This window comes from Mesocricetus auratus, unplaced genomic scaffold (genome assembly GCF_017639785.1).
Source record: "Mesocricetus auratus isolate SY011 unplaced genomic scaffold, BCM_Maur_2.0 Super-Scaffold_100011, whole genome shotgun sequence".
NCBI lineage: Eukaryota > Metazoa > Chordata > Mammalia > Rodentia > Cricetidae > Mesocricetus > Mesocricetus auratus.
In genome coordinates this window covers 34,117,935-34,675,559 of record NW_024429195.1, presented here as the reverse complement: position 1 = coordinate 34,675,559, position 557,625 = coordinate 34,117,935, and the positions used below count along the sequence as shown (strand labels likewise).

Here is a 557,625-nt window from a genome sequence, read left to right as displayed (position 1 = left end):
TAACATGCAAATTAGCAAAATCAGAAATGAAAAGGGAGACATCACAACGGACACTGAAGAAATCCAGAAAATTATCAGGTCATACTTTGAAAACCTGTATTCCACAAAATTCGAAAATATAAAGGAAATGGACAACTTTCTGGATAGATATCACCTGCCAAAATTAACTCAAGAACAGATAAGCAATTTAAATAGACCTATAACACCTAAGGAAATAGAAGCAGTCATCAAAAGTCTCCCAACCAAAAAAAGTCTAGGGCCAGATGGCTTCAGTGCAGAATTTTACCAGAAATTTAAAGCACAGATTATACCAATTCTCAAAGTATTCCATGCAATAGAAGCAGAAGGGTCATTACCAAACTCTTTTTTTTGAGGCTTCAATAACATTGATACCCAAACCACACAAAGACACAACTAAGAAAGAGAACTTCAGACCAATTTTCCTCATGAACATTGATGCAAAAATACTCAATAAAATACTGGCAAATCAAATCCAAGAAGATATCAGAAAACTCATCTACCATGATCAAGTAGGCTTCATTCCAGGGATGCAGGGATGGTTCAACATACGAAAATCTATCAATGTAATTTACCATATAAACAAGCAGAGAAACAAAAATCACATGATCATCTCACTAGATGCTGAAAAAGCCTTTGACAAAATCCAATACCCATTCATGATAAAGGTCTTGGAGAGATCTGGGATAACAGGAACATACCTAAACATAATAAAAGCTATATACAGCAAACCAACAGCCAACATCAAACTGAATGGAGTGAAACTCAAGGTAATTCCTCTAAAATCAGGAACAAGACAAGGCTGTCCTCTCTTCCCATACCTCTTCAATATTTTATTCAAAGTTCTAGCTAGAGCAGTAAGACAACAAAAGGAGATCATGGGGATACAAATTGGAAAGGAAGAGGTCAAACTTTCACTATTTGCAGATGATATGATCGTTTACATAAGTGATCCAAAAAGTCTACCAGGGAACTCCTACAGCTGATAAACACTTTCAACAAAGTGGCAGGATACAAGAACAACACAAGAAAAGCAGTAGCCCTACTGTATGATAAGAGGGCTGAGAAAGAAATCAGAGAAACATCACCCTTTACAATTGGCACAAATAACATAAAATACCTTGGGGTAACACTAACCAAACAAGTGAAAGACCTGTATCACAAGAACTTTGAGTCTTTAAAGAAAGAAATTAAAGAAGCCCTCTGAAAATGGAAAGATCTTCTATGCTCTTGGATAGGTAGGATCAATGTAGTAAAAATGGCAATCCTGCCAAAAGCAATCACAGATTCAATGCAATCCCCATCAAAATTCCAGCACAATTCTTCACAGACCTTGAAAGAACAATTCTTAACTTTATGTGGAAAAACAAAAAACCCAGGATAGCCCAAACAACCCTTCTCAACAAAGCAACATCTGGAGGCATCACCATTCCTGAACTTCAAGCTCTATTATAGAGCTTTAATCCTGAAAACAGCTTGGTATTGGCACAAAAATAGACAGGTAGACAAGTGGAATCAAATTGAACACTCTGAGATTAATCCAAAAACCTATGAAAGAAGCTAAAGTTATACAATGGAAAAAAGATAACTGGATATTGGCATGTAGAAGACTGCAGATAGATCCATGTCTATCGCCATGCATAAAACTTAAGTCCAAATGGATCAAAGACCTCAACATAAATCCAGCCACACTGAACCTCTTAGAAGAGAAAGTGGGAAGTACCCTGGAACTAATTGGTACAGGAGACCACTTACTGAATATAACACCAGTAGCACAAACACTGAGATTGACAATCAATAAATGGGACCTCCTGAAACTGAGTAGCTTCTGTAAGGCAAAGGACACAGTCAGCAAGACAAAAAGGCAATCGACAGATTGGGAAAAGATATTCATTAACCCCATATCTGACAGAGGGCTGATCTCCAAAATGTACAAAGAACTCAGGAAGCTACTCTCCAAAACACTAAAGGACACAATTAAAAAGTGGGCTACAGAACTAAGTAGAGAATTCTCAATAGAGGAGTCTAAAATGGCTGAGAAACATTTAAGTGATCAGTGATCAACATCCTTAGCCATTAGGGAAATGCAAATCAAAACAACCCTGAGATATCATCTTACTCCTGTCAGAATGGCTAAAATAAAAAACACCAGTGATAGCTTATTCTGGAGAGGATGTGGAGAAAGGGGAACACTCATCCATTGCTGGTGGGAGTGCAAACTTGTACAGCCACTTTGGAAATCAGTATGGAGATTTCTCAGGAAAATGGGAATCAGTCTACCACAAGACCCAGCAATTCCACTCTTAAGCATATACCCAAATGATGCCCATTCATACAACAAGCATGTCTGTTCCACTATCTTCATAGCAGCATTATTTGTAATAGCCAGATCCTGGAAGCAACCTAGATGCCCCTTAACTGATGAGTGGATAGAGAAAATGTGGTACATTTACACAATGGAGTACTATTCAGCGGAAAAAACAATGGAATATTGAAATTTGCAGGCAAATGGATGACACTAGAAGAAACCATCCTGAGTGAGGTAACCCAGTCACAAAAAGAGAAACATGGTATGTACTCACTCATATATGGATTTTAGACATGGATCACGTGAGTGTCAACCTACAATCCCAGGGCCAGTGAGTCTAGGAAACAGGGAGGTTCCCAAGAGATATGCATTATACACCAGAGAAGTAAAAAGAGGCAAGACCTCCTGAGCAGATTGGGAACATGGAGGGAGGGGAGAGAGAACGAGGGAAAAGAGATGGGGATAAGAGGAGGGTAGAACAAGACATGGGGAAGCAGGAATGTTGAGTTGGGGTAAGACTAGAGGAGACCAGGATGAGAGATACCATAATAGTTGGGTCATTATAGCTTTGAGGAGAGATCTGACACTAGTGAGATCTCCAGAGATCTACAAGGATAACACCAACTGGAAAACTAAGTAATAGCAGAGATATTAATAGCACCTACCTGATGATAAGTTTGATGACTACCCTATGGGACATCCTAGAACCTTCATCCTGTGACTGATGGAAGCAGAGACAGATACTCACAGCTAAACACTGAACTGACCCCCTGTAGCCCAGTGACAGAAATGGAGGAGTGATTAGTAAAGGGGTCAAGACCATGCTGGTGAAACCCACAAAGACAGCTGACTGGACAAGGGGGAGCTCTTGAACCATCCTACTGAAAGCAATCAGTGCAATCCCCATTAAAATTCCAACACAATTCGTTATATACCTTAAAAAAACAATACTCAACTTCACACAGAAAAATAAAAAACCTAGGAATGCTAAAACAATCCTGAATGCTAAAAGAATTGCTGCATGTCCCACCATTCCTGATTTCAAGTTGTACTACACAGCCACAGTAAGAAAAACTGCATGGTACTGGGATAAACACAGATACATTGATCAGTGCAATCAAATTGAAGACCCAGGCATAAAGCCACACACCTACAGACACCTGATTTTCCTTTATTTTATAAAGAAGCCAGAAATACATAATGGAAAAAAGAAAGCATCTCTAACAAATGGTGCTGGCATAAATGAATGTCTGCATGTAGAAGAAAGCAAATAGATCTACATTTATCACTCTGCACAAAACTCAAGTTCAAGTGGATCAAATACCACTTTACATAAAACCACATACACTGAACCTGATTGAAGAGAAAGTGAGAAATAGCTTTGAATTCACTGGCACAGGAGACAACTTTTTAAACAGAACACCAATAGTTCAGGTACTAAGATCAACCATTAATAAATGAACCTCATGAAAATTAAAAGCTCCTGTAAGGCAAAGGACACCTTCATTAGGATAAAGTCACAGCCTATAGAATGGGAAGTGATTTAAAAATTTTTTTTATTTAGGTTAGAAACAATCTTGTTTCACATGCCAATCCCAGCTCCCTCTCCCTCCCCCGCCTTCCCCACCAGGGTCCCCAGTCCCCCACCCAATTTCTACTCCGACCACCAAGGAGGGTGAGGCCCTCCATGGTGGATCTCCAGTAACTGTCATTTCATCCAGGGCAGGGCCTAGGCCCTACCCCAAGAGTCCCAGCTGAGAGAGCCTCCCATATTGTGGTATGGGCAATCAAAGTCTCTTTGTACACCAGGGGTAAATACTACCCAAGGTCCCATAGATTACCTAGGCCTCCTCACTGCCACCCACATTCAGGGGGTCTAGGTCAGTCTCATGCTTTCCACACAGCCATCAACCTGGGGTCCAAGAGCTCCCCCTTGTTCAGGTCAACTGTTTCTGTGGTTTGAACCAGTCCACTCTTAACTCCTTTGCCCATCAGTTCTCTCTTTCTGACACTGGATTCTAGTTCAGTACAGTGTTTGTCTGTGGGTATCTGCCTCTGCTTTCATCAGTCTCTGGATGAAGGTTCTGTTTCCTAGACTCTCTGGCAGTGGGATTGTATGCTGGCACTCCCCTGATTCATGTCTAAAATCCACAAATGAGTGAGTATATACCATGTTTCTCTTTTTGTGACTGGGTTACCTCACTCAGGATAGTTTCTTCTAGTGTCATCCATTTGCCTGCAAATTTCAAGATTCCATTGTTTTTTTTCCACGGAATAGTACTCCATTGTGTAAATGTACCACATTTTTTTCTATCCACTTTTCAGTTGAGGGGCATCTAGGTTACTTCCAGGTTCTGGCTATTACAAATAATGCTGCTATGAAGATAGTGGAACAGACATGCTTCCCCAAATAGCTGGCCTAAACTTTCTTCATGATCCGTGTAATTTGTGTAAGCACTTCTCCATAGATTGTATTCACTACTTCATTTATTAATGAAAGTGTTTGCTTAGAAAGACAATTATTGTACACATGTTCAAAGTAGTAAGGCATTGGAGTCAACCTGTAGGGCGAGATCTCACGTACCCTTAGCAATGACCATGCCTATTTTGGCATTGTCACAGGTACATGGGGGAGGCAGAGACAAAGGACTGGGAGGAGAGATGTTCCGGTCTCTGTTACTGGGGATTCGATTCGGGCCTCAGAAGCCACTGAGACCAACTTGGGTTGCCAGTTTCTCTTGTAAGTACCCTCCACAATAAATAGTCATCCTTACCCTTCTAAAGCGTGCCATTCATATTCCAGGAACAGTCAACCCACTGTCCATCAGCTGGTAAGCAGTCCAGTGCAGTGGAACACAGTATGCAGCATCACAAAAGAATGAAATACTGATAAATTCTACAACACAGACAAACTTCAGAAACATTATGCTAAGCAAAAGAAGCCAGTCTCAACCGTACGCACGTTGCATAGCTCCAGTTACATGACATACCCAAATAGGAAAGGTATTAGGAAGGGCTTTCTATAGACAGAACAGCTGGGGTGGTGAAGGGACTAACTATTGATATAAAGGGCAGGAGAGATTCTGTTGGTGTGAGGACAATGTTCTAACCCTGGACTATGGTGGTCCTTGCACGACACAATAACTAATAAAATGCCCATTTACATTTTAATTATTGAATTTTATAGCATTTAGATACTACCCGAATAAGGTCTTTTAAAATATTTTATGAGTTTGTGTACTTGTCTGTGTGAGTATGCCTACATGTGTGCAAGTACCCACAAAGGCCAGGAGAGGGCATCAGGCGCCCTGGAGATGATTGTGAGTCATTTGACATGAGTGCTGGCAACTGCTCTTAACCATTAAGCCAACTTTCTAGGTCCTGAAGACTGTGTTTGAAACGCCATTGTGACCGCCCACACCTGCAATCCAACACTTGGAAGGCGCAGGCACAATGGCCAGGAGTTCAAGGCTATCCTGGCTACATAGCAAGTTCTAGGCCAGTCTGAAAATAAATAAATAAAATCAAACACCACAAAATCAGTTCTTTGATAACATCCTTAGTTGCACACACAAAAAAGATTAGATTCTTCACACAGTAATTTGCTGAGAGATTAATTTCTTCCTTAGCTAGAAATTCTTACCTTGGCTAGGCATGGTGGTGTACATCTTTAGTCCTAATACACAGAAATGGGTAGATCTCTGTGAGTTCAAGGACAGCCTGGTCTGCAGTTAGTTCCAGGGCAGCCAGAACTACATAGTGAGACCCTGTTTTTAAAAATCAAGAATCGAGAGAGAGAGAGAGAGAGAGAGAGAGACAGAGACAGAGACAGAGGGAGAGACAGAGACAGAGACAGAGACAGACAGAGAGAGAGACAGAGAGAGAGAGAGAGAGACAGAGACAGAGAGCCAAGTTTAAAAAATCTGTCTCCAAGAACAAGTAATTGAAAGTTAAATGAGACATTGATATCAAGGAGCTGTGGGGCTGGAGAGATGATGGCTCAGTGGTGGAGAAGCTCTCTGCCCTTCTAGAGAACACAAGCTCATTTCTCAGCACCTAAGTCAGCTCACAACCACTTACTGCAACTCCAGGCATAGGAATTTGATGCCCTCTTCTGGCCTCCGTGGGTCATGCCCACATGCGGCTCACACACACACACACACACACACACACACACACACACACACACACACACACACACACACACACAATCTTTAAGAAAATTAAGGTGCTCTGAAAATAGCTGACAGACTCCTTCCACTCAGCAGAGAATGGGAATTATCTCACTCTGTCCTCTAGGTGGCACTAGAACCTAAACTTGAGCATTGCCCTGGCCTTCCTTGCACCGGTTTTGAATAAGATCCCTAAAGATATCTATAGGGAGATTTCAGCCAGCCTTGTCCTCTTAACTCCAGAGCTTCTCCTGAATTAACCTTACAGTCAACTCCCATCGTCATCTTCTAGCCTTCACTCAACTGCTTTTGTCAAATTCTCTGAATCTTATTGCCTAAACCGTCAAATTAAAGAGGTTTAGTTAATTATGGACAGAATAAACATAGTAAAATCACATAAAACCAATCACTGCATTGTTTAGGAATGGATACAGATATCATGGAAATAATACAGAGCAATGTATACATTCTTTTACTTAAGTGACCTAAAGGGCAGATAACAACTATTCTCTAATTCACATACATTAAAAAGTTGTATATGCGATAGATATCACAGTAAACATATAGCATTTAAGATTTGGGTTTTTTTTGCTACTTTCAACACAGATCATGAAAATTACATTTCTAAGAATATCTCTCCTTCAAGGGGGCTGGCCTGTTTAGACCACTACTGAGCTTTGGTGTCTTCCCTCTATCAATCACTGGCAAATGATTGATCAGAGCAATTGTTTTGTGTCCCAGCAAGAAGTGGTTCAGCCAAATGGGACAAGAAATGAAGACTACCCCTGACCCATTCAACCTAAGATGGCTTGCTCCATGGGCAGAGACGTTCAGCAACATAGGCCTCCTTATCTTTCTTTAGGGAATGTCCAGGGTTGGTGCGATAGTTCAGTTGACAAAGTCCTTGCTGTTCCTGAACTGAACAAGCCCCAGTACCCACATAAAATGTCAGGCATGTGGCATGTGTTTGCATTCCCAGTGCAGTGGAAACAGAGACAGGAGGATCCCGAGGTGTGTGGCTCAGTCCCCCTGTAGTATTTGACAGGTACCAAGCCAATGAGAGCTTCTGGGAACTACGCCACAAGGTGGACAGCTCCTGGGAACTACGCCTTAGGATGACCTCTCAAACAGACACATTACATAAACACACATACACAATTTTTTCCAGTAATGCCCACTCTGAATTGGGTGGAGTGCATCTAAATGTTCACCTAGGCATGCTGCAGCCATTAGTGGAAGAGTGATGTAAGCTGGGCCAGCATGCCCAGGACTATAGCCTTTTCCGGAGGCCTAGAACGAGTTTGAACTTGTGGAGGTCTGGTTCTCCTCCTGGGCACATTTGGAATGTCTTTGTAGATATTTATCTTTTTTATTCTTTTTAATGGTGTGTATGCATGTGTGTCTCTGTGTCTGTAAGTGCAGTGCCCGCTGAGGCCAAAGGCATTTGATACCCTGTAGCTGGAGCCATAGTAGCTGTGGGCCACAGACAGAGCTGGGCACTGAACACTGGCCCTCTGCAAGAGCAGCAAGTGCTCTCAACCACTGAGCTGTCTCTCTAGTCCTCACCCACTGTGTAATGTCTCACAGAGACCCAGGGCAGCCAAAACCTGACTGTATCGTTGGAGGTAACCTTGAACTTCTGATCCTCCTGCCTCCACCACCCGAGAGCTAGGATCACAGATTTGTGCTTATGGGGTACCAGGGACTGAAGCCAAGGATTTGTGCGGATGAGGCAAATACTCTGCCAACTGAATCACACAACCAGCTCCATACAGAGTTGTAGTTCTCATACCCTCAACACCTGAGTATATAAGTAGGGATGAGGGAATCCTACCAAACTATTTGTCCAATGTCTCACAAATGGACCCAATTACAGAAAACATTGGGAGGAAATGGAGCTGAAGTGTCCTCTCTTACAAAGTCAACCGTGGTACTGGCTGCTGAAGCCAGGGCCGTGTGCAGTTTACCCCCCAGCTCAACCACTGATCTGGGTCTTCAATCCTGCCAGTGAGTTTTGCTTATGAGAGAGCGCTTGCATACAGTGTGCTGACAGGAGCGTCTAATATCATGCACAGGGTTTCAGTGTGGTCTCCTCCACTCTGTCCCTCTACAAGGAAGAGGACAGAGAACTCATAGCTTGCCTTTGTGTGCTTCACTCAATGGGCTGTCAAAGAGTTGGATCTAGAAAGAGCCAAGAGTCCACAGCACAAGGTGCATGGGCCTGGCTGAGCCACCCTGAGGTCCCGCACCAGCACTTCACGGTCTACAGGGGCGGCTGGCTGCTTTTTCCAGGAGGCAAGTGTCTTGAAATGAAGACTATGAAAGCCTTTAAGTGAAGACTGCTAAACCGTATGAGAACACGGGCTGGGAATCATGCAAGTCCACTACTGGGTCCACAGAATTGCTCCGTGATGGAAGTACTTTCCTACAAGGGAAGAGCTTAAGAAACTGCTCTGTCGTCCTGGAGCCCTCTTGGCAGGGGAAACAAATCGGCTCTGAAACATACAATGCCACCGATGCTCTAAAACAGTGGTATTTAAGCAGTCTCGGAGTATCCTACGAGAAATTAATGCAAAATCAATTCAGGCCCATAATTTACATCTGCTGCCTGGCTCAGAACAGCTCTCTTCCATAACTGGAAATCTATGGGCCTAATTCTGAGCTGACTGGAAAGAGGTTTATGTCTTCCTGCATGGAGCTGAGCAATCTGTCACCAGGAGGTAAACCTGTAACCCCAGCCCGAGGATGGATACTAGTGCTTAAAAAGGAAGGCAGAAAGATGGGAAAACAGAAAGAAGAAGGGGAGAGAGGGACGGAGAGAGGGAGGGAGGGAGGGAAGGAGGGAGGGAGAGACAGAGAGAGACAGACACAGAGAGAGAACACCTAAAAGCCACACCCAAGGATTTATGCTTGTTTGCAGGTCTACTGCTAAAGCCTTCCCTCTACCCTACTCTGCAGCCCCCACCCACTGTGTTCTGAACTTAATATAGTGCATGGAAATCTTGAATTACTCCCTGGTGAAGGTCAGCAGTTCTTGTCCCTGAGCTAAAGCTTGAGCTCCCACCAAGTCACTGGACCCACAGTGACCTGGAGCGGGCCTTGCTGTTTCCCTTCAGTATTCTGAACACAGTGTAGATTTGTTTATCGTTTTGTTTTGTTTTTCTGTGGTTGTTTATTAAGATTTTAATTTTGTGTATTTTTGTGCCTGGGTTTTATGTGTGTGTGGTACCCAGGCAAGGCACATCCCCTGGAGCTAGAGTTAAAGTGAATGTGAGCCATCCATCGTGGCTAGAATGACAGGTGGCACCGGGGAGGAGGGTAAGGAGAGGGCCCTGATGCCCAGCAGGTCTGGCCTGTGCTGGGGTAGCTTCCACCCTGGAAGCAGTGGGGTGAGCAGGGAAGATGTGGGTGAAAGGACGAGCAGGCAGGGACGCTGACTTCTTTGCCTGTGGTCACAAAGGGAGGGGACATCGCCTGCTGGGGACAGCAGGAGGTTTCCATGAAGCATGCTGCTAGCATCCATGTGTCTACCCTGAAATACAAGACGTGAGTTCTGACCCTACTCGAGGCACTGTCTCCCTAAAAATGGCTTAAGATAGGGCTTCAGTAAATATGTGTGGGAGGAAAGCAGCCAGGGTATCCCTCTGTGGTTGTCGTGTAATACCAGGAAAATCTGGCTCTCCTCTTGGGGCTCAAAGTCTCATTGATAAAAGAATTTAAAATCACATGTTTCTTGTCTCCTTTTCTTTATCTGGAAAAAAAGGAGGGTGGTCTTATTTCATCGTCTCCCACCTGCCTTTCCGTGCTCGCTGTTTTGAGCCCATACTCCACTTACTACCTCCAAATATCTGATTTCCCTGTTCACTGGGAGCCTTAGTCCTTTCTAGAGGCAGGGAAATTGACGGGGTGTTCTGCAAGTGTTTCCAGTCGAGAACAGCACCGGAGCTCAGCAGATCTCAGGCCATGTGATTTGTGTTCCCTGGGGGCTATTGGCAATGAGTGTCTAGACATTTTTGGATTATGGAATCACCCAAAGAGGAAGTGTAATGACAGAAGGGAGGGGTATTGCCAAACACCTACCACGCAGAGGGCAGTGCCTGCCACAGCACATACCTGGTTTAAACCACCACTTCCCGTCTCAGCTGACGAGTAGAGCTCTGGTCTTTCTGCGAACCTATCACAGCGTTTGACTTGATGGGCCCAGAGCACCTCAAGGCTCCCTCCACCATTCCCCTACATCAAGCTGGCCTTGAAAGGTGTCTGAGTCCCAAGCTCCTTCTTTAGGGTGGGGGATTGGGGATTGGAGGGAACATTAGGTCCTTGTTTGTCATCAAATCCCCATGACACAAGCTCAACCTGGGATGGTCCTCCCTGCAGGACTGCTGCCAAGTCTGCCTTCTGCTTTCCATCTGGGGGTGATGCAGCACCAGACTTCTCTGGTTAAAGAAAAGCGCTTAATTGCTGGTTTCATTGGATGGGGATGGGGTCCCCCAGTCTGGTTTCTTTGCTGGGAACAAACCCCCAGAGAGAGACACTGGGACAATACTCTGAGCTTGTGTCCTCAGGGCCATACTCAAAGCCTCAAGACCCACAAAGACAACTAGATCAACCGGATGGAGGCGGGAGGCATGACGGTCCAGGGCAAGCTTCCCTTCCTCCCATTGGCTCTTTCTTCATTTGCATCCAGGTACCATTTCCTCCCTTCTCCTCCATGCTCTTCCAGTCAGCAGAATTCCCTAAAAACGAATCTTCCCATGTTCTTTGGGGGCTGAATGTGCTGGTGTTTGTAGAAAGCTACAGAAAGACAATGCTTAACCCAACGCTGTGTCCACACCTGGGGTCTTTGGTGTCCTCAAGGAGCTGACAGATCAGATGGTGACTCGGAGGGAACCACTTGACTGCATCAGGAAGGGTTGGTATAGGGAAGAAAACCAAATTCACCACACACTGCTCCACGGATCTCAGTATTTCCTGGTATTCATTTTTTTGTTTATTCATTGTTTTCTTTTGGAGACAGACATGGTCTGACTGGTCACATAGTCTATGTAGCTGAGACTGACTTTGGACTCCTTATGCTCCTGAGTGCTGGTCTCATAGGCAAGTGCCACCCTGCCCGCTCTATGGAGTGTTGCTGGCAAAAAACCAGGCTTGCTATGCAAGCACTCTCCCAGACAGCCACGCCACCAGCTCCATATAGTACAGTGTTAAAGCAACTGAATAGAGTAAGATTGTAGGAGTAAAAGTCCAAAAAGCAAAACAAAACCAGACAGAAAATAGAAAGAATGAACTCTCTCTGTGTTCTTTATTCGCTTGTTTGGTTGAAGGCAGTGTCTCATGTAGCCCAGGCTGTCTTGAATTCACTTGGGTAACTGATGATTGACCATGAACTTCTGATTCTCCTGACTCCAACTCCCAATGTTGGCATTATAGGTCTCTCAATCTCCTTGCCATATTTTCTATCACATAAAGGGTCTCATAAGTAGCATATATGTTTCCTAGGTCCATACTTCATATTAGGTCTATCTTTGCATACAGACAAATACTTTCTGTGGTTTTCCACATTTCTTCCTCACAACACTGTGCAGTGGTCAATGTTATCCCAATTGTAATATGACATAATAGATAGAGAATAAAAAACATAACCTAGAATAATCAAAGACTTCAAGGGAATAAATCAGTAGTATAAGGCCGAGTCAGGATCTGGTCCTGACGGTAATCTGTGAGTGGAAAGCTGTATCACAATGCTTCCCTAACACCATCCTGTGTACAGGAAATAACTGAGCCTTGTGTCCCAAGAATCTCAGACAGTTTCAGGTCAGAGAACAAGAAAACTGTCCTCTGATTCAACCCTTCCTCTTCTATTCTTGTCCCTGCCTCTTAGTTACAAAGGCAACCATAAGAGACCTGAAATATAGGGACTCCAAACTTTGCCTCAAGAACAGCAATACCATCATCTTGTAGAGCAACAGTTCTCAACCTGTGGGTCACAACCCCTTAGGGGATTAAACGACCCTTTCACAGAGGTCGCCATGACCATCGGAAAACACAGATATTTACATTACCATTCGTAATAGAAGCAAAATTACATTTATGAAGTAGCAGCAAAATAATTTTATGGTTTTGTGTCACCCCAACATGAGGGACTGTCTTAAAGGGTGGCAACATTAGGAAGGTTGAGGACTGCAGTCTTAGACATTATTGGAATCCAGCCTTTTCTTTCCCTGCTCCTTCCTCATCCTTCTGAGACAAGGTCCCTTGTAGCCCAGGATGGCCTGAAACTCACGTGTAAACTGAGTTTCCTGTCTCTTCCTCCCAAGTGCTGGGTTACAGGCATGCACCACCACATCCCATTCATTCCGTCCTGGGGGTAGAAACCAGGGCTCCCAGCACACTAGGTGAGCACCGTGAACCACGATGCCAGCTGCCTCTCCAGCCCGGGAATTCAATTTCTTCAAATATCACAGCCCGTGTTATATGACCAAGACTCCAGGTGACTTCAGAGTAGCAAAGCTTGAGAGTCACTGACCTGAGAATGTCATTGCTACATTGCCCTAAGAGTGAGGTGGGGACAGAGCAGCAGAGGAAGCAATAATTAGAACCAGTGCAGCCGAATCGGAGGGCAGTCTTCTTGTTCTGAGATGCCTGGGGCAAAGGCTCAGTTATCCACAGCACACAGAACGGCTGGAAGGGCGAGGACGACCCCTGCATCTAAGAGCTGCAAAACTGACTATTTCTTTAAAGATTTATTTACTTATTATGAATACAGCATCCTGCCTCCATGTATGTCTGCAGGCCAGAAGAGGGCGCCAGATCTCATTATGGATGTGTGTGAGCCACCATATGGTTGCTGGGAATTGAACTCAGGACCTCTGGAAGAGCAGTCGGTGCTCTTAACCTCTGAGCCATCGCTCCAGCCCCAAAACTGACTGTTTATCCCTGCTTTTCAGTGACCTGTCTTTGTCCTGCCTGCACTAGGCCAGGACCTTCCCCTCTTCTCATCCCCCACACTCCTCCAACGCCCATCACCCTCCGACAGCACATTAACTCTTTGCTCTGTTATTGTGTAGCTTCTGGAATAAAACCAAACTCCTTAGTTTGACATTCAGGAACCCTGAAAATATTGCACGCTGATTTATTATCTATCTATCTATCTATCTATCTATCTATCTATCTATCTATCTGGACAGGGTGGTTTAGAATTCCTTGTGTAGCCGAGGGTGACCTTGAACTTCTGAAGCCTCTGACTCTTGGGTGCTGCAATTACATGACTAAAATATCATGCCCAGGTGGAGCTAGGGGTTTGAAGCCTGGACTCTGCGTATGTGCTGGGCAAGCACTCTACCACCTGAGCTGCAACCCGGCCCTGAGCCTATTTCTTATTCTTCCTTTCAGCAGCTGACCCTAAATCGTGTGGTGTGCCACAGACTCGATTTTCTTACCCCACAGCAGTTTCCTCTGACTACAATTACTTCATGCCAGCCCTTCCCCATTTACAGTCTGGCTGTCACATCATCTGCTCCAGGACTCTCTTGATCCTCCTAACTACAGACTTGTCCATGGGATTTGTCTTTAATTACATGCTCGGTTGTGAACACGCTGTCTATGTCTCCCTCCTAGACAGCGGGAAGACAAATATTTGTCCTTTTCCATCGCTGCATTTTCAATGGGACTCCACACTATGACACAGCTCGGTACATCACTGGTGTGGAGGAGTGTGTGTGTGAGCATGTGGTGTATGTGTGCACATGTTTATGCGTGTGCACATGTGTGTACATGTGTGTCTGTAGAGGGCACAGGCATCTCTTCAGTTACACTTCACCTTATTCTTCAAGACAGGGTGTCTCACTGAAACTGGAGTTCGCTTATTCGGGCAGATTGACAGGCCTACAAGACGAGAGATCCCCTTGTTCCCTCCACCTCTCCAGTGTTGGAATTTCAGGCATGTATTTTTACATGGGTGCTGGGGATCTGAACTCAGATCCTCATGCTTGCAAAAAAGCATCTTACTGAGCCTTTTCTCTAACCCTAACACATAGTTGCTGAATTAATGCATACATGCATGTTGTATACAAACACACACACACACACACACACAGGAAAGAATTTCTGTCTCTTGTTTTCCTAAAAGTCCCCATCAAAATAAACAACATTGTTTTTTTATAACAAATTGCTGTCTACTCAAAGCCTCTCAGAAGGAGGCCAGTGCTGTATAGAGTTACCGGTGGCGAGAGCATCAGCAGGACCAGATAACCGTTCCGGGCATCTGCAGCCTGTTAGCAATAGGGAAGGAACTTGCAGATTGTGCTGCTAGCCTCCCTCCACGAGGAGCAGAGTGGAGAGCCGAGCCCAGCCGTCTCCGTTGCCAAGTGAACTTAAAGCAGAACAAACTCCAGGGAATGCTCACTGGAGCCTTGACAGTCTCTAGTTAAAATTACTGGCCTGGCTTGCACCCAAAGTAGGGGGAGGAGGGAGAGAGAGAGAGAGAGAGAGAGAGAGAGAGAGAGAGAGAGAGAGAGAGAGAGAGAGAGAGAGAGAGAGAGAGAGAGAGAGAGCGCGCTTCTCAGACAAAATTAGTGATGTATTTAATGAAACCCTTTCTACTCCATCTCAGCATTGTCATTTATCAGAGTGTCCTCAAACGGGCTAAAAGAGGAGCAAAAGCCATCGTCAGCCTTTAGCCATCAGACACTGAGCAGAAAGCAAAGTGGAGGCCTGAGTTTCCCCTGTTAGCAGGGAGTCAGTTGCCATGGTGAGACAGAAGCCTTCCCTAGACTTCAAGAGCAGAGTGGTTCTGATTGGTTCCCACAGGCTTGGAAACTCCAGGATTAGAGCTGGGCTGTCTCCATCCAGCCTCCTGGCTTCCAGCGCGGGCAGGCGGGGCTGTGCCTCCTCGGGGCGGGGCTGTGCCTCCTTGGCCTCCACAGTTGCCTTCCTGATAGAAATTCGGCAGTCTTCCTGGCACTTCCGTTTCCTACTGACCTCCAGTGGGGCAGAAGGAAGAATGAGGAAACAGTCTAGCAGCCCAGGCACAGATGCTGGGCCGCCTCTGCTGCCCCGAGGAGGGACTCCTTCTTTGCCAATGCCTAGGGAAGCTTCCTGTTGTCCTCATTCCTGGATTTCACATCTCTGGGCGATTCTCCTCCATTCTGGGCTTATTTTCTGCACATAAAATTCCTCCTAAGAAGCACATGTCCATCCATAGTCCATCCTAAAGCTTTTCTTTTTAAGGGTCTCATGATTGGCTTGTTTGTTTGTTTCACTACCGGTGATCGAACCTAGAGCCTTAAGCATGCTGTGCAATATTCTAACTTACCTAAATACTATCCACAAATAGTGAAAAGAACCGAGAGAATAAATGCTAATATTTATTCCTTATTCCTTCACACACATCCCTGTAAGAAAAATCTTCATTCTCTATGTTGTTTGTTTTGGTAATAAGAAAGGACAACCAAAACATAGTTTCTAAATAAGTCAAGCTCAGGAACAGATCCCTGAGGACATGAAGTTTGAAATACATCCACGAAGAACATGGACGGGTGCATCTAGGCCTTCAGGTATAAAGCATGCGGCACTATGAGAAGGTGAGTAGAGGCTCCTGGACTCGGCATGAGTCAGTCACATGTGATACCTGAGATTACAGGGTAGGAGCATCAGTGGCCTCTGCTCTGAGAACTAGGAGACCCATCACAAGACCCCACAAGCAGTCATGTACTTTCTCTGCGTTCTCCATCTCAGGAAGAGTGAGCTAGATACCTTCCTCCCGGAACTGGTCTAAAACAGCCACACCTCTCTCTGCCCTCTGCAAATGCCAGTTACGTGCACAGCGCAACACTCTCTGCTTCCTCCGTACTCCCAGCTACTTGAAAACCAGGCATGGCATTTGTCAGGTTCAAATGAAACTCAGGGAGAAAGGTTGACTGGCCCCTCCAAGTGCCTGTTACAGAGTAATCCTGGCTGGCATAACCCCCTACCCTAAACCTCTCCAACCCAAGGGCTCTGCCTCCCTTCCCCCAGCTTCTGAGGTTTCCTGCCATGAGCTCTCTTGGCTCTCATCTTTGTCGGTTCTCTTGGTCTTTGGCTCCTCTTTTTGTCTGTTTTCCCTCTCTCATCTTCCCCTCTCTTCTCTTCCTCTCTCACCCCCACAAATGATCCAGTTCAGTCTGGAGTCTTCCAGATGACCTGGCTGTACTCTCCCTCATAGCTACACTAAAATTCTTCTCCTCTGTCACACCCTGGACCAATCATGTCCTCATTTCATTCAGTGTTGAGCGCTTGCAATCCCAGAACTGAGGAGGCGGAGGATGATGCTGAGTTTGAAGTCAGTTCATGCTATGTAGAAAGAGACACTCTAAAACACACACATAACAACTCTACAGAAGCTAAGTGGTAGAGAACTTGCCTAGCACGCATGGTGCACTGGGCTTGAAATCCCCAGCGGTAAGGGAGAAAGAAGAAAAGAGAGGGAAAGAAAACAAGGGAAGTCAGAAAAAGAAGGGAAGGGACCTTCCACCATGCAGGCAGGCTATAGAAAATGCCAAACACATGCTTCGGAAAGTTTGCTTTCTTTATACTGGGACCTCTGGGATCCACAGCCCAATCAGGAAGGGGCTCGCTCCAAACCTCCTTGAGCAACAGAACAGTGAAGGGTTAGCCACACATGTTCTGAGGAAATGGCTTGCAGTTTGTGTGAAGGACAGCTAACTGCTGGGGAGCAGACTGAGAAGTGTGGGAAACAGTGACGGGAGATGGAGCATATACTCCCCCAAATTAGGGCACTTTAGACTATATGAATTATTCATAATGAAGCTGACCCACTCTAAATATAAACTCCCTTCGTAAAAAAGCTCTACGCCAAACTTTGATGCAGTGTATTAAAAAATTGATCTCTTGGGACAGGGATTGGTCGATAGCATTTTTTCAGTCCTTCGTCTAACTTCAGTGGGTGGCCAAAGTTGAAATGCATTGGCCTCGATTCTCAGTAGACACTGTTGCGTGCTGGCACTGTGCTCCCAGCTCATCTGGCAGTGTGAGATTGGACAGTGGTTCCTGTTAACCTCAGAAACCAGTTCTTCTTAAGATTCTGTAAGATGTTAAAGTAAATTTACTCTTTACTTAAACCAGCTAATCTTTTTTTAAAATTACAACTAGGACCTTGGCTCATACAGAGTGTTAACACATCTGATACTGAAACCAAAGTTCTCTTCACTGGCCTTGGTTTACCAACTTCTTCAATAATGTTTGATATTGCTGATCTATTATTACTGCTTTCCTAAGGCCTGTTCAGACATTTGGCATTTTGTTACCAATGGAAATAAACCTTCAAGTCACCAGCTACTCCCTCAGTCCCCTTCCCCTTCCTCCTTCCATGGTGTCTAATCTTCCCAACTCAAGATGATCTCACTGAATCCTGGGTTTGAGGTGGATCTATCGCTGGCCCGCATCTCCCTCTTTGACACCACCTTCTTATCAGGCATCTAGGCAGATACAGCATCTGCTATGGGACACCTCATGGTGTATTAGTCAGACTTTCCATCACTCTGACAAACACCTGAGCAAAACACCTGCAGGGAGGAAAGATTTGTTTTGGCAGAGGTTTCAGTCCATCACGGCAGGGAGGGTGTGACAAAGAAAAGTCACTGACGTCTTAGTGACCAGGTAGCAGTCAGAAAAATTCTTGTAAATCCCCCTCGAAGGAACAGTCTGAAGGCAGCCCCAAAACTGATAAACATTGCCAGGCCTCCCCAGGCTTTCCTTTTTAATCTGGGTGGAAACCTCAATGATTCTGTAACATCTACATTTCCTGTGCTCTGAAATCAGCATTGTGGGTATGAAGCTGAGATCTGTGCAGAGATCTGGGTGTGCCTGGGAGTTTAAGTCACACGTGGAGATTAGCCAGTGACTGGTGTGAGAAGATGAAAGCCAGCCCTGTTGCCTTAGGTAATTCAAACTGACTTGAGACAATGTTGACATGTGGTTTTACTCCAGAGCAATCTGTTTTGGGGGGCTTTACCTACATTTTTGCTCTTGCAAAGCTTTGTGCCTTCTTTGTCCTAAAGGAGTCGTGATTATTCAGTTACTCAGTGTCTTGATGGCAGATGTCCTTCTATATATGTGTTTCTCTTATTGATTGATGAATAAAACACAGTTTGGCCAATAGAGGTAGGAAGATAGGTGGGATTAGGAGGCAAGGAGTATTCTGGGAAAGGTAGGCAGAGAGAGACTATGAAGAGATGCCATGTAGCTGAGAAGAAGTAACAGATCTGAACCCTTCTCTGGTAAGATAAGACCATGTGGAAATACTTAGATTAATAGAAATGGGTTAATAATTAAGACAAGAGTTAGCCAATAAGAAACACTAGTCATCAGCCAACAATTTTATAATTAATATAGTGTCTCTGTGTGTTCATTTGGGACTGAAGTGGCAGGACCTGACAGAACAAGAAACTCCAGCAACAGTGTCTCCCTTCGACACCTCAACTAAAACCTTCGACTTCCCATCCCCTAAGAACCAGGACATCCAACATCTCCTGAGCAGATTGGGAACATGGAGGGAGGAGAGGGGAACCAGGAAAAAGAGAGGGGGATAAGAGGAGGGTAGAACAAGACATGGGGGAGCAGGAATGTTGAGTTGGGGTAAGAATAGAGGAGACCAGGATGAGAGATATCATAATAGTAGGAGTCATTATAGCTCTGAGGAGAGAGCTAACTGACACTAATGAGATTTCCAGAGATCTATAAGGATAACACCAACTGGTAAACTAAGTAATAGCAGAGAGACTACATTAATTGCCACTACCTGATGATAAGGTTGATGACTACCTTATGTGACATACTAGAACCTTTATCTGGTGACTGATGGAAGCAGAGACAGCTACTCACAGCTAAACACTGAACTGACCCCCTGGAACCCAGTGACAGAGATGGAGAAGTGATGAGCAAGGTGGTCAAGACCATGCTGGTGAAACCCACAACGACAGCTGACTGGACAAGGGGGAGCTCTTGAACCCCAGACTGATGGCTAAGACACCAACAGGGGACTGATCCAGACTCTATGAATGTAGTGTCAGTGAGGAGGCCTCAGAAATCTCTGGGTCCTTGGGTAGTATTTTAGTGTTCACCAAGGCATACAAATAAACTTTGGGAGCCAACTCCACATGGAGGGATGCGCTCTCAGCCTGGACACATGGGGAAGGGCCTATGCCCAAACCAGGGCATGCAGTTTGTGCATACATGAATGGAATTCAACAGAGCCACTCAGGCTGGAGGTTAGCTAAGGTCTCACACTCAGGTTAAGGATGTACACTGACTTGCTGCCGTGTGACGCTCGCCTTACTATCACGTTAAAGCAAGTATTTCTCAGCAGTTGCTAAGAAGGTAAGTGACAGAAAGAATCTGATTTGCACATTCAAATTTGTGAGAGTAATTTAAGGGATGTTCTAGGGACACATTGCCAAAGATCTAATCTCAAGGCATATGTAGTGGGATTGGAATATTTTTTATCTCCAGTATCAGTTTGTTTGTGAGTTCCTTCACCTTATATCAGCATGCAAACCTATCAGTCATTGAACTCTAGTTAATTAAAATTTGGTATCAGTGACAACTGGATCTGGTAAGATTCTTTCACCTGTATTTCAGAAAAGCTCTTAAGCCTTTGTGCCTGGAGCTTATGTCCAGCTACCAAATCCTTAATGGAAGCCATGTCACTTGTTTTCCCAAGTGCTGGATATACGCAGCGCTAACAGTTTGGAAAGCTGTGATCTATCTGGTCTGTTTGAGAAAGTTTCCTAATTGAGCACCAATCCCCATACACTGTGGCTTTGTTCTTCATTTCCTCTACATCTTTGCTTTGCTCTAAACAGCCTAAATACAGCCTAAATGCTCAATACCACGATTGCTCCATGAAAAGACAGTGCCTCTAGTGTATAGGCTAATCAGATACCCTGAAGACAGCTACCTCTCTCTCTCTCTCTCTCTCTCTCTCTCTCTCTCTCTCTCTCTCTCTCTCTCTCTCTCTCTCCCTCTTTCTCTCCCTCCCCCTCTGTGTGTGTGTGTGTGTGTGTGTGTGTGTGTGTGTGTGTGTTCTCAGGAATGTGCATATATATTACATCTAGAGGGCAACCTCAGGCGCTGGTCGACAGATACTGTCTAACTTCGTTTTTATTTCTTATTAGAATATTTTAAAAGATATATTGACTTCTTTATTTTTCATTTGTGTGCATATATTTATGCCATGTGTGCAGTGACCACAGAGGCCGGAAGGGGGCACTGGACCCTCTGAGTTGGAGTTATACATAATTGTGAAGTGCCAGACATGGGTTCTGGGACCTGAACTCTGGTTAACTGGAATAGCAAGTAGCTAACTCATTTCTGTCTTTCAGTGGCCTTATTAAGTAGATTATTAAGTAGATTAAACTGGCTGGCCAGTGGTCACCAGGGATCTGTTCTGCCTGTCTTTGTCTCCCTAGCACAAGAATTACAAGCATGTGTCTCCAGGCTCAGATTATTTTTAGGTAGATTCTGGGGTCCATCACAATCTACGTAAACAAATCTGCATGGCAAGCACCTTCCTGGCTGAGCTCCCTCCCCAGCTCATTTGAGAGCTGCATAGGGACACAGTTTAGTCTGACTAGAGTAAAGTAATATATAGATAGAGGTGTTGCTCCTCCATCTCACATGCCCCCCCCCAAGCTTCTGCTCAAAGAGGAATAGAACATGAGAAATGAGCTCTGGGTATTTACTCTTGCATTAGTTTTGTGTTTTCTGTTGCTGTGATACAGCATCATGACCAAAGCAACTTGTAAAAGGGAGACTTACTTTGGGTTTACAGTCGCAGAGGGATAAATGTCCATCACCGTGGAGGAAGGGAACAGCAGGTAGACACAATGGCTCCCATCTTGATCTGCAAACATGAAGCAGAGACAGTGACCTCACTAGGACAGTCTTTTGAAACATCAAAGCCAGGCCCCAGTGACATATTTCCTCCAGCAAGGCCACACTTCTAAAGCCTCCCCAAAGAGCCACTGACTGCTAACAAGGTATTCGGATACCCAGACTGGGACATCTCATTCAAACCACCAAAGCTCCCTCACTGACATGCACTCTTCCTGCCTGCCCAGTGCTGTAAGTCTGTTTAAAGCATGAGGCTGAACATGGTGCTGCTTAGTGTGTGTGTGTGTGTGTGTAATTTACCTTTAACAGTGAAAATACTTGGTAGTTCTGCCTTTCCCAGCATGGACCATCCTCCCATAGAAACCCTTATCAACACAGGGCAAAATCTTGAGGTATGGGGATCACATTGCAACTTTTTTCAAGAACACTGAAAAAAATCTAGTAGCTCTCAATCCATTATTAGATTTTTAAGCAGATAAAAATAAGAAGAGGACAGAAGAGTTGGTTTTCTTTTTTTTCTTTTTCTTTTGGTTTTCATGAGACAGGGTTTCTCTGTATTGTTTCAGAGGCTATTGGTCCAGCCCGGCCTCGAACTCACGGAGATCCGCCTGCCTCTGCCTCCCAAGTGCTGGAATTAAAGGCGTGCGCCACCACCGCTCAGCGAAGAGTTGGTTTTCTAAGTATTTTTATTAGTGGTGAATCTGCACATGTTAATCGTGCGTGGCCTGGAGTCTGAGATTTTAGTCACATGACACTTCTCTACCCATGACACTCTACTGTGTGGCAGTATCAAATGTCCTCTCTCAATAGTTAAGTCTGTAGCATCCTGGACAAATGTTTCCACCTCCCTTGTGCCACTGAAAGTTTTATTACAAGCAAATCGAATGACATGAGCTTGTTGTCTTTCTTTACAGAGATGTCATCATGTACTGAAAAGGAAAGTTGACTTCAGGAGCTGAGACCAGGATGACCTCAACAGCATTGTGACAGTTATGTCATGGAAGAGAGAAGCCTCTGGAAAATGAGAAGATGGGACATTTAGGTAGTGCTTAGTCACTGTTCTATTGCTGTGCATAGACACCACAACTGAGGCAGTTCTTATAAGAGAAAGTACTGAATTGGGGGATTAATTACAGTTCCAGAGACGTAGTTCCTTATTATCATGGCAGGTAGCATGGTGTTAGGCAGGTAGACATAGTGCTGGAAAAGTAGCTGAGATCTACATCTTGATCTGCAGGCTGGGGGAGGGGACTGCAGCTAGCCTACACATTGAAACCTCATAGCCAGTGACATATTTCCTCCAACAAGACACTTTCAAGTCCTTCTCAAATAGTAGCATTCCTTGATGACTAAGGATTCAGATGTATGAGTCTATGGGGGCCATTCTCAAGCAAACCATCATAGGCAGCAAGTCTAGGAGTGAATTTGCCCCCTTTGTGTTCCACAGAGGGGTGGCTACTTTATTACTGGAGGGAAATAAACTATTTCAGAATGAAGAGGCACTAAGGGGGTGGTAGCTTATGGCTATGATCCCAGCTCTCAGGCTGGGATAGAAGGATATCCACTAATTAGAGGCCAGTCTATTCTACATAACCAGTTCTGGATCAGCCAAGGGCCTGTATATAGTGAGCTCCTGCTCAAAAACCAAACAACAGTAGGACTGGAGAGGTGGCTCAGCAATTAAGAGCACTTGTTGTTCTTGCAAAGGATGGGAGCTTAATTTCCAGCCCCCATGCTGAGTGGCTCATAACTGCCTGCAACTTCAGCTTCAGGGGATTGCAACACCTTTTCTGGCCTCTGAGGGCACTAGCACATATGTGGCGCACGCGCGCGCACACACACACACACACACACACACACACACACACACATATATACTACTACTACTACTAATAATAATAATAAAACAAAATCTTGTTTTTTTTTCAAGATAGGGCTTTTCTGCGTAGCCCTGGCTGCCCTGGAACTCACTATGTAGACCAGGCTGGTCTTGAACTCAGAGATCCCATTGCCTCTGGTGACTACAATTAAAGGCATGGGCCCTTATGCCTGGTTAAAATAAATCTCAAAAAAAAAGCAAATAAAAGAAAGAATGGGATCGGGAGAAAGGAAGAAAGGAAGGGGGAGGTAGGGAGTTAGGAAATCAAGAAGGAAGGAAGGAAGGAAGGAAGGGAAGAAGGAAGAAAGGAAGGAAGGGAGGGAAGGAGGGAGGAGAGTAACTGTTAAATTATTTTTTATGTGGTCATGATTTATAGGTGGACACTTGGGGGGAAGCAGAGCCCCTTGGGATGGGCCTTAATATAGACCACGCTTATCTATTCGGTCAGTAGATCCTTCAGGACACTCATCAGCTTGGGTCATGTTTAAAGAAATAAGCTGTATCTCATATATACATACATACTTCCACCACAAGAGAAGATTCTAGCTGTCAGGGAGCCAAAGCATTTGAAAAGGAACCTTGTGAAAAAGAGGCTGTTTCCCTGCCCGTTTGTAGTTCCACCGGACCACTTTAAAGACAGAACTCTTGTGTGCACACGTGTGTCAGGGAAGTTCCTGTACCACAAAGCTGCTTTGTGCAAACAGCCTGTGTCCTGGACACTCTCTCAGCAGCTGTGTGCCCTTAGGTCACCGAGCACAAATCCCCTGCTGAGGAGGAGCCCATCGGATAGCCACACAAAATGCCCACAGCTAGACCTGAGTTCACTAAGGGCTATAAAGGGCCAAGCTTCTTGTGGGGATATGTGAATAGGGCCCTAGACTTTTAAAGATAGGCTCAAGAGAGTGGGGCTGTGATGATCACTGCATTTCCATCATGTGCCCTTCTCGCTTTCTCTTATTATTGATTCAATCTTTCTCCTGACGAGTGAGCGCATCCTTGCCCTCAGTCGGCCTCCCAGAACCAAGGAGAGAGAATTAGAAAAAAAGTCAGCAGCTTAAGCTGCATAAGATCACTTCCTATAAACAGGAGCTAGAAGAGGCTCTCTGTGACTGGAATGCAGAGCATGGCTTTAGGGGATTTATAGGAAAAAGTCTAAGGAGATTACATCATCATGCCCAGGAGGGAGGAATCTGGGAAGTAGGAAGACCTAACTCAGGGCTGCAGGGTGCTGTAACTCTCCTGCCTGAGAGCTGAGGCCCCATAGCCCTAGACTCTACACTACCAGGTAGTAGAATTAGTGGTAGTGTCACAAATGTTCTAGCGGAGGGTTGGCAAACTTAAATGACTAGAGGGGCCAGGGATGTAGCAAAAACAAGTTAAGAACATAATAATGGGTGTGGGTCTATAACAAAGCTGAAATACCATGCATTAAAAATGCCGTGGAGGGATCTGGAAAGTAGCTATTGGTAAAGTTCTTGTTTTACAAGAATGAGGACCTAAGTGCAAACTCATGGAAAAGGCAAGAAGAATATAAAGCACAAAGCAGAACAAACCCTGTCCTTCCATCTCTGGAGAAGCAGAGACAGGCGGATTCCTGGAACTAGCTGGCCAGTCAGCCTAACCTGCTTGATGAGCTGTAAAGAGGTGAGGGACTGAGCCTTGTGCTATTATTGTTTTTCTTCCCTCATACATTACATCCAGACCCCAGTTTTCCCCCACCCTCCACTCCTTCTGGTCCCTCCTCCAACTTCCCAGATCCACTCCTCCCTTTCCCTCCAAAAAAGAGCAGGCCTCACAGGGATATGAACCCAGCATGACATAACAAATTACAGTAACACTGGGCACAGCCCCTCATTTCAAGGCAAGGAAACCTAGTAGGAGGAAAGGGATTCCAAAAGCAAGCAAGAGTCAGAGACATCTCCACTCCCACTGCAGGAGTACCACAAAACCAGCAAGATGAATGACCATAACATATGCAGAGAACCTAGGTCAGTCCCATGTAGGCTCCATGGTGCTGCTTCAGTCTCTGTGGGCACCTGTGAACCCCGATTAGTTGATTCTGTGGGTCATGTTCTCATAGTGTCCTAAAACCCTCTGGCTCCTACAATCCTTTCTCTCCCTTTTCTTTGGGGTTCAACTGACTCTACTTAGTGTTTGGCTATGAGTTTCTGCATTTGTTTCCATCAGTTGCTGGATGATGCCTCTGATGACAATTGGACTAGGTACAGAACTATGAATATAGCAGAGTATCATTAGGAATCATGTCATTGACATCTTTCTTTTTTCTAGTCCTATTTGATTCTGTCCTAGGTCGGTAGACTGTCCTGCCTCTGGTTTCTGGTCATACAGGCAGTGTATTATGTGGGCTTCCTCTCATGGCGTAGGCCTCAAGTTAGACCAGGCATTGGTAGGCCACTCCTGCAAGTTTTCTGCACCACTAATTGCCCCAGCAACTCTAGCAAGCAGGACAGATTGTGGGTCAAAGGTTTTGTGTCTGGAATGATGTCTCATTCATACTGTGGGGAGTCTTGCCTGGTTACAGCTCCACATCCTCCGTTACTAGGGTCACTCTCCTAGTTTCCAGGCAGTTTCTGGTGCAATAGGTTCCTACATCCCCCAAGTGTCCCCACTTCTAGTCATCTCTCTCAGTACTCTCTCCTCCAATCCCCCTTACCTGATACCTTCTATTCTCATCCCAATAGAAATCTACTGTTTTTCCCTTCCCAGGGAGATCCATACATCCCCTTTGAACCTGCTTTGTTACTTAGCCTCTCTGGCCTATGGATTGTAGCATAATTATCCTTTACTTTAGAGATAATGTCCACTTACAAGTGAGTACATGCCATGTTTGTCTTTCTGGTTCTGGGTTACCTTATTCTGGGTGATTTTTTTTTTTAGTTGTATCCATTTGCCTGCAATTTCCATGGTGTCATTGTTTTAACAGCTGAGTAATACTTCATTGTGTAAATGTACCACATTTTCTTTATCCATTCTTTGGCTGAGGGACATACATCTAGGTTGTTTCCAGTTTCTGGATATTATGAATAGAGCTGCTCTAAGTTGAGCAAGTTTCCTTGTAGTAGGATGGACTGTCCTTTGGGTATATTCCCAGAAGTAGTATAGCTGGGTCTTGAGGTAGATCTGATACTAATTTTCTCAGAAACTGACATATTGATTTCCAGAGTGGCTGTACAAGTTTAAACTCTCGCCAGCAGTGAAGGAGTGTCCCCCTTACCCCAGATCATCCCCAGCATGAGATATTACTTGTGTTTTTGATCTTAGCCATTCTGACGGGTGTAAGATGGAATCTCAAAGTAGTTTTGCTTTGCATTTCCCTGATTGCTAAGGATGTTGAGCATTTTGTTAAGTGCTTTTCAGCCATTTGAGATTCCTGTTGAGAATTCTCTGTTTAAATGTCAACCTCATTTTTAAATGTGGTTATTTGATGTCTAATTTCTTGAGTTCTTTATGTATTTTGGATATTAGCCTTCTGTCCAATGTGGAGTTGGTGAAGATCTTTTCTCATTCTGTAGGCTGCTGTTTTGCCCGATTAGGATGTCTTTTTGCCTTACTGGAGCTTTTCAGTTTCATGAGGTCCTACTTATTGATTATTGATCTTAGTGCCTGCATGATTGGTGTTCTGTTCAAGAAGTTGTCTCCCATGCAAATGTGTTCAAGGCTATTCTTCACTTTCTCTTCTATCAGGTTCATAAACAGATATGTGCTTTATGTGAGGTCCCTAACGCACTTGAACTTGAGTTTTGTGTCGGGTGACAGATATGGTTCTATTTGCATTCTTCCACATGTTGATATCCTGTTAGACCATTTCTTTTTCCCATTGTATATTTCTGGCTTTATTATAAAAAATAATATGCCCCTAGGTGTGTGGATTTACATATTGGTCTTCAGTCAGATTCCATTGATTAACTTCTCTGTTTTTATGCCAATACCATGACGTTTTAGTTAATATAGCTCTGTAGTGTGGCTTGAATTCAGGGAAGGTGATATCTCTGGATGTTCTTTTTATTGTACAAGGTTGTCTTTAACTATGATAGGTTTTTGTTTTTCCATAAGAAGTTGAGTATTATCCTTTCAATGTCTGTAAAGAAGTGTGTTGAACTTTTGATGGGTATTGCGTTTAATCTGTAGATTGCTTTTGGTAAAATGGCAATTTCTATTATGTTAATCTTACCGATCCATGAGCATGGGAGATATTCCCATCTTCTGATATCTTCTTCAAGTTCCTTTTTCAAAGATTTGAAGTTATTGTTGTATTAATCTTTCACTTGCTTGACTAGTGAGAAGGATGTTGTTTCCTGATTTCCATGAATTTGTCGACTTTCTGTTTCTGTTGTTGAAATGCAGCTTTAATATGCGATAGTCTGATAATATACAGGGGTTTTCTAAATTTCCTTGTATTTATTGAGATTGCTTTGTGACTGAGTATGTGGCCAATTTTGGAGAAGGTTCCATGAGGTGCTGAAAAGAAGGTACATTCTTTTGAGTTTGGGTGAAATGTTCTATAGATACCTGTTAGGTCCATTTGGTTCATAATGTCATAGGTTCAGCATTTCTCTGTTTAGTTTTTGTCTGGATGACCTGTCCATTGGTGAGAGTGGAGTACTGAAGTCTCCCACTATCAATTTGTGAGGGTCAATGTGTGATTTAAGCTTTAGTAATGTTTCCTTTACAAACACGGGTACCCTTGTGTTTGCGGCATAGATGAAAAGAATTGAAAGATCATCTTGGTGAATTTTTCCTCTGGTGAGTATGAAGTATCCTTACCCATCTCTTTTTCATTAATTTTCATTTGAAGTCCATTTTGTTGGATATAAGAATAGCTACACCAGCTGCTTGTTGGGTCCATTCACTTGGAAAATCTTTTTCTAGCCCTTTATAAAAGGTGTGCTTCTTGTATGCAGCAGAAGTATGGACCCTGTTTTCACATCCATTCTGTTAGCCTGTATCTTTTTATTGGGGAATCGAGTCTTTTGATATTGAGAGATACTAATGACCAATGATTGTTAATTCATGTTATTTTGTTGTTGTTGTTAGTCTTTTGTGTTTGTGTGTGTGTGTGTGTTCACACATATGTGCATGTGTTTCTCTTCTTTTGGTTTTGCTGAGATTATTTATTTCCTGTATTTTCATGGGCATAGCTAACATTCTTAGTTGGAATTTTTCTTCTAGTACCATCTGTAGGGCTGGATTTGTAGATAGGTATTGCTTAAATTTGATTTTGTTATAGAGTATCTTGTTTTCTCCAGCTATGGTGATAGAAAGTTTTGCTTGGTTTAGTAATCTGGGCAGGCATTTGTGGTCTCTTAAAATCTGCAGTACATCTATCTTCCAGGTCCTTCTGGCTTTTAGAGTCTCCATTGAGAAGTCAGATGCAATTCTAACATATCTGCCCGCCTATGTTAGTTGGCCTCAGGTAATCCATCTGACTGAGCACTGGCTCCACTCAGTGTCTGCCCAGCCTACCCCCAATCACCTCTCCCCTCCCATCACCTTATCCTGGCCCCCTACTCCTGCAGAGGACCCTTGACTGGACCAGAGGCCAATCCAGCCATCAAAAGCCAAGCCACCAACTTGGGTGGAGACCCTCGAGTCAACCAAAGGCCACCCCAGTGGCAAGACCGGAGAGAAAACAGAAACCAAGGGGAAAAAAACCCATCCAACAAAGACAAACTCAGAAATCAGCACCTAAACCTATAATAAACCCAGAGGACAGAGGTCCTTAAAGAAGAAATGAATAGGTCCCTTAAAGCAATAAGGAAAAGACAAACAAAATATTGGAGGAAATGAATAAATACCTTAAAGAAATCCAAGAAAGCACAAATAGTTGAACGAAATGAATAAAACTGTTTAAGACCTGAAAATGGAAATAGAAGCAATAAAGATAACACAAACTGAGGGAATTCTGGAAATGGCAAATTTAGGTAAGTCAACAGGAACTACAGATACAAGTATCACCAACAGAACACAACAGATGGAAGAGAGAATCTCAGACATTGAAGATATTACAGAAGAAATAGATTCATCAGTCAAAGAAAACTCCTAACACAAAATATCCAGGAAATCTGGGACACAGTGAAAAGATCAAACCTAAGTAAATATGAATAGAAGAAGGAAGAGTGCAGGCGCACAGTTTAAATTTCCTGCTTTGCTGAGAAGTCTGTCAGACACACTGTGGCCTGTGGACTGAAGATGGATGCCCCAATATTACAGAGGAACTTCGGTTGACTGTCCAGGTAGCGAGATGTCTCTGTCAATTCTAGGAGGACTCTGGAAAGTGTAGTAAAGAGAAGGAGTTGCCATGTGATCCCTGGAAGAGAGGACTATGAGGCTGGTGAAGAGAGGACTATGAGGCTGGTGTCATCGGTAAAGTAAGAACTTACATAAATAAATATGCATATATATATTAGTAATTATGTGCTAATAATTAAGTCAGAGCTAGCCAACAAAAAAACCCATAGCAAATAGCCAACAGTTTCATGATTAATAATGCACCCTGTGTGTTCATTTGGGACTGATGCGGCTCTGGAATCAGGCTGGTGGGAAGAATGCTCATTACAGAAAAGAATCCAGCTCAAAGGCACAGAAAATATCTTTAACAAAATAATAAAATAAACTTTCCTTACCTAAAGAAGGGCATACCTATAAAGGTTCAAGGAGTTTGCAGAACACCAAATAGACTGGACCAGAAAAGAATGTCCACTAACCACATAAAAATCAAAACACCAAACATACAGAACAAGGAAAGAATATTAAAAACTGCAAAAAAAGAGGTCAAGCATTATTTAACAACAAAGACCCTCCCTGCCCCAAATAAAAGAAAACAAACAGCAAATCCAGTGTCTATTACCTAAAGAAAACAAGTAGGAAAGTATGAGCCATGGTGATGATGCCATCAGTAAGCACAGAAGATGCTAGATGTTACAGAAATGGAGTCTGAGGAAAAGAGCACGAGACAGCCCTTGCAATAGGAGAAAACTGCCAGCAATCTTTCTTTGTGTTATATATGTGAAATAATCAAAATCTGATCAAACTCTCCCAGTGGAAAATTATATTACATCATGACTAATGATAATTATTGTATTGTCATTTATTGTAGAAAATGTTGAGCTGACATATCAACAGAATAGCTGAATTCATAAAAGATATTTAATATCTAGAAAATATCTCATCTAGAAAAAATAGGAAAGGTTAGTCATATGATACCAAGGAAAAACACATACCCTACACTATCATACAGAGCATGGGAGTAAAATGTGCCAGATGTCATGGAGGGTAGACACTCAGATGTTATCCCTGTGGACCTGTGACCCCAGGTGCTGTGTTAGTTGGTGGCCAATCATAGCTGCGGTCTTCTCATAAGAGTCCAGTATCTACAGGAGATTGTCACCAGTCTCCCAGGATGTAGTGTGCTCTCAAGTGTGCTGATGTCACTCAGCTCTTTTGATCAATATGAAACTCACATTCTAAAGGTCCCTGGGGATCCCAGGCTAAGGTTGGATTTCAGCTGAGTTCACTTCTGGCTGCTGCTTCTGGGTCCTGATTCCACATTTCCTTTGGAGGCTCTGCCTTAGCAGTCTCACTGAGTCATTTACATAAGGCATCTTGAAGGGCTTCCTGAGCTAAGGAAGTTGATCCCAGGAATAATCTGGGAATCATCTTCCTTAAGGGTGATGGGATTCTTAGGTTTGTTCACATTTTGCTGACTTGAGACCTAGTGAGCAAGAAGTAGCAACACTGTAGACCTTTGCAGAGGTGTTTGCATGTCGGTGGTGTTGAGCATAATCCCAAAGACTGGAGTCCCAAAGGTTGAAATACTAAGAACCCCAGTTCCCACTGAAAAGAGATGAGAAGCCTAATCAAGGGAAGACAGCCGTGCTTTTCTGTTGCATCCAGGATATCTGCACTGTGTTAGGCAGAGTGAATTACCTGGAAACTAGGTAAATCACTCTTGGGTGTGCTGTGAAGACATTTTTCCAGGAAATCCATGTGTTGATTTGATTGGACTAAATGGAGAAGATGCACCTTCAATGTAGCAAGCCCACTCTACCACAGATTGCAAAGAATAGGCATCTGGTCTTCCTAAGCATTGGGAGACCAGCTAGCATCACATCTTCTAATTCTTGGATATTATAACTCAAGGCTCACCAACCAGCTTCTGGACTCTAGTGTTTAGACCAGAACCACCATGACTGTGACCTGAGCTTTCAACATTGACTCATCTTTACATTATGGGTGTACGTGCACTGAGGACTTTAGACATGTACTTACCCACACCTTCGCACCATCAATAACCAAAGACCCCTGGGTAGCATAATATATGGATGTCAAAGTCTTGGAATTGGCCGGTGAGACAGCTCAGTGTGTCTAGGGTGACTGCCAATAAGCCAGATGACCTGAATTTGATTCTTAGGATCCTCATGGTAGAAGGAAAGATCGATCCATACAATTTGTCTTCTAACCTCCACACACATATTCTGACATGTACATGCCTCCAAATAAATAAATGCAACAAAATGACCAATCTAGTCTTTGAAAAAATATTGAAATTCCTTTAGCAAACGAGAGATGCCTTTTTTCACATTTTGAAGAAAGATTAAAATTTCTTGAGATCTCTGCTTACTTGGCAGCTGCATGTAAAATGTAACCTCCTCTTTTTAAAGTCAGTCTTATTAAAAAACTTAGAGTTGTCCAACACAGTAATTTAGATGGTCACAGTTATTTAGGTGCACACAATTACCAACCACATTAATATGTGTTTGTTCATTTTGTGTGTGTGTATTTGTCTATGTGTCTGACTATGTATGGGTTTGTGGATGTGTGACCTTTTGTCATTACAAGGAGTCTAGAAGAAGCTCCGGATAGATCCCCTGGAGTGAGTTACAGGTGGTTGGGAGTCATTCAAGGTGGGTGCTAGGAACTCCAGTCTTCTGCAAGAGTGATACATGCTTCCAACTGCTAAGCCAACTCTCTAGCTCCTCTTGCTTTCTGACCTACTTCTTTATGATAATGGTTTGCTTGCTCACATCTACTGCCTTGGGCAGGAGAATGCTTATACTTGCAATGTGTTGCTGCTTTCCAGTTTATTGTTCAAATGCCTTGTAGGTATCTTCAACTTGCAGCCTGTGGGCCATGTATACTCAAGAATGGTTATGGATGCAGCCCAACACAAACCTGTAAGCTTAGTTTTTAAAATATGAGATGTTTTTGCAATGCTCTTTCTAATCCAGTTGCACAGTTCAGATGTGAACTTTGTAGATAACCATTATCATTCATATCTTAATGTCAAAAGGTCACACATACCTGAAAGTGTTTTATCATATCTTAAAACATTTTTCCCAATACCTCTACTTCTTTAAAATGAATGCAAATATATTTTATCAAGTTCTTAAGCGTTGTTTTTCATAATAACATTTTTAGAAATTTGATTTTGGGGAATCTTATGCCTTTTGTGATTTCAGCATTTTGGACTACAGTGAAAAATCTATGTGTCAGAGGATGGGGAAAATATCCAAGTAAAATTCAAGGCTACAATCTTGTTGAGTTTCTGGAGGTGCAGTGGTACAGGGCATGCTGAGGGATGTTGAAGCATGCAGACTTCATTATTGTTTCTGGATCATCCAACAACCAAGAGAGAGCCACTGCACCTTTGGATTTTAAAGGTAGCATGCTCTACATTCGTGTATACTGCTTCAGGTCAGTTGCATTGTGAACTAAAAGGCTTTTAGTTTTGAGTGGGGTCCAGAACAAAGGAAGGCTCTGACAGGTCAGGCTATTAGGTGAAAGTCACTGTCACTTGAGGTATAGCATCTAGCAGATCCTTGGTGTCAAATACCTGAGAACATTGTTTAGAGTCTCTGAAGTGTCCCCATAGGAGAACTGTAGCATGATATGTGAGGATAAAAGATGCTACCCTACATCTTTTTTGTTTTGTTTTGTTTTTTCAGACAGGGTTTCTCTGTGGCTTTGGAGGCTGTCCTGGAACTCACTCTGTAGACCAGGCTGGCCTCTAACTCACAGCAATCTGCCTGCCTCTGCCTCCTGAGTGCTGGAATTAAAGGTGTGCACCACCAGCGCCCGGCTACTACCCTACACATGTAACTATTCTGTTTTTTTGAGGGACAGCACTTTGCTTGCTGCTGGGCCTTAGAAGAGACTGAACACTTCACATGGAGCATAGAGTCACCATGCAACATGAGCTGCTATTCAGGAAATCGCTGCTTAATGGTCATACTAGTAGGAGTATGGAAGATAGTGGTGCTGAGTGATTTGAACTGGGGGAAGAGGAGCTGAATCAAGAGGTTTCGGAGGACAAGGTTTCTAGTATGTTGTCTAAAGATCATTATTATGATATTTTGGTGAAGAAAGTGGCTGTTTTTTGCCCTTATCTAAAGAGCTTCTGTAAGGCAAAGGACACTGTTAACAGGACAAAGCAGCAGCCTACAGAGTTGGAAAATATTTTCACCAAAGCCACATCTGACAAAGGGTTAATGTGCAAAATACATAAAGAACTCCATAAATCAGACATAAATAAACCAATTAAAAATAGGGTACAGATCTAAATGGAGAATTCTCAACAGAGGAATCTCAAATAGCTGAGAAACACTTAAAGAAATGTTCAACACCCATAGCCATTAGGGAAATGCAAAGCAAAATCTCTTTGAGATTCCATCTTACATCTCTAAAAATGGCTAAGATAAAAAACACAAGTGACAGCTCATGCTGGGGGGTGTGTGGAGCAAGGGGAATACTCCTCCATTGCTGGTGGGAGTACAAACTTGTGGGAATCAATATGTTAGTTTCTCAGGAAATTGGGAATCCATCTACCTCAAGACCCAGCTATACCATTCCAAGGCTCTACCATACTACAAGGACACTTGCTCAACTATGGTCAAGGCAGCATTACTCATAATAGTCAGAAACTGGAAACAACCTAGATGTCCCTCATTCAAAGAATGGATAAAGAAAATGTGGTACACATACACAATAGGCTATTACTCAGCCGTTAAAACAATGACATCATGAAATTTTCAGGCAAATGGAAGGAACTAGAAGACATCATCCTGAGTGAGGTAACGCAGACCCAGAAATTCAAACATGGTATGTATTCGCTCATAAGTGATTATTAGCTCTAAAGTAGAGGACCATCATGCTACAATCCACAGACCACAGAGGCGAAGTAACAAGTAACAAGGAGGGCTCAAAGGTTCTAGGAAGGGGAAATAGAATAAATTTTAAGGTTGGAGTTGAGGCAGGTGGGGATGGGAACACGAGGGATCAGGTGGGGGTGGTTGGAAGAAGAGAATACTGGGAGACATTGCTGGAATTGGGGGCACTAGGGGAACAAAGAAGAAACCTAAGCCATGGAAACTCCCTGGCATCTACGAGAGTGGCCCTAGTGAAGCCTCCTGGTAATGGATGGTATGGACCTTGAAGCGGCCAACTTCTGTTGCCACACAAGGTTTCCACTGGAACACCAACAAAGCCACAAAATCTTAGACCTACAAACTGTGCTGGGTTAAATGTGGTGCAGAACTTGTAGGAGTAGCCAACCAATAAGTGGTCTAGCTTGAGACCCATGTCATGAGAGAAAACCCACTCCTGTGGGCCAGGACTAGAGGCTGGATAGCCCAGAGATCTAGGTCCAAACAGGACTGGCAAAAAAGTCTATGAAATGATTCCTGATGATATTCTGCTGTACTCCTAGACTGGAGCCTAGTGTAACCATCATCAGGCTTCACCTACCAACTGACGGGAGCAGATGCAGAGACCCACAACTAAACATCAGGTGGAGTTTGGAGAATCCAGTGGAAGAGGGGAGGAAGGATTATAAGAGCCAGAGGAGTGAAGGACACCACAAGAAAATGGCTCATGGAATCAGTGCTCATGGGGACTCACAGAGACTGAAATGTCAATCAGAGAGCCTGTCCAGGTCTGGCCTAGGTCCTCTGCATGTATGTTATGGTTGTGTAGCTTGGTGTCTTTGTGGGATACCTATCAGTGGCAGTAGGGGGCATATCTCTGGCTTTTTAAAAAACTACTCTTGGGATTCTTTTCTTTCTGCTGCATTGTCTCAGTCAGTTATAATATGAGGGAGGTGCCTAGGTTTATTGTAACTTGTTAGGCCATATTTGGCTGATATCCCTGGGACCCCTGTTCTTTTCTGAAGGGAAACTAAAGAGGAGTGGATCTGGGGAATAGGGGAGGTGACTGAGGGAGGGGATTGGGACAAGAGGAGGGAGGGGAAACTGTGGACAGGATATAATATTTCAGAGAAGAATAAACAAACAAATAACTAAATGGGAACAAGCTACTAATATGTGTAGTAATGAGAATGAATCTTACATCTTGAATGAAAGAAGTCAGAGAAGGGTAATGAGCACGGAAAAGGTGGTGTCTGAACATCAGAGGAAAGGATGGGACCTGGGCATCAGTGGGAAGGATGGGACCTGGGCATCAGTGGAAAGGATGGGACCTAGGCATCAGTGGAAAGGGTGGGAGCTGGGCATCAGTGGAAAGGGTGGGAGCTGGACATCAGGGGAAAGGGTGGGAACTGGACATCAGGGGAAATGGTGGGAGCTGGACATGGGGCAGGGATTCCAGTTTGGACAAGTTTTTTGAGCAAGGATTGAGAGTTGACAAGTGAATGCAAATGCTAGGAATGGGAAGTGACTGAGCTGTTACCTTTGAATGAGGGGGTGTCTGTGTACATGCGCTTGAATGTGTTCATGTTCATTCATGTGCCTGTACATATGTGCACCTATGTATAGCTACAAGCATATTATGAACCTTCTTTGTTTACAAAGTGTATCAACATGTGCCAAGGATTTTATACAAAATTCTTCCCAAATTCCAATCTTCCAAGAATTTGATCTATTAAACCAGTCCCCAGACAGGTCCTGATAACATGGACTATACGACCAGGGAAGCTTACACTTTTCCTTAGACACCACAGCTTGGATGCTTACTCCATCAAACAGAGCAGGCAATTGTTGCAGAAGTTCTTTTTTTCAGTTTGCTTTATGTCCTCATTCATGTCATTTAAGAGGATGGCTGGTCTGGTTGTCTGAGCCCATGCAGTCACCTTTAGAGGCTTTTCCTCTCAGCAAGCAGACTGCAGGCAGTCCCCCTATGTGGTCAGGCTGGCCTTCAGAGGGAACTGTTGCAGAATGCCTTCTCCTAGAGAAAACGTTAGGAGTTCTTCCAGGTGCACAGACTGGAAAACAGTCTCCTAGTCTTGGTCAGTTCAGCAGAAAATCAACTTTGTTATGGTTTAGCAGGGAATATGTGAAAGACTCCTGCCTAGAATGACTAACTTTGAAGCAGCCTTTGGAAAGCTATCAGAGTTCCCAACATGATGCAGTGCATTCCAAGCCATCTTCAGACTGCTTTCTTCCTTTCTTCCAGGGCTCCAATGAAATGAAACCCTTGGTTTGGGTTGTGTGTGTGTGTGTGTGTGTGTGTGTGTGTGTGTGTTGGTAGTTTGCTTGCATGTATGTTGGATCACATGGAACTGCAGTTACACTTGAAAGCTTCCATGTGGGTGCTAGGAACTGATCCAAGGTCTTCTGGAAAAGCAGCCAGTGCTCTTAACTGCTGAGTCATCTCTCCAGACCCACACTTAGTCTGATCTTAAAAGGCTTGTAGGAAAGAAAGCAAAAAGGGGTCGGGAAGCAGGCAGGAAGGCAGAAGATACACTTAGTTGGATATAATGAGAGTAATCCACCATCAACATTGCCTACAGACTCCCTCTAGCCATAAGAAATTGTGTGGCAAGGGGGCTCTGGTCCTGGCTGTATGCACCCTCCTTTGCGGTTTGCACCCTATTTCAAATATGCTGGCATTTTAGATTGTTTCCCACCAGGAGGTCCATTGCTTGAGAATGAGTTCATACTTAGTAGCTGAGCCTGGTGACTCATATTGAACTTGGATTGGTGAGTACTGAAAGGGCTCTGTTGCTAGGGGCAGGCAAGTAGCTGTTCTCCAGAGCAGAAAGAGCGAGCTGGCCCCTGAGCAGAGTGCCCTAAGTCTGAGAATGGCCTAGTTGAATGCTCTTTGGTTTTATATTTGGAAAACTCTATAAGATTTTTATTTGTTCTAATTAATAGATACTTAACAAATATTTACTGCATTTTTTGGGGGGGAGCTTTGAGACAGGGTTTCTATGCTTAGCCTTGTCTACCCTGGAACTCGTTCTGTAGACCAGGTTGTCCTGGAACCCACAGAGATCAGCCTGCCTTTATTTCCTGAGTGCTGAGATTAAAGGCATGCATATGCCATCACTACCCAGAATATATCTTTAGCCTTTTTAAAAAAGGAAAAATTGGGGCTGGACAGGTGAGATGGCTCAGTGGTTAAGAACATTTGCTGCCCCTGCACAGGACAATAGTTGGGTTCCCAGGGTCCTGTTGGGTGAATCACAATTGACTGTAACTCTAGCCCCAGGGATCCTCTGTCTCTGCCCCCACTCCCACCCCCAATCCTGCTGCCAGGTTTACAGAAGCATGCCACAATGCCTGGCTCCCCTCCTCCCCATGCCAGGTTTACAGAAGCATGCCACAATGCCTGACTTCCTCCCAGCCCCCCAACTCCATGCTAGGTTTACTGATGCATGCCATAAGGCCTGGTTTTTTAGCTTGCATCTCGGGGATCCAGGCCAGGTCTTCATGCTTGTGCAAATGTTCCCAACTAAGCTATCTCTCTTTGCTCTGTGTTCTTCTCTTTACAGACGGCTTATTTAATACACTGTTGACTCATCAACTTTGAAATCACAACAACGTGATCCAAACTATTACCTGACATTCACATTTTCCTCATAGTACACATCACATCCTTCTTGATGGTATGGCCTCTAGACTAAGAATAGGGTATTTACAATATAAACTGAAACAAGAAAGCAGAGTCGCCTTCACCTGACCTTAGCTGGGAATATACTTACCAGGCGACTTTGTCCCCTCCTAGAATAACCAGGGAGGTACCTAAAATTAACTTGGGGCTACAATGCACATGGAGTGTGTGTTCATGAGGAGCCTCTGACCTGTGTGTACACTTGATGTCACACTCTGAGAAAGTCCCTGTTCTACTCATTCTTGCAGACTGCCAGGGAGGTGGCTAGTTGTTATGGTAACACTGTGAACTTGACTGGCTATAGATCACCTGGGAGAGACACCTCTGGGCTGTGAGTATATGGGAGGGAATTCTTAGATTGTATTAGTTACTGTAGGAAGACCCATCTGAATGTGCATGTCACCATTCCACTGGCTGAGATCCAAGACCAAATAAAGGTTGGGGGTGAGGAGTTGAGCACCAGCGTTCATTCATCTGCTTCCGGGCTTCAGACACATGCCTTAAGCTGTCTCACACTCCAGCTGCCCAGACTTCTGCAGCATGATGGGCTTTACTCTCTAGTTTTTGCTGTAGCAATGAGGACAACTAGTTAATACACTGGTCTACTGACTTTTATATTTTAGTGGCCTTTGGGGGCGATCCCTTGACCATTTTCATACTTCCTAATTTATTGACGAAATTTCTTAGTTCAAGTCTTTGTCCCTACTGAAATGTAAATCTATGTGGCATGCCTGCTTAAGATGTCATCAGCCACTCAGTGTGGATGGATGAACCTGAGAACTCTGCATGTTGGGGGGGACATGTGGGCTGTGGAGTGGAAAATTTGGACTCAAACTTCCTCTGTGAGTCCTAGCCACTTTGTCTCTATACCTCTTCAGGCATCTAACCACCTTCTACTTTTTTTCTGTCACCATAGGCTGTCACCTCTGCTGAGTCCCCACCACCAGCCACCAGCTCTAATACTCACTTCAGGCCTCTCTATGAACTAACTCTCATTCAAAATTAGAACACAGAATGGAATGCCTTCTGCTCGCCAAACCCCTGCCTTCCTGCTGTTACCCAGATAAAGGTGAGCCCCCCTAGAATCTAATCTTACTCTCCTTTGCAATTCCATTCTTTTCTCTACATCTAGTAAACACACACTCTTCTTGTTTAACACCTCTCTTGTCTTACTCATCTACTCTGTCTCTCAGGCTTTAGCTACTGACCCGTCAGCGTTGTCCCAACTCTCTACCCTCTCACTCATCCTGTATTTGGATGAAATCATTGTCCTAAACTCATGCCACTTAGGTCCAGTAAGTGGCTGGAATTTCCCATTGCACAATACTTTAAGGACCTATTTGTGCTGTTCAGGGACCTCTACAATCTCTATCAACTGACTTCCTCTTTTCTCCTGCCCCAGACTCTCCTGCCAATCATATGTTACCATGATAAAATAGAGGTCAGTTGAGTGATTTGAGAATACCAAATCAAGGCACTTATTCTAACACATACTGAGGGCTAGCTAAGTGTGTACTGCTCTTGCACAGGACCCAAATTTGATTCCCAGTGCTCATGTTGGGTGCTCACAACCACCTGGAACTCCAGCTCAGGGGATCTGTAGAGTGTAGTCTTCCCCGCCAGCTGCCTGGGCCCTGCCACAGTTGTAGTCCCCAAATAACACACAAGACACTATATTAATTATGAAGCTGTTGGCCATTTGCTTGTTTCTTACTGGCTAGCTCTGACTTAAGTATTTAACCCATAATTGTTAATCTAAGTATTTCTCTTACCAGAGAAAAGGGTCCAGACCTCTTACTCCTCTGGCGGCCTACATTGTGTCTGTCTGTGCATCTCTTTCCCAGAATCCTCCTCGACATCTAGTCCCACCTATCTTGCTTTCCTATTGGCCGACAGTGCTTTTATTCAACAACCAATAAGAGAGACAGATTTACAGAATGACATCTCCCATCAGGGATCCAATGCCATCTCTGTTCTCCTCAGTCACTGACATGCATACACATTAGGAAACATTATTAAAAAGAAGGATGAATCAGCTTATAGTGATAGGACACTTGCAATCTCTATGGTTTTGGAAGACTCTTGGCTCTCAGCTATCAATTCTTCTTCCCAATTATTTTCTTCCTCTGGCATCACATTTTCCTCTGAGAAGCATCTACGATTTCTCCAGCCTCCTTACTCATTTTTAAAAGACAGGGCCTTATGTAGCCCAGGCTGACCCCTAACTAGAATATGAAGCTGAGGATAGCCTTGAACTTCATTCTCATCTCTCTGCCTCTCAAGTGCTGGGACTATAGACATGCTCAGTCACACCTGGCCTATGGTGTGCTGGGGACTGAGCCCATCATTGTGACAGGTAAGAAGTGCTCTAACACCTGAGCTGCACCCCCAACTCTCTTCACTTGCTTTTATTTATTTCCTGATTGCTTCACAGTGCAACCACACACCTACCCTGGTCCGCACCAAATGCTTGTGCTCACTACAGATACTTTTCCTGTGCTCAAGGTATGGAGGGATGTAAGGAGAGGCTTCAGTGGGTAAAAGGCAATTGAGTTTGGATCCCCAGAAACAATGTAACAGCTGGGGATAGTGGCATGTATCTATAAGCCCAGAGCAGTAGGGTGGACACAGGTCTTGGGGACTTGCAGGTTAGCCAGGCTAGATGACATGGTAAGCTCCCATTTCAGAAGGTCCCTGTCTGAATAATAGTGGAAGACACTTCAGCTGACAATGACCTCTGGCTTCCACATGCACAGGTGAGCACACCTGAACACACATGTACACATACATGTGCACAGGTGAGCACACCTGAACACACACATACACATACATATGCACAGGTGAGCCCACCTACTCATACATGTGCATGTGCACATGCATAGGTGAGCACACCTGAACATACATGTGCACATACACAACACAGTTTTTAATGGACTACAAAGCAGTTTTTGTCTTTTTTCTCTTTTTTCTTCATTCTTTTCTCATATATTATATCCTGACTGAAGTTTCCCCTCCCTCCCCACCTTCCAGTCCCTCTCCCCACCTTCCCCTTCTCCAAGATCAACTCCTCCTTCATTTCCCTTGAGAAAAGAGAAGGCCCACCAGAGATACCAACCAAACATAGTATAACAAGTTACAATAAGACTAAGCACAACCCTCATATAAGTCTGGACTAGGCAACCCATTAGAAGGAAAAGGATGTCAAGATCAGTAAAAAAATAATCAGAGACACTTCCCACTGTTAGGTGTCCTGCAAGAACACAAAGCTACACAACCATAACATACGTGCAGAGGACCTAGATCAGACCCATGCAGGCTCACTGACTGCTGCTTCCGTCTCTGTGAGCCCCTATAATCCCGGCTTAGCAGGGATTCTGTGGGCAATGTTGCTCTGGTGTCCTTGACCCCTCTGACTCCTACAATCCTTCTTCCCCTCTTCAGAGGCATTGCTAGAACTCTACCTAAAGTTTGGCTGTGGGTCTCTACATCTGCTCCCATCAGTTTCTGCTTGAAGCCTCTCTGGTGACAAATATTCAGGGGGCTCTCTGGTTTATGAGTATAGCAGAATATCAATATCATTAGGAATCATTTCGTTGATTTTTTTTGCTGGTCATGTTTGGTTGTGAGGGTGCATGGCAGTTGGATTTGCTGAAAGAGATGGAAGCAGGAGGATTATGAGTTTGAGGCCAGCTTGAGCTACACAACAAAAATTTTAAAATAAGAAATATGTGCATGTGTTCCTCTCCTTGGCACCAATTCTACTATTTTTTTCTGTCATGCATAATAAGCACTATTTCTGCCTCACTTCATTCTCAAAGCAAACATTTCATGTACTACCACCATTTGAAGACAGAGCGATATGCATGATTCACTAGGCAAGGGGCCCTGGAGTGCATAAGAGTACAGAAAGCAAGTGGAGTGTTAGCATGCATTCACTGCTGACTTCTGACTATTGACTCAGTGTGACCAGCTCCTTCACCCTGGAGGACTTCCCTGCATTCTTGGGCCATGTGCCTTGACTAGCGAACTGAAACAAATCCCTTTCCCTTACATTGTTCTTATGAGAGTATTTTATCACAGCAACAAAAAAGAAATGAACATTGCCCAACTCATTTTACAAGGCCACAGTTACCCTGATACCCAAACTACATAAAGACCCAAAGAGAGAGAGAGAGAGAGAGAGAGAGAGAGAGAGAGAGAGAGAGAGAGAGAGAATTGGAACAAACTCCCCTTATTAACATACATGCAAAATCTCTTAATAATACTTACAAACTGAATCCAAGAACACATCAAAAAGATCACCTGCCATGATTAACTATCCCAGAGGTGCAGGGTTAGTTCAACATATGAAAAGCTAAAAATGGAAACTACCATATAAAAAAACTGAAAGACAAAAAAAAATCACGTAATCATTTCATTAGATGCAGAAAAGGCCTTTGACAAAATCCAATATCCCTTCACAATAAAAGTCATAGAGAGATTAAGGATACAAGGGACATACTTAAGTATAATAAAGGCAGTTTACAGTCAGCCCATAGCTAACGCCAAGTTAAATGGAGAAAAACTCAAAGAACTTCCAGTAAAATCAGGAACAAGACAAGGCTGTCTACACTCTGCATAACTATCCAATACTGTACTCGATATTTAGCTAGAGAAATAAGTTAACCAAAGGAGATCAAGGGAATACAAATTAGAAAGGAAGAAGTCAAAGTATCTTTATTTGAAGACATATTATATTCTATATAAGTGACCCTAAAATTCCACCAGTAAACTCCTACAGCTGATAAAAATTTTCAATAAAGTAGCTGGATACAAAATTAACTCTCAAAAAATTTGTAGCTTTCCTATAAAAAAGAAAAATGACCGTTTGTCCTGAGAAATCAGGGGAATAACACCTTTCTTTCAAAATAGTCTTAAATAATATAAAATATCTTTGTGTAACCTTAACCAAGCAAGGGAAAGACTTATATGATAAAAACTTTAGGATACTGAAGAAAGAAACTGAAAGACTTCATGCTGGTGATAAGTAGGATTAATAGAATGGGAAAAGATTTTTACCAACTACATATCCAATAGAGGGCTAATATTAAAAAAAACTAGACATCAAGAAAACAGATAACCCAATTAAAAAATGGAGTACAGTTCTAAACAGAATTCACAAAAGAGGAAACTCAAATGGCTGAGAAACACTTAAAGAAATGTTCGACACTCTTAGTCATCAGAGAAATGCACATCAAAACTGCTTTGAGACTTCATCTTACACCGGTCAAAATGGCAAAGATCGAAAACCCAAGTGACCTGTTGTGCTCATGAGGATGCAGTGGCATGGAGTAAACATTCCTCCATGACTGGTTGGAGTGCAAACTGGAACAACCACCACGGAAACCAGCGTGGCCGTTCCTCAGGAAGATGAAGTCAATCTACCTCCTGATCCAGCCAAACCACTTGGGCATATAAACAAAGGACATTTCATCCTACCATAGAGACACTTGCTCAACCATGTGCATTACTTCTCCATTCTTTGTGGAGAGCTGCGATGTGCCGCGCCTTAAAGATGGCGCCGGCTTCTGCCTACCACCCTCCCGAGCGCTCTCGGAGTAAACAACTCCATATTTGGTCAAGGCTCGGGTCCACGGCTTGCTTCCGTGTGTGTGTGTGTGTGTGTGTGTGTGTGTGTGTGTGTGTGTGTGTGTGTGTGTGTGTACCTATCTGCTATCGCCAAGTGGCGTGCTAGGGTTGCCTATGCCTAGGCCATATAAGCTGTGGGCTGGCTTACCCCAAGGGAGAAGAAGACTGTTTCAAGGTTCCTGAATAAGCCGCTTGGAGAAGAGTTCCCGAGTCGCATCTTCTTTGCTGGTCAAGGTGGTCGCAACAATTCTTAATAACCAGAAACTTGAAACAACTTAGATGTCCCTCAACAGATGAATAGAAAATGTGTTTTTTAATCACATTAAAAATGAAACCATATTTTAAAAATTAATTCATGAAATTCAATGGTAAGTGGATGGAACTAGAAAAAAACTCCTAAATATCACAGACCTAGAGTGACAACGATGAAATGTATTCATTTTTTATGTGAATATTAGTTATTAGGTCAATGATAACCAATCATTCACTGCAATCCACAGAACTAGGGAGATTAGGTATTGAGTAAGAGACTAGGGGTGGGCATATGGATTTCTCTAGGAAAGGGGAATAAAATTGATAGTTATGGATGGATGGGGGAGACTGAAATGGGAGGACCAAGTGGGGAGGGGGATGAGAGAGGAAATATGGGGAGAGACAGCTAAAATTAAGTGCCATTTGAAGGCTAGTATGGACACCCAATACAGTAGAAGTTTCCTAAAGTATATACATGTATGAAGGTAATCTAAAGAAATCATCAAATAATAGGGGGGGACAGAGCCCAAACTGGACATTTCTTGTCACAAAATGAAGCTTCTAGTACCAGGATTGGATTGCATCTAATTGAGTTGTTGACTAAAGGGGTCCCTCTGGGAATCGCCAAATAGCCCAGGCTATTTACAAGAATACAGGTTGCTCTCCACAAACTGCAAGTCCCTGTTGCTAAAGAGAACAACTTCACAACTCATTAGACATGGATAAGTCAAGCTGGTGCCTACATAGACCCTTCACCCTTACGCTCCAGCATCTTTGGTATAATACGGTACACCTAGCTACAATGGTGACCTATTTACAAGACATGCTAGTGCAATGGTGGCACAAAACTTGTGGGAGTAACCAACCAATATCTGATGTGACTTAAGGTCCATTCAACAAGATTGAACCCATAGCTGACACTGCTTCGTTGACCAAGAACCTGAGACTACACAGCCCAGAGATGTAGGGTAAAACCGAATGCTACTATTCTACTAAAAGAACATAGCAATAAAATGAACACGGATGACATTCTGCTCTACTCACAGATCTGTGTCTTGCTCAGCCGTCAGTCATCAGAGAAGGTCCTCCTACAGCAGATGGGAACAAATCAAGAGACCCACAGTCAGACAATATGCAGAGAGTGAAAGACCTGGGAATGCTCAGCCCGAAATGGGACCTTTCCCTCAAATCCCTCCCCTTAGGCTCAGGGAACCCTGTGGAAGAGGAGGTAGAAAGAGTGTAAGAGCTGGAGGGGATGGAGGACACCATGGAAACAAGCCCTTTAAGTCTACAGGATCAACTACGAACTCACAGACTGGGGCAGTGTACACCAGGCCTGCATGGGCCTGCGCAAGACAGGGTCTTAGAGCTAAAAGAAGTGGACACATGCCCAGAAACTATCTCCAGTTGATAACCACTCTCAAATGGAAAATTAGTTTTCTCCAATGGAGTCTCAGTGGGGAAACTGCTCTTAACAGCAGGCAACATGCCATAGAAAACAAACTCAAAGACATCTTTGGAGGTTCCTTGTCCTATAGGTTCTTTGCACATTTATCACAACTTCTAGTTTAGTGTCTTTGGGATTCCTGAGTGGGTGAATGAATAAATCTCTGCATCTTCATCTATTTCTTGTGCTGTTTTCCTTGTTTATTTTGTCCTACTATGATGTTTTAGTTCTTGTTTTATCTTATTTTACTGTTATTCCTTGGATAATATTTATTTTCTAGTGAGAGAGAGGTGTGTGGATCTGGGTGGGAGGGGAGTGGAGGAGGATCTGAGAGGGGGAACTGTAATCAGCATAAGTCATGTGAGAAAAAAACTATTTTCAATAAAAGGAAAAAAGAAATCCTGAAAGAATTAATAAAATAAATCTAAAACTTAGAACTAAAATAAAGTCAATTACGAAAACACAGCAAGACGAATGTGTCCTTGAAGGACACTCTTTCCTTCTTTTGGCAGGACCCAGTCTTATCTTACTGGCCGGGCCTGAGATGGGGAGAAGCATCATAATTAGGCCTGCCATTAATATTCATGTACGGACTCCACTCCCATCAACTGCCTTGATAACCTTACAATGGGGTTCAGGCAGGTCTCGTTAGTCTAAAGCTTCCAAAATGAAACTGCTTCATCAAAACGTTGAGTTTCTTGATGAGACGCCTCTGGCTTCATCACGTGTGCTCTTGTGGAGTTGAAGGCACATTTTTATTCCGTTTTAATTTCTTTTTCTTTCTATTCTCACCCTTAGGGATTTTAGATAACAGATTTTATTAGCTGGGCTTAGGGGCTTGTCGTCCCAAAAGCTTGAAAGTCTTCTTCAAAGCACAGCCAAGGCCCTTCCTCTGTGAGCATGCCAGCTCTAGACGACTAAACAGGCAGATGTGGATGATGGTTCAAGGTGAGCTGCCTGAAGAAAGCTTGTGAGCAAGTCATGCTAGACACAGGCATGGCATTCCCAGCAGCAGAACAGAAAATTCATGTTCATAGTCTGCAGATAGCTCTACAACTGTAAATACTGACCGATACATTGAACTTAACCCTTTATTTTGTTTTGTCTTGTTTACTTGCTGAGTTAGTATGCCTGAACTAGAAAGAGGCTATCATCGTATAGTCTTCATTCCACTTAGAAAGACTGTTTACACATTGTGTACCAAAAAGAATGTGCTTAATGATAAGGCATTTGTTGCTGGAATGTGGATGTTCATCTGAAGTATCTCAATCCTCAAACATGCTTATATATAAGCATCCCAAGGATGTACACGGGGAGCTGTAGATTAATAGCACAAAGGACATCACAAAACGTCTTGCTTAAGATCCCAATGAAAAGATTTACCCTGGCTATGCTCATGCATTCCTATTTCTGTCACTTACTTCATCAGAACTTGCTTTCTTGACCGACCAAAACCATGTCTGTCACAGCATTATTCCCTGATTGTAAGTTGGGAACCCTGAAAGAAGTCCCTTCACTTTGCTGAAACAGGATACAAATTCCAGCCTTGGATTACTTTTGGCTAGCTATGAGGCTCACATAGTGATCACTGGAGGCAAGCCATCTGCCTGCCTGGTGTCCTGTAGGAAATTCTTCCTGACTGGCCAGGGGTGGTGCTTCAGGCTCAGAATCTCAGCACGTGGGGTCTGACACAGGACAATTGCCGTGAGGCTACCCTGGACCACATAGGGAGGGTCAGGACAGTTAGAGGAAGGTCCTGACTCAAAAGACAAAAGTCCTGGGCTGGAGTGATGGCTCATTGGTTAAGAGCCTGCTCCAAGTTCTATTCTAAGAATAGACTCACAACCACTCACTGCAAGACTCACAACCATCGTAACTCCAGCTCCAGGGGATCTGATACCTCTGACGTCCTGAAGCACCGCACACATATGCACATAGATACACATGCACATAGACACACATGCACATGACATACATGCACATAGACATATGCACATAGACACATAATCAATAGACACATTTGAACATATCCACACAGACACAGATACTAGAATCATTAAACAATCTTTTAAATATGAACCCTTTCTGATTTAAAGAGATACATGCTACATAGTTTATCTGCATAACTTCATCACCATCAGCTTGGGAGACTTGATGTCCTCTCCCCATCTTCAGCTCGACTGGACAAGTGACCAAGGCACATCTATGAATATATCTTTGCATGCACTGAAAAGCATGGGAACATGACTGTGTAAAGTGCATTAAGGTTAAAATGTTCTCTAGAATAAGAGCTTCTGGCCCTTTGATTAATAGACGTCTTTATTAAGAAAATTCACTTGCTGTTTGGAAAGAGAGCAAGACAGAGAGAGGCAGTATCTGCCAACAGGCAGCTAGCGTGGCTGTGTGTGGTAATTAATTTTAAGTGGTTTATATTGGCAGATCAAAGGAACAACCTAAACACAGAAGATAGGATTCTAGCCCGGGTGAAACTAGAGTGGGCTGAAACCAGCCTAACAAGCCAGATAGAAAGAAATTAGAGAAAAAGACTCAGAGCAGAGGGGAGGGAGACGAGAAATCCTTAGGGCTTTTGGCTCATGTATGTAGGCCTGCCTTCCACAGGCAAATACTTGCTTTGTTCTTGGAGTTTTAAAATACACATGTTTGGAACAAAAGCATGAGTTAGTCTTCAGTAGGACTTCAATACGGTGTATAATTAAATTTAGCAACACTAATCTTTGTATTTCACTGACTTCTTGCTGTATGATTGAATTTACCGCCTCATACAATCTTCACAGCATTTCTATTCAGTGACAATAGTGGGTGTGGTTGTTATCATCATGTATTCTGCCTACCCACTGTTGTTTAATGAACCATTGAACTCCGGGCTTTGACCAATGATTTGTTATCTCGCGTGGACCTCGGTTAACTGGGCTTAGATGAGAAGTCTTTCAAAGTTTTAGTTTGGTTATGCAAAACGGCCAGAACCAGAGACATCTGGGAACTCCACCAGTACCCGGTGTCTACATGGCCGTCACTCATGTCTGCTTCTCAGCTGAGCTTGACACAGCATCTAAGCCCTGCTTTGGCAGCTTTCTTCTCCCCAGGTCTTCTTCACAGGCCATTCTGGGTTTCCTCAACTTGAATGTGAACTGCTCCCCATAGATTCCAGTTTTTGAATGTGTGGTCCCCAGATAGTGCACTATTTTGAAGGTTGTTGGGACATTTAGGATGTGGCGCCTTATTGACAGAATTGGTTACTCGAGGTAAGCTGTGGTATTTTACAGCCAGTTCCCCCCCCCTCCACCCCCCTCCCTGTGTCTGCTCTCTGTCTCCTGATCCACTAAGCTGTGAGCATACTGCCATGTCACAACTGTGAGCATTTCCTGCCATCATGCAGTCTCTACCACAATGGACTAGATCCTCAAATCATGACTCAAATTAATCCTCCTCCCCTCAACTTCCTGTCAGGCAGTTAGTCTCAGAGGTGAGAAAAGCAATCTCAGAATAGTGGGGCTTCTTACCTGCCAGCCCTCTTCCCCACAGAAAATGATCCAAGGCACCAAGGGAGAAGCTGCAGGGCCTCTTTTAAGCATACCTCAGGAGTCAGTGAGTCACCTCTCCCAATTCTTTTTTAAATTCTAAGACAAGGTTATTGGAGTATAGAAGAAAAGCATCCCAGAGCAGGTGAGCTGCAGATAGATCTCAGCAGCTACCTAGAGGAGGAAAAGCAGAAGGAAAAAACCTTGCTGTTTCATTGACCAGTGTGGAGGCCTCCATCCACAGCAGAGAGCCTCATGGCATGGCCTGGGACTTGGAGAAAGAGGAAGTAAGCCCAAGTTATCAGAGAAAGCAAACGAAGGTTCTGGTGAGCATCCGAAAGGGACAGAAAACGAGGAAGGTTGCACTGCACCTTCTGAGCCCTGACCGAGTCTTTGGGTCAGAAGTTAACTATTGGGCCAGGACCAAAGAGGAGATCTGATGCACAGATGTAGATTCTAGGAGGTGTGGCTCACTGAAGGATGCTTGCCTTAGTTAGTTTCCATTTCTGTGATGAAACACCATGACCAAAACAACACAGGGAGGAAAGGCTTACACTTCCATATCATCCTCCATCATTGAAGAAAGTCAGGACAGGAACTCAAACAGGGCAGGAACCTGGAGGCAGGAGGTGATGCAGAGGCCTAGGAGGAGGATGCTTACTGACTTGCTGAGCCTGCTTTCTTATAGAACCCAGGACCACCACCAACCCAGGATCCATAATGGGCTGAGCCCTCTGCATTGATCACTAAGAAAATGCCCTATAGCTAGATCTCATGAAGACATTTTCTCAGTAGAGGCTCCCTCCTCTCTGATGAATCCAGCTTGTATCAAGTTGACATAAAACTAGTGAGCACAATGGTCCTTTAAGACTAGTAGTGTGTGTGTGTGTGTGTGTGTGTGTGTAGAATAACAAGTAAAAATATACATTGTGTCATGTGCAGATGAGGAAATGAATGCTTTTCAAAGTCATGTGTCCAAAGTCAAACACCTCAAAGGTAGTTAAGATGACATTCAAGTTCTGTTTCCCATGTAATTCCTGTATACTATGCTTGATTTGAAGCAAAATTACATAAAATGAATCAATTTACAAAATACTACTTATTAAAGTGCCATACAAAAGTAAAGGAGGGTGCTGAATGAAAAAAGAAATAAAAAAGGAACTTGCTCTGGGATTCAGCACCAGAATGAAGAAAATAAATGAAGAAAAATAAAAGAAATAAAAAAGGAAAGGGCATGACTGCTCCTATGTATGGGGCAGGAGAAGGTTTATTGTGCATGGAAGGGAGAGCATAGCCAGTGGCAGAGACTTCCGGGAAAGTCCAGAGTGGTTGTGATCCCGAGCCAGGTTATGTGAGGAGAGGAGGGGAGGGGAACAGGGAGAGAGGAGAAAAGAGGGGACTTGGAGATCAAGAGGCCAGGAGGCCCAAAAGAGGATAGGGTAACTGACATGGCTTCATTATACAGAGAAAAGCTGTTGCAGATATGACACTGTGATTGATTTAGTAAAAAGATAGTCAGCAGCTAAGCAGGACTTTGGGGGCAGAGAGAATGTTGGGAAGAAGGGTGAAGAAGCCAGACAGATGCAGAATGTGTCAGACACACAAAATGGGATAGAGGTAAAAGCCACTTGGTAGTGTAGACCAACATAAATGCTTGTTAATTTAAGTTATAAGAGCTATTTAAGAACAAATGAGATATAGACCAAGTTTTCAGAGTTAAAAATAAGTCTCCCTGTCATGATTTGGGAGCTCGCAGGAGAAACAGAAAAAATCTACCTACAAAAAGCCTCTGGGGGAAGGGCAGCTCAGTCCCTGGCCTGGAGAAGTTTATGGTAGGGAGTGGGATATGCCAGCCAAAAGGCACTGTAACAGGTAAGGCAGGGAGAACCTGGTAGCCAGTGCCCACTTTGATATGTCACTGGGTACCTCAGCCATTTGTCCCAGGTTTGAGACCTCTAAAATCCCTGGAAAGCTGAAGTTTAGAATGAGCAACATTGTGCTCTGAGTTAGAAGTTCAGATTTGAATTCTTCTTCTGCAGCTCTGGTCAACTCATTTAATCTCTTTGAGACTCAGTTTCCTCAAAGATAAAGTGAATATTTATTGTTAACACATCTTCCTTTGAGAGTAATAATAGAGTAAAATAAGTCAAGTGAGCTTGTTCTTGTTAGTCACGGAGTATTAACCTAAATTGTGAGCTTCAGTTGAGAAGAGATCACGGACCAACAGAAGGAAGACACTTCATTCACAGGATGGCCAACACTCTTCTGTGAAGGACTAAGCAGGGCATGAGCATACAAGCAAAATCTTCAGATTCACTCCTTAATGTATTGTTTCTTGCCTTGACCTTGAAATGCTCAGTGTGGAGAGATGTGCTGGAAATACTACAGAGGGAGCTCTAGCTAACTACAGCTCTAGCTTGACTTCACTGTCAATGAACTGGAGTCAGAGTCCAGCAGTGCAGTCCTGCAGGCGGAGTTGGGTGGGGATGGAGGGCAGTGCAGTCAGGTCCTATGGGCCGAGAGCGCAGCAACTATAGATTCCAGTTCAGACCCACAAGGCTTCCTGGGGAACAGGAAGTGTGGCTTTCAGGACCGAGTGGTAAAGATGGGCAAAGAAATATCTGATCATTTTCTCCTTAGTCCCCGGCACTCTTTACAGGAAGACTATGGGTTCTAAGGTGTACACAGGAAGAGAGAAGGAACCTTTGGACTCTGCAGCGTTGAGAAAGCCAACTTGTTTTCCTGCAGGTAGTAAACATAATCTGACTCTTGATGCAATCTGTGTGCAGTACTGTTTCCTGGATCTGTTTTCAAGGATCCATTCTATTCCTTTTCCATGGAAGCATTGGTAAGTTAATATTCCCTGTGAAACACATGCAACATTTTTAGACTTTCAGAAATGTTAAATGCCAAGTTCAGTGGCTTCATATATATTCATGAAGTTATAATCATGATCACTGTCTTTATGGCATTTTATCACACACAAATGAAACCTTTGGCAGTCTCTCCCCACATCCAGAGCCCTGGCCCTCAGCAGTCACTAATTTACTTCATGTCTCCATGGATTTGCCTATTCTTGAAGTTGCATACAAACAGAATTGTGTAATAAGAGGTATTTTCCATTTTTTTCATTTAGTATGGCATTTTCAAGATTCATTCATGTTACAGGCTATGTCAGGACTCCTCTCATTTATATTGTCAAATAGCATTTTATTTTATGGATAAGTCTTGTGTTGATCCATACACCAACTCAGACATTTGCACTCCTTTCATTTTGAACTATTTCAGATAGTTTCTGTATGAACATTTGTGTAAGAGTCTTTGTGTGGTTATATGGTGTCAATTGTCTTGACTATACAGTGTGATGGTTAACTTTGACAGTCACCTTGATGTGATTTCGAATCACCTAGAAGACATGCCTCTGGGAGTGTCTGTGAAGATATTTACAGTGGCAGTTAACTGAGAGGAATATGACACTATCCCATACGCTGGGATCTCAGAACGAAGAAGAAAGTAAAAGTGAATGGAACAGTAGACTCATTTCTGCCTCCTGACTCTGAACATAATGGGACTAGCTGCTTCCCATCACATCCCCACCACGATGGACTACACTCCCAAATCAAGAACCCAAACAAACCTAACTCTAACTTGGATTTATCAGGAATTTTGACACAGTAAAAGCAACTGATATGGAAAAGTGGCCCCAAGACTGGGTTTTTGCTACCATTAACCTGTCTGTGTTGTTCTTGGGCCTTTGTAACTGTCTTGTATGAGGACTGTGGAGGGCAGAAAAGCCCTAGGATGCTGGAATCAGAGTCTGATAGTCATTCTGGTGGCAGTGTAGACGACCATAAGGCTGGGAGAAACACAGAGTGTTTGAGAGAGGAGCAACGGCTCTATCAGGAACTGGATCGGGGATATTTGTGTTATAGTCTGGCAAATAATATTGTTTTGTTTTGCCCATGCCTTGAGAACTTGAGTAAGGCTGAATTCAAGAGTTTAGAGGAGTAATTCTAGATGGGAGAACATTCAGCCTATGGTGTGGTTCACTGCTCTTACCCAGGGGCCACAGTGAGACAGAGCAGCAAGTGGGCAGAAAGATATGAGAGGTGGCCAGGTTTGCAAGGCTAGGAGCATGGCTGACTCTAAAGTTGGGCACAAAGCTGGTATACCAGCAGCCCTATCCGTGTAAGGTATTGGCCCATTAAACAGAAACCACATGTTCTTTACTGACACAATAGGAAAGGTCCTCTGAAAATGAGAGCTTATTTACTAATTACTAAAGGTGCTAATTTGTATTGTGAAAACGCAAACTTATTTGAAAGAAGATACCCTGAACTGAAAATGCTAAAGGGGTTCTCTGCTCAAGAACAGCTTCCTAGGAAGTGTTTTGTCAGTTTAGCTGCTAAGGTACACAGAAGCCACTACAGCTACTACCTTGAGAGTGTGGTAGAACGTGGGGGTATTATCCACATGGTATAGATTTTATAGGTTGCAAAACATATGTTACAGGGTCTTTAGAAAGTTCATGAAGTAACACGATGGGGAGCAGGTCAGATTCCCTACAACAAAGCTGTGGTGGTTTGAACCATAATGTCCCCCATAGGTTGATATGTTTGAATATTTGGTCCTTAACTGGTTGGAGGAGGTGCGTATCTGGTGTGAACTTTGGACTTCCAAAGGACTCTCGCCATGCCCATTGTTCTTACCCTACCTCTTAGCTATGGATCAAGATAGGAGCTGTCCACTGTTCTGCTGCCATCCCCTAGTTCCATCATCATGGATTCTAACCCCTGAAACTGCAAACCAATTAAATGCTTTCTTTTATAAGTTGCCTTAGTCAATAGTGGTATTTTGTTATGGAAATAGAAAAGAAGCTAAGATAGAAACTCCTAGGGGCCAATGCTTGAAATTATGCAATGAAATCCAAGTTACAATGAAGATCCAAGGGGGTTCAGCTTTGGTATTTAATCTACATTACAACTGGTATTTATCCCCTTCCTCTCCTGGGTGCTCCATTTTGATTCCTCTATCTCCTAAGTAAATTTTTCCCTTAAGAAGTAAAGAATATTTATTTGCACAAGGATAAGATATATGGACACATGGAAATAAATAATTGTAGGGAACCAGTCAAGCCCTGAGTGAACATGTTTTGTTGACATAGGCACATCCACGTATGTCAAGGGCCTCAATGCCTTAGACCCATGGGAAATGGCAAAGCCCAGAATCAGGGAAATGTCAAAGTCCTTCCTCTGTTCTACGTGTTAATGTTGATAGCATGTGCAGACAATATCTAGTGTAGTCTCCCCAAGATGTCTATGGCCTGCTCCCCTGCAGAGACTGCTCCTGTGACACTAGCTAAACCTGACTTTGTGTTCATACCACAAACCCCATCTCTTTGATTCAGTTATATGCAACAACCCCACCTCCCTGTTCAACTGCATATAACAAACATGCCCATCTCCCAGGGTGCTGAGGTTACTCCATCTGAGATCCCAGTCCATCCAGTTGCAGATTTCCTATGTGCCTATGAATCAGGTGTTTGTTTATTTTCTTGCCCCTTCAATCGTATCAAGTACCTGGAGCCATGATGGACATGGCAAATAATTCGCCTTTTAGGGGAGGGCAGTAAACTATAAATGTACCTTCTATTTTGTCCTAGTTTCCTTCCCAGCTGCAATGACAAAACACTTTAACAAAAAAAATCTCTAAGAGAGAAAGGGTTTATTTGAACTTACAATTCCAGGTTAGAGTCTGTCAATGCAGAGAAGTCAAGGCAACAGAGTCACTTCCACAGTCAAGAGAGAGTGAATACATGCATTCTTATGTTCAATTTACTTTTTCCATGTTTCAAACAAAGGGACTGGGTTTTCCTACACAATTAACATAATCAAAAAGTATCCTACAGACATGCCCATATGTTAATCTTGTTATGATAATGCTCTGTGGGGGACCTTGACAGCAGATCCCATGACAGGCAAGGGTGACAGAGGTGGAGGGACAAACATGCCAGGCAGACAGAGCTTAAGTGAGAACTTTTATCAGAAAGGGAAGGGGGGGCGAGAAGAGAGGTAAAGAGACAGAGAGAGGGCAGAAGAGAAGAGGGAGACAGGAACAATCTTGGCTGCCCCAAGGGAACAGCAGAAAAGAGAGCGGGAAAGAGATTGGGAAGGAGAAGAGTGGAGGAGAAGATTAAGTGGGCAGAGGTCTTTCTTTTAAAGGGGTCCTTTGCACCTGAGCTGACCAGGGTACTGCCTGAGTGCATTCTGCCAGGTGACAGGGGCAGGCCAGCATAATGCCTGAATCCTTATCTAGACAGTCCCTTATTAATACTTTTTTTCAGCGTGAGAGAGAAAGAGACAGGGAGGGAGGGAGAAGAAAGAAAGAAAGAAAGAAAGAAAGAAAGAAAGAAAGAAAGAAAGAAAGAAAGAAAGAAAGGCAGGAAGGAAGGAAGGAAGGAAGGCTGGATAGTGGTGGTGTACAATCCCAGTACTTGGTAGGTAGAGGCAGGCAGATCTCTGAGACTGAGGCCAGTCTGATCTATGCAAGAAATTCCAGGATAGCTGGGAGTTTCACAGAGAAACTCCATCTCAAAAAACAAAAAACAAAACCAAAACAAAAAACAGAGACTCTCTTCAAAGGTGAGTCCAGAATGTGTCAAGTTGATAAACTATGACATAATCATTCTTCAATTCATTCACTTGGTTGCACGTTCAAAAACAAACAAACCCATAATTTTTCTATGTGAAAAAAAGTTTACCTGAGGGCTAACTTTATATATAGATAAAATTAATACATAGGCCTTACATTATAAAACATCTATCTCCGGTTATGTATACAAAAGAACTTACAATGGTGTATAATAACATTATCCTTGGTGCAGGTTGAGAAGGTGGGTAGAGGTAGTTTACAGCACTGCCCCTTCCTAACTCGGCCTGCTTTTCTGAACAAATTTTCATTTTCGCCCTTCTATCTCTTTTCCACACATGTTTCCTTACCATGCAGGGCTTGGCTTTTTCTCTAGCATGCCCTTCTCCACACGTAATCACTCGTCTGAAAGGGGATCTAAATGACAGAGGAGATCATCAGGCGCAAGACACACCTCCATTTCAGACCATTGAGCTCTCCTCGGAGGGACCAGGGAATGCTCTTTCCTTCAGTTTCATTTCTTTGCTTTCTGTGTGTCCCCAGAGTTCCCTTTCTGCAGTGTGAGCTTGTAGCGACCTCACTGGATTCCTTGCTTTATCATTTTGGTTGAGTACCTGGTGCTCATGGGTTTCCACATGGATCTTTAAGCCAAAGCAAATGGATTTACAATGGCTTAAAGAGACTGACACTGAGGCCGGTGATCAGCCATGTTGCTCACCACCCGTGTTTTCATGGAAAGGTTATAATTTAGCTTTTCTGAGGCTCTGATTGGTCATATGTGAAGCAACAATGACCTTTTTAAGCAGAAAGAGCCTATGTTGGCTACACCTAATAAGGAGAATATGAAAACAGGCAAGCTGGGAGATGAAGCCGTCTCAAACGTTAGAACAGCAGAGTTCTAGCTTATCCCACAATGTACAAAGAAGACAAGGTAGAACACGCTGCTTCTGTTTCTCTGCAATTGGCCAGTTCTCAACACTTCCTGTTCACAGTTCAGGTGCAAATAGCGTACTGTCTCCTTTCTGTTCCTTCTCTGGAGAGCAGTTTCTTTTTTTGGTTTTACGAGACAGGGCTTCTCTGTATTGTTTTGGAGGCTGTCGTTCCAGCCTGGCTTCGAACTCACAGAGATCCACCTGCCTCTGCCTCTGTCTCCCGAGTGCTGGGAATAAAGGCATGTGCCACCACCTCCCAGCTTCTGGAGAGCAGTTTTAAAGCATAGCCCACATGTCAACATGTGAGACTAAATAGGACCTCACATTGGTGGGTCAAACCAGTCAATTGCTGAGGGTTCGATTGCATCCCCTAAAAAAGTGCATCCAAGTCCTAAACCTTGATGCCTATGAGCATGAGGTCATACTGGATAGGGCAGCTTCCAAATCCAGGTGATGGTATTTATATAAAAGGAAGAAGAGGATTAGACACATCCTAGGGAGATGGTCACATGACAGTAGGGATGGAGATGGGGACCAGAATGAGGCAGCTAGGAGTCAGTACGCTAATAGTGGCCAGCAACCACAGGAAGCCAGATACGGATCTGCTGAAACTTTGATGTCAGGCTTTAGGCCAGTAGAATGTGATAGAATAAAGTCCTGTTGTGAGCCACCATGTGTGTGGTAATTTGTTATGGCAACCCCTGAAAACTCAGAAACCTGCAAATGGCTTTATTTTTTCTCCAGGGTGTCCAGAGTTTGCTCTTAGCTCTCCCTGGGAAAATCTTCATATCTTGAGCATGCATTTTCAAGCAGTGCTTCAAAAGAATGAGATCTAGTCTTTATTGGAGCAAAGAAGGGGCAAACTAGAATAAGCAGGAGTTAAGGATAAACAAAAGAAAGGCCAGCCAAGGGGCAACCAGGTCAGTTACTATGGGCACCAGCGGGTGACAGCTGGCAGCTTGGCCAGACCCTGCTTCCAGATGAGTAGACCTAGGTGGGACTGACATTCTCAGCTGCTGCATGAGACAGGTGTCCTAAAATCAGCCTGCCTTGGACAATTGGAAAGGTCACCCAAGGTCAGGGCAAAGCCAAGGCTGCAAGTACCCATATCAGGGTCTTGAGGGCATTTGATCACTCCTTCCATCCTGCCTCCCCAGGGTTCTGCATTTGCTTTCACTTGCTGAGGGTCAGATGGAATTTCCTGAAAAGCCTGGTTCAATGTAAATTCCGAGTTTCGATCTTTAAACAGATCTTCACTTCAGCCATTAGAACTATCCCGTTTCACTCCCTCTGCCCTACCTTCTATGTCCTGTGATTGAAGCCAAATTCCCACTAGAAGGTGAGGCTCTCCCACAGCCCCTTTGAGGTGCACAGGAATATGGACATTCCACTGACAATTCAGAGTATGGGGAACAGGGCTTCTGTGGTTTGGAGCAGCCATTGCTCCTCCTTCAACCTTCGATGAGGTGGAGAAAACCAGGTACCACTTGCAGTTTTAGCTACAACTTCAACCTATGCGCAAGCTAGTAGCTGGTTCCAAAGTGTTCTTCCAGAATCATCCTTGAGGTTCCCCCTCTACATGGGACTCCAAACAAAGCCTTTAGAAGTTGAGACCATAAAGACATGGATGAAAGGGCAGGAAATGGTCAGTAGGAAGGCAAGTAGAAGACTCTGCTACACAGACTCATAAGGCGAAGAAGACTCTACTACATATTTCACCCTTCACTTGACCTCTACTGTCAGAGCGTTTGTAAGATAGGACCTCCCTACGTTCTGAAGGTATAATCCCAGTTCACATTCAGTGAATAGTTTTGAGACTCTTGGTAGGCATTTCCAAATTACTTTTATGAGGTAATACATGATCAGTGTAGGAATGTGATCAAATTGTCCCTACTTTTCAGTGTTGAGTATTGCTTTTCTGGGGTTCGTGGAGAGGGTCATTCCTTTTTTTTAAGTAATACAATGTCAGTGGGCTGTTCAACATACCCCAATTCATCTCTCCTTGAAGACTTAACAGATTTGAAGTGATTTCTCCTCCAGAGCTAGTTTTGGCCATAAGACTTGCTTTAGCAGGGAAATAGAGTCAAGAGTCAAGAAAGCCATGACTTTCTACATTCCAACTTCTCTTTCTATATGATCAAAAATAAGTCAAGATGGATTTTCTAAAGAGAAGTTTAATAGTGGACTGAAAACGGCATTGAGAATCCACCATGGAGAACTGAGCAGGGGAATGCAGAAGTCACTTTAGCATCAACATTCTTCAGTTCCCAACGCAGTGAGGACCTGTCTGTTTTTCCTGGAATTAACCTGACACTTACAGAAGTGTAAAAGCAAAAGCCTATGGTGTCCTGAGTGGTCAACAGGAGGGCACATGACAAACTCTGGCATGACTACGAAAGGTCATGCCATTTTTTTGCCTTGCTTGGATTGATTCGCTTGGAGAGGATTTTGAGGCTACACTTGGTTGTTAAATTTCATTGGTTACTTGTTGTGATCTTAAGTACTAAGAGGAGAAACTTTAGCCTCGATTGACCCTCCCCACGAAAAGCACCGGGTTCTATCTAGAATTGTAAGTTATGAATTAGACAAAGAAAATTAAAACATTGTGTTCAAAAATTGCCTCAAGTACATTTAGTGTGATTATGACAAAGTGATTTACAGAACCTTCAAAAGGCTCTCTGGAGTCTAACTCTGAAACTGTTATTTTACCACAGCTCTATTCCTAAGATGCTTCCTGTTGCCACTGTGACACTCTAGCACATGGCTTATCCGTTGTCTTTATTCACCCCGAACTACCACCGTCTCTATGTAATGTCAGAGTGGCTTATAACAGAGTAGTAAAGGTATCCCAGGTTTCCCTATTTTAAAAAAGATGGATTTTCTATTATCCAGGGACCCTGAGTGACAGTGATAACAAGAGTTCTTTGGCCGATCACACTTGGAAAAAGCCTGAGAGAGCAAGAAACCTTACACATCATTGAAACTCAAACTCAGTTGTTATCGCAGCATCACTGATACTAGCCTGACTGATGCAGTTCTGTGTATTTGTGTGCATGTGACAGCTAGGTAAAAGATTAATCAGTGTAATTTTACTTTTGGAAAACACATAAGTTAGTATCAACTGTAGTGATTCTAAAACCAAGGAAAGCACATGTCTTTATGGCCAATGGCTTTCCAATTTGAAAATAATTTCACAATTAATTTTTATAAACAAAGTGAAGTAAGGAACTTATTTGATTTGTGTGATGGTTCACTTTAATTTTCAGCTTGACACAACCTAGAATCATATGGTAAGGGAGACTCATGAGAGATTGTCGACGTTGAGTTAGCCTATGGGCATATCTGTAAGGGACTAAGTTGACTAACATGGAAAAACCCAGTCTACTGTGGGCAGTACTGTTCCTGCCTCAACTTTCTTGAGATGATGAACTGTAACTGGAATTGTAAGAAAACAAACAAAAATCAAAAAACCCTTCTCTCCTGACTTGCTATTTGCCAGGATATTATATTGCAACAACCAAAAGAAACTAAAACAACTTAAAGGAGTAAGGTAAAACATGGATTTTATGAAAGTACTACTAGAAACTCAGAAAGAAGAGTCAGCCAGCACTGAGACGTTGAACTCATTATCCATCTCCATTTCTCTCCATTGCTATCCCTTTCTTACCATCCATTTCTCTTTTGCTCTGTGGTCTCTGGCTGTTGTTGCATATGCAACACTGCACTCAGTGTGGTTTAGCCAGCACAGCCCTGTGATGTCCTTATGAAAAAAGGATTTGAGAAATGTCACAGAGGACATCTTCTGGCAACCAGCCTTGCTTCTGCCAAGGAATAGAGCGTTATGTGTTTGGATCCTATGCAAGAAGTTACTTTCATTTCAAAAGAGACTAAATTATCTTTCCCAAGGCCATAGGAGCAAAAACATCCAGGAGGTGTAGATCAGGTGGAGCCACAGTGGTAGGAAAAGAGAAGTTACACATGTAGCAAAAAAGGCGCCAGGCTGTACATCCCAGGGTTTCTGTGCAGACCAGAAATCTACCAAGGGACTCAAGGACAGCAGAGGAATGAATCAGCACTAGGCCTAGAATCTGGAGTCAGAACCCAAAGAGAACACACACAGCTTCAACAGTGCCAAGAGGGAAAGAACACTCCCTAGATAACTAAGCGTTCTCATCTTTTAAAAGGGTATCAGAAATTCCAGTGTGGAGGGAGAAGGGGCTTTTGAAGCCTCAGCCCTCGCTCAAGAGCCATCGGAAGTTGCTGGCTGCTGGGGGAGAGGCAGTGGCTTCGCTTCAGATGTAAGGCCCCTAGAAGGCTGTATTTTATCCAGATGCCCTTACACCCATGCACATACTAGGACCATGAACTGGACTGGGTTATGAGTAAAAAGTACACAGCCTTGGGAGGAGGTGGTGATGGTATGGGGGTTCTGGGGGGAGTTGGAGAGGGAAGTGTGAAGAGGATATATATGATCATCATGCATTGTATATATGTATAAAATTCTCAAAGCAAATAAAAAATCTAAAATTATGGCATGTCTCTCTCCAGAACAGCACTCTGTCAGACATATACATGCTCATATACTTCATATGAGTTCAATCATTCTCAAAAGCTGTTTTTCCATCTTGAAAATTTCCAAGTTTTAGAAATATTATGGGCATTGTCTATGGAAATCTAAAGATAATTGGACTGGTGGATTCTTCATATGAATGTTACAGTCAAAATTCTAGTCTTGCCACGTGGTGGTGGTGGTGCATGCCTTTAATCCTTGCACTTGGGAGACAGATGCAGGTGGATCGCCATGAGTTCAAGGTCGGCCTAGTCTACAAAGGAAGTTCCAAGACAGGGATATACAGAGAAATCCTGTCTCAAAAAACCAAAAATGTAAAAAAGTTATGGTCTCACAATGGGATTGCATAGCTATATACCATGCCCATATGTACGTGTCTCTGCTAAGCCATGCACTGGAGGCAAAGAGCTGCAGTTGCAGCCTGAGTGCTTTGCTCTTTGCTATGGAAGTATTTACAGAGGCCTTTATGTGACTAATGTAGAAAAATAATAAAATGTTAAAGAAACTATTAGACAATTGTAAATAGAAATAAATTTTAGATTCAAACTTCAAAATGTGACACACCCAATTTTTGCATAAGAGAATCATCATGGGAAGAATTTATGTGCCCATATTTTTAAAAGCTTTTATTTTAAAGTCATTTTTAATGAGCATGAAAGGGAATTTTTAATTTTCAAAAATCATAGCATCAATTGGGCTTTGGGTATAGCTCAATGATAGAACATTTGTCTAGTGTCCATGCAGATAGGTTTGATCCCTAGCACTGGAAAATTAAAAAAAAGAAGAAGAAGAAAACTAAAATCATGAGAGAACTTGTTTTCTGGGAGTTACATAGTCACAGAACATCTATTGGACAGCGTGAGACATACACAGGAAAAGAGACTACAGTTCTGCTCTGGAGAATATACTGAAAATCTCCAGCAGACAAGGCAAGTTCTCCTCACGTGTCTTTGTGCAATAGAACCTACACCTATGACTCCTGGGATTGACTTCTAAAAGTTGTGCCTTAACAATGATCTTTAAGATTTGTTGAGTATTATTACATGGCAAGTTACATGTCACTTTTATTTAACTTTGTTAAGTTAGGTGGGGTAGACTCTTGTATGATGGTTCTGACTTAATGCCCCTCCCCAGGGTTCATATCCTCATGTGACCTCCTTCCACACAGACTCTGGCCCTCACATTGTCATTTTGCTTGGCTAACTGAAACACTAGAAAGCATGCTACAAGCAGAGGTTGGATAAATGCTACGGCATTACATTTGCCTTCCTAAGACCACGTTGCCACCACATAAAGAACACAAGCTAAGTTGCTAGAATGAGAGGCCATCTTAGAATTTCTTGCCAAGCTCCAGGTGAATGTTGTTGAGTGACAGATACAGACAAAGCTGGTTGAAGAAATCCCAACCTGCAATACTAAAACAGTAATAAATCATCATGGTTTGAAGAAGCATGTAGCCATCTGCCAAATAATCACACAGAGACTTATTATTATAAATGCTCAACAGATAGACTAGGCTTGTTCTTAGCTAGCTCTAAACCCATTTTTATTAATCTATGTGCTGACCTATGGCTTGTTTACCTCATGTACATACTTCCCATCCTGCTCATTCTGCATCTCATGGCATCTCCTCAGACTCTATCCTTCTCCTCAACATTCTCTTAGTCTGGTTGTCTCGCTTAACCTTATCCTGCCTAGCTAAGGCCAGTTGAGTTCTTTTTTAAACCAATCACAAGGACATATACCCACACAGTGTAAAGGGATATTCCACAGCAGCACACTGTGGGATGGCTTGTAATACAGCAGCATGACATCTAAACTAAGACAAATACAATTTAAAATACAAAAATATGTTAATTGGACTCAGGTGTACTTGTGGGTTTTCTTTGGTCCACCAACCAGCTCCCAAATAAAGACACAGAGACTTATTATTAACTATGAATGCTTGGCCTTAGTGTAGGCTTGTCCCACCAGCCCTTTTGACTTAATTTAGCCTGTTTCTGTTCACCTACATTTGCTTTGGGGATTTTACCTTTCTTTCATTCTACATGTCCTACTTTCCTGCTTACTTTGTGTCTATCTGTCTGGCCCCCATGTCTCCATTTTGTCTCTTTTTCTTTCTTCCCTGAACCTAAATTCCTCCTACTTACTCTCCCTGCCTGCCAGTTCCACCTTTATCTCCTCCCTTGCTATTGGCTGTTCAGCTTTTTAGTAGACCAATCAGGTGCCTTAGGCAGGCAAGGTAAAACAACAATGCATCTTTACAAAATTAAACAAATGCAACAAATCTTTACATAGTTAAACCAATATTCCACAGGATAAACAAATGCAACACATCTTTACATAATTAAATAAATGTTCTGCAACATTCGGATATTTTAAGTACGTTGTCAAGATATTTTACTAAGATTATAGCTCCAAATATAACCTAAATCCTTTTGTTCTTTTCCCTGTAGGCTCTCTCTCTCTCTCTCTCTCTCTCTCTCTCTCTCTCTCTCTCGTTGGTTTTTACGAGGCAGGGTTTCTCTGTATTGTTTTGGAGGCTGTCGGTCCAGCCCAGCCTCGAACTCACAGAGATCCACGTGCCTCTGCCTCCCAAGTGCTGGGATTAAAGGCATGTGCCACCACTGCCTGGCCCCTGTAGGCTTTCTTATATTCCAGATCATCAGGTTTCTTGGCCCACCCGTGGCCTCAAATCAAACTCTTGAACTCTCTTCCTCTAGCTGCTACTCCCCCACCTCAGACCCTGGCATGGACACCCTTCTTATTGCATAGGCCACAAATCAGAAGTTAGCACCGACTTCTCCAGTTTACTCACATTTTCTAGCTAGTCCTCCAGTAAATGCTGCTGGCGGCCATGTCAGAATACACATCAGAATCTGACCCCTGCTGTTCACTATGTCTCCTTGGTCACCTTGGCTCCAGCTAGAGAGAATGGCTACAGTAGCATCTGGTCCCAGATGCCAGGAGAAGAGGCAAAGGGGAAGGAATGATACCAGAGAGGACAGAGGGAAGACAAAACAGCTCTTGAAGAAACCCTGCCCCAGCACCCTCTCTCATCTTCAGGAAATGAGTCTGGGTCTGTCAGAGAGGCCAGGGAACTATCTCTCCTCCTTCACAGAAACTGTACCCATCTCAACAACAGTGCAGTGTGGGTGTCTGTGTGGCACAACACCTGCAATGGACTCAGAGACCAGAAGACCCCGATTGGAGGTGACAAAGGCCTTGAGCAGGCTCAGCCACTTTCTCTGCACGTCGAAGTATTTCCTCAGGATTTTAATAGTTTCTTCCTCAGGAGAGAAGACCCGGACAGGGGGAAGGTTAATTGACTAAAGGAGGCCACGGCTTCCAATAGAGAATGTTCTTTACTAAAAAGAAAAGAAAAGCACCAGGATGTGTGAGCTCAATAAATAATTCATTGGACTGCCTATTCACAGACTAATAGGAAAATATTGGAGTAGACCTGCATGCCAATCAGTCTGCAGCTAGTTAAACAAACACCCTGCACACATCACTTGTAAAACCCAGATTCATACACTAATTGTATGGTTTACCCAAGAAAAGCATAATGTCCAGTAACTTCACTTTAGAGACTATTAAAATCTCATGTCCCTGAAAAGTTTGCCTTACGTCTTGTAGGCCAGATCCAGGGCTGAGCAGACATGTCCCCTGCCAGTGAAGTGCAGTAGTCAAACACTTAGTGTCACTTTGACTACTTTCACATTTGTATCCCTTACAGAGGAGCACAGAGAGCTGTGATTAGTTTGGGCCTCCAAGAGTCCTCCAGACTTCAGTGGGGGCACAGCCGCAGCAGCGGAGGCAGAGTGAACTTCTGCAGGTACCCCAAATTCAGCTCCAGAAACTCTCATCATCACTAAATCCTTTCTCCTTGGTTTTGTAGGATGTGAAATGCAAATGGGGCATTGACTATGACACTGTCCTAGTCTGTCTAGGAATGGTGCTAAATGACTCGTCTGCCTTTCTTTTCCCTCATGGTCCTCCCAACAGCCACCGTCCTTGGTAAGAGCTCCTGAAAGCAAGCATCCAGGAGCAAATTACCTCTCTGGATTCTGACAAACCCAAATCGGGGGCCATTCTAAGAAGGATCTTGCCTGTGCTTTTGAAGTGTATCGAGCTTGTTAAAGGGGGTGACACTGTGATTGGCTTCAGATTTAGGGGATGGCCAAACAATTCACTGAAGCACAGGCTGTGACTCCAGACCAGGTGCTAGGCCAGAAGGAAGGCACGAGTGAGCCGGACCTGAGAAGGGCCAGGAATGGGGCTCACCAGTGCTGAGGGCTGCTCTGATGGTACCTCTGTAGCAGGAAGTTAATGTGGGGAGCCTATGAAGGTTATTAAGAAACTGTTATGTCATTTTTCTAGCATCATAATCTAAAGAATTACTTGAAAATAATGCTGGAAATAGAAAAAGAGGAAAAAGTGAAAGGAAAATACAAATCTTGCTGTCCACTGGGGTTTGGGATCCTGAAGAGGTGTGCCCATATGTGGAAAGACGGTTGTCTTACAGCAGTTGAGGGTAGCTTTAGAGTCTGTCTGTGGAGTGTCTTATCCAGAGATCAGTTTCTCTCGTGGATGAACGGCTGTTGGAGTCAGAAGGGAATGTAGGGCAGCTTTGAGAGAGCAGAGGAGATCTTGCAGAAAAGGCACTGGACACACAGAAAGGCATGGGAGTCGGATGTCAGACTTACTGTTAGAAAACTGATATGAGGACCCGGATATCACTTCTAGGCAAGAGGGCACATCAAGGTGGAGCTCAAGCCAGGAATCTATAGTGGGAACTGCCTACTGCCCATCTGACTTGACCCACGAGCTGGTTGTTTGACTTAATCTACTTGCCAGAGATTTGCTTCTAAAGGCAGAGTATAAGTTGCTTACTCACTCCCTCAGGAGACATTTTATTCGGAGTTCCCATTGCCACATACTGCTTGAAGGACTAAAGATACAACACTCATCAAAAACACAGTCTTCACACCCTCATGGACAAACCTGGGTACTATGCCAGCCTCCAATACCTGTGACCCTAATGGCAGATCTGGATACCATGCCACCTCCACTATGAGTGACCCGCATGACCTTGGAACATCTCAATACTTCTTGAAGCCTTGATTTGCTCTTCCATGTACAATGCAGAGAAGATAAAATTTTTCAAAAGCTGTTTTACTAAATAAGAAGCACCAGCTAAACTCTTAGCATATTCTTGGCATGGAATAGCTGGTAAATACTACTGGTATTCTTTTCTCTTTGGCCTGAAAACTATTTCAGTGATACTTGCTTGTGGGGGTATCCGGGCACACATAGAAATTCTGTAGAATATTTCCAAAAGCATTGAAAATTCACATTTAGAGAAGTTGGCTTTTCCAGCAGAGTAATTTTCCATTTCCCACTCCATTTCTTTGCTATTTTCAAAAGTAGATAAACAATAAAAAGAAGGGCAAGGAAGGCTTAGAAAATCGGGGCTGAGAGGGGAATTCAAATGGGAGTTGTGCTATGCAGAGTATCCCATCGGTTCATCTAGATTCAAATGCGCTGTCTGGGGAGGCAGGGCATAATTTGAATGCGGCTTCAGCCAACCCTTATTCTTTCCACAAACGGGAAGGACAATAGATGACTGCTCATGCACACAAGAAGCTAAGCAGAGCCTCCTGTGCTGCAAGCTTCGGCACTTCCTTCTTTGGTACACTACTCTGTCTGACCTTTGTCCTCTTTACACATTGCTCATTGGCTGCTCCCAGGGGCAGAGGCAAATGTACTTTCTACCCCTCCCTTCTCCCACAACACTCAGCAGGAGGGCTTAAACAAAGGATTTCTTCGTAAACTGTATGTTAAGTAAGTTCATTTTGCCAAGGTAAGGCCCAGTGGCAGCGGGGAACAATCTTGATTCATTCAAAATTTGATCTTGCCATGTGCGGAGTGATAAAACTTATATGGGTAAGAAGTTCACCATTGAGTCATCGGGGAACTGTAAATCAAAACTGTTGTGTGTTACCATTCTGCCTATGTCAGAATAACTTTACCAGAAAGGCAAAAAAGATAAGGCTGATGAGGATGCAGAGAAATGAGAAGTCCTATATATTGTTGGCTGAAAAGTAAACAAGTGGACTGTTATGGAAAAAGAGAATGAAGGTTTCTCAATCAAAATTAGAATATGATTCAGTAATTCCGGTCAGTATATCAAAGAGACAGTATGCCCACAGCACTCCTCACAACAGCTGAGATATGGAGACCGTCAGATGAACGGATACAGGAGATAGGATCTGTACACACAGTGGAGTATCATTGTGAAGGATGAAATGTTGTCATCTTCAGCAATGTGGATGGCATGGGGACACGACATGCACAGAAAGCACAGCTGTGGACTGTGAGGGAGAGGAGACAGAGGGGATCAGACGAGGGTCACCAAGCTACAGTTAGAGGGGTGACGTGTTCTAGACTTCCATCCTCCAGCAGGGAGACTCTAGTCAACTGCAAAGGACTCTACGTGTTTTATGTTTTAACTCTGATTTTATGCAGAGTGTGGAGGGGGAGAGCGTTGCAAACACGCAGAGGCACTCCTGTGTCAGGGTTATGGGACAATTTTCAGGAATCAGTTTTCTCCCTTCACCAGGGGCTTCCAGGCCCTGAGATCAACCCGTTAGACTTGGTGTCAAGAGACCCATGAACTACATCATCAGCCCTCATATTTTATATAAAACTAGAAAATGGGAGTTCAAAAGTCCAAATACAGAAGCAGATGTTCAGCAGATAAGCCTGATCAGCTTGACTGGATCATTGCCTACTCTATACACAGACCATGTTATCTATGACCTTTTACTCAACAAGCATGCACAACTACCATGTCGATTGCAAGCTGAAAAATTCTGTCTTCATGCAGCTTGTTGAAACCCGAGTGAACATTACATGTTGGTTTCACATACTTCCTGTGTAAAACTTTGCAGTGAGAGGTGGAGAAGTTGGGGGTCAGCTCTCATAATCCCCACTATAAGAATGGTACCAAGTAAATCCAACTGTGGATCTATTTGGCAGAATTAATTGGGCATTTGGGGTACATAATTTCATAATCCTTGATTAGCACAAAGCTGCATATTTTTAAGTGGGACAGCTGTTCTTAAGTCATGCTATAGGTATTTACACAGTCAAGTACTGTGCCTAGTAGTTCATGGCATTTGTCAGGCCCAGATGTAATAACCTGTGTGGCTGAGGCTGGCTCAGGGATGTTCTTCGGTTCCCATCAACCTGTATTCAGCAGGATCCCATAATGTAAACAAGCTTGTTGAGGTCCCCTGCCTGTGGCAGCCCAAAGCAGTGCTTACGGAGAAGACAGGGAAGCTTGTACGCCATAGACAAGTACTCACACATGTTGCAGAATAATGGAAAGACATCTGGCAAAGATGTAAGCAATGCAAGGCTTTTAGAAGCAGATACATGGGGGTGGGGGCTAAGGAGGCAGGTATAGAAATCAGGTGAAAAAGAGGTAGGATGGGCATCCCCTGATCATGCTCTTAGAAAGATATTCAAAATTTGACTATGAGCTGCCTTGCACACATACATGTGCCTTGCCTTGTGAACACACATACATGTGCAAATGCATACACACACACACACACACACACTAGCGCATGCCATGCACATAGAAGAAAGAAATAAGGAGAAACGAGGAAAGGGAGGGAGTGAAGGATAAATGAAAAAGGAACCACACAAATTATCTACATCAATTACCACCAGAAAGGCAAGTTTCTCTGGAAAGGGCAAAGTTGAGGAAGGTGTTTTCTCAGTCACCTGGCAGCAGCGCCCTTTCTTTGGCTCGGTGAGTCAGTGTTCACTGATCATGGTGCAGCAGCAAGGGCGGTGGATTGATATGGCCTCAAGCCAATGCTGAGTACAGAGGGAAGGGAGAGCATAGAGGGTGTGGCTACATGCTCTCATGGTAGGTGCTCACAACACTGGGGTCAACATCAGTCAAAACAGTGTAATTTTTTTGAGGAGAAATCCTCTACTCAAAATTTCCTTTAATCCCCCCACTTCTGCCCTCCAACCATGGCCCCTCATCCCCACCACAAACCTTTTATAGTCAAAGTTGTGTTGTTTACTTACACACAAATCTTTTAGTTCACTAGACAGAAACTACATCATGGCTGTTCTTAACAGAACCCACGGGAGTTTTTTGGGGTTCTCTGTGTGACTGGCATTAGTTAGTCCATAGAAGAAAGATGGGTTGGGGTGTGAGACGGGAGGTGAAATGTGGAAGGGAAACTTCTTTTGAAGGTCGGGACACCACCAGTAGAGCTCAGCTTCCAAAGGCTTGCATCCTTAAACTCCTCTACCTAAACCTGTCTCCAAAGCCGGTTGCCTCCCAAGGTCCGTCTCACTATTAGGTAATAGGCAAATAGGCAACTTCTATTTCCATGAGTTGTAGAGAATCAACATAGTAAATAAGCAAAATTATCCATCACAAAGAATGTTCTACTGCCAAACACTTGTAGATGGAAATGATTCAGCCACGTCTTTCCATAATGCATAGAGAGTGGGAACTGAAGTTGGTGTGTGTGTGGGTGGGGTGTGTGTGTGTGGGTGTGTGTGTGTGAGCAGCCTCACCGGAGTTAAAGATTCTACAATGCTAAATGACTGCACTTTGTGACCAAGAGTGTTAGAATGCTGCAGACCAGAGGCAGATTATCTTGGGCCATTTTTAGTAACTTCTAAAGTCACTCACTGTCTACCCCTACGTCTGACCTAACATCCTTTTGACTATCAAAAACTTTAAAACGTATTCTTTTTCTTTTTGTTTATTCTACATGTCTTTTACACCTTGTATCTTGACCCATTCATTTCCCCATCCCTTTGCATCTGCCCTCTGCCCCTATACCCAATCCCCAAATAGAACAAAATTTAAGGGGAAAAAAGGGAAAACATTAAAAATCTCATCATGGAAGTTTCTTTGTCACAAGTGTATTCTTAAGAAACCACTAGCTTCTCCCAACCCAAAGGCTGAGAATGTCATCAGATACATCTGAGGCCTAAGACTGAGATGTCCTCAGTTTACTGTAGCCTGCAGTCTTCCTTAAGGTTTCTAATGCTGTGACAAAGCATTCTGACAAAAAGCAACTGGGGGAGGAAGGGTTTATTCTTTCACATAGTTCTAAGCCACAGCCCCTCATCAAAGGAAGCCAGGGCAGGAACTCAAGATAAGAGCCTGGAGGGAGGAGCTGGTGAGAGGCCATTAGGGAGTGTTGCTTACTGGGTTGCTCCTCATGGCTTGCTCGGCCTGCTTTCTTACTCAAGAGTGGCACTACCTTCAGTGAGCTGAACCCTCCCTATACTTGCCTACAGACCAATTTGATGGGCATTTCCTCTTCCCATAGAAGCTTGTGTCAAGCTTGTGTCAAGTTGGCAGAATACACCAAGCAGGACATCTGCCTACTTGGTACTCCCACCAAGTTCTCTTAAATAAGAGCCTTGAGACACTGGAGATGGTCAGTCACCAACAATGCACACTGTTCTTCCAGAGGACCACAGTTGATTCCCAGAACCTATACATCAGTACCTGCATCTCCATGGGGCATCTGATGCCGCTGGCCTCTAAGGACATCTGCACTTACACGCACATACCCTTTTCCCTCACCATACACACATAATTATAAATAAGATAAAATAACTTATAAATGTCTTAATTTGTGACTTCCTTTGTTCTGTCACTATAAAAATTTCATAAAACTGTTCCCACATTGAACCATAGTATTAGGGCAGCTTGAATCCATGTTTCCTGTCCATGGTTACTCACATATTTCACCAGAATAAACTGTTTTGAGGCAAGCTGTGTGTGGGGTTGACAACAACTGCCCATGCCGAGCTTATTTTAAGAGCATACCCAGCTCCAGATTTTCCCTTCCCCTATAACAGTGGACTGGGCTCACGGCACAGAAAAGGAGACAGTGGCCTGGTAAGGGCATGGGTCAGAAAGTCAAACAGGCCCAGACTGAATCCTCCTCTATCAAGTAATTCAACCTCCTGCCTTCCCAGTGTTGCACTCCAAAATGGAAACCACAAGGCTTCCCCGTGGAGGGCAAAGAGTGTAGCAATATCAGCAACAACACTGAATGCTGGAATTCCTATATTGGAGGCAGACCTCTCAAAGCAGCAGGCACTCCTCAGTGAAGGCCATTAACCCATTCATCCGGCAGTCCACTCACAGCTTTGTGCCTTTGTTCCTGCTCTGGGCCAGGTCCAGGTAGCAGCTACTCAGTCAAGGCAGGCAGACATGAGAGTCCATGATGGGAAACAAGTTTTTCCTGAAAGCCTTCCTCCGCAGGCCTCATTCTGAGTCTCCAGAGAAGCTCACACAAGGCTTCTGGTTCAGTATTCCCCAAGTACTTGGACATTCCGAGTACTGGGAGGTGGGGAAGGAGCTGACCTTCTCCAGCAGAGGGAGACTCTGGAGCCATCCCAGTCTGGTTGATTGCCTTATCACCCCGATTCTGGCTCACAGATGCAGGCATGTCCTTCCAGCCTCCCATCACCATAATTCAGTTCAATGCTGGAACACCATCCACATCCTGCCCTTTGGAACTTGTAGGGTTCTAAGGCTCTTGCCTCTGTGACCTAGGATGACTGTCCAACTGTCTAGGGATGCTTGCACTCCTTCCTGAGAGGACTGGTTCTGTTCTGGCTACCAAAATTATGCATATTTGTTTTTAAATTTAAATTTATGAAAACTAAAAGAGAAAATGTCCTGCAAACTGCCCCATCTAGAGATACTCGAGGCCAGCTGACCCTCAGCTGTCTTGTAGGTAACACACACACACATTCTTTACCCCCTTACCCCAAACAGAGTGTCATGCCATGTATACATGTGTGTACATTTTCACTTTAAATACATTATGAACATTTTCTCCATGCCATCATGCATTTCTTTTCATTCTGTTTGGGGCTCTTCCTTGCCCAGACCTACGATGAACGCAAAAAGTGGGAATCATGACTCCCACCTGACTAAGAAATGACTGAGTCTTCACCTGGATGGCCTGCACACTTCATCTTAGCCTCAAAGGCTTATGACTTCAAGCAAAGAAGGAAAAAAGAGCACTGGGTTTTAAAAAGACAGACTCTCTGTGATGCCCAGGTTCTCCCAAGCTTATACATGTATAATCTTTATAAGATCATTGACATGACAAAGGACATAACAAACCTTCGTAATGACCATCAATGATCTCCATGCACACCAGAAAGCAATATTGTGGGTTCCAGTAAGATTGTGGCCTTTTGTGGTGATATCTTGCTTGTAGAAATGAAGCCTATCTGAAGATCAGAGGATGGAGACATTAGCTAATCATAGAGGTCAGAAGGTCTGTACAGACAGACAGGAAGTGAGATGGCTGAGCAGAAACAGGAAGTGAGGTGACTGGGCAAAGACAGGAAGTGAGGTGGCTGGGCAGAGACAGGAAGTGAGGTGGCTGGGCAGAGACAGGAAGTGAGATGGCTAGGTAGAGAGAGAACGTAAACAGGAAGAAACAGGAGCTCACATTCTTTTCCCCTGGGAAGGTAATGAGGTAAAGGTGGCTTTGGTTTGCTCCTTCTTCTCTCTGATCTCTCAGCATTTCCCTCTATATCCGAGTTGGAATTTTCTTATTTAGACCAATTAAGAACTGCATTTCCAGACATTCTCCTCCCTCCTCTGTTGGCACAAGTCACTGGAGCAAGTCTTGACAGCTGCTGCTGGTGGTGGCTTGTGGGATTTGAACTGCAATCTCTTCCGAGCCTTGACACCTTTGCAGTCTATTGACCTAGATTATGGCTGTGCAGAAGACGATTAAGGAAGGCCAGTCTACTTGTTTAGCTTTCTGAGCACTCCCAAATAAGTCCCATGTGTGTTGTTTGTGGAAAATGTTTAGTGGAGATCACAACCTTGACATTCTTTCTTATGCAAAACAGCAATAGTAGGAAGGGTGTTTATCATGTACAAGGCCTAGGTTCGGTTCCCAGCACCTTCCTAAAGAGCATGATATATTTTGACACTAACTGAAGCTTTCTTTTACTGAGCAGAGTGTTTATCACTAAACACATGTTTGTTTTTCCTGATTCTATTTCATTCCCTTTCCCTCCCTGATTCTAAAATTTCTTAAAAATTTCATTATTTTAGATACTAATATTTCAAGGATTATTATTATTAGAAAATTAAAACATTTTCTAATTTCTTTGTTTAGTCTATAGGCAATTAGAAGAACAAACAATGGAAATGAAGATAAGAAAGTCAATTAGTATCACCAGAAGAAAATAGGAGTAACTGTATCTCATCTACGTCTGTGTCACACGTATCACATGCAACCATGTTGAAAATAGAGTCACATGTCACATTTTTTCACAAAATACTTTAGTGAAATGTATCGCACAAGATTTAAAATCCAAAGACTGCCTGAATATGATGTCCTAAGTAAGACACTGAACCCCTCAGTGACAAAAGGAGACGCTGTGCATGAGAATTAAGGAAGTGGGAATAAGAGCAATCTGGACACACGGCATGCAAATGTAGAGTCAAAAGAGACTAACACATTTTCTTTTTAAAAATTTTATTATTTGAGAACCATATACCAGGGCATGGAGAACTTATCAGGGCCCTGTCCTTAGGCACCAAGAGCTGTCACTAGCTCCTCAGTCAAGTAAGGCCTCATAAGGCCCCCCTCCATTCATCCATGCTGGGATTTGGACTGGCTTGACCTTGTCCAGGTCTTGCACAGGTAGCACAGCTGCTATGAGATGATGAGTGCAACAGCCATGGCCTGTCCAGAAGACCGCATTTCACACACCAGTCCCCCTCTTCTGGTTCTTACATTCTGTCTGATGGCTCCTCCATGATGCTCCCTGATCCTTGGGGTGAGGGAATTGACATAGCTTCCCCACTGAAGTCTCTAGGACATAAAAATGCAAATTAATTTGAAAGGAGAATGCTTGAAGTAGGATTGGTTCTCTGGTGCACTCTGCTTGAACTTGATCATACAGGTTTTCCTAAGCTGCATAAATTCTCAGAGGTCACTGCAATGTACCTGCATCCAAGGAGGCAAGGGTATATCTCGAGTTGACAGCAAAATTCGTTGTTCACATAGTGTCCTTCTCACAGGTATTTATGATGTAAGAGTTCTGATGCATGAAGGCTTGTATCAAGGATACAGGAAAGAATCCAGTGATGCCATACAACATATAGCAGGGCTCAGATCCCTGCATTGAGGCTCTGAGGGACCTCCTATATGGACATGTGGCAGCGTTCTGAAGCCCTGTGGGACCTTGTCAATGGAGCTATGAGTTGCAGCAGAGACTCCAGGATGCTGACCATACCAAGAATGTCTACCAATGTTACAGGCATCAGGATTAGTCAACTGTACCAAAACCCTACATGTGCTGTGCTGCTGGCACCAAGGCTACAGGGTCAGGGAACTCAAGTCTGTTAGAAGGCAGGAGATTTCACCATAAGCTGGAGATTCTGGACATAAAGCTACCAGTTTTAGTGCTGTCCCTCTTCAGTTTTGTGTTGCTTTGGTTTGGTTTGTGTTTGCTTGCCTCCCAGTCCTCCTGTTTAAATGGGAATGTTTACTCTGTGCCAGTGACTATTGGCAGTGAATTACTTTCAATGTGATGACAGTTAATGACATGGGGATTCTGAGTTTTAGACTATGTATGTCCTTCGGGTCCACGAATGCTATGTCATTGTTTGGATCTATATGTCCTCAGCAGGTTCCTTTGAACATTTGGTTCCTTGGTGTTTCTTTTTTAGGAGATTATGGAACCTTGGGACATGTGGCCTAGCTGGCAGATACAGGTCACCAGGAGTTAGCCTTTGGCACTTATAGCCCAGATCACTTCTGAGCCAGTTCACTGATTACTAAAACTGAAGAAGCTGCCTCCCTCCATCACCTTATGATTGATGGAGTTCTCCCAGCAGCCACACTGTCCAACCATGAGGGACCCCTTTGAACTGTGAGTCAAACCCTGGAGCCTCTCCCTTCTTAAGTTGTTTCTGTCCAGTGTTCCAGTCACGTGGTGAGAGAAGTGACCTGACTAACGTGGTAATAGGTTATGATGGTGAGTGTGGGGAGAGTTTTGAGAAAATTGGATAGACAAACACATTTAGTCACATAATGTTAAGTAGGCCACCACAGTTAAAACTACAGTCTTCCTTGATTTGGGATAAAAAAAAATGATGTTATATTGATGGGGAAAAAGTAATCTTCTACCTGAAGACAATAATATTCGTTACTTTAATATATATGTATATATTAAGTTTACAGTGGATAAATTGCTTCTAACTTTTTGGTCATTTAATGCTGAGTTTATTCACTTAGCCATTTTTTACTTCGGTGATTTTGATTAATATGCATTTCCATGAAGGCTGAGGCACAGCTTGTTTTTTTAGACACTTCTCAGAAACAGAATAACAAAAACTAGAAAACCGTAGGAAATTATCTTCCCCTGCAAGAAACTGACATTTCTGGAGTGCTAAGGACACCAAAACCTCATCAGAGGGTAAGAGCTTGCACGGGAGAGGGACTATTCATTGTTTCCCAAGGAGGTTCAGCTGAGGGGGCTGTGGGGGCCTGTACTGCAGCCTAGGGTTCCAGACTGAGCAGGAAGGAGCAGGAGGAAGCGAGTGGCAGCTGGCCTTCTGTCACTCTGCTCCCAACTGTGGTGGCAGTGTGACCATACACCCTGAGCTTCTGCTCCCACACTGTCCACCACAATGGGCTGAAACCCTTTAAAACCAAGAGCCCAAACAAGTCCTTCCGAGAATCTCCTCCCATCAGGGATTTCATACAGCAGTGAGAAAGGTACCCAGCACAAGATCTCTCAGGGATTAGCATTCAGTCCATTCTCTCTCTTTACCCTGCAGTTCTAGGCTCAAGAATCCAGCAGAATGCCTTCAGTGGCTACAGAAAAAGCCCCAAAGCGACCCAGTCTGCCTAACACAGAAGAATATGTGCTTCTGGCAACATAGAACACACGGCCACATTGGAGAACAGGTTGGCAGTTTTCTAACAAATTCAATTTACAATTCCCATACAACCCAACAGTAGGGAAACTGAAAATATCTCATTACATGAAAACTTCTTACACTACAGCACCATTATTCATAACATGAGGAAAGATGAAAACACCTCCAGTCTCCAGTTATTCTGAATGTGTAGACAAAGTGCAACACACCTGCCTGGCAGACTGTGATCTGGCCATTAGGAGAACGAGTCAAGGGCAGGAGACACGGCTCAGCAGGTAAGCAAGCCTGAGACCTGAAGCCATGTAAAGCCATCTGCAGCAGCCTCGTCATCTGTAATCCCGGCACTGCCACAGTGAGTGAGAGAGATGTGGGGACAGAAGAATGCCCTGCAAGTTCACATGCCAGCTAGCCTGGAGCACACGACCCAGAAGAAATGACACGAGAGATTCTGCCTTGAAAACAAGGAAGGGGAGAACTGGGTGCTGAAATTTGTTCTCTGACCTCCATACATGGTGCTGTGTGGCAGATCCAGGGGTGTGTGTGTGTGTGTGTGTGTGCGCACATGTGTGTGTGTGTGTACACACACGGGTACACATTGATGCACACCACACACACACACACACACATACACACATACTAACTAAAATACAGTAAAATTTCCAAAAGATAATAATGTACTCAGACATGGGACAAGACACAAGGACCTTGGAAATGCCATGCTATGTGAAAGAAGCCAGTCACAAAAGTCCACATACTCAATTTACAGGAAACGCCCAGACAGGTAAATCTATAGTTTTATGTATAAAGGTTCAGTGATGTGGAAAAGTCGATTAGCGGTTGCCTGAGGCTAACAGTAGGAGCAGATTTTAGGGCAAGGCATCTCTGCATCCACCATTTTGAACTTTAGCGTTTTAATCAAGTATTTTAAGTTGATTTAAATTTTCTCAGCTGTATAACTTGAGGAATAATAATAAGGCAAACCCACTGTGGCGATTAAATTGAACAATGGAAATAAGCCTGTGGACACGGAGCACATTCTTAGAAAGAGGCGGCTTTTGCTGCTGCCATGCCTGTGGTTATCACTGCAGAGAGAGAACATGGGGTGACAAGAAGGACATGGGGCACAAAGGCTCAAGTGGCAGAGAGTGGGCACAGATTCTGGCTGCAGCCACCATGCCTTTGTCTATAATTTGATTATTATAAAGCACAGAGGCCTACTTTAATTAAATTCCAGCTGTCAATATAGAAAAGTGCATGTTTGGGGAACACACAATGAAAATGGAAATCTGCACGAGCAGAGTATTAGGATGGTCTCTGAAACACCGCTGAGGGACAGCAGCAGCAGCCCAGCCTCGGAATTATGAATTACGTAGTAAAGTTTTGATGGTCGTTCTTCTCAAAAACTTCTACAGAAATTCTCATCTAGTCCACATGATAGCACCACATGGTTAAGAGCTAGTGTGGTCCTGATTTAAAAGGGAGGGCGGTGGATCTCAAAGTGGCTTAGCGGGTAATTTTGCTTGTTATGCAAGCAAGAAGGAGGACCTGTATTCAGATGCCCAGAACCCACAGAAAGCTAGACACAGTAGGGTGCACCTATAATCCCAGCATTCCATGGTGAGATGAGAAGTGGAAACAGGCTAATTCCCAGAAGCTCATGGGTCACATAGCCTATGATACACTGCAGTGAAAAACAAGAGACTTTGTCCCATATGTGGCAGAAGGCCAAGACTGACATCCCAGGTTTTCAGTCTCCACCTCCATACCATAACATATATGTGTGTGTTTTGTACTCCAAAACTGCCAACATGCACTTGCGTATACACACACAATAAAAAAATAAATAACAGCAATATAGAGGTAAAGGGTGTGGGTCAGTGGCAGAGTGCTTACCTAGCATGTGTGAAGCCTGGGTTCGATCCTCAGCACGACCAATGGTAACAACACATTTAGAAGAGTCAATTAATTTTCCAAAGTCATACACCCAGGAAATGGAATACCATAGTGGGAATTCAGGTCTAATGAAATTCAAGCAAGCAAGCAAGTGATCTACGAAAAAAAAGTGTTGCCATCCATAGGGGGAAGGTATAAAGATGGTGATTTGTCTGGAGGAACTGGGTTAAGTGTGAACAATCCCTTCAGATGTGTCACCCAAGATGAGGATCTTGCATACTTCTCAGCCTTGTTCACTTGTGTTCACTGGGCTTAGCACCCAAGGGACAGCACTAACAGATATACAAGCAGCTGCCCACCTCTACTGCATCCATGGAGGCGGAGACGGAGGCACCCAGTATGTGTGGTGAGAGTTAGAAAGAAGAAGCTGAGAAATGGATACTGGAGAATGAGATAAAGAATAAACTAGAGATAATGAGGACCAAGTATCAGCACCCAGCAGAGCCCAACAGTATGGAGAATTGACGGTTTGACTCACAAGAAAAGGAAAAGCAAAGGTTAACTTGGTTATGGAAGCCTGAGAGGTTGATAGTCTAGAAGATTCTCAACCTTTCTAACGTTCTGACCCTTTAATGCAGTTCCACATGCTGTGGTGACCCCCAGCCACAACAATATTTTCACTGCTACTTTGTAACTGTAATTTTGCCACTGTTATGAATCATAGTGTAAATGTCTGATATATGGCCCCTGTGAAAGGGTCTTTTGATCCCCAGATGGAGTTCTGCTCACAGGTTGAGAACCGCTGGTCTAGAAGGACAAAGTATCCCTTAAATGTCTTGTGTCTTACAAGAACAGGTAGTGAGTTCTGTGGAATGGGAGAAAGATGGGGGAGGAAGGTAGAAGAAAGGCAGAGAAATGACTCGCCAGCTCTGCAGTTTCACCAAAGACAATGCCGAGGGGGTGTTAGTGTAGACTTTGTGGTGGGAAAGAACACAGATTTGTGATTGGCCTTCAAAACTCAAGAACCAGAATGGAGGACGTTATGATGACTAGGTGATGAAAGTGATACAGTGTTTTAAGTTCCAAGCATGCAAGAGAATCCTGTATGATTGGAAAGAGAAAATTAACTGTTCTTTTTAACCCAGAGTCACATGTTAGTGGTGCTAGTAAGTGCATGCATGCAGGGCCATCCACAGAGGAAAGGGCAACTTTCCAGGGGCCATGTCCCAGAAGGAAACTGACTCTCACTTCCCCAGCAGGTGTCCACTGCAGGTAACGTGTCAGCGAGTGGTGTGGCTTCATGACCACCTCCTCCATTCATGTTGGGATTTTGACTGGCTTGATCTTGTGCAGACCTTGGGCACAAAACCACAGCAGCTGAGCTCTTTTATGTGTTCAACAGGAAGTTGGAAAGCAGATGTGGTGGGGTAATTATGGCAGGAGTTATACATGTTTTTGTATAAAATTCTCACAGAATGAATGCAAAATATGTATTTTTAAGAAAGGGAACAAAAAGGCCTGCCTGGTGCCGCTGGGCCTGGGCTGGCTGAAGACACCCACAGGCCTGCCCAGCACCACTCAGCTGGGGTAGGAGCCATTATGATGAGCAAATACGTGGTGGAGAAATTGGAGAAAGAGAAGCAGAGTGGTCCGTGTGCTGTGGAGAGTCAGAACTGAAGAGGCAGAAGTGGGCAAAGAAGGAGCTGATCTGAGTGGTTCATGCGGCCACGGTGATATCCCGGCCAGGGTTGCTGCTCAGGGCCATGTGTGAGTCTGTGGCCCCACTTCAGCCAGGGACTGTGTTTATGTTCATGGGTCCTGTTGCCACCAAAGTCCATGTGGGTGACCATGGTCTGGGACACCACCTGGAGATACGTAGGTGCCTGAGTGTCAAGCTGTTGCCAGGGACTTCCTGATCTGAGTGGCCTGTGCTGCCACCTGGGGCCATGGCGATGTCTGGGCCCAGGCTACTGCTGAGGACCATGACTAGTCTACAGTCTTGCTGCATCGGGGTATGTGCTGATGTCCATGGCTCATGTTATCACTGGGGGCCATGTGAACCATTTGTATTGAAATCCGAGGGCCGTGGTGGCCCTGGGATAGCTGGTCCTGCCCCTTGCTGGCTGCTGCCACAGGAGAGCTGGTCTCATCCCTCGTCATGGGCACTGGAGAGCTGAACCCAATGGTCTAGGGGGCTGAATCCAGCTGTTACCTGTAGGGTGAGGTCCTGCCTGACTAACTCAGCTGCCACCCAGGCCCACATATAGTGCTTTGTGTTGGCCCACCCCAATATCTACCCCATCTATGACCTGCTAGAACCAGTGAAGAGATCAGTCATGTGGAACCATAGCCGGAGGATCTCCATGAGTTGGGGCAACAGCAGGATATCTGAAGGAAGTTACAGTGAGGGTCCTGTATTGATGGTGTACTAGAAGCCAGAGGCCTTGAAACAGACCAACAACTCATTGCAATGAACATTTGCAAGTAAAGCTGTTTGGACAAAAGGGTATGCTGCTGACACACCACAGATCCCAATTCCACTAAAACGAATGAAGAGATGATGGAGAGGCAGGAAAGATGGAGGAGTAGAGTGTTTTTTTAATTAATTTTTTTGTTGTGGGGACCACTGCAAGGGGTGAAGGGTGGATATGGAGGGACTGGGAAATGAGTGGTATTGGAGCGCATGATGTGAAATTCCCAAGGAATCAAAAAAAAGAAGAGAAATGAAAATTAAGTGGAAATGGGAGCATGCTTCCACTTACAATATATAAATTATCCCTTGCTCTCCAGGGAGAGCTGGCCCACGAATCTCCCTATGGATAAAATCCAGAGGTGCTCAAGTCTTTCATGGAAAGTATTGTAGTATTTGCTTATAATCTGCACACAACTTCCATGTTGTGGTCTAGATTTGAAGTGTTCCCACAAGGCTCATGTCCGGCAAATCATTGAGAAATATTTGAATTTTGAAGGCTCTGAACTAAGCAATGGATGAGCCCATTGACATATTTATAATTTGATGTTATTATTGGGAGGAGGCTGAAACTAGTAAGTAGGGCCTAGTTAGGGGAATGAAGCCACCAGAGGCATGCCCTTGGGTAGAACACAGCCCTCCTGGTGTTCATTCCCTCTCCCTACTTCCTGGCTGCTATGAAATAAGCAGCCTCCACCCACTTATGCTCCTACCACATGGTGTTCTGCCCTGCCTCTGGTCCCAAGCAATGGATCCCTCTGACCTTGGATGTAAACTGAAGCAAAATAAGTTCTTCCTGTCTTAATCTGTTTCCTTAGGAGCCTTCGACACAGCAACAAGATGACTGATGATACCTACTACAGTGCGGATGTCCTACAAAGAGCTGTCATGCTGGATGGTGCTGCAGAATAATTATTTTAAAATTTGTGTGTAAACATCATAGAGGCATTTTTGCCAAATATTTTTTATCAAAGGATGGAAGCCCCAGGAAAAGAAATAGAAGTTCAACTGCAGTTTTAATTATGGAAGGAATTACCTCCACTCACAAGTCAGCTTAACGGCGACATGTGGACTTCTCCTTTGACTGTGAGTTCCAGACTATAAATACCTCAGCATACCCAGAGGCCACTTCCTGTGACCCCCACACACCAGATAGGCCATTTCATATGTTTTGGCAACTCACCAAATGAGTGATGGATAGGAAAAGCAAGTCCCCAAGTCATAGACATGAAAACTTTGTCTCCAACTAAAGTTATAATAATATCTTAGTTTATTATAAACCTAATAATCAAATCTGAAATTTCTCAAAAACTCCAAATTGCCATTTTTAAAATGATCTTAAAGAAAGGTAAATTACTTAAAAGAAAATTTTGAGGAGATATATTCATAGAAACCTAAAATCCAATTGTACATTAACAATGCATTAATAAATGAACATTCAAAACCATTTTTGTGATACCCCTCATTAAATAGAGCTTTCAAATCTAAGTTATCAACCAAAACCATTTAAAAGCTAACATACTTTTTCCAGTATGAGAAGCAAGCTGCCAAGGTTGTAGGTTGATTGTTGTGGCAATTCTCCCTTCCTTCCTCTCTCTCTCTCTCCCTCCCTCCCTCTCCCCTCTCTCTGTAGTGTATGTATGTGTGCACACATATGTAGATGTACAAGTATATATAGTGTGGGTGGAAGCCAGAGGTCAACACTGAGTATCAATCCCTCTCTCTCTCTCTCTCTTTACATATATATATATATACATATATATATATATACATACATACTTGTTTTGTTTCAATTAGGGTCTCTTAGGGAATATGGAGCTTCAGATCGGCTAGGCTGGATGGCCAATGAACTCCATGAGTCCATTCCCCACCACCCCATCCCCCACCACCGAGGTTACAGATGCAGTCCCACTGCACCTGGATTTCAGAAGGATTTATTTTTCAACATGTAGATTAGGCTGACCTCACACTCACAGAAATCGGCCCAACAAAGCCAGACATGTTTTGGGGAAGGAGGAGAATATTGGGACTCTTAACACGGATCTTCACATTGTGAAGCACACGTTAACAACTGCAGCGTAGCGCTTGCCATAGAGATATTTGCCAAAGTTTGTTATACAGTGATTGATATTAGCATTCCTGGCTGAACAGTGACAACAGTTCACACAGCTATTTCCTATGCAGTCTCTATTTTTTCATTATGTGTGTTTGAGTGTGTCCATGTGGGGTGAGCGTGCACTCCCACACAGAGTAGTTTCCCTTGGAAGCCAGAAGAGGGTATTAGATCTGGAGCTGGAGTTATTGGAAATTGTGAGCTACCTTACCTGCAACCAATCGTGGGTCCTCTGTAAGAGCAGTAAGTGCTCTTAGCCACTGAACTGTCTCTCCAGCGGCCTGTGCATTTTTATCCCACACAAAAATGCCAATATTATTAGTAAACTGTGCAAGTGGGAAGTGTGTGACAGAGTTAAATCAGTGGTTTTCGGAGTTTTTTCAGCTTAGAAGATTCTTATTTAGAAGTCACATACACAAAACCAATAAGGACCAAGGGACGGACTAGTGACAGGGTCAATAGTGTCCAAATGAAGGAAAGCATCCAGGAGCAGAGTTCAGAACCATGAATTGAGCGTCTGCTTTGATCATCATGAGCGTGACTTTCCCAAGGGACTGCTGAGGTGGCTTGCTCCTCAAGCCTAGAGACCTGGCCCTCAGAACTCACATAAAGGTGGAGGGTAAAACAGCTTCGCACAGCTGTCTTCTGACTTACACACACACACACTGCGGCAAGTGCACCCCTCACATACACATCACACACACACACACACACACACACACACACACACACACACACACACGATAACACTAAAATAAAGACTACGAGCTGTGTAAGAATATCTCGAGTTGTTTTTGAAAGAGTCAAGGCTTGCCCGTCATTCTGTTCTCCCCTAACAACCCTTCCTTGCGTTTCTTTCTCCCTCTCTTCCTTCCTTTCTCCTTTCTCCACTCTCCCTGTCCTCTCTCCCTCCTACCTATCTGTCTGTCTGTCCATCCACCCGTCTGTCTATCTATCTACCTACCTACTTTCACCCAGGTTCTTGTTATGTGACACAGACTGGTCCTAACCTTATAATCCTCCTGCCTCAGCTTCCTGCATGCTAGAATTACTAACATGCACTACTAGGTCTGTCCAGAGATTGTCATTCAGGGTCATCCAGTCTTCTGCCTGGAAGAAAGTTGTGCTCACCAAATTTTACTATGCTTACAAATAATCTGAATACAGCAAGCAAATAAAATATGGCTGGCCATTAGATAATACTAAGGATAAACCATGGTTGTTGTTTTTTAAGGAGCTAGTAAAGCAGAATTTTCTAACAATTTAATTATGAACAGAAGAAACAGTTTTACTGCCACAAATCTTGAGTACAGTGCAAGGAAAAAGGCCCCATCAAGTCAAAGATTCATTATTCTAATATATATATATACATATATATATATATATTTAAGATGGCTGGAATAATGCTTGAGAGGGAATGGGAACTAAAGAAGGCCTAACGTTCACTGACCCTGGACTGACCCAAGTGGTCAGTCAGCAGCTGCTTTGCCGAATAACCCTTAATTTAATGTTCATCAGGAAAGTGCTTGGATTTCCAGTGGTGGTGCTAATATCTCTGTAGAAGGTAGCTCTGAATAAGTCACAAAAATGTTCTCTCTGCGCTGGTTTGGTATCACATTTCCTCCTAAGTGTGCCCGTGGCAATGTGGTTTTCCTGCCCCTCCTATGTTACACTTCTAGACCACTGAGAAGTTACACAGATATGGCCCAGCTTCGTACATGCCCTGGCATTGGCTACTCTTCTCATCGCTGTGACAAAATCCCTGACAGAAGCAACTTAAAGAAGAAAGACTTTTATGTGGAGGAAGGCCTGGCCACAGGAGCTTGGGGCATCTGGTCACATTTCACCTGGTCGCATTTCACCTGCCGTCAGGAAGCAGAGAGAGATGAACGCTGTTGCTGGGCTCCTATGCTTTCTTCCTCTCCCCTTCTCCCTCTTCCTTCCCTCCCATCCCTCTCCAGGGTCAGTCTTCTCTCCTAAGTCAGACCCCTCTGGAAATGCCGGTGATGCCAAAGAGAAGCTAGATACACTTTCTACTTTTGCATGCTTGAACATTTTCAACCAAGAGTCTTGTTTTGTTTTTAAACCTTCAAGTAAGTTTCTTCCCCAATTGCAGCGGACTTAAAGCTGGGCTGTAAGTGTGGTGCTACTCATACTCCTGGGCATATTCATCAGAAAACAAAGCAACTGCCAGGCGTGGTTGAAGAGGATGGCTTGAAGGAGCTGCGCCATCTGCTTGGTACTTGCTATGGAATCCAACATTGCACACCGCAGGCAGGCACTCTGTCCACCTCTGAGCGACATCGCCAGTCTAACAACCCATTTTTTTGGCATAAGTTTAACCAGGAGATTTTGGTTTAAACAATTAGTTGTACAAAATCACAAATTTAAAATCGCAACATTTGGAAAACTCAAGACTTACTCGAAATGTATCAGCTTCAAAGCGAGTAGTCTTTTCTGCATTTACTGGCTACTTCACTAAACTCGTGATTCACTAGCTTGGTTTTTAATGAACACCACTTTTATCTAAGTGCTTATTAGAGACATTTAATATTGCAAGCATTAGACATGACACTAGTGAAACAGAGCTAAACCCATGAAATACCTTTGCAGTCAACAGTTCCACAGCAGAAAAGAAAACTAAGTACTACAATATAATCATTCCAGGGCTTGGAGAAAGAGTTCACCCATGTCAGCCTTAAAACCCGTGCATGCACCCTCTGGCCAGACTTTGATGAATTTTGAGACTTCCGTCTTCTGCCCTCTTTGGCCAATTGATCAGAATAATTCCTCTTTGTTCCCTGGCTTCATTGGCTGAAAGAGCCCACTCTGCCAAACTTCCTGGGCTCCATTTTCGGCACTACTTCCCACACTGGAGTCACAATGGCAAAACGACTCAGCTTGGCACTATGAGGAAGCCCACACATTAAGTGAAATACGGCTAGTTGTGTATCACAGTTTCCTTACGATAAAAAGCACAACACAAGTAGGGATGACTTTCAGTGTCTGGGGCATAATATGGTAATGTAAAAATAGCAGTAGATGGGGAACAATAGTGACAAATACACCCTTGCTTTTGAAGTACCCCTGCCTCCAGAGCCTCAGGCCTCAAAGCCTTTTCCTATGTGAGCTGCAGGACACTGAGCCCTATCCCATAGCATCTCTGGACCTTGATTTCCCTACATGTAAAACCCTTGGCTAGCACCAAGGCCCCTTCCAGTGTTAAAAGTCTGATTGACATTAAGTCGTATCTACTATATGACTTATGTCTAATTTAATGCCAGGATCTAGCTGGGCTCCCCTCTCCATGCCCAGATCCCGATACCCCATGGAATTGTGTCATTGCTGATATGTGAATATAGTATGAAAATGTGAAAATAATTTTCTGTGTATGGTGAAGTAGGAAAAACTTGAGTGTAAAATTAAACAGATAATGGCTCTCAAACAGGTTATGGGGTGGGGGTGGGCTTTGAGGCAACAGGAAACACAACCCTGTGAGCTTTTGATATGGTCTGAACAGATCCAGTGGTGAGAATTAATGTCTTTTCATCATTTGTCTTAGAGTATGCTCGGTCAATGGCCAGACACATGCGGAATGCTTACAATCATATGTTAGGTCCTTGGAACCCTGGGAAGGAAGCAGGCTGAAAACTTCACCACTGGGCTAGATCACAAATGAACTTAAAACTTCCTTAGAACTTAATAAGAATGAACAGTGATGATGAGATCGTAAATTTCCTAATAAATATTGAAGGATTCCAGCTGCATATTGAAATTTCTATACATATTGGTTGTTAGGAAATTCTCAGAGAATGAAAACAGAAAAAGACGTTTTGAAAGTGCTTGCCAAATTCCTAGTAAAAACAGTATTCTATATTTAGAAAACAGTGTAACACTGGTGTTTTCGATAAAGTGTTGTGTTTGTCTCTGGGTTTCACAGTGCCAGATCATTAAGAAAATTGCTCCAAACTCATTTAATAAAAAGAGATATCTTCATAGAGCACTATCTTTGCCAATGGAAAGAGCTTTATTTAAAAAAATAGCATATATGTATCTATCTACCGTCTATCTACAATCTGTTTACGTATCTATCATCTGTTTATTGTATGTCATCTATTATCTAACATATCTATCATTTTCCTATCTATAATCTACTGTTTTTATCTACCATCTACCTGAAATCTATCTATCATCTTTGAGGAAACAAGAAAGGAAATAAACAAAAATAACCAATTATATATCTCATTTTAAAATGTAGTCTCAGCAAGTGCACTTTAGGAAGTATGTTTTCTTTCCTGGGATCAGATTATCTAGTACACAGTATGCCAAACTGCAGGCTCTGAAACACTGTGAGTGCTAGCACTCGACAGAGAAGAGAAAGTGTGAGAGGTCAAAGCAATTGGAAAATAGTGCAGAATTCTCCCAGTGGCTCTTTGAGAGGCAGAAGATAGTAGTAACGCCAGAGAGGGACAGAAGCAAGCACAGAGCAAATGCTAGGACAATAAGAGACTGAGCCTTTATGTTTAAAAGGAGTGCTCGTCAGGGGATGACAAATGTCAATCAGACCTCTGGGAATAAGTTTCTGGGCACCAGCAAAAGTCAATCTCAGAAAGAAGGCTGAAGAATTGTGGATTTTATAACTTACATAGCTCTGCCACACATGTGGAAATGTGGTCTGAAAATGTGATGTGTTTGACTGATGCCTTTTGGAGAGGGGTTATCAAACTTTATGGCTTAGTCAAATCTCTCAGTCTAGGCAGGGAGAGTTAAAAACCATGTATGTTCTTAGTCTGCTAGTGTGTGAGTGTGTGTGTGTGTGTGTGTGTGTGTGTGTGTGTGTGTGTGTGTGTGTGTGTGTGTGTGTAGGCCTGAAATCAGTGTCTGGTATCTTCCTTGACTGTGGTTCTCCTTATCTTTTAAGACAGGATCTCCTAATGAATCAGGAGACCATTGGCTGGCTAGGCTTCTTGTCTCCAGCTGCCCAGAGCTGCTACTCCCGTTTGGTTTTTTGTTTGTTTGTTTGTTTTGTTTTGTTTTGCTTTGCTTTGTTTTTTCCTGGATTCTGGGAACTGAACTCTGGTCCTCATACAGCTGTGGGAGGCACTTTACCTACTGAGTCATTCTCCTTAGTCCCCACACACAGCTTTTGCTTTTTGAGAAAGAAGTTTATTATCTGCTCCGTGGCTGGTTGTGGACTTTTACGTTAATCACCATCTACTGCAGATAGACCTTCTCTGATGAGGATTGAGAATTGTAGCAAAATACAGTGTAACAATAAGTCACTAGGAGTTGGTTTAATTCTATGTCCATTTGGCAGAATATTAGTAGATGGTTTTTCCCTAAAGCCAATGACTGGAGTAGTCACAAGTTCTAGGTCTGAAAATGGATTCAGGTGTGGCTTTCATATTGTGGAGCTGTACTTCAGTCCAATCAGAAAGTAGGTCATTATCCCCATGATACTCACTGCACTGTTGCACCAGGGGCATGCCTTGCCAGGCCAGTTATCACTGTAGTACTCAGGGTTCACACCCAGCTAAGAGTGATGACTACTTTTCTTGCCGGGTAGTGTTCATGGGTCAACAACCAGTCAAGGTACAGAGAACACTTGACTGTGAAACATTCAGCCCTAACTGGGACATCTAGATCACACTGTCTTATTCAAAGGGTCACGGGTCATGATGCAAGAGGGAAGAGAAAGAGTGTAAGTGTCAGGGCTGGTGGATGACTACAAGGAGACTGTTCCGTGGACACAGCAGAGCAGTAGCACACATGAAGCCAAAGTATTTGTGACAGTGTGCGCAAGACCTGTGCAAGCTCAGGCAAAGAAAAATCCCAGCATGGAGCGTGGGTGTGGGAACAAATCTCCCGGCTAGCTGTGGTGCTATTGGTGATTGACAGCTCTTGGGAGAAGAGTCCAGTTTCTTTATGTGTCGATCTTTTTCTACATCTCTTATTTCTATTCTAAAGGAAGGCCGTGACTGCTTTGAGTCCACTCTGATAAACTAGGAATATCTCCCCACCTCAAATTCAGGGACTCATTCACACCTGTGAAGGCCTCTGACTTTTAGATGACATAATCACAGGTGGCAAGGACAGGATGTGAACAATGTGAGGACTATTGTCCTGCCTACTGTAGTAGAAAAGAATAGAATGGGTGCTCTGGAGATTTAACTAGCTAAAAACATGGTGGCATTTACAGTACACATTCTGCTTTATGTTTTTATTTTATTCTTTTATGAAACTTGCCAGGTAAACTTGGCCTGTTTTTTTCCATTAAAATAAATTACCCATAAACATTCAATTTATACTCATTTATATGGTAACATTATGCACCATCAGCATGTTATTTCTGTGTTTAAAGTTGATACTATTTATAATCTCAGGACATAACAAAAGTCTTATTGTGCTTTTTTTTCTGTCTTCTTTCTCTCTTACTATTGTATTATCATTGTCTGTAGTTTTTGTTTTTAAGGTTTGAATCAGCAATGATGAGGAGTTAAAAGGTTTGGGTTGACAAGATGGCTCAGTGGGTAAAGATCCTTGCCACCAAGCCCAATGATCCTTAGTTGAATCCCCAGGTCCCATATTGTAGAAGAGAACCAAATATTGCAGGCTGCCCTCTGACCTCTTCATGTGCAGTATGACCCACACATATATCCATATATACACATGTAATTAATTTTTTTTAATTTTCAAATTTTATTTTTTGTAGCAGGAAAGATTTGCCTGCGAATAACTAAATCAGCTAACATGTTTTAAAAAGAAGAAGAATATTATCCATAAAAGAAATTCAGACAGGTTGTTCCAGGTGGGTGAACTGAGTTGCTCTGTGATATCATGAATAAGCCTAGGGCTTTGTATCTTTGTTTGTTTTCTCAAGCTCTGTCCTGGTAGAAAAAAGACTTCTGTAGATTCAATAATTATATCTTCATACAACCCTATTAGAAGATAACGTATTAGTTCTCCTTTGGTGCCTAGCAAGTCAAATCTCTCCAAACAACACATTTTATCTCTTGAGTTTTGGTGTGTCGGGTGTTGGAGAGTAGGTTGGCTGGATGGCTACAGCTCAGGGTCTTTCTTGAGACTTGGCATGAGAATGAGCTGTGAGCACCAACACCTTAGGCCCTGACTGAGGCTGGAGGATCCTGCTCAAGACGATACATTCACAGGGCCAGCAAAGTGTCTGAGTGTCAGCAGGGTTCAGTGGTCAGTTTCCTCTAGAACAGTGTTGCTCACTGGGGGTGATCTCTGTTCATCAGGGGACACTTTACTTTTTTGATTCTCACAAGTGCATGTTTATTGGGTAGGATGAGTGATTCTGGAGACTCTGTTGCACTGTCCAGGATAGCCTCTTCCCATAATACATAATTCCAGGCCCCTAATGTCACAACTAAAGCTCAGAAACGGTTTTAGAACAAGTGATTTGAGAACAGGCTAAAAGTTGGACATAGCTTTTTTTCTAGCTTTGGAAGGCTTCTGTGGTCTGTGTTGGAAGGACTTATGGGTGTGAACACTAGGATACTGGAAGCCTGTGGTGCCCATGCCACGAGCAAGTCTAATATATCGGACAAAAGTCTGGAGATTGAACTGAAAGACAAGATGTCCAGTCGTTTGTGCTAAGAGGTCTCTTCTTTATTGTAAAAAGGGAGCAGCCTTATATACAGGCTAACAGCACAGTGGAAAAAACCCAGGTGTAAGAGATCGTGTTTTCCTCATGCTAAATGTTGATGTCAGTGGGGCAAGGCGAGGGCAGTTAAGCCAGAACTAGAAAACAGGATGCACTTGGACTGGAAAACAGGATGGACTTGTTGACTGACCAGAGACTCACAGAGACCCTGTGGGGACTGGGACCTAAAAGAAGCCGTCTTGGGTTGGTTACCATCTCAGCCTACCTACCAGGAGACCCAGAGTACTGGGAGCCATCTTGGTATGGTTACCACCACAGCAAGTTTCTCTTGAGTGCCAATCATCTTCTCCTGTCCTCCCCCCCATCGTCTCTTTTCATTTTAACTTTTTTAAAAAAAGAAAAAGGATATTTACTTATTCTTATTTTATGTATGTAGTTGTTCTACCTGCATGCATGTCTGTATACCACAAGCATGCCTGGTGTCTCCACGGTGGCTCCCTTGGAACTGGAGTTACAGATTGTTGTTAGTTGCCATGTGGATACTGGGAATCCAATCCCCAGTCCTGTGGAAGAACAGTCAGTGCTCTACAATTCTGACCAACCATTCAAACCCTTGCACTAATTTTCAAAGAAAAAATGTGCCCATAACTCCCCACAGACTTAATTTCTCATTAGTCAGTGTTCTGGAATAAGTGTATGTTTAGAACAATCACAAAGAGAGAGAGAGAATAGTCTTTCTAGGTTGAGCTTAGGCCACTATCTCTTTGGACCTGGGAAGAGCCTATACTTGTAAACACACTGAGAGTAAATTTTCAAAATCAGCTGACAAGAATGAAGGAGGGGAATGGTTTTGACTGGGCAACAGAGCTGTCTGGACTAGGGTAGCTCAGGGATAGAGTACTTATCTAGGATGTGTGATGCTCCAGGTTTCTCTGTGAGACACTGTCTTAGTTTCCTTCTGTTACTGTGATGAAACACCCTGGAAACAAGCAACACAGGGGGGAAATGGTTTGCTTTAACTCTCAGTTCCAGAGTACAGGACATCAGTATAAAGAAGCCACAGTAGTAGGGGCTTGAATCAGCTGGACATATCTCATTCATAGTTAAAAACAGATGGAAATGAATGCAACTATGTTTACTTATGTTTACCTCCCTCTCTACACTTTCAACATTCATAATTCCCTGTCACCTTTATCAGGCTGGATCTTTCTACATTTATTAAGGGAATAAAAAAAGTCCCCCACAGGCATGACTAAAGATCCAACTGATCTAGGCACCTATCATTGAGTCTCTCTCTCTCTCTCTCTCTCTCTCTCTCTCTCTCTCTCTCTCTCTCTCTCTCTCTCTCTCTCACACACACACACACACACATACACACTTACATATGTATGCATACTCACACCAGACTCTCTCTCTCTCTCTCTCTCTCTCTTTCTTTCTTTCTCTCTCTCTCACATACACATACACATGTCTTGTTGTTTTTTAATTCCTGTCTTTTGTATCACATATCTTTTTTAAAAGATTTATTTTGTTATCTTTGGTAAACATATTTTCTAATAATTTCAAGGATGACCATTTTCACAGTTAATTTCAGCTATAAACTTGACACAGCCCAGATTAAATCTGAGGGAGTCTCAACTGAGAGATAGCCTGGATCATACTGGGCTGTAGGTATATCTATAGGGTGTGTGTGTGTGTTATTGGTTGGTGTGAGAGGGCCCAGGCCACTGTGAGGGGCACCATTCCTAGGCAGTTGACCTAGGCTGTGTCAGAAAATTAAATGAACAAGCCAGAAGGAGCAAGGCAGCATTCGTCCATGGTATCTGCTTGATGCCCCTTAGCTATGGACTATTATCTGGAAATATAAAATGAAATAAATCTTTCCCAAAATTGCTTTGGTCATGGTGTTTACCACAGCAAGGAAAAGGCAAACTGCAAGAGTTAGCCCTCTGAATCCTTTTCCATCTGAAAATGGCCATCACTGTTTTGTGCTCCCAGTCAAGTGTTAATAGAATTAGGTAGAGCATTCCAGTTTAAAGCATCTCCCTTTCTGTTCTTTTGTTAGTCTCATGTAAAATAGATATGCTAGTAATATTGGCTACTTTGTTAGGCAATAGAAATGAAATATGTAAATACATGAATGCGTTCTTGGTCCATTTTGACTATTAAAATAAAATGCTCAGAGTAGGTGATTTTAGATACAACAGAAATGCATTGCTTATGTTTAGTGGTTGGAAAGTTCAAGACCAAGGCACTGGCACTTGAGTCTGTTAAAACTGCTTCCAGGAGAGGATGCCTTTGTGTCCTCAAGGGCAAAAGGGCACTGCTGTCAACCACAAGGGCTCTACTTTCATGTTCTCATCACTTGCCAAGGGCACTGCCTCTTCATACCATCACTGTTGAGCGCATTCTTCAACATTTAATACTAAGGGTTCCACAAATATTCAGACCACAGCAAGTGCTTAGGAGACTATGCATGATTTATTATATTGATAATAAAATCATTATCTTAGTCCACACAATTAGTTTAACAATTACTTGTTTAATCTACTATATTTTTATCTCAATATATTCTTTCAAATCTTTTTTATGTGTTTGTTTGTGTGTGTGTGTGTGTGTGTGTGTGTGTGTGTGTGTGTGTGAAGGGCAGATGACAACACTGGATGTATTTCTCAATCACTCTTCACCTTATTTTTTGGGACAGGGTCTCTAGCTGGTCCTGGTATTTGCTGATTCAGCTAGACTAACTGGCCAGTGAGTCTCAGGGATCCTTTTGACTCCACTTTCCCAGCCCTGGGATTACAGATATGTGCTACAGCAGGCCTTTTTCATGTGGGTACTGGGACTCAAATTCATGTTCTCAGGTTCATGCAGCAATCACTTAACCAGTTGGGCGATCTCCCTAGCACTCATAAAACACGATTAAATAATCCTCTAACTAATTTTGAAAAAATATTATGTTTTATGAATGCATACCCCGAATTATGCCTCTAAAGATTTAAAGTGCTCATTATAAGATTTTCTTGGAGTATTGTCATCTGGGGTCTTGATTCAGTTTGCGGATTGAATGCGGTGTCTTTCTTCTCTAGTAAGAGATTCCTGTGAACCACTGACTGGGCAGTTGCCCATGGATGCATATCCTTGTGTTCAGAGCTCTCATTCACTTATCTGTGGTGTCATTCTGATGGTTTGCTTTGCTGAGTGTGGTAGACGGAGAACTGTACAGGGCTTGGGAGACACGGACAGTTTGGGGGTGGGTTTCTCTGTTCCTATTTCTCCCAGTGACTGAGGACCAGCACCTGGGTACTAGCTTGCACTTGTGTCACAGGCCCTAGCACCCATGCTCAGCACAGAAGCCGAGGAAGGGGTGTGTGCTGCTGACTCTCTATCGCTATATTTCTAAACAAGCTTGTTTGTCTTTGTGGAGTGAGGGCTTTATGTGACCCAGGCTCTTCGGGGCCTCGTACTGCTTTTACATAGATTATATACATCGAATGCATCAATGAATTAATGTTGCCCCTTGGTTACTTACCACAATAATCATGCCTGCTCATGTAGCCTCAGTCTGCCCAGATCTCACCCAGACAGTTAGCTGTTCCCCAGCCACCCAGTCTTGCTGACTTAGGCCATCTAGACAATGCTCTGAATAAGTGGCCAGTTGATGTTGTTTGTTTTAGAACCTTAATGCATGCTTAAAAATATTTTTATGAGCTCATCACTTTTGAGGATCAAGAGTTCAAGGTCATCTTGAGCTGTACAGTGAGTTAGGAGCAAGCCTGGGCTACATTTGCAAGCTACACATGTTGTTTATGAATTCCATATTGTGATTTGAGTTAGTGCATAGATTTGTTATTAAACATGGAGACATAAGGAGAAGATACACCCTCCTTTGGCTTCTCTCTTTTGGAAATACCTTTAAGACACAAGAATATTTCAAATATGCAAATACACCAAGAACAATAAAATGAATGCCCGTATGTAGCTATTTCCCTGCTTCCTTGTCTCCCACCATTTCCTCTTCTTCCTTCCTCCTCACTGGCCAGTTGCCTTGAACCCTTCCTGCCTGTGCCTGTTGTAACTACATACTTACTCCATAGATAAACAGCAGACAGGTGTGCCATCCTGGCTCTTACTACAGGCTGAATGGCCTCAGCTTCTCCACTCCTTCAGATGGTGTCATAAGTAAAATGTCACCTTGGTCAAATCCTGAATGCCCATGCTACTCATTATTTTCTTTTCTCCTTCAGTTATCATCACGTATCTAAAATAATCTTAGTTGCTGGCCTCTTGTTCCATGTTTCTTGTCTGCCTTTAGGAAGCTGGGCTTTCATGCTTACCCGGGCTGTTCTGGAATAAACTCAGTCTGGAGGAAGCAATAGTCAGCCATAATGTAATGGTAGAGTCTTCGTTCATTTCCACTGTATTTATTTGAATGATTTCCTTTCTGGAAGAGCAGGTATGCCTAGTGTGGTGGGGGCAGTCATCAGAGCAGACTGCTCAGGCATGGGTTAAGCCAATAGAAAGTCTTCATTACAACCAGTGACTACAGAGTAGGATCCCAGTGCAGCCCTGAGCCTTTCTTTCTCAAAGTGATCTTACACACACGCACACACACACACCAAAAACCATGTCCTGGGCTGACATACTTCACTTAACAAGAACAGTTAGAGAGAAGCAGAACTACAGAAGCCAAAAACCAAAATTAGTCCCTTTAGAGACTTTCCCAGAACTATGGCTTTGATGGATGAGGCCTTTGTTTTAGTTTTAAGGTACTGTCTGCGTGCTGAGCCTTCCAGCCTGAATGGCTCTTCCATCATGGAGTGGGAGCCTACTAAGGTCTGGGGCCCTGTTACATGTAGACTTCTTTTCACAGTCGTGATTTATGTTTTCTTTTAAATTAGGCAAAAGGGAAAAAAACTGTTGCTAAGAGCACAGATAGTATTCAGATAGAGAGAAATCAGGGCATTCATGCTGGAACAGCTGACATTTCATATGAACCTGGCCTGAAGAACAGTTTGATGTTTCTTAATAGGGCACGCAAAGCTCCGCCTGAAGCCACCTTGGCTCTCTCCTGGTCCCAGGACGCACACCCTTCACCTGCTTCCTCCCTCTCACCTTCCCTTACAGCCTAGGTGCACTTGCTGGCCCCTTTTGGAGGCTATAGTCAGCACTCCTGCTGAAGCCGGTTCTCTGGCTTCCTCTCTGGCTCAGAAGCCGAGCTTCCTCAGAAGCAACCCCAGCACAGTGTCCCACTCTGGACCAATTCTACATCCAAAGGGGAATTTTGTGCCAGTTATTAGAGTGGGGGGGAGCGGGGAGATCGTTGTGTGATGTCTCACGTAACTCTGTACTATTTTCCATGGGAAAAAGGGTTTAGCTCCCATTTTCAAGTTTGAAGTTTTAAAAATCATCCTGTTTATGAATCTCAATACCTAATCTGAAATTATTTCCTTTTGCCTGGAGACATGTCAACCTGCTGCCTAGATGAAGGGTGAGAATAAAAAGATGACACACAAGGGGAAAACAACAGTGGTGGGGAGAGATGACTTTTATGCTGTCCCATCATAGTGGCTTAAGGTCCAGCATCCATTTCATAAGCTGAACGGCTTCATGAGGGAATTCAAAAATCAAACAGAGTCCTTTAAATATTTTGAAACATTAAAAAATACTCAGCATATAGGCTTTAGAGGCACAGCTCCTAGACCACTGCTGACATTTATATGCTGTGGGAACAGCATTCCAGCATCATGGTTTGTTCTACAGGACATTTGATTCACCACAGTGAGCCTAGGCCGAAACAAGTCAGGCCAACACCAACTGCATTATCATGTGCTCACGCGTTCATTCAGCTAACATATTCCGAAGTTTACACATCATGATTTAAGAAGTAGCAGCAGCCCAGGTGTTGGTGTACACTTGTAATCCAAGTACTTGGGAGGTGTTTGCAGGAGGATGAGTTCAAGGCCACCCTTAGCTCCACAGTGAATTAGAAGCCACCCTAAAGTATACCAGGTCCTGTCTCATAACGTAACCAACCAATAAAAAAAAGAAAACAAAACAAAAAGCAAAGTAAAACCCCAAACCTCAATGCACTTGTACTCTTGCCTTAGATGTAAAAGGCAAACCCTAGGAGCTATCGATGAAGGGAACTGGGAGAGTTCAGTATTGTTTTCTTCAAAAGTATTTTGCATGGCCAAACCAGGAGAGAGGAAGGTCTGTGGGGGCTGGGGAAGTGACTTCACATTTTTGATAACAGAAAGTTCTGTTACCACTGCAAACATCCAGCGTTTGCGTTAAAAAGCAGGTGAAGGCAAATCGCTAACATGACACCTCTAACACTCTTCCTGAGCCAAACTTTCTCCATCAATCCTGGTAGGTCACCAGGGACAAGCAGCAGAGAAGGAAAGGCTGGCTTTGGCGGCAGTGTGTCGCCCAATTAATGTTGTTCTGGGAGTCACCTGAAGCATTCCAGCTACTGCACCCAAGGAGCAAGCTTCGCTTTTCAATTCGGTCATTTCCATAGGGAATTGCGGCACGCGTAGGTTTTGGGTGTGGCGATGTCGATACGGAGCTCACATCTTCAAGCTTTCCACCTTCTGGCCAATCCACTCAGCAAAGAGAAGTACGGATGATCCGGGCCTGCCTTCCTGCAACTCGGGGACCGCGAAAGACCGCGACCCGGAGGCCACTGCCCAGCGCCAAAACCAGGCTGTGCGCTCTGCGCGTGTGAGCTTCTCCCCAACCCGCTCTGTGAGGGGAGGCGGATCCCCTTTCCTGTGCACAAGTCCTTATATGCACCGGTTGCACCGGCCCGCCTTTACTCCAGCCCCACAAATAACTAATGGGGGAGGCAGGACGCTGCTGTCTTTTCCTGCTGCCCCTCCTCACCACCCTTTTCACCATTAGAGCATCTGAACCTAGTCAAGAAACCCCAAGATGCGATCGAAGGGCCATTTTGATGCATTGCACAAATTGGATACGTTAAAAAACATAGCCTTCGGATACCTGCACAGCGAGATTCAAGATCGGCTCTTCGAATTCATCACTATTAACCCGCAAAAGCTGGGGCGGAAAGGGTGCACGCCCCTCCCCCACCCAGGCTAGTGCAGAGGGACCCGGTCAGGAAGCGCGGCCTCTCCCCAGTCGGAGACCACGCCTCCTCCCCCCCACTCCTCCCAGGAAGCGGTGATAGACAGTTCTGTGTGGTTCTCCACCCCCACCCCCCCAGCTGAGTGGAGGAGTTGATATGTCTCATTATAACAGCCAATGCAGCCGCCATCCACGCACAAGCAAAGAAGCATGTCCCATTTAAATACACCCACGCAGCCCCAGCGCCCTTAGCCGATCAGGGCGCGCAGCCCACACGCACCGCGGCTCCGGGCTTGGAGATCCGCGCAGGTCGGGGCTCCGGGATCCCGCGGATCGACACTCTCGGAAGATCGGGATTGCACTCTGGTTGGGGCCCGGGTGGGCGGGGGAGGCTGGGCCCCGGGCCTCTCTGGCGGACAGCCGCATGAAGACGCGAGCGACATAGACCAGGGTGGAATTGCCAAGGCAGACGTTTCAGGCTGGTTTTGATCCATTTCTCCCGCGAAGAGTCGACATGGCGAGCGACTCCCCAGCTCGAAGCCTGGATGAAATTGATCTCTCCGCCCTGAGGGTGAGCAGAACGCGTTTTGTTTTTTGGTTTATGTTTTTTCTCTCTCTCTTTCTTTTCAATGGTCTGGGACTGGGGGAGAGAACGTTCTCTGTCTTCCTGTCCTGATTCCGGGGCAGCAGATGGGGTTCTAGGCTGAGTCCCTACCCTACAGCAGGGGCTGTACTGCCCTTGTGCTCCTTGACTGTCCCCAAGGCTAGGCAAGGAAGCTGGTGGAGCTTATGCCAGTTTCATCTTCGATCCGTGTAAGAGAATTACATGGAAGGCGTGTGTGTGTGTGTGTGTGTGTGTGTGTGTGTGTGTGTGTGTGTGCGTGTGCGTGTGAGTGTGTGTGGGTGCGCGCGCGCGCACCCGAGCAACTCTCTCGTGCCAATGCTCGAGACCTGACTGCTCTTTGCTGCAAAAAGAATTTGCCCAAGAATAAAGGCACTGGCCCCTCAGGTTTGCCAGCTACCTGCAAGATGCCATCGTGAGTCTTAGCTGTCTCCACCAACCGACCCTGTCGCTCCACGGGGGCAGTAATTGCTGTTCCGGTAGATGGCAACTGACCCCTCCCGGGTTCTGCCTCTGGTGCGGGGGCTCAGGCTCAGCGCTTCTCTCAACGCCAGGGTGCTCTCACCTTTATCTGCGGTTTGAACTCAGCCCTGCCTATGCCTTTCTAACTCGGTGACTGTGACCTTTCAGTTTTATGGCTGAACTTCAGCAGGTGAAAGGGACGCTTTAGCAGCTTCTTCCCACCACACCGGAACTCCCTAGAGAGACTGTGTGTGTGTGTGTGTGTGTGTGTGTGTGTGTGTTTCCCGGGTCTGTTACCAGTCCTTTGTAGAACATCTTCCCTTCCCCCAACTCTGCTGCTTTGCCTTTACCTTCTCCCGAGACACCTCAGGCCAGACGTCGTTCCATTGTATTGAATAAGACTTTGGTGATCTAGAATCCATTTTGCTGTTGTTTGGAGATCACACTGCCAGAAACCCCATTGCAGCCTCGACGCTTCCCCACCCCCACCCCTAATCCCAGCACACTCCTTCGGGGAAGGGAGCCCAGCGTTCTTGCCATTTTAATTAGATGCTGCCTGCCAGGAAGGGGGTAAGGAGGGGTGGTGGCGGTGGCAGCAGCAGGGATCTGAGAAAGATTGGACACCAATCTCAGAACGACTAGTTTCTTCCTCTCCCGAACTAAAAATAAAATAAAGAGCAAATGCATATGCTGGATGCCAGGATGCCAGGAGGCTAGGTGAGAGAGACTGAAGGGATGGTGGCTTGCGTCACCGACTGTCAGTATAGGTGGAAGTTAGTGATCCTCCGGAACACATTGTTAGATTGATGCCAAGTCTCTGGGCCATTTACCTGTGTCTCGGAAGCTTTTCCTGCAGTTACCTCTTTCTTTACAGACATTTTACAAAGGTAGCTACCTGTCTGATCGAAGTGATACTTTTTCCTCAGGCTCAGAGCCTCTTTTCCGCCCACGCCTTCCCACACCTTGAATCCTTGGCCCTTTCCTTATCTTTTGGTCCAGAAAGGTGAGGATTCAGAGAGGCAGGTTGAGGACTGACTGACTGCCCTTTGAAATGGGCTGCAGGCTGCGGTGATAGCGAGGCAGGAAAAGCTCATTCATGCATGACTACAGTAGGCTCTCCGCGCCTCTGGTGCCCAAAGGCCACATCCACAACCAGTGGGCAGCTGAGTGTGGGGGTGGGGAACAGAATGGGTGTTTTGGACGATGCATGTGTGGCTCCCTCTTACCCACTGTGTTCTCTTTCGCTCCACTTCTGCCTGGGAGTTGCTGGGGGTGAGTTAATCAGGTGGACCAGTGGCCCAGACTTGGGGAAGGAGGAGTGGCTAAGAGGAAGCTGTCTGAACAATGAGCCCAGCTTGTGAGTTAGCTGAGCCAGAATCTTAGCATCATTCTCCCTGACATGATTTTTAAGTGGGTGGGGAGGGTGGCATAAGGCTCCTGTGGGTCGGATTTTCTGAGATGCCAAAAGCAAAACCTGTCCTCAGGGCTACTAGATTCTCACTCAGGGAGACCTGTGCCCTGCAATCTGTATTTGGAACAGGTATCTTTGCATGATTCCCTGGGCTTGCTCTTTGTCACCCGGGAAGCTCAATGGACCCTGTGCCTACACTGGGGTTTGCAAAGAGCCGGGACAACAGCTACTCCCGGTGCCTGGGAGCTGCTGGCTGGAAGACTTCTTCAGATGGGCAGACAGTTGTCCTCAGCAGGCCTCCGAGCTTCAGGCAGTCAGTCTTGTGGTGGGTGAGGTGTGCAGGTACGTTTGTCTCCCAGGGATCGTGGCTGGGCCACACGCATCAGAGAGGAGATGCTGGCTGGCTCCCCAGATTTGGAGATGTTGGTTCCTATGCTTTGCTTGCTAAAGCCTGCAAGTGAACACTTCCTGAGGAAAAGCCTGACCCCTGAAATGCAGGCAAGGTCAGTGAGTCAGCCTGCCAGCCCCTCCATGTTCCCATGGCTCTTTAATGTATACAATCAATGCTCTTTGTAAACCCTGGGCTTAGTGCTTTAAAAGCAGCTCCTGTCTGGAGGGGCCTTTCTCCTTCTGACTTTGGGGACTCATTGTTCTCAGTCAGTGATCCCAGACTGGGCCCGTCTAAAATTTCCCCAAATAGAAACAAAGCATAATTCAAACCAGAGCAACCGGCATCAGTCCCTATCATTTGAATCATGCGAGGTTTGGGTGTTTGGTTTGGTTTGGTGAGTGTGAAGTGAAGTGGGGTCTATCATTAGAAAACAGATCATCAGAATTCAATTTATTGAGTCTTCATCTCAGAGTTCATGGAGCTCAACTAAATCTTGGGTGTTGGGTAGGGATGATTTCATAGACAAAAACTGGAAAAGAACTGTACGACCCTGGGCCCTTCCTCTCATGTATCATTTGGGAGACTGAAGCCCAGAGAGGTGAAGTCTGTTGTCCAAGGTCACACAGCCAAAGAGGATATAAAGTAGCTGGAGAAGAGAATCTGTGGTTCCCAACTCCTAAGTCTCCCCTCTAACACATGTTTTTGGTAGCTGAAAAGGAAATCAATGAAATGTTACCGCTTGAGGGGGAAAAGCCAAGAGAAATCATTTGACCAGAGTCAAGAATTTTTTTTTTCTTCTTGAAAGTGGAAGACCTTCTAGAAACAGAGAACTTATCAATGCAAATGGCCAGAGCTATCAGGCACCTTTGGAATTTAACTTGTCTAGCCTTCTTCCAGTCTCTTCTTTGCAGGCAAATGGCAATCTAAGTCATGTAGGGCAGATGGTTGTCCTGCGTGCATAGCCTCTCTTAGTAACCCGTCTCCATCTGAACATGTCCCCAGGGGTCTGTCCAGACATGCACATTATTCAGATGCCTCTGTGCATGTGGTTTCTGGCGTCCATGAATGCTTTGTAAAATCCCTGTAGATGCAGATATTACATATGGTATTACGGACATAAGCTCTATCTACGTGGGTGTATGAAAATGTGTGTGCACGCACAGAAACTACTGCAAACAATTCCCTTGCTCAGGCCTGGGCTTGAGTCACCCCTGTATTCGAAGATGGGATTGTCCACCATGGTACTTTGTTGCCTATGAGGCGGGCTCAGCCCAGAAAGCTTTTTGAAGGTTATTGTGATTCCCAACTGAGCACATTGGTTCTTCTCAGCTTGGCCCATGGTGTCAGCTGACCCCATTCTTTCATGTTGGGGCAGGACCCTTTTCTGTTTGAACACAATTTTACACCTGCCTGCTCCTCCCCAGGCCTCTCTGGCTTAGCCATCCTCACTCCTCTTCTCCCCCCACAACCCATATGTGTGTGGGGTTTTTTGAGTATTCTGTGGACTTTCTCCTTAATAGAGAAAGGCCCGGGTTCTTAGGTGAATTGCGAGGATGAAACAGTCTCTCCTGGTGGGAGGTTTCAAAAGGGAAATGATGGGTATGTTTGAGGAGGGTTCCAGATGGTCATTCATTTAGCATTCATTAAAATGTCAGCCTATATAAGTTGGTATATGCGTGTGTCAGGTGACATTCATGTGACTGTGGAGGTCAGAGGTCAAGGTCAGGTGATATGCTCTATTTCTCTGTGCATGTTTTTTAATTAAATTTAATTTTTTTGTCAGTTTGAGTGTTTTGCCTTCATGTATGCCTGTGCACCATGTACCTGCTGGGAGCCTTAAGAGGCCAAAAGTGGATGTCAGATCCTCTGGAACTGGAGTTACGGATAGTTGTGAGTTGCCATATGGGAATAGAACCCAGGTCCTCTGTAAGAGCCCTCATCTCTCTAGGCCCTTTCTACTCTCACTAAACCTGGAGACTACTGATTGAGCAAGACTAGGTTGCCACTAAGCCCCAGGAAGCTTCCTGTTTTCACCCCACGCCCATATCAGTCACTGCCACAGACAGCCTTTTTGTGTGTGTGTGTGTGGCTGTTGGGGATCGAAACTCAGGTCCTCATCTTTCTGTGGCAAGCACTTGACCAACTGAGCCATCTCTCCAGCCCCAACCATTTCTTTCTCCACCAAAACCCAGACTTAAAATTAATTTCATTTGGAAATCTTGCATGAATCTCCTGACTGCAGTCTTCATGTGTGTGCTACAAGGGATGTGAGGTTTTCTTTTTTCCTTCTCACAGGAGGTTTGTTAAGGGCCACAGAGTCACTTGAATTTAGATGCCTCATTAGTTAAATAAATGATTGGATGAGCGAATGAATGAATGAACAAATGGGTGAGTGTATGCGTGAATGAAGGCATGAGGTGGAGTGGCCACAAGCTTCCGGTTTCCCTGTGCACATCCTATAAGTTCTGTGATTTGGGGCTTGCCAATTAATTGTCAGCAGCATGGAGATGGAATGGTGACAGTTTTTCTTCATCACCTTAGATTCTAAAATCAAAGATTTCATGGCAGAGCATTTAAATCATAAGGCATCATACAAATGTGTCATTGGGAAACCCAAGCCCACAAGCCCACCGACATTTGATCCCAGTGATTGCACCTGACAGAAAATGCGACAGGATGTCTTCTGTTTGGTTTTGCTTTTGGTGACAGGTTATTAAGATACAGCCTAGAATGGGGTGAGACCCACTCTGTAGTCTAGACTGGCCTTAACTGTGAATACTTCTGCCTTAGCCTCCTGAGTGCTGGGATTACAGGTGTGTGCCACTGTGTCTGGTTTAGAAGGCACATCTTTTGAATGTCTGTACATGCACATTGCATCCATGCCTATGGAGTCCAGAGGCTGAAAACAGGTTTCTTTCTCAACTGTTCTTCATTGAAGGTGCCTCTTTTCAGTAGTCTTGAAATAGACTAGCTCATGTAGCCTTACACACTTTTCTCAGGCCCTCAGTTGAGCTTGGCTCTAGGACAGACATCCATTCTAGAGGACAAAGGACACCCAGAAGCCTTTTATGATTACTATTTCTAGGCTAGTGTCAATCATCAGCCTTATTCATGAAAACCCTTTCTCTTTCTTGTCTTTTTCATTCTTCTGTATGGATGACCCATTATTCAAACACCTTTACTATGTCATGTCTTTTCATAGTTTATTTTTTTCAGAGGAATGGAATAGAGTGGACACTTAAAATGATACATTAATAGTCCAGTGTTTAAAACCTGGTCAGGGGTCTCTTGGGCCTTAAGGAATTCTTGACATGTTGTTATTAATTCATTACCCCAGAGCACTTAATTAAATTTGGTCTAAAACAGGATTTTCTTAAAGTTACATGGATTGAGAACAGTATTTTAAGATGGCAGGGGCACAGCCGTTTCCCTCTAGATTAGTTCGTTGTTCTTCCGAGGCTTTGAAAGGTATTTTCTTTGCAAGAACCTGGTCACCTAGTAATACAGGATGCATCAAAGGCTAGACATACATGCAGCTAAAACACCAATGAACTTTTTAAAAAAAGGTGGGATGCAGCAATAGTTAGAAGAACACCATTGAAATATGTATAAGCAGTTTTAGTATTCGTTATTAACCAGAGTAATCTTTAATACAAAGTCTAATACAAATCTTGGTTTGCTGTTTGCATAATTATCTGCTTAGGAGGTCATGGGATACTTCATTGATGAAGACATTTCAGATGCTTCTCGTTCATCAAGTATCCCCCCACCCTACCTCTTTGCCCCCTTATCTCTAAGGCTCTTTGAAAGCTTTAATTTTGAGTCTTGTTGGTTAGCCCTCCTTTTCCTTCTGCTCTAGAATGAATCCATCCCCTCCCTGTTTGACATCACACCTCTTTCTGTGAGAACAATCTTCATGGGCTGCTGTGTTGGAATCCTGGGAGCCATGCCCAGCTGAGTGCAGCCATTCTCTGTGCTTCTAACTGGAGGCTGAGAGATACTTGAATGTCACATTGCTGCTTCCATTCTGGGGGTGGGGGTCGGGTGTAGTTCTCTTAGAAGGAAATCTAAGCTAGTTTGCTAGCATTATGTTGAAAATTTCAAGAATATCTTCATATTGTTTAATTAAATGTTCTTTTGTGTGTATAAATGTGAGGCTCCTATGGGGAAAGCTAGGGGACCTGGAGGATAGTTTCTCCCATTCTGATGGGAAGTTTGTTACCTTCAGAATGAGATAATCCCCTCTCTCTTTTCCTGCTTGTCCAGGCTGAGCCTAGTTGTCTCAAGATACCCTGAATCCTGAAAACATACTCTCTTCCCCTCTAAGCACCGATATCCTTTCTGAATATCTATTATTTGAGCCTGCTTGTCTCCATTTTTCTCTGTACTTACTGTAATGACACTTCCTTGGATAACACTCATGACAAGACCCACCTCCTATGCCTCCACCCCAGCCTTCCCTGATCAGCTTCTTCATGGTAGCAATATCTGTTCTTTATAGCCCATTTTCTTTCAGGTCACTTCTTTTTATCAGGCCTTCCTTGACTTCCTAGCCTATGGACCAAAGTCTACACTTCAGCAAGGTTCTTAATGAGTTGCCATTCAGCTGAATCTACCACCACTCTCTTTCTTTTCACTGGCCAGCTTCCTACTGACACAAAGAGCAATTCTTTCACCCAATGGATACTCTTTAGGGCACACCTACCTTATTGCCCTTCTTGGTATCTACTTCTCCAATAACAAATGTACACAGGCTATGGTTTCCAAACCATTGTCCTTGTTTTCTCTCAAGTACAAGTTCTCTCTGCCACTTACAGATGTGAGCTCATACCTCTCTCCAAATACTCAGGATGTGCCTCCTTAGATTCTGTATACTAGACATTGACAAGCTTCCTGAGAGCAGAGTATATGTTGGATCTCCCTGGGGAACCTCTCCAGGGTCTTTCATACAGCAATACAAACAAACAAACACCATATGGACAAATATACATGGACAGTCCTTTTAGGGGGTCTGGTGGTGGTGCTGCCTACAGAAGATACAGAAACTCCAGAAAAGTAGTCCCTTGCTGACCACAGCACAGTCTCAGGGAACATGTATTCAGTTATGCTCTGTAAGTGGCATGACTCGGGGATGCCTTTTATGGAGGGTACACCTCCAATGGATGCCTGTTACATACAGTGCAGTTTCAGAAACTGTAATCATGAGAAATACAATACCAAGTCCTGTGTAGGAGAGTCCTTCTTTCTAGAATTTTCTTTTTGTGAAAATTGCTTCAGTTTTCTCTAAATCTAAAGGGTGGTGTGTGTGTGTGTGTGTGTGTGTGTGTGTATATGTGTGTGTGTACACGCTTGTGTGCTCATGCTCACACCAATTAGCCTTGTGATGTTTAGATGTTTTTAATTAACCTTGTGATGTTTAGAATGTCTGTTTTTGTTGAAAAATAGTAACAGGTAGGAAGGGTTATATTTCTGGGAATCCACTGGAAGATGATTTTGAATTTTTATCCTGACAGAGACAGCAATGGGTAGAAGGGGTTTGGAGATGGTGGGATGTCCGTCCTGGTTGGTTTTGTTGGCTTGACACAAACCTAGATATATATGGGAGGAGGAAATCTTTGTTGAGAAAATGCCTCCGTAAGATTGTCTCTGGTCAGAGTCTGGTAAACAGTGAGAACCCTAAGAGAAACATGCATGGTACCCCAGAAAAGGTTAATGGAATGGGACAGACTATTTGGGGGAGGGGAGAGGAAACTGGGAGAAAGAGAGGAGGTGAAGAGGAGGGGAGAGGTGGACATGGGGGAGCAGCAAGGTTGAGTCCGGGGAAGAATAGAGGAGAGCAGGATGAGAGATACCATAATAGAAGGAGCCATTATAGGTTTGAAGAGAGATCTGGCACTAGTAAGATGTCCAGAGACCTACAAGGATGACACCAACTGGCAATCTAACCAATAGTGGAGAGGCTACCTTTGATGACTTCCTTGTATGCCATCCTAGAGCTTCATCCAGTGGCTGAAGGAAGCAGAGGCAGACACCCACAGCTAACCACTGAATTGAACTGGAACCCAGTTGCAGAGAGGGAGGAATGATGAGCTAAGGGGTTAAGACTTGGTGGGTGAAACCCACAGAAACAGCTGACCTGAACAAGGGGGAGCTCATGGACCCCAGACTGATAGTTGAGAGGCCAGCATGAAACTGATCCAGACCCCTGAATGTGGGTGTTAGTGAGGAGGCCTCAGCATTCTTTGGGGGCCTCGGGAAATAGATCAACATTTATCCCTGGCATCCAGATGGACTTTGGGAGCCCATTCCACGTGGAGGGATGCTGTCTCAACTTGGACACATGTGGGAGCACCTAGACCCTGCTCAGAATGATATGACAGACTTTGGGGATCCCCCATGAAGGGCCTCACCCTCCTTGGAGAGTGGAGTGGGGATTGGGTGGGGGCATGGGGGAGGGTTGAAGGGGGCAGGGGGAGGAGAGGAGGGAGAGGGGGCTGGAATTGACATGTGAAGCAAGCTTGTTTCTAATTTAAATTAAAAAATGTTAATAAAGATTGTCTCTGGTCAAGTCTGTAGGGCATTTTCTTGATTTAAACTGATGTGAGAGGCTCCAGCTCACTGGGGGCAGTGACACACTTGGGCAGGTGGTCCTGGATGGTAAAAGAAAGCAGACTAGCAAGCCTGGGAGCAAGCCAGTGTGTAGTGTTCTTCACGGCCTTCTTCAAGCACTCACTGCCTTGGCTTCCATCAATGGATTCAGGGTGTGTATGCGAAGGAAATCCTTTTCTCCCAATGCTACTTGTGGTCATGGTCCTCCTTGTGGCAACAGAAAGGAAAGTAGGACAGACTCATGGTGTCATGTGGAACATCCTTGTGACATGGCAATGACTTGTTCCACATAGAGCAATCTCAGTGGACAAGACAAAAGCAACAGTCTTTGATGATGTAGTCTTGGAAGTAACACATAGTGATATCCTCCTATCTTGTCTGTAATTCAAATCAGCCTTGGTCAGTGAGAAAGGGCACTATGTGGAGTCATGTTGCCACCAGAGACAAGAGTCACCAAGTGATCTCCAGAAGCTGCCTACCACAAATGTTTTCTCTGATGCATTATTTCTTCAGGTTGTGAGAGCAATATGCTGCCTAAGGGGTAGGTCTTTGCTACCTGTCTCTAAAGTACCCACCCTTTGACTATTTAACCAAGGCTTTTATTGCCTTTAAAACAATTATGACTATGTAGAATTAATTATATATATACATACATACACACACACACACATATATATATATATATATGCACCCCACTGGATCTGAAGGTTTGCTTTTAAAGTGATCTTGCTGTATATATTATTTCTGCTGTTTAGAACATTGCCTGGCACATGGCACAATAAATACTCAGTAAGTAAATATTAGTCTAATTTATGAAGTTAATTATTTTATGTATGAAGGATCATATTTATCCATGTTGCTTCACATTTCCCCCAAAAATGTGTGCCAGTTTCTGATAAAAGTAGAACACAGTATAAAGCCACTGAATCACTGAACAAAGAAAAGATGAAATGAAAATCCAAGGGTGATTGTGTTTGGATATGCAACTCTTTACACATCTGCCTGTCTATCTGGTGCTTAGTGATGCGACTTACCTCTTTTGTAAGCAGGCACTAGAGCTCATAGAAAACCCATCCCTTGTAGAATGAAGCTCCAAAGGCAGAGTTGGGTCCTGTTATTCCAAGTCACTCAACTGATTTGTTAACATCCAGGCCATCTTAGAGAACCTATTTTTCCTACAGTACAAAAATGAACTTGGCAAAGTGTGGCTACAAAGATGCTGGAAAAGTTGCTTTGATACAGAAATAAGCATTCTTAATGGTTAAGTGTTCAGCCCTATGTAGCTGTGGGGTGCAGAAAAGCACAGCTGAGTTAACAGTATAGGTAAGTAACCAGTGCTGCTGGTTCACGAGCCAGGAGGCTAAGACAGAATAATTACAAGCTTGAGCCCAGTCTGGACCCATCAGAGACACCCTATCTTAAAACTAAAGAAGTTCAGGACCTGGGGGTGTGTAGCTTACTGGTCAGGGGCTTGCTCAGTGTGAGTAAGGCTCTGGACTCTGTCTCCTTCACCACATAAGGGAGAAAGAAAATCATCAGATGAGTGAATGGCTAATATTTGTATGCTAAGAGAGTCTAAATTTAAGAGCTTTAAATATGTATAGGAGCCATACCCATGTGTGAGCAGGATGGCTCAGGGATTCCAGTGTCCAAAAATGCAGACTAAATGTGAGCAAAGACTCCTGGACTGTTAAAAATTTCTTTCAAGAAGCAAAGTCTTCTCTTCATTATTAAAGCAACTCACAGTCATTACAGAAAATTTTGTAACAATTAACAAGCCACAAAAAAGGCTCCATATTGTTCTCATGATAACCACTAATATACTTTGATATGGAGATTAGTATTTTTCCTATGTATAGCTAAATAAATAGCTTTAAAAATTAAGATTGTATTTTATATATTAGCTGCAACCTGTTAAGTAAACTCAATGGTCATCAGGGCCTCGTGTTATAGACCTGTAATTTCATCTGTGTAGAAGGCCGGGGCAGCATGATTGGGAATTCAAAGTCTGCCTAAGCTGCAAAGTGAGTTCAAGGCCAGAATGAGCAGCTAGGGAAGAGACTGTGTTTAAAATAAAAGACATAAAGATGGCTGAGGATACAGTTCACTGGTAGTATGGGCAAGACACTCAATTCCTTACTTGCAAAACAAGCCAGCAAGCAAACTTCGTAATCAAGCTTTCCCCGTGCTATTTATTGATGATCGTCTCTGAGATGTTTTAGAAGACCATCTTCCTTTCTTGGGGTGGTTCAAATGAGGATGGCTCCCATAGGTTCATAGTGGCACTGTTAGTAGGCGTGGTCTCATTGGAGGAAGTGTGTCACTGGGGATAGGCTTTGGGGTTTCAAATGCTCAAGCCAGGCCCAGTGTCTCTCTTTTTTCCTGCTGTCTACCAGTTAAGATGTAGACTTCTCAACTCCTCCTGGACCACGGCTGCTTTTGTGCCTAGATGATAAACGTCTGAAACTGTAAACCAACCCAATTTAATGTTTTCCTTTGCAAGAGTTACCTGGTCATGGTGTCTCTTCACAGCAACAGAAACCCCAACTAAGACATTACTATAGGGTATTTTAAAGTTACATAGAATTGACAGGATTCTGGCATATTAGTCCTTGGAAAATAATTGGGAAGTCCCTCAAATTGTTAAATTATGGAATTATGATTTGATTCAACAATCCACTTCTAGTATATACTGAAACATATGTTCATACTGTGTATGGATCTTTAATGTAGCTCTAAGAAGAAAACTACTCTAATATATCAGTTAATGAATAAATAATAGGCAGTTTGTCATATGTGCATAGTTTTTACTGTCAGCTTGACTCAACCCAGAGTAATCAGGGAAGAGGGAACCCAGAGTAATCAGGGAAGAGGGAACTTAAATTGAGAGATTTCCCAGATCAGATCTGCGTCTAGATATTCCTGCCTTGATTGAAGATTGATATGAGAGCACTGTGGGCAGCGCCATCCCTAGACTATAGACTATAGACTATAGACTATAGACTACAGGTCTGGATTGTGTAAGAAAGCATAAGCCAATGAGTAGACCAATACAGCATTTCCCCCATTTATTCTGGTAGAGTTGCTGTCCTGGCATCCCTCAATAATGGACCATGACCTGAAACTTTCAGTCTAATAAACTACGTTTTCCCCTTTGAACATGGAATATCACAGCAACAGAGAGCAAAGTGGAACACCACACGATGGGATAGCCTTCAGTAATAAAAGAAAGTACTGACTTGTGGTATCATATGGATGAACATTAGCCTAGTGAAAGAAGCCACACCACCTGTTGTGTGACTAAATTTCTGAGAAATTCCAGACTAGGAAAATTCTTGGAGAAATAAAGTGATTTAATGATTGCTGGAGCTGATGGAGGGAGGGAGAGACTGCCAGTGGTCTCAATGGTCTCGTTTTTATTCATCTATGGAAGTATAGCACAAGTCCATGTCAAGAGACTGACTTTTACACAGTTTGAATTAAATCTCAACATCACTTTTATTAAGAAACATACACACACAAAGTAGGTAGGTAGGTATCTCTGTCTTTAACAGCTATTCCTCATGATCAGTCTTGTTTCCACAAAGCAACTAATCTTCATCTTCCATATGATTTTGAAACATATTAATTCATTTATAAAGATTTTAGTATTCATCTTAAAATCCATATCCAGAATTGTTATCATGACTAAAATATTTAATATGTAATAGACTTTTTGTCAATCTTTAATTTCCTAATCATGTTTTTAGACTAGAATTTTAATATAAAAATGTATCATAATATCTAGTTCCTATAAGTTTGAGGGTATTTCAAGCTTTTCAGCCCTTACACTGTTTCAATAAGCATCTTTATAAATAAGTTTTTCTGTGCATCTTTTTCCATAGAGTAATTTCCTGGAAGTGTAATTTAGAGTAAAAAGCAGGAAAGTTCTCAATATTGCTAAATTCCTGTCCAATTTCCTATGACATATGTGGTATCATTTGCAAAAAAATATGAAAAGCATAGAAAACCAATTAAGTTATCAAAGGAAAGTCATAGAGCTGCTAAAAGGCTGAGCATATGGCTGGCCAAGGGCCCCAAAGCCACTTCCCATTGGGACCCACATGGCTGTCATTTTATGGATGACCCTGGTCATGAGGTCAAAACTAGTTGAAGAACTTGTAACTCAGCTTCAGTGTTAGGCACAAGTTCTGTCTCTGATTATCTTAGTAGTGTTGTTCGAAACTATTTTGCAAGGATTTCTTCCTTATATTACTGTTATTTTAACGGACCAGCATCAACTTAGAATGCAAATCTAAGCACACAGTTTATGTTCTTTTAGGATTATCACCACTATCCCCAAGCAAGGAGTAAAGGGGGTGTTTACAGCAAATCTACCTTTATTTTTGGAAAATCCTCTAGCAAGTTTATTTTAGGTGATTTGTGATATGATACTCAGTTTTGTCATTTTTAGGAATTGGGGGTGCTGTGTATGGGGTCAGGAATGGGAGAATGCTGCATCTGGGGATTTGACATAAGATCACAAGTGAGCCGGAGACCATCAGAGAGCAGAGGTTGTTCTCAGGGCGTTATCTGACAGACGGTTACTAAAGGTCTTTGACTATAACATTTTTATAAGAACTTAGACATTTTGAGAGTACAGTACAGGGTTTAGATTACAGTTTAGGTGGAGAATTTGACCTAGGTAGGGCCCTGGGTTTGATCATTAGCACTTCAATGAAAAAAAAGGCTACAAAGAGAAGGCTGAGGAGACACACGCACACACACACACACACACACACATAGAGAGACAGAGAGAGACACACACACACAGAGACAGAGACAGAGAAGAGAGAGACAGAGTGAGACACACACACACACACACAGAGAGAGAGAGAGAGAGAGAGAGAGAGAGAGAGAGAGAGAGAGAGAGAGAGAGAGAGAGAGAGAGAGAGAGAGAGAGAGAGAGACCGCTTGCATTCTGGAGTATACCCAGATACTTCACCTGGTTTATAAGTAAGAAACTATTAAACCTGAAACAACTCTATGGCTGGCAGTCATGTGGGGGCCAATTGCTTTGATTTACTAGATTTTAATGGGTCAACCCTCACCTTAAAATGCCTACAAATTATGTATGCCCAAGGTAAGATGCAGAGCTTCACATGGACATGGTTTCATCATTTTTACCTCTAGGTATTTTTGAGCTGCCTGTAATCAAGTTATAGCAGGAAAGTGGGTGGAATAAGTTGTAAGCAGTAATTGCAAGCTGTATTTAAACAATAATAATAATATTTAGCATTTGTGGGGTACTTTATATCTTCAAAGTAGTCACAAACATTATCCAATTAAACACCCTCTCTGATTATAATCTGGATAGAAAATGCAGTTAAACCCAGAACAGAGCCATGAGAAACGTACACATTTGGAAGACGATGTTAATTGTACTTTAGAAACCAATGCAGTGCTAGGCAGTTAGAGAGTGGGCGGTTTTGGAATGGTAAGTTAAGCCTGATGGTGGCATCAGCACACGCCTGCACTTCATTGATGCCCTTTCTTGACCAAGCTGGTTAGAGTGATCTGCTCATGCCAAGAGGGCCTAAGATCAAGCTGCTATAGTAAGTTAAATGAAGTAGAGAAGGGCACGAAGGCATGGCTATGTCCTGTGGCTTAGTAATTTCTATCTGGGGGTAATAGAATAGATGACACAGTGAGATACACATAAAGAAATGCATCAAAGAAATGAAACATTTCTAATGTCTCCAATTTGACTGTGTTAAATGCTTCTCACTGTTTAGGCCAGGAGTTTGAGTATTGTCTCCTTATGGGTATAACTACATGTTTGTTGAATTTGATCAGAACAAGGTCCCGTGTAGATTACCCAGTAGGGAGCAAAGAACTGAGCAGTGGTGGATTCTCAGTAAATGGTACCCTATGCATTATAATTTCCTCTTACCCCTTTTTCTTGAAGTGCATGTGTGCGTGTGTTCATGCATGTGGACTTGTATGAGGGGGTATGTATACATGTATGTGGAGGGTATCTTCCCGTCTTATGTTTTGTGAAGGGTCTCTCACTGACCCTGAAGCTTACAGATTCAGCTAGGTGAGCTGATGAGTGAGTGCCACCAGGTATGCACCTGTGCCAACCTTCCTAGTTCTGGCAATGCAAATACATGTCACCAAGCCTGGCTTTTTACTGGGAATTAAATTCAGATGCTCTCTCTCACAGAGCAAGCACCTAACCGGCCAAGACATCTCCTGGCAGCGTCATTTTGATTGGTTAAGTTTATTCAAGACACAGAAAAACCCTAGCCTCTCATGGTTAAAAAGATGTAACCTTCTGGTGTCAATCTCTTCATGGAAATAAGGACTTAATTTAAAGCCTCAGTAGGTGTTGACATTTGCCTGAAAGCCAAAGAAAATTTTTTTAGAAAGAATCCTGGGCCAGCAATGTAGCTCAGTAAACAAAGGGGCTTGTGACTAAGCCGGCCTCTGGAACTCACATGGTGAAAAGAGAGAATGATTCTTGAAAGTTGCCTTCTACGTCCATGTGTACATGCTATGTGCATATACACACACTCATACATTCACACAAAATCAATCAAACATCAATGTTTTAAAAAGGAAATCAACATTTACATGTTCTTAGCCCTACTTCCATTTGCAGACTGTGAGGGTTGTTAATTGTCAACTTGACCCAACATGAGTCACCTGTGAAAGGAATCTCCATTAGGGATTGTGTGGACCAGGTGGCCTGGGCATGTCTGTGGGGGGTTATTTTGATTAAACTAACGGAAGCGGTAAGAGAATCCCCTGTGTGTAGCACCATCCTGTCGGCGGAGGATGCTGAACCATGTAAGAGAGGAGCATGGAGGAGAGCAGCAGGTGTGCACACCTTGTTCTCTGTTGCTGATTGTGGAAGCCTTATGACCAACACCCTCATGCTCTGACTTCCATGCTGTAATGGACTATAGCCAGCAATTGAGCTAAAATAAAGCCTTTCTTCCCTGAGTTACTTTCGCCAGGTTGTTTGTTTGTTTTTGTTTTTGAAACGGGTTTTGAACCAGGGCCTTACACATGCTAGTCAAGCATTTTACTACTGTGCTACATCTCCAGACCTTGTCAGGGTACTTTTCTCACAGCAGCTGGAAAAAACTAAGACAGAGCTCAAATTATTATTGCTTTCTTTGTTTGTTTTTGTTTTGACCTGGGGAACAGAATGTATTTGTGAAAGCTAAAGAATTTCCTTATTGAGAATACCCAGTGAATTTTATTGTAACAAGCCATAAACACTTCCTTCACAGACACAGAAGTGGCCCATGTTAATATCATTCCCCAGATTTTAGATAAGCAAACTGGTTATGTTGCATATCTGCTTGTTTGGAGGGAATTTGATGCCAATGATGGCTGTCAAAGCAAATGTATGTACAGCTTGACAGTGACTCTGTATATAAATTTTATTTCACACACTGCTAGGGAAGTTGCTTTTGAAAAGGCCAGTTGATGACCTCCTCTTAGAACACGTTTATAAAAGGGAAAACAGATGGTTTGACTTGAGAATAAAATCTTGCGGGCTGGTGGTGACGCACACCTTTAATCCCTGCACCTGGGAGGCAGAGGCAGGCGGATCTCTGTGAATTCGAGACCAGCCTGGTCTACAGAGTGAGTTCCAGGACAGGCTACATAGCTACAGAGAAACCCTGTCTCAAAAAAACAAAAACAAAAACAAAAACCAACCAACCAAATAAATAAAATCCTATTAGAGATGATAACGTCTTCTTCAGTACTGGCCACTTGGGGGAGAGGTCCAACTTGCTTAAATATTGGAGTATCAGGAAGTTAGTTGCTCAACTATTTTTGCCAAGAAAGACTATTAGCTGCTCTCAAAGAAGGTAGGGCATTCAGTCCTTTAAGATATCCTGACTGGAACACAGGAGGGATAGTTCTCTTCTTGTGGCAGAGACTTCACTGGGACTCGATCTGGACTTCCTGTTTCTTCTGGTACTTGGGCTCTCTGTAGAAATAGTTCATCCCATACCAACTGTGTCCAGTGTAGAGTAGATCACATTCCCAAATGGCAAAAGTAGACAATGGCCAAAGACACCACCATGGCAAACTACAATTTAGGCAGTATTTCTACTATTTCTAAAGTCTGCCTATGGGACTGGGTTTTGTAGCTCAGTTGGTAGAGTGCCTGCCTCGTGTGTACAGAGTTCTGAGTTGGATTCCCAGTACCATGTAGATCTGCTGTGTTTATGAACACCTGCTGTCCCAGCACCTGGAGGGACATGGTGGGGGAACAAGGTTATCCTCAGTTACACAGAAAGTTCAAGGTCAGCCTGGTCTACATGAGACCCTGTTTCAAAACAGAAAAAAACCCCAGAAAATCCTGCCTAATATCTGCTGTTTTTTCCTTATATCTGAGTAGCTACCTAACAGTGATGTCACAGGCCTTGTTTAAGGCAGTTATGCATTTGAAATTGCTTCAAAGCTTTTGCAGGGTTGGAGAGTGTTTTGGGTTTGGGAGCCCAGCAACTTTCCACTTGAATTCTGAAGACTCAGTGGACTATGGCACTCTGGGTGTCAGGAACCTGATGGTTCTTGTCCTAGGGCCTGGAAAGTTTATCAAAGTCAAAACCAAGCATTTTCTCTTCCCATTATGCCAGGTCTTCTTGACTATTGCTTAGATTGTTAGTTGGGGTCATCCTTGTTGATCTCTGGACATTTCCCTAGTCCAGATTTCTCTTTAAACCTATAATTGCTCCCTCTATTATGGTATCTTTTTCTTGCTCTCCTCTATTCTTCCCCTGACTCAATCTTCCTGCTCCCTCATGTCCTCCTCTCCTTCCTCTTCTCCCCTTCTCTTTCTCCAAACTCCCTCTCCCCTGCCCCCATGCTCCCAATTAGCTCAGGAGATCTTGTCCCTTTCCCCTTCTCCAGGGACCATGTATGTGTCTCTTAGGGTCCTCCTTCTTTCCTATCTTCTCTGGAGGTATGGATTGTAGACTGGTGATCCTTTTCTCTATGTCTAATGTCCATATATGAGAGTGTACATACCAAGTTTGTCTTTTGTGACTGGATTACCTCACGCAGGATGGTTTCTTCTAGTGCCATCCATTTGCCTGTAAATTTCAAGATTCCATTTTTTTCCCCTGAGTAGTGCTCCATTGTGTAAATGTACCACATTTTCTCTATCCACTCTTCAGTTGAGGGGCATCTAGGTTGCTTCCAGGTTCTGGCTATTACAAATAATGCTGCTATGAATATAGTTGAACAGACATCCTTGTTGTATGAATGTGCATCTTTTGGGCATATGCCTTAGAGTACAATTGCTGGATCTTGTGGTAGACTGATTCCCATTTTGTTTTTTACAGTAATTTCAGACCAGATGTTTGGATTTTCACTGTTCTCGCTTTAGCCATAGGATGACTGCATAAGACTAAACTAAGGAACCTAATTTACAAGTTGTAGTTGAGTAAATAAAACCCAAGACCTACAAATCTGTACCCCTGTAGCATCCACCTGCACTAACTAAGGAACTGTGAAAAGCCACAATTCTTGTTATCCATGTAGCAGATTTAGGCCTCCCAAAGGGTGGTCAATGTAGCCATGGACACATGAGATACAGTTTATCCTAAGGTAGGATGGTGTGTCCTACTATCGAGAACTCCTCACCTGCTGCCACCTCTGTCACAAATGGCACTCCACAATTTACAATTTAATTAACCCAGAAGAATTAGATCCATCACTCACAACTTTACATGAAGTTCAGTGACATTTGGTGTCTGTGTAGAGATTCTGGGAAGACAAGATGTTCAAAGCAGTTCCTTTCACTGAAGCAAAGGGAATTTCCAGTGTTGCAGGAGCAGGAGTCCCATGGGTAACACCGGAAGATGGGAAGGAGGAGCAATCACAAGGAGAAGTGGTGTGGTAGCCCTGGTAGCCCAAGGAAGCCGTTGAGGACTGTAGCAGCCACTGTGTTCCATTAGAAATGAGGGGAGAGGAGGCGCAAGGGATTTAACAGCTAGGGAAGAGTTGGACCATTGTGACTTTTCCTCCAAACTATCATAGTTTTGAACAGTACAAACAGACATGGAGCTGTATGCAAGGTATGTATGGGATATTGGAGAGGCAGGGGGAACTTGGCCCTTATCTGAGAGTAGTTAGAAGGCAAAAGATTCATCAGACTAGTAGAGACATTAGGGGCTATCTGTTCCAGGTGCTGATGGAGGGCCTGGCAGACAGATGTTCTAATCAAGGGGCTCACACCTCAGTTAGGATGAGGCTTCCATGCAGTGCTCTCTGCTCCTGGAATTGGCCACCAGTTTTACAACTCTTAAAGGAACACATGGCTGTACTCAAATTGATCTGTAGTAATTTATATAATAACAGTGCTTACATTACAATAGTAATAACTTATCTGTGGCTTCATTATATACATCACTTATATTTATGTTATTATAATATTCCACATTATAAAAGTTATGGATATTTTATACCATTTGTTATGTGACAAGCATTGGACTAACCATTTTAATCACCACTGAGTTATCTTATTGCAGGGACATTTTGTAGTGATGTACTATTCTAATTTTACAGGTATAGTAAAAGGTATTTCCAAGATGATAGACCCTGGTTTTGAACCCAGGTTGGGAAGATTCTTAAAGCCTACTAAATGCAACCATAAAATGAAATATCTGTGTTATTGTTATACTTGACTTTCAAATTACATAGTGCAGTCACTCTTTTAGTGGCAGAACTAAGGTATGCATTCCAGGGAAGTGTGTTCTTGGTTTAGAAGGGATTTTGGACTCTGGAATTTTGATTTGGAGATGAAATAAGTTGGGATTGATCCTGAAACATGAGGTCAGAATAGTTACTCCAACAAGGGAGCAGCTAGGATGTAGTCAGGCTTTACCCTGGCCAATGCAGAAGCTTGTCACTTAGACACCCTTGTATTAACATCTCAGCTGCAGTTAGTCCTCAGTCTGATCCCCTGGATAATATTGGACTCTGCTTTTTGTCTTGATCTGTTTATACTTTGTGTTACCCAATGTTCTCATTTTAGAATCATTTGACTACATAGCCATCAGCCTTTAACGATGAGATACCAAAGGGCAGGGTTAGTGTGTGTTGATATCTGTGTGTCTCATCATTTGCTCAGGACACAGTTTACTCTGGGGAACTTCTCATGCCAGCCCAGGTGGATTCTTCGTCCTGTCCAGTACTAAGTGGAGAGGGCACTGTTGGAAAGTGTTATGTGTTTTTAAGTTTTAACAGGAAGGGTGTGGTCTCATAAAACCAGACCTTGACATAGTGTGGGGGACTTCTGAGAAATAGAAGACCCTTGTCCCAGGCAGCACTGGGCATCATTCTTGGCACTGTAAACACTTCCTAGGCCTTTGGATGTCAATGAGAAGAAACAGAAAGGGTACTCTAGTGGTGAATTGGCCCACAGGCTGCTTCTGTTTCTTCTTCAGATTTCATGGTAGTTCATTAGCATAGCGTACTGTAAACCAAAGTGAGCTTCATAAGGGAAATGGGTAGATGGTTGCATGGGCCAAGATGCTGTGAGTGAGGAAGTTGTGTTCATTGGATATTCCAAGACCTTGTTTGTGCTTCAGCTTTTCTAGAACTCAGTAAGAATGAGAAGATGGCCCTGTGACCCCTCAAGGTGGAGATAGCAGCTGGCCAATTAGCTAGCCTCAAACCAGTGACTTCCTTTGTGTTATCATCAGAGCATACTGTAGGTACACAGACTTTTGTTAAAAGAACCTTGAGCAGTAGTTCTCAACCTTCCTAGTGCTGCAACTCTTTAACACCATTCCTTGTGTTGTGCTGATCCCCAACCATAGAATTATTTTGTTGCTACTTCACAACTGTAATTTTGCTACCATTATGAACTGTAATTCAATGGTCTTAGGTGACCCCCAGGTTGAGAACCACTCCTCTAAAGTATGCTTCTTAGAAGTCTGTGAAAGGGATAGACGGTGTTTCTCTAACCCAGGCCTTCACATGGAGTTCAAAGATGGGCCTGATGTGGAAGGAGATGACTCAGAGGTTCAGATACAGGCAAAGGTTAATAATGTGGTTCCAGAGGAGCACTGGCTCACTGGTGCCTCCTGGCTGCTGAGGGAGACAGACCCCTGTGAGGCTGGGATGCTCTGGGGCAGGGGAATCCCACCTTGTTCTTGGTTGTACTCACTGCACTCGCACAGAGCTGCAGAGTCAGAGCATCACAGTGACAGTTGCAGGTTTTATCTATGAAGCAGGTTTCAGGGGCTGATGTTAGAGCCCTTTCCTCGGCCTATGATGACACTTGTGTGTTTCTTTAATTTTTAGCTTCTAGGATTTGGTAGGCTTTGGAGACAGTGCACAACTTTCTGTGGTCTCCTCGGCTGTAGGAGGAGGTTGGGCTGTTTAATATCCTTCCTGGGACAGTCTGGGTGGTGGAAGCTTTTATAACAGGTCTTCAGAGTACCATTTAGTGTAGAAATCTATCATGCCTTACATGTTTTCCATCAAGTCCCCCTTGTTACGCTTCCTCCTTTTAAAATGTAGAGAGGGGTCTGTGCTTCACAGTAATCAACTGTGACTTTAATAGGCTATGGCTTCATCGGATAGAATCCTTGAAATCAAACGTATTAAATCAACTCTTCCGTTCTCAGGTATTAATGAATAGAGATTTCACTATAAACATGGGATTAATAGAATCAGCTTTTATATGCTTTGGAGCAGCAATGAAAGGAGTGGGAACTGGCATGGATGTGGCTACACTTATTTCATCATTTTAGGAGATGAGATTGCTGGCAACCTCTGTAAGTGATCCTTGCCTGATGAGTGCAGTGAAGGCTCAGGTAAGAATCAAGACAGGAAGGTTGAGGCTGCCACAGACTTCCATTGTAGTTTGTGAAGAAATGGCTCATCTTCAACCTGATGCCAGGCCTTTCAAAGCCAGGAATATAAATGACTAATGATGGCATTGGCATTGGCTCAGGTTCTCCACATGACAGCTTGCCAGTGAATTCAGAATTCAGCTAGACTTTCTCCTTCCTTCCTTCCTTCCTTCCTTCCTTCCTTCCTTCCTTCCTTCCTCCCTCCCTCCCTCCCTCCCTTCCTTCCTTCCTTCTTTCCTCTTTCTTTCTGCCTCCCTCTCTCTGTCTCTTTCTCTCTGCAATTCCAGAGTCGCCTACAGGAGAGGTGGCCATGAGATAATTTGGACTAATTTGTGAATTTGTAGCTGATCTCATTTCCTTTTTTGGGGGGAGGTTTTTTGTTGTTGTTGTTGTTGGTTTTTGTTTTTTGTTTTTTGTTTTTGAGACAGGGTTTCTCTGTATTGCTTTGGAGCCTGTCCTGGAACTTGCTCTGTAGACCAGGCTGGCCGCGAACTCACAGAGATCCTGTTGTGCCCAAATTCTGAACCCCAAAATCACCAAGAGGCCCATTTCCATGCAAAAGCAAAGAGTCTTTTATTGTAGGTGTTTAACTAAACCCATTAGTTCGGACCCTTTACCCCGTCACCATGGTGAATGGCTGGAGAAAAGACCCCAAGCAACTTGAAGGCAGGGACCTTAAAGGGCAGCATAAGGGGAGTGTCTAGGGGTATGAAACAGTCTCAGGATTGGTGTGCTTCCAAGTTTGGGTGACGTGCCCTGTGTTGATTGGTCAACTGGTTGTTATGGCCCATAGGCCCTCCCAGGACGGTTGCTATGTTCTGCACGTCACTGTTGTGCACTGTCCGTAAAGCACACTCAGAGCCGGAAAGCACAGCTCCACCACCTCGCTTTTGACTGGTTCCTTGCCACGAGGAGGGCATCTGACCTTAGTGACCAGGACAGGAGCGGCAAGGTCATGCAAGCACATGTTAACCTGTAATGGCTGCTAAAATGGGGGACTGGTCACTACAATCCACCTGCTTCTGCCTCCTGACTCATTTCCTTTAAGAGGTCTAGGTTGCAAAATGTATTAGAGGGTCCATCAAAGTGAGCCTCTCTGGATCTTCATATGGGTGTCATAGTTTACTGGCTTTATAGTCTGCAATTGGTTTTGTAAAATCTCTTTTTTTAAATACCTGTGTGATGGACCTAGTAATAGCTGTAGCCATAAGGCTACTTCAGGAATTGAAAACTTTTTGTCACAGGACAGTGCTTGAACAATGCAAGTATATAATAAATGTTCAATACATTCAATGCCAGTATTGCTCTTTTAAAAAATTTTTTTGAGAACTTTGTTCATGGATACTATATCTTTATTATTCTCCACATCAAACTCCAAATTTCATGGTCTCTTCCTTAACTATTACTTTAACATGTATGTATATACATATGTGCTCATACATACAATTTATTGAGTCTATTTAGCATTGTTTATATGTATGTGTCCAGGGCTGACTGCTTGGGATTAGCAACCTATGTAGGAGATTGTCCCAGAGGAAATGGACTCTCCCTCTTAGAGCAGCCATTAACCACCTGCAGCTCTTTGTGTGAGAGTGAGACCTGTGGAATTTCCTCTCTCCACACTGTCATGTAAACTGTAATCATTGTCCTGGTCATACAGCCAACCACAGTGTTGAGATGTCATGGGAGCACTTTCCTTGTCATGCCTAGGGGTCACTAGCTCCTTTGGCTCTAGAAATTCAGACCCCCATTCTGTGGTGTCTCCAAGGCCTTGGCTGTAGGGGTAGTGCTGCATCCTACAGGCTCTTTTACTCTATGTTTGGTCAGTTATGGATCTCCATACCAGTCTCCATCTGCTGCACAAAGAAGCTTCCTTGATGGCAGGTGAGAGCTACATTCATCAGCCTGACTAAGTCTGGAGGTTGGGGGGTCTGTGCAGGTGGGCGAAAGTCAGGAGGATTCGCCAGACGGGGGCTGGTTCACAGTCACCGCATTCCCCCCTTTTCAAAGAGATCTGTTTGTTTAGTGTGTCTGTGTGTGTACACGTGAAGCATGCCACACAGCTCACACGTGGAGTCATAGTGGAGTTGGTTCTCTCCAACCACCTGAGGCCTAGTCATGGATCTCAGGTTGTTAGGTTTGCAGGCAGTCTGCTGAATTGTCTCATCACTCCCTCATCCCTTTACTTGTTAAATGAGCTCACAATTCCCTTTTAGTGTTTACTCTTCCAACATGCTGGGGGCATGAAGGGTCCCCCACCTCCCAGGAGGGGTAAAATAGAGGAAACCATGACAGTCATAAGGATTCCATTATTCTGTTGATGAGGGTTGTAAACCTGTGTCTTAGTTTCTATTGTGATAAACACCATGGCCAAAAGAAACCTGGGGAGGGAAGGGTTATAGAACCCGGGCCACAGTCTTTTAATGAGGAAAGCCAAGGCTGCAACTCAAGGCAAGCACTTGGAGTTAGTAACTGAAGGTGAAACCATGGAGGAACAATGCTTACTGGTTTGCTCCCCAAGGCTTGCCCAGCATGCTTTGTTATATACCCTAGGACATCTCCCTAGGGGTGGAACTGCTCACAGTGAGCTGGACCCTCCCAAATCAATCACTAATCAAGAAAATGCACTACAAATTGTTTACAGGCTGTAGAGTGCAGCCTTCCTGCCAGCCTGGTTCCAGAGCCGCATCAGTCCCAAATAAGCACACAGGAGGCTATATTAATTATGAAGCTGTTGGCCATTTGCTTTTTTCTTACGGGCTAGCTCTGACTTAAGTATTTAACTCATAATTGTTAATATAAGTATTTCTCTTACTGGAGAAAAGGGTTCAGACCTCTTATTCCTATAGCGGCTACATCATGACCGCCTGTGTCTCTCTTTCCCAGAATCCTCCTCAACTCCTAGTCCCACCTATCTTGCTTCCCTACTGGCCAACAATGCTTTATTGACATATACACAGGACTTCTCCATCATCTCCTCTTTTATGTCTAAATAAAAAGAAAGGTTTTAACTTTAACATAGTCAAATTATATATAATAGAACAGTTATCAAGTAAGAACATAGTTACAATATTTTGTCCATTAACATTTAGTATGATTTAAAGAAAGTGTCATCTATCCTATCTTTGTGAGTCTCAAGTCTTATATGTAGCTTATCTTTTATCATAACTAAGGAAAACTATGATTGTAACTATCTGCCTTCAACTCCATCAAAGACCACAGAAGGATAATATATAAACACTAGGATTGACAGAGACATCTCACTACCTGGACAGTCACCCGTAATTTCTCTGTAATGTTGGGGCATTCATCTTTTTGTTCATTGACACAAGTTAGTTTTGTTTTAAGTTTAAATATCTTCTTTAGACTAAAAGGGGAATTGTAGAGGAAAACTTAGGACTGAGCCATTAGCCACGTGGCACTCTAGAGGCGCATACGGATGTGGTTACAAAATGGTGGAACCACTAACCATACCCACTTTGGGCATGACTAGAGACAGGGCAGTGAACTATGCTGCTAGCCAGGCCCACTTTTGGGTGTGGCTAGAGACCTTTACAGAGGAGGGAGTAAAAGACCAAGCAGCAGAGCCTCTCACCCTCTTTTTGGCTTCCGGTTCAGTAGCAAGAGCTTCTTCACTCATCTGGGTTGCCCGTTTTCTCTTGTAAGTAATTTCTACAATAAACAGTTACCTATACCCTCAACAAGTATGCCATTTATTGTTACATCGAAAACAGGCCAATCTGAGGGAGGCAGTTCCTCAATGGAGATTCCCAGATATGTCTAGATTTGTGACATAAGCTAAATATCTGTCTGTCTATCTATCTATCTATCTATCTATCTATCTATCTATCTATCTATCTATCTACCTACCTACCTACCTACCCACCCTCCCATCTATCATTTGTTTTTTGAGACAAGGCTTCTCTGTATAGATTTGGCTGTCCTGGAACTTGCTCTAAAGAACAGGTTAGCCTCGAACTCTTAGAGATACATCTGCATCTGCCTCCAGGTGCATCCGATAACACAAGCTATTTATTTAATCAGGAAACTGGTGGAGCCTCAGTAGATGCTGTTGAGAAAGTTTCCCTCACTTTTACACATGGACTCATGAAAAGAGACTCCCTGCTTGGATGTAGGTCATCTATAAAAGCTGCTCTGATTTGTTGCAGCTGTCTGCTAATTATCACTGGTTAAGCCCAAAGAATGGTTGAAAACCCAGCTCAGCTGCTGTGTTGGTTAGCTTTACCTTACTATGAAGAAATAGCCAAAGCTATGAATTTCTAAAGACTTTTGGTTCATGATTCCAGAGGTTTGAGTCTAAGGTTGATTGGCCCCATTGCTTTGGAACTCTACTGAAAAGCACATTATAGAAAGAGCATGTAGGAAGCAAACTGTTTACAGTGTGAGTCAGGAAGCAGAGTGGCTGAGAGATTGGGGTCTTCCTCCCTTTCAAGGGGCAAATGTCAAAAGACCTCTACACCTACCTCCCAAAGATTCTCCCAGCCCCTAATTATGCTTACAGTTTCAGAGGTTCAGTCCATTATAATCATGGTGGGGCACACAGCAGCATGCAGGCAAATGCAGCGCAGGAGAAGTAGTTGAGAGTTCTACATTGCAGGCAACAGAAACGACTTGACTCTGGGTCCTAGGCATCCTGAGCATTGGAAACCTCAAAGTCCATCAGTGACACACTTCCTCCAACAAGGCCATGCCCACTCCAACAAAGCCACATCTCCTAATAGTGTCACCAATTACATTCAAAGTACCACACCCACCAAACCCCAAGCACACAAAACGGAAGTAAAATGAGGATAGTAAATAGAACACCTGCACTGTTTTTCAGGTGCTTTTGGCCATTCGCATTAAATTGGTTATTACACAAAGTGCTTCATTTCCTGTGATATTCAGATTTCTGAGGGTTTTTTTCTCATTTAGCTGGAATTCATCTTTAGACTGATTTTTGTTTTGTGGTAACATTTTATATATATGACATGTTTTGTTGACTCATGTGTAGCTTAATGGGTTTTCTTGATTTTTTTTCCCCTGAGCAATAATTGGAGACTGCAATCATTATGTACATTACTGAACTTTCATGCGGCTCATAGGTGTGTGTCATCACCCATAAAAAGGAAATGTAGGGTTCCTTTGACAGAGTACATTGGTGTTAACTTGATTTTCTGTCTAGTTAATTATATGGATTTAAAAAGCAATATTTGAAATTACTCTTTTTGTTGTTATTGAGTACAGATACAATTTCCTTTCAGCTGTTTTGTTTAGAAATCAGCCCATTTGTGTTCCCCAAGGCCTGGGATTTGTGTCTCAGCCTTCAGTGTTCTTGTCTCTAGCTGTCTTACCTGCCTTTCTTAGTGATGAATAGCCACCTGTTGAGTCCGTCTCCCTGGACTGCACGATCCCTATGTGCTGCAGTTTTAGGTTTTTTTGTTTTGTTTTGTTTTCTTTTGTTTTTAAGTTTCTATCCTACCTTGTCTTGTTTGCTTCCCTCTCAAGGAGGCCGTCCCTTTTCCAAGACTCCTTGAGAATGCTGGGGAGAGCAGCAGTGCGGAGGTCAGAGGACGACCTGTGGGAGTTAGTCTCTCCCTGATCTCTGTGGGGTTAAGCAATAATGACTTCACTTTTGTCATGGTTGTGTGGATTGACTGAATGACATTAAAAAAAAAGACAGGAACAACAAAACTTATCTCAGAGGTGGAAATAAACTGTAATACTATGGTTACCTATGCAAGAATGAATCTTTTACTATTGTAAAAGTTAATATGTGAAAATATCAGGTTCTATGAAAAATAAACAGTGTCAAAACTATATAAACCCCCACTTTGAGGGGCACTGTTTACTTCTTGGCGTGCTATTTCATTTCTCTATTCATTAAACAAAACTACAATATTAGAAGAAGTCCTTGTATGGAACCTTAGACATTTTGTCAGTAAAATGCCAAAACTCAAGTCTAGAAAACAATTGGAAGACCAAGATGATTAATTACGACTGTGTTCTGCCAGTAGTAGGTGAGAGGGACAGGAAAGACAAGAAATACAAATTCCAACACATTTCCAGTCTGTCATTCTTTCTCCTCTTGAGATTATGTATTTATTTGGGGTTTTTGATTGACTTTTTCTTAACTACAGTAGTTAAAAGAGACAAAATGACCCAGCGAATCTGTTGTCAGCTTCTGTTGCTGTAACAAATATCTGAGTAGCTAGGCTTAAAGTGCTAGGGTTTGCCTTGATTGCCAGAGTCACAGATTTCTGCCTCTGATTTACCGGCCTTCCTTGTGATGAGACAGCACGTTCTGGCAGAGGGCATGGGAGGACCAATTCCCTCACCTGAATGACTGGCCCTGGAAGAGGAGGAGGAGGTGACTGGGGTCCCTTGAAAGGCACAGTCCCAATGGCCTCTCACCAGGCCATGCTTTTCAAAGGCTTCACCACCTTGAAGTTTAGAAGCCCAGGGCCTCTAGGAAATACTCAAGATCCAAACCCTGGCAGTGGCTATACTAAGTAAATGTGGAACTGGCCTTAACTGGAGTCTCTGGAAGCATGATGTTAAGTTCAGTCTGTCTGGGTTCTGCTTCCCATTTAAACTATTCTTCTCTTTACAGGTGATATTTTTTTAGCCACCTCCTTTCGTATTCACCATTTAAACACTGCCTGAAAACTTTACAACCATTTTTCTGATGTTGAAACCTAAAAGAAATACAAAAGAAGAATCTCTCCTAGATTAAATAGTAGTACATTATTTATGATTGATAAGAATTATTAATTTACTTAATACTTAGAAGATCTTTTTATTAGAGCAATGTTAATTTATTTTGTTGACTCCTGGTAAAAACAAGAGTGTTTTTGGTATTTAGTGTAATGACTTTTTGCTTTCAAAAACAAATGCTTGGAGATAAAATTTGCTTGGTGTTTATTGTGATGAAATTGCTGAAAATGGCATTTGCATAACCGGTTTTCCAAAGAATAGTTATGTCATAGGTTATGCAATTGGCATTGTGCACCTCGTGTGTTTGGCGAGATAAAGCTTGTACGTACGGCAGGGGTTTCTAAGTTAGTATAAGCATGGGTTAGCCTCACCTGGATGGATTCTGAAGTCCACAGTAGGTTTGGTGTGGGGGCCAAGAGCTTGCATTTTCACAGAACATCGCTGTGACTCTGGTCTCGGGCCATGGTTTTAGGATCGATGTTGTAGGACACAGGGATAAGGACAGTGAATTCTGGGGTGTGCAGGTGAGGAACGCTGCACAGCCATCTAGCTTGGGGTGTGTGTGTTGGACACTTCCTGGGAAAGGTGGGGTTTCAAGCTGGACTTTGTTCTGTGGGTAGGAGAGAAAAGAAGACCTGGAGGAGTAACAACCAGAGGGAACTGTGTGACAAGGGCGTGGAGGGGTAGCTGCAAAAGGCTTGTTGGAGGAACAGCAAGACCCTAGGAAATTGTGCTTTTCGCTGGACATTAGGAGAAGATAAGACAGGCCAGGCTGGCAGACACTGGATCTCTGAAGGGCATGTATATTCTCAGGAGTTGGGTGTTGTGGGTCAGATGGTAGTTCTATTTATAGAGTTTTTGAGGAACCTCCTGACTGGTTTCCATGCATAGCTATCATACTCTTCCTGTGAGTGTCATTTGAATAAAGCAGTTTGCTGGGAGGAACAATGGAGATGGAGCACACATAACTTAGGCCTGGTGCATTTGCCAGGAGGGCCAGAGAGGAGTGGCTTGTGGTTATGGCTGTAGAGCTGGAGCTCAGAACGTAGGTGACAACTAAATGCAGGAGCACAATAGATGACAGACTGACTGTCCTGTTGACTTGTTCACTGAGCGGGGTTCTGGACTGCTATTTCAGACAGCGATAGAGAACTCAGTGTAGAGTCCTAGGGGTGCAGCCTAGAGGCAGGCAGAGAGGGAGTTCAAAGGATAGAATGTCTAAGAGAAGAAAAGGAAAAGGAAGAAACAGAGAAAACGCAAACAAACTCTGGAAGGAAGGATTGAAGTCAGCTGATGGATTGGCTCTTATCACAAGGAGAATTTTGAGGAAGGAAATATTTCCATGGAGCTAAAGCCCTGCAGCAGAGTAGCTGGCACTGGAGGGGTGGTTAGAATGCTCTTCTTGCTCTGCAGGTTGCTGCTGAGAGGAAGGGTGGGGGTGGGCCTGCTCCTTAAGGAAGCAAAGGCTGTTGGTCACACAGCAGGTTTGCAGGAAGGCAGAGTGTCTGGTTGTAGAACGATTAAGGCATTAGCTATCATGGGCCCATTTTTATTCTGACAGTGGGCAGGGCCTTTGGTCCTGTCTGATAGGGACAGGAAGCTGTGACAGGCCAGATAAGGCTCCACCCTGCTGTCTTCTCACTCCTTCTAAGAGCTTCTCTTTGTGGTTCCTCAATGCTAAATCCTTGGGAACTGTCTTTAGTTCCATTTGTTTTATGCTCTGGTCATTAGGTCCAGCACTAAATCCTGGCGGTACCATATTTCTCTGAAAAATCGAGTAGGATCCAACTGTTTGTACTGCTATCAGCCAGCCACTGTCTTTGTTCCGAATTATTGGCCCTAGATTTCCTGCCGGTCCTTCTCCTGCAGAGTCTGGAGTGATCATAATAAGCTTAAGTTGGATCATGCAATTGATACAGTTGTATAAAATCTACCAGGGATTCCTTTTATTCACTTGTAAATGTACTTTTATCCACTGAGCCAGCACACAGGGCCTCAGTGCTGAATTCCTTACCCACTAGTAATAAAGCCTCATCAGGTCAGGTCCAACCCACGCCCCCATTCAAAAGCACATACCACCACCACCCTCATTCCTCAGGCCCTGGAGGGTGCTTCTCCAGTCTTTCTCAGAATGCTCTTCTGTAAATGTGCATGGTTTCTCAGCTCTGGAGAGTCTTTGTTAATCTCTTTTAGAGGGCCTCCCAGGGACATTTGTTGTAAGTCCTACCTCCCCAGGACATGACACCTTCAATCCTGTGCATTTAGTTTTCAGTGTTTTATTGTCTATCTCTGCCTTGTAGTCTGTAAACTCTGAGAGGATACGAATGTTCTGCTTGATTTTTTTCATTACTTTCAGTGGCTAGAGTATATCTTAGAACTTAATTCGTGTGGAGGAACATGGATACAGTAGCTAACGGAGCTTGGTCTTAGGGTGTCCCAAGAGCTGTTGCTTATCAAGCAATTACTAGATGGCATGCACTTTGATACCATACCTTAATTTAACAACTTACTATTTAACAATAATACCATATGTTAAATTGATATTTTAACTTAAATTATGATTAAACATTTTTTATACTTTCATTTTTATTATTTTTTTTAAGACCTACATATATGTGTGTGTATGTCTGTAGGCATATGTGCACAGAAATGCAGGTGTCCTTGGGGCCAGAGCTGTTGGACCCTGCTAGAACTGGAGTTTAGCGGTTGTGATCCTGTTGGCCCTGAGACTCTAATGCTGTCCTTCACAAGAGGAGCGCATTCTCTTAGCCACTCAGCCAACTCTCCAGTCCCCATGCTTATTTTTAAATGGATGGTCAGAATTATACAGGGTTCTGTATAATGGTAATACATGTAGACATTGTGTAAGGTTTAAGCCAGGTTAAACCTTTGTCCCTTCAATGCTGGTCATTTCTTTGTGGTAAGAACTTCTCAAATCCCTTCTTCTAGCTCTCTGAAATGTCCAGTACATAGCTGTTATCAATGGAGACTCTACTATGCACTGGTATCCCTCTTTAGTACCCATTGATAACATAGGACCCATTGAGGAGTGCAACAGATACCCTGGATGGCATTGGATTTCAGTTGCTTCTGTGGTATGCACTGCACACCGTTGTATAGCTAAGGAAACCCAGTACTGGAGAGGTAAGGACACCATTTAACTCGGTTCCTGGGTCTAGATCCTTTTTCCCTTGGTCTTATCTGTGGTTTGGAGTGGTCATGGTCATTTCTCCTTACCCTTGAAGACCTTGTATGTGCTTTCTATTTCTTTGATGCTTTGCTCATTGTCTTCATTCTTCAGTGAGTGAATCTTCCAGGTAGAACATAGCCAACATCTGGATTCTACTCTTTACTGATTGCCCTTCAGTGACCTTTGCCTGTCCCCACTTCAGCTTCCTGTACTTGTGGCTAGGCTTCAGATGTCTGTGGTTCTGTCAGGAAACAGCAAACACTTGATAGTACCAGGGTGTGGTGAGAGGGCTTAATGGGCAGGAGCCAGGAGATGGGGAAGTAGAGGCAGGGGGACAGAGGGTGCCAGGGGAGGCATGGGAGAGTTTGGAAAAGACAGAACTCATAATTGTTTTTAAATCTGCAAAAAATTATCAGTGGACTGCTAAAGGGTAACTACCTGGCATAGGTAATATGGTATCTGAATTTGTGTTTGTTGTAGTTTGCAGAAGTGTAAGTATGCATACTTCTCTTCAAAAGCACCTAAAGAGACACTAAAGACTTGGCATGTGAGTAGATGTGAACTACTGTTGCTGTTTATATTACCAGCATGCATTTAGTTGAGAGTTATTAATATACATACCAGGCTTTTGGTACTTGTCTGGTTAATAATTTTTACTTACTTATTTTTATGTGCATTGATGTTGTGCCTGGATGTATGTCTGTGGGAGGGCACCAGATCCTCTGGAGGTGGAGTTACAGACAGTCATGAGCTACCATGTGGGTGCTGGGAATTGAACCTGGTCTGGAAGAGCATCCAGTGCTCTTAACTGCTGAGTCACCTCTCCAGTCCCCTTTCGAGGTTATTCAAAGTATAGTTTTTGAAACTGGCTTATGTATATTAAAAATAAGCATTAGTTTCATTGTTTCCTCAAAAACACACAAATTAATCATGTATTAATTGAGGGTACACTCAAATTTATCCTACCAGCTTATGTGAATTGATGAGTTTGATTTTAAAGAACTTGAGTAACTGTAGTCATTTTCTCTACTTAGTACTGTGTGCCCAGACTTTTATAGCTATGCAATAAAAATATCATTCACATGTTGACACAGTGTCATACATTGGCTCATTTACACATTGGCTAAGGCATCTGTAACTGTTGCCATGGAAGCTTGCGATAACAAGGCAGGTTCAACCTGGGCTTAGATGGCAGTTGGAATCACATGTTTTTATTGGAGTGGATTCGGGATGGGCTAGGCAGATGGACTACTTGGTCCAGAGTTCTCATTTGTGCAGATGAAGATGCCAAGGTGACAGAGGTTTCAACTGTTAAAGCCGGTGGCTTATAAAGTGCTAGTGTGTGGAGAACAGTTCTTTTCATTCCAGGCCAGAATTAGCCCACCCTAGAGATGTACTTTCTCCAGCAAGGCTCCCAATCAGTGTCACTAATTGGGGCCCATGTGTTTGAATAGATGAGCCCACGGAGACGTTTCTTATTCAAACACAATAAAGATTTACAATTTATTTGTGTGTGTGTGTGTGTGCGTGCATGTGTGTGCATGCATGTGTGTACATGTGTGCGTGTGCGTGGTCTGAGGACTACTTAAGAGTTCTTTCCTTTCACTTTTTCTGTCTCAGGCACTGAACTCAGATCATCAGCTTTGAAGGCAAGCTACCTTGCTAGCCCACTCTGCTGTTCTTAGTTTTGCTGGATTATGAGCTAACTTAGGGTACCATGTTATACACATGTGTACTGATGCACCTAGGAGTCTTAATAGATATACTATTTGATGTTTGCACTAGTCCTCAAAGTAAGTTTATTTTTTAGTTTCTGAAAACAGTCTTTAAAAATACATGCCCACCAAAAGCCATTTGAGAAAGTATAGTTTAGAAAACTGAATGAGTAAGTGAAGTTAAAACTGGTCACTTAATTCATTCTTTGAATACTCAACTTAGCTTTTTATTTATAGACTGGTTTAGTGATTCCCAGTAGTAAATGGCCACTTGTAAATGGCGATGCATTTGTGTGCTTGTGTATAATGTGCAGATAAGGAATTTTATGTTGCTTGTATACCTTACACTACTTTATTAGTCTACGTTGTCTTCCAAAGAACATCTCCAGAATACACTGAATTCTGTGTTCTCTAGGACTTCTAAAAAGAATTCATCCAATGGCTTCACACTCTCGCCGTCTTTCCAGAATATTCCATAGTTGGTTCAAACTATATTCTACCTTTTTTCCTCCTGCTCTGAATTCAGTGTTGCAGTTCAGCACAAGGCCCAGAAAAGTCTTTCCCCCAAACTTCCTTCTGTTAATTGGGAGAGCTGGATTTTCTAGATCAGTGTCCCTCCTTTTTTCTAGCAATCCAGGCTAGGTGTGAGGTTAGCATCTCCATGTGTCATTACTGAGCTGCGGTAGGGACACAGGAGGTGGGATGAATGGGTTTCAACAACAGAAGGCTTTCCAACAGCTGAAAATCGCAGTGTCCTACTGCAGACGCCAAAGGGGACAGTGCACACCCGAGGTCACTGCTGGCACCCCCTCCACGTGGTGAGAGAAATGGCTCCGGAGAGAGGGCGTGCTTCCCAGCTGTTCACAGTCTCCCAGGCAACCCAGTCTCACAGTGATGCATGTACCAGGGTTCTATTGTTGCAGCCTCAAGCACTGTACTATGTTTCCTGAGGTGAGATGTGCTCACTCATGTGGGTAAACAGACATGTGTTGGCAGGGTTTACACCATGTTTCGAACCTCAACCATTTTCCTTTCTTCTTTTCTTTTTCATTTTCCTAGTTTTCAATGAGAACTGGAACTGGCAATGTATAGGTGTCCTGGTCAATTTTTATTGTGAACTTGACTCAGTCTAAAGCTACCTGGGAGGGGGGAACCTCAACTGAGGAATTCCTCAGATAAGACTGGCCTGAACCTATGTGTGTGACAGATTGTCTTGACTGATGATTGAGGTGTGACTGCTCAGTCCACTGTGGGTGGGTCGATCCCTAGGCAGGTGGGTCTAGGCTGAATAAAACAGCGAGCTGAGCATGAGCCAGGATGTGAGCCAGCAAGCAGTATCCCTCCAGAATTTCTACTTGAGTGCCTTCCTTGAGTTTCTTCAGTGACAGACTGTGACCTGGAAGTGTAAGCCAAGTAAATCTCTCTTCTCTAAGTTGTTTTCAGTCATAATGTTAACCATAGTGATATAAATCAAAGGAGACCAGCATACGGCACCCAACTAGTATATGTGCATTGTTGTCCTCAGTTCTGGAGGCTCTGCCTTGTGTTACTGGCTAGTTTGTGTGGTTGCTCCACAGAATGCTGACATCTCACTCGAGGCTCAGAGTTCTCGCTCTGGGTTTGGGAGTGGAAATTGGCCTCAGACATAACTGGGATAGCCATGTCCTGTTCTGTATGTTGTATGTTTTTATGTTTGACTGCTTCCTTCACCTGCCCAGCAGTCATACCAATTGTTTCCATGGTTATCAGCTCAGTCAAGGTGGAAGAAAATCTGAAATGAGTTTAGGCCAGAAACCTGGAGTGGGGTATTTGGATGCTTCTCTTCCCCCTGTGTGTTCCCTGAGAGCCAGAGATAAATGGATGGATCTCACCAATACTTACCAAATGCTGGTTCAGGTGAAGGCATTCATGAAAGGGTTGGGGTGATGCTCTGATCAGTCAGTGAGTAGTGAAGACTTTCTCTTGGCACAAGCCCAGTCATCAGAGTCTTCCCTACTGCTTGGAAGTCAGCCGTAGCCATCCACTGGAAGCAGATATCTAAAATCGCTACTGGTTTTTCACTAACAAGTCTTTCCTTGGGTTACAACAAAATTCATGGTGCAGTCAACATTCTGGAAAGTGACCCTGAATCTGATGGAAAGTGACAAATCAGTGTTCCCAAGTGTGCACTAATGGCTGGTATCAGGTTTACACTGTGTCTCTCTGTCAATCTATCTATCTGTGTGTGCATGCTTCTGTGTACACATGCCCCATTATATGAGTGAGGTAAGCATTCAGAAGTTGGTTTTATCCTTCTACCATGTAAGTGTCAGAGACTGAGCTCATGTTAGGACTTACCCACTTGGGTGATATAATTTATTAGCTCTTTAGTCTTTTCACAGAGATGTTTAACTATCATCAAGTCAACTTTGTAATGTTTTCATCACACCCCCAAACCACAGACCCAGTAGCAGTGGGATCAGTGTCAGTATAGGGAGAGACACCAGAGAGCTTGCCCTCTCTCTGCCACAGGAGTGCATGGCAGTAGGTGACTGCCTACCTCCTAGAAAGAAAGCTGTCATTAGGCTCTGGCTGTGTCAATCTTGATCTGCACTTGTCCTCCAGACGGTGTGGCAATCAAGTCTGTTACATAAGCTGCCCTTTCTGTAGTATTTGCTGTGGCAGCTAACTAGTGCATGCCCTATATCCTTTGCATGATGAGATAATAGACAATTATTGCGGATATACCATGTATTGTTTATCTGCTTAACAGTGGATGGATTTTTGGTTATATCCCCCTTCCATTTCTTTCCCTTCCTCAAACCCTTAAGCAACCACTAATATATTTTTAAAAGATTTTAATTTTAAATATGTGTATATTTGTGTTTGTGAGGGAGTTTGTGCACTTGGGTACAGGAGTCTGAGGAGGCCAGAAGAGGGCATTAGATCCATTGGTGCTAAAGTGACCAGTAGTTATGAATAGGTGCTGGAAACTGAATAAAAGTTTTCTGTAAGAGCAATACTTGCCCTTAATCATCTCTCCAGCACTATGAATCCACTTTTTTTATATGTATAGATTTTCCCGTTCTGGACACTTGGTACTAATAAAGTCATCTAATATGTGACATAGGACTGGCTTCTTTCATTTATCTTGCTTATCAGGTTTATCTGCATGGTAGTGCTTGACAGAACTTCCTTTTTATGGCTAGTATGTCACTGTATGGAGATGTTTGTTTATATCTCCATCAGCTTCTGGACACTGGGCTGTTTCTGCTCTTTGGTCATTATTAATAACTTTTCTAAGAACATCTGTGTACAACTTTTCACACAGACAATATTTGGGGGAGTATCTAAGAAAGAAATTGTCTATTTTGTGGTTTGGGTCATGTTTTAGTCTCTTAAGTGTTTTGTTGGTTTTATTTTTTTTCTAATTTTTGCCTTGATTTTCAGTGCTCCTTGAACAAGCTAAACACACATGCTTTATCACTGACCAAGCACCCGCCCTGAATCTTCAAGTCTTTGTGAACCCTCTTACAAGTTGTCAGAGTACCCAAACACATCAAGGTGGCAAATTAGTCTAACTGCTTTGTTTCACAAGTGAGGAAACCTGATGTCCTTCCCACATTGTTCTTCTGTGGTGTGGCTGGGCAAGGATCAGAAGTGTGATCTTGTTTTTTCCCAGGTTGTGCCTTGGGAGCCTTTCTTGGGGGCAGTTCTTAGAGGCTTGCTCAGTTGCTGAGGTTAAAGCTACTTACTATATTGTTTGCTGCTGGCTGAATCTACTTGGATTGACAATGCAAAACTAGGTCAGAGTGTTTCTTTAAGGAATGCCTTGGGAAAAACTTGCCTTTCAAAGCACTCAGGTTGTGGGAAGGTGGCAGGCTGAGGCCCCACTCCATGGTGTTCTTGGACATTGTCACAGGGGTGCTTGTACACGGTGAGAGGCAATCTTTACTACAATGAGGTAGATCAGAATGAGTCGGATGATACCAGCATTTGGAGAGGTCAAGATTTGCAGACAAAAATGGAAACAAAGTAGAAGCTGAAAAGTGGAAAGAAATTATGATGTTACCATAAGATGATGCCTTTGACAATACTGCAAGCAACTGAATCATTGTTCAAATAAATAGCTGTAGGAACTCTCTTTAAAGAGGGTGGGAAGACAGGACAGAGAAAGCTGCTGTAGATCGTGGTGTCAGCGTCATCCGCCAAGCAATGTGGTGACACAAGGCCTGTCAGCAGAGACGGATGAGAGCATTTAGAAGCTCTCACTAAAAGTCGTCCATGCCATCTCAGCTCGAAGTAAGGCGGCATGCCCATTCACCCCATCACTTACTGAAGTTTTATGTGTGGAAAGAATGCCTTGACTTCCCTACTTCTATTTCTTCAGAAATATTTTTGTTTTATTTGTGACGAGTAATTTATTTTTAAGAATTTCATGAAATGCTTTTCTGAGGAAGTTGTAAAATCTCAAATATATTAATTAGTTCTTCATTACACTTCGTAGCAGAGGTATTTAGGGTCACTTAAAAACTCAAGGACTTACTAATTCTGTGTCTACACTAGAATAATTTAAAAAACTCAACAGCCACTTATTAGTTATGTACCCTGTGTGAGCCATTGTTAGTCAGCCCCATAGGGGAAGATCAACCAAGTGTCATTCTTACTATCAAGGTATTAATAATTTAGTGGCTGAGGTAACTTTTAATAAGAACTTCATGAAATGTTATTTTGGAGGATAACTATAACATAAGTCACAAAAGGCGAGTTAGGGAGCACAGTTTCCATGATCATCTCATTACAAAGCATTTATAGATCCCATCTTTTCCAGTTAACATTAAAGATAACCAGTGGAAGCTAAGTCCTGTTGTTCAGAATCCAGATCTTACTGTGACATATACACATGACAAGAGGACATTATAGACACAGTGATGTATAGCAACCACAGCTACTGGTGGATTATGATCAAATGCATGCTGCCTAGACAGCTAGTGATATCCAACTCCCTGTCTCTTAATGTTATGGTTCCCTGTCTTCTGTGCGATCTAATCTCTAGTCCAGTAACTTTTTTTTAATCTAGAAGGATCCTCTGACCTTTTTGTTTTTCCTAACATTGACTTTTAACATTCAAGGAACCTTGGGTGGCTGCCTTGTAAAGTATCCTACAATGTAGAGGCAGGATCTTTTCTTCATGGCTATGCTGAGGCTGAAAATGTTTAGCACGCATGCTTCATGGCTGGCGGTAGCTAGTGTCAGATGGTCCTACTTCATGTTACTTCTGTCCTACACACAGAAGCCTGAGAACCAATGTGGACTTCCTTCCCATTCCCTTTCCTCATTCTCTCCTCCTTCTCCCCTCCTCTTCTATCCCTTCTTTTTTATTTTTCTTTCTTTTTTATCCCTTCATATCACCTCCATCTCTCTTTTCCTTTCCCCACTGAGTCTCATATAGTTTTTAAACCACAATGTAGTGGGAGCTAGGCACAGGCTCCCAATTCTCCTGCCTCTGCCCTCAGTGCTGGGATTACAGGGACCACTGTGATAACCTAGACAATTTATCTGCTCATTTTCCATTCACCCTGGGGTTCACATCTGCTAGAATTGCCTTAGCCAATAGCCAATGAGTAGCCATTTGGTTGAGAATGCTTGCCATTACTTAACAGTAAAAAAAAATCTCTCTAACTGAATGGTATTTGTAGCAGTGACTGATGTAGCCTATTGTCTAAATTGAACACAAGGGTGTTTTGGCCTCAGGACTCTTCCTACCTTTCTTCCTGCCTTCCTTCCTTCCTTCTTTCTTTCTTTCCATTTATTTAGTTGCTTGGAATCTAACCTCAAACCTTGCTTGTGCCTAGGCTATCACCTAACACTGAAGTATATTCTCAGCCTATTTTATTGTCTAAAAAATTTTACTCTATTTATTTGTGTGTGTGTGTGTGTGTGTGTGTGTGTGTGTGTGTGTGTGTGTGTGTGTGTGTGTAGACACATGGAGGTCAGAAGACAACTTGCAGGAATATTTTCTTTGCTTCTACTCTCTGGGGCCTGGGGATTGGTTTAGGCTGTCAAACTTGGTGGCAAGCACCTTTAGCTGCTCAGCCATCTTGCCTATCCCATTTTTTTTATCCTTCTAATTTTGTGTTAAAATCCTTTCAAGTGGATTTTAACAGGAAAAGTTATAAAATGTTTTTCTTCCTCAAAATATTTTTCAAGACCTTCCTTGTGTTAGCCACAGCTCCTGGGGCTGGTGAAATAGTGGTGAAAAGTAGGAAGCCTGGTCTTCGAGAAGCTTCCATCCTGTATTTGGTGAGATTAGACAGTGGGGGCACCCGGAGGAAGCAGTAGGGGAAGTGGTGCCATGTGCGCTGGCGTGTTACTGGAATGAATGGTTGACATGCCCTCTGGATGGGGGTGATACTGGGCAAAGTTACGCTTGCGATCCTGAACAAGTCAAAACTGGGAGCAGACTCATGAACAGTTGCTAAGATGGGAATGACTCTATGTCTAAGGAAGAAACAAACAGCTAGCCGGGCATCTGTAGGCAGGCAGGAAAGGAGATGGAAGGCAGCATTCAAAGATAGTTTGTGCCTGCTTTGGTGACTGGGTGCCAGGAGTCTGGATTGTGTGTTCTCATTGTACTTTAGGAAATCAACAGCTAAAGACCTGGAAAATGATGAGCGTGAAATGAGCTTCTGTTCATCTGCACTTGGTACGAAGGTGCTCTGATGCCACAAGGGGTCTGCTCAGTGTCTCTGAGACAGTAATGAAGGTGTTTTAGCTAAATGTAAACTAGCAATGGCATCCACTCCTCCAGCTGGACATCTCTTTGTAAAGATGTACAAATACTTTACAATGCCCTGGGCCTGTAAGGGGAGTATTGACATAAGAGTTAAGATGTCTGTACCAGCTTCTTGGTATTTGGGAAAGCTCTGGAACTCTCCAGCCTGAGAATCCCCACATAGCACACTAACAGTGTGGGTAGTGAGTGTCTGATAGGGAGGCTGGAGAGATGGACTGCGTGGCAGACATGAACACACTGCATGAATGTAAGGTGCTCCAGGAGCCCAAGGGTTTATTACCATTTACATCTTTATTATAGTTTTGCTAAATAGCGAGGAATGCTACTGGTCTTTCATTTGAAAACGAGGAACAGTTACATAAAAGTAAAATATTTTGGGCAGGAGCAATGGCTCGGAGGTTAAGAGCACTGGTTGCTCTTCCAGAGGCCTGGGGTTCAATTCCCAGCCTCCCACATGGCAGCTCACAACTGCCTGTAACTCCAATCCCAGAGGATCTAACACCCTCACACAGATTTACATCCAAGCAAAACACAAACACATGAAATAGAAATAAATATACAATTTTAAAAAATCAAAATATTTCTTCAATAACACTAATGTACTTTAAGGACGACTCAGCAATTTCCCAAACCAGTGTGTGAACCAGAGCAAAGGTCACTTTCTATTTTCCTTCAAGGCTCATGGATGTCAGCTGAGGGAGACTCCTTCTGGGGAGTCCCATGCCTTTAGGTGCTGGATTAATACACTAGAAGTTCTTTGTGTATCTCAGAGAAGTGAAAATCTATCAGGCAATCGACAGAGACTTATTTAGTCTCTAACAAGTGCAGATGGACAGATGGACGGTTAAGTAGCTTATATGCCCAGTGCTGTGTGGATAGGGGAATGGGAAAGCTGTTTATGGGTAATAAGTGTAGTGTATGCTACTTTATACACTGCTGTGACAAAACACCCCTCAAAAACAACCTAAGGGACATAGGGTTTATCCTGGCTCGAAGCCTAAGAAGGGGGACAGGCCATCATGGTGAGATCGGCACTGTTAGAAACTTGAGGTATCTGGTCACAACATATCTGCAATCAAGAGCAGAGGGGGGAGGGAGAGAGAGGAAGAGAGAGGAAGGAGGAGGAGGACAGATGGAGGGAGATCCCTCCATGTTTGCATTCTGTCTAGGACCCCAGCCATGCATGGTGCCACCCACATTCAGAGTGGATCTTCCCTGCCCAGCTAAGTCTTTCTGCAAACAACCTGGTAGAAACATCCAGATGTGTTTCCCGGGGATTTCAAATCCTTCCAAGCCAACAATGTGTGTTAACTATCACATGTAGCTAATACCACACTTAGCGCTTAGCTATGCCAGGCAGGAACCCTCTTCTTGCCATACAAGGTAACTTCAGTTATTAGCTCACTTTATGGAGGTGGGAGTTATGTTTAAAAGATTAAGTCACTTCTCAAGGCCTTCCACCTAGAATAGGCAGCACTGGGATTTGACACCAGATCTTTCTATCAGCCTGTTGTCTTTCAAGTTGTTGCAGTACACTGAGGAAAGATTTTTCCTCCCTAAGGAGAATGATCAAACTAAGGACAGAAGCAAGGCAAAGGAGAAAGGCAGATGTGTGAGGATGTAGCAAGAAGAACTGTGGGCAGAGTGGCCCACAGGAGCGTCTTAATAGGTGAGCTCGCTTAACGGGGCCTTAAAAGGCTTTGTAGCTCTTGGCAATAGGGGCTGGGTAGAGTGATGGTGCATCTGTCACCTCAGCTCTGGGACACGGAGACAGGGGCATCCCAGGAGCTTGCTGACCTGCCAGTCTAGCCAAAACTGGTGATCTCAGTGAGAGACCCGTCTCAAAAAGTGAGATGGAGAGCAGTAAAGGAAGACGCCCATCATCAACTTCCGGCTTTCTGGTGCGTCAGACACGTGCTGATGAGAGCTCCTGCACACACACATGCACTCACACATCAACAAACCTACGGACATTTTCTGATATCATCACCTGCTTATGTGTGTTTAGTTAGGAAGTAAAATTGATTGTTTGACTCACAGAGACTATAGGAACTCTCTCAGAATTAGCCCAGCCCATGTTTTCACAGGGCAGTCAAGGCTGTGGCAGGGAAATGCTCTCTAAGTTGCCTTTCCTGTGGTGCAGGAATGGAATACTCATGTTCTCGATGCTTCTGAGTCTTCCCCTCTTTCTCCTCCCCCTCCTCTTCCTTCTTCTTATTTTGGTTTTCCAAAATATTTGACCTCTATAACAAAAGTATCTTCCAATTATTTAAAACTTACTATGTTCTGAGAGGTCTTGTGACAAGGAACCAGTGTCACACAGCTAGCACAGTGATTGCTGGAGTTGAATTACACGACTCCATCTAATCACAAGAGCTGTGGTCATTTTATACTTTGCAGGTAATTAAGAAGAGAACCCTTTGTGCCCAGCCTAGCCTGTGGCTTCTAAGTGCTCTGGGCAGACTGGCTCTGTTCTCAGTTGTGAAATGGAGATAGTGATATTTTCACAGTGCCCAGCCAATATACTAGGAAAGTTCAAATAATAGAGTTTTGTGATTTGTAAAAAAGAGATTTATGTGTACCCATCTACATAGGTGTATGCCACCTGTACGGGGCTGTACAAGGAGGCCAAAAGAAGCCCATCAGATCCCTTGAAGCTGGAGTTATAGGTGATTGTGACGTGGTCAGCATGAGTGAATTTGAGTCCTCTGAAAAAGCAGCCAGTACATGTTTTTAACCACTGAACCACCTCTCCAGCCTCCTTTTTGTAATTTTTAAAAATATCATTGTTTGCTGTCACCAAGTCCTTCTGTTGGCATTATATGCTGGTCTTAAGTTATGAGAAAAAGAATGTCTTTGAAAATTTTATTTCAGTTGGTGCATATTAATTTAAAGACTCTAATTAGCTCTGTATTTATTCCCTGGGATTTTCTTAACCCAGTTTCCACACTGGTGCTGTTCACTGCACTCACTGCATCATCAGCACTGATCTCAAGCAGCTGCTCTGGGTGGAGCTCATATACCTAAAGGTGGTGAATCAGTGTCCCTGTTCATGCCTGGACCTCAAAAGGAGACAGCACTCTGCTCAAAGGACATCACTGAACAGATTTAAGTCCGATAGTTGGGGTGCTAAAGGAGTCTCTCAGCAGATTTGATGTACCCTGTTATAAAACCAGATGCCCAAGATCAAAACCCCCTGTTCTTAATAGTAGTTATCAAGAAGGGGACAAGAAAAGATTCCGGGAAAGCTAATGGTCACTGGAAACCGGAAGGTCCTCACCTGTTCTTTGTGAATTCTTCCAAGGCCCAGAGAGTCAGAGATATTCACTGATGGGGATGCACTTCTGTGTAATTGCTAAGTTGGCCTTTCTGGGATCAATTCCCTCCTTGCCTGGCTTTAATGAGCAGTCTTATATGCAGATATATTCTATGGTACTAGTAGCATTGATTTCTGGTGCTAATTTAAAAATAACCCAAAGTTATCCTGCTCCTCTAAATGAGTATTCACAATGAGAATTCGAATGCAACTTTGCATCATCGCTTGTGCTCTGGAAAATCTGTCTGTGGTGCTGTGTATCTTCCCCCTTCACCTGGAGACCCACCTGAGAGGATGAGCTATGCAATCTTTCAGGGATCTGAATTTGAAATTAAATCTATTTCGCCTCTGTGAGAATACTAATGGCATTACACATTTACACAGAAGGAATTCTTAAACACGTGTAATCAATATGTAAGTCTGATTACTGTCAGTCAAGTTGTGCCATTTACTTCACTTTTCCTAATGACATTGCTGTCTTAGAAGTTGGTAGGGAAATGAAAACCTTGAAGTAAGTAACTAGCACAGGTGAGCAGTGCCTCTGTCTTCCACATTAATTTCTTCTTGTCCCTGGGGAGTGGGTGTTTACATGTGCACAGATCTTGCCCACAGGGGATCTCTCTGCCTTGGCTTAGTGATGGATATCAGGCCAGGCTATCCCAGTATTTAATACTGGCTGTGCAGTCAAGTCTTCCACTGGGAAGTAGGCCTGTGCCTTTTTGCCTGGTCAATGACCTCTTAGACATTTAATAAACTTCTGTAGTGAGTCTTTAGCAGCTTTGTGGCAATGACTTTAAGAGGTTGGAACTGTCACTCTATGCTCTGGGAGAAGTCAGCTGCCCTGTAAGTAGTGTGACTACATTGAGAACACCATACTGCAAAGAAGCCCAAGAGATTCACTTGGAAAGGGTGTGAAGAGAGATGCCAACCAGGCTTCTCAGGGAGGGGTTGACATGCAACTGGAAAAGCTTTCAAATAATTAAGTTTTGTAGTGTGGTTTATTTTCCAGCATCTTAAAACTCAGAAGATACCTGACTACCCACAACTGGGTATTTCTATTTCTGCAGTCAGGTGCTAGGATTTCTTGAGTCTGGTTTTATCAGGATATATATAGCTACTTTTCATCTGAATTCCAATTTCCTTAATTTTTTTGTCTTGTGTTTTTAAGAGATTTCTAGTTCTCTGGTATGCTCTCCATGTAAAGCTACTGTTAAATATGTAATAGGGAACACTGGGTTAGTTATGTAGGAAGAATTCATATTCGTAAGTTGATAAAAAGGAGAAGAACATGAAGGTGGGCAAGGAGTTAGAGATGAGCTAATCAAGGACACTCAGCTTGGTGGCTGGGTCTCCTGCTGGACAGCATGTGCCTTGTGTTTAGCGTCCTTGAAGCTGCTGGTAGCTCTTCCTGCTATGTCAGAAACCAAGGCGCCACAGAGCTTGCCAAGTTGACACACGTGCACTATAAAAGGATCTGCATCCTCAGAAGACCCTAGCTTCATTATACTATCATTTGCATTGTGATTTTTAAATCTCCTGCAGATTTTTCAAAGGGATTATGGGAAGAAGAACCCTAAAAGGAAAATCTTATCTTCCTTGATTTTGATTTAATGAGTACTTTGATTTTTCACTTCATGAGAATAAAACGATTTATTTGTTTATTCTATACATAAACAATCCTCTGTTTTATCTCCAAATAGAATGGGAAAAAACCCTAGTGTGGTATTTTAGCTCTCTAGCTAGACGTTTCCTCCCTTTCTTTAATGACAGAACTTAACACAGGCATGGAACATAAACACAGTATGAACAATACTGTGTTCACTCCATCATCTTCTGCAGGTGTTGATACCACCCAAATGGGGTTTTTGGAAAGTATATCTTATTATAATTCTCTTTTTACTGTGCTATAGGATTTTCTTTTATCTTTGCCCATTTATGGACATTATGATGTCAGCATGTGTGCTTCAGAGTGGGTGAGCCATCTTCTGCACGTTATGAAAACTGAGTCAGAGCTGAGACTCTGAAAGACATTGGTGGTAGGTAGGAAGCAGCAACGAGGTCCCTGAGCTCTTCCTTCTGGACCACTAAGTGATGTTTCTTTACTTTAGTGAGCCTGGTGGATGGAATTAAGCTTCCAGCTCTTGGGTTCTCATGTGTGTTTCAGAGTGCAAGGTGCTGATGTGCCACTGGGTCAAAATTGGGCTTAAAAATACTTGTCATGCTAAAAATCATCTAGCCTGTCTCTGAAAAATAGAGACAAGCGATCCTTTGTCTTCTGATTTTCAGAGGGTGCATCTGCCTGTCTTCTTTGTCAATTTAGGAACAGACAGGACCACCAGGCCTTTAATCCCAGGCAGGTGGATTTCTGTGAGTTCAAGGTCAACCTGGTCTACAGAGCGAGATCCAGGATAGAATCCAAAGCTGTCTCTAAAAACAAAACAACAATACAACACAAAACAAAAGTGCAGGGAGGGAAGTAAAAGGAGAGGAGAGACTCCCAAATTTTAGGGAGTGATGTGATCCCAGCATGGTAGATGACATCTGTCTTCATGTCCTGATACACTTAAAATTAAACAAATGCACTCTCTGTTTTACAGTGAAAGAATTATAAACTTGACGCTAGTAACTGGAAAGTTGGTATGAGGATTTGCATCACTGAGTCTCATCTAGATGGATGCTTACTCTTTATGACATCCATGCCAACATTGCCCTTCTCCCTTGTGTTGCCTCCCCAGAGTCTCAGGAGCAGGAGTTTTTCTGAGATGGTCCCTCATTGCCCTCGATTCCTGGGCTGCTTGGCCAATGAACTCCAGGGACTGACTGTCTTTACTTTCTCATCACTGAGATTACAAAAGTGTGCTACCATGCCTGGCTTCCTTCTGTGGGTTTGAGGGATCAAACTCAGGTCCTCATGCTGGCAAGTCAAACACTTTATCAACTGATCTATCTCCCTGGCCCCTCAGGCTGTTCTCAAGTTCTCACTGGCCCTCTCTCTGGTTGCTTTTCACTAGTTTCTGCCTGCCACCTTTCTGTTCTTTCATTAAACTAGTGTTGTTGTTATCTACATAAATTTTTATCTTAATGCTTCTCAGCAAGGTGTCACTTTCTCTGCAGATTAAATTTAGTTGAACAAAACTGTGGGCTGAAATTTTAGAGGAAAACGTGTCAACCCCTTCCTATGTTCTCCATGGTGTTTTCCTGCTCCAGGGAGTACAGTAGAGTCAGATTTTCCCTTTCCACTTTGAAGCTAGTTTAACAAAATGGACCTGCTTTATCTGGATTGTTGTTTGACACAGGGCTGAGCCTCTGTGCTATTTCTGTTGACATCTTTTTACAAAACTGGTATTTAATTCTTTGTGCGTTCACTTCTTCTAGACTTTTCAAGATATACATTAATAAACTCAATGACATCCAAATAAAACATGTGAAAGTCACATCTGATAATAATGACACATTGTTACTAGATTATAACACTGGCAATTGATTGCATGCCCACCACTTGAGAAATCTAAATCCTGGTTAAGTTTTTTCTTTCTTTTTGAGACAGAATCTCACTATGTAGGCCTGGCTGGCTTAGAACTTGCAGTGTAGAGCAGGCTGGTCAATTTCTGAGCTTACAAACATATGATGCCACCCCTGGCAATACTGGTGACTCTGATGGAGGGCTGACTGGCTGTTGGGTCTTAAATATGTTACACAGTTACTCTTACAAACAACAGTTTTCTATAGGGGCACTGGGTTTAATATTACAGAACTAAAGAGAATACTTCATTGTTTATCTGAATCATCTCACCTACCAAATTTTCTCATTATTTATCTTATGATTACTCCATTGAGCATTTACTCCATTGAGTTAGACTGCCACCACTCAGGTTCTCCACTCTTACTCATGGGTGACCGTAGAGAACACATCACTCGCCCTTTCCTCTGCTTACACTCAACTTTGGGGCTGGGGAGAATGATGGTGCTTTTCTGGAATCGCTACTGAGAGCATCAGATCAGCCAGTCTGTATGAAGCACTCTCCCAGCTCCACTGCTGTTCAGATCCTACTGTGTTGAGGTGAGGGCCATTGTACCTGACCCACTGATTGAAAACTTGAGGCTGGGTTTCAAATTTATAATTATTATATTAGAGATTTTAATTGAACTGAAGTGCTATGGGCTTGGCATAGATGAGCTGCCATCTACAGTAAATATCCTAGTTGAGTGGAGAAATTGCCCAACTGGCAGCCAAAATGCTCCAATTTCTACTCCAAGTTCTGTCAATTATGAGGTTGGGGAAAAAATCACTTAACTGCTGTGGGCTTTAAACTCCTCTCTGTGGAAAAGGGGAAAATCATATTTGCCTTGCCAAGCTTGCAGGACTCTTAAGAGAATTAGTTAGCATAATCAATGAGAGAATGAATATATTCATATATATTTAAGAGCAGTTTTGTTATTCAAACGCACACTCGGCAGTTGTAAAGGAGGCTTCACTGAAGGCTGCCAGGGATTCAAGAATTCTCAGATTTTCTTTAGCTCTTAGTTTTTGTTTTTGTTTTGTTTTCCACTAAAAAATATAAGGTGCAATTTAGCAGTCAAACATTTGTAAGGTCAGCTCTGGCTCTTCTGCTAAAGGTGTTACAGAGCTTGGTTAAATGCCTTAGATGTTGTCATGGAGAAGTAAGTGGACAACTGCTGGTTTTTATTCTTATCTGTTCCTCACAGTGATCCTTAGGCTTCTGCCAAGGAGGGGAAGGGGACATTGTTGAGAGCCAAGGTGAAGGGGAGTCATGTTGGCATTTGATGGAGTGGGGTTAGGAACCCTGAAGTCTTTCTGGTACACAGTATGAGTTCTCAGGGACCCCTGTGAGAAGGGACTTGTGTGTGATTCCCATGGATGTACACACATCACACTGCAGGTGCCCACCCACCGAGAAGCTTTATGTCACATGTCCACCAACTGAAAACACTTCCCCACCTCTCTCCTGGGCATCCGTTTCACTTCCTGAGCTGAGGCATGTTCCGTGACCTCTGTGCCTTCATCCTCTGTGGACGTGTGTGATACAGACAGCGAGGGGGCAGGTCAACAGCTGTCGCTGGGAGAAGAACAGGAGTAGCTGTCAGCCCAGCATGGCTATGGGGAATGACACTTTCTGATTAGTTGTAAGACTAGCTGCTCGCTCTTTTTGAATGGGCAACATATTCCTGTGGTTTAAAAACCAAAGCATCAAGATGTGCAACTTTAAGAAGCCTCACTTCCCACTTGCTCTAATGGATCACCCTCCTTCCCTGCTCCTGTACGTGTCATTTGCTAGTGTCTTTGGCTTCCTAGTGCCAATGGCTCTGCTGCACTCCCTGCTCACCCCTTTCTGACATGGAAGCACTTGTCTGTTGGTTTGCTAATGGGTGTTCTTCCAACCTACACCCTGGTGTGGATTTCTCATTTCCAAATCCCATTTTGTCCTTCATTTGCTCACCTGTTTTCACAGGATTTCTCCTCCAGTAGCCCTCGGAGAATGGGTGGAAATATTCTAGACACTGTGTAACTCCTGTGTGCTCATGATGTTTCGTTACTCTTATAGAGAACTTAAGATTGCAAGTTAGACTTTACTGGTAGTGCAGAGGTAATCACTAGAGGTAATGATGAGCTAATAAATTTATCTAGCAGTTTAAGTTTCTGAATTTAGTTCCTTCCCTAAATGGGAACGTGGATGTATTTGTCCTGGTCATATTTCAAAAAACGGTTCTACCCATGATGGAATGCAGAGGATGGTTTGTCCATACAAAAATAAAATGCTGAAATTTGGAGAGCTGTTCTTCAATTTGGGTCTCTTGTCTTTTCTATCAAGGGTGCCTCTTGAAAACGGATACAAGTTAGCCAGGATGAAGTCTTACTGGAAGATGATAGTTGAGACATTATTATTCATGGTGTCACTCAGGAAGGAAAGAGTTCTTGAGCCCTCAATATCTGCTGCCAGTGAGTCAGGCCACCAGCTTCCTCTTCCTTTTTACTTTCATTGCCCTTGCTAGGTGGTTCACAGCCACCCTGCAGAGCCACTGTTACCTTTGAGAAAGGGATCCGTGGGAATGTCCCTTTATGTCCACCAAGCACTGAACACATGCATTTCCCTCCTTTATGTTCCTCCCTCCCTCCCCCCCACTGTGTGTGTGTGTGTGAGAGAGAGAGAGAGCATTGCTTTCTACTCAATTAAAAATGTGCTGACATATTTGTCATAAAATAGTACCAGTTATCTCTAATTCTTTTCATAAGAGTACCCAGTCACTGGCTAGTCAGATGTAGTAAGTGGGGTATAGATATGCATATTTGTTAGCGTCTTCTATTTAAGGGGTTTAGCACCCCATAAAGCTTGTGAACTGTTAACTCTGTTAACATGTTGACTTTCACAGCTCCCTAAGACAAGGAAAACAGGTTTGATAAATTGAATTGGTTCTAGAAATAAATGGAAGAAGTGGTGACAATGACAATGTTACCTCACATTCATGGAGTTCACTTTTGAGCCAGATGCTGGGCTATGTTTAAATGCATGATCCAGTTCTCCCATAGGCCCCGTGTGGTTGCCCTGATTTGTTTCCTTGCTCTGCAAGTGCCTCAAGCTCCCATTTATAGATTCATCTGCTTCTTATTTGCCCTCTGCCTGCTAAGCGCTGCTAGGGAGGACTCATCCCAGGTTGCACCTGTGCGCTAGGCAACGTGCTGTTGCAAGCCCTCATTCTGGTCTGCACCAGAAGCTGTTCCATGTCTCGTGACTTCCGGAGCCTGCTGCTCCTGCTTTCTCCCCTTCCTAGACCCTTTAGTCCTCCACCCTCACTCTGTTCTTCTGATTGGTCGTTCCTTTTAAAGAGTCTTGTGTTCCTCTGTGTGTGTGTGTGTGTGTGTGTGTGTGTGTGTGTGTGTGTGTGTGTGTGTAGGTAGGTTAAAGAACAGCCTCAAGTGTCAGTCTTTGTGTTTGCCTGTTAGAGACAGTGTCTCTTGTTCAGCCCTGTGTGTGCTAATCCCAGGGAGTCTCCCTTTTTTTCTCTATCCCTTTTCCCTTCAGGGTCATGGGAATTCAAGACTGGTTCCCTACTGCACCAGACTGTTCTGCATGTTCTGGGGATCTGAATTAGGTTGTCAGGCTTTCAAGGCAAATGTTTTACCCACCTAAGCATCTACACAGCCCCTAAATGGTAATTCTTAACTGTCACCAGGCATGTGGGCCACCTGGGAACTTTTAGAAATTCCCCAGTCTAGTTTGTGTCCCTGAAGAAGAGGCTTCACAGGCCTGCTAGGGACCAGGAGATTCCCACAAGTTGCCAGCTAAACAACCACTGGTCAGTCTCCAAAGTGGGACTGCCTCCAGGTTGGTCCCTGGCCTTGTAGCCCCTCTTGGCTTCTTTTCTGTAAGACTACACCAATCTGCCACTTTTCCTGAAATTTTGCTGTCCTCCCTCCCCTCTGTGCCCCCCTCTGCAGCTCAGACGTGAGTTGGGGGTTATTTCCCCTCACTTAGTAAGGACCTTCCACCAGAAAACCCCTTGAAGAAGAGTTTACAACGCTCAACTCATCATCCTGGTGTGGTCTTTCCTACATGTCCCTCCTCGGAGCCATCATCAAGCACATTTAGAGGTTGCTCTAGAACCCAGATGTAGATGAATACTGTAGAGAGAAAAGGCCTCTGGCAGGAATCTGAATCCAGCCTTTTCTATGAGTAAAACCAGAAAACCAGCAGACATTTGGCATGATTCGTCTAGAAGCTCCATTGATCAACTTTTAAAACACAATAACACAGATTTAGGTTTTCTTCTTAAGTGAAGAGGTGACCTTGAGTCTGCAAAGCCTCTTAGAAGCTGCTAAGGGTCCAGGAAGATCCTGCTGTGAAGGAGGGGGCAACTGTCTGCACCCCTTAGCAGGGCAGCTCAGGGGCTGTGAACCCCACTTCTTTTGAGGTTCATTTTTTCCCACCCATACTGCCAGAGCTCCTCCCGTCTCTCAGTACTAAGTAAAGCATTGAGAGAGAATACTGGAAGAGAATGGAGAGTAAAATAAATTTTCTTATCACCAGCATTGCACTGCTCATGTTTTGACACCACTAAGCTGGTAATCTCTGTCGTGCTCTGGTATTCCTGCAAGCAGTCATGTGCATGTTTTTACCAGTGAAATCTGGGTCAAACTGTGTATAGAAATGCCTGTTCTGTGTTTGTTTTGTTTTGGTAATAGTCTTTACTATGTTGCGATGAACACGTTTTTATTTTTAATGGCTGTCTGGCATTCTATCATGGAGGCATTCATAATTTATTTAACAAATCCCCGATTGTTGAGCATTTAGACGCTTTCCAATTTGTGTGCTTATAAATAAATAATACTACATTTAATAACCTTGAACATAATTGCGTGTGCTTTGCTGATTATTTCTTTAGGACATATTTTTAGATGCCGAATGTTGCTGGGTTTCAGGGCAAGACAAGCATTTGTGATTAACTGCATCCTAGTAAACCATGTGGGGGTGGGGAGAAAGAGAGAGAGAGAGAGAGAGAGAGAGAGAGAGAGAGAGAGAGAGAGAGAGAGAGAGAGAGAGAGAGAGAGAGAGAGAGAGAGAGAGAGAGAGAGAGAGAGAGAGAAGAGTAGGAGGGAGAAAGGGGGGAGGAGGGGAGAGAGAAATAATAAGTGTGAGACCTCTGGATAAGGACTAAAATTTTTTCCATTCACCGCTCATTTTCACCTAAGAAATTTTTATGAGATACCGGGCATATAGATATATAAAAATATAGATATATAAAATGGACACACAAACCAAACATTAGTAATCGTAAAATTGTACTGTTTACTGAAAGGAAGCACATTTGTACTCTGATGAGTGACATGTCAAGAGCACTCCTCTGGGTGCACTTGGGTTTGGATGTCCAAGCTCTGCTGTACCAGATGCTGCATCTGTGTAGTCTGTGACCCTCAGTCCTAGGCCTTGAGGCCTCAGCCTCTGGTGGGTTCCCCCGCTTACCTCACATGCCAAGGCTCACATAACAACTGACTTGTGTGTTGGTATAAGGATAATGACAGCTGTTGGGGAGTTGGACAGAGCCCCAATTGTGAAGTGCTATGTGGGACAGACAAGAAGTGTTTGCGTTGCTTTGGCAGCTGTTTAGGGACAGCTGTTTCATCTGTGACCGAGTAGCTCTAGGGAGATAGAGGGTGCATGTCCTCATGGTGGTGATGAACACAGTAAGCTGCTGTCGACTTCTGCTAGCCTAACAATAGACATTATGTGTTCTCCTCCCATCCACCCCTGGACTAGCACTTGGATGCTATTAGCTCTGTGTGCCTATCCACTGCACCCTTCCCTGAAGAAAATATTGCAGTATTGGAATTAGGCAGTGGAAGCTTACAGTTTCCAAGTTGGCCTCGCGTTGGCAAAAGGTGACAGTCTAAGGAGGAATGATTTGAAAAGTGCTAATAGTAAAACATTACCTATTTTGGTGCATCTAAAAGTACTCACTGTTGGCTGTGACTGGTGTGAAAAGAGTCAGCAAATGGGAAAATTGTGTTCTGGCCACGGTAAATGAAAACTTCTCACACCACAGTCTGCTGTGTTCTCTTTCTCCAGTGCTCGCTGGTCATTCACATCACTGGCATCTAAAGCAGTGGGATTGAAAATGAGTAAAATGAGCAGGCTGATTCCCTGCTTGTTTTGTTTTCTGTGTTTGTTTTGCTAACAGTTGTGAATCTGGACAGAACTATTAATCCATAGAAAAGAAATCATCAGATTCTTATGTTAGCGTAGAAGTTCTTTCATCTGCAAACTTTAAATGCTAGTGTCTGGGAATTATACACACTTCATATATAATTATGTTTTCTTTTAAATATAAACACATCAGAGTTATATTTCTGTATTTCAACTATAAATGTAGATTTCTTTGTAATTGGCCATTTTTCAGCTTATTTTTCTGTCTCACTTGCGATCAGAACATGTAGTTCTTAGGAGCTGTCAGGATATTTTCATTTTAATCACTACAGGGAATTCTGAAACCCTGTTTTCCAGAACCTTCACCATAGTCTGCAGATCAATGGTCTAATCTGAGTTAGACACCCAGACATTCCATAGTAACATTCAGATGCAGTTCTGTATCCGGTATCTTCCCACCCGCCCCCACCCCCACCCCGACCCCGACCCCTATTCTACACAGCTAACATGGACTCATTGGCAGGTCACCTTACTCCGCCCATCAATCGGTTCATGATGAACAGAAGAGGTGTGCATTGATCCATAAAGAATATGGTAGTACTCAGTGGGAAAATCAGAGGCAAGTGCCCTTTGCAGGTTGAATGGGAGGGCCCCATGACTGACACACAGAGCTATGGTGATTGTATGACTGGATGGATTTTGCAGGGGTCACATTTCAGAGGCTCCAGGGAACCTGTCACTCCTGTCTCTCCTTTTCTCCTTCTTCTCCACTGTCTTTTGGTGTTAGAATACTCTTGAAAATTCAGACATTTGGTAGGGAGTAGATGTCTTATAATTTTTATGAACATAAGGGAAATGATAGTTTTGATAAAATTGACCATATTTAATGAAAATATCAACACATTTCTGTAGATTTTCACTCTTGGTCTATTATTATATTTGACTTTTAGTGGTTTTTGTCAGCTAAATAATTGCCCACAAACACAATGAACCAAGTCTACAAGAAAAATTCTTTAGAAATGTCATCAAAGAGAATGGCCAGGAATGAGGAAGGCCTGGTTTTATAAAGTTCACCTCTCATCTCCAACAGCAGGAATTCTGAAAGCTGTTGCCTGCCCATATGTTGATGTGTAACTACTTAGAGCCTGATGAAGATTTTCTGCAGGCATTGAGGGTCTGCACTTGCCCGAGTACAGTACTTTGGCAGCCTAAACTGTTTGATACTTTTGTCTTTCAGGAGTAGTAATCTAGTAATTCTAGCCCCACAAATGGTTACACAGTTAGCACAGGACTGAGTGATCTGCTTTTGGCAAGTCTGTGTGCAAGAGAAATGAAATAAAAGCTTATATACACAAAGCTTTGTATACAAATGTTCATAGATCATTGTTCTTGAAAGACAAGATCAAATCGACCCAAACGCCCATCAGTTGAAGAACAACAGATAAAACAAAGTTTGATAACTATAAACAGATAGTTTTGCCATAAAATGTATATTTTATATTCACTGCATGAATGAACTCGGAAAACATCATGATAAATGAAAGAAGCCAATTGCAAACGTTTATATTGTATGACTGCATTTACACCCAGTGTTATGAACAGTAAATGTGTAAAGACGGTAGTTCAGTGGTTGCTTGCCGCTGGAGAGAAGAGTGTTAGGGATATAGAATGACAGCTGAAGGGTATGCTGGGGTTCTTAAAAATTGCTTATGATGGCCATGCATGCTAAAATCCACTGGATTGTTTACTTCAACTGAATGATTGTGTGGTTTGTGAACTGCATCTCAAGTAAGCCATTTCTAAAATAAAGCAAGTGATAAAATTGAAAAACCTAAAACTCAAGCTATTTGCTTAGGACGTAAGGCTGAGACACACCAGGGAAGGAAATCTAAATGACTTCATAGCAGTAAGGTACTGTTGCTAAGATAGGTTAGGTATATGTTCTTGTGTCCAATTTGCTACTATTTTTATTTAAATAATACACATACATCACAATTATGTGATGCATTTCACAAGTAAAAAAGATAGAAAATCATGGAAAATTGCATTTTGAGATATAACTAAAACAATCGTTCTGTCTGACCGGTGTTCCTCATCTACACCATCTCCATCTGCTGTACTTTTTGAATGCTGTGTGCATCTCCAGTGTCCTAGTCAAGGAAACAAGTCATGAGATGCGCCCTCTGTCTGAAGAAGCTGTTAGCAATTGTGTAGTAATCACGACTGTGTGTTTGGGATGTTACAAGAGTTTATACTGTGCCATTCTTCATCCTATAATGACTCATAGATGGGGTTCATGACCTCTGTTTGACAAAAGTCAGAACTAGGTCTTGAAGAAATGAAGTACTGAGAAGAAAAGAGGCAGTGGCAGATCTTAGCTAAACCTTGTCTGTCAAATGCCCAAGTCCTTGCTTTCCTCTGTGACGGCCTGTTAGGGTGTGTAATGCTTGTGTTTGGGGAGCTGAAACCCACCCCACTTTGACAAACTTTGTAAAAATAGCATGTCCCTCTCTCAGTTGAGAACCACAAACTTTTTTCATCAGACAAAGTGACTTTGTCAAACTTTGCCTTGCTGATTTCGTAATGCAGGGATGGTTTACTTTCTAGGTCTGAAAGTATATGGCATGTGTGTTTGCATATTTTATTTAGAGTTTTAGACATGTCATGTCAATGTGAAGATCTGTTTCCAAAAAGGAAGAGTCACTGCAGAAGGCAGTTACTAAACCAGAGGAACACAACACTGGGTGGTTACTACTGTCACAGACTGCAGAGTGGAGAGAATTCTGAGGCTATCAGTCTTGATCTCTTCTTTTTTTCCCCTAGAGAATGACACTTGATCTGGAGTAAGCAAAGTCTATCTGGCTGCTGATGACTACTATATGCCTAGGATCTTATGAACCTGGAAGAGGATGTGATGATATTCACTCATCCCTCTTTCCAGTACTTATGCCTTCATCTCCAGCTTCTTGAGACACAGTGTCTGTCTCTGCCTTTGTTTCAGACACAGGCAAGGTACAAACTTTGCCTTGAGATCCTGGGGTATGTGTGTGTGTGCGTACTTGGGTGTGCTCACACACATGAGAGTATGTGTTTGTGCACATGCATGGGTGGGGACAGGGTAATACCACTGTAGTAAAGTATAGCAGACTAAAGACCCCCAAAGAAGATGCTTCTTTCAACTCTGGGAGAAGAGATTTCAGAGAGTTGGTACTTGAGGTGACTTGCAGAAGTGAGCTGAATTGAGAGGAATTTGAATGCTGGGGAAAATAATCAAACTTCACAGAGGTGAGGCTGACAGTGTACATCTGGGGCAGGTTGGGAAGAATCTACCACTCTTTCTGGGCATTTTCTCACAGGGCTGGATGGGGGAGCATCACCGGACCAGATTTGCTCTGGAGACATGGCTCTGATAGTTAGCGACTTCTGAGGATGCCTTGAAGAGTTTGAGAGAGATGATGGCTTTGTTTGGTCCCAAAGTCCTAAAGCCACTCCTCTGTGACATGGACAGTTGATTCTGACTATATATTTTTTAACTAAAGGTTGGAAACTACTATCTTAATTTTCAGACGAATCCCAATTTAAGAAATGTAAAAAGATGAGAAAAATATGCACTTTTAGGATTGGCGTAAATTCTTAGTAAATAACTATTTGCCAGAAGACAGAATCTATCTGGGATGTTCCATTTTGAGTGTCACATTGACACACTCTAGAATCACCAGGAAGAGAGTTTCATTGAGGAATTATCTAAGGATGCCTGTGCGGCATTATCCTGACTACATTAATCAACTTGAGAAGGTCTCCTGTTGAATGTGACTCCACTCTCTGTGTTTAGGTCCTGGATTGCTTAGCTAGGTATGCATTAATTCTCTTTTTTCACTTGACTTGCTGCTTCAAGTTCTTGCTGCCTTAGCTTCCCCCAATGATGAACCAATTGTGTGCTAAATAAAGCTTTTATCCCCGAGTTGATTTTATCATGGTATTTTGTCACAATTGGAAAGGACACCATCTTTTCTGTCTGTATTCAGGGCATATCTGGAATGAAACAATTACCTGAGAAATTAACCCTGCACTTGACCTCTGAGCCATCACCTCCCTTAGCTAGGCACAGTTTGAGAGATGGTTGATTCCCTTGAGCCCTTGTCTTTTTGTAGGGGTGACAGTCATCCCTTATAGGAAAAAATTGGGGAAAACAGATTTGAGAAATGAGTGAGTGTAGTACTCCCTTTGTGGGAGAACAACATTATTTCACTTCTGTTTCCAGCTTAGCCATTGAAGCTGTGTTGTGGGACCCACTGACCCCAATGGGACCATCATATGGTTCAAGAAATGGGGTGTAAAAATCAGTGAGAAATGCTTGAAAGAAATCCCAGGGACAACTTAGAGGTCAGCCTGGGAGATGTCACTGAAGGAGGATGGTGTGTATAAATGTGGCAATAATTTGCTATGCCTGCTCTCTCGAGCCCTGGCTGGGTGTTTCCTGGATCTGGGTCTGCCCGATCTGTTCTTCCCAATATTAACTCAGTGGGATTCTGGTCAGGAATGTGTAAAGACAAGCGCATGTGGGTCTGCCTTGACCTCTGGATTACAGTTTGCTTCTAAGGCTGCTTGGCTTCAGTTCGCACCATTTGCAGGGCTGTTAAATAGGCAGAAGACAGCAAGCTGTCTGCCAAACGGACATGCATTCTTGGCATTCTCCATGTGTTTGTACTTGTGCAACCCAAGAAGAGTTTAGGAGAGCTAGGAGAGAGTGGTGGAAGGAGGAGGTGGTGGGAAATACTGTCTCCCTTAGTATAACCAAGTGGTGGTTCTTAGAGATGTGGCTTATGAGCATGCTACACCATGTGGAAGGGGGAAGGCCGGCTGCTTCTATTGGAAAGTATGACAGAAAGATTATGGAACCTCTTTCTATATGGAACAAGTTGGGTGATTCTGAAGCTCATTTATTTAGGCTCTGAAAATGAAGTTGAAAATAAATCCACCATAGATACCTAAAGGAAAAGAACAGTCTTAATGGCACACATATATAGGGGAGTTCACAAAGAATTATTATTTAAGAAAGAAGTTAGAATTTGGAGATTATATACAACCATAGCAAAAAATGATCAATCATAGAGACATAACGAGGGAAAGGATAAGCCTTGGGACTATCAGGGGAAGTGCATTGTGGGAAGATAAAGATATGAGGGAAAGACAAGGGCCATTTCACTAAGGCTTATTTATGCAGATGTAGGTCCTGCCACTTGCAGTGAGAGGTAGCTCTCTTTCTTGGTAAGGGTAGCTACCATGGTAAAGAGAAATTCATTCCATTTTTAAACAGATATGGAGAGGATATAGTTTCTCCTACATCTGTCATTTCCCTATTGCCTTCTGTTCAAAACAATCCTTATGCCAAACTACCACGTTTCGCAGTGGCAAATTTTGATTTGCTTTAATGCAAATACTCCTCCCTCTAGTTTATGCACACTCTCTCCCCACCCCCGCCCCACCCCCACCCTGCAAGACAGATAAAAATAATTTCGTTCCCAAGGCCTAACTGTCTACATAAAGACAGTCACCCCAGCTGTGATCTGTGCTTTGTTCATGGCAAATGCTTTCTCTGGAGGGATGTTTCCAGAGTCCAGAGGGAGGCTGTTAAACTTACTCTCAGGCTGCCCTGTCTTAGGGAAGTAATGGCTCAGTTTGTTTCTTTCTTACCAAGTGGAGGCGAATGCACCAGCTCTCCAGTTCTTGTTGAGGGTCTGGGGAAGGGTCAATGAAATTATATTAGAGTTCTCTGTGATGATCAATGCTTGGACTTTGTTCCCTAAAACAATAAACGCACAGGCAGGATATCAAATTTCAGTAAGTTCACACATACCAGATCACAAAGCATAAGAAATATGAGATTGGCTATAACTGTGGTCTTAGAGCAAACTAAGTCTGGACAACATTGACAACATGAAAGATAGGTGGTAAGATTAACATAGTACTTTCAGTCGTGCAGGAAGGCAGGGTGATGGGCTTGGCTTCTGACAGTGTGATAGCTACATGTGCCAAGAGTTGGGGCCATCACGGTCACCCAGCCTAGCTCCCTCTCTCTGGAAGCCTCTGCCTAGTCCAGCATGGTAGTTTGTTGGCAGCTTCTGCCAGCCTAACTGATACATTTAGTTTTATTAATTGAGTGGCTGTGTGAGAGACCCTATAAAATAGTGCCTCCTCTGAGGAGTTTGTAAACAGTAATTGCCCTGTCCACTGGGAGTGAAGGTGAGGACGGAAAGCCTAAGAAAGAAATCAATGGCAGTTACTGCAACAAAGGCATCGGATGAGGCAGCAATCTTGCACTGTTATTACTTATTATCTACTTTCGGTCTTATTTGCTTCAAAGATGGTGTGGCAGTTATTAACCCTGAATGGGTCTGGCAAGAACATATTCAGTTAGGTGACATGTTAACAGATCAGTGGAGTTCTGAGAGTCATCTCTCAGCCTCTTACCTAGGGCTGGCCAGTCAGACAGTTCAGCTTCTCTTTAGCCATCAGTGCCAGAACACCAGATGTGCTGACAAAGGTGCGTGGAAGCCTCAATACTCTTCGGGTCAGGGCCTTGCTCATGCTCAGCTCCTGGGAAACCATACATGGTATACTTGTGTCATGTTGTAGCATGTGGGATTAAGACTTTGTATTAGTTATGTGCCTGTGACATAATGCCTGACCAAAGCAGCTAAGGAAGGAAGAGTTTGTCTTGGCTTACAAGAACCTCGTGTTAGGGAAGTCTTGGTGGTAAGAGACCAGGCAACTGGTCACATTGTATCCACAACTAGGGAAGAGAGCAAGGAGCATTCACTTTATTTTCAGCTCTTTATTCAGTTCAGGATTCCAGCCCATGAGATAGTGTCATTCACAATTACAGTGGCCTCACTTCAAGTAGTGCCATCTTGATGCTCCTTGACAAGTATGTCCAGACAGTACTGTAATCTAGGTATGTCCAGTGGCTTATCTCCCATAGCTCCATATCTTGTCACATTAACAATCAGTGTTAGCCATCACATGGTTCTTGGGGTTGGATTCAGCGTCTCAGTATCTGCTAGCTTCCAAGTGGATATGATAGATTGAGAGAAGTGAGGGTTGTATCTCAGGAGATGCTGCTGGGTGTCTTTTGTTAAAGTCTAATACTGAATGACTTGTGACCCACTGCTTTGCTAGGTGAAAGCCACATTACCATCTGACTGGCAAATGCTGGTCAATCCCTTAAGTACTCTTCCGTGGGGCCCATCTGCAGCCACTCCTCAATTGTCACTTAGAGTTGGCAACTAAAGGACATTATCCTCCCCAGACAAGGCCTCAAACGGGTTACTCTGTGTTCCATTAACAGATTCATTGGTCCCCTAATGATGAGCTTAATGGCAGTGCCACATCTGTCCATTAAGAACGTGTACCTGGAGGCTCGTAGAAGTTCTCATAACAGTCCCTCTTCAAAGGTCTTCCCAGTGTTCACTATTGGGAACCAGGTTGTGACTTTTCATTCCCCTAGTCCCCAGTGTGTGGCACGCAGCTGACATATAGCATACATTTAAAAAATATTTGGGGAATGATTAATACCCTATTGAAATATCATTTATGAATGGTGTCATAGGGAGATACTCTTTCCTTTCTCCCCCTTCCTCTTCCTCTCCCTCCCCCCTCTTCCCCCTCTCTGTATATTGTGTTGCCCATGGACACCAGAGATCAGTGTCAGATATATTTCTCTAGCCCTGCTCTCCACTGTAGTTTTTAAGACAGTGTCTCTCCATGAACCTGAACCTCTCTGTTCCTGGCTAGACTAGCTGGCCAATCAGCTTCTGAGATCCCACTATTCCATCCCATCACTGGAGTTCCTGGCATCACCCCCATGCCTGGCTTCTTTGGGTGCTAGGGACCCAAACTCAGATCCTCTTGCTTGCACAGCAAGTACCTTCTCCACTGAGCCCTCTCCCTGGCCCCCGAAAGGAACTTTTCTTAAACTAATTCCCTAGTCTTTAGGTTGTAAGTATTAACAAGTGTCAGAGGAGAGAGCATCTTGGACTCCATTACAGAAGCCACCATTTTTATTACTGCTTGAGCAGAGGGAAGATGCTGTGTTTTGATGCCCTACTATATTGTGTTGGATCCTGTTTTTCTTAAGTTAAAGGTTGGCTAAAGTTTGACTTAGGTCACTTGTTCATTATGCCTGGGCTTTTGTTTTGTGTGCAGGTAAATGCTAATGTCAGTTTAGTAGAGTTGCAATCAGAATCACAGAGAATTTGTTTAAGTGTTTTAACAGACAGCTAATATGCAAAGATGCTAAATCCCTGAAGAATGGGCTTTGCTATGGCAGAGTCACATGTTTTACACACTTATGTAAAACACTGAGAAGCCTGAGATCACAGTATGATCCAGAGCTGTAGCTACTCTAGGTAGTGCACTCAGAGGAGAGAGCTTAAACACGTGATTTCAGCGTATGGCAGGAGCTGTCATTTCTAGAACAAACACTCTGTGAACACAGAGGAGGAACTAAACTCTCCTGAGGAGACGGAAGTGGGTTTTAGGAAGGACTTAAGTGAAAGTGATTAATGAAGAGCTGTTTGTGTGTGTGTGTGTGTGTGTGTGTGTGTGTGTGTGTGTCTGTCTGTCTCTGTGTGTGTGTGTCTGTCTGTGTGTGTATGGTATGGTTTGAATGTTAGCATCTGCATATGTGTGGAGGCCATAGGTTGACATTGGGTGTCCTCCCTTTATTTCCTGAAGCAGGGTCTCTCACTGAGCTCAGAGCTCATCATCATCAGTTCACCTAACCAGTTTGCCATGAGGCTCACGTGTCTCCATCTTCAGAGGGCTGGGATTATCGGAAGACATTTAAATCTACTTGGCTTTTTTACAATAATAAAATAAAAACGGCAATTGCAATGAAAACTCTACCAAGTGTTGAATTTTCCCTTTCCAGTAGAGCTGTCTGGCTTATATCACAGAATTCAAGCCACCAAGCACTCTGTATCAGCAGAACCATCTCCCCAGTCTCTTTCTACCGTTTTATACCTAATTCTAAAAATGTAAGCTCATACATTCCAAGGTGCCTTAGTTACTTCTGAGTACCGACCCTTTGTGGGACAAGAAGAGTCCTAGTTAACAGTATACCTCCGTGGGAAGGTCTGATTATTGCAAAAGCTGGGCTTCAAGAGCACAGGTTTCTAGAAAGACAAGACCTCTTCTTAAGACAAGCAGGCCAGGGTCATCTGTTAGAAAGAATTAACCTGGCCTGCCGGCCAGGAGAGTGAGTTCCTACCAGGACCTCGGTATGAAGGCTGTACCACCTCTGGCTCAAAATGTATGAAGTCAGCTTGGTTATTTTATATCATTTTATGGGATGCTTAAACTAAAAGGGAAAGCTCACTGGACTAAGTAGTTTATTCTCCAGAACCTTTGGGAAGACCTACCTCCTCCCACCTTCCTCACCATAACTCTGATTTTACAGTTATTGCTTCAGCTCTGCTGGAGCCCAGGTTTGGAGTCACTGAGTTGTTTCTGTGCTTTCCCCTGCTGAGGACCTGGCATTACCAATCACCAATGGACTGCCCAGACAGGAAACATAAGGGTTACCTGGCTAGGACTGGTAGAAACTGGCTTTACTCTAAAGGAAAGTTTAAACCCTGAGTAGAAGCTTTATTTCCCTTGTCTTTGTCAGCTGCATAAATCTCACATATTTCTAACATTATCTTCAGCTTTCTAACAATATCTCCAGCTGTATACCCTCTAATTTCTCATCTCAAAAAAACGAAACAAAGTGAAAAGCCCACACTTTGTGTAGTGCCTGACAAGGACACATGGTGGAGACTCTTGAAAATAACTGCCCATTGAAAATCAGGCCCAATGTGGAAGGCTGGGAGCCAACATGGTTCTGGGAAATGTGGCTTGGCCATTGCTCATTTTGGGTACATATCAGTGTCAAGCCCTGGTATCTCAACATAGAAGATATTTGACCATAAGCATTTTGATGTATGGCATGGCTAAGTACCAAGTGGAACTTGATAAAGGTAAGAATTCCTTCAGTGAATGTAAGATAGCTAGCCAATGAATTTGTAGTAAGCCTTGATAATTAGCTGTGAATCCAAACTATTCCTAGGGCAGGGTATGGTTGTTTTAATCCTTGGATTGCTTCTGATGGTTTCTTTATTTTTTCTTATGAATTGAAGCTGCCTTCTTAATGAGTAAATTATTTTTCAAACATTTTAATTATAAAATATATACTGAAAAGTACACAAAACAAATGTGTTCCAATTGTTTTGGTAGCACCAGTGCGTCCAAGTCTTTTTCTAGGGATCAAAGAATGCTATTACCTGCCTCAGAAAACAACTTCACTAAGCCAGGGAATGAGGAGGAGCAGGAGACATTTTATATTGGTGAAAAGCAAGGCTTAGGAGAAATTTTTAGATGTCTCATTCCCAGAACTGGAGAGATAGTTTAGTGGTTAAGAGAGTCTGTGGCACAAGCTTGAGGACCAGAGTTCAGGTCCCAATGACCTCTTGGAAAAAGTTGTATGTGGTCCCAGGCTCCTCTGGGACCCTAGCATTGAGGGCCTAGAGACAAGAGGCCATCTATGGACTTTCTAGTTGTCAGTCTAGCAAATAAAGTCAACTACAAGTTCAGTGAGAGACCCTGCCTCAAAGGACTAAGGCGGAGGGTGAGAGGAGAAGGAGACAGCAGTGCCTTCCTCATATGCACAGATGCAACCATCCCAGACACAAGCAAACTGCACGCATGCACGCATGCACGCATGCATACGCAGAGTTTTATTCTCTTGATCTAGACAATACCTGAGAAACACTAAAAGGCTGAGTCTTCTAATGGAGGTTTGGAGAAGCAACTAAGTGCTGAACACTTTCTTTTTTTCAGTGCTGAAGAATGACACCCTAGGAGCCTTCAGCAGACAAGTGCCTCACCACTGAACCACCCCCTGGGCACTTAGAACATTGTTTGAGTAGAGTTGTTAGAATTATTAAGTCATTAGATAAAATAAAAACAGATGTTCCCTTGTTTCCTTAAAAATAGTATTACTTTACTTTTTCTTTTCTTTTCTTTTTTTGGTTTTTTGAGACAGGGTTTTTCTGTGATTCTAGAGGCTGCCCTGGAACTAGCTCTTGTAGACCAGGCTGGTCTTGAACTCACAGAGATCCGCTTGCCACTATGGGGCAAAATGAACAGGGGCAAAAATAAGGAACATTTGCTGAACTCTAAAGTGAAAATACAAATGGTACCAAGGCTGAATGTGTCTGCTAAAACAGCCCTGTTGGGGAAGCTGGAAATCCAAGACCCTAGAGACACTCGTGTGTTGACTGAGAGGTGTCCCTCAGAAGCCTGAAATTCATTAACATCTTTGCATTTGAGTTTTAAGATGGATACAAACTTTCCCATGTTTAATATATTTGAAAACTAGCTACACACGAAAGTCCCTGTGGGAAACACACCTTCCTGGGACATGCCCTGCCTGTTCTGTCATGGAGCTATATCTCTCAGAGGAAGGAAGGCACACACATATCTTCTATGGGCATCTTTTGACCAACAGAAAACATAAACCTATCTTTCCTGTTGATCTGAGTCAATTATTGACCTGATCAACATTTTTTCAATGCTTCTATGCCCTGGCACTGTGTCACTATCGTAATTTCACGAGTCATTTATCACTTATTTCTCTTTCTTTGTGTTGTGTATGGCATATATGTGTGGTATGTTTACACGTATGTGGGTGTGTGTGACTAGACACAGGCTAGAGGAGGACATCAGCTGTCCTGGTCTACCACTAGCCACTTTATTCCTTTGAGATAGGGTCTTCCATGGAATTTGGAGCTAGGCTGGTGGCCAGCAACCTCTAATGGGCCCCTAGTCTCTTTCCTCCATAGTCCTGGGGTTACAGGTGTGCATGGCCACAGCAGGCATGCCACATGGGTATTAGGGAGTAAGCTCAGGTCCTCTCATCTTTCTCAGCAGATGCTCTTACTCACTGACCTGTGTCTCCAGCTTCAGTGAGCATCATTAAGACTCTAGGATGATGCTGACTTCTGATTTGGTGGGAGCAGGGGCATAATAAAGTAGGAAGGCATCAAATTATCTCACTGTTCTACATTAATGTATTTGTTCGCTGTGGCTGGGAGGAATGTGGCTTTGATTCTTTGATCAAAGAATAGATTTGATTCCTCACATCATGTGGGTCTTCCATTTTGTCATGGAAATGTGTGGTCAGCATCCAGACCATTTTCCTCAAGAAAGAATTATGGCATCGCATTTTCCCATAATCTATATAAGTGGATGGTTCCCTCATCTTCTAAGAGATATGATTCTGGGCTTCACTTATTTTCCACATAACTGAAACCTGCAATTAACACTGATTTTGTCAAAATAATACCACTGAGGGCAAGTTCACTTCTCACTTACCCAAATTCTGCTTGTGTTTCAGAGTCTAGGCAGATGCCTCCTTTCCCTTCAGCCCTCATTGACTGTGTCTCCATCAGTCTGATCTCTCCTGGCCACCTGCTCGGAGTGCAAATCCCAGTTACCACCCCTGCTACTAACTATATTTAAAAATATATTAAACATGGAAATGTTGGTATTAACTTAAACAATAAAACAGAGATGTTAGTAAATTTGCTTAGATCAGGGCTCCTGAGAAACCGCTGTTAGCAGTCATTCAACCACGTTCCTTTGTGTCCGGCTGCCCGGAGATTCCACGGATCTCACTTTAGTCTGGGTGCTGGGAGGCCCTAGGTACTGTGAACTGCTTTTCCTTTGGGACTGGCACTGGCATCACTTTGCAGTGCCCTTCCTCAGCGTTTGCCAATCAACAGACACCTCGGCTTTGTTGTTACCATGTCAACGCGGGGCCAGCTGCTCCATTAAAAACTCTCTGCATTCCTCCATTAAAAGCCCTTCCCAGTTTCACTTACTTGCTTGCTTACTCGCTTGTTAGTGTGTTGTATATGTCTCAGGGCTTCCATTGCTGAGAAACACCACGACCAAAAGCAACTTGGAGAGGAAAGGCTTTGTTTGTCTTACACGTCCAGGTAACAGTCCATCACCGAGGGAAGATAGGGGCGGGAACTCCAGCAGCAGTAACCTGGGGCGGGGACTGATGTAGAGGCCATGGAGGAGTGGCAACTGGCTCGATTGGTGTGGCTTGCACAGCCTGCTTTCTTATACAACCCTGGGCCACCTCCCTGAGGGTGGCACCAAAGGACTGGGCCCTCACACATCAATCACTAATTAAGAAAACATCCCCTGGGTTTTGCCCATAGATCCATCTCGGGTGGAGGGCACTTTCTCAGTTGAGTTTTCCTTTTCCCACATGACTCTTGCATCAAGTTGGTGTAAAACAAGCCAGCATGGAATACGTGCACGTTTGTGTGTAGGTGCATATCTGTGTGTGGTGGTGTGTTCATACGTGTGGGGGGGGTGTGTGGGTCAGAGATCAACCTTGAACGTCATTTCTCAGAACCCTCAGCCTCATTTTCTGGAAAGGGTCTGTCACAGGTCTTGAGGCTTGCTTGCTGATTAGTCTAGGGTGACTGGCCATCACGATGAGATCCTTCTTCCTCAGCATCCCCAGTATCACCATGAACCCTGTGCCACCATGTCTGGTGTGCTGGAGCCCTGGACTGGTGGTCCAGGTTGTATATGAAAGCAGGCAGAGCAAGCCATGGGAGCAAAGCAGTAAGCAGCACTCCTCCATGGCTTCTGCTTCAGTTCCAACTTCTAGGTCTGGGGCTTGAGTTCCTGCCTTAACCTCCCTTCATGAGGTGGCAATGGAGGTGTGTAAACCAAACAAGCCTTCTCCTCCTGAAGCTTCCTGGTCATGGTGTTTATCGCAGCAATTGAAAGCAAACTAAGACAGATGGGATCAATCTGGGTAAGAGGGGGGAAAAACAAGAATAAAAATAATTCACAAACTGGCAGGACATCCCTACCGAGGTTGTGGCTGATGCTGAAGAGATATGCTGGGGATTCAAACAAAGCTCTGAGGTTGGACATGGAGTAGTCGAGAGGAGCCACTGCGGGGCTTAGGAAAGGGTCTGTGATAGCACACTGCAAGTGTGCAGGAAATTAGCCCATTTCAGCTCAGTGCTATCTAAGAGAGATCCATTGCTCGTGGCACAGCGTTGACATTCCCATAGGATTCTCTAGCCTGGGTATGGACCACTGGACAGTCAACCCTTACTGTCAATTTTCAGAGACCATCTTAAAGACTCTTTGCCCGTAGCAATAAAAGATATCCTCCTTGCCTTCTCCCTTTTTAAAAATTTCAAGGCTAAGAAAAGGCTGGTTTTTTTTTTCTGCAGGCCAGTGAGAAACATTTTTAAAGGAAGCCTTGTTTCTTTAGTAGCACTTTGCAAGGGGAAAGTGGAATACAGTCAAAATGCAATCCTGGCTTGAATGGAGTCTCGTTTTTTCTTTGTGCAAAATAATCTAGTTGGTTTGCCACAAGTGGTGAGGAGGCTATTCTTAGCTGCTAGGTTACCTTGACAGTGACTTCAAAAGCATCTTTGGAGTTCAAGTGCCTTCCAATGGGCTGTCAGAAGACTTGTAGTTCTCCTGTTTTCAGTTGGGTACAGAGACTGCAAGTCCCAGCATGCTATACTTTAGGTTCTATTGAATATGGTCAGTCACGTAAAAGCAGGTATGGTCTTTTGAGTTTTTATAACTCTCTTAGTAAGAATGAGCCACCAGAATTTGGGTGTTGTTAGCCAGTGTAATAAGGGTTTTCCAAGACCATCTTCACATTCTGTCAGTTGGAGACAGTAGGGGCATCTGAATCTCAAGGTTGTTTTCTTGTTCTGTTCTAATAGTCTGGCATATTATCTATCTTCATTATTAATTGGTTATTGCATGTAGTCTTAGGTTTTTTTTTGTTTTGTGCTTTGTTGAGCAATGTTCCTCGTGGGATTGATGCAGAGGTGAAATAACAACTTTTATGAAGTGCCATGTATGACTTCTAGGGCATACAAATATTTAGTGAATAACTAGTTTGTCTCAAATACTGTTTTGAAATTTACAAAGCACTATACATCATAACTATTACTTTTATAATTTTAGATATTTCCGTCAGTGCGAATGACCTAACTTTTTCTAAGGTAACAAATAATCTTAGCGATTTTCTCCAGATGAGGTTTAGTGTTTGACCATGCCATATACTGAGTGTGGGTCAGCATAGGATACTGCACATCACTGCCCCAAGGACACAGACTGACGGAAGCTTCAAATACACACACATGTCCATAGTTACCACAATAGCTCAAATTGGCACTCAGACATTCCAAGTGCTCATCACTTCCTTTTACAGTTCACTGGCAGAGTAAGACATGTGTCCATATCCAGCTTCAAGAAATATTGGGAGGGACTAGATAGATGGCTAATAGCTCACACTGCTCTTGAAAAAAACCAGAGTTCAGTACCCAGAACCCATCTCTGGTGACTCTCTCACAACTGCCTGAAGCTCTAGTTCCAGAGAGCCTGATGCCTCTGACCTCTGAGGTCACTTTTACTCCTGTGTTGAGACCCCCACACAGGTACACACATGCACACACACACACACACACACAATTTAAAAATAAAACATCTTAAAAGCCCAGGAAATGCCATTTTCCAATACAGAGAAGGAGGAGATATGACATATTTGTACTGCTGTAATGACCTCCACTTCTACTAAGAGACAAAAAGGCTGGTGTGTAAGAGGAGGGTAAATAAGCATGGCTGTCACATAGACGTAAATTTAAAATCTAAGTAACACACTTCAAAGCAGATTAGAACATATCTGCACCAGATAGAAAATCAGACTCTTTTTGAGTTTAGGAAGATATTTTCTCTCTCTCTTTTAATGAAGTTTAGACGTAGGCAAGCCAGTATGGCATGGAGGTTCCATGGTCATCTGAATCTCAAGGTTGTTTTCTTGTTCTGTTCTAATAGTCTGGCATATTATCTATCTTCATTATTAATTCACTTCAGAATCAGAAATGGCTACAGGATCCCAGGTAAAACATCTGTATTTCAGGCATCTGGAAAGGGGAAGGCAGGACACAAAAGCTTATCTCCAGCTGATTCAGTCTCCTCCAAGCAGTCCTCTAGAATGTCCCATGGCAAATATGCTGACCTGCCTGGGGGTGTGGGGCTAATATGGTCAGCCTGATAGGATCTAGAATCATCAGGAGACACACCTGTGTGAAGGGGTTTCTAGATCAGGTTAACTGAGCTGGGATGAACCACCCTAACTGTGGATATCACCAGCCCTTGCCCCTGGGGTTCTTGATGAAAAACAAAGGAGGGGCCAGTAAGTCCCAGGGATCCTCCTGTCCTCATCTCCTCAGACTAGGATACAGGACATGCTGTTGGGCTCCACTGTTGTGTGTGTGTGTGTGTGTGTGTGTGTGTGTGTGTGTGTGTGTGTTTAATGTGAGTACTTCAGCTCTGAATTCATGTACTTGCATTTATATAGTAAGCATTTTACCGACTGAGCGGTCTCTTCTGCTGCTCAAACTTATCTGACAGTGGAAATCTAATATTTATAGAAACTTATCGTGACACAAGGAAATTCAGCCATAGCTTTTGATTTTTCTAAATTTGTTTTTAGGTGCTCTTCGGATAGCAAAAATGCTTCCTATTCCAATATGTCTTGCAAGACCAACAAACCAACAAACCACAGCCCCTCTCCCCACACCATGCTAGCTTAGTCACAAGCGCAAAAGCTTTGGGTTCCTGGGACCATATACAAATGAAGCCCTATAATCAGCCAGCTTTCTGTCTGAGTTGATAACCAGCCATCTGTACCATTAATGGTGACTTCAAGTGATGGACTGGGATTGGCTTGTATCTTCATATGCCAGATGACAGGCCCTGCCCCTGGTATCTGTTGACATACTCTCAGCTGTTCCTACATGGCCCTGGGCCATCCCAATCCTCCCAGGATGCGAGAGAATCAGAGAAGACCCAAGCAATCAGTATTTGCCTTCTTGAGGACCCCAGAGAGAAAGCCTGAATCATTGGCCTTATCTCTGTGTCCAGTGTGCCCATCTTTGTCTTTACCTGTGGGTCCCTTCTGCTGTCAGGAGGGGTCAGGGTTGAAAGGCAGTCAGGGTGGCTTTTATGCTTACAAGAGTCAGAGTAGAGCATGTCTCTCCTTCCGGCTTCTACCAGTCACTAGCTGTGCGGTGACTTGGGATGTGGGAAGGGCTGCTGAAAAGACTTTCAAGCAAATATTCATGTAATTGGTTTGCTATAAGCAGGTGGTAAATGAGCAGCTTTGGGGGGAATGGTCCAGCTAAGGCCCTCCTTTCCGAAGTAGAGGCTTGGATGCTTTCCTAATCTTCCTTACTTAATTATTTAGGCAATCAGTTCTTGTCTTCAAGTCCATCTGGTGCAGCTGCTATCTTCCTCCTTCATCTCAGCATCTCTGCAAAGGCAGAATGCCAAAGTCTTTGTGAGTCTGGTTCCCATCATTTGGACCTTGTGTTGCCGGAAATACAGGAACGTTCCCCTGTCCCGACAGGTCTAGAGGAATCAGATGTTTGTGTATCTCTGTAAACCTTGACATGCACTTCCCCCAAAAGTTTGCCAGTCATCTCCGAAGGAGCCTGCTGATGGGAGAGACTGAAGCAAGCGCCTCTGTGTGCAGGTCAGGAGCTCTGGGAGAGCTGAAGACCCTTCTTGTCCAAAATTTGTGGAACACTCAGGATTTTTTTTCTTGCCCTGCTTTCTGGAATCAGCCTGCTGCTTTTAGACTCTAAATGTGTTAGAAACAGCCTCTTCATTCAAATCTTGAGTGGGCTTATATCCAGTATTCCATGTTACTAGTGTGTGGATATGGCAGGGGGCACTTCAGTGTGTTTATATGGCAGGGGGACCTTCAGGCAAAGGAGCATGAGAAGACTAGCTAGTGAGCCTCAGCTGTGGCCAAAAGCTTAGGATAACCAGGTTCATGCTGCAGGGATGTCTCAGTGGGGAAGGGCACTTACTGCTCTTGCAGAGGACATTGGATGGCTCAGCCACCTGTCACTCTGATTCCAGGGACTCTGCCATTCTCCTTTAGCCTCCTTGAGCACCTGTGCACGTGTGGTACGTATACACACATTCAGGCACACACATACATATACACACATTCAGGCACACACATACATATACACACATTCAGGCACACAATACATAGACACACATTCAGGCGCACAATACATAGACACACATTCAGGCACACACATACATATACACACATTCAGGCACACAATACATAGACACACATTCAGGCACACAATACATAGACACACATTCAGGCACACAATACGTAGACACACATTCAGGCACACACATAATTACACAAAATAACAAATACATCTTTCAAAAATAAAATAATAATTGTACATGAAAACCTGAAGAGATACTCAAATGTGCATTATAAATCTTTCATTGGTCATTTTCTTCTTAGTTTTGTGTTCTTACCTGCATATAAGCTCAATTCCCAATGGAAGCCAGTGAACAAAAGCAGCTTTTAAAGATTTTTTTGTTTTCATCAGTATGGAAAGCATATGGAATGAAACTAGATGATGGGTATGACTACATAAATTCTGTGAACAGTGAAAAATACATTTTGAAAATAATAATTAATCCCACCAAATGAATTATCTCAATATAAAAATTAATTATGAGCTCATGTTTTATGAGCTCTGTGCATAAATTAACTTTATTTTTCAAATCAAGCAAGTAGAATTTACAGCTGCCTTATACATTCCTAATCACCCTTGGAGCCTTGTCTTTCAGGCCCGTTTGGATGGTAGAGAGCAAGCCCTTTAGTCTATCAAAGGCCTCCATTGAACAGAAGAAAAAGGGCAGAAAACTGAATACTTGAGGTTATGACTCAATTCTAACCAGCAACACCTTGGACAGGTCACTCTTGGTTGCATGAGTGTATATGAGTCCTCACTGAGGACTTCCAGTGTTCTTCAGTAAAACCCCAAGAGAGGTCTTACTGATCTGTGTCAGAAGTTGCTGTAGATGACACAGGTAAGATGTGGGGTCCTCATTCCCCTAGTAGCCATTGACTGTTTATAATACATGATCTAGATACCCAGAATTCTCAATTGTATAAAACAAATGGAAGCTATTCAATTTTGAGTCAAGGACTTTTAGTGCACATTTTTGAGAACTTAAAACATATCAGATCTTGCTGGAATGCCTTCTATTATGGATATCCTTATAGCTGAGGAAATGGAGACCCAGAGGGATTAAAAGCATGATCAAAGTTCCCCAGCCCCTCGGCAGTAAAGCTGAGGTCAGAATCCAGCTTTTCAGCTGCAGAGTCTGTGGTCTTAACTGCTCAATACTGCTGCTTCTCACGCCCACTGATTGGCTGATTCAAAGCAGTTAGGATTCATCTCACAGAATAGTCAAGTGTGTGTGGGTGTGTGACTGCTTCACGGGGAATCTGAGTTAATTGGTTCCTCCCTCCAGAGTCCTGTCACCCATGGGAGGCAGGAACAGAACTGCCATAGTAGAACCAATTTTGTGTGTCCCCAGCCACTTGGCAGGTGTGAGTGGTTTTTCTTGAGGTCACAGCCCCTTCTCTGACTGTACTGTGAAACTATAAGGTCCTCATTATCCTCATAACCCCACATTAATTTTATTAGGGGCCATTTGTAAAGAAGTAGCTATTATTTAAAATCTTGGATTCCAAAATATTTGGATTTGAATGCTAGACCCAGTACTGACTATGTTATTATTGGCTTGGGGCAACTTTTAATAAACTCAGCACCAAGCCTGACATAGGTCTTGTTTATCAAGCACTGCCATGCATTGTGGTAAATGCTTCATACATGTTGTTTTACATGCTCAGCATACTACTCCAGGGGAAGTGCTTTTACCCTTATTTTTTTAAACACCTACTTCACACTTTTGACTGCTATCTCTATAATTTACTTTAAATTTGGACAAGTCATTTTATTCCTGGAAACTGCGAACATGGCTAGAAGACTAGTCCAGGCCATTGGGGGTGGGGGGCAAGAGCAGCAGAGGAAGAGAAGAGAGAGGGAGCCAAGGACCAAGAGGGAGAGAACAAAGAGAGCTTGACAGCGAAGTCTGAGTTACACAGAAGCTGGGAAAGGGAAGCAAAACCTAGCCTCTGGGCTGGAGGGCTTTAGGGGAGGGGGGTTGAGAAATGCCAGGCGGAGCCATAGGCACTGAGTGAGACTTGTCCTAGGTTCTTTGGGGCCAGATATTCCAGCTTTTTGTTGATGAGAAGGAATGACGTTATCTCTTCTGTAACTACTTCCTGCCGAATGTGCAAGTTAGGGGTCCCAGGAAGGCTGGAATGCTGGTCCAAACTGTGAAGGAAGAGAGGGGGGCAGGCTGTGGGGCATCTGTTCTGCTAATTGCCCAGGTTCCAAGGCTATCCATTTAGAAGCAGACTGGGATTCAGAGGCTCAGACTGGTGGGAAATTCTCTCATAAGCATGTAGGCCTGGTGAGTGTGGGGCAGTTGTAGTTTTCAGCTGATTGGAAACACGTTGGGACAGATGCAGACTAGGGACTGAAGGAAAAGATAAGGAGTTTAGGGGAAACATTTTTTTTCCGAGACAGGGTTTCTCTGTGTAGCTTTGGAGCCTGTCCTGGCATTCGTTCTGTAGACCGGGCTGTCCTCGAACTCACAGAGATCCTCCTGCCTCTGCCTCCTGAGTGCTGGGATTAAAGGTGTGTGCTACCAGCACTTGGCCCAAGGAACAATTTTCATATTGGGTGTATACTTGAAACTTCCAGACTTATGGTCCTGGTAGTTGGGGGGTGGGGACCCCACCCCCAACGGTGGGCACTAGGGGGAAAGCTTGGGCTGTTGATTGACAGGAGTACTTATTTCTTATTTGGAGTCCATTTGACTTATGACAGATGAATCCAAATCTTACAACTCCCTGAAGCTTACAAGAACTTTTTTAAGTTTACAGAAAGATAAAAATTTTAGATATATTAGTATTACCAGTGTTTGTAACCTGTACTGAAACCCACAATGTACAAAAAGAAGTAAACTCAAGCTTTTGCATCATAGCAACGTCTTGGGGACCCACAGAATGATTCTGGGTTAAAAGCATGGGCATGCTTTCCAAAGGGTTGGATGGGTAGGTTGAACAGAATGGTTTACAACACAATGATCAGCACTTCTAAGACTATACTTATGAGACATCTGAAGGAAATTGAAAACTTTGAGCTTGTGACTAGGTAATAGTAACAGTGCTTTACTGAGGCTAGATTAACAGTTATGAGGATTCAGGTGGGAAAATGTATGGAAAGCATATAGTATAAGGACAGATGGAAACCTGGAGTTGCCTGACTCAAAACTTCCCAGAGAATTCTGTCTAACACAAGACTCTGGTGTGTTCACTTGCAGGAAACAGCCTTGCAGAGAAGGTAGGCTAGCTAGTATCGCCCCATTTTAAGGATGGTGACACCAGAATGTGAGAAGCTAAACAACATTAGCAAGGTGTAGATCTAGATTTGAATGCAGTTTGGGGCCAAATCTGTGAAATGTCTGCATAGTTTAATTTGTCCCCTGTAAAGAGGATCAAGTAAGATAAAGCAAATTCTTTGTTTTCATATATGTGTACATGCACACAAAGCAAGCAAACAAAGCAAACAAACAAATAGACAAACAAAAACCTAGGGTTCAAACCCGGAGCCTTTTGCATGCTAGGCAAGGTCTTCGAATGAGTTGTGTCACCAACCCCTATTTTATACATTATTCTTCTTGGATTTTCTGCTTCCAATGTGTGGCTTGGGCCAACATGAAATGCAGATTAAGTTTCTGGCCTACATTTCAGATATCCTAGATGATGTCTTGGTACAGCTTTTCCTTTGCTCCACTTGTCATTGTGGTTTAATGGCAGAATGCAGTTTTTACACATTTCCCTTTTCCTCTATCAACTGGAAACAACATAGGCAAGGGACTTCTACTCTGAACAATGTATAGCACAGCAGGTGGCTGTGGATGATGCCCGTGGATATCAGAGGTTAAGTAGACTCTATTGTATAAGGCATGACCTTTGACTCCTCTGTCACCCCACTCTCTGAATTGGAAAGGGACAGGAAGTAAGAACTTGCCTTGGAAGGACCTGGCCCCACTGTGAGCACAGCAGGGACCAGGATCTAAAGGTGCCAAGTCAGCAGGACACTCCCACATGCACTACTTGCTTTGGAAGGGTGGTATGGGAAAAGCCTGAGACTCCAGACAAATGCGGAGTGCGCCCCTGTTCCTGTTGCTTCATTTTGTTTTGCTTTTGTAAGCTTACGCTTGTCAGTTAGGGCTGAAACCCAACAAAACAGCTGCTAAGTATGGCTCTAAGAGAAATAACATTCTGGTCTTTTTTCAGGCCAGTAAGTGTAGAGTAAGCACAGTTGCCTGGCAGATGTCAGTGGGCAATCCGGGGGTAGACGTGTTCTGAGAGCTGGATCAACCACTCGAGTTCTTTTGGGGTCTATTTGCCCTGACAAAGGACTAGGGCTCCAAGTAAGAGAGTCTGCTTCAGCGTCTCATGCTGTGTCTAAAAGTAGGCTTTTACTGAAGGGGTGCCCATCCTGTTGATATCACCTTGTGGTCTATGAGTATACTGGGGCATGTTCATAGACACCCAGGGATTCATGTGGTCCTCAATTCACAGGTTGGACATCCTGAAGGAGTTGGACCCTTGCTCATGGTCCCTTCTGTTCCTTCTCCCATCTTCATTGTCAAAAATTGGGATGATAAAGAAAAGGATTTACCATACAAAGGAAGCAGTATCCTCAATAGAGACCTAACTGTTCTACCCCTTGAGATGTTACTTTGTATTCCAATAAATCTAGCATCATTCAAGGGACCTGGAAGAATGGAAGTCTAACCCAGAGACTGGGAATACTAATTCCTAGATCTTAAGTCTCTTCAGTCAGCTGTAGGTCAGGCCCTACATGTCACCAGCTGATGGGAGAGTGAGTTTACCCCGTGACCAGGGAGCTCGGAAGCCTCACATTTGCAAAGACATTCCTTTGTCCATAAGTCTCTAACCTGTTCGCTAAGCCGGTGGTGATGGTATCGATTGAAAAGCAATAAGATTCCTTTGCCTCGATTTTCCAGTTTCCTGTGCTTTTAAAGTTACAAATTTATAGAAGACTGACCGGATTTTCCCGTGGCATATTCCTTCTTTATTAACTGAATTTATTTTGAAGTGTAGAAAAGATGAAAGAATGGAAGACGATGCATATTTATTGAAGCATGATTCCATATCAGATCTGGGCTGGTCTAAAAACTGCCATAACCCTCACAGAGACCTTGGAGGAAGGGAATTAAGTCCTCCTTTTAGAATGGCAAGATTAAGGCTCAGAGAAGCTCTGAATCCTGCTAAGCCAGAGAGATGTTAGTACTCAATTAGGGCCTGAAAAATCTGGTTTGTGGCTGTGCCTCAGTTTCCTTACCTGAAGACAATAAAAGGTAGCACTAGCACTAGAAGTTCAAGCCTGGTGGCAAAGGTGTGTGGTGTAAACCTAGTATCAAGAGGCTGCAAGCTCAGGGCTTGCCTGCAGTACAGATCAAGTTCAAGCCTGGACCTCTTAGACTTAAGAAGTAGGGCCTGGGGATGTTGGTAGAGTACTTGCTAACACACACTAAATCTGGGTTCCATCTCTAGCTCTTTGCAAACTGTGAATGATGGAATATGTCTGTGTTGGAAGGTGGAGTCAGAGGATCAGAAGTTCAAGGCCATCTTTGACTACATACTAAGTTTGATGTTAGCCTCAAGTACATGTGACGAAGCCTAAAACAATAAAAATCAAGTATATGTGATAAAGCCTTAAAAAAAGACAACATCAAAATAAAAGATAAAACAAAGACTGAAGTTATAACCCGATAGAGCATTTGCCTAGCACATATATGGCCCTAGATTCAACTCCCAGTACCACAAAACAAAAATATAAAAGCACCACCCACTTGACAGAGTTGTGATAATTAAATATGCTATTTGTAGAAGATGCTGAGAATAGTCTCCAGCACTTAAGTGCTCATGAAATGTTAGCTGTTACTTCAGTTTCTTATAACAACAAGTCATCTAACTAGTTATCAACACTTGCTGGAAACTAACATTTTTCTCCCAGGGACCAGCCTGCCTTTTGATGCACAGTGAGATTTTATTATGAAATAATGCAAAGTACTCTAGCTTCATTCTCTTCTCTGCCTTTCAATAAAGGTTAAGGTCTGAATATAGGTATATGTAGGCAACAGGGATTCCCCACTCTGCAAATGTCAGTGATTTGCTCTTTTCTCCAGAGTGTATAACCTTCTTCCACGCTGCCTATCCTGGCTTTAAGACAGCTAAGCAAACAGGAAAGGGAGAATTAAGCCAGCTTTTGTCTTTCTGCTAGTTTGTCTCTGTAACATGATTATTAGGAACAGCATTCCCTCCTTGTGGCCTTGCACACAGCAGTGTCCTGACAGCCCCACACACCTGTGGGCGTCAAGGTTGTCCTTAAAGCTGGGGATACTATGGGGATTTTTACATGTGACAGCTTTGTGTGTTTGAGACTGGCGTAGCGCGGCTGGGAGGTGATGATGGCAGTGACTGTGACAGCTTGTTTAGATAGAAAACAAATGATGCAGTTGCTAGACCTTTGGCTGTACATCCCGATCGTTTCACATTTTTATTTCATTTTTTCCCCCAGCCTCTAATACACAAGTGATAGAGGATTGGGTGTGGAACACCTCGCTCACTCAGTAGCTACAGCTAGGGGATGGATGCAAGTGCCAGGGCATATTTAGGGAAATGTTACAGTGCTTCTCGGCGATAGTCCATTTGTAACTCATCAGAGGGGTGACACGTGGCAGGGCAGCAGCTCTGAGGGCACGTGGTCCCACCAAGGTCTGCACGAGCAGCAGAAGCAAGAGGAGCCAGAGCATCATGAAAAGTCTCATAGCAGAGGCACCATGGGCTTCCAGGGACAGGCTTGGTTGCTAGGGACTGGTGGAAGGGATGCCTGGAGCAAATAGGCATTGCTGTACCAGGGAGCAGAAACCAGCGTGTTGTGCAGGTGGTGAGGCTCCAGTTGGTAACAGCTGAGAATGACAAAACACGGGGCTGGTGGCAAAGGCTGTTCCTGGGAATGACAGGACTTTGGCTTCAGTTTGAACCTCCGTGGCTGTGCCATTTGTTTTAGAAGGATGAGCACAGTAAACCGGCTGAAAAGAGACAAGAACTGTCTGAAAGGGAAGTCCCCGAAAGAGATGGGACCTATTGAATGAATTGGGGGGATAAAGCAGACATTTGGAGCTAAGACTGTTAGCGTTTGGTGATCGAAATGAGGAGTTAGGGAGACGGCCCAAGGTGGAGCCTTGTCATGGTGGGCAGGAGGAGCATAATCTATGAGAGGGCTGAATGGTGCAATGGAAGCTGGGTATTTCCACTGACACTGGTGTGCAGCAGCGTAAAATGCTCCCAGGGGAAGGGCAAGATGAGACTGAGGAGAGACTACGATGTACAAGGATTGAACGTGTGCAAGGTAAAAACTAGATGCTAACCCCATTCACGCTGTGCCATAGGGACTTGACTAGCAATGATGTGTGCATGCTCAAACTGCCTGCTCTTTTAGCACTTGGAAAATGGGGAGAAAGATTTCCTGGGGTCGGAGGGAACTATACTTCTGTTGCACTGTTGGTCAAATCTGTCCATCACTGTGTGAACATGTGGTTCCAAGACACTCTGATAAATTGGCCCTGTGGATATAAATACAAGATTCTGAGTCTTTTTTTTTTTTTTTGACTAAGTGAGATTCTTCTCACTGTGGTTGCCTCTTCCAGGCCAATCAATAAGAGATTTCTTAGTTCCTTTGTTCTTTGCGTCTGAGTCTTTTGAATGTGTCCAGAAGGCTTTTCTCTCCTGCAGTCATTGGAACGCTGTATGGAGCCTCCTTGGCATTGATTGGCTGGGTCACATGTCCATCAGTGGGTGAGTCAGGTTGAGAGCGGGACCTCTGAAATCAGTACGCACATATCACTCAGTCTTCTGAGTGCTGGCATTGTAATAGCCAGTTACCATGCCTGTACTCCTCCTAGTCTCAGTCTCAGTCTCAGTCTCAGTCTCAGTCTCAGTCTCAGTCTCAGTCTCAGTCTCAGTCTCAGTCTCTCTCTCTCTCTCTCTCTCTCTCTCTCTCTCTCTCTCTCTCTCTCTCTCTCTATCTCTCTCTATCTCTCTCTTTCTCTCTCTGTCTCTCTCTCTCTCTTTCTCTCTCTCCCTCCCTCCCTTTGGTTTCTTCTTTTTCTAGTTGAGATATTTCAAGCACATGAAGACCTCCTTTCCAAACATGTTGCAGAAACATCACTGAACAAACAAACTACTGGGAAACACAGCTTAGAAACAAACAACAGCTGCTACCATTTATGGCCGGTCTCCCCTCCCTTCCTTCTTTTCTTTCTAATCTTGTTTGCAATGAAACCTGCTGTTCTAAACGGCTTAGGAGTTAGCAAACCAAAATTTCCTCTTAAGGGCTCCCAAGTGGCCTCGACAGTTCCTTAATTATGGGTGGTGGCTCAGCACTGGTGTCCCTAACAGTTTCCCCACCTTGGTTCCGTACTTCTATGGACCAGCTGGGCATGACTGGAATTTCTGGCATTTTCTGTTGTTTGCTTGTTTACCATTATTGATTCTGTAAGAGTAGTAGAGTAAGTAGTTAATGCTTATTCCAGACTTTCTCAGTGACCAGAAGAGTCCCATTTCTGATTTTGTTGTATATGTATATGGAGTGCATGTATGTTTGCATGTGTGTGGGTACATATGACATATATGTATGCGGAAGTCAGAGGTTGACATTGGCTGTTTAACAATTACTCTTGTTAAAATTCCTTCCCTGGGGTCTATGTAAAAAAAAAAAAAAGTCTACCCTTCCTCCCAAGACACCAGAGATGAACCAAGCAATGATTCTGTGCAAAGTTCACTGGGAAACCAATGAATTTATTGTGCTTCCTTACTGAGCCGAGGTGAGGGGTTAATTACAGGGGTGTGGTCACTCCTTTGCAAACAGGCTGCACCTGGAGAACCTTACCTACCAGGGATGCAGGCCTTCCCACAGGTCACACACATGGAGTCAGTGTTCTATATTTCCCAACCTCTATATGTTCTAGCTCCCCCCACCCCCCCCATGCCCCTGCCCCAGGCCTCCTGCATCCTGGCAGGGGCTATGGATCAGGGATTTCAAACTAGAATCTTGTGCCCTAATTTGAGCATTCATTCAGGGTGTGGGTTGTAAACTGTTGGCCAGCCTAGCTGGGATTATCCTTTGCAGTTCCATGGTTTAACTGCCCCAACATGGCAGTTGCTTGGCTCATAGGGCAGTCACTTGCTGCTTTGTGTGAAAGCAGAGCTCACCCCTTCAGCTATCATAGCTAGCCAGCTTTCTCCAGGGATTTCCACTCTGCCCCCCTGGTGTTAGGATTATAGAATGGTTACAGTACCACCCTGGCATTTTTCATGGGTGCTAGAGATCCAACTGTAGTCTTCACAACTGCGTGGAGAACCCTTTAACTTCCACACACCATCTCCCTAGCTTGCCAGGTGGAGTCTAACGTAGACTAATTTTCAAGACCTCTAACTTATTTGCCGCCTTCCTCAGGAATATCAGAGTGGTGGCTCCGAGGTAACCCTCCTTCCACTTCATAACTCTGAGGTGTCACATGCAGGATAAAAGTGGTTATGTAGATTAGGGACATGGCTCCTCAGTTCACAAAATACTTTGTCAGGTCCAAAAGTGGCTATCTGCGGTGCCTATTAGCATAGCTACCAAATCGCGTGCTGGCCTCAGGGCTTTCTCAGTATTACATCTACCCATGATTCTCTTCTCACCCTGCCCGACCCTGAACGTCCTAGTTTATGGGCCTCCCTTTGCCCAGCTTCTCATTCCTATATAACTCTGCCGTTTTGGCCGTGCGCCCTCTTGGATTTTTTTTGTCTTCTTCTCTTGGTGCTCTCTCTCTTGCCACTCCTTGCACTCCGCCCCCATGACCGAGTCCATTCTGCTGGCTGTATTTAGTCCACTACTTTTTCTCCCTGCTCTGGACTCCTCCTGATGCCCCTGACTGTACTCTCCCTCATACCTACAATAACATCTTTCCCCTCAGCCACACCTTGGAGCTGTTGCTCTCAGTTTCTACTCTTGCTTAGCACAGCCAGAGTCCTGGGCTCTAACCCAGCATCGCATAAACTAGGCATGGTGATATAGACCTGTGATCTCAGCACTTGCAGGATCAGGGTTAGAGGTCATTCTTTACAGGGGTACCCAGTGAGTTAGAGGCCCGCCTTTGCTATGAGATCTTGTCAAAACCCCAAAGTGATTACTGCTAGGTATTAGTAGGTTGTCGATTTCCTATGGGATCACAGCAGGTAAAAGTCACCTACACTTTACAGGCTCAGGCACTAGCCTGTGCCTCCAAGCCCTCCTGCGGTCAAGTTAAAGCTGCATTTGGTCTGGGTGTGTCTGAATCTAAGGCTCGGGCTGGTCCCCTCCTCCCTGCCACCCACCTGCCATAGGATGCACCAGGTGCTCTTTTGTGTGGCCACTGGAGGTAGGCTTCACCTTCAGGTGGTTTTTGTTTTCAATCTCTTTTAGTTAAATTAAGTGACTAACACTTAAAAATCAGATCACACCTTAAAGAAAAAGTCTGTGTCTTCCTGAGAAATCATTAGACTTGGCTGTTTTGTGCTCTTATGCTGACAGAGCAGTAATTAGTTGTGCTAAGTATCTCTTTCTCCCTTCCCTGCATGTCCCTGCCTAGCCGAGGAATGATTTCTTCAGTCTGGCTGCTTTACTTGTCTGGCCTCTGTGAATGGTTATACAAGGGACTGTTCATTTATTTAAAAATTTACATTTTAATAATTATGTTCATGTTTTTAGTGTGCGTGCATGCGTGCCTGTGTGTGTGTGTGTGTGTGTGTGTGTGTGTGTGTGTGTGTTCAGAGGATAGCTTGCTGGAGGTTGGCTCTTTTTTCTTCTACCAAGTGGTTCCTGGGGGTCCTCACATCCACAGGCTTTCTGGTCTTTATCACCTGAGACATTTTTCTGATCTCAGTTTATTTCTTCTAAGAAGCAATTTCTTTGGGTTAGAAGTTATGGGGGTAAAAGCTAACTTCTGCCTCAGACTTGGATTTTACAAACTTTTGTGGATTTTTATTAATCATTTTTGTTTCTACTTCTTGGGATTGTAGCTCATCAGTAACAGCATTGGCTGACACTTTGAAGGTTGGTAGAAACCTGTTTGCTGTCATAAACTTCCATAACCTTTCTCTTATGTTGAACTCCAAATCCCATATTTACTTTGTGAATACTGTAAAAGCATGTTTTGCAGGGGCAGCATTACAGAGATGAGAGGTGAAAGCGGGTAGCTTTCTAGATTCCCATTTTTTCTTGGAGACTGTTGAATCCCGTAAGGAAGGTTGCTCACACTTGAGGGACATGCTGTATCGGGTTGCTATGACAAACACTATGACCCCAAGCAACTTGGGGAGGAAAGGATTTATTTGGCTTACATGTCCTGATCACTGTCTACCATTGAAGGAAATCAAGGCAGGAACTCATCCAAGAGCAGAGACATGGGAAAAAGAACAGGAACAATGGAGAAATGTTGCTTACTGGCTTGCACTCTATGGCTCGCTCAGCCTGGACCCTCCTATGTCAATTATGAGTCAAGAAAATACCCTGCAGACTTGTCTGTAGGCCGATCTGATGGAGTCATTTTCTCAACTGAGGTTTCTTCTTTCCAGATCATTTTTGTTTATGTACCTACAAAACAATAAACTAGCCAGCATACCTTGATACCTAATAAGTAGCTCAGACATTTAAAGAGAAATAGTCTGAAAAAAAGAAAAACAGAACTTCCTCTAGGTGATCCATGCCTTTCACGTTACCTCATCATTGCTGCAAGAGTACCTTGATTCCCCAGTGAGAAAAATGTTAATTCTTGTTTATTGTATGTATGTGGGTATACACACACATGTGGGTATAGGTGCGGCATGCATGGACACATGTGCACACGTGGAGGCCAGAGGTTGATGCCAGGTATCTCCCCCAGTTCCTCTCCATTTTATGTTTTGAGCCAGGGTTTCCTTTTTCTCACTGAATCTGGAGCTCACTGATTTGCTAGACTGGCTGGGCAGCAAGTCCCCAGAACACTCCTGTCTCCCATCTCTCAGTACTGGGATTTGAGACATGTTCTGCCACGCCCAGCTCTTTCAAGTGGGTCCTGATGATGGAACTCAGGTCCTCTTGCATGCATAGTGTAGTGAGTCTTTCTCTGACTCCCCATCCAGCTCCCAAATAACCACACGGAAACCTATTATTAATTATGAAAGCTTGTCTGATAGCTTAGGCTTGTTTCTAACTCCCCCTTAAAGTTAAAATAATCCATATCTGTTAGTCAATGTGCTGCCCCAAGGTTCATTTACCTATCTACAGACTGCATCCTGGTTTCCTGCTTTCTCCTTGTCTCCTCCTGTCTCCCCCTTCTTCCCAGTATGCTCTGTGCCTGGAAATCCTGCTTAGCTATTGGCCAGTCGGCTTCATATTAAACCAATCAGAGTGATACTTTTTCACAGTGTATAAAAATATTATTCCACGACAGCATGACAAGGGCACTACGGACTGAGTCATGTCCATAGACACCCTTTTTATTGTTTTAATGGAAAACAATTTCCTTTTGTCTGATTTAAATTCATCACAAAAGTGTGAAATAAAAACAAAGTGAATTTGACTAATTTCATAGCTGTGATTTAATTAAATTAAAAAAATGATACTATTCAGTAGTTACATCTAGAATATGCCCTCCCATCCAATTCAAGTGATTTAATTGCTTATTTTGAGTAAATATGTGCTTTTGATGATGACAGGGCCTGGGATGGTTTTTAAATTTTGATTGTTGGTTTTTCTTCAGGACCCTGCGGGAATCTTTGAGTTGGTGGAACTTGTCGGAAATGGGACATATGGTCAAGTGTATAAGGTAAGAATGTTAAGCTTGAGTATGGCTTGCGTGTGGCATTGGTTTCTAGTGCCAGATAGCAATGCTGTCCATACTTGTTTCTAAATGCCTCATCACAACAGGCATCACGTGAAACTATACACCAGTTCATTGACTCCTCTCCATCCTTTTGGATGTAGCTATGGTTGTACTGACTACATGGGGGTTCTGTGGCTTGAGTGTTCCCACGCGGTGTATAGCACAGTGTTTATATCAGAAGCAAGCATCAGATGGTGCTTACTGAAACTCCTAAGTGGTTAGATTCCTTCATTTTGAGCACTGCCAAGCTGCTTTTGGAGCAAAGGACACCGTTCACTGTTGAAACCCAAGATATTAGACTACCGCAGCTGCAGAAGTGGGTTTGTTACTTGCCCAGGGCACAGGTCAAATGAGTTCCCTCACAGTGTTAAGAGAAAGCTCACTAGCTCACAAGCAGAGACCTAGGGACCACAATGAGCTCCACAAGTTAGGAAGTAGTGAAATGGCTAGCTTGAATTTGGATTGGACTTCCTGCTCTTTTATTACAAATCTATCCAAAAATGTTTAAAAGGAGTCTTTTCCCCTAATAAATTATCTATTTTTAAAAAGAAGATACAAGCTGATTTCTCTTTTGATAATTGAAAAGAAAAATGATGAACTGTCTTAGGAATAGAATTTGGGGGCTTTCCGTAAATGAGCTGTTAGGAATCCTTCAAACACAAGCCAATGTGTCCTCTGGATTATTTCCAAGAAGCAGACATCATTATCCTAAGTTGTGACGGTATGGGATGGAATTTCAAGTACAAATTATCTCCCATTGTCCTGCTTTTAAAAATTCCTTCTTTGCCCTAAACTTCTCTCAGTTGATTCAAGGTGTTGTAGAAGTCATACAGACTGTAATAGTCTCAATTCTGCAGAATGTTGAATGTGCAGGTGTAGTGAGATATCCATCCGCCCATATCTGTAGCATTGACCACGCCCATTTCGGTGTGGTCACAGGTGCAGATGTGATTGAGGGTAGGATTAGATCTGGGATCCCAGATCCCAGCATTCTGTCTTGTTTCTATTCGGGTCACAGAGAACAGCCTGGGTGGATCCTTGGAGCTGGAATCTGCGGGGGTCACCTGCCTCTTGTGTGAAATGACTTCTCCCTGAAATAAATTATATTTAATATTTGATCCTAGTCCGGTGAATCATTATCCGTGCCCCTGCATGCAAGTGTGATTAAGGTATTGTGAGAATCTGGCTTTCAAAGCACTAGTGTGAGTAGCTACTCATGGATGCTTTTATTGTCTAGGAAGCATTTTTTTAGTGCCCACAAGGGTGAGAGATACTTTCTCCCTTGCAAGAAACAACCATTTCCTAAAGTGTTAAGCCTTTACAAGAAGACAGAATGGAGACTCTATTCACTTGATGTTGATCCTGCCTGACACAGAAAGAGATGTCTCTTAAAAAGTGCTTTTAAATACCTGCAATGAAGATAATTAGGTTGGATGATTGTGTTATTGCAGCTTGAGAAATTGGATTGAACTTGGGATGCAATGTGGCTAATGAAGTAAACTCTGTTCTAGGCAGAAAATGATTTCTGACTTGTTGTCACTGTGGAGCAACAGTGGTGTGCTGTTAGTTTCAGGATAGCGCTGGAGGATGCTTCCCACTGTAGAGTGGACATTTAGGGCACACTTAACAGCGGCATCGACTAACCCAACAGGTAGAACCCAAGAGGATAGAGCAAAAGTGTGTGGTATTGTCATCCTGTCAGGTGCAGGATCGTCTAGAAGACAGACGTCTGGGCATGTCTGTGAAGGACCTTCAAGATTCGGGAAATTGAGGTGGGAAGCATACCCTGAATTTGGGAGTACTGTCCTATTTGTTGTGGTTTTAGATGGAGTAAAAAGGAGAAAGCGAGCTGAGCACCAGCATCCATCACTCCCTACTTCTGCCTGGGATGCAGTGTGACCAGATGCCTCACATTACTGCAGCATCCTTCTTCACCTGATGGGCTGTAGTAACGAAACAGAGGGCCAAAAGAAATCCTTCCTTCCTTAAGTAGCCCGTCTCCAAGATATCTCATCACAATAATGATAAAATGATGAATGCAGCTCAATTACAAATGAGGATTTTTGGAAAATTCTGAATTATCTCTAATTCCATGACATTGCATGAAAAACAAAAACAAACAAAACAAAAATTAAAAGCTTAACCAGCATCAAAGAGTCTCATACCTTTCTAAGAGTGGGACATTCTCCAGCAAGTAGGAAGTTGACATTGTGATCCTAAAGGGTTCTGCTTCTCTTTAAGGTTGCAATACTTGCTACTTTTCATTAAAGCAAAGATTGCAGAGAGGTCATGGTTAGGACATGTGACCTGAGGACAGGAGATAGATATGGTCTCTTTCACAGTTCTATTTGCTGTTTTGTGGCTGTCACAATTTTTCCAGTGAGAATGTAGTTGGAGAAGCTATGGGGACTTGAGTTGCCTTATCTAAAGAATTGTAACTTCCTGCTTAGTTCTGGGTTTGTTTTTTAGGCCACTGGGTTGTGTTGGTCACCGCCTAACACATGGTCAGAAACGGTCCTGCTTCCTCAGGACCAATGCAATCCTGTTGCTGCCTAAATGCTAACGGACTGAAATATAGCAGCAACAGCAGATTTTGTAGAATGAGAACTTTAAGTTAAGTAAATTGGGAACTGATTTTTCACACCATTCATTTGTAATTTTTGTGGAATAGGCACATTGCTAAAATACTTTAGGCATGCATAGAAATTTTATAGCCTTGGGAAGGAATCCTTCCACATAAAATTGTATGACAAATGTTTTCTTTACATTAAATATTAAACCTAATAATTGTTGTAATTAAGTTAGTTTTGTAAATTTACCTGTTGGTGATCCTGAGCTTCACAAAATAGTGGATAATCTTATGAGTAACTGTATAATCTTTATTGTATAGAATATTTATCATAAGACTTTTTAATAAGCTCTCTTAGAAGAGTCATAGTATACTTTTATTTTCAAGTAGCTTTGAAGAAATATGCCATATGATAAATAAAAAGTACATACAGTCTCTAAAAGTATTTCCTGAGCTGCATCTGCATCAGAGGTATATACATCTAACTTAGAAATAGAAATATTTTATGTGAAAGTCATTAAATAATGTGTAGCTTTCCAAAACTACCTCCAACCTCACTCCTAAGTCAAGAATTATCTTTAACGGTTTGGTCCCAGTAATCAAGTGATAATTTGATTTAGTTTTATTCTTAATTTTATTTACAAGATGGAACAGGTTCATAATTTTAAAAATACTTTTCAGGTTTCTTGTTTGTTTGTTTTTCTGAGACAGGTTTCTTTGTGTAGACCTAGCTGTCCGTCAACTCCCTTTGTAGACCAGATTGCCTCCAATGCAGATATGCCTCTGCCTCCTTTGTGCTGGGATTAGAGGTGTATGTATACCAGCATACCTGGCTCATTAGGTTTTTTTTTAAATGAGAACAGTATTTCCCTGTGACAATAGCTTCCTCTATAAAGCACTTGCTGTTCTTCTGGAGGACCCAGATTTGATTCTCAAATCCACATTGTAGCTCACAATTATCTGTAACTTCAGTTTTGGGGGATTCCACACCTTCTTCTGACCTCCCAGGGCACCAGGCATGCACATAATGCACAGCCATACACGTAGGCAAACACTTAGACACATAAAATAATAACAAAAATTAATTAAAAATACCATAAGGGGAGTATCGTGGGTTATAAAAGAGAATAAAGTACATTTATACTTGCATGAAAGTATATATAACTCTATATGACCAAATAAAATATCTAAACAAATAATGAAAAATCAGAGGTGTGGATGGTAGGTCTTCTTGATAGATCATGTGGTACTGGGAACCAGGAATACAATACTCTGCATTTTGTCAAAGTCCATATATAACACATGGATTGTTAAAGTTATTAAGGACTGAGTTACTTTTGATAAATGAAAGGCAAATGGAACAAATAACATTCAACATTCTAAACCAACACACACACACAAACACACACACACACCAAAACTAAAAGCAAACCAGCACAAAGTCACATGCCATTTTGTTAAAGGTTTTGGCATTTATCAGCATGCTACCTACTGGGAGTCTAATGGCCTCTGGAGACATTTTGGTAAGACCGTATATTGGTTAGTTTTTTCTGGGTGTGATAAAATATCATGATCAAAACCAACTCTGAGAAGAAAGAGTTTATTTGGGCTTGTCCCAGAGGGCTAGATCTCTATTATATCAGGGTTGAATGACACCCGGAAGCAGAGAAGGAGCAAGCAGGAATCAGGACCAGGCTCCTCAAAGCCCACCCCAGTGATGTACTTCTTCGGGCAAGGCTGCCTCTTCTAAAGTCCCAAACACCAACAACTGGCGTTCAAGTATATGAGCCTATGGAGGACACCACAAACCAGAGAGATTATTTTAATAAGTCAAAATAATTAGCATTTATTAGCAAAATTTGCCTCACATTTAAAATTAATATTGGTCTATCCTGTTTCTTAATTTCCATCATGAGGTACAAACTGTTACTGCAGAGGTGGAGACACAGTGTGTCCTAGGGTGACAAACTCAAATAGGAATATATGGGTTCCTCAATATTTCTTACATGTCTCACTTCAGTCCTCTTTGAGGTTGTGGAGCATAAACATGTTGGTATTAGTACTTGGGAAAATTGTGATGGTACTGATAATTGTCACTTGATGGAATCATGATGGCACCACTATCTGGCTGGCATCTTGGGATGTATAGGGAGTGCAGGCTTGGCTGGGTTAGATGAGGGAAGTCCTGGAAATGATGAGGACCCTTGGCATTATGCTCCACCCGGGGGCATCACTTAGCATCTTTGTGAGTGGAAAGGATTGGGGAGCAGCACTGAGCTGGCTTCTCAGTGTGCCTCTGCCTTGTTCAAACTGTGCAGAGACAACTGCCTTAGTTATTCTGAGTCTGCATTTCTTCATCCATTACTAATAGTGCAAGATAGGGAGGTTCTGAAAATTCATGTGTACAGTCCATGGAAGCCCAGAGTGTGTTCCTGAGACACAGCAGCTGCTCAACGACCTTTCCTTCTTTATAAACACATGTGCCAGGTCTTTTTGTGATCTTGATTTTAGACAAGTCTTATGAACTGAAAGAAACACAAAGTAATGAAGCCAAAAACACACATCATGTGCTTTCCATTCAACGTTTGATCATTTTTCAGGCTGCTTAGGGCACTATAATTTGTTTTAAAACCAAGGACCTATGCTTCTTTGTGGCGTTTGATGACATAATTGTCATTTAGGTGTTACGATTCATCTTGATTATCTATTCATTGTATGTGTATGCGTGTGTATGCATATGTGCCTCTCTGCATAGCATCTGTGTGTTTGTGTTCCTCTGTGTGTGGGTAGGGGAGGGTGTGAGAACACATGCATGCATGTACATGATGAGGACAAATGTCAACCTGGTTGTCATTTCTCACGTGCTACCTAGCTTGTTTAACCTTCCTTTCTTTCCTCTTTCCTTCCTTCCCTCCTTCCTTCCATCCTTCCTTCTTTTCTTTCTATTAATTTATTTTTTACATTCCGATCCTGGTTCCCCGTCCTCCTCTCCTCCCACTCCCCTGACATGTACCCCTCCCCACCTCCCATCTGTTCCCCTAGGAGTTCTACTAAGTCTGTCCCATCATCTCATTGAGGCAAGACCAAGCCCCCATCCCCCACTTGGTGCCTAAGCTGGGCAAAGTGGCTCTCTATGTAGAATGGACTTCACAAAATCAGTCTGTGCATTAGAGTTACATCTTGGACCCACTGCCAGTGGCCTCATGTATTGATTCAGCTGCACCATTGTCACCTGTATTCAGGGAGTCTATGAATCTTATGCAGGTTCCCCATTTGTCAGACCTGAGTCAGTGATCTCTCACTAGCTTGGGTCAGCTGTTTCTGTGGGTTTCCCCATCATGGTCTTGGCTCCTTTGCTCCTCCCTCACTTCTATTATACTCCAGGAGCTTGCCCATTGGTTAGTTGTGGATTTCTGCTTCTGCTTCCATCCGTTTCTGGAGGAGGGTTCTAGCTTTTCTGGGGTTGTGGATTGTAGGCTGGGTATCTTTTGCTTTATGTCTGTTATCCACTTATGAGTGAGTACATAATATATTTGTCTTTCTGGTTCTGGATTACTTTACTCAGGATTGTTTTTTCTAGTTCCATCCTCTTGCCTGCAAATTTCAGGATGTCATTGTTTCTTACCACTGAGTAGTACTCCATTGTGTAAATGTACCATATTTTCTTTGTCCATTCTTCAGTTGAGGGCACATAGGTTGTTTCCAACTGGCTATTATGAATAATGTTGCTAAGAACATAATTGAGCAAGTGTCCTTGTGGTGTGAGTGTTCATCCTTTCGGGATGTGCCCAACAGTGGTATTGCAGGCTCTTGAGGTAGGCTGGCTTGTTTTATAAGATAGGGTCTATCATTGTTTTCAACTCAGTGAGTTGACGCTGGGTTACCTGACCTGCATATGGCAGGATCTACCTTGCTCCACCACCCCAGCACTGGGATTAGCAGAACACATTAGCTGGTAGATGCAACTCGGGTTTTCTTGTTTGCAAGATCATCAATTTATTGATTGAGCTATTATAACTTGAGTGTTCAAAAATGACAGTTTCTCAATAAGTCATAAAGAGAAGCTTGGTTATCAGGGGATATTATCATTGGCTCCAGCATTCTAAAAGTTTGATAAGGTAAGAGCAATTTTATATAATATAATTATTTTATAAGTTTGGTGGGGAGAATCAATAGTATTTCCTCCTTAGCTACTAAAATTATCCAAGCCATCAGCCTTTATTTGTCCTAGTGATAGAGTGTGGTGTGGGGCAGAGATAAATGCATGTGTGGGAGTGGAAGGCATCTTGCAGGGCTTTCCCCACTAGCCTTAAGTTTTGGTTTGCCATAGATTCATTGGAAGCTCAATTGTTCTGATATGTAAGATGACAATTTCCCTCCCCCCTTTATACACCCCACTAAGCCATTGTGAATTCATGCCTGTGAAAGCATTTTGTTAAATATAAATAAAATGCTCGCCATCTTCAAGGTTTGAGTCACTGCTGTTGTCATTCACTATAGAGACTTATAAAGATGACAGAAGTAGTTTATGCAGGGTGCATGTGTGTGTGTGGGGAGGAGCGGGGGTTCTCATTGCAGCAATTTCCTGGCCTCTCATCCTATTGCATCTAGAGGCACTTTCTATAAAACATGGCTTCAGGGCTTTCTCTCCTATTTCCTTATAAACCCAGCTGTTGGGCCAAGCATGGGATGTTGATCTTCAATAACAGTTTTTGTACTATTTAGCATAGGACAGCTCATCTATTCAAAGCAATTGGTGATAGTATTAAGGATACTATGTCGCTACATTCAAACAATCATCGTACTTAAACATTATCAAGGGTTAGAAAACTGTAGAATTTTTTTAAACATCAAAAACCACTTATTGACATATTGTTTTTAAGATACTGTGGTCCACACAGCTGGTGGGCAAATTTGAGGCTAACAATGTTATTTTTCTTTTTCAGTAAGTGGAGGGCCATTTACCTTTAAACTAGGCTGCCCTGATCAGTTTCCCCTGCTTGTAGATGTCCATGTTATTTGCGTCTAATTTGATTCAAGGCCTCCGACAACATCTTTGGTCTGTTGGGTATTATGAATTGCATGTTATCACCTGGGCATCTCTGTCTCTTGGTTACACAGTCTTCTCAGGTTGTGGGACCTCCAGAGTTGCTACCAAACTTACTGTAGTGAACTCCACAGGACTGTTTGCTGCAATTAGTGGGATTCAATCTTGTGCACAGAAGCCTCCCAGACAGCTTTGAAGAACTGGAGCTATCCCAGCTCTTCTCTAGAGATCTGGATTTAGTTAGGCTATTGTTGGGCTCAGATGCATCCTGGATAGAGAGTCACTGAGTCAAGGCCTGGCCTCTCAGGTAGTAGGAGATCTGACCAAGATGATCTCAGAACGTCTTGGTGATTACAAAGTATTGTCAAGTACTTAAGTAGCAATAGTTACTACCGCACGATGACCTTCCATCTTGAGATGACCTTTCATCTTGAGTTTTTATGTGTAACCAGAAAGAGGTTATTTATCTAACCTAGGGTTTTAACTACATTTATACACTTTACAATGTAAGCTATAACCTTACCCATCTTTATAATAAACATCGTAACATTTATATGTACATTATAATCCTGCCATTCAATATTTAGGAAGCAAGACAAGTCATTTACTTCATGTACATTACAGGCTGTGCAAGAGCAGTGGTAATTCTGTGAGAGATCTATACACATGAGGTAATGCTTGAGTCTTGAAGGGTAGGTTGATGTGTATGGAAAAGGAGTAAAGTTGATCTCTCAGGGAAGGAGCAGTCTTGACCAAGGCCTGATGGTTGGTGGTTGCCTGCTTCAGGGTGGATGGCAAAAGTGAAGTAGGTCCAGATGTAGACAGACCATTCTCCTGCCTTTCTGTCATGATGGTGTGTGCTGAGGCAGCTTAGTAATTTTTTACAATGTGTGCTGAGGCAACTTAGTAATTTTTTTTTTTGTAGCAGCTTTCAGGATAAATGGTCTCTGATGTGCGCTTTCAGTTCCACAGAGGTGTGAAGAGGATCTGGACAGCCATGCTGTTTGTCCCATTTGATACAATAATCAATAAATATTGTAAGATGATCTATGCGTCATCATAAAATAGGTTTATGTTAGATTTTGCCCAAGTACAGGCCACCATAAGCTGAGCACGGTTGCAGCTGTGTTGCTCAGTGTGCCAGTTTTATGAGACAGAGTTCTGAGTTAGTCCGTAAGGATTTAGCCCATTGTAAGTCAAGGGGCATCTATATAAAGGACGGATTGTGCTGGAATGGTCTCAGGGTTTCTCCTGGCTACAGAACCATTAGCAAGGTGATGTGTACCAAATGCCTAGCCCAGCACGAAGGTAGCTTTCTGTCCTGGTGGCGTTGTTCGGGGCAGCTCCATTGAAGGTGCAGACACAGGAGTCTTTTGCATCCCCTTGCTCATTCATTTAGATACACCAGGTCTCAGCAGGTCACCAGTGCCTCCATGAATGAGACAGTCTTTTTTTGTTTTCATTGTGGTGCTAAGGGTCAGAAAGTCAGGACTCTACCAATGGACCTCAGTCCAAGTCTGCAATATGTGTATTTTTGATATGGGATGAAATGATGATGAAGTTTTCTATCAGGTCCAGACACAGATTGACGCTTCTGTGCCCACTTCAGCTTGTGTTAGTTCAAAATGCTTCCACGCCATCTTGCAGTAATGTATGAAGTAGAAGGCAAGCAAGTCAGCCCACAACATCCTCACCATGCTGTCTGCGGCTCTCAGAATGTCTTGGCGATTATAAAGTGTTGCCAAGTAATTAAACATCTATATTTACTACCACACCATGACCTTTATTCTTGAGTTGCTATTTGTAGTGTACAAAATGAAACTCTGTTAGGATTGTAGGTACAGAATTAGAGCTGTTCACTTTTGAATGACTTGTGTATAGAAAACATTCCAGGCCCTTTACAAAGACCAACCAATTTCCTGAGCACTGAGATTGAATTTGTTATCTCTGTAGTGAGTTTAACCTCAGATGCATTTTCATAACAATCCACTTGGATGTGTGTGATAAGTAAATGCAGTTCATACTTCCCTGCTGAGGGTCAGGGATGAGGAGAGTAGCCTAGCAGGGACTGGGGTTGGGGTGAACTCTTCTGATGAGCACTGTGGCCTTGAGCATGGTTTCAGAACTGTGCCCTATTGCTCTCTTTCCAAGGAGGTGAACAGAATGTCTGTGCCCACTCCATTCTCATTTATAACAAAGGACTGAAAACACGGTGGCTGGCTCCCCTCGGACCCTAAATAAATACAAACAATCTAACACAACAGTAATCGTAACACCAAGCACGCTGTCTGTGCATACTACAGGGGAGAGCTAGGAACTTAATTGTGTGAAGAGCTCAGTCTCCCTCAGGGAGAATGTATTCTCTTTTAGAAACCCTGTCCATGGTTGCATAACAAGGCCCATTGACTTGGACACGCAGTCTTTGGCAGGCCATTAGCACACTGGCTGACTTTTCTTGAAGCCTTTCTCCTGAAATTCAGCTTGACCCGTGCATGGTTTTCAGGGAGGCTGTGTGTGGTACTCACTTCATTGTCTTTGCTTCGTATCACGGCCTTTCCAGCTGCACTTCTTTCCTTCTGTTCAGAGACACAAAATGCAGATGGAGGCATTTTGGTTCTTTTTAAGGACAGCTTCAAAGGCAGTAACATTACTCAGTTCTTTTGTTGTACAATCACAACCCACATCTGGCTCCAGAAGTTTTTCCTGCTTCCAAACCGAATTCCCTGTCATGATTCCTCCTGTCTTTGCCTCTCCTGTCCCCTGGTGTCTCTGTCCCTGTCCTTCTCCCCTTCCATGTTCCATGTTCTATCTACGCCTTCTGGCAGGGTCATGCTGTATAGCCAAGGCAGGCATCAAAGTCACAGCCATTCTATTTCAGCTCTGCTCCAGTATTTCATATAACAGAAGAATGTTCTTGAAGGAAGAATTATGGGTGTCTACTGTTGGGGAAGTCTTATGTCAATAAAGCACTGTTGAGCCAATAGGAATCTAGATAGGTGGGACTAGGAGTCCAGGAGGACTCTGGGAAGGAGAAACACAAGAGTGTTTGAGATGTGACCGCCATGGGGTAGGAAGCCCGGAACTATTCTCCGGTAAGAGAAATACTTAGATTAACAATTATGGGGTAATTACTTAAGTCAGAGCTAGCCAGTAAGAAACAAGCAAGGCCAACAGCTTCATAATGAATATAGCCTCCTGCGTGTTTATTTGGGACTGATGCGGCTCTAGAACCAGGCTGGCGGGAAGGCTCCTCACAAAGGAAAAAGCTTCTCTTTACAGTCTACCTCTTCTCCTTTGGCCAGTACATGCTTGCCTGACATCTATAGGGCCCCCACCCCACTGTTCTGCTTGACTGGATGCCTGACCATCCAGGGACAACACACCCACATTGCTATGTTTTTATGGTCTGACCTCTGCCTTCTCTCCTGTCTTTTCTCACATCTGCTGGTTCTCCCATGGGTAGCACAATGTGAGCATTTGTGTATGTGCAGTCTTTGGTGGTAAGTGCTGACCCCTTTCCTGAGCCCCACCTTCTCTTGGGCAAGTGACTCTATGAGCTTAACAGCTGCCTCAGGCTGCCTGCTTTCTGGTGGAGTACTGTGTCCTGGCACCTGGCGGCAACTCACTGACCTCACCGTCTGGTGTGCCCTAAGCTAGTGTGGAGCTCCTACAGGTCAAGGGTATTATCCTATTGTTCCTCTAGAGCTCACACAAAGTAAGTGAGTAAAAAGACCAACTGTAAAAAACCATAGCAGTTTTATGACTAGTTGAGTATGGAGGGCCTAAGCTCTGTGGGATATGCATAGCTTTTTATTTCATCTTCCTTAACCAAGGAGACTGACCTTATAAAAACCCTATTTAGAAGACAACAATAACTAAAAACCTGGTAACCAGTGGAATGGTTCCCTCCTGTTGTCTACGAGAGAGTAGAAGAAATCTTGCTTTCTTTCAAAACTATGTGGCCTGATGCAAGGCTAAAGTTCACAGCCCATGTGAGCTTTATGTATTTCTAGTAAGGAATCTGAGTTTTCTTCTCCTACCTTGTCTTCGGGACTATAGAGTCAACCATTGGTTTCCCCGGCAGCATTCATAAAAGTACGTCTTATTTCACTTAATCTTGACAATGACTCCATAAATTAGAGGAGATAGTATTATGCCCATCTTAATGTTGACAAAACTGTGGTCTGAGAACTTAAACTGGCCTTTATGGAAGGCTTCCAGGGTCTGACTCATGTAGGTTGTCTAGATTCTCTAGCTATACTGAGAAAATTTCTAGCAAGAAATTCAGATAAAAAATTGTCTTAAATGTTTGTCCATTTCCTTGCATTGCAATTTTTTTTACAATCTTTATTCAGTGAATCCTGAATATGTCTGGTTTTAATCTAGTTACGGCAGTGCATACCTGCCACCCCAACACCCAGGAGGCTGAGGCAGGAGGATCACAAGTTGGAGGCTAGCCCGGAAAACATAGTGAGGCCACCTAAAATGCAGTTTAAGCTGAAAATAGATATAGAGTAGAGATGTCAGAATTTACTTCAATATGTAATTTTTCTAATCTTTATATCCAAAATAGTGCAGTGATGGACAGCTAGGTAACTGATCAAAGATTTCTTAGGACGTGGACACAGGGTGCTTTTATAAAACAAACAATAAGAGTGACACAATTGCCTGTCTGCAGTGATGGAGCCAGCATCCTCAGGCTTGTTCCCCATCAGCACGGGCAGACTTTGCTGCTGATTACCCGACACCCTCAGGGCTTCTTCCTCATGATTGTGTACATGTTTGTTGCACAGAAATGATTTCTCCCCCCAGCTGCAGTTGTGTGCTTTTGTGAGTGAATGGGGACTCACTTCTCTGCAGTCTGTGAAGATATTTTCCAGGTGAATAATCTCTCATTTCCCTCTATTCTGAGCAGACGGGAGACCACAAACCTGTGGCCCCGTGGCTCTGCCTGCTCTGTGGTACTGTGTTTCCTCTTTCAGTGCGGACACCGGCTCGGCATCTGGGGTCAAGAACAGCAAGGAGCAATGGGATAGGGTGGAAGGAAGGAACCTTGAGCATTGTATTTGGAGGTCAATTACTACGATGTTAGGAAAAACTATTTGTTAGATACTTACCACAAAAGCTAGGTAGAAATGCCCACAGCACAGACTCCCATATTGGCTTCTGGTAAGGGCCATGTGATTCCTTTTTGTTTGGGATGTGTGGTACCCAGGGACAGTAGTGATGCTCCAAAGACCATTATCAGACATTTGGATGACAGCTTCTGGGGGCATTTATCTCCCTCTTTCTCTTGATGTGTCACAACAGTGAAAGTTAATGAAAACACAGGGCAGCCTGTCCTCTTCTTTGGAGGGAGGCAGAGTTGCTTGTATTACTCTTTAAAGGAGGTTTAAATGAACCAGGCTGTGATTTTTCCCCAGCTACCCCTTCTGGTGACTTCAGCTGGGAGAGAGGAATACTCTGACCTAATTGTTGAGTACATTTTGTTCTACCATTTTGTGCCCACTTGGGTACTTTGTGAGATTCGTCAGAACTTCCACAGCTACTCATTCTGTGAAAGATCCTGTCACAAGCTCCCCCAATTCCCTTCTATAAGTGATCTTGGGGGAGGGGAGAGCAGAGAATCCTCAGGGAACCTGGTTGCCCTCTTTCTTGGAGCCTCCAATTTATCTGTTGTTCAAGAAAAGGCTTGCATGAACAAGACTAGTATCTACAGTTAATCATTTGAGTGAATATGTCATGATTTAAGGTGTGGCCAAGAAGTCAGTGTTGATAGAGGATGAAGGACAACACACACACACACACACACAGAGAGAGAGAGAGAGAGAGAGAGAGAGAGAGAGAGAGAGAGAGAGAGAGAGAGAGAGAGAGAGAAAGCCTGCTGATGGAAATGAAGATAATAGCCTCCCAAACAAAAAGCTCTCTGTTTGAATATTGTTTTCTGGTCTGGAAGCATTTACTTATGAGTAGCTTGTTAAGTTGATGAGTAATACCTTGGTCATTGGTAGCTCTGAAGTTTGGCCTAAAACCCATGCAGCACAGTACAACTTCCAAGACCAGCACTTTTGAGCTTCTGGTCACTGGATTGGCGCTGATGGTGTTTCTGCCTGCATCCTGATCACCACTTGCATCATTCTCCTTCCAGTGTCTCTTCCTCCATCAAAGCAGAATGGGCTACACACTCTGTGTCTCTGTCTCCAGGAAAGATCTTTGAATTTGTGAACATCAAATTAGACATTTACTGAGATTGTGATACCCATTTCTGAAAAGAACACAAACATTTTAGTGTTTTGACTCTCAGGAAGGCTGAGGATGAAGACACAAACATTGGTGCCAGGTTCTTGTCTTATGCCCACCAAAGTCTGGAAGAGCTGCTCTTTTGGCTCTCAAGGTCCTAAGAGATTTCTTAGAAGGGCCTGGTCAGGTGTTCAGATGTCAGTCTGAGTCTGGAAGCACTTGGGAACAACTTCTTCTCTATGGCTTGTACTTATTTCTGTAATCAATACGAGTGAGACTGCCCATGCACACATTCATAATAGAAGTGCCTGATGTTAATTATTAATTTAAAAATCAAGGCAGTGAGGAGGATTAGGCTACATAAGTGTGTGTGTGTGTGTGTGTGTGTGTGTGTGTGTGTGTGTGTGTATGTGTATGCGTGTTTCTACACCACTTAGGTGGTAGTTCCTCTCTTTTGACTTCTGGTTAATGAGTCCCTTTGAAGGTCAAGGGCTGGCAACAGATCCAATACTAGCATGTAACATGTCTATAAACTTGTGTGTATTGTATGTATGGACAACCACTCAGGCTTCTGTACTGCAGAATGAGGAGCTATTTAGCATTTCTACTTTGTAGATCAATTCTGAAATTTGACTTGTCTAGACCAGTCTCTCAATAAAGTATAACCTGGAGTTGAACTCACAACTCTTTGATACCAAAGACAGCTATAGTTCACAGACTTGCTAAAAGAGTAGTAGGGATGACTGCTCAGCTCAGGTATTCAGTGGCCTAATGTTTGATTAATATTTCTGGTTACATCTAGAACTCCTTTTTCTAGATCCGAGGATCCCTTGAAAATGAAGGAACTACACTGCTAAGCTGTGGTTCATCAGTGTTTTGACATATTTTATTTGTCTTCTCAAGCCAGTTAAAAAGGCAGAAAAAGGATATTTGGTTGTTTACAAATTATCAAGTAAGTAGTGGTGCCCATAAGGGAAGAATTAAAGATGAAAACCTAGCCAAAATATTTTGCTATTCTAGGGAGTTCTTGGGTTAGGCCAATCAACCATGGCACTACTTCTACATTTATGAGTACATTAAAACCTCATTAATTTTCAGAGAGGAGACATGGGCTGAACCTGACCTTTCAAAGAGATTTAGAACGATGAAAATAACAAACAATTTAAGAGTATAAACAGAAATTTGAGAGGTTCGTTGAAAAGCTTCTGTCCTTAAGTGCCTTCAGGTATCTTAAACTATTGTTTGTTAACCCTATTGATATGCTAATGAGAACTAATTCTTTAATGTTACAGTGCTTCCTCTAAGGAATTTATACCTTTTCTTAAGTTGGTTTTCTGTATGTACTTGGTTACTAATCTGTGCAGTATTTTTCCCTATGTCCATAGTGGCAACCACTTGGTAACTAAAGCAGCCAGAGTCTACTGAACCCTCATGTTAATGTCTGGCCATTTTGAAGACTTGGAAATAATTAGCTGGTTATGCTCTGGATACACGACCTCTAGAGAACACACGGCTAAGTCTCAGAATGGATGCCTTTAATATCACATACGGAGATGTGGTTTGCATCTCTCCAAGGGGTGAGGCAGTCTTGTAGAACATGAAAGCTTACAAACTGAGCCATCTAAAAATGGAATAGAGATTTGTGAGAATCATTTGGGTTTTTAATGACACATGCAATAGGGGAGTGTTCATGGATCATCCTTTATTGGAAAGCAGAATGAACAGTTCAAATAATGGAGTGCATATTCCCTTGGTAGCACAGTTATTCGTCAATGACTGAACCCTCTTCATTCCATGCATGCCCTACTGTTCCTGTCATTGCCTGGAAAATGATTAGACATGCCATTGCCCAGGCTCTCTCAAGGCTGCTCAGTGATGCCTGCTTTTAAAGAAGATGCCATCAGTGATTTCTATGTTCATTTCCATAGAAGAAGCAAGAAGTGAGGACATTTTCCTTAGCCCAAGGACTAGAGATAGCATGACTGCTGAATTGCTTTCCTAGAAAAAGGGAAACATCTATCTAGAGTTTATGATAGTCAGGATATTGGACATGAATCAGTAGATCTATTTAATATTTGAGTTCTCAAGAAGCTAAAAGCATTAAAGACAAGGTTTTGGTGGCCAGTCCTTGTGGGCTTGTATCTGAGAGCTAAGTCACCTTTGAATGAGTGATCAGGAGACAAGTCATCTCAGCTCTGGCACTAACTGGGACACTGTTGTGAATTTCGTGGAGCTTAGGTGACAACCAGTGTCATACTGGAGATACAGACTGTGAGGGTGCACTGAAATTACCCTGCCATCTCATAAATTCAATAAGTGTCCTAAACCACATCCTTCAAGATATGCCAGAACTTAACCTGGTATTGTTATGTTTTGTACTAAAACAAATAATAATAAAACAAGAATAAATGAATTGTCTTCCTTTTGAGAACAAGATGTAATCAACCTGTCTCATGGAAATGTAAGATGGTACACAATACACTTTTTTGGAACAGTGTTCAATGCGATTGAGAGATGCTTTAGGTGTTGCTACAGAGGCCAGATTTATCCACACCCTGATCACTGTTAGAACTCAGGCCCAGTCTCTTTGAGGTGGTGCCCACTGATATGAAGCAGATCTCTTCCACAGTCTGGAGAGGTCAGGCCCAGCCTCCCTGTAACCTCTGGAACCAACTGAGAGTGAAGAAGCTGTCTGTACTATAGCCAAAAGTAACCTCTAATTCATGGTTCTATCCAGCACCTGGCTCTCCCATGGTCTTTTGTCATGAGCACCATATTGAGCTGAATCATCTAGTGAAACTTTCCTGCAACCCCTTCAAAGGCTGGAAAAGGCAGATGTTTCCTTAGTCTTGGATGTCTCTGAAGGTTTCTTGGGCAGGTCTCTAACAAGGCTCTTCTGTCCCCATTCTTAATTGTGATTGTCTCACATTTATGGTATCTTTTTATTCTACCTACGGTTGTTGGGGAAAATAATATATAGTGTGCATAAAAGATGTATGAGGTGACAAAAATGTCCAGTAACTGTTAGTTATTGTTATGGGGGAGCAAAGGACTAGTGCTTAAAGACATAAATGCTGGAGTCCCAGTCTTGGGATCTTGAGAAGTCAACTTCTTTTGTTCTGTACCTCCCCAGGTATTTCATCATAGAACTCACGGGCTAAGATAACGTTGTCTTAACATGTTTTGTAACTCTTCCACATAGTTTCCCATCAGATTTTTTTTTTGATGAGAGAGGATCAAGCCTTCTAAAAGCTACATAAGGCCTTCTTGCTCTGGGAGCAGGTAAACCACATGGAAGAGAAAAGCCACCTTAGAATCTTAGTTTCAAAGAATCCAGGGTACCACCAGCGGTGTCAGCTCACGACACTGAATCTAAGGTCCAGAGGAGTAAGTTGTGCTTTTATGAATTACTTTCAAGTTAGGAAGGAAGTGTCTTTGTCTCCATCCACAATGCAATGGAAATGAAGTGATCATAGGAATATTAGAAATAAAGGGCCAGAAAATTACTTTGACATTTTGTTGTCTTGCTTTATTAGAAGCCTAGACAGTTTGGGGACAGTGTGTCTAATATGTACGTATCAAGTCTACACACTCTTGGGACTTAGGAGTCAGCCTCCTCTAGACCCTAGCTGATTAGTTTATGCCCTGGGGCTGTTTGGTCTTTGTGAAACCATCCCAGCTGATAGTACCCCTCGATGATGTCATTTCTGTGTGAATGCCTTATTCTTGTGGGGAATCTTAATCAATTATCTGCTTCTGTCCATGTGATGTGAGAGGTATTGTAGCATCATTTCATGGACTGATAAAGGGAGTTGCTTTGTCTCAGATGACAATGGTTCTTAGCGTTCTTAACAGCCTGAATCACTGCTTCTGAAAACAACCATAATATGTATTTCAAAACAGATTTAGGTCATTAGATCACTGCCTGAGTATTTGAGTTGCCCCAGTGATTCCACGCTGGAAATTCTGCTATTACTCAGTATTTTTTTGGTTTTGTGATTTTTTTCTTTCTCCTGAAAGATGGAGGTAGCTCATATACTACATGACACTGTTGACGGTGTTTTTTTTTTTTTTTTTTTTTAGCTAACTCAGTGCTACTCAGGGATCAGCTGGGTGTATTCCACCTACATGATTTGTTGTTGTTTCCAAAGCCTATAGTTTTTAACTTAATTTTTCTATTGTTCCTGATTTCACAGTTTTGCCTATCTTACCAAGAGGTCTAGAAACTTTTTATAGGGGAAGAGTGGGAGATTGCAAAACCAGAATATGTTTGGTGTCTAGTTTTCTATCCTTAACATTCTGATGATTCCCCTGAACACCACAAAATAGAGTGACCTCAATTTAAAAGGATTTTTTTTTGGTTTTATGAGAGACAGGGTTTCTCTGTATTGTTTTGGAGGCTGTCAGACCAGCCCAGCCTCGAACTCACAGAGATATGCCTGCCTCTGCCTCTCGAGTGCTGGGATTAAAGGCATATGTCACCACGACCTGGCTAATTTAAAAGGATTTTAAAGTAATTCCTACAGAAGTGTAGATTTACACCATTCTGTGTCTTCCTGCTGCTGTTTGGCATGAAAAGGTGTCTCCTGGAGGAAAACCATTCTATAGTGTTCTGGTTTAGAAGCTAAACCAGAAACTAAATAATAGATAAGTGCCTCTGCTCAAGGAGAGAACTGGAGTTTATGGTGGATTTACTTCCTGTCAGCTGCATGAAGTAGCCTAGCACTGTTGTCACATTAGGGTGACTAAATTCCTCTGAGGTTCTTCTTAGAAGGACACATAAGAATCCATGAAGCTTCATTCAGTTTCTAGATCATTTCTAACCACATCCTTGGATCCTGGGTGTGATCTGGAAGCAGCTTTTTTTAGCCAGGAGGAGGGGCATGTCTGTACAGTGCTAAACTGCACCTTTGTGCCTGCTCCCTTCTGAGAAGTCATTTCCCAAGGTCTTTTTGGTAGGAAGAAGACGGCTTTCCTCTCCACCCTCATTAACAAAGGTCAGACTCACAGAAAGGCATCTGTTTGTGAGATTAGATCTCTGAGCTTTTGTCCCCACCCCTCTTCAAACCTAAGAGCTGTACTTGACATTCTTGCAGACAATCTCTCTGCTGTATCTATGGATGTTTTATGGTGTTCTGTTTTGTTCTAACAGGATCTTGGCGGGGCCAGAGAGATGGGTCCACTGTCAAGAGGACCTGGTTTTAGTTCCCAGCACTCACAGCTGCCTGTAACTCCAGCTCCAGGGACCCTGACACCTTCCTCTGGTCTCTGCAGACATCTGCACTCACATGCACATATATAAACACCAGTACATATAACTTCTGAATATCATTTTTAAAAGAATTTTTGTTGTACGTTCTCTTCAAGAAAATGTTAGTGAGTCATCCACTTGGCTGATTTCCTTGTAGGTATGACCAGCAAAATATCATCCTAATGGAGTCCAAATGGAAGGAGCTGTTTGCTGTAGGAGCTCCTTTCTCATGAGTCTGATGTAGCCTACAGACTTCTCAAGCTACAAGGACGTCATGACTTCCACATTTAGGATCCAGACACCACTTAGTACCAAACTGGCTACCAATGAGAAAAGAGATTTTCTGTGCTGAGTATTTGGTGCCTGAGCTTGGGCATTCTGTCCTTTTTTTTTTCTCTGTTCAATCATGTAAGTAAGCAAACAGAATTGGAATATTATGACATCCAAAACCAAGTAGAAGTCCACTAGGAAATCATCATGTCCTGTACTGGGTCTATCCCATTTCTTAACTAGTTCTTGATTCCCCTTGCTGTTTTCAGTGCAGGACAATGGACATGTGTCATCTGAATGCCTGCAGTGGCCTGCCCACTATCACAGTCCCTGACATCACAACACAGTACTTACTTGGTCCTACTTCTATCCTGTCTAACACCTCTGAAATGGTGTCCATCTACTCAAGACCATACCAGACCCCCTCCCCTTTCCACCTGATCCTGGCCTCTGTGTCCAGACTGAGTCATGGTGCTGTTCAAAGTCATCACTCTCCAGATGATCTCTTCTAACATGGCCAACTGGATTTTCTCTCTCCCTTCAGGACCTTCTGCCTACTTTCTGGCATGTTTTGTTCTTATTAACTAACTCTAAGTCACTTCCTTACAAAACCTTTCCTTATACTCTAGAAGCCTTCAGGCACTGTTTTAGCTACCATAGTCCCAGGCACTTTTCACTATGTCACATAATACCCTCACCAGACTGTGAATCTACAAGGGCATGGGCATGTCCACTCTACTCAGTTCTCAGCCCCCAACACTGTGCCTGGCTGGAGGGTGTAAGTGGAAGAAGAGAGTTGGTACATGGCATACATTCTGAGTGTGTGTGTGCGAACAAATGCAATCGAACGATCAGAGATCTTATTATGGCTCTGATGGTTGAGAAGGTTGCATAACACATTATCAACAGTTGTCTGCGTAAATTATAAAATCATTGCTCTGGACTTACAGAAGGTATTGATGTATAGTGAGTCAGGCCTGATAGATGGCTGAGCTTTTAAGACCACTGAATGCAATTCCTCTGTAGCTAATCTTTCCTCCCCCTGGACGCCTCTCCTGCAGACATACTGCCACACGGTTGTCACTTGTTCCAGATCCTGCTTAAATGTCATTTTATTAGAGAAGCCTTCCCTGACTGTCTCAATGACAGTAGCACCACCCAGTCTTCTATTTGTTTTTGTGCTTATCATGCTTTTTTTTTCTTGGTAGTACTCATTGCCATCTGCCATTCATTCATGCATTCATTCATTCATTCATTCATTCTTCTTTCCCTTTCTGCTAGGATAATGATTTTGGTTGGTGAGTTCTCTGTCCTTAATACTGAGAACAATGTTAAACATCTGGGTGGCACGAAAAGTGTTTTCCAAATGTGCAGATAATGAAGGTGAAGAAAATGCAACATTTTATGTCTGTTTCTTTAAGGAAGAAAGGGGGAGGAAAGCCCTATTTTTCACTCTTTGATATCTGCTTGTGATTTCTTATAATTGCTATTCACTTATTATAATCACCATTTATTTATTTACTTATTTGTTTGTTTGTTTATTGTAATAGAGCTCCTTGGGGTTTTTATTCCTTTGCTGAGCACCTTCGTGATTGGAGTGGAAGTAAGGGTCAAGCTTGCACACTATTAGATTGTGTTCTTTACTGGAAATCTTGAACCTTCTTTAAAAACTCATGACTTGGGCTGGAGCGGGAGGTGGCTCAGTTAATACAGTGTTTGTTATGCAAGCATGAGAATGGAGCTTGAATCCCAGTGCAAGCCCCCAGCTAGCACATAACAGCACAGACATGAAGATGCATGTTTATGGGGGCAAAGACAGGCGAGACCTGGGGCTTGCGAGCTCTGGGTGCTATGAGAGACTTCATCTCAAAAGAAAAAATAAAAAGGCGGAGAAGTAGCAAGGGAACACACATTGATTTCATATGCTCTTGTCAATGGGTGAGTGCCACCTGCCACACACACTAAATTCATTTTTATAGAAACCCTTGACTTTTTGATTCTGCTGCTTCTGGTGCTTTCTCATCCACCCAAGAGTCAGCTACAACCACCCACTTCTCTGTGTGGCAAAACTTAAATATACACTCACATAGGAACCAAAAACCAACCAAACAAACTCCAAGGTGTTTTCATTCCCAGAGAGTGGCTTATCTTTCATTAAGTGTCAGCCGAGCTTGCTGCTGCACTCAGTTCTCCAGGAGAGATGTAATGCACACAGGAGAAGGCTGGTGGTCACAAGCCAGAACACAGTGAGCTCATTAAGTACTTGGAGAATGGGCCCTGGGCTCTGGCCAGGATGCCAGACAAAGAGAGGCAAGAGCTTGTTCTACAACTGACAAGCTGATGAGTGAGGTAGGAATGGAAATCATTTGGGTGAGTGAAGAGGGAAGAAATGAAATGGAACCAGTATACAATTAAGACATATCTCCAGCCCCTCGAGGGCTGATACGCATCAGCCGAACCATGGAAGTCACTGTCCACTGCAGCCCTGGGAGGAATTCGTTACCCACTAAAAGAGGATGAAACGTCAGACTCTGGGACAGTGTGAATAGTGCTGGAGCCTGGACCACGCCACCTGCTGTGTGCACAAATGAATCTTCAGTCTCTGTGACTCCTGAGTTGCTTGGTCACCTGGGAGCAGAGTATAAATCAGAGATGAAGATTTTCATTCAAAAGAAGAAACCGCATCCATACTTTTGACAAGGCAATCAGTCCTGACCCAACTCAGCATGTTTATTGTAATTAAATGAGGATGGTGTCAGGCAGAGGAATCCGTTGAGAAAAATGAGACTTTCTTAAGGCTGATGTGAGGAAAGATAATTTAAGGAAATTGCACTTATGCAGGTTAAACAGTGATTGATCTTAGTGGGATCACATATTGAGTCCATGTTCATAAAATTTGCCCTGTGATTCTTTCAATTCTGAGCTATGCAAAATGCACCGTGAGGCCTGGTCATGTAATTCTTAGCCATAATGAGGCCATCAATAACTTCTTTCTTGCCTGAAAGCATTTTCAGAGTCTGAATGACCATATGTCTCTGTCATAAAATCTGTCGCTTTAGGGAAGCAGGAAAATGAACACACACATGTTCACCCCAAACCTCTCCATTGTGGTAAGACTGTCCTACATTATTCAGTAGCCTAGAAGGACTATGAAGAGGGCTAGAGATGGGGTACATTGGCCAAGGGGTTCCTAATATGCATAAGGTCCTAGCCAATAGATACTTGCTTATTAAAAAATTCTACTGGACTTTAGAGGTCAAGCCAAGTCTTTTGGGATGGAGTAAGTAGAGGTACCCACAGAGGGTCAAACATTCATAGCTTCCCAGGTGTAAAAGTACAAAATGAAAATTAAAAATGGGCAGTGGATAGAGGAAAATGCAATGAGAGACGAGATCTGGGCATTAAAGGAGATTGTTTTTCTTTTATTAGAGGGAAAAGCATAGAGAAGATGAGAAATAAAACAAGCTTATTTCTAGGAAGAGATGACATTTAAGAGCTGAATTAAGCAATAGGGAGGAAAAAGGAAGCACATTGGAAATGTTCATGTCTTCTCAGATGTGTTGAAAGCTCTCCTTGTAACCTGCTGGAGCAGGAGTCTATGGAAAAGCAGCTGCCTTTTTGCTCTTTTCTGGGGCTGGGGAGTGAACCTGGGGCCTCCTGTATGTTAGACCAGCGTTCTACCAGGGAGCCTCACCTCAGCCCAGCATGGACTGATCCTTTGATACCATTGGAACAGGTGAGGCATCTGAACTCGCTGGTGCCTTCTTAGCAAGCATCAAACAACTTCTTAACAGCTGATGCAGTTGAACGAGTATACCAGGACTGAGAACAACCCAAAAGCAAAGGCATCAGGACACTGGCTGCCACAAATACCTCACTCTTGGGAACGCAGGAACAGTTAGGTGGGATGCTGTACTTGCTGCATGCAAGCAGGCAGCCTGCTCAAGAGGACACCTATGGAGTCCATAGGATCTGCAGAGTGGAGGTATCCTTCAGAGAGCACAGGGACAGGCACCGTGGCAAGCTTTGGTACTGCTCCTCAGCACCCCATGTTCTCTTCCTTTGGGGCACATGTTGACATTCCATGTGGGTGGATGGGGCTTTTCAGCTAGGTGGTGCATTATTTGATTATTGCAAAGTTCCAGCAGACTTTTCCTTCACTTGGTGGAATTGATCAGTAACCTGGGAGATGGTGGCTGTTTAGTAAGCATTGGTGTTTGGCTTTTTTTTAATGATAAAATTACCTTTTCCAGACATTTTGCTAAGAACAAGTGTAGTATCTGTTGTCATCAGTCCAGTGATAAAAGATGATTTTCTTTGAATAGGATCAGTGTGCTTTCCCTCTGCCAGGACCCTGTCTTGGACTGTAGGAACCCTCTTCAGTCACCACATCTCAGTCTGCTCTTTGTTGTGGAACTGACTCCACGTGACCTGGCTTGGACCACCTTCATGCGTTGAGAAATTCTCGCCAGGAATTTTCTGGGCCTTTCCTTGGCAGTTGTATGTTTTTCTCATGATTATACTTGGCTTGACGGAAGAAGAACATGGAAGTAACATGTTTTTATTCTGTTCTATTGAGGTTCAAATTATCAATATGACAATCCTGGGAGGATTGACCTGGCTAACATACAGCTCATCCAGGTCCCTGCTACGTTTATCCACATTCTATATTGCATTTTTGAAGGGTATTTATATTCCAGGCCACACTTAAGAGTGGGAGCTATATTCTCCCATGAGGGCAAAGCTTCTACTTAAATTGTATGAGTTTTTAACTGGATCCTTTTTGTTATTTACTCAGTCATTTGTGTGGCCTGCACTCATGAGCATCCTGTTTTATTCTTTCTATCATACTCCAAGACTGTATTATTTATTTATTTATTTGTGACTTTATTATGTATGTATTAATGTTTTTTTGAGACAGGGTTTATCTGTGTAGCTCTGACTATCCTGGAACTAGTTCTGTAGACTAGTCTGTGCTCAAACTCATATATTATTTATTTTGTTGTTCAAATTCTTCCAGTTCTAGTTGACTCAGTTACTAAGTTTTGTTTCCACCAGGCTTCCTTCTGTTAACCCTCCTATTTCTCCCTCTTTCCTCTCTCCCTCCCTTGCTCATGCTCTCCCTCCCACCCCCTCTCATTCTCCTTTCCTTCCCTCCTTTTTGGATTCCTCTGTGTCTCTCCGTGAGGAGCAAGCATTCATGTTGGGGAAGCAGCTGTGTTGAGAGTCTAGAGCGTCTTGTTGCACAGATGAATCTGCACACGGTTCTCAAAACCCAGTTCTGAGAGTAGAAACAGCAGAGTCTGCTCTCAGGACTCCACACTTTTCATCCAATGAACTGTCCAGGACATTGTGGCAAACACTGAAGTCTCAAGGGTTTTTGAGGGTCTAGATTCTGAAAACAGAAGAAAGCCAACTCAGGGAATCTTCAGGTCTCATATGTCGTATGTTGTTCTAAAGCAAAACCCTTAAAAACACTAAACCCAAATAACTGGCTTTCTTCTTAATGAAAACACAGTATTCCTTGACGTGTTGATGTGGAAGAGTATTGTTTGGAGGCAGGGTGGGTGTGTCTGCTGTGCATGGGGTCTAGTTTTTCAGGTTCTTTAGCAGCAATACTGCCAGTGTCTGAGGTGTCCAGTTAGGTTCACAAATGATCCGTGGGTTGAGTGTGTAGCTCGGTAGCTAAGTATGTACACTGGGTTTGATTGATAGCATACTAACACGCACACACACACACACACACCCCACACACACACACAGGAAATGAAAGGAAAAAGGAAATAAAGCATTTTTTATTGTTGAGTCCCTCTACCATTAGACAGTTCCTATATAAAGGTAAAGATTGGCTGCCATCAGGTCCAAGGAACTGGGATGAATTCAGGGAGTGTTTATGGACTAATCACAAGAATTCCACATAACATCATAGAATGTCTACCTGACCAGAACATCACCTGTGCTGTTCTATTTTATTTTTAATTATGTATATGTTTATGTGAGGAGGAGTTATGTGCACGTGCGTGTAGGTGCCCATGAAGCCTAGGGGCTCGAATGCCCTGGATCTGGAATTACAGGTGTCTGGGAGGCATCTAAGGTGGGTGCTGAGACCTGAACTGGAGTCCTCTGCAAGAACAGTCTACACTCTTTAACTACTGAGCCTGTCTCTTTAGCTCCTTTTTGCTTTTTTAATTGAAACAAACCTGACACACATGATTTCTTTTTGTACAACTATTATTGATTAACTTGATTTATTCTTTGGCAGTTTCATGTGTACATACTGAATTTTCACCCTCATTTCTGTCTTGTCCCCATTCTTCTCACACTGGAATTTTTCTTCCTAGTCACTCCCTCCTACTTTCGTGTGTGTGTGTGTGTGTGTGTGTGTGTGAGAGAGAGAGAGAGACAGAGACAGAGACAGAGACAGAGACAGAGACACAGAGAGAGACAAAGTTTTAAATTCTTTTGTGTATTTTTTGTAGGGTTAACAGTTACATCTAAACTTATATTAAGTAAATTGTGCTTTTAAGCTGACTATCCCATTTAGGATGGTATTAGTAGCTATGAACTCATGGTTTTTCTTTGTTAATTATTTTATAATCAATACTAAAATCAATGAAAATTTATGAAAACAGATGTTAGTCCAAGCATTACCCATAGTGCTTACTCACATAGCCTCTCCTGATAAACATTTCAAAGGACCACCTGCTTCATACGATCTCTAGTCCCTGGTTAGTGGCAGGAATGTTGAGGGGATCTAGATTGGGGAAGGCTAAAGTTCAAGGTCAGCTTAAGATGAAGGAAACGTAGATGGTCTATGAAAATCTCCATGGCCCAGTCCTTGCTATCTGCTGTCTCAGCAAAATCGCATAGTATGTGACACTTCGGTCACCCCAGACTGTGAAAATGGGTCACTACCTCCTCAGAGGTTTGTCTGCCTCAGAAGAGGACTGCTTATTCATTTTATGTCTTTAGATTTCCTTTTCTATTAAAAATTAATTTATTTTTGTTTTATATGTGTGAGTGTTTTGCCAGCATGTATGTCTGTGCAGTGCCCATGGAGGCCAGAAGAGGGCGTCACATCCTCTGGAACTGGAGATACAGAGACAGTTGTTAGCTGCCAGGAGGATGCTGGGAACCAAATCCAGGTATTCTGCAAAAGCATCAAGTGCCGAACCAGCTCTCCAGACTCAGTTTCCCTGTTTTCTTTAAGCCAGCATGAGGAAAGGGACAGAGGAGGAACCCCATGAGCAAAGCCTGGAAGGCTAGACAGCTTCAACTTGACAGTAAGTTGTTTTCCACAATTACTCTGGCTGCTGTGGAACTCAATTTGTACAGGCACGTGTGACACCTCAGTCCCTGCACTACCACAAGTGAGGCATTCGAGGAATGTCCTTAGGGAGCTAACTGGGAGCCTTGTGGGAGAAATGAGTAAGGCCTACACTGAAGTGTAATTAACAAGAGGTGATGAAGGATATTCCAGGAGGCTCCCGATGTGTGTCATGTGATCACAAAGCAGACCCTTTCATTCGGTGGGTGGGGTCTGTTCAGGAGTTCAAAATAAAGTAGGGATACATTAAGCTACAAATTAGATGGGCCCTATTCAGCTACATCTGTACTGACTAGGTGGACTCCTATCTGCCTCAGGGCTCCTCACAGCACTGCACTTACTGCTTCCTAGGGCTGTAAAGTAATATATACTTCAGGTGGAAATCTATGAGTACTCAGGAAAACACAGGTGAAGAGTCTCAGCCACCCCAATCCAGCTCTGAAGAGTGCTGCTGTTGCTTTAAAAAGTGATTTAGACAATATCCTATTGTTATTTTTAGTTATGTGAATCTATGTGTGGTTATGTGCAGTTGAGTACAGACAAGTACAGTTGCCTGCAGTGACTGGAAGATGGTATTGGGTTCCCTAGGCCTTGGGTCATAGGCAGCTCTGAGCCATATAATGTGGGTGATGGGAAGTGAACTCAGGTTTTCTGCAAGAGCAGCAAGTGCTCTTAACAGCTAAGCCACCTCTTCAGCCATTTTAAAATTTATTCTCTAAGGTGTTTTCTCAGTTAGAATACTACTGTATGTTCATAAAATATAATAACTTTTAAAACATTATAGTCATTCTATGTCATCCTAGCTTTAGACTGTTTTGATGGAAGATTAATGCCTGTTGTGTTTATCTGTTACACTGTACCTGAGCAGTCTCATAATTTATTCCAGTTTCTTGCTGGAATGATTCTCTTTGAACACAGACCTTGAAGTTTTATATAGTTTTCTGTATAACTGTATAACAACATGTCCACATGTAATAACACAGGGACTAAGTAGCAGAACCAAATGAGGCAGGCTAGAGGATGGAGACCTGAACTGTGTGCTGGTGTGTACCATCAGACACACTGTGAGTGCTCCTTGGAGTGAATGCTCCTTAGAGCACATCCTCTGCTGAACAAGGCATGTGACCTCAGTGGTAGTCTTATGACATCAGGGTATTCAGGGAACTGTGGCATCTCCCTGCAAACATGCCAAAACTAGAAAAAATGGTGTATCAGTATTCTAGCTAGCAGGAGCACAGCATGAACCAGCCTGGAGTTGAGATGAAGGACCTCAATCTGTCTGACCAGCAGCCATATTGAAGACCTACACTGTATCAGCTGCTATTCTCGGAGCTTAGGACATGGTCATAGTCTTAACAGATGTGGACATGTCTTCTTGAGACATAGTCTAACAAAAATCTTCCATGGATGAGGATTGACTAAAATGACTCAAGGTGTGGTCCTAGATGAACTGGTAGGGAAGAGATCGAATCCATTGTGGCCCTTTAAGATGCCAGCAGAAGCTTGGGATTGGGGCTGAACCTCAGAATGGACCTCAGCCAACAGAGAACCAGGATGACTTCCCCGGAGTAGAGCCTAGAGGTGCATCTTTCTAGTCTAGCGCCACACTGCTCCACCGAGGAGGACCACTGTAGCCTGTAGCCTAGCACCAGGATGCAAACTCTGGTTGTGGGATACTGGAAGGAACAGAAAGAGAAAAGGAGAATTTCACAATGTGCATCTAGCTTCTGAGCTCATGTGTGGTATAAAAAGCTGTCAACAAAGGTTTCTTGCATGAATGCAACTCTAAAGACAAGGATGGGTGTTTCCAGAGAAGTTTTGGAGAGAGAATAGTGATCAGAACTCTAGCCAAATCAAACCTAGATCAAAATTTTAGTCCTTTGTTTTTGGGGTCTTTGTGACATTTTGCATAGCATTTTGAGTTTCATGTTCCTAGCCTAAAAGTTGGGCTGATAGTAGCATACTTCGTTATAAGATTCTTAAACAACTCTTGAAGACAGTAAGCAGTCCACCAATATTAGCTAGAGAAGAAAGGGATGCTGTTTAAATATGTGGGGCTTGGGGTATGCTGTAGATATTTTACTCAATCTGTGGCGAAGTCAAGCTCTCCTTTTAATAAGTATCATGACTTTAACAAACTGAGGGGATTTGTGGCTTTGCTGAAGAAGGTGGAATTGCATATTCACCCACTTAGATGCATCAGCTGTCTTTTTATTGAAATGAGACCCCCTTCAGCTTAGCAATAAAACAAGGAAGTGGGGAGATGTGAGTGTGTGATAGCCTAAACTACCATTGCTGGTTGACTGGAAATAGAAGGTGTAGAGTGGGGGGCCACCAGATGAATGTATCTTGTTCATTCTCTCAGACCATAGTAATTATATGAAATAGGTTCATGCAGGAACCTAATGAACGTGGAGCCTCTAAGGTACATGGTTCACATTCCACACAAACAGCCCTACACTTCACTCCGTGGGAACAGCTCCTCTCCAGTCTGTTCATGGAAGAAACGTAGATCCAGGGAACATTATCAGTTGCTGTTTTGTTTTGGCTTATGGTCATTGAAACCGTGTTGATTCATGGCACCATAAGGTTCTTCCTTCGGTGGCACTCCTGCAGTATAAATTCTGGAAGATGATACCACAGTGACAGTCAGTGGGGCAGAAGTTTTCAGACTAGACTGCTGTTTCTGTGGAGGAAAGACATTGTGGGAATTAAGGAGCTGAAGTTGTGTTAGAAGCCTTGCTGATTCCAAGCTCTAGAATAAAATATGACATCGTATCTCCAAGATAGGAAGCCCAGGTTCGAACTGCTGACATGTTTCAGGTGTCTGTCCTGAATACTCAGGAGTGTGGTTTCTTTAGACTACCCACCTCTGCTTCCTCTGCTCAGACAGCTTTCTGTTCTTTCCATGGCTTCCCCTCTCGAGACAACGTGGATTGTGCTGTCTTCTCACCCAGAGCTCTTGGCCTGTAACTCCCAGTAAAGGCTGTTTTACCCAAGGAATCCTGCTGGAGTGTAAGATCGCCCTGGCCACCTGCAGCTGGCTGCATTGTTCTTTATAGCATTAACTCCCATTCTCCCTGTGTTTGATTGGCACAGGGCCTCTGAGGTGGGAAAGCCCTACAGTGATTCCCATGTGTGAGATGAGGAACCTGCTCCCAGAGAGGCAAGGCCCTAAAGCCTGTTGGGAATCGTGCACTGCTCCAGAGTCCAGAACCTCCCACCCCGCAAACACTGCTCCTCAGCCCAGCCCGGGTCCACCATGCATGAGTCTCTTCACAATGGGAGCAGTGCTGTTCAAATTGCCAGAAAGGAAAGTTGGGGATGGGTATTTTTGTAAGACACAGTAGAGAACCAGGTCTAGACTGCTGGGTTTGCTGGCCTTGAATACACCCATGTTGCTTGGTATCACTTTAAAAAATGCAAGCTACTTCACAGATTCCTCACAACTGACTGGTATATGCACCTAAAAGTTTTCTTGTATATCTGGAAATACTGAGAGATTCTCTCCTCAGATTCCGAGAACACTTGACTGACACCATCTGTCAGGCAAAGCCCTGACCTGGAAATGATCTGTAAAATGTATGTCACCGCACTGCAGTGGTGCCTGAGGGCCTGAGCTGTTATGCCGAGCTTTGACTCAGATCTAAAGCATGGCTGAGGGTGCTTCGAAGGTGCAGTTTAGGTGCTCAATAGGTGCACACAGAGACAACACAAAGCAGGCAGTAGCAACCTCTGAGAGGGAAGAGACGTGAAACTGGAAAATCATTCACCAAACTTAGAAAGAAACTCAGGCCTGGGAATACGGCTCAGTGCCTAGCACCCGTGAGTCTCTGCATCCAATCCCGAGGGCGAGAGACTGGGAAGAGAACCAGGTGCTCTGCTGGGAGGCAAAGCATGTTTAGCAGAGTGGGGGCCGCTACAGCACAGTAGCGGGGAGATTTGGAGTGAAAGGCCTTCAGTCGGCAAGATAATAGTCATGAGATTTGGGGTGTCAAGCAATGGTGGAATTCACTATATGAAGTTTTCCTCAAAAATAAAAGGAAACAGACATCCGTTTTTTTCAGTCTTAGTTATTTGACAAGGTTGTTGATGGATATTAATCCAAATGTATAGAGATACAAATGAATAGTGTAGTTTCAGTTTCTGTCAGAGAATTTGGTTCACCAAAGAACTGATGATTGGCTTTACAATATATGTATTTACCTATATCCAAACACATCTATCTATCTTTCTGTCTGTCCATCCATCCATCCACATCATTGGGAAAATTTAAATTACCATAAGATGATATATACTGTGGATGATGAATATAACTGAGATTAGAAAGATGCACAGTATCAAGTATTGGCAGTTTCCGGAAGGAGCTGGAACTCTCTCTGCTGATTAGAATGTAGAACACTACAAAGACTTCAGAAAATACTTGGGTAGCTTTCCACACACTTGTGTAACCTGTTCTACATTCTTGTGAACATTTATTTCGAAGAAATGAAATACACACTGACATTATGAACTGTGTGTGAATACTCAGGGTTGTTTTATGTAACAGCGAAAATCCAGGCATGACTTAATTGTCTAACAACTGGCAAACAGACTAACAGATCTTTATACATCTATATTGGCAATAAAACAAAATCTTGTTCCATGGTTCTAAGCGAGAGAATCCAGCTTCAAAGACTACATCCTGCGTGATTCCACCAATAGCACATTCCAGAAAAGGCACAACTCTTATATTAGAGAGATGACCATTGGAACAGAGATTTAGGAGGGATTTAACTATAGAAAGGCATCCGAGAACTTTTTATAGTTGCCTGTTATGTGGCTCCTTGACTATATACACTTACCAACAGTCACCAAGCTGTATGTTTACAAAGGATGAACTTTAGTACATAGAAGATGAACCTCCAGGGAGAGATGACTTAGAGAATTCAGTTCCCAGCACCCATGTTGGGCAGCTCACAATGGCCTATAACTCCAGTTTCCAGGGATGACACCCTCATCTAACCTCTTTAGGTACCAGAACTCACATGTATACATACATATATACAAATATGTGTGTATATACACACACACAAACACACATACAGATACATAGTTAAAATAATTTGAAATCTTAAAAATCAAGCCTTGTATTAAGAAAGAAATTTGGAAATTACATTTTGGAATAAGCAAACAAAGATTTCATCTGTCTAACCTTTCAACATAATGTTACTGCATCCAAATAATAACTGATTGTATTTATTTATTGAAGCAGAGCTGTGAAGGAAGTATGGCCTTGACTTGGTCCCAGTCTGACCTATATCGTTTTGCCTTAGAAAGAACTTCCCTTATTAATCTTGTCAGAGTCCGTCATTAAGGGAAATATTTTTAAATAAGGAAGAGGGCACATTGCTGCTTATCTCTGTCCTTAAGAAGATCCCAGAGGTCCCCATCAGATGCAGTGATCCCTTGTGAGACTTGACAGAATATATAGAAAGAGATTGTGGGATAGCATATCTCATGCAGTGTGTGTCAGCCATCCAAGAATCACTCTTTAAACTGAGTTCAACCTATCCGCCTTCCATATATTGCTGCTTCTCAGGGAGACTGTTGGAGCATTTCGGGCCTACAAACTTGCCATGGTCCTAGAAACAGGTGATGTTTACATATGAGTAAGCAACGCTTGTCCAGATCTCTGGAGTCTTGTCCCATCCTGGCTCTGGCACAGTTTGAAGGTGGGTAATCTTTAAAAGAAAGAGAAAAGAATGACCTGGAAGGTATCTTGCTCTACACCAGTGGTTCTCAACCTGTGGGTCATGACCCTTTGGTGATCAAACAATCCTTCACAGAGGTCACCTAAGACCACCAAAAAACAGATATTCACATTACAATTCATAACAGTAGCAAATTTACAGTTATGAAGTAGCCATGAAATAATTTTATGGTTGGGGTCACCACAACATGAGGAACTGTATTAAAGAGTCGTAGCATCTGGAAGGTTGAGAAGCACTGCTCTAGACAATTTTCAGAAGGCTCCTCCATGTAACTCCTGAGTGTCAAGTCTTTGAGGCTCTTGCATGGAAGAGGCATTTCTGGGTCTCCCTGTGTGGCTGGGAGTCAGCGCCAATACCCACCAGTCCTCCCAGAATCCCAGTGCACCCTGGAGGCTGATGTCTTCTCAGTCCCCCTTACCACACCATGCCCAGTTCCCAGCATTCTCTCTCTCTCACTGGGTCCTCTGAGGGTAAACGGAGAAAGATGGGAGACAAAGTGGGAAAGGAAAAGGGGGGAGGAGAGAGAGAGGGAGAGGGGGAGAGAGAGAGAGTTAATAAGCAGAATTCTAATAAGTAGATACTTTTCAGGTATCCAGACCCGTTTCCCCTTTCCCCCTTCTTGTTTGTTCCTTCAGACAGAAGCCGAGGTCGCTGCTGTGGCACACAGCCTTGGCACTAGCCTCTTTCCCACACTGGAATGCCCCAGCCCAGTGCACACCCAGGCTTGCCTGACAAAGTAGCTGTGACTCCCCACCTGTTCCCCGCTGAGTCCTTTTCCTCCACCATTGTTTTCCTGTGGAGAAGGCATGCTCTCTCTGGGGCTTCTGCTCTGCTTTCTGGATGACTTTCCAGCCGGACTTGCTGGGCCTGGTTCTGTCCTTGTCTTTCAGGATCTCTTCTCCTTCCCAAGTGGTGAGGCAGGCACTGTTGTGCCTTGGCTAAAGCTCCCTGCTTATGTCTGATACAGCATTTATTTGACAAAGTCCTAGTTTAGTGCTGACGCTATCATTTTATATTTTGAAGTCACGAAGTTGTATTCCTGCATCTTGCAGAACGTGGACACATCAATGCTTGTTCAATATATCAGGGAATACACAGAGACAAAGAAACAGAGCTATCTTGCTAGCTCAGCTGGTAAAGGTGCTCATTGCCAAGCCTGGTGACCTGAGTTCGATACCTAGATCCACCCCCAATGTAGAAAAGAAACCAGAAGTTACAGGAAAGAGAAGATAGTACCTGTTTTTACAGGCACACGTGAGGTAACTGATAGTTCAGTGTCCTTAGTGCAACTACAGACAGAGAGCCTGGAAAAAGACATTACCAGCCACCTCTGCACTGGGCAAACGTGTACAGAGCCTGTCCGGTATGACCCAGAATGGACGTTTCCTCAGTTCTGAATTCTAGACTATGGTCACTTCGTGAAGATTTGTCACCCCCAGTTTACAGGCGAAGTGACTGGGGCTTGGAGGGACTGAGCAACACCATCAAGACAAAGGGAGAGGCAAATGCCCAGCAACTTTCACTTCTTGCCAAGTTTGTAATGCTATCTGGCTTCTTTAGCCTTGGTCCTGTGCTCTCCTGTGGCTTTTTTGGTCTGGAACTTTGGTGGGTTAGGGGAGGTGCCATGCTAGAGAGCTAAACTGGTCAATTACAACTGTGATGGTGACAGTGAGCTGTTGGGAAATGAAGTTCTGGCCCTTGAAGGCTTCCCCTCAGACTTGAGGAAGGATTTCTAAGTTGTCTGGAGCAGATGAGGTGAGGATAACCAGAATACAAACACACTGGCCCAGGGGGAAAGCTGCCTTCCATAGCAGGAGGCCCTGTGTGTCTTCCCCAGGTACTGTGCATGCTGGGCAAGGGGGAACTGAACCAGCCAAGGCCATTTTAGAACTTCCCCTGTCTGAGAAAGGAGGGTCTATGGTGGAGAGTGAAATGGCCAGCCCCTTAACCCCAAGGAAGCAGGTACTGCTTATTTCCTACTAATTGTTGCTACGGAAACCATGGCCCTGTGTTGCTAGGTCTTAGAATATTTTTTTGAGAGGAGACAGATTTTATATAAAATTCCCACATTATTAAATTTGAGTTTAAAATAAAAAAGAGACGCAGAGACTTCTCCTTCTCCCCCCAACTATTGTTAGGTACACAAAGTCTTGTAGCAGAATTTGTCTTGGAGGCCTTTAGCTGGGGCCTGTGCCCTAACAACCAGGGACTGCAGGACAGATGGGGCTGTGCCCTTACAACCAGGGGCTGCTACCAGTGCTGTGGCAGATTGCTGCTTCTTTGTAGGGGATTTGTGTACACACTTCTAATGTTTCCACCCCTTAGCCCCGTCCAATATGGCCTCCCTATCATTCTGACAGACAAAAATGCTTCAAATTTGCAAAGAATTCCAAGAAAATCTATTCTTTTGTTCCATTGAGTTTTCTTTTTCCAGCATCAGTATAGACAGTACTTCCTGCTGGGGATGTACACACACACACACACACACACACACACACACACACACACACACACACACACCATATGTCCCTTGCGGGGAATAGTCATAGAAAAATGATGCTTTGCCTCATTGTGAGGTCTTTCTTAGGGTCACTTTTGCTTCTTTGTGGTCTCACTGGGTTTCATTTGTGTGAATGCGTCTGGCTTTTGCCTGTAGCTGGATCAGAAGGTGGGTGGCTGTTGAAGGATTACCTAGTGACCTAGAGACATTGATGTATCTCTTGCCGTTCCATGGTGACAACAACCCTGACTCAGCAGATATTCTGTCCTGAGGCTGTTCCCAGCAAGTGCCACAGTGCGCTAGGTTGACAGCATTGTGAAGCCAGATTGTAGGTTAGCGTAAATGGTGGCGTTGGGTGAACCTTAATTCCCAGGAAAAGGTGGATTTTCTGGAAACCAGATTGGCCGTATCTAAAACTGTTCCTCCAGCTCCATCTCTGACGAAAGTTTCAAAACTGCGAGAAAACTTTATGTGGAGTCTTTATATAGCTATTTCCAAAAGCCAGCAAATAAGCACGCCAAACTGTTCACAGTAGAAGGAGCAAACAAACTTTAGTCTAGCTGTGTGGTGGAATGGCTATGTGATGGAACAGTGTGATCTTTCAAGAGAAATTCTTTTTAATAGTAGTAGGTTTGATTTCTTCCCTGTATAGTCTGTGGGATCTTTGATTAGGGTTATACTACCAGGCATGAATTCTCTCTCTCTCAAATCTTACTGGAAAGTTGTTGGTGGCCCCATTAACTTTAATGCCATTATTGCACCAACGATAGCTTTTTAATAATGAAAAATGCCATAATAAAGAAAACTGACTTTATACCTATGGACACACAATTACAACTATAGACGTGTACGCGTATTTTACACATATTTTCTTATAGATTTTTAGACGTTTGAAAGTTTTCTACAGTGAAAAACTAAATGTTATTTTTTAAATTTTAGAACAGTGTTAGATTTGAAGAAAAGTAGCAAAGACAGTAGAAGTTTCTAGGATCTTTTACCTTGTTTCTTTGATATTTGTATTACCTTTGAATTTTGGAAGAAATTTTATTTTAAAAATGGGTTCTGGGCTGGAGATATGGTTCAACAATGAAGCACTTGGCTACCATGTGAAAGACTCCAAGTTAGATTCCCATCAGTACAACCAACCAACCAATAAAAGAATAACAACAAAAAACAGTTAAAGGTTCTGTAGTTTACATTACCACGAGATTACTTTTCATAATAATTTGGGTTTATTTGAACAGAGACTTCCCAAAGGGGGAAAACACAGTTTTGAACAAAAAGGCATGTATGACATTGTCTGTTTATTTGCTATGGTGAGAGGTGCAAACACATTTCTGCATGTGTATGGAGGCCAGAGATCAGTACTGGATGTCCTCCTTAGTCACCCTTCACACTATTATTATTATTATTATTATTATTATTATTATTGGTATTGGTATTGGAGATAATATCTGTTGGACCTGGAGCTTATGGGTTTGGCTAGGTTGACTGGCTAGTAAGCCCAAAGGATTACCCTTTCTCATCGTTCCCAGGGATAGGATTACTGGCATGGGTCACCACAAAGCTGGCTTTTTAGGTGGGTGCTGGGGATCTGAACACAGGTCCTCAAGAGTGCATTAAGCACTGGACACACCCTCTAGCCCCTTTTTTTATTGTGTAGCTGCTCCATTTCTTCAGAATTCTAGGCATTTTTGCTCGCTGGGAATGGAGCATTGGAACACTCAAAAATCCAGTTTCACTTCAGGATTTGTACTGAAATGATTTAAACAGATTTCTTATTTTTTCATAGGCTTTGGAATTTGATTCCAAAATAGTGTATTTGAAACAAAAAGTATGCATGCCTCTTTTATGAGGTAGGTACTTATCATTCCTTTTCAACTTTCCTTCATTACCTAACAATCAGTTTTCTATGAGTTGATCTTGGAGTTTAAGATGTAGTCATCTGAAATTGAGTTTACCAAGCAAGTGCTATTTTAATTCTGTTTTGACTGAACAACTCAACCAAAGCTAGAAGCTAAAAATAATAAACCCTGTCATTTTAGCAAGCCGAGCTATCATAGGGATATTTAAAAATGACAGCAATTGATATTTAGAGGATTCTCTGTCTTTGTCATGCTTTCTGGTGGGAACCCTTCTTCAGGTAAAGGCCAGAAATTGGCCCTGGAATCAAGAGGGCTTGGTTTGGGCTTGAATCTGGAATGATATTGGGCAGGCCCTTTTTTAAATCAGGAAGAACAGAGCTGGTTCAGACTGGAACTTAGCACCCATTCCTGCATTCCTCACCTGGTGATGATCAGGACATGGGTGCTATGTCAGAGTTTCATAGCGTCTTATTGTCTTGTTCAGTTTCAAAGACCTGTTTTGTTCCATTTGAAAACTGAAGCACAAAACAAAGCCGGAGTCCCTGTAATTCATGTTTCTCTGGTATTTTGAGATACAGCTATCTATGTCTTTTGTCTCCATCTTCCAAACCTGCTCTTTCCTCTCACATGGCACCCACCAACCTTTAGGTGGGGCTCCTGTGTGTTATTATCGGGGGTCTGTAGGGTAGTCACCGGAAGCCTGATGCATGGGTTCCCCATGATCACAATCAGGGCTGTAGGCTTGAAGGGCAGAACCATGGTTCTCGTTTAAACTTGGTTGTACCACGCAGTGTGGATAAATGGAATATGTGAAGATTCACCCAAGCATTTCCTCAGGTGCCTGTCTGGAAAGAGTGCTTTCGGGTCCCTGTGTCCTTTCTGAGGTAGAGTTCTTGGGACCAGCAAAGACGAAACCCTGCTCTTTCATTATTGGTGCCCTTCTGCATCTCCCCTGAGTTAACATCCTTATCTAAAGGAAAATCTATACACTCTGTCTCTAGGAGGCCAGCAAAGAGAGAGAAGCAAAGAAAATGAAGAGACAATTTGGTTGGCTGTCATTAATCCTGTCCATTCCTGTGAGAAAATGAGCCTGCCTTCTTCGATCTTTGTTAGCAGGTAGATTGAGTTAAAAAATACTGGAGCCTGGGAAAGAAAACACATTGCTCTTTCTGGAGGTATCTCAGAGCAGGGCCTGACGTTTCCCCTATTAGTGATGTCTCAGTCTGACTATATGGTGCTTGCTCACCTGATAGGGGGAGTAGCTAAGAAGCGTGTGTGTGCTCTGAGGGGAAAGCTGCCCAGGTAGGCAGCTGAGCCTACCTCTCAGCGTGTCTGCTGATAGAGAGGGAAGTGCAAGCCTGAGGCCCCCAGTTCTAATCCCAAGTACTGATATAAAAAGCCACATCTCTAGGTGGCATGCAAGAGACAGGCTGATCTCTGGAGGTCACTGCCCATCCAGCCTAGTCTGTTAGTAAGCTACATGTTCAACTAGGATGATGTCTCAAAAACCAAGATGGGAGAGAAAGTGAGGAAGCCATACTGACTGACCTCTGGCCTCCACATTTGTGTGCACACACACATTCACACGCATGCACATGTAAACACATACATGCACATGTATGTGCATGCGCTCACACACATACCTACCCCCCACTTCCTCACACAAAGGAATATGCCCATTCAAAATCACTCCTTTGTGATCCTTCAAATGTTGATATATAGTATGCATCCTCGGGTTAGGACTGGCAGTGCAGCCCATTGGAACCTGCCTAACTGAATGGAGCAAACGCCTGCTTCTGTTCTGGTCCATGCCCTTCGCCACAGCCATAGCCTTTGACTCTGCATTGACTTAGTCACACTGCAGGATCCCTTCTGGAGCCCTTTCTGAGGATGCTAGGAACCACACCCCTATTTTCCTAGCCCCACAAGCTGGAAGCCGGGAAGGGGAGGGAAGCAAAGAGACCCTCTGCTGCTTTGAAATGATCGTTTTTTGTGGAATTAGCTTCTAGCAACTTGACTTGTTCATGTGAACCAAAAATAGCTGGAAGTAGGTCAGGTTGTGGAATCGATGGGTTTCACTTCACATTCCATCGGCCTGACTGGGCCTCGTCTCACTCACAGTGGCTGAGGGCTAGCCAGTGCCGGCATAAATAGGGAGGTGGCCACTCTCTGGTTTCCTGTATGTTGTCCTCTGTGACCTTAGGTTATCCAAGGGGCCTGCTGTGCGTGGAGTTCTGCTGCCATTTCGTAACTTCACGACAGCCTTGGGATCTGAAGTGTATGATACCTGATGTGTGAAAGAGCCAGAAGCTCATACAGTTTACACTCAAGGACACAACTCTCTGGTGATAGGGTTAAGATTTGCCCATGTTTCACAGCCTGGAAGCGTTGATGATACTGTCTGCATGAACCTAATGTCAAAATTATATCTAATGTCTTAGTGAGCAATCATTTGGATTCATGTTAGCAGTCAATGCCTCATAAGACAATGAAAAAATGCCATTCTGTGAAGTCATTTTTAAGACACTTCCTTGAATTAAGTATTTAGTATGTACCAGGAATTCTGACTGAGGGGAACAGGCAAGGCTCCAATAATCAAAGCTGCTCTGGAGGAAAGGGAAGCATGGTGTCAGCCATGTTCACATTCGTGTGTGAGTGCATGTGTGTTCATGAATGCAGTGGACAAAGCCTCAAAGATTCAAAGATGCTGCGAAACTTACACAGACCACAAGGGGAAGGGCCCGTGTGAAGCCTGGGGTGGGCACCGCTGCACCGGCGACCAAGAAGTGGCCGTCTCCGCAGGACTTGGCTTCCTGGGGAATCTCCAGTCTTTGCTACATCCATTCTGTTCTGTGACAGCCTTGGATCTTAGGGGCCAGACCCTTTTAAGGGGTACAAGCAGACAGAAGCTGCCCCCCAAACTGAAGCAGTGGGGAGCCTATGCATTTTTCAGTCTCTCTATCACATGTAAGATCCTCAAATCATTTTAATTGAACATTTAAAGCCTCCTCACCAAAAGGTATTTTAGGCGTTTGGCTTCATTGCCAATTACAGCATCATCTTAAAGAGAGGCTTTTAAATTAATTAAACCCATTACACCTGAATATTTGATTTCTGCCAACACATAATTTAAAGTTGTCACTTCAGAATAATATGGGAAGAGTTAGTGAGGCTGTCAGACCATCTTAAGCTGCTCCTGGCATTAGGTGCACTGAGGCTGCTGACTCAGCCCCTTTTGGCTGCTCTAACAGAGTTGCCCTGAACCTGTTCTGGAAGCTGTGACGGATGATCAATGTGTCCACAGAAACAGTGACTGCTGAGGGCACACTCTCCCGGTGTTCTAACAGGGCCTCCCGGGCTTGCCCTGGAGCTGGGAAGACAGCTCCACAAATACTTGCAAGGCAAGCCGGGGGACAGAGTTCTGCTCACTTGAGCCCATGTAAATGCTGAATGGAAGTGTTGGCTAGAGAAATGGTTGAAGGTACAAGTTCCTAAGATAATCATTTTTTAAAAAGTAAACAAATGCAGCTAACCAGTTTTTTAAAAATTATATTTATTTAGTGTGTGAGCACATGAATGTGTGTGTGCGCGCGCGCGTGCGCGCGTGCGCCATGAGAACCACAGCACACATATAGAGGTCAGAGGACAACCTGTGGGAGTTGGTTCTCTCTCCACCATTTGGGACCAAGGGCTTAAACTAAGGTTGTTAAGCTTACTGGCAAGTGCCTTTACCTCCGGAGTCATCTGCCCAGCCCACCTGGGTTCTTCATGAAGCCCCATTTCTTTCCAGCTGGTCCCCAGCTTTGGGCACCCATCCTCCCTCCTATCTTGGTCTTGCTGGCCCTCCTCTGCTTGCAGAAGGAAGGATGGGCTGTGGAAGTGGCACCCGTCACTCCAATTCTTCCCCCTTAAGCAACTGTTCTGTCCTAGTAGCCGGGCTCATCTTCCCATCCTGAAGCTCAGTGACACCTGGGCATTCATGAGACAAATCCATGGCGTTCTGTAACCTGAGCTAATTGCGATTCTCCTGTGTTATTATTATTTTTTAAACCTTCAATGAATCACCAAACCTCACTAATTCTCAAACCGAAGTCTGAGGCAATGGTAGACCGTCTAATTACCAACAATTAGATGAGTAAGAACACCTGACCCCACCGATTCGGGTTCTAATGAGAGTCTGGTTCAGATGTGTCAGCTAGAACCAGACTAAATAGGCTCGCTCAGCCTTCTGCGCGACAATAACAGAGAGCTGGTGGCAGCAGAGCAGAGTCAGAAAGTCATTTTGTTCTTTCTGTCCTAGATTCCAGTGGCTGCTTCGCTCTAGAGACCTTTTAGGCTTGTTTAGTTCGCTATGAAAGCAACAGGAACACAGAACAGGAAGGGGCACCTAGGAGGGGGAGGCTGACCTGATTTGAATGTCCTCGGAGTTCAGTTGTTCAAAAGAACTAAAGCCTTAAAGGCACAGAGCCACTCCCCCCTCCCAAGGCTGCTGGGACCTTCATCTCTTCCTTTCCTCCCCTCCTTTGTATTCTGAATGTGGACATTTCAGTGTGTATTGCAGCTGGCTTTATCTGGATGGAGTTCTGCTAGGGAATGAATGATTTGCTTTTGGGATTGCACAGTAGAATGGGGACAACTTGTTTTGGTGATTGCTCCCTTTATGACAAAGGATGGTCATTAGATGTACTGGATAATTGGTTATCTGGTTTCTCTTTGCTATGGATGGTCTTGGATACAGAAAATTGATTAGAAATGTGAAAACTGAAATTTAATCTTTCAGTCTGGTGATGGTGGATGGCATTATAAAGTTTGGTATTAGCTGCACACTGGGTTGTGATCCTGTTTTATCTGAGTCAAGAGTTTGAGGACATGGAAGCAATGAGAGGTGGCAATTATCTATCTCTCAGTGCCACTTGCTCTCCTGTGTAATAACTATGCACTTTTCTTTCCTTTGAGTTCCAATCTGAATATACTGAAATTACTTCCAGTCTCCCCACAACTCCCACTGTGTTCCGTCCCTGTGATTTCTACTTTTCTAAGTTCTTACAGTTGAAATGAACAGACCACACCAGGAGTCCTTGAGGGTAAAGAGGGTCCATCTGCTAACCATGCAAGTAGCAAGTACCAGTGTCTGAGATAAAGTAGGTGGTCACCAGCCGGATAAGAGAACTAGACTCCAGAGAGGAATGCAATTGCAGCACCCTATGACAATAGCAGGTTTTGAAAAGTTTAAATGGCTAAGTTATGTTTCTTGATGCTGTGACTAAATATCTGTGAAGAAGCAACATAAAGGAAGGGTTAGATGTGTCATGGGTTGTAAGGGATGCAGTCCATCCCCACAGGGCACAAATGGCAGCAGGAGCCTGTTGCCTCTGGTCACATTGTCTACAGGCAGGAACCAGGAAGCAGAAAGCAACCAGGAAGTGGAGCCCAACTACATAATTTCAACTCCCCACCTTCCACCCCCAGTAACCCACTTTTCCAGTGGGGTCCTATATCTTAAAGTTCTGTAGCCTTCCAAAATGGCCACCAGCTTGGGGAGCACACACTCAAACACTTGAGCCTACGGGAGAACGTTTACCTTCAAATTGCAAGGACTGGGAGAGTTCTCTGAAGGTCATGGAGAGGGAAGCAGCACTGTAACTTGCCTATTTGTCAAATGAGTGCTTTCAGCTATCTTCAAAGTCCTTCTGGCCATGGTCCCCACTGAAAGAGTGCTCATGTAGCTACAGAGGCTGGAATCATCCGGTAAAGAGCCAGATAACAAGTGATACAGGGTTTAGACCTTGAATGTCCCAGAAGGCTCAGGTGTGAAAGGCTAGCCCCCAGTTAGGCACCATTTGGAGACTGTAGAAATGTTAAGCTGACACATCCTAACTCCCCTTTGCTTTTTTGGCCATGAGGTGAGAAGTTTTGCTCCTTCATGGGTGTTCATGGGTGTTCCTGCCATAATGTTTAACCTCGCTGCAGACCCAAAGCAACAGGACTAAACTATGGGCCCATGTACACACCTGTCTTATAGTAACAGAAGCTGATTAACACAATACATATCCCTATCTTGTGGATCAGGAAAGCAGCCACAGACAAAATCACAAAGGAAGAACCAAGGCTGGGCTTCAATCAGACTCTAGCTACAGATCAGTACATGTGAACTTCTTCTCACTGTCTCATACTGTGAAATTCTACTTAATTAGAAATTTTCCATAAAACATCTGACAATATAAAGTCTGTCTTAACTCACTGTACTTTATATATGCTTGCCATCAGTTCCAGGAGCTAGTTAATAAAGTGGCCATAATGAGTGCTTACCCCTGAGAATTCAGATTTAAGATGTGATTGTTAAGGGAGAGGTACTTGACCTTTTTTTCTGAATTAGTTGATTATTTTTTAAAAGAAGCATGGTTCCTACATTATTTGCAGAATTATGATTGGTTACTTAATTATAAAAATATGTCCCATTGAAGAAATTACTATGCCTGCTTTTGTGAATCTCAAACATAATTGGCCTATGGTTTTTAACGATGTTCATTTTGACCCTTTCTGGAATATAACTTTGGGGAATTCTCATCCTTATAAAAGAATTGGCAAATGATGTTTGCTTTATGGAAGGAAGATAAAAGCAAAAAGCTGTGAACCTGAAAAGGGACTGTTAGGGATGGGGATTGAGAAGCTGAAGACGGTAGAGAGAGCAATCAGAGTACACTACCCATGTGTGAAATCAAAAGCAAAATTAATCAGTAAAGCTATATAGACTAGAGTGTCTTTCCAGGCAATTGGCGTTAAAATAAGGTAAACATGCCCAAATCCCCACAAGCTCAGTGGATTCGAGTTAGAATGCAGCACAAAGGCCCCCAAGAGCAGGTGGTGTCTCTCCTGGTGCCACGGTTGCTGTAATAAGGTTTCATTGGGTTTTCAAAGATGATGGTAAAATTGGAACCGACAAGTGTGTGTATGCTAATTAGAGGGCTGGAGGGAAGCAGGTAAAATTGAATGATTGTGTGTTCCGAACTGTTTTCCTTTTTAAACAATGCTACCTCTGAATACTGTTTGGTTCCATTTGTCAGTAATTTTGTATCTTCCTATGTCCTTGTCTGGTGTGTTAATATGGTAATCGAAATCTTTTTATCTGCCCTGGGCTGGCCTGTTTTGATGTAGTCCATCTGTGAGACAGGAGGTGAAAGTCTTTCGAAACGGTTTGGTGGGCAAAATGAATCTGTAGAAGAGGAGAAATTCCTTGAATAATTTAGTGACCAAATGTCATCTGGGTGGTGGGGGATTGCTATGAAAAAGAATTTTCCTTTCTGCTTTATGCATCCAGTGTGGCTTTCCTTTCATACATGCATTCAGATATCAACTTAGAAGGATGTTCATGCACCTTTATTTTTAATTTTTTGCCTTGCTGTCTACAGCATTTTTGTTTACTTCTGTTAAAAGCAGCGGCAACAAGAACCCAACCAACCCCCTACGCCTCACAATAAAATAACCAGCAAAAGAAAGTGTTCTGTTCCCAGAACAACAGATACTGCCCTTGACTTCGGGATTTAAGGGCAAATCTATTCTTGTTTACACGTCTTGAATTTCTTGGATTTGCCAGTCCGAAGCCAGCCATCGGGGGAAGTGTTTCAAGTCTATGGTGATGAAAAGCAAACCACTCTGAGCAGCTGTTGCTGAAGAAATCATGCTTTTGTCTGTTTTCAGTTCCCTAGCATGCAGAATTTTAAGAATTAAAAAAAAAAGCACTTTGAATTGGAAGACTCGTAGCCACAGATGTCACAGCTTGGGTGTCTGCCTTTCCATCTGACATGCTGCCTCCCTGTGAGGACATCACATTTCCAGTACGGTGCATTTGCTTTGCTGGGGTCCCATTGTTGTTTCCCTGGTGCTGGGGTGATGAAGCAGGACCAGTGATGTGCTATGCCAGCTAGCCAGAGTGGGGCTATTGATCAGAAAGCTCATTGGTTCTCTCTGGCAGCCATTCTACAAGGAAAGTCGAGTGAAGGCAGGGAAAGCTTTGTGAGAAATATGAGGGCCAAGGGACATTACAGGAAATCTGCCCACATGCGGTTCCTAGTCTCATTGGGAAGGGGCACTGGCAAGTTTGTGTTTTCCAAATTGAAACTAGTAGATATACAACCCATGCTTTTGGCTTCCTTTTTTTATTAATTATGCACCTGAAAAAACAACCTTTTTGCCGTTGTTGCAGGTCTGGTTATTGAACTCTTGACTGTGTGTGTATGTTAAGCTCATAAGCTCAATAAGCTACACTTATAGCCCCAGAAGGAACCCTGATGAGAATTCTCATCTTACTTTGGAGCAATGCACACTTAAGAAAAGATTTTATGATTTATGGTGCTGGCACCAAAAGTCCCTTTCCCTTGAAATTCAATAAGATGCATTACAATTCTCTCCTGCCATGCATCTCAGAAGTCAACTGACAGCAGCATGGCCACGTCAATGTCTTTGTTTCCACTCACAAATACTTTCACTGTGTATTTTCCTTTTTGATGTAATTTTTCATTTGTGGGATATTGTAGTGAAACGCCTTAGTAGAGATTTATGTAATTTTACTAGCCAATTTCTAGGCAAAAGACATCTTAAAGTGTCATCATGGGAGCTTTGGAGTGTTGTCATGGGATTTTAGTGTCATTATGGGGACCTTGTTTTATTACTTCTAACTGCTAATTAAAGAACAAGAACGTTACGGGAACATAACAGGCCAAGGTGGCAGAAAGTGGAAGATCTGTCCCCCTTTTTTCTGACAAACAGACTAAGTAGATCATCTCCCTCTGGGAATGTTTGTTTTGTTTTGTTGTGTGTGTGTGTGTGTGTGTGTGTGTGTGTGTGTGTGTGTGTTTTAATTCTGTTTTGTTTTTTGCAAGCTCTAGCATTAAGAGTTGCCACAGAGCGACTCTTCTTCCATATACGCTGTAGGATGATAGTAAATGATGAAAGCAGATACTCCCAGCATCCTCTTAGAGCAAGGCTGATGCTGCCATTTTTGATACAGAGCTACAAGGTAGTAGCTAGGACTTCCCGTCTTCTGGAAAGAATGTCTCTCAGAAAATTTGGTTATACTCTTTTGGGAAATACCTTAATAATCTTTTGGGGGTATTTTCCTTAATCTCTGGTACCTGAAAAAGGTCTCAGTTCTTCTGATTGCATGCCTTGAAAAGAACTTAAAAAACTTAGTGCTAAGGAGGAGCTTTAATAAATTAGATTCTCGAGTCAGCTGCTCATAAATCCATTTTAGTGGCTAAGTACCCCAGGAAGATGTTTAGCATGTGTTTATCCATCCACCAATCACTGAGTTAACTGGCCTTAAAAGCTCTGCTGTTTTCCCTTAGAACCCTCCCAATGCTTTTTAAAAAGCACTGAGGAAGGACAGTCAAGGTGTCTTTTGAAACCACAACAGTCATTTACCAGTAAGAGAAAAACAGCTCATCTCTTGCTTTAAGTTGCTTTTATGCTAAATTCTTTTCAAACTCAGGTTAGAGCTTCACCATGCAGAATTCTTACACAGCAAGTATATTTCCTATAGAATTATGGAAAATTGCTTGTTGAGAAAACTCTAAAATAAAGAGGACCAACACTTTCTCAACACAAAATTGTGTTCGGATGTTTTGGCAGGTAGCTTAGTTTTCTTTGTGCAGTGCTGAGGAGGACCCCGCAGCTTTATGCATCCAGGCAAGCATTCTTCCACTGAGCTACGTTCTCATGCCAGCCTTCTTAGTTTTAGCACTGTGAGTCTGCAATAAATGTTCTTTGCGTCCACTGCTATATTTATAGATCCTGTTGATAACCTTTGGAGTTTGATCAAATTTAGTATGGGACATTAGTGTTTAAAGTACACACAGACACCTAACATGTATACTGTATGTGTATTAGATTTTTGAGGTAGGTTTTCATGTAGCTCAGGCTTGCCAACAACTTGCCATGGAGCTTAGTCTTGTCCTAAACCCCTGACCCTACTGTTTTGCTTTGCAAGTGCTAGGACCAAAGACATGTGCCACCATGTTCAACCCCGAAGTTGAAATAGTGAACCTTTATGTTATTTTTATTTATTTGTGTGTGTGTGTGTGTGTGTGCACTCAAGTGCACATATACCCAAATGTGTCTGCATGCATGCATGCATCCAGTCCTCTGAAAGAACAATGGGATCTCTTAACCCTTGAGCTGTCTCTGCAGCCCCTAAAGAAAAACAATAAGAGCCTCCAAAAGAAAGTTTAATGCTAGTGTGTTTCAGAAGTCACCATTTTTAGTTCTTAGTAACTCTTTTGCTTTGTTGCCATTAGAAGAAAGTCCACAAGCCATGTGAAGACCTGGAGCTCCAAATCCCTCAGCTTGGAAACATCTGCTCCTTACTGCTTAATGGAAGTGTGTCTTGGCGCTCCAAGGGAGTAGAGAAGAGTCACAGCATTTCCCAGTGAGGACTAGATTATTTCAAAAATAGGAATCTACTTTTAAAAAACTGGGCATGATATGTCTTCAAACTTTTCTGTGTCCAACCAAGATTTTCTCAAAAATTGAAGACTGCTTGAATTTTAGGAGATGATTTCATGAAGTTGGTATTTGGCCTGTGTGTACTTTGGCATGTATGTAAATTATTCTATGCCTGCATTTGATAAGATCCTGAGTAACTGGGACACTTCTACTCAATAATCATACAGACTGTCTATCTTATCTTAGAAGGCTGTTCTCTCAAGCATTTCTGTCCTTTCAGAAGACCAGGTTAAGGGAACTTCAGTCATGAGGATACTCCTTTCTACATTGAAGGGTACTGGGCTACAGACTTCTCTGACTTAATGTTAACCATTTGCTTTTTAATTCCTGGATTTTACATGTGTAAGTCCTCTGAACCTTAAGAAGTGAGCACTTATGCTCAGCAAAAGAATTACTATCCTTTGTCTTATCCCGGGAGTCTGGAAACTGAGCTCACTGGCCTCTTGCACTGTCTGTAGTGGGTGTTCCCAGGTTACGAGGAGGCGCAGGATCCTCCTTGGCTGCAAACATCTCCTCTTAGCACTGCAGCATGTCTGGTGCCTAACTGTGTGGCAGACACAATGCCAGGATTTTAATAATGCCATGAACAGAGAAGGCACAGGTCTGACCCCTCTAGTGCCGCATAGTCTAAATAGCAGAAAGAATGCCAAGTGGAATCTCTGGAGATTCCCTCAGTTTTGTGAGGATAAGATGAGTTTTCTCTGTCCTTCCTTCCTGTCTGTCTCTCCTGGGTATTTCATTCTGTCCAGCCACCCAGTCTCTTATCTGTCTAGTTCTTTCTTGGTAGTAGGTGTTGTATAATGAATATTGTTGTAGGTGAGTGATTAAAATCCTTCTAAGAAGCTTTCCATAATGACCAAGGACTTTCTGAGGCAGCCAGACCATGATAATACATTTTTGTTTGGCTCTTTTAGCTACTGGTTAGACTTAACTGAGAGAGCCAGGCTGTTGCCATAATTTTCTTTTTCTGTTGCTGTGATAAACACCACGACCACAGTCAACACGGGGAGGAAAGGGTTTATTCTAGTTTACACTTCCAGGTCGGAGAACATCATCGAGGAAAATCAGGACAGGAAACCTAAGTCATGAATCTGGAGGCAGAAACTGAAGCAGACATCCTGGAGGAGAGCTGCTTACTGGCTTGCTTTCCATGGCTCACACTCAGTCTTTTTAGTATGGGACCTAGGACTACCTGCCCAGGGAATGGTGCTGCCCACAGTAAGCTGGACCTTCCCACACCAATTAACAATCAAGGCAGGTCCCTACAGACTTCCAATCTGAGTGGGTGAGTAAGGTAATTGTGAGTTTCTCAGGCAACTCAGGGACTGTGTTACGATGACAGCTGAAGCTAACTAGGAGAGGCATATTCCCAGGGTCCCAGATAAAGGTACCCATTCCCATCTAGATGTCCCAGATGAGTAGTGAGGTAGGGATAATAGACAGTGACTCCACATCAACACACTTGTGAATATTATGGTCTGTGCTCTTGGCAGCCTTGAGTCAAAGCTGAAGAACCTGGCTTTGCTCAGAAGTAGGAATCCTTTGTTACAGGCTTCTTCCTTATTAGCTTGGCAGCTAATTCACCTGTTCCCTGGGGCTTTGAACTCCAGGTCAGACAATCTCCTGAGAAGAGATCAAGTGCCGATGACATCACCCTATTTAAGTGTTCTCCAAGATGATCTTTAAATTATAAAGGGTATATGGTTAGTTATATAACTTCTTTAGCATAGTATTTGTAATAGATATATCACATAAGTAATTATGAAACTGTGATTTATAATTCTTTGTTTATAATTCTCAGTGCCTTGGGCAAATCAAAGGAGCAAATAGTAGATGCTCAGGAAACACAGAGTGCCCGAGTACTGTCAGGCCGGTCACCAAGGTGGGAAAATGAAGAGGGACCGCAAGCATGGGCCGTTTCTGTTTCCTTTGTAGCACTGTTGGCGTCATCATTTCTTTTCTCAGTCCGGTGGCTTCTTACTGTACCCAGAACAGCGTGGGCTCATGAACTCCCATGAGCTGCCTTTCTTCCCCCTTTTTATCCAAAGTGTTTTCATATCCCTTGGCAGCCTTTGCTCCAACTTACCTGGTCTATTAACTATCCCCCAAAGTCCACACTTTCTGTCTCTAGGCCTTTGCTCATACCATTTTGTCAGTAGGGTATAAATTAAATTTATTCAATTGTCATGTCCCGCTGTTCCTGCAAGACTGAGTTCACATATCTCCTCTCTCATACCCCTGTTAATCAGAATCAGTCACTTCATCCTCTCTGTCCCTCACTGGTGGTCGAGCGTGTGTACCACTATTACCCGGTTAGGTTTTTATCCCTACTTGTCTCTAGTTAATCCACTCATTCATCCACACACTTCAACAGCTATTCCTAAAAGCTTCCCTCCTGGGACCTTGCTGGAAGATGGCAGTGTAATGAGAGGTGTAGAACAGACATGGTGTCTGCTTTCTGACATCATCTTTAGATAGAGATGGACACTGAGGAGACAGTATCACAGAGATAAACTTGTACATACATACGCAAGCAGGCTTGTGTGTGAGTGTGTGCTGGGATCAAACCAGAGCCTTGCACATGTTGAGCAAACTCTCTACCACTGAGTTACATCTCCAGCCTTCAGACCTGCAGGGCTAACACTGCAGCTGTGGAATGGACGATAAAGACAAAGCTCCATGTAGACTGCAGACTGCTCCATGGTAGTAAGGGTGTTCTGGTTGGTAGGGAAGGCAGTAGGATAAGCCATCTGTGACTACATAAGGGTGTACATACGATTAGGGGGTTGTTGTTATTTTCCCCCCAAACTAGGTATGAGCATTCCTGATGCCCAGTTACCAAGAAAGCAAGGAGCATAGACCGACGATGAATCTATAAATAAGCTGAGGATCAATAAGACATGGCAGCAACCAGAAGTTAGGGAGAAGAACTGTTTGCTCTGTAGGACCCCCAGAAAGAGCCAACCCTGGTGAGATTGTAAGACCTCCAGAAGGGACTAACACTGGTGACACTGTAAGACCTCCAGAAAGAGCCAATACTGGTGACACTCTATGACCCCCAGAAGGACCAACACTGGTGACACCGGGGTCTTAGATGTCCAACTTAGAATGGTAAAGGAGGATGCGTTTGTATTAGGCCTCGCAGGGTGAGGCACTTTGTGCTGGCAGCCATGGGAGGCTGCAACCCTGTCCCAGAGGGGAGTACACATGGCACTTGGGTGGGGGTCAGTGAGTGAAATTGGACAAAAAGAAGAAATGGCAAATAGGGGACTGTATCTGATCTCCTCTGTGGCCAGAGACCCAGACGCTCAGGCTCTTTGCTAGTAAGAGGAGTGTGGAGTCACAGTTCACAGCAGCTGAGGAGGCTGATGCAATGACTAATTAATTGCCCAGCATCTTTTGAAATAAAGTTGTATTTTGTCATTGTGGCTAGTGAGTGGTCAAATAGACTGAATCACTAAATATTGAAATAGCAGCAAGTCTTTGCCTTCCCTTTCAAAGTAGGGTCTTAATTTTCTCCTCCCTGTACTGTCCTGTCTCTTCTGAGGTCACCCATGTTGGTCCCTCTGGTAGTATTAGTTACTGCTGTAACAAAATGTCTGATGAAAGCAACTTGAGAATGGGTTTCTTTGGGCTAGGTATGGAGATACAGTCTCTTATGGAAGGCAGACTTTATGTATGGCAGCAGGTACAGCTGGTCGCATTGCATGCACAGTCAGGAAGCAGAGAGCAATGGATGCTGGTCCTCATTCTCCTTTTTCTTCAGGCCAGAGCTCAACCCTATGGCAATGCGCCACTACATTAAGGCTGGGTCTCCCTCTCACCATTAAACCACAATTTTAGATCCTGTCAGCTTGACAGTAAATTTTAACTACCACAAAGGTATGGCAACAACTATGGTTTTGTTGTCACGGCTGTTAAAAATTGTTAATTTTATAGTTTTAGAGTATTCTTACACTTGTTGCTTGTGTTCTATTACTCCTGGTATTTAAATGATTTGGATTTGTAAAGAAACCTGAAAGTTATGATAGGTAAGTCATTACCTTCCTGCTTCTGCTTGAAGACCCTTCTCATCCTTCTCACTCCTAGATTCATCTCACCTCTGGTTTCAGGCAGCACCACTGTAAAGCCTTGTGACCCCTCAGATCTCATGAGGCTCCATTGTGCCTCATAATGTGGACTGTGGTTGGGTGGGGTTTCCCAGAGTAGATCGTTGGTCCCCTAAAGGACAGACAGCCAGATTACCCTGTGGGCTTACAGGAGTCATCTCTTGAATGGGGGCATGAATAGATGAGGAAGTGAAGTTTCTAGAGCTGAGCGAGGCCAGGAATTCTTGGTCTTTAGCAGCTGGTCACTTCTCATTTCAGTGTTTTCTTTTTCCAGTTGTGTGTGTGTGTTGTGTGCGCACGCATGTACATGCTCGCGCATACATATGCATGTATAAATGCACGTGTGCATGTTCATGAAGAGGCTGGAGGTTGATGCTGGGACTCATCTGTTCCCTTGAGGCAGGGTGTCTCAGGCAAATTCAAAGATCATTAATTTAACTACTTTCTGTATCTAGTGTACTTTGGGAATCACTGCCTCCACCTTCCTAGGCTGGAATTACATCTGAGTCACCATGCCTTTATGTATTTATGTAGGTTTCAGGGATCCTAATTCTGGTCCTCACACTTGCCTGACTAGTGTTTCAGGGGCTGAGTCATCTCTCCAGTCCTGACATTCCATTTTGTACATGCAAGACATGAAACCTATTGGTGGTTTTCTTGGCAAATCGCAGGAGCCAAGAATGGGAGAGTAGTTCCAGCATGGAGAGCTTCCAGGATAACCATAGAGTATGAGTGGACCTCTTGAGTTTTCCTGTCAATGGAATGCTAAATTATATTTCTGTGTGTATGCATGTGTGTGTGCACATGCATGTGCATGTGTGTGTGCATGTGCGTGTGTACATTTAAGTATTTACACATGTGCTGAAGCCATAGCTCAACCTTAGTTGTTCATGACCATGACCTGCCTCCACTTCCCCAGCAGTGGGATTACAGACATATACTATAGACACATACTACTTGCCTTGGTGTGCATGCGTGTGTGCCTGCGTGTGTGTGTGTGTGTGTGTGTGTGTGTTGTGTGTGTGTGTGTATGTGTGTGTTAACGTGGTTTCCGGGAATCAAGTCAGGAGCCCTCTGTGCTTGTTCAACAAGCTTTTATCAGCTGAACACGGTCCCAGCCTGAGTTAGACATCTCAAGGCCCTATTCTTGAGATCATTGCTTAGTGATACTGGCCCAAAGTTGGTGGTGTTGCCATGGAGGCATGCCAGCAGGGTCACTGTAGCTGAGCCTAGGCGTGTAATTGAAATGGATGCTCTCCTAACCCTGAAATTCTCTCTGATCCAGGAAGTCTGCAGCACCGTTTTAAGGATGCTGTTAGAGGATTCTAGCCACGGAGAGAAAGCAGTCCTCTCCTGTACAGAATGAGCCCACTTCTTGGTTTTCATCTGCGTTCTTTGAGCATCCTATGGTCTGGAAGTAAGCAGCTAACATCCATGAATGCCACCATATCCATGGTAGACCTCTAGTTTCCTTCTTTCATATTCCTTCAGCCTCCAGCGTCCTCTTTGTATCTGGGAGCTCCCATCAAGCCTCATTCCCATTTAGCAGTGCTGTGCGAGTACAGTTAGCATGACAGAGGAAGCAGCTCTCTGGCACATGATCATGGATCACAGCCCAAAACAAAGAGGAGGGATCCTCTTTGAGCAGCTAATTAACCCAGTAAACTAACTCTGATTGAGAAGAACTAATACATTTTCAGAGAGCTTCCAAAATCCTCATTCTCAAGGTCAGGCAAGTGAGGGTCTGGCTCATAGTATAGCAGGTCTGCCCTTTTCCTCTGTCTCCCATGTTAGGGAACTGTTGAGCTATCTTTTCTTTCACTTCTCATCAAAGCTAGAATCTTGCTGTAGGGAGGTAGAGCAATGTGCTTGCTGTGTCACAATGTGGTCGCTTATTTCCAATGGGAAGTAAACTTTATACTGTTAGATTTATTACAAGTAAATTTATTACTGAATCTTTTTGCTTGCAAGAATATTTCTTGTTCAATATCCAGTGGCCGTAGGAGGAACTGCTGGTGGCTTTGCTTTCCAACAGTGGAGGTAAGGAAACTGGAATCCAAATCTGGAAGTTTTCTGCCTCTGATGCTCTTACCCTCTGTCAGTCTCCCATGCTCAACTTTTGAATCAGTAGAGTGAGTAGCTTGAAACTGGGGATCTGTTAATTCCTTCTTGCCCTGTTGTTCTGTTGAGTCTAGCTATGTTTAATTCTAGCTTTCTTTTTTTTTTGCTAAATCTGGAAATTAATAAACAGTTCTAAAATAGTGACAAAAGATAAATCCTTAAAAAATGAACACATCTTTAGAGGTCATATTCCTGGTTTTGAGTTTGTAAATTGCCTACTGGTAAAATTTCCTGAGTTGTGTCTAAACATTTGCATTGTGTGATTGTGTGTGTGTGTGTGTGTGTGTGTGTGTGTGCGTGTGTGTGTGTGTTGTGTGGTTGTACACATGAACCGGGTCATTTTCAAAGCACTGAGTGACTGCGAAGTGATTCTCCTGTAACACCCTCTCGTATAGCATATCATGCTGGGAGGATGCGGGACCCACATGAAGATCTGGAAGGTCAGAAGAACACTGAATGACACCCATGGTTCAATGCCATCATCCTTCAGCATTAGTAATTGTCATGCATACTCATCCACATGGTAGCCGTTAGATTGGGACTGTTACCCATTATGCAGTCTGTGAAAAGCAGGCAATGTTGCCAGAGCAACACGGTGGACCAGGCTGCACTTGCTGATGGAATGAAGCAGCTTATGAAGCCTTACCGTAACATGTGAAGTAAATGGGGACATTTAGTAGCTATATTTTAGAGAATTTAAAATGCACAATGAAACAGGAAAAATGCTAGTTAAAAGGAGACATCTGACACAAAATGTGAGAAGCACTCAGCTAAACAGACTGCGGTGGGTAGTTACCAAGAAAGGGCAGTTTGAATGAGCATATGCAGAGTGCCTTGAAAGCCTCAACTCCATTGCAGTAGAAAGCAGCTATTCTGGGTCATCATGTTTATCATGCTCTTGTGCAAACTTCTTTGTGTGTGTATGTGCACGTGCATGTGTGTGCATCCCTGCATTCGTGCATGTGTGTGCTGGTACATAGGAACCTGTCTTTGTGCATGTGAAGACATGAAGTGTCTTCCTGGACAGGTCTCTTGCTTACTGAGGCGATGTTTCTCAGTTGAACTTAGGACTCATGCATCCACTAGTCCTGCTAGCCAGCTGGCCCTGGGAATCTCTGTCTCTGCCTCTAGAGAGCTGGGATGATAGGTGGCCACCATGCCTTCTGAGCTTTTATGTGATTTTGGGGACCTGAACTCTAGTCCTCAGTCACTGATGATGAAATGACTAAAAAAGCATGTTACATATAGTTGCATAGTCATTTTTCCTTTTAACAATAGTTATGCATTTTCACATTAATAATTTTTGGAACAAGTTGAACAATACAAAAAGATCTTGTAATTAGAAACTATACTACCCAGAGATAATGTTTTCTTAGCCTTACCATTTTGACGTATCACCTTCTAGTCTTTTTTAAAAACTGCATATTTTGGTCACACCATATACACAATTGTACACACATCTTGAAATAAAAAGAAAACTATTCCCACCTTGTAACCATATTTTGATCTGGAGGGACAGCATGCTAATGTCACAGACTCTGCCATTTTCCCACAGCCCAGAGGGCTGTTTGGTTTGGATGGAGAGTGTCCCTTGCTGGATTCCCACTTCCTATTCATGCCAAGAAAGCTGTAAAAGTCTACATGGCTAAACTTTTAAAAATTACCTCTTTTTTTGAAACTATACTAGAACTACATCCTTACCCCCTTCCATTTCCTCCCCCCAAACCCACCCATATACTCCCCTTTGCTCTCTTTTCAAATTCACAGCTTCTTTTATCGTTACTCTTGCTACATGCATATATATGTTTGGACACCATATGTAGTTAGAAGTTTTTCTTTGTCATGCCTGGTCCCAATGAGTTGAGTTTCTCTCCTGCATGTCATTCTGAGGCTTAATATTAATTGTAATTGTTTGGCCAATGGCTCAGGCATATTACTGACTAGCTCTCACAATTAAATTAACCCATTTCTATTATTCTATATTTTAACACGAAGTTTGTGACTTGTTACATCACATCTTGTTTCCCTAATGGCTACATGGTATCTCCTCAGCTCTGCCTTCTTTTTTTCTTCATCTTTGTTTGGAATTCCCCCCTGGCTCTATTCTGCCTGACCATAGGTCAAACAGCTTTATTTATCAACCAATAAAGGCAACACATTCACATCAGATATACTAGATATAGATATTCCTAAAAACATAAATATAGCCACATAGATAGACATAGATGTTCCTAAAAACACAAACACAATCTGTTCAGCCAGAAATTATACCCATAAAGTCTCTCCAATATGACTGCCTAAACATGAGCCAAACAAGGACCACAACAGACATGCTAAAGTGGATAGGAAAAGTCCTCAACACTACACAAAGAACTATAGGTAACTGGAGACTTCTGAGTGGAGGAGAAATTGATTATCCAATACCGCATGGTCAACCTTGAAAGAATACATACAAGTGACATTATACATGGCTAGCTTTCCTGGTCTAAATGAAGGATGGGGCATGTGGTGATGAGATGGAGCAGCATTGATGGTGGCCTCTGCTGTCTAAACTCGTCTAAGGGCATGTATCATCTGGTACAGTGCGTGCTGACTGCAGCGTCATTTATTGGTTGTTCCACTAAGTGACCCTGTGGAAAGCACGCAAATGCTGTGGAAAATCACCAGGGGAACCTCCACAGTTCATGTTTCTGGATCATCTGATATCTGAAGATGTTTGTTTGGGGGAGGGTTCTTGAGAATAAAACAAGTTTGCTGTCAGGGGAGACCACAGTAGAGGGGAGTGGCATGGGTCATAGTATCAGACAACCATGGAGTGGACTCCAGCTTCATTTCACTCTCAGTATTAAACAAACCACTAGCCCTTTCTGAGCATCAGTTTCCTTGTCTGGAGACCATAGTCAACATGCATGTTTCTCATGTGTTTAGAGAGTTGAAATGGAAATATTTATGGAGTCCCTGGTGTGCAGGAGTGCTCACTCATGGCTTTGTTTTTATGAAGTTTGCAGAGGAGATCCAGTTCACAAATGAGCTAGTGACTGATGATAATGGCATGCTAATATTTATGCAGTTAAGCACTTGGTGCAGAACTATTTATATCATGTTTGTATAACCAGAGGAAACGGTTCTCATATATTATGATGTGAATTTTCCTTCCTAGGCTCCTGGTAATAAGATTTGGGTGAGACAAAGTTTCTGAATTGAAAAAAAAAGCATAAAAACTTTTCTGAAATTTTTTGTGGATATATGCTTTTAATTTGTGAATAGAGTTTGCAATTTATCTTCTTATTAGGTGCTCACTACAAGAATTTTAATGAGTGGAAGTGGTGGGTGGAAGTTGGCATTTGAGAGCCACTTTGTGTTTAAGCTAACAATATCTGGAGAAACAAATTAGGATCTGAAATGACTGGGTAACACAAGTGCTCAGAAGGGCTCAAGTGTTCCTGCCAGAAAATTGACAGCTGGATAGTTTTTGCTTTGGGCTCTTTGGTGGTTTGAAAGAAAATGGCCCCCAAAGCGGGTGGCGCTATTGAGAGGTGTGGCTTTGCTAGAGTAGGTGTTGGTCTTGTTGCAGGAAGTGTGTCACTGTGGAGTCAGGCTTGGCGGTCTCATATATGCTCCAGCCACATTGTGTCTCAGACCACTTCCTGTTGTTAGTGAGTCAAGATGTAGGACTCTCAGCTACTTCTCCAGCACCATGTCTGCCTGCATGCCACCATGTTGCATCCTGACAATTACGGACTGAACCGCTGAGCTGTGAGCCACCCCAATGAAATGTTTTTCCTCTATAAGAGTTGACAAGGTCATAGCAACAGAAACCCTAACTAAGACAGGCTGTGGAACCCTTTCTGAAGGGTGTGTTCATCTGCCTTCCAATCAGCTTAGCCATGTGGGTACAGTACTAATGAGCTTTACTGTGATCCGGGGGATATTATGATGGTTTCCTTATTGAAATGGTAGATAAATATGCAACAAGAGATTGCTTAACAATGGTGTGGAGCAAGAAAAAGAGTTGAAAAGTTTTCATGGAGAAAATGGAAATAATTTGATGAAATACTTAGTTTTCCAACTCGTGATTTTTCCCCCTTTGATACAAGGATTCTGTTGTCTAGACTGTCCTTGAACACATTCTTCCTGCCTTAGCATCCTTATTGTGAAGATTACAGGCATGAACCACCATGTTTGGCTAAAGGTCTACCTTAGGAATACTCCTCTACTCCTTATAAAAAATGTTGACGATCTTATTATAGTTGTGTGTGTGTGTGTGTGTGTGTGTGTGTGTGTGTGTGTGTGATGTATGTGCCTGTACATGCCGTATTTCATGTATGGAGGTCATGAGACAACTTTTGGAAGAAAGTTTTCTCCTTCCACCATGTAGGTCCAGGAGATTGATCTAGGGTCATCAGACTTGGCAGTAAGCACCCTTACCCACTGAGCCACCTTATAGGTATCCTTTATGTTCTTAAGAATATTGAAACTACAAGAATATTTTGTTTGGATGGACTGTCTACCAGCATTTATTGTAGTGCCAATAAACAGGAGTTTATTAAACACAGTGAAGAATCTTTTAAAGCATAAGAATGCTAATCCACTGTCCATTAGCTGCAGCAATAATGTCATCTCATGGTGCGCAACCTCTGGTAAACTCCACTGTACAAGTGTGGGGTTAGAGTGAAAACAGCATGTAGATGTCATAGTGTTAATATATAAGGAGTTCCCAAGAGACTCAGAGGGCCTCAGGAATGTCTGAAAGCAATTCTATTGGCTCATGTGCAAGATTGTAGAAGAGAGAGAGGTCCTGTTGCTTCTATCCTTCAAGAAACTGTCACTTTTCTCCAGGATGAATGACACTGGTCACAGAACTAAAAATAAAGAAGGCTGAGTTCCCAATGGCTTGTGGCCTGGATTTGGTATTACAGGGGAACAAAGAGAGGAAATACAACAACATAAGAATTTCGTTTGCTGTCATTTTGTAACCATTTTTGCCCATTCTAAGTTAGATCTGAGTCAAATGGAGAGAGTGGGTATATTTTAGTCCAACTGTGTTAGGAACTTCTGGCCTATCATTGTAGTCAAACATGGGATGTGTGTGCAGCCTCCAAACTGAGATGCACTTAAGAGGTGTTCCCTCGAGCTCCTGACTGGCTTGGCTAGAACGAATATGATGACAAGCTTACCATGACTTCTGGTTTTCATAGATTTGCTGAGACAGCACAAATCCTATCAAAAGGACTAGAGAGCATACTCACCTCTTAGCAGCTTGCTCTCATCAGGCCCCCTCCCCTAATACATGTAATAGAAAAGAATGAAATGCAAAATAAGCTCAGTAAACTGAGACAGGGTTGTTTTGTGGTCCTGCTTCTTTCACCTTTTTAAAAAGATTTATTTATTCTTTATGTAAGAATTTTTTCTGCATATATGTCTGTGCACCATTTGTGTGCCTTGTGCCTATTGGGGCCAGAAAAGGGTATCAAATTCATTCTATCTGGTTACAGAGGGTTGAAAGCCACATACTAGTTCTAGTTCTAGTATCTTCTGCAAGAGCAGCATGCATTCTTAATTCTGAGACATTTCCTCAGCCCCACAGTCCTTTTTAAATTCTGCCTCTGACAGTGGTCCCAAATCCCTAAGACTCACATGGGAGAAGCCTCCTTAAAACAAAGAACTTGTAGATGGATCTGTTCTCAGGGCTGGCTTCTGCCAGACTGGACTAGTCAATACCTGTAACTGTTGGCTGGGACATCCCAGCAAGAAGACAGCAGAGCCCACACACAGCCTTACCTAAGGAAAGCCAGTGGGCATTGTCCAGCATGACCTTCTCTCTGACCTCTGGGAACAGATTTCCTCCTGGAGTTGTTTCCCTTTAATTTTTTGTGGCCTTAGTTCTTTCCATTTCACTTTTTAATGAAAATCCATTGAATGAGACTCGTGGCATATGAATTTCTTGTTGTTTTTTTGGGGGGGGTTCATTATTTAGAATCAGTACTGTTGGTCATCCAAATGAAAAACCAAAACACTTGAGTTGCTTGGTTCTCCTTTCAGTCCAGGGACAAGCCAGTTTGCCCAATGTCAGAAGCTCGCTGGTGTCTACGTGTTTTCTTGGTTTACTTACTTCTCTCCACCTGCAGATCTGTGATCTTAAAGACGGAGAAAGAATTTCACAGACTTCCAAACATAACAGCCTTTTTAATGGGAAAACAATGCCTCAGGATTTCAGCTGTCCTGTCCACATATGACCTTGTGCTCTGGTGTGGTTGAAGATTAAGGATGGCAATTGAATAACGCATGTTCTGTAACCAGTACATTGAAGCCAGTTGGTACTTTAGCTCACTGTGTTACATCTGCTGAGAATCGGCTATTTGTTAACGTTATTCTTAGTTCTCTTTCTCACTTAGAGTTTGCCCATGGCCCCATCCTTCTAGTTACATCGTAAAGCTTTCGCATCATTGGCACTTGTCAACCTAACAGAAGACATTTTTTCCTGATATTACTCAATTCTCCTCAAGCTGGGATTATGTCACATTCCTGAAGGCATCCCAGGCAGTGTAACTTTCCCCATCTCACCTCTGTCTCCTAGAGTCTGAACCGCATGGTGCAACTTTTACCTCACCTTGCTTTTGGGACCATCCTCAACTGGTGTGTGACCCCAGTGATGAGCGTTGTTTCCAGCTGTCTTCATACATCCAGTGTACACTCTGGGGCCCTAGACCAGCAGCAGTACCTTTCTTATGACAATACAAACCTCAGATAAAATGATGCAGAACATTTATCCATGCACACTGGTTTTCAGAGAGCTTTGCTGCAACAGTGAAATTGTTGCATTTGGCAATTGAGATATGAGGAGGAAAATGTGTGAGCTTGAAAATATGTGCCCAGATCTAAGTTGTGAATTTGAGGGTTATGTCCTCTGATGCCACCCATTCTTAAGGGACAGGCGAGCATTTAGTTATGTAGTCTGAGTATTTTGAAATGTTACACATTTTTATGTATTTTAAACTCTTAGAAAAAGAAGGATTTTTACTTTTATTTATGCTTATCAGTCTACACTGATCTCAGATACTTGAATATATTTCTATGTGTATATATATATATATATCACAATGTCAAACAAAAGTTATAGCAAGAAATCACCCCCTAGATATTTTATCTATGTGGTTGATGCCATGTCCGGGGGTCACACACAAGTTTGGATTTGAGGGTAAAGGGTGGGGATCATTGCCCCATTTCAAAGGGAGGTGCCTTGGCAGCTTTCCACGCTAGCATTTTCCCAGAGTAGCTTCCTAATTACTTTGCACCACAACCGAGCAATAAACGATGAGGGAAGTTATTTTTATCTTGCTTGGTTTTAGTAGAAATATGACCTTTAGGTCATGTGATACAACAGGAAGTTTCTTTTCTTTGACTTTATGAATTTTGGGCTGGCTGCTGTCAGAACCTCTGCCTTTGTTACGTGTTGTTTCCACAGCATTACCAGACAGCATCTAAAGAAGAGTGAGCACTCTGTAGTATGAATCTGATTTCGCAAAGCAGGCATAACTGGAAAGGCTGTTTCATCATGTACAGGTCAGGTGATGTGACAGGGGAGGGGGGATATAAAGCAGGAGCTGGGGGTGGAAATGCTTCTCTGAATGGGGACACTCCCTTGAGTTTTCTGTAGGTGCAGAGGAGGAGGATGGGCTTGGAATTCTTATTACTTTATATACATTTATATCTTTCTTATTTTCTCTTTTAATACCAAAATGTTATTTACAAAGAACTGGTGTTTTTGCTTTTGAACACTGATGCTGCCAGGCTGGTGGCAAATGACTTTGCAGATCTCTGAGGACAGCCTGGTCTACATAGTGAGTTCCAGGACAGCCCAGACTACAAAGAGAAACCCTGTCTCAGAAAACCGGAAAAACAAGCACATGAAGAAACATATGATGGATTTGCTAATATGGGAACCTTTACCAGAATTTATAGTCAGCAAATTAACAATTCTACAGGAAGTTTTGATGTCCAATCCCCGAGTTCCCATCAGACTCAGGGTTTATTTGCAATCATGTGCAGGGATGTGGGTGTACACACCCACATTGTCTTAGAACTGTGTCACCTCTCTGCAGGAGCCCATGCACTGAGCAGTTTAACAGACGTGGTCTTTGGGCTGTGTCTCATTGCCCTGGGCAGGGAGAATGCTCAGTGGCTAAGTGTTCTAGTTTATGTCTCTAACAACGGGAAACAGAGGAAGCTCTTTGGGAGCAGCACTTGAAGCATTGTGAACGTTTGTAAATTCTGAGTACACTTTCTGGGCAGTTCTGTCATTCAGATGATGTCACTCTGCCCTCTGTCATCCAGAGGGACCTCTGAAGCAACAGCACAACCTTCAGCCAGGTGGCCCCTGAACATGTGTATCTTCTCTTGTCCACAACTGTCATTGCCAATTGAGGCAGCGGGCACTTTTTTTCTTGCACGCTTTCCCTAGCTTGTGTTCTAATGTAAATCTTCAAATTAAGCAGAGGAGTTGTGGATACGCACATTACATACTCTGCCTCCCAGCGACAGTGGCCTCTTGTGCACACTTTGCTGCTTGGCTCTGTTTCTCCTCCATAGATTTCTATTTGCAAGTGCTGATATCCTTTTTCCAGAGCCATTTGAAAGGGAGCTGCCAGTATCATGCTATTTCACCGCTGTATGTTTCAACCTACCCATTTAAGAGCAGAAACTTGTCCCTTCACCATCATAACGTCATTAAGCATCAGGGTATGGGACACCACCATGACATACCACTGACATGCAGTCCATGTCAAGATTTTCCTAGCAATTCAAGTGATTAGCACTAAAGCAACATGCTTTCATCTGTACATACGCATTGCTTTTGCTTCTCCTGTTTGGTTGTTTTCAGTTAAGATGCTGATTTGTGTAAGAGTTCAAGGTGTTGCTGGAAAGCCCAGGCCACTTGCCACTCAGCATCTCACTTCCTCATGGCAGTATTCATCCACTCCTTTCTGCAGAGGATCATGTAGGCGGGGCTCGTCTCTCACTGGACTCTATATCAGGAACCACAGCGAGTTCTGCTCCATTGTGGTGGCAAACGGTTTAGGTCTTAAGCAAAGTACTGCCTCTCTATGTTTTCCTACCATGTCTATTTCTCCTTTTCCATTAAAAAATTGTATGTGTATCTGTGGTGTGTATGTGTGTGTCTGTATGTTTGTGTGTCTGTGTGTTCATGTGTGTGTATGTGCATGCAATGTGAAGGCTAGAGCAAACTCAGGTGTCATTCCTCGGGTACTGGCTACCCTTCCTTTTGTGTGTATGTGTTCATTTTGACATTGTATTTTAAGTAAAACATTTTACCCTTCCCTTCCTTCCTGCCAAACCCTCCCATATACCCCTTCCCATTCTCCTTCAAATTCATAGCCTCTTTTTTGCAATTATTGTTGCACACACATATGTATATGCATATACACATTCATAAATATGAGACCTGCTGGGTCCTTATAATGGTTTTTGTATGTATGTTTTCAGGACTGATTGATTGTTTGGCCCTGGAAAAGCAATTGGTTGCTCTTTCCTGGGTAGGACCACCTCGACCCTTCCCAGCTTTCCTTGGTTGTTTATAATTCTTTGTTTAGGATTTAGGAAGAACCATGAGGGTTCCTTTTATTGTTATTGTTGTTTGTTTGGCTTTAGGTTTTGTTTTAGGATTTTTATTGTTGTTGCTGTTGTTTTGAGACAGGATTTCTCACTGAACCAGGAGCTCACCAAATAGCCCAAGCTAACTGGCCAGCAAACTCCAGAGGATCTACCTGTCTCTCTCCACCTGCTAGCATTGGGATTACAAATATGGAACACTATGAATAAAAATGTGTGCTCCCAATACCCAGCACGTTTTAAAAAACTTGGTTCTGGTGATTGAACACATGTCTTATGTTCACAAGGCAAGCTCTTTACTGACTACATTGTTTCCATAGCTCCTCCCCCTTTTAAAGAAAATGATGTAATCTGTGGAGTCATTTTTTAAGAACCAAATGATTTTCTTCATCTGTAAATGTTGGATCCAAGGTTCTAATGTATTTTGAGATCCTCTACCTGACTTATTATTCTTTGGGTAATCTCTGAAGCTCAATTCTTTTATGTTAATCTACCGGAAGTGGGGGAAAGCATGAACATGGTGATCCAGGGCAGAAATAGCACCCGGATGCCAACTGACCAGACATGCATCCTATTCATCTTGGTGCTATTTCTATCTGTATCATGCTTGAAGCACTGAAGAGCCTGGGTAAACATTGTGGTTGTGAGGATAATAAAATGAATGCTTCATAATTTTGTTTTAATTAATTCTAACAGTTTCTACTTAGAACATGAGGCTATTTTCCCAAGAATAGGCTGGCTGTTTGAGTGGTTCATTAACGTGCATTGTGGTTTTGCAAGCATGTAGAATTTCTTCCTTCATCATCATTTATATTGTCATCACAGATTTCTTTCTTACAGTCCTTTGTCAAGAATCATCTTTAAAGTAACATGTTCAAAATCCTGTAAGGAAGTGCCATTCACCTTTCCATAAATAATGTCAGATGTAGTGTACTTCTCCCATTCTCTTTCTAAGAAAATCTTTTCCTTTCAACCATCAAAATATGTCCTGGTAGCTTTTGTTCCCAGTGAGAATATACAGGCCCGAAGGAAGCAAAACCATGCCACCATTCTCCATGTACCATGGGATGCTGTGTAACTGCCAAAAGAGAAGCCTGTGTGCTGTTATTACATTTAACAAGTCCAATAAAGTCATGAAATTGTCTATAAATTGGCTCAGATCCAAAGACTCATGAGACTTAACTGTAGGGTTAGTCCGTAACTGCAAACTTGTACAGCCTAGATTCACCTTGGAGGAGAGTCTTAATCAAGGAATTGTCCGGGTCAGATTTGCCTGTGAGCCTGTCTGTGGGGGAGTGTCTTGATCATAAGCCGATGTGTGAAAACCTAGCCCACTGTGGGCAGCAACATTCCCTAGGCAGGGATGGCCTTGGAAGTCCTGAACTGTATAAAAGTTGGAGAAAGGAAGCGAGCAGGCCTGCCTGTGTGCACTTGTCTCTGCTGTTGATTGTGGATATGATGTGACACATTGCTTTGACTTCCCTGCTACTGTGACTTCTCTGCAATGCTTGAGTGCAATCTGGAGTTATAAGTCAAATAACCCTTTCTTTCTCTCCTATTTTGTTTTTTTTAATCTAGATATTTTATTACAGCAACAGAAATGAAAGTACAGTTTCCAAGCCAGAAACACTGAACATTTTAGAAAACTCTTGGTTTGTGTTTAAAGATGGAATTTCATTTTTTTCACACAATCCAGGATTAATAAACACATTTATATACAATTCCTATTTACATACATGTTTATTAATATTTGGAAAAACTAAGCATCACTATGTTGTTTATTTAACTTGAGGGAAATTATTCATCATGGGGGCAATACGCTCCTAACTCACTGGTTTAGCAAAGACACAAAAATGCCACACATTATATGGTGTGTCACGGTGTATTGGTTTTCTCTATGGGTTATTTTGAAGGCTGTGGTCACTACATGGTACATTTCAGACTTCCCCAGATGGTTCTACCAAGTGTCAGAGATGAGTCCTTTTTTGTTGTTGTTGTTTGTTTGTTTTTGTTTTTTTGTTTGTTTTGTTTTTTTGTTTTTTGTTTTTTGAGACAGGGTTTTCTGTATTGTTTTGAAGGCTGTCCTGGAACTTGCTCTGTAGACCAGACTGGCCTCTAACTCACAGAGGTCTGCCTACCTCTGCCTCCCGAGTGCTGGGATTAAAAGTGTGCACCACCAATGCCCAGCTCGGAGATGAGTTCTTAATGGTTGGAGCCTCCAGTATTTGCTAACCTGAGGGCCAGTTTCCCAGAGTGTTAAAGTTGTGGTTGGAGACTGGCTGGCTTGTTTAAGGTCTTAACCAAGGAATTGATTAAGATTACCTTTGGATTAGAAATTGATTACCTTCAGATTAGAAAGCCCCAGCCCTGCTGGAGTCCCATTTCATTCTTTCTGCTTTGGGAGGACAGCTCAAAACTAAGTCCTCTGAAGCTGAGCAACCAGTTATAGTCCTAAGATTCCTTTTCCTGTATCAAGTGGTCAGTTGGTCCTTAAGCATCAGTGTGGGGGTTGTTGTAGGGCATCTTCAGTGCTAGATGTTCCCATTGTCAGAGCTTTAGCCAGCAAGACAGTGCCGAGTCCAGGAGAAGTTGACGCACAGGTAGCAAGAGCCTATCAGCATGGCACCAAACCTCTGACACAGTGACAGTAAGCGCGAGGCCAGGTGCCAGGTGGCTAATGCTAAGTTGTAGGTGAATAGTTTTACCCTTAAGGGAATGGGGCTTAGGAGACACTCACTGAAAAGAGGAAGATTGGTGGAAAAGCCTGCCCACCACAGTCTGGTGCTATCCTTTCAATTCAAGACAAATTTCATGACATCCTTCCATCCCCCAATGGGATGTTGGCAATTAAGCTACATGGTCCATATGGAAATACCTAAGGTGCCTTGATGTAGAAATTTCCTGTATGTTACCCTCCTCATATATTGGCATAGAAGGAAGTTTCCAGAAACAAATCATCTGAACTTATGTGAAGCTGGTGAGGTGAGGATTTGAAGGGTTGAGCTTCAGACAGCTAAACTTAACCTTGAGTTTCTCATGATAGAATATATGTTCAGCAGGAGCAAATATCACGGTCTTTTGGTGGCTTCCCATTCAAGGGTTGGTTTCTTTTTCACCATACATAGCCAACAAGAGTTCAGGGTAGTCCTGGACTTCAGTCAGCCAGAGAACTGGAAGGAACTGGACTGTCTTGTCGCTACAATGCCTGTATCTTATGGCCTCTTTCACTGACCTTGGCAAGAAAAGACAGTCAAGAGATGTTCTACCAGTTCCGTGAACATGCCATGACCCCTGACACATAATATGGGAGGTCAGAGGACAACCTGTGGTTGTCAGTTCTCTTCCGCTAACACCTGGTCCTGGGGTTCAAACTTAGGTTAGCAGGCTTAACAGTAGGCACGTTTACTTGGTGAGCCATCTCACTGGCCCTTGAGTTAGTATCTTTGCAAGTGAGTACTGACCTCAAAAAGTTGTCTTTGTGAATACTTTACATTTTACAAAATAATTTTCTAGGGACTGTCCAGAAAGGGTGCAAAGAGTTGGAGATGCAGAGGATGAAACTTGCCGAAAGGCAACACAGGAAGCAGCAGGTGATGTTGCAGATGTCAACAGCCGCAGACGGTCCCTATAGCACTACTTAGAAGCCAAGACTTGATTTAGCCTTGAGAGATTTTGACAAAGGTTGGGCAAATCTATCTTACTTATTTTCTGTTTTGTCTATGGTCCTGGTAATTAACCTTACTGCCTGGTTCATGCTAGATAAATATTGCATCACTAAGCTGCATCCCCAACCACCCCTACCACATTTGTTTTGAGAGGCAGGCTTATTAAGTTGCCCAGGCTATCTCTGAACTCGAAATGAAGCCCACACAAGCTTTGAATTTAACAATCCCCCTGCCCTAGTCTCTTGTGTATGAGACTATGGGCCTGGATTACCAGACCTGCCTGCACTTGTTCATATCAAGTAGAAAACAAGTGATAGTTCAGAGCTCCTCTCAGGGACATGGTAATGTTCTGAAAGCTTGGATCCACCAGGTCCAAACCCCCGTGTACTTGGAGGAAATGTCAGTGTCAAGATTACATGTGCGAACGTGCAACTCTTATGACGATGTAATCATTGCTCCTCTGAAGAGCAAAATAAGAGAACGTAGCAATTAGAACTGTCATTATGCACTTTCTCTGACTCTGAAGATAACATTAACTAGCTTTAAATATATTTTTGACCTTTACTTTGGTATGATTATTAAATTTTTAGCATGAAACCCAAACTGATTTCTTTTCTTTTTCTTTTTTTGCAATTAGAATATCTTAAAAATAACAGGTCTAGGTCTATTCAGCTGAAGAAGACAAAGGCCCAAAATAATAAAATTATCTTTAAACTTTAATTTTTCTCAAAGACATGGAAGCAGATAATTTGTGAGTTTCTGAGATCCTTTAGTAATAAAAGATATGCCAATAATTTGTTGGGCTCTGATTAAAATATTATTTAAGAGAAAGCCTTTTAAACAGTCTTTTCCCAACTGTACATCACTTGAAGTCCTGCGATCAAGTAATTTATTTAATAAAATTTAAGGGAAACTTGATTATCTCTACTGTCCAAGCTCCAGCAGCAAGCCATCCCTTTTCCTCTCTGCCACATGTTGAGCGGGAACGGGTGCAAATGCCAAGTGACAGGAGCTGCATGGGTCATCCTGCTGTGTCTGTCCCTCTCCACCTGTGTTTGGAACGCCAGTCCTGTAAAGACAAAGTCTGGCTGCTACTGTAGAAGGAATTCTTTCTCCTGTATCCATCTCTCCCCTTTGGGAAAAGGGGGGTAGCTGTGATATTTCACAGTGACCTTTGAAGGACACAAATCACATTCTGTCCAGATTCTCGGGGTTACATCTGGGCTATGAGAGGCAAAGGCAGGGTTTGGGGGGAGTAGTTTTGCAGTTACAGTGCTTGCTTCTGTGCCCAAGAGCAAGAGTGCGGACTCTGAGAACCCCCACGAATGTGGGCTGGATGCACAAGCCCATGGGTCCAGCACTAGAAGGTGGATAAAAAGTATCCAAAGGAGGCTAACCAGACCACCCATGGCTGCAAACGCTAGCATCAGGCAGGGGTCATAGGTCCACGTTAGCTGCACTTGTTATCTTGAGAAGACCCTGGAGTCATGTGTTAAGAGAGAACTACAACTAAGAATTGACCAGATGAGACTGACCATGTCTGTCACTTTCTTCATCGCTAGTTGAGGTAGGAGGGTCTGGCCTACTGTGTGCAGCATGAGCCCTGGGCAGGTGGGCCTGGGCTGTATAAGAGAGGTACCTGAGCAAGCCAAGCCAGTCTGTAAGCAGCACTCCTTCCTAGTCCCCGCTTCAAGCTTTGATGTCGTCCCATGGCTTCCCTAGATGAGGGATTGTAACCTGTAACATGAAATGACCCTCCCCCACCAGGTTGGTTTTGGTTACTGTTTTCTCACATCAACAGAAATAACTCAGCACACCCTGCCTCAGTAGGGAAACACTCTTGAACTCAGCTTTAGATGATCACATACATGCACATACATAAAGGCCCATACACATGCAAGCCTGTGTTCATGCCACATACATATGAAAAAGGGGCAGGTGGAGGAAAATGAGCATTCCAATACACGTCAGAAACTTGATTCCTCACTAGGTTTGAGGTACTGAAAATACAAACAAAGGGAAGTAAGGTCTTACTGTTGTGTCGTTAGTATAAACAAACAGACAAACCTAAAGAGAATTGTTCTACATTGTGGAAAACAAGAATTACCAGTGGGTTTTGTGTCACAGAAAAGAAAGTTATTCTGTGACAGAGGACTTGGAAAACCCACTTGCTTTAGGAATTCATTATGGAACATTCGTGAAGGACTGGAGTGAGCTGGCTTATGCTTAGCCAGTTCTCAGCATTCGTCGGATTTGACCCATCTTCCTGCGGTGGCTGTCACCGACCTCTTTGTGTGTTGGTTGGTGAGCATGGAATCAAGTCTTATGCTCCATGGGAAGTGGCTTGCTCCAAGCCTTATAGGTAGGAAGTAGAAAATCAAGAGTCTACAGTCAGGCCCCAGAGTCCACTCATGGGGACATAGGACCTGGCCCTGGAGAGGACTCTGAAGATGCTACAGGACATAACACTCTTGTAGCCAGCAGCATAAGCGCTTCCCCAGAGTTCCCTCTTCCTGTAAATCCAGGAGCTGCAGTATTTTTCAGTAGAATGAGAGTGTCTGTTTACAGAGGCCATTTCTGCTATTATGACATCTTACCAGTTTACTCATGAGACAGCAAAGGCTGCCTCTCTCCCAGACATATTTATAGAAGTTAACGTCTGCGCACACCCTCTGCCAGCACTTCATAGGAACTTAAAATAGTGGGGTCAAGCTCAGGTCACAACTGAGGGAAGGCTTAAGTTGTGGGGTTGTTTCTTCCAGTCTGCTCTGACAGACTGCAAAGAGTTACCTAACATTACAGTGTTTTGGAAATAACTAAAGAATCAACACTTGCTCGTTTGGGTTGTTTAAAATAACACTCCTTAAAAACATCAGTGTAACACGAATTAAGTGCCTACTCATGTTGTGGTGGTGTGAACAATACCCTGAATTCATTTAAGTCTTTGCATGGTGCTGAGACCCTGCGCTAGCTTTCTGTGACCTGTGGAGATCAGAGTAGATGCTGGGGTCAGGACCATTCTACTTTTAAAGAGCTCGCTCTCTCTCTGGCATCCTGGGTGGGGGATGTGTTCAAAATGTTCTAGAAGCGGATTGGTGCAATGACTAGCACATGTGATAAAGACCCCCCTTCATAGAGGGGCACCCTCCTTGTCATCAGTGGCCCAGACAAGTGCTATCATCACCTCACCTAGCTAAGCCATGTTCAAAACAACAGCAACCAAGAAACCTCTGTATAAGATGTTCTTAATTTCCTCGAGGGAAGGAAAGGAGATCTTTCCATTAACGTTCACACAAGTACTATTTCAAGGAGCTAATTGAACTCACAGAGCAAGGTTTTGTAGGGAAGGTGAGAAGCAGGATTACATTGTTATTATGAAGCTGCCAGGAAGGTTAGAACAGAGAGGGACCAGGGCATATGGGTAGCTTGTAGCTGGACCCTGGCTCTATGAGGTGGGGGGGGGGCTGAATTGGACACAGCTTATGTACTGGCTAGTTTTATGTCAACTTGAGATAAGCTTAAGTCCACTGAGAGGAGGGAATGCCAAATAAGTAAATGCCTCCACAAGATGGGGCTGTACATAAACCTCTGGGATATTTTCTTAATTAGTGGTTGATGGGGGAGGCCCCAATCCAGTGTGGGTGGTGTCATCCTTGGGCTGGTGGTCTTGGATTCTATAAGAAAGCAGGCTGGCCGGGCGGTGGTGGCGCACGCCTTTAATCCCAGCACTCGGGAGGCAGAGGCAGGCAGATCTCTGTGAGTTCGAGGCCGGGCTGGACCGATAGCCTCCAAAACAATACAGAGAAACCCTGTCTCGTAAAAACCAAAAAAAAAAAAAAAAAAAAAAAGAAAAAAAAAAGAAAGCAGGCTGAGCAAGCCAGTAAGCAGCACCCTCCGTGGCCTCTGCATCAGCTCCTGCTTCCAGGTTCCTGCCATGTTTGAGTTCCTGTCCTGACTTCCATCAGTGATAAACAGTGCTGTGGAAACATAAGGCAAATAAACCCTTTCCTCTCCAACTTGGTCACAGTAATAGAAACCGAACTAAGGCAGCATGACTGAGGGGTTCCTAGCTAGCCTTTGCGTTATTTGGATAGACGCCTGATAGTGGAGGCTTGGAGGCAAACCAGAAAGAAATCTGTTAACATCCCAGGGTATTATTACCAGAAGAAGGGAGGTTTCTTAGGACTGAGAGCTTCCTTTGCCCCTCTGTCCTACAGTAGCATAACCCACATAATAATTAATATTGACCAGCAGCCTCTGGGCATATTTGTGTGGGAGTTTATAGACTGAATTAATGGAGGTGGAATGACCCACCCTAAGTAGGCATCACCCTTCCATGGGCCAGGGTCACAGACTAAATAGAAAGGAAAAGTCAGGAAAGCACCATAGCTTTTAGCATTCTTTGCTTCATGCCTGTGGTGAGAGAGGGCCAGCCACCTCACACTCTGTTGCCGTGACTTATCTGCCATGGTAGACCATACCCTCAAATAGTGAGCCAAAATATATTCTTCCTTTGTTAGATGTTTGTACCAAGTATTTAGTCACAGTAACAACAGTAACTGATACGCTAGTGCATTGTTTCACAAACATTGAGCTTACCCAGACACGCAACTCTCTTTCTCCTAGTGTTAGAACTCCATTCATTTCTTGCCCACCTCACAATTATATGTGGCCAAAGGCCAAGTCATATCCAGTAGAACATAAAAGGATATTTCTCCTGAGACTCCTACAGTCTCCCCATACACGTTCTACTGTTCACTTCCTTTCTCTCATGTCTGCGGCTCACACATGTGCAGTTGGCAGCCGTGTTAGAGAAGGAGGCCTTGCCATGTTTAGTATTTGAATGAACATGGGAAACTTACTGCAGCCTTTAGATGTCCAAATTGTGCTATAAGGGTTATCAAGAGCAAGAGATAAATGCTGTTACCGTGACAAGATTTGGGTTGAGAAGAATATACATCCATTCCAGCAAGTAGAATTATATATGATACTTCAATATTTCCCTATTCCTATCTACATTTTACCTATACTGTCACTTGGAGTTTTTCTTGAATCAATTCACTTTTTGTAATTTTTCAAATTACCATGAATCTGAAGCAGTAACATTACAAATAGAAGAAAAATAAAAGTAGATGAAAGCCAATGATATTATTCCTCCCCATCTAGATACTACTGCCCGGAGAAGTTTCTCCACATGAGCAATGCCGTAGGAAAGGAGAAAATTAGGCACTATTAGAAAGGTGTTAAAGGCATATTAGCACCAAGCTGAGATTTATTCCTTGACAGAATCAGAAGAGATGAAAATACTTCAGTGTGACTCTGTGCTGTTTAATGTGGTGTCTCAGCCATCTGTTTTTATTAGTGGTATGGCACTTTCACTTGGGAACCGAGACTTTCTAAGCAGTAACTAAGAATGAAAATGAGTTGAATGCACAATAGAGCATGCTTGTTTGCCAGAGGAGGTAAGCAGCTATGTCTCTGTTAGAGGTGGATAAAGCAAGTCTTCTATAAGCTCAGAAAGATGACAACCTGAAGTTCAGCACTAGCGATTTAATTCTTTGTATATGCAAATCTATCATCCACCTGTCTGTCTGTCTATCAATCATCTATCCATCTATCATTCATCCACCTATTATCTATCTATCATATGTTTAGCTACCTATTAATTTATCTATCCATCTATCATCATCTATAATTATGTCACCTCTCGTTTGTACTTCTAATATGATAGGTATACTTGGAGAAAAAAGACCAAAGGCGAAAAGATTTATACGATCTGAAGAGAAATCAGAGTATTTAAAATTAAAGTAATAAAAAAGTTAAAAAAAAGATCTGTGAATGATTGTGCTGGAATTTTGTAAGGATTACATTGAATATGTAGATTGATTTGGTAGAATGGCTTTTTCTGAGTTAATCCTATTAAAATGTTAGCATGGGAAATTTTCTATATTATGATATCTTAATTTTATAGAAAACATTATTATTTAGCTATAAAGAGCAATAGAAAGCATTTTAGAATGGGAAATTTCATAAAAAGAGGAAAATATTATGCTTAAATAAATCATTCATCTAAAAAAAAAGAGACCAAAGAAGTCACAGCTACTTTTTTGAAGAGTAAAAAATCAAGGTATCCAGTTTCATTGATACATGACAATGTCAAATAAAGAATAGTCTGCTTTGCAGCTTTGAGGCTGAAGTTGGAGCACAGCATAATGTAGCTAAAACTACGATATAAAATGGTTGTCTTTGTTTCTCAAGTAACAAGAAGACAATGGAATGGCTATAGTCACTCAAGAATGAAGAAGACAATATCAAAAAGGAGAAAGATGAGAAAGGGAAGTCTCTGTTCGTAGGTTTGTGATTACTTGCCTTTGGTGACACTGGAGAGTGTGTGGACTAAACAGAATCAAAGCCACAGATAATGAATAAAGGTCTGGAATAGATGCTCTTGTGGGTTCAGTGAGACCCTGCCATGTTAGAGGAAGTTAAAGACTCTTTCAGAGATACAGCATTGCTAGAGGAAGTCCATCATGAGGGCCTGAGTTTTGAGGGTTTATAGTATGCCCCAGTACTTCCTGCTTGCTCACTCAGCTTCCTGTGTGCAGCTGAAGAGTGATCTTTCAGCTTCCTGTCCATGTCCACCATCATGCTTCCACTTGCCATGCTTCTGCACCACAGTGGGCTCTGTGTTCCCCTGGAACTATAAGCCAAAATAAACTCTTCAGTAAGTTGCATTTGGTCATGATGTTTTATCACAACAACAGAAAAGTGAGCATCACAGATCTGACCTGTTGTTTACAGTAAACCAAGAGGGCACTTGCTGTAGTACATAGTAAATTGCCTACTAAACATAAATGTCAATGCTGTTCAAAGGAATATGGCAGAATCAGTTCTCACCATGTTCAAAACACAATCTACAATTACTTTTTTAAAAATCTGGAAAACTGTGACCCATTGTCAAGAGAAGACAAGAATAAAAAGCTTACTTCATCCAAATGGTAAAATGGTCCAATGACCCTCAAACAATTAGCAAAAGTGAGTTAAAAGGAATATTCTTGTGCAAATGCACGAAAACATAGTTGATATGGGTAGGAAAATATAAAATGTTAGAAAAAGAAAAGGAGAATTCCTATCAGGCAGTGTGTCAAACACCTTCAATCCCAGCACTCAGAGGCAGGTGGATCTCTATGATTTTTAGGTCAGTATGGTCTACAAAGTGAGTTCCAGGACAGTCAAAGCTATTAAAGAGAAAAATTCTGTCTCCAAAAACAAACAAAAAAGAAAAGAAAGGAAAGAGTGAGTGACCGAAAGAAATGGAAAAATGAGAATTTTTAGCTAGAAAAATTGTATCTGGAATATAAAGAACTGAATTTAAATAGCACAGTAATGGAAATACTAGGAAAAGATTCAGGATCCCTACTGAGAAATAAGCAGAAATTACTGCTGATGTGAAAAGGGAAAGGATTTGGAAAAGTGATCAGAGTCTTGGGAACAAAGTTATTTTCAGTTGTACATTTAAATTTTCAGGACTAGAGAAAGGGAACCATAATGATGTAGAAGAAAACAACATTGAAATTATGACCAAAATTTCCCCAAACTTCATGGCAATCATAAATTTACAAATTGATAATGTTGAATGAAATGCAAACAGGGAAATCCAGTGGAAGCACATGATAGTTAAATTGCCAAAACTAAAGACAAGAAGAAAACATGTGGAAGGAAGGGGGAAATAGCATATTCTAGTGAAGATAAATGACTTGAGATGGTCCTGGACTTCTTCTGGGAAGTCTTGAAGGCCAGCACAAAGTAGAAGTGTGTCTCGAAAGGTCTATAAGGGGGAGAAAAACTACACCCTGTCATCCTGAAAATCTAAATCTAGAGTTAATCCCCTATGAGAACAGAGGGAAAGGAAGAGTAAGAAAGGACACCAATTGGTCTGCTCTACAGAATAATGAAAGAGATTTAATTAAATGGTGAGGAGGTATGGGGTGGTAACTGAGCACACTAGAAACAAAGAGATTGTTCCGTGGATAAAGCTCTTGCTGCACAAGTGTGTGGTCCTGAGTTTGGTTCCCAGCACCCACGAAAAGCCAGACATTGTGGTGTACCTATAATAACAGAGCTGAGAGGTCGTGGTGGGAAGATCCCAGGTCCTCACTGCTCAGTCATCCTAACCCATCAGGGAGCCCCGGATTCAGTAAAAGGCCCTGTCTCAAGTGAACAAATAGGACAGGTAGAGAAAGACACCTACTGTTGACCTCTGCCTCCACACACTCACAAATAGACACACCCAACAGCACTCACAGATTCTCTGCCCAGCTTTCTCTGACTCTGTCTCTCTCCCTTCTTCTTCCTCCCTCTCTCATTCTGTGCCCCTCCCACTCTGCTCTTCCCCCTCTCTGTCTCTGTCTCTGTCTCTCTGTCTCTGTGTCCCTCCCTCTCCTTGTCTCTGTCTCTGTGTCCCTCCCTCTCCTTGTCTCTGTCTCTCTGTCTATTTCTGTCTCTGTCTCTGTCCCTCTCTCTGTCTCTGTCTGTTTCTCTCTCTCTCTCTCTCTCTCTCTCTCTCTCTCTCTCTCTCTCTCTCATTCACACAGAGTTGAGGGAGGAATAAACAGAGAGAGAACTGTGTAAATAAAAACAATCCTTCATTCTCTTGAGTCATTTTAAATAATATGAGACCTTATAGAAAAAAAACCCAGCAATATCTTGTGCAGTTTTTCATGTAGGTAGATGTAACTGTAGTATGAAGTACAGTATCAGGATGGTGGTAAGTATGTCCAATGTAGCATCTGCTTCCACAGTTTTCCATGAAAAGGAACAGTCTATCTCTTAGGTATGAAGTGTTAGGGGTGCATGTCACAGTCTTTAGGCCAGTACCAAAGGGGCGGTTAGCAAGATGCTTATTAAATGGCAGTGTGTAAATCTGAATAGAATTCTTTAAGAACTGGACTGAAGGTGTGACTCAGGGCTAGAGTTTGTGCTTAGCATGTTCAAGGCCCTAGTTTCAGTTCAAAGTACCACATAAAGCAGAAACGAATGCAATTCTACGTGCTTGCAGCACAGATAGACGAACGAGTAGGGTATTTGGTTCTTGGAGTTTTCCATGAAGTTGTATTGCTGTCTCACTTCTCTATATGTTTTTACTGAATTGACTGGTTTCATAGTTCCTCCTGGATGTTGCTAACACTGTTTTTCCATCTTGCCTAAGAATGTATATTTCGTGTTTATAGTGTGATTCTTCCAACAAGGATGAAGATGAGGGTTTGGAAGTTTCAGATGCAGAAAAGTACTTAGGCATGTCTTTGGTAGAGACTGTCTTTTTGTATTTATAAGGCTCTGAACATTAAAAGCCAGATATCACTTTGGGAGGTCTACTAGGTATTATCAGAAGTAGACACATGGAGTCCAAGTCTTCAGAGTAAAACCCATATTTGATTCATAATAATCACCATGACTTGTCAGGTACCATATGGGGCAGCACTAATTGGCCCCATACATGCTGCATACCACTTAATGCTCAGGTAACACCAATGAGGAAAACAACTGTCAGGTAACAAGGCAGCTAAATGATAGTGAGGGGATTTGAATCCAAGCTTCCTTAGATTTGAGTCCGTTCCCATATGTCATGTCTCTTCCCATTCAAAGTTGATCAGATTTGAACATTAGCACCTCCCTCATAATTGTCACTCAACCATAGATATCTTTGGAGCATCTAGAGAACAGCAAATTGCTCGAGAATGCCAGATCCAGTGTATATGATGAGGGTGGCACACGCATTTGCAAGAGTTCTTTCCCCATCCTCCTCTGCCTTTGTCTTAAAAGCTTCAGCCCACGGTCTGACAGCTCGTTCCAGCATGGCTGGTTATTTTCCACTATAACAGAAGAACAAACCTGGGCTCAAGTGAACGTAATTGAAGGCACTGGCTATGAAGCTATTTCTCAAAACTTGAGGCCTTCCCTAACACTTTAAATTTGAATCTCTCCTCTAGAGATTTAGTGGTAAAGGCATGTTTTTCAAGTGTTCCAGAACTGCACTGGCTCCTGGCAAAGTCAGGCTAGTGAGAGGATGCAAATAGAATCTCACCAGCCAGCCACATCTAGAATGTCATGGCAGGAAACCATACCGGTAGTGACATTTACAGGGGACCCAACATTTTAACGGGAGAGATGGAGAGTTTTAAGACCTTATTGAAACAGCATTCCCAAGTTTATACCTTAGCCTTTTCCCCTTTCTTCTCCCCCTTCCTTTCTTCTTCCACTCCTCCCCTCCCCCCAATTACAAGACAAACTGGACCAAATTTCCCACAGCACAGTCTGGCCCCAAACTCATGATCTTCCTGCCTCGGTTTCCCAAATTCTGGTTTTGTAGGTGTGTACTATCAGGTCAGACTCTAGAACCGCTGCCCTGTGAAGATGTGAAGGAATTTAAGAGCATTAAATGAAAAAGGTCATCTTTTTACCAGTCTTTTTAAAGCTGAGAGGGGGTTATTGTGTACTTCAGAGGCAGAGCCTGGGAAGCCAGCTCAGAAGGCTGTATCCTAACTCCCCTGTGGGGCACACTTCAGCACGTGTTAGTCTCTCACTTTTCCTTATGAGCTCTGACTGAGCATCCTCTTTATGTCTCTAGACTTGTGGCTGTAGATAAAAATGTGCACATTATAATTTAAGTTGCTGCCCATCTTGGAAAAAGTTATCCTAAGACTATTAATGAACTTGAAACTGAGAAGAAACAAAGGGAGGAACTGAGTGACTTTGATCTTGTAAAATAGTGTTAGCACAGTGACCAGTAACTGAACCTCACACTAAGTATTCCAGACCCCATTTGACCTGCTGCTTGTTAGACGCGATTAGAGTCAAACAGCAACATCTTTTAAAAGCCATTTTATCATTTAATATGGTATATCCCTAGTCAGGTTCCAAACCATATATTAAAACATGGCATAGCATACATTTTTAGGCGAGATCAATGCAATTATTCTAAGTTAAAGATGGCACTCCATGTTACAATCAACAAGGCCAAGAATACTACTAGATTTTAATCCTCTACAACACGAATGACACTACAAATTCTTAATGTCAAGTTTAAATGAAAACCAAATAACAGCTGGAAAAGTATTGATTGGATGGATCCAAGGCCATTGTTTGGACACACTGAATTATAGATATATAATGTATTTGAAAAGAATCATGGGTAATAGAATTTAATATCCTATTTTATCCTAACAGGGTTGACACATTTCTCCACAAAGAGGGAAACTATTCTCAGGTCTTGAGATGGAATAGGAAATTACAAAGGTTTTCAACTGCATATGATAGCCAGTGTTGCCCCAACCATCCCATGGAAAGTGGAAAGAGACTGCTTTCTACTTCAGCATATTCTTGGAAACAATAGAGCAAAGATATTTATTATAAAATAGATAAGGATTTCTTTGTTTCTTCTTTGATACAAGGATTCATGTATATAAGGCTATCCTCAAACTTGCTACGTAGCTGAGAATGACTTTGACATTTGACCCCCTGCCTGTAATGCCTCAGTGCAGGGATTGAAGGCATGTTCCACCATAGCTGGTTTATACTTTGCTAGGGCTTGAATTTAGGGCTCCATAGATGCTAGGTGGGTACTCCAAGGACTTGGCTGCATCCTCTGCCCTAGACATATCTTTCTATGAGAGCAACGTTGTGAGGTGCAGCAGCATTTCTGACTCCTGAATAGTCATCACGTAATGATCTCACTAGCAGCAACCTTATGAGCAGGTCTGAGTGCATGTGATAAAATTTTAGCAACCTGACATTTCTGCAGCAATTGCTTTTTACCAGTGCTCCCCGTACCAAGAAAGTGGTACCCAGAGCTCTTCAGTACAGCACCACTGTGGGGAGGAAGGACTTTCTGTAGCTCTGATTTATCTTTGCAACCAGGGCCCAGGACAAATGTCAAGCAATTGTTTCCTGTCCACAGTGATATTTATGCCGCTAAAACATCGTGCTTCAATTACGTATATATTGTTGCCTTCTTAGACAACAGAAGAAAGGCTTAAACTGTAAGCATGAGAAGACGGGGCTTTTTCCAGAGACAGCTGGCTAACCTCCCATCCACATTCTGTCACACCAAGTCCTCATGGGCTTTCATGTAACAAGCAACGTCTTCAAAATGTCTTCCTCTTAGTCACAGTTCGTGTTCTAAGCACTGTGATGTGGACCCTTTAGGTAACTGTAGAGCACAAAAGGAGGGAGGAGGCTATTGAGAACAGTTAGTCTGTCTGCTGTCTGTGCCGTGTGTGTCCCTGCCATCCATGACGTTTCACTGGGTCACCACTGGACATCTTCCAAGTTACTTCCCGGCAAAGAGAACAAGGAAATATCAAATTGTTTATTTCTCTTTTGTGATCACAGGGGACACCAAACATTTCCCAGGACTGCCAAGACAGGCCAAAACAGTGTCCTTCTACTCTTGAAAGGATACATCAGGGCAACCCCCTAAATTTCATTCTCTAAAGAGCCAGTTTGCTCCAACTCAGTTTCCATGAAACGCGAAACACGTGGGAGACTTTCTCAGCGCTCACACCGCACCAGACCCCAGCCACTGTGCGTGGCATCCCCAGACACTGCTGTCCAGTTGTGTTGTGACTAGGTGGCAATTAAGAAAAAAGAAAAGAAAATGAAAACTCTCCAGAACATTCTAAGGTAAAGCCAGGGTTAGAACCACTATGATAGAACCTTACTGTCTCCAAGTATCAGAGAAGACTGTTTCATGTCACTAACATCTAACAGCCTAGAAATGAAAGCTGTGTTCCTTGGTAACTGGTGATTTTTTTAAGTGTCCCTCATTCACACATGCTGTGCACACAACGACCCCATTTACCCTGCACCTCCGCCCTCATTTTAGAAAGGAAGAAACAGCCCTAGTGTCAAGGGGCTCAGTCCTGATGCTGTAGCTGCAAACCTTTAAGTCCATCTCTTTTCCTACAAGAGTTCATCTTTTTTTCTCTCTCACGCCACCTCTGCATTCCTATATTCTCAGCCTCTTTTCTTTGGGTAAATATGGCTGAAGTCAGGAGACTATCTTGTGTTAGTGCTGCTGACAGCCTTGGTGGCTTGAGCATTGCTCAGACATTACAGTCACTGTGTGATTCTCTTGGGTCAAACAGCACATTATCAAATACATAGATTTTAAGGATTGGAGAGACAGCTCAGAAGTTAAAAAGCACTTGATTCTCCTTCAGAGGACCAGGGTTCAGTTCCCCGCATCCACAGCTATCTAAACTCCAGTTCCTGGAGACACGGTGCCCCTTCTAGCCTCCATGGGACCTGCACACATACAGGCTCACAAACCGGCACAGACACATGAATATAAAATAAATCTTTAAAAAATTACCAAAAACTTATCTGCTTCAATAATGGTGATATGCCTCAATAGTTACATGCTTTGCAAAGGTGACAACCTGAGTTGGGTCTCTGGAACACAGGTAAGCATGGAAGGATATAACTGACTCCCAAAGGTGTTCCCTAACTTCCATACATATGTGCCATGCCATGTATATGCTAACTTCCATACATATATGCCATGCCATGTACATGTCCACACTCACACACTTTATGCACACACAGAGTAACAAAGCCATAAATGAACAATTTAACTTTTTATTTGAATTTTATGATAGTGTGTAGCCTTTAATTTATTACAGGAATATTTCATGCTACCATCCTGCCTTTGCCTATGTCTTCCTTTCATGAAGTTTGGACCTAATACTTTATAGCAGGACTGTGACGCTCTTAGATTTCAAGGAAAGAAGATTTTGAAGATCCTCTCTGCCCTCCACTTCTGTTACTCCACTTCTCTTACCTACAGTGGGGCTGAGTCCCAGCGTCTGTTCACGACCAGTGCTCTGCACCTTGACTTGTGTTTCTCTCAGAGCACATTTTCTCTGCCCCACTCTGATCTGCAGGAAACTGGATTTTACCGGTTTGAGTGCCTGCTCCCAGAATCCTGGACCTCGAGCAGCTACATTCACTAGACGCTGAGGAGGGCCTGTGGGGCCCTTTACATGCCCCAAGAGGTATACAAGTCAGGCCTTTAAACTGTGCCACTGGGCGAAGCTACACAGGCTGAGGGTTTATTTGGACTGGATAGAGCAGAGGATGTCTTCACAGATGCAAACACAGGGGGACTTTCCAAACAAAACATTGTGAAGTAAAACGACTTCATGTGAACATCTTTGAAGAGAGGAGAGGGTTTCTTTCTTCAGGCACCTGTCTGTTGCCCAGCAGGGGTTTTCAAGCCACCTTTGTAGAATGTTGAGTGGATTTCAAGCTGAGGGATGTGTCAGACTTCCAGGTGGGCTCTTTTCCACAGCTCAGAAGCACAGAGTGTTGTGGCTGAGAAGGTGAGTTCATGATCAAATTCCCAGGTGAAGCAGATCATATCCTCTTGACAACAGACATGGTGGTAACAGAATTCAGCCAATTCTGGTTTATGGAATGTGCCTCCCATTCAACCTGCCTGGATAATGCCGGGTCCTTCTGTCCAGTTGTTCCTGCAGTCCCATGCCTCACCTTGCCTGCCTGTGGGGTTTCCATGGCTTCACTCGGCTCTCTGGGAGCCAGCTCTAGTTTTGGGGTACATCTGCCAAGATCTCCAAATTTACAATTTTCCAAAAACTTCAACTCCTCACCTGCTCTTCTATGCAGTTGCTTCCAATCTGCCTGGAAACTTATGCCCTCTTTGCTTTGGTTTGCCAGAGGCGTGTCTTCCTGAGTGGCTTGCTTTTAAGGAGCTTGAGACAGAACTCCTGGATTTGGGGAGATGGGACATTTTGGGGTGGGGGCTGTTTGGAAGCTCCTGTGTTTGAAGTTCTCCAGGATGATTCTGAAGTGTCTGTCCTTTGGCTCTCTCACATCTCTGCTAGCTACAAGGTCTGTGTAACCCCGATTCCCCAGTGAAACAGCAGAGAGGAAGGAAAGTCTCTTTCTAGGGAAAAGAGCAAGAATTGAGGGAACATTGACGAGACTCTGTGCTTTCTCAGACCCCCGGAAAGTCAAGGACACATTGGTCAGTTGCTAACAATTCATGAGTTAGTATAAACTTTCACTGTCCCTGCACCTTAACAAATCATGAAAAATACCATTTTCACAATTTAGGAAGTAATATTTTCCTTGTCTCTGTCTCTCTGTGTCTGTGTCTCTGTCTCTCTCTGTGTCTCTGTCTCTCCCTCCCTCCCTCTCTCTGTCTGTGTCTGTGTCTCTGTCTGTCTGTCTGTCTGTCTGTCTGTCTCTCTCTCTCTCTCTCTCTCTCTCTCTCTGTTATTTGAGACAGGATTTTTCTGTGTAATAGTCAGGCTGCCCTTGATCTCTGTGAGATCCTCCTGCCTCTGCCTTCCAACTGCTAGAATTAAAGTAATGTGTCGCCACCGCCTGGTTAAACATCATTTATTTTTATTAAGATTTATTTATTTTTACTCTTTTATTTTTATTTTTGTTTTTTCAAGATAGGGTTTCTCTGTATTGTTTTGGAGGCTGTCCTGGAACTCGCTCTGTAGACCAGTCTGGCCTCGAACTCACAGAGATCCACCTGCCTCTGCCTCCCGAGTTTTGGGATTACAGGCGTGCACCACCATCGCCCGGCTTATTTTTATTCTGTAAGTAATGAGTGTTTTGTCTAAGTGTATGTGTGCTCATCACATGCATTCTTGGTATGATCAGAAGCCAGAAGAGGGTGTGAGATCCCCTGATCTGGAGTTACGGAGCTCTGAGCTGCCCTGTGGGTACTAGGAGATGAGCCAGGGTATTCTGCAAGAGTGTTCTTAACTGATGAGCCATCTCTCCAGGCAAAAGAACACATTTTCTGAATATTAGTGTTGTGTTTATCCTTGGTTTGCTAGTTTGTATCAGGCAGGTGTCAGAGAAAGGGACCTCTGTGTGTGTCCGTTCCATTGACACGATGCAGGGAGGCTTGGTCTTGGAGGAGGCAGCCCAGGTCGCTCTGCTGGTGTCCTTAAGAGCGGTGCTCCAGGTCTGCTTTAAGTTTAGGTCTCTAACTGTGCTGGTGCACTGGAGCCATCACCCTGCTCCCCAACCCTCAATCACTCAGAGTTTTATGCTCTAACTTTTCTCCACGTCTTCCACATGAAAGAAAATTGTCACTTGTCCTCTTGGGCTGACGAGCTCACAAGCTTTGGAGGATAGCTGAGAGTCACTGTTCTGATGCCTCTATTTTTCTTTTTTTTTCATTTCTATTTATTATTTTAAAAGGTTTTGAGATACCATTAAGGAAACCCACAGATAGTTCCTTTGGCAGAGATCTTGGTTACAGAATCCATTTGGCCATGTACCAAGGCAGTGACCTATAAATATTCACGCTGGCTCTGTTCCTCCTCCTTGTGAATCTCTGTTATGGAGATCTTGGACTAATGCCTCGGAAAAAAATGTTATTTTGATGATAGTCAACGGTTTTATTCTGTACTAGAATTGAAGATGCTGATTATAGACTGGAGGAGTTCTTTTAGTCCTACAACTCATACTCCAGCAAATAGGTGCTGTGAGTCGGGGAGAGGATAACTCATGTTACCATGGGTAGAAAGATGTCGTGCTTTGGCACCAATTAACAGTTTCATTGACTGGCAGGGACGGTGACATCAAAAACGCCATCTGAGATGCCTACAAACTGTGCTTGTATGTGAGAGAGAACAAAATAGTGTATACTTGGTACAGTTCTCATAACTCACTTTGGGAATATAGATGATACCAATAATACTCCAGATGTGTTGCTATGAAGTGCTCTGCTTACCCAAGGTAATTTTGTTCTTGCTGCAGCCCCATGATGTGAGTTCTCCACCAACAGATTAGAAGAGTTTTAATGCCTGGCTCATTATTTTGTGGCTGGTAACTAGCATCAGGTTTGAACCCACATCCGTGTGATGTACAAGTCAAGTTCTTACACTTGGCTAGCCTAAGCCACTTCTGACTGAATCTGCAATATAACGTAGTCACATCTGTGGCCTGTAGACCATGTGATGCCATTCCAGTTCCTCCTCCTCAGCCTTGGGTCTTTCAGATGGAGCATACAGGGAAGGCTATTCTGCTCTCCTCAGGATTTTCCAGTCACACCATTCTGGCTGTTCTAGATGCCATTAGGTTCTTCTGTAAAACCGCAGTTAGCATTAGAGTAACATAACAGCTTACTCAAAACATATAGCAAGAAGGATGCCTATTTCTTCATTTTTACTTGGGAATTACTGTTGAAATACACATTAACCAGAATTATTAATACTGTGACCAATATTTAGATATACAATCATATTGACAATTGAAATGTTTGGGTAACAAATAATGAAGCATTAGTTCTTTTTCATAGTAACTACATTTCCCTAGGGTCTACAGATGTGATGTTAAGAAAATTTTATATACAGTTGTATATTGGCATTGATTTTTTTATGTTTTTTTTTGAGACAGGGTTTCTATGTGCAGCCCTGGCTGTCCTGGAGCTCACTTTGTAGACCAGTCTGGCCTCAAACACACAAAGATCCTCTTGCCTCTTGCCAAGTGCTGGGATTAAAGTCGTGTGCCACCACTGCCCAGATAGCATTATTTCTTTTTAAAGGGATGAATATGTTTAATTTTATCTTTTGGTAAATCTTTATATTATGCTTTTGAAAGTAATTTTAAAAGAGTTTGGACTGCAAATCATGTTGATTTTCAAGATTCTGTCAGATAGGAATCACATTTTGCACATCTGAAGATAATAACTTCAGTTTTGCATGTGCTTGCCATGTGCTCTGCCCTCTTCTAAGCCTGATGTTACCCTTATATCTGCCCTGTGGATTTTTAGGGCTAGTCATCAGGGCATTTAAATTCCAGGTTCATATTACATTCTTAGATAGTACATAATAGATGTTACATAATGACAGAGGATCAGTTCTGAGAAAGCATAACAGTCCTTGGTGCTCCTAACAGCAAAGCATCAAAACACACACACACACACACACACAAATTCCAGGTTCATAGGTAAAAACACTGAAGTTCAAAGAGATTAACATCTGACCCAAGACCCACAACTGTGAAGTAATGGACCCTAGGAACCAGGGTTTTGTATATATTGCTCACTTATCTCTTAGGACTTGAGACTCCGGGACTCTGGGCCAGACGTCTCATCTGCAGTGATTCCAGCTGTGGTAACTGTGGAAGCTCACACGAACTGGCTGTGGGCAGTGGTAGATTCATGTGACACAGGGAAGTGATATCCTTTTCATTCATGAACACAGTGTGTACAGGAGGAGACGAGTGGACATAGCTTTTCATTGAAAACAGTGCAGATTGTGGAACATGCCTGGTTAATTGTAGTCACACAAGCTCACTTCTGTGGAATTTCACACACTTTCCTGAGATCAGCAAGGGATGGTGTTCTGTCTAGTCTCAAGGTGGTCTCTTTTATTACTGTATATGTGCGGTTACCAAGTTGTGTAGTGTCTTGTGAGGTTTGGCTCTTTGAATGAGAATGCCTACCATAGGCTCAAGTATTTGAATGTTTGGTTCCCACTTGGTGGACTGTTTAGGAGGGATTAGGAGGTGTGGCGTAGTCGGAGAGGGTGTGTCACTGTGGGTGGACTTTGAGGTCTCAAAAGCCCAGCCCATACCCAGTCACTCTCTCTTGGACTCCTGCCTGTGGATCAGAATATAAGCTCTTAACTATGCTCCTGTGTCATGCCTGCCTGCCTGCCACCATACTCCCTGCCAGGTTGGTAAACTATAACTGTAAGCCAGTCCCCAATTGAATGCTTTATCTGATAAGTTACCTTGGTCATGATGTCTTCATAGCAAAACAACGGGAACTGAGACAGGAGATAAGAGATTCTGAAAGGCTACAACCCTAGACTGCCTGGATTTGGACCCTAGTTTCTCCTTGATTATTTTTGTAGGCTCTCAATACTTTAGTTCTCTCATCTGTAAGGTAGAGAGGTTAATTAAAAAAACCCAACAACCCATATAAGGTTGTTGTGTTGGTCAAAGGAAACAATGTGTGAGAAATGCTTAGAACAAATGTGATTCTGGTTCTGAATGTTCTATTTCTTGCTGTTTTCAGAGGTCAAGTGCTTTTAACAGTGGCCTTAGCAGAGCATCCAGCAAAACACTCAAGAGACTAAGAGCCACTTTGAGGGTCCCTAGAACAATGGTGCTGTAAATGGATGCTGTTAAGCCAGAATGGGTGCTCTCAGGAATATGGCAAATTGTCACTCTTGGGAGGTCAATTAAGAGATCTGTTAGCCAAAACTACCAATTCTGTAATCTAGGAGCTCTATTCATAGAGACAACTCTAATGCCTTCCTGCCACCTAAGGACTGTCACTGACGACATTAACAATGCACAGAGTGTCATATTTGTGACTACAGATAGTAAATGAGTGAGAAAGCAAGCTACAAACATAGGAAGGATTTCTTGGGAAACATCTTCATTGACAGCTTCAAGTTGGTTTCTTTAAAACAAGGTTGAGATTCCACTTTCAGGATTTGTCCACATGAGGGCTGGGGCCTCCTTCCTAGATGTTTCTTGGAAGTGTTCCTCTAAATACTAAGAAGCAGGGGTTGCTGCTGGAAGATCTCTTTGACAGAGGAGGCAAGCTAAGGGGTGTGGCTGGTTGTTCCCCCTTCACTTTGAGGAGTTTCAGCAGTCAGCCCTTGGCCTTGGGGAGGAGGAACACTTCTATTTTCAAAATGACCTCCTTGACCCATCATTAGTTTCCTTCACATCTATCTACTCTTCCCATGAATCGAGTTTGTTAGTATGCATTTACTTATTTTTAATTTTTAAAAATCAATTGTGTTTATTTTATTTTGTGTGCATGTAGTAGTATATGTGGAGGTCAGAGGGCGACCTGTAGCGCTCAATTCTCTCCTTGTCCTTTATGGGTTCTGGAGACTAAGCTCAGGTCTCCAAACTCAGGTCACAGGAGGTGCCTTTACCCACTGAGCTGCCTCTAGAGCCTCCTTCAGGGAAGGTAAAGGACTGTCATGAAAATGATGAAGGACATGGCATTCAGGCTGGTATATCTGTTTTTGTTTTAAACAAGTGTCTGTGGAATGTCTTTACTCTCACCTGAGTAGTCTTTGGCTTGGAATTGTTGAATCCTTGTGCTGGGTGATGGTTTCCATGCTGATATCCAGGCAACACTCACTCTGGTGTGAACGTGTAAACGATGCTCTTTATTTATTCCTAGGAATTCCCCAGTGTGTAGAAATACAAGGGCTTAGACTGGGTGTTGCATGACTAGCCAGGAGCCTGCCATGCACAGACAGCCTTCCCATCCCTTGTCTCCATGAGCACCACTGACACACTCCAAAGAAGCCAGCAGTAGACTACGTCCTGAGACATGTCACCCCATTCTCAGTAAGGGAGCCATGTGCTGGAGGAAGCGTCACTTGAAAACTGACTCTCTGTAACCTTTCCTGCAAAGGCAGTGAACAACTTACTCTCTGCAGGCTGTGTGTGTGGTTTTGGTCTCAGCCACTCAGCTCTGTGGCTATAATAGAAGCAGCCTTGCACAGAACAAGATCAAGCATGACCATGTTCAAATAAGACTTTACCAAACAAGGAGGAAATGAGGCTGTCAATCACCCCCTGTTCTAAGCAATCTCTTCCCAAATAACTGCATAGAAACTAATTTATCTGGGAAGTTTCTGAAGAGGAAATTATACAATTAAAATGATGTTTTATTTAAATTTTATTAATTCTAAAAGTAAATAATATTGGAATACTTTGAACGCCTCAAATATCAGTTAACACTCCTAAGATCTCTTTGTTAAAAGCAATTGCTTCTCTGTCTTTTTGCTGTTTCTTCTGGATACTTCCTTCACATCCATACAGGGTTTCATTGTCTTCTCTAATTTGTCAGATGCATTTTCATACATTAGCACTACCTTCTAGAGTCCTGGCACCTTAAAATGAGGTTTGGGGTACTCCCTTGTGCACCATCTCTTTTTGCTTTTTCTATTATGAAGCTTATAGCATGTTATTTTAATCTGTCAAAAGGTGGATTCTAAAGCTTGAAAGGTCAATAACTATTACTCTGACTTGTTTGCAGTATAGCCAGTAAGCACTAAAGCTCAGTATTCATATTGTACAATTTTGTACCTTCACATATTTCCCACCTTTCTTTGCCTGTCTTTTCTACCTTCAAACTCTGATACCTCTCCATATCAGGTTCACCCCACTTCCCTTCCTGAGGCTCCCCCGGAAACTTTGCTCTCCAAAACTGGCTTATCAGTCCCTGTGGAAATGTCCTTCTTCAACTCCACTGTAGCTCCCAAGCTGTCCTGGAAGTCACTCGTGCCTGTACTTGTACCTAGCTTCAGTTATCGCCCTAGGAAAAAGTCCTGCTTCATTAACTGCTGCCCTTTCATTTTCTCTCTGACTTAGAGAAAAGAAACTTCTTTAGACTTCCTCAGGTGTCCTTGCATGGGTTCTTGGTGGTGTGTGTACGTGTGTGCACGCACATGCGCGTGTGCATGTGCATTTTAATTGTTGTGAGTTTGTGATTTTAATGTCTTCACTGTGGTGAGGTTGTATGATCTAGAAGAACAACTCAACTCGTGTGGTCAACCAGAAATCCTCATGTTTTGCTGAGCTGAACTTTGAATTGTTGTAGACCGTCTTGTATTGTGTTGTCAAGTTCTCTGAGTCCTTGAATAGGACAGAGATAGAATTTAGGATCGAGCAGCGACCCTTTGACTGTCACAGACATTCAGGGATTAAGAGGCACAAATGGGATAGAGGCAGGAGGAGGGCTCAGCTGGGCCTCCATCTTCCAGGCTTTTCTCAAGGACACTTCTCTTGGGATGTTGTTTTCAGGTCTGGTTTCACTGGTCCTTCTTACGGTCTTCCTTCTAGGGGGCTTTCCTCATGCAGCTGGTGATTCTTGTTCCCCATTCATAATTAATTGTGTCCCTATGTCATTGATGAAGAGATCAACTCATATGCTGTACCTGCAATTTGAATTCTTATTAGGCAATATTTTATTCCACTTTCTACTTGCACCCATATCTGTGTTTGCCTGCAAACTTAACCCTCATTTATGTGAGAATTAATCAAAATCTATTACACCAGAACCCTGTATCACAACAACCCTTGCTGTGATAATTGGCTTGTACAGGCTGGGGGAGTAGTGCTTTGCTTCTCAAGTAGCCAGGAGCTGTGTATTTCCTCCAAGATGAGCTGCAGAGCTTCCTGCACTCAGTCTCAGGAACACAAACAAGCAAAAGTTCACCCTTAAGCAACAATAAACTGTATTTTGGTAAGTTGGAGTAGGTCATGTGTGATGGCATCTTTGTTTTGTTATATTTATTTTTATGGTATGTGTATGATTGTTTAGCTGCATGCAGACATGTATATCTGGTGGGTGCAGTGCCTGCGGGGGCCAGAAGAGGGCAACAGATCCTTCCCCTGGAACTGGAAATGCAGACATTGTGAACCACCATGTAGGTGCTGGGAACAGAACATGGGTCCTCTACAAGAATAGCAATTATTCTTAACCACTGAGATATCTCTCAAATCCCATGTTGTTTTTGTTTTGGTCCAATAAGTTGCAGGCCATCCTCCTCACTGCTCACCCTCCCCAAAAAAATCCTCAGGAATTATAGACAAATGAAGTGGGAACATTCATGTATCTTGTATGTGCTTTCTCCATCTCTCTGGATGCTTAAAAAATAAAGCAAGGTTTCTAGGCTGGTTTCCCTGTAGAAATTGGGCCTCTAGTGCTTGTTTATTTGTAAATACATAAATAGGCATTGGTTAAAATAGGGACCAACTCAGGCCCCATCTGAATGTATGTGTCTGTGTTCTGCAAGATACGGTGGATAAACTGGGTGCTCATGTCTATATGCTCAGCCCCTTAAGAAGACATACGAATTATTCATGTTGCAGACTTCTCCATGAAAGTTTAAAGTAAATAAAGATGCTAATTCACAGGTTTGCTCACTCTGGTTTCCCTCCCGGAAAAACAAAACCATTTCCGTGGCTCATTGTCGGTTGTCAGGGAGCTCATCATCCCTGCCACACTCTCTCTAAGGCTGGCCACGGTCCTTAACAGAAAATGTGGGAGGTGGTGGCTGCTGCTGTTGCCTTACTGCATATGAACAGTCTGTAAGGTGAGGCTTCCAGAGTCAAAGAATTTTTAAGCTACTGGTTTTTGTTTTTCTCAATTGTGGTTAGGGCCTATGAGATTTCTCAGTGAGGAAAGGTACTTTCAACCAAGCCTGAAGAGCTGCATTCAGCTCCAGGAGTCACACTATGGAAGGATAGAAACAAATTCTGTATGTTGTCCTTTGTCCTCCACATGTGAGCTCTACTGCTCTCTAACATACAAAATACATAAACAGAAAAGTAAAATATGATGCAAAAGCAAGACAAAAACATTTAATGGAAGCGTACATCGTAGCCAAGTCAGAGTGAAGAAAGCATCTATTGTGGATCAAACTCTGCAGTTTCACCTCCAACCTCTAATTTTAACTCTTCTTTACCATGGATATGGGAAGTGTAAGGTTTTTTCAGGGTATGTGTGAGTCCCAATAGAGCCTCAAGATCTTGGCAGGAATTACCAAGTGTACTAGTTAACTCTAGTTGCTAAAACAAATGCTCATAGAAACAAATTATTTAATAGTTCACATGGGTTATAATTTCTTTCTGAAACATGGCCATTATGTAGCCATGGCGAGACTGGGACTCACTATGTAGACCAGGCTAGCCTCCAACTCTCAACAGCATGTCTGACCTTATGATTGTGCTTTATTTTTTGTCTGTCAGGTACAAGCAGGAGTTCCTTGTAGAAAAGTCAGCCTTCCCTTGGTGACTATGGGACCTGTACTTTCCCCATCTTATGGCTCTGCTATCTTTAAAATGCGTCTTAAAGCACTCATTTGATTCAAACCCTTGGGAAAGTCTTGGCCAGGAGTTAGAGGAAGCATACCAGTGGGTATGATTGACAGAGACTGCGTGGGCCACACTTCACTCCCACTCAGGTTTGATTGGATAGAAAACAGGTGATCATTCTTTCTAACAGAGATGCATGCTGCTATAGTCTACTCATAGTTCAGATTCAGAGCAAATAGCCAATTTCTATCAAGATTTGTGTGTTTTCAGGCTATGTAGATCTTTATAGAATTCACAACTGGCTTCTTACATCATGCTTCTCCTTCCTTTAGAGTGTGTTTGCATTTGGATATGTATGTGCATAGGTGTGTGTTGTATGCATGCTGCTTTCCATATTAAAAATAAAGCATCAGGCCCCCAAAATGTGTGTTTAAGATGACTCCTGTTCCTTTCACTTATTTACTGGCAGCTCACAAACTCTGTGAGCTGCAGGAGACATAGAGATGCTCCAAAGTCTGCTGCTACTAGTCCTGCTGTATGTTTGAATCTTTCCATAGCCTTGGGTTTATAGACCGTCTGTTGAAAGCTTCTGTATGGCCACATGGCAGTATTAATGTCACAAAAACTGCTAAGTTCTCAGCATCTTCCTCTTAGAAAGCCAGATGTTAGCGTTTCCCCCCACATCCCCAGATGCTTACCACCTACTTCTTGGTTTGAGACTGAACTCAATGCATGCTGGCAGGACACTCTATCCAAGGCTGGTGGAAAAATGCCAACCAACAAAATATTAAATGAATCAAATATACTTTGGATTACACAGTAGTTTAATTGTCTGATTTCCTCCTTGGTGTCCTGAGGATAAAGTTCCCAGGGATTCCCTTCCCTGGCTCTTCAGTTCTCTCCATGTAGTAGAGTGCCATCTCAGGAGACATTTCTTAGCTGAAATACTGTTAGCTGATAGTTCAGATAAAGAAACATCCTTTCCACCTGCTGAAGGCCTGGCCTCTGGTTGCCATCTTGTTTACCTTCTCTAGGAGTGAAGCTCTGGGAATCCAGGCCTTGAGGTGCAGATCTCAGCAGGAGGTGGGCTGGGAGAAAAGAAATGGTGGTCTGCAAGTGATGCTTGTGTTCCCATGACAACCAGAAAAAAGCAAAGGGACCTAGTCCTGCTTTCTTTCCCTTTAGTGTCATGTAGTATCCTTATCATCCCAAGGAAGTAAAACCCTTAGCTTGATCTAGTTGCCTGAAGAGAAACAATTCAGAAATTAAACTCAACAAACATTTTTTGAGTGCCTGTTGTATGCACAATGTGTTAAGGCATAAAAAGGAGATTTTGAAGATTATAATCAAATATTGAAGCTGAAGCAAGTACTTAACACTCAAGGGCAACTCTGAGAAAGAAGCAAAATTGAATTTTAATTAATACATTAATTAAAATTATATTTACATGTAACACATATGATGAGTTGTAGCATCCTACATGTCAATTATCTTTTCTCTTTTTGATCCAACTTAAATAGTTATGAGCAGTGGTCTGTAAAGCACTGATTGAGTTATATGAGGTATATCACTGGGTACAGATATGATTAGGAAACAGTTCCTTTTTTAAGAATGTGTGTGTGTGTGTGTGTGTGTATGAGAGAGAGAGAGAGAGAGAGAGAGAGAGAGAGAGAGAGAGAGAGAAAGATGAAAGTCAAAACAGTCACAAATAATTTTAATGAAAATGCCTTTTTGGCAAAGAGTTCTTTGAGGCTATATAGGAATTAGAGATTAATCTTTAAAGTAAAAACATTTTAAGAAAGAAACGACATTTGATGTTGGTCTTTAAGAATAAATAATATGTTGACAGGGAGGCATGAGCATTTCTAGAGTAGAAACCAGGCTTGAGCTTGAGCACTGGATAGACAGGTGTGCATTAGGCAAGCCATGGGCAAAAGCTGAAAAGATAAGTTATGGTCTTACTGTGGAAGATCTGTCAGAGTAGGATGTAAAGTCTTTACCGTGTTCCAGATACCATGCTCAGAGCTCTTGGGGTTAGCAAGAAGTATTCCCCATATTTAGCCTGTCATCAGAGGAAGACAGATAGCCAGACGAGTGAGCATTTTAATAACATCATTGGCAAGGTAAAGCTTTGGGATAAACTCAAAGACACAGCATAATGATTTTTGGAAACTCTCTGTAGATCAGAACTTGCTGTGATCAACCTCTTTGCATATATTAACACACTTTGTCTTCTTGCTGAACCTATGAGGGAGCCTTTGTCACCATCTCCATTTTAGATATGAAGAGACTGCGGGGGCAACAAACAGGGAGTGATTCCCCAAGATCAACTAACTGGCAGTAGAGGGACAAGTATTCAAATCTGGCTTCAGATTGTCAATCTGTACCTGTCAGGTGAGCTGGGTTGGTAGGCAGGAGTGAGACAGAGCCAGGCAGGTAGACAGAGTATTTTGAGAGGTGAAATCAGCCCATGGAATGATGTGGAAGAAACATCAGGAAGATGTTTGGCCATTGGAGAAGATTTTTCCTCAGCCTAACTTGAACTTAGACATGGGAATCTCATTGAGAAGATGGCTTTATTTTGAAAAAGTAACTAAGTTTTCACCTTTGTCCTCCTTCCTTTAATGTTGACAGACATTCTACATGGTGTCTCATGTGTGTTACAACTCTGGCAGCAGCTTTCCATGAGGTCTGAGACCCAGTGCTAATGTTTAGTCTTTTCTCAGCTCTTCAGTCACTCATGAAGAACTCAGCCCAAGTTTTGAATTGAATGGCCTTTTAAACAGTTGACTATACAACTAAAGCACTTGGCTTCAGCCCTTGAGGAACTTACAGTTCAGAGGTTGTTCAACCTAACCATGGAAGCATCTCCATAGCTCTCCACAAACATGGAAAGATGGTTAACTAGGGAAAGATAGGGACCACCAACAGTTTACAACCAGGAATTGAGTTGTGCTGTTCTATAGGAGTGTGACACTGTGTGTGTGTATGTATGTGTGTTTGTGCCAGTGTAGATGAGTGTGAGTAATCTCACAGATGAAAGAGAAATAAAATCTTCATAGAGACTCAGTAGTTCTGAAGTTTTCTGAAATGTACTTTGGATTAGCAAAGGAAAATTCCTATGGCTCTTAACTCAGGAGCCTTAAGCTTCCCTATCCCATAAAAAATCTCATTCAGCCATAATGCAGAATTGAGACAAGATCTTTACAGCAGTGCCTGCCACATTACCTCCGTGTGAAGGCAAGAACAAGGAGAACACAGCCTTCCTAGAAGACCATCATTTCTATGGCTCTTCAAATAGCACATTCTTAGCGAATGCTAGTCATGGTCATGGTTTGTGGCTTAACTGTTTCATAATGTAGAAAAATCATATTTTGAGAGAATCAAAAAAGTATATTGTCTGTGATTCTCTTTTGAATTGTAACATTGAGTTAAAACCCTCCAAGGGCATTAAATTTGGAGGTTGGAGAACATTGTGTAGTGTATGTTGGCTGGAAGACTAAACACTTCAATATAACATCAATATATAATTTGTATGACTACAAATATTATCAGCATAAATAATTCATGTTGTTGCTTTGTATTCAGTTGGTTAACAGTGTCTTTGTGATTTTTTATCAGTCACGATGCCATTGCAATCTTGTTCATTGTGTTTAAAGAATACTCGGGGAAATGTTTCAATTGTGTTTCTGGATGGTAGAATGTATTTATTCATTTAGTCAGATGAGATGAAATAGAGAGTGTTTAATATGCATGTCTGCAATGTACTAGAGCCTCTAAATTAATTACAGACAGTATTATTCCCTTTCATTCTCAGAAAAATTAGTTTGGTGGGTTTTTTTTCTCTAGTAGCCAAAATGCTGCCATTTTGTACATTTAATTGCCATTTCCTTGAAGCTTTTCAATGGTCTTTGAAGATTTCCGAGCATTTGAGCTGTTAATGGGAAACCTTTGCTACCTTAAATGGGCTGCCTTAAATGAAAGTTGAGTTCCTCTGAAGTGGAATACAAAGTAGGTTTCCCATGCATGGTGCAGCCACTTTCAGGAAGTGTTTATTGCTGTGGCATGTCCTTGCTTCAGTGTCTGCATCGTTGCATGTAGTGTCCACGCTTTTGGCTTTGGAAGCGCTTCCTAGAGTCACCAGCACTTAATTCAGTGACTTGATCCATGCTGTCCTATCCTTACTTCCTGTATCTTACTTCCTGATGCATCTGATGCCTTCTCTAGCCACTCCACAACCGGTGTCCACTTGTCTAAGATTCTCCCCAAAGAAATCACAGGTCCTCCCCACAGCTGGCCTCTGCTTGAGGTGAGATCTCATGGGATAATGCAAGCAATTTGTGCACAGATGTGTATGACTGGTGTCTAAGAAAACTAGAGCTCAACAGTAATTAGTGCAATGAAAAATAGATTTTTATTCAGCACAATTGTACTGGGGAAAAAGAGACTTCAGGGATGAACTGGACTCAGTTTTGAACACAACAGAAAGGGAAAATTTTTTTAATCAAAGAGCAGAGGGGGTGAGATCCGAGGAGGTAAGTTTCTTGTAAAGTTGCCTAACAGGATTGCTGCTAAAGACAGCCCATGGTGGGCAGATGTTCCTGGGAGGATGACAGAAGATAGAAAGGGTCATCAAATAGTAAGGGATAAGGATTCTACCTACATCAACTTGGGGGGACTCTCTAGTTCTGTGGTGCCAAGACAGACATGCAAACCCAGAGTGAAGACTTAGCTGGAAAGAGAATTGAGAGTCTATCAATAGTTCAGTCAAGGAGACATGCTCACTAGAAAGCAGGGTCTTTCCAAGGGAGAAGGTACTTCTAAATGTGGAAAAATTAACTCCAAATGGAGTTCATGCTGTAGATGTTTTTCCGGGTGACCCTGGGAACACAGGCCTGCCATGATGCCATGGAAGAGCTAGGCTGGGCTGCTTCTGAAGGAGAAGGAGGAGGAGGAGGAGGAAGGAGGCGAAGAGGGGAGGAAGGAAGTGGAAGGGAGAAAAGCAGAGGGGTGCTGAAGACTGGGTCCATCACTGAGGATGAGAATTAGCAGGGAATAGGTGTGAAGCTAGTGAAGCTAGCGTTTGTATCCTGGAGGATCCTCCCCAGGGAGTACAGGTCTGGCATAAATAGTGGGCGCTTAGCACCCATGCCACACATGTTTCTTACACTTTTCCATCTATATCTGCTTTTCACACCAGAGCATTTTGGAAACCCAGGTACATAGATGTATAAAATAGGCATACAAATAGTTCTTTATTGACAATCAGTCATAAAAGAACCTTATTTTAAAGCAATTCTGTGGTATGCATATAATATTAACATTTATTAGTAATTAAAGAAAATTTGTATATTAATGGGATAGATGTGTATGCTTATGTTTACACAAAGAATTAAATCATAGCTGAATTGTAGAGTATCTTCAGGTTTTTTTCAGAGTTGACTAATATGTTGATGTTGGGGGTGTTCGTGTCTGTGTGTGTGTGTGTGTGTGTGTGTGTGTGTGTGTGTGTGTGTAGGTATGTTTGCATTGTGATTGCATGTGGAAATGTGAAAGTCAAAGGCTAGCCCTGGCTGTTATCCCTAATTATTCTCTGTCTCAGCTTTGAGTCTCATCCATTCAGCTAAGCTAGCCAACCAATGCATTTCACCCACCACATCATCCAACTAGGGTTACAAGTGCTCACCACCACTGTGCCCTGCTCTGATGTCGGGGCTGGGGATCTGAATTCAGGTCCTCATACTTGTGAAGCAGCCCCTTTATTGTGTCTACCATCTTCCCAAATCTGATATTTTGATTTTAATTATAAATGCTAAGACTGCTGCTTCACATAAATACGCAGGAAAAAAATGACCAAAGTGTGTTTAGGGCTATTTCAGAAACTCTTGATCATTCTGTCCCAATCCCAGGCAAATTCATTTAGTAATTAATTCTTCTAATTAATTCTTCATGACACTTGTCAGCAGTTGAAATGGCAATTTTAAAAATCAACCAGTCTAACCCAATATAATCCAGAGATACATAAATTTGAAACTTACATGCTGAAGAAGAGTACCAGGAAAATATTAAACCTCTGTTTTTTGTAATTAAACTGGCATGTCTCTAAAAGATCAGAAAACTTATATACACAATGAAACCAGTGAAATTCATACCATACAATGCTCTCAAATCCGGTATTCCAGGCAGAATCCCAGTCGTGTGGTGTGATGGCTTGTCTGGTGCACAGTTAGTATGTTGTGTGTTCACAGCTATGGCTGTGAAGTCACACAAGGCCACATGGGCAAGTACTTCTAGGATCACCTTGGAATTTAAAATGATTTAAAATGATTTTTGGTGACTGAGCATTCAAAAACCTTTTAGTATTTCCAAGTTTGTGTGAGCCCCTCCTCACTAATCTCAGCAGCCCTGGGTGACCCATATTTTGTGAAATTAGGTGTTAAATGAATGGATTTCACAGATGAGGAATATGACACATAGAGAGCTTAGAGGACTCTGCTATTTTCCTCTCCCTGCTTTATCTAAGTAAAAGTTCACCTTTACGTATTTTCCCTTATTTCTTACCCTATGTCAAGGTTATGATCATTAGGTGACCCACAGTCCTTTTATCATAGAGGGTGCTATAATTTATCCCAATGAGCGTCAAGAAGACTATCATAAAAGCGTGCAGTCTATGGAATAGAATATGGGAACAAAGCGTTTTGTTCTGCTGCTCGCTCATGGTAGCGGTGAGTTGCCTTGGCAGGAAGGCTGAGCTTGTGGGGAGTGAACCTGCAGTCCATGGAGAGACACACAAATCAGACTGGAGTATCTGCATCCGAGTCTGCCTCCTTTCAGCCACAGCTCTCCCCTCTGCTGAATTAAGTATTCTCCTTTGCTGGATCTTATTTCACGTTGGAAAGAGAACCTGCTGAGCCAGGCACTCTCTGGTACTGTATTGAACAAAGCTGGATGGAGAGTGCAGCCCTGCACCAGACGCCTTGGCTGGGTATCTGAGAACCTTGGCACTGTGCTGCACGATGTCAGTTCTATATTTACCAGTGATTCATTCCACCCCACAGGGTGACTACGACTATAAGACCAAGGTGGTTTGGTAAAAACCCCTCTTTCAATTTACACCCTAAATAATTTTTAAATTCAAGTTTTTATAAAAGTGTATTCTAATACAATTTTCATCACTAGAAAAAATTAAACTATACCAAAAATGCTATTTTCTCTATGTAGGCTTCTCATTGTATGTGAAGTATATAGACATTGTAATGGAATAATTTTGGAGTTTTCACTGGCCAGGATGCTCTGAACAGACTCGGAGTGAGATCAGTACAATATGATGTTTTGGGTGAACAGAAGGAAGGCAATTTAACTGAACTGGAAGGATTTTCCCACTGGGCAGACATCGGCTTCTGGTGTCTTCACAGAGACCAGATGATGGGATTGCTGTCAAGGCAGCCTGTCATTTTTCCCAGGTTGTTTTGCAAACTTCCATTTGGTTTTCTTTGTGTGAAATGCCCTCTTTTTCATTCTCAGGCCCAAGATTTCCCATGAAAACATCCAGATTGCACAACAGGGTTGGAGTGGACACTTGGCACATCTCAGCAGTGTGAGGGAGCAGGGCTGAATTCTAGTCAGCAAAGGCACAGTAACGAGGATGGAGAGAGTCCCAGAAAAGCATTTCAAACTCAGGAAGAGCCCAGCCTTCTCTGTGTGCCTAGGTGACAGACTAAGGGCCACCTGCTTCAGACATTTTCGCCTATAGTGAGACTGAAAGGAAGGCAAGCTGGGGAGGGGTTTATAGATCCAGGTTGTCTTGAAACTTTTCAATCCTCCCGCTTCAGCCTACTGAGTATTTGGATGCTACACCAGATTCTTGCTCCACCGGAATCCAGGCTGCTTCTTGTTGTTGTTGGCTTTACGAAGGGAGTAGTGGGGAAATAGTGCACAAGTACTCTAGTGACTCTGCCAATCATCCTTAGGACTCACCCTTTGCCTTGTCTTATTTTAAGGTTGCCATTCTTTCCCTGTCCCAGGCAACTTTGCTTAAGTTAAAATTGGTTGTCCCATCCTTGCTATCCTTCACAAAACTGAATTCCTGTATGAAGAGAGTTTTGATCATGGTTATCTTGCAACCTTTAGCTGTTCTTGCATATGTGCCTGTTGGGAACATCTATTTGAATTGCAAAGACTAAGAAAATACACAAGAAATTGTTGGCTTCCATTTTTTGCCTCTTGAGACACAGTCTCTCGTAGCTTGGCCTTGTGCTGAACGCATTATGTAGCTGGTGTCTGGACCGAAGGTTCCTGGCTTCTGTCTCATTATTGCTGGGGTTGTAGGCTTATGGCACCATGCTTGGTAAGAGCAGGACTAGTGGTGAAACCCAGAGAGAGGTGCGTGCCAGGAAAGCATTCTTCCAATTAAGCTATATTCCGAGCCTCTTAGTTTTCCCTACCTGTTTTGAAGTCTGTGTCTGCCAGAATGGATGGAGGTCTGAGATGACACAGACCTCTTACATCCTTAAACACAAAGAATCAGTTTTCACAGAGGTACTCTGTCCTAAGAAGTCAGAGGACATTTTGTAAATGAACACTGGAGTTAGAAAGATAGTTGGTGAGCTGCTGCTTAAGTTCAGATTCCCATCGTCTGCATAGGAAGAAGGAATGGTCCTGTCCATCTGTGGTTCAGTAGTAGTGGTGGGAGTATTAGAGATGGAGAATTGGGAAAGAAATTCAGCACTGACCTTGGTTCCTTTATACATTTGCACCTACATCATGCATGAATGTGTGTGTGCACATGCACATACACGCACATGCACACACTGAACATGTATGTATCCTCTTTTAAAGATAGTTTTGTTTTATTTCATGTGTATAAGTATTTTGTCTGAATGCAAATATTTGCATCATATGCTTGCCTGGAATCCACCCAGGCCAGAAGAAGGTGTTGAATCTCCTGAAGCTGGAGTTACTGATGATTGTGAGCTGTCTTGTCGGTGCTGGAAACAGAGCCTGAATCCACTGCAAGTCAAACATGCTCTCTTATCTACTGAGCCATGTCCCTGCCCAAAGGTTTTATTATTTTTATTTAATATGTATAGGTCTTTGCCTGTGTTATATATGTGTATGTGCCACATGTGTGCAGTGCCCTTGGAGGTCAGAGAGTGTATTGGCTCCCTTGGAACTGGAGTTACAGATGGTTGTAAACTGCCATGTATGTGCTAGAGACAGAACCCAGGTCCTCTGGAAGTGCAGCAAATTCTCTTCACTGCTGAGACATATCTCTCTAGCCCTTATATATTTTCTAAAACAGAACATTATAAACTCAGGAATTCCAGTCCACATTGGTCCCACGTCACAATTCCTTTAGAATTTCTTCTATTATTAGAAGTATTCTCATTTTTTTGATTCTCAAGTGACAAACAGCTGTGCCAGCTTTCCTGGGTACTGTCATTTACGAGGCTCTCACTGGAAATAGGCTCCCTGCGTCACCTTCTACTTTGTATTTTCTCCTTTTGGACAAGACCCAACTTTGTTTTCCCATGCTAAAAGTGTACATGAAACAGCAGAAATCTCTGCTCTCTATAAATTCTCAATGGTTCCAATTCTGGGTATCACACCATGCCAAGTACTAACTGTTTTGTCCCCTGCAGGATCTGTAGTTGAGGTAAAGTAAGGAAGCCTATTTTCTTCAGCTGCCTGCCAACAGGAAGGGAGCCCTGTCAGCACCACCCCTCAAAATAGCTGGTCTTTGTCCTGGCAGAAGTGTGAAGCTCCAAACATGACCTTGTAGAACATTCTATAGCCTTCCTGGGCCCTTGTCTCCATACCTCTTAAAGTTACGCTATCCCAGTTGCCAAACTTCCTCATCATCCATTTCATGTGTAAGGGTTTGTGTTCCTTTAAAATATACAGTTAAAATTTAAACCACCTTCCTTCCTTCATTCATGTCATAGCAGCAGCTATGACATCTCTAAACTGCGAACCACTGGAAAGCAGCAGCAGCCAGGAGCCATGTCCTTAGAGCTAGAGAAGAAAGCATCTGTAGACGCCCCTGCTCTCTCCAAGTTTTTCCAAGTTTGAAGAAAACCTCACAGACTCCTTCGACAGCCTCGTGCCACCTCTCTCCAGCCTCGTTCTCTCCAGCTCGCAGCACCCCGCCTTTCATACTGCGTGCTCCAGTCTGATTGAAACACTGATGTCTCCTGTGGACCAGGCCCCTACCTCCACTCCCACCATACCTTCTTGCTTCCACAAGGAAGTTTGACCACCCCCCCCACCCCCCCCGCACACCGCATCTAAGTCAGTCTCCTGTGTCTTTCCTTCTTCTCTCAGACTTTCCTCTAGTACTCGGCCTTGTTAGACACACTGCAGTGTGCTTTCACTTCTAAGGTTCCCTCCCGGTTCTGTTCACTGCCCCAGGGACACTTCTACACCATTGCACTGGGCATTGCCCCTTAAATATTCATCGAATGTGTAAGGCTGTAAATGGATGTTTCTAAAACTTTTAAATGTAATTGAAACTGCTGTGTTACATTGTTGACCTTCGAAGTCTCCAAAATATTCCTGTCAGTAAACAGAGCGGTGACCCGATTTAGCCAGTGTACACTGGTTCCTGATTAATTCTAAAAGTTAAGTTTGAAAAACTTTATGCTAACAATTCCAATTCATGTCCCCCAAGGAACAGCAATTCCTTAGTGAGTCTCTGGTCACTCAGCGGGGATTTTATCTGCAACATCACCAACATCAGCATTGCCTCTGCTACCTAAAACAGGCCTGGGATGGGCCCTATTGAGAAACCCACAACCCTTGAGATGGGAAGGGTTGTCTGGTATATATATATATATATATATATATATATATATATATATATATATATATGTATATATATATGTATGTATGTATATATATGTGTGTGTGTGTGTGCTAAAGTTTAAGACTGGGAGTAGTGTGGTGACTTTTCATAGGGGTTATCTATGAGCTGGAAGGCTTCCAGTTTGTCCTCAGGTAGGTCTCCTAGACCCTCAGTATGGCTGAGGATTTTGACAGGAAGGCCACTTTCTAAGAGGATTTCTAGAGGTATTACTTCCTATTTCACTGGCTGAGAGATATCATACCACCTTTAAGCCAATCATCTGCAAGAAGACTGAGATCGTCAAAGTCAGTCACTGTGTGCTGCAGATCTAGAAAGAGTGTCCAGCCATTGAGGGCTTGCAACCTGCACAAATGTGATTCTCCCTTCTCAAGAATGAAGGAAGAGTAATGTTTTGGTCATTATCGGAGGTCTGAATTTCTTCACAGATCTCCATATGTATATCAGTGTAATTGTCAGGTCTTAACTTCAAGTCTGGGCATCATTAGGAAAAACTCCAAGCTTGTAGATGGATGACTTTGCCTCTCACCTGTGGCTTCTGCCCTGAAGTTACTTCCAGGCATTGATCTTTCATCTCCCAAAGTAGTTTAAGGAGTCATGTAGAATTTCTTTTGCTTTATTTACGAACATGGTAGAAGGCAGGGAGCAGACAGATTGAGATGTAAAATAGTAGCTTTTGTTCTTTCTGTCAATGTCCAGATGAAGTGATGAAGAGTGACATTCAAGTTCTTTTCAGAGAGAAAGTGTGGGGGGCGTGACGTGATGAGGGAAAAAGACAGACAGAAGCTAAATTTGATTTGGTTGCTTTATTAAAAGGTCAGTGAAATCAAACACAACAGGCAGCTTTGTAAACAGAAACAAAGAAATGTGAACCTCGAGGTTAGCCCGCTGCTGCTGCTACCTGGTGGTTGATCAGCACACTATTGAAAAACACCTTGGAAGACCTGTAGTGAATGAGCTAGACCCCAGCTCTGTCTTGGTCCCACAGACCACGATTATCATCGACCCCATGGTTGCCTTAGCATCGAAAAATATTACTTATACTTGACTTCCTAGGATCTGGTATCTTGTTATCTAGAAATCAGAGCCAAATCACCTCTTGACATTTCTAACCTACACCAAGGAAAAGCTTCCCACAGACCATCCTGTCTTTGTATGTTTACGCTGTAATTTTCTGACTGCTATGTGTCATCCTCTGGAGTCATGATGACCTTCATTTGTTTGCTTAACATGCTCACACTTGATTAAAAGAGAGGCCTTGCCTGCCCCACCCATTGGTCTAGCCCACATTAGGACAATCACCTATTAGATGTTGATTGAGGGTGTGAGTCATACTTTAGATAAATAACACTGGAAGTTAAAATTACCTTAGAATTTGACAGGGTCATCTGCCCTGATGCTGGCAAAAATGATTCTCATTTATCCACTCATCCAAGCAACATTTCTTCATTACTCATTAGGATCTCTCTTTAGGGCTGCAACTCCTTTCTGAAAGCTAGTTGACATTTAGTAAGGGAGAAAACATATAAATAAGCAAGTATTCAAATGTCAATTTCAGAATTTTATCATCCCAAGGGCTGCAAAAACATCACATTCTACCTGAGAAGGAAGATTTATGGGTAGAATGTGAGTTTTAAGGTGGAATGGAAAAAAATAGGAGACTGCTTCCAGACCAGAGCAATCCTGACTGGAAATTCATATGAACCAAGGTGTATAGATATGGCATGAAATAAAATTCCATAGGGAGCAATTCCATAATCACAAATGGTCAAAGAACAGTCTTTGACAGATGGAGGTTAGGAGGGACCATGATACCAAAGTTGAAGCTAGGTCTATGACAACAGTTCTATGGAGGAGGAGATGTATATCACACAGATGATTTTCACTTGTAATCCATAAAACATGAAGAATTGTTATGAAGCATTTAAAATAGTCAGCATGACTAGCAGAGTTGTATCTTTAGTGGCATCATTAATGAAGGTACACTGATCACACAAAAGTAGACTTGGTGTGATGCATGGCTTCTCACATATTCATTGAGTTCAGGCCATCACTCTGCTGCAGTGATTCTTCAGTGTCTTAATAAGGTAATAGAGTCTTAAGAACTGAAGCTTTAGAGAATACAAAAGTAGTGGTGATCATTAATGTGTGGGTTGAAAAAATTAAAGTAGTTTTAACAGCATGGATGTACTATGAAGTAAGGTGCCATGGCACCAGGAAGAATGTAACATCCTGAAGTCTACTGAACTAGTTTTAAAAAAATGGAAAGAACTAGTGATCTGAAACCCACCCAGTCTCATCCACCATTTCAGGGAACTGGACAGCGATGTATACATGGCCTCTGCCCAACATGAGGCTTAGGTTTAGGTGTTCAGAACCACAGCAGGGATATTGACCACACTGGTGATACTTCAGTGGAGTAAATCAGAAGAAAATTGTGGGGTATGCCATCGCCCCCACAGTTCACATGTTGTGTCTTTCCATCTCAACTAACTCAATTAGACATTTTCTCACTGAATTCCTGCAAGATAACCTCATCTTGATAATCCTTCATTGAGACTCCACAGTAGTCTAGATTGTATCAAGTTGACAATCACATGTAATTGTCACTCTGCCTGATGCAGAGCAGGAGATCAAAAGAGACAGGACAGCCGGGCGGTGGTAGTGCACACCTTTAATCCCAGCACTCGGGAGGCAGAGGCAGGCGGATCTCTGTGAGTTCGAGGCCAGGCTGGACCTACAGCCTCCAAAACAATACAGAGAAACCCTATCTCATAAAACAAAACAGAGAGAGAGAGAGAGAGAGAGAGAGAGAGAGAGAGAGAGAGAGAGAGAGAGAGAGAGAGGACAAGTATTCAGAGAATTCTAGTGAACCTTTTCTTGTCATGGTGAGGTATCTTCGGCTGGGGTTTTGTTAACTAAGATTGATGTGTTTACATTGAATAGAATCAAGACTCCTGACTTTTGAGTGAGAACTTTGAACTTGTGAATCAGGGTCTTGTGCTAAGCTAATCCAATTAAGAAAGACACAAGTAATATCTGAGTCTAGGCTTCATGTACTAAGTAGTAGGTTTCAACTTTCAGTGATTTCCCAGTCTTCTGTTGCTGAGTAGATTCTGAGTCTCTGAATAAAGATGATATAGAGATGAAATAGAGATGATGATGGAACAAACTCAGTATGTGTGGCCTAAGAATGTCTTGCTTTAGAGATGCTATTCTACTTTCATTTCTGCAGCTGAGACAAAACACAACTTGTGGGAGAACATGTCTACTGAGCTTACAATTCCAGGTACAGCATATCTACCATATTCAGCAAGTTACAGTGGCAGCAGCTTGAAATAACCAGTCCCATCCATATTCATGAGTAGTAGGGAATGACTGCATATGTGTTAACTTCTTGTGCTCAGCTATAATTCTCTTCTACTATATAGCTTGGGACACACACACACACACACACACACACACACACACACACACACACCCCAACCATCCTAGGGAATGGTGTTACCCACAGTGGGCTGGGTCTTCTCATGTCAATTAACTTAATTAAGACAGTCCTCCTCAAAGACATGCCCACAGGCCAACCCAATGTAGATCATCCCTTACAGAGACTCTATTCCTGGGTGACTAGATTGTATTGACAACTAAAGCTAACCATAACAAATGAGATTCTTTTTGGAAATTTGTCTAGTTCTTTATTACTTGCAAGAGATTTCAGGAGAAGCCCTGTTTGTTTTGAGCAAGGCCTTTGAGTAGATTTAATTTGCACTGATGTTGAATACTTCTACTGGTTGTGCTGATTTGCATTTAATGAGATGAGAAGGTGAAAGATTAATTTGCTTCAGAGCAACTGGGTCATGTAAAGAATGTTCACTTGCATTTGTTTAGAATTAGTTTCTATCACTACCTACCAAAGCAAAACCAAAAAACTTTTAAACAAAAAATATCACAAATAAGAAATAATTTTGTGACCATTAATGGTGTTGGTAGTTGAAGTAGCCATAAGGACATGGAGGTAAGAAGGCAACCTCTTTAGCAGCTGAGGGAAACATGTCTGCCACCATTCCGATTCTCTGTGTGGACTTCTCAGTTCATGACTCTGAGGACCAAGCCCAGGAGAGGATCTGAGGCTCACAGTGAACTAATATCCCGGTGACAATTACTCTTACCTGCTGAGTCGTATTACTGATGCCACATCATTTCCTGAGACAAGGCCTCTCATTGGCCTGGCAATTAGGTTAGATTGGCTGGTTAGTGTGCACCAGGAACCTGCCTAACTTTGCCTTCCCAGAACTAGGGTTCTGAGAGAGCACTGCTGTGTCTGACTTTTTCTGTGGATTCTGGGGTCAAACTCAGATCCATATTCTTCTTCGAAGAACACTTTACCAACTGACTATTTCCTAGATGGTCCTTCCTACTTCTTTATGAAAAAAAAGTGGGAGATGAAAGGGTAAGAGGGCCATATCCCAGAGAAGATTACCTCACAGTGGGAGCACTGAGGAATGTTGCTGAACACTCTGCTGTGTCTGCCCCTGTCACCCACACCAAAGAAAGGGCTTAGAATAGATTCTTGGTCAGGTCTCACCACTGAAGAGGTAGCTGGGTTTGCCTTATATTAGCTAATGCTGAAGAAGCTGTTCACAGACCTGCGTGAGGGACTGGAGGGAATGCAGCATCCTATGGGGGTGGGGGCTTTGCTAATTGCTGCACACTCCAGAATGAAAGTGAACTGTTAACTTCTTCCTGGGTCTCCGCCCCACCCTTCCCAGAATGCCTTGCACATGGTATGCCTTTTTAAGCAGAGGGAAGGAAAGCAAACAGAATCTCTATAAAGCATGAATCATCAGCTTCTAAGTAATCTATTGTTATTGATCTTGGTTTTCATTTAACACATTATGTAAAATAAACTCTCAATGTAGGAAAAGATTTTAAAAAGGAAGACACACAAGATTTCAGCAAGTGTAGTTATTTGGTGAGAAGTTGTTAAGATTATTATCTTTCAACAGTTGATTGTGGAAAAACAGCCAATTTCACCCCAAGGAATTTTGTAAAGCATTTTACCCCTAAAGAAATGGAAGGAAGTTCTTTTGAGTTTCCCAAATGGGCTATGTGAGCCCATTTGTTTAAACCAAATGCAAAAGTGTCTTAGGTTTTAATGAATCTAACTGAAATTTTAGCTAAAAACAACTCATTGGAAAGCAGATGGCACAGCACCCACTGTGAGCCATGTCTAACTCTTATTTTCTTAAGTGTGGATCCATTTAGCTCCATAGAACTCATAGCACAGAGTGGCCATTAGTCCTGGAGTCCCTGGTCCATGGTCTCTGTCTCCACCCATCTTGGCCAAAGCAATTAATTTGTCCTTTCTTGGAAAAAGTACCTGTGTGTGTGTGTGTGTGTGTGTGTGTGTGTGTCTGTCTGTCTGTCTGTCTATTTCTGTGTCTCAGTCTCTCTCTTCGTGTGTGTGTGTGTGTGTGTGTGTGTGTGTGTGTGTGTGTATTGATCAGGAAGTGAGCAACAAGGCAACAAGGGGGATGGGATGTCATTTCAATTTCATCTCTCTCTTTGTGTGTGTGTGTCTGTCTGTCTGTCTGTCTATTTCTCTGTCTCAGTCTCTGTCTTCCCATGATTGAGTGTCTATGTGTATATTGGTCAAGAAGTGAGCAAGAAGGAGGAGGGGATGTCATTTCAGTTTCATCTCTCTCTTTGTGTGTGTGTGTTGGTCAGGAAATTAACAAGAGGGGAGATGGGATGCCATTTCACTTCCTTGAGATATTATGTTGTTGTAATTATGTATCTCTGTGTGCACATATGTGCAATAGTTCACACTCACAAAATCGAAAAGGTGACATCCAGTGTCTTCTTCTATTGCTCCCTTCTTATTTTTTGAGATAGTCTGTCACTAAACCTGAAGCTTACCATTTCTCCAGACTGGCTGGCCAACAAGTCCCTGGGGTCCAACTGTCTCTACCTCTCAGATACAGAATTATAGGCACATGCCACTGCCTCTGGGTTTTTATGTGTGTTCTGGGGATCTGAACTCATCAGTGAACACAAGCACTTTATCACTGAGTTACTTCCTCAAACATTGCTTGGGTTTTTAATCATCGAAGAATACATCATTAAATGGTTCTCATTAGAGCTTGGTATGCTTGGCTTGACTCAAGACCATCAGCAAAGATATGATAATTACCATACCAATTTCTTGAAACAGGAAATTTGCCTCAATCTCTGAATACAACACAGGCAAGTAGAAACTTAGCGAAAAGGACAGGATGGCATCAATAGTAACAAGGGTAAGTTAGATGGATTCTGGACTGAATTATTGCTGAAAACAGACCAAGGTGATAAGATACCAAGTAGAGAAGATAGAGGTAGAGAAACTTGATTAGACATGGGGGAAGGTCAGATACTCAGAATGAAGAGTTCTGCTGGAACAAACAGTGGAGTTCTTGTGTTAAAACTAGACATATGAAGAAGTGTACACATGTGCTTGGGACAGTTCTGAAGCCTGACTGCACTTGACCAAGCATAGAATCTTTGTCACATCTTCCTACTTGATGGTGTAAGACACCAAGCTGTGTGGTTTAGCTAGTGAGTACGAGAAGAAAGAGAAAAAGGCCATCAAGAAGGCAAAGCAAGTAATGCCTGGATTACATCTCTTGAAGAGCTTTGGGTGAAGGCCAAGGACAATACACACACACACACACACACACACACACACACACACACACGTGAGCGCACACGCGCGCACACACACACACACATGAGAGAGAGAGAGAGAGAGAGAGAGAGAGAGAGAGAGAGAGAGAGGGAACACTGGATGTCGCCTTTTGGCTTCTGTGAGTGTGAACTCTTGCACATGCGTGCACACAGAGATCCATAATTACAACAAAATAATAGAGAGAGGGATGGAGGTAGGGAGAGAGGGAGGGAGGGAGAGAGAGAGAGAACACCAAGATTGCAGGCAACACTAAAGATTTCAGGACTTATACCCATATATCATGAGTGTTTCCTTTGTGAATAGTATGATGTAGTTTTACCCTTTGTTTTCATGAGTTTATTAGCCTAGGCTATGAAATTCATCAGGTAACTTTTGCTTCTCTGCCTTCTTTTTACTTAGCAGGCCCCTGAGTCTTTCCCTTCCATGCACACAGTAGTGGAACCAACTGTGAAGTACATGAATGCTTTTGGCCTCCTTGGCCCAGTGCCTGGGATTCCAGCCTCTTCAGATCTTGGATGTGATTGGACTCCTAGGCTGGCAGGGTCAGCTGCTAAGTCAACAGGCAGTGATGTCAAACTCTTAATTAGAACTCTCAGTTCATCCTGAAACATGAACCTTGTCTCATCACCCATGAGTGCTTCCTCAGATGACTCTTGAGTACTTAGAGAGGGAAAGGTCATGCTTACACATTAGGGTGTCCTAGAAATTCAGTGCAGGCCTCTGGGTGAAACACTAGCTCTGACATTGATTCTCCAGGTCCCTCACCCCTCACATAAACTTCTGTATAAGCACGTGGCCATTGATGTTGAAGAACAGAAGCTGTGCATATATGATCACATAGATTACCATGACATATTCTAAAGGAGAAATCAAACTAAAATGACAAGTTTTTGTCAGTGTGTACACATGTGGCTGTGTTTGTATTTAACAGGGAGCCACAACTTACAAGCTCATAAGCCATCAATGAGAAAATAAGGATTAATTTGTTACAAGATTACAACCATTAAATTGGTGTTTTACCTGAAGTCTTACCAGGAAAATATGCAAGTCTCCCAGAGTTCCCAGGAAGGTCAGGTGAACAGAAAGAGAAATCATGAGAGCCGTGGTGAATGTGCAGATGGGTGCGTGTCTAGGCATGGATTCCCTGAGAGGAAAAAAGAAGAGAAGCCATAAATGGGTCTGACTTGGAAGAGGTTCCTTCAAAATCTGTTGTAGCTTAGCATTTGGCTGACCCCAGCCAAGAGAAGCCTGGACTTAGCTTGCCTTTAATGGTCTCATAGATGGTTTGGGCAGCTGCTGTAAGTTGTTATTTTGAATACAGGTTTCCTGTTGGCTCAACTTTCTTCTGTGGACAGGGTCCTTGGAAATAGGTGAGGGGAATTAGAAAACAGCCAGAGGGCTAAACAGTGAGTCATCTTCCAGTGGTCTAGGCCTTCATTGTTGGCATTTTCTCTCTGGCAGTGGTTTCTGTCAGTAGGAAAATCATTAGTTGGACAGAGTGGGTCTTTAAGGGTTCCTTATTTATTGGTGCTGAAAAGCTGAAAGTGTTTGGATTATTCATTCTCTTAGTTTGGTTTCTCCACAGTAGTGGGAGTTTTCAATGAAATATTAAAAAATTTTTTAAATTTTTTGTCTTTTGGTTTTTTCTGTGTACATTTTTTGGGTTTTTTTTTTTTGAGACAGGATTTCTCTATATTGTTTTGGAGGTTGTCTTAGAACTCACTCTGTAGACCAGGCTGGCCTCAAACTCACAGAGATCCACCTGTCTCTGCCTCCTGAGTGCTGGAATTAAAGGCATGCACCACCAATACCCGGCCCCTCTGTGTAGCTTTGGAGCCTATCCTGCTACTTGCTCTGTAGACCAGGCTGGCCTTGAACTCACAGAGATTCTCCTGCCTCTACCTCCCAAGTGCTGGGATTAAAGGCATGCGCTGCCAACACCCGGCAATTTTTTATTAATTTATCTTTTACATTCAAATCTCAGTTCCCCTCCATCCTCTCCTCTCACTCCCCCACTCCCCCTCTACCTCCCATCTGCTCCTCAGAGAGGGTTACTAGCTCTCACTAGCTCAGGTCAGCTGATTCTGTAGGTTTCCCCTGTCTCGGTCTTGACTCCTTTGTTCATAGTATTTAGGAAGTGTTCTCCTGTGACTATGCATTCAAATGTATTTCCCACTTTCTTTTCTATGAGGTTCAGTGTGGATCGATTTACATTGAGTTCTTCGATCCATTTGGACTTGAGCTTTGTGCATGGTGCTAGATATGGCTCTCTTTACATTCTTCTACATGTTGACAGCCAGTTATACCAGAACCATTTGTTGAATGTGCTTTTTTACTTTATATTTTTAGCTTCTTTGTCAAAAATTAGGTGTTCATGGGTGTGTGTGTTGCTATCCCAGGTTTGATTCGGTTTCATTGGTCCACCTGTCTGTTTTTGTGCCAATACCTGTCCACAATTAACCAATGGGCCAAGCTTCTGGAGTACAGTCAAAGTGAGGGAGAAGCAAAAATATGAACAAAGGAGCCAAGACCGTGACGGGGGAAGCCCACAGAATCAGCTGACCTGAGCTAGTGAGAGATCACTGACTCAGGTCTCACAAATGGGGAACCTGCATAAGACCAAACTAGACTCCTTTAATATAGGTGACAATGGTGTGACTGGGACAATATATGAGGCCACTGGCAGTGGGTCCAATATCTAACACTAATGCACAGACTGACTTAGTGGAGCCCGTTCTGTATGGATAGACACCTTGCTCAGCCTAGACACAGGGTGGGGGAGGCAGGAGAGGTGCCTTGGGGCTCCCTCAAAGAGATGATGGGACAGACTTGGTAGACTTCCTAGGAGAGGCCTTACCCTCTGAGGAGCAGATGGGAGGTGGGGGAGTGGGGAGAGCGGGAAGAGAGGAGGGAGGGGAAACTGGGATTGGAATGTAAAAAAATAAATTAAAAAAGAATCATTTCTAGTTGCACAAAGGCACTAAGAATTATAGCCACAAAGCCTTGGTTCAGCTATATTTTACTGCCCATGAGTCTTCCTGGAGACAGCACATGTGCTTTTCATTTTGCTGCCATTATTCTTCCTGAGATTGCAGGATATCAATCATAGCTGTGATGGAAAAAAAATGAAGACAATAGAGAAAGAAAGCACTTGGAATGTAAGCACAAAGTGCTGTGTTCGTCTGAGGTGACCAAGGACAGGAACCAAAAGAGACTCACTTACCATGGGAATCAGATTCATGAGCAATGAAACCAAAGCCTCTATCACTTGGCATTCAGAGATGTTTGGAGAGGTTGTACCACTGCAGCAGTATAGAGATGGGACTCTGTCTTCCCTGCAAGTGTAATGTGATCAGCCTGGGCTGTGATGAAAGAGTAGCAATGTCTCCACTTTATGGTGCCAATCAGCTGCCACTTAACTGATGGCCAAATGAAGGAGGAATTAATGCCTCCAGAGAAGGTGTCCCAGGCACTTGGTGTCCCTGGAGATTATCAGTCATTGAAAACCTTAGCTGAACTTTTGGTAAATGGATTGGGTCCCAGAGTATTTGACATGTCCACCATGTTTCCATTGCCATCTGAATGTTATTTTCCACTCCAGGCAGCTAGAGCAAGGACAAATTGTTGTGATGACTATAAATACAATTTAACACAGAGATATTGAGACAAGGATAGTTAACCATTCCATGGACACCTGTAAAGGGAAGCCTTTCCTTGAGAGAAGCCTTCCCGCCAGCCTGGTTCTAGAACCGCATGAGTCCCAAATAAACACACAGGAGGCTATATTAATTATGAAGCTGTTGGCCTTGCTTGTTTCTTACTGGATAGCTCTGACTTAAGTAATTACTCCATAATTGTTAATCTAAGTATTTCTCTTACCGGAGAATAGTTCTGGGCTTCCTACCTCATGGCGTTACATCTTGAGTCTCTGTGTTTCTCCTTCCCAGAGTTCTCCTGGACACCTAGTCCCACCTATCTAGATTCCTATTGGCCAACAGTGCTTTATTGACATAATCACAGGATTTCCACATCATCTCCTCTTTTCTGTCTAAACAAAAAGAAAGGTCTTAACTTTAACATAGTCAAATTATATATAACAGAAATTATCAAGCAAGAACACAGTTACAACATTTTGTCTATCAACATTTAGCAAGATTTAAAGAAAATATCATCTATCTCATTCTTGTGAGTCCAAAGTCCTATATGTGGCTTATATCTTTTATCATAACTAAGGAAAACAGATGCTTTCCCATGTCCTATCAGGGAAGAGAGGTGGTTCAAGTGTGTGTGTGTGTGTGTGTGTGTGTGTGTGTGTGTGTGTGTGTCCACGTCTCCAGCTCTTACTTTAGAGATGCACACCACCACTCCAGCATTATCGTGTGAATTCTAGGGATACGTAAGCACATCCCTATGCTTGCTTGACAAACAATAAACTGACTATGCTACCTCTCCAGTCCTAATTAACCCCTTTATAGGTTGTATTTTCCCTTATTTTATTTCTCAGTTAGATAGAATTTCTTTGGGCCCTGGGACCTGGGAATGATAGAATCATTTGTTGAATTTCTCTCAGTGTAAGTATGTCTAATAGTTTTCCTTTTGTATGCTGAATCAGGCAGAGGCAGAGTAAACACTGCAGGAAGAATCAGATCTCAGGCAAGCCTTAAAACAGCAGCCATACACAGCATGTCCAGGACATGAGCACTGGACACACTTGCTCTTGCCTAGTTGGGAACTTCAATTCTTATGTTTTCCGGGTCATCATTTGTAAACATCTGTCTAAAGGATCTCTGAACACTTGTATAATCCTATGCTTACTATCCTTCTGTTAGTCACTCAGGGGATCAGACTCCACCGTGTGCTACCAGTTACCAGTGTATTCTGGGTGGGACAGTGATCCCAAGAGATAGGACAAACCTCACAGCCACAGAGGCCTTAAAAATACTGAAAAACTCTTATGGTGGCTTTCTAGTCCCCCCTACCAACCTCCATTCCCCAATAGCTTTGAAATGCTAATGGCAGGCATAATACCTGAAAGTAGGAAATAAAAGTGTTAGTTTTGCTGAAGCTGGAAGAGATGTCTCAGTCTGTAAAATGCTTGTTTCACAAGCATCAGGACCCAGGTTGGCTGGCAGCACCGTCATAGAAAACCAGGTACAGTGATTCGGGCTAGAGAAAATGAGAACAAGGGATCCCGGAGCTCACTGGTCAGTCAGCCTGGCTGAATCAGTCAGTTCCATGTTCAGTGTCAAAAAAATAAGGATGGAGAGCAATGAAGAAAACTAACATTGGCCTCTGGCCTGCACATGCACTCTCATGTGTGCACACACATGTACTCATATCCCACACCCATACATGCACACATACATACAACACAGATGCACTTTTGTTCCTTTGAGCCTGTGATATGAGATATTCTTCTGCCAAGACTTAGACTCTTCAGCTTGACCTTGACCTGACTCATTGGACTACAACATGTGTAGTCTCTGCTCCTATTGAAATAGCAGGATGATGGGAGATACTTAGGCTACCTAGCAACACCTTCTTGGGAGGAGGGTGCTGCCTCTACAAGGTGTTTTAAAACCTGTTGAACAGGTGATGTCTTGGTAGTAACTGGAAAAACAGCTAAAATGTGCAATTCAGTGTTCGCAAAACAGGCCATTTGCAAAATAATTAACCATACTGAAGCCATCTTAGATGGAGTTAAACTGTGTAGAATTTGCCTCAACAACAACAACAACCAAATTATGGCTTAGATGACTAGAAAAATCTACCACCATGAGAAGCAGGAAATTATGATCTTTAGGAATGTTCTTGGTTTATCTGAACCTGGGATTTTTCCATAACCCAAAGTGGTGATTAATATTTTCTCTGCCCACATGGGGTTTTGTGGCTAGATGTCTCCTTTGAGAACTTTCCTCTTTTCACTTTCCATATTGAGTTGGCCTGGACAGAACACCTTGCAGCATTGTACTGGGCTGCAGTAGGCACAGGAGAATATAGCTGTGAAACAGATTTGGGAGGCTATGCTGAGGCAAGCTGGTACATACATTAAAAATGGCTTTGCCGTGTCTCATTTAGGTCTGAGCACTGGTCTCTTTGAGGCTTTAGAAAGGCTGTGTGGTTCTTCTATGTTCTAAATCCTCATTTATTTTTCTTCTCGAAATATAATCCAAAGCCATACTCATACTCCACACAACAGACACATTGATCTTGCTTACTTGAACACAATGGATCCCATTTTTTGAATATTACTGTTTAAAAACATGCTTTCAGAACGTCATACCTGCATACAGCATGATCTTACCTATCCCCATTTATCCTTCTACACAACTTGATGTCCCCATAGTACCCCACCAGTTTCACCTCTTTAAAAAAAATAAGTCAGGAAGTCCAATTATTGCATGAGTGTAGGGGCATCCATTGAAGCTAGGGCTTGTGAAACCTACCAGTGGGAACACCTTAAAAAATCCTTCCTCTCTGCCCCAGTTATCAGCTATAAGTAGCTCCTCAGTAAGGGCTGGGGCTGGGGGCGATCTCCTCCAGCCATGCTGCGGTTTGGCTGGCTTCTTGTGCAGGTAGCAACAGTTGCTATGGATTCAGGAGTGAGCAGCAGTGTGATGTTCAGAAGCCCACATCTCACAGCATCCTCCCCACCTGCAGGCTCTGGCTCTTACATTCCTTTTGCCTCCTCCTCTTTGATGTGCCCAGAGCCTTAGGGAAGGGGCATGGATGAAGATGTCCCATTTAGGGCTGAGTACTCAGTCTCTCCTCCTCGGCACCTTAGCCATTGTGTGTGGCTCTTCCCTGACTGCTGGTAAAGGCAATTTTTAAAAAATGAAATTTAAGAAGGAATAATCTGCTGCTTCTCTGAGCATTGTCTAGAAGTAGATAATGAAAAGCACACATCATTCTTTTTGTTTTTAATGTAGATGACAGAAGACCATTCTTTGTCCTACTGACTTATTCAGAAGTGTCAATGACTAAAATCAAGTCCTGGCTTGTTCCAATCTTTAAGCTACCATTTTAAACTTGGTCTTGTGTGTTTGCTTCTTTAAGGAAATGAGTAGCTGGATTTGGTCTTAGTTTATCAGGGTCTCCTCTGGGAAGGCTGACTTAAGGAGGAGGAGGAAGAGGAGGAGGAAGAAGAGGAAGAGGAGCAGGAGCAGGAGGAGGAGGAGGAGGGAGCCCAGTCACCTAAAAGTCCTTAGCTATTATATTTGAGGAAATTTCAGGCTGGAGGGATAGCTCAGTCATTGAAGTCTAGGCTCACAACCAAAAAAAAATAGAGAAAATTTCTAAAAAGTATCTTCTAATTTCTTATATTATTAAAATTAGATCTATGGGAATGGGGGTTAATTTAGCTCCCCTCCACCCCACCCTCTCTCTCCCTGCCTCCCACCTTCCCTGCCTTCCTAGCCTCCATCCCTTCCTTCCTCCTCTCCTTTTTCTTCTTTTTGAGACTAGGCCTTATAATGTAGCACAGGCTGGCCTCAAACCCATTATCCTTGCGCCTCAATGTCCTGAATGCTGGGACTAGTCATGCACTCTTACACCTGGCATAGCTTAGTCCTGTGGTCCACAATATAAAGCACAGGTTGAAGTGAGAGGGGAACAACTTGGGGTCTCACTGCAGGTTTGTCTATGGCTTGATTTAGCAGACAAATTAAACTCAAGAGGGGAAGAAAGTTGCTGCCGAGGTACTTAAAACCAAGCACCTCAGGTTCACCACACCAGGGAGAGGGACAGTTTTGAGGTCATGGTTTCATATTCCTAGGATCTGCATTTGCTTCAGACTCAATAGACCAGCTTCCTCCTACCCAACGAAACCTGTGTGTTGTAAAACATACAAGATGCCTCCATCCACCCCACACTCTTTAATTTTTTATAAAATGCCCATATTTTTCTTTCTAATTTGGTCAAATCCTAGCCAGTGTTCACATTCTTGAGAGCTCAGAATGTGTCCCAAGGACTGAAAGCCACCCCCGGCCACCCCACTTCCTGGTTTTGTTTGTAACAAATTTGAGATTGGATTTTTTCCCCCATAAAAAGATGGAACTGAGCAAGCATCCTGATTGTGAAGTTTGGAAGGCAAAACATTATTTTAATTTACCCCACGTTGCTGGGGTAATGTTTGTGCAGGGTCTTTCCCTCCAAATGGGAAGAGCCATGCAGATCTGAGGTACTCATCTGGTAGTGCAGACCGCCATCTTGATTCCTCATGAGATGGTTTCTTAATGCTGAAGGGAAGATTTTTCCATTCTTGGGGAATGCCGTACCCAGATGCAGTTCTTTTGAGACTTTGTTTCTATACATGTAGAATGGAGGAAATAATAGTGCCTCCTTCACCTGGTGACTAAGTAGTGACCTGTGTGAATCTTAGCCCGACAAGCGCAGTTACTACGCTGTTATCGCACTGCTGTGAGTTAAGGAGTATGGTTGGGGAGAGTAGCTGAGGTGGCTTTAATAGATGACATGAGTCCCACATGGCAGACGAGCGCCCTGCCTGCCTCAGGAATGGGTGGAGTCAGTGTCTGAGGAACATCTATCTCCGAGACTGTGTGAAGAATATGCTTTCTCACAAGCGCTGTATGATAAAGGATAGCATAGCATAGTACAGTTGACATTTTAAAATTTTACATTATGTTTAGGTCTATTCTGCTTGCATATATGTCTCTCTACCATGTACACTCCTGATGCCCAAGGAGGCCAGAGAAGGGCACTGGGTCCCCTGGAACTACTGACAATTGTGAGCCACCATGCAGGTGCTGGGAAGAACCGAAGCCTTGTGGAGGAGCCGCCAGGGACTGCTCTTAGCCAGCCACTGAGCCATCCATTTCTCCAGCCACTGCCTGTTTCTAATGAATTATTCCAGATGGAATTCTGCTGATGTCTGCAACCATTATTCTACATGACTATGTCTTTAAACCTGTAATTGCCTCAGGGCTGCCCAGGACTGGCAGAGAAGTAACCAACTGCAAACGAGGCCCCCGACTGCCATTCCCTCTCTGCAGCCCCAACTCCTTCACCCTCCGGGTCAGCAACAGGTGCTCTGTCTCCTTTGGTAAGCGTAATGGAGCGCCTGGAAGATTCTTAATCAAAGCGAAATGACAGCTCCATTTACCTCTGAAGGAGTCTCATACTCCCATTTGCATGCTGAAATATACCTAGCATGGCTTTATCTTCCTCAATCACTCCGTCGATGCCTTGGACTTGAAAGATAGTAAGACCTAGTAGAAAGAAATGCTGGTAGGCATGCCTCGTGGGTCTGGATTTATGTTGTATGAAGTAAAATGAGTTTTCACTATTTGTGTTGCCTTCCTGGCTGGCTAGGTGCCTTTAATGCAGATGTGATAGGGAGCACTGTACAAAGATACATCTTTAGCAGAATTTTATAAGCATCTACACTTGAAGTAATAACCAGAATACTGAAAATAAAACTGTCACTTGTCACATTATAAGTCAGGTTTGCAGTGTTCTCTCATTTATTATGTTGTCCTAGACTGAGAGCAAAAAATCGCCATTTTATTATTTTGTATTTGAAGATGGAAATAAAAAGATACTAAATGAAGTGGTTTGCTATCAAAAGATCACAGAATTTGGCAGCCAATGCCTCCACCAGAATCTCAACTTTGGCCTGGTCTAGCTGGGTTTTTGAGGAAGCTGCCTGGTTTTAGCTTGTTTATGAAATGATAAACATTGAACTCTGTGTGTGTGTGTGTGTGTGTGTGTGTGTGTGTGTGTGTGTGTGTGTGTGTGTTGCTTAGAAGGACACTATACTCTCATGGCTGCTACTCTGGACTTGTCAAGGTTGGAGGCCTTTCTGCTTTGAGTTTGAATTAGAATAAATCCGGGAGCGTAGCCTTTGATGCCTCTGGTTTATATCCCACACTCCACACACCTGCTCTTTGATGTTTAATAAGCCCTCTGGTTTCTTTTGTCAGTTTCTCGGTCTTCATGAAACTTTAATAACTTGTCACTCCAGCCTTAGGCTTCATGATTCTTCAGTTTAATCATTCTTTGCCAACATGCACTGTCTGCTTCGTCCTTTATTCTTCCAGATCATCTTCCTTGCAGACCCTTTACCTAAGCGCCGTCCAGATGTCTGACTTTTTCTGCATTTTAGCTCCACGGCTCTGCTCAGCATCAAGTATCCCCTGCATTTACCTGTCAGCTGTTTCTCCCATTCTCTGAGACACTTAGCCAGAAAGCTCATCTCTCCTCTTCTGTTCATGCTCTCATTGTGCTGTACAGAGGGACAGACCCTTTTAGAAAAGTGACACCTTTGAGTGCCATTCACATGGGCAGAGGTGTGCCATGCTCTTGGCAAGCTTTTTCTTGCACACTATGGTCTTTTCTTCTCCTCTCCTATCTTGGAGTAAGTCTTTGCCTACTGTGGTTGAAAAAGCCCTGTTTCTCCCAATACTGGTATTTGCTACCTGTCTCTCTGGGCATCTGCTCCCTCTGTTTTAGATCCTAACTGTTTTAGTAGTTTCCAGATCTCAATGAAGGTTGAATGGCTGCAGTCCTAGACTTGGTGGTGTTGAGTACAGACGGGGTAAAGATGATGGTAACTAGGTGACCCTTCTGAGATCCAGACTGGTCCAGACTCCCATCTTAAGCCCTCAATATGTATTCCTTAGCCTCTGTGTTAATGACTTTTCTTGTTCTTGTGATCAAATGCCTGGCAAGGAGCAGCTTCAAAGAGATAGGACTTATGCTGACTTACAGTTTAGTGGGCATGTGTTAAGGGAGGCATGGTGAAAGAAAAGTGAGATGGTTTTTCACAGTGTCTGTGCAGTCAGGTTAGCAGAGAACAGGCAAACAGATATTGGAGCGGGTCTATAAAACCTCAAGATTTGCTCAGACTAACACCTCCTCCAGCAAGACCCTGCTTGCTAAAGTCCCCATAGTCTCCCAGAGCAGCAGTACTAGCTGCAGAGCAACTGTTGAAACCTTCGTGCCATTTGCTTCTCCAACGTTACTCCCTTCTGCTCTCCATCCATATGCTGATCTCACAGCCTTACACTGATCAGTCCCTTCCATAGTATATTGGCCAGTGTCTTACCCAGGGACTTAGCCATCCTTCCTTGCCTTTCCAAGATCTAGTCTTCCTGACCATTTGGAACTAAATTAAAAGTCCCATGTCTGTATCATTTTGCCCCTATCAGAGTTGGCCAGTTGAGTTCCAGGACACTTAAATTGCAGGGCACTGTCCACCATAACAACACTTTCTAAACTTGCAGATTCATGCCCTAAAGCTGGCGATAAATCACAACCACAAACCTAGGATTTTGAAGGAGGAAGCAGTATTAGAAAAATTAAGGCTGGAAGTGAACTCCTGAAATATTTTCAGTCATATAAAAGTATGTGGCAGTATTGTTCCCTACATGAAACAGTATGGAAACTACAGTGAGACTAAGAAACATTAGTGAGAGTCTGTTCATGTTAAGTAAAATCTGGACAAGTCAGTTAACTTCTGTGGGCCTCATTTCCTTCTCTGTAGAATAAGAATGTCAGGAACACTCAAGCTGCTTCATAGTTTCCTATGATGGGTTAATGTATGTGTATGTGCATGTATGTATGTGTGTATGTATGTATGTGTAAGTGTACATATGTGCATGTGTGTTTTTGTGTGATGTATGTGCACATAACTGTATACATATATAATGTATGTGTATGTATGTGCATGCATGTGTGTATATGTGTATGTATGTGAAGTACTAAGAACATTGCCCAGCATGTGGTTCATTATCAATCAATTCATTCATCAGCTGTGATTACCATGTCCAGCTTATTACTCACAGCCTCCTGTTTTTCCGAAGTACTTAGAATCTGTCTTGTTTTGAAGAAGGCATGTAGAGGCACATTTTTATTTATGTTTTTGTGCTATCCAATTATCCAGTGACATCTCATTCATTATAGTTGGTGAGCCATCTTTGTTTCCATGGTAACCTCACAGATTCACCTGTTCTCTGACTTTGGGAAGTTTGAGGTGAGACTGATCTCAGCCAGTTCAGCTCAGAAGATGTGGCAGAAGAGACCAGCCTGGCTTTGTCAACTTTCTCCTGCAATGTTTGTTCCTTCTGTCCATCTGCCTCTCCCTCATCCCCCTCCCTCTGAAGCCGTTTTCTGTCCATCTGAATTTGCACAATTGGGGTTTCTTCTGTCTTTGATTCGGTGCTTCCAGTGTGTTTCTCCACCTGCCTCTTGTCATCTACTGTCTTCCTTCCCTTACCGTTTCTATCAGGACATCACAGCCACTGATTATAATATCTTTATAATATCCATGGTATTAAAACCATGGCAAAACAGGAGGTGGTGGCACACCCCTTTAATCCCAGCACTCAGGAGGCAGAGAGGCAGGTGGATCTCGGTGAGTTCAAAGCCAGCCTGGTTTACAAAATGAGTTCCAGGACAGTCAAGGCTACACAGAGAAACCCTGTCTCAAAAAACAAGTATAAATAAATAAATACCTATGGCAAATAAAAACTAGGACTTGCGTTTCCATGAGGGAAAGAAATAGCAGTTACTCGTGTTTGCATTTGCATAGAATTTTGGTAATTAGTAAATGCATGTTTGAACAGAGAAGCAGGTGATCTAAAACAAATGAGGGGATGCAAGGAAGACCCTCCTAGGCTGTAAGAATCTGCACACAGATTTTTTTAACTTAACTTCTTATCGCTCTTACACTTTAGATAAGCGTAGCACTAAGTACCAAAACACTGAGGGTTAAAATTAGTTGTTAAAAAAAATCTTTAAAACAAATAGCCAACCTTCCTCGTTGATCATGATGCTTTAGCAAACCACTTGTCAGAAATTTACTTAAGACATGGAATTTTTTAAATTATGGTTTAAATCTGTTATGCCTCTTATTTTTATATAAGTGGGGCCAGTTGTTCCAGCAACATTCATAGATCTGGCGGCCATTGAATGTTTTTACTCAGCCTATCCCCTGGGTTTTTAACAGAAATCATTTCAGCTCAGTTTCACAGGATCTCCTCCCCACTCCATTTTACTTTGATGTAGACTTTGCAATTTGTCTTAATTATGTTATTACCCAAGTGCACTGTTGAAGAATCAAGTCCAAAGTCTCTGGTGTATTGGGCTCCGATCTCTACACATAAGGCATCACACAAACAGAGGACCCAACAGACTGAGTTACTATTCCTTAGATTCCAATTAACTTTTCCAAGGCTATATTTTTTATGGATATCTGTAAATATTAGCAATGTAGAAAGAAATTATTTACAACTTATTATCTACATAACTAAATGAAGAGTATTCAGTAGTTGCAAAGTTTAAATAAGCCTTTGAAAGTATCTTCCTTGGCATTTTAGAAATAATCTCATAATAATTTTAGGATTTTTGTTCAAAGTGGATAAAGTCCTATGACACAGTCAGCACTGATACCATGTTACTATTCAGTTATTTTTTTAAATCATGCAGTCTATTCATTTGAGTGTACCAATTTTACAGGACCATAATTGTTCATTTTTAAAGACAAAACATGTGTTAATTTTTCTCCTCCCTCCTTCATACTAGGGTTGGAACCCAGGCCTTGCACGTGCTGTACAAGCAATCTCCTATTACACCACATCCAGCCATTGTTTTATTTTTATCTTGAGACAGGGCTCAGTATATTGTCAGCATACTGGTATTTGCTGTATTCTGTGAACTCCTGTAAATATATTGTCAAGGTTAGACAACTACATGGGAATTTATTATGGACAACATAAATGAAATGTTGACTCTGTAAGGTGAGCCATAGGAACTTGCTTGATCTGGTCACTCCTGTTTGCTCTTGAATCTTGGAAAAGGCCTAACAAGCATTTCTGTTTCCCTTCTTTGTAAAGTTAAAAGGACTTGCCTACAGCTTTTTTGGGAAATTGAAAAGAGATCAGAATGCTGAAAAGGATGTATATATTTTCACTCCGTTGGCTTCTCTCTGTCTTCTAAAGATTTTTTTCATGCCTTCCTAATTTATTTTCTGGAATGTTTGCTCCTCAGAGGGAGTTTTTAAAATCATTAAAGTAGCAGCATACTGTTTTTGAAAAGAATACTCAAGCCTTTAAAAGCATCATATATCACTTGTTAAGTGTTTTGTAGTATTCATATCTGTAGTTGTTGGATGTCCCTCAATGGTTGGTACATGGATACAAATATGATTATTACTATCCTCGATTTGTGGCATCTAAGACAGTTCTGGATTGGTTGTTTGTTTTTATGACAGGTGTTTTGTTAAGGGGATTGGAAATGGTAGATGATCCTATTTGACACTTCTTGAAGACTAGTATTTCAGTTTTATTTCTTAAATGATCTTTTCTTTTCTCCTGGTGTAGGTGTACATATGTGTACATGCATGCTGTGTCCTTGGGTGTTTGTGCATGTGTGGTGTAGAGGTCACAAGCCAACCTTAGGAGCTGTCCTCCTTGGTCTTTTGAGACAGTCCCTCACTGGAACCTGGAACTGACCCGCTATGCTGGTGGCCAGCCAGTTCAATGGTCTTCCATCTCCTTCCTTGGCACTGGGATTGCAAGCATAAGGGGTAGGAAACAAGAAAAGGGTACCTCATGTTTCCATGCCGGTGACTTTCCCTGATTGTGGCCTTGCTAGTTTGATTGCTTCACCCTGTCAAGGAAGGGCTGCCTATAACAGTTTTCCCTGCTTCTCTGTAGCCTGCCTCCCACTATATTTGACAAATGCATTGATTTGTGAATTCTTTTGTTTTCCAACTATACAATGTTGATGCAAATGCTTCCACATTGGGATCCATCACTGAGGGTGACCTGAATCTACTCTCCTAGGCTATGGTCATTGATGATCGAGGGAAAATTAGCTGTTTCTTATTTCCCGTGGGGGCAAAAAAGAAAGGAAAGGTTGTCAGATGTTCTTTCTGGTTCTAAAAGCAGTCTCATCCCTAATTGCTACCTGTAAGGCTTAAATGTCAGCTTCTGCCAGAAGGAATGTAATTTGGGGGTGTGGCCACCTCTGCTTCTGTGCTTTTTAACTTTTCAGTCGTCCATTACTTTTCAATATCCATGTTACTAACATTTAAATGAAATAATTGTATATTTACATAAATGAAGCTCCCTGGATAGAAAATATATGTTAATCATGAAGCCTTTATTTTATTCTTTAACCTTTGGAGAGAGGGCCAATACAATAAAGAAGACAATACTTTCTTGCTTCGTTACTTCTATACAAAGTCGAGAGAGAAAGAGAGACAGAGACAGAGACAGAGAGATAGAGAGATCACCACAACACATGGTGTACTGAAGTACTGTTGAAGATGTTGTCAAAACCCCAAGAAATCCCTGCCCTCCAGACACTTCCATTACAGAGCAAAGATAGATGCCTTGTATGGGAAATAAATATGTGTGATATTTTGCATGAGGCAACCCTAAGGCAAAGGAAAACATTGGTAAGAATCTAGGGGGAGTTGAAATTTCCCTACAATGCTTAGGGGAAGACTCTTGGTGACACTGGAACCCAGGGCATAGACAACACCAAGCAGGCATAGCAGAAGGAAGAGAAGTAAAGGCCCTGTGGCAAGTTTGGGGAGACGGAGGAGGGTACCAGGTTTGCAGTGTGGTGCAATTACTGGGGACAGCTGGACGGAGGTTTAAAATACTTCCCATGATGTACTAAAAGTCCTGAGATTTTCCTGTCACTTACCCAGGCACCCTAATGAATTTAATCTTGACTGCACACTAGTAAGCTAATTATTTTATGTTTTACAGATAAGGAACCTATGACCAAAAGTTACTCTGGACCCCTTAAGTCACCTATGGCATCTCGTAGCCCCCATCCCTTGCTCTTAAGCAGCACTCTTCTTTGTAAGACCTGTGAAGCTCTGATGACAGAAATGTGACTGTCTCTGTGAGAAGAAAAGGTGGTCGGGGAGTTAGTGCTCTGCCCTCTCCACTTTTGGCCATCCTTGTCAGCGAACTGCAAAGTGAAGACATGTGGCCCAAAGGAGAATTCCACTGCAGTCAGGGAAAGCTCACCCCCTGAGGAGGAAACTACCTTGAGGGGAATCAAATTGCAGCTATATTTAGCTGCAGGTCAGTGCATTTACTAACTTGTCAGCTGTCTCCCCATACAGGCCAGCCCAGACCTCGGGCATGCCTTACTTATTGAAAAGAACCTTGCTGTTCTTCAGGTTGTCCTCATAATTCACTCATGCTCCTTCCCCACAAGATTCCAGGCAAATACATTCCCAGAATTACTGTTGTGTAGGGAGCACACATCAGCATGTCCTTGTTCCCAGCGACTAGCTATCCAGGGGTAGTTGTGCTTGCTCTCAGATGGCTGTGGCCTCTTTCTTTGAAAGAGCCATCTCTCGTCCATAACACAAGCTTTAGTTTTCTAGTGTCCCTTTTGGCTCTTTCCCTCCTAGTGAACAGACTGATATGAAGGTTACTGCTTAGAAGGCATGTAGCTCAAGAGGTCTGGACCCACATAGGGTGTGCCCGAGGGGTGGGGCACATTTCAGCCCTTGTAGAGGTTTGGGTCTTCCTTATTGCCAGCAGAAGAGTTGTAGGGTGTAATCCTACACCCTGGAGGACCGACACATGGTTACTACTGTTCTTTGAGTAATTCAGAGAGCCTTCAGTTCTTTAGTCCGTAAATATCTAAATGGCGGTATACTGTGGTGAGAGTTGTAAAGTAATACTGCATATCTCACTTTCGCTAAAAGGAACTGAATCTGCATTTTTTTACTTTGTGGGAGGAAGCCACAGACAACAATTGCAAGGTCAGTACACTCTTCTTTGAAGAACTCACATTAAATGGAGGCTGATGCCCTCAGCCACATTTTCTTTTTAGCTTGTGGTTTTATCATGATTTATATTTTAATCAAACACTAGAATGTATTCTTTTTGAACAGTTATTTTATATTTAGTTATGTGTATATCTGTGTGAGGCTATGTACATTCAAGTAAGGTGCCTTCGGAGATCAGAAGGGAGGCGGTATCTAGGATCCCCTCGAATTGGAGTGGGTCCTGGTAATTGAACTCAAATCCTTTGCAAGACCAGTACACACTCTTAACTGCTAACCCATCTTACCTGGTCTCCAAACTCATTTTTTTTCTAATGAAATATAATGTATTCTTACTTCAAATTGTCAATTGTTAAAATCCATAAGTATTTGAAATGATGAAAAAATACATGCACAAATGATGAAGATTTGTTAAGAAGTAAGTATTTGGGAAAGTGAAAACAGGATAAAAATATCTTTAGAGGGTGAGCAGTTATAAGGTTTGTATTGCTGTGATTAGACACCATGGCCTAAAACAACCTGGAGAGGAAAAGGTTTATTTCTTATACTTCTTCATTACAGTCCATCACCACCAAAGGAAGTCACAGCAAGAACTAATGGCTTGCTCCTTATGGCTTGCCTTCTTACACAACGGAGGACCACCTACCTGGGGTTGACACCTTAAATCAGTGAGCTTGGCCTGCCCACGTTAATCATCAATCAAGAAAGTGCCCCCAAACCTTGCCCATAGGCCAATCTAGTGGAGGCATCTTCTCAATTGAGGCTCATTCTTCCCACATGTCTGTAGCTGTCTCAAGTTGACATAAAACAAAGGAACATATTTTACAAAATTAATATTCTTAACATAAGTTGTCCCTTTGTCTCCAAGCACCACAAACCAAATTCTCTTTAGTTTTCATACTACATTAACCATGTTTTAAAAAACTGGAGCATGCCATTCAATTAGGAAGAAATGAAGGTTTTTTTAAATGTTTTTGGAGATTTTATTAGGTATATAGTGTTCTGCCTGCATGTATACTTGCACCCTTCAAAAGGGCACCAGATCTCCTTACAGATGGTTGTGAGCCACCACGTGGTTGTTGGGAATTGAACTCAGGACCTCTGGAACATCAGTTAGTGGTTTAAACACCGAGCCATTTCTCCAGCCATTCCTTGAAGATCTTTTAAGTGACCTGTTACACACAAAAGTCAGAAGGAATTGGTCCCAAAGGCCACAGCATTGGGAATTAGTATTACCCGTGTTCTAAAGACCACAGATATTTGGGGATTGAGAAGTACTGACTCCACTTTAAAGAGCAGTGTCTTCTGCTTTGTTTCTCTCTGTCTCTGACTGTGAGCCAGTACCCTGCCATTTTTGTTCTGTAATTGTGGTGTAACTTGAAGTCAGGAATGATGACAATTTCTGCATTAGCTTTTCCCTCAGGACTGCTTTGCTGATACGGCCTTGTTTGCTCTTTTGTTCTTCTATATTAATTTATTTTTTCTATTTCTGCAAAGATTGCCATTAGAGTTTTGATGGGAGTGAGGAGGGGTGCGAAAAGGGAAGGCACAGGGAATATGCTCACCATACAATGTATTCTTGCACGAAAAATGTAGCAAAATTATCTGTAAGATGCTACTGAGCTAAGACAATGCCTCCCTGCCTGTCCTCTCGCCTGCCCACTGCCCATGAGTCCCTTGAGGGTAAGGACTTATCCTGTCATCTTTGCCACCCCTGGTTTTTTCACAGACTTCAGTATCCTCTGGGCAGCTATTGAATGCCAAACTCTAGATTCTTTCCTTGGCCCACTGACATCTGAGGGCTCAATAATTGTGTATTGGACAAAGGAGAATATCTTTTACAGCATACCTGGCCCATACTCACTAAGCACCAGTATTGACAGTTAGTCACAACAATCAGAAGTCCAGACACTGTCACATTTCCCCGGGTACAAAATTGCCTTGCTGAAAACCATGTTTTAATGTGTCTCAGGTAGAGTCTAATTCTTAGGCTTTACAAGGGTACAACTAAGCTATTTTAAAGTCCCTCCCTCTCCTCCCAGATGTCATATACAGTATGTAAGCCCCTCCCTCTCCTCCCAGATGTCATATACAGTATGTAAGTTCCTCCTTCTTCCCCCAGATGTCATTCATATACAGTATGTAAGCCCCTCCCTCTCCCCCCAGATGTCAGGTACAGTACATAATGATGCACACATGTTCTTACAGAAGAGACCTTTGAGTAAAAGCCCTCACGATCGTCTTTTCCCTATTGCTTAGGAATCATTATGACTCCAGTAAATTGCTCACTAAGTTTCATCTGTCGCCCTTGTTCCTGCTCAGATTCAGCTAAAGCCGGTTGAAATTGATTTTTGTATCAGCCGTATGGCAGAGACTCAGTGAGGACCAGAGAGCTTCCCTTTCATTACTGTCTATTTTTTTCCCTTCCGAATTACTTTAGATTTGGTGGGCCCTAATTATATTCCGGAGATTTCCTGGCTGACATTTCCTTTGTTTTAATGAAAACTTCTGGAGTTTTGAGAACATTGTGGGAGAAGGTTTATTCAGCAGCCGCCACGAGAGTGTCGGATGGGTCCCCGTTTGTACTCCTGACTTGGAACACTGTGGGCCTTTTGCTGTCTGGCAGCTCTGAATGCACAGGCCTGCTTCTCCTGCTGCTGCTGCAGACACTTGGGGGTGACTGAGCCACCCCGGGGGGGGGGGGACAGCTTCCTTCCAAAACTCAGCATTATTCGTCTTTGCGTCTGTCACTTGTCCTCCCTAGCCCCCTCCCCTATGCCTCATGGTCACTACCAACACCCCTACTCCATACCCAATGGTGTAAACCTCCGACTGCAGGGGTCAAGGTGGGGTGTGGGTGGGTGGCAGATCTGTGCAGGGCCAGGAAAGAAGCCAGTGAGATGATGATGAACTATAGCACGGGGGCTCGCTCAATCCTCCAGGGCTCCTTTAGTTTATTAGTTAACACTAAGAGGAAAAACCAAAAAGAAACTCTTTTGTAGCAACCTTTCTCACATCCCCACTGACTCATACCATGTGGTTCTCCCCTCCAAGGGCAGGCCCTTCCCATGACAGCTTCCTGGTATGTGATGGTGCCTCCCTAGCTTCTACCAGGGCAAGCCCACGGTGGGTCAGTGATATTTTTAACTCATAGTTACGGAAGCAAAATATACAGCTCACTAACCCTAGACACTTGATATTTCTCAGCATGTCTGAGCGAGAAGCTGTCCTAGGCTGAGGTAGAAGATTTCATGAACAAGGAGGAACTTTCCCTGCCAGGGTGTAGCAGCTAGCAGGCCCACCCCACCCCCCACCCCCTCACCCCGCCCTGAGGGTTGGACCAGAGGCATTAGGGCAGTAGGGACACAGGAGAGAATGCTGGTCCCTGTGGAGCTCATGGGTGCTTTCATAGGCTGACTACCATAGGCTTTCCTACTCTGCTTTGGACAGGTAACACCAAGAATTCTTAGAGAGTTCTCTATATCCACCATTTCCCAGACACTCATTTTACCAGGTGTCTGCCGCACACAGCAGAAACTCACGCCAACCACTAGAAGTCAACAGTGGGGTCTGAACTTTTACAGTTTTTTTAGATTATAATATAATTATATAATTTCTCCTTTCCCTTTCCTCCTTCCAAACGCTCTCATATATGACTTCCTGCTCTCTTTCATATTCATGACCCCCTTTTCCATTACTTGTTGTTACATGCATATGTGTATATACATATATGTTGTTAAATGTAACCTGCTCAGTCTGTGTGCTGTTACTTTTGTGTCTGTTTTCAGGGCTGACCACTTGGTACTGGATAGCCAGCTGGTGTGCTGTTCCCTGGGGGAGACTATGCCTCCCCTCAGCATTCCCTAGTTGCCTGTCGTTCTCTGTGTAGGGCTGATATCTCATGAGCTTTCTCCCATTCACTATTGTTGTCATCCTGAACTGGTAGGTGTTTTCACGTGAATGTTTTTATTTTTTTATTTTTTATTTTTGTTTTATGAGACAGGGTTTCTCTGTATTGTTTTGGAGGCTGTCAGTCCAGCCTGGCCTCGAACTCACAGAGATCTGCCTGCCTCTGCCTCCCGAGCGCTGGGATTAAAGGTGTGTGCCACCTCTGCCGGGCATGTTTTTATTTTTAAATAACCACATTTTTTGTTTTCTTTCCGTGAGTTACCATAAGGTCTTTCTTTTCCGTTTTTGACTAAGTTCCTCTTGGACTGAACTCCAGGTCCCCAATGCCCTTTCTGTCCCCTGGGTGCCACCTTTGACTCAGGATAGAAAAGACAATTGTGTAGAGGTAGGGCAGGGAGGGGGAAAGCCTGAGTTGTCCAGAGAATGCTCTGTCCTTATCTTTTGAACTCCACCTCGAGGGGGGTTAGTTCTTCCAGAACTGGGGGGATTACAGATGAGTGGGACGATTCCATGGGTTCAGTTATACAGAAGCAAGGAAAACACTTGATTGTTTGCTCTTTTGGGAGGATGAAGAAGAGGTGCCTGGAAGCATGTTCTTGACTTCAGGCCAGGGCCCAGAGACTGGTTCTGCTGCCTTCTGAGTTCTCCTCACCCCTCAGATTGTCAGCTTTGGTCCTGCTGTCACTTCAGCTGTGCACGCCATTCCAGGGTACAGACGTTAGGCTCCCTGCCACAGAGTCTGCATACATTAACCATTGTCTGAAAAAAATCGTGACTGATTTTCTTCCCTTGAAGCATCCATTTTGATTTATAAACCGAGCCATGCTGGCAGCCACAAAAACTGAAAAGCTGTCCTAGTTTCCAAGAATGAGAAGGGAGGTAATGTCTTGTTCCCCACATGGAGTCTATAAGCAAGCCTAGGCTCTCAGTGGGCCCAGCCCTGAATAGACTTAAAACCATGGAGGAGCTAGGCAAAGGACTGACAGTGTGTGGTATTGAGGTAGAGGACGGTCCCACAGTGACAGTTCTGGGCTAGGTCTTTGTTGACTGTCCCACAAGCTGGAACCATCAGGAACCAGGTCACACTTCTGCGGACTTGCCAAGCAGGGCTTTTGAAGTCACCGGTGACTGTCATATGACAAACAAAGAAACAGTGATTGTCTTTGACCTGAAGAAACCCTAGTAATAGATGCTGTGCCAAGAATGTTCCATGAGCATTTGTAATTTTAAGGTGCTTTGGAATCATTCCATAGAATTCTCTTACATAAGCTCCTACCTCAAGGCATGTTTTTCCTCCAAAATTTATTTATTTTTGTTTCTATGTGTGTAGGTGTTTGAGGCTGTGCACCACGTGCATACAGTAGCCCTGAAAGCTAGAAGAGGGCATCAGATCACTGGACCTGGAGTTATAGATGGTTGTGAACAACCATGTGGGTACTGGGAACTGGTCCTCTGGAAGAGCATCCAGTGCTCTTAACCACTGAGCCATCTCTCCAGTCCTCTCAAGCCATGTTTTAATCTAAGGATAATGGCCTGACATCTTTGGGATACGACTGACAGGTGTCATAACTAAGCCTTCATCTTAACTGAGGGGGGGGTCAGAGTGCACCTTTGTCCTCATTGTGGCATGCAGAGGAAAGCTCCATAGATAATTTATATTTCCCTGACACTTGCAGAGCTTGCCCGAGATCTCCTCTCTGGAGAGTTTAAAGGAGCTTCACTGAATTCATTTCTACCTTCTCTCCAAGCAAAGCAATTACAGTCACTGCCTGAAGCCTCTCCCCATCACCCAGTCCCATGCAGTTTGTGACTAGACGGAAATACAGGGACCAAAGGAGAGTGATATGGAATGTGAAAGTACCAAGAACGGAACACAGTCTTAACACATCGCATCTTCATCTAATGTGCTGGTTAGCAAGTATCGGAAGAGTCCCTTTTCCATCACACACTGCAGAAGGAGGGATCGTGTATCTGGTTTATTCCTAGGTCCTTTAGCCTTAGCCTTCTACACATCTCTAGGCTCTCTGTCCATCTCTCATGTTCTAACACTTGCACCGTGGTCCAAGTTGTCATCATCTTTCAATTGTCTCCAGATGGGAGCTGACTGTGGGTGGAGTAGCCCCCTTCAGCAGTGAGCAGTTCGTAGAGTGTATGCAATGGAGTGACAGCTTCCTGGGGCTTCGGTTTGTGGTGGAGACTCTAGGTCAGCTGTTCCCAAACTGTGGGTCACAAGCCCTTCGGGGGTCAAATGACCCCTTCACAAGAGTCACATATTGGATGCCCTGCAAATCAGATATTTACATTATGATTCATAACAATAGCAAAATTGCAGCTATGAAGTAATAATGAACTAATTTTATGGTTGGTAGTCACACAAAATGAGGAACTATATTAAAGGGTCACACAACATTAGGAAGACTGAGTAGTGCTTCTCTAGATGGTATACTGTGGCACAAGTGACAGATGGACAGATATAGATTTAATCAGAACTGATCTACAAGACAGCACCTGCCATTACTACGCTTTCTGCACACTTGTCTTCTCACTTTTGGTAGTTGATATGGACCTAGGGCCTTATGCATCCTGGGAAAGTGTTCTACCACTGTGCAACACTTTCAGCCTTCTGTTTATTTGATTTGATTTGTTTTCATTATTCTGGAAATGCATATTTGAAAAAGAAAAGAAAATCACAGCACTGGTTGGGACCAGCAGGGGTTAGCATAGAATGCTGTGGAAATACAAAGGAGGCACATTCATTTACAACTAGGAAACTGAAGAAGCTTTCCTCAGTAGAGGGGAGATTGTCTCTAAACTAATTCAAAAGAGAAGGGACCGCTCCGCTGTGTGCAACCTTGAATGGGGAGAGTGAGACTGTACTGAGACCGTCTGATCCGACATGTTGTGCTCCATTGCAAAAAATGTATTTTGGTGACCTAGAAATGAAAGCACTCTCTTCCAGGCTAGCCTCGGGCTAGCAGCTCCACAGCTGGCCAGCTGTTCCTTAGAAAATAACACCACAGAGGCGATGTTTCTGCAGCCATTTCTGAGGAGACCGTTGTTCTTCTCCTGCATTCAGTCTAGACAAAGGAAAGCCTAACCATGCTTGAATGGGCCATGTTTTGTCCTGGTGTTGTATGATTTTATATGGAACAAGAATCAGTATAGTTCTTTACATCAAGGTGACACAGATGAAATGTGGAAAGGGAAAAGAATAGATCTAGGACTGTCTGACCCACAGTCCTCAGCACCTGTCATCTCCAAAACCTGGCTTCCCTGCCGTGTGTGTGTGCGTGTGCGTGTGTGTGTGTAAGCCTAAGTCAATGCAGCACATCTCCCTCCATAGGTCTTCGTAACTTTTGACACAGGGTCTTTCTCTGAACCTGGAGTTCATTGATTCAATTTGTCTGGCTGACCAATAACTGCAGGCACCCACCTTGTCTTTGATGTCCTCCAAACCCAGTGCCAGGGTTAGAGATGGGCACTGCCGTGCCTGCTTCCCTTGTGAGTGTCTGGGTCCCAGTGTGCTGCTGTGCCTGGTTCCCTTTGTGTGGGTGACTGGATTCACCTCAGATCCTTGTGTTTGTGCAGGAGGTTCCTAGCTTTTCCAGAAGCCCTTCTTCATCCTTTCTTGGACAGACATTTTCTACACCTTTCTCCATAGCACTAGGATTTTGGTTTGTTTTATTTCTCTAGATTTTAGTCTGTTCACTAACTTTCGTTACTGTTAAATGTCTCAGCAGGAAATGAAAACATCTAATGCTTTTATTCTGAAATGACTCAGTGGTTGCAGTCTGACACCGCTATGTTTTGTGAAAAGTCTTACTTAACTCTTTTGTCTCCATTGAGAGCATTATTTTCATTTCACAGAAATTTAGTTTTCAGTTTCCATTGGACTTACAAGTAGAATTCAAATTCAAATGATGTCTATATTTGTATTTTTAATTACTTTTAAGAGTAGAAATAAATTAAAATTTTTGTAGGAGTGTTGAAATTTCACTTCAATATCCTCTGTGGTAGTAAGATCTGCCTTTGTTATCCAGACTCCAGATTTTTAGAATGTTACAAGAATAAATCTATGTGAAGCAGAGATGAACAAATCAATGTTTAACTCATGGGAAATATGATTCTTAAAAGCATATGTAGTCCAAGCACAATCATAGCACTTGTGATATAGAGGCCAGAGGATCAGGAGTTCAAGGGTATCCTTGGCTATGCAATGAATTCAAGTCCAGCCTGAGCTACTCTAGAGTGTCTCAGAAAACAATGGGCTGGGAAGATGGCTTCAGGACTAAGGCCTTGCCTCACATATGCAACAGGACCTGAGTTTAAGTCAACAAACCTGTAAACGCAGTGCTACCATCGTGAGACGGAAAGTGGAGACAGGAGAAGCCTGCAAGCCTGTGAAACCACTAGCATGGCATATAATGACCTAAGACCAGACCTTGTCTCAAACAAGGAAGAGAAAGTGAGGACCAGCACCTGAGATCACACACACACACACACACACACACACACACACACACACACACACCCTCATACGTGTACATATATACCCTTACACATACACATATACATGCTCATATATACACACACACACACATACACACCGTATATGTCTGTGTATACATGTACACACACAATATTTTAGAAAACAAAACAAAAATCGTTTTCAAATTTCAGTGGTAAGGATTTGTAACTCAGGTGCTGGGTGGGGGAAGTGGGATATTCTGTCCTGATGTATGGGTCTCATTAGCTATGAAATTTGAGCCTCATCCCTAAAAGAACAGGATTATTTGGATATGTATGGGACTGTTCTTATTAATTTACTCTTGTTTTCATGATGTGGCTTCTTTGAAAACTGCCTCAATTCTTACTGTGCCTCGGGTTTTTAATGATCTTGAAGTCGACTGGCTCCTAACCATTCCCTGAAGGTCTGCTTTAATCTAGATGGTAACCAGCTTTGACATCCTCCAGTGATGTAAAAGGCAGCTCATGCTGAGCAGGGTCCTCTCTGGTCCTTTGTGGTCCTTCCTGAACATCAGAGTTTGACAGCTCAGCACCCTCCCTACTCCAGTGAGAGGATGCCTGGGCCTAAGTCAAGGCTGTTCACTGTTCCATGTGTAGACTCTCGCTTAGCCTAGCCTGCCATCTCAAGGTGGTGTCAGTCATATGTCAGCTCCATCAAAAGCTGTTCCTTCAGCTTGAAGGTGAATTCAAAGTGAGTGTAGGGGTGTCATTTTGTTTTCTACATTCGTAGGGGACACTAAAAGAATAAAGACACAAAAATTCATATACTCTTAATTTTTAAAAAAGCAGTTATTTTTATTGACTTCAAACCAAGAACTTGCCAGTGCCTTCTGTGTGAAATTTAGCAGGGGTGGCTTTCCCCTCTGTTCTCTGGCCTCAGGCCAGCACCACACTGTAGAGTAGCTCTATTCTGCCCCAGCTGCTGCTCTTTAATTAGACATTGGGGCACCCTCGTAACAAATTACTCACTCAAAGAAGATTCTGTGCTTCAGAAGGAGCTAAAAACCTCATGCATAGTGTCCCAGGCTCTTTGTTGGCAGAAGAACCACATAGACTCCCATGGGGATAAAGGGACTCAGAATGTGTCTAGACTTCGATGCTCAAGACCCTGAGCAGAGGAAATGTGAGTAAAGTCTAATTCCAGGGGTGGCTTTGCAAAGGGTGCCAGAGAGGAGAGAAAGGAAAAGAGACAGGAGAGAGAATGGTGATACAGTGGACACCAAGCAATGGTGGAAAAGGGATGTGTTCCTTGTTAGCACAGAGGTGAGGTTTGATTAACAGGGGGAGAAGTGATAATTTACTTAAATATAGGAAATGTAGACATATTGCAGGATCAAGAATGCAAAGACCTAGAAGACAGACCATTCCAGAGGCTAAAAACAATAGTGTTTAGAGAACTGCAAACAGCTGGACCGTGAAGTCAGAACCAGTGGGTCTCTATCAAGCTTGTTTGCACAAAGAAGGCCAACCCTTGGAGAGTGCTATCAGCCACTTACAAGGACTGCCTCTGCCCAGCCCAAGGGGATGTTCAGAGAATTCTAGCATAGGTTAGCTGGATGATGTCAAATTGACCCCATGTGTTTGTCTACAGGTGCTCTTCTGTCTTTTAGTTCTTTAGAGGAGAAACATTGCTGTAGATGTGGTTGACAGTCATTAAAGGTAGCTGTGGGTCTCCCCTGAAGACAGTAGTGCAGCAGACCTCCATGACTCTGACAGCTAGCTGGGACACATCAACTGAGTGCTGCGGCTGCCGTTTCTGCTGTGACTTTGATTGTTCTAACTCGGAAGTTAGGAGTCCCCAGTCTTGGGTGTTGAGTCCCAGTAGAATATTCCCCTCTGTCATTGTGAAAAATAAATCTTCAGACACTCCTGGGGATGAAGAGTTGAAAGTGGTAATTCCTTTTCTCCCTTCCCCATCACCAAGTGTTGGCCCCACACATTTGCAGTGCCCAGCTGACAATGGCAGTTGTAGCCAGGTGATTTTGCTGATGTTTTTTCAGTCTTGACGATTGACCCTAAAACCTTGTAGGTGTTGGACTAGTGCTCTGCTACTAAACCATATTCTCAGCCCAAAATACAAAATGTTTTAAGAACAGAAAGAAAGTTTCTTCAGTTCCTATTTTCTGAGATTTTCTTGTTCCCTCCATCCAGGATGGTCTCTACTTCTGACTGAATCTGCCACACATACAGCCCTTGTGTAGTACTATTGACAGAAAGAAAATCGAATTGTCCAGCATTCCCATTTCATTTACTTGATGCCCTCTGTGAAGATAAGTAGCAAAGAGGACATAACAAGGACTGTTTAAAAACAAATACTAACTAGAATTAGATCTTGAAAACGTTTCTATTGTCTACCTATGTTTTTGTCTGTCTGGTTTCAGGCATGCTGTAACATTGATCTAGGCATTGGTCTTTATGTGGTTAGAGCAGAAAACTAACATTCATCACAAGTAAATCTTTAAAAATTATCTTTTTTTCTTTCTTACAGGGACGTCATGTCAAAACAGGACAGCTTGCAGCCATTAAGGTCATGGATGTCACAGGGGTAAGGCATTTTTGTCACATCATCTTATTAGCTATATAGTTGTAACAAAGAAGTGAGTGACAGAAAAAAATATTTGCCAGAAAAGCGATCTTTCTAATATTCCAGATCCTTTCCCATTTGTGATTCCCATGAAGAAATGTGAATCTTTAGCAGCCGACTAAGCAGGCCAATAAATCGCTATGATTAAATCCAATACTACACACTGCCTTAGGCTGTTAGACTGAATAATGTGTGCCAATAATTTACATAAATATAACCATGGACATTTGCATTTGAAGGCAGAGCAAGGACTCCAAAGTATTAAAAGTATAACGCTGAGATTACGAAGAAGAGGTGGATCTTAACTGCTCTTCTTCTGCCCAACACTGAAGCAGAAGAGATCTCGGATACCTGTAATCCCCATACTACACTAATGTGAACATTTTCTAAAATATTTTTGACCAAATAATCACCCACAAATTCCTGTGTATTAGAGAGCAGCTCTAAACCAAACTTCTGCCTGGATGGTCAAAGCAGTCTAATATTCCTTTAGACTTTACATTATATACTGTCTAATGTTTTCAATCTTTTTGCTTGACCTAATTTTAAATATTTTGATAACTTTTTAAGATTGTAAAATGGAAATCAGATTTAAAGGATTCATAGGACATCAAAAACATGTTAATTATTTTCATTGTCCTGGGAATTTTTCTAAGATGTCTGTCTTTTTATGTTGTACATAAAAGCTAAAAGACTAAAGTCTCCATTTGGCCAGAAGTAAAATACTGAATATAAACAGTCATCAAATGAAAGAGTCACACAAAGATGTCAATAACCAAGAAACAGATTTTTAGAAATAAAAAGGATACACAGTTTGTCTGCACATGAAGCTCCCTTTAGATGGAGTCTGTTGTCTCTGACAAGTATATGTTGTAAGGCTCTCTAGAGAACCCTTCACCAATATCCATAAATATCACACATTGTATTAATTATTTATTTTTCATTTCTTCTTTATTATTGATCTAAATTTCTCCCTAAACTAAACTCTACAGTTTAATTAATAAAAGAAGAATCTTGTTCCTGTATTATATTACCTAAGTTGATTGACACTCTAAAATGTTTATTACTAATTGTGTGGTTTTGTGTTTCTTTTTACTGTAATTAGTAATTCTTTCAATTTCAATGTTGTAAACTAATTCAAATATTTGATATCAATTAGTTGATTAAGTAACATTGACTAAGAACTGCACATGGATTGTTTAAATTAGCATTATGCTTGGCCATTTGAAACAGGATTAGACATGGTAAGAGGTGTCTTTTTTCCATCATACTAAAAAGAATCTAGAGGTTGAAAATTACAATGGTTAGTATTAATTGTGAAACTGATTAAATTCCAGACTCTCTGGAGAGACAGGTCTGTGAGCATGCCTATGGGCATTGCCTTGGTGTATTAGTTGAGACGAGAAGACCTGCCCACTGTGGGTGGCACCAATCCCTGGCTGGTACCCTCGACTGTGTAATAGAGAAAGAGAACTGAGCAGCAGCATGCATTCATCACTCTCTGGTCCTGATTGTGGATATCATGCCACCAGCTTCTCCAGACTCCTGCCACCTTTACTTTCTTGTCATGGTGGACTGAACCCTTGAACTGTGACCTCCACTAAACCTATCTCTCCTAATTTGCTTTTATCAGAGTATTTATGACAGCAGCTAGGGGAGAACAAAGACAATAGTATTGGGATGTTTTGCAGAAATGTGGTGAAACAGAAGATGTTTTTATCCTTCTGCTTTGTCACTTTAACTCATAGCCTCCCTGCCTTTGAGAGTCACTTTGTAATTTGGTATAACCATGGATTTTATCCATCACTAAAAAAATAAGGAACAGAGTAGTTCCTCCCAATGAAAATTTTTCTTCTTGAATGTCTAGCAATGTGTCTAGTTAAAAATGCAGATTCTGTGGAAAGGGGTCCATGAGTCCCTACCCCTGCCTTGAGGATATACAGTTGATAGTTTCTGGGGAAGGGAGAGTACACAAAAGTGGGGATGGGTAGGAATGTCAGCGTGAATGTGGTAAGAGTTAAGGGGGAAATTGTGGCAAATATAATCAAAATGTGTTGTATAAAATTCTCAATGAATTAACTGAATTGGTTTTTAAAAGAGGAAAACAAAAATAGCTCCTAAGAGGGTTCAGAAAGAATGGGAGGGGAAATGTTTAGGCTGTATATGCTCTAAATATATTTTATACTTATGAAAAATCACCAGAAAAGAAAGAAAATATAGCTCCTATAAGTCATAGGTGAAGCAGTGAATATTGTAATAGTGAATTAGCAGAATATGACACAAAAATCAAAATCAGGTATTGGAAGCCTCTATCTAGAAGTTCATGATAAATATATAAGCTTTTACAAAGCCCCAACTACAAAATGAATTAGACTTTGTTTCACAGATTTGCTGTTATCCTTGAGTCTCACTTGAGTCTCACTGACTACTGGTTATAATGAATCTAAGGTGGTCTGACACACTGTGGATTGAGTTTTGTTGTGTGGCTCTGTGACAGCTGAGTTTCAATGACCTCATGGATGGGAGTGCATAAAGTTTTTGTTGATGTGACAGTGGGACTTAAGGACAATGAATATCACTCTCCTTGTTCCCAGTTTTCCAGATGAGGTTTTAAATTATTCCACTCTTAGTACTGCTGGGATGCCTAGCTTGCAATTTTAAAACATGAATGATGCAAGATCTCCTGAGCAGATTGGGAGCCTTGGGAGAGGGGAGAGGGAACTGTGAAAAAGAAAGGGAGAGAAGACTAGAGGAGAGGAGAGGAAGACATGGGGGAGCAGGAAGGTTGAGTCTGGGGAAGAATAGAGGCGAGAAGGATGAGAGATACCATAATGGAGGGAATCATTAATGTTTGAAGAGAGAGCTGACATTAGTGAGATTTCCAGAGATCTAAAAGGATGACACCAACTGGCAAACTAAGCAATAGCGGAGAGACTACCGTAATAACCTTTCCCTGATAATGAGATTGATGACTACCTTATTCGCCATCCTAGAACCCTCATCCAGTGACTGATGGAAGCAGAGGCAGACACCCACAGCTAAACACTGAACTGAACTCCTGGAACCCAGTGACAGAGAGGGAGGAGTGATTAGCAAAGGGGTCAAGACCGGGCTGGTGAAACCCATAAAGACAGCTGACCTAAACAAGGTGGAGATCTTGGACCCCAGACTGATGGCTGAGAGGCCAGCAGGGGATTGATCCAGAACCCCTGAATGTAGTGTCAGTGAGGAGGCCTCGGCAATCTCTGGGGGCCTTGGGTAGTAGATCAGTGTTTACCATGCTGTAAGAATGAACTTTGGGAGCCCATTCCACATGGAGGGATGCTCTCTCAGCCTAGACACATGGGGAAGGGCCTAGGTCCCTCTGGAGATCCCCAAGGATCCTCTCTGGGGAATGGTGTGGGGGTTGGGTGGGGGTTTGGAGGGCCTGGTGGAGGGGCAAGGGAGGAGGGGTGGGAGAGGGAGCTGGGATTGACATGTGAAGCAAGCCTGTTTCTAATTTAAATTTAAAAACATTTTTAAAAGTGCTACTCAGTTACATAGCCTGGCATATGCATTTCCAGGTTAAGGAATACCAGTTAGCCTTTCTCAACTAGGTTTCTGTTGGCAAGAAAGCCCTTTGAGAAATGATTTTACAGCTTTTCTGTCAATTGCCCCACGGCTGGTAGACAGAGAACACCATTCTGCATGTGCCAACCCATTACATAAAGCAGGTCCTTAATGGCATATGAGTTCTGTTCTCTTGGAGAACCCTTTAGAAGAGCTGGTTGCGTTTGTGTGATTTAGTCACAGCACTGACTCTTATTTAACCACTTCCCCTCAACAAAAGCAGATGTGGTGTGCAGCAGGACATGAGTTTACTGTTGCCCCGCTGTCTGAGACAGAGTCCAGTGTGTTTCCTATCACATCCCTGCCTGGCACAGTCGACAACAGCTTTCCCTCTGTTAAACTCTGGTGTTCCCCTCAGAAAGCAATCGATTCCCTTTCGTCACGCTGTCGTCTGTGTGTTATGAAATCCAATGCAAATGCTCCTCAACAATTATTTTAATTGTGCTCATGGCTATTCTGTTCAGAGCTGAGATGAGTTCTCAAAGGCTGTCTTTGTTGATTGTATTCTATGACCTGCTGCAAAGTGGCTACAGTTTATTGCAGTGAAATTGATGAGGACACGAGCTTGAAATTAATTTTCAAATTCTTGGTTTTATTCTATATTGCTTCCTTTTATAGAAAGCAGTCACAAGAGGACCAAATGCAGAGTCTATATCCTTCCAGTTTTAGCACTGAGACACCTCAGAATTTGCCAGATTGGCTTCAGAATGACTGCTTCTTATACTCCATTTTGGTCTTCAGAGTCCTTTTAGGTTACCTAAATCATTAAAAAATGTCCTCCATTTCGTTGCCTTGTGAGAATTTCTTCACCACTGCATTTGAACCTCTAAGTTTACCTACAAGAGCTAAGAGGACCTAGACCCATGAGAGTGGTATTTGTTATAGAACACTGCCAGTGTCAGTGGCCCCTCAGTAGTTCTATGATGTCCACAAAACATGCAGATTCCCAGGCCTGCTGTAGAATTCCCTTTGGTTTTTTTCCTTTCTACAGGGAGTGATAACTCCACAGTAGCATATGTAGTGGTCTTCCAGAGGATCCGAGTTTGGTTCCTTGTACTCACATTATGGGCAACTCATAGCTCCCTATAACACCAGCTCTGGGAACATCCCATGTCATCCCATGACTTTCATGGACACCTGCACTCACATACATGTACTCACATGAAGACACGCATGCATGCTTGTCAATAATAAAAATAGCTCTTTAAAAAGAGAGAAAGATTGGGAACATGGAGGGGGTGGGGGACTGGGAGTTGGGAAGAAGAGAGGGGGAGGAGGAGAGAGTAATCATGGGGGAACAGGAAGGTTGAGTTGGGGGGGAGAATAGGGGGAGAACAGGATGAGAGATACCATAATAGAGGGAGTCATAGGTTTGAAGAGAGATCTGGCACCAGTGAGACCTCTAGTGATCTACAAGGATGACACCAACTGGCAAGCTAAGCAATAGTGGAGAGACTACCTTAAATGCCCATTCCTGATAATGAACTTGACGACTACCTTATATGCCATCCTAGAACATTCATCCCATGACTGATGGAAGCAGGGGCAAACACCCACAGCTAAATACTGAACTGAACCCATGGAACCCAGTGATATATAGAGAGGAGCAATGAGCAAATTGGCAAAGAATGGGTTGGCAAAACCAGCAGAGACAGCTGACCTGAACAAGAGGAAGCTCTTGGACCCCAGACCAACAGCTGGGATGCCAGCATGGGACTAATCCAGACCCTCTAAGTGTGAGAGTCAGTGAGGAGGCCTGGGCAATTTATGGGGCTCTGGGTAGTAGATCAGTATTTATCCCTGGCATACAAATGGACTTCGTGTATCCATAACACAAAGAGGGATGCTCTCTCAACCTGGACTCTTGGGGGGGAGGGCCTGGACCCTGCCCTGAGGGAAATGACAGACTTTGGATATCCCCTATGTGGAAGGAAGTGGGGATAGGCTGGGAGGCTGGAGGGATTGTGTGGGGTGCGGGAGGAGGGGAGGGAGAGGGAGCTGGGATTGACATATGAAGCAAGCTCTTTTCTAAAAAAATGTAATAAAAAATAATGAAAAAGGAAAAAGAGAGAGAGAAAGATGTCACACTACCGAAGATTGGCCTTAATTTCCTAGGATTGTGTATCTACTTTTTTTGGCCACCAGGTGTGGTGAAACTCAAGATCTTTGATTATAAATGTTCCCTTTTCGAGTTAAAACTAATCATGTAAATTAATCCCTTTATGGTGACAGCCTAAACCACATCTAAGATGTAATTAAATAATAACAATTTCTAAACTAAACTTTCACCTTTAAACTGACCAATCATGGTTACATTAACCAAGGCATTTTGAGTTGTATTACTGTCCTCATGACACTAAAGGAAGCTGAAAAGTGAATTTACTAACTTGTGCACATTAAAGCAGAAAGAGAGAGAGAGAGAGACAGAGAGACAGAGAGACAGAGAGACAGAGAGAGATCCACAAAGACACATGGTATGATGGGAGTTCTGTCTCTGGGCTCTATTTTCTATTCTTATTTCCTCATTAGCATAGGTCCCCTAAAAAGGGCAGATTGCTTCCTCAAAGGGGAATTTGAGAACGAGTAGAGCAGTCAGCAAGAAAGATGTTGGATAGACAAAATTCAGAAATTCCATTCACATCCAACCACCATAGCTCAAGTCATGGCATCAAAGAGAGTATGTTCAGACTTATCTGGCCCTTTAATGTCTCTCTAGTTGCATTCTTGTATTCCAGCCCCAAAGAAATAATGCTGGTAGCTAACACTGATGCAAATTTCCCCAAATTGCTTTAAATGCTCTGTGTATTCATATATGATTATGTGATTGTATGTGTATATATACTCATATATGTCCTCTCTTTCTCTCTCTCTCTCTCTCTCTCTCTCTCTCTCTCTCTCTCTCTCTCACACACACACACACACACACATATGTTTTATTCCCTCAATAACTTTAAAAAACAGGTTATTTTAATTTGTCCCGTTTTGGAGATGTGGAACCCAAGCATATTAAGTACCTTGCTCAATGTAGCATGGTTATTAAAATGGTATGCAATTTACTACCATCCTTTATTTACACTCTTTTAACGTCATAGCCAGAGGTCTACAACTAATGTATAAAGATATTTACTGTTTAATTTAGGGTAAATCTTTTCTCACTGGTATATCTAACAAACATTCACTACCTCATTATGACAGGTACTGAACATTAACAGATGAAAATGTTGGGCATTCATTTGAAGAGGACCTCATGGTAGCATAACCTTACTCCAATTATTTGCAAATGAAGTTCTTATAAAGTTGATGAATCAAGTTATCTGTCATGTTTGAGGCGTCAGTCATGTGAAGATAAACCCAGTGTATCAAACAGGCAATGACTCCCAGCCAAGGATGCAAAGTGTGTCCAGGGCTGAGGCAGCATATTCTGGAACTTGTGCCATCTAGTCTTGATATTTAAAAATAGCAAGAAGAGATTGATGCAAGATCAGTCTGGACAGGTCCTCGAGAGATACCTCAGTGGTTAGAAGTTCATACTCCTCTTGCAGAGGACCCACATTTGGTTCCCAGCACTCATGCTGGACAGCTCACAGCTGACCGTAATGCTGGGACTAGGGATCTGACTCTGAGAGCACCTGTATCATGTGTGCACGTGTGTGTGCACACACATGCACATATACACACATGTGTGCACACACATGCATGCATTCACACATACACACATGCAAAAACACAAGCACACACATATGCATGCCACACATACACATGTGTGCACACACACAATTTAAAAATAAAAAGGACAAATTGGTTCAGATCATGAATGGATTAAATACTATAAGGGCTTTATAGGGTTTTTAAGGTTTTTTTTTTTTCCAAAACACCACTTCAATCAAATCGTCCTGAGGAAAACTCAATGTATACATGAGTTAAAAGGTTTCTCTTGTTAAAACCTGAGGTGAGAAGTTCTTGTATCTTGACCTCTTTCCCAAAGCAATGCCAGAGCCACTACGAAGAGCAGAGCATGTGATCGGCAGGGTAACTCTGCTTCACCTGCCTGTAGGATCAGTATAAGTCGAGCTTCCTGGAATTCCCACCTCTACCTTTATGAACCCTTCTAGATATAGTCTGCGGCCAGTCTCGTCTCTTTCAGAAGGCTGCCATAGAGGTTTCCCCCCAGTAGTCCCTGTAGAATGCTTTACACATTGCCAAAGGTCTCGGGAAATGTTTGCTGAAATGACCAAACTATAAAATAAAAATTCATCTTAGGTTGTTGGATAGAGTCAAGGGGACATACTGTTCCAAATATATTTGGTTCTTTTCTCTCAAAATGGGGACATACTATGGAGTGATTAGTGCCTAATGCACTAATATTGTATTAAGCACAATGGTCCAGTGCAAAATAAAATGACTAACACTGAGTGCTTGCTTTGAGCCAAGCATTGATGTGCTTAATAAAGTCCCCCAAAGGGATATTGTTATATTCATTTGACAAATAAGAAATCAAAACTGGAAAGCTTAAGTAAGTTACCCAAACTCAACAGATTAAAAAAAGGCAGAGGTGGAATTTGAATCCAGGAGTCACGGTCTACCCATATTTCCCATAGTTGTCTTATAGGATAGCATGTGAGGGGTGGTACCAGAGCATTGCCTTCAGACTTAGGGGTTTCCTTTATTAGGTGGGTACACAGCTTGGCTTGAGGCTAAATAGTATGTAATGTGAAGTGCATGATACATATTACATCCTTGAACATGATTTTAATTATCCCTGGTGAGAACTTCCTGACCAAGACAGGGTTAAATAAGCATGGAAAATGTTTTAGAATTTGCAGTGGAATTCTGTTCTTGTATGTGGGACAGTGACCTGTCCCATGAGCTGCATGTCATACTTAAGTTAGTCAGTATGTGTGACCGTCTTCTGCTTAGCCCTAGCTTGATCACCTAAGCTGCTGGGTTGCTAGTCTCATTCGGTATGAATAGTATGCTTCTCTCCAAAGTTAAGCACCACAATGGGATCCGAGAAAAACAGCAGGGTCACATTTCAGAAATAGAACACCAAGACCACCCACTCAGATGAGAAAGGATGAATTGCTATATTTGGTGTCAATACTGAGAGACTGACAGGGACACAACCTTCCAAAATCTTAATATTCCTGCACCTTCAAAAGACTCATCACTTAAGTGGTAACATTAGTCAAAGGGTCAATTCACTTTTAAGAAGTGCACAAAATATTGAGGGGAAATTCAAGACAAAACTAACTAGGCAGGCAGAAAATGCCCTTTGATAAAATGACAGCTATGTGAAATTCACAGTAAGGGAAGGCTTTGGTTGGAAAACCTAGAAAGCCCTTTTGAGGCTCCCTGCAATAGAGAGCACTGAGAGCCTCTTTAGGGTAGTTAAGGCAGATGCCTTTAGTAGGCAGAGTATTTCAATAAAGTACATGATGAAAGCTTTTAAAAGTGAAAAGACAAATTCCTCTGTCTCCATTACGCCCTTTCCCTTTGAGACCTTTTCCTATGATGTGACTTTGGGGTTGTACTGCGTGCACAAATATGGAACATTTCTCCAGAAAGGGAGTTGAGCTGCCCACTCCATGTGTACATCAGCATCTGCCCTAATCACTGGTGCAGACTGAACACCTTTGGTGGCTTGTGTGTGTCCGGGTCACCATTGGTGGCTTGTGTGTGTCCGGATCACCTTTGGTGTTTTGTGTGAGTCCAGGACTCTCCACACATTCTTGCATGCTGATTTGGGGCTTGCCATGTATGCATGCTCACATAGAAAGATTTCTTACAACAGAAAGACAGAGTGATGGAAAAGGAGAAGATATACAGTCAGTCCCTGGAGTCAAACACCTCCAAACTATAAAAGAAAACAAACTTATTTTTAAAAACATTTTTGCATGATGATTTGTATTTGATGGTGCCTTTTATTTGTTGACAACCTAGCAGTTGATCAAAATTCCAGTCATTTATTTCTCTTAGCTCTCTATTTGTATTCACAAGTATGCAGATGAGGAAATTGACATACAGAAATTTCAAGGCTTGGAGTCCTTCACCAGGGCTGTTCAGATCCATGTCTTCAAGAAAGTTCCTCAAAGTCAACATGTGGCCTTTTATAGCTCCACGACCCTCCTCTGTGCTGCCAACACTCCACTGGCTGCTATTTCTGCTCTTCATCTTTTCGGGGCTCTCTAGTTGGGGCTCTGTGGGTTCCTTGTGGTTTATTTTCTTCAGCACTATTGGCTGTTTTCTTAATGACTTCAATCTCTTGTGTTTCTCTTTAGGAACGTCCTCTCTCATTTGAGATCTGCTGACTGGAAAGAGCTTTCCAGTCAGGAATAGGAACAGTGTGCTGCCCTCCTCTGCAGCCACTAATAGATGACTAATGCAGAGCCTGGCATGTAGTCGGTGCCTCAGAAAATAAAACATAGGTGCAAATAGAAGAGACTAGAGAGAATACAAAGAGTAGAAAACTGGACCAGAAGTCCAAATTGCAAATCACAAAAAACTTGGCAGCCGCTTTACCAGAACCAAGGGAAGATGACGATCAATGGCCATGCTTCCACATGTAGAAAAGGCTACTCACTCCAACTCCCATAGCCATCGGCTGAACTGTGGGTCTAAGATACTTGAGGAAACAAGTCACCTCATTTCCTGTGGACGTCAGCCACATGTCCAAATGAATGACATCACTGCAGGGGCTAAGAGAGACCTATGGAAAGGGGAAACCTACAAATGATCAATCTCACTTGATCAGATGTCTCCTAGCTGAGATATTTTAGGAGATGCTGGGCCTACCATTGCTTATCTTCTCTATGCTATACCACTAAATGTAAAGAATGATTTTTTTCGTATAGTTAGGATGAGGATCAAACCTAATCACTTGGAAATCATGTAGATCATAGTGGCATTTTTGTGTCTTTTGCAGACAACTACCCATCTTTTTCTTCGCATTCTGTTGGCCCTGTTAGGAAGCAATACACAATACTCCCATCAGCATAAGGGCCTTGGAAAACATAATTTTTTCTCTCAGAAAATAAGTTCATTCCCAGTCATATATCCCATGCTTTCTCCTTCTCTCCATCTGGGACATCACTGCCATTTGATCTTTGAACGCAGCTCAAACTTGTGTTTTCTTGGTGCCAATGAAGTTGACTTCCACTTATCCTCATGAAAGCATTTGTTTGTGTGTTTCTTGTGCTTTCTCTTTGTTACTTTTTGTTATGTATTTTTTAAAATTCTGGTTTGTTTGCCTGTTTATTTCCTAAAGAGAGAGAAAGAAGGTGTGGAATTGGATGGATGAGGAGATAGGAAGGACCTGAAAGAAGATGAAGGAGAGAAAACCTCACTCAGGATATATTATATGAAAATTTATTTTTGATATTAATAAATAAAGGCAACCCTCAAACTACATCAACTTTGAACACACTGAAAAGTGCCAGACTCCTTTTTTGCATGTTAGGTAGCATGCCAGTCTCCTTTTTGGCATGCTAGGTAGTTCCACTTATACACAGAACACTGTTATGTATGAAGACTCTGCTGAAATTTCCAAGCAAACATTTTAAAAATAAACTTTATCTTTTGCAACTATTTAAGGAAATGCAAATTTTTCTTCTATATTTGGATATGAAACAAAACAAAAGGATAGTAAGACACTAAAGGCAATGAGACTTTAAATTTCCTGACTTTGAATTTTACATTTCCTGATTGTTGTTGTCAAAGATAATTTTTTCATATAATTTATTCTGATCATGGTTTCCCCTCCCTCAACTTCTCCCAGATCCCTCACCTCTGTACCTACCCAACTCTACACCTTCTTTCTCTCTCTTTAGAAAGCAAACAAAACTAAACTTAATAAAATAAAACAATAACAAACAGAAAGCACAAGACATACACACATCCAATAAAAACACAAAATCAGAAACCATAATATACAAAAAAAGACCAGTAAGACAAAAAAATCCCAAATAGATGTAAGATAGAAAGTCTATAAAAATGAATTCATTTTGTGCTGGTCATCTACTGCTTAAGTGTGGTTAATACACCCAGTGAGACTCCATTGGAGAGAAATAACTTTGCCTTTGCAAGCAGACATCAGTTGGAGATGGCTTCTTGGCTAAGGATTGGAGCCCATGTTTATTTCCCTTGCTCAGCACTGGAGCCCTCTGGCTTGAACCTGTGCAGACCCTGTGCATGCTTCCAGTGTCTGTTAATTCATCTGTACATCAGTTCTATGTCTGGAAGACACTGTTTCCTTGGTATCACCCATCCTATCTTATGTGGTTCTTACCATCTTTCTACCTACTCTTCCACATAATTCCCTGAGCTCTGAGGGGAAGGCTTTAATGAAGACATCCCATTTATGACTGAGTGCTCCAAGGTCTCTCACTCTCTGCACATTGTCCAGCTGTGGGTCTCTGAATTAGTTTCCACCTACTGTGATAGGAAGCTTCTCTAACGATGACTGAACAGGACACTGACCTATGCATATAACAGAATGTTGTTAGGAGTCTTGTATTGCTATGTTCTTTTAGCAAATCACAATATTTAGTTTTCCCCTAGGTCCTTGGACTATGTAGTCTAAGGTTCTTGGCTAGCCAAGCAGTGTCAGGCAAGGGTTCTATCTCCTGAATTAGGGCTTAAATCCAGTCAGATAGAGGTTGGTTACTCGGACAAAATTGATGCCAGTATTGCACAGGTGTATCACGCAGGGAGGTCACCATTGTAGATCACGGAGCCCATAGCTAGGTTAGTGGTTACCTTTCCTCTCTGGTAGTTGGAAGAGTACCTTCCAGTATCATGAACACTTGCCAGTAGAGGTGAAGACTCTAGTTAGGCACCAGTTTGACTTTGCAGTGTTCAATAAAATATGTAACTGTTGTCTTCACCAATAGGGCCTCACCATGAGTTTATAGGACAACCAATATCCTTTGGTGCTAGCATGGATTGTTTGGGGGTTGCAGTGTGGTCCCTTTGACCAATGTTTCACTTGATGGTGAAAGACTTCTACTTGGGACATTGTCCTCTCTAATATTTGTCAATTCCATTTAAATTTTACATTTCTTTTTCCAATTTTATTAAAAATAGGTTCTTTTTTCATATCAAACATCCTTATTATAGTCCCCCCTCTACTTGTGGATGTAAGTTTCTGTGCCACCTGGTCCCTCAGCCATTTGGTCCCAAATGAACACACAGAGGCTTATATTAATTATAATCTGTTTGGCCTATGGCTTAGGTATCCAATTGGCAAGCTCTCTCTTAATTATTAACCCATTTCTATTAATCTATGTATCTCTATGTGGTCTTGGCTTGCAAGAGAAAGCCCAAGTGCACTACCTTCCCAGTAGCCACATGGTGTGTCTCTCTCTCTCTCTCTCTCTGGCAACCTACCCTCTGTGTTCCTCTTCCCAGAATTCTCCTAGTCTGGTAGCCCTGCCTGTATTTCCTGACTGGCTACATCCTGACTGTCCATTGGCTGAAGCAGCTTTATTCATCAACAGATAAGAGAAGCATATATTCACAGCATACAGAAAGATATCCCCCATCATCTCCTCTTCCAAATTCCCCTCCCATCCAGATTCATTCCATTATTGTCTTTTATTAGAAAGTAACAGGCTTCTAAGAGGCAACAATAAAACATAACAATATCAAATATAGTAAGTTAAAATAAAACCATCACATCAAAGTTTAATGAGGCAAATTAATACAAGGAAAAGTGCCCCAAAAATCAGAGACCCACTTATTCACACATTCGGAAATCCTATAAAAATATGAAGGCAAAAGCTATATTACATATGCAGAGGCTCTGGTGCAGACCCATGTAGGCTCAGTGTTTGCTGCTTCAGTCTCTCTGAGTTCACATGAGTTTTGCTTAGTTGACTTAGAGGACCTTGTTCTCCTGGTGTCCTCCATTTCTTCTGGTTCTTGCACTCTTTAGACCTCCTCTGAGATTGGGATTTGATGGAGACATCCCACTTATTGCGGGGTGTCCCAAGGTCTTTCTTACTCTGCATAATGTCTGGTTGCAGATCTCTATATTTCTTCCCATCTGTTGCATAAGGAAGCATCTCTGATGATGTAAGCCCATCTCTGAGTAAGGCCCTGATATATGAGTATAGCAGAATATCATTAGGACTTGTTTTATTGTTAGTTTTTTTAAAGTAGTATTTGGTTTTACCTAGGTCTTTGGTTTTGGTTACCCACACATTTCATGGAGGTGGGCCTTATGCCAAATCAGACATTGGTAAGTCACTTCCAACAAGCTCTGTGTCATCATTGCCTTAGCAAATTTTACAGGCAGGACAGATTGTAGATCAAAGGTTTTGTGGCTGTCTTGGTGTTCACATTTCTCTTTTGGTAGCCTTCATAGTACCTTCCTGCAATAAAGACACTAGAACATAGGAGAGAAGGCTCTATGTAGGCACCAGGTAGACTTCTCCATGTTCAATGAGTTGTGTGGATGTTGTCTCCAGCAATGGGGCCCTGCTGTCAGTTTGTGGAGAGAAACTTATTCTCTGGGCAACAACCTAGGTTGTTGGGGATTTATATATCCATGTGACTTTTACTTCCCTATTGATTTGGTACAGTTTTATTCTTGTTTCATGTGTTGAGATTTAGACACTGAGAAAAGTATTTGTTTTAGAGAACAAGAATATTGGAGATTTTATTGGCTCCATTTTAAAATCCCCATATACAGATACTTAAGTAACATTTCCTTGCAATATAAATATGCAATATTAAAATCTCCCATTATTCCCTGAGATCCAACTAAATAGTCAGGTTCTCTACCCAACTGAAGTATGTTTCTAAGCTTTTTCTATTTAGTGGTTTGGTTTAGTCAGCATGGGTAATTGCACAAGTCTGAAAGTTTTCTATATAAAATTAAGATCACTGGCTTTGGATTTCTGACAAATCTAGACATGAATCTGAGCCCTAATGTTTACAATGAGTACTCTGGGGCAGTCACTTAACCTCTGCGTCTTATTTACCTCATTTGTAAACTCAAATCCTTAGAAACAGCTCCTTCACAGAGCTGCTTGGGGTCATTAAGAACATGGCATTAGGGTCTGTGTGATGACTCAGAGAGTAAAGGCTCCAACTTTAGTCCCTGAAATCCATACAAGGGAAGAAGGAGAGAACCACTCCACAAAGTTTTCCTCTAGCCTCTATATGTGCACGGTGACACAAATATGCTCACACCCATGCATAAGCACACACATACATCCTTGCCATCATCACTGCTACTGCCACTACCGCCGTCACTATCAAAACTACCAATAACGAAAATAACAATATGGCGTAGATATGCTTTGAATATTAAGATAGTGCACATATAGCTCCTGGCTCACAGCGAACATTACATAAATCTGATTTTGGCTGCATCTTAGTACCATATCCCTCTGCAAGCTGTTGAAGATGGCTAGCCTCAAGGTTCTGCCAAAGCACATTTGTTAATATACCATTGGCCATACCCGTTACCTGCCAGGTTCAGCTTCAGGGAGAAGAGTAATGACCTCTCGACTGGGGGGAGGGGCAGCCAAATGTCATGCTCATTTCTTTTCAGTTTACTGTAATTGCTGCACACTGCATAGCTCCCTCTGATTCTATGGGGCCACATGGTTTGTCCATTGATAGGAAAGCCATCTTCAAGCAGGCACTTCATCACTTCTGAAGCAGCTTAGCTAGGCTTGCTATTCACATCCAAAGCTGAAAATAGCTGACACTGGGAGAGTTTAAATGCCATGCCTGAAGTTAGCACAATGAGTCAGACTCGATTTTGAAGTCTTCTGGTTGAAGTGATAGATCTTTGTAAAGTAATGGACTCGGCTTATTATATTACCCTTTTCTTAAAGCTGAGACAGTTTGGTGCCATTATTTTATTTTCAGTGTGATCCAGTGGCCGTTAGTTTGTCGGTGAGTTTGTCCCCTGTGCTTATAGTTTAAAATGTAAGAGTAGCTCATTTACAAAATAGAAGGTGTCCCACCAATTGAAACTGTTGATTTTAAGGCTGAGGGGATAGTTCAGTCAGTAAAACACTTACGTTGCAAACATGAGGACCTATGTTCATCCCCAGTACCCATGTTATTGTGGTAGCCTGCAGTCTCAAAGCTGGAGGGCAAAGGTAGGTGTATCCTTAGGGTTTGCTGACTGTGCAGCTTAGCCTGTTTGCCACAGTCCAGGCCAGTGAGAGACCCCACAGGAAAAACAAAAGGTGGGTGGAGCCAATGGAATGACACCAAAGGGTGTCCTCCAACCTCCCCACACACATGCACACAAGTGTGCATACTGACACACACAAAACTAACAACAAAACAAACATTTGCATCTAGTTTTTGCCTCAATTGTTCTCTTTGTCTTTTGGGACATATTGTGCCTCCTTACCTCACTGGGACATGCTGTGAGGATGAAGTGCTTTCGGCATTGTTGTATGAGCCCTTGTCAGTTGTAGCCTGGAAGCTACGATAAATAGCATGATCACATACAAGGCTGTAGAAGGTTGAAATAAAGGTTATGTGTTGGGACAACATAACCATGACCCCCAGGCCTATGATTGTATTTGGAAACAATGCCACTTAAACTTAAAATTCAAGTACCTTCTTATCTGTTGATTTTGCTGTCATTGTTGAGAAAACTAGCCACCATGCTTATTTCGTATCTCACTATGTAACTTTCATGTACCTTATTTAGTTAGCACAAAAACTCAACTTGTAATATCTGCATTTTTTGTAGTTGCAAAAACCCAGGTTCTGAAACAGTAAGTCACTTCTCTCAGGTCTTGTGGCTCAAAAAGGGTAGATTCCAAAATTAACATGTGTGCTAACTACCCATCTTGTTGTTCCCACCATAAACTCAATATTTATGCTTTCTTCATGGCCATAATTGGCTCATTTTACCCTTATATAGTGATGCAAACCTTGTTATCACCTCCCGTTCTATTTATTTGAGATTTGATTATGTACTGAAGGACACTGTGGCTTAACTTTTCTTAATGACATGGTAAGCCCTCTTCAGACGTATCTGTCACCCATGATCCTATGGAGGTCCCAGGAGGCAGGCAGCAATACTTGTAGATCCCGCCTGGCTCCAAGTGCTGCCTATAGTGAGACTGCCGGGTGCAGCTGGAAAGTGATCTATAGCTTTCATTGTTTGCATAATTCCTTTCTTAGTGGAAGTAGCCACCAGTACCCTCTGGATGGTTCCTCCTTGTAAAGCATCTCCCCAAGTAAAAGGAGGCTCACATCCTACATAAAAAATTAAAAGAGTTGATGTCCACCATGGTACAGTGAGGTGCATGCCAGGACCCCCAAGAACGTGAGGGTTTGTAAAGGCCATTCTCTCTGTAGGCCTGCACTAAAGCAGCGGGCTCTTTGCAGTAGCTTCAGGGAAGAATGCCTTGGTCAGCAATGCACCATCCACCTCATGCCTCAGCCACCAGCCCAGCTCCGTTCCCTGGGTCCCCCTTCTCACTGTTAGAGCCATGCACCTCCTTAGCTCAGCACCCAATTCTGTGATCTAATTTGAGATTACTCATTTTATTAGTTAAGCTACATGACGTCTCACATGCTTTTGTTGCAAGCTTTCAAATTTCTAGTTTTCTTTCTCCCAGTAAATGTGGTTTTGGCTTTGGTTTTGGTTTTATGGTTGAGTAATGGCAGCATTTCATCACTCTGCTCCCTCCACTGTCACCCATTCATTGGGACACTCCTAGTGCTGTGCTTAGCATTGGCCCACTTGCAGGCATTTGCTCATTTAGTCACTCATAAACAATTTTTTGCTTGGTACAGGGGATGTAACACTGAACAAATGCAGGCGAGCTGTCTGTGATGATGATGGATGGGTAGGAGTTGACAAGCTGATTAGGTGCTATGAAAGGTCATATGATCTAGGTGGCTAGTACCAAGACAGGCAGATTAGGAGGCTCTTCTAGGACGAGACATTGGATTTGATGTCTGAAGCAGAAACGAGTTAAGTCTATGGAATACACACCCAAGTATCAGTACAGTTACAGCACAGTCTCTCTCTCTCTCTCTCTCTCTCTCTCTCTCTCTCTCTCTCTCTCTCTCTCTCTCTCACACACACACACACACACACACCCCTCTTTCGGTGTGAGGAATCGTATGGGGACATGGTAGGACTTAGGGGTGGTGCTCTGACATTGCCTTGGAGAATCAAGGAAGACATCCATCCTTGGGGAGTAGAAATAAAATACCATCAGTATTAACATGTAAAAGTTATGTAAAGGGAAGGAGACAGCACACATAGGAAGTTCTGGAAGGATCCTGTATTGCTACACATGCAGGCTAACAAATGGAAGGATAAAGGTGCAGAGAAACATGGCATGGTTTCTTGAGTCAAGATAACGTAACACCTTGCCTTTGAACATAGTCCTTGCTTACCACTCTGTCTCAGTTGCCCTGGTGCAGAGACATCCCACCAAGTTCAGGAAGGGAACACTGCTTTGCAGTCAAACTGAAGTGTGCGCGCACACATACACACACACACACACACACAATGTCAGATTGTGACGTGCACGTGCACATTACATCAGACAGTCTGTCTGGAGAGCACACACACATAATGTCAGATTGTGAGTGCACACACACATAATGTCAGATTGTGAGTGCACACACACATAATGTCAGATTGTGAGTGCACACACACATAATGTCAGATTGTGAGTGCACACACACAATGTCAGATTGTGAGTGTACACAGATAATGTCAGATTGTGAGTGCACACACACATAATGTCAGATTGTGAGTGTACACAGATAATGTCAGATTGTGAGTGCACACACACATAATGTCAGATTGTGAGTGAACACACACACATGGTCAGATTGTGAGTGAACACACACATGGTCAGATTGTGAGTGAACACACATAATGTCAGATTGTGAGTGCACACATATAAAGTCAGATTGTGAGTGCACACACACATAATGTCAGATTGTGAGTGCACACATATAAGGTCAGATTGTGAGTACACACACACATGGTCAGATTGTGAGTGAACACGTGTGGCCTCCAGGATCAAATCAGTAGACTCTAAGTGGAAACTGAATGAGCCTGGACGTCAGGAAACTTCCTCTCTGGAGTCCTTTTATGTCTGCACTGCCTTCCCCCTTCTTTGATGTTGAGCTTCCTGGAGGTGACGAGGACTCCCGCTTTGTGAACTTCTTCAGATCTCGGAAACTCTCCTTGCCCTCTCTCCTGTCTGACTTTCATTGGCTTCAGTCAAGGCACTTCAATAAAAGGACACCTCAAAGAGCCTGAGCCTCACAAAAATGTAAATCTGAGACCAGTGTTTTCTCTTCGTTTTTCCTCAGCCTCCCCCAGGTGGGTGTGGTAATCAGTGAGCACCAGAAGGAAATGCTTCCCTGAAGCTGTCTGTAGGTCTATCTGATAGCCTCCGGGTGAAGCGATGGACTTTCTTCTGTCCCTCCAGCCAATGACATGTTTGTCTGTTAGCTATACAAAAAAAGACAGTTTTGAGTCATCAATGTGTTATGTTGCAACATTAACAGCGTAATGATAAAGAAAAGACCGATAATACATCATTGCTGTCGATAGTATTGAGTGGAATTCTCCCAGTAACCTGATTTTCATACCCACTATTTATTGTTCTAATACAGGATGAAGAGGAAGAAATCAAACAAGAAATTAACATGTTGAAGAAATATTCTCATCACAGGAACATTGCAACATACTACGGTGCTTTCATCAAGAAGAACCCCCCAGGCATGGATGACCAACTATGGGTATGTAGCACTATGCAAACATGCATTTCTCTTATCCCCTGACAAGATTTGATGGAGTGACTTTACATTTGAAATACTTAGCCTGTGATTTTCATAACATTGTATTTCCAAGATTTCTTCCCTTCTTTTCATTATCTCTAAATCTTTCTTCTATTTCTTTTTAAAAATAAATTTACTCATTTAATTGGTGCCCATGTACATGTGTTTCTGCATGAACACATATATGTACAGACATGGTGAGGTCAGAGGTCACATCAGGTACCTTCCTCTGTTAGTTTCCACCTTGTTTGCTGTTCTTGCTGTTGTTTTTAAACAAGGTATCCCCCTGTATCTGGAGCTCACTGGTTTAACTATACTGGCTGGCCAGGGAGCTTGTGAGATCTACCTGTCTGCTCACTACCCCAGGGCTGGGCCTAACAGGCAAAACCACTACATGCCCAATTTTTTTCCATGCAGGTACTGACATCTGAGCTCAGATCCCCACGCATGTGTGGCAAGCACTGAGCAGTGGTCTCAGTACCCTTTCTTATCTATATTAGTATGGGTCATGCCCAAAGCTGCTTGCTAATTCCCACTTCCTCCTCATCTATGGACAATCTTTTATTGCATTTGTATATGAATTACATGCCATTCTCATTCCCTGAGATAGGTATCATCAATCTCATTTCTTACATGATGCAACTAAGATTTGCAGAGAGGATAATCAGTTGCCCCAGGGTCTGTGTGGTAGAATTGAAGCAAGCTCTAACTGAACTCTGGGCAATTGATATCCTTGCAGGACCTCAAGCAAAGGTGCTTTGCCTCGCCTGAGCCCCCTGTCCTTGCAGCTTTGAGCCCCAGCCCTTTGAGAGAGCTCTGAGTCTCTGCTCCACCGATGGCAGTTGACAGCCACCTCACCCTCTTGTGTGTTCAGCGCACACTGTCTTGCTTGACATTTGTGATCTCCAAACTAGGACTTGTTATTCACTTGGTCCTTCAGTGAATACAGTGCCATCTTGTTCGGTGACATAAAAAGAATCTCCCTCTTTTGCCAACCTTATTAATCATCCTCAGTGTGGCCCATTCAGTGGAAGGTGACCACTGGTCTGCTTCTCTTATCTCTTAGGTCTTCACTTCTCTCATGTGATGCTGTTGGGTTGATGACTCTGAAAATTAATGCCTTGCTCATCTTCCGGGCTCTAGTCAGTGTATGCCACACAAACCCCCCTGAGTGGGTGTCTACCAAATGCCAAGGGCTGTGACAAAGTGTGTGGCTCTGGTGATGGGCATTTCATGGACATTTCTCCAGGCTCAGTTGGATGGAAGTTACTCTGCTGATGTGTATGGCATTTGAAATCCAACCGAGATGACAAAAACAGTATCTAGTGTATGCTCATCCTGACGAGAAAAAGTGATGACGTCAGCTCAGACATCAACAAGATTTCATTCCATGTGATACTGAATATTCAGCGTGTAGAGGGGAAAAGGTCTGCTGGGAAATTTCCCCATAGGGTCCATCTCCAAATTTAACACAAACGAACATTATAGTGCAAGTAAAGTATGATGCCAGTGACTTCATATAGCAAGTGGTTTCAGGAAATCGTTATATTCAAGTTAATTATAGTCTCTACATGTGCAGTAATATGAAGGTTAAAAAATAAATAGAAGAAAATACATGTGAATGCCCTCTCTGAGACATGACAAAGAGACAAGCTACAAATCAAACCTTGATGCACTTGATTATATAACTTAAAAGTTATTACTAAAAATAAAATAGAGATGTAAGTCACTAACTTAGGAAAATATCCATTTCGTGTATAATGAGCAGAGCATAACAGCCTTTGGATATGAAGGATTTATACAAATCAACTGAGTTAAAGTAGGAAACTACTACTTAATGTTCTAACTGCTGCTTTTGCATTAAGAATCAATTACCAATAAAGATATTTTATCATGTTACTCCTGAGGATAATGTAAACTCAGAGACCCCAACAAGAATTCAGTGCAGTTTTTCACCTACAAGATTAGCAGATAGTTTTCAGTGCCTACCATTCATACCATGGGGGAAGTCCATAGCCTGTCATCCAGGGCAGGGCCTAGACCCTCCCCCAAGAGTCCAGGGTGAGAGTGCATCTCCCATTGTTGGATGGGAGCCCAAAGTCCATTTGTATACCCGTGATAAATACTGATCTACTTACCCAAGGCTCAATAGATTACCTAGGCCTCCTCACTGACACTCACATTCATGGGGTCTTGATCAGTCCCATGCTGGATTCACAGGCATCAGTCTGGCATTCAAGAGCTAACCCTTGTCAGGTCAGCTGTTTCTGGGGGTTAAACCAGCCCAGTCTTAACCCCTTTGCTCATCAGTCCTCCCTCTCTGTCACTGGATTTCTTGAGTTCAGCTCAGTGTTTAGCTGTGGGAGTCTGCTTCCATCAGCCATTGAATGAAGGTTCTGTTTCCCAGACTCTCTGGCCATGGGATTGTAGGCTGGCACTCCCCAGATCTATGTCTAAAATCCATATATGAGAGAGTACATGCCATGTTTCTCTTCTTGTGACTGGGTTACCTCACTCAGGATGGTTTCTTCTAGTGTCATCCATTTGCCTGCAAATCTCAGGATTCCATTGTTTTTATCTGCTGAATAGTACTCCATTGTGTAAATGTACCACATTTTCTCTATCCACTCTTCGGTTAAGGGGCATCTAGGTTGCTTCCAAGTTCTGGCTATTACAAATAATGCTGCTATGAACATAGTGGAACAGACACCCTTGTTATATGAATGGTTATCTTTTGAATATATGCCTAAGAGTGGAGTTGCTGGGTCTTGTGGTAGGTTTATTCCTTTTCTGAGGAATCTCCATACTGATTTCCAAAGTGGCTGTACAAGTTGGCACTCCCACCAGAAGTGGAGGAGTGTTCCCCTTTCACCACAACCTCTCCAGCAAAAATTGTTGTTGGTGTTTTTGATTTTAGCCATTCTGACAGGAGTAAGATGGTATCTCAGAGTTGTTTTGATTTGCATTTCCCTGATGGCTAGGGATGTTGAGCACTTTCTCAAGTATCTCTCAGCCATTTTAGACTCCTCTATTGAGAATTCTCTATGTAGTTCTGTAGCCCACTTTTTAATTGGATCCTTTGGTGTTTTGGAGACTTGCTTCTTGAGTTCTTTGTAAATTTTGGAGATCAGCCCTCTGTCAGATGTGGGGTTAGTGAATATCTTTTCCCATTCTATAGGCTGTCTTTTTGTCTTGCTGACTGTGTCCTTTGCCTTACAGAAGCTTCTCAGTTTCAGGAGGTCCCATTTATTAATTGCTGACCTCACTGTCTGTGCTGCTGGTGTTATGTTCAGGAAGCTGTCTCCTGTACCAATTCGTTCAAGGGTACCACTCATTTCTTCTAAGAGGTTCAGTGTGGCTGGATTTATTTATGTTGAGGTCTTTGATCCATTTGGACTTAAGTTTTGTGCATGGCCATAGACATGGATCTATCCACATTCTTCTACATGCCAGCATCCAGTTATGCCAGCGCCATTTGTTAAAGATGCTTTATTTTTTCCATTGTATATTTTTAGCTTCTTTGTCGAAGATCAGATTTTCATACATGTATGGGCTAATATCAGGGTGTTCAATTCAATTCCGTTGGTCTACCTGTCTATTTTTGTGCCAATACCAAACTGTTTTCAGGACTACAGCTCTATAATAGAGCTTATCATGTCTTTCTTAAAGGTTATAAATGAATATATTATCTCCACTTTTATAAGAAAGAAAAACTATATGTTTATACATATGTTGACAAGGTTGAAATCTGTGGGCTAAACACATAATAATGATGAGAACATTTACTTTGGGGATCACTTCAATCTTTTCATTTTAAATTTAATTTAATTTTAGAGACAAGGTCTCTCTACATACCTTTGGCTGCTCTGGACCTCACTCTGTAGACCATGCTGGACTCAAACTCAAGAGATCCACCAGCCTATGCCTCCTGATGGCTGGGATTAATGACATACACTACCATGTCCAGTTTTTTATTTTAAACTTCATTATTTAAAAAGTAGAAAATTAAAATAATATTACACACCCAAATTAACCAGACCCCAAAAACTCTATAACTTGGTGAACTTCTATACATTTAAAGGAGCCACTGGAGATGGGAGCTATGTAACTTCAAATTGGATTTTATATTTTCTCTATTGAAAGTATATATCCACCACCAAATCAAAATATCCATGATACAGTTATAACTAGAAAAACAATTAGCTTAATATTCTCCTTCTTGACTCATGGCCCTCCTCATTTAGTCTTTCCTCATCCCATAATATTTAGCCTTTCTTGTTCTGTTCTACATGGTGTCCTGTACATTGGTTAACATGCACACATATATTATTGGATAGGTTCCATATTTGAGGGACAGCATATAGTATTTTTCTTCCTGAGGCTGGATAATTCATTGAGTATTACTCATTCTAAATTCACCCTTTTTTGAGACATAATTGTCTTCCATGCTCGCTTCTCCTCGAGTTTCTCTCCCATGTGTGGTATGTCCTTTTCTGCTGTTCTTCTTTTACTGCTTTTCCTGGGGCCACCCTAGCTTCTCACAATGGCAGACAGGGCAGGGGTTGTGCCTTTGTGTCTTTGTTTCCTCTTCAGCTTTTGGAAGGTACTGGGCAATCTGAGCTGAAGGCAGCATTTATTTGTGGGTGGAAACAGCATCCCTGGCACAAGCCTTGTTGCTGGATGATTTCTGAGCAATGCTTCCTGAGGGCCTAGGAGCTCAGTGGAATACAAAGAGGCGACATGCCCTGGAATGACTTCGTGTCTCAAAGAACCCGGCAGAGTCGGGAATCCACCATTTAGTGTTGTCCTGTATTGCTGTGAGCTACAACAGATGACTCTTGGAGAATGGCACTCTTCCAGTTTATTGCCAGACTCTGGGGGTACCCCTGTGCTCCCTTGTAGCTTTGCTACTCCAGAAAGAACCACTAGCCCTCTCACAGCCCCCCTGCTTGTGGTGGAATCCACTGCCTTGTGCAAGAACTCTGTCGTGACGCCCTCTGTCGGTTCTACCAGGGTTCATCTGGCAAACTTTGGTATGTTGATGAGGGTGTGGGGCAACGGGAATGCTTGCACACTGCTAGCGGGATTGTCGGTCAGTGCAGCCATTGTGGAAAACCCTATGGAGGAATCATCCAGCAGTTCAGTTCTGTGTTTATTTGGAAGAAATGGCATCACAGCCATTGCGGAAAACCCTATGGAGGAATCATCCAACAGTTCAGTTCTGTGTTTGTTTGGAAGAAATGGCATTGTTCCATCCAAGAGGCACCTGCACACCCTTGTTCCTTTACTGAAAGTATACACAATACAGGAGGAGTTCTGGCAATTTTATGCAGTCTGTGGTCAGGGCTATAATGCCAATTAGACATAAAAATGTAGTTCTTTTTTGTGAGAGGGAGTGGATCAGGTCATTGATTATCTTGGATTGGGGCAAGTTCTTACAGATCATCCACTGAGAATAGCAGAGAGGTAATCTAGCAGACTTAACTCATTTTCACTCTTTTCTAGCACCTAGATTTTATTTGTATCTTTTAAAAACAGCTGCCACGTGTGTATTGCATGCCAGGCGTTGGACTGGTGGCTGAAACAATCCCTTTCCAAATTGATATATAATTCACGGATATAAAATTTATATTTTAAAAATATACTTTATTATTCTTTTAGATTAACTTAGCAAAACTAATTGTGTATTAGGTTTCGCTGCGACATTTTCAAACACAATTAGTTTTGTTGCTCTTCCCTCTCCTTTCCTCCATTTCTGCCTACTCCTCCCACTCCGGTAGACTCTTTCGGTTTTCCCGTCAGTCACGCATGTTCTGCTCCCTGCACCCTGCCTCCTCAACACCTCTTTTTGTTCAAAAAGTCAGTTAGCTTCACGGGAGCCCAGCAGGAGAGTGACGGTGAAATTTCCTTCCAGCTGCAAAAAAAAGTTAATCTAAAAGAATGATAAAAATTTTTATGTGCTAATTAATACATACATGTGTTATATACAATACATTATATCATGTAGTATATGCATGCATATCTAGGTGCATATGTTATGTATTATGTGCTTATATTATCTATGGTAATTATATATTTGTGTGTATCATGTATTATACATGTATGTTATCTGTGGTGGTTTTGTGTGTGTGTGTGTGTGTGTGTGTGTGTGTGTGTCCACCTGTGCTTTTTCGGAACATCTTCAGTTGATCTCAGGTTGGCATTTGAGGAAAGTAGCAAAACTTCTGTATACACTGGAGGTTGCAGCTTGACTTTGGAATTGAGTTGCTGCTTGCTGGTTCTCCTCCTGGCCAATTGCTCTTCCCATGGAGATGGCTATGGTTTTTGAGAGTCAAGAGCCTGGATGTATATATTTTAACTTCCTTGTTCCTCAATCATTCTTTCATTGAACATGTACACACATATATACACAACGAGTTGCAAGATACATTTCTAAGTATTTCTGATAATTAGTGGATAAAAGGCCTTAAAGGCTACACTTTAATTCAGCTTACATCCTTGCTGCAGCTCATAAACAATAGACATGATGAATAAGGCAGTTGCAAAAGATGCTAAGAAGCTCATGAGTGCCCGATAAAAGCATGAGAAAGTTAGTTGGGGCTGCAGATAAAGGCTGTGGCATTCCATGGGCTGAATTTTTAGAAAGCCCCCAATTTACATCTTAAAATCCTACCAAGACCACCACCCACACATGATTATATTAGGAGGTAAGACTTGTTTGCAGTGCTGGGAATCAAACCTGAGGCCTTGTACTTGTTAGACAAGCCCTCTACCACTGAGCCATACTTCCAGCCTATCAGAGGCTAAGGTTTGGGGGCAAGTGATTAGGTCATGAGCATAGAGCCCATCTAGCTTATGGTACATGGTGCTTTGTTAGAAGAGTGTCAATTTAATGTATGGTGGTGAATAGAGTTGTCAGGATAAGCCCTGCTGTGGTTAACTTGAGGAAAGGCATTGCAGGCCTTCTGTTTCTTGGGAACAGTGATGAGTCACTGTAACTGGGAGAAAGGAGGAGGCAGAAATGCAGGAGAGACCAGAGACCAGATCCTCCACTGCCTCGTTTGCCGTTGGCAAGACCTCAGCTTTTATTTCACCTGCAGGTGGGGGGCCTTTGCATAGTTCTCAGGATGAATTGGAAATGATGCTCAAAACGGAGCGGTCACATTGGTTGCTGGATTGAGAGCAGCCTGGAAGGAGAAAGGAGTCAGAGTAGACACAGGCAGGCCAGTTAGGAGGCTGTTCTCTTGAATGTTCTGATTACATTTCCATTGCTGTGATAAACACTGGTCTAAAAGCAGCCTGGGGGAAGGCTTACAGGTTCCAGTCCATCCAGGAGACCTAAGCACACTCAAGGCAGGTCCTGCAAGAGGAATTGAAGCACAGGCTGTGGAGAAACACTAATTACTAACCTGTTCCCAAGTTCACTTCCAATCCCTTTCTTACCAGTCGTGGTTGATTTGCCTAAGGGATGGCCCTGCCCATGGCCAGCTTCATCTTCCTACATCCCTTTGGCAATCAAGAAAATACATCATAGGCATGCAACAAGCCAGTCTGATGGAGGCTGCTTCTCAGATGAGGTCCCTCTTCCCAGGTGTGTTGAGTTGACAACCAGGGCTAGCCACCACAGGAAGCTAGCCCCTTCCTTGAACTTGGTAAAAGTAGAAGTAACCACATGTGCCCCAGGAGGACAGTGAGAGTTCTGACCACTCCATTAGCAATCTCTCTCTGTCACTAAGCATAAGGTCAGGCTAGGAAAGCTATCCTAAGGCAAGAGCATAGTTTATTTTTATAATTGCTCTTCCATGTGATAAAAACTGAGGAGGAATTGGGTGTCAGTCTAGAAACATAACAGGAATTTAATAGTAGCTCGTAATAGTGATTGAAATTTGGTTACAAAATATAATAGTGCATACATATTCCAGGACCTCTGCCTTGCTAAGTTTTGGTTATTATATATTAACAAGCACAGTGGTTTACAATATTTCCCTCCTACTTACCATTATGCCAAGTTCTGTTACCATATCATAATATTAATACTGTTGTATTATTTAATTAAATATTTATAGCTAATTGAAAAATTAGATATTATTATCACCATCTTGCAAATGAAGAAATTAGACTCAGATAAATTAAGAAGTTTGTTCAAGGTCTCAAAGTTTATCAGTAATGAAACCAATAAACCAGTCACTTGGGATATGTGACATCAGTATCAGGTCCTTAAACTTGGTGTTTTGCCCTTTTGGGTCATGAAACAATGGTTCTGGTTGGTGTTCTGGATAGGGCTGAGCTTTCTGTTTCAGTAAGCTCATTTCAAAACTGGGCCATGGTGGTGCTGGGAGGCAGAGTCAGTGAGACTGCTGTGAATCAAGGCAGTCAGGGCTACAGAGTGAGACATTGTCTAAAATAATAAATAAAGTTTTGACTTCACCTTTGATCTTTATTCCTCAGTTTCTCCAGTATTCAAAAAGAAGAATAAGACCTCTCAGCTATTAAAAAGGCTGTTGTGAAGCATAAGAAATAGATTTCTGGAAAAGCACACTAAGCCTTTGGGGGAATGATTTATCAAATAATCACAAAGGTCAAGCATAGTTGATTCTCCAGACTATTGGCATTTTTGCAAGGATCACGGTAGTATAAAAATATGTTTTATAGAGACATAGACCAAACAGCCAAGAGTAACACTTTCTAATATGTGTTGCCTGAGATCAGCATGATTGCATGAAATATTCTTCAAATACTTCTTTGACTCTGGCTGTGGTTCAGAGATCTGCAATATGTGTCTCACCAGGTGACAAGTGTGTTGTTGCAGGCTTCTGATTGAATTGTAATCTGTGGGAATTCTATCAGGCCTATTGTAGAGATAAACTCTTGCTTGGTATCAGCCCCATAGAAACACAACCACTTCTGATAATGGCCAAGTAATTCTCCTTTATCACTGCTAGGGCCTGATCCGGAAATCAAAAAAGGGAGCGCTTTCAATAAAGATTCTCATCTCTGGGAGTCAGTGGTGCTGTGTCGCACAGCGTCACCATCTCATCTCTCTGTCCCACATCCCAGGCCTGCCAGGCTCTCTGTGTTTGCTGTAAGCCACTCTGATTCCAGAGGGAGGGAAAGGTGCTGCCTGTGGAATGGACTGTTTTCCCAACAGTAGCAGCATGAAATCACACCCATTTTGCTGTCCTTTTGATACTGTTACAACACTCACAGGTCCAGGTATCTCATGAGAGAAGGTAAGTTTCTAATTAACTTCTGAAAGGTAGATGGTCTAGCATAATGACAGATGATTGGACTTAAACAGCAAAATTAGCATCTCACAGGATTGCAGTGATGGATTTGTAGAGCAGGAAGTTAAGATGTTGGGTCCTAGGACTGGGGGATGGCTCAGTGGCTAGGAGTGCTCTCTGCCCAAGTGTGAGGAACTCAGTTCAGATCATAGCACTAAAGCAGAACCCAGGTATGCTAGAGTGCTTGCCTAGAGTGTCAGGGCTGCAGGAGATGGAGATGGGAGGACCCCCGAAGCTTGCTGCTTGCCAGGCTAGATCACATTCCGTGAGAGGTCCTACTTCGGGCGACAAGACGGTGGAAAGTGACAGAGCAGAACACCTTCACCATCACACAGGAACACGCTCTCTTGCACGCATGTGCATATAGCAAATGCATACAGGTTAAATTGTATATATTTGAGGACCTTTCTAGTGGTTGGATTCAAGCTGGCCTGATTATCCATGGATCTGAGTTCTAGCCTCAGGAGAAGCAGGGTCTCTAACATTTAGTTTCTGTTTTATAAAAGGCTAATTGGACCAGGTCTGTGTGTTTGCAAACTGACAGCCTGGAGGGTAAATATATTTAGTTTGGTCACCATAAGGTAGTGATATTTTAATTAAGTCAATATTAGAAAAATTGAACAGATTCATATGGAAGTCTGGATTCCTTGTGAAGTTTTGAAAATAGCCAAATGATCTAGAAATATTGATCATGAAATCCCGAATAGTAGCAATATGTGGGAGCAGTGTGCCAGCTGCCCAGAATCCATAAGTGTTGCTCCAGCCTGCACCAGAGGTCCTGGCTCCTGTTTGCTTGGGCTCCATTCAACTCCATACCTTGCATTCACTACCCACCCCTGTGTGAGATCATCATAGAGTAAGATGTTGTAATTATTGAATCCATGATGTCATTTAACTACCTGTGCTCAGGTTGGCCCCAATACCTAACCCTAAATTGTTATATTTTCAATTTATATTGCTACTGTATTGTAGCAGAAACCACACCCAATTCAATTTGGGTTGTTTTACTATTAATTCCTAAAATAGGACATCAATATCACAGCCTCATCCCTGCATAGCTCAGGGGATACCATAGAAGAGGAGATGGGAAGTTTTGAGCCAAAGTTGGGGAGAGAGGCTTTGAAACAGTGTGCTGGACCCTGCAAGACTGTCGCATCATGAACTCACAGCCAGTCAAAGTCCCAGTGTGGATGGGATAGATAAAGCCCCAGTCCCAGCTAGGGAGCTTGGTAGTTGAAGATCTCCTGATAGAGAGAATTAATTTGCTTCAGGAAAATGTCCCTAGATAGGTTGCCCATGCTCTAGTGTATAGTCCTACACTCTTGTGCCTATAGACAACACTGATTGAACTCGGTGGACTATGGTAAGAGGACATGCTGTTGGGAAGGGAACCTAGCAAGGGGAGTGGAGGGAGAGAGGGACGGTGGGTGGGTATATTCACAATACATTTTAGACATGTATGGAATTCTTAAAGAATGAATGAAAAGTCAGATTTCATTGTGAAGTATTGAGGAGCATATTCCCATATGTTTAGCCATGTGGCCCTGAGCCTTTGCAATGAATGGGTCATTAAAAGCTCTTAGTTCTGAGTGTTGAAAATGAGGCTTTCCCTTTTAAAAGCAACTTGTTTTAATCACTGGTTGTTGCTTTTGTGAGAGAGAACTTCCTTTGTAGACATAACAGTCACTGGTCTGGGGAGGCAACTGAATCTCATTACTTGGGGACAGAGTGTTCAAGCCGTGAGACTTTGTAAATATGGAAATCTAAAATGGTCAGAGGAATGGCTTTGGGAAAGTGACTGCTGCCTCCCCATCTTCCATGGAAGTAAAATGTCAGCAAGTGACTCGGGTCACAGTCAAAAGCTGCACCCAATTTAAAAGCCCATGCCGAAGCCCTGAGCTCAGAGCCTGCAGAGCCCTGTCTGTGGCCTGAGGGACTGGCTGACAAGATGGACGTCCAGTCTTTGGTTATCCCAAGGAATTTCATTGAAATTGTTTAAACTTTCACCCTAACAGAAAAATGACTGTGTGTGCCCAAAGCTGGATCGTGAGGCTTCTGCCTCCCTTTTTCGGTTAACTTTGACTAAGGCTCCTACTCACACCATGCTTCTCAAGATCTTCCACTGCCTCGTCTGTCCTGAGCACTGGAAGTCCAGGTTGGGTTGTTCCCTGTTTTGGAGTGGGGAGAACTGAATGTGTCCATCCACATACAGCAGGCGGCTGGCTGCCTCAATCTGCTTTCCACATTATTATTTCCAAGACAGTGTCTGTCTCTAAACCCAGTGCTCACAATTGTGGCAAGGCAGCCCAGCTTGTGGTCTCCCATGATCCACCTATATAACTGTGCCCCAGTGCTCGGGTTATAGTCAATGCAGGCTAGGGTTTACATAGGTGTTGGGTGTTTGAACTAGTGTCTTCTTGCTTGCCTAGCAAGTGCTATTCTTACATACTGAGACATATTCCCAGCCCGACCTTCTGTATTTGTAACCTGTCTAAAACCTTTCTCCTCTCATTCCTAATTTTTTCAGTTTATTTTGAGATGTAGAAGTATACATCATTATTAATTTTATGTGCTTGAGTATATGCGTGCGCAGGTACGTGTTTGTGTGTGTGTAAAGTACCTATGTAGGGGGAGCGTGGTGTGGAGACCAGAAGACAGTTTGAAATATTATTCCACAAGAGCCATCCACCTTACTCTTTGAGACAGAAATCTCTCATAGGCCAAGAGCTTGTTGGTTAGGCTAGACTGGCTGGCCAGCAAGTCTCCATTTCCCCAACACCCTAGCCCGTGAGTTCCAGGGATCGAGCTCAATTCCCCAGGTTTGTGAGGTCAGCCCTTTACAGACTGAGCTGTTGCCCCAGGCTGCATTTCTTCTGTCTTAGACCTTGATGCCCTTGTTCAGATATGTGGAGTGCCTCTGTTAGTGATGATTCCTCCCTACTAAGAGAAACTGTGCAGCAGCTCTTGCATGGCTGCTTGTGAGATGTGACGCTGTCACCCTGACGTTGAGACTCCTGTCTGCTTGGACATGGGTGACCAATGGCCCATGGCCTTGGACTGTAGGCAGACTTGGTTTGCTAAAGATACCAAGTTGCCTCAGGTTATTCAAAATGCCTTTGTTTCTCACAAAGAAGGAGGTTGTCCACAAGCCTTATGGACAAAGTTTGGGCCACTTGGCATCCTTTTATCTTTTCATAACTTATACTTTGAGAAATCTCAAGTCTAAAAGTAAAATCAAGGTGATTTTTGCCCTCAGTACAAGCTCATTTAGAAGAGAACACACAAGGCTGTTGAGGTCAATTTTGTGTTTCTTCACGAAGGCATTTCATAGGGTGAGGTTTAAACTAACCCAGTGAATGAAGCAGCTTTTTCTTACAAAGCTACTGAATTTGGGTTTGGGTCACACTGTCATAAATCATGCAGATGGGGTCTGTGGCTATTCCGAGCCACACAAGATAAAAATACCTCATGGCTCACTGAGGTTTGTAACCTTCAAGGTCACTATGCTGCTTCTTTGTGGGACTGGGAGTTCTTAGAAGTTGCTTCTATACCTTTTCTTCATCACCTCAGCTCCCTGGTTCATCTTTGGGAGAAACACCATCTCCTGGGCCTATTGGAATCCTTCTCTCTGACCTGCCTTTTACCATTGAAAAGAAAGAATCTGCTCACTGCCGTTTATTCTTGTGGGAACTGACTTTCGACATTTGAGAAGAATGGGTTCCTGTCCAGGGACTCTGGGTTAGCACCTACGATATTGAAGTGTCACCTTAAGGCCTTCTTCCTTGTTATAAGAACTTAAAACCAATTAACTACCAAGTGAGTGAATTCGTTAGGGACAAGGGGACCATCTCAGAATTAACCTTCTTGCATTCCTTCAGAAGTCACTGGGGTTGTAAAGAGAAGGTGGCTGTGTTTCATAGTTCTCTTCCAAGACCTGTGCTCTGTGCCTCGTGAAGACTGAAGTCAGGGCTGGCTCCATGCTATAGTCACTCCTGGGAGATGGAGACGGAAGCACAATCCTTAGCCATTGTGTGTGTGTGGGCAGGGGAAGGGGGCACACATGGATGACTTCATACATAAACACACACACACACAGCACAAGTCTCTCTCTGTGTGTGTATGTGTGTGTGTGTGTAGGGGAAGGGGGCACACATGGATGACTTCATACATACACACACACACAACACAAGTCTCTGTGTGTGTGTGCATGTGTGTGTGTGTGTGTGTAGAAAGAGAGAGACCTGTGTGTATTCTGTGTGTGTACATTACAGATTACGATGTAAGAACAAGAGCTTCCCACATGCTCTACAACCCCAATTCTGCTAATGGACAATATTGTATTTCTTAGTAATATAAGACAACTGAAAACAATCTATAGCAATCAACAATGCAAATTGTGGAATGTGTCAGGACTCAGTTCTTAGAAAACAGCTTTTTTTTCACTTAGACAGATACAATTATCCAAGTAATCCAAGCATTTTTTTTATAATATGTTCACATTATACCATGCTCTTTTTAGAATACGTCCTCCAGGCCCCAAGCCAGTCCCCATCTGTCTAGGCACATGTCTCTCCCCACATCCAATTTAGCCTCCTTTACTTCTTCCCGAGTGGTATGAATACTCTTTTAGTATCTGACCCAGTTGTTCAGATGATGTTGATGAGTTTTAAATCTCAGACTTTTTTTTGGCATCCTCTCCTGACACTCCCACTGCTGACATCTTCCAACTAGAGCGATCAATTGTTGGGAGGCAGATTGGCTCCTTGCTTTGTAGCACAAACTTGAGCAACATGACTCGGCACTCTTTGATTAGAAGCTCTAGAAGCATCTCTGCTCGGTGCCTTTATAGCATCTTCCACCCTGTGACATCACCGTGCAAGTGAAGTAGACCTCCAGACACCATCCTGCAAGTCATATGTGTGTTTGTGGACTTTGGTTACTTGTCAGCTTCCCACTCATTAGTGAAGCTATTGTTCACATCAGATCTGTAAGTCCATGCTTTGTGTGTACGCATATTATTAATTTATATGTAGTATATGCATGTGTGTGTTAGGATGTAGAAGCTAGAAGTTAACCTCTGGTGTTTTCCTCAGGAGGTGTCCACACACAGTGTGTGTGTGTGTGTGTGTGTGTGTGTGTGTGTGTGTGTGTGTGTGTGTAGGAACAAGTTGGGGGTCTTTTATTCTACCTAATTAAGTCAACAATTAAATTGGCATGTCTGGCCAGCAAGTTCTAGAGCTCTTCCTGTCTCTGTCTGCCCAGCACTACTATTATAAGTGAATTTATTACACCCAGCTTTACCTGGGTGCTCAGTATAGAACTCAGGTCCTCACTCTTGCATGGAGAACATGTCAGAAACTGACCCATCTTTCTAGTCTGTGATGCTTGTTCATTAAATTTTATCACACTCTGAGTCTTTGGTGGCTAGGGAGTTTACTGTCAACTAGATAGAATCTAGAATCACCCAAGAGAAAATCCTCTGGCCAAGTCTGCAAGGGATTATCTAGACTAGGTTAGCCCCTGGCCATGTTTGTGAGGGATTATCTAGACTAGGTTAGCCCCTGGACATGTTTGTGAAGGATTATATAGACTAGGTTAGCCCTTGGTCAGGTTGTGAGGAATTCTCTTGATTAAGTTAATTGATAAAGGAAGATTTGCCCACTATGGGTGACACCATTCCATGCACTGGAGTCCCAAACTAAACAACAACTCCAATGGAGCATAGGCAGTCCCCTTCCTTGCTTCCTGACTGTAGACACAATGTGACCAGCCACTTCCGTCTTCCAGCCCTTCACCTTTGTCACCATGGCAGGCTGTACCTTTGAACCATGGGGCAAAATAATCTCTTTAAGCTGCTTTTGTCAGAACATTTTGTCACAGCAAGGGGACACGTGACTAAAGCAATGTCTCAGGTCACAAAGCTGCTGAGATGGGAATGGTCCTAACTCTGCTCTGCATACTCAGACTGTGTTTACTATGGAGAAGGCCAAGGTCCATTTCCAAATCAGTAACAGAACTAAGAGAAGGAAAGTCATGGAACGATCTCTGTCTTTATGTTGTTGTTTGTTTGTAAATCACCAAATAGTAAGAGCCCAGCACATTCAGCTCTCCATAAGTGTTGGTGTGTCTCGCTGCGCAGTATAAACTCTTAGCAAACTGTCTTTCAGGGGAGATATTAATGATCCATTTCGTCGTCCTTGTGAGATGTGAAGTTATTGACTTACCTCACTCAGCAGGGCTTGGCATGTTGATCCCTAAGTGGGTTTAGTAAGAGGATACTTATGGGGAGGGAAGGTCCCTGCTGTATGGTGGCAGTAATTATTAGGGTTGCTGTGTGGCTGCAGGACCCATTGCTGGCAAGTTCTGATTTCTTTCTACTTTTCTTTCTTTTTTTTCAAGCCCCATTACATAATTTAACAATCATTTTGTTCCTTAGTGAGATGAAAAGAATTGAGCAGCCTTCAGCTAGAGCTGAATGGAGAAGCAGATTATAGAAATCACTGACATTGGTGCCTGCCTAGAGCTGGATTGTTTCCTACTGAATATTTGAAAGTATTTTGTCCAATCTAATTTTGAAAGGCTGAAGTTGGTGGGTTTCCACTGCTCTGCTTAGAAACTGCAATTATGTGGCCTAATAGTAGGACATTTTCTCCCAGTGACATGGGAGTTGTTGGTTCATCCCTGGGAGGTCTTGCCACTATGTCTGTGACTAGGAGAAAGGGCACAGACCTGTTTGCCTCACGTGGGGAGGTGCTCTGATCATCTGTGTCCATGTTTTTGGTCCATCTTGCTGGAATTGAAGCATGACTTTCTACACAATGGCATGTTCTTTAAAATAGAAAATGCCTCCAGAAACACAAAAGTGAATGGAACTGCACCATAAGAAGTACCCGTGCACCCCAACAGCCTGGGCAGCCTTCTAGCACTGTCTAATCCCTGTTTCCCACAGGGTCTTCTGCTTCCCCCACTCAGGCATTGAAACAAATCAGAGATATTTTTAATTCTGGCAAAATGCATATAGTATTAGATTATACCAATTTTAGCTACATCTAAATTGGCAATCCAGAGGCTTTCTGTATATTCATTGTGTTGTACAAAGCACCCCCAACTCTCTAAGTCCAAAATTATTCACATCCCACCCTGGAAAATGTATATCCATTAGGCATTCAGTGCTGCTCCACGTGCTCACTCCCAGGAAACCTCTGGATCTGCTTCCCATTGCTAGAGAGTCACTAGTGTGTCTGTTTCGTAGGAATGGAACCCCATATCCCATGTCTGTTTCATAGGAATGGAACCCCATATCCCATGTCTGTTTCATAGGAATGGAACCCCGTATCCCATGGTCACTTTTGTCTGTCCTCCTTCATTAGCATGTCTACACAATCCATCTATGTTGAATCAGTCATTCCTCCCCATGGATGAATAATAGTCTGTAGTATGAACATACCACAGTTTGTTTAATCTATTTGTTCATCTGTTGATGAAATTTTTGTTTCCAGTTTTTGTCTTCTGTAAGTAGTACTGCTATGAAGACTCTTGTGTGGGTTTTTGATGAGCATCCAGTTTCAATTCTCTGTGTATAAATCTGCAAATGAGACAACTGAGTTTTATGCTGATTTTATTTTTGGTTTGATGAGGAATCACAAAATATTTTCTAAAGTTACTGCACCCTGTAGTTATTAGCAATGTATGAGAGCTCCAGTTGATCTACACTCTATAAGTTATGCTCATCCGTGTGGGTGTTATGACATCTCATTGTGGCTTTGATTTATATTTTCTCATGACTAATGCAGTTATCAGCATCTTTTCATCCCATTACTGGTCATTCATATATTCTATATATTTAGAGAAATATCCAAGTTCTTTGCTCGTTTTCACTTCATTTCATTCATTTATTTACTTAGTTTTGAACTATTATTTCTGTTTTTGAGACAAGTTTTCACAGGCTGGCCTGGAGCTCGTTCCAATCTTCTCGCCTCCGCCTGTCGAGTGTGCACCCAACTCTTAGGCTCGTGTTTAAGCTGGATCTTTTTGTTCTGTTATAAGAGTTCTTGATACATTATGGATGCTATATCCTTATCACATATAAGCCATTTTCAATATGGGGCTGGAGAGATGTCTCAGAAGTTAAGAACACTGGCTACTCTTCCTGAGGACTCAGGTTAAATTCCCAGCACCCACATGGAAATTCACAAGTATCTCTAACTCCACCTACAGGAGGTCAGCTGCCCTCATCTGGTCTCCCTGAACATTGCTCACATGTGGTACATAGATATATTTGCTGGCAAAATACCCATATACACAAAATATAAAATGAAATTTAAAACATTTTTCCATATTATATGACTTCTCCTTTCTTAAGAGGTACAAAATAGTGACATTCTAATTCTATTATATCTCTCTTATTACCAGGTAGAATACTTGCTCTCATGAATAAATGTTTTCTACATTTTTTATTTAAGTACCAGTGTTAAAGCTATATAAGAAAGCTAGGGCAGGGCTGGAGATGACTCAGTGGGTATGAGTACTTACTGTACAGGATTAAGGACCGAGTTCAGGTCTCCAGCATTCACACAGAAACAGACTTTGAAGGCTGAAGGGTAAGGTTACAGTTAGGTTATATTCTGGGCATGAGATTGCCCTTGCAATCACAAGCACATAGTAGCCCTGACTGCCCACAGGGTGTCTGGAATGGAAAGAAATGGGGAGGAGAGAAAAGGGGAGGGAGGAACAGAGGGGTAGGAGTGCAAGTAGCAGGGAAGACAAAGGGAGAGTGGGGAGGAGATAGCAGTGCATATAAATACAGAATTAACTGTTTTATTAAAAGTTTGGGCAGCCCTGTAAAGGACCAATTGATAAAAGAGAATAAATAATAGGGGAAACAAAGTTAGGCATGGCTATGCACACCTCTAAGCCCATTGCTGAGGGGTGGGGTAGGGGGGACCCAAAGTCTGATCCTTGGGGCTTTCTGTCCCTGTGTAACAAAACCCCAGGGAGCTCCAGGTTCAGTGAGAGACCGCATCTCAAGAGAACAAGGCAAGAGCTGTGGAACATTCGCTGCCCTCCTTCCTCTCCACACATGTGCTCCTGCGGGTACTCCAGCATGTGTACGTGTGCAAGGACAGCAATGCTAGGACAACCGCCAGCGATGTCTTTGTTTTCACTTGACTTCATTATGTCACTTAGTTCCTTCCTTTCTTCTCATTGTGGCAGTCTTATTCTTTGTGAGTGGCTTTATTATTACATTCTGTGTTTCTAGGCAACACCATTGCTTTGGCGTCATTATGCGTTATATCAATTATTTGATCTCTGACTGCAGCATGTCAAGCTGACCCCTGAATCCTTGATGTGATTCTGTGGTCTTTGACTTTCAGCTCTTCCCAGTTGGAACATAGCTTATTCTATACCTCCAACTGTAAGTCAGATCAGAGCGGGCTCTGGGAACTCACCCATGAAATTCACTTCATGGGTTTTTGTTGTTGTTTTCTTTTGAGTCAGGGTCTCTTGTAGCCCGGGCTGGCCTCAAACACACTGTGTGATAGGGACTATCCTTGGACATATGATCTTCCTGCTCCATCTCCAAAACATGCAGCTTACAGGTGCTGCTGAGGATCGAACCTAGGGCTTGCGCACACTAGACAAGCATGCTGCCAACTGAGCTGCATGCTCAGCACCATTTTATGAATTTTTTTTAACAATCTACCCAGAATGTGGAGAAAAAGAAACACAGCTGCATAGTTTAATTTCTGCCTAAAGATTTTGTGCCCAGTAGGTATTTTTTTCTTTTTTTCTGTATGTGTTTGTGTGTGTGTGTGTGCGTGTACAAGTCTGTATGGTGTCTGTTTTGCATGTGTGTCGCATCATCACCCAGAATGTCTCTTAGACATTATTCATTGAGGCAGAATCTGTCAGTCAAACACAGAGCTCACTGATGTGTCTGGTCTGCTAGGCAGCTGTCTGGAGATCTCATCTCCATCTTCTGAGGCTGGACTTACAGGTGGGTCACCAAACCCATCTGCATTTCCATGGGTCCTGAAGCCAGGATCTGCACACTGCCACAGCCAGGACTGTCACCACTGAGCCATCTCCCTGAGCTCCTGGAGGTGTCTTTTAAGGACACAGTGACAGAGCTGATACTCACATGTGCACTCCACTTTGGTTCTTTCTCTCCTATAAGGTTAGGGAATGGTTACTAATTATTCTAAAGTCTTTTTAATTAGTTATAAAAAATAATGTCCTGTCTAACTAAGGGGGCTTTTGTTGAAGACTATGTAAAAGAGAAAGGATGAAATGGAGTTAGTTGCTTTTTTTTCTTTTTCTTTTTTTGGTTTTGTCGAGGCAGGGTCTCTCTGTGGCTTTGGAGGCTGTCGTGGAACTAGCTCTTGTAGACCAGGCTGGTCTTGAACTCACAGAGATCCACCCACCTCTGCCTCCCGAGTGCTGGGATTAAAGCGCCACCAACGCCCGGCTTAGTTGCTTTTTCTAACCCTGGGAATGAATGGGAGAGCCCAATTCTAGCCTCTAGTCTGAACCAATGCTTACCCTCTGCCTGTTTTATAAAGTTGCTGAGTGTTGTAATGAGTTTATATTTATAGACTGCTTGGAGCTTTTTTGATGAAAGGTGCTAAATTAGAGTTTATTGTTTATTGAATTTATTTGATGTGTCCAACCTCTTGGGAACACTTACTGGAGTTAATTAAAACCAGATAGCCCGCAATCTGACAGCTTACAGTGTCGCATCCAAACCAGTAACATAAACAGCTTGCAGTAGTGTTGTCCTAGCTTGGGACTTCCTAGAGGACCATGGTTCTTTGGACAGAGAAAGTACAGCTTCAGGTTCAAGTCACAGAGATGGTGTCTCAATTTCATCTGAGTTGTTGACCTACCCTACTTCACAAAAACAAAGAAACAAGCCTTAGAAAATGGAAAATTTCTTCATTTCTGGCTATACAATACTGGTCAAAGTAATTTCAAAAACAGTAATAATATTGGGCCAGTGAGATTACTTAGTATACTTGCCACCATGTCTGATGACCTGAGTTTGCTTTCTATGACCTACATGGCAGAAGGAGGTACTGTGTGTGTTACATATATGCATGCACAGCATACATACACATGTACACACACTATGAAAACTAAAATATCATAAACATTTTGCAGACTCTAATACACATTAATCAGGATTCTGAGATGTGACTTTTGCTCCTGCAAACTGTGACTGTCTGGGAATGCTCACTCTACGATGTCTACACATTGTCAGCAGCGCAGTCATTCATGTTGAATGTGAATTTCACTGTTATTCAAGTCCCTTGTCAAGATGGACAAAGCAATGTGGAACAACTATAAGCAAGCAAAAACAAACCTATAAAAATAATCATTACAATTTTTGAAGTTCCAAAAGTTTATGCCAAATGTCTTTCGAGTAAGAGGCCAGGAGAAACTGACTGCGGTGTATTGGATGAGAAAAGTCTATTTTAAAAAAGTCTCCAAGTTCAGTAACACTTCTTCAATCAGCAATATTAAAAGTAAGCTTTCCATGGGACTGATCAAGACCCCCTGAATCTGGGTGTCAGTGAAGAGGCCTAGGGAATCTATTGAACCTTGGGCAGCAGATCAGTACCCATCCCAAGTATACACACGGACTTTGGACTCCAATAGAACAATGTGAGGTGCACTCTCACCCAGAACTCTTGGGAAAGGGTCTAGGCCCTGCCCTATATGAAATGACACACTATGGACACCCCCATGGAGGGCCTCACCCTCCCTGGAGAAATGAGAGGATAACGGGGGGGGGGGAAGGGAGGGCACGGGAGGAAGGGAGGGAATGGGAGAGGGACCTGGAACTGACTTGTGAAGCAACCTTGATTCTTATCTAAATTTAAACTGGAAAATAAAATTAAAAAAAATAAAACCATGTTGCTTTGCTTCTTACTATTAACAAAAAAAAAAGTAAGCTTTCCTCTCCATGATTTTCATGGGGATTTAATAGAAAAGATGATGATTTAAATATTCTCTTATGATTACTGCATTTTCTTTTCAGTACTGGCATTCAGAAACAACAAACTAGAGGGCAGTACTCTTTTTAAACCCAACTTAGTGCAGCCAAGCATGACTGTAATAAATGGCTGTTTCCTTTTTTTTCTTTTGCCAGTTGGTGATGGAGTTCTGTGGTGCTGGCTCGGTCACTGATCTGATCAAGAACACGAAAGGCAACACGCTGAAAGAAGAGTGGATCGCATACATCTGCAGGGAGATCTTACGGGTAGGTGACATGGGGCCACTGCCCCCTCCCACAGCCTTCAGGTAGCACTGGATGCCTTGGGAGGTATTCCACTCCCTTCAGTATTTCTAGTGAAATGTGTAAATGTGGTATAAATGTACTTAATGGCTCTGTTCTAACAAATTTGGACATTGGTACAGATTTGTAATCCCAGCATTTGGAAGGCTAAGGCAAGAAGATTGTGAATTCAAAGCTACCTGATGTACACATAGCTGTGTTTCCCAGAAAGAAAGAAAGGTCATAAATAGACAGGTGATGAAAAGATAGATGATAGGTAGAAGGATATGTGATAGATGATAGAAGACAGACAGACAGATAAAAGATGAATAGAAGACATATGTAGATACAGATAGACAATCAATGAGTGGTTTATTTGAACAGTGATGGTGGTAACTCTGGTTTAGAGGTAGGACAGCATTAATGAACAGAGAACCATTCTAGATGGTCAAGGACATATGTACTTTCATTTGGAAGGTTAACGGTGCATGATTTCCACAGCAAAATATTTTGTTTTGATGGCGTTTCTTTTTTACAATTAGAAATTGGACTAGATCACAATGGGGAATGGATTAAGAGATACACTGGTTAGTTGTTCAAGGTGTCTATTTCATTGTAATTAATATTATAATACCTCCTCACCATATAAAGTGGCCTTAGTCATATCTGTGCATACAAGCTACTGTAAGTGCTTCTACCTTAAAAAAAATCTTTGAGGTTTAGCCTCTTAAATGATGGTTAGATATGCCTGTTTGCTAACTTTCCCACACCAATTTCATAGTCAGGCAGAGAAATAACAAAGTTGTATTTGCTCATCTCAGTTCAGGAAGAAGGCATCTGTGCACATTAAGGTCACTCAGACTAGTTTAATTTTCTCTTGATGCGAATATGGAAGCTATTATGAATCTAATAGGGAATCCTAATACATCTGTCCAATTTATGACAGTCTAATCGGGAATTCTACTACATCTGACCCACAGTCACAATTTATTCATAAGCTCTGCTGTCTTCCTCTAAGAGAGCAGAAGTTAAAATTGCATTTCACTGTGTGTCCGCAGTATGGCCTTGATAGACATATTTTTTCCTGTGGGTGGATGAACATTGGGAAAGAAGGAAGATCTAAAATGATGATGTGCAGTCATTAAAGAAGACCAGACTAAGCAGGAGACAAAGAGAAAATGAAGCGTAAATCTAGCATTGGCTATGACATGAGACAAGTCAGAAGGAAACCTCCAGAAGGAAATGAAGGACTTCTTTCCTCATGGCTATAAGGGAAATGAAGGAAAAGCTCAATACATGATAGCAATGCAACCCAGCTCAGAGATCTCTCTCTCTCTGTCTCTCTCTCTGTCTGTCTCTCTCTGTCTCTCTCTGTCTCTCTCTGTCTCTCTCTCTGTCTCTCTCTCTGTCTCTCTCTGTCTCTCTCTCTCTGTCTCTGTCTCTCTGTCTCTCTCTCTGTCTCTCTGTCTCTCTCTGTCTCTCTCTGTCTCTCTCTGTCTCTCTCTCTGTCTCTCTCTGTCTCTCTCTGTCTCTCTCTGTCTCTCTCTGTCTCTCTCTGTCTCTCTCTCTCTGTCTCTCTCTGTCTCTCTCTGTCTCTCTCTCTGTCTCTCTCTGTCTCTCTCTCTGTCTCTCTCTCTGTCTCTCTCTGTCTCTCTCTCTCTCTCTCTCTCTCTCTGAGACAGAGTTTCTCTGTTTAGCCCTGGAACCCACTCTGTAGAACAGTCTGCCCTCAAACCCAGAGATCCTCCGTCTCTGCCTCCCAAGTGCTGGGACTAAAGGTGTGCCACCTCCTCTTAGTTAAATTCTCACAATTATGAAGGTATCACTTCATTATGGCTTAATCCATAGTTTTTTTGAGCTTCTAACCAAAACTTCTCCAATTATACTAGTGGACAAGCTAGTTTTTAGAAAGTTTGTGGGCATGTAAATGGTCCAGAATAACCAAAGCCATTTTAAAGAAGAATAAAGGTACGAAGTTTATGTTCTTAACTCCCAGGATTTATTTAAGGTTGCTAAGTAACAAAACTAGGCCAGGATCAAGGGCATAAACTCAAGAGTCCCTGAACCGATCCATGTCATATAGACACCAGTACATGAGAAAGAAGAGCCTACTGTGGGGGATGCTTTTTATCACTATCCATATTGACTATAGAGTTTCATCACCTGGAGGTCCCTTGTTACAAGAATTTTCAGAGTTGACCCACTGTGCACTGCACAGACTTTTGTTCATGTGTGTGCTCTGCTATACCATCCAACCACTTTGGTCCAGGGTAAAGGGGTCCTCAGTCTTGCAAGCACTCACATTTATGTGCTGTAAAAGACGGCATTTAATGCCAATCACTGCCTAGCAAAAGCCAAACTCAACAAAACAGTGCCTCACACCACCTCCTCACATACTTTTCAAGCTGGTTCATCAACAAAGAAAATCAGATTGTGTGTGTGTGTGTGTGTGTGTGTGTGTGTGTGACTTGTGGATGTGTACATGTGTGTATGTATGCCTTATCTTTTATATAATTATTGTGGTATTTATGGATCAATTAAAAGAATAGAAAAATCATAAATAATAAAATAACAACACTTGGGTGCCTGACAGACCACATGATAGACTCCAACTAAGGAAGCAGACACTATTTCCTTCTTGTGATGTGTGTAAGCTATAAGGCTACCTCAGCTATCGTCCCTCAGTTGCTGTCCTTCATTCTTTTTAGAGACAGGGTCTTTCAATGGTCTGAAAATCAACAACTTTACTAGGCTGGGTGTCCCAGGAGCCGCCCCCATCCCCAGGGATCCACCTATTTCTGCCTCCCCAGCATTGTAAGCACTGGTATCGTGCTATGTCTTTTTGTTATCACGACATCTAATGCAGGTCCCCGGCTAAAAGACAAACACCTGACTGACCAAGCTTCTCTCCATTTTTCTTTTTTAATGTAGTCTAAAGAGAAAGCCCTCTTCTGGCCTGAAACATGTTTCATTGTGCTTAATTAAAATTGAAGATAACTTGTAAATTGAAGTACCTTCCCAAAAGTTAAATTTGGTGAAGTCAGGTTATTTTTCTATGGAAACTGTTAATGTGCCCATTGCAAGTCATCCCATATAGGCAATCTTACTTCCCACAGTGCCATATTAGCTTAAATTCCAATGGGTAGGAACCCACAGACATCATTATGCATGCAGTTTGCTGTACTGGTATCAGATCAGATATGTTTTGTTCAACATAATGTTATGTGTGTACTTCAGTTGGTACCAATAGTGACCTACAGTGTAACTCAGCAACATGGGTGTATGAAAATGAGCAAGAATAGAGTCCTAGAAGTATCTTTGGATGAGTTCAGTTTGAGGGTGACTGTTAGCATTCAAAACTGTGTTTGCACTTTTGTTCATATCCTATTAACTCTCTCACCTCTCCATCCCTCCAGGGCCTGAGTCACCTGCACCAGCACAAAGTAATTCACCGAGATATTAAAGGGCAGAACGTCTTGCTGACTGAAAATGCAGAGGTTAAACTAGGTATGGACAGCATCCCACGAGTGAGCCATGACACTGCTGGAGTCGATTGGTGTCATTTTAAAACATTAATGTAAATCTGTTACTGTGGATATGAGGGGAGTTTCCCCAGAGATGAAAGGAAAAATGTTTTGTCTATTTGCAAAGCATTTTCCCAGTTCATCCTGAGGAATGCCTTGTGTGGTAACTGGAACCCTACAGTTAAGCATTGTGTAGAATTAATGACAGGCCTCGGCGCTGTCCCATACACTTCAGTCTGTGTGTGTGTAGTTGCTGCTGTGATGAGGCGTGGATGGCTATAGGTTTTGTTTCATCAAGAATATTCATGTTTGAAAGTATTTTGAACAATCAAGTCCTGGTAACTTCCCAGAGGCTTGAGTTATTTTTAAATTTATTTTATTACTTCCTATGATTCCTGTACAAAGGGAGTTCTTGAGTTCATTTTAGGTGTACCCTGGCCTCCCCACTTCACCCTGCCAGAGTTGGTGGTAGGGAAATCCTCATCAGAAGCCGTCCTGGTTTCATCTCTGTTGCTGTCTCCTGACAAAAAGGGAAGTTAGCAATGAAGGGATCTGTCTTCCTTAGCTCACATTTCCAGTTTATAGTCTGTCACTGGGGGGAAATCTAGACAGCAAGAACATTCACATCACACTAGTCGCATCACACTCACAGCCAGGAGCAGAGAGAGTGAATGCATATGTACCCGCTTTCTCCACTTAGAGACAGCCCTGGACTGAAATCTAAAGAATGGAGCCACTCACAGTGGGCTGGGTCTTCCCACAGGCCAACCCCATTTAGACAAACTCTCAAAGAGACTCATTCCAAGGCGATTCCAGACTGAGTCAGGCTGAGAGCTAAAACTATTTTAGAGTCCTTTCACATACAAAAGAATCTGGAAATTCTCTCATTTTATTACCTAGAAGGGATTGGCTATCCGTAGAATTGCTTATTTCCAAAGAGATGTAAGCATTTGCCCTTCCCTTTTGTTAAAATATATAATTTCCTATTCTATTGGCATTTGAAGCCACACATTCATCACATGAATATTTGCTTTCAAAAACAAGAGCATACATTGTACAGGCTAAATGGCTACATCTATAGAAACTAGGTAATCTAGTCTCAGAAGAATTCCTGATGCTATTTAACAAGCACTTGTTAGGAATATAATGTATACCACATCTCTCAAGAGACACTTCCATTATCTTCTGTAAACAGGGTCATTCTGTGTTACCATCTTCAACTTTGTATTGTGGATTTGGAAAACCACACACAGAGATGGTTTGCTTATTAGTCACAGTGCTAGCCAGCGGCAGGAATGGTATGTAAACTTAGGCAGGCCGACACTAGCCCTTAGGTCTCAATGACAGTTGTGTGTTGCCCTTTGTGCCCACAAAGGCTATCTTTTACTGAACCCATACCTTTGGTCTCAATGGAGCCTTGGTATAGTCAAATACATCAATTTGTAATTTCCTCACTGTTGTATTTATTGATTTAATCATGCCATTTAAAGGTATGTATTCACAGTTAAAAATTGTAGAAGGGACCCAAATGCCCATCACCAGAGGAAAAGATAAACAAAGTGTAGACATGGAAAATTATTCAGCGTTAACAAAGAAGAACACTGTAGCATATGTCACAACCTGAGTGAACTTTGAGGGCATTGTGTTAAATGAAATAAGATGCATCCTGCTCATTTATTGGAATACTCAGTGTCCTAGAGACGGGCAGGAGGAGGAGTGAGTGAAGTGTGAGACATGGGTTTTATTGCTTAGTGGTACAGAATCTCACTGGAGGAAGAGGAAAATGCTCTGAGGGATGGAGAATGTTGGCTTTACTGTCCCAGAAAATGTGCATGAAAATGGGTTAAAATCTATCCTAATTGGATTTCTATTGCTGTAATTAAACACCATGGCCAAAAGCATCTTGGGTAAGGAAAGGGTTTATTTCAGCCTACACCTCTCAGGTCCCAGTTCATCACTGAGCAAAGTCAGAGCAGGAACTTGAGACAGGAACTAGGAGGCAGGAACTGAAACAGAAGCCATAGAGGTGTGCTGCTTACTGGCTTGCTCTGTGCTTCTTGCTCAGTTTCTTTGCTTATCTTCCCTGTGTCCAGGGATGACTCCACCCACAATGGGCTGGGCCCTCCCACATCAGCCATCTATCAAGAAAATGCCCCACAGACTTGCCTACATGCAATCTCATTGAGGAATGCACATCCATTTTATTTTCACATCCAACCTTAGGTTCTAACTTATTCAATTGTCTTTTCTTCCTTAGTGGACTTCGGAGTGAGTGCCCAACTTGACAGAACAGTGGGCAGGAGGAACACATTCATTGGGACCCCCTACTGGATGGCACCAGAAGTGATTGCCTGTGATGAGAACCCCGATGCCACATATGATTTCAAGGTATGATTTCTTCGTTGTGCTGTGAATCCGTATCTGACCCCTAGTCCTCAATTTTGCAAGGGACAATTCTCACAGGCATTTGTGTTTGTGATTTATGTGACACAAAGAGAACTAAAAAACATTATTTGGATCTAGGATTGTAAGACACTCAAGTAAGAATTGCTTAGTGAATTCACCCATGATATTTGACTGCCCATTTACAAAATGATATTGAAATTTTTTCCTTTGCTTTTAAATTTACTCTTCTATCTTATTCTTGGGAAATAGCTAAGGTTTATGTTTTGGATTATAGTTTAATTTTGGCAAGTATATATTTTATTACCCCTTTTCATTTACTAATTCTTTTGGTTCATTTTTTACTGATACATAAAAACATTCCAACTATACATATGAAAGGAGTTCCATGTAATACTTTTATATGTGCCCACATGTACAATGTTTAAATCAGGATAAATAAATTTATCTGTTAAAGCATCAAATAAAAAGTTTCAGAGGGCCTGAAGTGATAGCTCAGTTGGTAAAGTACCTGCCTCAAAGGCATGAAGACCCAAGTCACTCTTCCAGAGTCCACATAAAAATCTGGGGAGGATCCAGGCCTTCCTGGCAAGTTCCAAGCCAGTGACTGACCCAAGAATCAAGGCTACTAAAACATGATACCTAAGATTGGCCTGACCTCTCCATGCATAGCACACAGGTGCAGACATACATACACCTACACACACTTGCTCACTCACAAACATTTGAGAATCCTTCTAGCTTTTTGAAATGGGCAGCACTATTGTAATTACAACTACCTACTACACAATAGCACACAGGAACTCCATGCTCCTATCCATCTAGAACACAGCACATGCTAAGCCAAAATATGAATATTGGGGGCACCTTCTTGTAGTTACAAGACATCAGGTTACTCATTTCCACAGTGCTAACCTTAGATACTCCACAGTGCTAACGTTAGTTTCTTCTCTGGACGAGAATGAAATGGGATGTAGATGCATGCTTTAGTTTTCTTCTAGTGTGACATGGCATTTCACAGAAATCTGATGTATCCCTTGTTTATTATAGACAAAGTTCAAGCCACATCAGTAGGCTGCTCCTGAGCTCCCTTTTCCTGTAGCCAATGATGCAACAGGAGTCACAGTTATAAGCCCCTGGAGAGCTACAGTGTCTGACGACATTGCTTTTGTATACGTCCCTGTTAAGACAAAGTAAAACTGTGAACAACGAGAGCTAGAGCAACTCAGAGTGCTCAGGCTGGACGCTAGGCAGACACTGTGTGGACAATGCCGTCCTGTCTGGCGTTGGTTTGGCAGTTGAAGAACTTTTCCTGAAGACTAGTGACCACCTCTCAATATCCTACAAAGGGGGAAACTGGGGGCAGGTCTTCACGGGTGCAGGCCCAGTTGGTGATATTCTCTGAACTTTAACTTGAACATGGGCATCCCAACTCTTTGTTCAACTCTCTATAATCACTTGTCCCTCCCTGGGAAGAAGAGTCTAATGTGTCTTTGTTGTTTATTATATAGATTGATTTGCCTTTTAAAATGGCTGTGTTTTTGAAAAGTAAGTTAAATCAGCATCCTGAGGGCTCTTTGGAAAGAATCATCAGGGCTCTTCGTTACCACAATCTGGTCTTAGGGAACATTACTGTGCCTCGATATAAACCTCATAGTTTGCATACAAAGAGTATATTTGAGGAATTTCTCTGTTAAAGCTCACTTCTCTACCTTTGGTTATATTGAAATCAGGTTACAGCAATGCACACAGCTCAGTCTTTGAGACCCAGTGTCTCTGAGCACTGATGAAATTATTCACTCTTTTTAGGGAAATGTAAGCTTGACGGTCTTGAAAACATAGTAATCGACTCCTTCCTTCGAAGTTTGTCCCTCTAACGACCTGACAGCAGTCTGTCTGAGAGCAGCTGCCACGTTAAAAATTAATCCCCTGCCAAAATAAATGTCATTTATTTAAACTGCTAATGATCAGCACACTTAAGAAGTTCCATTTGCAAATCTGCCAGAGAATCCACTACGAGATATATATCCCAGATGAGACATGCATATTTTAACTGGCTGTAAGCAATTCTTCAAATTGTAGTTGTACATAACAAGTGTTAACTAGTCTACATCTGTGACATCGATAATTTGAGCCACTTCAAAAACATACCCAGAGAAAGCTGGAGCGGTGGCTCAGAGGTTCAATGTACTTGTTACTCTTGCAGACAATCTGAGGCTAGAATCCCAGCACTGACGTGGTCCATAACTCTGGTTCCAGGTGTCTGATGCTCTCTTCTGACCTCCAAGGGCACCATGCACATGCATGGTACACAGGCACATAGGCAACAAAATACCCAAGCACAGAAAATAAATAAATCTAAGTTTTAAAATGAGACAAATTATACCAAGAAGAACCAGACTGTCTAGACTTCCGTCCCTGTCCTATTCTCTTAAGTATCGGGGTGGGCTACGTTATGTGCCGTGTGTTTTCTTTGTAGCATCAACAAAACCCTTGTAGCTGACTTGTTTTTAGGAGAGTAACTAGAATAGCTTTTCCTTTTTGGCCAACCCAAAGCTTGTAATGAAGTTTAATCTTGAGCTTCTTTCTCAGAATATTGCTAAGAAATATTGTCTAGAACTGATGTGATTTTTAAAGTAAAAAATACTTTAAACCCCCATATTTAAAAAGAAATAGCTCTCACAGAGAAAACAGGTTCAACTGTGTCAGTCATTAAGACTACAGTGTGAACTTGTTCATCAAGATTTCATGCGTGTGAGTTGTTCACAAGGAAGAAAGCTCCATGCCTGGGGTATGAAAGCTACTGTTCACCAGCCATGGGTGAAGCAGCGTGTCTGAACTGTGGGTAGAGAACACAACACAAAGCAGGAAGAAATCTTGCTAATCGTAGAAGATTAATTTTGACTACTCCATGGTTTTACTCTGACCCAGAAAAGATGGTGATCTTTGAAGCTTGTCTGGCACTGTATCTTACCATGTTCTCTGCTCTGTGTGCCCTGTAATGTGGCCTGTCACCAAGGGACAACTTGACAACATGCTGACTTTGAAGCTCTTTAAAAATCTTTATTCAGTCACTCTGTGTATGCTTAACTGAGCTTGCATTGTGTGGTGCCTGCCTGCGTGCATGCGTGAGTGCGTGTGTGTGATCAGCTGAGCTTTCTCTGCATAAACCATTTCCTACCGGAGACCTGTAAAGCTTGAGGATTTGCTCTGCATAGGGAATAGTCCATTTGAGCCAACAGGAGTCCCAGCCTCAGCAATGACATCAAAATGTTGGGCTCTCATAAGATTAAATGTATGCTTCCAGGATTTCAAGGTGGTGTGTATTGAATAAAAGACACTTTGAACAGCATTGAATTCTGTAAACTTCACAAAGAAAGCCCTGGCTTTAAAATGAAGGTGAGATGGAAAAAAACACAGTTTGGTTTTGTTGTGTGATTTATCATTTATTATTATTGATTATTGGTTGATTTATTTTGAGATGCTTGTAAAGACTGGTAAAAGTTTCTATTTTTTCATTTCCCTTTCTAAAGATTGCTTTTTCATGGTGTATATGCACAGGTATTTGGGTATGTGCACATGACAGAAGATACTGTCACACCCCTTGGAGCTAGAGTTACAGGTGGTTGTGAGCTACCCAATGTGGGTGCTGAGAACTGAACCCAGGTCTTCTAAAGAGCAGTCAGACTCATAACCACTGGGCCTACTAAGCCATCTCTCCAAGCCCAGGAGTTTCTTATGAAAGTGAAAGTAACTGACTGTCCTAAGGGGCTCTGTGGGAAAGGACTCTGAGGAGATGCAGCTTCAGTGCAGTCTGGGTTTGTGTGGAATCTGATGTGTGCAGGGAGGAGCTCACAGAATGAGAGGAGGAAAAGCTGCATTGGGTTTGCCTGGTGTGCTGGCTTTCCTCCTGGGGGCCCTTCCGTTCTTGTTTTCAGAAATTCTGTCAAAACACTTCAAGCGAAAGGAAACGTTTCATTCCCTGGTAAGTATGCAGGGCAATAATGAAAGCTTTCCCATTTAATAATAAGCATTCAAACGATTGAAATTAATAAAGCTGTTCAAAATTCCTAGGCTGGTTAAACTGGTATTTTAAAAACTTACTGTGAATTATATTTCAGTAGGATGGCATCTGACAGGCGTTTTATAGTCCTAAGTATTGCCTTAACAGAGATACCCACTAAAGAAAGTTCTGTGTGGCCGAGCCCATAGTCATTGGAATCTGACAGAGTAAAGACCTAATTCTCTATCTAGTGGAATGCTATGCCCCACTAGAGCAATGAGGCATTAGAGTAGCATGTATTTGGTACTCAAATGTGAATATAGTCTCATTCCCACTCACATGTAGAAATACTACACACACACACACACACACACACACGCACACACTCACACGCGTCGTACACACATATATTAACACAGATGTACATGCACATGTATGCATATACATGCACATACACAATGATGGGGCAGTCTGCAAATAGCCTGGAAATGGTTTGAGCGCTTGGCCTCCAAGCACGTAGATGATGCATTCTCAATTCTTGTTTTGTGTGTCTTTCTGTCCTATTTTGATGTTTTCGCATCAGTGGAATTTTCTCTTATAATTAGGTCTAGTGGGTCCCTTCCTTTGGGCCTAACTTTTGCTGACACTGTGTGTCATTCACCTATACTGTAGTAAGAGACTTGTCCCACATAAGTGGCAGCTCTGCAGGTACAGATGTTTCCTCTGGTTGCCAGGGAATCGCCCAGCTCCTTCAGTAGCCCAGGCACAGATTTTATTCAAGTTCCTTTAGGCAAGAGGGTCAGCTGGAAGTCAGGTGAGTAGCTGTCTACTGGGAGAATCACTATCTGATGGCAGGTGCCACAGAGAACACAATACGTAGGTTGCCACCAGGTGAGACAATTCTGCTTGTAGACATGTCCCGGTACCTGTGTACTGAGCTCCAAACAGGGGTCCTTCCAAATTCACTCAGACAAAAGGCAACAATGCAGACACCATGTAGGGCCACCAGGTGGGATTGTCACAGCAGTTCCAGCTGGTCTGCTTCCTTCAGGCACATCACTGATCCCATGAATGATATATCTTCTGACAGTTTTCCTGTGCCAGATATCAAGCATAGGTAGGCAAGGATGAGGGTGTCTGGGTTTCCTTTGTTTTCTCTGTGAAATGGGATTAACAAGAAGTGCAGCTGCCTAGCCATCCTCCCTGACCTTTCCCTCAGTTCTGTTTGGTGTTTAGGGTATGGAATATGAATGAGGACAAGTGAGGACTCTGCAGGCAGACAAGACCAGAATAAAACAGCCTGTGTCTCTTACCTTACATCACCTCCAGGGAGCTACTTAACTTTCCTGGGCCTGTATAAAATGTGAACACTTGATTATGTATCACAAGATTGCAAAACCACTTTATGGTGATATTATGACACACACACACACGATTTTCCCACCACTGGAATATTTTTCAAAGAATAGACAAACCACAAGTATGTTTCGTGTCTGTGAGGCATTGCAGAACCCAGCTGGTTGCATTCATTACTAAGCTACTGTCTGTCCATCTGTAATACCACATTATGGTATTACAACCCTATGATATTTGCATAGTGTCTGGCATGTGGTAAGAAATGCTATAGGACAGCTTTGTGCTTATGTGTCTCACTAAAGTATGATTTTTGTGGCCATTTTTTGACCTGATGAAATGGGCAGTTTCATTGAGCTCATCTGTGTGTGTGTGTGTGTGTGTGTGTGTGTGTGTGTGTGTGTGTGTGTGTGTGGTTGTGTGTGTGTTGCCCATCTTTAGTTGCCTCCTGTTGAACTGGAGCCCACATCTCTAAAGCTCTCATGTCTAGATTAAGTTCATCTCTATAGCAACCACACACATGCATATGATTCTTTTTTCCCAATTGAAATATTAAAAAAGAATAGGCAAATTGCAACTATGTTTCCAAATGGAAGACCGCTTTCCAGTGTGTGAAACATTGTAGAATCCAGGCGGCTGTACTCATCAAGCTACTGTCTGTCTGTCTAGACCACCCTGCTGTCCCTGCTTTGGGATACTTGGGCCATCCCATGTCTGTCCTGATAACTGATCAGGCTCTGCCAGTAGAGGGCCACAGAGGGAGACTACAGAGACGCCGGAAGACAGGCCACGTCCAGCCTGATTCCTCTGGACTCCCTGTTTCTGCCTGGCCTGCCTTATGCCACTGGGCTATGCAGCTCGTTGCCCTCTCACCTAGCTTGGGTCTACTGACAGAACTTCCAGCTGACAATAATTGACTCCAAAAGTCTGTCTGCTGCTTGCTTGTGCACTGTGCTGAGTTAGGACCTTGGAGCATATCAACTTACTGCATTCTCCTATCAACCCCAGATGCCATGCATTCCCTTCACATTGTGGTCGAGGAAACGGTCTCCAGGCTGTAACTACCTTGGTCTTGTCACCAAGTTACCAGCTGTGTCAGAGCTAGGTCCATGGCTGCGGCAGAGCACACCTGGTGTCTAGCTACACCATTCTTCTCCTTGAATGGCAGTTTCAGTGTAGGGATGCTCTCTTCCACTGAGCTGGGCAGCCCAGTCCAGAAAGAATGTTCTTTTGTTTTGTGCACGCTCCTCCGTGCCAACTGTCCCCAGGCCTCAGCCAGGAGCTGTACCTTGTGCCTTGCCTGCCTTCTCAGAGGCACTCGAATTTGTCTCTGTTCTGTTTGTAATGCACACAGGGATGGTCTATTAATCATGCTGCCAGCCAGGCGACGCGGTACCACTGAAATAATGAATTGCCCAACTCCTGCCAAAGTGAGTCGCACCATGGTCACAAAGGAAACTTATCTCTGCCTCACTCTCCGATTCTGTTCTTCTCTCTTCCCTGCTCACCTCCAGTGATCTGTCTTGCCAGTGTAATGGCAGCATTTTCTCCTTTATATAAGTTCTGAAGTGTCTTTGGGATTCACCAATTTATCTAAAGGTTAAACAAGGCCTGTCAGGGATGTTTATGTCTTCCCAACACAGGCAGTTAAGCAAAGCTTACAAGCAGCTTCGGGTATATAGGACCAAGAATTAAGAATATAAATATGTCCCTTTTGGTAAATGGGACAACTCCGGTCCAAAATATGAAATAAAGTCTTCAACAAGCAATAGTCATGTGACTGACCTGGTCATATGGCTAAACAAGGATCCACAGGCTGTTTGGATGGTATGATGGGGGCTCTGACTTAAACAGGTGTTTTTAGGAGGTCTTTTCTTTACTAATGATTCCTGTTTCCTATGATACAATTCCAGGAAGCATTAGCAGGTGAGCCTTCCCATTTCCCCACAGTCACACTCTTTTTCTTCATGCTTCCTCCTATTATTTCTGTGTATATACATACATGCATACATACAAACATACATACATGTATGCATACTACATGAACATACATACACATCTATACATACATATACACATATATACACATATGTACACATGCATACATATACACACACACATACGTATGATCATTTACAAATATCTTTAGCTACAATCATGCTTATTCCATCTCCAGAAGTCTAGAGTCATGCCAACCAGAGCTGATGTGATGAGCATGGTGTATTCACAAACTCTGCCTCCTACCTTCCTGGCATCATTCATCAGTTGGCAGATTGCCTCAGATTGCAAAATAGATGTTGCAACTCCAGACACCATGTTTTTATTCAAGGCACTGAGAAGTTGAAAGGAACTTGCCAGACAGCAACTACGTTAGCTCCCTGTTTTGGGAAAAGCCCAAGCTCCCAGGCTTTTTTTGTGTATGTATCATTGGTCATAGTTCTTGTCACAAAGCAAACTCCCTGCTGGGGTGCCAGAATAAGTAAGTGCAGCTTTGGGATACTCCAAAATGGAAGTGGCGGTGCGAGTGGGGTTCAGATTAGCCAATGAATGGTGTCTGCACACCTGCATGGAAGGAAACCATGCCAGCAAAACTAGCAGGCCAGGAACCCTCACCCAGCAGTACAGGCGAGGAAAATCCATGTGTGTGAGCTCCGTTGTGCACCAGATTCTGTGTTAGGCAGCCTTCCTGAGAACATGCATGCCACTGGCACGCCCTGTGCCATTGAGAAAGCTAGGCTGGGCAGCATTCTGCAAGTCTCTAAATCAGGAACATGGAATCAAATCAGGCTGTGTCTGATTTGAAAGCTTGTTCTCTTTACCACCCTACATTTCCTCTAGGAGGCTACGGCTGGCTTTGTGGCATAGGAACGGGAACCTCACTGAATCTCTGCTCCTTTGTTTTGCCAACATCTCAATCACCTGTGGACAAAATAAGAATCAGGGACAATTATTTGTGGGTTGCTGACTTAAAGATGAATACTCAAGACCTGGCATTGTGATGATAGTTAAACAGAAATGGCAATGGGAGAGCCAACTCCATTTTCTCGTGGCCTCTGCTATCTGGGGGAAGGAGATCTGTGAAGACGGCAGACAGCCTGGACCATAGCTCCCTGTCCATTCATTGAGCACATCTGTAGTAAGAGTCTACTATGTACCAGTGCTGTTCACTCACCAAAACAAAGACCCGTGGCACAAGGGCTTATTGCACCTCTTCCTTTCTCTCTCCCACTCCCTCTGTCTCCCTCTATCTCTCATCCTCCTCTCTCTCTCTCTCTCTCTCTCTCTCTCTCTCTCTCTCTCTCTCTCTCTCTCTCTCTCTCTCTCTTGCCCCTGCCACTCTGAGTGTGTGTGTGTCGAGGCAAAGGGAGTGAAGAGCACAGACCGCATTAAAGCAGTAATACGTTGGTAGACAGCATGAGGGCTGTCACCTGTGTGAGGGGCTAGCTTGAGAAAAGGCCAGTGATTGGCACAGCAGGAGGAGGCTGCTGGAATGCAGACTTCTTAGAGTTGGGGGGAGGCCAACTTGCACAACCCCATGAGTCTGTCCTCTTTGCCACCTCTCCCTCCATGGAGGGAAGTTTGAACAGAAACTCAGAGACAGACGTGAGCCTGGCTGCACCGCATTTTTTTCTCGATCTAAAGCTTGGCCTGGAGCCCTCTCAGCTTGGGGCCTTCATTTCTTTTCAAATGTGTGAATTGACAGCTCCAGCTCAAAGCTCACTGGGCCTGAAGACCTTTTCAGTCCACCCTTGCCATGGCAGTTAGCGGCAGAGAGCCCGACTTCCTCATGCTGCAGGATTGCTCTGTTCCTAGGCTATTGGGAACCTGCTAGAGGAAACATCAAGTCCTGAGGACACTGCAGTGCTATCAAAACAGCCCAGGGACCTTTGATGCTGACCCTCCATGTCCAGGCTCTCCTTCCTGCCTGCCTGACACCTCCCATGCAGGGAGCCCCTAGGTGTTTTCTTTTTCCCAAGCAACTATCTTTGTCTGCCAACTGTAAACCCAGGTACAAGAGTGCCATGTTCTCATCTTTGTCGTGTTACACTCCTGAGCCAACACAAGAAATATGTTGTCTGGAGCTCTGGAAAAAATCCAAAAAGAGCAGAGTGAGAGCTTAACAGTTGGAAACCTGCAGTGTTATGTTGGCATCTCAGCCCAGTGCCTTACGGCCCTCATTCTACTTGCTCTAAGGTGACTGCACTCTTGGTGACAGGCTAGACACCCAATATATCCCTTTGTATATTGTAAGGGACTCTGCTCAGATACGGAGCAGGCTGCCTGTCATTCATCGGCTACTGAGAAATTCAGTTGGAGGGAATGAATCAGCATGTATTCCATGGTTCCCTTCCAACTATAACCTTTCACCCCCATCTTCTTGTGCCCTTGACATTTGTTTGATGGGATAGCAAGGAAACTTCAATTTGATCTCTGTAACTTGAGTAAAGTTACCAGGTAACTTACCCATTCTGAATGGGAGAATTTTGAATAATGTGCATAAAACTCGTAAAAACCTGGGAGTGTGATGGCTAATGATATCAGAATGTAGTCCTTGAACCTGACCCATATAGGTGCTCTCACCCATTGGCTGAGACAAGGGAACAGCAAGCATCCTTCTGGGCTCATCTCATTGGTTTCCTCCTTGTTTGATGACATCATCCATGCCATGCTTACAGATCACCACACCTGGATAGAGAGACTTGGAGATTACTTCTGGTAAAGCAGGAAGCATTGGCCATGGAAAATTCTGATTAGAGTGCGACAGTCAGTCCAAACATAAGAAGGCAGGTTAGGGCTTAAGACCTATCTTTCATGGCAGTTTGAAAATAATCTATAGAGCTTCTGGTTGTCTGTACTGAAATGTAGACACACGCCCTGGTCAGAATATCTCATCCTTGTCCTGTCACAGTAAAGGACAACTTGAGCATGACACACATTGAATGTAATCAACACCTACTAAACGGTCCACCTGTTCTACATAAAAGCTTGTACCCAAGACCTAGACACCAATGTTTGCAACCGTTGTATATAGAATAGACATTCCACTTATCTCTCAGCAAGTGAGATCAAACTCCAGGACTCATTAGAACACTACTAAATGACAAAAAGTCATGAAATATCAAAACGTGATACAAGGGAGACCTTCAAGAATACCACCATAAGTGGGAAAAAATATGCAAAAGGCTACCTAATATCTTATTCCTTTTCTATAAAAGTTGGAAGATGTAACCTACAGAGAGCAGATGGGTAAGTTACCTAGAAAGAGGGAAGAAAGACAGGGAAGAAGGGGAAACCTACAAAGGGAGGGAGAGTGCAGTCTTCTGGAGGTGATGTTTGCTGCCTTGACAATGATGGTGGAGTCACTGGAGTACCGCACCTCATCAAATGATACACTTCATGCATGTGCAGTTTAACTATGTAACAGCTATATCGCAATAAAAACATTAAATGAAAAAACCGTATATGAGACAGGAAAGCAGAGAGATGGGCTATTTAGGAGAAGGAAGGAGGACTAAAGAGAGTATGGAGGGAGAATGGAAGAGAGATAGGAGGCAGATGTAATAGTATCATGAACCCCATTATTTTATACAAGTTAAGAAGATTGAAAACAGCAAAATTTCATATGGTTCCACTCCCATATAAATCTCAGTAATAAATTAAATTTTAAAAACCTTACATATTTTTCATACATTTATTGGAAACATCCCATATGTCAGGCACCAGGAAAAATATGTGCAATGAAAAGCAAATGTGACTCCTCTGGCTCTGCAGCTGGATGGGAGAAATAGGTTTGTAAGCAGACAATGGATTGACTTCCCCACAGGCAGTGCTGAAGTAATTACCAGGTTTAACCAAATTGTCCTCTGTTGATTGAATTTATGTGTGTATCTGTGCTTTCTTGTTTTACAGAGTGACTTGTGGTCTTTGGGAATCACCGCCATTGAGATGGCAGAAGGGGCACCCCGTAAGTTCCTTCCCTGGGTAAAATCTGTTGCTGTAGGGTTCTGTAGGTCCCGTGGGCTCCTTGCCAGGGCTATGGCCAGTCCACTTCTGCTGCACTTAGGGGGGCATGGGTCTGATGTGGCATATTTAGAAGGCAGAGACGACTTAAATCAACCAGGAATCTGTTCATCTCAGAGCAGTGAGCAGATCTGTGTTTTTCTTGGAAAGGAGAAAACAATCATTGGGGAGTCTTTTTGTCCTACCCACCTACTGCGTGGCTCATTTTTCGGGCATCCTGCCTCACATAGAACTTGGAAGAACCGCAAACAATGCCAACTCCCATGTACAAAACTACAAAGCTGAATTCCCAGTGCATCTTTCGCAAATACCTGAACCAGCGGCTGCTCCTCCTCTGAAAATATTAGTATTTAGGGTATAAGGTATCCCTGCCCTTATTGGAGCAGTGTCCCAGACGCTTGCAATCCTGAGAACCTCCCAAGTCCCCTGGGACTGGGTGCTTACACCATAGACGACCTCTGGAAGCTGTTGTGCTGAATGGGGGACTAAGACCTCACCTCCCACACCTCTTGACTGTCCCCCTTTCCTGAAAGATGAGACCTCACTTTGCAGGCAACTGTGGTTCAAGCAACACCCTGATACCTGGCTGAGCCTACCTGGGACTACAAGACAGTGTAGGGCCCACATTCCCTCCTGCACCCCAGGCTGGAATTACGTAACAATGGCATGACTCTCCCTGGCTCCTTCTCTACCCCCCTACAGAGGAATTTCCCCCAGTAGGGTCATTGCACGTACATTCCCACACAGTCACACCTTCTCATCCATTTCTCACAGGCCCAGGACTGAAAAGGCCTGCAAAGACCTTCATGACGGTTCATTCTTAGACTTAAGACTCTTGGAATCATCACTGCCTTCTAATTTTTCTTAAGTTCCTTGAATCCATGTGCAGCATGATTGACTTGGAGTTTGTTGACAAAATTTCCTTTGTTCACAATGACATTTGTGAGTCAGAAAATTCGGATACCACACTCTTAAAACTGTGTTATCATCCTGAGTGGTAGACAAGACTAAAAATAAACTCTGCCCACAGAATCCTCTGGCGTGGAGGAAGCATATATTCTCAATCTTGGTACCAAAGAAAAAAATGTATTCTCACTGTTAGAGAGTAGGCAATGGGATATGTGAATTGAAACAAGAATGAAGCATGTATTCATGACTATATCGTTTATAAGCTGACTTCACCTCCTAGTATCCTGGGGCTGGATGATTTAAAAATCAAGGCGCACTGTGCAATCTGAAAGCTCCTAGAGACATTTGGTGTTCTGGCAGGGTACCAAAGAGCCTAGAAATGTACAGAGATAGCAGTATTTGTGTGAGCCTCAATGGGGAGACAGCGCTGTGGGTGTTTAAATGCCTCTTAGATTGTGGCTTAGGCTTTTGTTAAAGGAAATTGCCTAAGCTACCCCCAATCGTAACTGTCATCTGCTGCTGTACATTCTGTGTGGCGGGTGGCTACCTACAGCAGAGATGGCTAGTTGTCATCCCTTTAACTTGCTAGTTGTCATCCCTTGTGTTCCATATGACATGAAGGCATGGTCCCTAGGAATGTTAGTATCTGCTTAAAATGTGCATTGTATGAGATCCATATAATTAGACACCAGCTCTTTGAAATGTTTGCCAAGCAGGAGTGTTTGGGTCTTCTGACCCCTCACTCGCAAGCGCCTTATGGACACAGGCACACTTGAGCAGCATTTTCTGCACAGCCAGGATGCTAGTGTGCGTTTGGCCTCTGACTAACTGCGGTCTTTGTTTCCGGTCTCCCACAGCCCTCTGTGATATGCATCCCATGAGAGCCCTCTTCCTCATCCCCCGGAACCCAGCGCCTCGCCTCAAGTCTAAGAAGTGGTGAGTTTGCCTTTTGGTGTTTTGCAGATCTGAGAGTGAAGCTCTCCTATGATCTTTCCTTTCACTTGTCTTGTGTGTGTGTGTGTGTGTGTGTGTGTGTGTGTGTGTGAACATGTCTGCAGGTTCACATTTGTGTGCTTGAGTGTAGAAGCCATGGGTTGACCTCAGTTATCTTTCACAGTTGTTTTTCTACTTTGGTTTATAGACAGCGTGTTTTATTAAACCTGCCCAGCGAGTCCTAGAAATCCCCCTGCCTCAGTTTCCACAGAGCTGAGATTATAGGCACATGCTATCACACCTGGCTTTCTATGTGAGTGCTGGGGATCTGAACTCGGGTCCTTGTGCTTGCATGACGAGCACTGTACTGAGTGAGCCATTTGCCCAGCCTCTCTGTGATCAGTTTTTGAATTACCTCAGATCCCACCCTACATCCTTCTGGCTAGACTAAAAAAAATGCGTACCACAGCTTGTAGGTGACATTCTGTATGCTACCATTCATCTTGGACTGGCAGCTTTGTTACTTGCTGTCTGTACAGCAAGTTGTTAACCCTATCCTCAAGGCAGAGAGCTATTAGCCAAAATGGAGCCCAAGTATTGGCATGAAAACGCCATGATTTATGTCTGCAGTGTGTTTCCCTGACTGTGTGGCATATTTCATCAGAGAGGGGGATGATTTAGAGTCAGCCCATTAGATTGGCTTCTATGCCTCAAGACAGTGGTTCCCTGTGCACCCACACAGACCTGCTAATGGTTCATGTGATATCTCTGGCATGGGAGACTGTGGTTCTTTGTGTTTTGTTTTTTTGTTTAGTCCCTTTCTCTTCATGACAGGGCATGCCAGCTTCCTATTTTGGGTAGAGTGGTATAACCTGTGTTCTTATTAAGCTTATCCTGATAAAAGGTGACTTGTTCTAAAGAGAGCTACTGCATGCATAATGTCATGATGAAGCATGACAGGAATGTGAATGGTAAATGACCAGGTGAGGTTTGGGAACAGGTCCTCAGGTTACTATGTTGTCTGTCATCTGTGTAGCTACATAGTGTCTATATGTCTTGTTATTCTGTAACAAGGTGAGGTTTGGGAACAGGTCCTCAGGTTACTATGTTGTCTGTCATCTGTGTAGCTACATAGTGTTTGTATGTCTTGTTATTCTGTAACAAAAATCCAATTCTTCTACTCCCCTCTACAGAAGTGGCATGGCCCCCTGATACTTTCCTATATCTCTGGTTCCTCTTGCGTTGGAGTTCATCCCTGACCACCTGTGACCTCCTGCTTTTTTTTCCCCCATGGACGTAAGTCCTGGGCAGTTCAACTAAAAAGGAACAAGTCATTTGCCCCTTTTCCAGTGACTTAAGGCGCAGGCCCGTGACTGGTGTCCTCCTGTTTCCGCACCCACAGTCACACACCCACCACACAGAGCAGGCTTAATTAGTACCAGTCAGCTGGTAATGGCATAGCAACCCCGGCTAAACAGAGGAAAGGCACACTGCACACAGAGGAAGGAAACAGAAAGCCACAAGCAATGACAGTCTCTAAGTTGCCAGACCTGCAAGGGGAGTGTGAGTTGCTATTGGTAACCGAAGGCAAAGCTTCCCTGCTCTCCTTCCTCTCAGAGGGCCATCGTGGTACCAGCCGTGTTCTCTCCCCAGCAACAGCCTTTCATTGGGCACCACACAGCATGTGGTGACAGAGCTCAGGGGCCCTTCCTCTCTCTTCTGAAATTTCTTCTCTCCCCTGCCTGGATCCGACTCCTGGAGAGGGAAGTCAGCTCAGTTCCCTCCCCTGGAAGCAGTAGTGACATTGCAGAGCCTGCTGCCTGCCAGATTTCTGCTTGGAGTGTGCCAAGATCCTAGGGACAACCTGCTGTATGCCATGGGTCTTACTTCCTGTCTATCGATGAGTCTTCTCTCCCTTCACTGTTCTGGGGAGGTGTTGTGAGCTCTTCCACAGAGGAACAAGCTGGCAATCCACAGGCATGTCTCCCAAGGGGCTGCATCGGTCACTTTATCATTTCTGCGACAAACACCTGACAAAGCTCACAATGAAAAAAGGGACACAGTCCATCATGGCAGTGGGGGTGTGAAGCGGTTGTCACCCTGTGTCCACAGTCAAGAGACAGAGAGGGATGGGCCCTGATTTTCAGCTGTGTTCCCTCCTCCTTCCCATTTACGCAGACAGGGACTCCAGTCTGTGCACAATGCTGCCCACATTCACCTAACCCCCGTTATTTTTCACAGCTCCATGCCTGCTGTCAGGCACTTTTGTCTTAAAGGACAAAGGGAGCTGGGCGTTGGTGGCTCATGCCTTTAATCCCAGCAGGCAGGCGGATCTCTGTGAGTTCAAGGCCAGCCTGGTCTACAGAGTTAGTTCCAGGACAACCTCCAAAACAATACAGAGAAACCCTGTCTCAAAAAACTAAAAAAAATAAATAAAAAAGAAATAACAAAGGTGTGTGAGAGAGAGAGAGAGAGAGGAGAGTGTGTACATGTATGCACACATAGCGTGTACAATGTATGTTTGTATATGTGTGCATATGTGTGTGTGTGTTTCAAAGAAAATAATGATGCTATAAAGTAGATGTCACAAAATATTTGAAATAAATTGGATTTGCTAGTTTGTATTGTAACTGCACCCTTCATCAAAATCAAAACCCTAACTGGAACACAAGCTTTCGAAATTAACATATCTAATCAGTTTTCCCAAACCAAATGTATCTAGAGCAGTTCCCTTAATGAACCTTGTGTACTCATGTGCTATATAACATTTTCATTAGCAATGCACTGGACCACCTGGTGACTCTGTAGTCACCTTGGCTGAGCAGATGGGTTCTGTGATGTTCCCACCATGATAAAGTTGTCCTTCAAACATCTCCCTGCCACTGAACAGTGCTCCACGGTACCCATTTTATTCAACAGAATTGGGGAGCGGGGGTAAACAATTTCTCATTTCTGTGTTGCAATCCTTAGAAAAGAGTTTTCTCTTCCTTGAGTCCAGTGAGGATCAGACAATGGTCAAATGTCCCTGCTGTGTGCCAGTGCTAATGACTTTTAAAGGAATTAACTTAATCACTGCAGTGGTATTTTGAGATCCGTTCTGGGGACGTTTGTATTTGCAGCCAGGAAAATAGGCACAGAGAAATGAAGCCATTTGTCCTGAGCTATACAGCAAGTGATAAAGCCAAGGCAGAGAGAGGGGATAGTGAGGACTTGCACAGGGCCAGAATTGCCCGTGTGGATGTACAGCGACTTCGGGGAATAACCAGGGTGACTGCCAAACCTCAGACTGAGCATCAAACCCTGGCATTCCCTGTCCACCCACGACTCCTGAGCATCAACCCTTCACTTTCACCCCATCTAACTCTTGACAAGGCTGTATTGCTAACCTTCCTAGAAGTCGTTGCCTTTTTAAATTATTATTCTAAGAGACAAAGGTAAGTTACCAGCAGTACCATAAGTTTACTTTGAACTCATTGAAACACCCAGCGAGCTCAACACCCGTCAAGTACTTTCACTTGTAATTAAATGTGCACTTAGATGTATTGATTCCTTGTCCATACTAACTTAGAGAATAAGTGACCCCTTCTTTGAAGATGTGGGTGTTTTGGTTTCGTTTTATTTTGTGGAGACAGGGCCCCACTGTGTAGTCCTGGTTGCCCTCAGATGCACTATATAACCTATAGCCTCGAACTCATGGTGATTCTCCTGCCTCAGCCTTCCAAGTTGCTGGGATTATGGGAATTCACCAACATACTGGGCTTGAGGATGTTTTAAGTGAGCTACATTTTCTCTTCACCTGCGAAAAAGCATAGGCATGTTGCCAGCTTTACAGAGCTCTGTGCCCTGTCTCTGTCCTTTGGATGCCAGGCCATTCTCTCTGAGGTCCTTCCCTGCAGCAGAGCTCTCGTGGCTCGTTCTTTTAATGGAGCACTGCTTACAAACAGCTCTGCCTGGAGAGCAGGAGGGTTTTCTGGCTTTTTCTGGTTGTTTTGTTTCACATATCAGCGTCAGAGAAAGGAATGCACAGTCTATTGAGGTCTGGATCTCATTTTTCAAATTGGATGTGATTGCTTTTATTTATCACCCTCTAATTAATAGCGGAGCACTTTACAGTAAGAAGTAAGCACTTCTTCCAAGCTGCCAGTGAATGCGAGAATGACTTTCATTCCTTGTGAATATTTGCTAGCTCTCCGTCATAAGTCACTTTTGTTTTCATCGTTTTGATGCTGATTTTCCTCCCCAGAGCAGCCCTGCATGCTGCATGCCAGGGCTTCTACTGCCTTTTGAGGTTAATGTTAAAGATTCCAGTTCTGTTCCTTAGATGATGAGTCTTTGTTTCAGAATTCTTTTTGATTGATCTTGGAAAGAAAACCATACCGTTCCTTGCAACCAATCTCACTGTGTCTCTGTATATATGTGTGTGTTGTGTGTATTGTGTGTATGTAGTACATGTATGTGGACAGGGGCACACGCACATTGGTGCACACATATTTGGAAGCCAAAGGCAGTGCCAGGAGACTGCCTCAACCACTTTCCATCTCCCAGAACCTGGAACTTACTAATAAGCTAGACTAGCTGGCCAGTTAGCGCTGAGGATCTGCCTGCCCCGCCCCCGCCCCCGTTCCCAGCACACGGATTACAGGTGCACACTGACTGCTAGCTATGCACGTGAATGCTAGAGGTCCAGACTCGGGTCCTCATCCTTAAACAGCAAGTACTTGGCCCCCTGAGCCATCTCCCGAGTCCCCACACCTCCCTTTCTGTCTCTCATCAGCACAGACCGGAACTCAGCCAGGCCACACTGTTGTCAGACACTCCGTGTGTGCGGCCATGCACTCATTGGCTGAACACGTAGAGCAGGTAGTGTGCTCATGGTATGACAAGGACTGGGCATTTCCTGACCCCTCCGAACCCTTCCAGTAAGGAAGACACAGAGCTTGGGCTGGAGGACATCAGAAGCAGGCACACAGTTCTGTTGTCACCATTTCTAGTCCATGGTATAGCTGTAATTCATCTGTGAGAGAACCAGTGGCTAAGGAAGCTACATTGCTTTTAGATGTGTGCAAGATACTTTAAAAGCTCATACATGGTTCAGAAATGTAGGAAGAAAATTTATTGAAAAACATGGAATAAGGTAAGAAATTGCTTTGATGTAGGCAGAAGCAGAGAGTATCCTATATGTACTCCCTCTGACATTGTTTTCTATACATATGTAATATATATTAAACATTTATTTATTCTCTGTGCACGGGTGTGTGTGCATGGGTGTGTGCGTGCGTGTGCATGTGCGTGACTTTCAGGAGTCGGCTCTCTCCTTGCATATTGCTAATGCGGGGTCTCTCCTGATGCTTCTGTCTCGATATCTGCTCTGGGAGAGCTGGACCCCCGCTTCAGGAGACATCCTTGGGGCCTTGAAGTCTCCACCTCCCTCTTCCCCCCTCACTCTGGGACTAGGATAACAGCTGCTCACCATTCCTCAGGCTTTCCCTGCTGAGACTCCTCCCACCCCTCCTCTTGCACTTGGATGAGGGAGGACATGTCGCACGTGGTATTCTATGTGCTGAACACACTTCGAGAGCCTGAAATACATGCATTTCTGGGAAATGTTCCTGTTGGAGAACTTGAGAAAGCCATCCTTCGGGGATCCGCAGTGCAGCCACTGGAGGGCAACAGAGAGAGAGAGAGGGAGGGAGGGAGGGAGGGAGGGAGGGAGGGAGGGAGGGAGGGAGGGAGGGAGGGAGGGAGGGAGGGAGGGAGGGAGGGAGGGAGGGAGGGAGAGACAGAACACTCCCTCCTGAGTAGGCAAGGTGCTCAGGTGCCAGGGGTTCCTCTGAGATCTCTGGGAAGAAACACTGAGCTCCCAGGGCATGCTGGGAAGCTGGGAACTTAATTACTTCTAACTCTGGATAATTCCTTGGAACTTTCAGCAAGAATACACATGCCCCATCCGTAAACCCTGGCTAAAGTCCACAGTAACTTCTGCTGCACTGTGGCCTTGCTGTCCTGATCACTGGTGTGGTATCTGTCCCCCGGGCCTTCCCTGCTCCCAGACCTTTTTATCATCTAGTTTATCTAGGAGGAAATTGGGGCTTTCTGGGGACATAACTTCAGTGACTCTTTGCTTCCCACAGAGGCCATTTCCCCAGTATTCTGCGTAAGGTTGTGTTCCCTGTGTGAAAATGTTCCCGTGCACATAATAACGAGCGTATGTTACCTATATGTGTATGTTGCTTGTGATTTGACCTTTGAACTTCACTGTACTGATATACTGAGACTGATTTGTGATTGGTTGATCCCTGTGCTCACAGGATGGACTTTTTCTTTTTCTTTTCAAGACCATATTTCAAAATATGTATTTGCTTTGCTTTTGTGGTGTCATTTTATCTGTGAATTCGTCTCTTTTGTTTGGCAGGTCAAAAAAATTCCAGTCCTTTATTGAGAGCTGCTTGGTGAAGAACCACAGCCAGCGGCCAGCCACAGAACAACTGATGAAGCACCCATTCATACGAGACCAACCTAACGAGAGGCAGGTCCGCATTCAGCTCAAGGACCACATTGACAGGACAAAGAAGAAGCGAGGAGAAAAGGGTTAGTTGCACCTTTGTATTTCAGAGAAGGAAACAAAAGGCAGAGTATTATTCTCTCCTGTGAGAGACGGCTTTGTTAGGCCACAGCCTCGGGCATCAGTGCAATGAAATCACATTGGAGGCATATCTCCATGGAAAAAAATAGATCCGCGAGCAACAGTTCCTCTTCTAAGCACCAAACACAGCCATGTGGAGTAATACTATGAAGCTCTTTAAATGACAAGTGATTTATGTTAATTCAAATGAATATTCGCATTACAAAAAGTGACATCTACACGTCAGACAACATACAGAATTCATCTAGCTGACATTTTTCTATATTGACAGTTTGCAGCTTTTATGTTTCTGTGCTCCAAGACTTGTTTCTAATTCAGTTATGTAGAAATCAGAAAAGAATTTCTTACCGTGTCGGTAAAAAAAAGGCTCAATAGGTTGCCAGGCTGGCAGCATGGAATCAGATTTTGAGTGGAAGGACCTTGAGTGCACTTCTGTATTTTGTAGATGCAAAAGTCCTCTCCCATAGTCATCTCTGTGTCGTGGGAAGTACAGGAGCCTAGATTTGAGACATTGGTACCATGCCTGAGTTGTTGGAATGTTCTGGTGCAGGGCTTATGGCCAGCTGAACATAAGTTAGGGAGGAAGGGAGGCTTGGGGTATGACAAGGAAGACTGGGGAGGATAAGCATTAAGAACTCGCTGGTTAGGGAGCAGGAGGCACTGGGAGTGAGAGGCGGTTTCAAGATAGAATGATAGCCTTTGGAGTGTGGTGAGGGGAAGAGAGTAGAAGACCAGAGGCTAGAGTAGGTGACTGTGATTTTCCTTGCTTCCTTCTTCTCCACCAACTCCCCTGTCCTTAGCATAAAGGACAGCAGATGGTAGCAGACAATACAACGTGGAAGTCATTCACTGTGTGTGTTTTGCTTCTTTGACTTTATAATAACACGGCAGAAGAAACTTGTGTGAGCAGAGGCCTGGTGGAAAACAGACTGAATTGACAGGTGACATCAGCAGAAGGCGAGGGGGGAGGAGGACTCCAGCAAAGCCCCTTCTCCTTCAGCTAGTTTCAAGGACTCCGAAAGAGTTCAGTTAGCTGAGACTCTGAAGTGGGAGGTCATGAGGCCTCCATCACCAGTGTTGGCCAGCAGGGATAAGATGTTCATGAGCTCCCAAAGAGCTTGGAGACCAGCTCAGCAGGAACTACTAGACCCAAAGAGACGGCTGTCGGTTGGTATCAGAAAGGTCTAGATCTCTGACTTTTCAGCTGCTCTTTGTCACTGAGATCTTGTACCATGCCATGAATGTTGAGTATTTCAATATTCAAAACAGAATTTGAGAGCGTTGTATCAAACATGCAATCATTAAATGCCTGCTACTTTAAAGGGGTATTGTATTATACTCTAGATTTACTGAGTAGGCTAAATGTTCTGACTGCTTTAAGTTCAGATTCTGGGTTCGCATTCCATGACTCTTAACAATTGAGTGAAATTCACCCATTTTCTCATCCCTACAAAAGGACCAGGGAATCACAATGACATAATAGTTTCTTGCCTAACATCATTGCAAAGACTAAATAAGACATTATCTGTAAAATGCTTAATCCTGTATCAAGTAGTTAAACTTTGATGTCCACTCTTACATTAAAAATACAGTGTATTTTATTTGTATGTATGAGTGAACAACACTTATGCGTGTGGTACCCACAGAGGCTAGAAAAGAGCATCAGATCCCATGGAACAGGAGTTACAAATGGTTGTAAGGCACCACGTGGGTCTGGGATGAATGTTGGTCCTGTAAAAGGTGGTCTTAACTGCTAAGCCACGTCTCCACATCCAGTATCCTTTTTGAAAAAAAAGGAAAAAACCTTTTCCATTAGATCTTTATATGACTCACTATTGGTAGAATTGAAGAATATAATTTTTTACTGAGTTATATAATCCTGTAATGCAAAGGCAGTCAAGCTCAGCTCTGATAAAATATTAAAATCAAGGAAACTGACAAGTTAAAGTTTTACTTTAGAAAATAGAAGCAATTGGAATAATTGTTCACTATAGTTTCCTCTATTAGATAAAAAGTTCTATATGTTACTTTGAATTCTCTGTTTTTCCATTTTGAGAACACTTTGGTTTGGTATGAGTTACAGACACTCTATTGCAGACTCTTTACATTTGGTGAAAACATTTTTTAAAAATAAGTAACGTGAAAAGTTAATGCTCACCTGAATGTATGAGGCTTACATATGACTTTACACAATACATTTGAACTCACCACACTGGTTTCCTTCATTATCTCTCTAATATCTACATAGATTTTTAGCCAATCTGGTTTTCTCATTGTGAATACTGCCTCCTAATGGAAATACAGCAAAACTGTGATCCAAGTCCTATTGAAGGGATGTACAAATGTCTTCAGGCTTGTAATTAATAACCCACATTTATAAGCAAGTGACAGTCCAGGAGAATCTTCTCTTGCTTCAAGACTTCTCTGTGAGCTTCTTGTCATCTGTAGAAAAGTACTGAGCACAGCACATAAGGATCCGGGAGTCACTCTTCCCCTGGTGCCCTTGGTCTCATCATCTGGGAGTCACTGTCCCCCTGGTGGCCTTGGTCCCACCATCTGGGAGTCACTGTACTTCTGGTGGCCTTGGTTCCACATCCAGACACGTAGCTTCCAGGGTTGAACATATAACACTTCCAGCCTCGATGGGGGCATATGATTCGCAATGCCATTTTTCCTGTCTTTCCAGCTGCTGCCAGCAAAAGGGTCACTGGCCTTCCAAGACCCAGCTCACTACCTCCTCAATGCTTAATGTTTCCGCTCCTCCGTTCTGAATGACAGCTGCTCCCCACTCTCGCTCCCCATTGCCTTCTGTGTGCTTCTGCTCAGGATGTAATGTGTTGGGAGAGACACTGGTTTTCACGCTGAAACATATCAATATTGAATTCTAAGTATATGTCCCAGATTGACCTTTTACTAATATGAAGGCATTGCTAGTTTGTAATCTGACTACTTCCCTTGTTTTAGAAAACTATTATCATAAGTAAATGAGAGAACAAATATAAAATACCTAACACTAGTTGCTTATGTGTGAGATGCCTGCCAAACATTCATTTCTTTTCTTTATAACCATGGAAATGGCAATCATACATTCCTGTTTGTGTCTTTCTCATTATATTTTGATCATGTCTAAAGCAAATATTTGATCTTATTATTACACAATAGCTTGTTTATTATTTTTACTGAATTAAATGAATGTTCCTAGTGAATTAATGACATTTACCTATTCTTTTTTAAACCATGAGTCTACCTACCTGTACATCACATGTCCTAAGTTGTTAGTATAGGTTAGTATAGAGACCATGTGGTACTATCAAGTAGGACAAACTGTACATGCTTCCTTGCAATGTACTCTCATATGCTGACTCACGGCAGCACTGTCACAGACAGGTGAGTCTGCATTGTTCTGTGAAGTTAGGGCAGCGTCGGCGTTCCTAGAATTTCCAGCTCCATCATCGTATGGGGTTGGGGCCACAGATGAGTCCATTGGCCACAGTTATGTGGCTCATGGAAGTTTATGAAACAGAGGGGTGGTCTGTTCTGAGCAGCAGCATCTTCTACACTAACACCCTGCGCTCTCTCTCCAGACGAGACTGAGTATGAATACAGTGGAAGTGAGGAGGAAGAGGAAGAGAACGACTCCGGGGAGCCCAGGTATGGGGCAGAAGGCCGGGCCTGCCACCATCTGGCCCGGGCTTACTTGGAATGCACTCTCCTTTTGATTTATTGCTCTGTCTTAAAGAATGCACCAGGAGTTAATGTAGTGCCCGCATACATACTCATTAATGTGTGAAATTGTCCCTAGGCAGACTCTTATAAAAAATGTGCAAATCAGCATATTCTTTATCTTGTCCACCAAGATGTATGGCCTGTATTCACGACCTTGTTTCCTCACACATGGAGATATGAGAGTGGGAAGGAAGCAATTATCTGGCTAATGCAGTGCTGAAAGTATTTAAAATTGCGACTTTGGGGAGAGCTAAGTGACATTTTCAGATTGGAGTCATTCAGCTTGTTAAGTCATCACTCTGGGAAGCCCATTCAGGTGGCCATGTGCCTTGATATTTCATACAGACCAACCCTGCAGGAGGTGATTCTGAAAAATCAAATTGTCCTCTGGAGGTGGACCCTGATAGAAATGTTCACATCAATCCTGTTGTCCTCCTGGAACCCAGTGCTCTTTAATGTCATCTCCACATTTGGAGGTTTACTTGTTTTTGAGCCCAGTTTTCTTCCCATCTGTATTTATGGGAGGCTGGTGTGCTCATGGCGCTGGATTTCTATGAGGTCAAAGGATTCCACGAACAGCAGCAGTCTGAGCATCCCATGGCCCATACACTGTTAATTGTAGAGCTAATGCACAAGCAGAAAAGTCGCTAGACATGATGGGTCCCTGCTCTCCAGCACTCCAAGGTATCTAGCCCTCAGATTGCAGCATAAGGACCAGTTGCTGTCTCACCAACAGTGTCCTGTTCTGCTGAGGGACCATGCGGCAGAAATGAACTAAACATATTTCCTTCCTTCCTGTTTGTGTTGATGTGTGTGCTTGTTGATGTAGGGGGTTGTAGCACATGTCTATACATGTGAAGGCTATCCTAGTTCGCTGTTGTTGCTGTGACAAAACACTGACCAAAAGCAGCTTGGGGAGGAAAGGGTTTATTCTCTCTTGGTCTCATTTTAAGTCAGCAGTCCTCAATCTGTGGGGCACAACCCCTTTGGTGATCACATATCAGATATCTTACACATGAGATGTCTACATTATAATTTGTAACAGCAAAATTACAGTTATGTCATAGCAAAGGCATAATTTTATGGTTGGGGGTCAGCACCACATGAGCAACTGTGTTAGAGTTGCAGCCTGAGGAAGGTTGAGAACCAGTGTTTTAAGTCAACGTAAACCTGACAAGCTTGGTTCTTGTTAAGCTACCCTGAGGGGTTGGAACTGAACCCACAGGGCCATTAGTTTTTCTCTTGTCTGCCACAGGATTTCCCATGGTTAAAGACAGAAGGAGAATCCTTTTCTTCCATCAGAACATGTTAGCTGCATAAAGACAATGGTTGTCAAACAGTGACATGCAAAATGAGCATCTCTAGAGCAAAGGACCCTGGCCCCTGCATGCAGAGATGTCACACTTTGCTTCCAGCCCAGCTGGATGTGTCAGGCCTCTGACTGTTTTTTGAAGAAATGAAACACCCAGGCTTCCCAAGACTTTGTGTGTGTTAGGGGTCACTTGGTGAGCCAGCAGCTGTAATTATAACATGTCATTATATCATGGGGAAGATTATGCACCAGGTCCCATTTTTTTGAACATGTCTAATTAGTCTTCTTGAAATCCTAAAACAGAAAAAGATGATGGTTTTCTCATTTTAGATGTGAGACAACAACTCAAAGATGTCACCAGGTCACACACAGAGTTAGTAATTGAGTCATTAATACAACCGAGGTCTCCTGGTATTAGTTCAATATCAGTGAAGATTTATGAGGCATCCTTGTGTATATGTGATATTAGGTTCCCAACCTTTGCTCATAGCATGTGACTTGTGTGTATAAACAGCACCATTTAGAAGTTGTTGTAGAATTTTTCACAAGACACTGAGTTGTAGAGGGGATCCACAGGAGACTCCCAGACTGCCCATGGAATGTCCTCAATGGAGCTCTTGACCTTATCTATGGTGGCATCTCACACAGAGTCTAACAGCTCACCAAAACCAAACTGATACACTTGTCAACTGCCCCCCATCCCAAAACCTTCATTCCATTTCCTGCCACCACTGTCACCAGCAGCCCAAAAGGAACTGCAAGTCATCCTTCAACCTGCACATTAGATCTTTCCAAGGGCTTCATTAATTCCGTCCCCAAATACTTGCTTGAGGTTCATCCCACTGCTCCTTGCTGGGCCAAGCCTCCGACATGAAATGTTGTTAGCTTCATTTGCTCTTCTACACCATGCAGACTATGGTGAAGCCAATGGGAACTCTCACGTTATGACTCAACCAACAGCCTTTGTATGCGTGGCTCCCATGACCACATATTTCACTGATGGCCTGTCTCTGACCACTCTTGTGCCACACTCCTCGCTGCCTCTGCCCCTGCAGGACCAGCCTGTTCCCACCAAGGACTAGTTTCGCTTTCCCTTCTGCCTGGAGTAGCTTTCCTCTCCATCAACTCTCACCTCCCTGGAGTGGTCCTGCTGATAACCCCATTTGGAACAGAGCCCTAATCCTTACCTCAGCTCCTTACCACTGGAAGTTTTAACCTTTACGTTTTAGTTTTGGTTTCTACTGCTGTGAAGAGATACCATGACTGCGACAACTTTTACAAAGGAAAGACATTTCACTGGGGTGGCTTACAGTTTCAGAGGTTTAGTTCATTATCATCATGGTGGGACATGGTGGTATCCATGCAAGCACGGTGCTGGAACGGGAGCTTACACAGGCAGCAGGAAGTGGTGTATCTCATTGGCTGTAGCTTGAGCATAGGAGACCTCAAAGCCCACCCCCACAGTGACACACTTCCTCCATTAAGGCCACACCTACTCCAACAAGGCCACACCTCCCATTAGTGCTACACCCACTGGGAGCCATTTTCTTTCAAACCACCACACCTTTAAACTACCATTTCTGTCTTTTCTATGAATGTTTGATATTTTATTTCTAATAATTTGCCTGCCTTTCTCACAAGAAAGTAACTCTAGAAGAAGAATATGCTCCTCTGTTACAGGGGTTTTTCTGGATTTTTATCTTCTTAGAGGAAAGAATTCAGTAGAGAAACATAGTTCAAGTTGAAATTTACTTGACAAAGCAAAGCAAGCACTCTGAATAGAGTGAACCACCCCAAAAGGGTTTCAGCCCTGTGGGTTCTATCTTGTGGAGCTTAAAGAGTTTCTTATGAGTATCTATGAGGGACATGGTATATTCATGGAGCAAAGTGAGGCCTTTTTAATTCTCAAATCACGGTGGACCAAGTCTTCCTTCCAGGGTATTTCTTCCTACAATCCTCTAGAAAACCCCACTGAGGGGTGTCAAGAGCCTAATGTAAATGACATCATATTGAAGCTGAGGACTGTGTGCACATGGGTGGGAAAATCCCCTGGTACCTTAATTTTGGATATTGCAGTACAATCTTTCAGCAGTCTCAAGGGCATTCAACCACAACGGGACACTCTGATCACCATGTGCCTAAGATATTGGTGAATGGTTGTGGGGTTTTTGGAGGTGGGGCATATTCATGTCAATGCATGTGTGTGTAGTTGTGGGTGGGGTAGAAACCTCAACCGTGGGCTCCATCCTCCATAAGTCAACATTGGGGATCTTGTATTGTTTAGGTTTTGGGGATCTTTGCTTTTTGTTTTGTTTTTGAGACAAGGTCTCCTTTAGACCTAGGGCTTGCACAGCAGGTCAAACTAGCTCATAAATGAACCTCAGGAACCCACCTGTCTGCACCTCATATCTAGCTCCTTTCGGGGACTAACCAGGATCTATTACTGGAATGTTCATAGTGTCAGTCAGTTAAGAAGTGAGGCTGATTTGGGAAAGCTGAGGCCTGTGTTTCACAATAGCCCATCCAGTTGAACAATCAGGAATGGGATGCTGTTCAGAATTCCCTCCTATGAGCTCCAACCCCCATTTCTATTTTCTATCTAATTTGTACCTGATGCAATCTCCCAACAGCCTGCCCCAGTACCTGCCCCATAGCAGAAACGAGGAATTATACGTCCAGTGGGTTTGTTTTAGGCAGAAACTTTTACCAACATTTAAGGGAGTCATTCTCAGCCTTCCTATGCCATGACCCTTTAATACAGTCCCTCATGTTGTGGTGACCCCCAACCATAAAGTTATTTTTCTTGCTACTTCATAAGTGTAATTTTGCTTCTGTTATTAATCATAATGCAAAAATCTGATCTGCAAGCCCTGGGAAAGGGTCATTTGACCCTCCAAGGATTGTGACCCACAGGTGGAGTACCACTCATTTAACAGGCTAGGTTTAAACAAACCTCTGGGAGCCATCCTCCATTTCCATGATAGGTTGACTTGAAGAACCAGAGATTGTAATTTTCAGTTGGCCACCTATAGTTAGATTGGCATTTGGAAGCCTAGGACCACCAATAATAACCCTCTAGTTCATGTCCTCTACATCTACACACACACACACACACACACACTCACTCACATGCATGTGCATGCACACATACACTTCAATGTTGTGGGGATTCTTTCTGCCAATAGCGTTGGGGTACTGGCCTTAGGGCGTGGCCTGCAGTGCTCCCCGAAGACTGAAAACGCCAGAGCAAGAAAGAAAACACTTCCTTCTCCAACATTTTCAGCCCTCACATAGCACTCCAGGCCATGCCCTAAAGCCAGTACCCCAAAACTATTGGTGGAAGAGTTCCCACAACACTTCCCCCTTTTGTCTAAATACCTACTATGTTAAACACAATCTCAGACTCAGCCTCCTCTGGTACAGTCTCAAGCGTGTGTTTTGTGGCTAGAACCATGCCCTGCAGCAGAGGTGTATTGAGATAAGCCCTAGACACCACTGACTGCATAAACTTGGCTTGAGATCTTAGCTCCTTGTCAACCTTGTGTTAAGCCTTGTTTCTCCTGGCCCATTGCATCTTCTCCTGAGCAGTGTGACATCTGCCAGTTGGGCATTGGGGTAAGCTGTCAAGGAGGAGCATGAAGGGCATCTGCTCCTGTGAATAAAGTAAGGGCCCTCTTGCTCTATTGCTGTCTCACTCTCTCTCTCTCTCTCTCTCTCTCTCTCTCTCTCTGTGTGTGTGTGTGTGTGTGTGTGTGTGTGTGTGTGTGTGTGTGTGTAGAGATCAGAGAACAACCTCTGGTGTTGGTCTTCCTTCCACCATCTTGGATACAGAGTCCCTTGTTGTTGGTGGCTATGTACAGCAGGCTAGCTGGCCTCCAAACTTCCAGAATCCTCTTGTCTCTGCCTCACATCTTCCCAAATGAACGTAGTGTCACAGACACATATGCTATTGGACCCAACTTTCTTTGTGGGCTCTGGGAATATGAACTCAGGCTCATTCTGGTGTAGCAAGCTCTTTAACCATTGAGACATCTCCATAGCCCTTGCTAGCTCTTCTTACATGTGGAGATAAGCTTGCCTATGGCTTGGAGCTTGCACAAACATTAAAATCTTATGAAGCACATCTCTGTCATGCACTGGTGGGGGGAGTGGGGTGGACAGACTAGACGAGGGTATGATATTCCTTTAGGGGTGGGGACAGCAGATGTGTGCAATAGCCATTTTGAAAAGGGGGCAAAGCCCTGTTCTCTTGCGTCCACCCCCAGAACCCACAGTTGCCATGGCCCTCATCACAGACTGTTCTTTCCCCGTCCACAGCTCCATTCTCAACCTACCAGGGGAGTCAACACTGCGGCGAGACTTCCTGAGACTGCAGCTGGCCAACAAGGAGCGCTCAGAGGCTCTGCGGCGGCAGCAACTGGAACAGCAGCAGCGGGAGAATGAAGAGCACAAGAGGCAGCTCCTGGCTGAGCGCCAGAAGCGCATTGAGGAGCAGAAAGAGCAGAGGCGGAGGCTGGAGGAGGTGAGTACCCCTGGGGGCACCGCAGCCACCTCAAGGTTGGCACTGCCTGGTCCACGCACGTGCTGTTCCGTCACATCTTACAAAGAGAACATCCCCCACTCTCAAAGTGGGGCCATGGCTCCCACCCCTCCATCCGTCTGCCCCTCTTGGGCTTTCCTTGACCATCTTATTAAGATACCATCCCTGTCCTTGAGCTAGTGACCTGGCTGTGACCAACTTCAGACATTCTGTATGCTGCTCCAGTTCCCCACTGGGAAGGACAAGGGCTTCTTTTCTCCCCTGGTCTTCTCTAGTGCCTAAGATAGCATGTAACACACATTAGACATGTCGGGAATATTTGTGGAATGAGCAACTTAGCATGCAAATTAGTGAGTCAATGTCTGAGAGGTGAAAGACACGCCCTAACTAAACCTGGACAAACGGGCAGCTAACCAAATGCCAAGGAAAGCAGACCCTGCGTCTTGAGTCTCTCACGACAACAGGAGCCGTGTTCCTCATGCATCCTTCCTGCCCAGGATACATCCTACAGCTGGCAGGCAAGACCTGCTTTTAGCAGCAGATGTTGCTGCCGTCTGGACCAGAAACCTCACCACTCACCATGGTCTCTTGGATGTTATGTCCCAACACAAGGCTCTCACCCTTGTAAACCGTAAATCTTGGTCTAATCCTCTTTCCTGGGCCTTCAGCCACATTTCCAAGTGTTCCTTCTCTCAACGAACATGATCAGAGATTGTTTACTCATTGGGAGGCAAGCAAGAGGGTCCCTAACTGTATGGGAGCAGGGTGGTAATGTTAGGGGTCCCCAGAATCCCAATCTGCTCCTTGCTCGTGAGTTCCCTGATTTTGCTTTTTAAAATGGCCCACTAGAGAGTGAAACGTTTGGGACTACATGATCAGTTGACTTTTTAAATAGCCCATCATGTGAAATACATGATAAGTATAAGTATAAAATGCTGTAATGAAAGCCATTTTTGTGTGTGTGTGCATATCTTTTAAGTTTTTAAAATTAAAAAGAAAAGGAATGTAAAACACGAAGGACAGTGAGTGATGAAGGGCAGTAACTACACAGCGAGGTTGCTCGCTGGTCTCTCTGATCACGTGTCTGTGTGAATGTTCCCTGAGACAGTATCATTGGTGTGAACCCAAGCCTTGAGCTCTGCTCCTCAGAGGTGGACTTTGGGAGCTCTGTGAGCAGCAATCAGGACATCCTGTAAAGGATGCCCACCACGTGAGAGGTGTAAAGTCCCTGCTATCTTCTGTTCTGAGTGAGGTGGATAGAGGCCCTGTGGCGGGGCATGGATAAGTGTACATGTGAAGTAGATAAGTGACCTCTGGTTACCCTGGACACAGACCAAGAGTCTTAGATTCTGACAGCTGTGCTGAGCTGACACTGCCTACAACCACCCAGGCCACCCGTGGCTCTTATGCTGGCCCCCAGCCAAGGGCCGCAGTTTCCTTTAATCTCTCAGAACTCTGGAACACTCTAGACTCTGCTCCTTGGACTCGAGACCTCATCCTGCTGGGTGGATCAAACCTGTGCTGAGCACTCCATATATACTGTCTGTCCTGCTCTCATTGGTGGGGCATTTCCCAGGTTCCTGCTTCCTGGGGAGGGGGTCACAGTCTCCACTACTTTGGATGCATTTGGTTACTGGTTCATTATCATTGATTTTAGGTGAAAGACACTGACCATGTAGCCCTAGAAAATCCACACTACCAAGCATATAAGCATCTAAAGTTCACATGATTCTGGCCATGCGGAGAGAAGACGTTCCTGTGTACATATTTTAAATGTTTGTGTGTCTGCATATGTGTTCATGTGTATGTTTATATGGGAGTGCACGGGCTCGTGCATGCATGTGCCTACGTGTGCATGTGTGTGCAGGTCAAGATGGAACCTCAAATGTCATTCTTCAGGTTCTGCCCCTCTCCTTCCTGGTGATGGGTCCTCACACTGGCCTGAAAGTTACTAAGTAGGTTAGGTTGGCTGGCCAGGAAGCCCTGGGGGGCCTTCCTGTCTCCGCCCACCCGGTGCTGGCTTTACAAATATGCATGAGGACACCCAACATTTTTTTTTTTTGGTTTTTACAAGACAGGGTTTCTCTGTATTGTTTTGGAGGCTATCGGTCCAGCCCGGCCTCGAACTCACAGAGATCCGCCTGCCTCTGCCTCCCGAGTGCTGGGATTAAAGGCGTGCGCCACCACCGCCCGGCTGACACCCAACATTTTTATGTGAGTTCTGGGGATTAAACTTGGATCTTCTTGCTTGTAGAGTAAGCAAGCACTTTCCTCACTGAGCTATCTCTCCAAACCCAGTCTGTTCTTCTGTTTGTGTATCTGTTTGTATGTTTAACACATGAACTCTTGGCTGTGGACCCAGGTGCTTAGTCAATATGAAATCTTCCTAGAGGGTAGCTCAAGGTGAAACCCATGTTTCAAGTTCAGGGACCTCACTACAGAGTCTGTGTTTCCTGTTACCACTTCTTGTATCCTAGCCCTGGCCTGTATCTCTGTGTTGTTTTGGCCTGCACAGCTGATGCTCTCTGAGCCATGGCAAAGCAGCTGTGCTCAGCAAGTGCTCAGCTTTGAGCTCGGTTCTCCTTCACACACCAGAGCTGTCAAGAGGCCTCCTGTGTTCTTCAATGGGATTTATGGGAGCTTCTTCCAAGACTATGAGTAGGGCGCTGTGTCCAGAGAAACACACCCTGAGATCCATGGCCTGAATGGAAGGTATCTGCGTGCATGAGGGTGTGAACCCTCTGCTGTGTGAGGGTCAGTGTGAACCTGGCTTCTCAGAAGAATAGGGAACAGGTGGATTTGGTCAATTAAACTGCCTTTATCTTCTGGACCTTTCTCTTGCACTAGGTGTGTGCAGCCAGCAACCCACAGACCCGCACATGAGGCCACGTGCAGTAAGAATGCCTATGAATGTGGCCCAACCAACTTACTTACAACACTGTTGGGTTTTGTGTGGTTCTTTTTTGTGACTCTATTGTGGTGTTGTTAAGAATAAACACTGTAGATGTTTGCCAATGTTAAATGCTATAGCTTAATAGAAGAAAGCAAATTGTGGCACAATAGATTATCTGTAAGTCTTGAACCTGAATAACAGCAATCCTTGGCACACAGACAGTCCCTCCTGTGTCCCTATCCTTATCTGTCATCCTAGCCTGTAATAAATACTTGTGTCTCTGGTGGCCAGCACAGGAACTGGACTGCTTGGGCACATAGAAACTGTGAAAGTCTGCAGATATACTTAAGAATTTAGTTTCCTTTTAGTCATATGGGCTTTTGTAGGCACACTGGGAATTATATTCACAATTCTGAATAAAGGCCTCCTGACTGCTGACCTGGTATCACAGGAATGGTGGGATAGAGTCCTCAGTTGGTGATGTCAGCTCCCACCAGGAGGCCCTAAGAACACTTTCTGTGCCCTTTGCCTTTGACGTGGGCTGCGTGGATATGGTTAGGATCTAATCAGTGTTGGTAATTCTCAGAACTTTGACCACAGCTGAATGTAGTCATGGATCTACTTATCCAAGGGGCATGGCCTGATGCTGATTAAATGGTACTAACCAGACCAGTTTTGACTTGTGATACAGTAAAATATGTAAGTAAGTTCCAGGAACTTTCTGAAACTCAGCCAAGGTGAGTCAGCTCATCATTGGTGACAAAACTGTATAGGGATCCTCTCCTGTTTTTTTTTCTAGCTCACTAAGAATTTTTATTACTCAGCTAGGACCAGCCCTACCTGTGGCACTGTGCATCAGAATCAGATGGCCCCTGGAAATGCTGTAACTTTACTCTGGTAACAGACTAAGGAATCGGGATGATCGATCTTCCATAAGAATTTTGGAATAAGACCAGTGGTTTCTTTCAACTTGCTAGGAGTAGTTTATACCTACATTTTAATGGGAGTACCTTAAGTCACAAGAACGGATCAGGTAGACCCTAGGAACTATTTCCTTCAGCCTCCCCTGCCCTGCTTCAGTTTTCACAGGGACATGAGTGGGCAAGCTTGCTGTCCCCATTAAAGTTGTCCTGAAGACAATCCAGGGAAATGGAGACTTAGATGTCAATGGCCATCAGGAGGCCAGATCTTCTAAAGGACATATCACATCTGCCAAGGAGACCCACCCGATACTCAGGTTTAGGGAACTTTTATATCTCGGTGGCTACCCCTTTTGCTGTCAGCCTGTGCTCATGTCTGCCCTTAGTGTTTACTTTTCTATCAGGGTCACAGAACCTACATCTAGAAGAGCCACTGGGACAAGCAGCTGTTCTTAGAATCTAAATAGTTTCTCCAAGGTGCTGTCGCACAGCCCTATTCCCAAGGCAGAGAAGGGAAGGTACGTGTGTCTTGAAGAGCTCTGTGCAGGACCACCCTGCTGGCTCAGTGGGAAAACTGCCTGCACCCAAGTCTAATCACCCAAGATTGTTCCCTAGAACCCACATGGTAAATGAAGATAACCAGCTCCCAAAATTAGCCTTTGACCTTCACACACAAACCGTAGCACGATGATAAACATACCCTCACACACAAAATAAACAAATAAATGTTAAAAAATTGTGTAGGAGCCATGTATTGGAGCTCGCCTTCAGACAATGACGTGAAAGACTACTGAGAGGGGTGTAGTATTTCAGTCAACAACATCAACTAAAAGAAGCAGATATGACAGCCCACATTTGTAATCTCAGTACTTGGGAGTTAGAGGCAGGAGGATTGCTCTGAGTGCAAGGCCAGCCTACAGTGCATTTCAAGATCCTATCTCAAAACTAAAACACAAACCAGTCATCCCCAGCCCCTCATGCTGCAAATGCCAGGATCCAGGCTTTCCTTTCCACCGTGTCACTCTGAATGCATTCTTTAGCTCTCTCTGCCTCAGTTTCCACACTTCTAAAACTCAGGGTCACACTAGCATCTCATGTAGCTTTTAACCAAGCAGCTCCCGGAAACCTCCAGCATATTGTCAATGCATGGAGTTCCGGGGGCACTGTTGCTACTCTGACTAAAGTCGGAGGAATTTTCCAGTGTTCGCGTTTCTTCCTGTATGCAGTGAAACCTTGAGTTTATGAAAATAACTGTGCCAGAAGGCAAGCAACCTTCTCGGGCTTTGGAATGAACACTTGTTACAACACCCACTCAGAATGTGGTGGGAAGGAAAGCAGTCTGATCGGTGGGTATGAGAGTAAACTACATACTCCAATGTATGTAGGCCAAGAAGCCAAATTTCATTCCAGCTCTGTGGTCTTGGGAAGTTTAGTTAGCCCACCCGCCTCCCCAAACCTCAGCTTCTTTACATGTATATTCAGCATAATAATAATTACTTTGGAGGATTACTGTGGGAACTATGAAGAACATACACACAAAAGGCTTAGTCCTATGCCTGACACAAGAAATAGGCTATGATTTTTGTGCGAATGTTTTATTGTATTCTAGAATGATGAGAGATTAAGTCACCAATGATTATTTATTTTATTTTTATAGAGTGTATTTCTTTATTCCATTTTCGCTAATGTGCCTTCCCCATTCAACCTTTTTCTTTGTGTCGCTTCGCTTTCTGTCTGTTGTTAGCTTGTCAGTAGTGACTGGTTTGAACCAGCACAGGGCAGCATCCCTAGGGAGCACTGTGATTAGCAGGGACACCTGCCACCTTGGGAAGTCTGCTTTTTCCAGTGGAGTCCATAGGACTTTCTGAAGCTCTGTCTTTTGAAAGATGCTTTTACCTGCCTTAGTTTCATATCTGTTGCTCTGATAAAAAACCTGACCAAAAGCATCTTGAGGAAATAGAAGATTTTTTTTTGTCTTGTAACTTCGTGCTACAGACTTTCACTGAGGGAAAATAAATAAAAGTGGAAACTCAAAGCAGTTAGTCGGATTAAATCTGTAAACCAAGAACAAAAATAGACACAGCCATGCTGCTGTCTTGCTAGGTTGCTTCTACTTAGCTATGCCTCTTCATCCATGCAGTCCAGAAGCATCTGTGCAGAGAATGATGCTGCCCATAGTGGGTGATCTGCCCACGTCAGTCAACAGTCAAGACAGTCTTCCATAAATATGCTAAGAGGATCTAAGCAATTCCTCAGCTGAGGGCCCCTTCCCAGGTGATCTATAAGTTGTTACAAGTTGACATTTAAAAACTAACCACCACAATCATTAAGTATCACCCTTTCATTTCTATCAAGTGGTTATATGAAGGTTTGTCCAAGATCCATAAGACAGAGATCTTGTCAGGTCTGAATAGTAAGCTTCAGGCGTTAGAGACACAGAACCCTCAGAGTGGCCATTTTACCAAGACCAGCACGTACATGTCAGCTTTGCTGCCAGTCTCTACCCTGCCAATTTCTGCCTAAGTCATCTTGAGCAAATTCATCAGCTTACTCATTTACAAAATGGGATAATGGCCATTTGAGAGATTGAGTTAATTAATAAAAAGCATTTATAACAGTATCTTGTGATCACTGGGCATGGTGGCACTTAGGAGAAAGAAGCAGAATATCAATAGTCCAAGGGTAATGTAGTATACATAGTACAGTTGAGGCCAGCCTGGACTACACAGGATCATGTCTCAAAAGACAGATAATGAAGGGAAGGGTGCTTCCCTACACAGTGAGTCCCAGAGAACTGACTTTTGCAGCAGGAGGTCTGGCTTTGTGTGTGGTTCCTCTGAGTCCTGGGGAGGGAGGTACTGAGGTTAGAAATGCTGCTGAAATGCATCCTCCCTTTGCACAAACCCCTCCCTGGCTTTACAAGAATGGAGACAACTGTCTGGTATCTGTTCCTATAGCATCTAACGTTACAAAACAAGATAGAGTCGGATAGGCACTAACCCTTGGTGTATCTAGAGTGCCTTTGATTAGATGCATGCAGAATTAGTAGTCAAAGCCTGCCTGAACAGGCATCACGGGTCACAGGCCTGACCTCTGTCATCCAGCGTCTTCTAATGGCCTCTTCTGTTATGACTAGTTTACGTGTCTTGTATTTTACAGTTTTCTTGGTGATGCCTAGGTAGATCTACAACAAAATGGTTTCATTGGAGCATTCATGCACATGACATTGAAATGGAACTGTTTTTATTTCCATTTTTGTTTTCTTCAGTGAGCAGCTTGAGTAGACATCACCTGGACAATGATCTCAGTCAGTTGTCCTCTAAAAGGAAGACTTCCTTTGATGTTCTTCAGACGGACTCACTTACCCATTGTCATGCCTCCTTTAGCAGTACATTCCTATTTTTTAACAACTCCTAATGTTAGAAAATGTATCTTTTTATTGATTCAGCCCTGTGATATCACTACATTCAAATACATTCTACCAAATATCTAAAATACCTTCAGGAAATGTTTGAGGAGTTCTCCTTTCTATGGGGGATGTAATTTAGCACCTTCAGTGTCAGCTCAGACTGCCTGGAATGGCCCTCTCCGTAAATGTGGTATCCATGAACTCATTTATAATGCACGTGTTTCCCTAGCACTCAGTCCCAAGGTCTCTCCGCAGGGCTTTGGAATGTTAGGGCCAGGATGAAATGGTTTTTATTTGCTCTTGGCATTTTTGCTAAACTACAGAATCTTGTATATTAGAGATGACCATTGCACCATTCTTGTTCCTCTGTTTGGTGTCCAGGGAAGCACTAGTAGCCATTCCTGGGGAAAGCAAACCTTGGGAGATAACCAGCTGGAGTTTCTTTCCAGCCTGGTCCCACAGCTGTTTGGCCCCAAATAAACACACAATACTATGTTAATTATTAAACTGTTTGGCCAATGGCTTAGTCTTCTTATTGGCTAGCTCTCTTAACTATTAACCCTTTTCTGTTAATCTATGTATTGTCACCAGGCTGTGGCTTACCCGTAGGTAACCTGGCATGTCACTCCTTTCAGCAGCATGGCATGTCTTGGCGGCCTCTCTTTCTCCTTTTCTCCTAGCCTCACCAATACTTCCTGCCTTGCTACTGGTCAATCACTGTTTTATTCATCAACCAATAAGAGAACCTTATATACAGAAGAACATCCTCCATCATCAGGAGCTACCATTCATAGCAGAGACAGGATTAGATTTTTTTTTTTCATTTAAGCTTGCTCGTGGCAAAAATCAGCCTAGAACCTTCCTTCCCCTTTTGTTTATAAGAGAGCAACTTGCACATGTACACTCAGGGAGCATAGCCATGGGCTGCCTGCTGATCAAAAGTTGCCCTTCAGTAGAGACGAGACTCCTTCTGGCCATGGATTAGAGCAGATGTAGAAGAGAAGGGATTTATAGGGCTCTCTGGTTACTGTTTCTATGATGAAAGGGGAAAGGATAGGTCAAGACAGAAAAAGAAAACTAACAAAACCACACAGCATCTTTCATTTGGTATACATGCACTTTTCAGAACCAGGCAGAGTGTATGCCCTGGCTACCCACTTACCAAGGACTGGACTCATGTAAGAGGCTGGCCTGGGTGCCATGGTTTCTTTACTTGTGCAGTGGGGTTATAGGTGTATCTGTCTCAAAAGGAGGGAAAACTATATGAGTTAATAGGAGTAAGAGTCTTAGAAATATACGTGACACCACAAGAGGTACATGGTATCATAAACTCATAGAACTTTGATCCTATTATTTGGCATTATTATTCATTTCATTCTTTTTATTACGCTGCTGTGTTATACAATCTGAGGTGCCTGGCCACTTCATCATTCTCGTGCCCTGCCTATTAAAAAGAAAGTATTTGCAACTCCACTTTTAATTGCAAGCCACCGTGCCTTCATTCTGCAGTGGTTAGTTTTCAATGGTCTTTTCCAAATTGACATTTGGGCAAGTGTTGAGTAGACACAGAATCTTGAGACATGCTCCTAGGAAGCTTGGAGTGAACAGTCCTGTTTATAGTAAGCAGCGCGTGTGCCGAGTGGCATGTGTGCCAAGTAGCGATTCGAAGGACCGCATTGGCCCTTTCATTCGGAATACCTTTGCTGGCAGAGCCACCGAACTAGGGATGGTTTGAATCACTTCCTGGGAACCTGGACATCATCCAGCTGCTCGCCAGTCCTCTAGAGGGCAAGCTAGATCTGTCAGTCTCCGTGGGGTCCCTCTCACCACTTCCACTCTCCAAGGGCAGCCCTGAGTTCACGTCTCCTCCCATTCTGAACCCTTTTTTCTTCTATTGCAAGGCAGCACATCCTTGCTCAGAGCCTTTCCAGCTTTGGGGCCACTGCATTAAAGGTTTAGATGATAGCATCTAATTCAACATCACACTGACTCATTCAATAATGTTTATAGAGAACATGGTTCTTAGCCAGTGTTCTATCTCCAAGCCTTACCGACTCCTCTCTCTACCCTACTACATTAACCTTCTCAAATGTGGGCGTTTCCCTGGGCTCATATAATGGGAAGCACGGTATGTATGAAAGATGGACACAGAAGCAAGGCTTGGTTGTTACCTAATATTGGTTATCTTTCTCTATAACTTCTCTTCATTCTAAAAAGAGAACTAAATGTGGCTTATGGCGGTTGCTACAACAAGTAAAATGCAATACATAAGAAAAACTAAAAAGGAACATAACATAGAAGAGAAAGATGGGTTGAAAGCAGGGACTGAGCTGGTTCACTGAGTGCTTATATAACTTGATATTCAGTAAGCACAGTTGGCAGATGTGGCCCTCAGTATGGCTCTGAGCGTCCTAGCACCTAAGAAGCCCAGCAAAGATCCTAGTTGTCCATCAGAGAGGAGAAGATGTGTTCTGTAATGGACATACCCAGGAGTAACGATGTACACCCACACCTGTGAGAAGTCTGTTTGAGGGTTGTGGTGATAGCCTCTCATTGAAACGGACTAACCAGCTCACTTCAAAACAGCATCCACCTAGGAGCATCCTAAATGGGCAAGCAGGTGGAGGATCGGAACTTCCCCGGTGATGGCTAATCCTCTTTATGAACGTGATTGGATTTCCCATCACCTCCAGGTCTGTCTAAGGATGTGTCCAGACAGGGTTAGCTGAGGGTAGTGACACCATGACCTGGGCTGAGGGTCCAGACTGGACAAATAGGAAGGAGAAGGCAGTCTGAGCACCAGCTCTCATCTCTCCACTTCCTGACTCGGTGTGACCAGCTGCCTCCCCCACCACGATAGACCCACTCCAAACCATGAGCCAAGATAAGCCCTCCTTCCTTAAGTGGCTTTTACTGTGCATTTTGTCACACTTCTCCTCTCATTGGTGCATAGTCACAGAAAGCAAAACGTGCAAGACAGACCACACCTACACCAAAATATAAGGCAGTGTTTGTATTAACCTGGAGAACATGCAGGGCAATTGCTATCATTCACTCCCCAACCAGAAGAAACAAACAGACATTAAAACACAATTATGAACCAACTGAATTTCTTACTTTAAGGAATTCAGCCTTTGGCAATGCCTCCAAGAAGACATAAATGAGAACTTCTAGTCCATTCCTCATGAATTGTCTTCTGCCAAGAGCTGTCATCTGGCTGGTGGAAGGCCTCCTCTCTGGAGGCCATGATAAGCATTTACATAATTCAGATGCAATCTAAGAATACCACTTTAGGCTTCACTCTCCATCCTTTCCAGCTTCGGGTTGTAGTCTTTTCTCCCACATGGCAAATCACTACATCAGGACCAGTTGCCCATAACTGTGTTTCTGTTGCTGTTGCTGTTTGGTTTTTAACATTCTCAATCTCAGATGGGCATGCTGTGAAGGACCTTCTGACCTGTGAGAGATGCCTCAGAAAGGCGGGTCTGATTCAGTCATTCCCTCTGCCCTAGTTTTCTTTCTGTTGCTGGGACAAATAACACTAACAAGCAACTTTGGAGAGAAAGGGTTTATACTCATGCAGTTTCACCTTGCCATCCATCATTGCATGAAGTGGAGGCAGAAACTTTAACAGCCAGTCACATCGCATCCACAGTGAAGAGCAGGGAGAAGCAAATAACCTCATGCTGCTTGCCTGCTTGCTTGTTTCCAGCCAGGTTTCCTCGCTCCACACAGCCCAGCTCTGACATGTGCTGCCCACAGTGGGCTGGGTCCTCCTCCATCAATTAGCAAGACAATTCCCTACAGGCCAACCTGATGGAGACAATCTCTAAATCAAAACTCTTGTCCCAGGTGATTCTAGGTTGTGTCAGGTAGCCAGTTAAAATCAACTAGCATAGTCCCCTTGGGTTGGTTTTCTGACCTTCGGTCATCAATACGACAAATATAAATAATGACACACTGTGTGTGAGAAACACACAAGGCAGGGGCTGGAGAGCGGGAAAGATGGCTCAGCAGTTAAAAGGGCTTACTGATCTTGCAAAGAACCATGGTCAGTCCCTAGGATCCATGCTGGGTGGCTAACAGCTGTCTGTAACCCCAGTTTCAGGGGATCCAACACCGTCTTCTGGCCCCTTCGGGGCACTACATGTTTTTGGTATGCATAAATATGTTCAGGCACATACACACCCCAAATAAAATTAAGTAAATAAATCATTTTTAAAAGATAAAGCCTGGAATGAAGACGCACAGTAACTTTCAATCTAGATCAGAACATTGATAAAAACAAACACAAAGAAGTAATATGAATTATGATATAATGAATGTCATGATAAGAAAATACCAAAATGCTTTAAGAGAATAATATGTTAGTGTTTTTATTCTGTTGAGTTCAAAACACCTTTTCTTTGAGGCAGAGTCTCATTATATAGTCCTGACTGATATTAAACTCATGGCATTCCTTCTGCCTCAGCACTGTCTAGTACAACACATCTTTACATGTACCTGCCGGGTACCAGGGCCCATGTGAGAGGCTGAAGTTGAGCACTGGCCTTGTCCTTTAGAGCTGCTTATAGAGAGCCACCAAAGGCTTTGTAAGGGTCTCCTCAAAGCCAGAAATTTTCTTTAGTGTGCTTTGATGTGTCCTTTCCAACAGCCCTGTGCCCAGATCATGAACATCTTTCTAGGAAACGCATCAACCTTGAGACACACAGTTGGAAATTGGCAAGGTGCCCTCAGAAGGCTGGGGAGGTAATTTATTTTTCTAACTTCACGGCAGGAACTGAAGCCCTGGCAGATGCCTCTGTGTGTGACCAGTGGCTGATCTGAGTGAGATCATTATTAATTATTAGCCACTTTTGAGTGTCTTTCTCTGAAGCTTCAGAACACTTGGGAAGCCCTTCCTTCTTGAGTTGCAATCAATACTGTGTGTACCTTGCGTGGGAACCTGAGTGGCATGTAATTATAAAACAGTATTGATTCCTGGCACACTGAAAACAGACAAATCTTCCACATAAAATTCAGCCAAATCTTCAAAGGCCTTGATTATTTTTTCCTCAAGAAAGAGACCAATAAGAGTCACGAACTTGAAATGTTAGCTAAATGAGGGCTATTTCCTGCCAGCAGCCAGATCAGTACACATAATTATTTTATTCTCTGGGCTGGCACTAATTCACTTCAGTTGAGTGTTGGAAATGTCTCTGCTTTGGGTCTGCAATCCAAATTATTCAGTCATTCCTAGGATGGTGTTCCCCCCTTGTGTTCCTCTGAATCATTTTTTCTGTAAAACAAATATCTGCTTGTCTGGGATCAGCACACTTCTGGTTTTCCTTGTCCTCTTCATTCCACTATGCAGAAAACTCCTTAGCCCAGAGTTCTGCTCTCTTTAATGTTCATGGTCACCAGAGACTCCCTATTTCATGTTGGCCTGCTTATAACTTCTAAGCAAGCATCCATGTCAGTCATTTTATTTATTTGTTTGCTTCTTTGTTTTGTTTTTGTTTTTCAAGACAAGGTTTCTCTGTGTAATCGCCCTGGCTATCCTGGCACTCGTTTTGTAGACCAGGCTAGCCTCCAGCTCACAGAGACCCACCTGTCTCTGCCTCCTAAGTGCTGGGATTAAAGGCCTGTGCCACCACTGCCAGGTACCTGTCATTTTAGGGTGACTAGAAATCTGGAACCTTTCTTTCTTTTTGCAACTTCTCCTTCCTTAGCAGTAAAGATGAATAGCGGTACCCAGCCTGCCTTATTGCATCATCAGTGCCCTGTTGGCTCATGCCTAGACCTGTTGGAAGGCCTTTTTGTTAGTGTCTAATGGTTGTTGGGGACCTTTTGAAAATGCAAGCCCTATTGCGTCATTTGGCTGCACAAAGCCCTGCTGGGGCTCCTCATCACGTACGGTACAAGATGGATAAGCGGTTGTCAAGTTAGGGAGTGACAGATGCTGAGTCTCATGGAGAAGTTGCTTTCCTAAGATTCTGAGAGCACTGGCACACAGCACACACTGATATACTGGAAGATTGCAGTAAAAGCTACCGCATCAAAGCTTCCCCAGGGTTCTTGGCATTTTGGGGGCCTGTGGCAGACAGCTGTGGTGTGATGGTTCTTTCCCTGGTTTTGCAGAACCCACTTGTCAGTTTAATGGAGGCTGTTTTCTTTGGAACAGCTCACACTCCTCACCAAGCAATGAAATGTCATGAGATTGTCACAAGGAATGAGTGGTCCCTGGTCTTGGTCTATTTTCTCAGAACCTCCTAACTGAGGAAAAAGAAATCAAAGCTAGTACAGGGTCTGACATAAAAAGGCCCACAGCTGTCCCCAAAATAGATGCTACCAGTACTACTGGAGAGCACATTGTTTGTTTATTTTAATTTCATTTTACATTCCAATAATAATTCCCTCCCCCACCCCTCCTCCTGGCCTTCTCACCTCCCTCCCCAGCCCACCCCACATCCACTCCTCCCAAAGGGTAAGGTCTCCCATGAGGAATCAACAAAGCCTGGCCCATTAAGTTGAGGCAGGACCAAGCCCCTCTCTTGTGGTGATATATTGTTTGTGATCTAATAAAGTCAAGCTGAAGATCAGAAAAGCAAAGCAGTCAGCCACAAGCTCTTCCCTCTATCTCAGACCAAAATGGGGGACCCTTACTCCACGAATCCTCAGAGTGCAATGCAGGCTGCACTGCTCTCCACCAAACCTGACTGCAATCCCCTCTGTTCCTGTCTTCTCCTGCCTTATAAGCCTCCCTCCCCACAGACATATCACCTTACCTCCCTAATGCTGGGATTAAAATCATATGATCCCAATGTTGAGATCACCTTTGTGTGAGCTGTTTCTCTTTTAGGCTGCATCAATTTTATGTAGCTCAGTGTGGCTTTGAACTAACAGAAATCCATCTGCCTCTGTCTCCCAAGTCCTGGGATTAAAGGTGTGTACCAGGCTCTATGGCTATTGCTAGCTTTGCATTTTGATCCCCAGTGGCTTTATTAAATCATATATAATATATCACCACACTCCCTCCTGCATTAAGGCTGAGCACAGCATCCTACCATAGGGAAAGGGCTATCTCATGCACCAGGGATAGATACTAGTTCTACGGCCAGGAACCCCTTAGATAGCCCAAGCCTCACAACTGTCATCCACATATTGAGGGCCTAGTTCGATCCCATGTAGGCTCCACAGCTGTTGGTCTAGTGTCCATGGGTTCCCATGAGCTTGGTTCAGCTGTCTCTGCAGATTTATCTCCATCATGATCTTGATCTCTTCCCTCATCCCTCATCCCTCTCTTTAACTGGATGCCCAGAGCTTGGCCCGGGAGCATATTGTTTTAAATGTGATAATGTACATTGCAAGATGTTTGGTATATCTGCCCCTCAGGCTAAATGCCAGTCATGTGGCTCCAGTTACTGGGACAGCCACCAAAGCCCTTCACATGCCCCTTCACAGTTTCTCGTATTGTGGAGATGGGAAATGGCACCACGCCTACCTCCAAGCACCAGCCCCTGAGCTTGGTTCTCAGGTCTCCCAAACCCTCTCCTTTTCAGAAAGTAGAATGAAGAACCAGGTCAATTTGGGTGGGGGGAGGAGGTGTTCTGCCACATTTCCTGTCTCTCCAGCTATAAACTAGCTGAGCTTAGGTCCTGGAGCATATGACTGACTTTAAAGCCAGGCTCTGCTATTTACTGGGACAGACCGTAATCAGTAGTAACATGACTTTCAGCAATTACTCTCCCCATGTCTCAGTATCCGTACATAAACTGGGGATAATGACATCTACCTCAAAAGACACTTTTGGAGATTAAATAAGGTGGATATGTACCATGTGGATTGCCCCACCCACTCTTGGGTGGGACAGTTGTATGAGGTGAGAATGACAATGAGGTCATGGCAGTGCTCCCTTTGCATAGGGTCTTACCTGAGTGAGAAGGTGATGTCTGCATTTACAAATGAGCCCTATAGCAAACAGAGAAGCAGCTTGGTGTGAGCAGCGGGGGTGTGGTCTGGGTGGGATTCTGTGAATTCTGATCAGTACGTGGCCTTGAATATCTACTCCACATATCTGTGAACTGTATCTTTGGAATCTCTGCATGGTATGACATTAGAATGACCGAAGTACGTAAATATTGCAATGGATCTCAAGAGTCTGAGACTCTCAAAGATCTTCTGTAGCCTGGTTTGACAATCCCAAATGGCTACAAAAGAGCATGTCTTGGTGAGAGTCCACATACATGGTCTACAGAACTCCAAATCTCTTGATATCACCCCCTCCTTGCCAGTGTGCCCCCAGTAGCCCAGGAGGAAAAGCCTTGGAGCATTTGGGTACAGCTCGTGTCTGTCACGGGACAGATCTAATGCTAATATCGCCAGTGCCCACTGCTATCATGCTGTCTGCTTGTGACCCACAGCAACAAAGGCGTGAGAAGGAGCTCCGGAAGCAGCAGGAGCGGGAGCAGCGCCGGCACTATGAAGAACAGATGCGCCGGGAGGAGGAGAGGAGGCGCGCAGAGCACGAGCAGGTACTGGGAGGTGGAAAATCTGTGGACCTACAACAGGCCCCACGGAACTGCAGCGTCAGGGGGCTCTGGGGTATGGGACGTAGTCTCCAAGGACGTCTATTACAGTTTTCGCTCTTTCTCAAGTGACAGTTCTTACCCATTCAAACAGTCAAGTGCACAGTCTGACAGTGTCCCTGCATCCCACCCAAGCCAGGGCCTCCTCTGGCATAGCTAGAACTTTTGACTTCCCCTGCATGGAACCAAGTTCCCATTCTTCCATCGCTGAAGGTGAGCCATGCCGTTTAGGCTGTTTCCGCTCTCCAGCTCCTGGCAGTGGTCTCTCTAACTGAGAAACTCACAGGCGGAATGAGCAAGCTAGGAGAAGGATCCATTACCAAGACTGTGAGCAAGCTAACCTGGCACATGTGTTCTATGCCTGCTGCTGGCACAGAGCCTCAGAACTTTACATCATTGTTAATTCCGCGGAGTCCTTAAGAGAGGAGCCTAATAACAAGCTTTGACAGAGAGCTGGTTTCATTAAAACCAAATAGAGACAGTGAAATGCCAGGCCATCCCAAGGGGACTGTACTTTTGACTGTATTGAAAAGCTTGGCTTTGCTATGGCCTGTTCTTGCTGTTCGGTGAGGTGTTGGGTATTTTTTTCCTTCCTTTCTGCAGAATTTCACTTGGAAGCTCTTGTCACCTTTGCAATTACTGGTTCTTTCTCTCTCTTTTCCTCTCTTTCCATTCTTTCCATTTCTCTGCTGCCTGCCTCTCCAGGAATACATCAGGCGACAGTTAGAGGAGGAGCAAAGACAGTTAGAGATCTTACAGCAGCAGCTACTGCATGAACAAGCTCTACTTCTGGTAATGGGAAAGTCACACACCAGCGGGCCTTCCTGGTGTTCACCCTGAGGGCGTGCATGATTGTGTGCGTGTGTGCATGCATGTGTGCGTGTCTGTATATATATGTCTTTGTGTTTCCTCCTCCTAACATGCCAATTTATAAAAACCTCCTAGACCTGAGAATCTCACAGAGGCTTCATATAATATCCTGACCCAGTTTGTTAAATCCTCAACCATTTAGCACACTTTATTAATTCCCTGTATTTGGGAAACGTTAGCATGAATCCAGCCTGATTATAAGTCCAAACTACATTCAAGACCCACTGTGTTTATTGCAAAGTAATTTTTAAAGCCATTTGCAACATGCTGGACTATAATCATAGCAAACGTACCTCAGCCACAGAGCCCGCTCAACCCTGCAGTCATTTCTCATTTGCAGACTGTTAGTCCTGCCCTTATAATGGGAACAGTTTGTTTCCTGCTCGTGCCGCATCTTCTGGAAGAACTTTTATTATTACTACTATGTATTCACCAAATGGGCTTCTTGGTGCTGCTTTTTTATTTTTTTAATTCAATATTTTATGTGATAGCATTCTGTTTTTGCTTTTGGGATTTTTTTAACCTTATACATGAAAGCTTTATTTAAAGGATGGTGATCTCTGGTTGTTTATTTTGGTTTTATACTCTATCACATATGTTTGAATGACCCAATTACCAAATTAGGAAGTGAATGACTCCTAGGGATGACAGTCTGACTACCTTGCATCTCTGTTGCAAATTCTCCAGAGACAAGTCACTTTCCAAGTGGTGCTCTGTAGGGACTGTCATTAAAGCAATCATGTTTTTATTTACATATTCTTGTGTGGACATTAACATGAGGCCTGGGCTTATTTGGGGTACTCCTTGTCCTTCTTGGAATCCTATTTGTTTCCAGTTCCCCTTCGCCTCTACTGCATGCTTTGCTGCTGCCCGACGTGGGAATGTGCACTGTGGTCACGTGTCCTCTTCTTCGCTCTTCCTGCTCTGGGTAGGAATATAAGCGCAAACAACTGGAAGAACAGAGGCAAGCAGAGAGACTCCAGCGACAGCTAAAGCAAGAGAGAGACTATCTGGTTTCCCTGCAGCATCAGCGACAGGAGCAGAGGCCCCTGGAGAAGAAGCCACTGTACCATTATAAGGAGGGCATGAGTCCCAGTGAGAAGCCAGCATGGGCCAAAGAGGTAAGAGAGGAAGGGTTGCCGTATCCATTGGCCAGGTTCTCCACTGAGAGTTCGTTCACTGGGATGCAGAATCCAGTTAGTGCTGTACCATGTGAAGACAGCCTGTCATAAGAGGCACACTTCACTTCTGGAGGAGCCATAATGTCACTGCAGAGAAAAGGCTGACGTACCTGGTGATGCTCGTGGTGTTTTTCTTGTGCACCTTTCGAGTAAAGTTGGCTTTTGTAGGGGAAAACAACAAAAATGAGTTTTCCTTGTAAAAGTCTCTTTAGAGGAGCAGGGAGATAATCTGCTTGATAAAATGCTTGCCTTGTAAGCATAAGGACTTGAGTGCAACCCCCAGCACCCACATAAAAAGCCAGGCATGGAGGAAAAGGCTTATAATCCTAGAAATGAAAAGGTAGAGTCAAGAGGATATCTGGGGCTCACTGGCTATTCAGCCTACCCTGATGCTGGGACCCACTGGGAGACTGTCTCAAAAAAACAAGGCCATGGCAGGCATGTGGGAAGTGATAGCAGGCCTTTGGCTTACACACGCATGTGCATGTTCACACACACACACACACGCAAGCACGCGCACACGTGCACACACATGCACACCCCACACACACTCACACATACACACCCTCCTTGCACCACATTCACACAAAGAATCCTGTTAGATATGTATCATAACAACTGTTAGTGGAAGAATATTATTTACATATTCTGGGAAGGATCATATCCTGTCCATAACCTGGTTGCAGTTATGAGACATTGGCGTTGCCGCTAACCCTGCCTTGTTCATGGTGGTCTCAGAGGTACACGATGGGCCACACACCTGTGGCTATGATGTGCACTCCAGATACATCCAATGTAATAGTCCTTCAATTTCTCTGCCCTTAGACCAAGGTGGGATTTTAGAAATGAGAATGCCAGCATTAAAAGACTGCCGGGGCAGGCAATGTGATGCAATGCTTCGTCCTCTGATGTGTGTGTGCGTGCGTGTGCATGTGTGTATGTATGTGTAGTGCAGTTACGGTCCATGCACCCATACATGCATGCGTGAAGGCCAGAAGAGACTTCAGACAGACCCTCTCATTGAAGCCAGAGCTAGTCTGACAGTCAGCAAGCCTCAGTGTCCCTCCTGTCTCCATCCCCTTAGCCCAGTGATCTTTGGGGATCTTGTCAAGCTATCACCTCCTTCCTTTGCCTTAGTATTCTATTGAGCTTGGATGTTGCTGTGGCTTTGATTTTCAGATTCCAACCAGAAAGGAATGAGAATGTTGGCATTCAAAGGCTGCTGAGGCAAGCTCACTCCTTTCAAATTCCCCTACTGTTACTTGATTTCCACGGAAGTCAGATTAGCCCTGTGGAAGCGTTAGTATGATGTTGTACTGTCTGTCCCTCAGCAGAATTTGGCCTTTTCCTCATCTTTTGCATGACAGAAAATTATTTTGCTTTCTCGTGTGCCCTAAAATGGCATCAGTGTTCTGTGCCACCCTTTTCCACACCAAATGGTATTTTAACATGCACCAGCTTGTAGCAGGATGCTCTGTTTACATGATCACGTGTGGAATAGTCTTTTAACTTTTTTAGGACTGTATCATGTCCTCTCTCTGAAGTGCATGCCAGTCACTGCTGGATATGTCAGGCCACTTGGCATGGGAGCTTCTAGGGAGCCTCCTGTCTCTGCCTCTCATAGTGCCAGGAAGGCACTGGGATTACAGATGTGCACTGCACAGATACCATATCTGGCTTTACTGGGATTCGGGGGATCCTCACTTATGCAAAAAATACTTTATTCACTGAGTCATACACCAACCTGGTGATACCTCTGGTATTTCCCATCTTCCTGGCAGCTGGCGTTTGGATCCTCTACCAATAGACTTCCCTCAAGTAGATGGAAGCAGATCTAAACTATACCCCAGTTTAGTTGTGTTTATCTGTGCCCTCAGGAGGAGCCACTGTGTGTGTGTGTGTGTGTGTGTGTGTGTGTGTGTGTGTGTGTGTGTGTGCGCACGCACATGCGTGTTTCAAGACAAGGTTTCTCTGTGTACTCCTGACTATCCTGGAACTTGCTCTGTTGAACAGGCTGGCCTTGAACTCACAGAGATCTACCTGTCTCAGCCTCCCAAGTACTGGGATTAAAGGCGTGAGCCACCACTGCCCATCTAAGATGCTTTCTTTTCTTCTCACATAACGTCTTTCCATTCACTTAGTAGGCATGAGGGACATACCTTTGTCTGGTATCAGAAAGATCTGCTTCTGAGTACACTTAGCTTTCTCCCTGGGAAAATCTATTTCCAATGTCAGGTTTGGTGTGTTTCCTCCAGTAATTAAAGGGAAATTTTTGTACAAAGCACATGTGTGTTCCAACCGTCCTGAAGGTTTTAAGGCAAGATTTTCTTGAGACAAAAATATAATCAGGGCCAGCAAGTTAGCTCAGCCTGGGAACCTGAGTTCGATTCCTAGAACATGGTAGAAGGAGAGAACTAGCTCCCAGAGGTTGTTTTCTGACCTCTGACCTCCGACCTCTGACATGTGTTGTGACTCACATATGTGTGCACACACACAGAGAAATAAATATAAAAATATTTTGAATGTGTAGCCAAATGCCTCATTGTTAGAACCTTTTCATGGATTTACCATTTTGTTGTCCAAACTCCCACTTACAAAATATCACCACATTGACCCATCTTGGCATCAATGACTGGGGATTAACAACTAATTATTTTATATGACACAGAATCCTGCAGGTTAAGACACACGAATGCATGAATGGATTGAAAGCATAAAAAATATGTCCAGGAGTGGCTTAGTAACCTCTCTATACAACTAAAGAGGCACGCAAGGTATCTGAAAATTGGCCCTCACTTTTTGCCCTGTATTTGATAGTTAAAACTAACATTAATAATCATTACAAGTATGCCTCACTCGGAATACATTTGGTTCTGAACACAAGAATACATGCTCACTTCAACACCACCAGTGTTTAAGATATCAGGTGGCCCGAGTGTAGAAATGTAGGTATTTCTCTGAACTGTTTCTACTCCCCAGAGTTCCTGAGCTTGAACATGAGTGGTTTAGGTAGTAAAATTTAGAGAGTGAGGAAATAAGGAATTGCAGTGGCTAAAGAATAACCACTTTCTTTTCTTTCAAGAAGTCTGGTATTTAAAAGTGGTGCTTGACTTGGCTGTTGCCATCTTCTTGGGGCTTTGAGGTCTTGTAATGATAGCGGGCTTTGCTTGTCTGCTCAGTACAATGGCCAGATAGTTAGTGTTGACATAAGGCTTTATGCACTCACAAAGTAAACATTTCCTGGTTTATACCTGTGGCCTTTTGTAGCTAGTGTAATTTAGTGTGTGGTGAATTTCTAGGACTTTGAATTATAAACCAAAGTCAAGTAGAAGCCAATTGGGCATATCCCACAAACCCATAGTGAGGGAAGAGATGCTCAAATTACACCTCATAGAGCCAGGAGGGCCGTTTCCTAATCTGTGGCTTAATGAAACATGTTTAAATGGTTGAGGCTAAAACAGACTTACTATGAATAGGAAACTGGGCCTGTCTCTAGAACAATTCAAGATAGTGTAAGGAAGATGAGAACAAGTAGGACTTTTGAATTTTGTTCCAAATCAGGCAGCAAAAAGAAACTTTAAACCTTAGCTGACACATAGAAATATGCAGTCATCCCTGAATATTGAGTCAGTGGAAGTGAGTTAAGGACTTGCATGCTTGAGAGGCACAACCGTTATACTTACCCTAAAGGAATATAGGACAATGTAAGATAAACCCAGAACAAGTCTTAGCCCTTTGGAGTTGACCAAGGTCTTCCATCTTGTCTGTCGATGTCCATCTTGTTAATTTAACTTTCAAGTCATCCTTGTAACCGTCTATCTGGGCTATAAATATGGACTGACTGATAGACTTTTTATCAGTTTAAAAAGAGCCACCTGTTCTCTGAGCTTCTCCTGGGAAGTCCCTAGGTTGGGAGAAACCCTGGAGACTAAGACGTGACAAGGAAATGAAATGGGTTGGGAGGAGAGAAGGGGCCGGGGACAAGGAAGGGCTAGAATGTGGGCAGCAGGAGGAGAGTCAGAGGGAGTGGGGAACAGAAAGCCTGGGAGGATCGGTGTATTTTGGGTGGCAGGGAGAGGCAATTGAAAGGAAAGGGCCCTGAAGAGAAAAAGAAAATGATACAGGAAGTCTGGGTAAGACAGGCATATCATTAAGCAGCACCAGGGACGCCCACGTGCCTATCACCAGCACACAGAGAGGAGCAGAGTTCCAGTGCCACCTCTCCCTCTCCAGTGTGACAAATGCCCCATCTCCTGAGTCAACCCAAAGCAAGTTTCTATTTTCCCCTAAGCTGTATCAATGCCTACTGTAGTCCCCTTTGATTATCTGCAGTGCACACCATTTTCCTGCCTGGTGCCATGGCTTAGTGACTAATTAGTGGGATATTAGCTCAAGGAATGCAAGACACACTCTTAGCAGACTGCGAGTGCCCAGTTAATTGAAATAACACAAGCTAATGGGTAACGTAAGGGCGAGGGCTCAAGTTTCTTGTCTGTCTTGGCTTACTGGAAGAATATCCATGACAAGGAGAAAGGAAAATGAGGGAGAGGAGAAAAAGATCATGCTGCAAAACAAAAATGGCAAGTTGGGGCTCTTTGAATTCATCAGGGAAACATAAAAATAAATGCCTGGGTGGGTGACTACAGAAAATTCTTGTTGGAAAAGGCACCAACTTGTAGTCATTAAGGCTTTCTTTTCCTTTGACCTCTAGGTAGAAGAACGCTCAAGACTAAACCGACAGAGTTCACCTGCCATGCCTCACAAGGTTGCCAACAGGATCTCTGACCCCAACCTGCCCCCAAGATCGGAGTCCTTCAGCATTAGTGGGGTTCAGCCTGCTCGGACACCGCCAATGCTCAGACCTGTTGACCCCCAGGTATAATGTCTCTTCTGCTCCAGTGGGCACTTGTACCCAGGAAAGCCTGTTAAAAGTCTAGAAGATTCTAGCATGGCATAGGACCTCATAAGTAAAGACTCTTAGCATGGCATTCAGAAGGACAGAGCCCCTCTGCATTGAGAGGCTCAGGAAAATAGACAGGAAGGGGGAGCTATTGACCTTGAGTCAACTTCAAAGTCATTTCTTGGTAAAGTAGCTGCTGTGGAGACCCATTCAAGTGCTGGAGGGTGGGGACAAGCATCCTTGTAGTTTACAAGCAGAAGAATTAAAATTCATATAGAAACCTCTGAGGTAGACTATATACGCATATTCTCCCCTTCCTTGAAACACGAGTGGAATTCTAGAGAACTCAATGGGCTTGGTGAAATAAGCATGTACCTTCTGAGCCTGGAGCTCTCCAGGCATGTTCCCCAGACCAGCAGCCAGCAGCACCCATGACCTTGGTAAAAATGCATACTCCTGGGAGTGCCTCAGGCTTACTCACCAGCAAGGCGGGGTTGGGCCTGGAAGTCTGACTTTAAAAGTCTTCCAGGTTGATTCGGGTGCCCCTTAGAGGCTTCAAAGCACTGTGTGAAGATACTTAGTAGGGAAAGATTACTTCACTATTAGAAAAGAAGCTTTCTGGTAAGTTCTGCAAAGATGAAATTCAGAGTGAAATAGAATATGGAAATTCCGTGGGGAAGAAGTGTAATGCAGCCGTTCTCACACAAACATCTTACATTTCTTCCCAGCACCCAGCTGTGGTGAGGCTTTTCCAGTGTATTTTCAGGTCACCTTTGAAATACACACTGCTGTTTGAACGGGAGCTTTAAAGAATCATGATAAAAATCAAGGCTTTTTTGTGTTTTAACTTGGTGGTAATAAGAAAAATTCGAGATTTCTCACCTTAATACACCTTCCCCTGATTGTCTTTATCTGTATATAATTCTCTCTTCAAGATTCTTCAAAGGGGGACATTTTACAAGGGTTTCCCTCTTTTTAAAACCTTCTACTTTGACCATATAATGAACATTTGCCCTTAAAGGGGACATTGTGGGGAAGTGCCCTTCTGAAATGATGAGGAAATAGTAGTATAGACTTTCTATGGAAGCATTCCTAGGGGTGCTTGGAATGGTCTGCTAACGTGAGTTTGTGTTTTGTACTAGACACGTTAATGTGCTTTGTTGTATTAATATATTCAATAATGTTCACATCAACATGAGCATTACAGGGTCTTTCTAGCTAAAGCAAAACACTCAGCAGAGCAAAGCTTTAGGATTTTCTTGCTTGTCACTCTAACATCCCAACAGAGAGCAGCCATTGTACAAAGCCAATGGGAAATCAATAATTTGAATTAGCAGTTTAATTTAGGAAGTTCTCTAGATCCCTTTTTTTTCCAAGCCATGATTTATGGACTATGGGTCAGACCCAGAGATGGCCTCGGGCTCCAATGAGCACAGTGTACACCCTGAGGTAGGACAAGCTTCAGTATTCACAAAGTGCTGTGACATATGGGCAGGGCAGTGGTGACAGAGTCCTTCATATCCTGATTTGGGTGATTTTTCTTAAGAGACCAAATGAAACTTCCAGAAGTCATCCCTGCAAGAACAACAGCACTGTATGCCCAATTGTTGACATAACTCCTCAAGAAACATCCTGGTATCAGGGAATGGAGTGTATTCTCAGTGGCAACAGCCAGCCCTGGACAAGTCAAGACACTGCAGGGTCCAAGGACATGGCCCAATCAGTAAAGTACTTGCCACATAGGGACCCAAGTTCAATCCCTAGAACACACATAAAAGACTGGGCATGGTAGGGCATGCTTGTAAACTAGCACTGGGGGAAGGGGTTCAGGAGAGTCCTTGGGACTTGTTAGCCAGCCAGTTTAGTCAAATTGGCAAGTTCCAAGCCTTCTTTAAACAGAGTGAGAGCCATGTGTAGCTCAAGCCTTTAATCCCAGCTCTCAGAAGACGGAGGCAGGTGGGTTTCTATGAGTTGTTAAAAGCCAGTCATAATTACACGGAGTTCCAGGCCAACTCGAGCTTCAGAGAGAGATGCTGTCTCAAAAAAGAAAGAGAGGGAAAGGAAGGGAGGGGGTGAAGGAGAGAGGGGAGAGAGAGACAGAGACAGAGACAGACAGACAGACTATAAACCAGGTAAACATTCTGAAGTTGACCTCTGGCCTCTAAACATCATGTGCACCTCACACATGTACACTTAGGGTTGGGGGCACTTAAGGAAGAAAGAGTTCACCACAAAGGTCAGATGCTTGGTCTGGGGGGGAGCGGTAGAACACTGGCTTCCAGCTCAGCTGTGAAATCTAGAGTGTCTCTTTCAACCTGAGATTGCTCATATCTGAAAGAAGGCTGGTTGTGTCTACCCCAGGGTGGACTCAGTGAGTTCAGAAAAGGAAAGACATTTAATTTAGAGCATTTCCTCTTCCATAGGACACTCATAGCTAAAGTCAAAGCTAAAGACTGTACAAGAGGGTACTTGGGATAGCTTATAAAACAGCTTGTGTTACTGTCCAGGAAATGTTGAATAAATGTAATTATTGTTGCTACCACTTTACTATTCCCCGACTTCTCAGCAGTTCCAGCTGATACACCAAACCTGTTGCCAGGATCCCTGAGTTAGCCCTACATATTTTCTAAATTGAAGATTCTGAAGGGCTGTGAGAACCATGCTGTGCAGCCTTGTATAGCAGGAGTGTCTCGGCCTCTGAGGCTGGCATATCCCAAGTACAGTTATTGCTAACTGAAAGCCACCTGTCAATAGTTCTGATGGATTCAATTCCTGCCTACAGAACTTTCTGTACCTTCAACCTATGAGCTTCTAATAATGCTGGCCCTATGTTGTGTGTTTAGATCCCACAGCTGGTAGCTGTCAAATCCCAGGGACCTGCCTTGACTGTCTCCCAGTCAGTGCACGAGCAACCCACAAAGGGCCTGTCTGGGTTCCAGGAGGCTCTGAATGTGACCTCTCACAGGATCGAGATGCCACGCCAGAACTCAGATCCCACCTCGGAAAATCCTCCTCTCCCCACTCGCATTGAAAAGTTCGACCGAAGCTCTTGGTTACGACAGGAAGAAGATATTCCACCAAAGGTAGCGTCAGTGCTGCTGTGTGTCTGTCGCTGCCGCCCCCCTCAGCATCCCCTAGGCTGTGGTGTGTCTGTGTCACTGCTGCCCCCATCAGCATCCCCCATGCTGTGGTGTGTCTGTCGCTGCCATCACCATTACCATCCCCCATGCTGTGGTGTGTCCCTGTCACTGCTGACCCCATCAGCATCCTCCATGGACCATCAGCATCCCCGATGCTATGGTGTGTCCCTGTCACTGCCACCACCATCAGCATCCTCCACTATGCTATCTCTTTCACAGTTTGGAGAACACGCTTGTGCCTAATTGTCATTATCCCTTCTCTAAGTTAAGTTGTGGGTCGTCATTTGTCATTTCTGATCTTTTATTTCCCACAGGGGCAGAGATTCAGTATGAGTGACAGGGATGTCTTTGCATAGAATTAGAACTCTCAATACCAAACACTCTAAGCTGTTGTGCTCTTCATGCTGAAAAATAGAATAGTGGGTATTTTCAATGATTATTGCATCTACAGCTAAACAAACCAAATAAGTAAAAGAAAATTCACTTACTCTTACATTTAACAACACAAAACTCAACCAGATTTCAAAGGTTCAGAAAATGGTCTGGGGACTGGGGAAATGAAGCTCAGTCAGTTAAGTTCTTGCCATACAGGCATAGGATTTGAGTTCAGGGACCCAGCACTCATGTACAATCCAGGCTTGGTGACATGTGTCTATAACCCTAGTCCTGAGGAGGTGAAAACTAGTAGATCCATGACCAAAAAGTCTAGCTAAATTGGTGATCTCCAGGTTCAGTAAGAGACTCTCACTCTCTCTCTCTCTCTCTCTGTCTGTCTCTCTGTCTGTCTCTCTGTGTGTCTCTGCATCTCTCTGTCTCTGTGTGTGTGTCTCTCTCTGTCTCACACACACATACACACAGAGGGAGAGAGAGACAGACAGAGAGACAGATAGAGAGAGTCAGGCAGAGGCATTTTTGATATTGAGGAAGAGACACAGCACTGACCCCTGGCTCCGCAGGCAAACACACATAGCTCACACTCATGTGCGCACATGTGAAAACACAGGCTGGCCTTGCCTTTAGGCATTTCTGTTGACTCCACTTAGGATGTGCTCCTTCTAGACTAAGAAGTACTATATTTCTAGCCTTAATTACAGAGGATTGAACTGTAGAGGGAAAGGACTAGTTTTCCCAAGCTATAGAGCAACCTTGAATTCTTTTGTTTCATTTTACATTACTAAACTGTTATTTGTTCCCAGCAATGTTCTGGAATGTGTCTACAGTCAACCTGGATGTCTTTAAAATGCTAAAGACATTTTTGTAACAGATTTTTCCTGGTCTGTGAATATCTTTCCTCCTGAGCTCAGCATATGAAGCTGTGATAATTAGACTGTCCCACAGTTTCCAGAAAATATTGTTACTATTAATCCCAGGAAAAATAAAGTAGTTTTTAATGATTTCCAAACAATTATCATCTCCCTCTCAAGTGGGAATCCCAGCAGGACTGCCATTATTTTGGCAATGAAACAGTGACCATGTTTGAGACCTGAAAGAGGAAGTGCCTGATCCACTCTCTACAGGTGACACGTGTAAAGCTAGGAAGGGATACTCAGGGCATAGTCATCTACCGATCACTTCTCTACAAATGTTTTTATTTGCAAAAGGAAATGGGGGAAAATAACAGCAGCAGTGCTTAATTTGAACAGGTCTTATACCAATTTGAACATTTTGGTTTGCTTCCTTGATTCCATTTTGTGTTAAAATGAATTATAACAAAACTTTTTCAAAATAAAGGATGACACGTACATTGAAAGTCATCTTCTGCACTAATGTCTATGTGTTTCTTGTAAATAACAGACTCCCTTTGTGTAATACCTGACCCCACAAGCAGTAGTCTGTATGCTTTTAGACAGAAGCCCCATTTGAATTCTACTCTCTGCTTTTCCTGGTTGAGTTAGTAATACACACTTATACTGTACTTCCCAGCCTTCTTATACTCACATGGGTTTTTGCCCCTTCTATTATTTTCAGTATTAATTCAGTTTTATAAATAGCATTTACTAGTTAACCACAAAAAGACGATGTTTGTGGTGTGGGATCTTTAATAATAGCAGCTTTCTTAGGAAATATAATAGTCTATGTTTTCATGATATAGGAGAGATAAGAGCTACAGAGGTCACCCAGTGATTAGAGCACTTCTTCTCTTGGGAGGACCTTGGTTCATTTCCCAATACCACATTGGGTATTTCACAACTACCTGTAACTCCAGATCTAAGAGTTCTGATGCCTTCTCCCAGCTTCCATGGGCACCCAACACATATGTGTCATCCATCCGTACATGCAGGGGCTCACACATACACAAATATCAAAAAGTAAATAATACAGTAATAGGTTCTACAGGATCCCCAGAATGTGACTTATTGTCCAAGGTGTCGACTGGTACCCCAGTTTTTCACTAGAGTTCATAATCTATATTTGTTCGTTGTGATGAGCCAAAGTAAAATGTGACCTTCTCTGTTTAGCTCCTGCCTAACGAGCTTCCACAGGACTAAGGCATCACTCCAAAGAGGTTTTCTCCTAGCTACCACTCTTGCCCAAGCAAGAGGAAGTAGTTTCTTGTAGCTCAGTAAATCAAGGTCATTAGTGTAATCTTTTTTGTTTTGTTTATTTGTTTTTTTGTTTGTTTTGGTTTTTGTTTGTTTTTCGGGGCAGGGTTTCTCTGTATTGCTTCGGAGCCTGTCATGGAACTCACTCTGTAGACCAGAGATCCTCCTGCCTCTGCCTCCTCTTTTGTTTTTAAGATTAAAATAGCCTTAGTGGCCATGGAACACTCCTCCTTGACTTTTGACAGGAGGTCGTCCTTTGGCTTTGTTTGGGATTTCCTGTTTCCATAAAAGGTGGAGAGAAGTTCTTCTGTAGAGAAGGCAACTTCTGCAACTTCTAGCCAGTCTTCTGAGAAGACTTTTCAGACAGTAGCCTACCTGCACTGTATTATGTGAAATATTTCTCAATTCCTGTTTTCTTCCAGGTGCCTCAAAGAACAACTTCTATATCTCCAGCATTAGCCAGGAAGAATTCCCCTGGGAATGGCAGTGCTCTGGGCCCCAGACTTGGATCTCAACCTATCAGAGCAAGGTAAGGAGACAGAGGTCACCATGCTTATCCAAGATACCTACCTGCTTTCCTAAAGAAAGTCCCTGATCTTTTCTTCACTTCTGAAGCATGTGCACCTGTTACCTGGGCTATCAACTTTGATGGCCTTTTATAACTTCAGCATGACACTTTTTAAAATCTGGGCACAAACTTAGAGATATAGATGTGGTTGTGGCATTGCCACTGATTGCTTTGGAGACCATTCATGGATCCAGAAGGAAATTGAACTACAGCACCAGGTCAAGAAATGTACACCAAGAACCATTGAAGTATCACAAAACTCTGGCATAGGAAACAGTAAGCGACCCCAGAAATTCTATAGCTTGGCCCTGAGAGGACCAGCATTGATCAGGAAATCACCTCAGTGGCCTTATACGTCCATGATTTATGCTATGTTCTTTCAGGGTTCTCCATCCAGTGCACATTCCTGTAATCAGGAGGTTGCATCCAACTTCCACTGGTTGGTGCAGCAGTCTCAAGGGATGCTGGGAAGGAAACAGTATCCGGGCAGACTTCATGTGGCAACAGATGCTGTTTGTTGCTGTTGCTCATCAAGTCCCCCTTGGATTTGTCATGATGAGCACATCCTTTTTTAGGAACCACAGAAATAGCAAGTGCCCTCTGCTGGGGCTTTAAAAGGGATGTGTTATGGCAGGCTGCTTTCTTCTTCACCGTGATTGTGACGAGAGAGAGACCATGAAAAGGGAAAGGGGAGAGTAAAAGGAGGGGACGCTTATGGTTTTGTTTGTATACAGAACACTTTTGATCACATTCTCTTTTCTCTTCCCTTGAAAGGCCTTAGGAAGAGGAACTCCACTTAGAATCTCTTTGGGGGGAAGGTTCCAGCTTCGTTCTAAGTGGAGTTACAAATCGTAGGACTCTATGAACCCCTTGTTCTCCTGCAGCTTGTCAGGACTGTGCTTAGCTGGTGTGGCCAAGCAACCCTAGGTTACCTGGGAGGCACAGAGGCATGCTAGCACCAGACACAGGCTAAGCTCCATCAGTCCCTCTGTTCAGGTCCTCAGATATCAGCACCTCCCGATCTTTGCACCCTGCCCTGGAGAATATTTTCATTATGTCAGTTGCTTGGAATCTGGGTTCTTAGATGAAGCCCTAAATACTTTTCTGTCAACCAAAATGAATGACCTGCTGTTATAGTCGAGTGAGAAGCAGCCATTTAATTCCCCTGAGATGCTGTTGTTAGCAAAATTAGGGCCTAAGATAATGGGTATTTGATGGGCAGTGACTTATAAAAGGTAAAGGGTGCCCTTTGACACACTTAAAAGTACTTTATTTTGTGCAAAGAATGTAAACTTCCTGAGAGACCACCAGCATCTGTCTACTTACAGCAGAGAGGACGTGAGCTAAGAGTTTGCAGTTATCCACCTGCAATGCACAGCCAAAGAGCTGGGGTGAGAGCATGGAGACTCCCCATCTCTTCATGTAGGACAATCTGCAGAACACCCAACATTCACCCCCATATGACCAGCACTTGAAATGTGAATCCCTGACTGGTAAGATGGCTCTTAGAATTGGTGAAAGACAACAGCTGCATAGCCTGGCAGCGTGAGTCTATCTCCAGAACCCATACACACTTAGAAGGGGAGAACCTGCAGAGTTGTCCTCTGACCCCCACAAGCTTTCCATGGCATGTGGAGACGTCAATGTCCCGTGTCTCTCTGGATGGTCCTCCATCTATTTTCTCAGCAGGGTCTCTCACTGAACCTAGAGTTCATTGCTGCAGCTAGGGTGGCTAGCCCTCAAGCCCCTGAGGTCCTTCCATCTCAGCCTCCCCAACACTGGGATTACACACGGCACTACTGCACTTTCCAGGTGGCTACTGAGGCTCCTAATTCAGCCGTACATTGTAACCAATTATGGTCAGCTCCAGGGCAGTGAAGACCCTGTCTCAAAAGAGGTGGACCACTCCTGAGGAACACCACCTAGGGTTGTATCTGCCCTCCATAAACATACATATATACACTCATCCACATGTACACAAGCTCTACATGCATATACACAGGCATTATTTTTAAAAAGCAAGGCTTCTCTCTTCTTTATGAACATCTTAGGAACCCAGAGTTCAAAATGGTAATGCTTCAGCAAAGTAGGCCCCTGATCCCTGGGTCACCACATAGAGAAGAACCCCCAGAGAAAGTGATTCCCCTCGGCTTCTGAGAATAAGAAACAAACTTTGTGCAAAGTGAGCATAAGAGGGAAGATATTTGTATTTTGTTTTCTTCATTTATAACAGTGGATCCCAGATCCTAAGGGCAAGATGTCATATAGTAACTGTAGTGTGAGATGCTCCCTAACAATTTGAAAACAGTGGGTTTGAACCAATAGTGACCATGTGGTACCCTGAATGGTAGAATCTGGAGTCGGTGTGTGTACTTGAGTGTATGTAGCTAATACAAGCAAGTCAGAACCTTAGTATTCCAGGTACACTTCCTTCTCTAGGAATACCTCTCCATTTTTTTACTCCTTTGCTGTCTAAGAACAGTGAGTATTTGTAGGTAGGACCTTGTCTTCTGTTTCTGAGATAATTTATATTTATTTTAGTGTTCAATAAACATCTCTTGAAGGACTATGTATGATATAGTATTTTCATTGCACTGCAAATACTCTTAGATTGTGTGTCTGTGTGTATGTGTGTGTGTCTGTGTGTATGTTGGTCAGAAGACACTTTAGTGGATTTGGGTATCTGTGGGTTCCAGGGGTTGAACTCAGGTTGCCATGATAAGACAACATGTGTCTGTACCCACTGAGCCATCTTACCAGCTAGCATTACAAATATTAACTATTTAAACCATTAGTAATTCCAAGGCAGTAACTTTCATCACCCTCATTTTATAGATGAAAAGCTGACGTAACAGAGCTCATACAAATTGCCCAATGTGTCAAAAGAAGAAGTGGTAGGCCTGGGATTTGAACTCTGGTAGTCTGCCTTGGGAATGCTTGACTCACTGATTGACAGGACACCATTTAGTTCTTTTTCACCCTGTAGGACTGTTACCAGTTCTTTCTAATCTTGAGGGCATTGATCTTTGCTGTTTTGCATTCACTGTCTTTTAAAAGTCGTGATCCTATGGAATTTATTTGTATCCAAATGCTTCCTCACTCACCTAGGAACAGCAGCATCTCATACTTTTGACAGCTCCCACCCTGGGGTAAAGGTGAGCTATGTCGCAGTCTCCTTAAGGTCAAGCTCCACAGGCAGGTCCCACCTGCTCCTGGATACCAAAATAAAGGTTGTAGTTGATCATGTAAAAATATTCCTATTTTAAACTGCCAGGGACTTTAATATTTAGCTTTGATTCATATGTTCTTCTTAAACAAAATTAAAATTTGCTCAAACAAGTACTTTTGAAATATGAAAGGATTTAAATTAAGCCAGAAACAACCAGTCTAAAAAAACAGTGACTAAATGTTTAATCTCAGAAAATAATTCCCTGTCCCATCCCAAACATATCTTCTTATGACTAGTTTTTTTTTTCTTATTGGTCATGTCATCAAAGAGAGTTTTGGAAGTCAGCCATTTAATTAAAGACTTGGCCCAAGGCTTTGGACACAAAATCACTTGTAATCCTCATTTTTTGTTTTGACTTTTTATACAATTCAAGTAGATAGAATAATTGCCACATATCATTGTTTGCTGGATAGAGAAAGTGTGGATTAAAAGTTCACATTTAAAGAAATGTATTTGGAAGTTTTGAAGTTCTTGCATGCTTGAATCCAAGCAGTCTCAGTTAATATGTGAACAAGAGAAATCTGTTATGAGTGGAATTCTGAAGTTAAACCTCTATCAGCATTTATTTCAGACCCCTTGGCCTATAAGGCAAATCATACATATATAATAAGGAAGAGAAAAATATCATATAGCATTTTCTCACATCACTCATATTTTTAAGAAAAGGGAAATACGGTAGAAAAGACATTAAGTTCCCCTATTTTTCTGTGTGGTTATAGAGACACTGAATATTTCTTTTAGTGTGTAGCAGCAAGAATGGCAATCAGAGCCTGTGACAGTGAGCTGGAGTATAGAGGGCTTGTGCTAATGATGCCTAAGTCAGGAATTTAATGCTCATGGGATCTAATTAGCCTCACACAGGAAGAAGCTCTGAGCTTCATCAAAGACACATGTGCATCCCAGACAGTTCAGCCAATAGCCAGGCACCTGACATGACCACAGCCCTCTGTCTTTCCATGATTTTCTCCTAGCCAGGCACCCACATCCAGGCCCACCATGGAGGCAGGTAGCAGGCTTTAAGAGCCATGGCTATACAGCCACACTTGTCTTCCAATCAGCTCATTTTGTTTCCTACCACAGACTTGGCTAACTGCCCTGCTGGCCTCTGCTTAACATCCATCCATGTATACAGGGAAGACACCAGCTTTTATCACTACTCAGGCTATGTCCAGACTTTCTGATACTGTACCAAGTCCCCTCACTCCTTTACAACACCAGCCAGGGCCCCTCAGTGTGCATGAATTTCCCCAAACACCAATGGCATTTATAGTCTCTTTTCACAATGCTTTCAGAGTTGCTATTAACTGCTAACTCCTATCTCTACTACATGTATCTCGTTGCCATGGCGATGGTGTCACTTGGCTGGACACCTCTTGGCCTGACCTTCTCCAGCCCTCATCTCATCTTGATCCAATAAGACTCAATTTAGATGTGATTCGATAGGATTTTGACTGAAGCACCCAAGGAAAGCTAAATAGAACAAGTAACTGAATACTGCCATGACAACCACAGCCACCTTAGGGAACATTACAGGGCATGTACCAGCACCATTCTTTCAATATGGTTTTTAGTACAAAGAAGATGACATCATCTTTCCACAAAATTGAGCATTATAAGAAACTTTGATGCCATCCTCCACTCTTGGTCTATAATATATTCCTGTTTAGTAGCAAATTTTACAACAAATAATGTAGTACTTTATTAATGATTCCCTGACCACCACTGTTTCATAAAGGAGAGCAGTGGGGGAGAACTCATTATTTGAGGGTTAGAGACAATTTTTTCCTATGAAAAATAACAAGTTTATCATGCAAGATACTTAGGAAAGAAGTGTTGGTCATTTTGAGTATTTTCTAATTTAGGTGTATTTGCACATAGAACCCAAATTTAGTTCAACCCCTCCCCGTTAGACACAGTAAGTTATCACAAGATAGCTATGATGCATTAAAGAATGCCATTATTTTAACAAGAATTCTTGGTTTTCATGAGCTTCACCAGCTGTCACTCTGCAGTTGGCTTCACTATTGATTTAGCACCCACTTCCCACAAATGCCATAAGAGTAAATATTGTCATAAATTCTACGCTCATATCATCAAAATTGATGACTAGCGAGACATGATGATTTTTACATAAAACTTGCCACTGAAGTTATCCTTAGTTGCTAGCCACTTCTACTTAGCCATGATTTGGACAGATACATTACCACAAAGCAAGATGTGTTTTACAAGTATGTATAAAGATTCCAAAATGAAGCCCAATATTTTTGTGTGCTATCTTTTTACTTTTTTCCTCAATATATGTTTTATTTACATTAGAAACATGAATGCTTCACGGGTCAATCCCAGCTCCCTCACCCACTCCTCCTCCCTTGTCCCTCCAGCCCCCCACCCAATCCCCATATCATTCCCCGGGGAGGGTGAGGCCCGCCTTAGGGTGATCTCCAAAGTCTGTCAATTCATCCAGTGCAGGACCTAGGCCCTTCCCCATGTGTGCAGACTGAGAGAGCATCCCTCTTTGTGGAATGGGCTCCCAAAGTTCATTTGTACGCCATGGTAAACACCGATCTACTACTCAAGGTTCCAGAGATTTCTGAGGCCTCCTCACTGGCACTACATTCATGGAGTCTGGATCAGTCCTCTGTTGGCCTCTTAGTCATCAGTCTGGGGTTCAAGAGCTCCCCCTTGTCCAGTCAGCTGTCTTTGTGGATTTCACCAGCACGGTCTTGACCCCTTTGCTCATCACTCCTCCATTCCTGTCACTGGGATCCAGAAGTTCAGTTCAGTGTTTAGCTGTGAGTATCTGTCTCTGCTTCCATCAGTCACTGGATGAAGGTTCTAGGATGTCATATAAGGTAGTCGTCAACCTTACCATCAAGGAGGGGCTATTAATGTAGTCTTTCCACTATAACTAAGCTGGTGCACACAACACTCTTGAGCTGATCAGAGCAGATGAAAGCATAATATTATACTTTAAGCAACACCTCCTGCATCTGAACCATTGTGTTGTAGTACCTCCACTCACAAAAATGGTCAGGGAGTTTAGAGAACTAGAGATGTTGGGAATAAGGGAGACAGAGCCCTATTCTTTTTCTTCTCTCAGCAAATGACTGGCAACGGACTGGAATTTTGACTCTCAAGTACCACTCATTATCCCTGGCCAGAACTGGATAAATCTAATGGGCAAATGAGGAGAGATGTTAATTATCAACTGAAAGGAAAGAACTTTATGGAAATTTTAAGAATGCCATTTATTGTTTGTTAACAAAATCATAAGAGCTGCAACAAATGCCTCCCACCACTATTGCTAGATGGTTCTTCTCTTCCCTGTTCATTAGCTGCCACTCAGGGTGATGGAGGCATTCTTTGTGTTCATACGCCACCCTGTGTTTCACGACAGGCTAAGCAGAAACGAAAGGATCTATGTCACAGAGGACATGCACTGTGTCCTGTCACTGTCCCTTCTCAATTGCCTGACCACTCCTACTGTGATCATGCTGAGTGAGCTAATAGATACTGCTCTCCATGGTCAATAAATATGGACGAGAGGAACAGAAGAGATGGCTCAGCAGTTACGAACACTTCCCTTCTTAAAGAGCACCAGAGTTGAATTCCCAGAATCCACATCAGTGTTTCACAGCCACCTGTAACATCAGCTGCAGGGAGTCTGACACTTACTTCTGGTCACCACAGTCACCTACACATACACACACACACACACACATACATACATGCATACATACATACATACACACACACACACACACACAGAAATTCAGAGAGAATGATGATTATATAAACTACAGTGAAAATGTCTGGTACCCTTATATATTTGCATACACATGTGTGTTCACATAGTTCATGACCTCTCAATCAAGAATTCCAAAACTAGGAACTAGAGTTGAGCTTCAGTGTTATTTGTCGCAGCAATGTGTTGGAAGCACCATAAATAACTAACAGTAGAGGAAGGACCAAACAAATTTGTCTATATGATGAGTTGTTTTGCAGTCAGAACTTTTCAGAGCATAATACAGTGCTCACCATACAGTGTTAGGAAGAAAAAGGTAAGAGACAAAATTGAACATTTGATAATTTTCCAGTAATAAAATATAGCTGACTGTTTCCTAGCTTGGGAATTGTATGTGTTGCCCCTTATTTTCTTGTTCATATATTTTAAGTTCTTTACAATGAATAGTGGAAGAACTGTTTAAAGGAGGGTCTTCTCCTAGGGTTTCCCATCTCAGAGCTGGTACTATAGTGCATTGATCCAAGAATTGAGTTTGGAGCTCATCTCCACCCTTTTCCAGCATGTATCCTTCCACCATCTTCCCTACCAGCAGCTGGCCATGGCTCAACCAGAAAGGCATAATTTCATCTTCCTGTGGCTCCTTAACTTAAGGATTTCAGAAGCTGCTACCAATAGCAAGTCACTCCACAGCCTTATTAATGTATACAAAATTAAAATTACATATATTTATATGTGCCATGGGATCTTTCGATAGATGTATGAATTTTGAAGTGAACTCAAATAGTTACCATTATTGTTAGGAGAACATTTAGGATCTACTTTAAAGCTGGTTGTGGTGCTGCAGTAATCTATATAATGAAATCTTTTCCCAAAATAATCCTACTTTAAGCATGCATGTTAAGTAAAGGTACCACAGTGTACAATAGTTCTCAAAAACTCATTCATCCTGAAACCTTTTTTACTTGACATTTCATTGTCCCTACACCAAACCTTACAGCTGTTAATAATCCACACTGTATTCTCTGCTACTCTGAGTTGTGCCTGTCCATATATAAGTGAGATCGTGCAGTGTGCATGTTCTTGTGTGGTTGACATATGTATAGAATATATATGCACTACATATATAAAAACTCATTGCACTTTATCCATTTGTGCATCAGTAGATATATGCTGGGTCTATCTTTTGCTGCTATAGATAATGCAGCAATGAATGCATCCATGTTTTCACACAATTACTTCATTTCCTCTAGATACACAACCGGAAACAGAGTTGTTGGGTCATGTTATAGCCCTGTTTATAATTTTTAGAGGAATCTCCATAATGTTTTTCATAATGGCTATGCTAATTTGCATCCTACCAAGAGAGGATGAGGATTTCCGTCCCAACACCCTCAGCGGCAATGGCTGCCATTCTTCTTTCGGAGAAAACTATTTTAATAAGTGAAAGGAGATGCTGAGCATTTTTGTATGTGGCTTGTTGTGTGTCTTTGTTTTAACATCTCTTCAGGTCCTCAGCTCATTTCCAAAGTCTGGTTGTTTGTTTTCCTGCTACTGACTTGTTAAGCAAGTGCCTTGTATGTTTTGGATGCTGACCTGTACCAATTGTGTTCTACTGTCCATGCAGCAATCCTGACCTCCGCAGAACAGAGCCCGTACTGGAGAGTCCCTTGCAGAGGACCAGCAGTGGCAGTTCCTCCAGCTCCAGCACTCCCAGCTCCCAGCCCAGCTCCCAAGGAGGCTCTCAGCCTGGGTCACAAGCAGGATCTAGTGAACGAACCAGAGTTCGGGGTAAGGATTCTCTTAACTGTCCCCATACTCATGCCTAGGAGGTAAGCCACAGACAGAAAGGAATGGTTACATCCTAACTCTGGAAGCGAGGTGGCCACTGTTGTGTGGGACTGAAAATTATCTGGTGTCTCATGCTTGTATCTCTTTAAGGGACTGGGCTGCCATCTCTAATTGTGCATATGACATCAGTGTAAACAACAATCCTGCCTAATTTCAGTTTCTAGTGTTTTCCAGGCAAATATCCAGTAGTAGTCTTATTGCAAAATATGGTATCTTTCCAGTTCCCCAAAGGTCCATTTCCATTTGATTCTTCATTTTCAGTTTCATGCACCCCACTGTCTTGTTCCCACCATGCCAAATACCCCTTCCAGAGTCCCAAGCATGCTTCATAATCTTAGGTATTTCTCCAAATGAAATTTCCTAAATGTCAATGTAAAACAAATACACGAGAGAGAAGACAAACCTTTTGCCTTAAAGACATGTGGTTGATTCTTCTGATTATTCCCATTAGACAAGTAAAAGATATAGCCTAATATTTAGTTCAAAACATTCATCGTTGCTTAGTTTTCACTAATTAAGAAACCTATGGAAAGACTATAGTACAATTAAACAATGCCTAGCAAAACTCTGTTCTAACGAGTCAAAATTCACTTTCTGAGGATAAATTTGCCCACAATGACTAATACCAGACTTTCTGAAGTACAACTTGATAATTAGTGATATGCTGGTAAGTCACTCTCCCTTAAGAAAACCACCAGTTCCTTAGTAGACACAACCATAATTGACCTCCTCTATTAATCTTCTGGGCTTCAATTTAGTAAAGTCTCTGTATATCCAAGTTTTCTAAGCTTTAAATCTAACATGTGATACCCATGATTGTGAGCTGAGACATGGGCTGTCCCACCACTGACTCAGTATCCCTCCAACACCAGTGGCCTATGCCAGAGTGCCATGTGTCTTTGTGGCACTGATCCAGAGATCAATTTTCTTACCCTAGAAAACTGCCATCCATCAACTTTTTTCTGTTCATCGGCGTCTTTTCATCTTTAGAGAAAATCATAAAGTCTGGATTGTACATACCATTTTAATTCTTGGACCTAGTTTGGGCTTAACTCACATTCTTTCCTCCATCCCCTACTTTCCTGGTTGCAAGAGCCTGAGAAAGTTAACTTTCAAATCAAACAGGAAGTTCTGAGATTTCCTGGTTCATTACCTATGACATAAATGGCATGGCATCTCTCACTCTGGCTGCAGGGAGCCTCCCGATCCTTCCTCCACCCCTCTGCTCCCAGGTCCTTTGCCTTTATCAACACTTCCCTGATGTGGCATCATTCTTTCTTCCTTAAGGTTTCACATCACTTCTCAGCCCCTTTTTAAAAACCATTGCATTGGATAAAACTCTTTTTATTCTTCATAACCTTCCATCAGAATAGCCTGTTCTAATGAAAACATGATAAAAGAAGAAGACAAGCCTAAATTTCAGTTTGTAAGCTGATTTGAAATAACGATTAAGAAGACTTTGGAAATTCAGAAAGAATCCCAACTAAATCCATACCTTCAATGTCACCTTGAGCTAGGTGTGTCATCTTTGAGTCTGTACTCATCTGGAGAATAAGAAAATAGTGCCGCACCAGTGGGTTGGAACAAGGATTAATTGCAATAATCGACAGTGAAAGCATTTGGTGCTGTGCTGAATACACAGTAAGCACTTGGTCATGACTGTAGATTTTCATTTTCACTGTTGACTTCTAGGTTTCAGGCTTTTGTGATCTGACTTTGTTTTTTGAGCAGTTGTTGTTTTTGCATTGACATACATGGATTTGCCTAGTGAATAGTCCCTCCGTAGTCACTCACTCGGAATGTATGGCAGCCTTTTCTAAAGATATCCTATCTTTCTTGTCCCTGTTTTTTTCTCTAGCCAACAGTAAGTCTGAAGGATCGCCTGTGCTCCCCCACGAGCCTTCCAAGGTGAAACCCGAAGAATCGAGAGATATCACCCGGCCTAGTCGACCAGCTGTGAGTGGTTTTATTTCTAAGAATGTTTATCTCTTCACTTACCTGAGAATCCTAAAATAAGGTAGTTGGGGTTACAGTCATGACTCAAAGCAAAAAAATTGATGGATCAATAAAAAACACTGTATTCTAGGAGCATCTAGAAGGAAGTCATACATGATTGGGGAGAACTGAATGGAACTTGGGCTGCTTCCACTGACTTTGAATGCTCTATTGCTCACCAGAAGTCCTATAAAAAATAAAAAAGAGAAATAGCTCACACCATCCCACAATATTGGCTCAGCACTTTGACATAAAGATGTTGAAAGTAGCAGTTAGGGACACTTACATGCTTCCTGCAAGTTGTTGTCATCCACTCTCCACACTGGTTTGCACATGAACTATCATCACAGAACTTCTGCTACTGTTAATCCCAAAGATGGGAAGAGAAAGACCACCAACTCAAATCATCATGACCAAACTAATTAAAGCAAGCTTTTGTATTTGTGTACATGGACAGCCTTGGGCAGGGTTTGAGAGATCAATCAGCATTGGATGTAAGGAAGACGAGGCTTTTATATCAGGGCTAGGGGGATTTTAAGCAGGGGATCTGGTGGACAAAATAGATATGACTACGGGAGCAGAAACTCATAACAAGTTAATCCTAACAATCTCCTAAAACAAAGACCCGGTTGCAGGGTAGGCACAACAAGGTGGTCATAATAACAGGTAGTCATAACAACTGTTTTGAAACAAAGGCAGGGTTAAAAGATGGTTATAAACAACTTTTGAAACACAGACATTATTGGCATTCCTGAAACATGCAGTGCAGAGCCGTTTGTAATTAAGGTTACAGGTGGGACATAGCCCAATCCTTGAGAAACAGATTTAATCACAAACAGGAATGAGCCTATTTATCTTTATTATAGGAAGACTTTTGATCTTAAGATGGAGATAGGTTGGTTCTTCACTACTTGCCATGCCTTACAGACTAGTCTTTTCTGCACCAAAACTTAGTGAGTATAGGGTGACACAGGATCTGGAGACTTGAAATACATGTTCATTGCTGGAACATGAAACCCAGTGGCAAGGAAGGAGGGAGGGAGGGAGGGAGGGAGGGAGGGAGGGAGGGAGGGAGGGAGGGAGGGAGGGAGGGAGGGAGGGAGGGAGGGAGGAAGGGAAAGGGAAGAAGAGGGATGGAGAGAGAGAAGAAATAAAGACAGACAGACAGAATGGATGAGTGAATGAATGAAGGATGAATATGAGATAAGGTCATAGTTAAGTGCTCACTCTGCACTCATGAAGACATGGATTCGATCCCCAGCACTGCATAAAATAGACATGGTGGTACACATCTTTAATACTACGGTGTAAGAGGATCGGAAGTTCAAAGTCATCTTTGGCTGAATAATGAATTCAAAGCCAATCTAGGATGCAGGAAACATTGTCTCAAATCAATAAGTAAATAAACAAGGAGGGGAGGGGAGGGAAAAAGAGCATGTTGACTGAGAGTAGAGAGTTAATTTGGATGTTCTGAGATACTATCCTGTGAATGAGTGTCTCTCATTTGCTGCTCTTTTCATCTTAAGGAAGGAGGATGCTAAGCAATAATGGAGGGAGTTGCATCGCCATGGCTTGAATTTCTCTTTGCCTATTTGTCTGTGTCAGTTTTCTACTAACAATGCCGATTTTGTGTCTAACCCGCTTCTTTTCTTCCGGCTTTTCCCTGCCTGTGGACTCTTCTGGACTGGGTTCCTCTTGTCACAGAGCTATAAAAAAGCTATAGATGAGGTCAGTATTGCCTTTTCTTGTTCATGCTTTCATAAGATGTGACTATTAAACCCATTTCCTGATGCTGACATAGAGAAAGGAGGCCAGTGGGATTGTGGGAAAAGCCCTCTGATATACAGCCTTGTTTGGGGAGGAGATTCCCTTCAACAGAAGCCAACCCAAGACCCTCAGATGCACCCACAAAGGGCTTTAGGCCCTTCACTAAGTGAAAATACTGCTTTCCAGTGTCCCAACTGGGCAAACAAAGTGTTTTGTTAATGGTATGATTTCTCCTTCCAAACCTGTATTCAGCAACCTTGCTAGGAGATGGCTCTCAGCGGTTTTACAAAGCAAAGAGACACAATTCTAGCACACCTTAAATTTATAGTGTGGGATTTGTGAGCAAGGAGCTACTGGGTACTGTTAGAATAATTTTGTGGGGCAGTCACAACACCACAAACAAGATCAACCTTAGCTACTGGACCGGGACGAGTTGAGTGATCTAGTTCCTTGTCTGTGGAGACATTTTTTCTACTAGAAAAGCACATGGCTTTGTTCCTCATAGATAGTTGAGGACTGCCACCTCACTGCTGTCAGGACTGCATGAACACAGCACAGAGCAGTGGTTCCAAACAGGCGTGCCTTGCATGGAATGTGAGGCTCACATTATGGCTTTGCGGCTGTAGCTCTGCAGAGTCCGTTTCTGTGGAATCATGGGAAAGGGACCAGCTTTGGGGATCAACAAGCTACATTTGAAGTTTGGCTCCCCTCAGTGAATGCTGGCTAGGGTTAGTCTCATAATCTCAGTCAGTTTTCTGGTCTGTAGAATGGGAAGAAAAATATCTATCTGCCTTTACCCACAGTAAAGGTGTACAAAGGTGTTTTTTAATGTGGAAAGTAACTGTTCAGATTTGAGCGAGTAGGAATTTGGTTCTGGGGAGATGTTCTTCACCAAAGCTGTGACCATTGCACTGTTCTATGTGATTGAGAAAGTCACTCTTCTGGTTGAGGACCTGCTGTTTACAAAGTAATGTCCTCCACATGTTTACGCAGGGGACTGTTTATAATCACTCTGCCCTATGGCCTTACTTTTCCCTCATAGTAGTAAGAAGGGTGGAGAGACTATCCCAGCTCTATTAGTCACCCAAAGCAGGTAAAGACAGAAAATTATTTTCTGGTACTGGGTGCCTTAGCTGCCAATAAAGTAGTATTCATGCAAACAACTTAAGGGTCCAGACTTGTATCAAGCTAGCGATCATGAGGAAAAAACTCTCCTAGGTCTCATCTGATTAACCCTGGATATTCTAGGCTTTTTGAAAATCACTTCATTTATTTTGTTATGCTCTACCACACCAGTTAGAGACAGAAGGTAGACAACCTCATGCCAAAATCTCTGGGGCTATGTACCAGATCAGATGCCCCCAGAGAACTGACAGCTCTAACCCTTGAGTATCTATGGCCTGGACCACTCAAAACACAGGAAGATTAGGGTCCTACCGACCCCAGCAGCTCTTAGCCCTGATTGCTCCCCTGCTTTCACTTAGGAGCTATTCAGCAAAACTTGAAATCAACTGTGTTTCTTACACTTGAGAGTAGGAGGCAGAGCTACTGGCAGCTTGTGGATACATAAAAAGGGTGGAGCTGGGCATCCTACAACACACAGGGCAATTCCTCACAGTTAGAGGTCACCTGGGCCCAAATGTTAAAGGAGCCACTGTTGAGAAATCTTGACCTCAGCTCTGTGACCCCTCTCCAGCCCTAAGTTTTAATATGACTTTCCTTCTGCAACTGTTTCCCTTCTTAGATAACCCAGAATGAAATTCAAAGAAGTCTTTAAATATCTTTTTAGAAACGTTTTTCATATTATTGGTAATTCAAGAGTTTAATCTTTCATAGCAATAAATCCCAAAAGATAGTCATTAATTTAGCACTACTTTCTAATGCACTATGACATTTTAGAACACTGTTATTTAATACAACTTCTGAGAACCGATACCGTTTACTTTCCCATAACTGAATGTGTGGCATGAGATCTATGTGTGTCTGGGTTAGATTTTCATTGGGGTAAAAAGAAGTCAGAAAAATTCTAAAATCACCCATAGATAGGTTGAAAGGTAGTAATAATTAGTAAGCTGAACTCTTTTTCCTTCAGATGAGTCCACTGAATTAAGTAATACACTCAGTTTTATTCCTTTAGCTTTCCTAAAAATGGGAAAATGCAACACTTAAAAGAAAGGCCAGATTAAAATTGGCTAACAATATAATGACTCAACCAGTTGGAGTAAAATTTGAATCAACTATATTATTTAAAAAAAAAAAAAGAAACCTAAATGAGCATATTTTGAAGCGAGATGTTGAAACAAACTCACCAGAATGAAAAGTTACATCATGAAGAAACTAAGAAATGCTGCATCAAACACATCCATTTGGGCGGAGCCTCCTACTGTCTTCCCATTGGACTGTAGGGAAAAAGAATGAAGTATTTTTGCCATATCTCTTTCTTAGTTACTATGTTCTCAAATATTTTCATGCTAAATAGCACTTTTATTCTCCTTTTTAATACTTTTTAGCTGCAGACACCCAGGCAATAAATTACCATAAAAGACTCATTATATAGAGCAAATTGGAATTGTCAGAGAATAAAGTGTATGAAAATGCATCCAAACCCAGCAGTGACAATATTGCATCATGTCTATTTCCTGCAACTTTGATATCGTGCATTTTCTTCCATGGTATCGTCCATGAAGAACAAAAGTTCAGCTAGCCACAAAGGCTGCTGGCAATGGGAGATTAATTCTCTTCGGGGGCATTACTTTTGATTATTCATTATTGCTACCTTGAAATTTTCATTTGTGTCCCACTCTCCAAGCTGCTGCCAATTAAGCTGAAATAGAATTGCAATTATTTTTAATGTTTTAGGAAAGAGCTTTTTAATAACACAGAAATAAAAATTCTGATTAAAACCAAAATTATAAAGCAGGTCATAATTTTAAAGTGTTGATAAATACAGTATTTAGAGAAAGGCAGGTCACTTTAACAAGTCGAATTTTCTCAATGTTATTGTTGGGTTATGGACTTACTAACAATTCTAAATAAATCAGATTTTTTTAAAACTCTCTTATCTTGTTCTGAACTGTCAGAGATAAGGAAGCCATGCCTGGGGTAAAATGTATCATTAATTTAAATAAGTCATGGTAGTAGTGTTATATTTTACTCAGACTTTTTGATAGTAGAAACAAGCTCCTTTAAACCATATTCTCTCTTTAAATTATAATAAAGTATAGTTATTAATAAGTAAAATTTTAAATATTAGTTATATTCTTTGATGGTATTACCTTATAAAATCTAAATATGCAATAAATGTGTCTAATTTGTCATTTTTGCTAGTTTGGAAGCTCACCATGTCCTCTTGCTTTCAGAGTCTTGACAAATCTGTCAACAGTTTGTCCCCATTGTGCCCATCTAGCATGCTCTTCATACTCTTTTTGTTTGATAAAGATAAATGTATCGACAGCAATCAAGAGGAAATATGCAGAAGGGTGAAAGCTAGATATTAGCCTTTCCTGGTTTGGGTGCATTGCCTAAGAAAATAGAAATAAATTGCCATAAAATTCTATGTGCATGTGAAGGCTTTCCCCTTTCATAGTATGTTTTCTTTAAACATTGTTAAGCCTTTTGGATCCAACTCTATATTGACTTTCACAGATGGCGGAGACTAGGGCTGTGTGTTTGAGGGAGTGTACATGTATAGAAAAGCCCCAGCAAGTGTGTTCATGAGTAGGACATGCAGTTGGGATTTCCAGAAGCCTCCCCTTCATGGGGCCTTAATGCAGTGGCTTCAGGACATTATTGCTTTCCATTTGAGACATGAAATTAAAAGGAAATGACTCTGACTTGTTCACTTAACAGCTTGAATGTCCTAAATTTCAGTTAAGCACTGTGAGTGTTAACCAAAACTGTGGTGTTTGTCATGTGGCCACAGTATGGCAAGGCCACAGCATATGGGTGCCTCAAAATTATAATTGCCATTAACTCTGCATGCTTACTATAGTTTTTCTTCTAATAGAGATCAATTACTTAACATCTTTTACGTCACCAAGAGTAATGATACATCAGGTGAATTGGACAAATACATTTCTGGACTGAAATAAAGAGAGAATATGGCCAAATACTTTTTTGGAAAAAAAATGTGGGCTTTAGTATTTTTCAATGAGTTTCTTTCTCCCTAACTCCCTGTCTCTCGCTGAATGCTCTGATTCCCACATGGGTTCCTAAATAGGGAGAAATGGTAAGACCAATGTCAAATTGCTTTTTCCTCATTTGCATGCTTCGTGCCATGGGCAGTTTAACCCATGCCAAGTAGAGCGGCCATGCTTCTGCAGAACTGCCTCCCTCCGCCTTGCTCTGAAAGCATGTCCATTAAAGGTAGTCAGACGTCCAGCACACTGTCTTGCACTATGCCTGGTAACTAAGTTCTGCCTCATCACATCCATAAGGCTAAAGGTTTCATCACACTCATGGAAAACTGGAAAACTATCTCTTCCTTTGGGTGTTTACACATTCATTTCAGCATTTATTGTCAGGGTTTCTGCCAGGTGACTGGAATTTAAAATTTAAAAATGAAACACCTGTTGTTCTGGAAGAGAGCTGTTTGTTTGTTGTCTGTCTGTCTGTCTGTCTGTCTGTCCTTCCTCTTGATTAGCTTATTCCTGTGGCTCAGAATTTCAGTAGTAGTAGGATTTGGGATGGGCTGTCATTTGATGTGGTACCTTAGTTACTTGGAGAATGACTTCACACCACATGAACCTTGGCAACTGCTCTGCTCTATGAATGATGCTAGATTTTTTTTTTTGGTCCAGGAGCCCTCATAAGAGAAGAAAGGCCATCATCAGGGCTTTGGCCAGGAATTTCACAATACTTGGGGAACAAATTTTAATCCCATTTATTTTCTCATTCAACTCTGAGGATGACCAACCTCACCCTTTCAAAATAGAAAGAAGACACAATGTTTGTATGTATGAGCCTGCACACAGCACAGCATGCACATATATGCACATGCGTAGTCAGTTCCAGTGTAACACACACATATGCACATGCACAGTCAGTCCTGGTCTAGTTATTGGTTTTGAACTAAGTTTGAATTTTATTTCATCTCCTGTCTCTTAGCTTCTCCACACCACAAACATCATTTTCTTAGTTCCATACAGTAACTGTGTTTGTCACAGTTCTCTATAGAGCTTCTTTCTTTCTTTTTTTCTTGTTGCTTAAGCTGGAGCAATGACTGGCTGGGAGATACAGCTTTGGTTGTAACTACATTTCATGTGCTTACAAACTTTTCTTTTGTAGGATCTGACGGCATTAGCCAAAGAATTAAGAGAACTCCGGATTGAAGAAACAAATCGCCCACTGAAGAAAGTAACTGACTACTCCTCCTCCAGCGAGGAATCAGAGAGTAGTGAGGAAGAGGAAGAAGATGGGGAGAGTGAGACACACGATGGGACAGTGGCTGTCAGTGACATCCCCAGACTGATGTAAGGGACTGTTGTTGTATTGAGATAGAGTTTGTAGGTTGTTCCCAAGCTTGCCCTCAATGTCTATGCTTGAGCTATCCTCCTGCCTCAGCCTCAGGAGTAGTTGGGACTACAGATACGTAGCACCATTCCTGGATCTAGACTGTTTCTCAAATGAAGACCAGGAATGGGCTGGGTCTCCAAACCAAAGCATGAGAAATATTAGCTAAATTCAAATCACACATAGGTCACTGACAAAGTGAATTGGCTTTGGGGAATGGAGTTCTTATGAAAACATAGTCCTATAAATCTCTCTGCATAGACTCAGTCACCTAGAGCAAGTAGCATTTCTATGCCTGCATGTGCCCTGCCTGCCTGTTACTATTGGACTTGCTGTCTTTTAGATGACTCTTTCTTTTTTCTTTTCATCTCCAAGACAAACAATATCGACAGCAAGACCACTGGCACATGTCTCTCCACCTTTAAATAAGAGAATAAGATCATGGACAGTGATATTATAAGCAGTAGACATACTCCACCTACCACCATGGCCACCAATAAGCAAAAATGAATGCACATGGCAACAGGTGTTAGCACCCCAATGAAATAAGCAGGAGGCAAATAACCATTCAAGGACATTCTAAGTGTTTCTAGTTTTCATTCCATCCTCTTCAGTGTTTTTTTATTTGATTATTTTTCTTTCTTTTTTTGTATGTGTATGTATTATGTATGTACATATGCATTGATGTTAACATGTGTGCAGTCTGTACGTTATATGTTTGTGCATGTCCATAGGGAGGCAAGAAGTCAACATTAGATGTCATTCTTCAGATGCTATCCACCTTTTTTGAGACAAGTTCCCTCATTGGCCTGGTGCTCACTGGCTCTCCAGTCTCCACCTCCTTAGTGTCAGAATTTCAAGCATGTACCACTCTTCTGGCCTTCATGCTTACATGGCAGGCATTTCACTGACTGAGCCATCTCCCCAGACCTTGATCCCTTTTTTCTATCACCAGCATCTTCACGTACTCTTGTCAAATTCTTCAGAGTCTTATATTTGTATATTGTTTGTCTCTATGTATGTCTTCCTAGATTTCCCCAAATCATACTGGCTTTTACTTTTCTTTCTTCCCTCAGCATGAATAGGGATCTCAATGAGTTTTGTTAATTGTAGTGGATTCTTGGGTTAATTGTTCACATCTCATTCTTTTTTGCTTTTTTAACTCCTCCCAAAATAAGCATGAGGTGTCATTACCTGAGTTAACCAAAACTTTGGTGAAATGTAATGCCAACTTCCCCATCTTCACTCTCATTCCTCTTCATTTCTTTGGGTTATCTATCAATCTTGATCACCAGAACATACTGACTCTACTGAAAGAAGATGTCTTAAGATCATAAATATTATCCTGCTCAATAGACTACAGGAAGACAGGGGTGGCCAGTCTGCAGACTGAGGGGCAAATCCAATAACCATCATTATAAATCCATGCTTTTATTGGCTATTCAACTATTAACAACTATAAATATGCTAAGATGTGGCATTTTGAAGCAAATTATGCTAAATTGTCTTTTAATAGCAAATGAAATTGTTTTAGAGGCAAGACTACCAAGGCAGAACATCTCTACAAAATGTGCTGATTTTTTCCATTTTGTCTTGACTCAGCGTTGTTCAATTCTTCTAACAGATGCTTAAAGTTCTCTATAAATACTGGGCATAGAACTGCTGGGATAATAGCTAACGATGAAATTAAAAGATTCCTATAATTCCCACTACAGTTAAATACTATGCTAAGGGAGTTGAAACATTTGGAGAATATGTACTTATGTTCTACCTTCAAAACTTATACTCTTCTTTAGAGAGATAAATTATACATGGAAGAATGCAAGATAATCTAATCATTTGGGACAACTGAAGGTAATTTGTGGAAAAGTGTAGTATAAAATAACATTCTAAGCCACTACCGTACTTTGTAGCTCTATGCATGATGTCTTCTCTCCACCCTCTAAAGGACAACCTTCTAATGTCCCATAAATAAACCACATTGTGCTTCTCTCTGTATCTGCTCATCTGTCCCTTTGGAAATCACCTATCCTCAGCACAGCCTGCTGTAAAGAGTCACCCATTCCTGTCCCCTCCTCCCCCTTCTCCAATGTCACTATTATTTCCCCTGTAGCCCTGTTTAACTATAATATCTTGAGTCAGGATTGTTGCCATGTTTGTCTCCCTCTTTGAACTGTGGAGGTCCCTGAAGATGGGATAGTGGCTTGTCCATCTCTCTGAAGACTTTGGTGTGTCTAGAATTGAGCAACTTTCCAGTAAATTTCCAAATTAACCATGAAAGTAGCCATGACTTAATCACACTGGATCTAAATGGCAGGACCAGACTGCAAACAGCAAGCAAGACTATGGCCTGATCAAAAAGAAAGACATGCATGACAGTAACATAATAGAAAGACACATAAGAACACAAAATAGGGCCAGGTGTGTGTGTGTGTGTGTGTGTGTGTGTGTGTGTGTGTGTGTGTGTGTGTGTGTGTTTGGTCTGAACTATAGATGTATTTTCATGAGCATTTAAGACAGACACAGTCTGTTCTCCTCCAACACAAGGCTTATATGCCTTAGAAATTTCATACTATTAAAACTCCATTATAAAACAGCTACTTCTGTACAAATTGAATGCTTTGGAGCTACAGTCTCTTAGTGTACATGTTCTTGCCACCTTTATTTTCTTTTGTCAAGATAAACTTTCATGTTTTATGCTATATATTTTTAGAGAAAATAAAAATACATTGTAACACAGTTCACTCCCACGAAGTGCACACAAAGCAGGCTTCTCAGAAATGGAAGTCCAGGCTTTCACACAAGCAGCCCTGGATTCCAGTGTACAAATGAGAGATCATCCTAGTACAGCTTCATACTATTATATACCATGTAATCTGTAACAGTGAACTTTAAGTTTGAGTTCTCCAAGTAACTAAGTGCATTTTGCAACACCTCCTGTGGGGAAGGCCCAAGAGCATAAGCAATTACTGATATAAATTTCTAAGGAACTTTTATTATAGGTATGTATATTATATTATATGTATGTATATCACCAAATATATGATTAGACATGGACTATTCTTATAAGCAAGAAAAGAAAAAGGTTTATGTGATAGGAAGTACAGGGTCAATTTGCATCATGTGGAGCAAGCTGGAGAGGTACCCTTTGTATCAGTGCCCTCCCTGCAGTCCCAATCCAGACTTTAGACAGTAAGGCACAGGCTGTGGGTTGACCAGATGGCTCAGTGATTAAGAAACTTCACTGCTCTTCCAGAGAATATAGGCCTGATGTCTAAATCCAATGACTCACTATAGCCTGTAACACCTGCCCTCTCCTGCCCTCCACAGGCACCCACATACATGTGGCATATACTTACAAATACACATAAATGAAAATAATCTTTAATAAAAAGGTAAAGTCCAGATGTAGTCCTAATACAGTTCATTTTGTCAATGTCACGATGCCATCTAGATGATGAGAGCCACACAGTTTTCTTTTCTTTCCTTCTGTTCACGTATCCACACATTGCTCACCTCCTCAGCTTCCTTTTAAGACCTCTGCCCTCCTGTACCTTTTCATGCTCTGGGGTGACTGTCCATTCTTTATCCCTCAGTTCCTACACACTTTCGCATTCCTGCAACCAATGATTGTCCTAACATGTCCCAGCCAAACTGAAACCTTCAGCGTCCCTTTCCTCGGAGCCATAATAGCCACCTCACCTCTTTCTTCCTGAAGTCCTGTCCTGCCTTGTATGGGAATGGGTCTGTAGCACTCCTATGCTCTTCTGGAGGCGAAGCACTTTAGTTGAGAAGTCACATGACACCCAGTTTTTCTCCCCATTACCCTCTGCCAAACCAAGGACATTTCAGAAAGCAGGTGCCTAAAAAAAGCATGAATTGAATTGAATTAAATCAGTACCTCCAGGAGCACTTTGACAAATCCTATTAGAGGGAGTTATTCTTCCAAACTAGTACTCTAATTACAGGAAATTTCTTGTATTTTTTCATTTGAATCAATGGTGGGTTCTTATTGCTTATTTTGATTTGATTTGTCTTTTATAATCTTCATATGATTTTTGGATAGCTATTTTTCCTACCCAATCTCTATATTAAGAAAAATTACTTCTAGAACAATGGATAGTTAATGGAATAAGAGGTGATGTTTATTGTTTTATCCGTAGTCACTTTTAGTTTGGGTTTTTTCTTCCCATTGTTTTATTGTTAATAAGCATTGCTTTTCTTAGGGTAGTCTCAGTTTTATAGGAAAATGTAGGCGGTAAGGGCATTCACTGCTTTTGCCCCATCACACTCTCCACATCTCCACTGCATGTGTTATGCTAATGAGCGGCACTGACTTGGACTCATCAGGCTGGACAAGCCTGCTTAGCTTAAACCCTAATGGCCTTCTCCTCTACCATGTTGCATGTAGTTGTCACAACTTCGTAGACGCCTCTTGTCTGGGACTGTTTCTCAGACTATGTTTCTGTTTGGAAACAAGTGTTAGAGATTAATGAGACAGACTGTAGACTGCCCCTCTTTGGAATTCTGTGGTTGCTGAGGCAGTGCCTAATTATGATGTGTCTAAAACAGATTCCTGTGTCACCCTTTACATGCTTACTGGAAGTCTTTGACATCCTGTTACATTTTCAAGTTTTTTTAATTTATTTATTTTATTTTACACATATGAATGTTTTGCCTGCATGTGTGATTGTACACTGTATTCATGCCTGGTGGAAATCAGATGAGTGTGTCCCCTAAAACTAGACTTAGGGATCATTGTAAGCTACCATGTGTGTTCTGGAAATTGAACTCCAGTCCTCTGAAAAATTTGCAAGTACTCATAATTGCTTAACCATCTCTCCAGCACCAACCAATCCTATTTTCTAAGTGTCTATACCTCAGATTTTATTCTTTGTACTGTAAGGTCCTATGACTACCTGAACAGAATTATTTTACTTTCCCATACTAACCACTGGATTTTCTAATATTATGTTGGCCCATCCTAGTTGGCACATTCTAGATATACAATGGCAGAAGCCGGCATTGGTTATCTAATACATTTAAGCATGCTATTGATTACCTTATAGCTAGTCACTCATCAATTTACAAAAGACCTATGCTTTGAGAGTCATCATAACCCTAAATAAAATCCATACTAGGGACACTAAGAAAAGCCTTCAAGGCGTGTACTGAATACTCATTAGGTGCCTCTGGGATGTGACACTCATCACACAACACCAAGGACACACACAGATGAGATCTGACCACTGAAGGACCAGGTGTTGATACCATGGGGAAGCAGAGAGGGGAGCCATCCCTGTGTTTAGAAACTGTATTATCTATGGGAAGCAGAAAATAAGAAGGAGGTGGACAGGGAAATAGGTCAGACTTAAATCACCGAGGGTTTTATAATGTAATATACACAGAAAACAATTGTAAGTTAAATGCTGCCAGAGTTAGAATAAGGTAGGATTTGCTTTTAAAATTCCATTAGACACAGGACCCAATAATACCTTAAAACCATCATAAAGACCTTTTAACTTTTAGCCACAGTTGACAGCGAGCTACTGAATGTTGGAAGGGAAAAAAAAAACAGGGTCAGTTGTGCAGTGAATTTGAAGAAGACTGCCATTAGTGAAAAAGGATGCCAGCCTCATTGAGTCACTTCAAAAAAAAAGAACAGAAAATATTTGAGATGTGTGAGATGTATTTAAGAAGGGCCTAGGTGAACATTGGAGAAAATGAGAGAAAGGAGTCTAGAATGTTGAACACAATAAACTAATGGTTTTAAAGTTACTCATCCAAATAAATACTACACAAGGAAGGTCATGACCTCAACTGCCACCCAGTACATAAATATTCAACTGGAAGCAGAAAAGTGAGTGACTGAATAAAGAGCTTAGATATATTTATTTATTATTACAGGATAAATAGTGTTCATAATCAAGACCCTAGATTGGAGCCTGATAAAAGATTATATGAAATGAGGCAGCGTCTCAGACACCTCTTACAGTTAAGAAGAAATGGGCACAAAGGAGTGGGCACAGAATAGCAAAGGGAAAGGAAGACCAGAGAAGAGTCAGGGAACAAGAAAAATAAGCGGCATGGCCTCTGGCCTGCTGTGTTGAAACAGGGTCCTCAACCCTGACTGGGAACCGTGGGGTGAGCTTTGCCCTTTGAAAAGGAGTGTGTAGGGAGGTGATCTGAATAGGTAGAGAGTCTTGGATATTTTCTGCAATCAAATGCAATTGCATTATGTTGAACACATGGTGGTGGCATAGCTCATGTAGAGACAGTTAATATAAGAAGCAAGAACTTAAAATATATATGTGCAAAGCGTTCATAATCAAATGATCCTATGTAACAGGGCTGTCTTGTGCTAGCTAAGAGGAGTTTCTTACTATATTAGAAGCAAATTAACTAAAAAATGAATACATACTGCCTTTTATTCCATCTATAGGGAATATTGCTATTTAAAATAATGTAAAATATAACTTGAAATAGTCTAAAACTCTTAACAGATGAGGCAGTGCTGTTCTATAACAGTCAAAATATAAAAATTGACTCAAGCAAAACAAAATGTAGTCTTAGCTGAAAATGTTTAGCAAATATTAAACAGTGGGGGATGGTATGCATAGTAGTATCTGCTATTGACACATAAGCCTTTCAGTAAAATTTAAACCTTTAAAATAGACCCAGACTTGATAGAGGTGACCACAAACGTATTTGGAGGAGAATACTGACAAAAACATTATTGCACTAAGTCTTTGCTATGAAATTTACATGGAAAAGAAATGGACCATTGATAGTTATTTTACTAAAGTAATGATAAAATGAAGAATGGGAAAGGATTAACTAAATGTATAGGGAGTTTACTGAGAATTTTTCTTGCTGGAAGTAGGCTTTTAAAACTCTTTTTAACGAAGATGTATTCATATCCATCCTTTCTCTGATTAAAATGTTTGAGTAGAGTCAGAACTTTATCAAAGAATTTAAAAAGAAATGAGACTGTGATAATGGAGACCATGACCTGACAGTGTCAACCTGGTAGGGATCCCTAATCTCAGCCTAAGCCTGTGGCAGTAGCAGAGAATGCCTGATGGACACTTGGTAGATTGGTCTATTGGGTTCGTGCCATCTTCTCTGAAACAAGAACTTAAGTCCCATTAGAAAAGGAACAACACAGATAAGATTAAATTCCCAAGAATAAGAGAAGAAGCATTTGTTTTGAGATCTATTTGACTTACCAATCTAGTAATACACCAAAATGACCACAACAGTGGCTTTCCTATGTTTGAGAACACTGTCAATACTAATAGCTCCTTTCTGGGACAGAAACGGTGACATTGAAAGTAGGCTTTTGAATTTTTTATCCCAAACATATCAATTCTTATCCATATTTTAGTTCATTCAGTCCTTTGCTCCAAGTGAGGAACTTTGAAATTAGGCCTCACTAGACATTTTCATATCTGATTTTATTTTCACTCTACATTTTCATATCCTATTTTACTCTCACTGTACATTTTTATAACCAAATTTACTCTCATCATTTTGCTTCTCCATTTTGGATGAGAATCCTTTTTCCACTGCTGGGGTTTGAACTTGGGGCTTCAAGCCCTCTGTCACTCAGCTACTTCCCTCATCCTTAGCAAGTTTCTGACAGTGTGCCTGCTAGCATACACCTGGTGTATTTCTTGGTTCTTGGAAATGAATATTTTATTATATCTTCAGACTGTCATCATATTTAAGAAACTGCAGACAGGTCTTGGTGATGTTGGTGGTTGGGTTTTGTGTTATAGTTTATTTTATTTTTAATTAGAATTTAATTATATTATTTACCCCCCTCTTACCCCTTCCATACCCTCTCCTCATTCCCTCTTAAATCCATAGCTTCTTTTCCTTGTTAAATACATGTGTGAATTAATATATGAATCCAGCCTGCTGAGTGTGTCTAGTGTTGCATGTATGTTTTTAAGGCTGACCACTTGGTATTAGAAACCAAGTAGGTGATTAATCCCTAGGGAAGACTAATCTTCCCTTTTAGCAGCCATTAATTGCCTGTATTCTTCATCTAGTAGTGATGCCCTGTGTCGGTTTTCCCTGTTGACACTGGCATGTCAGCTGGCAGTGTCTTTTTTAGTTTTTTTTTTTTTGAGACAGGATCTCTTAAGTAGATCAGGCTGGGTCTTCAACTCACAGACATCATCAGTCTCTTCCTCTTGAAACCTGAGATTAAAGACATGTGCCATCACACCCAGAAATCATTGATGGCTTTTAAACACATAAAAAGAATTAAGAGACTAAAGCGACAAATGTTCATGAGTTTTAAATACATAAAAAGATTAAGAGACTTTTTAAATATGTGCTCTGTCGCCTTACCCTTGAAAGTTCTTCCATGTGTCTGCTAGATAGATCTGGTGGTTCCTGGGTGAATATGTCATCCTCAGATTATCGTTGATCTCTAGGAAATACATAACACAATAGCGAGAGAAACCTGGGAATTATGTGCATCAGTACAGTCTGCATATAGAGATTGTAGGAAAGTGCTGAATACTGCTTGAATCTGACAGTTAGCTGTCACTATAAATAGCACAAACCCCCATTTATCGGATGATCAGTTTTTATGCTCTATGCTACAAACTAGGTGTATACTGCCTAGATTGAAAACAAATGTAGACACCTACTATGTCATAAACTTCATATGTATAGGATATCAATTTATACATACCATATGAATGTATATGTATATAGCTTACTAATTTTAATGCACTTCCCAGAAGCCACAGGTTATCAAATAAGAAGCTCAGGTGTGGGCTACCTCCCTTCAAGTTGTTGATCAGAGGCCCCGCCCAAACGTTGCCATTGCCACTAGAACTTGATGGCAAGACTTTTTGCTAAAGATACCATACCACACACTTTTGGTCACAGAACATGAATAAATCAGGTTGGTATTGACCTGGATGTGTACTGATAAGCAAAAATACAAGCATGTGTTCAAATGAAGAGGGAGGAAATGAAGAGATTACAGGCTAAAGAATTGAAACTCCCAGGGACCAAAAATATGATTCAGTCAATAAAGTGCTTGCTTGCAAACATGAGGACCTGAGTTCAATTCGCAGAACCCATGTAAAAATGCCAGGCATAGTTGCATTGCTTTTAATCCTTCTTGAATGACAAGAGACAGGAGGATCCTTCAGGCTCACTGACCAACCAGCCCAGCCTAATTGGTGAGTTCCAGGTCAAAAGAGACTGTGTCTCAAAGGAAGTAGATGACTTTCTTTAGGATGAAACCCAACTCCAGTCCCTCTCACATGATATGCTCCCCACTTACACCCCACATATGCACACACAGGAATCTTAAACAAAGGAATCACAAATGACAATAAGAATAGTGAAGGCTAGTGAGATTGGACAAGGATCTTGAGATTGTGTTCTAGATCAGTCCCTTGGGATAAAAACAAAGGAATGAGAAGGAGCCAGCCAAGAGCCAAGCAGAGGAAATAGCAAGTGCAAAGTCAGATCAGGGTGGCCATTTGTCACAGAAGGTCAAGGGACTGGGGGACTCAGTAGTGCCTCATAAGCCTGGATGCTGACTGCATCAATTTTTTCCTTGGAGAGCAGAAATCACTCACAGTCTGAGTTAAGAATAGGGTGCAATGTAGGTCACGATCCTGCAGAAATGGAAACCCCAATCTAAAGTCACTGCAACAATCACACAAGTTATGTCATATGCATTTGCCACTCTAAGAAGTGGATATGGGCAGTAAATGGTATTTACATTTTGTGGCATTTCATTTAAGATGAGTTTATACCTTGCTGTGTGCCTGTTGTTCCTTCTCTTCTCAGACCAACAGGAGCTCCAGGGAGTAACGAGCAGTACAATGTGGGAATGGTCGGGACACATGGGCTGGAGTCTTCGCATGCTGACACCTTTGGCAGCAGCATTTCCAGAGAAGGAACCCTGATGATCAGAGAGGTGAGCTGGAGTAACAGTCATTAAAGGGAAGCACAGTCCTTATATGGTTTTTCTATTCATGCTTTTACATGGAATTCCTACAGCATACATCATAAGTGTGCTGGCTAGGGGAGCCCAAGAGCCTGTTGTTCTAAGTGGTTGAGTGATTTTAATTGTCTGCTATCTTCTTCTCTATGTCCTCCCAAGTTTCTGCAGAGTGACTTAATTACATCAGGCCCAATTCTTCAACAGGAGCTATGCAAATCAGAGTATAAAATCTGAGCCTGAGGACATAAAACTGGAAAACACAGATGTTCCCAACACTAGGAAAACAGAAATGAAATCCTTCTCTTGATAGAAATGGTAGTTTTGTAAACCTCACCTTATTCATTTCATATAAAATGCTCAGTAGTTCCAAGAAACTATGCTGTCTTTGCATCTCATTAAATTAACATTTGGAAAAACAATAAGGAAGTAGGCTAGAGAACACAAAAATCAACTAAGAAGCATACCTTTGCCATCTATTTTCATCTTTTAATTTTGAGGGATTTTGAATTTTTATTTAGTTATTTTTTTATATATGTCTGTTGTGCCTGTATGTATGTCTGTGTGCTTGGTGCATGTCTAATGTCTACCGAGGCCAGAGAGGGGCGTTGGATCCCCTGGCCCGAGGGTTGCAGGCATTTGTGAGCTGCCTTGTGGCTGCTGGCAATGGAATCCAGGTCCTCTGGAAGAGCAGCCAGTGCTCTTAATACTGATTCATCTCTTCAACCCTTAAAAAGGTTTTTTTTGTTTGTTTATTAAGTCTGGGAACTTGATTTCATTTGGTAGGAAGCACACGTTCCCTTCCACCTGACCTTCCACTGTGTTCCCTGTGGTAGCTTTGTCACCCTGAAGTGCCCCAGGAAATTAGAACCCATCTTCTCTTTCCATTGCATGCAAGTTTCAGAAGAAAATGATGTCAAGTAACATTGGGAAATGTTACCACATCTTTCCCTACATCTGTTTTGTTCTCTGTAAAACTTCACAAATGGGTTACAGAGATAGCTCAGTGCATAAAGTGCTTGCCACACAAGTATGAAGGCAAGACTTTTATATCCCCCGAATACACACACACACACACACACACACACACGCATTTCATAAATAATACCATATGTTTCATAGCATGATTGACAGCATGAAATGGGCTACTTAGTAAATTTGATAAAGGATAACTATTATATTTCATTATCACCAAAACCTCCAGTCTCCTCTTACTTCTTATCCCAAGTCACTGTTTCCTCTAAAACATAAATAGACAGCATGGTCATTCTCTCTCTTCAAATAGGATAGGATAGGGCTAGGAAACTCCATTCACAGGCTTTGCTCTCCAGAAAGTCAGAAGGCCTCTTACTTTAGTAAGGAAGAAAGAAAGTGTAGTTTGGAGATGAATAAGGCCTTTGAAGTAAAATTGGCAGTGTGACTATAACTAGATGACTAGCTCGCACAGCAGCTTGCTAGGATTTTAGCTTATGCCCGTGTCGAATCTTTCAAGTAGACTTTAAAGAATGTTTTCACGAATGACTGATGAAGAATGGACTTGGCTGGCAGTGTTAGCATGGTGTGCTTCTGGTGTAGAAAGCTCCCAGAACCATGCGGGGTTATTTTAATACAGATAGAGGGTTCTACCAGAGCTTTACACAAGAGCGTTCTAGAGTGAGTAACTCTAAGTCCAAATGGAGACAGTTCAGTTCCTTCATGGCTGGGTCTTTACAACAGTCAGTATCTCCAGGGAGACATTTAGAGCCACACATTGGTTGTTTCCAACCATACCCAATGATTCCACATTGTTCAAAGCTCCCAGAATTAGATGACCAAAACACCAACATTTTCAAAATCATATGTGCCAGTGTCTTGCCTGAAGTTGATCTGCTGAGTGGCCCTCCGACCATTTGTTCTCTCAGTTTCCAAATTCCACTTTTACCAAATATAGGTTTTTAATTTTATTTTTATTGTATATATGTAGACATACATGTTGAGTCCAGGGAACTCCCTTGCGTGTCTTTCCCCAAGTGCCATCCACATCTTTCTTTATTGAGACAAGGTCTCTTACTGGCCTGGGACTCACCAAATAAGCTACGCTGTCAGAACAGCAAGCCCAGAGGTCACCTATCTCTGCCTTACGAACTCTGGAATCCCATCAGTCTTGGGGATTTAAGGGTATTCAGGGTTGCAAGGCTAGCACTTTACCACCTAAGCCATCTCCTCAGCCACAAAGCATGGGGACTTAATCACACAAGCCATTTGAACAAAGATACTACAGAGAGAGAGAGAGGGGTTATGGGAAGGTGGTGTGTGTTATTATGAAGGACAAGAAATCTAATGAGCCCTGCACCTGTGATAGTAGGCTTCCCAGTGCAGACGTGGGTAAAGATGAGATAAGATGTCCCAACTCAAACAAGCTGCAGGGATGGCTCAGTGGGTCAAGAACATTTGCCACACAAGCATGAGGACCTGGGTCTGAAACACCAGAAGTCATGTAAAGCCAGAACTGATAGTATGTGTATCTAATCCCAGTGTTTCTATGGCAAAATGAGAGGCAAGGCTGGGAGAACTCCAGAGGCTTATGGTTCAGCCAGCCTGGACTACACAGTACTGACCAGCAAGAGAGTGTCTAATCTGGAAGGAGAGGATCAATACCCACGGTTGTCTTTTGACCCGTGCAGGCATGCAGTGGCATGTGGGCCCACATTCACAAATACACACACAAATTTTATTTTAAACAGTTTTCCTCTTCTTCTGCCTTTAGTTCTATTATGGTTCCTCAAGGTTCTTATTAACATAATTTGGGAATGATAATCTACCTACCACTTGACCATTTCAAAAGTTCATCTCCTTGATGCTCAGAAACAAAGTGACAGACATACTCAGAAATAATGTGTAATCGGTGCAACTCATGGCTCAATTAAGTTGGCATATACAATTAACCATCAAACAGGACTTAATGTTTAAAAAAAAGAATAAAACACCTATATTTGAAAATGAATTCAGGCTACAGTAAAAAAAATAAAATTTAAAAACTTAAATTCTACATTATTATGACAACCTGTAGGATACTGTGAGTTCACTTCCATGGGATGGCCATCAGGAACTCACCCAATTCATTCTTGTGTGAGTAGAAGATGACTATATTGGCCATACTACCTTGATTATGCCACATACAAAGTGCCCCTGTGGAGCACACCCTAGCTGCTATATCTTTCCCCTATCTCATCTTACACTTCACAGGACCGTTTTCTACTCTGCTAGAGTGAGCCACATCAGCTCTTACTGGCCATCTTGTCTACCGTGGCCTATCTCCTGAAAACGACACCCTGCTTTTCTCCTTCCCACTCTTTTCTGACTCAGCTTTCCCTTCTGGAAGCCTTTCCTGAAGCTATTCGTGTTCTTTCCCGTATATCTATCCACCTGTCCAAATGAATGAGAACACTACTTTGTGCCATCAAGATTCTTTTTATTATAAATAAAAAGGAAAAACGCATTTTACAGAGTTTAAGGAGAAAGTGAGGGAGTTGTAGATAACACTCAAAGAAGAGTTAAAAGTTCACAAACTATTTATATGCATATTCCATAGAAAGAACTCAAGACAAAATTGGTGGTGTACTTGTGTAGGGGTGGAGCCTGAAGCTAAAAAGAAGTAGGGCTCAGGTGGCTACCATGTGAACTTGGCTGTCTACATCTCCTTGCCCTCACCTTTCCTCGCCTCCTCCCTTCTCTGCTGTCTCTCCACAGAACTGCTTTCTCCCCCGCCACACATTTGAGTTCTCATCTCTTCTTCCTCCGAGATCTTCAACATAGCCCAGTTTGGCTGCTGGCAAAAATTGGTCTTTGTGGTCAATGGTATTGAGAATTTGGTCCTACTTGTCATAGATTTCCATTCCTGGTTCAGTAAGTTATCACAGTAAGAACTCTCATAATGTAATAGTACATTCCAGAGCTGCTGGACTCCACCACCACCACACAGCGCGGGCTTAAAGTCTCGAGAAATGTTAATTGGCTATCTCACACTGTACTTTTTCCGTCTGTAAGGTGGAGCTACTGAAAGCTAGCCCAAGGTGCTCCAACGAGGACTCAGTGGCACCTGGTGCAGAGTGTTTGGCACACTACTGGCTTATGTTGGAATACAGAACTTGTTTGTGCTCATCCTCGTGGGGATGGTGAAGCTTTCAAAACCAGAGAGGTTGAGATTCTCTTAACAAGGTTCAGTTACTTTGTGTTCCCAGGAGGGCCCGGCACACAGAAGGCATTTCATGAGAGTATGCCAGTCGGTTGCACTGAGATGATGACTCAGAAGTGGGTAGATTAAGGGTCATTGCTCCTGGCCTTTCAATCTGAGATGCATCGCTAGCTAGTCGTTCAAGTCTTTCCTTAATAACCAGCATACCTTCATCAATTTCAAGACCTGGGAGAAAATGCCACTGGTAGAAGAGAAACTGAAAAATTTGAAAGTGACAAGGTGTGATTTATGCTTTGGGGAAATTGGGGGAAAATGTCAAAAGGCTTTTCAGTACTAAATGGAAGTTGGAAGGAGGGAAAAGCTGTTTAGCAAACATAAAAAGCAAGGACATTAAGATGGATGAGAGCTGAGCTGCAGAAATGTCACTTAGAAGATGAAATGTTCATCACCGGGAATATGCACCCTTGAGGCTCCCAATGAACACTGTGACAAAATGAATTGAGAATACGACCCTCACTGGGCAGCTTGTAGTCCAAGAAACAGATGACACCAAGCTTTCTGGTCATTTCTCAAGTTTCCTTATAGATGAATCACACCCCTTTGGGATCTCAGGAGTCTGTTTTGTCTCATACACACCGAAGAAGTAGCTATGTGTGTTTCCTGACAGAGGCAAGTACAGCCCAGAGACCATACACTGTACACTGTGCAGAATCTGCGGGAAGCCAGATGACACTGTACACTGTACACTGTGCGGAGTCTGGTGGAAGCCATACACTGTACAGTGTATACACTGTGATGAGTCTGAGGGAAGCCATATACTGCATACTGTACACTGTGTGGAGTCTGGGGAAGCCAAATGCTGTACACTGTATACACTGTACAGAGTCTGGGGGAAGCCAAGTGTGGTCGCTTTCTCTTCACTCTGACCAAGTGTCTGTGCAAGGTTACTTAAGGAGGGAAGGCTTGTTTGGCTCAGAGTATGAAGGAATACAGTGTATCATGGTGGGGAAGGCATGGTGGCAGGCTGGTGAGGTGGCTGGTTACATGGTGTCCACAGTCAGGAAACAGAGGGGTGGTGCTCATCAGGCTTCCCTATTCCTTTTCCTGTTGTCTCAGACTGGTCCCACAGGATACATTTAGAGTGGACTTTCCCCCTCAGTCAAAACTCCCTGGAAACGCCCTCCCAGAGCCACCCAGAGATGAGTCTCCTGGCTGATCCTAAATCTGGTTGGGTTGATGATGATCCTAAATATCACATTGGGCCAGTGAAGTGGCTGAAGAAATAGCTTGTATTCTTCCCTGTACCAACCCCAGAGAGTAGGGAACATACTTGCCATGCTCCCAGCTATTCCAAGTTAAGCAAACCATTTCATGTTTAGTGGGCATTTGGAAATGCTGAGCTAAGAGATGCGGAAGGAAAGGAGACAGGAGTGTGAAAAGGAGGGAAATCGCTGCTTGGGTCTGCCCTAAGAATTCTTAGTGAACTAGTTACGTACTAAACCTGAAGTGTAGAACTATGCACAACAAACGGCATAGTTAGTAACAGGGGCAACCTACAGAACCGGGGAAAATACTCACTAGTGTATTTACATCTGCAACATATTAGGAACTCAAAAACCTCAATAGAAAAGTAGTTATTTTTAAATGGGCAACAGGGATTCCTTGAAAGAACATGTGTAAATGGCTACTGGGCACACGGAAAAATGATCCAAATTATTAGTTGTCATGGAGATCAAATCAAAACCAAAATTAAAATAAAATAAATTATAATGCATATTATTCAAAAGACTGAAAGTAGCATGTTCCAGCAAAGATGTGGAAAAAGGAAATATGCATATTCTTGATATGATATCATTTAATAATTAAAAATAGAACTACCATGTGATCCAACAGTCCCACTTCTGGGGACCTTCCAGAGCAAATGAAATCAATATGTCAAAAAAACATCTGCATCCCTATGTCAGCACAACTCACAGCTGCCTGAATATGGAAACCACCTAAGCATCCATCACCTTGAAATGGTAAAGGAGCTGTGGTCCACACCTAAGGGCCCATCCCCTTTGAAATGATAAAAAAAGCTGTGGTACCCACATAAGCATCCCTTAGAAATGATAAAGAAGCTGTGGTCTGCACACAAAATGAAAGTTGGCTAGTGATAAAGAACAGTGAAATCCTGTCATTTATGACATGATAGACGATGGTATTGGATATCATTATATCTAGTGAAATAGTATCACATGATCTCTCATTTCTGGAAACAAAGCAGTGATCTCATACAAGCTGGGAGTAGAAAGGTCCACCAGAGACTAGGTGGGGCAAAGAATTGGAGACATAGAGAATGGTGAATCTGTGAGTGCTAAATTACACTTACATAGAAGCAAGGGGGATTACAAAACTATCTAATCCTTTTGTGTCCTGTATTTAGGGAGGAGGCTGATCTCTGGAGGAGTGAAAACATTTAACCCATGCACTCCTATCAATAACAATTTTAGAGCACATTCATAGATCCTAATTCTGTCCCACGGCATCAATGTTTTCAGTATAAAGTACCTTCTTAAAGATTCATTTTGTGGGCATGTGCACATGAGTGCAGGTGTCTAGAGTCCAGATGACATCGGATCCCCTGGAGTTGTCTTACAGACAATTGTGAGCCACCCAGTGTGGGTGCTGGGACCTGAACATGGTTCATTTGCAAGAGCAGCTTGCAGTCTTAATCCCTGGGACGTCTTTGCAGCCCCCAACTTGAAAGGATGCTTGAAAGGATTGCCATAAACAGTACTTCAAGTCCCTTTCCGGCCGTGATGACTATCTCTTCCTTGCCTACCTCACAAGGTGCAGTGGTCGTTTGCTGGAAGGGTGGACACTAGCACAGAGGAGGATGGAAGTTCCTATTTTCAAATGATTCACTAGGTCATTTCGGTGATTTGGGGCTCCTTTCAGATCTGATTAATAATTGTTTTGACTTTTTGAATGGTAAAGAAACCTGTGAGTTGGGTAAATAAGATTTCTGCATTTTCTTGAAAGACAGGCTTTTCGGGGAAGGAGGTCAGTATTGGTATCATTTCTCTTCAGTCTCTTTTCAGCTGGATTTGAGCAACTGTTTCTATATAAGCTGACAATATTGTCTGTAAATCCAATTACCCGGTGATACTCACACATATGCACACTCGCCACAGAAGAGAAATTTGGAAAATCTGGTTCCTGACTCTGCCCTCCCTCATGTGGCATCCCTCATACAGTAGCATAAGTCCTGAATATTACTAAATATTAACGGTTCTTAGTGTCTTTATTTTCTTAGACAAAGTAGAAATTTCAGTGCTACCATCCTATACTCCCCAGTAGATCAGTTTGAGTCCATTGCATCTATGGAGAGGTATTGATCTGTGTACCATCCTATATTCCCCAGTAGATCAGTTTGGAGCCTGTTACACCTAGAATTGTGAAGTGACATCATTCTTCCATTTGTTCCCTCTCTCTAATGGGCTCTGTGTGCTATACCCCTCAGACGACTGAAGAAAAGAAGCGATCTGGCCACAGTGACAGTAATGGCTTTGCAGGTCACATCAACCTCCCAGACCTTGTGCAGCAGAGTCATTCCCCAGCTGGAACTCCCACCGAGGGACTGGGTCGTGTCTCTACCCATTCCCAGGAGATGGATTCTGGGACTGAAGTAGGTGCCAGGCATAGCCATGAAAGTTCTGTTCTTCTCCATGGAGTTGTATACCTTGATGTAGTCAAGAACCAAGCTTGTGTCTGATTGGTTTCTGCTGTATAACTACTTATGCTAATACTTGGAGAAGCCACACAGATACAAGAACAAAAAGTTCTCACTTATCATCTAGCCTGATTCCTGCGTTATGGAGGGACTTGAGAGAGTTGAAACATAGAGTGATTCAATGACTTGTCCAGGACACACAGCTAGCTCTACCAGTGCTTCAACCAGAACTTGAATCTCCTGTGTCACAAGCCAGCAGGAGAAACTGTAGACGAGTAGAGATTTCAAAGCCAACAGTTGTGACTCATGTTTCCATTGACTTAGTCAACCTAAGCTTGACTTGAATAGTGAGGTTGAAATGGTTTGTTTAGGAGAGATAAGGCCCTACTGTTTAATAAATGTACAAGAGATTGGTTCTTTCCCCAAGTTGCAGCAGGAAGGTGAAATAAAAGGTCTTCCCTATGTGGAAGCAGTCCTAGGAGAGCCTAAGTGAGCACAGGCAGTTCTTAGACATCATGGGATGAATTCATGGCTATGGCATGTTTCATGGTAGTCCTGTGACTCACACATAAGGCCCTCAGTGTTTTTACATACCATGTGCACTATTGGTTTTGGCATTACCCACACACCACATTTCTATGTTGTGAGTGCTCTTAACATGCCCCAAGGGCAAGGACTCGTGAGCATCTTGAAAAGCACAGCATCCCGTTGCAGTTTTGTGCAATGTGGGGCAGCCATTTTCACCTAAAGTCCTCCATCAGTACCAAGGAGGGTCCCACAGAACAGGCCCCTCCAGAACAAGGCCTTAGTTCAAATGCTGCTGCTATCCCAGCTCTGAGAGGAAATGGTTTACCTGTTTTACCATCTCCTTCCTGGACTCCTAAAGCTGAAACAGAAAACACATGAAAAGGTACTGCTGGTGGGGGTGGGGGCTACTATGTGAAGAGAATGAAAGGAATTTGATTCCAAAGGGTAGAGAGAAAATCTTGAAGGGAATTAAATTGGATCTTTGTGAGTTAGGAAATCAAATTGGATATTTGCAAGTTTGTCCTTATGCGATTAGGGCTTAGGAATGTTGGTTTATTTTTAAATAAAAATCTAATAACAAAACTAACAACTTATGCCTAAAATGGGAATACCCACAAAGGGTTTGTAGGATGTTGAATACTGGTGTGTTTGTAATACTAAAAGGGTGAGTAGGGAACTTGAGAGATGGGCTCTGTTGGTAAAGTGCCTGCCTCACAAGGAGAAAGATTGAGTTCTGATCCCCAGAATGCATGTAAATGTGGCAGGGTATGGCTGTACCCCAGTGCCAGAGATGGAGGGAGGCAGAAATACTCTCAATTGGCCAGCTAACCAAGCCAAGTAGAGTTCTGAGCTCAGTCAAAGACTGTCTCAAAAAAAATGAGTAGATCAGTGATCAAGGAAGATACCTGATAGGGGTATCTGACCCCCAGGTGCACACATGTGAACATCTCTCTCTCTCCTCACACCCTCTCCTCCCTACCTGCCTCACACACACACACAATAGGTACTGTAGATGGAAAGATGAGAACAGACAAAAATGGGCAAATAGTTACAACACCTCTTTTGATAAATTCAACTACATTATGACAGCAAATGGTAATTTTGAATATATTATTCCCAATCTAGTTCTGATTTCATGCCTTTATAGTACAGTCTATGCCCTTAAGACTTATATAGAGTAAGCCCTCAAGGAATATTGCTTACAAACCCAGTGGCTACATGAAGTTCCCATATAAAGCAGGTAGCCTAAGCATCCTCTTAAGCTACCAAGAGAAGGAAACACTAATCCCTAAATAAATTATCTGTGATTAAAGAATTTTAAGCTGTTAGAACTGATTCAAATTCACATGCATCATCAGGTTGCCTTCCAAGGGGGTATCTCTTGAGCTGACCATTCCAGAATGGAGTGTTGCTGCAGCAACATGTTCCAGGATGGAGTGTTGCTGCAACAATGTGTCTTGCATTTTGCTTTTCTTAAGATAGTTTGGTCAATACATGATGATCTGACTTTAAAATAGATATAAATTGTCTGTGTAATGGCCAATGACAGGAGTACAGATACGAAGGGGCCACCTGCCATCCAAATGTAATTTTCTTTCTGAAACACCCATAGTCTGATCACTAATGAAGCCTTGCACACACACAGTGTTTGGAGAGTAGACTGGACAGAGGCCCATGCTTTGTCTAGAGAGTGAATCAACAGCAGAGGAGTCCGTAGGCAGGGTTGAGTCTGAGCAAAGCAAAGCCATCACCACCTATTCTGCAGCACTGAGTTCTCCTTCTTTTTTCATCAGTATGGTATGGGAAGCAGCACCAAAGCCTCCTTCACACCCTTCGTGGACCCCAGAGTGTATCAGACATCGCCCACTGATGAAGACGAAGAAGATGACGAGTCATCAGCTGCTGGTAAGCGAGCTGGCCCTGTAGTTATAGAAACAGGTTTCCTATTCTGTACAACCCAGTGACAAGACTCAGGTTACACCTTTTATTGCTTTTTATTTGTGGTATTCCTAAAGCAGATTACTTTCTCTCCCTCTGCCCCCGATTTTCTTTTCTATTATGTTTCTGGAAGAAACCCAGAGGTATCCCAGGATACTAGGAAAAGCAACTCCACAGCGATCTCCAAACTTACCACATATTTCTCAAAAACAGTTTCTGGGTATAATGCTATGCTCGAAGTAGTGCAGTGCTTAACACTCCAGAAATGTATGTTGAGTGGTGTTGAGTTTCAGGCGTGCACTTCTGCCGCAGGTCTGGCCAACTAAGAGGATGGCCTTGCTTCTTTACCATCTGCAACTCACTAATCATTGATGTCAGCTTATGTGGAGTCTCAAAAGGGCACTGTTTCTTGTTTGCAATTACAGGAATGGCAAATTTGACTGTGAGATTAATATTAATTTTCTACACCACCCAACGGAGTGTCTATAAGCCTGTTTTGCTAATGAATAAAATATTGCTCTGTGAACAACATGCTTTATCCTACTAAACAAATATAAACTAGGTTCATGGTTCTTGTGCCTTTACTATACCACACCCTAAGCCAAGCCCTCCCTCCATACTTCACTGGCTGGCTGTTAGGATGCATTGACTTCTCTAATTCTTTCTCTCAAAGCCCTGTTTACTAGCGAACTCCTTAGGCAAGAACAGGCTAAACTCAATGAAGCCAGAAAGATTTCAGTGGTGAATGTGAACCCGACAAACATCCGCCCTCATAGTGACACGCCGGAAATCAGAAAATACAAGAAACGCTTCAATTCCGAAATACTTTGTGCAGCTCTATGGGGTATGTTGGTGGTTTGTCTGTCTGTCTGTCTGTTTCTTTGTTTGTTTTCCCCACTCATTATTCAATTTACATTGAAGTGTTAAAAAGTCTATGGTTTTTATCATCAGAAAGCACTAGGGGAGTCACAGGTGGGAGGGATGGCACCACCTTAGGAGTGACCAAAAGTAGGAGATATACATATTATTACTCAAGATGGCATTTAGAGTGATGAGCAAAGACCAGCCACCACCTAATACTCAGCCACTGTGTCTAGCGCTATATGTGGCACCCGACATCCTACCTCTGTGATCCATGTAGTATCCTGCAAGGCACATAATGGCACCACCTTCCTTTCACAGCTGAAAAACAAGCCCAGCATATTTTAGTGACTTACCCAGGGCCTCTGAAACAGCAGTAATTGGATAAAACTTGAAAAGAGCAGCAAATGATGAGCCTTCCCTTTTCAGTGAAAACATCAATATGAAGCTCTCCTCAAGTATATCTGAAGATATTAGCTGGGTTCAAGCTCAGTACAGGTGTGGGGATCAAAGTCTTGGCCTATATTACTTACAGCATCATAGGAACATCAGGATGTGGTTCAACTGACCCCATCTCTGTTGCTAGGCTTGGATTGGGACATCCTAATTTTAAAAGGCTAAAGGTATTTGCCATGGGAGCAGGAGCAAGTATTGAAGTCTAGGAATTGTTCCATGTGAGGCACAATGGCTCTGCAGTAGGAAGATGAGATTTGGAGAACAAAATAACCACTTTTAACATGGTAGGACATGGCAAGTGGTCATTCATGTTTTTAGAAGATAGATATATACCAAGAGATGTTCAAGATCTTGTGCACAGTAAATCTCTCGATATAGGGACAGCATAAGTAGATAACTAACTTCTTTAGGTGTGAAATTTTATTATTATGATCATCCAGATGAAATGACTTATCTGCCAGCTTCCGGATAAGGATAACTGTTTACAGGGTCCTAGGGTAGAATTAGATAACGTGTGTGTGTGTGTGTGTGTGTGTGTGTGTGTGTGTAAAGGCTCCCATGCTGAGAGTGCAGAAGCAGAAACTTTTGTATTCTGAAGGTGACTAGTTTATCTGCATCAGAAACCACTGGATGAGGAGGTGTGTGGTGGCAGCGGGTGGGGGGAGAGGAGTACCTAGGAAGAAAAAAGTTGCACATACAGGGAGGAGGTTACTCCCCATAAAGGAGAAAGATGAGCAATTTTGCTAACTTACACACCTCTGCCTAAGGCTCCCTTGGCATGTACTCTCCGTAAATGGATAGCTGTGGTATTCTGCTGTTTCCACTTAAAAAAAATAAAATTGCAGTTGTTACCTGAGGAACAGTGATAGAATTAGCAAACTGGCCCTTCTACCTCTACACCGTCTGCCATAGCACCTGCTTGCCCATTTGTTTCCTTTTCATAGAACAGTTTTCTGGGCTTCACAGGGATCCAGGTAAAACTGGTGAAGGCCCACAAAGACTCAGTCCTTGTGTGCATCTTAAATTCCCAGGTGTAAACCTTCTCGTGGGAACTGAAAACGGCCTGATGCTTTTGGACAGAAGTGGCCAAGGCAAAGTCTACAACCTGATCAACCGGAGGCGATTCCAGCAGATGGACGTGCTAGAAGGACTTAATGTCCTTGTGACAATATCAGGTATGTTACTCTGCTGACCTGACCCCCAGATGTGCCCAGGTAGGAAGGTAACATCCTGATCTCTGAAGAAGACCTGCCCAGCAAACCACAGGAGATACACAGTGCTCTAACTGACGGAGATCACGTATGTGTATTCAACGCTGGAGGGTCTGGCTTCTACAGGAAGACTTGGCTGGGCACTAACCCTGAGTGAGGCAGACCTGATCACAAAAGCTGTGCATCTGAGCTTTTGCCTCCCTTAAAACTCAGCAAGAATATTATACGGCTGTCTTCACTGCAGTCACTATCATCCTCTGAGATGAAGAATATCAACATAAAGGCTTCTGGGTGGGGATTAGCAAGCAAAAGTCTCTTTTACCTCAAGATGTCTGCTTGTAATTCACCGATATTTTAAGAACAGTTGTACTACTAGGTAACCAATTCTAGAAAGAGGATAGAGTGGGGACATCCTCAATGGCACATTTTTATCACATCAATATCTTTTTAAATGGGAGAAAGACCTTGTTAGAGAAGTAAGCCTCATTACTAACAATTGAAAAATATGACTGGAGTCTGTATTTATTGATAAGAAGGTCTTTGCTTCTTCCTGGTAGTGTTTGAAAGAGTTAAACGAATTACCCTCCTCCCTTTTTATTTCATCAGCTATGGACTGAACAGTACTACTTACATGTTAGAACCACCTAGAAAACCCAAGCTTCCTCCTAGACCAGACTCAGAATCTCTGGGATAAGGTGCAGGCATTCAGTATTGATGATACTTTCTCATCATGCAGCATAGTTTATGAACTCTATTCTTCCTCTTTGTTATGCAATGAGGACCACATAGGCCTTCTGGGTTGAACCATGAAGATGAAAGTTTAACTCTCTAGGTGTGCTTGTGGTTTGAGGAAAATGTGGTCTCTTGGCACATAATTTCCTCTCTGTTTCACTTCTCTGATTGTTTAGAATTTTGTTGTTGAAAATAAAGGCTAACCAGGTAAATTGTTCTTATACTATGATTTGAATTGAGTTCTATGTGGTCTTTATTTCTGGCTAATTGTTTTCTTGATTACTGCACTCCCAAATCAAAACTGAAATCATCCATCTATCTGTCATCTATGCAAAGTGGAAAAGCTACCAGAAAATTCAAGGCCAGGCTCTATTTCACTGCTAATGACAAGTCTTCATCCTTTGTGTATAACTATTTCTTCTCATCATGGAGCACAAAGGGAAAAAAAAAGAGATAATGAAAACAAGAAGGGAAATTCTTGAACTCTTCGGGTCCTATTGGCACCAGAAGATGGAGCACTGGTTCTGCTCACTGTAGCTATCCTGGTCACCTGGGCTCTGGGCTTCTGCTTACACAAACAAATGCCAGCTGTGCAGTGTTTCCCACAGCTTAAGCCTTGTCGCAGTCCTCCATCAAGTCAGTGAGGGATGGATGCTCTCGTGAATTCTCTTCTTGGTGCATATCCCAGCCATACACCGTAAAACCTCTTTAAAGGCAATGGAAAATATCTGAGAAATAAAATGCACGAGACTAAATATCTCATTAAGAAAAAGCCATAGAAATGTGCATTTTCTCTCTAGTACTCAAATAACCCAGTGGAATGGATTCATTTTGCTTTCCATAAATCTTCCGTGTCATCCAGCTGTTGTTTTATCGTCCTGAGAGAGGGAACTTTAAACCTTGCTCAGAATTCCAAATCCACATCATTTTTTTCTTCTTTGATGTTTTTATTTAATATTCTTTTTGGTGACCCCAACACTATAACTTTGACCACTATCATCCTCTAAACTCAAATTGCTTTACTGAATTTGTTTCTCTTCTGTTAAATCCCTTTGTCTCATCAGTAAAATAAAACTTTGAACAATTGTCTTTGATGTGAGTGAGTAGGTAAAGAAAGGGAAGAGAAAACTTGAGGAGGCACCCACATAGGTAGACTGAAATACCCATTTGTCAACATTCCTTTATGAGATTAGTTCTAGAATGTTCTGGAACTCTGTGACAGAGTTGAACTCCCTTACCAAGTTCAGCCAACCTGGGAAGGGAGAGTAAGTGCAGCTTCCCCAAATAAGAAATTGCTTAGAAGTGAAAAGTTCAATTAGTGGGTTTTGACCAAAGCACTAGGGTATGTTGTTACACGTCCTAACAGAGGCAACAGCAAGGATAAGCCGGACACTGGTCATCTTCTCTCACAGACACACAGATGCCAGCAGCAGTCTAGAGAGGGGAGGGAAGGAAAGGCTATCACAGAGCTTGAATTTAAAACAGTTTTTTCAACAGGAAAGAAGAATAAGCTCCGTGTTTACTATCTTTCGTGGTTAAGAAACAGAATCCTGCACAATGACCCAGAAGTGGAAAAGAAGCAGGGGTGGATCACAGTTGGGGACTTGGAAGGCTGTATACATTACAAAGTTGGTAAGTGTCAGCTTGGGAAACTTGAGAGTCCCAACCGTTCGGTTAAATGTATTCAGTGCTTTCTACCTGCTGTGGATGGTGTATGTGTCACTAGGTTAAAATGTAACTGAACCCTCAAGTGTACTTGAATTATTCTCCCAGAAGTCAGATTAATGAAACTCAGGAATGCATTTAGAATAAAATGCTGGGCTTCAGTTTGAATATTTGTATGTGCTTCTCCCAAAGTTCCCTAAAATGACATTAAAAAAGTTAAAATGCACTAAGTCCCCAAGACTGATTGGATCAAAGGAAGAGACACCAGCAAATATGAAATGGTCATAAAACTGGATAAAAGTGGCTGTGTGGCCAAGGGTCAGACAGAGTAGATTAAGGATGCTGCATCCTCAGTCTGCAGTGAGGACCATTATCAAACTTATCCACACATACCCCAGGGAGTACCCCAGGATAGAGGTGAACAGCAGAGCTGAAAATAGGGATGCTGAAAAAGCAGAGAAGTTGAGAGTCTTAAGAGCCCAGCAACTCCCCCATAGGCAGGTTGCTGTCCTCAACACTGCAACAAAGGGGTAAGAGTTTGCACAGCCAGTGTGAGGGTAAAATAATTGTGAGGGCTCACACGGACACCTACACACACACACACACACACACACACACACACACACACACACACACACACCTTCCCTATGTAGCTCCCAAAATGTTGGCAGTGTAGTTATACTCCCAAGAAAGAGTTGGAAAAATTTGTCTTTGTAAAAATTGAATGTATGGATACTAATTTTCCTTCCTTCTCTAAAGTTACTGCTGGCAGTTGATTGGCCCACCTCAACCAGAGAATAGATAGGTAGATCTCATGTACAGGAAGCAGGAACAAACAGGAAGCAAGGACATCGGAGGATGCGGCATGGGAGAAAAATTCAGGAAAGAGAAAGCTATATTTTACAGAGATTTGAGGGGTTATTTCTAAATAAAGAATAGGAGTGTTCTTAAAGGTGGAGTAGAATTGGGGAGGTCAATAAAAGACCAAAAAAACTTAGCAAGAATAAAAATAATATAAGCATTTAAAGTTCAGAATGAAGAACCTGCCTATGAGGTAGAACTAAGACAAGCAGGGTATCTGCCTCAACCTGCAAAGCTTTAGGGGTGGCCTGACTGGGGTGACGGAGAATGAAGAAACAACAGACACACAAGGCTCTGATCTGGCATGTTGTGCACTCTGATAGAGAATCACTAGCATCCAGGAAACTGAGTGTGTTTACTTTATACGTCTCCTATAATCTCAATATAGGGAGCAAATTTATTGAATAGAGCTAAAGGAAGAAACAGAGCTAATGTGTGCAGGTGAACAAGAAGGCAGGTTTCTCTGTAGTCTCTGTAGGAGAGCAGCCTTTGTCTATGAACATCCCAAAAGAGGAAGCAGTCAACATATACTGCACACAATATCAACATCCACAAATGGACCATGGGAGGTTTTGCAATTTCCCTGAGCCTGATCTGAGAACAGCTTTGCTATTCCCATGAGTCGGAAGCATTTGGGTCTTGGACATGGCCATGCCCATATTAACAGTACATATTTACTAAGGACTTCACACGCTCCCTACAGGGAGCTGGAAAAAAACTCATGGGTTAAGAGTACTTACTCCTCTTCAAGAGGATGGAGTTTGGTTCCTAGCACCTACATTAGGAGGCTCACAACCACCTGTAATTCCAGACCGTGGGGATCTGACACTGCCCTGGTCTCCATACCAGGCTCATACTTGTACACACACATACACACACACACACACACGCACACACGCACTCATGCACACACACACATACACACAGAGAGAGAGAGAGAGAGAGATGAAAACAATAACATTAAAATTAATCATTTTAAAAAGAGGAGAAAATATAAGGAAAGAAAGGATCAACCCAAGAGGTTCAAAGTATGAGGCTCAGTAAAAAGGGACAAAATAGTAAGAAGAGATGGAGGAACATAGGAGAGAAAGAATAGAGAATGACTTCTAGGAGGCAGGCCTTGGCATCCAAATTAAAATGATTCTGAGAACACAGTACAGTTACTCAAAAAGAAAGGTCCCAAATGTGCTGCCTCAATATGGTATTTAAGTGTACAAGAAATGAGAAGGTCCTTGAAATTCCCGGGTTATAAGAAAATTAATAAACAGAATATGTAAAATAGGCCCAGAATCAGAGTGTCCTGTGGCCTTTCAAAATCAACACCAGGGCCCTAGAAAACAGAGCCAACTAGACTTCAGAGATCCAAAGGCAAAGTTACCTTTACCTAGAGGGCTAGGGAGCAGCTCACTTAGTGTAATCTTGCCTTCTATGCACAAACCTATCATAGTACTAGATAAATTAGGTGTGGTAGTTTGCCTCAGCACTTTGGAGGTGGAAGCAGGAAGATCAAAAGTTCAAAGTCATCCTTGTCCTTACAATACATGAAACAGTCTCGAAATAAAATATTTTCAACCCACATTATAATGCATAAAATGGGTGATGTTAGAGTTGATGCCCCTCCCTGATGTAGAGACTCATTATCAGGAATTCGCTCTCAGAACTTTAGAACTAAGAAGTCAGTCCCAAAATGTTTCAGTTGGGAACTTGTAGACCCAGGAGATCCTGGGGACCCAAAGAATTGAGGGTGGGGTTCCAAGCAGAAACACAGCCCGCTCAAGAGCATAGAAGAAGTGACCTGGGTTTGGAGACAAGAATTCTCCTGTCTCGACCGAGGACGGGGAGGTCTCAGCCTGTTGTTCTATTCAAATTGTCAAGTTATAAGCTGAAGCCCATTGCATTCTGCTTTACCCAGGCTACTAATTCAAATGTTAGAATAAGTCTTATAAATACACCTAGAATAATGTCTGACCAAATGTTTGAACATGATATGAACATGATCATGCAATCAAACTGGGCATCAGTTTTAGGAGCCGAAGGAAGACATTTATAGGTATACGATATCTCCAGAACCCATGTCATTCACAGTCTCTGTGAAAGCTACTGGAAGATGTGTCTCACTAAAATAAAAACTTAAAACAGTAATTTAGGAAGAAGTAAATGAAATGCCCAGAATGATGGCCAAAAGAACCCAGGACCACTTTGCCACAGGCCTGCAGAGCATATGGTGTCTAGTTCCAGGGGAGTGGTACCAAGAAAAAAACCGAAAGGCATGAGTAGCTCATGGCTGATTGACGGTGCTAAAAGATACTTCCTAGCAGAAAGTTCACATCTACTTAGAAACACAGAAAGCAAAGGTGTGAAAAAAATGAGGAAAGGCAAGAAAGAAATAAGTCATCAGTCCTTAGCTGAGGAGATAAATAATTTGAACTCTTCAGATGGCTTTAATCAAAACTTTAAAATTTTACATTTCTGAGTGTGATTTAAGAAATGGTATATGGATAAGAGCTATGAGTGGGAGCTATAGGGAAAAGGAAACGGTTTTATGAAAGTGATTCTTTCCATGCTGTGAAATCAGTAGACACTGTCCATATTTGGAACTAAGACTGACTATGTGACCTTGAGATTTTTTTTACCTATAAAACTTGTCATTTCAGAACAGAGATGAATAAGGAAATTCTACAGGTTTGTAAAATACATACAGTATGTTAGCTTTGTTTTTAAGCCAAGAAATTACCATGAAAGCGTGGCAGTGGGGCTTTAGACATTGCTCCATAGGTACCCTCATGCAGTCTCAGGAAAGCGCTGTGCAGGTTTGAAACTGTAACCCCTAGAGTGGTCCAGCTACATGCGTTGCATGACTGATGGTTAAAGTGGAAACAGGAACTCAGAAAGCAAGAATCAAGTTATTCATATTATCCTGTCCTGGAACCTTAGTATATTACCTCTTGACTCTCCTGCTCGAGGACAGTCTCCATGTCCCTTTCCTCCACGTTCATTCTGTGACCATCTCAGACACTAGGGAACAGTGACTAGTGACTAGAACATCCAAGAGAGGGAACTTCCCTTTGTGTTTTCTACCCTAAAGAAATCTTTGTAATCTTTATAATACGGTGGGCTTATGTATATGCTCTTATGTAGAAAAAATAGACAAGTGACGAAGGGAGCTATCGATGAAGCTCAGAAACACTCAGTACCTGTAAAATACATCCCACAGCCTCATCCTGTTGGTATTGAATCCCAGCAGCTAGTACATGCCAGGCACATGGAAACCTGCTAAGCAGTTTTGTCAAAGGAAGGAAGGGATGTTGAATGGGCACAGAACTGTTCACAAACCAGACCACATTGGGGAGTATTTTTTCCATAGCAATCTGGTGACATTGAGGCTCCACTGGTGCTTTTGTTTGGGAAACCAGACTTGGTCCTTTCTTGTCATATTCTGAAACTGCGATTTTTCTCTTACTTTAACCTGATTATGTGGCAAAGAATCAGACGCAGCCCACATCATTCCCACCAGGCAGCAGGCAGCTTCCTGTCTGCGAGTGTTTCTCTCTTGGAGACTCTGTGTTTCTTTATTGCAAATTCATGATTGTTTGCAGAAAAAAGCAGGGCAACTCAAGTGCAACAGTGGGAAAACTTAGAATTGCTTCTAAACATGGCTGTGAAAAAGCTGTAGAATTTGCTTTAAATAGAAATATTTTGCTATTACCATTTGACTTTTATTAGCCCAAATATTTTAGTGATCAGATTTCATAACACAAACTAAGACTGTGTAATTATAAAGCCATAAAACTAATTACAGAAGATAGTACCATTTCTGAATGTTGTGTCTTGCTATACATGGAAAATGTGTTCCAGAAATGCAAGGTTCTCTGAGTCCTGTTTAACCTGCACGTCTCCCGTCAGCCTTCCTAACATTTCTAGTTTGGTCCTTCTGGTCAAGGCTATATCATTTCACTGCCCTGACATGCACTACAAAACTACAAAATAAAGTGTAACTAGAGAGCAATAATTAATTAGTATTTATCAGAAACTTGAGACCATCTTAACTAACAGGAACATTTTAACATCGTTATCCAAAGAACCACAGATTCTCTCTGCTTTGCTTTCCTTGTGGGATTCCAACCAGGAAAGCAATGCCATCTTGTAATGCTTGTAACTAGTCCTGTGTACTCAAATTCCTATGAAATCTCAAAAACAGAAAGAAAGAATGACAATACCTGATAATAACTTGAATAATAACTTAACAAACGTGACCTTTTAGATAAACAATAAAATAGGAATAACACAGAAAAGCAAGCATCCTATAGAACATTTCTTTTGTCCTATATATATTTACATGATTTTCCTTTTGAAGCTGTGTTAGTCTTTGTGAATCTTTTTCTGTGTCTCGGGTAAGAAGTTGGCTTGGGATGGAGCTCAGTGGCAAAGAACACTTGCCTAACAAGAGGGCTTGGGTTTAGTCCCCAGCACTGGGGGAAAAAAAGAAAGAAAGAAAACGTTTACAGCATAAAAAAATTATAAAGGAACCAACTAGAAACTCAACATTTCATCTACTTAAATAAAAAATCTATCCTATCTAGCTTCCTTGTGGCACAGGATGCTTTCGTGCAGATATTTTATACAAAAAAATGGTGTCAAAAGTTTTAAAAAATTCTTCAAGGTCATCATGGTAAACACTGGTCATTTTGTTACCAGAAACAAGTAGACCACAGTAACTAATAATTCAGATGGCAGAATGTGTCATTCATTCACTTGGTACATACTTGTTGAGTGCTATTTTATGTGATGCAATAATGAGTTAGGCACTCAGTCACTTAACCAAGTGAAGATCCATAATATTTTATTTTCATAAAAAGTAAAAGGATTTGCCAGAGTACATGAAACCCTTAAAAATAAGCCTCTGACAGAACTCAGGGCCCCTATTACTTCATATAAATAATTACTTCATTTAATCATCAGGATTTAAATGTGAGTAACAAGCAAATAATAATGCATGATAAGCTTATGTTTCTGTTTGTTAATTGTTTTAGCATCTTGTCATAACTACATTCAAGTAAGCATACAAGACATGCAAACTAACATAAGAAAATGGCATAGGTACTTACCAAAATGAACATCCATGTCTAAACTGAAATTGTCCAACCTGTAGATAAAGAAAAATCCTTTAATATAAACCTTAAAAATTCTAACATTATGTCAACCAGGTACACCAAAGGAAATTAAATTTATGTGTAAAAATCAAAATCAACCTATTCCAAGGATAGCACTGCCTTCATTGTGAAGACATGTAGACAGGCCTATGTCTTCATTCATTAATACAAGCATTCTTGGATAAATTGATGCCATTTCTTAACTCTTACTCTCTTCTTTTACATTTCAGTTAAATATGAGAGGATCAAGTTCTTGGTGATTGCCTTAAAGAACGCAGTGGAGATATATGCTTGGGCCCCTAAACCTTACCACAAATTCATGGCGTTTAAGGTAAGCCCAGATATTGCTTGTTTACTTCAGTTTCCACCAGGATTCTATTTTCCACATAAGCCAATATCAGTTTTATTATGTAGAGAAAAACTTGTTTTAAAAAAATTCTTGAATTTATTATTTCAAAAGATTTTAGTATTAAAAATACTCTACAGTTTATCACATTAAAACCTGTGATTGTCCTCCTCCATTGGAAATCTATGAACTGTTGACTTCAAGAGGAATTTAGTTTGGAACAGTTACCAGGAAAAGTACCAAACACAACATTACACAACCATGTCTGCTGTAGAGCCACTGAAAATCAAACCTGTCTGGTGTTTTGCCTGAAAAAGACAGATCTGTGGCAACACTGTGTCTCCAGATCTGGTAATCATCACTGACATTTCTGAATAAACTAAGATTGATGATCTTTGTTTATTCCTATCTCATGAGGATGTCTCTGGAACAAATGCTGAAGGCAGTCATTCACGGAGAAGACCTCACTCTTCTGCATTTCCATGCTGATTGTCCTTGCGTTTGTTTGACTTGTTTTGGTCTATACACAAGGTTGGATCCCCATGAGGTTCAACTAGAGTAGGATGTTTGTTGTCCCACTGATCCCAGATTATAAAAGATGAGCGCCAAAAGGACCATTGCGTTCAGTCACACTGATGTGTTCAGAACCACATAGACATATCCAATGTGAATTTATCTCCCATTCTCTGCATTTCTCACTGATTCTCATTTTCCCTACCTTTGTGACTGTAATTGGCTTTTGGGTTTTTATTTATTCTTTCTTGCCACCTATTGTAAGTAAAGACCAAATATGCCCTGGGATTTTCATCAGAGAACAATCACTCCACTCCCATCTTGTTCTTTTGGTTCAGATGGCATTTTGTGATGTGCTGTGGATGACAGGTTCATCGACAGAAGTGGGCTTTCCTCCATAGGCCCACTTTGCTGCAAGAAATCTTTGGATTATGTTTTGGTCATAATAGCAATGAAAGGCTGGCTCCCAAAGCTAATGTGGTACTACTTTGCTGCCAAATTCTCTCTCCAGAAAAGCTTTTCATTCATATCCCTTCCCATTCCAACTCAAGTCAGCCCTCAGGGTCCTGGTCACAGCCCATGAGAGAACAAAACACTCCCCTCGGCAGATCAAACCCAACCTAGAAGAGGAAGCACAGAGGCAAAGCCTTGAAAGGGAAAAACTGCCATAGACCAGAGGTGGAACCTTCTCCTAGGTCCAGGACAAAAGGTGTTAACATCCTGTGCTGTGAGAATGACTATAGCAGATGTGGTTTCTTGAATCTTCCCCTAGAGCTCAATATCTGAGAAAAGTTACAGAATCATGACAAAGATAGAGACTGAAACTCTTTACAGCTATGGAGCTTAAGGCCTGGACCGATTGATAAGCTTAGCTGGAGCTTTTGCTTTCCAGTAAAATCCTTGAAGACAAGATAAGCCATGAGTATTGCAATGTGTCTTCTACATCTCCCTTTCTCATCCCCCAAACACAACTCTCAGAATACAGTGTAAAGTTTAGAGAAACTGACAATCACAGTAGGAAAATCATAGCCAATATGCCCACTAATCTCCAACAAAGCTAACACAGTGATGCTCCCAGCCTGTTCTTGAAGGTAGCAACCATAGATGAACCTGGGTACCACATGGGAAAAGGGGGCCGTGGAGATCACTGTACACTCTGTAGAGGACAAAGGCCAGAAATATACAGAAAAGAGCAGCAGCACCCAGCCACTGAGCTTTGACACACAAAGCCACTATCAAAATTGACAACTGTAAACTGTTTTTACTGTGCATGAAAAGAAAGGGAAAAATGGGAACAAACATAAACAATACAGCTTTCCTCCCGGAGTCAAATATGAGTAAACCTCAACCTGACAGAAATATTTTCCTAGTTTTTGAATGGGAGGGAAAAAAAACCACTTCCTTCTGACAGTGGCCAAGTGAAACTCTTAGGAATAAGACAACCTCTTTTAATGGCATGGATACTAACGAGCTGATTTTTAAAGTCTTTTGCAGATCTTCAGCATAAGCCTCTGCTTGTTGACCTAACAGTTGAAGAAGGTCAAAGGTTAAAGGTCATTTTTGGCTCACACACTGGTTTCCATGTAATTGATGTTGATTCTGGAAACTCCTATGATATCTACATACCATCCCATGTAAGTTTCAGGAATGGGCCTGTCTCCTGCATCTGCATGACGGCTTACATGTAGAGAGATTAGGTTATTCCTTTTTTCTCTTGAAATCATGCTAATCTGTATAAATTGTGAACTTTGGGTATCACTGAGTAGACAGAATGTTCTTAAAGGTTTTATTACTCCCTGAAGCTAAGTAGCACAAAAAAATCTATTATTTTGAAGATATTATCTTGTTTCTTTGGATTTCAAGTTGAAATGCATATTGTACAACAGCTGAGTTCCTATTTTTGGTTTTTGATTCTATGCTAGAGAAGAACAATGATTAGATATTAAATTCTTGGAAAATTCTCTTTTCTGCTTTTTCCCAGTTTTTCTCATCAGCCTGGGAGCAGTGTGTTGTGGTGGAGCCAAATGTACTAGGTCTCATACAATTTCTAGCATGTGTGAACCTGGCAATAGCAGACATGCTAGGCAACTTCTCCAGCTCTCAGCTTTCCCAGCTGTAAGATGGGACTCCAAGTACCTATTCTGTAGGATTATTACAATTATTGCTAAATTGACTCAGGACCCAACATATTCAAGTTCCTCTTATGAACAATATGATATTAAAATCACTATGCTGACTACTAATTGCATAAAGCATTACCGGTAAGGGAAATGCCACATAGATGCACACATGAGAGCCAGTGTGGTGTAAGCTATGCTTCATGAATTCCAAGGCTAATAACTCTCAATATAGTCTGAGGCTAGTCCATGGCTGATTGGTGTTTTGAGGTTTTAAAGAAGCCCGGTCCTTACACATGTGTTTCAATGCAGTTGCCACCCACTGCTGCATTGTATAGTTTTTTACTTGCGTGTCTACATCAAAGCTGAGACTTGGTCACCACTGTTATTTTCTTCAATCCCCCAAAGCCCTGTCAATCACATGCTGGGATGATGTGGCATTGTCAACCAAGAGTAGTAGTGGCACCTCACTTTCCGCAGAACCAGTCAGCCAGTGCTTATGTCAGCAGTGTGTCTGGTAGTAGGGAAATTCTACCTTCCCCCCCCAAAGAAATCACTAATTTAGATCATTCTGGTATTAGAGTTCCCAGGTGAAAATTCCAGGTACTTATATATACCCATGGCCTTTTTGTAGGCATCTGGCATTCTTACATTCTGTGGAAGCAGTCATTCTAGCGGGAACCCATGAATTTCAGTGTCAGAAAAATGTGCTCAGAGCCTACTTCTACCACGAGATACTCGTGTAGCTTTGGTCAAGTCATATAACCCTGAGATGCAGCTCCCTCATCTGCAACAAAGCTTTCTGTAACAGTGAACTTGTCTAAGGACTAGAAATTATGTATACAAGTGGTCCATTGAGTAGCACCCTAGTACTCCATACACTCAGTGTTACTGTTCTTAAGAACCGGTAAGATGGATTCTGGATCAAGTAACTGTGTTTGTGTATACCAGTGCATTTGACAAGAGGAGTGACTAAAGTAGATTTCAGTCTCTACAATAAAAATGGCATAAAATTTCATTACCATTCTTAAGACTAAAAGTCAAGAGGTTTTCTTGATTTTAAGTAGAGTGATTCTCCACCTTTCTTTGTCTTCTAGATTCAGGGCAATATCACTCCCCATGCTATTGTCATCTTGCCCAAAACAGATGGAATGGAAATGCTTGTCTGCTATGAGGATGAGGGGGTGTATGTGAACACCTATGGCCGGATCACGAAGGACGTGGTTCTCCAGTGGGGAGAGATGCCCACATCTGTGGGTAGGTTAACCATTCCTTATCTCCTTCAGCAGTTACACCCCCCCAAATGAAACAAAAGTCAAGAAATGTGAAACAACCATTTGAGTCCACACCAAAAAAAAAAAAATCTGTGACTAACACTGTAAGACTTGCTTTGTCTGTTTAATCTCAAGTCCTTTGTCCTTTTTTTGTGGTTAAGATGTGAACAGATGCTGTGAGTTGTTGCCCATCTAATGTTTTTAATGCAGTTTTGGAAATTCCTTTTGACAGCCTACATTCATTCCAATCAGATAATGGGCTGGGGCGAGAAAGCTATTGAGATCCGGTCAGTGGAAACAGGACATTTGGATGGAGTATTTATGCATAAGCGAGCTCAAAGGTTAAAGTTTCTATGTGAAAGAAATGATAAGGTAAATCCGTTTCAACTTTGCTTTAGTGTTTGCATTTTAAGAGACCACCAGGTACCTGTGAAACCTTCATTTTCCTTTATACTGATGAGTCACATCTGTGTTAAGTGATTAATAACTATCTTGAAATGACATCACTTGGTTTGATTCATGTGAACATTCAGAATTTATGACTTATGCATCCAAACTAACATAAAGCATCTAAAACTTTCTTGTGAACTCTTAGTAACTTTTGTGGCCTGTGGGCCTTCTGGTGATTTAGCAACTATTGCAGACCCTCCTATGCACTTAGACTATCTGGCCCATCATTAATCATCTCACAGTGGGTCAGCCTTTTGTTTTCACTTAGGCCTTTCATGAAGACACTACTAGGACTTAGTTTTCATAGTATATTCACCCTTAAGGGTAAAACATCTGACATGTAGAAATATGAACTTCTAAAAAATGTCACTCATTCCTAAAAAAATGTAGTCACAAACTCAAATCTTGCCATGTCCTGTCTCATTCCAGCCATGTGTCTCCTGACATGTCACAGGGGGTGGGGGGGGGGGGGGTCACGTACTAGCACAAGTGACCATGTCTATCCAGCATGATCAGTCACCCCACAGGAATATACTTAAGTGATCACACTCTACCTCTCCCTCCCTGTAGCTAATCTACATTCATATCCTCTGAGATGAGTCAGCCTAACAACCATGTCCCCAAAGCAGCAGTTATGAATGCCTGTGGGAAGGAATGTGATGGGTTGAACTGTTTACATCTCTTTGTTCACCCCAGTTCCCCAGAGACCAGATTGGTCTTCATCCAACCCGGATACTATGGGTCTGGATTCTTTGATCCTGGCTAACTGCTTCTGACCTAGTGTGGTCTAGTGGACAGTGGCTGTGGGAGACAAAGATGGTTACCAGGGGACTTATCAGACACACATCAGACTTAACAAGTAAAATTCAACACTTTCACAGGGCTTGAACTTAAGATGTGAAATGTCTGGGTGTGGACAACTACACTGTAGTTCTTGACAACGTACCCCAGCAGGCCTGGGCCAGCCCATACTCTCAGACTGGAGCCCACAACTGGGGACAACAGCAACCCTTTCTTTTCAGCAAATCCTCACTGTCCTCCCCAGTTCGATTCTCTAACCCCTTAGAGTAGCTGTACTTTCCTCTGTAGCATTAGGTAATTCCACAAGCTTCTTAAGGAGCCATGGGAACAAGTAGCATTAGGGACACACACACTTTCCTCAGACCACAAACACTGGCTGACTGAAGGGCTATTGCACAGCCCCAAATACCATTTTCCTGGGGCAGTGGTTCACTGACATTCAGCTCAAGCAAGCAGTAATCAAAATCTGCTCACTTCTCCCAGGCCTTTGACAAAAATGATTGAACTGGCTCAAATCTAATGGACTGTGGTTCTGCTTATTAATGCCATTATCTCCTTTGGCTTAGAATCTGCCAGCATCAGCACAGAGGCCAAGTGCCCAACCCTGAAGCACCAGACTGGACAGGCATTCAACACCTTAGCCTAGTCAAGCACAGTCACTCTAATGTCTTTGTTTTTAAGTCTAAAAATCCAACGCTGAAGTTGTGCAACTGTCAGTAGGCTCCCAAATTTTGCCCATAACTTTGGGAATTTAAAGGGATTCTCTTTCAACTTCCTCCATGTCACTTGCAAAGAAGAGAAAGATTGTCCCTGTACCTTTACAAATCATCATTGTTCCAGGCCAGGAGTCTAGCAATAAATAATAATGTTAGAAAGTATAATGTCAGGAGAGATTCCACACAGTGCACTGTCTCAAAAGTCACTACAGACACAGGCCACAAAAACTTAACTGATGTGTGGCAAGAATAGGACATGTGAGAGAAAATGGCTGGACAGCTGAAGAGAAGGGGGAAAACAGCCCATGAAGTTGAACTAACTTGTTTTTAATTCCAAACAGGTCTTTTTTGCATCCGTGCGATCTGGAGGAAGTAGCCAAGTGTTTTTCATGACCCTCAACAGAAATTCCATGATGAACTGGTGACGGAAGAGCACTTGGCACTTATCTTCATGGCGTTATTTCTAATGTAAGAGAACATAACTCGTGTGGACGTATGCCAGTCTAGAGGCAGAACCGGAAGGCCTGCTTGAACGCCCCGCCTTCTTTTCCCGCTTCCTTCCCCTCCGTCCCTCCCAATAGCCCCTCTTTCAGTGTTGCAGCCTTGTTGAGAAGGATAGAAAGAGGTGGCAGGAATGTCCGTGACATCCCGAGGATGCTGCATTGTCTGTGGACAGAGTTGGACCTTGTGCCCTTCGGAGTTAGGGATAGAAACAAATATTGTGTGCTTTTATGATTAAGCTGTGTTCATGCTGGCTTTTCAGTTCTTTGGGTTTGGGTTTCCTTTTTAACTTTTTTCTTCTTTACCCCCTTATTTTATAAGGATGGGGAAAGGATACATACTGGGAAATTAGTCTTTTTTTAATTCTGTCTGCCTGCTAGCTTTAAGTATATGGTGTGTTGTAAAACTTCCAATTCCCAGTAGTGAGAGACAGCACAATAAATGTACCTTATCTCCCTGCACTGAAGGCTATACCCGCATTGTCGGGTAATTTAAGAACTCTCTTGCCTTCACTAACCCAACAGACTGTTTTGTTTTGTTTTGTTTTTTAATTGCTACTGGCTAATGAATTTTTGAAAGAGAAGCAAAATAGCTTTCTCCTCTCTGGGGAAATAGATTTTAAATGGCTAAACTACTAGCCTTAATCTAATAAAATCAACTACCACTTTTGTGAGTCTGACAGGCCGTAGTTTGATATGGCCCTTTCTAGAATGGAGGGTGTTGAGTGGGACAGAGATGCCATTGAGTTGAGTGGACTTGTGATTGGGGAGGGACTCTGGGATGCCACTGTCCCTCAATTATTATGCAACAGATCAGGGCAAAACATGGGATGACAGGTGGGTCACCCAGAAGGAGCTTATGAGAAATGAGCTAATATGTCTATGTAAATACACACGCATTCTTTCCTCAAGGCGCAAAGCCTCCCTGCTAAGAGGTCCCTTCATTTGGGTATGTTAGGATTGAGACTGGTTGAGACCTTTCCTGGAGCTGAGGTTACATGACAACCATGCTCCGGAATGCCAACCCAAGGGTGCCACTTTCTCAAGATTTTAAACTGTGACAAAGAAGAATCATTAAGAAATACTTCTGAGCTGCTGTGTTCTCACTGGGTCAAGGGACTAGACTCCTGAGCCTGCACAGACACTGCAGGTTCCAACAGCTCAGGTCTTAGGGAACCTGAAGGCAAGGCTTTGGCCAAAATTCTGAGACCCTAATCATGTTATGTTCCTCCAAACTTCCCAACATACTGTTAACAACATCTGTGCAGAGATGTGTGTGTGTGTGTGTATTTAGTTCAGGTTGACTTGTGTCCGTAAAACCCTTACTCGGATGATTTGAACCTTTATGTGACTGGCTGGGATTTTTCCCAAAGCTGTAAGCATGGCCGCCTATGGTATCCAGATGTTGCGAAATGGTATCTGTGCTGTGCTTCCTGTTTTAACCTACCTCGTTTTGTTTGTTTTTGTTTCTCTGTTCACCACAGCAGTGTTATCTCCAGGAGACATATAGAGAGCTTAACTGGGCAATCTCAGCTCTATTGAATATTTTCAAAACAATAGTTCACCAAATTGTTCTTTAAAAATTGGAGGGAGAAAAAAATTTCCAGTGACAAAAACCTAATGACACTTGGTTTTAAAGAATGCAGTTACTGTAAATGAAAAGAAAAACAAAAACTGTGATCCTACTGATTTTGCCTAAACAAATGAGCAGCTAATGTACTATTAATGAGAACGAAACACATGCTAGGAACATGGTTTGGCCAGAGGGAATGAGAAAGGGAATGATTCTGAATTCTGAACTATAGCCTACTGTGTTATCCCCAAGGGCGATGGTCATTTGCAGTTATCTAAAGCAGGTAACACCAGGAATGTAATAAGGGTGGTCTTCAGGTGATCACCAGATGTGCCCATTATGGTCCCTCTAGTTCTCAAAAGCAATGAAATCCCCCCGTTCTCATTTTTACTGCTGGGGTTATGCTGCTGAATGACAATGTCTTCGCAAATTCCATGGGACAAATTCAGCAACTCTTGCGATTGGATGCTGATATGGACAAAAATAATGTGGATCTGGATCTTGTCTCCAAACGAGATTGCCACCAGCTCTTTATATTGCTGCTGTGACAGTTTGAACCAGAGGCTTCTTTAAATTATGTTGCAAACTGATCTTTGTTTTTATGTTTTGTTTCATTCTTATTTCTAAGTGATACATCCAAAACACACAGCTTTAAATGATTTTTTATTGTGGGACTTTGGGTACAGTTAAGAAATAAAAGGGAATCATTGTGTTTAAACATAAGGTAGTTTGTGAATGTATTTTTTAAAATCTAGATTCATTGGAACAAAAAATCATAAGAAAACATATTAATGCCGTCTTGTTTACAGTATGTACAGTGACATAACATAACATGAGCTTTTTCTGGTGCCAACAAAACAAAATAAAACACAGACGTTAAACATCAAGCCATGCCTTTTATATTTTTGTACAAACATTTTGCACTGAGCATAAGGTAAAAGCAAATTTGAGGCCCACCAATCTCTGCTCCTTAAAATACATTTATAGAATTCCTGGAAGTAGTTATCTTTGAAAGTAAATATTCTGGCATTTATGACAGGTCTCAACCCTGACATCATGAGACCTTGGTCATGTAAAATATATCAGAATGGTGCCCCTGTGGCTCATCATACAGTTCCCACTGGGGGAGAGTTTCCTTTTGTTTGCTTTTTTTCTGTGGATGTGATCTCTTTACTTATAACAGTTTAATATTTCTTCTGTTGTGATCTTTCCTTTGAAAGGGTTTTGTTACTAGAAATTAGACAGGCTTCTGTTTTTCTATAAGGAAGAGTCACCTTCCCCGAGATTAAGCTTTAGTGTCCATCCTCAACACACTAAATTGTTGACATTCAGCAAACCCACTGAGCATGGTCACACCACAGCTTTGGCCTGGGACCTAGAAGAGACCATTGTGCTTACATGCTTGCCAGGACATTGTAGCTTGGATTCCTGTTTCCAGTGAATGGTGGAGATGGATGGACTGTGAATCCTCTCCTACCAATTCCATCCAGATCATATATAGCCACCCCACAACATATAAACAACTTATATTAAGGACCACATGAAACCTGATAGCTCTAGTGAGATGGTGCTCAGTGGTTTTCTTAGGGAATTTTAAACAAACTTCAAGACCTAGACTTCTTTGTATTATTATGATTCTTATTCAGTGGAGTACATTAAAGTTAGGGCAAACTCTCATAAGGCCACTTAGATGGGGCCCCATGCTTCTAACACTACCATTCTTTTCTGGGGTACACACCTAACAGACCTTGTATCAAGTGCACATTTTTCGATGTCATTGTAGTCTCTGGTCATCACCACCTACTTCTAACAGTTTTCTGTCTGCTCCTGTGATGCGCTGATGATTATGTCTCTGGTCGATCCCCTGCAGTAGTTTAGAAAGAGGTGTGATACCCAGGCTGGAGCCATTTGGGTTTTGTCCATTGACACAGAAGGGCCAAAGTCTGACTTCACAGCCCACAAAGCTTTCTTTAAAAACTGCTTTCCCTGCTACTGTGTGTATGAGTTCATGTCCCTGTATCCTTGAACCGTGCAATTGCTCTGTGTGTGCTGTCTTGGAAAGTCCATGTGAACAGACACCGTTGCCTTCGTGCTAACTGCTTTATAGTATATGATGTGATACATCAATGTTAAGAGAAGAGACAGAGGTGTTGATGAGACTTTGACCTTAACCTGTTGCAGGAAAGCATGAGAAAATCTATCCTGCTCCAAACACGTCAGAGACTCTGGTACTGTGTTCTGATCATCTCGACAGTTGTAAATTATTGATTACCTTTTAGTTCATTCCTGAAGAAAATTAAATATAAATGTCTCAAACAACACATACAAACCGTCTGATGGCCCAAGAACTTGATTTTCATTATCACACAAAATTTAACCCCTAAAGTCTATTTTTTTTATTTTCTTGCTGGAATTTCTCATAAATGCCATTGTATTTGACCTTGCTTGCTACAGCAGTACTGGGGACCCTGAAATGAGCTGTCTTCCCGTGAGTCTCACACAGCGTGACTATAACATGATCTTTCTTCCAGAACCCAGCAAAGAGTAAAAGCTCCTCACGTTTGCAGGTCCTGAGCTGACACACATAGACTTTTACCAAGTCTTTCCTAGTGTCATTTTTATTTCCATACTGTGTCACTGTTCCAGAAATTTCTCCATAGACATTTGTGTGATTCAAAAAATTGCACAACATTAAACAAGATCTGGACCCTGTGCATTGAACTTTATTCTTCTGCACATGCCAGTCCATGAACGCCCACAATACAGACCAACAAAGATCTCCCCAAAATTTTTTCAACTGAAGATCCCTGGATAAGGTTTGCACTGTTTTAACTCAGATCAAAATGTTGCTAAACATTTGGGTGAAATCTAGAAAATACAATTGAAAATAAAAAACCCTCCCTGAGCTTTCTGACTTCTGGCTGTGTGTAATCATCTTTGTAGCCACTCACTCACCCTGTTTGAGTTTGGTTTTGCTGATTTATCTCTTAGAGATAGCAAATTGCTTTGCAGAACAAAGGGCTCGCAAATGCTGACAGGCAGGCAAGAGTTTGTTCCCAGCAGTAGATCACTATGGGTCCCAGCAACGATCCATGCCTCAGTTGCCCCTTGGCTTGTCCCTTCTCCCAGGTTAAAGCATACTGTAGTTTGTTTAAGGAATCTGAAACATTTTCCTAAGTCAGAATTTCACATGTTGGGTGGCAGCAGTGAGGGAAAGAACAGCAAACTACATGCATTTTAAAACTGCGTGTTATAAACACACTTTTCTTTTTGTTACTGCAGCTGGAGAGAGAGAGCGCAAGTCTATAATAGTAGAAAGGAAATATTCCTTTGCTGTGCCTATGATTGTTTAGATTTTAAACCTCTCATTTTCAAACATGTTTTGAATGGCTAAAAGTCTGTGAAACTGGATATAGTTATACCTATGTGTCTTACCGGAAAATTCTTCCACTTGAAACTTATTTTTAAGTATGCATGTTCCTTCACTTATACAACACTTCTTCAAGAAGTCCTTTCTACAGATGCTCCTGTCACAGTTGGGAAAGCCTAGGAAAGCTCTAAGCCAAAGACTCCCTAGACCTATAACCTGAGACCTGCTGTCACATCATCACAGAGGAAATACGTGTGGAGTATGAATAGGAACAAGACACATGATAATGCCTCGTTGCCATTTCCACATCAGAATCCCACCTTACTCTTCCCCACACTCACTTCTCTGAAGCTCTTTCACCCACTGAGAAAGTCCCTGAGCTCACCCCCCCGCACCCCCAGTTACTCTCCAGTATTGCTCCTGTATTCAGCCCTTGGCCCGCTGCCATTTCCAGCACTACCGTTCTGAATGCTCCATTTAGACACACCTACAAACACTGGCTTCTCATTTTTCTGATCTTGTCTGGTAAAACCTATTACCAATGACTATAGAAGCTCTTAAAGTGATAGTGGGAAGTTTTTCTCATTTTCTCATGGTGTGCCTTATACATCCTTTCCAAATAAAAGCCATTGCTTCACCCATATCCCCTTCCCCTTAGCATTACCAATGTCTCCCATTCTTTGTAGGATTTCACCCACTAACAATACAGTCCTCTGGTCCAACCCTCTCCTTGGCCCCATGACGGCATTTCCCTTCCATCTATTGGTCTTCTCTGCCTCAAAGATAAACTCCTCCAGAGAAGCTGTGTCTACTCACTAACTAAATTTTTTTCCTTACCTTTTGAGCTATTTTGAGTCAGTCATTCATCCCAGGATGGTGATTTGCTAAGGGTATTGGTGGCTGCCTCCCTGTCCAGTGCAGCAACCAACTCTCTGGCTGCATCTATGGTTTTTGACACAGCCAGGAAATGCTTCTTGAGAGAGCTCCTATGCATTGGTCTTCCCCGCTTGCTGGTGCTAGCAGCTACTACTGGATATCCCCATTCTAGGTGAATCTCTTCGATCTTGGAGCCTCAAGAATCATCTCTACAATGGTATAACCCTCATCTTCATCTCCAATCCCAGCCTTCTTCCTAAAGGCTTCATTCATGGGCTTAGTTTCCTGATGAGCATCTTCATTGAGATGTGTACTGTGTCCCAAAAGACTGGCTCGTGGTCTTCCCCAGATTGGCAAGATGTCAGAATGTGGCCTTTCTTAGACTCGGAATTTCCATGATCTGATCTGGGCCCAGGCCACTTGCTACCTGGCATGATATTTTTAAGATACAAGCCCAAATATGCCACTCTTCCACTAAGCTCCACAATATCTTCCCAGCTCACTCAGAATAACGTATTCATGTGGTCAATAAAGCCACTCAAATAGTCTGTCCTACCTTTTGACCCTACCTGGCTACCATAATCCCTTCTACGACCTGTTTTTCTCTGTTCACTTGAATCCAGCCATGCAGTCCCTGCCTCAACCAGAATACCCTCAACACATTCCCCTTCCTGGTACCCCATCCAGAAACTACATACCCGCATGCCTCATTCTTTCTCTTTCTTTAGATCTTATTCACAAATATTCCTTTACCCTCAGAACCACATTATAAAAACCACCACCCACAGCCATTTTCTGCTTTGCCACCATTCTTAGTTGCTCTTGCCAGCTATTTTGCTCCTGGGTCTGTCTTTAAAGTTCTTTGAGAGATACCTAGCAGACAGTAGTTATTGAGTAAATGTTTACTGGATGAATAAATGAGTGAAAATAAACAGTAACTGCTTTGGAATCAAAACGGCATAAAACTACGTGGTTAGTTTTAATTTCTATACCAAAATTAAGAAGCTGTCTTCAAAGGCAATAAAATCATAAAACATAGCTGTGCTTTCATATAAAAATAGAAAATGCTGTAGATTTTTCATTCCTGGCAGGAAAGATAGCTGGCTTTGACCCTAGCTATCCTTGTTTCATGAATCATCTTCACTAACTCAGCTGCAGGAGAAGAAGAGAAGTTATTACCCCAATCACTGAGAAAAGCAGCATTTCAAAACTAACTCAAGTGATGGTCCCTTTTAAGCTGTTGTCATTGCACTGAAAATGAAAGCTATGGATTTGGAGGTGTAGGGAGAGGACTCTTCATTTTGTTTTATGAAATTAATGTTTAAAAATAAATACAGTCAAAGACCTTCTACCAAATGTAGCTTCAAACATGCCTGATGACATTTGGGTCTTATCAGTCCTTCGAGTGGCAGGAATTCTGGGGCTTCTGGGCAGCCTTTTCCATTAGTATATACTCAACGTCATTGAGTGTTGTTGCATGGTTTCATTGTAGGATATTGACACATGACTTCTGTGCATTTATTGTTTCACCAAGTCTTGTAAAGGACACAACTTGTAGTTCAATTTGTTCCTGTATTTATCTCATCCCTTAATAAAAAAACGTATTTAAAAAATATATAAGAAGGTAGTGAAATGATGTAACTGAAGCAGCATAACAAAGAAAAAATTGTTCTCCTTAGTCTGTGTCTTCTCACAAAGAAGTTAAGACAAAGGACAGCCAGGCTCAAAGCCTTTCCAGGACCAGAACTATGTGGGTATCTGCACTGCTTAGTCTGAAGTCCTTACAAAAAAATGGCTCCAGGTTAGGTGCAGAATGTGAAAAGAGGCTCAGAAGTATCCAAAATGTTACAGTAGTTGAGAACAATCTAGAAACTAACAAAAGTTTTAAAAACAAGTTTTCAATATGATCCAGATAAAAATATCTTCTTATTAGTTTTAAGCGTGTATCACAGTGGCTTGACAGTAGGCTTTCATTTGCAAACAAGAACTCTGTCCATGTTCTGTGACAATAACAACTTGAGACAGACCTGACTCTCTCCCCAAAATATCTTTTCCAAGTCAATTTACAAAGTGAAGTCACAAGGATAAGGTTGGTAGAACTGTGGTTTAATCAAAGTTTTCAGCACTTTACCTGGGACTGCCTGACCCCAGGTTTCCCTTTCCTTGTAGCCAACTTAATAAAAGAGGTATTCTAAGCTGGAAGATATCGCTGGAGCAGAAAGAGAGTAACCACTCACAGTCGGAACCCTAATTATCAAAGTTACCACTGTGGAGGCAGAATGACCAAGTAGGCTAGCAGTGAGTTGTCTAACCGTCCCTTAAAGGCATTCTATACTGGAGATCGATCATGCTAGTGTTCCGACATGCCTGACGCTGATAGATGCCTGCTGGTTTCAGTAAATGGTCCCATCTGACCCCATTTAATATGAACAGCCTTTTCTTCAAACGTCACAAGAGTTTGGTCTTGAGTAGGGGGTCTTGAGTTTTGACTTTGACATTTGACTGGCTAGTGAAATCCAGAACACAGGAGCACTGCTCAAGAGGACTCATGAAGGTCAAGACTTACTTCAGTCCAGACTTACTTCAGTCCAGACTTCAGTCCAGACTTACTTCAGTCCAGACTCACTTCAATCCAGACTCACTTCAGTACAGACTTACTTCAGTACAGACTTACTTCAGTCCAGACTCACTTCAGTCCAGACTCACTTCAGTACAGACTTACATTGCCCTTCTCAAAAGTTGTGGGGAGAAAACTTGACACCATCCTTTCACACTAGAGCCCAACAGGTACCTGCCCAGGGGACTGTAAGTTAGGCTGGCCTCATCAAGATGAACAGTAATAACCTCATGTGACGTTCTAGAAACCTCTGTGCATACCAGTACCATCAAAGGGTGCCCATGCTACGAGATAGAAGTCACCACAAAATTCACCATATCGCAGGTGCCTTGTCAAATAAATACTAATTCCCAGTCTTTTAAAATATGATGAGTTTCTATCATATATACCAGAGGACTGAAAAACAACAAAATGTTCACAAATACTTTCAAATGAAACTTCATTTAGAAGCAATGTTTCCACATGAATAACAAATCTACAGACAGAGCCTGGTGAGCATACTATGCAACTGAACCCTTTCCTGCAACTCACAGCCTAGCAGCCTTAAAACTTCATTTGTGTCTTCGTTGTGTTTTATGACAATGTTTTTATGTGTGTAATACGCTATTGGTCATTGGTTTAGTTCAGCTAATAAAGCTATAATAATTATGTCCACATATAAGAGAACTCAAAACGATCATATTTTTATATTTTGAGCTATCTGGAGATGACTATGATCTTACTAGAGCATGGCCTGCCTGTTCTATGCCTGTTGGAGTAAGCAAAGTAGCCATTGGTCTGTGCTACATACAGCCAGCCCCATACTGGATACCGAGGCAGTAGCACAAGCGAGTTTACTGAGGTTAGTTATAGGAGCATGGATGACTGCATCACCAGAAAAAAAAATCATCCCTAGAGTTCAACGCATCACTAGCAGCTTGGCAGGATGTGGGGAGGTAGGGTTTCTCCTCCATTGCAATTATTACTGACTATGTAACCTCAGGGGAGTCCTTACAAATATAAGATGTAGGAACTTCCTAATCCTTGTGAATTTCAGGTATCCCTGAGTCTTAACAAGCTTCCCACGAGGGCAAACTTTTCAGTATGGAGGGGATTGCTGTACAACAAAGGTTATGGAAACTTTGAAGAAGTGACCTTCCCCAGCATGTTAGAACAACAATAACAACAACAACAACAACAAAAAAAAAAAACAAGAATCAGATCTAGCTAGCCAGAGCAGTTGAAGCAAAGATCCAGAGGAATAGAAAAACATGTGGATAAAAACTGGCAAGTAGTTCAACCTGAAACAGAAAGTGCTGTAGAGCAGAAAAGTAATCGGCTGACTATGGAAACGTGTATCATGTCCTCTGGGGCCCATGCTCACCTTCCTCAGGGGCTGCAAGTGTTCCAGACACAGTGACAACACACTGGCCTCTGGTGAGAGAAGCGCGTGAGAGAAGACTGTGGATGGATGGCATGTTGACGGGATGTGCTCCCGAGCCCCACCCATGAGTGGATCACTGTCACTATAGATCTATGCATTCTTTCGGGTGCTTCCTCCAACGCTGAGCACCCCAATTTTCCTCAGGGAACTCCAACATTACAATGTGGAACTCCCCTGTTGTCCCACTAGCTCAGACACTCCTACTGTTCATTTCTAAGGCAACGACCTGAACCATCCCTCCCCACATAAGCAGGAATGTGGTACACTGATGCCACCACCCTGAACAACACATCATAACCTCAAAGAAACAGGACATTTGGACACCTGCTCTCGTCTATTCTGCACGGTTGGGCTTTCCAGAGAGTACAGAGACCAAATGCCTCGCGTCAGATACACATATCAGTCAGTAAAGTGTTTTCTGTGCAAACATAAAGACCTCCATTTTACTGCCAGAGCCCATGTGAAAACAAAACAAAACAACAAAAACAGGCATTGTGCTTATTCATAATCCTCGCACTAGGAGAGTGGAAAGAGATGATCCTGGGACCCACTGGCAACCAGCCCAGTCTAGTTGATGAACTACAAATCAAGGAGAGGTGGTCTGAAAAATAATAAAGGTGGATGACATCCAAGAAACAACACCCAAAGTTAACATCTGGCCTCTTCATGCACACACGCGCACCTGCGCGTGCACACACACACACACACACACACACACACACCTGAGCACAAATGTGTATCCACAAACACATAAACACACACACACAGGAAATCAAGTCTCCCAATCACTGCTTCCTTATGGTATACAGCCTCCTTAACTGCCATTCTGTCCTATGGAAGGCTTTGAGAAGAGATCCTGAATGTTATGTCCTTTCCCTAGCACCTCGACTACAGGTAAAACTCCTGAAGGACTCATTGCTGGACACACCTCTCCTGCTCCTGTTAGGGACCTTGGTTCCTACTTGGAAACTCTACACTATGGCATGTCAACTCAGCCAGAAGACTCTGCTACAGCATAGCACTCACGCCTCTGATGTCAGCCATTTCACTTTTGTCTTGTTAATTCAGTCATGTCTTCTAGTATGTAGAATGTGCTGTTTTAAAAGCACAGTTAATGGCTGTCAGTTTTGTTTACACACATCTCACTGACATCACTCTGAACTGTTCCTTTTAATTATTTAATACTCATTTTTTATACACAACTTCTTTTGCAATCGTTTTGCCTTTCTATCTTATTTCATAGTTGTCTTTATTTCTACTTCTTTGTGATTCTAACTAAATTCTTCCCATTTTTCTCCTTCTTTCTTTCTTTCTTTTTTTTCTGTGTAGCTCTGTAGACCAGGCTGGCCTCTAAGGCACAGAGACCCGCCTGGCTCTTCCTCCAGAGTGCTGGGATTAAAGGCGAGTGCCAGCTTTAAATTCTTCCTTTTGCTTCTCACATTCTTTGAATATTTCCACTTAGGCTTCTGCACTCACCTTCAGATGTTGCTTTAACCCTCTCCTGCTATTTATTTACATTCTGTCTTTTTTATGTATACTGTGTTTCCTTTCTCATATACCTTTTGTCTTAGTGTCTTAGAGAATTTCCATCACTTTACCTGCTTCTACTATTTTGATTATATTTTTGTAACATTTAAATCTCTCCCTCAGTTTTAATTTTAATTTGTAGTTTATCCTATGTCCTCCATTATCTTATAAATAGCAACATAGAGACTGCTCAAGACACAGCTTGCCCAGAGTGTCTGGCTAAGGGCTCTGAGTAAGAAGCCATTCGGTTTGTTACCATCATGCCACAGAGCAAAGAGCGCCCATCCTGTGACACAAGAGAACTTCCACAGTAGCTTACCAAAACACAGAAGCGCCAAAACAGTGTTAAAATGTCGGTAACGGCGCCTGTGAGCAGTTTCCTTTGAAAGAAACTGTGCAAACGAAATGAGAGGAGGAGCATGGAGAAGGGTGGCATGGCTCCTAAACAGGCAGAAGACAACTTCTGAAGGGAGAACACTGTGGATGGGTGGGTGGGTGGGTGGGTGGGGTGGTGACGCAAGCTCAACGGCTGCAACCTGCGGCTCTTGATCTGGACACAGGGTCAGGTGGACCATCCCTCCCCTCTTACATCTGGATAAGAGCTCTGTGAATTGGTCCACAGCTGTTCTTACAAAATACCCATAAGACACAAGAGAAAGTTTAGAGGAGTCATTACTTAAGAGAATTATTGCTATTAAATCGTAATATATATAAATAGGAAACTATGGGTTTAGACATGTGTGAGTGTATCTTTTGTGAGTGCCTACACATCCATATGTGTACTGAAGGGACCAGATCCTCACCCAGCCTCCTGCTTTGGCAGCCATGACAGGCTGCAGAAAAGACCCTGTAAGACATAGGCCCCTGGCTCAGCAACATGTGCTGAGCTTTCAACCTTCCCCTAATTTCTAGAGGCGAGGAGCCAATCAGAAGCTAGCTGGTGGGCTCTGGATGTGCTTTACTGATAATAGCGGAATGTAGTAGGTAGAAACTGCCCTGGAAGGGCCTCTAAGCATAGCAACTTTTCTGCAGCTGCAGCTGACCAATCAACTCAGGACAGGTTGCCCAAGCCTGGAGGTGCACCAATCCTGAGACTGTTACTATGCAACTAGTAGACCCAGACACTCCCCTTGCTCTACCCGGATATATTCTCTACCCTACCGCTGCTTGGGGTACCTCCTGTTCCACCCACTGTGTCAGATGGACAGAGGACCCAAGTTAATTCCAGTTAACTCATCATTTATAAAAACTCTTTATTTTCTCATTGGATCTGGTCTCGTGGTGGTTTGGGGGGCATTCAGAGTCTGGGCACAACAGGTACAACAGTATGTATGTGACTGTATGTGTATGTGTGCGAAGATGTACATATGTGTGAGTATGCATATGAGTGTGTACATATGTGCCTGTATATTGTCATTTACGCTCTTCTAAGTAACCAAGATGAAATAATTTCCTGACTCCATACATTTTAAATAACTGAATAACAGCCGGGTATTGGTGGTGCATGCCTTTAATCCAAGCACTCGGAAGACAGAGGCAGGTGGATCTCTGTGAGTTCAAGGTCAGCCTGGTCTACAGAGAGAGTTCCAGGATAGGCTCCAAAGCTATCCAGAGAAACCCTGTCTCAAAAAACAAAACAAAACAAACAAACAAAACTGAATATCTTTGTTGACTATCTGTTGTTTGGTACATATTCCATTTGGTGCCTTTGAGTTTATATTCCTACTACATTACATATGAGCCTACTTCACCTTTCAAGCTTTAAGTTTGTTTTTTTAACATAACTCTACTCCAATGAAAGACACTTTACCAGAAAAAAAGAAATAAAAGAAAAAGAAAAAAGAAAAGCCCAATCTCCATACTCGGTTTCACCTTGCCAACACAGCAGCTCTCAGAGCAATCCAGTTTCTCCCTCCATCTGTTTCTTCCTCCAGTATTCCCAGTGGCGTGGCAGGTGCAATCTTTGTGAGAGTTCATAGTGACAGCAGGCAAAATCTTGTCCTGAATATCTGCTACTGAGACACGGTTTTCTTCTCTTAAATATCAGTCTTTGGGAGCTCAGCATCTGGAGCAGTTGTCCCTTGGTGGAGCTGACCCTGCTCAGCAAGCCAAAGGACTAAAATGCTTGCAGGCTCTCATTGGGCAAGAATCCGTAAAGCCAGTGTGTGAGTCTGTGATAAGCGCAGGAAACTGTGCTTGCCAGAGCTATCAGCTGCAAGAGATACTCACATCCCCAACCCTAGTGGAACCCTTGAAACTCTCTTTGCTTTTTAGAGTGAAGTGTCAGGAAGAGACCCACCCCTTATCTTCGCATATCCTCAGAGCATAAAGATGAAAGATCTCCTGGGAAGTTAGTGTCTAACCTGCCAGTTTCCGCTACCTGATGGACCAAGTGGCTCAAGTGGCCCAGAGGCTGTAACAGGAGAAGAATGTAGGCGTGGTACCAGGTCACCCGGGCCTGTACTCCCTCCACTTTACCCAACTCTTCCTACATAGCCCGCTCACTACTTGGCAAAACATTGAGCCATTTGTTCCCGTCAGTGACAAGGAACAGGCAATGGCCTTGTTGTGCTGGGTGGGCCCTTGCAGATGGGCTCAGACAAAGCAGCATGCACTTGGTTTTCACCATAGAAAGCGCTTCCTAAGGAGTTTATAAGACAGAAAAGCGAGGGGGAAGCCGGAGTGCAATTCCAGGCTAGGCTGCACACATGTTGAAGAGAAGATGGCTTATACCTGCCATGATTGCACTCTGCTGCAGCCCCGAACTTCCAGGGGAGCTCATAGTCCGCTCCAAAGACCTCTGACTACATGAACAGCGCAGTGACCTTGGATTCTGATTCAAGCCTTGCTTGGATCTCTGATGAGCGCCCCCCTCCCAAAAGGCTGCCTCCCTACCCCAAGCCCCTTATAGTGTTTGATCAAAACCCACTTGCACTGCTCCAAGGCAAGAGGTGACTCCAAACTGGGAAGGAAGGGCATAGGTTATTTGGGCTTGTTGTGCTAACTGTGCCCTGACTCTCAGGCTATCTGAAGAGCAGGCACTCTGTTTGCACATACACTTAGGGCTTTCTGGGGGAGGGCAGAGCTAATGAAGCTGGTCATTTCTCAGAGATCCAGGAGACAAAGGAGCCCTTGGGTCAACAACTTTTCCACCCAGCATCGCACCATCTGCTTGTTTCCCTACATTCCTGGAACTCCTGTCTCATAAACAGCTGACAGGAGACTCCACTGGCCCTGACACTGCTCCTTTCACTGGTGACCTGTTGGTCAACAACACTGAGCAATGTTGTTTGCTCACCCTCAGCAAGGACCTTGTGATCTTCACCCCCATTTTTATGTCCACCTCATCAGCTTCCCTCAGCAACCTGCAAATGAACTGCAAATACTTTTCAAGGCAATGGCAGAAAATAGTCCAAACAGTGACTGAAAATGATTAACCTAAGGGCATTAAAGATACACAAACTCATAACAGAAATGCTGCCCTGCAGAGTATTGTGTTCATCTAGGTACGTTCAATTGGAAAAAGTGGTTAGGAACAGAGCATTTTAATTGACTTAATTTAAACAGCGACAATTCAAGAATTATAAAGAGAACTTTTCTGTGTGCAGCAGGAGCATTCAATTAGATTAAATTGCCCAGTGATTAATTAATTTAGCACAGTACTCACTGAGAAACTGCCATCGATACACATCTGTCAAATCAATTTGCCACAGATTGTCAAACCTCAGAGCTCTGGACAGTACAAATCCAGGGGACACCCATTTAGTAACTGACTCCTTGCTCTTCCAATTAAAAGTTCCATGATGACCAAATTTCACAAACTGTGGATGAAAGGAAAGAGCAGTTCATGCAACCAGTCATCTTAGAAGTCCTCAGGAGTCCATGTCAGCTGTCGGAGAGGGTGTTCTGTGAGAAGAGTCATAGAAACTGAGAGCAAACACCAGTGACAGATCACTGTGTGCTTGGTTTTGCTCTGAGCACCACATTCAGACTAGCTGATTTCACTCTACAGCAAGCCCATGACCTGAGGCTGTTCCCATCTCATATGAGAAGATAATGAGAGCTCACCTGTGTTGTCTTACAAATGATATCCAAAGAAGTGAAGCAAGACTTGTCCATGCTCAAGGACCCTGTCCTTGCTCAAGGACCCAGCCCCTGCAGACAAAGGACCAATCCAGGCCTCTGTGTACATGACAGACTTCATGACAGTGACAAAGTATTTGAGCAAAGTAACTTAAGGGAGACAATACTCACTTTTTTCTCATAATTACAACAGTTTTGGTCTATTATTGGAAAGGGGGCTTGATAGAGCAGCTCACACCATAACAACCATGAGCTACTTCCTCCTTTTTCTTTTGTTCCATTTGGGTATCCAGTCTGTAGGACAGTGTCAATTAACTCGAGACTTTGTCCATAGATATTCCTCTTTGAAAAAGACCCTCAAACCCACCATGACCTGTTCTTTAGAGTCCCCTGGGTTTCCGTGGATGAAGTCCTGAATAAATGTATATTGTTTGACATGGGCATAACCATGCAAGGGACCCCCACACCTCATACCCATGAAAGTGACAAAGCCTTCCCATGAATATGACCCAGAAGGATGGCAAAGCCTTACTCTGGTCCAAGTGTGCGTATTTTCCAATGACTGACCAGCAGGTACAGAAACTGTCAACCACTGCTCCCTCCTCCAGGGTGTTTACAGCCTGAGACTGCAACTCTACAGAGACCTCCTACTGAGATGAGCTAAGCAGGCCCCTTGCCCAGCTGTGTACCATAAGCCTTCCTCCTTGTTCAGCTGTACATAATAGCCCACACCCTACATTCAAAGGTATAAGTAAATGGTTGCTGTTGCAGTTGGAGCCCTTCATCAGAAAGAACCCAACCCACCAGGCCCTCGCTTTCTGTATTATCTCTCCTCTCTTCACTCTCTCATTGTCCCAGGTAGGTTTGTCCCTAAAGTTTCACTTTATCAACATAAGCTGAAAATCAAGATCAACCGCCACATCATGATGGACTATATGAACAGTCCAAGCCCTAGCCATAAATGTCATTAGAAGAAATGCAAATCTCCAGCCGGTGTTAAAATTGGTGATTTAGTTTTAAATGGAACGGTTTTAAAAACATGATAAATAAAAGAAACATTCTTGTTTCCACTGTAATAGGTTCCTTCCACATGGAACATTCATTATATGATTTAGTAATGTTGTTTTGTTTTACTCTGTGTAATTTTCCAGATCATGATAATGTTGTGCCTCCCATTTACACATGAAAATACATTTATGCATATAGTCACATATACATTTTATCCTTACAAACCATAATATTAAGAAAATGCTTTATAGATGAAAGTCTAGACTGTTTTGGAGGAAGGAGTTCAATCTTTTTTATTCTTCTCTTGTTATAATCATCACTTCTTCACATATCTGGGTTTTTCTGTTGTTTTGTTGTGGTTCTGAGTCTAATTTTGTTTTATTGGTTATTATAACTCCTGGATAGCCCACCTTCTCCTCCTTCATATCTATTTAATTCTTGTCTGTGTCACATATATTCTCTCATTTCAGCCTTCAAAGCATTCTAAAGTGTTTAATTTTTATTAAAGTACAATTATCTTCATTAAAATCATTAGATTGTTGTAAAAGAGAGTGGTCTGTAAGATTGATGTATGTGTGGTTCATCATTTTTGTGAGTCTCTCCAGGTTATCACTTTAGTTATCCAGCAAATTCACTAATTCTTCATTAATTTAGCCACAAAAAAGCTGCTCTAGGCAATAAAAGAAGAAAAAGAAGCCACGTGTGGTGGCATAACTCTATAACCCCAGCACTCAGGACATGGAACCAGGAGGACCAGAGTTCATCCTGGGATACATGAGACTTTGTCTCAAAAGACAGAAGAAAGAGGAGAAGGAGAATGAGGAGAATTAAAAAAAAATAAAGGCAGTGGCCTACTTATTGGTTTTCCATCTTGTGTAACACAGGATGCTATTTGGGATGTACCTAGATCACAAATTCACTCCCTGCTTCCCCACTATGGCTCATTTCCAGAGGAAGTCCAAGAAGTCAATTTAGGTCCCAGAGCATCCTCCAAAGAGAATCAATGCCAGCCTGATCAGGCTTTGCTGGAGACCCAAACTTTATTCTTTTATTGCCCTTTCAGCCTTCTCCATCTAGTTCTTCATGCAATCAACACTTACTGAAGGGGACCCCCACCCTGGGCATAATGGGGGCTCCCTCCCGGACCCTGGATTAGGCACAAACCACACCCAAATAGGTTTTCACAGAGATCATTTATCTGGAAGAAAAGTTAAGGTGGCTACTTTCTGACGTAGGCAGAAAAACAGCAGCAAATGACCTTGCAGATGTAACTTTTAAGAAGAGAAAAAGGGAGGGTCTGTGTTAGATAGAATGAGCTAGGATGCCTTGGTAAAGAAGATAGAGAATGAGGGAGAAGGAAAGAGATCAAAAGAAAGGGGACAGGGGTATTCGCCCAGGGGTTGGGGACAAAGGACTGCCTCTGCATAGAGAGAAGACAGACTTGGCACATAGGTGGTTTATAAAGGTAAAGGGGGAAAGCCCACATGAGGAGGAGTTGTTTAAGTTTAATTTGGCATGTTAATGACGTGAGCCAAAGGGGTACATATATGTGCACACATTCAAAACACTTACACACATAAAAATAAAATAAATATTTTTTAAAAGTGTATGAAGTTGGGAGGGAAAGTGGCTCCTGTGGGGTTAGGGGAGGAATTAGTGGGGAAGGAATGAGATTTGATTAAAACACATATGCGTATATGAAATTCTCAAAACCAATGATAACAAAAAAAAAACAGAGACATGAAATTTCTGCCAGGATGGCTCAAGAATAAGCCAACGGGATGTCAGGGTGTTCAGTGGCAATGCAACAAGGCTCCAGCCAGCAGTGTTATCAAAAACAGATGGGAAGCCAGGCTTCCACTGTTACCAGCAGGAACAAGGCACAATCCCCACCCCTCCTGGTGGAGCTGTCAGAGGATGTGTGGTGGAGAGCTAAGAATTCACCATTTGTCCATCATTAATAATGGCTATCTCTGCCATGGTACCCTAAACACCATGCCAGGAGCTGGAAACCCCATGCTTACCCAGATTTCATGAGAAACCTCCCTATCATGGTGTCAATAGGAGCAGAATCGATAACTTGGGTGTCACTCTTCATCTGGCAATGAGGAGGAAATCCACAGGTGTAACTATTGACTTCGACATCCCTATCTCAACAGACAGAGCAACTGAACTGAAGCCTCAATGACACTATCCATTATTTCATAAGCTCTAACAAATGCACCAAAACGTAAAACACAATGAAAGCAGGATAGAGACGGCAAACAAACGCAGCAGGAGAAAGGAGGGCTTCTCCACCTTCAGAGAGGGGGGGAGGGCTTCTCCACCTTCAAATCTGGTTGAAGACCATCTGAGTCAAGAATGTCTGCACAGTTAGCATGTGCTGTGAGGCTGCCTACATACAGACAATATCCATTCTAAATAGAATATTCTAAAGTAAGAATAGTAAAATAGCAGTGAGTCATGCTTCAAGCCTAAGCATATATGACCTTTGAGTGTGGCTCTTTTTTTTCCTTTTCCAGATGTAAACTTGCACTAGGAATGCCACAATCGAGATGATAAGCTAACTTCATTTTCAGCAAAAGACTTGTCTTAATCCTCTTGGGCAACTCTGTGCTCCATAATTCAACTTTATCAGATTGTAATCCTATCCAACGCCCTCCAGGAAACACCCTGTGATCTCAGTTACTGAAAAACGAACTTCATAGCAATCCTTTCAGATCCAACCTGAGAAGCCACCCAAATTATAGCACAGCAATTGTTAGACACTCACACAGCATTCAAGAGAAGTGTGCCCACGCCTACAGTGTATTCCCCTTCCCTACCCTATTAATGCCCAGTCTTAAAGCTGTGTAAAATCTCATAATAAACTCCAACGTGGCTTCATAGTGACGTTTGTGAAGTTCCTGTCTGCCGCGAGTCAAGAGACCCAGCTTCACCCAGTACAATCCTCTGGAAAGACCTCGAGTTGTCACAGCATCTGCCAGCAGCTGTGGCAAGCATCCACTCTTGCTGCTGTTAACAAAGCGCCACCTACTGTTACCGAGGAAAATATAGCCGCTTGTAAATCTAACAGAATGTAGACAAGGCTTGGTCTGCCAAAAATGAAAAACACTAATCAGAGAAATCAGAACCAATTATATAAAGTGTGCTTATGGGTTGGAAGACTCAATATAGCAAAGATGTCAATGCATTCCAAGTTACTACACAGGCTTCATAAATTCCCATCAAAATCCTAGGACAGATATAGACAAGTTTATTCTAAAGGTTTGGCAGAAAAGCAACAACACTAAATAAACATTTTCAGAAAGAAAAACAGAGTAGAAGAAATAAGCCTCCAATTTCAAGATTTGTTTATACATACGAGAGAGAGAGAGAGAGAGAGAGAGAGAGAGAGAGAGAGAGAGAGAGAGAGAGAGAGAGCATAATTGAGACCTAGAAGGGATGGACACAAACCAATGTTACAGAACAAAAGAATTTACCAATAAACCCACAGACAGACATCCGACTCACTTGTAGAAGACCTTGGATTTGATCCCAGTACAGTAAATAAATAAATAAAACTTTCAAAACAAGATGGATTAAGACACAAAGGTGCTTCTCCATCCGGCCTGAGTCCTCAGGACTAAGGTGGGCGAAGGAGAGAACAGACTCTTCCGGGTTGTCCTCTGCCGTACACAGGTATGTCAAAGTGCGTACCACCACCCCACAACAAACAAGCAAAAAAATAGGAAGGCACACCTAAGTTTAAAACTACAGAATCGGTTCAGTGGAGAAGGTGGCGGTATTGAGTCAATGGACACCACAGGGACAAGGAACCTCAGCCAGGGTCTCACATTTTATTTTAAAAAACAAAACACTCAAAGTAAGTTGCAGATATAAAAATAAATGTGAAACCAAAACATTTTGGGGACATGGAGATTATGGGGGGGAAACGAGATGAAAACAAGGGCTACGTAAAAAAGATCTCAGATGCCGTGTCATAAATAAAAATGTTAGTAAATTAGATTTCATCAAAATTAAAACATTTTGCTTGGAAAACTCCCATTAAGAGTATCAAAGCTAAAGAGTAGCAGAAAACTTTGCCATGTATATGTTCAGTAAAAGTCTAGTATCTAAGATGTGGTAACAAACTGTCTGAGCTCAAAAGAAACATAAACAACAACAGCTAAAATCCAATAGAAAATGAACAAAGTGGGCCAAGGGAGATGACTGGGAGGAGAAAGGTACATAACACACCATAGGAAAACAAATACATGTAGTTGTTATAAACAGAAGCTGACCAAAGAAGACATACAGATGTCAGTAAAGAAAAAGATACTGCTGGTCTTAGAAAATTCTTATCAAGGGACTGGAGAAATGGCAGTGCTGAAGAGCACTGGCTCCTCTTGCAGAAGGCCCAGATTTAATGCCTAGACTCCACATGGTGGCTCACTACTGTCCACAGGTAACTCCAGTTCCACAGGACTAACACCCTCTCTCCTGCCTTCAAGAGCACAGTCATGCACTAGGTACACAGAAATACATGCAGGCAAAATAATAATAAAATTAAAAATTATAATTAAAAGCAAAATGAGGCATTATTCTACATACTTCAGAAAGGCTGAAATTTAAAATCAATATCAAATTTTATTGAGATTGTATGAGAAAATAAGGACCCTTGTTCATTTTTTTGCTGGGACATGGTCCCAAAATTTCTAAAAACAGAAAGAAAAAGAGAAGAAAACAAAAAACAACTAAATATATAACCAGCATATAATTCAGCAACAGCATTTTTCTAGAGAAAAGAAAAAGATGAATATTCATGCAAAAGTATTTCTTTTTATTATAATTTAATATAAGTATACCAATCCCAGTTTCCTCTTCCTCCCATCCCCCCATTGCCCCCATAACCTCCCCATCCCACTTCCCATCCACTCCTCAGAGAGGGTGGGGCCTCCCATGGGGAATCATCAAAGTCTATCACATCATTTGGGGCAGGACCAAGGCCCTTGCGTATCTAGGCTGAGAGTGTCCTTCCATAGGGAGTGGGCTCCAAAAAGCCAGTTCATGCTCTAGGGATAAATACTGGTTCCACTGCCAGCAGCCTTATAAACTGTCCAAGCCTCCCAACCCTCAACCACATTCAAGGGGCCTAGTTCAGTCTTATGCAGGTTCCCCAACTGTCAGTCTGAGTTTGTGAGCTCCCACTTCCTCAGGTCAGCAATAGTGTAGAGGCTGCCTTAAATGCCCTCCCCCAATAAGGAAATTGATGACTACCTTATATGCCGTCCTAGAGCCTTATCCAGTGGCTGACGGAAGCAGAGGCAGACACCCACAGCTAAACATTAAACTGAACTCCTGGAACCCAGCTGCAGAGAGGCAGGATGTTTGAGCAAAGTGGTCAAGACTGGACTGGTGAAACCCACAGAGGCAGCTGATCTGAACAAGGGGGAGCTCATGGACCCCAGACTGATGATGACTGAGAGGCCAACATGGGAGTGATCCAGACCCCCTGAACATGGGTGTCAGTGAGGAGGCCTCAGCAATCTATAGAGCTTCGGATAGGAGATCAGTATTTATCCTTGGCTTACAAATGAACTTTGGAGCCCATTCCACATGAAGGGATGCTCTCTCAGCTTGGACATATGGGGGCGGGCCTAGGCCCTGCCTGGGATGATATGACAGACTTTGAAGATCTCCCATGGAAGGCCTCGCCCTCCCTGGGGAGTAGATGGGGGATGGAGGGTTAGGGGGTTGGGAAGGTGGGGGAGGAAGGGAGGGAGAGGGAGTTGGGACTGACATATGAAGCAAGTTTGTTTCTCATTTAAATTTTAAAAAAAGAAAAAAATGAAGTAGATAGTAGATTTATTCTTAACTGTCAAATTTGGAAACATTTACTATATACATCAAAGACATGTCAATAGCAGGACATCTATACCATGTTGTACTATACAGTAATGAAAACTACTGACACAGACGTGGGGTAGCTCTTGGGGGAATTCCGCTGAGCGGAAAAGGGAAACACAGCATGATAATGACCAATTTTATATTTTATATGACAACTTACCTAGATCATAAGCATCCAGATTTTCAAGCAAACATTTTCAGGGATGCATCTGTGAAGGTGTCTTTAGATGAGGTTTGCCTTTCCACTGGTAGACCTTGAATAAAGCAGAATGTCCTCTTAGGTTTTAAATCACACTCAGAATGGTAGAATCATATAGCTGGAGAATGGAGCGATTGCCCGGATTTCAAAGTCGGAAAGTGTAAGAGGAAAGTGGGCACAGCTACAGAAGACAGCCCAGGATCCTTGTATTACCAGGGGCAAACTGTACCTTGGCCACTCAGATTAATAACCTGGTTGTGGTCTACAGCCATGGTCTTACATAATGTTATAAGGGGAACACGGGCAAAGGGCACATGGGCTCTCCCTGCTCTCTCTTAGAACTGCCTGAGACCGGTGAATGCCTCAAAAAGTTTAATCTTTGCAAAGAGGAGCAAAGTGCATCTGCTTCATTTTATGGGGTCCAGGAGGGAGCTCTGGATCCCTGCTCAGATGTCTAAATCTCTAGAGTCTCTCATTGTAAATGGTTCCCATTACCCCAGCTTAGCAAGAAGGCAACTGCAAACGGTGCCTGTTACCCCAGGCTAGCAAGTAAGAAAGTGACATGTCATCTCCTATCCCTTCTCTTAAAAGCAGTTATATTTTCTTTGTACACCAAAGCGTACCTTGAGTTTGCTCCTTTTGTTTCTCCCCTGCAGTTAGTTCTGGTCTCCAGAAGCAAGCATGCATGGTCACAATGCTCTTGTAATTTGACTCTCCCTTTTTTTTTTTTTTTGATGTTCCCATCCAATCCACCCTTCACACAACAGCAGGGATTATCCTTATGTTTTATTTGGGGGTTGTTATTTGTTTTTTGAGACAGGGTACGTGAATATACCCTAAGTGGCCTGGAACTCCCTAAGTAGCTGAGGATGACTTTGAACTCCTGATCCTCCTGCTTCTGCTTCCTACCACAGGGATGCAAGCATGTGTCACCACAGTGAGAGTTACTGAGGTACTGGGGATCACACCAGGCAAGCACTCTATCCACTGAGCTCCATGCCCAGCCATCAGAAGTGATTTTAAAACAAACAGTGTCTCATAGGACCCCCATGCCTGTTCTCTGAATTCTGCCATTCACCTGAATTCTAGACCACTCCTACAGGCTACAAGGTCCTGAATGCCATGTCTGCTGTCTGTCACCCCAGTGCTTTGACAGACAAATCTGAGGCAGATGGCTGAGTCCTGAGTAGGAAAGACAGCCTCAGAATCAAGTAGGAGGAAGAGTTCCCTGCTGGCAAGGGATGCTAGACTTCTATGGGCTTGTAAGCAGGTTCATGATGTAACTTAACTTATAAAATCAATCTTCCACATCACATCAAGAAAGTGCAGTAGGGCAGGAGGACAAGGGAGGCCAGGCAGGGGACCCTGACCTTCAGGACTGAGTTCTTCCCATGAGACCTTGCCCTCTTGGCTTGGCCAAGTTTGCAGGCATGCTCTTGCCCTTACCTGCACCTGACTCTGTCAGAGCCTTCTCTTTTCATTTACAGAGAAAACAAAAGCAAAAAACTGCCCCCTCTCACTGCGGAAAGGGAGACGTGAGGTCATCATTTGCAATTCTTGGCATTTCCTCTCTTAATTAGTGATGTAATCAGAATGTGACCCGAAAGGTTTAAAAGTATAAAGCCAGGTCTGGGGAAACAGCCTAGTGGGTAAGAGCATTTGCTCTGCAAATATAGGACCTGAAAAGAATCCCTAGTACCCAGTACTGGTTGTGCCTGCCTGAAACCTCTGCATGGGGGCACTGAGACAAACGGAAACTAACCAAGGCTGCTTTTGCAGTGAAGCAGGAATCTCTGAATGATTATGGGCACTCGGTGAGTAGACGCCATGCCAGGGCAAAGTGCAATCAGCTTTCCTTTCCAGACTTTATCCACAGAAGCCCACAGCTCCTCAGAGCGCCCTGAAGCTAAGTCAGCGGCGCTCCATAAGGCCAGTGTGTGGTCTGAGTTCGCCAGCCAAAATCAACCTGCGCAATACGCTCCTTCCATCCTCAGCCTGCAGGTAGTTTTAGCCCACATCCAGATGCTGAATGAGTCTCGTCTCCAATGGGGGAGGAGCAGCGTTCCTGGGCACCGGGCTGAGAAGCACAGTAATCGTGGACTCCCAGTCACAGCTGCAAAGACGACAAACGCCGTTACTTCAAAGCAGACTTTAAAAGACGAAGGTAGCAAAGCAACCCAGGGCAGCTCTCCTTCCCGACAGCAGCGCAGGCGTGTTTTGTGCAGATCCAAGACAGTGGAAAACTGCTGTCAAGTCATCTCTCCGCTGGCTCATCCATGGTGCTGAGGACAGGACACCCCGATCCCCTCTCCCTCCCCCCGCCATGCACATCAAGGGGCGCTGTAAGGCCGGGTGCCGGAGAAGAGGAAGAGCGCCACCACCTGGAGCACTCTGCGATGATTAAACCAGTCAAGTCCTGGAAAGCACTGAGCAGCAATCGACTCACCATGAAGATGAAAGGAGCACTGTGAAGATTACTGGGGAGCTACCAGCACTCGGGAGCCTGCCTTCTGAGATACTGCAGGTGTGTTCCCTCTCCGGTGTAAAGTCCCGGCAAGAGGTGGCTGTGATGTGTTAGAGGATACAGCCGTGCTGAGGTGGACTGAAGTTTGGGCTTTGAATTGAATTATTTGCTTCCAAAAACCAGGTGCTTCACGTGTTTTCACAGAAATGAGGGCCTGAAGTGGGTAAGAGCATTTGTGAAAGCAAGAGGGCCTGGGTTCAAGTCCCCAGTGCACATTAAAAACCTAGGCATGGTGGAGCAGTGCCTGCAAACCGCACTGGAGTGGATCTGGGTGAATGCCAGGGGCTCACTGACCAGTCAAGTCAGCCTTGCCCAGACGGGGAGCTTTCAGGTCCTCTGAGGTCCTGTCTCAAACAAGAGATAGAGTAATAGAGGAAGACACTCACCATCAGTCCCTGGTCTCTGCACAGAGAAGTACACACCACACATGTGCGCGTGCACACACACACATATACACACCACACATGTGCATGCGCACACACACAGATAGGGAGTGTGTGGAAACGAGAACTGAGGAGAGGTGGGGAAAATGGCAGGCAATTTTTTTTAATGCAAGCAAATTGAATCCAATTTCCTCCCCATCTTGGTGTCCTTTGCCGTTGCTTCTTCCATTTCTTCTGCTGTGAACTGACTCCTCTGAGGAACCCAGTAACCAAAGCCGCCAGTCGCAATGAAAGCTGAACTAACTTGTAAACAGAGTTCATTGAGAACCCAAGGCTATCGCTCCAAGTGCACGCCCTTCCCTAATCAGGATTCTGCACGTAGCCAAGGCTAGCCAGCAACTCTATGTGATCCAGTGGGCCTCCAGCTCACAGTCCTCTTGTGGCAATGCTGACATTACAGATGTGTGCCACACCTGGCTCTGCAAACAAATCTTGAAACACACTGAACTAATAATGACAATAGGAAGTGTGTTACCACCGTGTATCGAGAACTTGCTTTGTGCCAAACACGTACCATGTTATCTCACCTAACCCCCTGAACAAAACAAAGTGTGTGTGTGCTTTTATGTCTTTTTTCGATCAGGTAAAAAAAAAAAAACAAGCAACAATACAAACCTAAGACTCCCTTGCTTCAGGTCACCCTGAATAAGATACTGTGATTCAAGCCCTAGCACGCACCTCTCCAAACGCCATTGGGGTAACTGATGTCTGCAGAGTCTCTAGCCACACAGCCCATCTCTACAGCACAGGCCCCACAGAACTAGTTCTCCGAAGAGCAACTGCATTGCCCCTCCAGGCTCCTGTCGTTACCTTCCCCACGGCACGGCCTCCCTCAGCTTCACCCCATGGGTTGCTACTTTTTCACTTATCAGACCTTTACATGTGCCTGCCTCTGGTTTATCACTCACTCCTAGGAGACCTCCTGTCATCTTCTTTCCCGTGAACAGAGGCACTCAAGCCACAGGTCACTGAGGTAAAGGGCATATTGACTGGAGTCCCATCAATAGTCTAACTTCGGCGAGTTCACCTCTGCTTGCTCCTCCTCCTACAATGTATAACCAGGCAGAGCGGAGGACTCTGGCTGGTCAGCTACTCAGCCACCTTCAGCACAGGACCTGGGATTAAGAGGACAGCTCCCCCCACAATGTCAGAAGACAAGGTAAAGCAAGCTTGGCTCCTTTGAATTGGATTTTGAGGAGATTGGGAATCTGTTCAAGTCAGCGAGTTTATAAAACTGCTGGGGACACTGTATGCAGTTACCACAGACCCAAGCTACTTTTTTACTCGGTCAGTTACTAATCCATTTGGCTGCTGAGTGAACCAGAGTTCTTATTCAGTAGTCAGAGTTTTAGGGATACTTGCTGGTTTTTTATTAGTCTTCATAACGTTCCCAAGTACCACTGCAGCCTGTCACTGGAGACGCATGCAAGCATACCCAAGCCTAGGGCAAGTTCGCCAGAATCTGACCTTGCAAGAGGATCTGGAATGTTCAAAAATGCCCATGTACAAAAGACAAGGGGGAAAGACTGTTCTAGATTAAGGGATCAAGAGCTGACGGCACTGTTGCAGGTTACCTCAGCCCACAGGAAGAAGAGGAAGAGGCCTGAAGGAGTATACTCTGGAGAATCTGGCTTTGGGCTGACTCTCTGCTGATTGTTAGCACACTTAGTGTTGTATTCCTGGGTGTGACAATATCACAATCAGACGGGAGGATGTCTTTGTTCTTAAGTACCTGTGGAAGTCACCAGGAATGAGGTGACACAAATAATCTGCAGCCTATTTTTAAATGGCTCAGCCAAAACAAGACACATTAAGAAATAAATGTGGTGAGTGCTAGTTGGGTGATCACTGATGAGCAAAGGGAAGGCCACGGAGTTTTCATTTCTCTGGGACTTTAATGTCTCTGTAGATAGAACCTTTCCCAAATTTACCTTCAAAAGAATATGTCGTTCTGTTATTCTTATGTGTTTACAAGCTCCTCCTCAACCCCTGCATATGATGATAGAAGTTGATAAATCTGTAGTCCTGTTAAGAGTGGGACCCTTGCAAGACGTGTGTATGAATCTAATGCTGTGAGTGCTGCTGATTAAGTCAACTGACCTTTGTGTTCTCTATGCTTTGATAAAATGAGGATGCTTGGAGTCTGACATGGACTCTCTGGACTTTGTTTTAGTATTCTGTAAGTGAAGTAATCTCCTCGGAATTTGAGAGTAAGTAAAGACAACATCAGAAAGGCTTTGAGGGAAAATGCTTAAATGTCATCTCTGTATTTGCACAATGCACATTTAAAGAATGACCCTGGAATCATGATTCTGTGGGTGCTATAGCTTGGGATAAAGCTACAACAGGGCGAACTACAATGACAATTCACAGATACGTATTAAACTAGTAACTATGGGATGGCGTACAGACTCAGCAAATATGACAAGGCGTCATCCATATACCTAATGTCTAGAAGATGTTGTCAAAGGGACAATCTCAGAGCCAACCTTCAGGCTTTGGTAAATTCCCCCAGTGCTTTAGAGACTAAACTGTAAGAACTTTCCTCAAGGAACTGCCTAATAGCAGAACACAGAAAGTGTGGAGACTGGAATAATAGGCAGGGCTTTGCAGGTTTGTGAATCCACTGCCATTTAAAGGGGTGACCAGGGGACGGTGGTTCAGCAAAGTCAGAGTCAGTCTGGACATACCCACAATGCACAGAAAATTCAGGCAAGGGTCACAGTCTGGGAGTCCTCCATTTCTTCCGTTGATAAAGGGAGGTACCAGACAAACATCTGTCACTTTTTAAATTCCTTTGGGTCTGAAAATTCTATGGCATGAGAAGTATCTGGTCTTCAATATTGGATGTAAAATCATCTTTGTCTTGGTTTTGGAAGCATGTGGAGGCAAATCAAACATTTTCCCCTTCCTAGTCCATCAGTTGGTGCTGGAAAACCTGCTCTTTTATTTAGCAGTGGAAGTTTAAATGTTCCATACCAGGATATCTGCCACAGACTAGTTATAGTTCGTTTAACCCTCTTAGCCCTCCATGAGCATGGCTTCCTCGGCCACGGAGGAGAGGTCAACCGGCCTGCTCCTCACGCTGTTTGGGGTCCTATTAACGATGTGTGAAAAGGTGATAGATGGTTGCTTCGTAAGGGCAACCCCTGAGATGACAGTGATATGGGTAGAAAGGCATTTGGTGTGTGCCCTCTCCTAAAGGAGACCGCATTGCTTATGTTCATTTTTACACTAACCCTGTCCAAGGCACCTCCTGAGCTCAGTCACAGCACACCAGTCTCATAATCCCACCCATCACCTACTATTTATGACCATTTCAAAGGTAAAGAAACTGAGGCACAGGGATACTAAAGGTCATGTAGGACCCCTTTCTATGTTTTCTGACTTTAGCAACTACTTGACCATGCTGATAGACGACATAAGACATCCAAGCTACAAAAAACATACCACAGTTTATTTCATGTTAAGGTTCAACTACTTCTGCATTGAGTTTTAAAATTTTATACATTTGGTGTGTGTGTGTGTGTGTGTTCATGCATGCACGCACACATGTGCTCCTGTCACAGCACACATGTGGAGGTCAGAAGGCAACTTTCAGGAGTCAGTTCTCACTTACCACCGTGTGGGTCCCAGGTGTTTAACGCACAAGCTTGGCGGCACCACCTGTAGCTGCTGAGCATCTCCCTGGTCCCATGCTTCTAGCCTGTTCTATTCTTCCATGTTTATCTGCAGTGTATTTTTAACTGCACATGGGAACTAATTTCTCCAACCAAAATATATTAAACTCCAAGTAAAACTTGACCTTTAAAAGTGTTTCTGGCTTAGCAGCCCATGTCCTAGGAAGGAGTTTAGCGAAAGGACTTGAAGATTTTTCCTTCACTTGCCTTCTGAACAAGTTACTTCCGTTTCCTCATTTCCCGGGGTGAGAAATGATGACTTTGAGAGAACAGGCAAACCCTATTTAGGAGCTCACTGCTTGTCTTTGCTCTCTCTAACTGCCCATGCCAATCTCTTTGCCATTAGAATGGGCGGATGAAGGCAGATGGGATTTTTAGTGCTTAGTAGATTTCATAAAATTTCCCTGTCATGAAGAAATTTTTTTCAGAGTAAATATATGGCCACACCACCTAGATAATTTGACAGGCATAGCATATGCTAAGGACCTTAGAAAGACAGTCTTGGCTTACCCAGAGGTGTTAAATGTAGCATCGAGCATTCCTGAAAGTGAAGAACTCGTCAGAATCTGAGAGATGCAATGTGACAAGGACTTGCTGCAAAGATGCTGGAAGAGCACCCTTAGTCAACGAGCATGCTAGCCTCTGCAACACAGAAGCCCCCCATTACAGCCAGCAGGGAGCCTCAGGATCGACCACCACGAGGAAGTGAATCCTACCATCAACTCAAATTTTCCACTACAGTCTCAAAGGGAACATAGCCTGCTAACATATTGATTATCACCTGCAGAGACGCAAACTAGACTTCTAACCTGAACACCTGTAAGACAAATCGGGTTGTATGGTTCAAGCCACTGAGTTGGTAGGAAGTTTTTTATAGCTCCAGTGGAAAATTAATGTCCGGAGTAAATGAAATAATCTGTATAAAGCAGCAACTGGGCAAGCAGGAAGCATCCTCAGCACTGGGCTCCGAAGCGGGGTTTGTGCTTCTCCTCACATCAGGGTGGCTACATTATAGTGGCTGAGAGTATGCCAGAGCCCTCCCGATGCACCTGGTTCCTCGCTGCTGCTGATGATAATCATTTTCTGTAAACAAAAAGAAATCCTGATCCTTGGAAACAGCTTGAGGGGAAGATGACTTGAGGATAAACCACTCACCCAGTAAACGGAATTCCATCCTAGCTTTTATTTTCTGAGTTTCAAATGTCTTATAACATTTTAGAGAACCATTGAAAACCTTGCATCAGCCTATATACTATATGCCATATAGTAAGTATGTATGCATATTTTAAATATTACTTGCTTGTGTACAAGATAACTTATGTGTAAATATGTGTACATTATCCGTAATAAATACATGATGCATGTGATGTGCATGAATACATACATGTATCTTTGGAGGGGAGAGACAGGTGGGAAGACAGACAGACAGACAGGCAATATCTTTGCATCTATTCTGCAGTCAGGACAAAGTTGCTGACATTACCAGCCTGAACAAAGGTCACCTAAAGCTTTAAAAAATAAGTGAGTTGTATACACCTACAGACTGCACATACCCAAGTGAGATTCCAATGCAACAGAAGGACTTGGGGTGTTGTAGGAGTTATGCACTTATTAAGGCCCAGAACAAAGTCTTGTTTCAAAGTCAGTGGGTTGAAGAACTTCTAGGGTCCCTAGGAAGGTCCTGTGAGAATTTGTTGATGGTTACACTGAACTGGAATATTACTAGAGAATCAGGGTACTGGATAACTATTTATTCTTCATACTGGAGTGCAGAGATTTACATCTTGTAATTCAGACAAAAACCAAAGATGCTATAGGGGAAATAGGCAGAGGCACTTAAGGTGTAAAAAAAGAAAGAACAAGAAAGGAAGGAAGGAACGAAAGAAAGAAAGAAAGACCAAGCAAACAAAATCCATGTTGATGTGACTCATCCACTCACCCAGCAAAACACCCACTATCTCCTGTGCTACTGGCTGAAATTTTAGATTATATGATGACACATACAACATATCCCTATAAAACACCTAACAGTATAAATTTCAAAAATATTCGTTTTACCTCTACTTCGCCAGCCTTATGGAAGAGTCACTTGTTAATTTATTCTTCAATGAAACATTTTATGCATAAGTCAAGCAATATTTGTGTGTAAGTCCTTTTCAAAGCATTAGTGAGCTAAAGCTGTAGTATGCAGACAGTTTCCCCAGCATGCAGAAGGCACCAGGCCTGACTCCCAGCACTGTAAAACATCAATGAATCAGTCTGTGACAAATCACTTAGTAAGGTTTACAATTTCATCTACTGTTTAAAAACAAGCCAAGCTGGCTATAGCAGCCCACTCTAATTCCAGCACTCTGGAGGCAGAGGCAGGAGGACTATGATTTGAGGCCAGCCTGGTCTACATTATGTGTTCCAGGCTATCCAGGGTTACAAAGTAAGACCCTGTCTCTAAACAAAAAAAAAAAACAGCAAAAACCAATAGATTTGGTCATATTGCTGTATAGAGTGTTGTATGTATCTGATGTGTATCATGATGCCACTGAATCTGTTTGGCCATCCCTGCTGAACAACAGTTATTTCTGCAAGCTGCTGTTGTAGGTAGCCTGACCTGTGTGTCTGTGTGCATGACTCCTGTCAGCTGACTGGATGAGTAGTTAATAATGAGCTGATTGCTCTGCAGTTTTAGGGTAGCTTCCCTACATTGGAAAGAAAGCAATGGGGCCTAACTCACAACTCTATGCTCAGATTCATGCAAACCCTGGAAAGCACTCTTGCCTGGATACTGGTTCAGATCATGACAAACAGGATGCTCTGAAGCAGATGCCGTTTTTTTTCTGTAGAGTGCAAATGTCTGGAAAGGTCTCTGGATACTGCACAGATCATGACAAACAGGATGGCTGTGATGCAGGTGCTGGGCGTTTCTGCAGAGTGGGAACGTCTGGAAAGGCCCCATCTCTACTGATGCTGCCATAGGACTGTTCTGCACTGGCATTTCTGTTTCCCTTCAGCAGCAATTCTAATTCTCAGTTCTGACTTTGAATCTTGAAGAACTATTAATGTGGGTTTGGGGATTAAACTCAATCGGTGAAGTGCTTGCCTAACATGAACAAAGCCATGGACTTGCCCCTAGCAGCCCATAAGCAAGGTTGGAGACCAGATGTTCAACATCTGCCTCAACTACAAAGCAGAGTTCAAAACCTGCCTGGCCTATGGTTTCTACCTCTCCTCTCTGTCCCCTTTCCTTCTCTGTCTCACGTGTGTGTGCGTGTGTGCGTGTGTGTGTGTTTTTAAGGCACAAAGAAAATGTTATGTTTGTACCCTGGAAAAGCTGTCCTGATGTTTATTTTTCTTTCAGCGTTAGCAATATAAGAAAATAGTGGCCCCTGTGGTGGTGGTGCACGCCTTTAATCCCAGCAATTGGGAAGCAGAGGCAGGAGGATCTCTATGAGTTTGAGACCAGCCTGGCCTACAAGAGCTAGTTCCAGGACAGCCTTCAAAACCACAGAGAAACCCTGTCTCTGTGGGGAGAAAAAAAGAAAGTGGTGAACAGCTTTCACATTCGCCTAGAACAACACCTGCCCTGCCGAGCATAGGGCTGTGATTGGCTGTGGGAGGGAAAGAGCCAGCACCTGTTGGAGCCTGTGCGGCAGAGGTGGGAGGTCAGTCAGGTGGCAGAAACTGCTGCTTCCTGCCTTTGTTTTTCATCCTCAGATCACTGGAACCTTGGCTTTCACTGTCTTCACTGCCGTGTTGGGGTCCTTCCAGTTTGGATATGACATCGGAGTGATCAATGCACCTCAAGAGGCAAGTGAAACCCACACACAGTCCTTCTAGGGCAAGTCCGATCTTTTCCTCCTGCCCAGAGTATCATATGTTCCTCACACACTAAGATAAAGTGTCCACGTGAGACACATGGGGTGAGCCTGGCCAGCCAAGTACAATGTGCATTGGTTCACAGCTGATAATTTGCCCTTGATCCTGGGTTAACAACCCTCTGGGCCAAAAAGATCAGTGTATAACATTTTTTTATCTCTGGCACTGCTGTTCTCTGAGCTCAGAGAAAATGCTAACTCAATACCTCCTGCTCAAGAGGTCTAAAGGCAAGAATTCCTTGCAGCATTCAGTCAGAGCTGTCACCCAGGCATGAATGACAAGGGGAACAAGAGAAGTGCGTGTTCCACTCAGTGCAGCCATGAGCACCTTTCTGTTCTGTTGGCATCAGGCTTTCCTCAAGCAGATCGTCCCAACCTTAGACTCGTTTCTCTGGCACACGGTAAACTTTGGGAGTCAAACACTAAAATGATAACCGTCCTTCCCTCTCCCTGTCTCCCATAGACCTTCAGCACAAAATAATATAATCGTTAGCTTGGTGGTCAGAAGGTACAAAAACTTTGGGTTTTCTCCACTGTAATGGAGAAAGTTCGTGGCCCTTTGTGAGGAAACATAAATGGAGAATTCCTACCATTTCTGTGTGCATTCTTTGTATATGTGCTCTGTTAAATGCAATGGATCCTCAGAGAGAGATCTCACTCTTCCCTGATGTCACAGCCCCTTAGCTAGGGGACCACGACCACACCTTTGTGCTCCAACTCAGACTGGGAGTGGAGTACACCTCAGGAAGGAGTACAGTGAGGACAGGGTGGGTACTGTAAGCACATCTGCCAAATTTCATCATTTTATCTGCTTGTCTTACAGTTCTAAGAAAATGGTAAGACACCACAGGGAGTTAACACTGGAATGTGTGCAGCCCATAGTCCAACAAGCACTGGTCCTTGGCTCCTAGGGTTGAAAGATGGTTTTCCATTAAGTATGCACCATCCTTAGCATGTCAAGCCTCTTGTTCTGGCTTCCAGGGAATAATGCCGGTGGGGGTAGGAGACTAGAGTGAGATGGTTTCTATGAACAATGAAAGATTGTGCTGGTTGTTAAGCCTACTAAGATCCAGGCCAACTTACAAATCCTTCCTTTCTGGAAGCCCTTTCCACATACCCTCTGAATCCATCCTCTAGTCTTATCAGAAAGGTAGACTGAGACCACCCTCCTTCAATCTAAGTCCCCGAGTCAGAACTGAAAGCACAAACCCCTACTGGCATTTTCTACTGGTTGGATAATATTTGAAGGTATTTTTAAATTACGATTTTTCATGAGCATAAAAATTACACTTGCCCACTGCAGAAAATAGAAGATAAAATTACCTGAAATTATTTCTATTCCATATATTAAACTGCTAAGAACATTTTGCATAATTCCTTTCAGTCTTTCTCCATGCATACTATTGTTTTAGGACAGCCGCCTAGGAGACAGACCGTGAATAGGGATTGCCAAATCTGCCTGTGGCTCAGCTTGCTTACAAATAGGACTTTATTCATAACCAGGAAAAGTGAGCAGCTGTGGTCAGGTCCTTGTTGGAGAGGAACTGCCCAAATTACTGGGGCTGAGCAATGATCTATCATTGCCGAGAAGAATGGGATGGAGGAGGAAAGGCTATAGGATACATCTTCTAGCCACATGAAATGTGGCTAGAAATTTAGTGTTGAGGACTATTCCTTCTGGGATATACGAACCTCTCTGAGGACCCATAGAAGAAGCCTTCATACCTTCTCGGTTCTATCTAAGCTGTTTTTAATCTTGAAAATTCATCAGTTCTAGACTTGACCACTTGGGTCTATTTGCATTAACTGTTAGGAAGTGTAAGTATAAGTTTATAGCTCACTTCTACCGAGGATATAACACCGGGTGCTAAATTTTTATATAGTTCTAACTTTAATTTTTACTCAGAGCTTTGCCAGTAGTTATTTTTTTCCTTTTATGTTACTATTAAATCCTTCATGTGAAACTAACAGTCATATAAAAATCTATCTTCTCTACCTGAAGAGGATCTTCAATGTAAGTAGTTGTCACCATTTAAAACTCGGAAAGCTCTAGGGGGACCTCATGGACCCCAGACTGATAGCTGGGAAAACAGCATAGGACCAACCCAGAACTCCTGACCGTGGGTGTCAGTTAGGACGTCTGGGCAATCTATAGGGCCTCTGGGAGTGGGTCAGTATTTATCCCTAGTGTACAAATGGACTTTGGGAGCCCATTCCACATAGAAGGATACTCTCTCAGCCTAGACACATGGGGGAGGGCCTAGACCCTGCTTCAAATGATGTGACAGTCTTTGAAGATTCCCCATGGGAGGCCTCACCTTCCCTAGGGAGCAGAAAGGGGACAGGATAGGGGGCCGGTGGGGTCAGCAGAGAAGTGGAGGGAGAGGGAACTGGGATTGACATGTAAAACAAGATTGTTTCTAATCTAAATTTTAAAAAATTGTAAAAGAAAATAAATTGGAAAGCTCTTCATAAACACCAAGATCTCTGACAGATATTAGAAAAGCAAAGGCTGCCCTTTGATGAGCCTTTCCTTTGCAACCTCCTTGCTCAGCCAGGGCAGATGCTGCCATGCCATTCCACAAAGCCAGGCACCTGCAGCCGTCGACCGGCTAGCGTAAAGTATACTTCAGTGCCTTCCCAGGTCCCCCACACTTCTCTCAGGCGTCTCTTCCCGCCTTACTCCCCTTGCCTGTGTCCATCATCTCTTTTTCACAGGACACGACCAACTGTAAATCAGTCTACCCATATCTGTATTGTACAGTTCACACAATTGGCTTCCCTGCTTAAACGCCCAACAAACATGTAACGGGAAATCAAAAGCTGTATGTGCAATTTTGAAGTCATGGATGTCTTTCCCTATTTCCTCAGGTAATAGTATCCCACTATCAACATATTTTGGGTGTTGCGGTGGATGACCGAAGAGCTACCAGTAACTATGCTGTCAACAGCACAGACACCCCACTCCCAGTCACGCCAGCATATGCAACGCCAGCATACGCAACGCCAGCATACGCAACGCCAGCATACGCAACGCCAGCATATGCAACGCCAGCATACGCAACGCCAGCATACACAACACCAGCCCCCCTAACTGACAAAGAGGCTGCAGGATCCGCTCACCTCATCACTGTGCTCTGGTCTCTGTCTGTGTCCAGCTTCGCAGTGGGTGGAATGGTCGCCTCATTCTTTGGTGGGTGGTTAGGGAACAAGCTTGGAAGGTGAGTTTTATGCAAAAATATAAACACAGTTTTAATATTTTGTTACTGCTTTTTATAGAGAGATACTTTCTTCCCATTTGTGTGGTAGTGTTAACTTTGTTTTTCAACTTAGACTCCTGTGAGCAAGGTCACTTGCTAGGCCAAATCAATAGAAAATATTGTTGCAATCATTGGGTAAATCCTGGTCACTGTGGAAGTATTTGCAGAAAAGAGTGAATGCCATGCTTGTTTCCAGAGACTTTGATCCTCTGGTTTTGTAAGTTTTAAAACCTGTGAGGAACGTGCCACCAAATTACATCAGTTCCCAAACATTGTTTTCACGATTAAGTTAAAAATTGAACTTGTATTAATCAAGTCCTGTGGTCACCCTCATATCCTGACAAATCAACACACCACTGAGCACAGGGCTCACTTTCCGCTGACACTCAGGCTACAATCGGAAAGCCCCAAACAGAGATGGCACTAAGGAAGAGATTCCCAGCTCCAGCTCCTAGTCGTGTTTAAAACATCCATGTCATGAGAGGAATAGCTTGGTGGGTATGAGGCAATGCCGAGCTTGCAGTGGGCCTGAATTTGGTTCTCAGGGCCCTCTACCTGTACTTCTAGCTACAGGTGACCCAATTCACATTCATGGTCTCCAAGAGCACCTACACTCAATCTTGCACACAGCCACCTTCAAGACGCATACACACATACTCAAATTTTAAAACGAATTTTAAAGAATGCATCAGTGGAGTAATTTCCTTCATACACTTGCTAAAGGATGTACCAAAGTTAGGGCTTCTGATAAGTTAGAAGAGCAAGTTACTATTTTTAAACTGATTTCCTATTAATTGAGTTCAATTTTGTGTATTAATTACCTTTTATTTTCACAATAGAATTAACACATGCCAAACATGGAAAATTTAGAAAATGCAAAAAAAATTAAAAGAGAAAGAGGCAATTTGGTAATTAGCCTCATAATGCTGAATTTAATTCATTTTATCTTTCTGTTTCCTAATGTAAATTATAGCTTTGGACTCATTAATTATTAAAATTCTGACACTTCCTTCTAATGAAATTGTATAAAACACAAAAAAACAGTAAAAATGTAGAAATCGATTATTCATGAAGGAAACTCCTTTTCAAGTATGCAATAAAGTTCAGGTTATTATAATACCCTTAGTTAAGAAAACTCCTGACTACTAAAAACTTTAAATTATTTATGTTTTTAGGCATATATGAACTATACCTAATAGTAGGTTCCATTATAACATTTTCATACATGCACATTAAATATTTTATCACATTTACACCTCAATATCTTCAGCCTCTTCCTTTACACCCTCGAATCCCCTCCCCCTACCAACTTGTGACCCCGTATGCTTTCATCCCTTTCCCTTTTCCTTTATTCTCTTCTTTTCTCCTTAGTGAGCCAATGAGTTTAATCAATAATTTATACAAGCATGGAAGAGGGGTTGTTTTTAGGAGCTTGGGCAACCTAACAGTTGTTATACCACTGATGAGCGACTCTCTCCTTCTTCCAGCAAGCATTTGCTGTCTGTAGACCCTTAGGGAGGGATGAGGTCTCATGGGACCCTTGCTCCGCTAGGACTCACTGCTGGTTGGCCCAATCTTCTATTGTCATCTTTGTCCTGCCTGATAGAATAGACTATCAGCTTGTAACAACTTCTTAGGGTAAACCATTAGCTGTGTGTACCCTCTCTCAGCACTCCATCGGAGTCTGAGCAGAGTCACCCTCTAACGGGGTCTCTGCACTGTCGCCCCAGGGCTAGCCAGCGCTAGAACACTACCTACTCTAAGTTAGTCCATGATTTCCTTATGCCCTCCTGCTACTGTGATGAATTGTCACCAGCCTAGTGGCCCAAAACAACACAAACTAATTTTCTTTCAGTTTTGGAGATCAAACTCTTAACATTCATTATCCTTGACTAAAGCCAATAATATAGGAGGGCTGATTCCTTCTAGAAGCTCTGGGGGGTGGCAAATCCCTGCCTTGTCCTCTCCAAATAATACTAGCCCCCTATTGCTTGTTCATAACCCCTTCCCATATTTAAAAGACCCATAGTCTTTACAAATTCCACATTTAAAATTCAATCTCTTTAAAGATCCAAAATCTCTTTTAAAAGTTTGAAATCTCTCAACTGTGGGCTCCTGTAAAAAAAAAATCAAAATTAATATAAATACTTCCTTTCTTCAAGATAGAAGAATCAGGACAGAGTCACAATCTGAACAAAGCAAAAGCGAACTCCAGCTGTGTAATTAACTCCATGTCCAATGTCTGGGACTCACTTTACCATCTTGTGGGCTCCTCCAAAAAGTGGCTTGGGTCACTTCTCCAACTCCTTCCTCTGCAGCACACACAGCTTATCTTCTAAGCTCAGACAGGCTCCACTCCGCTGCTGCTCCTGTTTTTAGTAGCCATTCCATGATACTGGCATCTACAAAATGCTGGGGATTTCTACTACAACTGGGCTGCACTTTCACCAATAGTCTTCTAACACTCAGGAGGCTGAGGCATAAGAATTAACACAAGCCCAAGGCCTGGATAGACCACAGAGTGAATTCTGCATCAGCCTAGACTCTGTCTCAAAAATAATGTAATTCTTTAAATTTTGTTACTATTAATTCATAGATTTTACAAATAAATATGCTGACTTTGTGTGAAAATAGGGGTAATTATAATTACAACAAACTTTAGAAAAATGTTTTCATCTACTTCCGAAAAAGATGTCCATTAAAGGAACGCTGACTCCAAAGCAGCAAATAAAACTCTTTACTATCAGCAAAATGATAAAGAGACAAATGATAGATAGCAATTACAAAATCAGCTTTTCAGTCACCAAAACAGTGTTCTTTAAAGCAAACAAATTCTAGAAAAATCAAATAACTTAGTAAGCATCAGAAGTGTCACCTTATATCAAAACACTTAGCCTGCCATGGTGACTCATGCCTATAATCTCAGGGCTCTGGAGGCTGAGACAGAGGGGTCTTTGAGAGCTCAAGAATAACCTGAGCTACAGAGTAAGGTCCCGTTAGCCAGAGCCACATCTCCAAAACACAAAAACAAAGCAAAACAAGGGAGTTGTCTCTATGAAAACAAGAGCCAGACAGACGAAATTCCATCGTGGCTAGTACTCACTGCTCACGCATACCAGCTTACAGATCAGGATGTATCAGACATGCTTCAAGAATCCTGAGCTAGCTTTTCAGTAAAACTAAAACTAATTGTTCATGGGCAAAGCGTTCAACATGGTCTGGAAACAAGTAATTTCTTCACATTTTGGTGCTGAATTTAAAATGGTTTTTAAATTTTCAGAATCAAAGCCATGTTGGCAGCAAACAGTCTCTCACTGACTGGAGCTCTCCTGATGGGGTGTTCCAAATTAGGACCATCACATATCCTCATCATTGCCGGAAGAAGCATATCAGGATTCTACTGTGGTGAGTGAGATACATACAGGTCCTTGTCTGAAAGCTACTCTAGGCAGATTTGTGGAGCCTATGATGGCATCACAAAAGGAAGGCAATGGGGGAGAGTCACAGAGAACTGTGATGCTGGCCATGTCCCTGATCCTGTCCACAACAACATCAGTTCTAGTTTGATCTCACATAAATTATATTACTGATTCTCCCTTTCCCAATCTGTGAAATGAAGATGACAATAACATCTGTCCCTAGTGCAGCCATTCTCAACCTGTGGGTCGCAACCCCTTTGGGGTTGAATGACCCTTTCACAGGGGTTGCCTGAGACTATCAGAAAACACACATGTTTACATTACACTATGATTCATAACAGTAGTCAAATCACAATTATCAAGTCGCAACAGAAAACAGTTTATGGTTGGGGGTCACCACAACCTGAGGACCTGCCTTAGAGGGTCACTGTATTGGGAAGGTTGAGGACCGCTGCTCAAGAGGAACTGGGGGAACATATGTAATGTGTCCAGCACAACTTCTGTCAGATACTGAGTGAAGATAACCACCAGCTGTTGCTACTACTCACATGCTGCCCCAACAGGTAGAGGCCATCCTCTCTTCAGACCCTGACCCTGCTCTCATAGCCTGTGCTGTGGTGCCTCTGCCTTTCATGGGTGTGGCCTGCCCTCCTAGATTGATCTCTTAGAACACACTACCTAACCCTGTTTGATTCCAGACATAGCTGCTTGGAGCAGTAAAACTGTGGTGTCCGTAGAGAGAGGTAATTGGAAAGAAATAGCTAGTGGAGTCCTTCCTCCCCTGAACTTCGTATCTGATCAGCAGCACTGGGTTTTGAAGACAGGATTTCTTTTTTTAATTAAATTTTTTAATTTATTTTACATGCCAACCAGTTTCTCCTCCTCCATCTCCTCCAGTTCCCTCCCTCCACATCCTTTCTAAGCCCTTCCCCACCAATCCACTCCTCATAAAGGGTAAGGCCTCCGATGGTCAACAAAACATGGCATATCAAGTTGAGACAGGATCAAATTCCTTCCTTCTGTACCAAGGCTGAGCAAGGCATCCCACCATAGGAAATAGGTTCCAAAAAGTTAGTTCATACAATCAAGGACAGGACCTGGTCGCACTACTAGGGGCCCCCAAAACAGACCAAACTACACAACTGTCACCCACATGCAAAAGGCCTAGGTCAGTCTGATGCAGGCTCTTTAGCTGTCCGTCTAGAGCCCATGAGCTCCCACTAGCTTGGGTCAACTGTCTTTGTAGGTTTTGCCATCATGATTTTGACAACCTCCCTTGCTCTTACAATCCCTCCTCCTTCTTCAACTGGACTTCCAGAGCTCAGCCCAGGTTTGGCTGTGGATCTCTGCATCTGCTTCCATCAGTTACTAGATGAAGACTCTCTGATGACAATTAGGGTAGTCACCAATCTGATTGCAGGAGAAGGGCAGTTCAGGCATCCTCTCCACTGTTGCTAGGAATCTTAGCTGGGGTCATCCTTGTGGATTCCTGGGAGTTTCCCTGGCACCAAGTTTCTCTCTAACTCCATAATGTCTCCCTCTATCAGATATATCTTTCATTGTTCTCCCCCAACTCAGCCATCACAATACCTCATATTCCCATCCCCCATTCCCTCCCCTCTACCATCCTTCATCCCCACTTACCCAGGAGATGTCATCTATTTCCTCTTCCTAGGAAGATACCTCTTAGCCCCCCCCCTTATTACCTAGCTTCTCTGGGACTGTGGATTGTAGCCTCGTTATTCTTTGTTTTATGTCTAATATCCACTTATGAGTGAGTACATACTGTGTTTGCCTTTCTGGATCTGGGTTACCTCACTCAGGACGATTTTTTTCTAGTTCCATTATTTGCTTTCAAATTTCATGATGTCATTGTCTTTTGTTTGTTTGTTTGTTTGTTTTTACCACTAAGTAATACTCCATTGTGTAAATGTACCAAATTTTCTTTATACATTCTTCGGTTCAGGGGCATGTAAGTTTTTTTCCATGTTCTAGCAATTACAAATAATGCTGCTATGAACATAGTTGAGCAAGTGTCCTTGTGGAATGATTGAGCATCCTTTGGGTATATGCCCAAGAGTGGCATTGCTGGGTCTTGAGGTAGATTGATTCCTAATTTTATGAGAAACTGCCATACTGATTTCCAAAGTGGCTGTACAAGTTTACACTCTCACCAGCAGTGGAGGAGTGTTCCCCTTATTCCATATCCCTCTCCAACATAAGTTGTCACCATTGTAATAGGTATAAGATGGTATCTCAGAGTTGTTTTGATTTGCATTTCCCTGATATGTAAGAATGTTAAGCAATTCCTTAAATGTCTTTTGACCTTTTGAGTTTCTTCTGTTGAGAATTCTATGTTTACATCTATACCCCAAATTCTGAGTATTAAAGTTTACTAAAAATGATAAGAAATAGAATTTAAATTCAAGTTTCTGGGAGCTTAGTTCTGTCATTATTTCCTTGAAATGTAGAGAAAGGGACAAGTAGGTGACTATCTCTTAGTCAAGCTCCATAAGCCACAGGTCAGAGTCACATGTAAAATTCTGCAGAGGTACAAATGCTATACCAACCATGTGAATATGCATTTGCAACATCTAAAACAATGTGGAGTGTTAAATTATATATTAAAAATAGTTGACAAAAGTACCTTTTGTCCAAAGACCATCTATTTTCATTTAGAACGTAGCTATCTCAAATACAAAGCCCATAATAAATCTTATTTTTAAGTTTTTAAGAAAACACCAAAGTCTGCAATTAGTAAATGTCCAGATATGCTCCTATTATAGTGCATCCAATTGTCTGTGTGTTTAAGACACCTACAGGAAGTCTAGAGTGACAGTTCATTCGTTAAGAGCAGCACAGACACTGAGAACAACAATTAATAAATGGGACCTCCTGAAACTGAGAAGCTTCTGTAAAGCAAAGGACATGGTAAATAAGACAAAACAACTCCCTGCAGAATGGGAAAAGGTCTTCACCAACCCCACATCTGAAAGAAGGCTGATCTCCAAAATAACTCAAGAAACGATATCAAATACCAAATAACCCAATTTAACAATGGGGTACAGCTCTTCCAAAGGACCTAGGTTCAGTTCCCAGCACCTACATAGCATCTCACAACCATTTGTAAACTCCAGGTCCAGAGAATCTGATGTCATCCTCTGGCCTCCATGGGCAACAGGCATGCGTAACATAAATGGAGGTAAAACCACTCATACATGTAAAATAAAGTTAAATATACCTCTAAAAAAAGGAAACTATGAAAAAATCAGAGAGGAGGCACAGCAAGTAAAAGCACTTGCCATGGGACCTGACAACCTGACTTCAATTGTGGGGTCCCACATGGAGAGAGGGAATAAACTCCCTCTAACTTTCATGGAGATAGAAACACACTAGTGTGCACACACATGAAATAAATAAACAAATGAATGCAATAAAAAAGAAAGATATAGAAAGCATAATGACTCAGTACTTTTCAAAATCTTTGTATTTCAGTCTTTTTTCAAATAAAATCTGTAGTTTTCTTTTAGTGAAATGGCCATTTTTACTGTGTTAATTCTACCAACCCATGAGCATGGGAGATCTTTCCATCTTCTGATATCTTCTCCAATATCTTTCTCTAGACTTTAAGTTTTTGTTATACAAATCTTTCACTTGCTTGGTTAGAGTTACCCAAAAGAATTTATATTATCTATGGCTATTATGAAGGGTGTTGTTGCCCTGTTTTCTTTCTCAGTTTGTCTGTCATTTGTGTATAGGATGGATAGTGTTTTTTTAGTTAATCTTGTATCCAGTCACTTCACTGAAGATGTTCATCAGCTGTAGGAGTTCCCTGGAAGAGTTTTGGGGGTCACTTATGTATACTATCATATCAGCTGTAAATAGCAGAAGTTCAACTTCTTCCTTTCCAGTTTGTATCCCTTTGATCTCCTTTGTTGTCTTACTGCTTTAGCTAGAATTTTTAGTACTATATTGAATAAATATGGAGAAAGTGGACAGCCTTGTCTTGTTCCTGATTTTAATGGAATTGCTTTGAGTTTCTTTCTCTCCATTTAGTTTGATGCTGGCTATCAGTTTGCTGTATATTGCCTTTATTATGTTTAGGTATGTCCCTTGTATCCCTATCCCTATTCTTTGCAAGACCTTTATCATGAAGGAGTATTGAATTTTGTCAAAGGCTTTTTCAGCATCTAATAAGATGATCATGTTTTTTTCTTTCAGTTTGTTTATATGGTGGATTACACTGAATGATTTTCATATGTTGAACCATCCCTGCATCTCTGGGATGAAGCCTACTTGATCATGGTGGATGACCTTTTTGAGGTGTTCTTGGATTCTGTTGACAAGTATTTGAACCTAAGATTTTTGATGGAATAATGAAGCTAGGTTATTCTTACTGGGACAGCTGGGGAAGAATCCTTAACTTACATACCCTCGATTTCTTCTGTACCTTACTAACACCCAATGGAGAGCTTGAGGTATCCCCATGTGGTGTGGATTCAGTTAGGCATGGAACCTACATGTGGCATTCTTGTCCACTGATACGGGGCAAGTCATCTCTCACCTCTCTTAGGAGGTTGGCTTTCCTTTGATGTTCTGACTTCCTTTCTTTAAAGATGTATTTATTTTATGTGTATTGGTGTTTTAACTGCCTGTACGTCTTGTGTGAGGGTGTCAGATCCTCTGGAACTGGAGTTACACACAGGTGTGAGCTGCCATGTGGGTGCTGGGAATTGAACCCAGGTCCTCTGGAAGAGTAACCATTGCTCTTAACTACAGAGCCATCTCCCCAGCCCTGACTTTCATTAATCCTGTAAGTCTGGATGAATACTGAGGCATCCCTAGCCTCTTTTCTCAAGACAGCCTAAGTCATTACGTTATGAAGTAAATACTAAGATCACAGAAACCGCAGGATACATAACTAAGCATTTCTTTCCATTAATACTTTCAACTATACCTTCATTTAGTATGATATCTCTGTGAGTTCAAGGCCAGTCTAGTCTACAAAGTGAATTCCAGGACAGCCATGGATACACAGAGAAATCCTATCTGGAAAACTTGAGAGAGAGAGAGAGAGAGAGAGAGAGAGAGAGAGAGAGAGAGAGAGAGAGAGAGAGAGAGAGAGAGAGAGAGAGAGAGAGAGAGAGAGAGAGAGAGAGAGAGAGAGAGAGAGAGAAATGGGGAGAGGGAGGAAGAAGAGAAAGAGAAAAGAAGAGGAGACAGAATGGGAGGAAGAAGGAGGAGGAGGAGGAGGAGGAGGAGGAGGAGGAGGAGGAGGAGGAGGAAGAAGAAGAAGAAGAAGAAGAAGAAGAAGAAGAAGAAGAAGAAGAAGAAGAAGAAGAAGAAGAAGAAGAAGAAGAAGAAGAGTTTTCTACATTAATTTACATTAGTACGCCCCATGGTTGGGGACAATAGCTCCTCCAAAACACCTGGGGAGTGACTTTTAGTAAGGATACTAACTGTAATTGAACTACATAATTGTTACTGAAATGTCCCAGGTTGCATTTTAACATTTCTATGTTTATGTCTCACACAGGGCTAATTTCAGGACTGGTTCCAATGTATATTGGTGAAATCGCTCCAACAACGCTCCGGGGTGCCCTGGGTACTCTTCACCAACTGGCCATTGTCACAGGCATTCTTATTAGTCAGGTAAAATCTCCTCATCCTTTATTTTAGCCCTGTTCTCCCCTCTCCCTACTGTCACTTCTGACTGCAGGCTACCATGGGGTCCAACAGTAGTAAAAGAGGTAGCATAAAAAGAGCTCAGAGGTGAATTATTTCCACTCCTTACACCCTACTTGGAGCTGTAGATGGGATTGGCAATATATGTGAAAGTCCCAATGCTATCCTAGAATTAACATTTGAATTTCAAGAAGTGGCTGACTCTAGATTTTTTAGTGCCTGAATTTTCTTTGTTTTGAGTGAATTACCTGGAAATTTAAATTCAAACACTTACTACAAAAGCTTTTCTTCAGCCAACTCTCTCTTTCCCTTCTACCCTCTGGTCTCCAAAGGATCTTTGGAATCCCACGCTTAAGATATCTAGAAGGAAGTCTGTAAACCACCACAAAAGATATTATAAACCTAGTTGTCATTATGTAATTGTTGTCATAAACCTGGTTGTCATTATGTAATTGTTCTATCTACAAAATATTTAAATTCTGCATAATCTAAGAAGGGATTTTAAAACAAAGCTGCAAGTTATGCATGTCTCTCGCACACACCCCTCTTTGTGTGTGTGTGTGTGAGAGAGAGAGAGAGAGAGAGAGAGAGAGAGAGAGAGAGAGAGAGAGAGAGAGAGAGAGAGAGAGAGAGAGAGAGAGAGAGAGAGAGGTACATGCTTATGTGCGTGTACAGTATGTGTATAGAGGCCAGAGGCTGATGTCATGTGTCCTCTGTCGCTCCTCACCTTGTTTCTGAGTCTCTGAAACTGTGCTTGCTGTTTAGGTAGACTAGTTGGCCACCGAGCTCCGGGGACCTGCTTGTCTCTGTCTTCTTCCAGGACCATTGTTGCAGACACATTTACCACACCTAGCCATGGTTCTGACAATATAATTCTAACTGGTTATTTCCAAGAACACTACTTGTTTTGTTTTTTATATCAAGTGTGATTTTAAAAGTTGAGTTGATCTCCAGCATAAACATCTAGTTGGTGTGAATTAAGACAAGCATAGCTGAGTTCTTTACTAATCAATTGTTCTTATTTGGTTAAAATGGGACTCACTAATTACAGCCTTCTCTTTGTGCCAACGTGAAGTGACAGTCAAGGATCACTGTTTGAAAACCAATGCATTTTCTCATAAGTTGCCATAGAAGGCAGACCCAAAGTACTGTGCATCTGATATGTTCCTCCCTTGTCTTTTCAGATAGCTAGCCTCAACTTTATTCTGGGCAATCAGGATCGTTGGCACATCCTGCTTGGCATGTCCGCTGTGCCAGCTCTCCTACAGTCTCTCCTGCTACTCTTCTGTCCAGAAAGCCCCCGATACCTTTATATAACACTGGAAGAAGAAGTCAAAGCAAAGAAATGTAAGTGTGTAGGGAACTGCCAGTTTCTATCACTGAGGAATTATTAGCTAATACAAAATAGTATGTTTGAATGGCTACTCATAAAATCAACATGGGCGCTTGTAAATGAAGTCAGTGATTGCTCAGAAGAACACACTGAACTTAGATATGGCTGCTGTGTTCTGTTTTTCTTGGATGTGTCTGGTATGTTTTGGATTTGACCATGCCAGGAGCTCACATGTAGCCCACTGGGCTTAACCAGAGGCTCCCAACCTCCTCAGAACTGTGCTTTTGTGATGAACATCATTCACTCTCTCGCTCTCATTCTCTCTCTCTCTCTCTCTCTCTCTCTCTCTCTCTCTCTCTCTCTCTCTCTCTCTCCAGATGAAGTCAGTTGTTCTGCTTTGCTTTCTTTAACCAAAGAACAGGATTTAGTTTAATCAAAAAGGTAGGAAAAAGAATTGCCAGTACCTATGCTGTTAGGTCAAACAAAGGGACACGCAGATCCATAGCACCTTTGTGATCAGAAAAAAAAATACTCATTTTTGTTTGATCTGGGTTGTTTCAATTAGGCTTGAAGAGACTACGAGGAGCTGAGGACATCACCAAGGATATTAATGAGATGAAAAAGGAAAAGGAAGAAGCATCTGCTGAGCAGAAAGTCTCTGTGATTCAGCTCTTCACAGATTCCAGCTACCGACAGCCCATCATCGTGGCATTAATGCTGCACGTGGCTCAGCAGTTTTCTGGAATCAATGGAGTAAGCTGAAGAACTCCTAACATTAAGCTGGTAAAGGGAGCTGAGACAGAGAGAAAGAGGCTTAAGCTTAAGTCACTAAAATACATTTCTTAACACTGACATCAAGTTTTGTTACAATAAATGTTCGGTAGTAATTGATTCCATTGATTTGCTTGAATGGCTCTCTAAAATTAGCTCAATATTTTTAAATTTTCAGCAATCAATAGAACTTTGGGTCTGTTAAGAAGGCAATGGAGCTGGCAGATCACTGTATGTAAAGATCCGAATTCAGAGCCCCAGCATACATATACAAAGCACCTGTACATCTGCACCCTCGAGACAAGGTTTTGGAGATGTTCTGATTCCTGAATCATTAGCATGCCAACCTAGCTAATCAGTGAACTTCAGATTCTGAGAGACCCTATCTCAAAAACTAAAGTGGAGAGCGATTGAGGAAGACACCCAACATTGACCTCCTCCTTCCACAGACACATGCATGTGCACTCAAGTGCACACATGCACAAGCACAAACATGTACACATTCATATACCAGACCAGGGAGGCAGGGTGGAAATGAAAGGCAAGGCCGTAATGAATGCACGGTGAGAAAACAATATTGCTTGAACTACCTCCAACCCCAAATCTAAATTAGAATGTTCTGGGAGTATGAAATCGCAGGTTCCTGGTGATTTACACAAAAATGAGTCTCAGTTACACTTGGATGGCATACTTCAGATAGATAGATAGATAGATAGATAGATAGATAGATAAATAGATAGATAGATAGATGCAATGGCAACTAAAACTGTTATGCAAACTGGTGAAAATATAAAATTTTATTACTTTTTGTAACTATTAGGCAGCATCTATACCAAAGATGAATTTCTAACAAACACTATGATTCAGTGATTCAATTTCTGGGTATGAATACTCACATACTCCATCCAAATAACTTCTAAGAGTATATTCCTACCAGGAATGGTAACATGTGCCTTTAGTCTCAGCCCTTGGGAGGCAGAGGCAGGCAGATCTCCATGAGTTTGACGTCAGCCTTGTCTACATAGAGAGTTCCAACTCAGTCAGGGCTACATAGAGAGATGCTGCCCCCCTAAAAAACTCAAAAAAGTATATACCCAAAGCACTATTCATAAACACCCTTAAAGAGCAGTCATCAATAGAATGGGTAACCAAAGTGTAATATTACAGATGTATCAGAATTCCACATTGTAGTGACAATGAAGTGTCCAAATGCACAGGGCACCAAGGATTCTCCTGGAGACAATGTTTAGCAGAAGAAGCCAGAACAAGAGAGTATGTGTGATATATTTACACCAAGTACAGGACTTGGCACAATTCATCTATCATGTCAGATGTTAGGTGAGTGATTCCCTTAGGAAAATGGATAGAGGGGTTCTGCAGTCAGAAATGAATTGGTCCTTGACCTGAGTTCTCTTTACATGACTGTAATCAGTTTTTAACATAATGGAGCTGTTCACTTGTATGTACCTGTTACAAGGTTATACATTTACAAAAAGTTTAGAAATTAAACAAAGAAAGTGACGTAATGAGTTTTCAGGTAAAGCCAAGAACTTTTAAGCAACCAGGAGCTTTAAACATTATAGGAAGGCATGTCTGAGGAGAGGGTGGGATAAACTTTAGAGGATCCTAGGAACTATGGTTCCACAAAAACTGAAAGTAAGCAGCCGTATGTCTTGCTTTCAGGACTTCAGTAGGAGGCTTTCCTTAAGGTTGGCCTGTTCTTATTTTGCAGATATTTTACTACTCAACCAGCATTTTCCAGACAGCAGGTATCAGCCAGCCTGTGTATGCCACCATTGGCGTTGGTGCTATCAACTTGATCTTCACTGCTGTCTCTGTAAGTCACTAGCTAGACGGGCACTCTGCTTGTTCCTTGGCCCTGGGGTGGGGGTGGCTTATGACTGTGGCTTATAATGAAACGAGTCAGCACCTCTGTCCACGTGCACTGTGTGTGTACAGATGAGAGAATAGTGGGGAAAGTCCTGAGCACACAGCAGCCACGGCTCTGAGATGAAGCTGGCTGAGGTATGAGTCACCGGCTCACCCACTGTGGAGGGTGCCAGTAATTCACTCTTTTGGTGAATTAATAACTCACTGGCAAGACTTTCTCTCTCCATGAGATTCTGCATTCGGATTCTCTTCTATTTAAACACTGAGGGACTGGCTGACAGCGTGCCATTATAGCAACATTGGGTACATTCCCTAGCCTCTCCCTGCCTGCTGGAGATATTTCATCCTGGTAACTTGGGGAAAACATTTCAGAAACTAATAGATAACTAAACTAGAAAAGAGAATTAAACAAACTGGCAAATTCCTATGATGTGAGATCACTGAGCAGAACTTCAGGCAGTTCACAAGTAAATGGCTCCTGGTGATACATTCAGATATGTGTAACGTGAGTCTGGGTAGAAATGATATAAAATATGAAATTTCATTGTTCTCCCAATTCCAACAAAAGAAAGAAGTTATTTGCTTTCTTAAAGCCTGATACAGACTTCTCAGCTAATGAAAGTTGCTGAAAATGAGACTAACTTGACTGATTTTTACCTTTGAATACAACATGTTTAAAATGTTTTTGAGTTTAATGTTGGTCATTATACTATACTCAGACTATTTTGGTCACTTGTTTTTTCATTCTTTGTACATGGACTTTAAGTATTACCTTGGGGTGGTCAATAAATTACAGCCCAGCTCCCCAGAACTCATTACACTTTGCTGGACCTTGCAGAGCAAAAAGAGGGCAAACTAAAGAGAGTGCTATGCTCCCACAGACTCCACTTTGTAGACAGCCCTGTCCAAGCCAAAGGCTGTGTCAGTCAACAAAGGCCTTTTCCGGGGCACAATCAAAGGACTCCTTGCTTCCTGGAAATGGTATACTTTACAAAGTGGACATTATTATTAAAACATATTGCTTAAAATAGCATTTGCTACATAAAGCATCAAGTTGTTAAGATTGGGTAATCCAAATTCTGAGAAAAAAGTAAGCAAAGAAAGAATTGTGCAGCATTTTATTTCTTCTCTCCATACCCAGCCTCATTTGGAGGAGCAATTTAATTAATAATTATTATAAATATAATATGCATCTTAATTGTTTCAAATGTGGTGTATTTTGAGTTTATTCTCTTTCTTTCACAAAAGTCTTAAAACAGATGACTGACACACAAAGAAAATCAGTTCTAATCACTTCAGTAGAACTCCACAATTAAAGAAAGCATGAAGTTTTTTTATTTAGGTTTTCCAAATAGTGGCGGTAGACACCTGTGATCCTAGCATTCAGGAGGCAGAGGAAGGTGGCTCTCAAGTCCAAATACAGCAAGGCTCCACAGCAAGACACGGTAGCAAGCCAAACCCTATCAATAACACAACCAAGGAGATAAGTTTTATATCCCTGAACTTGAAAACAGTGTCCGCACTGATGTATGCAGAAAGAATCAGCACTCGTGGTTTTGGTTCACTAACCAGAAATCTAGCCCATTTCTCCTAAGTACTTAAGAAACAGAAACTTTCCCAGTTGCGTTCCAAATGATGCCCAGGCTCTATGCTTTCATTCATAGTGACGAGCTGATGGAAGGGCGCTTACGATCTTGAGAAAACAGCAAGACAGGAAAAAAGATGGGGGGACTGAGAGGCAGGCTGGCTTTAGGAGCAAAGCAGTGGCTGCCTAGCTCTAGCAAGGCACCAGGACCAGAGGGATGCATGGACTGAGGCGGAGACGAGGACTAAGAGCCAACAGATGTCCCAGTGCTTGGCCGTTATTTCCACTCGTCATGCATTTGAGTGTCACCTAGCTTCCAGGAGAGAATGCAACTCAATTTTAAACACACATTTTTATCTTTTATTGTCCAGTCAACATTTTTCATAAACAGAAGAAACAATATTCCTGCAGAAACATTCCTGTTTTCTCATACCCCAATAATACTGTGTCAACAGCGTGTGTCATCCTTCTGGCTTTGAAAGACTCAAAAAATGTATGAGGGCTGGAGAGATGGCCCAGTGGTTAAAAGCACTGGGTGGTCTTCCAGAGGGCCTGAGTTCAATTCCCAGCACCCACATGGCAGCTCACAACCATCTTTAACTCCAGTTCCAGGGGATTTGATGCCCCCCACCTCTTACACCTGCAAGCACCGTAGGAATGTGGTGCACAGACCTTCGAGCACATGAAGCACCACGCATTTAAGAAACATATGGGAAGGTTTCTCCTGCTTACTTCTTAGTAATGAAATGTAGGCTCTTGGCTTGTCGTTCTTTCTAGACTGATCCAAAACACTGATCTGAGTGCGCCTCTGAGATTAAAAAAAAAAAGGGGGCTTTCGCTGCAGGGGAAGCCAAATGCTACACAGATGTCTGTAGACCCAGAGCTCAGCATGCTGTGGGTATTGGTTTGCGTTGACTTACTTAGATTTATGAGCATAGCCCGTTTACTCACCAAGATGGAAGGTTATGGTGTGTGTGTGTGCGTGTGTGTGTGCGCGCGCGTACGTGCATGGGTGTGTCCAGTGTTGACAAGATCCCATGGGTCTGATTCTAGTCAAAAAATGTTGATCTTGGTTAATAGTCAGTCTTACCCAAAGAATGAGGACAGGTCTCCTCAGTCAGGATGGAGACGCACCCTAATATCTTGTCCTGATGTCCTCTCTCTCCAATACACAGTCCACTCCCGCAACAGGTACTTGTAAGCACACCGGGGAAATGCAGAGTTCATTGCTTTGGTACAGTGATCAAATTCACTGTCCAGTGGTCAGGTTCACTTGTTGGCAGCTACGCAGGCATAACGTGACTTCAGTAAGCACTGAGAAATTGGATGAGAATGGCTGGCACATGAACTGTCTCAAATGTCTGTGGCATGTGAGCTCTTGAAATGATTAGATCGGCGGGCGACAAACAGGGGTCACCGTTTTCTTTTTTAGCATGACAATTCTTTTCCTTTCTTCTGTGTGTTTGGAACTGAACCCAGGGTATGTGCATGTGGGCCAAGCAATCTACCACAGAGCTGCCACCGCAGCCCTGATAAATGTAGACCTTTCACAATTTCTCAAAGAGATGGCCCTAGGGTGTCGGGACCACTCTAGACTTCCTCAAGACAGACCTTCTCAAGTCAATATGGTCAAAGTGAGACAGTGCGTAATCACCACTCTCCACCGAGACTAGCACCCCATCGCACGCTTCTCACCCCAATTGCGCACCTATAAAATGGGGTCACAGCACTGCCTCCACACCCACTATATGCATTAAAGCAAGTTGCTTAGTGGTAAAGTATGTAAGGGTAAAGACAGCATTGTTCGGCGCAGACTACTGAGATGATGTGCAAACTTCCCCAGGTGCTGCTCGTGGAGAAGGCTGGGCGGCGGTCCCTGTTTCTAGCTGGAATGATCGGGATGTTTTTCTGTGCCATCTTCATGTCCTTGGGACTTGTGCTGCTGGTGAGTGTGGTTCCTGGACTGGCATATTTTACCACAGGCAAATATCTCTGACCTCCAGGCTAAAGATCTCTGTCCATAAGAAGGGCTGGAGACTCACGTATGAAATAAGGGAGAAGAGAAATGTGAAGCTAGGGGAACCATGTTCTTGGAGTTAGAGACGCAAGTACCAGAATGCCACTTACCAGCCAGGGCAGCAGCATTGCTGCATGGGCGGCTGCCTGCTGGTGTAAGCATGGGCAAGCACCTCAACCTCCCTTCCGTCCTAGCATCCTCACCCTGCATTTCACAGGGAGTCGAACCTTGTCTGGCCGTCTTGGTAGGAAGACCTTAGGATTCTGGGTCTTCTTGCCCATCACAGGGAAAGATTAATTGTGGAACGAACCCCAAAGACCCTAATGCAAAGGAGTGGCTGGGCAAAGGCTCTAAATTTGGGTTGGACTAACTTGTTTCAAACCAGAGTAACTTGAACTTGACGAAAACCAAACACACGAGGAAGACAGCTGTGCCCATCTCTTACCTCGGCCTGAGAGACCTCAGAAGCTGCTAAACTCTAGGAGGCCGCAGCCAACAGCCACCTGTCCCACTTACGACTTTGTCTTTGTCTTCAGGATAAATTCTCCTGGATGAGTTACGTGAGCATGACAGCCATTTTTCTCTTCGTCAGTTTCTTTGAGATTGGGCCAGGTCCAATTCCTTGGTTCATGGTTGCTGAATTTTTCAGCCAAGGCCCCCGCCCCACTGCTCTGGCACTGGCTGCCTTCAGCAACTGGTTCTGCAATTTCGTTGTGGCTCTCTCCTTCCAGTACATCGCGGTAAGCGCCCACACTGTGCGAGCCCCCTCCCCCCTCCCAGGCAGGTCCACACTGTGCGAGCCCCCCTTCCCCCTCCCAGGCAGGTCCACACTGTGCGAGCCCCCCCCCCCCCGACCAGGCAGGTCCACACTGTGCGAGTCCCCCCCTTCCCCGACCAGGCAGGTCTGCAGCTGCTGACCAAAGCTTTTGCTGTCTCCTTGCAGGACTTCTGCGGGCCTTATGTGTTCTTCCTCTTCGCTGGGATCCTCCTGGTCTTCACCCTGTTTACATTTTTTAAAGTTCCAGAGACCAAAGGAAAGTCTTTTGAGGAAATCGCCTCAGAATTCCGGAAGAAGAGAGGTGCGGCGAAACCCCCCAAGGCTGCTGTACAAATGGAATTCCTGGGGGCTTCAGAGAATGCCTGAGGATGATCTGTCTAAAGCCCAAGAACAGACGGAAGGGAACCACGTGTTCCCTCTTAACTGATATCTACACCCTAGAGTTTTGTTTTATACCGTTTAAAGAATTTGTACAGACTCTGATTAGAAATGTCAACAAATATTACCAAAAAAATATTTTTTTAACGTAGAGGATATATTTTTTGACGGTAAAACTCCTAGTTAAGTACACCGAAGGGGCTGTTACTTTGATACTCTACAGGGAAAGTGTGTTATAATCTTCCTATCCCTGTTCATTTTTTAAAAAGTGAAATTGAAGTGCTTTTGACATAGCATATCATACGTGACTAGCAGACCTGAAGCTACAACTGATATCTATATATTTAAACATGATAAATTGGAATTTTCTCAGTCACAGAGTCGATGCTCAAGGACATATGGCTGGTGTCAGCTAGGCTCATGTTCAAACTGACATTTTTGTTATCCTTCCTCAGCTTCTCTCACGGGATTCAGAGTTAGTGTTTTGCTTGAAATTATTTTTCTGTATTTTTATATAGAATAACTGGGTATTTTAAACTATATTTGTGATGAAAATCTATTATTTTTATAGCTACCAAAATCTTCCTATATTAAGAGAAAACATTTTAGTTTCTTTGTTTGATGTATTTCGCAATTAAACACTCAAGTTTCTCCTCGCTGCAGAGCCTATATTACTAGTTAATATTAGCGTCTAAACCATGTTAGTTCCTCACTATTTCAGTCCTTTATGTTATACTGTTTTTTTAATTACCCACTAGTGTTTTCATCTGAGGTGCTAGACACACTTAACCCATCAGGATTCAGGCGTTTTGTATATCGTCTAAGAACTCTAATAAACTGGATCAAACTCACAAGGAGGAACAGATTGTTCTATTTGTTAAAAAAAATTAATCATGATGTCTCAAAAGAAGTTCACTTTCAGACCTAATTTTAAAAAACCCTCTTTATTCTTTCTGTAAACACCACCTGGGTTTCCTGGCTTGCACAGTCAGCCCCCTCTACCTTTTCCTCTGTCTTCATGTGCATAGGTCCTATGTAAACTACCATATTGTAATTTATATACACTAGCATCTGTTGTGTGTTACCAAAGTGCCCAGGACATTCTAAGTGCCCTCCCCTGTGTAGTCAGATTGGAAATACTGTCCCTAATTACAGTTAGGGACACAGGCAACTAAAATGTCCCCAAGCTGTTTTCCCCACAAAATAGAGCAGGAGACCAATCATTTATTCACGCATGCATGGATTAGATGGATGGATAAATGGATGGATGGTTGGATGTGTGTTGATGAAAAATGCTTATTTTTTTAATTTGGGGGAGGGCTCAAGTCAAGCTCTCGTGCATCCCAAGCTGGGTTCTTGAGTTCCTGACCCTACTTCTTATGTGCCACCAAACCCACCCAGTGAAAAGCACCTGTTTAAAAAAAAACAAAAACAAAAACAAAAAAAGTACTACTGAGAGGTGAAAACCCCACTGAACATGTTTCTTTCTCTCTCTGACTCTGTCTTCTTCTTTCCTCCCCCCTCCCTCCCTCTCCCTGCTCCTGTCTCTCTGTTCATTTAAGAAAAGGTTTGTGTAGTGTTCTTTGATCCTATGTAAACCAAGCTGGCCTCCAACTTGTGATTCTCCTGCCTCTGCCTCCAGGGTGTGGAATTACAGCTGAGTGCCTCCATGCTTGACACTTTCTATGTTTTGTCTGTTTTTTCTTGGTCAAATTTGTTCACATACACACATGCAGTCCAAAACAACTGGAAATTATTTCTTTTTTTTTAACTTTGATACTCCTTTCGGACAACTTGGATGACTTTTTTTAACTTGAAAGTTCAGGAGCCAGTCAAAAGTAACCTTAAGCAGTTCAGACTTTTGTGCTAGGTTGTGGATTCAGAACAAAAAATGAAAGTCTCTCTGAGTGGGGCAGGGATGATTATCCTCTACTTCATTCAGAATGCTAACAGCCTTTGCGAAACTTACAGTTCCAGTAAGCTATCCAGGAGCTCAGTGTTTTTACATGGGTGCATGTGCTTTCTATCAAATCGAGTTCCCTGGCTCCATTCTCTGAGACAATAAGAAGCAAAGGTTTTCAAAGGAGTCCCAAAGGTCATTTTAAGTTATAACTACTTATTTTAACTGACCCCAAGGTATTCCAGTCTGGAAGTTTTCTGTCTCAGAGAAATGTAAGCATCCTACATTGTGCCATGGCTAAGATGGGCATTCCCCATTCAACAATGCACCTGCCCAGATTGACAGGTGCTCAAGGTCTTAGAGGAATTGGAGCACCCTCCATACATCCTAAATCATCTCTAGACTAAAGGACAATGTAAACACATGCACATAGTCATGAGAATAATGCTGACAAAAACATATGTGCATGCGCATTGCAGACGCAATTTAAAACTCCATGTGAGGATGAAGGGCCACCAGTATCAATGATCAACCCTATGATGATGACCAATGTACTGGTTAACATAATTTACAAGAAAACCATTGGGCTTCAATGGTAAATCACAAAGCTGGCACTATTTTGCACTAATTTCCAGGAAAACTTGATGTGATTTTGAATGCTCAGTTTCCAGGTATCATTTTTGTAGTGGTATTTTCATACTCTACAGTCTTTACAAATGTGATTTCTCTCTCACCTTGTCTGAAGTACAACTAGACTTCTTCTTGGTCTGGCCAGGTAACTTTTGCACCTTGTTATTGTGTTGCTGTGTACTGTCTAGGCACTCAGGAAAGGGCTTTGTCCTCATTTCTATTCCCAGCCTTCCTGGGCATGGTCCACTCTGTGATACATTCTGATCTGTATTGAGACATTGTTCACACACCTTACGGGGGCTGACTGTCCAGTGGGAAGCTAAGAAAGACAAGGGTATTTGGGACCCAAGCATGCCTTTCGCTGTCCTTCAGGTGCATTCGCTGAAGCAGGCATGACATCATTTCAGCAAACTATCCTGAGATCAAATATAAAACTACAGGAGCCAGCACAGAGGGGTGCTCCACAGTGGTACCTAGAACTGATGTTTCCAGAAATGCTGTCAAGATAAAGAATGAGGCATAGAAGACAGCTCCATATGTTCTTTCAAATAAATGGAGTTTCTAAGTTCAAGATAATATTTTCTTTCTTCAAGGAAAAAAATATCACAAAACAAGTCAATGACAGAATACCATGGAATCTAATTTCTAAATCTAAGTATAGTATTTCCAAGTTAGTCTGTAAGAGTTTTTATTTTGTTTTTAACAAGTGTTTATGTCTAAGTTGTTATATTAAGGGGTCTATGTGTATTATTTCTTTGGATAATATTAAATACAAAATAAAAGACTGCATAAGTACATTTAAACTCAGTGTGTGTGTGGGTGTGTGTGTGTGTGTGTACTACAATCACAGGATAAAAATCAAACCTTGTTGATAAATCTTTAAAATTGTAAAAATGTTATTTACCAGTGCATTTTCACCAAATGTGCTTTTTACGAGCTTGCTGCACATGTAGCAAATACAAAATTGTTAGGCAATGTCTGTGCTTCCGGTGTCCTGAATGGAGGAAATACATAAAGTGTGAGGTACACATGTATGTGATTTTCACTAAATTCTACGTTAGGAACACAAGAGTTCCTAAGTGCCAGCCACTCTGACTCCTCTAATGCTGTTTGCATTGATTTCTAACTTGTTGTACATTTAAGAAATCATCATAAAATGAAACTGGCCTTAAGTTAAAATTTTACATACAACAACTGTTTTTGACCATAAGTACATTTCTGAATGCTTGGTGCTGCTTTAGTTTATATGGGAAATACCCATGCTAATAAAAAATTTAGAATTATGTTGATTTACTGTGTAATTTTTTCTCAGAGTATTCTTATTATAGAGACAAAAGTTGAACTATTCTTTAATTTTACTTCCACAAGGCAATTGTTTTGTCATCAGTTAGAACAAAAACTAACTTAAAGCCTAGGCGTGGTAGAGGAAGAATGAATAGCTCCTTTTGGTGAAATACACTAATTCAATAACTTGTTATTTGTACACTTGTCATGAGCGGGCTTCTTTTAGAGTCCTGTGAACTGTACAAAGACTGGAAAGCATGGCTCCCATTCCCAGTCAGCTTCAATCAACCGAGTGACGTTGACCGAGACTCGACGTCAGAAGGTTTTGGCTATGAGGTAGAGCAAGCAGAGGAGAGCACAGAGCCGCAGCACATCCGAACCTCCAGACTGCAATGTGACATTTACAATTCCTCGTCTAACGTTTAAGTAAGTGACAAGAACACAGCCTTCCCTTTCCTGATTGTGGTGTCCATTGCCATTAAATTTGCTGTTCTCAGGGCTGACAAGTCGCCTCGTGGATAAAATCACTTGCTGCATGAGCCTGAAGACCCGAATTCTATTGCCAGAAGTCAGGTAAAGGAGAAAGGGGAGACCCAACTAGCAAAGCTGTGTGCTGACCCCCATGCATGCACACGTACACATGCACACTGTTTGGGTGTGCAATAGTTATATATAAAAGTAAGTACTATATTCTTTTCAATGGAATTCTAACAGTAGTGTAATTTGTTACCATCAATGACTAAAAAGCAAACAAGAAATGCATGTCCATAAAGAAGCTTTCCTTCTGTCTCTTTTTTTGTATATATTCTATCATTGTGAGGAATAAGCACAAACTTCAACAGCTGTAAATCTTACTGTGTTTTACCACCACTCTCATTCCACTTTTCCTAAGCATCTTGTGTCTCAAAATAATCAATATTTTTAATATTTTGCATATTATTATAAATAACTGCAACAAAAAATCTACAATCTTAACTTTAAAAATCTATTGTGTCTACTAAGACAAAAGCATTAAGGCATTTTTTTTCAGGATTGCATTAGAATGCATGGTAATTGCTAAATACAACTAATGAAAAACATAAACTTGATAAAATTAAATTTATCAAATCTTCAATTGTTTTACAAATTTGTCTCAGTGAGATTGCAGAAAAGAAATGTGAGGGAAAAGAATGGAGTCATGTATTTTTGTAATTAACCTGCCTACTAATAGAAGTATAGTTCTTGGTAGAGGGAAGAGGGAACTGGAGATGTCTGACGCTTAGTTCTGAGGAGCAATTTGTAATGTGATGGAATGAGCAAGAGGTTGCATATTCCTGAGAAGAACTGCTGACCAGCACGTGCCAGAGATGGAAGTCCAGGTCAAACGTAGAAGGACTGTGTCACTGAGCAACCAGGAGTGCCACCTGTACCCACAACGTCCTCAGCAGCAGCAGCAGCAGCAGCAAATTCCTGGGTGGATTTCCAGGCAGAACTGAGACAGGCATTTTTAGCTGAGACACCAAAAGGTGGTTAAAGCATCATTGGAACATCAAGGATGTGGTAATCAAGGAAAACAGGACCCATCCATTGTCTGTGATGCTTCAGTCAAGCTTACATAGTGTCTAAGTGAGCCTGTATCACACCTTTATTGATAGCCTTCCCCCAAGTATTAAGGATCTCAAAATTTTACTGTTAAGCAGCTATTGCAGAACAGCAATCATGAGTGTGGGTAAGAGTAGCAAGATGTTGCAGCACATTGACTATAGAATGAGACGTATCCTGCAAGATGAAAGAATCCTCATTGGCGCTTTTAAGGCTTTTGACAAGCACATGGATTCCATCCTCTGTAATTGTAATGAGTTCAGGAAGATCAAGCCAAAGAATGCAAAACAGCCAGAGCATGAAGAAAAGCGGGTTTTGGGTCTGGTCTTGCTATTAGGAGAGAAGCTGGTATCAATGACTGCAACGTGCATTCTTCCTGCCAGCCTGGTCCCAGAGCCAAGTCAGTCCCAAATGAATATGCAGGGAACTATATTAATTATAAAGCTGTTGGCTGTTTGCTGTGGTTTCTCATTGACTAGCTGTGACTTAATTATTAACCCATAACTGCTAATCTGAGCGTTCCCATGCAGTCTTCTCTTACCAAAGAAAGGGTCCGGACCTCTTATTTTCTCACATCCTACATAGTGACTGACTGTGCCTCTGTTTTCCAGAATCCTCCTCGACTCCTAGTCCCACCTATCTTGCTTCCCTATTGACCAACAATGCTTTATTTATCAACCAGTAAGACAACATATACACAGAAGGACTTCCCTGATCATCTCCACTTTTCTGTCTAAATACAAAGAAAGGTTTTAACTTTAACATAGTAAAATGTATAACAAGGCAGTTATTAAGCAAGAAATATAAATACTATACTTAGTTCATTAACATTTAGTAGGATTTAAAGAAAGTATTTTATCATCTATCCTATCTGTGTGAGTCTAAAGTCTTATATGTAGCTTATCTTTTATCATAACTAAGGAAAACTATAACTATCTGTCTTCAACTCCATCAAAGACCACAGAAGGATAATATATAAACACTAGAATTGACAGAGATATCTCACTACCTGGAGAGTCACCCGAAGTTCCTCTGTAACGTTGGGACATCCATCTTCAGCCCATAGGCCACAGTGTGTCTGGCAGACTTCTCAGCAAAGCAGGAAATTTTAAGCTGTCTATCTGTTTTGCCAGTTTGTCAGTCATTTTTTTCTGTGTCCTATAGAATGTCTGGCAGACTTGTTCATAAAGCAGGGACCCTTTAGGACTGTCCATCTTGTTTTGCAAGTTTAGCAGTCACTTTCCTGTGGGTCCTGCACGTCCAGTCTATCAAACAGTAAAGGTAAGAGCAGTTTCTTGCCCAAATGCCTAATCTCACCATGTTGACAGCAAACTCCATAGTGAATTTCTTTGATGCCTATTTTCCTCTCAGATATAATTGGTGTGCCAGGAGTAGTTCTGTCTCACTATCATGAAAAAACCCTAAATCATTTAAATGCCATATATTCTGTAGGTCTTTGAAAGGTTTGAAAAATATCTATCTTAAATATATCTCTGTATATCTAGAAAACCTAACTATATGTTTTGACTATTATAGGTAACTATAATCTGTACTTAATTATACATTACATTTTTAAAAGAGCTGTATAAACACAATATCTAAACAAAAGGAGAAATATATATATATCACAAAATTGATCTTAAATCTGTATCAATAAATAAAACCCATTCCAAGAAAAAGTATTTATTTCTATACCATAATCCCCTTTTACCTTTAAAAAGAGATTGGTTGTGATTATTAACCATATATAAGCAACCCAATTAAAATGGAAACAAAAATTTATAACCAAAATTTGGAAATTAGGCGCTGTTCATTCCAAACTGCTTCCTGCTGATTGGGGGCACTGCCCATACCATGGGGATCATGACAAAACCCAGAAACCTGGCTAAGTCCTTGTTTTTTTAGTCTGCAAGGCTGCATCATCTCAGCTATTTTAGATATTGGATCACTTGGGACACTATTTCCAGGGGCCTTGCTTCATCAAGCCATACTAGTCTGGAAGGAACCCACAGCTCCTCATTTTCTGTGGAAACAAAAACAGAAATTCCTTTCCCAAGTAACATGTCATTATATTTAAATTTAGAAGTCAAAGTATTTTTAAAATCTATAAATTTGATTAATTCAGAAACATTAATAATCAAATGTCTTTTAGCAGTTGTTGCTCCTTCCATAGCAATTAAACAATTCAAAAACAACAACACAATAGCATACAGTATCCAGACTCTGTGTATTTTCCATCTTTCTGTGACTTTTTATTACTCTATTTGCTTTTGTTTATTTATTTTTTCTCTGAGACAGGGTTTCTCTGTGGAAATCTTTACGTCCAGCCGTATATGTCTTTAGTCCTGCCTAAAGTGGGTGTGGTTTGCGGTGTGGTAAACCGCCCTTTTATTACCTCATCTGTATGCGCCTCTAGTAAGTCACATGTTTAATGGCAGCATACAGACTTCCTCCTACGGCTTTTACTAAGTGGAAACTTGTTGCACATTGAGGGTGCCATATGTAACCTGCATTCTTCCCGCCAGCCTGGTCCCAGAGCCAAGTCAGTCTCAAATGAACACACAGGGTGCTATATTAATTGTAAAGGTTTTCCCTGTTTTCTATGGTTTCTCATTGGCCAGCTCTGACTTAATTATTAACCCATAACTACTCATCTGAGTATTTCTACGTGGTCTTCTCTTACCAGAGAAAGGGTCCGGGCCTCTTACTTATCTAGCGTTCTACATGATGTCTGACTGTGCCTCTGTTTTCCAGAATCATCCTCAACTCCTAGTCCCATTTATCTTGCTTCCCTATTGGACAACAGTGCTTTATTTATAAACCAATAAGACAAGCATATACACAGAAGGACTCCCCCATCTTTAGGGCCACCTCCTAAAGATACAGATACAGATACCCTGGGGTTGAGAGGGCAACTGTCAGAGGAGTGCCAGCTGGTGTACCTATTCCACAAACTCCTGCTGGGTTAGCAGGTCCTGTCTGAGGAGTTGGAGGTCCATTCCAGCAGGTCATGACTCCACGGGGAAGAGGCACGGTAGCAGCTGCTGCAGTTGCTGCCATGCCAGCCTTGCTGGAGCTCCAACACAGTACCCACCAGGGTGTGGAACACCTCCTCCACCCGTAGGCAGAGCAACCCCACCACCAGGAATTATGAATCCTCCACTGGTATGAGACCATCAATTGGCCTTTCCCCTGCTTGAGGTACACCTATAGGCATGCCCCCTCCAGGGATGAGACCCCCACCACCAGGAATTAGAGGCCCACAACCAAGGAAAGCGTCCACCAAGATCCTAAGATGTGCTTGATAAATATCAGACTTTCCTTTCCCCTGCATTGAGTCTTATGAAATTGCATAGCCTGCAAGCTTTTTGACCACTTCTTACTGCGTTAATTATAGCTAATAAATGCATAGAGCAGTTGGGAAAAAAAGTATAGTTCTTACTGTTAAAATAAAATCGTATTCTCTGTAAGTTCAATGACCACTTAGTGTTACTTTAAGTATTGAAAAAATATTTTCAATACACATAATTAAAAGTTAGTGTATTAAAATTTTACTTAAATTTTTTTAAGTACTGAAGAGATGACTCAGTAGTAAAGAGCATTTGCTGTGTTGCAGAGGACCCAGATTCAGTTCCCAGCACCCACATGGCAGCCTCAGCAGCCCAAGGTCCTGCAGATCTCACTTCTCTGGCCTCTGCAGGCAACTGCACTCGTGAGTGTACACACACACACACACACACACACACTCTCTCTCTCTCTCTCTCTCTCTTTTAAAAATAAAAAAATGTTTAGAAAATGTTATTTAATTCCATAAGTCATGCCTATGATGTCTATTCTTGGTTGTCAATTTGACTACATCTGGAATTAACTAAAAACCTCAAAATGGGGCACATCTGTGAGAGATTTCTGCTCAAATTGAGGTGGGAAGATCTGCTTCTGCCAGGCTGTTTTTATCTAGACTGCCACCAGACAATGCTACCCAACATTTTGGTGGGTCTTCCCAGGTCAATCAAGATGATCAGGAAACATACTACAATAGTACATGAATGTGTCTCTAGAATGAGAGACAAGAGGCACAGAGAAGGAACTTGAGGGTGAATCAGAGGCAGACAAATAGCAGAGCGTGAGAGTTTGATGGAGATGGCTGGTGTGAAGGCACACACCCATGACCCCAGTACTCAAGAGACTGGAGAAAGAGGACTGCCAGTTCAAGGCCAGACTGGGCTACAAAGCAAGACCCCCATCTCCAAAACAAACGCATGGGCAAGGCTTGCTATTAGGAAGGAGGAGACAGGAAAGTGAGCGAAAGATTTACAAAAACATGGGGCCATTTGAGATGGTGCATATTGGACAGACAGCATCATCAGACAGAGAACATGATGGGTGCATGCCAGGAACAGCAGAACTGACTCCTGGATGAAGTCCCATGGGCTTACTTCACCGCATTGCAGGGTTAAGCCCTCACTATGGAGTTCCCAGCTGAGTCATTTTGGGCAAGTCACAAAGTCCCCTCAAATTTCAATTATTTGCTCCGGTATGAAATGAAAATAAAGAATGAATCATGCTTAGACCTAAATAATAATCCTCAAAGAATGCATTAACTGAAGTGTGACTATGTGACACTTCATAGTCACACTTTGTCCATAGATGGTGTATTAGTCAATTTGGGCTACCACAACAAAATGTTTAGACCAGTGCATAGGACTGTTTTCACAGTTCTGGAGACAAGAGGGTCCAAGACCCAGTGAAGTCTCTGAGTCTACCCTGTCAATGGCCATCTTCTCACTGTGTGCTCACATAGGGAAAAGAGACCTCCTAACAAATGCAGGACCCCTTTTAGATTAGGGCCCCTACATACAACCTCCTGCCAAAGCAGCTACTAAATTTGGATGTTGAATATGAATTTAGAAAAGATGTAATAGTCAATTCAAAACAAATTGTACAGAACTTTCACATATGCACTATGAAGAATACAAAAAAAAAAGGCAAACCTCTTTAGGGAAGCTAGCCTATTTGAGTATTGAGTTTTTCTTAATGGAATTTTATTTGAGCATAAAGAAAAATAAAATTTGTAGAAGAATGGATAAATAAAGCAAAGTAATCATGGCTCAGAAAAACAAATAAAGATGACTCCTCTTCATCTTGACTCAAGGTCAGAGAGTTCAAAACTGTCCTAAGTAAATCATAAGGCCTAAAGGTCTAAGGCATGGCTACTGTAGGATGTTTTGATCTTGGTAGAGGATGTCTTACTTAAATAACAACAGACTTGGTCTGAGATGTGTTTACTCATGACTCTCACGGCCAAATAATGGGAAATTAAGTTTAAGGTTTGGAGGATTAAGGGAAGAAAGTCTGTTTGTTCCTTATACATGATAAGGAAGTCTTTTGCCACATTCCCCCTTTTGGTTGGGGTATTTAAGAATGTTGAAGAATAAACTTGGAGCATTCACCACCGGATTGCCCTCCCAACTCTGTCCTGTGTCTCTGTCTTTTTCTTAGCATCTCTATCTACCTTTTCTCAATCCACACTCCCCGTCTCAGGTATGAACTGGGCAAGTTGGCTGGATCCGATTGTAGCCCCACAAAGACGGGTTATGACAGATTGGTGCCACAACACCAGATGGAGCTACTACAGATGGCTATGGCAATACCCTCTGTTCTCTTTTATCTGTAGATCATAGCTTTCAGCTATTAAATATGTATATCTAGGTGAGGGTAACCAGAGTAAAAGCCAAGAAACTAGACAGGGCCCAAGAGATGGGGGCAGAACTTTAAGGAAGAGGCATCAGGAAGATGATAGAATGTAAGGAATATGAACTGGAAAGGGAATTCTGGAGGCAGAGGATGCAGCTGGTAAAGTAAGGCAAGGAATGAGAGCAGCAAATTTAAAGAATGAAGGGTGAATAGAAATTCTATAAGGAAACCTATAAGATCTTGTAAAATTTTAAACGTGCTTATTTTATTTTTTTGTCTAAGCTTTTTCCTGCATGTATGTCTGTGTACATGTGTGTGCCTGGTACCCACTGAGGCCAGAAGAAGGCATTGAATCCCCCTGGAGTTACAGACAGTTGTGAGCCACCTTGTGTATGCTAGGAACAAAATTTGTGTGTGCTACAAGAGCAGAAAGCACTCCTAACTCTTCAGCCTCTGTAAAGTAAGCTTTAAAAAGAAATACAAATGCCCAACAAGCACATATGGAGGGCAGTGCATGTCTTTAATCCCAGCACTTGAGAGGCAGAGGCAGGCAGATCTATGTAAGTTCAAAGAGCTAGTTCCAGGACAGCCACATGGCAGTTACCCAGGGAAACCCTGTCTCAAAAAAAAAAAAAAAAAAAAAAAAAAAGAAAGAAAGAAAGAAAAGAAAGGAAGGAAGGAAGGAAGGAAGGAAAACTACAGTGAGATTCCATCTTACCCAATCAGAAAGGACCAACAATGCTGGTAAGGACGTGGGGAAAGAATCCCACACACTCCTTGTGAGGATATGCACTAATGAAAACACTGTGACAATCAGCATTTGCCAAAATCTCTAAAGTAGAACTATCCTATGATCCAGAAATCCCACTTGTATAGACAAGATGGAATCTAAGATAGAACATCACAGACATACAGAGATGTACTAACAATGGCCGAGATACCGAAATACCCTAGATGTCCATTAAAAGATGAATGAATTAAAAACAGTGACACAGACAAACATATGCAGTGGATTATTATTTCCACCATAAAGGAGAATGAACATGTATCATTTGCATAAAAACAGATGAAACAAGGATCATCTTACCAAGTGAGATAAGGCAGACTCATGAAGACAAACAGGGCAAAGTTCCTCTGGCATACAGAATAAGCACGCGCGTGCGCGAGCGCGCACACACACACACACACACACACACACACCACAAGAAGTAAAAGCAGAAAGGAACCAGTGAAAGGAGAAGAGAACAAGAAAGGGTATTCTTGGGTGTCTTAGTTACTGTTCTATTGCTGTGAAGAAATAGAACCAAGGGAATATAAAAGATAGCATCTAACTAGAGGCTGGCTTACAGCTTCAGAGGGTGTGTCCATGATTGCCATGATGGAGAGCATGACAGCTGCAGGTAGACGGAGCTGGAGCAATAGCTCGGAGCTCTCTCATCCTGATCCCAAAGTTGAAAGCAGAGAAAGACTGGGCCCGGCATGAATTTTTGATGCCTCCAAGCCCACCCTCAGTGACACACCTCCTCCAACAATGCCACGCCTAATTGTTTCCAAAGTAATTCCACCAACTAGGGACCAAGCATTCAAATATATGGGCCTATGGCAGCCATTCACAATCAAGTCATCACATGATGTTAGTATATGACATCTATGTTATATACATGTGCAAATACATCATAAAGAAGCCCATTATTTTCTATAAAATATACACGAATACAAAAGGAATTCAGAACAAAGGAAAAAGCCATCCCATAATGGAAACTTACAAATATTGGAATGCCACTTCTAGAGTTGAAAAGAACCCACAACTGATTCATGCAAAGGCATGGATAAATCTTGAATGTACTAGGTGAAATGCCAGAAGCCAGACTCAAAAGATTACACAATCTGATTCCACTGATATGGCATCTAGAAAAGACAGTAGAGGACTTAATTCAGAACAATGCTTACAGTGAGTGGAGGAAGTATGTGAGAAAATTGGCAAGTGATAACCCTCTCTCTTGTCTTGGGGTAGTTACTTCGATACAGGATACAGATTCATTTCAACCCAGATTTATACACCACAAAGCATAGCATGTTTTGCATGAAAAATTTAGAATCTTCTTTTTGGTTTTTCTAGGCAGAGGTTTCACCGTGTTGTGTAGCCCTGGCTGTCATAGATCTCACTCTGTAGACCAGGTTGGCCTTGAACTCACAGGGATCCACCTGATTCAGTAGTGTGGAATATTAGTTTAAGATATGTTGCCAGGCATTGGTGGTGCACGCCTTTAACCCCAGCACTTGGGAGGCAGGGGCAGGTGGATCTCTGTGAGTTCGAGGCCAGCCTGGTCTACCAAGCGAGTTCCAGGACAGTCTCCAAGGCAATACAAAGAAACCCTGTCTCAAAAAACCAAAAAAAAGGTATGTTATATTTGTTTATGCTGTGGAACAATTGTTTAAGGATATAAAGATGTGTTGCATTATTTTACATTGCATCTGTTTAACTCTGTGAAGCTGTGTTACTTTGCCTGTCTAAAAGCCCTGATTGATCTAATAAAGAGATGAACAGTCAATAGCTAGGCATGAGACAGGGATAGGCAGGGCTTCCAGGCAGAGAGAATAAATAGGAGGATAAACCTAGGCTTGGGAGGAAAGGAGAAGGAGAAGAAGAGGACTCCAGGGCCAGCCACCCAGCCAGCCACAGAGTAAGAAGGAAAGAAAGACATATAGAATAAAGAAAGGTAAAAAGCCCAGGAGCAAAATGTAGTTAAAGAGAAACAGGGTGATTTAAATTAAAAGGTTGGCTAGAAACAAGCCAAGCTAAGGCTGGGTATTCATAAGTAAGAATAAGTCTCCATGTATTTATTTGGGAGCTGGGCAGTGGGGTCCCCAAAGAGTAACAGAAGAAAGAACACCTCTACTTCCTAAATGGTGTGATTAAAAGCTGTGCCACCACTGCCCAGCTTAGAATTTTTTAAAAGTTATGACAAAATTATCTTCTCATGTCCCATAAGACATGTTTCACATTTTCTACTTGTGGTCAGCCATCAAAAGCATGAGTCAAATGAATCCAATTAAGTTTTGTATACTTTGTTAAGTCTGGGTTATTAGAGGCAGAAGAAAAATGTGCCAACCACTATGGTCCTGAGATGAGGTTGGTGATACACTTCCATTGGTAAGGTGTTTGACACACAAGGCTGGTGTACTGAGTTTGATCCCTGGGACCCATGTAAAGGTAGAAGGAGAGAACCTCCTCCACAAAGGTGTTCTCTGACCTCCACATGAATGCACACACACACACACACACACACACACACACACACAAGCACACATGCCACACACACATGCACACATGCACACCTCCCAAGGTAGACTCATTAATAACAAACTAAAATGTCAGGAATACATGAGTTACAACTACATGTTGTAAAATTCTGGGTGACTAAGAATGGAAGATGAAACCCTAGTACTGGCCCCTTATCCCCCACTTCCCCATCACACTGATCTCAAGATTCTGGGCGACCATGGGTCAGCAGGTTGAAAGTGGCTGAGCTGGGTCAATTGTCACCCAGCAATCAACACCGTCAGCACAGACTGTTCTGAGAACACCTGACGACCAGCTCAAACTTGTTCCCAAGTGACACCAGTAATTATTTTTATCTCATAATGTTATAGTTTAACTAATTCACTAATGACTGAGCAAGCCCCACTAGCTAAATGGCGATTGCACTTTAGTTAACATGCAAAGGATGCCTGCTTCCTGCTGTTAGCTAATAACACATTCTAATTAATAGCACTTGGAGAAAGTGTCCTGTCAGCGGGAGCCAGAGGTGTTTTCCTACACTACGAGCTCCATCAGGCCCCCTCTGCTTCATCAAATGAGTACCTGGGGCTATCCACCTCCTGATTCTGTAATCCTAGAAGTAATTTAGTTCCTAATTCAAATCACTCGAAGCACCTTTTTCATGAGCGCTTTCTTGAACTGAAGTGTGCTGTGTCGTTTCAAGCATATAGCCCCAATCTTGCTTACTCGCCCCCAATTCTGCCCTGCAAAAGCATATCTACCTCACCGCAAGGGCTTGGGCAAGCAGAAGCCCAGAGGGAATCAGGCCAATGCCTCATCCTCTCCTCCTCACTTATTCATACGCATATGCTATGTTCAGACATATGTAATGTATATCACATAATATACTATGTATATTTTGACATGATATAAAAACTTTTCCTGTATTGTCTCATTACTCTAAATTGGTAAAGAGTTGCTTTCACACCCGGGGAGACCAACCCGGGATGCCTGAAACAATCAACTATTGCATCACAGCACCACGCTGCTGGACCATGAAACAAGTGGGGAGGCTCCCTGAGAGCAGAGCAGTTTGGTGAAGCATGGGCAATACCTGCCTGTGACTGGTGGCGGGTCTCTTCTCCCATGTGGTTGATGTCACAGAAATGCTTCCAGAAGCCCGTGCCAGCTCTCAAAGTTCCCTCTCCTCCCTCTCCACCACCACCCTCCACCCCTGTTCACCTCGTGTTCCAGGGAAAGACGTACAGCGGACATAAAGGAGACACCCGCCATCACTCAACTTCCTGAAGGGAGAAAATATCTACATGAAGCAAATAGGGTTTGGGCAAGGCTGGAGGGGAAATATCTGCATATATTGTGAAACAAGGACTGTGGGTTTTTTCCATTTTTTTATATTTTCATTTCATTTTACACTTCAACCACAGGTCTCCTTCCCACCCCTCCTCCTACCTCCCTCACCAGCTCCCACCCTCTCTTACTCCCCCCAGCCCACTCGGAGTCCACTCCTCCTCAAGGGTAAGGGCTCCCATGAGGAGTCAACAGTCTGGCACAACAGGTTGGGTCAGGGCCCGGCATTAAGATTGAGCATGGCATCCCACCATAGGGAATGGGCTCCAATCAAGTTAGTTCATGTACCAAGTTTATGTCATGGTCCTGCTTTCAGGGACCCCTCTGACAGTTCAAGCTTCACAACTGTCTCCCACATATGGAGGGCCTACTTTGGTCTGCTGGAGTCTCCACAGTTGTAGGTCTAGAGTTCACGAGTTTCCACAAGCTTGGTTAAGCTGTCTTTATAGATTTCTCCATCGTGATCTTGGCCTCCCTTGCTCATGTGTTCCCTCCTCCCTCTCTTCACCTGGATTTCCGGAGGTCAGCCTGGTTGGTTGTGGATCTTTGTGCCTGCTTCCATCAATTAGTGGATGAGGACTCTATGGTGAGAGTTGGGGTATCTGTCAATTTGATTACAGGAGTAGGCCAGTTTAGGCATCCTCTCTGCTATTGCTAGGAATCTTAGTTGGGGTCCTCCTTGTGGATTCTTGGGCATTACCCTAGCACTAGGTTTCTCCTTAAGCCCATAGCAGCTCTCTCTATTAAGATTTCTTTCTGAAACTAGAACTGATATTCCACTCTTCTGCAACTGTATAAAACTTGCGTGCTAATCAAGTTAAAACCTTCTGCTAACCGTGTTCTGGTGAGAGGCTGCTAAGTGCTCGGTGCCATGGGTTAAGTGCTCTGTGGCTACCAGTCAGGCCCTTTGTGCATCCTACTGATTCTTTTGGAAGGGGTGGTATCTACTGTTCTATAGATGACTGATGTTCTCTCTCTCTCTCTCTCTCTCTCTCTCTCTCTCTTTAGCTTTGTTCTTAGGGGATGCTGGTGTGACTAGCACTGAGCTCTGCCTTGGTGTCCTCTATCCCTGGAAAGGTCTGGAGGTAGGGAGATTAAAGTCAACACATGGTTTAGTCAGATGTAGCAAGGACAGAATTGCTCATAGGAACTAGAAGGAGCAATGTGCTGTGCTGTGTTAGATGGCCCCATGACAGCTCTCTCACAGTCCATAGTGATGGGCTTCTCACTACTTATGTTTTCATCAAAGATAAATTCAAATAATAACCTTGGGAGATGAAAACCCACATTCAGAATAAAGCAGAACTCTTGTGACATGGTCCTCAGATTTCTCCATCAAAACTTCCAAGATCCAATGTAGGTCAGCTAAAATGACCACACAGACATGGCAATTGCTTGAAAGCAAGAGACAACATACTGCTCTCTTTAGTCTCCAAGTGCAAGGTTGATGTCCTGGTACTGCGGAAGGGGGGCTCCCAAGACCACGGAGATGAGCTGCAGCCTAGGGGCCGTCCTTTCTCTTGCTCCATTTGCCATGTCATCCAATGCTAGCCTGTGGGCTCAGGACTCCCTGATAAGTCGCTGATCTGGCTCAGGGATCCAGCATATAAAGAGATAAGAACAGGGGTTGCAAATGACTTAACCACGCTCCATTTCTGCCTTTGGTGGATGGTGGTAATAGCAGGGGCTGCCTTCTGGGACTTTGCTGAGTTAAATGAGCTATTACCTGAGGACCACTAAGGTCTGACACACAGCACCATGTGACATCAGAGGCGAGTTTTACTGCTTAAACAGTAAATTACTTTGCAATGGGGAAATAAAAGTCGTTGAGCAACTGGAGACTTAGGTTGCCCTGAGCCAGGAAAACCCAATCAGCATGGTTCTAGAAGATAAAATGCCAGCGTTGTGACCTAATTACCTAGTTACATCAGTTCCTGTGATTGTCCCAGACAACATTTATTCTACGGATTTGTTGTAGCATTTATCCGGTGATATCTGTAGACATCTGGCCACTATATGACTCTTTCTCCCACTGATCTATTGTAGCCGCTATAATAATTACACAATCACTGACAACCTCCATTATGAACACAAATATCCTCAAATTCCTCTCACATGTCCACAAATACTGTTACACATGAAAAGAACGGGACCGGAAGAGTTATACATAGACTCACTGGGGTTTTTTGTTTTGTTTTTAGTTTCATTGAATTTTTGTTTCTATTCTTTGACAGTTTCCTACATATGTACTGAATTTTAGTCATTTTCTCCCTGAATTCACCTCTCTCATGCTCTCTCCTTCTGAGCCCCTTCTTTCAACAGGTCTCCTCTTGGTTTCATGTCGTGTGTGTGTGTGTGTGTGTGTGTGTGTGTGTGTGTGTGTGTGTCAGAAAGAGAGAGAGAGAGAGAGAGAGAGAGAGAGAGAGAGAGAGAGAGAGAGAGAGAGAGAGAGCAACCACCAAGTTTCATTGAGCTCTTGGCAGCTTCCTTGCCTAGCACAAATTCTCCAGTCACCTATTCAACCTTTGGGGACTGTTCAGCTTCCCTTTTCTTGAAGGCTCCAACCTTCTGTTCCTGGGGTGCGCCCCAAGCAAAGCACCTGATCTTTCCTGGTAGTCTTCACCATCACCTACACAAAGCCTTCAGAATATCATGTGAAGATGTCCTCAGCTACTTCCTACACTAATGCAAGGAAGACCTCCTCACCAATAAAGCTGTTCTTCTAGAAGGTGCTCATGGCTTTGCAAATGTGATTATTCAGTAAAGTGAGCATAGTGCCAAATATCAATTAGGTTCTCAGAATTTGGGGAACAGTGAGATCTATAATAAATAGTAATGGTGAAAGCATCACATGAGGGGTGGTCACTAAGGTCAGTTCTACTTCAGAGACACCACAGTTCTGAGACCCAGGTTTCAGCTTGGACTGGTCTAAGTCAATGATGCTGATCTTAGCTGAGAATTGAGAAGGATAATAAAGTCATTTCCTGGTCAAAATTAGCCAAACTACCTGGCCCAGACTATTGAAAATAAAAACACAATATATTGTAATGGTATCTATCCTATATTCCATTCCATGGTATTCTATACCACACTATATTCCATGGTATCCCTTCCTACACCACATTCCATTTGAATACTTCGAATTTCCCAGTGTAAATTTCTACAATTTAATTTAAACAGTATCCCCTAGGAATAAATAAACTACAGTTATATAACACAGGTTTCATTTTGGATGTGAAAATATCATGCGGGAAAGAGACCAAGGCCAGCCCTTCCCTGTTACCAAGTGGCCTGTTCACCAGTAGTGCTACGCATCTGACCAACCAGTTCCCTACTTTGATACACTATTGACCTCTATTGATCATTCCTGTCACTTTCACCAAGTTGCCTCACAAGCAGTCATTATTTTCTGGAATCTAAGGGCTTCATGCATTGCAAATCAATTCAAAAACTGATCAAAACACATCAACTTGCACTTAAAAATCTATTCCAAAGCATAGTGCTTTTCCATTAGTCCAAAATGTCACTAGGAAACCCCCAGTGACAATATTGCTCAGTAGCAAGCACATTTATTTCACTTTAGCTTTGAAAATGAGCTTAACAAAATGGCACACAGTTCCCTCTGTCTTAGTTTCAATGTATCTTCAGTGCAGGGAAATATTTTGGGGAATGTTTGATAGAAGGCTATGGGGGGGCAGTATCTTGCACCCATGTGCAAGCTTATTTTTGACACGTGGTCTCTCACAAACCCTAGAGTCTGCCATTTCAGCTAGGCTCACCAGCCAGCAAGTCCTGACACGCCCATGTCTCCACCCGTGCTCAACCCTACAGCTGGGGTGTGGATGTGCACACTGCACCGAGGTTTTTAATTGAGTGCTGGGGATCCTAACTCAGTTCCTTCTGCTTCCACAGCAAGTGCTTTCCTGGCTGTGCCGTCTCCCCACCAGGATGGCTGGCTCTGACTACAGAGATCACAGTCTAAATCGGGATTCTCTGGCAGGAGCAGGAGTGGCAATGGATGGTGGTCTCCAGCTCCCTGCTAGGGAGCAGAGTTCAGACTGAGGAGTACAGGGATGTTTGCTTCTCTGTAGGATTCAGCACAAGTTAATGTGCTCGCATCCTCATGCCAAGCTGTAGTCTGAAACTTGGCTTGTTGCCACCCTACCGAAAAGCAAAGTTGAATATGCTGTGTTGTCCATGTGCTTTCCCAATGCATTTCAGAGTCCACTTGCTGCTCAGATAAGACCTGAAACCTCTCCTTGTGGATTTTACCCTGGCAATTCTGCAACTAAGTGTCTGGTTATTTTGTCTTGTGAAACCACTGCATCTCATAAAGAATTTTTAGGACAGTGTAACTAACTAGTGTGTACCATACTCTACTGGTAGATACACATCATCTCCTTTGTCTAAAGCTACACAACACCAAGAGTGAAGCCTGGCTTCACCATGGCCTTTGGTGGATGCAGCAGAGAAGGCTGCCCCCCATTTCGTGTGTGAGTATGAATGCATGTGTGTGTGTGTGTGTGTGTGAGAGAGAGAGAGAGAGAGAGAGAGAGAGAGAGAGAGAGAGAGAGAGAGAGAGAGAGAGAGAGAACCTTGGGTGCAGATCTCTTCTGTCAGATTCAATGGATAAAGGTGCTTGTCATTAAGCCTCACAACCCAGTCAGTTCCCAGAACTGAGAGTACCAACTCCCCACAGTTGCCCTCTGACCTCCATTCACATATGACGACAGCCTTGTGTCTCAGGAGAAGCAGGACTCGTGGAAAGCGATAACGAGACTTCCTGGGAATGGTTGTAACCAAACACTGAGAAAGAGTGGAACCTGGGAGCTGGCAGAGGAGGAAATCTCAGGAAAGTTAATTCACAACAGTATGACTCATGGTGGCATCCAGGACAAGGAATTCCTTTGTTAGACCGTGTGAGGCGGCAATAGATGCCTGTGAATAAGAAGAGTCAGAAGGGATCCAGAGAACTAGAGAAACCGCATCCCTGGGAGTCTTCAAGTTACGCAGACAATAATGCAAGCAAGAGTGGAGAGCTGCAAAATTGAAGTCTGTGCTCCACCCAAATGCTTCCTAAGTGCCATCTGCATCAGCAGCTTGCCTGTTCAATTCTATTTGAGAAGCGCTAGCACCCCCTGGTGTCCACATCCCAGAACAACTTCAATAGTCCTGAAGGCTTTTCTCATCCTTCTGAATGTTTCAAAGATGCATGAAATGTAAAAGAATGCTATAATCAACACTTTTATATATTCAACAATGGCTATCAGTTATTTGCCATATTCCTTCTGCTATTCATGTGTTTAAATATATATACATATATATGCATGTGTGTATGCATATATATATAACATTTGCAAGTAGATTACAGACAATAAAATTGGTTGCACATTAATTATTTATATAAATTATAGGGTAATAGATAATTTTCTAATTAAATTAAAGGCAAACTTAGAAGGTTATTTTAAATCTGACAAAGATTTAAGATGGATAGGAGCTTATACGCTCCAGGGATGAAAATACTACTATTGTTTTGTTAATGGGCTTAGTATCAACCACCCTCTAAATATGTATTTCTTTACCCACTCATAAGTGGAGCTTTCACTCCTCATCAGAGAGGTTGTTTTGTGTGGTGAATGGTGGTTAGCACAGAGACTCACAGTAACACAAAGGGAAGTGGGGTCTGTGGGATGTTCACTACAGATAGAACCTCTATAAAAAGTGTTGTGAGTTGTGAACTCAGGATCCTAACAGAACTTTCCCCCTTTGTACTTGTTTACGTCTTCAGAGGTCCTTTTCGATCTGGAAAATACTCACTACTTTGGGGAGCTCCAATGGCACTACCGTTTTTAGGGTTAGTAATCTTGTAAAATGTCCCAGTTTCTGGATTTGTCCAGTCACCACCCCATGATAAAATAAATATGAAATATTTTTGCAGGAATCCTCTATGGGTGAGCTTTTTAGATTCTTTCTGCCTCCTCTTGGGAAATGTAATGCTAGACTTTTCTCCTATGGATACTGCTATTTGATCATTTGGCTAATTTGTAAACTAGTGTCATAAGAAGTGTGCTACCTAGAGAGTGCAAGCATCTTCTCCTTTAACACATTTTTGTGCAAGGTTTTAACTGTGTTGATGATTCTTACTTGAGTCAGTTATGACACTGGGAGTTGCAAGACAGTAACTTTCCGCTACTACAACCCCCTTAAGACATATGATTAAACAGAACAGATCAGCCTAACTGTAAATTGAAGTGATCAAACAGAGAAGACAGCTGAGTGAAATCTATTCTCGTGACCAAAAAAAAAAAAAATGTAGAACTTAGTGTATGGCATGTGATCACACCAGTGATGTAATCTTGAGATTATTTTATGTGCACTGTAAAACCAAGCAAATAAATGCTTTCCTCAAAAACTGCACATAAACTGAGGTAAGAGAAAAACTTTGTACTTTGTACTTGAGAACAGTGTAGATTACAATGGCATCTGGAACAGGGATGTACCTTAGTATGCCTTGTGAAATGCAACTAATTATCAAATATGTGTGTGAATGTTTTCTTTCATTGTAAAACCATATTATTAATTTTTCTATGCTCTTAATGATAAATATTTAGTTATGATGTGATCAAACCCATCTGTTTTGAGCCAAGAAGTGGTGGTGCATGCCTTTAATCTCCACACTCGGGAGGCAGAGGCAGGTGGATCCCTGTGAGTTTGAAGTCAGCCTGGGCTACAGAGCAAGTTCCAGGACAGCAAGGGCTACACAGAGAAACCCTGTCTTGAAAAACAAAAGAAAATAAAGCAACAACAACAAAATCATCTGTTTTAATGACAATTGCTTTTATATATACTTCCCAAAATGTTTTTGCCAACCCCAAGGACAATTTAGATTTTTAGACACATCTTATGTGTAAGACTATGACTAGTCTCAATTTCTGCATATGATGAGAGATAGATACTAAGGTTCTTTTGTGGGTCTTCAGTAATTACAAAATTATTAGTTGGAGACACTGGCCTCAGATTGCTTTGGAAAGCTGGAGAAACAGCTCAGTGGTTAAGAGTGTACACTGCCTTTGCTGAGGATCCAAACGAATTTAGTTTCCTGTACCACTGTCAGGCATCTCTGAAGAGCAGGACAGCCCATTGTTAAATGGGTCTTCTTCCAAGGAGCAGGAACATCTGGGAGCCACCTCTGTCCCCAAGCTGGACTCTGGCTGAGCGAGGGACTGGAGTGACCAAAAGGCTGTGCCCAGGCTCTGGTTGTCAGGGTGTAGGCAAATGAAGTAGAAAATAATGAGCAATCAGTGACTCCATGGAGAGCCCACCAAAGCCAAGAGGACTTCATCTCCACCCCACCCCGTCCACCTTGCTGATGCCGCAGAGGCAGAAAATGAAGGCAAGAACAGCAGGACACACTCCAGTGGTTTGTTTTTTTATAGTTTGTTCCCTGATGCTGGTTCTGGTCACAGCCAGGTTTGTTCCAAGTCCCTACAATCACAGCCAGGGCCTCTATCATCTTGCCTATTTAACATATTTTTTTAATTGTTTAATTTAAAAGTTTTAATCTCACCGCGTTTTATTTATACTTCTTTGAATTAAATTTTTAGTGGCCATACAGCTGCTATAATATATATGCAATTTGCATCTGCCTCTCAATCTGTGGAGTTAATCATGCCCGTTTTCTATTAAACATACAAACCATGGTTTTAAGACATGCATATGGCACAGTGGGAGACACCAGCTTCATTCCTTTCAGAAACAAAGCAATTAGATAGCTATCCATGGTGAAAATAATCACAAAAGGGCTCAAGGGTCCAATTAGGAAGTACAGCAGCAGAGTGGAACAAAAGACAGGAAGGAGTGCATTGACCAAATTGAGAACGGAGGGAAAGGAAGGACAAATTGATCCTATCGTCATGCATGTGATGTCTGGTGAGGAACGGAGGGAAAGGAGGGCATTGGCATCAGCCTGCATTACTGCAGCCCCCAGTGGTCTGTTTTATGGCAGATGTTGGCAGTTTTCATCACTGAGATAACCAATTGCCATTGCTACCATGAGTGTCACAAAAAAAGCAGACACCGAGATCAGCCCCTCTAAG

General features: G+C 42.8%; 2 protein-coding genes, 3 long non-coding RNA genes and 2 pseudogenes across 11 annotated transcripts; 5 read left to right on the top strand and 2 right to left on the bottom strand.

Moving 5' to 3' along the window:
* Positions 1-43,769: 43,769 nt before the first annotated feature.
* LOC121143229 lies at positions 43,770-72,489 on the bottom strand. Its single transcript, XR_005880420.1, has 3 exons — positions 72,348-72,489; positions 45,056-45,099; positions 43,770-44,044 (listed from the first exon to the last, which is right to left on the bottom strand). It is a non-coding gene; the product is annotated as an uncharacterized LOC121143229 (long non-coding RNA).
* A 171-nt stretch (positions 72,490-72,660) lies between these two features.
* On the top strand, positions 72,661-81,891 carry LOC121143228. The gene is made up of 6 exons (XR_005880419.1): positions 72,661-72,708; positions 73,363-75,232; positions 75,564-75,673; positions 76,038-76,167; positions 76,267-76,414; positions 81,321-81,891. It is a non-coding gene; the product is annotated as an uncharacterized LOC121143228 (long non-coding RNA).
* Positions 81,892-97,458: 15,567 nt separating this feature from the next.
* Tnik (TRAF2 and NCK interacting kinase) lies at positions 97,459-484,100 on the top strand. Of its 6 annotated transcripts, XM_040754589.1 has the most exons (34): positions 97,459-97,902; positions 182,001-182,066; positions 318,110-318,166; positions 337,445-337,570; positions 359,045-359,155; positions 362,587-362,677; positions 364,952-365,082; positions 376,364-376,418; positions 378,241-378,319; positions 384,729-384,904; positions 388,544-388,610; positions 394,315-394,519; positions 410,162-410,272; positions 411,032-411,118; positions 412,129-412,317; positions 417,089-417,253; positions 420,121-420,360; positions 423,383-423,489; positions 432,127-432,290; positions 434,209-434,306; positions 436,050-436,073; positions 440,332-440,340; positions 441,399-441,583; positions 451,452-451,581; positions 459,285-459,449; positions 461,816-461,927; positions 462,634-462,804; positions 464,309-464,452; positions 466,718-466,852; positions 473,127-473,227; positions 475,240-475,389; positions 476,970-477,129; positions 477,379-477,518; positions 479,455-484,100. In XM_040754589.1, the coding sequence occupies exons 1-34, from the start codon at positions 97,846-97,848 to the stop codon at positions 479,536-479,538; spliced, it is 4,092 nt and encodes a 1,363-aa protein (XP_040610523.1). In that variant the 5' UTR covers positions 97,459-97,845; the 3' UTR covers positions 479,539-484,100. The 6 variants fall into 6 exon arrangements, with proteins under 6 accessions (XP_040610523.1, XP_040610527.1, XP_040610529.1 ...); XM_040754593.1 differs by lacking the exon at positions 411,032-411,118; XM_040754590.1 differs by lacking the exon at positions 440,332-440,340 and having other exon boundaries at positions 97,460-97,902.
* Positions 484,101-494,528: 10,428 nt separating this feature from the next.
* On the bottom strand, positions 494,529-504,425 carry LOC121143227. The gene is made up of 3 exons (XR_005880418.1): positions 503,941-504,425; positions 502,140-502,233; positions 494,529-494,820 (listed from the first exon to the last, which is right to left on the bottom strand). It is a non-coding gene; the product is annotated as an uncharacterized LOC121143227 (long non-coding RNA).
* A 417-nt stretch (positions 504,426-504,842) lies between these two features.
* On the top strand, positions 504,843-534,661 carry Slc2a2 (solute carrier family 2 member 2). 2 transcript variants are annotated; one of them, XM_040754587.1, is made up of 11 exons: positions 504,843-506,304; positions 512,534-512,626; positions 515,566-515,915; positions 519,235-519,359; positions 524,910-525,025; positions 526,243-526,405; positions 526,957-527,144; positions 528,895-528,999; positions 532,481-532,582; positions 533,191-533,394; positions 533,598-534,661. In XM_040754587.1, the coding sequence occupies exons 1-11, from the start codon at positions 506,290-506,292 to the stop codon at positions 533,796-533,798; spliced, it is 1,662 nt and encodes a 553-aa protein (XP_040610521.1). In that variant the 5' UTR covers positions 504,843-506,289; the 3' UTR covers positions 533,799-534,661. The 2 variants fall into 2 exon arrangements, with proteins under 2 accessions (XP_040610521.1, XP_040610522.1); XM_040754588.1 differs by lacking the exons at positions 504,843-506,304; positions 512,534-512,626; positions 515,566-515,915; positions 519,235-519,359 and adding an exon at positions 524,691-524,819.
* A 4,249-nt stretch (positions 534,662-538,910) lies between these two features.
* Positions 538,911-539,137, top strand: LOC101826088 (annotated as a pseudogene).
* A 185-nt stretch (positions 539,138-539,322) lies between these two features.
* Positions 539,323-542,499, top strand: LOC101826781 (annotated as a pseudogene).
* Positions 542,500-557,625: the final 15,126 nt, after the last annotated feature.

What these genes read in the sequence shown, in the direction of transcription:
- Tnik (XM_040754589.1), top strand. Translation starts at nt 97,846, where the DNA reads ATGGCGAGCGACTCCCCAGCTCGAAGCCTGGATGAAATTGATCTCTCC. An exon ending in ATGAACAAGCTCTACTTCTG is followed by an intron (nt 411,119 to 412,128) that starts GTAATGGGAAAG and finishes TGCTCTGGGTAG; the next exon opens with GAATATAAGCGCAAACAACT. An exon ending in AGCCAGCATGGGCCAAAGAG is followed by an intron (nt 412,318 to 417,088) that starts GTAAGAGAGGAA and finishes TTTGACCTCTAG; the next exon opens with GTAGAAGAACGCTCAAGACT.
- Slc2a2 (XM_040754587.1), top strand. An exon ending in TTAGGGAACAAGCTTGGAAG is followed by an intron (nt 515,916 to 519,234) that starts GTGAGTTTTATG and finishes TTAAATTTTCAG; the next exon opens with AATCAAAGCCATGTTGGCAG. An exon ending in CAGGCATTCTTATTAGTCAG is followed by an intron (nt 525,026 to 526,242) that starts GTAAAATCTCCT and finishes TTGTCTTTTCAG; the next exon opens with ATAGCTAGCCTCAACTTTAT.